This window comes from Lonchura striata, chromosome 1A (genome assembly GCF_050655825.1).
Source record: "Lonchura striata isolate lonStrDom1 chromosome 1A, ASM5065582v1, whole genome shotgun sequence".
Lineage (NCBI taxonomy): Eukaryota > Metazoa > Chordata > Aves > Passeriformes > Estrildidae > Lonchura > Lonchura striata.
The window spans coordinates 59,215,123-59,679,083 of NC_140741.1; the positions used below are offsets into that span (position 1 = coordinate 59,215,123).

The 463,961-nt window shown below is 37.9% G+C and overlaps 9 protein-coding genes across 49 annotated transcripts; 6 read left to right on the forward strand and 3 right to left on the reverse strand.

Moving 5' to 3' along the window:
• Positions 1–283: 283 nt before the first annotated feature.
• On the reverse strand, positions 284–48,862 carry BLTP3B (bridge-like lipid transfer protein family member 3B). 6 transcript variants are annotated; one of them, XM_021552883.4, is made up of 22 exons: positions 48,635–48,862; positions 41,469–41,615; positions 35,596–35,758; positions 34,478–34,531; positions 31,942–32,033; positions 30,270–30,459; positions 27,185–27,325; positions 26,490–26,660; positions 25,047–25,227; positions 23,632–23,715; positions 21,353–21,535; positions 21,131–21,249; positions 19,264–19,405; positions 18,347–18,540; positions 14,996–16,491; positions 14,348–14,523; positions 12,570–12,706; positions 11,669–11,819; positions 7,465–7,721; positions 5,192–5,300; positions 4,105–4,274; positions 284–3,437 (listed from the first exon to the last, which is right to left on the reverse strand). In XM_021552883.4, the coding sequence occupies exons 2-22, from the start codon at positions 41,489–41,491 to the stop codon at positions 3,312–3,314; spliced, it is 4,359 nt and encodes a 1,452-aa protein (XP_021408558.3). In that variant the 5' UTR covers positions 41,492–41,615; positions 48,635–48,862; the 3' UTR covers positions 284–3,311. The 6 variants fall into 6 exon arrangements, with proteins under 6 accessions (XP_021408558.3, XP_085425044.1, XP_021408556.3 ...); XM_085568918.1 differs by lacking the exon at positions 41,469–41,615 and having other exon boundaries at positions 34,478–34,516; positions 48,635–48,861; XM_021552881.4 differs by lacking the exon at positions 41,469–41,615 and having other exon boundaries at positions 48,635–48,861.
• Positions 48,863–54,121: 5,259 nt separating this feature from the next.
• Positions 54,122–63,261, forward strand: ACTR6 (actin related protein 6). The gene is made up of 11 exons (XM_021552885.4): positions 54,122–54,325; positions 55,120–55,237; positions 56,928–56,996; positions 58,324–58,447; positions 59,224–59,359; positions 59,447–59,503; positions 60,194–60,292; positions 60,433–60,511; positions 61,201–61,372; positions 61,948–62,086; positions 62,844–63,261. Exons 1-11 carry the CDS (start codon positions 54,258–54,260, stop codon positions 62,971–62,973), a joined length of 1,191 nt encoding a protein of 396 aa, XP_021408560.1. The 5' UTR covers positions 54,122–54,257; the 3' UTR covers positions 62,974–63,261.
• A 1,728-nt stretch (positions 63,262–64,989) lies between these two features.
• Positions 64,990–76,761, reverse strand: DEPDC4 (DEP domain containing 4). 5 transcript variants are annotated; one of them, XM_021552829.3, is made up of 9 exons: positions 76,611–76,761; positions 75,309–75,735; positions 74,641–74,792; positions 73,934–74,120; positions 72,138–72,364; positions 71,174–71,316; positions 70,853–70,978; positions 69,553–69,631; positions 64,990–67,281 (listed from the first exon to the last, which is right to left on the reverse strand). In XM_021552829.3, the coding sequence occupies exons 1-9, from the start codon at positions 76,693–76,695 to the stop codon at positions 67,064–67,066; spliced, it is 1,644 nt and encodes a 547-aa protein (XP_021408504.2). In that variant the 5' UTR covers positions 76,696–76,761; the 3' UTR covers positions 64,990–67,063. The 5 variants fall into 5 exon arrangements, with proteins under 5 accessions (XP_021408504.2, XP_085425075.1, XP_085425074.1 ...); XM_085568949.1 differs by having other exon boundaries at positions 73,934–74,051; positions 76,611–76,753; XM_085568948.1 differs by having other exon boundaries at positions 73,934–74,051; positions 74,641–74,795; positions 76,611–76,753.
• Positions 76,749–110,969, forward strand: SCYL2 (SCY1 like pseudokinase 2). 2 transcript variants are annotated; one of them, XM_021552901.3, is made up of 19 exons: positions 76,771–76,963; positions 80,068–80,271; positions 84,178–84,335; positions 88,186–88,330; positions 88,975–89,124; positions 89,737–89,958; positions 90,809–90,925; positions 92,282–92,407; positions 93,853–94,029; positions 97,669–97,680; positions 97,812–97,934; positions 99,206–99,319; positions 99,766–99,898; positions 101,663–101,781; positions 102,386–102,486; positions 103,027–103,093; positions 103,216–103,302; positions 104,412–104,531; positions 105,119–110,969. In XM_021552901.3, exons 2-19 carry the CDS (start codon positions 80,095–80,097, stop codon positions 105,767–105,769), a joined length of 2,799 nt encoding a protein of 932 aa, XP_021408576.3. In that variant the 5' UTR covers positions 76,771–76,963; positions 80,068–80,094; the 3' UTR covers positions 105,770–110,969. The 2 variants fall into 2 exon arrangements, with proteins under 2 accessions (XP_021408577.3, XP_021408576.3); XM_021552902.3 differs by lacking the exon at positions 97,669–97,680 and having other exon boundaries at positions 76,749–76,963.
• A 156-nt stretch (positions 110,970–111,125) lies between these two features.
• On the forward strand, positions 111,126–147,371 carry SLC17A8 (solute carrier family 17 member 8). Of its 2 annotated transcripts, none has more exons than XM_021552730.4 (12): positions 111,126–121,718; positions 128,564–128,816; positions 130,903–131,021; positions 134,420–134,534; positions 135,002–135,089; positions 136,917–137,003; positions 137,924–138,063; positions 139,509–139,658; positions 142,147–142,279; positions 143,556–143,666; positions 145,008–145,135; positions 145,766–147,371. In XM_021552730.4, exons 1-12 carry the CDS (start codon positions 121,618–121,620, stop codon positions 146,102–146,104), a joined length of 1,764 nt encoding a protein of 587 aa, XP_021408405.1. In that variant the 5' UTR covers positions 111,126–121,617; the 3' UTR covers positions 146,105–147,371. The 2 variants fall into 2 exon arrangements, with proteins under 2 accessions (XP_021408405.1, XP_085425073.1); XM_085568947.1 differs by having other exon boundaries at positions 111,126–114,344.
• A 15,265-nt stretch (positions 147,372–162,636) lies between these two features.
• NR1H4 (nuclear receptor subfamily 1 group H member 4) lies at positions 162,637–198,921 on the forward strand. Of its 4 annotated transcripts, XM_021552733.3 has the most exons (11): positions 162,637–163,289; positions 164,444–164,549; positions 168,499–168,640; positions 176,657–177,019; positions 182,183–182,335; positions 185,958–186,091; positions 186,607–186,705; positions 187,264–187,363; positions 188,283–188,429; positions 196,873–196,986; positions 198,062–198,921. In XM_021552733.3, exons 3-11 carry the CDS (start codon positions 168,556–168,558, stop codon positions 198,298–198,300), a joined length of 1,434 nt encoding a protein of 477 aa, XP_021408408.1. In that variant the 5' UTR covers positions 162,637–163,289; positions 164,444–164,549; positions 168,499–168,555; the 3' UTR covers positions 198,301–198,921. The 4 variants fall into 4 exon arrangements, with proteins under 4 accessions (XP_021408408.1, XP_021408407.1, XP_021408409.1 ...); XM_021552732.3 differs by lacking the exon at positions 164,444–164,549 and having other exon boundaries at positions 162,642–163,289; XM_021552734.3 differs by lacking the exon at positions 164,444–164,549 and having other exon boundaries at positions 162,649–163,289; positions 182,183–182,323.
• Positions 198,922–199,455: 534 nt separating this feature from the next.
• Positions 199,456–226,380, forward strand: GAS2L3 (growth arrest specific 2 like 3). Of its 12 annotated transcripts, XM_085568939.1 has the most exons (13): positions 199,456–199,590; positions 202,403–202,562; positions 203,320–203,447; positions 203,603–203,688; positions 204,755–204,801; positions 205,677–205,845; positions 206,207–206,325; positions 207,023–207,164; positions 208,269–208,310; positions 209,699–209,762; positions 210,440–210,578; positions 211,430–211,537; positions 212,257–226,380. In XM_085568939.1, the coding sequence occupies exons 5-13, from the start codon at positions 204,784–204,786 to the stop codon at positions 213,631–213,633; spliced, it is 2,178 nt and encodes a 725-aa protein (XP_085425065.1). In that variant the 5' UTR covers positions 199,456–199,590; positions 202,403–202,562; positions 203,320–203,447; positions 203,603–203,688; positions 204,755–204,783; the 3' UTR covers positions 213,634–226,380. The 12 variants fall into 12 exon arrangements, with proteins under 12 accessions (XP_085425065.1, XP_085425063.1, XP_085425062.1 ...); XM_085568937.1 differs by having other exon boundaries at positions 203,320–203,688; XM_085568936.1 differs by lacking the exon at positions 203,603–203,688.
• A 144-nt stretch (positions 226,381–226,524) lies between these two features.
• On the forward strand, positions 226,525–426,993 carry ANO4 (anoctamin 4). Of its 16 annotated transcripts, none has more exons than XM_085568934.1 (29): positions 226,525–226,890; positions 230,620–230,856; positions 310,162–310,368; positions 321,771–321,881; positions 327,225–327,361; positions 332,035–332,193; positions 356,699–356,799; positions 357,056–357,157; positions 359,887–359,931; positions 364,522–364,653; positions 374,146–374,252; positions 376,111–376,166; positions 376,673–376,794; positions 382,259–382,393; positions 383,141–383,237; positions 383,760–383,820; positions 391,332–391,414; positions 396,722–396,862; positions 398,910–399,074; positions 402,655–402,691; positions 405,056–405,167; positions 406,463–406,520; positions 409,187–409,284; positions 411,664–411,806; positions 412,805–412,957; positions 414,276–414,423; positions 416,853–416,972; positions 419,980–420,085; positions 423,314–426,993. In XM_085568934.1, the coding sequence occupies exons 1-29, from the start codon at positions 226,635–226,637 to the stop codon at positions 423,503–423,505; spliced, it is 3,621 nt and encodes a 1,206-aa protein (XP_085425060.1). In that variant the 5' UTR covers positions 226,525–226,634; the 3' UTR covers positions 423,506–426,993. The 16 variants fall into 16 exon arrangements, with proteins under 16 accessions (XP_085425060.1, XP_085425052.1, XP_085425047.1 ...); XM_085568928.1 differs by lacking the exons at positions 226,525–226,890; positions 230,620–230,856 and adding exons at positions 255,024–255,222; positions 255,450–255,541; XM_085568921.1 differs by lacking the exon at positions 226,525–226,890 and having other exon boundaries at positions 230,475–230,856; positions 327,228–327,361.
• On the reverse strand, positions 426,749–455,827 carry SLC5A8 (solute carrier family 5 member 8). The gene is made up of 15 exons (XM_077783128.2): positions 455,142–455,827; positions 453,012–453,077; positions 449,105–449,156; positions 447,528–447,595; positions 446,527–446,681; positions 445,009–445,149; positions 440,901–441,030; positions 439,458–439,546; positions 438,067–438,179; positions 436,680–436,747; positions 436,307–436,393; positions 435,025–435,218; positions 433,817–433,920; positions 432,111–432,196; positions 426,749–430,627 (listed from the first exon to the last, which is right to left on the reverse strand). The coding sequence occupies exons 1-15, from the start codon at positions 455,472–455,474 to the stop codon at positions 430,496–430,498; spliced, it is 1,818 nt and encodes a 605-aa protein (XP_077639254.2). The 5' UTR covers positions 455,475–455,827; the 3' UTR covers positions 426,749–430,495.
• Between the last annotated feature and the right edge of the window lie 8,134 nt (positions 455,828–463,961).

Here is a 463,961-nt window from a genome sequence, read left to right on the forward strand (position 1 = left end):
AACATATCAGCAAGGTGATGGTCTGTTTCTACAGTAGAGAAAAAGACATTCATTTATACCAACAGCTGAATTGGAATCTGATGTACTCTAAAATGTGCAGATTACAACAGTGAGCTGAAAGTCCACTTGAAGCATTTTGTGATGAATGTTTTAAGAACTAGACCAATGCGAGCACATTATTTTATATAGAAATCATTGTGTCCATCATTACCTGAAATCTGGTCACTGCAGGGAGTTTGCTTCTGCAATACTTACATACATTCAGTACTCTTGGAATTGTAGATGCTTGATACAAGTGAAGTTTATTATCACATTATCCTTGCATTTATTATAAAATTATTTTGAATAAAGGTAACCATTATCATGGCAGACATAGGAAATGTTCTGAAGATAGCAGTTGTCCTTTAGAGATCATTTGTGATCCCAGATTAAGACTTCCAAATAAATACCCAAGCGAGACAGTGTACAAACAGAACATGGCTAACAGAACTGGGAAATAAAGGACTTAGGTAGATGGGACCCAAGCAGGTATGATCTCTGCAAAACTCCCTCTTTACTAGGCATTTTACAAGTAATACTGTAAGGCCACAAAATTTTGATTTAAAACTGGTGCTTACCAACAAAGTTAGAATTGCAGTGAGAACTGGAACTGCACATGCCAGAAAGATTCAGTGACCAAGCCTGAGAAAGCGCACAGCCTCTTTCGGGTGAGCTGATGTGAAAGCTTCATTAGATATTAAACCAGCATTTCCAAGCAAGATGAAGAGTGCTAAACTAAAGCGTAGGCCAGTTAAAATTTCCATAGAAAACATAGAACAAAACATGGTAACAGTTTTCCTACCAGACTTCTGGAGTCAGTTGTCTATATACAATTAAGTTCTCCAAAGTATCTTCCATTTAGGTATTTGCAGAATAAAAGCAAGAGGCTCTACTGATAGTACAAATTTCCTGTCTAGGAGGTTATGAACACCAGAAGAGCCTTGAAGATGAATTAAACCTTTTTTTTTTTTTTTTTTTTTATTCAGAGGCTTTTTGTAATTATGCTTAGTATAACCTATTAGAGCTTAGTTTAACTTTGTACTTTCAAACATTGATAAATTAACTCTCTCTCTGCAGTTTTTATAATAGTAAAACACATTTCAGAATGACACTGTACTATCACTCTCAGTATTGTCAAACTCACAACCAAGCACACTCATCTCCTCTGAACTGTCCACAGGTGATGTTCAATACTGTACAATGGCCATGAAGTAGAAATGTATCCAGTTATGAGTGCTAAGAAGTGATAACCTGAATTTCAGCAACTGTACGCAAAAAGGCTGGTTTGGGCTGTTATTTTTGATTTGGTTTGCAATTGGTTTTTCTCAAAACAAGCACGTTTTAGTTTATGCAGTAAAAAAGACCCAGACATTTGATATTGCTATTTATTTCTTTTTAAAAATTAGATAATTCTCAATGTAATATTCTAGCAACATGCTACTAAGCACTCTATACATTCCTTCTTCAAAATAATTCCAACTAGATCTTGGTAAGGATAAACCAAATAAGGATTATTTTAATAGTACCAACCAGAGTTAAACCAAAGGAGAAATCCTCCCCTGAATCTGACATTATATTTATGTGAAATTGCACCACTCATACTTAATACTGTGTTGTCTTATATAACTATTCAAATACAAATATTTCTCTGATAGAAACATTGTGTGTATATTTTTTCATCTAATTCAGAATGATAGAATTAAAATTTCCATGGGAATTAAGAAAAGTTTCAGCTAGGGTTTTATATGGCAGTGCCTGAAACAGTTCTTCCACAGAGTTCTTTGTTAAAATTTACACACTTTCAGTAACTATTTCCAGCAGTGCAAATGATGTGTCCTTGAAAAGTTTTAATGAAAACAATTTAATTAAAACTGGTTTGACAACCTGAGTATGCAAGTCAAACCACAGGATACTAAATACTTTTTGAGATTTGTTTGCTTATCTACAAATAGAACTTCCTCCAACATCCCATGGAGCAGAAACAATTGTGGTAGCAATTAAAAGATTTTCATTTGTCAGATTCAAGGTCACTAGTTAAATTATTCATTGAGTTTTACTTCCAGCAAAGACAATCTCTTACAGGCATGTATGGTTTTGTACGTTGTTTCCTAAATTGTTTAAAAGCACACTCTTACAGTCTCTATTTTATGGTATTGTGCTTTTTCACTTATTCATCTGCACCAGTTTTTAGCTGAAAATTATTGTTCAATCTGTACAAATCACCCATAATTTAAACTGTATAATGGCATTTCATGTAATCTTATGATTTCTTTGGGTAATTAAGTGATTCTGTACAGCTTTTTTATAAAAAAAAAGAGCAATATACAACTAATGAATCCCAGTAGGATTTCCACCCCTCACAAGCACTGACATTATTTATTTAAACATATTGAACCAAATCCTTGGGCATGTCTGATGAGTTGTGCAATAATCAGACATGCATGCAAAATGGCTCAAAGCTCACCTGTCACAAAGGGCCAGATCCTATATCAGGGCTATATCCTCTTCACAGAGAAAAGAAAAATAAAGTGTGAATGTCTAAATTACATCAGCTGTACGGATACAGTGGACCTTCAAGCAGAAGGAAAGCCCAGAAGTATGCCCTCTTATTTGAAGGCTCCAGCATTTACTGTTTTATTTTAAGAGTGCGTATGGGAAGGATATATGGAACTCCATAGCACCAGAGGATTATACTTAAAATCCTCTCGGGGCAAATTACACTGAATGTAGGGTCAATTTAGGGCTGGTATTTTAATTTTCAGTATATAATATTCTAGAGGATCTAGCCTGTATCATCATAGTGCAAATGTAACCTCTTCTATAGATATCTTCTGGCAACAATCAAATAACAACCTTAGAAAGAGAGGTACACCTTTAAGGTAAGTGAGGCATGGTACATGGAGTCTGTTATGTACCTAGGCACCTTCTTTCATTGCTGAACCATCCACTTTTCAGAAAACATTTTAAAAATAACATTTCCTTTGATAATATTAAAAGTAGATTATATGATATTTTCCTCAGTAAATTAATAAAGTACAGTATAAAGTGATTTTTCCAAAGTAATTTCAGTTTAAAATGGGCTGAGAAAAGTTACAATGTTTAATGAAAATTTCAGAAGAGTACCTGGTTCACAAACATATTTTTTTGTAATGAGAAAATTTTGCCTGTAAGCAAAAAAAACCCGCATTTTCAAGTGATTTGCAGATAGTATTTTAGGTGCCACCACCACCTGCAGTTATGATGATGATGCTTTGTACCAACAGAACAGTGTCCTACTGATGATCAACATTCATCTTCTTCAAGCGATGAAGCAGGGCATCTTTTTCCATTTGGACCTCAGCAAGAGCCATTTTGGCTTTGGCTAGTTCCTGTTTGAGACATTCATTTTCTTCAGTAAGCTGAAATGAACAGGTTAGAAAAGAAAGGTATTACTATAACTCCATACTGATGACTTTTTCCATTTCAGTAACTTTTAAAAAACTAAATGCTCCAATTCACTGCTGGGCGGAGGTTTGCTGAGGCTGAGTCAATTGCAACTGATTCTCATTCAGTTAGTGTAGGACATGGAGATATTTTTATGCAATTAGCTCAAAAGGTGGGAAAGCCAGTGTTTCAGCTATGCCATTTCCATTCTGGAGTGGAATGGAAGTGACCCAAGTTTCTGAGCTCTAGGACCAGATTCTTACCCAGTGAGAAAATCAGCCAAATTAATGTGTGGGTTCTGTCATTATCCATTCAAAATCTGGGTATGACTGATCTATCAGAATGGGTCTGACCACACAGCTAAGTTCCTTGCCTTTGGCAGCTGTGTTGTAAAGGAATGAGGGAGATGGGGAGAAGAAAACTCCTTTATAAAATTCCCTCTGACATAAAGGAAAAGAGTCAGTGTGCAGTGTATTATTACACTATTTAGAAAGCACTGTTAAATTGCTGTACCACACCATAATATCCACAATCCGTATTTTCTATCTCAAACAGATTTCTAAACAGAAGTGAATCACAGCCTTACAATTATGATTAATAATTTTGAGGGGGCAAGGTGAAGTCAAAATGAGTTCTTTATACCTCATTTTTAAGGAAGTCAGATGAATCCCTGCTTGATTTAGAAAGTCGGGGTGTCTCCCAAATAGTTTGCGTGGCTTGGTCTTGTGTTTTACGTTCAACAGATGCCACTACTTGCTGCAACGTGCTGCTCGAATTCTTCATCTTTGACATCTCATTTACTTTTTGATTGTCTGTATTACAGAAATAGTGTGCAAAGGCTTTGTCAAAATTTTTTTAAGCTTTATTCTTATCAGTATAAAATTAAACCCACCTAAAACAAATATACTTATAATATTAAGTACATCAATATTTGCCTCTCAAAGTCAAAATTAAGAATAAAATTTAATTAAAACTCATAAGCTTTTAGAGGAAGAAAGAAACAATATGTAACTTCCAGCCTGAAGAAAATAAAAGCATTTTTATAACAACCTATATCATCACCAAAAAATATGCACTCTGAATAATCAGAAATTTGAGAACTTATAATATTGCCATTAACATACTGTCTCCAGGTCTCTCTGAAGATGGCATTTACATTTAAAAATACAGTGAGATAAACCTGCAGAATCAAATTTTTAGATTAGAAAATAACCTTAATTACTTGGCATTAAGGAAACTTTCTAGCATTTGTAACTGAAGTACACTATATAACACCTGTTAAAATATACTGCTGTACATCAAGGAAAGGAGTCAATGTCATGGTTTTACAGTAGTTTCTACTACTACTACCTGCAACACAAAACAACAAAAGACAGCAACCATCTTGGAAATCTGTAAAGAAAGGCAATTTTTTGTTTGTTCTGTAGCAAAAAAGGAACCCTGAACTTATCAAGATGAAGTGATATGCACTGATGAAGCATATTCCGATGAGATTATAAGCATATTTTTTATTTCTTCCAGGTTGATTCAGCTGTGGATTATCACAGCCAATACACTATTCAAAAAGGTAATCTTCCTTTTTGTGACTACACATTGAATTATGGCATATGGCAACACAGCTTACACAAATTATCACCAGTTATCTTTTCATAATTAGTCACAAGCATGCACAAAGGAAAAAACAAGAGGATTATTGAATTGAGATATCAAGGTTCAGCAACATACAAACCTCTAATGAGAAAAGTGCCATCATCATTTCTTTCTATCCAGAGTATGTCAATATGCAGTTTTATGGGAACCAGATCAGATGCCTTAAGATTTTCGCGTGGACTGTCATCCTAAAAAAGACACATAATAAAAAAATGAGTTTTTAAGGAAATCAAAATAGATAATTAGGATGTTTATTTAAACATAAATGCATTTAATGAAACTTAAAAGGGAATGTTTCAGAACAGAATTTTCCAATGCAATCTCCACTCAACTTTGTCTCCCTTTTTTTTTCCCCCCAGGGATCATTTTAAAGGCTCAAAATTATCTCTGGAGTAAGTCTGCTGAACTCAATATATAGTCCAACTAAAATACTTCAAAGTGTTTTTACAGACATCTCAATAAGATTATACCCCAACTCAAGACATTTGTTAGCTCAGGAGCTGAGTCACAGATAAGAAGCCTGTGCTATATAGTGTTTGATTTTCCCTTGAACTATTTAAAGATTGAATGGGTATAGCAATTATTCTTGAGCAGATTTTGTCTTTTCAGAATTTGGGATGACACCAGCTGCAGTTTAGTTATACTACTGTATTAACAGAAGAGAAACTTCACAAATTACTTCTCTGGGGTCTCCCCAGGAAGTCTTTATAGTTCATTATGCCTGTCAAATAGAATAACACAGCCAGTATCATCAGAAACTATACACATGAGCATTAAATGTATACCAAGAAAGCTGTTGAGATATTGCTTCCAAATCTTCTTGAATCAGCATTAAAATTGCAGCAGAAAAATCAAACAATAACAATCTTTCTCACATTCCTCTCCTGACATGAAAAACACTGCATGAAGTCTCATGCAGAAGAAATAAAAGAACATACTGCATTTGAATAGGCAATGCAGAACACATTTGAACCATATCTTCTCACTCTATAATACCCAACAACCCTATAGAAATTAATCATCTCTATGTCAAATCTGCATTTTGTCAACCATCATGAGTAACTTCACCATGACTTGTGTGCACTGCTGAGTGAGCACTTGGGTGCTTTTGCTGCCAAGTAGAATCTTATTGCCAGTTTATTATTGTATATTCCCCATCTCAAGCAGCTGCTTTCTCAAGAACATTTTGCTTAAGTCTGCCTTCTTGCCAATAAACCAGCACAATCCTGGTTTTAAATGCATGTGGCTATGTGTAAAGATTTTGCTATTTGCATTTGGGCATTCATGTTTGTGATCCACTGAAATTTGAGGAGAAGGCTCACATCTCTTACAGAAAATGCTTGGGCTAATCCTGTAGAGGAGAAACAGCTCCAAGAGTGCCCAAAGATCCTCAGGGGATGGAAGGGCTGTATCACTGAGGGAAGGAATACTGATGCATTTTGAGTAGAACACAAGATAATTGCCTTTCCAGTTAATAATGATCTTGGCAGAATCAAGACCTTAGCCCCAGATGTAGAACTGAAGCTGCTCTTCCAATCCTCACCTTGTTCAAAGTTTGTATGGGTGATTATTACTGTCCAAAGCAATGTAATAATTACGTTTGTTTGTTTTTCTGTGGTTCTACACCCCTCAAAAAAGTGTCCTTATCTTTATATTCAGTGGTTCTGCAGGACAGAACTCACCATCGTCTTTAAATGTCTGAAAGAAAGTCCCCTAGGAGACTTTCTTTCAGACATTTAAAGAAGATGGTGAGAGCAGAAGTGTCCTCTTAATGTTACTATTTTAAGATATGTGCTGAAAAACGCTTGCACTGTTCAGTATCTGTTTCTACATAGAGAAGAACATGAAATTTGGGTTGTGTTCAAGTGAAATTGTTTGTACTGGAATTCCATAACCTTTCTCTTTATTTTGTACAGAACTCTCATTGCAAGAACTACCCTCCAACTAGGAGAGAGGAATAACCTTCAAAATCCGTGGTTTGTAATTAGAAAATCATATCGTTCGCTAAGCAAAAAAACCTAACCAGAAAAACCCACACTGTGCCTCTAGAACTTTACATATCAAATTCTCGACACCATGACTCTATAAGAAAGATTTGGGGGGGGGGGGGGGGGGGGAAGTATAAAATACTAATTCATACAAATAGCTTGTTCATGCAGAAAATTCCCCTCCAGGCATACCACAGAGCTAACCAAATCTATGGATTTTAAAATTGTTTCAGTGTTATCTAAAGACCTTTCAGAGTATGACAGCAGTTTCTTTGAAGTTAACTATATCCAGATTAGTAGTTTATCATCAAAGAAACAAGAACACATTTTTTTAGAGCAGCCAAATATCTCATTGTTAACATACTTTTAAATTAATCCTTGCATTGGAAACTTTTATCTTCATAGGCATCACTTCTGCGACAGTTTCATCTTCTAGAAAATGCTGAATGTTTGTGAGAGAAGATGTTAGAAATTCAGCACTGAAGTTCTCCACATGACACTGAAGAAACCCATTTTTTACAGCTAGCAGGGAATGTACAACAGCACTAGGCCCACTTTCCCATCTCAGACTAATCTCAGGTGATGAATTAACAGGTCCAGCCACAGATTTACAGTCAGAACCTGTTGCAAAAAGAAAACAAATTTGCATTAAAACTTTTCAGTGTACAGAAAATCAATTACGTTGTAATTATTTCCATCTCTATTGTCCAACTGATTTTCCAATAAGTACCATTGTGTTACTATTCATAAAAGGCAGTGTTGCAAATACAGAACTTCAGAGCAAATTTCTAAGTATAGCACTTCAAAGTACAAAAATAAAGAGTACATATAAGGGCACAGTACCTAACTGTGGCAAGAGAAAAGACAATGGAGAACTATCACCATGTACACAAAAAAAATTGTTTCCTTGGTGCCTTGATGATGGATAACCAATTACTTTGCATACTTTTCCACTAAGTCATTAAATTTCAATTCAGAAAAACATTAAAGTCACTTCATTCTCTCAGGAGAACAGGTATTTTCTTGGAAAGGCTGAACTTCCTGATTTAGGAACCATAAACAGCAATGCAGTAAGATAGAAAAGATGACCACATATGCATTACTTGAGTGGCAATAAATTTGAATGTTGGAAAAACTCTGGCATTTTCTTGCTAATTTCAGTATCTTTAGTTAGTAAGGACAATTGCAACATTCAACCTAAAAAGTTCTAAAAACCATAATAAACTAAACTAAAGTAAACTAAAATAAAAATTTAAGGTAAGCAGATTGTTGGGGAGGGGTCAGTGAGCAGTAACCATTTTTTATATAAAATGCTTATATGGTTTTTATATACCCCATGGGATTGTCATGTCATCAGTGTGATGGCTGACCTACAGAAATTATGACAAGAAGCACAATCACAGTAACAGAAAAACCAAGCATTGAAAGTTGAAAGATACCTCAAGAAAGAAACTCAAGAAAAATCAACTGAATTATGTCAATTCATCATGCAACAGACAGTGCCTAGAGCTACAGCAGTCTGACATTGTAATTGATTTGCTTTCCTATATGTACATTAATTGGGTTCCTCTTCCTGTATAGTGTGCCAGTTCACGGATGATGTGGCACAGCAGCAGAGTCAGGACTTGTACACTTATCTACTGGCACTAGAGTCAGGGTAGATGGACACACGGTCGATCTGGGCCAACAAATACCAATGGCAAGATGTACATGAGAATCTTCAGCCTCTGCTGTGAAGCAGAATCTCTCCCTTTTTTACCTCTGTGAATAGATGTTTCCAAAACACTGACAGCCATGACTCCATCCTTCCATCTTTCCAATGTTTAAGAAGTGCTAAATCGCGTATTTCCTTTCACAACAAAAATCCAAGCCAAAAACCAAGCAACCAACCAAAACCATACTGCAAGTATGAACTGTCTTTTTAGGCTCAGTCCAGGCAAAAGTGAATAAACTACCAGCAGCCCAGGAGAAGAAAGAACACTCTCTAGACAGAAGAATGATGAGCATTCTGTTCAATGAACCTCTGCAACTGGTTCGGGAAACTTTGCTTCCCTCAAGCATCCATATACTTCCCACACATACAGATAAAGAAATAAGCAGTAGGTGTCCTAAGTATTTCAGCATCTGAAGAGTGCCTGTATCATCCAAAGTACAGAAAAAGAACAGAGGAAAAGAACATACATCCAGTCTCAGCCTTGTGTCTATTTTAGTTATCTTGCAGATACTTCAAAGGGGCAGAGTCAAGGGAAAATGGAGTAAAAAATGCATAAAAAAATTTGGAAGCTGCTGTGAACTGCTGTTGCCTTCTAACATGCATGGTCAGCATTGTAAGACCTCAGTAAAAGCACAGCCCTCCCACAACACCTCTGCCATACTCCATCCCTCCTTCTTTTGGTTTTGCTGCCAGGCAAGAACAGATAAAGTTGCAGTCCTACATCCAGCCCCGCAGGGAATTACACAGCAACCATGTAGACCTCAACTTAGTCCAGCTTTTAGCCAAGTTCTTCCATTTTTACATCTACTGCATTAACAGTATAGTAGGTTTTGAATGGTTATCTTCATCAGAACATCTTGTAGACTGTAATTATAAGTTCAGTATTCACTGCATTGCATGGTTCCTCAGATTACTGGTTTCAATTGTTAATACAGCACTTGAGAAAGTTTTATTAAAGGTTTTGAAGAGGGAGGTTGCTTTTTTTAGGATATTATTGTACACATTTGCTCACCTGTTCTTTTGGTTGTATTTTGTTACCATTAACTCTTTTAAACAGTCTCTTTTGATCTGATTCTCAAGCTTTTTCCAAACTTTTTATCTTTTAGTTCTAATAGGAATGAATATGGGACACAGGGAGCAGCAGCAGAAGATTCCTGACAGTACAGAAATCACAGTGGAGAGAAAACATCTGTGGGGAGATGTACATTACAGAATAGAGTGACCAGCAATGCATAAAAACCCAAAAAAAGTGTCGTTGGCTCAGGCATTCAGGTACCTGCCAGAAAGAGAAAGGAAGAGATACGAAGTGGAAGTATTTGGAGATTCCAATCACGTTATACCCCTTCTATCCACAAAATAATTGGACAGTGCACAAGCCTCTCATTATCAGCTGAGAAGCATTATTATTATCAGAGGCTCAAGTTGTAGATACAAACAAGAGCAGGAAGGTGGCATGTTCATATTATTTACTCCCTCTGGCTTTTACAGAGGATATGGCAGATAACCAGAAGTCAATTTGCCTGCTGTATGAACTGAAGGTCAGCCATGAGTCCTCCCTGCTGGAACTTTTCCTAGGCTTCAGATCCTTGACTGCAACAGATGCTTGACTGCAACATCATGCAACAGCTGCTCAGGCAGCAGCTGCTGGCAGAGGCTCAGCTTACCAGGAAATGTATTCTTTAGCCAGAGGATCAGAGGTTGTACCACCTCTGAAGCTGAAGCACCTCCTGAACAAAAGCCATGCTGATAGAAGGTTGGAATAAAACGATGGCAACCAACAGCTACTATAGCTATTTCCTCAGAAAGGAGCTGAACCAGAAGCAGGTGTGTCAGGTATTTGCCCCAAAAACCCTATAGTGGAACAGAGCTTACATCCAGCAATCCATGTTGAAGGCTGGCAGACAGGAGCAAAGCATACTGTGACATGAGCTGCCACCCCAATACATCATGCCAAGGAAAACATCTCATCCATTAGAACTTGGTTTTTCTGGCAAAGTGTGTATATATTGTACTCATGCCCAAGAACAGCTCTGACAAGACACCAGTTGATCTAGCTGTGCAAATATTTGGCATGAAACTCTTTGTATTAAGCTTAATAAGCCAAATACAACCAACCAACAAAACCTCCCCAAAAAAAACAAAACAAACAAAAAAAAACCAACCCAAAGCAAACTAAAAACAGTTGTCTGTCTTTAAAGCTCATATTTCCTGACAGAGGAAATTTAAAAAAAAATTCTTAAACCACATATTATAAGCCTGTTTAAACTGTGTGTGTCATTTAATCTAGAGAAACTGATCTTGAAAAAAAGAAACATTCCTTTAATGGAATAAAGCAAAGTAGTATTAGAGTCAAAAAGAGTTCCATCTTCACAAAACAATAAACACAATGCAATGTGCTGTGGTTCCACAGCCAGGCCCCACACAGCCTCTCACTCAGTCCCTCACCAGTGGGATCAGGGAGAGAACTGGAAGGGTAAAAGCCAGAAAACTCATGGTTTAAGACAAAGACAGTTTAATACAGAAAACAAAATCCAAAAACATAGCCCCATACCAGTCACTGTGAAGACAATTAATTCTACCCCAGACAAAACCAGCACATAATGCAACTTACTTCATTTTCAAAAAAGAAAACTAATGACCAGAATTCAATGCAATGCACCTTTTAACCCACATGATCATCCTACACAGTTAATTTATTCCTCCTTTTTAATGTATGGCAACGAAGAAAGAAATCAGAGATCTAAACTAGCATATAATGGATGCTAGTCTAACATAAAGCTGTGTTTACATTTTTATTTACTTAGAACAAATGTTTCCAGCTCCAATTTCAACACACTGAATTGTTAGTTCTTACCAACAGTTCTGTTGCACAGATATTGTCGAACACCAATATTTCCTAGTTGGTTTGGTATCACTTGGTGGACCTGCAAGCATATTTCTGTGTCTTCTCCTCTGATGTCAATTTCACCATTAACACCAAATACTTGAAAAACCACAACAGACATCTGTCAACAAAACCCAGATATAACAATATAAAATTATAAAATGAATTTACAGTGATTATAATTTGTAAGGTATGTCTAAACCTTTTCCACCACAAAAGGAAAACAACCCTTTGTATCTAAAACCCTTGCTCACAGAGAAGCAAAAAGTTCTCATTTTCTTATTCTCTTCTTTTTGTACACAATGGCTTCATAACAGATTGCTCAACAGCCTCTCCAAACACAGACACTTTTATTTATACCCCACTGACACCAATTCAGAACTGGCTAGAAAAGCCATGGAAGTGAGATAGAGCTTCCTTACTCTGACTGAGAAGCACATGGCTTATGTGATACCTGAAATGTCAGGTATCTGACATTTCCTAAAATTGCATTCAATTTTATGCATATAATAAGCACAATCAAGCACTTGCAGCGCTGAATCAGGTTAAAAAGCTAGAACAGCCTAAGAAACTTTGGCTATCTGAATATTAGTCAGCCCTTTTTCTCTTCGTACTGGGTTGCAGTACTTAAAAAAAAATAAGTAGAAGCCAGTTTTCTCTATGTGCTGGGTTGCAGTATTTTTTAAAAATAAGTAGAAGCCAGTTTTAAGTCAGCTTTGGTATCAGAAGATGTGTATCCATCATCATTACAACTATTTTGGGTTCATTTTTCTAATTACTTGAAAAATCACCTCTAAAAGTAGACATTTTAGTTGTGCTTTAAGGTTTAATTCACAGAATTATGTATTCTAATGGAATACAATAATATTACCATTTCTTCAATAGTCTCATGGGCATTTTCTGAAGCAGCACTCATGGCATCTGGAGATGACCCATCACAATTTTCCATCACTGTGCCTCCTTCATGGACATTTTCTGATGGGCTTTGATAGTTTGTGGATGTAATACCTTCCAAATATACATCAGAAAAAATGCAAAGTTAGCATAGCATGATCTGAATCACTCCTACATGTTACAGTGAGCTCATGGGCACTCTATTCCCCCTTCCCTGGGACCCTGTGACTCTGATCAAGATAACCCTGGATCCCTCCTCCTTCCTGCCCCAATGGGATTGGCGGAGAGCCAGGGAAGCCCACCCTGTCCAAAGTCTATATAGATCCCTGACATTTCCTGTTCGTGCTCTTTTTGCACTGCTCTCCCCTTGGACACCAGAGAATAAAGAGAGCTGAACCAACGTATATTAGGGTAAGAGCCTCTTTTGGAAATCTTTGTCATCGCCTGATATTCCTCCCCTTCACAGCTTGCTTACCTCTGAGCTAGCCTAGGATATTTTAAGGGGCTGTGCAGGGAGGGGAACATCACCTACATTATGAATAAAGTCCGTATCTGTTAGTGAATGCACACATTAAATTGTTTTTAAGATGAGTTGAGTGGCTTATTAAACAAATATTTATAGTTGAACTGCCAAATCCATTCCTGTTATCGAAAGTTCAAAGTTCTAGATGCTAATCAAAATTAAAGCAGGATATAGTGACAAAACCAAAACAGCACTCTACATGCATTGTTAAAAAAACCTGTGAAGGTATTTTTTAGGTTTCCAAATCAAATAATATAAATGCAATCCAGCCAGCCAGAAAAAAAATTGTAAGTTGCGTGTCTAAAATACTGCACCGTGCCTTTAGAGCAGATGCTTGTATGCTTAAAGAAGCTACATATATGTTCATTAGAGCAATCATGATAGTGTTTCCTTGACAACTGGAAAGCATATTTAACCTGCAGTTAAATAGTTTAACAACCTAAAAAGACATATACAGGTTATTTAAAATGGAAATTTCATGTATTAATTTCATGGCATACTCCCACATAAGCATATGCAGGAATACTCCTACAATTCAAATATGTAACAGGCAAGTGAAGCAGTCTTCTCATTATTGCTCTAGACTGAAGAGAAATCCCATAGAAAAAAACCCAGTCTTATGCAAACTAGAATTATCAAAAAAGAGGTAGCAATAAGGTTTTCTTACTCTATTTCCTGACATGAAAATTATTTCGTCAGTATATACACAGATGAGCAAAAATTGGACAAATACCTGCTATTAGACAGTCAATACTTGGGAAAGGAGCTGCAAGGAGGCTATCTGTCTGTCTGGTAATTAGCATGGTGAGCATTAGAGAAAACTCATTTTTTTTTCATCCACTTCTAAAATGAAAGCTTCTTTACCACTTCAAGTGTAAGACTGATTTGGGCTCCAACCTGTAGTTATTGCAGCCAAAGCAGTTGCTTTCAAGCATAACAAGGAACAAGTTCTGCCTAATTCAGATTTGCAAAAAAGCACTTCAATGCTCTTACTTTCCTTAAGAGAGGAAAATGAAGCAGAGTTAAAATTAAATAGTCCTGCTAAAGTAGAGCAAATTACTGCTTTCCACTGAAATTATAAATGGTGAATACACTTGATATTACCGATGAAGGTAACAGAAATAGTCCTGTAAAGTATCCAGGATTTGCTGGACTAGAATCCTTTTGAGCATGACTTTAATAAAAAACAACATTTTCATGATTGCTTAAAAATATTTTTTAAACCTGCTTACCTTTCTCCAGAAAGCTCTGACTATCACTACCATCACTCTCTATCAAATGATCCTCTAGCATCACACTATCAATAGAGATGGTATCCAGAGAGACTTGTGATGGACTTCTCTTCATATTTTTGTAAGAAACAGAGAATGCAGGGAGGTTGGATGAGTAGCGTTCCTTAGGCTTAGCACTTTTAAAATATAAAGATATTATGAAATTATTATTTAAATTAAATAATACATAGAAGTTACTTTTAAAATTCCTCTAAACCAAGCAAGATATAAATGAAAAAGTCTGATTATTCAATAATCCTTTGACAAGAAGAGGTAAATGTAGAAACATATATTCATCTAGGTATTTATGTCAATACTTCTCTCAATATATATTTCCTAATATTTTAACTAAAAGTAAATAGTTTAAATCAATTAGCTAACACTTCATTTTAACTTTCCCTGAATGCTGGATACTGCATAACTTTTTTACATGCTTTAAAAATTTTCATCTATTAGAACACAAAACCACAGAACAGCCTGAGTTGGAAGAACCATCAAGTCTAAGATGTTCCCTTCCTGGCTGCTGAAAGTACTAGAAGTCTGTGGTCAACAAGATTTCTAAATATTTTCAAAGAGTAGGAAAACTGTTTTAGTATTAATTTTCTATACCTTGAAGAAGACTGTGATGCAAACACTTTAACTGAAGCCACTTTGTCTTTGTTGATTTCAAGCTCTTCAGATTCTAAGGCAGTTTCTGTTTCCAAGTCAGCGACTTGGTTAGGACAGCCTTCAGTTGTGCCTTCCTGTTCATTTAACTTATTTGAGAATATGTTTCTGTCATCCTCCTTATCAATAAAAAATTCAGTAGAATCTTCTCTTTTATTTAGAATGGACACCGAATCCCTAGGATTCAAACTACTTTTCTCACTTAGAGGTCCACAGACCTCTTCTGAATCACTTCTACTAAAAAGTCCACTGCTTCCTCCTTCACTTGTATCTCCCAAACCTTTATCTGATGCATCATCAGAAAATGACATTGCTTTCTGAAAATCCATATTACTGTCTGATTTAAACAAAAGAGGATCTATTAAAATTCCTTTATTAACTTCCACATTCAGAGGCTTGCAGTCATTTACATAACCAAAATCAGTAATACCAGCTTCCACTATCTTACTACCAACTAATTTACTCTCTGAAGTAAAAGTTTCCCCATTTCCCACAGGGGAGAGTTCTGATGCCACAGGACTTCCTTCTTCCTCACCAGATTTACAAGGGTTTCCCTGAGTCACTGGATGGAGCAGTAAGGCTACTTCTGCACTTTTCAGTAGAATCCCAATGCAGACATCTGTTTGCTTTGCAGGTTTTCCTGTCACTGCCTCTACGTCCTTCCTTAAGTTTTCCAGGAGCAATACAAGAGATTCATGGAGAAACAGCAAAAAAAGATACTGGTAGTGATTTATCTGCACGCTTACATGTTTTTGAACATGGACAAGAACATGTACGTCTGCATCAGAGGAATAGTTTTCAGAAAGCACCCCTGAAGTCTCAGACATTTGAATGCCATTGGTTGAGGGCTCCATCTCACTGCTGTAATACTCCTTTAGAAGTTTCTTACGTTGCAGTCTATTAGAGAGATCACAAGACTCGCTTTTTGGAATGTTCAAGGCTGTTTGACTACAGGATACAAGCTCTTTTTGTGACTTTGCAAATCTTATTGGCTGGCAAATCCAAAGTGAAAGCGGGAACGAGTCCACAAAGTTTATTGGCCGTCCTTTCCCACTTTTTGCTCCTTCGTAATCTATCCAAAACTGGGAAAAATGCACGGCCCAAACATCAGTAGCTGCAGATGTCTTTAATGCATATTTATTCAATTCTGGGATGATATAACCTTTATAAACATCATGCATTTTGGTATCTTGTTCATGAGCATGTCTCTGGAAAATTGGATGCAAAAGATTAAAATTTTTTGGGGACTTAGGAAAAGTGGTGAAAGTTCTACTGAAAAATTCAGAATCCTTGAAGTTCTGAAACAAAGCTTCTAGATCAGAGTGTCTGCAGTTTGGTGAACATCTGGTATTTGTAGCAATCATCTCTGAACTTTGAATGGAAAGTGCACGAGGTTGATCTTTATGAATTTCAGGTTTGTTTTCAAATGGGATGATGATCTGTAAGGGAGACATACATTTTTTCAAGTTAAAAATATGTAGGTTAAGAAGGTATACAATTAAAGAAGTAAAATAATTGCCATGACAGTTGATACAAAGGAATATAATTATAGTTTTATGAGAAATCAAGTACAGTGAAACAGAACAGGGATAAGTTGGGCTCACAGACTAGATGTATGTTCTCTCTCATTTTTAAAAGGATGCTGTGGCATCAATATTTGTACAAAAACATAAGGGTCTCAGGCTTTTCTTATCTGAAGGTCTTAAATTTAGTTCAGCTATATTAGGCTGAAGTAGCTCATTTCCTTAACTCAAGCAGCTTGGTAGAAGGTTTCTTAAAGTGTTTCCAAAATTTACGTTGTTGAAAAACAGAGAATTATAATTTGGAGTTCAATCTGGTGTGTCAGATAGGGTTTTTCACCATACCGAGTACAACAGTGTTTTATTTCTTTGTTAAGATACAAGCAGTTAGATGTGCCAATGCAGCTAATATTCTTAACACTGACAATTATCTGATAATCATAATACATTTCTTTCATCAGGAAAATAATAATATACCTCAACTACTAAAGAACAACAAATAGTTCAGCACACTGTATTTAACTTGTGTATTTTTAGTGTACATTTTAAAGTAAACTTATTTTATGCCAAATCCTGAATCTTAAATTGTCAACATGAACATTGGCCACTCTAGTTTTGCTAATATCAGTGACCCTGCCTTCTATCACAATTATCTCCATTCTGAATCTAGAAAGTAGGAGTAAAAAATCATCCCTAAAGACACAAAGAAGAGAGTTATGAACTTCTTCATTTAAATACACAGACTCAGAGAAAATAACTAAATAAAATAATTAACTATACGATATGTAAACATCAATTCATCATTTGCTAGAATAAAAATAATGCTGTTAATACAGGGATGACATAATTAATATAAATCAAGGTTTGAGGGATGTAAGAATACTTTTATCCTCTCATAGATTAGTAGGCTATTCACATCTATTAATTCAATATCAGATCAATCTATATTTGCAGATTTCCAGTTGTTTGCTCTTAATAACTGTTTCTATTCAGTACAAACTATGTCCATGTAAAGTTCCATTAAGAATGTAACAAGAGCTTAGAAAGATAACCATCTCTCCATATGCTGACATTTTAGAACCCTTGAAACCTCTCCTGTGGGCACCACTGAAAAGACTCACTTTGCTCATCTCTGAAACTTGGAAACCATACAATGCAATGCCCAATACAAACAGGGAATGGATGAGAAATTTATCTGCTCAATAATCTTTTTTTCTTACAAAGAAGAAGACAAGGGAAGCAAAAATCTGATGTTCAGCTGCATTAAGAAGCATTAATCCTCTGGAATAAGCATACAGAGAACTCATATGTACCTGAATTACAGCAACAGCCAGCATGAAACAGAAAATGGTGAGAATGGGTTTTGGAGAATGAAATAGACCTACAGATGAACTGCTTTCTTTAGGGCATTCACCAGCAAGACAAAAGAGCTTTCATATAATACAACCACAGAAACAAGGGAAGGCCCTTGCATTAATATAGAATACAAATATTAATTTTTCACTTCTTGTTTTACTTTAGTGCTCAATTTTTTTTTTTTAGGTCTGCTATGTCAACCAAAGAGAAATAATTTGTTAGTATTCCCACTCAGGTCTTCAATACAAAACCGAAATACCCAAACCAAAATACCAGGACATGAAGGAGTACAGGAAACAAGCTGTCTTCAAACAACCATATTCTGCAGAGCGTGTTTTCATTCATTTAGGTATTTGTAAGAGGATAAAAGAAGTAGTCTTCCAAGGAACCACAAAACCCTTACTCAATGACAGCATACCTTTAACATTAGTCCATCCACTCTCACATCAACATGTTCATCTGATTTTGAATTGTCATTTAACTTGTACATGGCCATGAACTGAATAAGACTCTGTTTCAAATCCAACACAAACTGGTTTAGCCAAAGAATACTTCTCTGATCCAGAGTGAATTGTAAAGCATTCAGCTGGCCATACAGATTTGGACATGGAACTAAAAGAGAAAAGAAAATGAAACCATGAGAATAAGTAAAATGTTTATGGGTTGGGTTTTCTGGTTTTTAAATTATTGCAAACTTACATTTTCACCAGTACATTTCAGCAGAGAAAGAACAGAAACCCAGTCCTTCAGTCTCAACAAAGAATTAATTGTTAGGGGATACCTGAAGTGATGCTTCTTTCTCTCACTCCAATAAAGTAACTGAATTTTTGAGTGTAAAAAAACTAAGAATATAATTAAATCTGAAGAAATTGGGAGAATATTCTAATTACAGAGGAAAGGGAAGACCATGGAAATTTGCTGTCCTCAAGTTTCATCCCCAAGTAATCCACTAACATTTCTGTATATAAAACAAGGCCAGCCACAAAACACATTCCTACAAATAACTCCAGCAGCTCTTCATTGCATTTTAGGTATTGTTGCAAGTGTTGGAGTCCTTTCTTGTAGTCAGGCAGTGAAATTGCAGAAACAATATGTGGATGTGGAGAATGAATAATTCACGTGCCAGTAAAAATGCTGCAAGTGATTTCAGACTGAACAACCATGTTTATAAAAAACAGTATTAATAGGAGTTTGCCAGGAGCAAGCACTGTGGAAATGGAGCAGTCTTGTACTCTATCCATTTTAGAAAGCCATTACCTATTTCAAGCTTTAAGCTTCACAAAGGTGAAAGTAACACACAAAATTTAAGCATCAGTAAAAATAAAAAAAACTTACTAGGGAAGTCTTTCCCATCTGGGTAGTAATATTCAGTGAATTCAATATGAATAGCTGGCATTTCTGGTGGAAGATAAAGTGACTTTTTATTGCAAGAGATCAGAGCTTTAGGGGAAGAACGACACTGGTCTGCTGTTGAAACCTGTAAATGATAAAAGATTATTTCATTAACACATTACATTTTTATGAATGATTAAGCATTTGTAGTTGCATGGAACAATCCCTAGTAAGGTAACATTCCACTGCCCTTGGGTGTAAGCCCCCAAACAACACAACACAAAGTGCTGACAGCGACAAACACTTTACTGCCTAGAAGCAGAAATTACTCGCATAGAAGAGAAAATAGTCTTAAAGGTACCAGCACCCCTTCCTTTGTATGAGGCAAGAGGCAGCAGGTCACTTTCAAAGGTGTTCAGCAGAAGCCTAGAATGATCTTATTTTTTATTGCAAATACTACAGCTCCTGTTTAAGAATTTATGCCTGGATGGAGTGTATTTCCATACAGTCTAGATAAGGGATAGATAAGCTAGATAAGTTTATTACACACGTTAGTTAGTTCCTGTATTGTCATAAGAATAAATTCCAATACACAGACCAACTTTCAAACTGTGTGTGAAGCAAGGTGTTCAGCTTGCACCTGGCAGAGATGTGTATTCTTAGATAAGCTTGCATTTCATATGAATATGCTTCACAGGAGACTCAAGATGCTATGGAACACTAATCTTCATTTCTGTTTCCTTACAATGTAAATTATGAAATCAACATTTGATATATATTTGACCTTAAATTTCATTGAATGTGACCTAGTTTAAAAAGTATATTGCCAAAACAAAGTTTTTCCATTCAACAGTAAGTCAAACTGCTAGTCTGAAATTACCTAATGTATTAATATTGAATATATGATGACACTACTAGAATGTCACTGAAAAGAATGAATACATGACTTTTATAAGCCTGCTTCCCTTTGTGCAGCTGTTTTCAAAAGGCAAACATATCTACATTAACAGACACAAAAATTCAAGTAAAATTATCTATTTAGAAAAACAGCTTTTAGGAAATTGCATAGAAATAATGACAATTTAAAAACTGAAAATGTGTTTGTGAAGAGAGGAGGAGACAAGAGCAGAAGGCAAATGGAAACACGAACAATACAAAACAATAGTACAAAACCACATCAGATCTAGATGAATGCTCCTAGCAACAATCTGCAATATCCCACAACACCAGAAGCAATATGGCAGAAAAGTGTTGGAAATTGGAAAAAGAGCAAGCAGAAATCACAATGACACACACTCAACATTTTTGTTAGGACCTGAAACTTAGAGTAAATCCTTCCATATCACTACCATTCTGCCTAATGGAGACACACTCCTCTATTTCACTTGGCTCAGAACAGTCAATCTGGACAACAACCAGCAACTAAAACTACTCATTCTAACAAAGGGGAGGGCGATGGAAATGGTAAGTGTCTGCTCAAAATATCATTGGAGGAGGAGTGGCTGGAAAAAGATTTTACAACTTAATAAAACCTCTTAATAGTTTTGAACATACTTTCAAAAATATAACAATAAGAAAAGCACGATATTAAAAAAATATTAAAATACTGGGCACAGAAGATAGTACAATGAAAAGATTAAATTTCAATTCCAAATTCATAATTTGGAGAACAACAGAACTTAGACCCAACACATAATTGTGATAGGATCACAATTTTAAAAAAGCAAAAGCAGGTCCATAAAGGTCTACTGCAATAATGAATGGAAAGTCTCATTAATTTCAATGGGCTTCATACTGTCCCTTAAAAACCACAGTTACAAAACAGTCAAGGGTGGAGCTGCCCCAGTTTTACTAACTTAAAGAAATGTACCTGATATATATCAAAATCTGCAAGTCTAACCACAATAGGACTAGACATCAGTTTGCCCTTTGGTTGTTGGGAAGTTACAGAGGAAGCCCTAGATGTTCCTTTTGGTATCTGTTCCTTGCCTGTAAGAAAGAATAGTGATGGAATCATTAAAAAGAAGTCTTTTTTTTTTTCATAGTTTTAATATTTCATGGAAGTAGAGAATTAGTGATGTAAACAAAATACCTGTTTGTAGGTTCTGAGGAGATACAGCAGGTGGTGATTTGGGAGGAGAATCTACTACTTGATCCTTCACAGCCTGCTTAAGCAATTCAACATTGCTTTTGAATTCATTTAATAATTCTTTGGCCCATCCACTTCTGATTTTAGTGGCATCACTATAATGCATCCAGTGATCACAGCTGTCTCCTGCAAATAAGAGAAATGGGGAAAATATTAGCTCATTTGAAATTTTGATTTTAACAACATAACAACTTTCCACTATTTCACAAGTATTTTTCAAACTATAAGCTCATTGCATGCTGTAATTATAGAACAAGAGCAGTCATACCAGACGTTAAAACAGAAGTTATATTCTATAAACCAAATCTCAGCACTTCACGAAATCACTCAGAATATAGCATTGCCAGCTGCCTTATAACACCACTAACACTCAAAACATCATTGAGTATTTTCAGTTCAGAGAAATCTTACGACACATTAATGTCATATGTGAGAACATGCAAAAAAATGTTCAATTGAAAAAAAAAAGTGAGAGCAAGTAACAGAACGATGTTCTCATGCTCACTTTTTCCAAGCTTATCTTTCCTGCCAGAACTGTGTCCTAAGAAGTTCCTGGTCCCTTTCCAGAAATGTATTCTTTTTGTCTTGGTTCTCTAGCACCTTTATGGCACACAAACAACAAGGTAAGTTCAAGAAGTGCTGCAGTACACACAGCCTTAAAAATCAATCCCACTGGAAATTCTCTTGTTCTTGCTTTCAATTCCAACATGTTTCTGTTGGCCAAGTACTCAAACTTCTGAAAGGAAGTGATATCTTCAAGTATCAAGTAGTCCCTGTAAAGACATTCTACTAACCTGTTCAATAATAAGGATGCAATAACAAATAACTTCTATCAGTTGGTACATCACTGTTTAAATACTACCATGTGAAAATTTACTGTATTTGGGACTTAATGAGTTTTTGGATACTTATACTGGGGATAAGCAAATATGTTTGCTATTAAAATAGGAAAATTATTTTGGGGGAAAAAAAGTGATTTTAAGTCTAAATGCAAATATTGCAGTATTAAATACACTTTTAGGCTGGAACCTATCACAAGAGATGACATTTTTCCCCACCCTTCTTCACAGTTATCTTTGACAAGTTATTATCAGTTTTATAGCTAGGTAAGAAGATAAAGGAACAGGAGAAAAAACAGAAAGGGAACAAAAGCCCATGATATTGGGATTCTTCAAAACAGGGCTAGCAACATGGGCAGATGCACACAGACTCTGAAGGACCTACAGGACTTTGTTGGCAACACCATAGGGAAAGCCCTAATGCCTTCTGGGAAGCCGGTTTGGGCAACTGCCTCTCTGAAGAACATGAACACATGCAGCATCATGTGGGAGCAAGGCAACCACACTCCTGTATGCAGTTGCATGGCTGTGATCTCATTAGGATCATAGACACGTGGCAAGAGCACATACGACTGAAACGCTGCAGGGGATGAACACGGGCTTTTAGGGAGCACAAGATGGCATGCAGGACAAAACCAGTGGGAACAGATGGAGCTCAGCATTGGGATGGATCACCAGTCAACTGACTATTTACAGGCTTGGAGTAGAGGACAGACTAATATGAATGATGATGTTGTGGATTTCTGCTCCAAACCATCTGATTAGGAAGATGATCACACCCTGTTTTGTTGTTGCATGCTTTGTAATGTATTTTCTTTTAAATTGTTTAGATTTCTACTAGAAATTATTAGTGAGAAATGTATTATTTGTAAGAAACACTTCGGAAATTGCTAACATTTTTTTAGTACATTTCTTAACAAAAGGCTACCCAATTGAACCTCTACACACTGAGATTCTTGTTCAGCAAAATAATGTAAAAAGCAAAACACTGGTTGGAAATGGACATAAAATGATAGTTTTCTATACATGAAAAAATCTAACAGATTGATTCATGTTACTATCAAATTACTGAATTTTCAATATGCAATACTGCCTTCCTCTGTCAACACAAAATTCTCTTCATGTCAGAAATGTGTAAACATTGTTTTGTTGACCAAACAAAACAGTGAAAAGCATTTGGACTAAAACAGCTCATTCACAGAAATTCAATTGGTTCCCAGATTGTTGCTTTTGTTGTTTGTTTTTACACCTAGAAGGAAGTAAAAAGGTGCATTTTCAAATGGTTTGAGCACAATTATCCAAGCTGTATATATGTACACACAATTTTTTTTAGCTTTCAAACAAGACAGTCACAGGTAATTAATAAAATGCTTACTTTCATACCTGCTTTGTGAAATGGATAATAGTCCACTGTTAAATAGCTGAAGGAAAGCTGCATGGCCCCTCCTGTAACACGTCTGTTTGGGTCTGTAAAACAAAACAATGTTTGGCCCTGTAGACATTGCATTTAGCATGTTAGCTCTCATGCTGGTGCAATCCTTTAAACACCTAACACTACTTTCTTCCCTTTACTGTCTCTCATTACAACTTCATTATCTTCCCTCAAAATTTTCATTTAGATAGTCTTCACTGGTTTCTAAAGATCAGCTTGCAGAATTCTGTACTCAGTCATTACTTACAGATTGTGTGCTGTTTTCAATGCTACTAAAAAGACAACATCTTGAAAACACATTACTGCAGTTTTTCTGAAACAAAACTTTTTACACTGAATATATGATTATGATCAGTCTTTGAAGTCAACATTTACTTTCAAGAATACTACATAATATGATTTTATTTGACAAATATTGCAGTGAAGGGGTCTTCTGAGACTCTTGTCTTCTGACTTTTTCAGCTGTTGAATTTAAACTCCATGGCCAAAAATAAAGGACCAATAAAAAGATCTCACTAGGATACAACGTAGATACACTGCATGTAAAGAAATACATCTCTAGCCAGTGAACCTGATGCTCTGCTGTTCTGAAAGTGTCTTCCCTAACCAAGGAAATGCATTTTTGTTAAACTCTAAGTTTTTCATATTCTTCTTCAGCAGACCTTGTATGCTTCCATAAATTTTTCAGTGACTAGTATTATAGTAGACCTTGTATATTTCCATATGATCACTTTTGAAAGGCATGAACAAATGTCCTTATTTGTCTTCTTCTTTTTCCTGATTCTAAATGTAACTACATGCAATAGGCTTTTGTTAAAAAGAAGCAGTTCAAGATTTACACACAAAATTTTAAGGTCACAGGACACTTGTTCCCTTCTTTCCATGTGCTGCAGACCATATCAAATTGTCTAAATTAGTAACAGAAAGAGGACTGCTCTTTTATTAGTTTGCATTTGTAGGAGTATTAAAGAAACAGTTTGTATAGCGATCCCTTCAAGCCACAAAAATGTTGCCACTGCATTCTTCATAACCCAGTTAACTTATAAAAGAAAAAAACCCAGCAGTAACAATCAGACTGATAGAATATGTTCCTAGAAGACAGAAAAAGTAGAGAAGCTACCAGCACTCTTAGGTTTTGCACTGATTCTAAAATAATTACATTTATTAATGAGATGCTGTCCTAACAGAGCTACCTAAATAGCTTTACATGAGTCCATAGACACTGGAGACAATTCTACCTATTCCTCTAAATTAACGTCTCTTGACTTTATTGTATTCTTATTTTCTTATTATTGTATTCCTCAAAATATCTACCCTGAAGATGATTATGATTCACAGACATGAAACTTAAAAAAACAAAAAGTACCTCTTTCTTTAGAATGGATATCATCACATATATGTAGGTCCAAGTGGGAAATTACTAAGTGATAAGAAGTTTCCTTAACATCAAAATCATTAAATAATTTTACTATTGCATCGTTTTGATCAGGTGCTGCTGTTGTCTGGTGAGCTTTCACTTGCTGGGAGCTGGGTGCAGGGGCAGAGATCTGAAAAAATATTTAGTCCATCACATAAATTTATAATGTTTATCGTTTCTCTTTCAAGCATGTCTCTTTACACAAAACAGGCATTTGAAACAAGGAAAAATCTGCATTATATGCATTCCCCCTTGGATCATTACTGAGATTTAAGTGTACTCTTTTAGAATAAAGCTGAGTTAATAGATGTGTGCACTGTACTGCACTGCCAGGGCACCCCCCATTCTCCTTATTCCTCCTCCCACTTCCTTACACCCCAGTCACTCACAGAACTAGTATTTTTCTAACTTTTGTTGCAAGCTGTTCAGGGAACTAACAGTGGGGTCCTTTCTGCTTATTTAGTTCCTCAAGCTACATCATGATAGGGTTGAGCATGAGTCAGTGCCAGTGTCAGAGAACAGGTGAGATGCAAGTACAGGGCACTGAAGAATCAGAACCTCCCTGCTCAAGAGCAGGTAACCATGCTATTGCTAAATCTTCACATCACAGCATAAGGCATCAGGGCCAGCAAAAGAACTGAACTCACTGAACTCTCTGTTACAGTACATTGATTACTGAGTACAGTCAGTTGTAGAGAATATCTTAGGGTAAAGCCAATCATGTTTTATTTTATAGCACTTATCTTCTATAAGTGTACTTATCCTGCTTCTTCACAGACAAGAAGAGGTGCCTCCCCTCTACACTCACAAAGCCCTGTTGGTCTAGCGTGCACTATGTGCTGAAGAATACCAAAATTTACATGCAGCATCAACAGCACAGATATGCCAGCAGAAATATATTTAAAGTAGACTTGGTTTTCACTATATATTCCAACAAGAGCTGCATGAGGATAAACTCCTAATAAAAGCTAATTTTTCAGTACTATGAGAACAAGCTGGACAAGCACTTTAAATCATTATAGTAAGCATATCTACCCACACATTAAGGTTACTTTAATGTGTCTTAATTATTTAAATTCATAACCATAAAATATTTGGAGAAAAAATTTACTGAACAGTCAATAAAAAGTTAAGTAAATACAAAAGTCTAAACACTGCACATGAATAAAGAAATATAATTACTTTTATTTTCTGCAGTTAACATCAGTACACAAAATCTTGCAAAATAAAGACCATTTTAAACTATGATTAATTCCCAGTGTAATTTAAGATATACAGCTGAATGAAAATGAGTAACTGAACATTCTCTAAAACAAATTAACACAACTAACCACACTGTGTTGTGCTGTAGAACACCTGATAATGATATAGTGAGACAATCAATTCTCATACCTGGGCTGTTTCAGAAGCCAGGCTTTTCCTCTGTTCTGCTGATTTCTCTATGGCTTCACTAAGAGATTTGGCATACTGCACCATGGCTTTCAATTGGGAATCAGTCAAAACCCACAGCAAATCATCCAGAATCAGAACCAGTTTGGATGCCACAACATTACAGTCTTTTAACTGTAAAATAAAAATTTAAAGAAGTTGAACTAAGTACTTCTATTTCTTATATTAAATACATGGGATAAAGAAAAGCTTAGTGCAAAAAGCAATAACAAACATTTTTTATTTTAAATTTGATTCCTCTTAGTAAGTAAGAAGTACCTAAGACACAGTATATTTATGCTTCACTCTATGTATTTGGCATGCATCAGATATTAAACTGCTGCATTTCTCTAAATGTAAATAAAGTAAATATTACAAGAATCTAGAGAGATAAAACAATGAGCATCATCATAAACAAAACTCTGCAGATCAAACTGTCTTATTAATGGGACCTATATAAAGTCTTTATTTTCAAAATCTGCCTGTAGCATTTCTTGTAAATTCTACAGTCTTTCCAGTTACATGTTATTATAAATGTAGCTCAGGGAATTCTACATTCATATGGCCTAAATTTAAAACCATTACTATGCACATGTATGCATTAAAAGCATGAGTTACAAACTTAAAAATAAAATAAGACTTCAAATTTTCAAGTTTACCCTTCTTTTAAGTGTGACCCTAATTTTTGATTGGTTAGTAATCAGTCGAACTGGAGCACTCATTATTTCATGCTTAGAACTCTGGATTGCATCAGCTTCTATTCTGATCATCTGCCAGTTGATTTCTTTAAAAGTCAAAACCTTTAAAGACAGAAAAAAAGAGAAAAACACCTTGATGCAATATGACAGTTATTTGGACCTAATCCTGTGCATGTGTATGTATACATCTGTACATATGTACACAAAAACTCACAGGAGCTATACAGACAAGAACAAATACAACTCATTTGTTATTCCACCTAAAGGTGTCATGAAGCCCTCACCCTGCTTGTCACAGAAATATTAAGCTACTTCCAATCAGGCTGAGGTAACAAGAAGCATTTAAAATATTCAAAAAAAAATAAAGGTCATAGTTATTGCATACTAAGCTGCTTTTAGGAGAGGAAAAAAATATTGTGTAGTTTAGTTTCAAAATGTTAAATAAGGAAAGAGCAAGGAGGGAAGCAAAGCTACAGGATAGGAGAGGTTTTTTTGGAGTGTTTTATCTCAATTATAAGAGAAAGTTAAACACTGAGCATGCAGACTCCACAAGCTCTGAATCTACTACATAGATTTCTAGAAGACACAGCAAGCAAATGTTAGAATAACAATGACAAAAGAGCATCAAGTACAGCTGGATGCTGAAAATCAAATACAGAAAAATCAGTGACTGTCCAATAGGAGCATCATGGAAAACATCAAATGAACAGGACATCAATAGGGAAAAACAGTAATTCTTTACCTAGAATTCCTTCCTACATGATTTGGATGATGGGATCAAGTCCCCTCAGAAAGTTCGCAGACAACACTAAGCTGAGAGAGTATTGATCAGCTGGAGGGTAGGAAGGCACTGAAGAGGGATCTGGACAGTTTGGATTGATGGGCCAAGGGCAATTTTATGATGTTCAACAAGGCCAGGTGCCAGGTCCTGCACTTGGGTTACAACAACTGCAGGCAGTGCCGCAGGCTGGGGGCAGAGTGACTGCTCAGTTCTCGGCCCCTCACTTCAGCACAGACATGGAGGTGGCTGGAGCATGTCCAGAGAAGGTGAAGGGTCTGGAGCACAAGTCTTATGAGGAGCATCTGAGGGAGATAGGTATGTTTAGCCTGGAGAAAAGGAGGCTCAGAAGTGACCTTACTGCTCTCTGCAACTGCCTGAGGGGAGATTGCACAAAGATGGGGGTTGGTCTCTTCTCCCAGGCAGGAGACAAGACTAGCAACAGAACAAGAGGAAATGGCCTCAAGCTGCACCAGAGGAGGTTAAAGTAGGGACATGAGGAAGAATTTATTTACTAGAAGGGTGGATAAGCATTGGAATGGGCTGCCTAGGGCAGTGTTGAGTCACCATCCCTGGAGAATTTCAAGAAATGACTGGACACAGCACTTAGAGCTATGGTTTGCTGGGCATGGTGACATTTGGTCAAAAGTTGTACTCAATGATCTTGCAGGTCTTTTCCCACCTTAATTATTCTGTGATTCTATGATTACTCTCTGAAGAAACAAGGATCAGCCATGAGTAAAGAGCAAGACAGAAGAATTTTTTTGGTATCTGACTTATTCTTCATGTGTCATTCTCCTCTTGTCAATTTGAAAATCTTACAGCCTATGTCCTGAGAACATACACAGAGACTTAAGTAAAACATATCCAGTGTGTCTGGAAAGGAGGTACATTCCGTAAAGTGAGCAAGATGGAAAGTACAGTGCAAAGCATCCTGAAACACTTTTTGCAGAAAAGCAGAGCACATATCTCCTCATACAGAAGACGCAGTGTGATCAAAAGCTTCTAAAAGTATTCTAAGGAGATTCCTTATTGTATTAGCAATGTAGCTACAGTGCAAAGCTAAATGATTATGCTCTAAATATATGATTCAGCACATGTTATCTTCAAAGTACAGCATTGGTTTTGGTTTTTCACCTTTTCATACAATTTGCTGCTAACAAATAATTCACTGCAATATCTGGAAATTTGTTTCTAGTGTTAATTGCACTAAAAAGGAAAACTCTCCCAAGGAAAGCTCTGTTGTATACAGGTCAACTGCTCAGAATCTAATTGTTCCTAGAAACCAAAAAATCTGCCAATACAAAACTCCATCTAGTCAAACTTTAATTCTTCCCATCAGACTTCATTAACATGGGAGCATAAGCATACAGATAAGCTGTAGAAAAGAAAAACTATCATAAAAATAGTTTTCAACTTCTTACTTATGTGGTATTTTTAACTGATATTCTCCTGGGGTTTCTTTCCTGACATAAAAATCAACTGCCAGACTCCTTAACTCTGGAGTAAGCTGGCCAGATGTATGATGCTAAAACAAGTCTCCTTGAATACAATCTTTAGAATCAACCTTGCACTCAGCATACATTTAACTTTGTTTAGCTGGGAGAAGGCAAATGAACAGTGTACATCAAACTAGCACTTCCATGTGCTATTCTTTGGGACAGTAGAAACATGTACACTTTACTGCTATTACTTTGTTATATATACATATGATTTAGGTATTCCAAGAAAATAATTGCAGAAGGACTTGACTAAATTTCATTTTAAATTGCTTTATTAAAAGAAAGAAAAATTCTTATCAGGCAAACCCTCACAAGCAAACAAATAACTAGTTAAAACTTTTAAAATATAATTCCTGTTGTTGTTGTTGCTATTATTATTACTACTACTAATAACAACAACAACAAAACCAGCACAACCTCTTATCCTTCCATATTTAATACATCGTTCTTTGTTCTTTCAGCACTCTTAAAGTCTGGCTCAGTTTGCATTTTAGAATAGTCATTCACTTGGAGAATGTAGGAGGGAAACCATACACCTGCCTGCTCTGGTCTTCGTTCTTGCCTAAGCATCCACATTGGCCATTTGATCTGACTCACATCCACCATTTTTACGTATTTGTGCTCCCAAAGGACAACTGAAATTACTGAGCACAGAATGTCTCCATTTCCAGTAATGGTATGTTCTCTACCCTGTGAAAGGTTGCAGTTCTACTTCTTCCTTTACCACAAAAACAAGGGAAAAAAGTAAGTAAAAGGTATTATTTACCTCTCCACGTTGAGCTTCTTGTATTCTGGTAAATCTAAGGTCAGCATGTTCCCAGTTTGCATTTACACTGTATATTCTCAGCTGGGAAAGTTCAAATGAAGCATTAAAGGCTTTTGCACCAATCCGTATTATAATGGAGTTCACAGAAACTGAAATGCCTTCTACCACTTTTTCAGCAAAGCCATATTCACTAAAAAGTGAAATGCCAACATATTAAATATAAACCAAGTGAAAGGGCACAAAATTAAACAGATGTTAAAATAAATGAAGTTACTAACATATTCTACAGTTAGCAACTTTTGCTCAATATACTTGATCTAGTTTACAATAATTTTCACTCTGTGATCTTCATCTCTACATAATTAAAGAGCTTATATTTGACTAAAATAAATCTACACAAAGTATAACAGTTAATACAATCTTTTGATGTTCAATTACAAAGATGTATGTATTATAAATATATAGAAAAAGCAGTCTACATCGTTATGCAGAAAGCTTATTCTTCTTTATGCATACATAAGGAGTAATTCATGTTAAATTAATTACTTGACAATTCCAGTCCAGTTAGTATTTATGTCTATAAGCCAAATTATTTTGTCCATTAAAAATAATAACTTTCAGATATTCAAAAGAGTATAAAGTATTTGCATTATTTGATTCTATGAAGAAAGGCATCCTAAATGGTGGTTACACTTCTACAGCAAATAAACATCCATTCCAGTATTAAAAAAGATTAGGCTGTTGCAAATAATTTTTAAATAAAAATTTTATAAGTTTTGAATGTTTTAAATTAGTGTATGGAAAATTGATCATTAAATATTATTTTAACATCTAAAAAATTCTATCCTTTTGTTTTCTAGGGTTTTTTTCTGCTTATTTAAAAAAAACAAAACTTGTGTGGTTTGTCATTCCTTTTCCTTTATCAAATTTCATTCTACACAAAGTCTCTATGGCTGTGGTTTTCAAGGTATGCTTTAGGAGACACAGAGGCCCATAGACTACCTCTACACATTGTATAGATGTTACTACAAGAAAAAATATTGTATCATCAAATTTATTTCTCTGTATATAGGTCCCTATGACCATGGAAAAATGTTTTGAGTTCCATGTAAAGAAATTACTGGGGTGTAGAGAGAAAAAAATCACTAATGTAATGTTGTGTTGACCCACCAAATTGCTTAAGTTTTGGGCTACACAGTGTACATGAAATCTCTCAGTAAGAATCGGCTGATACAATTAAGGAAATATAACTTTAAAATACTGCACTAACAAACAACCCTTAAAACTCTTTAGACAAAACAAATAAAAAAGAAAAATTTTTAAAACCCACATAAACATTATATGTATTTTCCCAAATGGAGGAAGGCAAGATATCATTCATTTTTAAAAAACTTAGTATCAATTAAACTCAGTAAATATCTGACATAGCAGCTGCACCTCTATGAAATTTACCTTGCAAGCTCTAGATCTAGTTCACATCTTTTCTCAAGGCTTGGGTCTGGATAGCTCCATTTCCACTACACTACTTCACATACAAGCAATGAAATAAAATTTTGGAGGAGATGGGAATGGCAGGCTGCAACCCTATATACTTCTGAAATTTTGCAGTCAATCTGTTTTATACAATACCAAACCTTTTTTTGACCAATTACATGTAAGTACCATCACTGACCTCTGCCCGGATGCAGTTGCTATAGGAGAGGGTCCGTTAGGGGCACGTGGCTCTTCACATGTGCTCATTTCCATTACAACTTTATCCAAGGACTTGAAAAACAAAACAAAGCAAAAAAAACATTGGAGACCTTAGAGCTAACAAAGTAAATAGATGACATATAAGGAACTTGAGAACTTTTTCTGAAATATACATAAGACATTTCCTACCATGTCAATTTTTACACAAACTTTTGTAACGGACTAGAATGATCTTTTCTTAACTTTTTTTTTGTGGGTTCTAACACACATCCCCAGTCAAATATTGTATAATGAAATTCTTGATCCCTGACATTTATCCAAAACATACATTTTCAAAAATCACATTTCAAAATGGACATGCTTTAATGTGTAGTTATCTGAATTTTCTTTCTATATGGCTTTTCTTTTAATGAAATATTTAATGCAAGCTGATTCAAAGCACAGCAGTTAAGATTTTTTCCCTGTCTAATTATAACTTTCTATCACCCCTTCTGAATTCCCTCATTTATGCTCTTAGGTCAGACAAACACCAAAAACCCCTTTGTCCTCAATTATAGATTTTTCATTATTCAACCTGCCTTAGCCACTAGATTGTTATGATATTGTGTTAATCATGCTTGTTGTCATAATCTGTACAACATTTTTCTGTGGTACTCTTATCCAAGAAAACCTGTCTACAACAAATGAACTGCCTAGTCTGGATTTATTTATACTTCACTTTAAGCATCAAGTATTTTGATGCTTAAAGGGAAGCAATAGCTGCTAACAGTAGATTTGGACATATTAAAATTATTTTTTTAGCTGTCTCAATAATATCTTGCCTTGAAAACAACAGAGAAAAAAAACCAAGAAAAACCCAATCCCTTGGCTTAAGGATGGTGGGGGGAAGCCAAGATTTCTCCTACTTACCCTAACAGTTTTGGATGTTTGACCACTCTTTTAAAAATTCTATTTACTATATGACTACTGCACAGAACAGTAGGACACAGATTCAAGGCGATTGCACAGTATAAAAAAGAGGTAATGAAGAATGCCTGGATGCAGATCTATGTCTTTTCTCACTGGCAACTTCTGTACTTGGATAGAGTAAAAACTGCTACAGATGGGCTTGGGGCCCAAAATCACTCCTCAAAACTATCCTATTTATCATATAAAACCAGAACTGGGTCATGCACAAACAGTATGTGTCACTATGTCAACAGACTGATTCTCACAAAGGACAACTCAGCACAGTGAAAGTCCCTTTGGTTAGACAAGTGGGCTCTAGTTATCCAGTAAGCTGTGCTAAAAGAGGATGCTATTTCAACTTAATTCAAGCCTCAGGAGCAAAAATATCCCCTCTCCCGTCCCTGCCAAAATACCAGGAGCTCAGTGATGTAATGAAGGGCTAAGGTTCAGCACTTGGGCCACTGAATTCACTTTCCTTTAGAAATCAAAAAGGCTGTTGTACAATCTAGCATTGAATAGTGAACTTATGTTACATATTTAATGCACTTGTTCAAGGACACCTTTATGTAAAAAAGGTTACTTTGAAAGTTATCTTAGCCTCAAAGGACGGTAATGTAAGTTCAACAGGAGCAAAGCAAACAGCACCTTGCTACCACAGGTCAAAGTGTGCCATGTTTAAGAATAGCAGAGCTTAAACCCATTTCCTAATTTGGCAGTTGCATTTCACAGCCAAGAGGTTGAATCATGCCACCTTGGCAATACCAGACTTTAAGTTCTGGGTGTCAGGAAGAAGCAGTACAGACATAAATACATTCCAACTGGGTCACTAGCAAGTGCATCAATAATTTAAAACAACATGTCTTTCCCAAGTCTGATTCAGAATGTAGGAATTACAAGCACATTTACTGCAAGACTGGGAAACATGACAGCTAAAGGAATATTCACTCTTATGCAAATGCAATTGAGAAAGTTTACTCGCCATCAAATAAATTACTTCTGGTGCTACCACAATTGTTAGTATATTTAAAAATAAAGAACAAAGGAAAGCAAATGCAAGAACTAATGTGACTTCTAATTGTTGTTGAGTCCTATTTACACATTTTACTCCCTATTTATATCCAGGCTGAACCCTATGTGGTTACAAAAACCCTATAAATGCTATGTGTGTCAAACATGCTATAGCTGAGATCACTTTGTAAAGTACAGACATAGAACTGAAAAGTCTCAGAAAAGACAGCTCCAAAAGAAAGGCAGGAACTTCTAAAAGGGGTTGGTTGGACAAATAACTACCCTTCAGGTAAACCCAAATTAACATGCAAAGACTAAAAACAGAAGTAAGCTAACGATCAAACACTACAGTGATTACATTGAAGCCACAGATTAAGAAAATAAACCTACCAAGGAAAACATTAAGGCATTTTGCCTTGATCTGCTGCTACCCAGAGGACCCTTAGTAAAGGCCTGTTAATGTTTCAGTTACTTCTAGAATCACATCAAGAGAACTATATAAATATTTGATATAGATTCTGCTACACACAGTACATTTCAGAGTTTATTTCAAAACTCACCAAAGAGATGGGATGTGTTTTCAATTTTGTCCATGGTATCTGCAAGAGAAGACACTACTCTAAAGCAAATTAAATATTCAAAAATACAGTAAAATAAATCATACAGAACGTGTTTTAGGCATACAAATTATATTTCGAACTTCTGAACTCAGCATAATAGTACTTTCAAAATATTAAGCTCATCTGAACATACTATATAGTAACTTTATGCACACACTGGGTGTTAAAAACTTTGAACTTCAAAATTTAGTTATCCCTGAGCAGAAAAACAGAGGAACAAAGCAGAATCAGTCTCTAACAGTGGGTTGTCAAGCATCAGAAAAAGCATCACTGCCTTACACATTATTTCCTTTAAAAGGAAAGAAAAGATACATTTCCTTTGTTGACCTACAACTGATTGGATGCCTGCAACAAAACATCAAGTTCATTGCATTTAGAAAAATCAGGACAATCTCTCATAGTGGGAAAAAAAAAATCAAAGAAAGAACACCAAAAAAACCATAAATAAACCCTACTAAAAAACTAAGGAGCTGTTAACGTTTAACCAAATTGTAACTTCAATCAAGTACAAGCCATACTTCATTTCTTAATCCCACATTCATAAAATGTGATACAGCTGATATTCATTGTTTCAATTATTAGCAGCCAGAATGACTAAAAATGCAGCATCTATTAGATTTACTGTGTTTCCTGTATTTGCCATAGACATCAGAAGCACTCTGAAAGGTATTTTTGGAAACAGGAACAGAACAAGAGGGAAAGTGATAAATGAAGAGGAGTGAAGAGAGAACACACACAAAACAATTATTATAAACTAAGTACCACAGACAAATATAAACTTTTACTTCTGCCACATTTTCAAAACATGCAGGAATGAATTCTACTCAGGAAGAAAAAAAATTAAAAGTAATTAACTCTTATTTTCATTATTTCCAGATGAAAAGAAACAAAAAATAAAGAAGACATTATTGCTAATAAAATCTTGGTTGTTCTTTAAAATTTTATCAAGCACTTATCACAATCTCCTACTAATACAAAGTTGCTTGAAAGTTTACAAAGACAAAATGAAAAGAAAAAAGATTTGGTTTATTACTATTCCAGCACAATAAAACACTCACCCTAATGGATGCTTTATTACAAAACACCTTGTTTATAGCCAGCCATGTTGGAAGATCCAGCATGTTCTGGAGTACCTCTTGATCCAACTCTAAATTGGTCAGCTGACCTTCCCCCTTTAACGTGCTCAGGTTGATCTTGTCAGGTGACAGATTTTTGGTGAACCTAAAAACAAACACAGCTTAAGTAAATACATACAAAGCAATCAAAGTTATCCTGCATATCAGTGACAATTTAACTTAAAGCAATGGTCTGGGTTTGAAGAAATCTTTGATAAATTTCACTCAGGAAAGAAATGGTATGATAGAATTTGTCTATTTTTTTCATCCCATTAGCTCAATTTATAAATATATAAACAAAAATATATTTTGAGATATCTTCTTATTTTTGTCACCCAGAATAACAAATACTATTTGAACTATTGAACTATTTATTAGAACTTAATCTGTTTCAGTTTTTAATTTTTTTAAAGGAGAAAAAATCCCAAACCCCTAAAATTAGTTATAAGCAGTATTTTTATATATATATAGTTAAAATCTTGCAATAAAAAACTTTTATTTACAATATTAATTAGATTCAGCCATAGAATCTAATGACAAATTAGAAATACACATACACACACATAGCAGCATGAGGTATATATTGGATGAAAACTTAAAAGCCCAAAATGATATCCATATGGTAAATGTGTCACTATTTAGAAGTGTACATATAAATTACTTTATATTATATTATTATTAAATTACTTTATATTATATTTATATTATTATATTTCAAATGCACTAGGATTTGCTGATAAAATGAAACAATCTGTGTGACTGTGTCAAATGGTACTCCACATCCTTGTGAGACAATATGACAGAGCCCATGGTTTCTCTCCCTTCAAACGAACAGCCGTAGCATTGTATTTACCATAAGCTAAGAACTTTACCACACTTTCAATCTGCCATGAAAAATTGTTTCTGCTCATGAACTATTCTGCTTAGAATAGTTTTCTAAGATTAGGTAGTAGAAAATACTGCTGTTGGCAATACGCTTCGTGACTTTTCCCACTATAATCTCCTTGTGCTGCCATTCTCCAGGCAGAGAGCAAAGGGGTTTGTCTGTCCTCAATGATGGAATATTGCCCTGCAGCAATGCCTCAGGAGGTGCAATTCCAGCACTTCCTTTCCATTCAAGAGAGCAACTTCTAACTGAACTACAAGGTCCTCATTAGGTCTGATACTGGAGGAGATGGTAGAAGAAGATGAAGAGGGTCAGCAAGCTTTTCCTCTTAAGAGTTTGCAAATACAGCTTAAAACAGAGAAGGCATTTTTTGAGTTGAACTCCCTGACTCCATTCCTCCATTCCCAGGATGGTTAGCTTTGAATATACGTTTACATAGCCCGACAAAATACAAGTATTTGCAAATAATACTAGATATATTTCTTATGACAGAAGTGCTGCAGTTGTTATTGTGTTGCTTACAGTCATAAATTATCCACAAGCAATGAGATTTAATCTGTAAATAATACAGTTTCATCATTTTAGCACTAAAAATATATTGAAATAAGGCTATTGATAAATGTATTTTCCTTGGCAACTAATGTATTTCAAAATTATCTGTTTAGAAACATTATGAGGGGAATAAAGGACTTGAATTATTTTGTTTTCTGGTTACCCTTTTTTCTTACTTTCAACAGGAAAGAATAATGAGAAGAGCTAAATAACCTTCCTCATTAAAACAACCTATCAATAACTGCAAAATAAAAAATAAAACTTCCTATCTCAGAAACCATTGCAAAGTCTCATCTGACTCAGGTAGTACAAAATTCGTAGAAGATAAAAAACAGCTGTTGAGTGTTTTCAGTCACCTGGTATTACCTCTCACTCTTGACTTTCTACGTAAGGGTCAACATAAGAATTACAAACTGGTGTCATTTTAAAGTCACATTAACACAGCAAATGCAAAACCATTCTGCCATTACACACACACAGGTACACACAAGTCTCCCGAGATTCATGCTCTGTGAAAGAAGTCGCCCTCAGAGTTCCCTGTGGTTCAGCCACACCAGAAATGCCTATCAGCTTGGAGAGAGAGATCTAAGCATGATCTTGGGTCACAGCTGCAGACACATCACAGTGAAACACACAGGACCTACAGAAAGAGGTTTTCAAATTTCAGAGCAAGGAAGACACCAAAATACCATTAAGGAGGAGAATGGCAACATTTTTGAGTTACTTTCAGTATCCTTCAAACAAACAAAACAGAAGCCAGTTTCTCTCAACAGGGAGCAGAAAGACAGGGAAAAAAATTCAAAAAGGACCATAACTTTTTCTGTATACATTTTTTTTTCATTCTTCCAAGAGTGTTGCTTTGAATTTATTTCCTCCCTTGCAGTCAGTGAAAGGGAAAATGCTCCAAGTACTGCTTCATTCAGAAGAGACAGACATAAGAGTATATCTGCCTGTTAAGACTGTACCCTTCATGTCAAAAGCCATGGAAGGAAACTCTCAACAGGTGAGCTGTGAGAAGATATTCTTAGCATAATTGTTTTCACAATTGAGTCTCAGTTTTACAAACTACACTTCCTTTCTCAAAACATATCTGAATTAATATGTGATTTCAATACAGCTTTAATATTGAATTTCATAAGTAGAATAATGCTGTAAATATTTACAGTTTAAATACAAGAATCCAGAAATATGAATTTGTCAATATCACAAGCTGCCTGACATAGCTCCTTTGGGTATATCTACACACAGATGCACTAAATATTCCTATGCAGTTAAGGATAGATGTTCAACCTCAATTTACAAAGTACAGATTAAGAATTTTGTGAAAAGCATAAAAGACTGTACAGTAACAGTGCAGTATTAAAGAGGAGTAAGTTACAATCAATGCATTTTGTCAGGACCACAACAGCTCTTTCAGTTCACTCCCTCTAAAATAACTCAACACCGACATAAAAGATGCATTTATTTCCTTGCCTAAAATATTTATTTTCTAGAGGTTTTTTTGTAACACCACAGGCTTTGAGGTTCACCATGGTGGCAGAGAAGATGGTCAAGAAGTTGAAAACAGAAGCCAAAAAAACCCCAAAACAGGCAGAGAAGATGGGAAAACACTTTTATGAAGCCACAAACTTATGGTTTGTACACAGAAGGCCACAAACCACATGAAGCTTAGAGCAATGCTCCCCAAAGGTTTGGAGCAAATACCAGGTGCCTTGTCAAGTTTGACAACAGAAACTACAACCTGTGGATTTAGAGAAGTTTGGATCACATTTGGAGACAGACTCTCAGCTGTTTTGCAAATCTCCTGAATATAGAACTGTTTTCCCCAGGTCTACCAGGCCTTCTCTCCTTTTTAAATAAAATTTCCTCAGTGATATGACTCTAAAGATATTCTCTAATCATGACAAATTATTAAATCACAGTATGTGCTACAAGTTTTGCTTATCTCCTTGTTAGGAACTCAAACTGCTTAAACAACAAGCTTTGAAAAAGGGAAGCATGACCTACTATGCACTGGCAACTGGATCAATAATAAAACAGCAGAAATGGAACACAAAGATAACTTTTTTTTTACTGTTTCACCTGGCTGAACCATGTTATTTGATCACTAAGGAATATTACACCATTTCTAAAACAATAAAAATGGTCTTTTTCAATTGAATTTCTCAAGATGTTTCCTTCCCATGACTAAGTAACAGAATGGAGGGGATCTACCACCATTCAGTTCACTATACCACTTCAAACTTTAAGACTTCAAGTATAGAAGAGGAATAGAACTAACTCTGTCAAATTTCCCACAGGAAAAAATGTGTTTGGATCAACAGTGTATACGGTTACAATTGAGTTCCTCTCATCCAGCGTAACACCACAAACCCTAGCTGATTTTAAGTAATTGGCTCAATCAAGTACACCCCTCACTATATGTGACACCCAGCTGGGACCCTCTTACACCCTCCAACATCAATTTGTACACAAGAAAGGTATCACTCCCTTACCTATCACTATTGTGGCCACTCCACACAAGTGCCTACATGCTTTATCTAATCTTACCTCAAACATATGCAGAATTATCAGATATGTATTTGGTGTCTGAGTGCAAGATGGAGAGCCCTCCATGGCCTGTTGGATGTCCAGCATGGAGAGGATCTGCATCACCTGCTGCAAAGCACTTTGTGAAAGTGCTCATTGGCCAACCCTCTGAAGCAGAACAGGGCATTTCCTTGTTTACCCAGCCTGGACCTACTGCTCTCAGGCTGGTCATGAGTTATAGCACACTGGACAAATCCAAAATAGCACCTACAACCCTACAACTTCAGGTGGGACTTTTCAGGCTACTATACAAGACATCAAGCACCTAACAGTTATCATGCTTTTTACCCTATCATAGTCTAAGGACTAAACTTCCTTTCCAGGGAAATCACTAATTAATCGGCTCAACAAGCAACCCGTATTTGTGTAACACATCTGGAGCAGTATCACACCACCAGGAGCCCTGAATAATACATCTGTTTTGCTGACACTTTCCAAATAATTGCTTCCATTTCATCACAACATAGAAGGACTTCAGCAAAAATTCTCACTCCAGGTGACTTCCTAAAGACATCTTAGCACACTCCTACTTGCTTTAAGACCTTTTACACACGTTCTCAAATATTCAAATCCTCACCAAATACATCATGCTTTCCCTAGTTAATTCTGTAATAACACATATAGGAAATTATTTTGTTTTCATTTAGAAAAGCTCTATTGCTTGCTTTTTGGGTACAGGCAGAAACTGAGACAGCTGCTGTCACCAACGGTTATTATCTAATTATGTGTCATGAAGCAGATCTGCACAGACACAGCCAAGCACTGTGCATAAATGAGGAGCTTGCACTGCACAAATGATAATCATGTTGCAAGTAAAACACTGCTCAAGCAATTTACCTTTCATTTATGATAAACCCTCACACAGACCAATATTAATCTTTTCTATTACATGAGTCTTTTCATATCAAGCAGAGAAAAGGCCAATATGGTCAAACCCAAAGAAATTTATTCAAACATGACTATACATGTCATGCATTAATGATACATTGAGTACAAGATAATATAAAATCCTGAATATATCAAACAATATGTGGTAATGTAATACAACTTCCCCATTGCAGGCAGCAAAAAAACTACCTTAATTTGCTTATACTTGATAACTATTAAATACGACTTAAAATACAATGTTCTGTATCTAATGCAAAAAAAAGCCATTTGATGAAAAATAACTTCAGAAATTTAAAATCATGAAATAATGATACAGTGTAAAAGCATAACAATACCTGCTTTTTTGAAATGGCATCTCTTATTTATATGACATTAGCAGGTATCTTTTTTAATACTAATTGATCAGATCTCACAACAAAATAAGATCGTTTGATATTAACTACAATAATTATTTTCATTTTAAAAAAAGAAAATCAGTCACTTCTGTAAACTAGTTAAAGAGCTGACTGATCCTTCAAGTATGTCAATACAGACCTAATACACAACAAGTAATGAGAAGCAATTAAGTAGATGCAAATAATAAACAGCAAATGTCATATAGCCTAAAGATATTGGGAAATACGCAGATTACATTTAGAAAATACACATCAAGCTATATTTATAATAGGATTGCTGATTTAGTTCACAACCCCAAATTTAATTTAAGACTTACAAAAATCCCAAAGAATCCAAAACACACAGCTGCATACAAACAATTATTTTTTGCATAATTTTAAATTACAAAAAGAAATAGTAGTGGAAACCCTAGTAACATTTTATAGAGCTCACTTCACTCCTAAATTTATAGAAATACACACCACCTCTTACATTTACTCTACAAAGGTGGGAGAGGGAAAGTTACCTGAGGGCAAGGTATTCAGACATAAGGCCCCTATTCCTGGTGAAAGCAAGTGGTCAGTTGCCACGGCTTCTGAGAAGCTTCTGGTACTCATTTTGGTAGTAAGGATATTCACAGCAAACCAATCTCCACCCGAGTCTGCTGGGATCGCTGCAGGGAACGGGACACAGGGGGCACACAAGGGATCAAGTTCAAAGGGAAGAAGGAGTGATACAATAATGTAAGAGAGTTTTAGCTGAAGATAACTGCAGTTACAACAGTTTGTTACACATCATGACACTACAGAGTTAAAAAGGAAACAGACCTGTGTAAAACACTAGATTCCTGGGAGAGTATCCCTTTCTGCCTGATACTACAGTACTGGAGTCCTGTTTATATAAACAGCTTATGAAAAAAAATTTAATCATGCAGAAAATATCTATATAATGTAGCCAAGTCGTTTCAGAGATACTCAGTAAATACATTTAGAAGATGAGGAAGAACACAGCCCAAAGATGCAGCATAAAATGGTTTTAGTTCATTTTATAATGGGAGACAACTTTTCACTTTTGTTTTGCCTAGCCTGAGATTTCTCACATTATTTGTTCATATTTACAGTGTCTCAACCTCAGCTATTGAAAATTCACACTAAAGAAAACTGACTCTCTAGAGATGTAAGGGAATGGGACTTCTGAATTTGTTTTTGCATTTGGGATGGTGCTACAAAGACCTCCACACGTTTGATGGTCTGATTTTGCAGGCTATGAAATTTTAGTACAATAAGCTCCTCAAAAAAAAGTTCTCTACTAACTGTTTTCATTTCAAAGAGGTATCTTGGCTTAAATATAATCCATTTCTACACTTTCAACCTTTTGGGTGCAACAAAACCCAAACATTTGTACAATGACCTTGGTAGACAATTTGTTGGGATATCAGAGCAGAATTTAAGAGATTTATCTCTAAAGCGAATAACAGATACCTAGTTACAAATTATCACTAAAGTGAATAACAGACACCTGTTACAAATTATTATTCTTCTCAAGGCTCCAGACCTCCAGTAATGAAAGAAACTACAACATGAAAACTGTTTCTGAAGTAGGCAAATACTTTCAGATTCCTGGGTAGCTGGATACAAGTGTTGCTTCCTTGGAAGTCAAAAAGAGCCTCTGAGGTAAAAAAAACCCAAAACTCTGGGGCTCTCAAGCTAAATGGTAAAGATGCATCGCAGAGCTGCCACAAAAATCTGTGCTGGGGACATTCTTCTTCCAGAAAGGCTCATAGATGCAGGGGAGGCTGGAAGAACTAAAAAGCACATCCTAGCTGGAACTCTTTCTGCTCCTGTGTTTCCTTATCAAAAAAGAAGACAATGAGGAGATCTGAACCATGGTTAGCACTAGCTCCTCAAAGGTGCACTTCTACAGGAGTTGCTGTATTGAGAAACCTGGGTTGTTGTGCAAGTGACCAAACCCAAGATACTCGTGATATAATTGAGTAATTACTTGTTAGCAATTATTCTCATGATTTGCAAAAAATCTGTGAAATAAATCACTTTGCCTAAACTCTTATAATTCCATTAATGTCTCATCAGAAGTTATCTGATCTCCTTCATCCAATCTTCCGGTAGTAAAAAAGAAAAAGTTAAGCAAGACACTTTAAAAAGCACCTCTCATTCTTGGTGTTATTTAGTAACAACTTTTATTCTGCTTCAATATTAAAAAAACCCTCAAAACACCAAGGCTTTGGCAGGAGAAATAACAAATTTCAACCAAAAATATGTAACCATGGGCTAGTTTTGATTCTTACATACTCTATAATCACTTGACCTTAAGAGACAATTTAATTCCTTACAGGCTTTATTTAAATATCTTTTTTCCCCATGAAATACTTCATATTAGTGTGTCAGATACTTGAACAGAGCAATCTTCAAGATCATTTTCACTGTGAAACTTACTAGTATTCGGAGAACTCTTTAAAGAAAATTATCACATACAACAAAAATGCTGCTGATTAATTCCTCTTGATTGTGCAAATGTATTAGTTTTTATTATATATGCACAAGAGTTGTCTGACTTCAACAAAGCTTCAGCATGACTTTAATTATACAAATACAATGTAGAATTAGCATTTAGATTTATAATACATTTGCAAAAATAACGTGAGTTTATTTTATTAATCCAAATGTTACTGAAAGCTTAAGAGACCTTTCTGAGAAGTAACACAAGATTTAATATCAAATATTAATAAAGGTAATGACTAAGAATTTTTCCAGAAAATGCATTACTGCTCATTTATCTCCAAAATGTATACATGTATGATTTCATAAAGCATCACAGCAGTTTCAGTTTGAATTTTGGAAGATGTTATATTACAGAATCTTAAAATGCAATATGATGCATGAAGCTACTAACAAAAACAGAAGCGAGTGAAAGTTTTTTATTTCTGTTTTAAAAAGCATTTATTGATTCCTTCACACTCATCAGAACATTAACAACACATCAACACATTCACACACAAGAAATTGTTGGCATAAAGTCTCCACTTAAATACTAAAAGTATTGATTTTCAAACATAAGAAATTCAGGATTATAGTGAAATTTTAAACTGCTCTTTCTCCTTCTTGCCTGCTGTTCCAAGCAGTTCTGCTTTACTACTGTAGTTTTTTAGGCTCATTCTTCCCTAGACAAACATAATGCTAACATTTTCTGCAAGCATTCAGATACAATACAGACTCATTTAGAACAACAGAAATTGCTATATCTACGTTATGTTTTGCAATTTTCTCACATACTACACAAGCCAATAAAGTCAGTCACCTAGAATACACTCTGCAAAATTAGTACAAGCAAAGAGAGAAGCAGAAAAGTACACACTTTGTGTTCTTTGGCTGGCTAAAGGAATTGGATAACTTTCAAAAAACTCAAGTGACACAGAAATAGAATACACAAAACTGAAAATAAGCAAAAATCTACTTATTTTGCTACTATCTGAATTTTCAAAGTTCATCCAAACAATTTTGATCATTTACTTTCAGCAAGGAAACGGTCCATTCTAGCTCAATAAAGGCATTACACTGCTTCACTCTAAAAGAAGTCACTCAGGTCTTTTGAGAGGACAAAATTCCTCACCAATCAGGCATGTCTGACTGGCGTAAAAGCAGGTCAATATGCAGGGCAAATACTTCAGTTGGATACATATCGGTTGTACCAGATGATGTAGAATATCATTGTTTAAATCAGTACCAGGTGATTCCTGATATTCATACAATTAGGATACTATTCTAAGTACAACCACTCTTCATATGAGCTTTAGAATTACTTCCTAACTATGAGATGAAAACAATTGTCACAAAACTCACTGAAATTTTCTTCTATTGAAATCTTAGTATATTCACATCTATTGATTAAGATAAGCAAAAGCAAAGGTCTAAGTTCATACAGAATATTAACTAATGACACAACTGAAAACTTCTGCCATACCAAACACTTTAAAACCTCTTACTGTTTTCTCTGTGTAAAATATTGAGTAAGATGCAAGTGGTAACCTTTTAAGTTAAACTATGTGTTATCATTAATAAACTTAAGAGTTAATATCAATTGAAATGAAAATTGTCATATTCAATGTGGCTATTTATCAGACAGGCAAAGTTTATAAGCTTGCCTTCGTGCTTCTTGCACATATGTGTTAAACAAAACTGTTTTTCAAAGAAAGGCATGGATCATGCAAATACACAGAAAACTCAGATTGCTCATTAACTAGAAAGGGAATTCCAATGAGACTAAAAGCCAAAACTAAAAAACACCTGAAAACACCCTTATACAAGTAAGTCTGAGTTAGTAATACCTGATCTCTGGATGTACCTCCCATCCAAAAAACCCTAGACTGAAACCCCCGCCACAGAGATGATCCCCTCACAACCAGAGACAGTATTACAGTGAACTTGCATAGGGCAATCTAGATTCTTATTGGAAATCTTTAACACCATTGTTTTATACACTTGTCCATCAAGTCTGAGAAAAAAGAAGGTATGCTGAAGGATATCTGCAATCATCATAGCAAAGCACTGAACAGAAAATCCTGTAATAAAAAAGGTGATGTTCAACAAGAAATCTCTCACCACTAAAAATACATAACAGCACAAATGAAGGTACAACACAAGTTTTGGTTCACTGGGGAGGACCTTTACAATACAAGTGATCCCAACAATACAGAGCAGGCTTCTCCTAGGGATGGTGTATCTTTCCTACCTTTGTAAAGAATGATGCTGCTATCCAGAAACTTGTTTCATTTTAGGGTACATATGAAATAAGACATTCCATCAATTGCATTCAGTAAAACCACACCTAACACAACATGGAGAGGTCAAAATTTCCTGCCTCCAAATGGCAAACGCATCTCTTCAGTTTAGTTGATACATTTAGTTTCCTATCCTACACCAAGCACCACATAATGTGAAGTACAACAAAACCAGACGTAGTTTGTTCCTACCCCTTCCCTCCTTCTCATTTTCTACCACACCCTTGGGAAAGAACAATGCATGTTGAATATAGAGGACATTTTTTAAAATTTTAAAAGACGGAAAAAGCAAAAAACTCATCACCATGTCCTGACATGAGATAAAGACTTGTTACAAATGGAATAAAATAAACTTTATTACCTTCACTGCTCTTAAACTGTAACACAGCAACAAAAAAACTTTTATAAAGTAAAAACTAATTTGGATATCAAAACCATTTCAAAATGCAGTTTAGGTCATCTTCTTGTTCTCAGACTTTAAAGACTCATACCTATGTAAAATTTTCACTGTCTAACAAACGTAGAATGATGAGGCTCCTTCTACACCAGTGTCCATTATCAGTTCATCTAAAAGAGCACCAGGAAATGCTAAATGGAAACTGCACTGCTGAATGACACAGCGCTCCAAAATTTGCAAATACAGTATCTAGACAGGAAAAGGAGTAAACACATGATTAACAGATATTGCAGTAATTCTCATGGCAAACATTGCCAAATCAATGATTTTTGAAGCTGGACAAGATCTAAAGATCCCTTCCAACCTCAACAGTTCTGTGGTTTGTGGCAAAAAATCAAAGTACTTCTCTGTAACTTAAGGTACAAATTCATATCTTTGTTCAAATAAAGAGGGAAATAAAATATTCAAAAATGAAAATAAATCAAGACAAGAGGGTAATTTTTTCCACTATACTTTTTAATTCTGCCACTAATACCTGCTTAGTTGAAGATGACAAGCAGGCAGCAGTTTCAAGAAACTATGAAAACTGCAGAACGGTAACTATTATAGTAAGAGTAAAAAGTGAAAGCATCCTTTGGCACTCTCTCTAGTACAGGAAATTCTTTATATATTTGGCTACTTAGTCACATTATTACAAAACTTATCAATGAAAATCCTGAATTAATACTTTTATAAATTTTGCTGAAAAATCAAGGTCCTGAAATTTAAGCTCATGTCACTTGAATTCTGTTTTCCTGAGTAACCAACTTCTGAAACCAATGAAACACCTGTTCTGCAGGTAGTAAAGATATTATCTGAACATGTAATAAAGGACACCCATAAGAAGGGGCTTAATAATACTGTCTACATTTTAGATTTCAAACACACTCTTTGAATAGTATGGATTATGAGCATCAAGTTCAACTTGCAAGCCACAGACCACTGGATATATCCCATAAGCTTTCCAGAAGTCATAAAATCTGTCATAATCATTTGACAGAACCTTGTTGAGTAAGCATTATCACAGCACACAAGAGAGGAATCACAAATTTACCAACATGACAAAGTACTTAGTTCTAATCTATTCAGCTACACATTTGAAAAACTGGACAAAAACCAACCCATTTTATTCGTGCCTAGATCCCAGACACATTTTAGAGTTAACCTGTAGCACAGAGACTAGAGCTCACTTCTCTTTCCGTACAGCTTGCTACATATCACTACAGGAAACAAGCTACTAATCCAGCTATTCTAAGCATACTGCTGATTAGAAAACTAACTCAAGGCTGATGACATCTTCTTGTTGTATTTCCAGTCTCACGGTGCTCTGTGAAGAAAAGATTTCTTTGTCAGCATTCCCTGCTACGCAACTCATGAGCAGGGCTGAGAAGAAAAATTATTTTACCAGTGCTCCATACATCACATTTAGCAGATAGATATCAAAGGATTTGGAATGAGAATTATGTTCTCTGTATGCATCAACAACAGATTAGTCAAATGGCAATATGTCACTCCATTTTATTTCTCTATAAACACTTTTCAGAAAAAATACCCAAAGGTGGAATGGAACATTATGGAAGGAAAAAAAAAAAATGAAGTATTTCAGGTTGTATTTTTTAAGATATACAAGTAAGCTCTGAAGAATTAGCAAGGCTATGGTATTATGAAAGATCAAGTACCTAACAGGTTTTTGCCTCTTTAGAAAATGGAAGAAACCTGATGCGGCTTTTTAAAACTGTATTAAACAGATTGTGTACTTTCTGCGATTTCTCCATCTTTCAAGCACACGACATTGACAGCTCAGAAATTTACAAGAGGGCTGTTTGTTTTGCTTCAGGCCGTGAGGCACCTTAGACATTACTTCAGTCACCCAGGAAATCACGAACGTATTTTCCTCTCTCCGCGTACACCTTTCTGTCGCCCGGCCTCCCCCGCTCGGTGTCTCAGGCGCTGGCGAGCGGAGCTGCACGGACACGGGCCGAGCTGCCCCAGCCGCGGCCAGCCAGCGCACCGCGGCGGCGGCCGCTCGCCCCCGCCGCCCGGAATCACGAGGCTCGGGTCTCCCCCGTTCTCTGCCCCCCGCACACCTCGGGCAGCGGGGGCGGGCACCGCCAGCCCGGCGGGGAGGCGGCCGGACCCGGCGGTGACTCACTCGGTGACTCCCTCCTGCGCCAGGCAGACCGAGCCCCCTCCCCGCCTGCGCCGCCGGGCTCCGGGCGAAGGAACCGCCAGGGGCCGGCTAAGCGGCTGTGGCCGCCGGACAGCCCCACGCGAGCACCCAGCCACCTCCTCTGCCTCCAAATCACTGCGAGGAGGCGTCTTCAGTCCCCCTTCTGCGCGCAGAATGGACCCGGTCCCTCCGCCCAGCGCCCACACCGAGGGTCGCTCACCCGGACAAGGACACGCAGTCGCCCCCTCCCCGCACCGCCTCAGCCTGCCCGGTGCACCGCACCCCACTGACCTGGAGAGATGCTTCAGGATCTGCTTCTTGATAATCCCCGCCATGGTGTCTGCCTGCCCGCGCCCCTCACGACGACCAGTCGGGACCAGGAACGCGCCTCATCCCTGCGCCCGCCCCTGCCCGAGGTGGGGAGAGCGCCGGGAGCGGAGCCGCTATCCCCACTCGCGCTCACTCGACGCCCGGCGCCATCTTGGCCGCAGCATCGCCTGGTGACGGCGGCGGGACGGGGCGGGACGGCCGCGCCCCCGCCCCGCGCGGGGAGCGGCGCCGGGACCGGCACGGGCACAGGCGCGCGGCGCTCGCGGGGCCACGGGCAAGGGCAGTGACGCCTCCCCCTTCGCTTGTTGCAGAGCCCCTGTCCGCCTGCTCAGCATCTGCGTCCCCATTCAGCGCCCTAAGCCTTGCCCGTCTCAGCCCCGACGCCCACCTTTTCCCCTCTCTCTTCCGCCAGCTGTTTCTTTCATCCCTTTTCAGCCTTCCCATCTCCAAAATTCCGGAAGCGTGTCTCTGCATCCCCGCCTGTGGCTCCATCCCTCTCCCGCTGTGGAGCCAGTCCCAACAGCATCACACCTTTGCCTGGGCCTGACCTCGGCCAAGCCCAAAGACAGGACAGCTGCAGCTTCTACAGCACCACAGGAAAGGAACAAGGCTAGATAAGATAAAGAGCTCACTGACAGAAACTTACAATGCTATGGCAAGAAATTCACATGTATACACACACACACACACACACACACACACACACACACACATATACACAAATATCCTATACCTGCATTGCTCAAACCCAGAGACTTGTAAAATCAGGTTATCCCTCAGATGCTAACATTTTGCTGGGTATCTGTGACAAGTATACAGCCTATGAGTTATTTTACTTTTGAGAGAATAGCCTCTCATGCTGTAGTAAAATCTCCAAGTCAGTTAAGAAATTAATGTCTTGTATTTGTTTTGTTCATCCAAACAGGGTTTTGTAACCCTTTTCCCCTGGCACTCCCTCATTCATAAAAGGCATCTGGAAGAATTGGTGAGTAACCAAGTACCCTAAAAATATTAACTGGAAAAAGAAAAAACTATCAGTCAGAAAACTAAAAACTTTTTCTGATGTGACCTCATATGCAGGATGGGCCTCTGTAATAGATTTTGAGCTAAAGAGGAAAGACATCAGATACTATTTTCTCTGCTTCTCATATACATAACATTAATAATTTACAAGTGATGAACCAAAACCCTAAGGACCTTTAAGTCAGAAATATGAAGCAGTAATAGAAAAAATAGGTCAGGAGATTTCAATTGATTTTTCCAGACATTTAAAAATCAGTCAGTTGTGTAATACTGACCTCCTTATATTCTTAAGGAGAATTATAAAGTAGGAATGAGCTGTGTATGAAGCTAACCCTTTTATGTCTGTTTTGCATTCAGTTTTCTCAAGGAAAAAGTCTACCAGTATCATGGAGAAGCAATATTCATCATCATGATGGGTCAACTTCTCATCAAGAGAGAAAATACAAGTGGCAAGGAAAGCAGGACACATGCCAGTGTTCTCGTTCAAGTGTCCTGCAAGCATAGCTCTGGAAGAACAGGGGAAGTCCTGAAACTCCTCGCTGATGTCAGAACTGAAGACCAGAAATATTTCTGTACATTGATCTGAGTTGTGACCTCATGTTGTATCCCCATGTCCTGGAGCATATTGTGTGGAGGAAGAGGGGAAAATGCTCAGATAACACCTACCACACACCACACCCTCCTCACCCAGAAGGCAATTAGAAGGGCACCAACTGTCCCTGTTGATTTCAGACCTTCCCAGTCACCAGGGACTTGCATGGGGATCCCCAGACTATGTCTGGTCCTTGCTAATCCCACCAGTCCTGATCTGATTGTGACCTGAGGAGTGTTTTATGTGCTTGATGCTCCACCTGCTTCATTGTCACATTTGCTTGATAACCTGGGCTCTGGGCTTCACTCCCATGCCTGTCTGCCTTGCTCCCTGGCTGGGGGTGGTGGGACAGGCCCTGGCTAGCAAGGCCCTACCCTGCCACAGTATTCCTCCTAGCTCCTGGATTCTCTCCCTCTTGGAGCAGCTGGCACTTATGTCACTAAGAAAGAACCCCACTTGTGAGCATATCCAGGATGCGGAAATGATCTCAGAGAAAAAATTTGTCTTATATTTGCCATAGGTATTTTTAGGGCCTATTGGTGAACACAACAGAATTGGTGAATTCAACAGAACATCCAAGAAGCCATGGATGTAGAGTTTTCATTCAGGCAGTCATCTCAGCCACCACTCTGCCCTTCACCATCACCCAAATACGGGTACATAGAGTGTTTGCTGTTCTTGATGTGAAGTCCAGAATAACAACCTCCTGTGTCAAAGGGTGCAGTAACTTCTTCCTTGAGGATATCTTTCTAAACAACCTGGAAATTCTGTACTTGGCACTGTTCAGTAATTCTGAGGCTGCTCGTTGCCACAGACTGGAGCCAAAAAGCAGCTGTGCTTTGTAGAGGGTTTGCAGGGTAAGTTTGACTCTCTCACAGCTTCCTGTGTTCGTGGGGATTTCTTAACTGTAAAACCTGGAATGGAGCTGAGAGGAAAAACCAAAACCAACTTGAGCTCAAGCAACTTCAGAAACATGAAGGTCACAGAATTTAAAACAAAAATTGTTTTTCCCATTAAATAAAGCAATAGGAGATGTAGTAAGAGAATAAACTAAATTTGAGCTAAGTTTCAGTATCATACTTCAAGAATGAGAAATCTGGCATTCCTTCTTATGGACAATACAAAAGATAATGGTTTGTCTTCAAATGCAGATATGCAAGGCTTAAATAGTCTGACAGAGCATTATTCAAAGAGCACCACAAAAGAGCAATTCTCACTATTGTAAGGGGCAATGTACAAGTTTTGCTACCACATGGACTTTGAAAGTCCTATTTATGTGTCCTTGCTGTGTGGCTGACTTGGTCTGTGTTACATACTCCAACGACAACAGAAAGTCTTATCAGAAGTGCCGTTGGAATATATGGGTGAATGTGTAAACAATCTCAATAAATATGTATGGATTGCCCTCAAGTAGCAGTGACAGTAAATACACCAACTTTAGTTTGAAGAAATTGGAAATATTTATGTATATCAACCACTTAATATAAATCTAAGTAAACTCTTAAATGCTTGGCACTTGTCCTACATCCTAGGGAAAACAAAAAAAAGGAGCAAAGCAAAAGTAACTCAAAATCCAATACAAGTAATTGGACAGTAACAGATGAAGCTTCATAGAGCTGGATATAGTATTTAGAAGGGAAACAGTAATTTACTAAATTCTGGCTTTCACTTTTATTTTCACAAGGCAAAAGTTAGCAATAGATTTTAGGACTTTCTGAATCTAAACAGTTATTCTAAAAACTTTAGTAAAAGAATAAAAGTTATGCAATTTTAAGAGTAGTATTTTATGTTTCCCTTTAACACTGAATACCTAATAAATTTATTACTATTGTAAGTTTTGTGTAAATTACAAACCCAAAATTTACTATGAGTATACTTATCAGTAGGCAAAGAGGGAAAACAACCTACAGTGTTCTTTAAAAAGCACCCAGGAGATCCTGAACTTGAAAAACGGGCTTTTGAATAATTCCTGTGACCTCTTCTCAAGAATCAAACTATGTATCTGCTACAGTCAAGATTAAGGAAGCTGTCCTTAAGATACACTTCCTTCGCAAGCAGATAAAGAGGATTTGTCTAAAAGCAGATTGCCATGTGTTCCAATGAACATCCTGGCTCATGGAAAGCTATTTCATACTTGTTAGGGAGAAGAGTCACCATATAGAGTAACAGTTATTTTTAAGTTAAGGAAAGTAAATTACATACAAATACAAAACTGTAATGCTCTGTTTTACTGGAGTACAACAAAAGAACTAGTGATGGTAAGTAAAACATATAAATCAAAATTCATCAACAAGACAAGTGCAAGGTGCCGCACCTGAGATGGACATACCCACAGAGCCCAGTGCAGGCTCACAGCTGTGTGGCACAGAAACAGCCTTGTGGAAAAGGGCCTGGGGGTCTGGGTGACACCAGGCTGAACTGGACTTAGCAGTGCACCACTGCAGCAAGGAACACAAAGCAGATCCTGGGCTGCATCCACAGGGGCTTTGCTAGCAGGGACAGAAACTTGATCATCCCACCCTGCTTGGTGCATTTCAGGCCACACCTGGAGTATTGTGTCCAGTTCTACTCCTAGCAGCTCCAAAAAAAATTGTGGACAACCGGAGAGCATCCAAATTAAGGCTATAAAGATGATCAAAGGCTCAAGAACACACCCTGAAGGACTGAAGAACTTCCTTTTTTTCTGCCCCAAGAAGCTTGGGGAGACCTTATCACAGTATTGTGGTACTTACAGAGTGGCTACAGTGATGGAGGCTCTCTCTTCACAAGAAGACAAAAGGCAACACGTGTTAAGCTGTAACAGGAGAGCTTTCATTTTGAAATAGGGAACTTCTGCCCAGTGAGAACAACCAATCACTGCAAAAACCTCTCCTCAGGGAGTTCTGACTGCAGGTTTTCAAGATGGTGTTGGACAGGATGTTAGATTATCTCATCATGGTTCCCTTTACTACAACAGGTTGTACCAGATAATCTTTCAGCGCCCTTCCACCTGTTGCTGTTCTATGGTTCTGTGATTTTATAAAGGTCTATGCTGCTATATTACACAGACTTCAGTAAAGCAAAAACTGCACAGGAACAGAGAATTCCAATAGCACTGTTTTCCATATAATTTATAATAAAAGTTTAATTATGCACATTTTGAAAGACTTTCAACATGAAAAAAGGTTGTAGCCCATTGAGAGTTGGCCTCTTCTCCCAGAAAATCAGGGACAGGATGAGAGGACTTAAGTCTTAAACTGCACCAGAACTTGTTGTTGTTGTTGTTTCACAGAAATGGTGATTAGACATTGGAACTGGACTGTCCAGGGAGGTGGTGCAGTCACCATCCCTGAACGTATTTAAGAAAAGGACGAGCATGGCACTTAGAACCATGGTCTAGTTTACATAATGCTCATTCATATGTTCAACTCGGTGATCTCAAGTCTTTTCCAACCAAATTGATTCTGTGATTCTGTAACAGTAAAATAATGATGATGGAATTTACAGTTGTCTCCCTTTCTATTGTGTCACATTCTTATATAGCCCAGGCCCGTGTTGCTATACACTTCTCAATGAGATTGTCACTCAACACGTTTATCCCGAGGCGCGGGGCTCCCGCACCGCAGCATCCCGAGCCGGCAGGGTCACCGGGGCAGTCTGTAACTTTAAACCACCGCCACAGCGGGCTCTCGCCCTAGCACCCCCGCCTTGTCCCAGCCGTCGGTGCCGCCCCGCGGGGCTGGGAGCGGCAGGGAGCCGCGGGCCCGCCCCCGTGTGACGAGCGCTGCCGGGTCACGCCCGGCCAATGGCGCCGCAGCTCCGCAGCGTCACCGGCAGGGCGCGCGCCGCGCGGCAGAGGCGGAGCGCTGCCGGCACTCCCGCGTCCCGCGGCCACGCGCGCGCTGCTCCTCCGCTCTATGGTCGCCGTAGAGATCCACGGCGGTGGCGGATCAATACTGGGACGGCGGCGGCCGTGGCGCCGTGGGGAACATGGCGACGTTGGTGCTGGATAACGGCGCCTACAACGCCAAGATCGGCTACAGCCACGCGAACGTCAGGTGAGGGGCCGGGCCGGGGCGGGCGTTGGGCGTCCCCTCACGGCTTCGCCGCCACTCTCCGCCAGCCCCGAGCCCCTCGGCCGCTCACCGGCACGCCGGCCCGCAGCGCGCCTGCGCTCGCCGCGGAGAGGCGCGGCCTGCCCCGCCCCGCCCCTGCGGCGGCTGCGGACCCCGCACCCCCGCCCCTGTGTCACACCGTGCCCCTGTGGGTCACACCGTGTCCCTCTGTGTAACACTGTGCCCCTCTGTGTCACGCCGTGCCTCTGTGTCACGCCGTGCCCCTGTGGGCCACGCCATGTCCCTCTGTGTCACACCGTGTCCCTCTGTGTCACACCGTGCCTCTGTGTAACACTGTGCCCCTCTGTCACGCCGTGCCTCTGTGTCACACCGTGCCCCTGTGGGTCACACTGTGCCCCTCTGGGTCACACCGTGTCCCTCTGTGTAACACTGTGCCCCTCTGGGTCACACCGTGCCTCTGTGTCACACCGTGCCCCACTGGCCGGGGTTGGGGGAGAGCCCCTGGCGCTGTTCTTGCTGTGCCGGCAGCAGGGTTGCAGCTCAGCGCAGTGTGCGGCAGAGGTGGGGGGTGGTGTTCGGTTTTCCAAAAGGTGTCTCTTCTGTACTGGAGTTGTCAGAAATTAAACATTTCCCCTACTACTGGCTCCAGTTAACGGACTAAAGCCAAAATACAGCAGCAAAAATATTATTGAAATTACAGTGTTTATGAAAGTGGCGTAAAGAAAGTGAATGTGTCTTATACCATGTTTAATAGGAAGCTTTCCAATCTTTTCCAGCGTTATTCCCAACTGTCAGTTCAGGTCAAAGACTGCACGCTTGAAAACCTTTACGGCAAATCAATTGGATGAAATTAAGGATCCCTCTGGTCTTTTTTATATTCTTCCCTTTCAGAAAGTAAGTAAGATATCTTCAGTTTAACATTAAAGCCAAATGTAAATTGTTCTAAGGAATAGTTTTCATACTGTATGTCCCAACTGCAGGGTTATATGTAGTATCACACAAGAATCAGTCAGCAGTGTGAAGTTTAACAGTCATAGAATTGTTTAGGTTGAAAAAAACCTTTAAGATAATCAAGTCCAAAAGTTAACCCTGCACTGTCTGGCCCATCACTTAGCCATGTCAGTAAGTGTCACATCTGCACATCTTCTAAATACCTCCAGGGATGGTGACTCAGCCAGTTCCCTGGGCAGCCTGTGCTAGTAGTTGACAGCCCTGTTGGTGAGAAAATGTTTCTATTCTAAAACTGTCTAGTGCAACTTAAGGCTATTCCCTCTGGTCCTGTCCCTTGTTATCTGGGAGAAGAGACCAACCATCACCTCACTACAGCCTCCTTTCAGGTCACTGCAGAGAGCGATAAAGTCCCCCTTGAGCCTCCATTTCTCCAGGCTAGACAGCCTCCCTCAGCCTGGTCCTCACAGGATTTGTTCTCTGAACCCCTCACCAGCTTTTTTGCCCTTCTCTGGACTTGCTTCAGTCCTTCAATGCCTTTCTTGTTGGGAGGGAGCCAAAACTGAAAGTAGGATTCAAGGGATGGCCTCAGCAGGTGCAGGAAGGCAATCCCTGCCCTAGTCCTGCTGGCCACACTATTGCTGATGCAGGCCACGATACTCTTGGCCACCTGGGCACACATTAGCTCATGCTCAGTGGCTTCCAACCAGCACTCCCAGGTCCTTTTCCACTGGGCAATGTCCCAGCCAGCCTGCCCCAAGCCTGTAGTGCTGCATGGGGTTGTTGTGACCCAAGTGCAGGATGTGGCAGTTGGCTGTGTTGAACATCATAAGATTGTCCTCAGTCCATCAATCCAACCCATCCAGAAATCTTTACAGAGCTTTTCTATCCTCCAGCAGATCAACAGTCCTACCCAATTCAGTGCTTTCTGTTGAATTACACCCAATCCCCTTGTCCCAGCATGAGCCCTGGGGGCCCCTGTTACCAACAGTCTGGACAAGGGGATTGGTGACAGGATGCCGAGTGGTTGTAGCACCATTCAGCACCACTCTCTGGCCTGGACATCCAGCTAGTCTTTTACCCAGCAAAGAGTTCACCTGTCCAAGGCATGAGCAGCCAGCTTTTCCAGGAGAATGCTGTAGGAACTGGTGCCAAAGACTTTACTGACTTTGGTAAAGTCCGGGTAGAAAACATTCACTTCCATTCCCTCCTCCACACAATGTCTCATCTTGTCATAGAAGGAGAACAAGTTAATCAAGGTGTAATAAACCCATGCTGACTCGACCTGATCACTTGTATGTTCCCTACATGCTGGGTGGTGGCACTCCAGGTAATCTGCTTCATAGTATGCTTCCCTGGCACTGTGGAAGACTGACAGGCTTCTGCCAAAAAGAATAATGTCTACAGAAAACGCAATGTACATTGTTTTTGTAGTGCAGTAATCAATGTATCAATGGGGAATATTTGTAACATACCTTAATCCTATGTAACATTTACTCCTTAGCCTAATAATGTAAATTTAGACATTTTAACTCTCAATTTTTTTATATTACCAGTCTCAATTGTCGACTTTTTTTTTTTAAAGTATGATTTTATTTTTTCTAAATAGTGTAAATTTGTTTCTAAATTCCTACAGGGTTACTTGGTGAACTGGGATGTTCAGAGACAGGTTTGGGATTATCTCTTTGGAAAAGAAATGTATAAAGTAAGAGCCTTTTCTTAATTACACATTTTGTGTAGATTAAATACTGACTAATGGAATTAACAAATATTATGTAGAACGGGTGATCTTACCATTCTCTTTGAAAGTGCCTTCAAATAGAAATCACAGGTATTTAAGTTTTTGCAAATGTTTTGAGTTTTGCTGTAGAATTCTGAAAAATATTTAAATTTTTTAGTCTTGTAGGCATGTACTTCTACTGAGTGCAGCTCACGTAAGAAATTCATATCACTATCATTAGAGGTCAAGTTAATAAAAAATAATCACACACAGATACAATGTAGTTAAGAGATCAATAAATAGTTAATGTAAAAGGGAGGGATGACCGGGTCAGTAGGCCAAAATATCTACACATTTTGTAATCATCTTTGGCAAGCCATTTTCTACCCATGAATAACTTAAATGTATAAAATATAAATATATGATACTTTATTTTTTTGTATCACACAAGCTGGATTTAGCATAGGAAGTATATTAATATTTTCTTTTTTTTTTCTTTTAAAATTATTTAGTTCATTGGAAATTCTTGAGTTTTTTTCTAACACCTGCATACTGAGAATGAAAGTAATGCCTCAAATTAACCTAGTCTCTGTACTTTTTTATATTTAAAATATAAAGTACTGGATTTTTGATACATAAATTTCGTTTTAGTTTTGGAACTCTATTCAATATAGTCATGGTTTTGATAATTTGTTCTTAATTCTTCTTCACAAATGAAGACTACAGAGAGATACAGCTGGTAATGTTTTTAGGGCCATATCCAGTTGTGATTGAAGCAACCATACTAAGTCCTCTCTAAAAGAGTGTTTGAGATACTGATAAACATGGAAAGTCCAGGATCTTTTGCTGGCCTCAGTAGAGGTCACTGGGAGTTTTATTATTGACTCTTCACTGTACAGGGCTTTGATTATTAGACAAGTAATCTGTGGTGCAAGTACTGAGCTGTCAAGGAGACTTATTTTTCTGTAGCTGACAGGATTAGTGTAAAGTATTTTACATTCAAATTCTAGTGCTCCTTTGTGGTGTCCCTTTAAAATGTTGCATTACAATTTTTAAGGATGGGAACAGAATCAGGGTACATATAAAAGTGTTCCCCTCTATTATGTTTTTTACCCATTAATTAGATAAACTTGTATTACTGATCATGAAGCCTTCAAAAAAGCTAGAACATTCTAAGTCTGGCTTTACAAACAGATATAGCAAGTGGTAATCATGTCTTCAGATTTACATGATTTTCACTGTTGCAAAAGATGATAAGGGATTTTTAATTTTTACATTTTATGCAATGACAATCTTAATGTGTTTTTTATAGGTGGATTTTGTAGATACCAATATTATTATTACCGAACCTTATTTTAACTTTAGTTCAATACAAGAATCTATGAATGAAATTCTATTTGAAGAATATCAATTTCAAGCAGTTCTTAGAGTAAATGGTGAGTATGTCTCTTTCCTGTTTGCATTTATGTATTTTGAAGCTTAACCCTTTAAATAAATGAATAAGCAAGCATACATGCACAAACACATATATATACATAGTAAAAAATATCACTTCAGTTGCTTCCTGGCTCTTGAGTAAAAGTGGATTAAACATTATAAAAATGATTTCTTTTATAAATTCCAGCTGTACTCTTGTACTACCTCCTAAAGAATGTCGTGGTATATAATGACAGGAAATTTGAGGAGAGTAAGGATGACAGAAATAACAGATGGATTTTGGAACAGGATAGTATTTAAAGAACTCTTATCAAAACTTTGCATGAAGTCTTTGATAGCTTTCCTTATTTAGAGGGGGTAGGATTGGTTTTTTTTGATTTGGTTTTGTTATGTGTTAGCAAATAAAATGCAGCATTACAATTACGAAATGTATTGTGTCTCACAGAGAATGTGTAAACAATCATACCAATCTTCTGAAAGATAACTGGACACAGGGTACTCCTTTAGATAGGTTTGATAAGTTTCTAGCATGATCAGTGTGATTAGACTTTAGAGGAAATGGGAACATGGACTGGAATTCCTGAAAAAATTATATAGGGACATATATAACAATTTTATCCACTGCCAAAATGAATTAATGCAGTGGCAGTATAATTATATATTGAGGACTTGAAAGTCTTTCAAAGGCATTTAAAATATGAAGCAAGTACACCTTCATATCACTGTAAATTATAACTGTGCATATAAAAATGGAATTAATTTTTTTGTATTTCAGCTGGAGCTCTTAGTGCACATAGGTACTTCCGGGATAATCCATCTGAGTTGTGTTGTATCATCGTGGATAGCGGATACTCTTTTACCCACATTGTACCTTATTGCAGAAGTAAAAAGAAGAAAGAGGCAATCATCAGGTATATTGAAGTATATATTTTCTAGAAGTGTTTTCTGTGCCTGAAGTTAATAATAGCAGAATTCCTCATGTTACTCTTTTTCTGTAGGATTAATGTTGGAGGGAAACTCTTAACCAACCATCTAAAGGAGATCATCTCTTACAGGTAAAGCATGCTAATTTTCACTCTGAAACTTGGTATGAAGTAAGCTAGAAGTTTATGAAGTATGCATACTGGTTCTATGAATTTTAGATTAATTGCTGTTTAAATGAGAAGGGAATTTTCTGTCTGTTATAATCTGCTAGCTACCATCTTGACCTTTAAGATCAAGATGAATTGAGAAGGGGTTAAATCCATTGAAGAATTAATTAGGCTGTTATTTTTCAAAGTGCCAATGCTTTTGAAGTTCTTGAGGTTACCTGTGTTCACAATTATACAAGTCTTAACATATTTTCTGAGGTATCTCAGTAGGTCATCAGTCAGTTTGCTAACTGATTGTATCAATACTGTAAAGAAAATGCAGTAGGACCAACCTATCATTGGGATCCTTCAGCTTGGAACTTTATCTAGGTAAAGGTCTTTACCAAAGAGCTACTGGCAGGATTACAGCTGTGCTTGTTAGCAAGACAGTGGGCAAATGCAGGTTGATGTATTTACTGAACTGTGAAACAGGACAATATTAAGCTCCAGTAGGCCAGGAATGCTTTTGTAAATTGAATACAAGTTTAGATACTGAGACAGTAGCTTCCTGTGGCTGAAAAACAATGGTTGCTCAGTTCCAGAGGAAAACTGGACAGGAAAGGGAACACTTAATTATTCTCAAACTTCTGTGGTTTTGGTTTTTGTTATTCACAGGCAGCTACATGTTATGGATGAAACACACGTAATTAATCAAGTGAAAGAAGATGTGTGTTATGTTTCTCAAGACTTTTACAAAGACATGGACATTGCCAAGTACGTATGCAGTGGTACTAAATGTAGAATAATCTGTTTCTTAATCACAAAACTTTCCAGTTAAGTTAAACAAGTCAGTATAAAATAGTTGGAATTTAGAATTTGTTCTTTATTCTGTTGAATTTTACATTCTTTTTCAGATTGAAAGGAGAGGAGAATACTGTAATGGTAGATTATGTTTTGCCAGACTTCAGCACAATCAAAAAAGGATTTTGTAAGGTAATAATAGTTCTGAAGTTTTTTTGTTCCCCTGCACAAATCTAGTGGAGAGGATAGAAATACTCCCTTTTTTCTAATGCTGTATTGTAACATCTTTCTTGTTATGCATTAATTGGTAAAGTTTTTCCTCAATAAGTTGGGATGACAACAAAATACTGTTTTTCCAGCATTGCATTTTATGTTCTATTATTTAACAGTTTAGCTTTCTCTTGTTTGTGGCCTGTCATATAACTTATCCCTATCGTTATTTAGTTTTTTAACATTGTTAGGAAATGTTTTCTCTTTGATATTTTTCTTGTAAGTTTCTCTGAATTACATTTAAACACCCAAATAAGGTTAAAAGTGCAAAATCCTGTTATAGAGGAGCCTGAAATACCAGTGAAGACAGTTTAAGAGCTTTATCTCATTTACTGAGCCAACTGTAATTTTGAAAGCAGTTCTATACTTTAAGGTCACTCTTATGCTTAGCAGTTTTATTTTGCTTTGGGCAAAACTGCAGTTGGTAAGAGTAAAGTCACTTCAGATTTAATATCAGAGTATGCATTATTCTTAAAAGATTTGTTGATAGATAATATGACAATGGCAGCACACACTGCCTACCTCTGCAGTACATTAAATAGATTAGCTGAATATTCTAGGATGCAATTTCTTTTCTTAAGCAGTGTGTACTATTCCTGTCTTTAATTTAGCCAAGGGAAGAGATGGTGTTAAGTGGAAAATACAAGACTGGTGAACAAATACTTCGTCTAACAAATGAAAGATTTGCAGTTCCAGAAATACTTTTCCATCCTTCGGATATTGGTATCCAAGAGATGGGAATTCCTGAAGCCATTGTTTATTCTATTCAGAATTTACCTGAAGGTATATCCTGAAAGTATTTTGAAAAGGACAGGGTGGGTGGGAAAAGGAGGGATGTTGTAATGGCTTGGTTTCATTTGGTGTGAAACTGACCAAAACTCAGTAATTTAAGCATCAAAGAGTAAAACCTTTCTGACTTCTGTTTGTCAGAAGTAATGCTAAGGCTTTAATTTCACAGATTATGTACATGTAATTGTTATTATTACAAAGAAGACTTTAATAGATTTTATGATGCCATGTAAGTATGGCAGCATTTAGGCTATTAATGTACTCTTTAAAAGCCTGTGTCACTTAAAATCCCTTTTGAAAGGGGATTTATGTTGGCAAATGTGAAATTTAATAAATATAAAAAAACAGTAGTTATCAAAGCCAAATTCTGAAATCAGGGAGAACATAGGGTGATTGATCACCTTCTCATATTTCTATTTAACTGATATGCTGATTAGATGATCATAATTTTTTGTATGCATATTTCTTACTTCTGTTCAAATTTGTAACAAAATTGGAAAAATCACCACCTTTAATCTTTAAATATATGTTCCATCTCTTAACCACAGATTTACTTAATTATTTTACAGAAATGCAGCCTCATTTCTTCAAGAACATAGTTCTGACTGGGGGAAACACCCTTTTTCCAGGCTTCAGAGATCGGGTTTATTCTGAAGTTAGATGTCTTACGCCAACTGACTATGATGTTTCCGTTGTTCTTCCTGAAAAGTAAGTCCTAAACTACTAAATAGAAGGGGCTTTATATTTCTAGCAGAACAAACAATAAAGTAGGGTTTCTTTTGCTGATTAAAAAGGTAGATTGATTAAAGGCCTTAATTTAAATATTAAGTGAACAAAAATTGTGCAAGAAGACTGTTTTAAATCAGTGTGTTTTTAGACAAACCAAATAGAGAGATCACCTGCTTGCTCTGTACTTTACCTCATAAAGTTAAGGAAGTGTTTTTAGGGTCAGCCTTTTTACTGTAAACAGATAAATATGACTGTATTATAAGTATGTACGATTAGAACTTCATATTTTACTTAGAATTTTCAGTATCTGAATGCTGCCATGTCATATTAATGTACCACTTCAGTGATTAGGAAGGGGTAACATCTTTGCAGAAGGAGTTGAGACAAAACAAATATATTTTGAATATACCAAAAAAATCTACTTTTTAAATAAGGAGTATTTTAAAACACTATTAAAGACTTATTATCTGTGCAAAGTAAATACAAAGGTAGACCCATGTCGTTCCCTCTTCACATCTGCCTTCAAAGAGGCCCTTTTTTAAAAACCAAATTAGCTAGTCCTGCTAAAGTTTCAAACTTTGTCTCATAACTTCTCTGGAGCTGGATGGTTTGATTTAGCAATCAAAAATGTAATTTAAATAGGTATGGCTAAATAAAAGTCTTGGAAATCATCACAGCATATTTCTATTTTAAATAAATCTATAGAGCAGTAACAATAACTTTATTCATTTTCCAGCCCTATCACTTATTCTTGGGAAGGTGGGAAGCTCATTTCTGAAAATGATGATTTTGAAGACATGATAGTAACTAGAGAAGACTATGAAGAACACGGACACAATATCTGTGAAGAAAAATTTGATATATAGGTAGCATAGTCGGATATGTTGTCATTCCATTGATTTACTTAGAATGGAATTCTTTGAACTACAACCTCTTTTTCCATCAGCTAGGATTGTGTTTTAGCTTTCCTGTATTGATTTGGGTTGAGAAAAAATAATTTTAAGAGTTTAGAAATAAAGTTTTACAAGCATAATACTATGAAATGATATGTTAATTGCAACTTCATTATGTTTGTATCTTTTCTGATAGCGTCATTGTATTTTTATTGCAGAACACCTCAGTGCATGAGGCAATAAAAATATCAAGTGCTTGTACTGGTGTGATGCTAATACATAGTGAGAAGAAATGGTTTTGTTTTTATTTTCAAAATGAGTATTATTCTAACTCACATATCTCACTAATAGGGCATTAAACATATCTCAAAAGGAGCCTTTGATGTTGCCTCCCCTGAAAAGAAATACATGAGTTTTATTTTTAGATATTTTAGTGAGTAGCTATGAGAGAAATATACTTGAAATGTGACCACTGCTACTGACAATATGCTTAGGCTTTGAAAAGAGAGTAATTTGTACAATTCCTTTTTCTAAAGAGTTTTTAATTTAATAGGCTGTGGATTTTTTTGGTTAGTTTTTGTTTTAAACAATGCCTGAGCAAATAAGTTTCCTGCCACTCCCATGTTTCTGATAAAGATGTGGCACAAAGGTGAACAAAGCTTGCAGCTGTGTCCTGGGTGATGACCCATCTGTGTCCTCTCCATGCATCCTAGATAAACACAAATATCCCAGAATGTGTTATTTCTGTCATCATAAGCTGTGTTACTTTGCCATCAGTCTGTGCAGTATGGCACGCAGTAGGGGGAAGAGCCAGAAGGCTTGGAGGGCCAGGCTCAGTGGGGGCGCCCCATCTGACTTGCTTGCCAAGACAGAGACAGGCAGACAGGGTGGATAATGGACACTGGAGTATCCTGTTGTGTCTCGTATTCCCTCTCTCGTTTGTCCTAACCTGGCTACCTTGCATAAGGGCAACATCAAACAGCAGCCAGTGCCTCAGAGAGTGGGAGATGATCTTTCTTCTTGAGTGTGACTTTTTTTACTTTAGAAAAAGTTCAAAGTTGCTTTCCTCTAGTCTAACCTGCTGAAAGGAATGAAAGGGGTACCTTCCTCCTGCTGTTAGCAGCCATGTGAACCACACAGGAGGCAGCTAGGGTATGAAGGCATGAGACCAGTACCTACAACTTGTTGCACGCAGATTGTATAACTTTTTGTAGGACACGAGTAAGTCTGGTACACTGTCACTGACAGCCACATGGAGAAGCCCTTGTATCCAAGCTCTAGTTTTTTAACTAAGTGCTTCATGCAAGTGTCAGCATAATTTAGCTGGGACTTAAAGAAACATACACGTTCTCATGAAAGCACTAATGAACTTTTTTGTAGGAATACATGAATACTCCATGAATAGAAGCAAACATCCTTTGAAGGTGGCACCATTTGTGCTTTGTTGAGACTGTACTGAAAAATACCTCAACTAAACTCTTCACTGTGAATATTCTCTACTTCAAACACATTCATACTGGCAGTTAATTTTATAGCTCTATGCTAGACATCATAAACAGAAATGAGTGACAGGTCCCAAGTTTCCCTACAACATGATTCTGTGTCAGATACTGTTAAAAATACATGACACGACTTCCTGAAGTCCAGTAAAATATTTCTAATTTTGGAATTTAACTGAAAACCAGTAGTCTATAGACCCAACCTATTCTGTTCGGTGCACCCTTAGATGTAAAATAACAGGCTCCTGTCAACAGATTAAAGGTGAGTAGATCCTCCTGTTAGGGTATGTGAATAAAACAGGGCTCTCAAGAGCTCTTCCTTTCCTTTGCAGAGCTAGATCAATCTTAGCTTCTTGTCCTATAAACTGAAGGGAACCACAGGGCAGCTATAAACTGCTGCTCAGAACAGTTCCCTACTGTTTAACACCTGCTTCTACACCCCCTGAACTACCTCTTCCCAATGAACACACTATGAAATGAAAGGCTCATAACTTTTTATACAATTATTTATTATATTTAAATTAGCACAAGAAAATTCTAAATCAAGTCACAAAGTGCAAGTTTGTTTTTTAACAACACAGTTTTTCCCCAAAGAAATTCACAGCCCACAAATTACCATGTTATCAGCCCTCCCAGTTACCCGGTTTAGTATTTTGAGTAAGACACAATAAAGGGACTGAAGACAAAGAGAGAGAGCAATTAGGAAAAAAAAAAAGAAAAACCAACTTAAACCTCTTTCTTCTACTACTCAACACCAGAAGCACTTAAACAGGAAATAGTTTCCTGTTTACAAGTCTCAATAACCTGCTTCTATATATGCTCCCTCTTCTGCAAGAATGACCAAAACTCCACATAGGGCTAGGAAAAGAATGTATGGCCCTGTACTATAGGAATTAGGGCATTCACCTCTGAAAGAGCAAACTTGGACATTTTTCCTCCTCTAGAAATTATTTATTTCACACTGGTCACACTTAAATAGCAAGTGTATAAACAGGGATTCATGGACAGAGGTTTCAGCTATATTCCCCCGATTTCTAATAGGACTACATAATTTAAATAAGGCTACTTCAAATGCAGGTTAACTAAGTCTACAGGCAATAGGTTGTGTTGTTTTTATCTTAGAGTGTAACTATCTCAATTTAAAAACAAAACAGCACTTGTTTTAACAAAGCTTTGGTATCCTGCTGACTTGACTATGTTTGAAGCCTACTTAAAGCAGCACACTCATAACAAGAAAAAAACAAAAAATACTTATAGTGGAGCTAGTCCAGCATTGGGGCCAAGAAAATGATAAGAGGAGTAGAAGATCAGTCACACAGGGAAGAGGCTGAGAGTGCTGTGATTGTGTAGCCCTAAGAGTGCTCACGGGAGGGAGTGAGTAAGACTGAGCCAGACCCTTCAGCAGTGCCAGTGAAAGAATAGGAGGCAGTCAAGAAATTCTACTCTAATATAAAGCATATAAAGCAGTTTATTTTGATTGGGGTTTTATTTTGGGGGTTTTTTTGTTTGTTTTTTTTTTGTTTGTTTGTTTTTTTGTTTGGTTTTTTTTTGTTTTGTTTTTTTTTTGCTTTTTAGTGTAACAGTAGGGTATGGTTGCTTGTTTTTAAATACAGCGAGACTGGTGAAAGTCTGGACCAGACTGACCCAAGACACTGTGGCATATCTGTTTTTGGAAATATTCTAAACTCAACTGGAAAAGTCCTTGAGCAGCCTGCACTAATCAAGTCCACTTCAACCTGGGTGGTGAGACTAGATCAGAGGCCCCTTCCAATACCACCTCTTCGAGTTTTTGTCCAATACATGACTAAATGTCTGTTGCAAGGATGAAAGAAGCAATGTAACCCCTACCACACTATATCACATATTTATTTATTATTAAAAAAGGCTGAGACAGCATGAAAAAGAGAAGGTTTTGGAGCGACCTAATTGTTGCCTTCTCTGTACCTTAAGGGAGCCTACAAAGAGACCTGGAGAGGGCTTCTTCAAAATGTAACTTTTTCCTTGAATGAGCAGCAGCTCAGTCTGCCAGAGTGAATAACAAGAGCTTGTAATTACTGACTGCAAGCATACACAGCTCCCCTGCCTAATAAATTGTTCCTGCTGCAGATTCAAAACCCACTGACCTGCTTCCAACATTTTTACACACTTTGTACACTTTTACAATACCCACAGAAGTCATAACCTATGGTTTAAGATGAAATTAAGTTATTATTAAAGATAGAAAAGATTAAAACCCCCTACTGATTATCAACCCAAGCATGGCTCAAAACATACATGTGGCTCAGACAGAATGCCATGGAGTTGTGGGACAGATGGAAAAAAGTGCCAAACCCTGAACTCAAGGCAGCCCAAGCAGTGAGCTGTTATTACTTACAAATAATTAAGGCTATTTTGCTTAAAAGATTAATTAGATTTAATGCTTTTTAGCAGCACAGTAATTTTGAAAGTTAGCTTCCTGAAACTGAAGATGTAAAGATGTAAGATAAAAAGATTTTTATGAGCAATTTTCATGTGCCTCCTTTGCTCTTTAAAAAAAAAAGATTTTACAAAGACTGTATTGAAATCTAACCGTTTGGAGCACAAAATTCACATGTAGTTTTACAACCACTACAGTAGACAAAAGAATGGTATTTTTGTAATTCTCTGATCAATTTCTTCTTTTGCTTCAAAGGAACTGCAGGGTCATTGTCCATCTCTTGAATCAGTGCTAGAAGATACTGGTTGGTTTGCTGCTTTTGATCTTCATATTCTTTAGTTGTAATGCGCTGACAGAAGGTGAAGCCTTTGTAAGAAATCAGAGGTTGAGATTAAGTTTCATGAATCATGTAAAAGCCTTGTTAAAAATATGATAAGAAACATAGGGATATTGATACTCCAGTTAGATGTGATTACATCTACAAGCAATGTGAAACAAAGATCCCCATTAAGAATGGATAGAAATCTAAACATGAATTGCAAAAATAAAGTTGAAAAGCGGTGTTACAAGTACAGTATCTTACAAGATTCTGTATTGCAAAACAGGCCTGTAAGACAAAGAACAAATACAGTTCTCACACAGAAACCACAATGAAAAACATTACATAAGAATGGCACCTTGCATTTGTCAGGATCCAAAGATTCCCTGTGAATAAAGCAGATCTGTAGCAAGGGTCAGTACCTAATGCAAGTGAATAAATACTTTGGAGAAATAGTTGCCTCTAAACCACACTACAAAAATCAGGAACAGAATTTAAGAGCTTCTACGTGAGCATGGTTTGGGCATCAGGCAGAGGTGATGCAAGAGATATATTTAACTCAGCACAACTTTACTGCAGAGATTCACATTTCTACAGTTAAGTACTGCCCTGCAAGAACTCAAACCCCCTCACTGGGCAGGTGAGTCCTGGCCTGAGGAAGGACTGGCATACAGCTACTCCACAGAAACTTTTTCTTCCTATACATATTAGAGAGCAATTTGGTTGAACAAGTGTCAGTTGCCTAAAGGGGAAAGATTTCTTACTAATCCTTCTTTACAAACACCATCATCTTTAGGGTTCACATAGAGAGTAGTATTAACCTGAGCTGTCAGTTTTCACATGGTCCTGTCCTTCCCTTCTTCTAAAGTAAGTTTGTCAAACATCAATACTTCTATGGTTCAGTAGAATCAGATGAAGAAAAAAGACAGCTCCTTCAAAAGGGAAAGCTTAACAACTGTCAAAGAGATTAACTCTTAAAACTTCAGCATTGATCTTTAGTTTGTGGTTTCAAGTATCTTACTAGATTTAAACCAATTCTGGAGTTCCCTTGCTGGTTTTAGTCTTATTTCCAGCAGATTTAAGGATTACTTTCCTGCAATTGACAGACCCCTTTTCTTATCTGAGTCTCCCAGCCTTCCCTCCTGCTCCCACCTGGACTTAAGAAGTTCACCAACTAAGAATGTTCAATAGCTCCTATGAATGATCTTGGAAAGAAAAGGGAAAATTACACCAGAATATGTGGCACACAGGAAAATAGGAATATGCCATGCCAGAGAGGTTACAATCTATTTCAACAAGTATGGAACTATTTCAAAACTATTTCAACAAGTAGATAGAACCTATATGCACTTATAAATTGGAACCCCAAAACTTAGTAAGAAAAAGGGAGCATGCGGTTTGTAATTCTGTTGTCTCTTCAGTGTGTCAATGGAGATCACATAGGTTCCAAGAATATTACAGACAGGCAGCTCTTTCCACTGTTGCTCATCTCTGTATCCTCTGGCTTCACAATATGTGATTCTCAGAACACTAAACCAGAAGGAATTTGGCCTCATTCCAGAACCCAACACAGATGGTAAAAGATTCTGTACCAAACTACTTCTCTGGCAGCTGCTGTATGAAATTTAATATTACACAGCAAAATAACTCAAGTGTAATTTGTTTCCTGAGTGGTTTCTCTTCACTGTTTAAACACACAATGCACAGTCAAAGAAGATAACGAGTCAGCAAGAAATTCAATTATTTAAACCAACCCTTTTAATCAGTATTGGCAGCAAGGCCAGATGGAATGTTAGCTCAAAAGAAATAAGCTGAAAAAGTATGAACCCCACATACAGAAGGGTAGTGTAGCCTAAAAGGAAGGCACTTGATACTTGGTGCATAAGTCCCAAGATCTTAATAAACTTTATGCTTACTCGGAAAAAAGGGAAAGTTCTTCACAACACTAAACAATCAAAGTCTGTGCTCAAGTCATCTATCAGAACCTTGAACTACTGAGTTCTGTGAGAATTTGTACATTAAATTCACAAACCAAATTAGAAGCAAATAACTTCAGGAAGCACATTTTGCAGTACTAGTCCCAGAAGCAATTATTTGGTAAAAAAAATGTAATGTATCCAAACTAGATTATTAATAGAATCCTTGTTCTCCAATATTCAGATCAGTTTTGCATATAATTTAATATTTAATGCATTGACCACTATTCCCCGTAATGCTTCACTTCTATCAAAGGAAAATAAGTCTATGCACTTATAATCAACTGATGATAAATCAGTTCTTATAAAATTATTTTTATAAAAATTTATCCCATCATCTACCTGAATGGATATCTGGATCTTGCCCTTCTAGCAAACTCTGAAATCTCCTACTTGTTAGTTCCAGAAGAGTCAAAGGAGCCTGAAAATAAAACCCAATAAAGAAAATATTACAAAAGCAAAACTTCTGTATTTTGATACTCTAAAGCTTTCAAATAGCCAATTTAAAAACACATAATAAAATGTAGAAGAATTTATGGCCACATTTATTTAGGTACACATTCAAAGTCTCTCACAGAATTGCACTAAAACATAGTTTTACTAAGATGTATGTGTTTATTTCTGGTATTTCTAACAAAAGAAATAGGAAGCAAAAGTTCTAGATACCATTTTCCATGGCAAAAACTGCAATGCCAAACAAGCTGATTTCAGCTTTCACACAAGGCTTTCAGTGGCAGCTGTCAGAGTGAACCACCATCCACTCACCGTCACTGCTGCACAGTTCTGGCCCTATCTCCAGTGGGGAATCAAAGGCCCAACCCTCATGTCAGAACCCTTAACACAAATTTAAAAAGGGGGGTTGGCTGTGTACTAACAAATACAAAGCCCTCACTAACCACTTAATACTTGCAAACTAATCTAGAGCTATTTAAAAAAAATAATAATTCTCCTGTGTCTCAACCTGAAGTCAGAAGTGGAAATTTATGTGTTGTATAAAAATAAAATCCAGTATTTTACTGAAACCAAATTTCTGTGAAGCTTATTTTTATAGGGTATGGTAAAGTTTCATCTTTTAACATGTGACAATATGATGAAACAAATTAAGGAGATTATAAAAAGCCTGCATATTTACACAACTCAAGTTTAACAGAAAAGCTATTAGCATTTTGTGGTTCTATTTGTTTTCTTCAATTTAGAAGTTAACATTCCAAAATACTGAAGGATCTTTTAGAGTTGTCAAAGCTATACACGTACACTGGGGTACAAGAGCATGCCCTTTTTCTACCACTCAGAGTATGCCAGTGAACTTCTAAAGGAGAACGACACCAAGATACCCAAGTATCTAGTAGGCATTCATCACCAACAAAGTGCCAAAATGACCGTATTAGAAGTTATTAATATTTTAAGTATTTTCCTAATACAAATCATGGAAATAGAGAGGATATACTTTAAAAAGGATTGTAAAGCTCTCAAAAATCTGTCCTATGTAGTCTGGAATAGCTTCTCACCCTGTTTGGCTGTACTATTAAACTAGAACAAATGGAGCATTAAACACCGTACCTCAGACTTGTCATACTCAAAAGGCAATTCATGGCATTTAACATTTAAAATGAGAAAGCCAACGATGTAAGGAGAATGATACCTTGAAGAGCTCGGAGTGATTGTCCATCAGAAACTGAGTCAGCAGTTCTGCTTGTGGTTTTGACAGTGTCCTGTTTTGTATGATGAACTTTGTACAAGTCTTGATGATCACAAATCTGTTATCAAACTAGAAAAAGTAGTACCCAGATTTGGCATTAGATTGACTTGTAGTGTGCTAGCAAAGACTAAGTACAATGGAATGCTATCAGTGGGAAACAGATCACATGGAAAGGCAGTAAACAGAATACTTCTAATGAGACAAAAATTATAGCTTTACTATGACAAATTGCTATTTTTCACATTAAGCAGAACAGATACTTACTTGTTTTTGCAATCTGTAGCCCTCAGATTCCGACGCAATGGCTAGGAATGTAAGGAGCCTGTGAAGTTCTTCACTGATATTCGGTGCTAATAATTTTAAATAAAGTTGTAATGCCTCCAGAGCTTGATCTGTTTTTCCTTTTTCTACCATGGAGTAAAACAGCATATCCAATGTTACTATTCATTTTCAGAGTAATGAATACTTATTTAAATCCCAATAATAATCCCAGTTTTGGGGGTGTTTCCTTCCAAACAAAATTTCATGTTGTTCCAGTTATTAAAGGGTTCTTTTCTCAATCCACAAGTTTTAATTTTTCCTTCCCCACCAGGGGCAGGGTGGCAGCAGGCCATGAATAAGCACCTTTGTAGTACTTAGTTGGCAGCTGGGGTTAAGGCACAACAACCCAATAGGAATGAAGAAGCAGCAAGAAAGCCCATTTAGGTAGAATTAATCTTAAACTTGTATTTAAATGAAACACTTCTAGTTTACTTGTATGTATATGATGGGAGAGTTCTTAATAGTCCCTTTAACAATTTCAAATAACTAAAAAGGACCCTATGTCCATAACTTTAAAAACCTTATTCTGGTTAACATGAAAAACTTCATAGCAGTGATTTTAGTTTTATGTAATTACTCAGTAGTAGCAATAAGGCAAATTCTGACTTGGGGTAAGTACTTTTCACAATGAGATTAGTTATCTATTGAAAGTTACCCACAGAGGTTGATGGATCTAAATCCTTCCTGATTTTCAAAATTCAGTTGGACCAGGCCCTAAGCTAATTGATCTAACTTTGAAATTTATCCTTGACTCAAGTAGAGGTTCATAATAGTGATCTTGAGCATTCCAACCTACAAAGTGCATCTGCAATGGCATTGCAAATGGTGTCATGATTCAGTCAATTGATACTTAGTGACATCCTCTACACAGCTTTTATCCTTATTTTTTGTTCCAGGTTGCTCTTACCTAGAAGTTCTATAATTCCTGAATGAATATCAAAATCCTGAGTGCCAAGAAGAGAATCTTTCTTTTGACTGTAATACTTCATTATAACATCAAAAAGAATCTTCTTGTATGTATTCAGACTGCTGGGGCTGTTAGTGCTTTGAGGTAACTGCTGACTAACCATTACTAGGAATTGGTCAGGAAAATACTCCAAGCATTCAATTGCAGCACAGAGCCATCTGTCAAGCCTGTAGAAGGAAAAGGTCATTTGAGTGCTTGCTTTAAAATGTTTTACCTATTTTTATTTTCACAGATTCATAGAACATTCTGAGTCAGAAGGGACACACAAGGATCAATGCATCTAATTCTTAAGTAAATGGTATGGAATCTGTTACCTTGGTGTAATTAACACCATGCTCTAAACAACTGAGCTATCTCAGGGTCCATTTAATCCTTTAAAGAAAACTAGATAAAAATAACCATGCAGGTATAGTCACATATATGAACCACAACACTAACTTGTATATTAAGCAGTTTGTGTAACTTATTTCACTTTGAGCAGTTCAAGAACTCGCTCAAAATGAGCAACTTCCATGTTTTTCCTATGCTAAAGGCAATACACCAGAGATAAACCCAGATCAAAACAAGTATCATGCAATTATGCCAGACTGCCACTGACACCAGGAATTCACCCAGTATTTAAAAATCAAACACCACCCTATCATTACTCCAACACACACACTGAGAACCCACCAGAGCTAACCAGGGTGAAAAAACCTGATCTTTACAGGAGAGAAAAAGACAGTTAGTTTGAAAAAAAGAGGAAAATAAAAGTTGGTTAAATCCCAGAGCACTACAGAAGCAGTTTATTATATAACCTTCTATAAAGGCATGAGTTTTCACAAGCATCAATTGTCTCTATATCTTAAGTAAGGAAAGAAAATATAACCTAATTTTCCATCTAAAATTCAGGTGCATAATTTATTGTTGAAAGAAGCCAGAAGATCAGAGAAAAAAGTCTCAACCATTTTGTACAGAAGGAATATAAAATTATAGAAATGTGTGGGACAGATAAACAATTATTTTTATCTGATTCTGGATGTAAAATAATTTGATCTGAACCAATGACAAGTTGTAAATATTATTTAAGATCCACAGAATCTTATTTCTATCATGGAGAACAGAAGCAAAGATTGTGAAATTGCAGATAAAAACAGTATTAATTTGACAAAAATAGTAATTCCTAAGACATTCACATGATCCTTGACATATTCATTAGAAGTATATGCAAGACAGAAATCAGCCTAATCAACACTAAACAGGAACACCACAAAAGAGAAGATTTAAGGAAAAGAACACTGACAACATGCAGCCACTTTTATATTCTCATTATATAAGCATTATTCAGTGCTACAGCTTAGAAAGTCAGTAAGGCATCTATTATTAGCAAGAGAAAAGGAGAAACTATCTTCACACCATGCCCACTAGGAACCATGACAAACAAACAAAAAGACTCAGAATAAAGTTTTCAAGTTGTGATGTTTGACCTAAGAGTAAGAATCTGGTCTAGAAACTAGGAGGGTTTACAACACTCAAGGTTAAAGTTGTAATGTTTACTTAAAATACTCAAGTGTCCAACTCTAAACATACACTTTTTGTGAAATCACTTACCACTTCTGAAAAGAAGGCAATCACACTAATGCCACCTCTGCCTACAAGTACACAAGCATAATGTCTATTTGTTCGCTTAACAAAAATTCTTTGATCAAATGTAAAATAAAGCATTTACTAACAAATTCCATTCATAGATAACTTACTTGGGCAAGTTTAAGCTACATGTAACCTCTCTGTCCAGGAAAGTATTTGAGATAATCATGTCTTCTTCTTTGCCAAAACTGTCTGATTTTGTCTTCACTGAAGACACCAAGATATCTTCTAGAAGGGGAACATCAATTAACTGCAGCAGTCTTAGCAGAGTTTGTTGTTTCCAGACATCTTCTATTACTGATACCATAAACAAACAAAAAACCCTCAGAAACAAGATCTTATGTAAACAACTAACCTTTGTTTTTACTTACTAAAGAATCTTTAAGTTTTCAAAGAAAACATGGTAACAGCATAGTTTGAAGTTGCTGTGTTGGATAAGAAGGGATCAAAATAGGAATGTTAAAAAAATATGTCTCCCCCATCATATTAGGATTCAGAATAAACTAATCAGTAGAAGGAAAAAAAAGACAAGTGAAAAGCAAAGGACACACATAATAAAGATAGTCTTAATCTTAAGACCTACTTCTGAAGCAGTGTTTTCATAAATAGCACCATTATGCAAAAACATAACCCTGTTGTGTTTCCTTCTGTTTAGTTACTGCAAGCATTAACCCCGTTGACACTCATTTAGATATTTTGTCATTACTGACATGTTAAATCTAAGTCTCTGTGGAGCATTGTTTAACAGAAATGGGGCACTTGCTCAAAGATACAGTAAAGAACAATCAAGTTTTACAAATAAAAATTCAATCCTCACCTCCCTTTGAAAGCAGGCAAGTTGGTTCATTAAACATGATCTTTGGAGGTAGAGATGCATGAACATATATTGACTGAAGGAGCTCCTCAATCCTCTTTTTATCAGCTGCTTCCAATGCTAAGGGGTTTGAAAGTGTTGTGCCACCCTTTGTTCTGCTTAGGGAGGAGGAAAAAAAACATGTATAACAAATATTATTACATTTGTTTTTCTGTTACTTACTAAATTGCTCTTGCATCAGAACTTTAGGTCTTCATTATATCTGGAGTCCATCCTGCTACTAGAATTCCTCTCATCCACATCTGCTTTGTGGAAAGGGCAAGGCTATTGATTCCAAATAATGTTTGCTAGTTCCACTTTGTTAACTGGCTTTCAGTAACTAGCTAATTTGTGCTAAGTCTCAGATTTCAGCACAATTGATAGCAAAACCAAATTATTCCTAGGCTTATGCTACTGTGCCAGACTCTATTCCAAATACCAAATGGCAGACCAAAATACTTACTCAAAAATACCTGAAAGCATCTACAATTTAGAAATGACATTTCTGAAAACTGGCACAGACTTTTCAAAGTCTCCAACACCTGGTTTAGTCAGACACGGCTTCATTTAAAGGTAATCTTCTTAACTTCTTTAAAAAAAGAGAAAAATTAGAATAGTTTAGAATAACTCACTTGGAACATGGTTTTGTTTTCTGTTTGCAGATTTGCTCAGGAGATAAGCTTCCATTGTCCTTATTCTTTCTTGGAAGTAGAGGATCAAGACTGCTATTTACAAATCTATAGAGACTAGTGTCCGTGTCTTCAAATTCTGTTTCCTTCCCATTCTTGAATAAATAAACCCTGGCTCCAACTGGCTCAAACACTTTGTGATCCATCAATGCTTGGCAAACACGGACCCCCTTCAGCCGAGAAATATCATTGCAGCTTAGGTACATGCTTTGCATAAGATGGCTTAGTACCACATCAACCGCATTGGAGCCGGTGAAACAGTTCCTATATGTTTTCAGGTGCTGTCTGCGTCTTTTGATTTCCACTTGATTGTGAAGGGCATGTATAATACTGTTCCACAGCTGGGTTGCTTGAAAAGGACCATCGCAGTCTGCAAAGTATTTATATGAAAGTTTTACAAATTTATAAACCTGTACTTTAATACTTTAAAAATACACTGTGATTTTAGTTTCATATTTCTAAAAAATATTCAGAAATCAGCTGAATTTTACAAAGATAATACTTCATGACTCAGTCCTTCGTGTAAGCAGACTCACACCCAATACAGTAGAGTCAAGAGAAGAGAACAAAAACCCACTTAAAAAGGTGAGGGGTTTTTTGTCATTGTTATGACCACACATTTTATGAATGCGCTATATACATACACATTAAGTCATTAGAGAATCACAAAACAGCCAAGGCTTGCAGGGACCTTTGCGGTCTAACTGGTCCAATCTCCCTGCTCAAGTAAGGCCACCCAGAGCTGGTCGCCCAGAACCAGATTTTGAGTATCTCCAGATGCTGAGATGTCCACACACGGAATCGCAACCTTTCTGGGTACCACTGAAGAGAGTCTGCCTCCATCCTCTTTGCACTCTCTCTTTAGATACTTGCAGAGACACCGCCGAGCTTTCTCTTCTCGCGGCTGAGCAGCCCCAGCGCTCTCAGTCTCACTGAGGCACCGAAGCCCCTAGTTTATGCTCACACATCCGCCTGCCTCCCGGTCGAAACACCCAGCCCAGCTCTAACAGCCCCGTAAGGTGAGCTCCAGGAGTACGGCCGGAGGAAGCTCCTCTCCCCGCTGTTCAGCTGCCGAGCCTCCCTAGCCCAGTTCTGCCCACCGCCCCCTCCCGCGGCAGCGGCAGCCGGGGGTGCCACAACGGGCAGGCGCCGGCCCCTCGCAGCCCGCTCCGCTCCCCGGCCCCTCCGGCTCTGCGGGGGAGCAGCTGCTACAGCGCAGAGACGAGAATGACGCTCTCCGCCCACCTCGGCGCCGCCCGCTCCCCTGGCGCGGCTGCAACTCGCTCTGGCTGCGGATCCTCCTGAAGCGCGGAGTCAAATACCCCGCCATGGCCGCGGCCGAGCCGCTGGCGGAAGCCGGCGGAGCGCATCACTTCCCGCCCGCCGCCCCGGCCGCGCCCAGCGCCGCCCCTGCGGGTCGGAAGTGAGCCGAGCGCCGGCCGCCCCCGCCCCGCCGCCGAGGCTGCCGCCGTCACTATGGAGTAGCCGCGGCAGGACGGGGTCCGAGCGACAGACGGAGCCGGCGTGACAGGCGGCCCGCCGGGCCCACAGGACGACGGGCGGCCGGGCGCTGCGCCGGCAGCTTCCCGCGGGCTCAGGTGCGAGGCCGCGGCGCGGGTCGACAGCGGCTGCCCGTGGCCTGGCGGCGCTGCGGGGGCGGGCAGGGCCGGCCGGCTCCGCGCGGCGGTGGGCTCGGGTCCCGGTGCCCGGCGCTGAGGGCTGGAGGGGAAGGGCCGCCCCGGAGGCTCGATCGCCGCGCGGGCAGGGCCGGGAGGGGAGCGCTGGGCTGCCCGAGCCGGCGGATCGCGGTCACCTGCCGCCTGTGGCCGGCCGCCGCCCGGCGCGCTGCTCCCGGCTGCCCCGCGGAGCAGGGAGCGCAGCGCCGGCCCTGCGGAGCGGTGCGAGTCCGCTCGCGGTGTAAATAACAGTAAACACTTCCTCCGGGGACTGACCCGCAGCAGGCTGACCGCGGTTTGTGCAGCGCACGGGCTGGGTTTCACCTGTCACCAGGCGACAGGCAGAACAACTCTGCTCATGGATCTCGTTCCGTGAGGTTTTGGTAGGGACTCAGCTGAAGCCCAAAACCGAAATGGTGCGTGAAAGTTAAGAAGGGGACGTGCGGCTACAGCAGCCTTGCACAGTGCTTCATTGCATTTGATCCTCTGTTTTTTTTTTTTTGTAACAAATGCAAAAGACTAGTTTTGCTTTAAAAATGCTGGAGTTTTTTGTTTGCTGTGATTCAGTTGTTCTAGCACTTAGTTCTGTGGATTGATCATTGCTTGGGGCAGGTGGATAGGATGCAGGTGGATGGCATGAAGTAGCTGTGCACCAGCCTGCTGGTGTTGCTTCCCAAAGGGGGATCCCAGCTTGCTGTAGTTCAGAATAGCGGTAGTGTATGTTATACTGCTGTACAGTGTGCGGCCACAGCCCTACATCAGGTGAAGCTGCGAATTAGTTTGAGGATAAATTGCTGGGTTTGCATTATGCAGGTTTTTTTATGAGTGAGAATTGAAAAATGGTGTACAGTCTTTGCTTTGGATTTCAACATTTTTAATGTTTTGCCTTCTTTCTGAGAGCAGTGTTGGTGTTGCTTACTACCTTGCTAAGTGGTTGTTCTCATCATGCTGCTGTATGATTGCTGATGTACATCGGCATAAAAACCATTACTGATTGTGAGGGGCATTCATGAAATATGAAATATTGAACATTCAGAATTTTTTAGGATTAGTTCCAGGTTTCATGGACTCAGAATCAGTACCATTAATATTACTCGTGAAATTCAAACAGGAAGAGTTCTTAAATATTTATTGCATGTCCAGTGTTGCTTATCCAGGCACTTCAGATTTTGTATTTGTCTCATTTATTACCTTCTAACTTGAAATGCAAATTTCATTGTGGGTGACTGACTTTATTGCTACTTGGTTTTCTGGGTTTTTTTTTTGGAAATACTAGACCAGTCTTAACTGAACAAGCAAGTTTTCCTACAGTTAAGAACTAGACTTGTGTATTTCAGATGTGGTTAACTTGTCATGATTTGTGGTATTAGAGGTACTATCCAAAACAGATATTTTTGGTGGGGCATGGATTTTCTAGCTACATTGTTCCTGTTGATATATATAGATTTTTTACTGAAGCAATTGTTTTTATGAAGCAAAATATACTATTTTAGCTTACATTCAAAGGTTGATAAGAGGATTTCTACAAATTTGCAGTTAGGTGGATGTAAACTTGAAACCCCATCTGCTTATTGAGAAATAAGTTCCTTGGTACTGCTTGCTCAGAAGCTAAATTAAACAGTAGTTTGCCTACTGTCTAGCTGGAGGGGAACAGGTTGGACAGGGTCTACCAGGCTTGAATTTTAAATTCTAGCACTTCGGATATTGGAATGATGTTGACATTCTCACCTAGTGGCTTTTACAGGCTACTCACTGCAGTAAGTCTGTCACCCACAGCAGAGGACACTTCTGATTTAGTGAATACTACACCATTTCCCCACCATCTCTGTAGAGAAGCTTCCTTTCATATTTGCACAAAGGAATTTGAACATGCATGCACATACATTGTTTCGTAATATTTCTGCAGTTAATTTTGCAAAGTGTTTTATTAGTTTTGAGAGTCCTAACAAGATGGTGTTGCATTGGTACTAGAGAAGATTTGATGGCTGGGAGTGAGCAAAACAATGGAAAAAGCATGAGATCTAAACCCAAGTAAATTAGATTTGGGATTATCTTAAACTCACTGGGATTGATTTTATAGTCTTTTAGCATATAGAGTTTGCCCACAGAATAGCTGCTGAATAAAATTGCTGAGACCTGGAAATGCCTATAGCTCCTTTTTAGAATAATCCATGCTCCTTGTTTATACCTATTTATCAGGTTAATGAAAAGTTTCTTTATACAGGGATATGAGCCAGTGTCTTCATAGGAGTTTGGTGTAGGGCTGCACAGTGAGGACTTGTGTGCATTTTTCCAGATCATGAATTTCTTGTAATAATATATCTTTTTGGTTTTTTTCTGTTTGTTTGCTGCCTTCATTCTTTCCTGCGTACACATTATCAGAGAAACAATTGTATAAATGGGACGCAGGCTTCAGAACTTGTATCTCGCAGAATAGGCAAGTCAGATTTATTAAGAAAATATAAAAAACTCTGAAAGGCCACACTACAGGGGAAGATGAAGTAAATTGGAAGCTGCCACAGTCTTTTAGCTCTAAAACTTGAAAGGTGGTATGAGAAAAACTTCTTGCACAATTTTGGTAGAGCATAAAAAAATGGTTTATTGTTTCTTTCCACTTCACTTAATATTTAAGTTCGTTAACACCTGTATAATGCAAATGGTAATGTCAGCAGTCTGATGGGCAAAATACTGAATTTTGAGCTTGTATTTTGAAAAGCATTGCATAGGAAAGAATATTCCTGTTTTTTACCTGTTGTCTGTATAATACACTTCCATTATTTTGTTGGTCTGGGAATCTTAAACAATCCTTTGCTTCAGACAAATGAGTAATTTTGTGAGCACTGGAATTAAAGGAGTCTGTTTTCCTTCAGATGTGTTTCTCTTTTTGATGTATACTAATAACAGGTTGTGAACCTTTCCTGTCCTGAGGGACAGTATATAAATCCTTTGCGTATTATTTTATTACAGTTTTCAAGAAATGGTTAAATTGAGAGGACTGTGAAACTTTTGTTTTCTTGTATTTATAGGGTAAGCTTTTGGTGCAAATTGAAACCATGGAGTCCATGCTGAACAAGCTGAAGAGCACCGTCACAAAGGTGACAGCTGATGTCACCAGTGCAGTCATGGGAAATCCCGTCACCAGGGAATTCGATGTTGGGCGACATATTGCCAGTGGAGGTAATGGTCTTGCTTGGAAGATATTTAATGGAACTAAAAAATCAACAAAGCAGGTGAGTTATCAAGTAAAGACCTGTGTTTATAAACATTAGATGACAGATTGATTGGTAGCAATTGGTAAGTGGCAGTTAAAGTTAGACTGGATAGACTCATGTTAAGGGTAGTGAAATGACACAAAGAACTCAGCACTATTTAAGTACATTGTTCTCAGCTATGTAAGTAAGTGATACATGCTTTAAGCCTTTTGTTGGAGAAAGAAGTGGTTCTGTATTCATAGCATACAATTTGGAACCAAGATCAAGAATTCATCTGAGTTAAAAGTGATCTGACAAGAAGGAAGAAGTTTGCTTTACCATAGATTGATTCCCCAGTTTGTTCAGTTTGTTGCAGTTTGCAGCTTTTTTTTGGTAACAATTCTGGCTTTTTACAGTTTAAAATAACTATGAAGTATGTCATCATTTTTTGTCAGCAAACAACACTGTAGTTTTTTGCTCAGCTACCATACAGAAATTGAGCAGTTAGAAACGTTAAGCTATGAGATGCTGTAACAGGAAGGCATGGGATAGAGGAGGAGGTTGTGAAGGAAGTTATTTATGCTTTCCATGTGCTGCTATCAGATCAGTAGTGTTCCTTTTTAGTTTCCTTAAAGTATTAGGGTTTAGAGCACCAAAACTCAAACTTTTGACTTACTTAAGTCACATGTGTAAATTAATATGGGACTGTCACTTCAGAAGGTTTGCCAAAAGAGTTTAAGAATTGTTATTGCAGGAAATTATTTTGTTACACTGGAGAAATATGAAAAGTCTTTTCAAATTCAGGGAGGAAATACAATTTTCAAAGTGTAAATAGAAGTGTTAATAAGTTACAGTCTTGAGGTAAATGTAATGCTAAATGATGTGAAGTTATTCAGGCAGTGCATCAGTTTGCTGCACATGTACCAGAAAGAAATGGACACAAAGGAATGCCTTTGGAAAATGTTTATACCATCTGTTAGCTCATAGGCAAATAAACATTATCAAATAGATATATATAATACACAGAATAAATAATCTGCAAAGAATGTGTGATCTGATTCTGTGTGACAGAGTTTGAATAATGTTTAATCAGGTACTTCTGCCATGTTTTAATGCATTTTTTTAGCTGTTGCAGAGCTCTGTGCATCATTTATTTACTGAATTTACCCAGCACAGCAGTTGTTTGGGGTTTTTTTTTTTTTTTTTTGGTCTTACTCAGCTATACGAAGTGATTACATTGGAAGCATGGTAATTTTGATAGGTTTTATACAATCTATGTTCCTAGTAAGCATTTGACCTGTAGAAGGTATGTCCTTAAGGTCTGGAGAGTTGTAGCAAGTTTCTTTCGCTTTATAGTTGACAGTGTATATGTAACCAGGTTCCTGTCTATCACGTTTTTCAAGCCTTCAGGGGTGTTCTGACCAACAGTTTTACAGAGTTTAAGTTCAGGTGCTCCATGTGGTCCTGCAATATATCTGTAAACCCTGACTAACATCTGTGCAGCTGTATGCCATCATTAGTAATGGAAAATACAGCAGCAGTTATACTGCATGGAATTTCAGATGGCTGGTCTTTTAACATGCAGTTACCATTCATTATTAACATTACCAGTTAGGTAACATCATGTCAACATTCACTTTGTCATTGCAAAACAAACTGTGCAGCAATGCAACTTATGGTGTGTTGTACTGCAATATATGTTCTTTAACATTATTTTTTATTTCTCTCCCATGTGCCTTCTGAATGTTATTTGGGCTAGCTGTCATTTTCCAGGTGATAGCAGTCACTTTTGTGAAGTTGCACATATTTGCTGTATTACAAGTGTGTAACCTGAAGCTATAAGGTTTTTTTGCAATGTGTATTGTAATCAGACAAGCAGGATGTAAGGGCTTAATTACGCCCGTTGTTGTCACTTTGCACAACACAAGTAATAATTTATTTGTTTTATTTGGCTGCAATGACTTAAATTTGGAGGTTTTAACATTACAGTAGTCAGAAATCTTTGTTTTCAGGATTATTTTTGTTCCTATTTTGAGCCAATGGGCAGTTACAAATACTCCATCTCTGGTGGCAATAGATATCTGTAACTTTATTCTTCTCTTTCAAGGGCTGCCTGGTTCCTGCCTTGCTGCTTTTCCAGGATTTCTGAATATTTGTCTGTTACTTTTTTTTTAATGTACCTTTTTTTTCCTTGCATACTGTGTAGGTGACTTAGTAACAACCTAACAGAATGTGAGGAATTATTTACCTGTGCATTTGTTTGTCTGGTGCTATTTCATAGCTGATCTGCTGTTGTTTGTTTGAAAGATTTATGAGTCACTCTGGTTATATATAGATGTATAATTTCACAGTATGTATTTCAGCTCATCTTAAATTTATTAACTTAGACTTTATGCACTTACAGGTTTTTTGGCACAATATGGCACTTGTCCTTCTGTTTAGAAAGTGCAATCATAAATAGATAGGCTAAGGTCACTAAGCACTTGCCAGCTGAGTTGTAAAGCTAGCAGAATTCAGAAGGTAAATCCCAACAACAAAGCTACAGACAGTCAAGAGGGAGCTAATGTCCTTGAGTCCTCTGGTTAAGGATCTGAAGCACAAATTGTGTTCTCTTTTGCCAGGAGCAGGAAATTACAAGTCTAAACAAACCATGCAGGTTTGTGGCAAGCGCCAATAGCACTTACTTAGACCCATCACAAAATATTCAAGCCATAGCAGATTTAAATACTCACTTTCTGAATTGTCATCAAACAGAAGGTTTTTCATAAGTGAAGTCTGAGTTTGAAATTTTGTTATTGTATATGTCCCAGTGTATGTCTTCCATCCCCTGTCATTGCTCTTCTCAGCCTTGTGTCAATGTTTGATCCATCACACCTAAAAGCTGGAGCAAGGAGCCAGTATGGATAGAGGCAGGAAATAAGAGATAGTTACAAGTATTCACCTGCTAAGGGCTTAATGAAAATAGCTAAAAAACAATTTTTGTGTATTGGGCTGAATTTCGTATTGTGGATAGCCTATTTGTAAAAGTTCGTAGGGTTTTATTTAATTAATAATGAAGCTGTTCCTGTGAGATTTTAATTAGAGTAATGGTTATAAAATGTGCAGTAAAAGAGCATTGAGTTCCTCTTAGGGACTGCAAACTGTATTTTCATACTATTTTCTACTGCTTTCTAACCTTTATTATTATTATTATTCATAATGCTGTTGTAGCAGCAAATAAAAGTCTGTTTCATGATGAAAGTTTTTAATTTCTTTTTTTCATCAGTTAATACATTTCACATTAATAACTTCCCAGATGGTAATGTAATCTAATTTTTTATTTTACATCGACCTCTGTAATTTCAAAGTTTCATAAAAATTTCTTAATTATCTCCTGCTCTAGTTGCAGAAGTCGGAGAGGATTTCTCTGTTTTTAACATTTTTGTGACTTCTTTTTGCACATCTTTAAGTATTACAAAATTCTTAATGTTTTATCATGTGAATGCTCTGATCAGTTAATAGACTACTGTGACTGTTTTGTCAGATCGTACTGGTTTGGAGCAGAACACTGAGACAGCACCTGGTTTAATAAAGCAATGCTTGATATATACTCAGAATATTTTAACTATTCATAGTTGATATAAATGCTTTAATCTACTTTAAATCAAACTGATTTCTGACTGTGAATCTGCTGCTTTATCACTGTGTAGGTAGGGTTATAGTTTGTGCGTTACTGTTTATACAATAAAGGAGCATTAGTACCTTAATTCAAAATGTCTGTTTCAGAGTTTATTTACAGTAACCTCATTCATGACTGAGACTAGGCAAGAAAAAGTCAGTTTCTTTGTTTTGTTATTGTATTGGTGGGATTGTACTGTTGATTCAACAAACATTTGTATATAATTGTGTATAGACTTAGGTTCTGGCTGTGTTATATACTGAGTGAATTCTGTCGCTTATTTTCAGGAAGTGGCTGTTTTTGTCTTTGATAAGAAGCTAATAGACAAGTACCAAAAATTTGAAAAAGATCAGATTATTGATTCCTTAAAACGAGGTGTTCAACAGCTAACTAGGCTTCGACACCCTAGACTACTTACTGTTCAACACCCATTAGAAGAGTCCAGGTAAGCTGTAGTAAAGTAGAGAACAGTTACTTTTAATCATTGTTTTGGTAGTGTATGTAAACTGTCTGGAACATTCAATACATACATCTGATGAGATTCAAGTTTAGTGTATTTATTTATAAGGCAAGGTATTCACCCTACCCCCATATTCCCCCCACCATAGAATGTAGTTTGGATGTGAATCAAATTTAATAATCTATTGTTTGATTTTAGTCCAGTTGCAGCTGTAAGGCTACACATGACCATTACAGCATGAAAATTTGGTGCTTTAATCCATTTCGTGTTTAAAGAACACTCTTAAAATAGTTTTCTCTCAAAACTTATTCATTCATTTAGTTCCATGTATGAGATGTATTTAGTACATGTGAGATTAGGGATTTTTGATAAATTGTATGTATTGTAGCTAAATATATGTTGAATAGGCCCTCAAGTGCCAATCGAGAGACACAAAATTCAGCATGTTCTTCAATATTGCCTATTTGATTTATGAAAGGTTGGTCACCAGGGAAAATAGCTGGTTAGTCTTGCAGATTTATTGTTCAGCTGTAGGGATAATAACGTACTAAAATCTAACAAAGAAAACGAGGTTTCATATTAAAATAGGAATCTGATCCTCATACTTCCAGAGAAGATCATGGAGGTTTTAGGGTTTTATTCCCCAAAGAGGAAGGGAGTTGGACTAGATATTTCCAGAGGTGCTTTCTAACTGCAGCCGTTCTGTGATCCTAAATTATAGCCTGATAAAGATTCATTATATAATGTCCTTCCTTTCTGTGTTGACTTTTTCCAAATGATTTCTAGGAGCTGAGAATACCGTCGGAATGCTTCTTCATCTTTCCAATGCCTGCTTTGAAACAGGTTTATTGGATTAAGTTGCACTTGCATATTCATATCTGTCTTTCCTCCAGTGCTAAACAGATTTCACATTAACAGTGGTTCAAAGCTGTCATTGCACCTATGATCTAGTATGTCCCTTACAATGGCCTAAAGAAGATAAATTAGGTAGTTGAAGGCAGCTCTCAGTATGCTACAATAGTAAATAAACTATTATGTGCTAAATGGCCTAGGGTCATCTCAAATTATAGGGTGTGCAAGTGAATCCCAGAGTATACCTTGGGCTTCTTCCTAAAATTGTCACAGTTTTCCAGTTGACTCAGCAAATTTTCCCCTGAACTTTACCCTTCAGAAGAAAACATCAAGATTCATACCTTTAAGAAAGGTTTGGTGGTGTTCTTGCGAAGCATTTAAGCCTTTTGAATAAAAGTAACAGTGTAGTTACATCAGTTCTTGTTTGTGAGTTTTTAGTAATGCCTTACACTTAGCTTCTGCTGTTTTTGTTTCCATACTTGGCACACTCAGCTGCTGGTAGAAACACCAGAAGCACAAAACCTATACAGTTGCATGCTGTGCCAGAAATGGATGTAACAGTTTTTGGAGAAGATTAGCAAAATAAAGATTTATGTAGAATATATATGTGTGTAACTTTGTGCAAGTATGCCGTAAGATTGTTTTAGGATTTCGTGTCTTTCCAGAGTGCTTATTCTTGAAGAAATCTCTCATGGGCTTCTAGCTAGGCTGTACCTAATCTTTTTTTTTTTCTTCCTTTTTTTCTTCTTTTGTGTTTTCCCAAAGTAACGCACAGTTGTAAAGAACTGCTTGCAGGTCACCCATTATATTTCTCCTTTATAGTGCAAATAGACACTTAATGCACCTGGAGGGCTGAAGTACATATGGAAAGAAAGGCCATACCTTTCTGACCCTAGTGTGTAGATAGTTTTTCCACTATTAATCAAATGTTTATACTACAAATTACTGATATCCAACATAGTTATATTTAATATAAATATACATAATACATATGATGTAAAGCCTCTTAACATGTATTTATATGAGTAACTCCTTATTTATACTAAATATTTAATTAGTCTTGAATTACATTAACAGCACTGGAAAAGATTTTTAATTTATATTTAGCTTGTTATTGAAGAAAATGATAAAAAACCCCAAATTATGCGTTAATTTATAATATCATTCCTACCCTTTAAAAATAGTAGTAGTATGAATTGTCCCTTATAATTTACTAGACATTGCATTTTTTACATTATTTCCCTGTAGAAAGCCTATGTATTTTTAGCTGTCACTTTTTGTTTTTTAAAATGTTTTTATCTTATTACTCTGAATTTCGTGTTGATTTTATTCAGGAAATTGTTAAGGCAGCTGCCCTGATGGCAGACATCACCTTCTGCAATACTCTGCTTACTGCATCCCTCCAATACTGTGGCTTGGGCCCCTTTTTTTAATTACTTCTTCAAGTAAAAAATAAACAGCCATCCTTTTATTCCCTCAAAACAGCAGTAATCAGGGAGTTTGTTATGAAAACCACAGAATAACTGTTCTCAGGTATTTTCATCTGTGCCTTAACTAAATGGATAAGCTCTGTGGTAAAGTTGAAGTCAGACTGAAAAGAAAGTACTTGTCATTCTATGTTCTCATTTTGACTTGTGTTTAGAACAGAAACAAGTTGTACAACCCTAGTTATACTAATAGAAACATGAAAAGTATGTCATTATCAGAATAGGAGTGAGGAAACCAAGCAAAAAAACTGTCAGGTTGGCTGACACTTTGCATTCAATGTTTTTTACTTTTCAGTTGTTTTACTTCTAGAGAGGCAGTAGATAAAACTAAAGTCTGGGTGGATAATAAGAGGTTGGCATGTTTCAGTGGCCTTACTTTACTTCAAAGGTCAAGCTTGTTAATTATTGAAATACTAAAAAAAAATGTGGTAGTTTCATGCTGAGACTTGTCTTCTGATGTTTTTATGGAGTGATCAAAAAGTTAGATTCTGTCTTCTTGCCTATAACTTTGTATTCAAAAATGTATCTTTGTTACTGTTACTTGGTTTCTGTTTTCTGTGTTCATACTGATGCAGTATTTAGTATTCTCATGAATTAATGATTGTTAAAGTAGGTATGTGTGCTACCATCCATGGGTAAAAAAAAGCCCTTTAAACCAATTAAGGAGTGAATTGCAATGGCTGTCCAGGGCCTTCACTGCTGTGCAGAGCAGTATGAAGGATGTGGATGTAAAGAAATACTCTGTCTGTGTCGCATGAAGTTTGTGGAATTGAGACATATATTGGTTTCAGGACCAGTTTTGATATTTGAAATTTTGACAGTGTTATGACCAGTCCTTATGTATGGAAGTTTGCTTCTTCTGTGCTTTTCAAACACAATTGATGCAAAAATGCATAAGCAAGACCATTAATTTTTCATTAAGAAAAAAAAAATCAATAAAATAATTTAGAGAACAGTCACTTCACATGCAAACTGCAGTTCATATAACAAGTGTGTATTTGTGTTTGCAGATATTCTCTATCAGTTGTCAAAGTAAAAGAATATTCAGGTGCTCCCTTATATTAATTTAGTTTCTGATCATTGTCTGACCTCATTAAGTACTGCTTCAGTCAGGGACATGTTGGTTTTAGGCATAGGTAGAAGTCTGATTTTACAAGTTTTAATAGTAGTAAGAATTATTTAATCAATTTGTCCTGGATCAGGACAAGGAAAGAATTGTTTTTTAAAAAAAAGTTATGAAACATTGTGTGAATCATTAGTAATTTATGTGAATGTTAGAGAATAAATTATCCTAATTGTAGTATTTTTTAAAATTTCAGACATTTATGTCTTTAGTATAATATTAAAAGAATTCAAAACCGGAAATAAAACATGGCTTTTGGTAGCACCAGGTGCTTTGGCAATATATATGGTGTTTGTGTGGTTCTTTATTTATCTATATCAAGAGATATATTGCATTTATGTACAAGAAATATTTCAATGCATTTCCTATACAGGGATTGCTTGGCATTTTGTACAGAACCAGTCTGTGCAAGTTTAGCTAATGTTCTTGGCAGCTGGGACAACCTACCTTCTCCTTTACCATCAGACATTAAAGAATACAAACTTTATGACGTGGAGACCAAATATGGTTTGCTTCAGGTATGGTACAGGTTGTGTTTATAATTTTTTTCTGTTTTTAGTATTAATGATTTTTTTTTAAAATGAAGTCAGTACACTGCTGAAGTTTTGTCTGCCTGTAGTAAATCAAACAATGGTGAGGTGAGAGATAATACTGCCCTGATCACTAAGTGTAAAAGAGGATAACCACTAGAAGCTCTAAGCTGCTATTCTTTTTTTGATTGTTCTGACATGTAAAATAGAAACTTCAGTTAATTTTTATTTTCCATGTAAATGTCTATGCTACAGCTGTCTCTTCCATATGTGAATCTTTTCTTTATGTTCTGTGGAGAGCCATTAGCTCCCAGGTTTTGCTTGGTAAATATGTTGACCAGCTTCATAAAGCATTATGTTCTTCTGAGATGAAGAACATAATGAGAGGAGAGGGGAATGCGCCACCACACTAACACTGTGATAGTTAATTAACATTAGTAATCTCACCCGTTGATTACCCATCTGTGTTTAGTTTACTTCATGCATAATTTTTAAGGCATAGGCTAAAATATGAAAAATTGTTTCTGAGTTAACTTAGGAATTTAACTGTGACCATAAGAACAGAATATTTGTAAATGTCTCAGGATGTTTGGGGAAATATTTAACCTGAAATAATGATCTTCTATGAACAGGTTTCTGAAGGTTTGTCATTTTTGCATAGCAGTGTCAAAATGGTTCATGGAAATATTACTCCTGAAAATATAATCTTGAATAAGAGTGGAGCCTGGAAAATTATGGGCTTTGATTTTTGTATCCAATCAACAAATCCATCTGAACAGGAGGTAATAATCTTTATATTTATCATCATTCAGTTTCAAATTCAGGTCTTTTCCTGAAACCAGTTTCATGATTTTGCATCCCTGTATGTAAACATTTATTTACTATTCACCTCTGTATTTTGTTGGTCAGTAGTTAGAACATATGGCACAGGTCTGGATTGAAGCTCTGCATTTGATTGTCTCAGGCAAAGAGCCTGAGTCAGCTCAGTGGGGTCACAGTAGACTAGTGACAAACAGAGGCTGGAGCCTGTGCCACTTTTGCTCCCCTTCATATTGGATGACTTGCAAGTCTAACTTAGTGTGTTGCACTTATTCAGTGTCTGGCTGCTACCTTTGAAAATTAATTCCATCATAGCTCATGTTTCCTCATTACAGCAGTGCTTTGATTTTAAATTACACTTCCCAGCTCTGATATTCAGATAAAATTGCATCCGCAAATCACTCTAAGCTACAGACAGAGATTCTTAACAGTTTTGCCTTAATGTGTTGCTGTTTGATTCTTAATTGAATTTGAGGGGCTTAATTATTTTTCGCTGCTTGAGATTCTTTTTGAAAATGGTATTTAAAAATCCTTGATAAATGTACTTTGTTTCACTTCTCATACTTCTCTTGTAGCCAAAGTTCCCGTGTAAGGAATGGGATCCAAACTTGCCATCCTTGTGTCTTCCAAATCCTGAGTATCTAGCACCAGAATATATTCTTTCTGTGAGCTGTGAGACAGCCAGTGATATGTACTCTCTGGGAGCTGTTATGTATGCAGTGTTTAATAAAGGGAAACCAATTTTTGAGGTCAACAAGCAAGATATTTATAAAAGCTTTAGTAGACAGCTGGACCAGGTATTTATTCTTTTTATGGTTATTGTTTATTGATTTTCATATTTGAAAAGTTACTACTGTCAAATAGATTTAAATATTGAGAAAACTATCAGTGCTCCAACATAAACCATCTGACAGTGTTATCTTACCCTGCATACTGTTGTTACAACAAGAAAAAGAATTGTAGCAAAATATGAGAAATAAAAATATGTTTAGACGAGGTTACACGTACCAACTTTATAAACTAAAAATTGCGTTTTTCACCTGATTTCTCTGTTAACCTGTTGAATGCTGGTCTTGTGAAATAATGCTTAACTGTTGGGGTGAACAGTATAAAACGCCTGGAAGTGAATTACATATGTAGGACCATTGAAGAGTGCTGGGTTTAGAGTGATTTGATCACTTGACATGGCAGTTGGTATCCACTTTGCTATCACTATTTCACCACTATTCTTTGTGGACTGTGAATATTAACACAGGACAGTGTCACAGTTAATTGGATCAACTGAAATAATGTCTGTTCATATGCAGGTTTCCTTGGTTGTAACTTCTTTGGGTGCCCATTGCCACACAGTATGTACTGTGTTTTAATGTGTGCAGACAACACCTCAGATAATGACATTTGCCTGTTTAAAATATCATGTTTGTGTTGTCTGATAACCTGAACTACAGTGGGAAGTTGGAAAAACAGGGGTGGGACCTAAAAGAGGTAGACACTTGGGAAACAGAAAGACTGTGAGCAAGAAGGGAGGGATATCAAATGCACGAGTAGAGAAACCATCAAGAGAACAAAGTATAGACCTGCTATATATTGGAAATAGTTACTTGCAGGGTTTTCTGACTTCTGTTCATGCTTGAATGATTTCCACAGCTGAGCCGTTTAAGCTCCAGTACTCTTGAGAACATACCTGAGGAGGTGCGTGAGCATGTAAAGCTACTCCTAAACGTAGCTCCGGCAGTCAGACCAGACGCAGATCAAATGACTAAGGTCAGTCCATGGAAAATACAGGATCCATAGGAAAGAGAGAAATGAGTGTTTGATTTGTAGAGCTATTTTGAAGTGTTTTCTGTTAATCATTTTATTTGAAATGCTAAATAGTTTTTAACCATTTAGATGTAATGCTAGTTGATGCCAAAAGTTATCCTTATGCTGACATTTATTTATACGGAAAAAGTGGGGGCTGAGACAGAATTTAGAAAAATTATTCAATTATTAAAAAATTATTCATTGGAACACTGTTTTATTCCTTTCCATTCAATTGGAAGCTTTTCAGTGCTGTGATTTTTTACATTTTGGACTTTAAAATTAGATTGGAAGGATTTGAAAGTAAGAAAATTATATAGGGCAATAAACATAAGGATTAACTTTTAGCTTGAGATTTTGCTGTATTCTTGAAGTCTGCAGAACAATAAATTATATTCAGAAATAGTTTCCCATAACAAAGCAAAATTTAATTGCAAGTAGGATATGATGTAAGTTTTAATTAGGCAAAACTGTTGCTCCATTTTCCTATCTGAAAGTAGCATTGTTCTTCCCTTGTCTTATGCCCTGTTTTCTCCAATCTGATAGCCTTTCAGATTCTTGCTTATAGATCTGCTTTGCTAAAGGATTTTATTAGTTTGCTGTGGTGTTAAAAGATGGTATGCAGAAATAGGAATCAGTGTTTTAACTGTTGAAAGAAACAGTGGGTGAAGAAGGGAGAGGGATCAGGTGATGGTTGTGTTCACCAATATGCTGAAAGATGGGAGTGAGGGACTTGGCAGATATTTCTCAGGTATCAACTCAAATGTCTGAAGGACTACAACAAATAAATCTGTGAGGAGTTGTATTAAGAAGTATGGTTTTATAAAGATATTGAGTCTCTTTTACCATATCTGCACACTGAGTCATAGGGTAGAGATATCAGAGGTTCCAGGGTTTTCTGGAGTTTCCAGGGGTGGGAGCCAGATGTGGATGGGTAATCCTAATAGGTAATCCTGTGTTGTAATATAATATAGCATAATTATTCCTAGAAGAATATTTATTCCAAGTTTTTATTTTTCAATACTTTTTTTGGTAAGCCACTTATTGTATATGAAATATTGTTTTAACTTAGATATACATAACATGCATGAGTTTTTGAAAAATCCTAGGAAAATTCTGTCTTAGTAACCAACTTGTTTCTGAATATTTTACTACTTGGTATGTAAAAATTTAATTTTCTAATTGTTAGTTGCAGACATGTCATTATAAGGGCTTACTGTCGTGCATTGGAATGGTAGATAGATGATTATATTTTGGAATTATTGTAGCAGTGTCAGTGTTGTCCCCCTCCAGATCACAAACTTCTAATCTTATTTTTAGATACCATTCTTCGATGATGTAGGAGCAATGACGCTTCAGTATTTTGATTCATTATTTCAAAGGGATAACCTGCAGAAATCACAGTTTTTTAAAGGACTACCAAAAGTTCTGCCAAAACTACCTAAGGTATGTCTGAACGATGTCTTGTAATAGCAAGTTGGAAAATACATAAACATCTGTTAGCATTTTGACTTTTAGAATGCTGGACTTTCTGCTGCATTTTACCATAATAGACTGCTGTGAGACTGTCAGAATAGAGTAGAAGGAAATAAAGGGAGATTGGAGCATACTTATTCTGGAAGTATTCCTTGGCAATCAATAATACTTTAAATGGAAAATGGCAAATAAGCCAAATAAGGAACCATCATTTGCATGTCCTGTTGTAGTTCATCCCACTTTGAAAGGGAGTTGTCTTCTCTCCACTTACAAGGCTTTCCCTGTGTTTCCAGATGCCATCACAGCTCTTTGAAGCCAATTTGCCACCTTTTCTTCCTATAAGATTGCTTCAAGTTTTTTCATAGCAAGGCAGTACTTTAATGTTGAATGATGCAAAGTTTCCTTCTCTCAGTAGACTAAGTGCTTTGTTGTGCTGGCAGTGCTCAGAAATCTCAAAGCTAAATGCCTGGCATTACATATTTCTCCTGTGTAGTGTTAAGCAATATGTCTAGACTGGCTCCCTTTCCTTTTGTGGTATACCTTAATTTATATAAGCCGTAATGCATATGTGATAGAAAAGTAGTATTGGTTTAGTACATAATAGAATAACTGAGCTTCTCAACCAGTGCATTAGATTTCTGTAGTTTTAATTATGTTTTGCACTACACTGTGCAACATTTAGACTCCATAGTTTATTCTTTTTAATTCAGTAATTTTTTCATTTGCTCAGAAATGGTTGCTCCTTTGAATTTGGAAATAAGTGGCATGTATTTCACCTAAATTTAGACGGCCGTGGATTGACCAAATTATCTTTAGGGCATTTTTTTTTGTTTTTTTTTCTGTCTTGAAAGTATATTTTATGAGGGAAGTTACTGTGCCCTTGAACCATGTATTTCTGTTTATTGACTTCAAAATCATTTAAGGATGTCTAATGCTACAGTAGACATCCACAGTTTTCAGAATCCTGTTTAGGGAATGTATCTGGAGTTTTGCAGGAAGGTATAGTAGATTATGTGTTTGTTTATTCAGTGAACGATGGGGTACAGAAAGAAAAACTTACTAATTCAGAGGGTTTATTAGGTATTTTTAAGGGTCTTTTTAGGGTATTTTTAAAGAAAGCATATGGAGTATGGTTTTCATAACTCGTGTGGCTCGAAGTCCTATTTTCTGTACTGTTAATTGCTTTTTGTTGATCTTCACAGTTGTTAGTTTTGGGTGCAAACAGAGAAAATTAAGCAGAGTAGTACAGTGTAAATTGACTACAGTGTATTGTGTAAATAAGAGATCAAAACTGAAAATTATCTGTCTGCTTTTTTTGTAAATATCAGGGTAATACAAAAGCTGCTGAACGGGCACAATGGTAACTTACTGCAGTGCAGTACATGATTCATACTTGGCATTTTTTTTTCCTTCAGCGTGTTATAATTCAGCGAATTCTGCCTTGCTTGACTTCTGAATTTGTGAATCCGGATATGGTACCCTTTGTCTTGCCTAATGTTCTCTTAATTGCTGAGGAGTGCACCAAAGAGGAATATATCAAGCTCATTCTGCCTGATCTTGGTCCTGTTTTTAAGCAGCAAGAACCAATCCAGGTATGTTAATATTATTCATATTACAATTTTTGTCTGTGGTTTTGTTTTCCCTGAAAATTCTAATTGTTCTATTTTCCTTTTACAGCTTCACACACATTGCCCAGTCTGCTCTGTAGTTGTCCAGGCAGTTAGTCATGATTCATTCAAAATAGTTTTTTCCAGGAAATTCTCAAAGCCTCTACCTCTGCTTGTTTAGATGTGTTCTGAGGGTATATTGCATTTATAGATGAGATGAGATTTGCAAAAAAGGTTTAATTTACCACTTGGTTTTGGTTGATTGTAGAAGATACATTTGTAAGCATTTTAACAGATATCTGGGCAATCTGAGCAGGGTTGTACAGTACAATGTTTGCATATATTCTATCAGTATATGAACCTGGGGTTTTTTGCCTGTAACCAGTTTGCTGACACTGGGATTATGGGGTGGAAAAATTTTAGCTTTGACATTCTCTAAGAAGTACTATTTATTCATATTAAGAGTAGTATTTGTATGAGGACTGTGCAAAAATTGGTGAAATTAATTTCATTTTTATTTGACAGATGTAATGTGTAAGTAAAATATGCTGTTTTCCTTGCTGTTTAAATGTATAAAAATATTAAGACATAGTTGTTACTGTAAAGGAGCAAAAATTTGCATCCTTTTGTCATCACCATGATGATCACCATGAGAAATCTGTTGAAAAGTAGGGCATTGTGATTCCACAGATGAGAGACAGGTATGCATTCCTCTGAGCTCACTCCTGTGTGCCATTATTTTTCTGCAGAGCACTTAAAGGGTGAGGTAAACATAGCAGACCTTTTATTTCTGGGTTTCAGAAAACTGGACCAGAGAATTGTGGAGGCAGGGAAGGGGACATCTGTTTAACTGAGAATACCTCAGGAAATTTGAACTACTAGATGCTGTTTATACTTGGTACTCTGAAGTTTTATGTTAGTTTTTTGTCTTGAAAAAAGTCAATGTTTAACAAACCAGAAGCCAGTGAACATCTCATTTGCGCTGTGTCATCTTGAAAGGTAACTCTGTGTTCTGCTGCCTTTAGCATTAGATTTGTGACACAATCCTTGCTGCAAAAAGTTTGTAGCAAAGTTAGATCTGAAGTATAATGGACACAAAAGCTAGTTTATATTTTGAGAGATGATGGAATCAAAATTCAAACTTGGAGCCAACTCGTGAAGATGTGTCTTTGCAAAGTTTTTCTGTGACTGTCTAGACACTGTGAAATTCTTATGCTGGTGTTTTTAATGCAAAGGACTATATGTCTTATTGAACTATTATTTCTATGGTCTTTTTAGTATGGCAGAGTTTAAATATCTAGGTCATGTTTTCAAAGTTAATATATCAGAATTCTGGAAAAAAATACAGAGGTTCAGAGTGCCAGAGGATGGATTTCCAGGTGTGTGGGAGGATGGATTGAAGGAGAATAGAGATAGTGCTGAAGACAATCTTGCCCCTGAGGAGTTGCAGCTGTACTAATTATCAAAGAGTAGGAGCTGCCCTGCCCTTAATAGGATGGCCCAATAAGGATGGGTTATAAAAGAGTGGCTCAGCTGGTTGAGAGAGAGTTGGAGTCAGTTGGCTCTGCTGCTGTGAGGAGCAAGGGTCAGGTGGTTTTGTTAGGGACTGTAAGGGTCAGTCTGTGCTGCTGGGGACTGAAAGGGTCAGGTGTTTGTATTAGGGACAAGAAGAAGTCAGCCAGCCATGCAGAAGAAAAGGAGTCAGTGTTGTGAGGAGCTGCCTGTGAGAACTCACAGAGAGAAGGTATCAGTCTTACAGTAAGATAATAAACTAACAGTGAACAGTTGGTGGCCCATACAGGGATGAGTTCTGACGTAGGTGTGACAATCTCTGTACAAGGCAGAAATGTCTAGTTTCTGTGTGCTTGTAACCCCTAAAGAAGGGTATTCAGGGAGGATGCCAGTGTTTCTTCCAAACACTCTTTCAAGATGTTACAGATTTGTATGAGGGGCCTGTTGCTTGACTTTAGTAAGATATCCAGATTAGGAAATAAATGCATCATAGGAAAGCTACTCTAGTTCAATATGAAGAAATTTAGCTAGTGTTCTTAATGTCTTTTTGTAAGGGAATTCATAATATGAAAATGTAATATTTAGATAAACTTTTCCTTGGGGTTAGTGTGGAGTAATGTGTGTTGTATGTTAACATCCTAGTTTATTCTGACATAACTTCCAAGACAAACCCTTAATTTGTATCTACAGGATTCCCTAGACAGCATAGGATGTGCTGTAAATTCATTTTCTAATTCACTGCACAGAAGTGTTTCGTGGCAAGTACTGGGCTCTGCATTAATGAATGAAGCGTTATTACTTAGGGTGCAGCTGCTGTTAATTGCAGCAATTAAATGGTGTGTATGCATCTGTGACTGTACCGTCTTGATTTTTACCCAAATAGATAAAAAGTATCAAATAGGATCCTAGAAGCTTAAACCTAGAAACTGTAATTCCACAATATTACATGGTTAGGGTTATTAGAGAAGAACAGGTGTTAAGAGAACATGTAAGTCTTAAAAACTCAAGCTTAAGACAAACATTGTGTATTGAAGAAAACCATGAAATGTAGCTTTAAAATTGGTCCTGTCCATTTCACCCCGATTGTCTCAAATATGGGCCTATTACATCAGAATCACTGTTCATGGAATAAGTGAATGATTTTGTGTGTGTTTGGGAAATTATAAATTTCCAATAAGAAAACACATATTAACTGCACTATAAAAATCTATTTTTCTTCTCTGTAAAGAGAAAGGGGGAATAAATAAAAGGGGGAAATTTGTAATGGGGTCCTTGTACATTTCTCTTTCTACACTTCAATATTTCTGTTTATTTGACATAGAAGCATTGATTGCCATGTATTTTTAGACAAAAACTTAAGTCTTGCTCTAAAATACTTGACTTTTTGCTTTAAATGTGATATTTTAAAATATAATTTATCCATCCAATTTAACCTATTTTCTGAAAGGAGTTCTACCATCAATGGATCCTCACTGTCCCCTCTAGCACCTATCCGAGCTGTGATATGAATCTTATAAGTTACGCAGTGCTGTGTATTTGAGCCTGAGCTGGCCAAGTGTTTTAAAATAGTGTTTATTTAACCTTTAAATGGCTCCTCTTAAACAAGACAGATCCCACTATGCATATATGCTATTCTAGTGGGGTTTTTTAAGTTAATGTGATGTGAATATTTTGAGGTATTTTTAATTTTATGATACACGATTTCCATATTAAATAGACTAAAGGCCTTTTTGTCCATCTAGTAGCCATAATATTGTTTTTATTATGTCCCTATTTTGATTTAAGACACATGGAATACAGGTTGTGTATATGGAGTTGTGATCAAGTGCTTTGAGGACAGAATTTGAGTTACAGTTTTTTGGAAGTTCAGCTTTTGTAACAGTGATGTATGTATAAAAATTTTCTGTGGGTATATTTTAACAAAAGACCATTAAGTGAAACAAGAACTATTTATAAGTTCTTGTAAGTAGAAACTAGAACTCCTTACTGAGTCATTATGATTTATTATTTCAGAAGAATTAGTCTAGAACATGCCTGTTTTGTTTGATTTGTTTTTGCTGTGTTTAAAATGCAATAACATGTTAAAGTGTTTTTTGTCTTCCATGCCTTCAGGCAAGCAACATGGTAAGTGATCACATTTACTGAGTTATAAGAAAACTTCTGAAGTTTTTTGATATGATACACCACACTTTAAATTGTAAATATATCCTTTGCAGTTAAAACTTTTGGCTTCTGAATTGTCTTTCTTTGAATAGATATTGTTAATCTTCCTGCAAAAAATGGATTTGCTTCTAACCAAAACTCCACCAGATGAAATAAAGAACAGCGTTCTACCAATGGTTTATAGAGCCTTGGAGGCACCTTCAATTCAGATCCAGGTATAGTAGTTACAGCCTTTATTTAAAACTTTCTTTTTCCTCTTTCAGCTGACATGCCAACTTTTTGTATACTCATGTGTTTGTTCACTTGAAAAGATAAAACTGTATGATATGCCTGAATGTTGAAAGAGATGAATGCTTTATTAAAGAACATTTGTTTCTGGTAAAGTGTAACTTAGTTCCCTTATTTTCTGGGAAGGTAACCACTTGACCGTTCTAATGCTCTTACCTTAGATTCCTACTAGCCACCATAGCAGAAAGTAGGATATGCATTTCTATTTCACTGCCTGTGCAGCAGAAACCATGCAGGCATGCATGCTTGTACCAGTCTGTGAGAGGTGGCTTATTCTGAGCTCCTGCTGGTGAGAACATTTATGCTGACAGTTACCTCAGGAGACCTGATGTGCTGTAAAATCATATTAATATTCGTTCTGGTGATATTTTATATAGCCATGTTTGGTTTTTTTTTTCCTTCTTCTTAGGCTTTCTCTACCTTTCTAATGTTCCTCTGGGAATATTTTTTAATCATTCAACTGCAATTAACTTCCAGTTACCCAAAAACATTCAGGAGTGAGAGATAAAGAAACTAAATATTTCTCAAAGGTGGTTTTGGATAATCAGATGTGACTTCTGCCTTTGCAAAGCCTTTGTAATATTAGAGACAAAGATTTTTGATTTTTGTTTCTAAGTACCAGTCATGAGTTTATTTCTGCATCAGTACTTTGGTTACTGAGGTGTTTACTTACAGCATATACTTAGTATTACTGTCTTTTTTTTTTTTTTTTTTGAGACTGGGCTGAAATTGTGTGTTTACTTTTTCTCTGTTGCTAAAGTATGGTTTATATTGACATGATATTTTATCATTGAGTCTATCATTGTACTGCAGTATTACTGATAGTACTCACTGAAATTTTCTTGGTTTATGTAGGAGATTGATAGTTTGTTGCAGTAAAAGCTGAGTTTTGTATAAAGGAGCCTTGTGAAAATGCAAGAAATTCTTGCTATTTAAATATTATTAATTTATGAATGCTCTTTTTTTCAGAAATTGTATTTTTGAAGATTCTGTATGCATAACATGATGCTTCATTATTCTAGCTATTTTTAAGTGAGTCTGATATATTAAGGGTAGCTTAGTTGAACATATTTCCTTAAATATTTCCTTAAGAGGAAAGCTTAAGAAGACATTTCAAACTGATATTGAGTTATATTAGTACTAATTTTATAATAAATATGCATGTTTCTTTTTAAACTTATGTGGATTTCTTTTTTAGGAGCTTTGCCTAAACATAATTCCCACATTTGCAAATTTAATAGATTACCCATCAATGAAGAATTCATTAATTCCAAGAATTAAAAATGCATGTTTGCAAACTTCTTCTCTTGCTGTGAGTATCATAGTAACATTCTCCAATGTTCAGAAAATGTTGCAACCTTTAATTACTTTAGGTTTACAGTGTTGTGTCTTTAAAGAAAAGCCAATCATTGTGTTCTGATTTCTTACTGAATTTTTTAAAAACTTCTTAAAAGTGCAGAAGCACTGTTTCTTTGCTCTAACCATTTTTAAATTTGTTAACAAATTACTGTATTAGTAATACTGTGAAAATTACTGAAGTGAGTTCCACTGTGATACATATTGGCAATGTCTGCCATGGAGAAAACTAAGTTTTTGTTAGCATAAAAACAAGCATTTTTCTTTCACGATACAAAAGCATTTTTTAACTTGTCTTGAATTTTTCAGTACAAAGATTTTCTTACAAGTTTTGTAAATTTGTTTTGGTTTGTTTTTTTTTTCTATAAATAAAGTTTGTTTAATTCTTATCATGCTTCACAGGTCCGGGTAAACTCACTAGTGTGTTTGGGCAAGATTTTGGAGTACTTGGATAAATGGTTTGTGCTTGATGATATTTTACCTTTTCTACAACAAATTCCATCAAAGGAACCTGCAGTCCTCATGGGTATTTTAGGTAACTGTTACTTCCAACTTTGTCTTTTGTTCTTTGATACTGTAAATCTGAGAGCTTTCTGTGTTACCATTGAACATGTTTACATAGTGTGTTCCTGAAATACTATTAAAAATTAAAAACTTTCTGTTTCTTAAGTATGTCCCTGTTCAGTTACCTTATGTATGACATTTGGACACTAGTACATATATTTTCGATCCTCGGGGCCTGGTGCAGTTCTGAGTACTCACTGCAGTTCTTGGGCTGTGACACTTACATGGACTGAGTGCTTCACAGAGTCAGAGAGGCTTTTTTTCGGAGGACCATATGAACTATCATCTTTCAGATGCTGGAGCTTTTGACATGTTACTGTTGCCTTCTTTTACCACTCTTGCATAGGAGATGCTATAAATGATGGTAAAATCTGCTGTTCTTTACTGCAGGTTTTGTTAGACTCATTTTGTTGGATATTTAGGCACACAGTTGTGCCTGTGGGCAGAAATGGAACACAGTCTGGGTGAGGTCTCCCAAAATAACTAACAAAATCTAATGGCTTGTTACTTCTGGAAGGGGAAACTCATTCCCATTTGAGCTTTCCTACTGCCATGTAGTGCTTGCCTGTTATAGGATGTGTGGTTTTAGCAAATTGAGTGGACTTAAGGAGTTTAGATGACCAGAGCCACTGCCAAGGAACAGTTGTGACTCCTTGGCCAAGTCTGGAAGACAGTGACTACTTCTCCCTCTGACACCAAAGTAGTGTAGACCAGTTGTAACAGCTCAGCTGCACTGCTAGTAACCCTCATTAAATGCTGTACTAATATGTGATGGCAGCATTATTTTTATTTGCTCAAAAGCAGCAAGAAGGCATCTTATATATACTGATCTGAAACTGCCTGTTTCCTTTAACCCTTCCAGCTTTGACTTTTATTTGCTATCTAAGAATAAGACTCTATTTTTTGCTTTAGTTGTGTTAATTCTGAATTCTACTCAGATGGAGTGAATCCTACTTTGGAAATGATGGGCTGAAATCAGTTTTATGTACTTAGGCTCTCCTTTCTTCCAGAATCACAATACCATCCTTCCCCGTCTTTGTCTTGGTGACAGCTCTGTTTTACTGCCATAGAAAGTGAGGAAAGCTGCTGTGTCTTTTATGCTCATATGTTCAGTGTTTGCCACCAGAACCTGGACTATTTAAGCAGAGGACTCTTCCTGTCAGAAATACCTAAACACAAGAATGTTTAGGCTTGACACTGGGTCTCTCATGCCTGCCAGGATTATTTTCTCAGTGATTTTAAAACAGATAAAGATTATGCATAAGTTCTGTAACAGTCCAAACCTTCTAGCTAACAGTGTCTGTAAAAACAAATCAGAGAGCAGGATGATAGTTAATCCTAGCTACCTGTAGTGTGCCAGGAGAGAGCTCATCCTTAGTTGATGCAGCTTGATTCCTCAAGTGGCAGTGTGTCAGTTTGTGGCAAATGACTTGCACATCGTCTATTCAAAGATGTATATTCTCAGATAATTGGCCAAAACAATACATTCACTAATATCAGGTTTCATAGCTGCAAAGAATTTGGGCATCTTGTTCTGAACTGTAGCAAAGCCTCATGCTGTTTCTTGTGGATCAGTACATAGCCTTTAAGATTCTCTTGGTCGTGTTTGTCCCTGCTTGCACACAGACACAGTGGTTACTCAGATGATCAATACATGTATGAGTGTGCTACTTCGAGTTTGTTCACATTGTTTACCAAACTTATCAATTTCTCCTATTTTGGTCTTCTGTGTTAGGTATTTACAAATGTACATTTACTCACAAGAAGTTGGGAATTACCAAAGAGCAGCTTGCAGGAAAAGTACTGCCCCATCTGATTCCTCTTAGTATTGAGAACAATCTTAATCTCAATCAGGTAGGAACATGACTGTTTTGCATGCTTTTCCTTGACAATTACCAGAGAATAAATTTAATCTGTTGTCATAAAAAAATTCATACATTACTGCATTTCTGTGTCTCTTGTGAAAATAAGCAATAGAAAAATGCTTCCCAATTTTACAGTATTTCTGTGTTTGAAGCTTATTTTTTAGTGTATTTAACTGATCAGGTGTAAAATTTCAAAATCAACACTGTCACCTTCCAAATACCCTGCAAAAGCAGTTAGCTACTAACATAATAAGTATTAAAATAAAATGCTATATTGCTATGAAATACTGGGAAAGGGAATAATAGGTTGGTTTGTTTGCTTGCAAATTAAACTGCTAATACTTGTATGTGGAGGTTTTGTCTGCATTGGCTCTTTTCACTTTTTTAGTGGCATGTATTTTTCCCTGTTTCAGTATGCACTCTGCTTATAATAATCTACCTAATGCATGGTAACGAAGGTGGAATATAAACCATTTAAAAATCTACACTTTATCTTACATTGTGTATTGTAGGTTTTTGAGGTATTACCTGCTAAGTTACACCTATCTGAATTCCATCCCTGCAAAATTCAAACTTATGTATTTTTTTTCCAGTTCAATTCTTTTATTTGTGTTATAAGAGATATGCTCAATAGATTGGAAGCAGAGCATAAAACAAAACTTGAGCAACTCCATGTCATGCAAGAGCAACAGAAGTAAGTGTTAATGTTTTTATTGGAGAAGTAGTCATTTTTTGGCAAATGTTAGAGAACTCTAGCCACAGCAATAAAAAATAAGGTAATTCTAAGTTCAGTAGTTGAGAATTATCTCAGATAAGCACAGTTGTTAGGAGATCTGCTTCTATATGCTAAGCTGTTTTCCTTTAGTTGCTAAGAAATAAACCATATCAGAGAAACATAAACATTGCAGCCTTTTAGAAGGCTGTGATATTTTGAAGTATTTGGAGCTATTTTGTGGGGCCTGATATGAGGTGAGATTTCTGACACAAAATAATTTGGGAAATCCGGGTCACCCTGTTCAAAGGGAGAAATTAAGACCGTGGGAAATTATTAGGAGATGTTTGCTATTTAGCATAGGAACATTTGCCAGTCTCCTGAAGGCATTATATAGAAGTGGTTGCTCTCAATGCAATTGTTTGGTGTTATTTAAATGCAGAAGAATGATCTGTGTTGTTAGATTAGTGTTGTGAATGTGATACAAAGTTGTCTTGTTGTAATATACTCTGTACTATGTAGATCCTTGGACATAGCCAACCAAATGAGTGGGGCTGAAGAGGCAAGATCTAGTGGTACAGGCAATCAAGTAAGTAACAATATGTAACTTACACATAGAATATTGAAATTTAAGATCACTTAGTTGATATTTACATAGTTTAAATTACAGTATTTCAAATAATGAAGGTTTTTTTCTTTGAACTTTAACAGATTGACAAGGTATTCAATAATGGAACTGACCTTCTAACTAGTGGATCTGATAGTAAAGAGAATGAGATGTCATCAATACAGAGAAAGGTGTGCTTTACTTTATTTTGTTTTTTTTTTCCTCCATCTGCCTAATACAAGGCTGATAGGAGAAAAAGTGTGTATGTAAATAGGTACCATATTTAAAGCTTTAGTAGAAAAATTAACTGTTTTTATATATAGCACATTACATTATATAGTCACTTGAGAAGGTCCATGAAAAACATTCAAATCATATCCTCCAATTTCAATGTAAGCCTTTCCTTGAAAATATCTTTGTTTGAAGTAGGCAGCAATTAGGATTGTAAATTTGTGGTAATTTTATTTCTCCTTAATTATAGATTTAAATGAAACTGAAACCTCACCACTGGATATAGATAGGAAACGTAAAATAGGAATCCTTTTGATAAAATGATAAAGAGAAATGAAGATAAAATGTAGAGTTTTAAGTAGTAGCAGACACTAACTTTTACTGTACCTTCCAAAGTTAAGTGAAAGCATTCAATATGTTGTTAAATACAAGAAGTGAAGGAAAAACATAGCAGAAGATAAAATATAAGCAGTAATACAGTAAACATAAGCTTTAAGTATTGTAAAATTCTTTTCGTACTAAGATTTATGGAAATGGCTCCCCAGAATCTATATGCTTTATCATTCCTTCTTCTAATTATCTGAATCCTTGCATTAATTTTACACTAAGGGGGAATGATTTAATTATTTCATCCTTCATTATTAAAAGTGGAGTCAAAATCCTCAAAAGACGCTTGAGCAGTTTTAAAATGAAATTCCCTTTTCAACTCCATGGTCAATTGCATTTCTAGATCAAGTTAGTAACCATATAAAAACAAAAACTGAAGTACACTTTTTCTTATACCAAATATTAAGGAAACAAAGCTAATGTGGTTTTGCTGATATTTATCTTTTATTTGACATCTACCCAAATTTATCTTTATGCTGCTCTTAATACTATATTTGCTTAAAGTACTTTCTAGCAATATGGTAAATATTATAGTATATTTCACCTGCTGACTTTTTATTTTGTGTAAATAATTGTATTGTTTACCACATATTATTGAAACAGTGTTAGTATGAAATAAAAAAATATGAATGTCAGAATAAACATTTTGTGCAACTTACTACTAGTACTTTCCCTTTTAAAGGCCTCACTTACACTGGAAGAGAAGCAAAAGTTAGCTAAAGAACAAGAACAGGCACAGAAACTGAAAAGCCAGCAACCTCTTAAGCCCCAAGCAACTACAATAACACCTCCAGTGAAGCAGGTGAGAGAGAACAAGCAACTGCACTGTTTCCATTGGGGCTCTGATGCTTTTTCAAGGGCTGTGTATGCATTTAGCATTTTTTTTCCTCCTGTGAGTCACTTTTTTTCTCTGGTGGCACACTGGTACAGCTGAGAAGCTATATTAAATTTTCATGTGCCTTTCATTTTCATCATTAGCAATATTTCCACTTTTTAAATTGTTAGAGTTTCCAAGGGTATCATTATTATCAGAAGGTCATTGTACTAGATAAGGAAAAAAACCTTTCTTAGTATGCCCTTTCTCTGAAGAGTTTATTAAGGAAGTATATATAGGATTTGGGAATAGGAATGGGGCATTTAAGCAAACAGTCACAGCAGTGCTTTGTGTGTAGTCTTAGATGTCAAAGCTGCATGACAATTAGTTCTAAGTAGCAAAGAATACAAGTAGTGTAATTTCTCTTGTGTGTTATTACATTTCATGTCCAATTTCATGCAGTGCATTCTAATTTCTGAAAAACTAATACCAGGTCTGCAGGGGTAACAACAAAATACTGTTGCCAGAGTGTATGTACAGGTAAAACATTTAACTTCATTTTATGTGTTCTGCAGACAAAAGATTTGACAGATACCTTGATAGATAATATGTCATCTTTGACCAGCCGTCCTATCAACCAAGCTCAAGTTGCATCTTCAAACAGCTTCTCTTCCATTCCTTCTATGGGTGTTGGAATGGGATTTTCATCGCCCATTGACAACACAAAGAGAAATATGACAAATGGACTAAATACAAGTATGGGGTTTCAGACTGCTGGATTCACCATGGGAGCAGGTCTTGCTACTCAGAATTTCTTCAGTGGTCCAAGTGCAACAGGAGCAAACAAGATGAACATGGTACCACCTGCCAATATGCCAAATTACAGTCCTATGAATGCTGCATCTGCAATCTCTCCACTGACACAACAAAACAGACCCCCAGATATGTCTGCTTTAGATAATCTTTTTGGTCCTCAAAAACCCAAAGTTAGCATGAAGCAGTTGGCTCAACAGAAATCAAGCCAGTGGGTTAATCAGTTTGTGCCACCACCAGGGTCCCCAAATGCGAGCAGTACAGCCTTGGGACCTCAGATGAACATGATAGCACAGCCAGGCTTTGGTATACAGGGTAATCCTTTCTTTTCTCCTCAGAACTTCGCACAACCAGCAAACACAATGACAAACAGCAGCTCAGCTAGCAATGACTTAAAAGATCTTTTTGGGTAAAGTGTTTTGTTTTCTTCCTTCAAAGACTGATGAAATTTGGATCATGGGTAAGCTGATTAACATCTTGTTTTGATTAATAAAAGTATGACTTGGGGAAACTTTCAACCCAGCAAAGTAAAGACTTTTGGGCAAGAAAAAAGGCTGATGTTTCATTCACCTGGTGGAATTCCTGCAGTGGAATTGTGTAAGTGCAAAGTCATCTTACATGCTAAAGATTTCCTGTCTCTTTACCAACATGAGAGTGCTGAAGGTAGGATGTGTATATTAATCGGAAAAATAAGTATTGAAATTATTCAGAGGTGAACTCTGTCAAGTTCAGTGAAATTTCCTACAAAATTTTAAGTTCAGCAAAAATGCTTATGGGATAATGCTGCTATTGGATGCAAACCTGGAGAATTACTCTTGTTGCCTGAATTTATCACAAGCTGTTATTTTGACCTATGACAGTTAGCAAAAGAAAATTCTTACTCTGGCCTAAAAATTTTGGTAGCCAAATTTTATAGATAAAGCACTCTAACCAATAACTGTGGATGAGACTAAGAAGGGAGCATATTCTGACTTTCTTCTCTCATGTAAGCTAATGTAATAAATGTGGTAGTAAATATAACACGATTCATCAGGTATAAGAAGTTGTTCTAAAATTTGATTCAAGTTTGGGACAGAGTAAGAATACTGCTTCAAAGGTCATGCTGGTTTACAATCTCTTTTATAATGCCAGATCCTTGTTACAAGCCCCATAGCAAAAGCAACATACCACTTAAGCAGGATTTTAAAATACATGTGGTGATTTCATCACATTTACTGTATATTCCATTGTTTTAGCTAGTATGATACTGCTTCTAACTGATGTGAAAAAACCCCTGTACTTATGAAACTTCAAAAAATGAATGTAAATGTAAAATTCACATGTTGACTGCCCCAACTGTGTAACGAAACACACATTACTCAGTTACACAGAAATGTCTTGAATTAATTAATCATTTTTGGCTCAATTGAGACAATTATACAATTTGCACAGGGTTTTCTGAAAAAGCAGACTGCCATAAATTGCCTTGATGGAGTGAACTATTTCATTTTACTTTCGGTTTAAATCAAGTCCTTATGAAGGATAGATTGACATGAAGTGATTTCTCAAATATGGTTTTGTAAGCTCTAGAGTATGATAAATACACAGGTATTGCAGATCCTTTTTATTGTATTATTCTAAATTCAATAAAGGTCTCCAGAAATCCAAATAGTAGTTTCTTCTACTTCCAGAAGGTGTATGTTCAGCTTGCCCATGGTGGAATCTCTGCTCTGCCAGATACTACTGTTGAGTTTTAAATTTTGTTTTCCTAAGAATTTCAAGAGCCTTCTTACCTAGTATTTTGAAGACTATAAATGGTTATTTTGAGAAGGAAAGAACTAGTTACCTTTTTTACAGAAAGCCTACCTGCTTTATTTTTCCAAGCTTTTCACTGAAGAAGCTTTTGTTTGCTGCTTAAGAAACCAAAGGGCCTTATTCTGTAAATGACTTGTACTTTGTTATATGTCCACAGTTCTGAGCCATGATAGCATTAAGCATATTTCTTAAAGAATTCTTCATGTATTATAGCTGCTGTGTTAGTCCTATTATTTTAAAATACCTGGGACCAATAAATTTGTGGTCTGGAAAACATTGTGATGCTTATATGCTGTTAATATTCATGGTAAGCATTGTAGGTTATGTTAAAATATCCATGTAGATTTAAGTACTATACTACAACTGTTAAACTATTTAAGTTTATTTATGGTTGCTGGCACTCTACACTCTCAATCATACTTCATATTTTCTTTTATGTCAACCCTTTGAAGCTGTGTTTTCTTAGGGTAACCTAAGGGAAGCCCTTGAAGAATTACTTGAATCTGCATTCCTCTAAATTATTTGAAAATAAGTTTATATTAAAAACATCTAATTGGACTCTACAATGTATTAAATTAATACATCTATGGCAAAGGCAGTCTTAAAGTCAGTGTCCTGATCTGGGGTTTCAGTCGCTGATCTCACTGGACTGGGAGCTTTTCAGAACTGGATTTAGTTTAACCTATTGCAGGGAAAGTGGAAAAAAAATTGATGTGATTTCATATACTGGGCCTCCTAAACTGTGCAGTTTGGGGTATGTGCTTTTGGCATGGGCTATACCAGAACATAATCTATTCTGTAAGAACAAAAAAAAAAAATCCTACAGGTTCAAATTAAAATAAGCTCTTTTATGAAATGGTATTGAAATGTAATTCTGACTTGAGCAATAGAACGTTTTTCCATTTATATTTGAAAGCATAACTTTGATTTCTCTTGTTTGCCGTAATTTTCAGAATGTCCAGAGTAGAAGAACAACAAAGAAAACTAGAAAGGTTTCTTAAAGAAGCTCTAACTAAATCTTCCAGTTATTTAAAAATTTAAGAAAAAAACCAAAAGCAGTGAGCCCAATCCCTTTTCTAGTCCCATAGTTGCTTCTTGCTTAGTCTGTCAGGAAACTCAGTGTGTTTGAAGTTCTTGAATTATTTCTTCTTAACTTAAAGGAAAGAGGACTTGCAAGAGGTAAGTCACAATGGCCATGTGCTACTTGGCTCCTGCTACCATAGTTTTTCTTTAGGAATCCTTGGCCAACTGATCACTTAAAAGTTGTGATTCTGAAGCCATGCAAGAGGCTGGAAGACTTGTTTTGTGGCCGGAATGAATTGTTTGAGAGCAGGAGTTGTGCTTCACATCCAGGTTGGTTTTTGGGAAAGACAGAGGAGAAAGGACAATGTTATAGAATGTGGGTATTCCAAGAGCCCCCTGTGGCTGAACTTGGATGGAAAGTAGTGCTACATCTAGCTTGGCCTGAAGTAGAGGGTCTGCCTAGTCCTCATGTAAAGTAAAGCAGAGAACAGGTTTGAAATTGGTACCTGATTAAGGAACTACAAATGCTGTTAATTAAATAGTAACCTAGTAATAAGTTATTCTTTACAATGCCTTGAGGAAGACAGTAAATTACACTAAATTTCTGCCCTTCATATTCAACCTAATTTAAAGGAAAAAATGTGAAAGCCTGTCATTTTATATCATCAAAGCAGCCACTGTGTACCCACTCTGCTCACCCACTGTGAGCATGTGTTCATTCTGCTGTGGAAATGAGGACAGGGTCTGGGCTGAAGTGTCCAGCCCATCTAGTTTACATTCGTTTGTAAAGGGGAGGTAAAGGAAAGGGCATAAGCTCCTATTCTTTAAGTGATTCATCTATATTTTGTTTTCTACAGAAGAAGTTAAGTGAAAATAGCTGCACATTTTACATCAGTTGTGCTTTGGCTGCTCTGGTGTTTGCTAAATGAACATGACTGCACCAAGACAGCAGTGTTTTCCATATTTGAGCTCTTGGTTCCATTTGGGTTTAAGTATGAAAGTGTCTGAAACATCCTCTCAAAACTCAGTCACAGAAAACAAACTAGTCCTGCTAGAGGGAAGGATTGTATTAAAGAGGCTTGAAAAACCTTCTCTACTTGGGCTAATGGAGAATCTTAAAACTACTGAGTTTCAGATTAGCTTAGAAACCCTTTGTTCTGAATCTTGAGAAAAGCCAGGAATGAAATGGCACAGGTGTCACTGGAGGAGGGAACCAATCTTCTGTTCCTTTTCATCACACAAGTGGTGTAAGGCACAGAACAGCCCTTGGAACTTGCTTCTGCAGGAGAGCAGCAGTACCACTGGAGTCTTTTGAAAGTAAAGGAGTCCACCAATTACTTGGGAGATACGGAGAGGAATTTTACTGGGAGCGTGGTAGATACTAGTTTTTTTTATTAATGAAGATACTATGTTCTCCTCACTGTGAATAAGAAATGTTGTGGGGAAGTTGTGGCCTTACACAGGTGTTGAGTACCCCAAGTAAAAGGGTGAATTTTTGGATGTGTAGGTACACAACATTTCAAGCCTTATTCTTTAAAACTTTCCTTTTCTGTTTTGTCTTTTTAGCAACAACTGGTTCACATTTATGTGGAACCTTAACAAAAACCTTGATTGCCTTTTAAAGTAAGAAAAATGTATGTTGACTTTTGTATTATAACCTCTGTTGTAATGTTATCTGTGTCTGTAGACAGGTAAATGTGATTATATTCTAGGTTATAGGATTTTGAGATTTTTCAGTTCAACTGCACCAAAAAACAGATTAAAGGAGAAGTTAGATTTGAATCAAATTTGATAAAGCTTCCATACAGGCTAAGAATTATATGATACTTGTGTTATCTATTGTAAATAATACATGCTTAGTCTGCCTACATCTGTGTAACTTGAGCAGAAAAGGAAAGTTTTTTAAACATAAGTTTATGAACACTGGATCTTGCATTACAATGAAGTTTTTGGACTTTGGAGTGACCTTTGCTTACTGATTAGGGTTTTTTTTATTTGGGTTGGGTGGGATATTGGTGATTTGTGCCATTTCCAATGAAAGAAGCATAGGGAAAGGGAGTACAGAAAAAAGACCCTGTTGTGTATGTAACCCTTCTTTTTCTTTGTTAAGAGATATGCTGCATTTTATATATTCATTGTGAAATTTTCCTTTGGAAAGCTGTGAGGAAACCTATCTAGGGAATTTCAGATGAGTTAGCTGATTTGCAAGTGAGGTTCTGCCTTGTACATTACCTTCCATTAGATTTTGACTGCTTTTCAAGAAAATTACACAAGGCAGTAAAACCTTGGATTCATACACCAAATGCTCTTGCCTTTCAGGCTTCACCCTTGTATCAACGTAACAAATGAGCCCTGAAGTTGTATTGTCTTCAAGTTCTCTGGAATAGGTCTAACTGCTGTACAGATTTCTGAGATGAAGCTGTAAATCAAAATGTGTTATAGTGAACTCAGGCCTTGTGCAAAATATTTAATACTTGTTTATTTGTCTAATTGTACAGTCTCTGTTACTAGTGGCAGTTTTATGTTCTCATTGTAAAACATTAAAATTCTCATGAGATTTATAGTGATACTGTTGTTGTGTCAGCTGTGATTCATAAATAGAACTGTCATAGCATGGCATTAGTGTATATCTGGTTTATTGGACAGCTTTTCAAAACCAAAATTATTCTTGTATCAACTTTTAGATCAGTTACTTTAAAGCTATGTAAAAGGTACAGTGACAGTTTTGGGAAATACATATCACTTTGTACTCTGAATTAGGTTGCCTATGGAAATAAACAAATTTTCATATTTTCATGTTGGAAGATATTTTTATTGATAATTTTCACTAAATTAACAGTAACTTCTGTAGAAAACTTTTCCCCTGTACATTTTGTTTGAAATACATTTTATCCCGTGTATTTCCGAGTTAGAGATCGCTGTCCAGACATTTGTAAAATGTCATCACATATTGGCTTCATGCAGTGGATTAAAGTTCTCGGGAGAAATTGCTACACTAGCTGCCTCTAAAATTAGCATTTACTTTTTCTGATGACACACAGTGATGTCAATTTGCATTTTCACAGCTCATTGACCCAGAAACCAGCCCTTTCTCTAAACCTGAGTTTCAAGATACACTGCCTTGGCAGGTTAGAGTTTGCCAGCACTCTGAAGAAATGAAATTCTCAGCTTTTTGTGTGGTATAAATTATTCAAGTACAAGACATCTGATGTCTGATCTGATCAGAAACATCATTGTTGGCCAGAGATGGTGTGGGCGAAGAGAGTAAAATAACAAAAAGATAGATTAGGTGAAAATGGAAAGGTAGCATCAGCTGGCTTCAGTTCTGTTTTCACTTGCTGAGGATGACAGCAGCCCCTTTCCTTCCACAGCTGAATCCATCGAATGAGCACAGTCCTCTCATCTGCCAGCTCCCTGCTGAGGAAATGCCTGCCTTAATTTGCTCAGCTAATCACAGTCCTGATCTGACTGGTGTGTCCTTCACCCTGGTAATGTTCTTTTTGTCTCTTCATTCCTGGATATTGGTAGGATCCATAACTCCTACCTGTTTCTTAAACTAGAAGGTTTCACATGCTGAAACCTAGATGTTCTGGCTTGGTTTTTTGTGGAGTAAAGTTGACATTTTATAAACTCTTTCATGAATCCAGATTTCAGACAGGGAAGCTGGTAATATTTGCGGATGTTTTTTCTTTGCCTAGAATCCTTTGATATTGGCAGTTAAGTGTCTGTATTTCATCACTTAAAAATCTCTAGTCCAACCTTTGGATTTGTTATACACCAGAATTTTAGATTAATCTTTTTTATGTCAGCATTTGTAGAGCTGTGTTACCAGCTGGAGACCACTGCAGTTGCTCAGAGGATTGCAAAATGGTTCATAAGGTAACAAGGTGAGTTCTGATTTCCTGTGCCAAACTGACAAAGCAGGAATTCAGTTTATACTCCTACCCATGCACAAACCCAAGAACAGCTCAAAAAATACTAGTTAGTCAAGCTCTGAAATAATTTAGTAAGTATTCTAGACAAAGAATTTAAACCCTAGACTTTTTTAAAAAACATATTTTTTCCTCTGTTGGACACCTGCCTATGAACTATACTGTTACGGATCTATTGCAGTTTCTTCCTGAAAATGAAGGCAGGGTGGGTGTGGAATGATTGGAAACTTAGAAATTTAGAAGTTTAATGACCTACCTATATTTATGTACCAATTTTTTAAAGATTGTTTTTTTCATTGTCTTGCTTGTGCCTTAATTATTATTTGGCTTTTTATGATGGAATTTCTTAAAATGCTTCATTTCTTGCACAACAAAATCTAGTCAAAAGACTAGATTTTACACTCTTCTGCAATAATTAGCCAAATAATCAAAGAAGAATCTCCATTTGTAACTACATCAATGAAAACATTGTTATCTTTTACCTGAAAAGCAAGGGGTTTGGGAGCTGAAGTTATGGCACAGGCAACCTTTGTTCATGTTAGTCTCTGTGTCTCCTTGATGCAACCTAGTACTTTTAAGAGTAAGCGAAATCAAAACCTTGAAGAGTTTGCTTTCCAGCAGGTGACTTCAGAACCAAACACCACACAGAATTACTGCTTTATTTTCTGAACAGAAAAATCAAATATTAGAGCAGAGAACTAAAAAAAAAACTAGAATTGCGACTCCTGCTGTTGCCATGCAGATCAAATAAATGCTTACCTATGGCACCAAAGCTGTTAATAAGTATTTTAACCAATGTCACAGCAGTGACTTCAAATATTGCAAATAAGAAATTGCTAATGAAGCAATCAGATGCCTCTGTAATTACTGTAAGTTTCACTTGAAGAATCTATCCTAACTTGGCACCAGATAGATATTTTCACTATTTTTATTTTTTAAGAATTTCCAAAAATAATTGTGTGTTACAATGATTGTGACTTACGATGAAAATCTTAGAAAATCAAAGCAGACGAATCAGGAAAAAATAAAATTAGACTAGAATATAATTTTCATACTTTTGTTATTGAATGGGAGCTTCAATTGTAGACCTTCCTCAAATAGCCTTATGCTGCAAACCCTGGCTCTACTTAGCTACAAAATAGGAAAAAAGTTAAAGTTTTTGTAGAACTATATACAATTTAATACAAGCTGTGCCTAAATTCTTGAACTGTTCTATAAAACTACAACAGAACTATTTTATGTGTAATTTTCTGACTTGATTGATATTAAATGTTATTTCTGCAACTGGAGTGATTTCGGTGTAAAGTACTAGCATTTTAATAATTCTGTGCAAGATTAAATTATTGTTTATCTATTTTTTATTATCTGGCAAGCAGGAAACTGATAAATCAGCTGGGTTTTTTTCTTTTTCAGTTTGAATCCTTACTGGTTTTATGCTTCCTAAAGAATTAATTGCTCGAGTCTTACTGATTTACAACCATTACAAATAAAAGATTTGCAGTGAAATAGCAAATACCTGTTGCAATATCTTCATTGCCACATTTTGCAAACTGGAGCCATACAGCTGAAATTCTTTGATTTAGCAAACACAAAATATTTCTTAAGCTAACCAGATCATTAACTGGCTGCTGGGTAGGAAGTGTTATGTTATTCTATTCATGACATAGGTAGGATAAAGCTGTGATTTCCTGCACATTGCAGAGATTAAATAAGTGTGTCTTAAATTTTGTGTCTCTCTTCACACAGAAGAGAATAATTTCCAATTTAACTGAGCTCAATCCCACATGTAGTGCTTCCTTTGTCAGAATTTTCCTTTGGAGCATGTTCCTGCAGCTTTTCCAGGCTCTTTCTGGTGAAGCCATTTTTTGCATCTACTTTTTCTTTGATTTTTTTTTTTCCTGCATCAGTGCTCCCAAGCAGTGCATGGCTGTGGAATTAGAAGGAGGGGGAAATCTTGGGGTCTTCTGACAATTGCCTTTTTCTGGTGATGCTTGGTAAAGGAATACTGAATTTATGACAGTGACAGCCTGAATTTTGGGCTTGTTGCTTTTCAGCTGGAGATGGTTACTATGCCATGAGGGGCTGCAGAAGGGAACCTAACATGGGGCTCTACACCTCAGCCTGATGGTCCAGCTCTGGCAAGACAGTGAAGTGTGCTGATGAGTAGGCATCAGTTTGCCTTGTCTTCTGTTCTACAGGCAGCATGAGCCTGAAGTAGAAATGTTAAAAGCAGCTGCAGGTGAGTGACCCGAAAGATTATTGAATCCAGATGCCCCAGTGATACAACAACACTTCAGTGCAGAGAGGCAGAGTTCAGGGAATTGCTGAGGGGAAAAAAACCCCAAAACAGGAAGGACAGTGGAAACTGTCATCTGCAAAATGCTAGAGTATCTAGTGTCTACCCTGCAGAGTTGGGCCTATTTTCTTTGAAGTTGTCTCCTGTCCACCTTCTCTCTACACATTCCTGCAGCCTGTGCTGGGAGTGCTGGTGGATGCTGTTTTATGCAAGAGCCTGATTGGTCCTGACAACTATTGCTGCTGCTGCTGGACAGCTGCTTGAGCTTTGATTTAATTTAGTCTTAACACTCTTATTGGAATGCTTTATTTCTCTGTGATTGTTTTTTTTATAAATTACTATTTTGTTACATTGAATGACTGTGATGAAGAATTTGAATAAGTCACATTTTTTCCTCCACTCCCTGTTTTGCCGTAGCAGACATTTTCTGATGAAAGGTAGGTCAAATATTAAATTATAAATATACATAAAGATTAGAGACATTAGGAAGGAAATGTATTAAATCTGTGTGTTTTAAAACAAAATTTATTTGAATAAGAGTAATCATTATTAAAATACTGTCCTGAACTTACTAGTTACTGAAGTTACTAGTCACTGTGTCTTTCAAGAAGATGCAGTTGTTTAAGTTCATTTTTCCTCAGTACGTTTTAATACAGGCATTGTGAGGGAAGAGGTTTTGCTTTTTGTGTTGCTCAGTTTCTTAGTTTTGAAAAACAAGCTGGTTTAAATTGAAATACAGCTGGTCTCCTTTCCATTCTTTCAAAACAGCTGCAGGTGATGCTAGGTGTTTAGCCAGTGATTTCAGCTAGCTTAGCAATGGAAATACCTTTAAAAGTAAGGCAAAAGCATGTGGGTTTTAATTTTTTAATTTATAGATTGTAAGAGATTTGACACATTTAGTCACTGACATCTGTTAGTAGATTTAACAGTTGACACTTAAGATACTGATTTAAAACAAGTATCTTGCGCAAAGAAAAAAATGTTTATAATTTTAAGCTGTCTCTATGTCAATTTTAAAACAAGAAAAGGTTACGTGAAAGATATTCTGGAGCTTATTTTATTCTAACATAACTAAGCTCTAACTGCAGTTCAGCATTAACAATTCAGATTGAGAATTTGTAGATTTTCATCTCTGTTTTTAAGATTAATGTGACTGCTCAGTTATCCTTCTCTGTCATTCCTTCTCAGCCCTTTGCAACTTCAAACCTGTTACCCAGTTTCCACCCTTGTTTGATGACAGTGTTATTAAAATACCAAAGATAAACAATTAATGTAAGTTTCATGGTAATTGTTGCCTCATTAGAAGGACCAACTTTGCATTTCAGGTGAGGGAAGAGCTGTAGGTAGAGATAGCTCTGGTTAGACACTGGAAAATTCACATAAGGGAGAGCCCCAGGAAGGCAGGTTTTATAAATTCTGATCTTCATGTAGTAGTGAGTTTTATTATCATGTCCCACAGTTTTAGTTTCCAAAAGTATTTAAAAGGAAAAAAAGTTCATTAACTTCTATCATGATGTTTTCTTTTACAGAGTTCAGATCTAGGATTAGAGAAACACAATGAGCTACATGTTATAATTCAGTGAATCAATCAAGTAAGAGACTATTCACAAATTGCATATCAACACAGCTAGTTAGGAATAGTATGTTTTAACTGTATTGCCTGGCATAGGTTATCTGTTAAACATGGAGAGAAGATAATACCAAAGACTGTAAAATGTATTTTTCTAGTAAGAGGAAAAGGGAAAACACAAATTTGAAGAGGTAAAATGATCTTTTGAGTAACTTGTAACTAAAAGATTTCTAAAAACATCAAAGCAGTTCCTTACTGATAGTGCCAGGCTATAAAATGTTAATTTCAAAATGATCTGTAAGGTACAATAAAACTGCCATAAGGTGTCACTATAACCCAAGAAACTTTCAAGTAACTTTCAAACATTATAGAAATGTTCTTGTCCAGCTGCAAGGCCTTCCTTACAGAGTTTTGTGAAAGGAAAAAAGGACCTATTCTTAATTAACAAACTTCATTCCTGTATGCACAGAAATCATCATCAAATACATCTATACGAGTGCAATGGTATAGAAACTGCGCATTTTCTTTTTGGGGAAGAACAGACATACTTCACATAGGATCTTTCCACATAGAAATGTTTTAAGAGCCCTCTTACAGTGTAAGGTTAGAAATTAGTACTTAATTAACATAACATCTGACAATTTGATTTGGGCTGACTCAACATGAAGCATTTTAATCTGGCAGGAAAGCACTCAGATTTCATATATGATAAAATAGAGATCAGGATTCTGAAGTCTTTGAATCTATCTTCATTTATGGCAGAAAATTGTAGATATAAAGCCATAGGTTTCCAAATCTGAAGGACAAGATGAATTGTTTACTCTAAACCCTGCTGCTGCTGATGGACAGCTGCTTGAGCTTTGATTTAATTTAGTCTTAACACTCTTATTGGAATGTTTGTTTTCTCTGTGTTTGTTTTTTGTTGTAGATTACTATTTTGTTAAATTGAATGACTGTGATGAGGAAGTTGAGTAAGTCTAGATTTTCTAGCCTTTGAGCTCTTGGTAAGAGCTAAAAAGGCAAAGACATCTTGCTTAACAAAAGAAGGTTCCTCCAAATAACAAGAGCAAATTATGATCTAAAAATCATCTCGCAAGCAGCGAGGATGTGATCACATGCCTTGAACAGAAAAGAAACTGATTAAAAATTGACAAAGTTATTTTTGTGTATTTCCACCTGAGGAGTCCAGCAGCCTTTGATTATTGTTAAGGCTGAGCGCAGCACAAAGTGATGCATCCTTTATGTTAATTCAGCAGACTTAAAATTTGACTGCCTCCCTCTCAATTACTGTGATAATTTAATATTTGTAAAGAGATCAAAATTCTATATTTTACAAGCATTGGGAGAAGTGACTGTTTTCAAGACAATCAGCACATGAAATGTGTATGCTATCCAGTCTGCACTGAAAGCAGCAGCAGAAATCTCTTTTAAATGTGGCAAAGATTTTACCCTGTCCGTTATGTTGAGGAATCATCGGTAGGAACAGCCTAAAGATGGTATTTCAAGGCTTTTCAACAAAAGCAATAACTAACAAATTAGACAGACTCTAGGGGTGTACATTTACTTTTCTGCATTTACCTGTAGAAAGTATTCTTCCAGCTAAGTTATGTTTATTGCTAGTTCTGGTATTTGCAAGCTTGGTTTTCTTAAGAGCTTGCTACCACTCTGAATCAAGCCCTGTGTCTGCAAGGCACAGCTCTTGTTAGGAAGGCACATCTCCTGTATGTGCACTTGACCAGTTTCAAGTTTTCTTGCAGCTCACTTTACTCTTGAACATCTGAGGTTAGTGACAGTGTATGAGTGCTCAGCAGTGGCTGTCTGCATGCTGGTTTAGGTCTTTATTTGGTCTAAAATATGGTTTTAATACACTTACGAGTTGTCTCTGGGGATAGGAGTCTGTAGTTTCAGTAGTATCCACAAGCTATGTGAGCCATATAGTTTTAATTTTGCAAAATATTTTCTTACAAGTGCAGGCAAATGCTGTGTCTTGGACTTAGCCCCAGCTTGCTAACAGCCGACTTAAAATGAAATTATGTAATATATTGTGTTTTAGAGAGGTCTGAGATACCAAAAGGAGAATCACAATGTGCTGTAATTTCTGAAAAAAAAAAAATTAGTGCACAGGTTAAAACAGGAAAGAAAAATATAGTAACAAGGACAGCTGGTCTATAAGGGTTATCATGTTAGGTCTTAGGAAGGAAGAGTTCCTCAGCTGATGCTCCAAAATGTGTGCTGGGATTAGTCCCGCAGGTCTCAAGCCATGGCCTCCTCCAGCACATTCTTGTTGGGAATTGGGTAGTGCCCCTGTGGATGGTGCCCCAGCAGGAGCAGGGCACTGCCAAGTTGCTCTGACAGTCTCTGCAGCAGTGTTTTGGAATCCAGGCAGTTTGTTACTCTGTGAGCCTGAGGAGGAGGAAGCAGAGAAGCAGCACTGTTCCTGTCGAGCTGCTTCCCCACAGAGAAGCAGGAGTGAGTAACACTTTTTTACACCTTAGACATAGGATCAATGAAATTCAAAAGAGGCTACTGCTGTAGCACTGCTGGCATGCAGGAAGTGAAGGACTGCCAAGAGTAAGAGGAGGGAGAGAGGAAACCTGCTGTGAGAAATGTGTAATTCTGTTAATGGCGAGGCAAGTGGTATTGCTAATGAGAGACCTCTGCATCCTTGAGGGGAACGTACTCTGCCAGGGGCCAGCTAAGATACATCTCTGAGGGAGCCACTTGAATCAGCCCCAAATGCATGGAGGACAGACTTCACTGTGCTAAGTGCAGCTAGAGAATGTATGGATAAGTGAACAAAACACCACATTTTAAGCATAACTCCTTTCTTGTGGTTGCTCTGTGCTTTCTTTATCAAAACCAGGAGCAGAAGACCAGACAGATGGGCAAGATAAAACCCTATTTCCCAAAGCTGCTGTCAGGTATGGGTTTTGAACATCACTTCCCAACCTGAGTTCCAGCCTTCCAAAGTCAATTCCTTGGACTGGAGTTTGCACCATTTCCAGTTTGGAGACAGGTTCTCCCATGGTTTCAGGTGTTCAGCTGCCTTAAGAGCATTCAGAATACTATCTCAAATGCCAGAAAATACATGTTTGTTTACATGGAAGACAGTTTTGTTTTGTAGTTTCACATTTATATATTCCCAAACCCATATGTGCCCCTGGTGTCTGACAGCTGGCCTGTTGGGGTTCATTTTCAATGTGAAAATTGGAGAGGCTGCTTTAATGTGCACACCTGGTCATGTTGGGCCTTGCCATTGTGGTGACTTCACTGCTTTGCCTGTCCACACACCCCAATGGTAAACCAGGATTAGGGGTCTGGAGTGAGAAACCAGGAGGAATTCCTTTTTTCTCAGTTTGGAGATGGCCAGATGCAAGCCTGATGGGGGAGGAGGTGCAGCTGCTCCCAGGGCAGTGGGATGTGCTGCCGAGAGGGTCACTGGTCAGTCCTTGAGCTGGCAGTGAGAGCAGTTGCTGTTCAACACGCCCAGAGAGAAACACGCCCAGAGAAGCCCTGCCAGAGGCATGTAGATAGGTAGTGCTGAGATCTGGAGGTGCTCATGTTCTAAATGCTTGCTATGGGAGGACTGTTCTGCAGGGACAAATGTGTTGGCTGTGCTGAGCCAACACTTGTCTACGTCACATGAATTATTCAAAAAGGAGAAAGATACTCTAACCAGTGCTGCAACAAAAGGGACTGCAGAAAAGCCAAACTCAGCTCCAAGTATGCTTCCTTCCTCTATCTTCTTCCCTCTTGGTTCATACTAGGAATAAAGGATTTCAGTGAAAGCTGCTTGCCTGCCTCACATAACTCTGAGAAAATGTATTTTCCAAAATTGCCTTCCTCAAAGTGGAGCTGGGATAATCCAGACATTTGATGTTTGTATTATGGAGAATTCTAATACCCAGAGATTGTGGGCCCTTACAAGGAGCTAGGAGAGGAATGGAGTGATGCATGGATAGTCCTTGCACAGCTTTGGTCCAGATTTACATCCCACTCAGACCTACTCACTCAGTTCAAACACCCATGAAGTGTTTTTAATGTGAATTTAAATGAAGAGCTTTTAAGTTAAAAGAATTCAGATCTGGTTTGTTTCTCTGGAGGAATCTCTTTCTGGGTTTCATTTTTCTTCTCTAGTTCTGCAGAGTCTGGGTAGACCAAGCTCTGAACAGAAGTTAGGGGGAAAGTGTGGCCCCTGAGCCTGGAAGGAGAGGGACAGGAGGAAGTGTAGGGCAGGGGGGAGGTTTCAGAGTCACAGCCACTGGCTCAGGGACACCAGGTGGCCTGGGGCACAACAGGAGCTGGGGCTGGTGGGTGGGCAGCTGCCTGCCCTCCACATGGCAACTCTTGGCTGGGGACTTCCAGGGGAAGTCAGTTCTTACTGTGCTGGTGGCCTGATGAGGCACTGACAGATTCTTAATTTTACGTTCCTTGTAGGAGTGAGGTAATGTGCCAAACAGAAAGATCTCTGTTTTTGTGACAATCTACAGAGTTTCTGCCTTCCCCTTCACCTAAAGAGAGAGACTGATAGGAGAGGCAATATATTAAATGGTTTGTGGCTTTGGGCTTTTTTTTTTTTTTCTTTGGTGTGTGTTTTGTTTTATTTTTTGTTTTTGTTTTCTTTTTTTCTTAACTGTCCATAATCCAAATCCAATATCTGAGGCCTTGCCAAAAGGAGAAATTCTTCATTTGACTCTAACCAATGTGCAGGCATGAGGAGTGGAGTGGCAGGCTGCATTTCACCAAGAGTTTTCATTAAGTCCTTTCTGCCACACCAGGAAGAGTGTTGTTGTCATGGAGTCACACTGAGTTAGACTGGCTCACCTCTTTGAGCCACTTTGTCTTTCAAAAATGCAATGGATTCAATTTATGACTGGTCTTCCATTGCTTATTCAAACAGCATAGCACCAATGCCCCTCCATGTTTGTCTGCTCAAGGGCCCAGCAACATCAATAATAAATGACCAGGCATGGGAAGGCAGCTTTGGGTTCAAACCAGCAAGTGTGTTGGGGCAGAGGGCCTCCCCTGGGCGGGGGGTACACAGTGAATGGGAACTGTAGCTTGCAGTAATTCCTTCCCTGCAGAAAGAACTCGTAAATATTTAATCAACTTCTGGCCCTTGCCATAGATGAGGTCTTATTAGTGAACTGGAGTGGTTCGAGGACAGGTATTGTGTCTGTTACTATAGCACCACCCTGCACAGGATCTCGGTGCGAAAGAGGCAGGGGAGGGAGGGAGGGAGGGATGCGCTGAGGATGAGCCCCAGCGAGGCACGCTGAGGTTTGCCAGCGGAGCAGGCAGCACGTCCTGCCAGGGACGCTGGCCTGAGCAGCACCTGCAGCTCCCGGACGCAGCCCTGCAGCTGCAGCCCTGTGCTGGGACCGACCCAGCACCAGAGCTGCTCCAAGGGCCCTCGCTGCTTCTGGGGGGGCTTCGCTCCACAGCTTTTCCCTTCTGGCTTTGCGAGATCTGACTTTATTTTTTTTTTTATTATTTTTTTTTACCTACTCCTTTCTTGAGCAACTGGTTGTTGCTGCAGAGGTCACGGAAGGGACTGGTGAAGGCTCCCGGCTCTGGCATTGGGAAATATGACAGCAGAAGTGAATACTCGTTAACATAAGGGATTTACTGAAGAAGAAAGACAAAATGCCTTTCAAAGGGCTTGGTTCACTGAAAGAAAGATTTTTTAACCCAGGAAAGGAAGAGGTGAAGAACACCATTAGTGACTCGCTGGGGAATCTGAGAAGGTAAAACCCAACAGAAAATTCCCAGACACGTCCATTGATTCAATTTATTAAGAGAAATGCAGTATAGAAAAAATGTATAAACATAAAACAGACTATTGAGTTGCAAAATTAATATCAGAGTAGAGAGAGTGAGACAGCTTGCTGTAAGACAGAAGATGTAAAAGGAGCACTTACAACAGCATATGACTGTAGATCATAGATTATTTATATTAAACAAGGAAGGTGAAAATAAATTATGAAATAATGTTCTAATATTAAGAAAAGCTTGAAGAACTGTTTAATTAAAAAACCTTTAAATAATTAAATGTGACTAATTCTGTGGTTTAGCTTGCATGAGAAAAAGCAATAATTTAGTTAGAATTAACATTCTCAATGATGCCACTCTTAAAATTAGACCTAATGTTCCTAAATTACATGTCTGGGGTTTTTAAAAACTTGTTCCAAATCAGTAAGAGAAAATGTATTGAATAGAGATGTGTATGTGTGAGTTTACTGACACTAGCAAATTAGAGAGAGAATAAGAAGAAGCAGCTGTTTGCTATCAAAAGCAGAAAAAAAAACATTTAAGGTTTTCATCTTAACCTGATGGCTTTATGAACCAAGAAATTGATGATTCTTATTTTTAGAGAAATTAAATTCTAATGTAAGAAATTACAAGTTTCATAAAGGGAAAGAGATTTCTCCCTTAAATAGAAGATTATTTCTGTTTGTAATGGCTCCTGGCAACACTTATTTGTGTAATCAATAGATGAGAGCCAGAGGGGTTAGTGGCATTTCTTCCATGCTTGATGTTGTGTTTTAAATCTTTGTGTGGATCAGGCCAACATTTTAACTGAAGGTGTTTCTAGTGACTGAATTGTATTTGCTTTCATATCCACCCCTTTGCCTTCTATTGGGAATGCTATTTTGAGTCAAGAAACAGTTATTGGTATATCTAACCAAGCCTTTGCTAACAAGAAAATTTAGAAGAATTTACACATATTCAATAAATACCGTATTTATTCAGTTTCTTTATCATGTGAACAGAGTATCTGTATTCTACACAGTTTCTACTTAACTTTTTCTAATTTACAGTGTAACAGATGAAGTCTGATGTCTTGCTTTTTTTTACTTTTACAATACTTCACAGTAATTCCAGGAAATCTGTTTATCTTTTAGAACATTGATTCAAGTAATTTATTTAATGATAAATTCACTTTGCTGTGGGCTCTGCTGGTTGTTTTTCTAAATACCTGTAAGGTTTGTATCTAGTGAATTTAGATTATCCGCTAGTACCTACACAGTTGATAGTAGGGGCAGCCAACTTCAGCAACACTGCACCTGAATCAAATCAATCTAAATATCACTTGAGATAAAAGAAAGTTTGTTGAACTTAATTATTTTCTGTTTTAAACATAGGTATCTCAGAGCCTTTCTCAGATGTACCAATCAGCAGAGGAAATAATCCAAACTATAAATATTTTTTACTATGTCTGCACTCAGAATTGCTGCAACTTGAGCAGTCCTGTAGGAAATATGCATTCATATTTGAAAGTTTCCATAAGTGAATGAAACATGCATGTTTTTAATATGAATTTCGTTCTCTTAGTCTACAAATGAAAGCCTGGACTTGTGCTTTTATATGGTGGTACATATACCTATATACATATAACAAGCTGCAACCCTGACTTTGCTCTTCATCCAATCCAGTTGTCTTTAATGTGGTGAAAATCAACAAAGAATTTCGCTTCTCTTCTAGCCTTCGTCACAATTTGACGAATTATTATAATGCACATCCTTGATTAGACCTCCAAGCGTGACTTCACTGACTGTGGTGTGTTGATGTCAAAACTGCCAAAGTAGGTAGAAAAATGTGTTTTAGCTTTGGTAAATATGACTGGTCTATGCCTTCCTGCCACATTTCCTCTGTCTTGCAAACAAGAGAGCAGACCCAGAAGCGGATGCTTTGCAAGAGCAGCTGCTCCATAGCAATTATCCACAGTCCAGCTCAAGTGCTAAAGCACAAGCAGCATAAAGCAGCTTACTGCCTTCTCACAGGTGTGCTTATTTGGTGGGTGCTGTGAGCAGTCACCTCTGCTCACAAGAGGTGACTTTAGGGTGTCTGGATACTGAAAGGGAGGCTGGGGGGACTGAACTGAGAGACTCAAGATCCATCCTTTCTTTAGGCTGTTGACAGCTGTTTAATTTGGGAGATATTAGAAGATGTTTTAGAAAATGTTGTAAATGCTTTGTATAATTTTTAAAATGCAAAAGTGGTTTCTTGATTAATTTTATACAGTGGGGCAGTAAAAAATATTAGAGAATTCAAGGCTTGGGTGAATGAATATGAGACTTGTGGCTCTGTCATCATTATGTTTCTCAGAAAATAAAGATTTCTTGCAGATCTTCTTGACAGACACAAACAGTTTGGTCCTTCTGTGAACTTACTGCAGTCAAGAAAAATGGTAAAGACTAAAGTAAGGTCTTAGGCTCTGCCTGTTCCAAGAATTTCAGGATTTCAGGACCAGCTAACGTCAACTGTGGGCTTCCTGATGAAGTGGGAAGTGTCTAAGAGGGTTTACAGCCCAATATTGTCACTTTTAATGTAAAAAGATATATGGACCATGCCACATGGCTGCTGTATGAAGTGTAGCCCTGATAGGTGTAGTTCTGACTGCTATAGATGTCCCTTGGTGAATTAGCCTAAATTGCTGAAAACTGCATCTGGGAGCTGGGTAATAGACACTTTCATTGGACAAGGCTCCTCTAGCTGTGCTGGATCATGGAGTTATTCCTCTCAGATTTTCCTGTTGTGCAAAAACAGACCGTGCAGTGCTGTGAACACAGCGTGGGATGTGCAGACGCAGCTGATGCACGAGCCGTGCTTTTGTAGCACTGTTAGTGCCAGGGCTCAGTGCGCTCCTGCAGCGCTGCACCGCAGCACCCAGCAACAAGCATCCCTGCAGCGCTGCCCCGCTGCGCTGAGGAGAGACTGCCCTGCAGCCCAGGAGTGCAGCGCCTGGCACATGCAGTCCCTCCGTGTCTGAGCCTTGTTGTGGTTTTCATGGGAATACCATGCAGAAACCAGCAAGAGAGGTCCCATGCCCTGAGTAACTCGAGAAAGTTTGGATATTTGTGCTGGGATTTGGTAACAATGCATCAAGCACAGGATTTATTATGAAAAATTATCACCTGGACAAATCCCTGAAGAATTAATAAGATCTTAGGAGATTGTATCTGGTTTTGGATTAATGACATTTTTTGATAATTACTGTATAGGTTTCTGAAGTTATGCAGGGATCATTGTAGTTACTGGATTTGTAGGTGTGTGATCTTTGAACATTGTGTATGATTGTGCTCCAGCTGCCTGTGAAAGACTGCCACATCTGGTGAAATCCATTCTAGAATGGATTTTAACACAACAGATATTAACATTTGCCTATTAACATTTGCCTATTAACATTTGTTACTATAGAATCAATAAGTTTTTAATAAAATGAAATTAAATTCTAGTGCACCAATTTATCATTTAAACAAAGAACTAATTCCTCTGCTAAAACTCCCTTAAATACAGAGTCCTGAATGTATATGTGCTCTAGGGATTTTATTTATTTCTGATAGGTATTTTTAAAATTTCTTTCATGCTTTCAAAATTCTGTATATGTTAGAGTAGGCATTCAATAAAAAAGAGAAATTTTGCATGAAGTTATTATGGCATTTGAGCACAGAATATGGATGCAGATTCAAATAACTTAGCTCTCCTTACTTGCCAAGTGTTGTACATTTGCTGAAAAAAGGAAAAATAGATCTAAGGAGTGAACATTTCCTGTGCAGGAAAATGTATGCCTGCATCTCCTGCATGAGGCTGATAATTAGAGGAGAGCACTGGCCATGAAGCAGTTTTCTTCTAAGTCATTGGTCTACAATTAGTAAAAATATTCACTGACACTATGAAAATATATGAATCAATTGGAAGATAAATTTCTCATAATTTCATGGAGTTGGCATATTTTCATTATGTACCTGTTCAATTAAATAAAACCAAGAAAACAGTGCAGACACTGGCTGCGTGAATGTCTGCACTACTCCAATACCTGTGTGTTTGGACTGCTACCGAAAAATAGTTTTCTCCAAGACAAACCCAGTACAGAGGCATTGAAATTAATTTCTGGGAGTAGGAAATAACCTGTGTGGATCTGGGGTGGTGGGTCAGTCCTCAACTTGTTTCTTTTACTTAGTTAAATACAATAGCAGAATAATTAATTTCTCTGCAGAGACAATATTGGTCCACAGTTATAGTCCTAGGTCACCAATTTTAGCACTGAATTTGGAGCAGAATGATGTTTTCATGACTATCTGAATTGACAGCCAACTGAAAACATCCAGATGTTTTAGCTTTGCATGAAGTGTCTAATCTTTGCCAGCTGCCCAAATTAATGCACCCCCTGAAGTCTAGTGTCTCTCTTATAAATAGACCCTGGTAATATTTGGGAAATTGTTAATTGATTTAATTCCGTCAATATCTTATATTCGGTTAGAGGAAGAGAATTTATTTCTTTTGGTTTGTTAATAACATTTTGGGAATGACAACAGTTCTAAAAAATTCAATTGTTTTTCACTTCTTGAGGTCTTTATTTTGGTATCTCATTCTGTTTATACTTACCTCTATTAACACATAGAGCATAGAATATATGGTGTCTTCTTTTTCAAGTGCCTGACTGAATTAGTCTCTGTACTCTCATTTCATTAACAAATACTGTTTCCCTACAGGTGAATCATAAAATCGCCATCATCCCAAATAACACCAGAGTAAAACCACATTTTCTGTGTTACCTTGCTTGAATGGAAAGTCTTTGCTCCAGTCTGACAATGAGCTAAGGATCTAACCTTGCAGTGAGCACTGGTTTGAGAAAGGAATTAAATATAATAATCCCAGGAGTTCTCTTTTGGCCCAAAAGACTGTGATTCTAGTGTTTCTTGAAAACATGAGCTGAGGGACTGTAGCATGATTATTTTCTTTTTGCTAAGACTATGGCTGAAATAATGAGTTTATATTGTGATGTAAAAAGGAATAATATAGTAAATTATGCTCCAGTTAGCCCTAGAGTGTAAAAATGATGAGATTTTTAAGTGGAACATGTGTAAACTGTCTAGTGCAGAGTACTAACTGTTAAATTATGGATAGTACATTAGACTTAAAGCAACTAGGAAAAGCAGTGATTTAACCAACACTGTCCCAAAAAACCCAACACAGTCAGATTTAGCCCATTCATGTATGGTCTGTCAGCATTTGTTTAAGTTGATTTTCACACTGAAAACTGATGTTTCAAATGCATATCAAATATATACATTAGGTTTCAAATAGACTCAGCCAGATGTGTGGAAGAAGGGAAATAAGTTGTTTCTTATCAAAAAAGAGTGAATGAAATAATCTCATCATTTTATGTGGCAAGCTGGGCTTCCTTTAGATTAATTAACTGTGCATATTTTCACAGTACTCATTGGCAGGCACAAAAAGAGCTGGATCCTGAGCTCATTGCTTCAGGGTGATGCCAAAACTGAAAGGCTGCTGATCAAGGCCTCTCTTAGAAAAGGCTTAACCTTAAGCTCCTGGTTAGTGTTCAGTGGGTTAGTAACGTGTTCACAGCTAGCCATGTCCTTAAGTGTTTCAGCCTGTCAGAAAAACCATAATCTGCATTTTAAAATAGACCTGGAAAGGTAATGTTAGAAAAGGAATTATTTAGCTCTGGTCTGGTGGGTGTGTCTAGTTCTCTCTTACCTCACCTTTCCTACCACAGACTGCCTGGTCTTGCAGCACAACGTTAATAGCCCTAATCAGACTGAGAGAATTTTAATTGCACCTATCATGTAATTCCAGATTGCATAGAAGTGCAATTTTTTAAAATATAAATATCCCAGGTAGATTGCCTGTAGGAAAAGGAAAGGCTGGATCGGCTATGCAAAGCCTGAGGAGCTGCAGTCCTGTGTTAGCTGATGGCCAGCCTCTCACAGGCTGATATAACTGGGTGTCATTGGCTCCCATTCAGACCCCATCCCTGGCATCTTCCCTCCTAGTTCTTCCTAACTGCACTCCAGTTGCCACACCAAATTTGGTCCCAGGCAAAGCTCTTTCAGCCTCTGCTGATGAGGAATGGCGGATTTACTGCCCAGAAAGCCCCTCTGCCTTCAGATCTCATTTCATAGTAAGTATTTTGCACAAAGGGCAACACGTTCACAATAGGAGTTGCAGGGGTTCACTTTGGAGCAAATGAAGTCCTTGTAGTGGCAGGGTACTTCAGAGAAGAGGGAATGCACGACTTCAAATGCCTCCAGGCAGAGAAAGTCTGGGCCTGTCTCTTTTGTGTCTTTAGTAAGGGAATCTGAAGCCAGAGAGGTTTCTCCTCTGCTGTACAACTTTGATTTTTGTCTCATAGGAGAAAACGAATTCCAGGAAGTTTGGGGCTGAGTGAAACCATGTTTTATGTTGTATTTGTATTTTTTCTTGAAACATACTGGCAGGTCTGCTTAGTTTATCTAGTTAGAAATTATGATTAATTTAAATGTAAGTTTTCCAAAGAATCAATAGAATTTATCACAACAGACCTCCAGTTAGATGCTCATGTTGTGAACATGCTGAAATTGTTGCAGCTGGCTGTCTGGCTAGATGGCTCAGACGTGCAGCCTTCAGAAGTCATTCAGGGAAAAGTGTAGTGTCTGCTAACCTTTCCCAGCTTTAACTCACCTCACTACCAGGAGACAAGCACCTCACAACAGGAGTGACCGGAGCATGGAACTGTCCATCCACTTTCAGCAAATCTTACTGAGACGACAGGCCACCTTCATTTTTCCCTCCCTCATCTGTGCAGGAAGATCGATGGCAGCAATGTGGAGGAGGAGCCCCTGGAGCTGACGGCGGAGGGGCGGCCGGTGGCGGCGAGCGGGCGCCGGCCCGCGCGGTGCGAGTGCTACTGCTGCGGCCTGCCCAAGCGCTACATCATCGCCATCATGAGCGGCCTGGGCTTCTGCATCTCCTTCGGCATCAGGTGCAACCTGGGCGTGGCCATCGTGGAGATGGTCAACAACAACACTGTCTATGTCGATGGAAAGCCAGAGCTGCGGGTGAGAAAATCTTCCTTGCACTGCTCTGAGCAGATCCCATTGTGAAGTCACCCAAATGCTGCATAACAAACTCCTGTGTATATGCAGATTAAAAAAACAGAATGAGGGAGACACATCAGTCTTGATTCACATAGATGTGCGGGCACTTAGTTCCTATTTATGTGATGAAGTCACATAAAAATCTTCAAGAGCTGAGGATTTGCAATGTCATAGAGAGGATATAAGTACCAGAAATGAGAACTGAATTAGTTTGCATGTCTCCCAGGGCCCTGATCTGTCATTTGTAGGCAGATTTTTCTGTGGTGGCAGAAACTTTTGCTCCTTACTCTCTCTCAGGGAAATGTGCTCTGATGCTGCTGCAGAAGGAATTATCAATTATTTTATGTAGGGCTGCAGCCACTACATTCATATCAGTGGATAATTTTCATGATCTTAAAGCAGTCACTGGCAAAAAGGCATCAGGTTTTTGACAATGTTGATTGCTGGGTAGAGCTAGGTGCCAAGCTTTTTTCAAATTTGCAGTGGATGGCATATGGTCCACTGCAGATCCTACACAGCTTTATCAATGCACCCCAGGTAGGTCAATCCATACCTTAGCATTCCCCATCCTCCCTCGGTATTTGGCTGTGATGTCAAGTGTCTCTTTATGGGTTTTATGAACTTGAATCTCTACATTTGCTCTACTTGTTGACTTATTTTGGTTTATATTTTGAATGTTTTTGGCCTAACAAATTCATAGGAATCTTGACTCTTGAATGAAATACTGTGCAAATATTCATCAGCTTTTCTCCTACATCTTTTAACTTCTGGTAAAGAAGAGTGCAGAAAATATCTATCATAAATTTCCAATGTCAAAAGAATGCCTGTCTCCATGACTCACAATCATAGGAGCCATGCTTAGACTTCCTGCTGAATTTGTATTTATTCAGTCTAATCCTTGCTCCCCATGGTCCTGCTTAAGTACAGGACCTGTACAAGTCCCAGCAGGTTCTGTACTTAAGCAAGAGAAAGTATGTCCCTGCATACGTTGGGAAGCTCAGAAGAGGTAATTTCAGAAAATGGGAGTAAATTTCTTCCACAAATCTAAACTCATAGTGTTTGGGCATGAGCATCTCCTGGATCAGGAGGAACCTTCTTCCATATCTCATGGTTTTTGCCTTCAGAAATTAACACTACCTAGAAACTCAACTGGAAATTGCTAGCATAAAGTTTGGTGTTTAAACAGAAGTGCTTCAGCACAGGAAAGTGGGACACATGAAAATGCGTATTGTTGGGGAGGGAAACCCTTTAGCCTTCTGTAAACATGTCTGGCTAATTAATACCATCTGGCTGTAGGTCAAACAATGAGCTGTTTTTCAGTTTGCTCTTTGTGAGCAAAAAATCAGTGGAGTGTGACAACCTGTTTTTCTTTTAACATGCAGAAAGTAATATAGAAAAAAGAGATGTTAATGCTTATCACTACAGTTGCTAGTTCTCTGTGGTATTTTAGTGACAACTGGCTACCCTGGCATCACTTCTAGCATAAGATAAACTAGTCACTGGTAGTGTCGCCTAGTTTTATTTTCAGATTGCTTTGTCTTTAGATGTTCTCCTTGCCCCCAACTTTTTCTGCTCCATGCCATTTATCGCTGACAGTGGACGATCAGTTGGGCCCTGACAAGGAAAACCATGAACAAATCTGACCATGAAGCAAATTAACTCAAATGACTTAAGCAACCTTGATAGTCTTGGGGAAATGGATATGTCCATTGAAAGGTATCAGGTCCTTCTTATAACTCTGAGCAGTCTTGAAAGCAAAGGCTTCAAGTTTAAGGAGACCAGGGGAAAGCAGTGGCAAGTGGCAAAGTTGAAGGTCCAGCATGAACTACTTTACAGCTGAAACCTTTCCCACTCCTAAGAGCGAAAGCAGTAATCTCACAGGGAATTGAACATCCTTTTGCCTTAACTGGGGGCTTTAAAGCTCAGCAATCCTGAGCAGCCAGCTCAGTAAAGAGGCTTGATTTGGAGCACAGAGTGACTTCTAAGCAATAGTTATCTTACAATGACTATGCTTTATCTTGCAGCATGTGTCCCATTTCCTTTACAGACAGCCCAATTCAACTGGGATCCAGAGACTGTAGGACTCATTCATGGCTCTTTTTTCTGGGGTTACATTGTGACACAAATTCCAGGAGGGTTCATCTCAAACAAATTGGCTGCTAACAGGTAAGAAAACAACAAGCAAATGAATTAAGCTTTAGAGCCTCACCACTGTTTTACACTGCATAAATGGGAATTACTAAAATAGCAAATCAGTGTTTCAGAAATGCACATCTGAAGCTGAAAATTCAGTATTTATCAATAATTATTATTCATAATAATTAATCATTAGTAATAATTAATCAAAAATTCTTTCAGAGGACAAGACTTTCATTATGGGTCTGTTGCTGATTTTTTTCAATTTAACTTGTTCATCTCAAATATTTACACATTTCTTCTCTAAACAATGCTTTCTGGAGAGTTCAAGGAAAATCACACATAATGCTTCCAACAATGGTTAAAACATTTGTCTTTAAGAAGTTGCCTTAGTGCTTTTTACCTCAACTTAACACCAAACAATAGCTTTCCAGAAGTGTTTGGTCTTCCTTTGGTCTTCTTTAACAGTCCACAGTTCCTGTGGACTGAAGCTGGGAATAAAGGAGTTACAGAACTATTTATGATATGAAGTCACCAGTCTATCCTCATGCACACAAATATCCTTGCCAAGGCTGGATACAGTACTGACTTTAATTATGATTGCATAGAACTTCTAATAGAGCCTTCTGATTTCTGCTTGGTGAAGTCTGAGAATCTGTATGGTGTTTTTTTTTTTAATGATCAATGTGTTTGTCAGCCAATTTTTATTTTTTTTTTTTTAAATCAACTGCTTTTGAAAATGTGAATAATAAAAACTAGTTAATTTTGTTAACTTTGATTTTGGACTTTACTTCAAAAGGTCTTCAGAACTTTGAATATTATCACAAGAAGAGAGGGAGTTGTCTGAAGACAGCTGGTTGTGAATGAGCTGATGAGATGTGCATATTAAGGGTACTTGGGATCTTTAGATTAAAATAAAAAAAAAGATGGCTGGTACTAACTTCATTCTCTGCAAACAAGATGTGACTTAACTACAAATAGTGTCAGAATTGGAAAGGATCTTTAAGACCAGTTTTATGTTGTACTTTGCCCCAATTCAAAGTACTTTTCTTTCTGCATTCTGCAAAGAGCTGAAGGGGTTACAAGAGTGCCTGGATGTTCTTCCCACCCATACGTGCTTGTGGAAATTTCTCCAGAACAGAGTCATCCCATAGAATTGCCCAGACTGTTCCCACTCCCTTCTGTCCATAACCAAAAGTTACTCTAAGTTTGGTTTGCACTGCTTCTTCAGCACTCATCCTCAGTATGTTCTCATCCTCAATAATTCATTTCTTTACCACATAACAGTGCCTAGGCAGAATATTTTCCTATCTGCCGAGTAAACCAAGCAAATTAGCAAGGCTTAATCACTTCTCCAACCTTTCTAGTCTTGCCACCAGCTTTTGCAGCAGAAGGGCTCCAAAACACAGATGTGCACACTGTTGGCTGTATAATTCTGCATATTATTAGTTTAGCTTTTGTTTCCTTAATTTACTTGCAAACAGTAAAATAACCACATTTACACTGTAACTTGTTGTGTTCTCTCAGCAGAGTGTTTCCTTAAGTACAGGCTGTGCACAAGTACAGAAAGCTCTGCATTTATCCCTGTGAGAGTTTCCAACTCATTCTAATACTATACTACAAAATTACATTATGGATTTGCCCATCATAACTGGGTTTAGGAGAAAAATTTGCTGAGGAACAAAAATAACTCAAGAGCTGAGCTCAAAGAGAATTTCTATTTGCAGTAATAGGATTCACTAAGTCCATGTTTTTCCTTTATTCCTTGTTTACCCAACCAATTTCAGCTTAAGTAGGTTCACCAGCGGTGCCAAGTTTCAGTTTCAAAGGGGTTATTTGCTAAGACACAGGGCAGGAATGCAGGGGTTCTGTGGCCAATGAACCTACCAGCCCTAGAAAGAGGAAAAACTTTCTTTTTTCCCAGCTCCATTCTGGAAATGAGATTCTATGCTAATAGTGACCTTACAGATTTACATAAAGACTCCTTTGCCACTTGTTTAAACTGTGCAACCTTGAACATACGTATGGATGATCCATCCCAGGCACTTCTCTAATGCACATAATTATCTATAATAGTGAGGGATTCAAATAGATCTCATAATAGCTGAAAATATTGAGTGCTTTATGGGTTTGCACCAAACCCCTCTAACACTACGTAATTTACTCAATACATTCACCCAAATTGATGTAGATCTGCATTCCACCAAAAAGTTAATTAACCATTTACTGACACCGTCCCTTTAGCTTGCTGCTTATCCTCAAACATGCATCCAAATGTGATTTCAGAATTGCTTGGTGGATGAATGAAACATGAGGCACCTCTTGATATTAGTTTTCAGTAAGAGCATCCTGCTGGGCAGAGTAGTCTGTAGCTGAAGAAGTCTGTCTTGATCCAAAAGTGGCAGCTGCCCAGGAACTGTGGTAGTGAGGACAGAAGAATATGTGAATGAATTAAAAACCCTGGAATATTTCTTGTCAAAGTGGAGACAAACTTCTTTGGGATAAATGGCAATGAATGGATGAAAAGATGCTGTCTCTGTGGAAACAATGCTCAACCCTTTAAATAGCAGCAGAAGAGTGACTGGTTCTAATTCAGTATAAATAATTCATTTACAACCTAGGCATATTAAGAGTTGGCATTAAAAGAAGTAGCAGAGATTTTAAACTCAGTATTTAGCGATAGCTGTTTGGATAATTAAACATGTTCTCTTTGTTACAGTTTTTTCTTTCACATGGTTATTAATTCACATGATTTGGTGTAGTTCCCTGTGTCAATAGTGTTATGATAACAGACTTGATGCTTCTATTAGTGGTAAGAAAGCAAGAGGCAGAAGTCTTTTCTTCAGGGATCACAACAGAGAGATAATACTTATTTCTCAGTTAGATGTTTACTTGGCTTTTAAAGCAGTCTCCTAAATGTCAAGATATGACTGTAGGCTTTGTATTCTAATTAATATTTTCAGACTGTTTTCTATATAAATCAGTTCCTTTGTCACTTAAAGAAGTGTCAAAGGAATTGATTTATATAGAAGCCTGCTCAGCTTCTTTGCTTTTGTGCTCATCTGTTTAGTGCTTTCTTGTGACTCAGATAATAAGCTCTCTAGGCATGGATTGTTGCTTTTGTCAAGAGGTGTAGAGAATTTAGATAAAACAGTGTTGTTCTCTGATTGTAAATTTTTCATGCTATAACACATCCATTAATCCTACTGTGAATAAGACCACACACAAAAAATGAAGTCACATATATTTCCTGTGAACAAGTTTTCAGAGACTGAAATGCAAACAATTTAAATACTTATTTAAAGAAAAAAATAATAGTAACAGTGTATTTTAAAATAAATTTATAAATATTTACAAAGTGGAATATAAAAACACTTCTGAACCATAGACAATAATTGTATTCCATTTCATGCTACTTTGCTCCATAGGGTATTTGGTGCAGCTATCTTTCTAACATCTACACTGAACATGATCATCCCTTCTGCAGCGAGAGTGCATTATGGCTGTGTGATGTTTGTAAGAATTCTTCAAGGTTTGGTGGAGGTAGGAGCACACATGATTTTGGTCCTTTCAAACTGGGTTTGATTTTGAGATTTGGTTCTAGAAAGGGTAAGACCTCTTTCTATCAGAGTTTCTGATCAATATACAGTTTTACTTGCTGCTCATTTTGAATTTATAATTCTTCATTATACTGATTTATGTTTCTAAGTTTATTTAAAGAAAAATGTATGTTTCTGGTGCTGCAGTTTGAGTTATTTTAGTTTTCTTGTGCCATCAACTGCATATACTAAACAGTGTTTTTACCTCAGAACATATTACTATTCAGGTAATAGGTAATTCAGATTAGTGTGACATCTTCATACTCAAACAATCGAGCTCTTCCAGACTTACCTTACCCTTCCTATATCATTCCATGGTGACAAACACCTAGGCAATAGGAATAGCATCAGAAACTACTTCAAGGGGAATTCAGTGAAAGCAAATCATGTGATGTGTGAAATGTCTGCCAGGGTGTCACGTACCCAGCCTGCCACGGGATGTGGAGTAAGTGGGCCCCGCCACTGGAGAGAAGCAGGTTGGCTACCACTTCATTCTGTGGTGAGTTGATGGGTTTATATGGTTTATGCAAGCATGTATCCTTATTAGATTTACTTTGTTAATTTCATTATTTCAAGGAGCTGCACAGACCCTCTGCCCTTGCACCTTGTTCCCTAAGCTTAGGAGCTTGTGAGTCCTCTTTTGTTTAATATGCCATCATTTTATCATTTAAAGCCAACACTCAAAATGGCTCTCATAATAAACTAAAATGGGTCTAGAGGTTCATATGAGAGAAATGATATTTTATTTCTTATTTGCATCATCTTTAGGGATTCTATTTGTTATGCATACTCAATGGGTGCTCCTAAACAAGTACGCATTTTAAAATTATCCAAAAAAGACTTCAGTACTTTAGGCTGGTTGCTCAATATACTGCAGTGGAGATGATGTAGCTTCTTGCCAGCAGCTGTCCTGCTTCATTCTGTTTTGAGTTATGATCAGACATATACTTTGCTCTCTTCTCTGTGTTCCTTTCCAGTGCTGACAGCTGAAGATGAATGTCTGTAGGAGAAAATGTTCAGTGAAAATGTAAAAGTCACAGGAAAAAAATTCTGTCCATCAGCAGTAGAGTTGTATGGCTGGGGAAAATACAGCACTAAAAAACAAGGAAAAGAATAAAAGGAAGAGTGAAGCAAGTGGAAAAAGCCCCATGTTTGTATATTATGGGAATTTTGTTTTTACTACCTATGGCTTCAGGTTTTAATTATTTAGGTGTTTTCACTTCCTGCAAAACAAAAGACCCAAAGAAAAGCCTCTACACTCTCAGTGTTCCCTCCTTGAAATTCCTAGCATGGGATCTCTAGAGAAGGATCTATTCTTCAGTTTGACACCAATTTTAGTGGCTGCAGATCACTGATACTTACACTTGAAAGGTGCATAGGAGCAATGGAAAAATTAGGAAAATCCAGGTTAAGTAAGTTCCTGGGTTTTTTATCTACATTCTGGCCTAAGGCTTTTCTGTAGGAAAGCTGTAGGAAAAATGAATTACATGAAGATGAGGGAAAAGTTTTTCATTGCAGGGAAGTATTTGCTAATGAGTAGAGCATTAAAAAATGTTTATTAACAAAACATGTACTACTCAAAACCACAAGTATCTCATTTCCTAGAATAATTCAGAGCAACATGTAAAGCCATTGGCACTGTCTTGCACTGAAACTTATTATCTAGATTGCACTTAAATACTCATCTTTTTCCACGAGACACTTAGAAATATATTTTACCGGTAATATGTATTTCCCAATCAGAAACCTTGGCACAGAACAATTTTTATCCTCTTTTATCCCCTGTCAACATTTGGCTATTTATTCCAGCTGTTTATGTTGCTGATATGAATTAAGCATGGTTACACAGACTCAGGGTTGGTTTGAAGACCCTCTCTGCTACCAGTTCTTGTGTGATCATGGGTGTAGGGCCATGACAAAAGCCTCCCAACATATCAGGATTCCTCCATGAAGTTTCTGAAACTTGGCCCGTTATCTTCTCCAAAACTCACCTCACACACCACAATGCCAGGCAGGATTTCCCCCTCAAGAGCACACATATGGCATGTGTCTCTGTAGTCATCTGTCATCAGTCTTGGATTTGCAAATCCTATTTCCATACAGGGCACAACTTTGCAAAATAAGACTGGTGATGCATGAGAGGTCAGTGCTTTCTGTCACCCCAGACAAAACTTTGCAGCTTTCATCCCATTCTCCAAGTTCATAAAAAGTCAGTCAAACACATCCCTCCTGTTCTGCTCGCCTGAACACCTGTCTGGATCAGCTGTTCTAAAGCTGGGCAAACCTACTCCAGCTGACATGTTTTACTGATCTATTTTCTCTTCAGGGTCTTATGCAGGTGCGGTGGTGGCCATGCCTCTGGCAGGTGTGCTGGTACAGTACATAGGATGGTCATCAGTCTTTTATATTTATGGTGAGTTGCTTAACATGAAGGACATCTGCCACTAGATCAGTACTGCCAGTCATTTACTAAAACCTGTCTAACAAGGATGGATCAAATGTTTTGGTGAATGAAGAGGTTGCAAATGGGTGCTCCAATTTATTCCTTACTTATTACAGATTCTGAGAGCTTTCATTTCATAATCATCTGTTACAAAAGGCTGTAAAATTGTAATGGCCAGGCTGCAGCCCATGGTCACCCAGTGACAGGATTGCATGCAGTTGCAAAGGTTCCTCTGCAGCACAAACACTTGTGTAGGACCTGCCCCAGAGTGCACACTAACAGCAAAAGTTACAGCAAATGCTGCTGACAAGGAGCCAAATGGACCTGAAAACTTCTGCCCTGAGAAATCTTCCCCATGCTGTCCATCTTGAATAAAGCAGTGCCACTTTACAAAGTAGTCCCACAGGTATGGCCTTGTGGCTGATCTGTGGTGCCTCATTCTTCCCCTCACAGTGTATGGCAGAGGTGGCTGCACCAGCTTTGCACATCAGCAGTCCAGTTAAAGTAGGTTTTCTCTGTCTTCCCTAGAAATACAGGACACAGCACAAGATTTGCCGTTGCCATCTTACAGTGAAGTCCCTTCATTACAGATTGCCACCACTTTATGGCCTGTCTCCTTTTTTTTTTTTTCCCTAGGTTCTACAGAGAGTTTTATTCCTGCCTTTTCTTTGCCCCATGCATAACGTAATAAAAGTGACAAAACACTCAAATGCTTTGCAAGCAGGCATACAATATACACAGAGTTAGTTGCCATATTTTGTTACTTCCCTGGGCATAATTTCTTTGCAGATTTTGTTTAACTGGCACTTGAAACAAAAAATCAAGGCTTGCAGATATTGAAGTGTACCTTTATTGACTTTGAAAACAAGTTGCTTTTCCTGCCTCTTCAGGAATGTTTGGGATTGTTTGGTATGTGTTTTGGCTGCTTCATGCCTATGAGAGCCCTGCTGCGCATCCAACAATAACCAATGAAGAAAAGATATATATAGAAACAAGTATAGGAGAAGGAGCCAGCCTAGCTAATGCAAGTGTAAGTAAAAAAAAGGCTTTCCTTATTTTCATTTGTAAGCACTTTGCAGATGAGCATATGACTGGATGGATACTGTTAGCAGAAATGGGCTTTTCCTTTCAAGAAAATTACAGAATCAGGCTCTTGCAGCTGGACCAGCTGAGCACAGGAAAACGTACTGCTGTTTAAGCTCCTGGTTTATGGTGCTTCTCTGACCTAGGGAGGGAAGAGATGGGTTGGGAGGGGGAACCACATTTTTGTTCTAAAAAATATTCATGGATTTAGCTAAATAAGAATCTGACTGCAGATACTGAATTATCCAGCTGCCTTTTGAACTCCTGTTAAGGATGACTGCAAATCTAATAGCTTAGGGACTGGGTTTCTGCCCTACTCACTCTCACAGCAGCTCAGGTTCTTTGAGGCTCCTTATCCTCTCTCTGAGAAGACCTCGGAAACTTTGAGTTAAAACCTATTTTCCCATCAAACTTCCCTCCATTCCCTTAGACAACTTTTTTTGACAGTAGTGAAAAACAAAGGTGTTGTTCATTCTTAGCTTTCCGTTTTGAACATTCTGGAACAAAGTAACTCCATTTTTTTCCTCTGTATGTTTTGGATAACAGCTGTGCTAGGAGTGTAAAATACCAGTCTATCTTTTTGGGCATGCATCTGAAATTTGGCTGATCAAGTCTTGGCTGGAGACACAAACACACTTGTTCCAGGTCATGGATTTTCCTTGCAGTAAGATGGTTTTACTGCAGAGGAAACTGACACCAACTTCATGGGTGCATGCACAGCTGCAAATGTATGGTGCACCATAGAGCACAATTAACATTTTTTTTTTTAAAGAAAGGAGAATATCAATGCGTATTGCCATAGCTACAGATTTCAGCTTCTGATTAGAATTCTATTAAAAATCAATAGGTCTCTGAAGTATGTTTCCTGCTGTATGGAGTATTGGAGCACAATACTAATTGAAAATGCCAAAAAGGCAAGTTACAGAAATTCAATTCTGTACCACAGGCCTTTTTTTTCTGAATTAAACTAATTAGGTTGAAGCAGGTAGTTGCTTGTTGCTGCACTACTGCATGTGTCTTTGCTTGGACACCCCTTTTTTCCCACTCATTTCAGCAGAATGTCACAAACTGCATCATGCCAAAAAGCAAGGAATGGGACAAGGTTTTCTCCATTTTTTTCTGATTCTTTAACTAATCTTGTTATCCCAATAGCAGGATTCCAGAAGACCTCATGTAATTTCAGTGAGCAGGGCAATATTAGTGCAGTATCCACCTTAAGAATACTAACTGTTCTAAGAAAATTTCTCTACCTCTTTTTTGCCAGAATTTCACTTGCATTTTAAGTGATCTGTGATGTAAGTTGTATGCAATGTACCTAATAGGCTTGATAATTAAATATACTGGTTCTTTGTTTTGCCTCTATCTACCCAATTTTGTGTGGTTTTCCCCTAGAAATTTAGTACTCCCTGGAGGAGATTTTTCACTTCAATGCCAGTTTATGCAATCATTGTGGCAAACTTCTGCAGAAGCTGGACCTTCTATTTGCTCCTTATAAGTCAGCCTGCTTACTTTGAAGAAGTCTTTGGATTTGCAATAAGCAAGGTAAATGTCTGAGAACAAGCAGTGACCTAGGAGATACAGCAGGGGAGGTTCAGGTTGAACATCAGGAAGAATTTCTTCACTGAAAGGGTGGTTAAATATTCAAATGGTCTGCCCAGAAAGAAGGTGAACATCATACCTGGAGATGTTAAAGAAATAACTGGGCATGACACTTAGTGCTGTGGTTTAGTTATTTGAGGAGAATAGATAATCCTGGAGTCATTACAGTAGATTATTCCCAGTATTTGGGATTACATATTTCTGCTGACCTGATAGAAGTAAAAGTATGTGAGCATCAAATTTCTAGAAAAATGAAAGAATTGAGAAGTTATTTTGGGAAATAATTGATTAAGAGTCCTCATATATAATGAAAAACCTCTAAGTAAGTAAATAGAAATGTACATTTTGTTTAATGTTGACTGTTCAGCATTTAACCAGGTAATTTTTATCCTCTTCTTGATTTTTGTGACTTTTCATTAGCAATGAAGATCAAATTCTTTATAGGTTTGTATTCCATGTCACCCCCATTTCATTAAAATCAGAATTGTTACACTTCCTCTTCAAAGCATGAATGAGGAATACATAATAATTGTTTTAGAGAAGTTTTAAAAGTCTTTCATTTAGCATACATACATACTATGTGGTAATTATTTTCAAGCAAGCCTAAGGCTGATAACAAGATATTTATCTGTTCTGGGAGCCCTGTGTGCCCAGGTTCTGTAAGAGAAGCAATGGTTGTGGCATGGTAGCAATGACAGTCTAACTAGCCAAGTACAACATGGAGGTGAAGAAGAGGGATATTAAGAAAAAGTACATCTATTTATTCTGAGCTGCTTTACATTAATGCTAGAGTTGCATCTCTGTGAACCTCATTATTTTAAAACCAGTGTAAAGCCAACTGTCAATGTAACAAGGTTGCACACCTCTGAAAGTAAACACAAACTTCTCACTAAACTACTGCTTCAAAGAAAAGCTTCTAGAAGATGACATGCTGATCGCTAAAACTGTCACAGGGGTTGTACTGAGTCTGATCCTATTTGACGTCTTCATTAATGAGGGCAGCAGTGTGTGCCCTCGGCAAGTTTGCAGATGACACAAAAGTAGAGGCAGTGGCTGCCTCACTGCGGGGTTGTGCTGCTGTACAGAGGAGCCACGGCAGGCTGGTGAAGGAGGCTGACAGAAGCCTCATGGAGCCCAGTAAGGGAAAGTGTAAAGTCCTGCACCTGGGGAGGAACAAGCCCATGCACCAGTACATGCTGGGATCTGCCTGGCTGGAAAGCAGCTTAGCAGAAAAGGACCTGGGAGTCCTGCTGAACACCAGGCTGGACATGAGCCAGCAGTGTGTCCTTGCAGTAAAGAATAATGGTATCCTGGGCTGCACCATGCAAAGGCCTCCAGGGAGAAGGAGGTGATCTTTCCCCTCTATGCAGCACTGGTGAGGGCATGCCTGAACTACTGTGTCCAGTTCCAGGCTCCACAGTATAAGAGAGACATGCACGTACTGGAGAGGGTCCAATGAAGTGCCATGAAGAAGTGGAAATATTTCTCCTATGAGAAAAGGCTGAGAGAGCTTGGACTGTTTAGCCTGGAGAAAAGAAGGCTCAGCAGGGTTCTCATCCATATGTACAAATATCTGGAGGGAGAGTGTAAAGAAGACAAAAATAGGGTCTTTTCAGTAGTGCTCTGAGCTGACCTTTGTGCTCAGTAGGGCACAAACTGGAACATGGGAGGTTCCTTCTGAACATGAGGAAAAACTTTTTTACTAAGAGGATGACTGCACTCTGCAAAAGGTTCCCCAGAATGGATGTGGAATCTCCTGCAGATACTCAGAAGCTGTCTGGACGCATTTCTGGGCAATATCCTCTAGGCAGTCCAGCTTGAGCAGAAGGAGACTCCTTCCAACATCAACCATTGTGGGATTCTTGGATTCTGTGAAAATGAAAAGCGGATGAACATTAATTTGTAGTCTGTTATCCCACAAGAATAAATATAAATCCACGTTTTTACATATATGATTATTTAGTTATTTGTAAAATTATTTCATTATGTCAGGTTTTATGCTGTATGGTCTTCAGTCCCTATGCAATGTGCAGGTGCTTCCTTCCTTTACACAGAGGCAGGTAACAGGGATTGATTTCTTGTTCAGGAAGGAGGTCCTTGAGAACATGAATAATAAAAATATATAAACGCACTTGAAAACCAAGATAGAGGACTCCGGTATCAGGACACATATGACAGGGCTTTGTGATGTCTATGATAGAATTTAATATGAACTGGATATTGCATGACATTTCTAAGGTGAGATTCTCACTTGTGCTCTGATTTCTCTTCCTGGGCCACAAGATCTTTGCTCACCCAGTTTTGAGCATCTGCTGTAATCAGATAAAGTGATTCAGGGGAAAAGAGGTGAAGAAACATTATAGTTCCTGTTCTCTTGCCCCTAAATCTAGAAGGAGAAATGACAGTAAAGCTCACATTTTTCTAACTGCAGGTTGGCCTTTTGTCAGCAGTTCCTCACATGGTCATGACAATCATTGTGCCCATCGGAGGGCAACTAGCTGACTTCTTACGGAGCAGGAAGATCTTAACTACTACCACTGTAAGGAAGGTCATGAACTGTGGAGGTACTATTGGATTCTGAAAATATGACATTTCAATTGTGTGCTGCAATCAATGCAAGTATCATAGTTTCATCCATGTCTAATTGTGACAAGAAATAATTTATTCAACATTGTGTTTACAGCTGGTTAATCTGAAGCATTAAGTGGAGAGCTGATGCCTCATGACATAAATCCTTACTCATATGAGCATGCTTTAAAAAAAGGAGGAGACGAGAAATCTGGTTAATGATTGAATGGGCATAGTATGATCAAATAGACTTAATCATGCAAACTCATACAGACAAAATTATCCCTGTACCAAGGTGCTGGAGACACCCTTTCCCAGTGGGTACATTCTTGAAGTAACTGGCCATGTTCCCATTTGATACTCCCAGCAGAGCCCACTGACAAGTTAAGGCTGAAATGTTTAGGGTGGGGGTAAAAAGTGAAGGATGAACAGGAAAATATTAACTCAGCACAAAATAATTTGTTTCGTATTCAGTCACTGAACTGAAAAATCTGTGACATATAGGGTTGATATTGAATTAAAGAAAATATTTCAAGCCAGGCAGTCTGTAGAGTCATTAGTTGCCCACTGCCAATTGCTGGCTTGCATTATTTATAGATGGCATAGGATCCTAGAAATAGAGATGCCTGCAGCCAGTGATACCACATAACTTGGCTATGCATCTTTAGAAAGGATGGTTAAATTAATTTTATTTTCAGGGCATATTAATAGTGTCATTAAAACAAAACAAAACAGAAGGATTGTAATCTTGCATATTAGAAAATACTAATTTCCAGTAATGGCAGAGTCTGGAAGTTCCCTGTGATGCTCAGGGATGTCCTGTTGTGTTGGTCACACAGTTGTATGTAAAACACTATTTTGTTCCATTTACCAATACCATCTTGTGCCACTACAACCACAAGAAATTAAAGGCAAGTGTTTTTCTTCTTTCACTCAAATGTTTGTGGGTTTGTGAATTTTTCTGCCCTTTGCACATACTCACTTTTTCAATTGTCTTCCTGTATTGCTCAGTGAATACAGTGAATTAACTTCACCAGCTGTTTGGGTCATGTATACAGCAGTGAATGAGGAGAAATAAAGAATATATTCTCAAACAATAAATATACAAATATTTCTGCAAATGCACAAAGCTCCCAAGTGTGTTCAAGAATAGCTAAAAGATAAAAAATAATTTTCTCTCATTTTAAGCTGCTACTCTGGATAGTGCTTATTAGTATTTTCATGGCAACTAGGAATTTAAATATAATTCATTCTCATGTGTTTCATTGGAAGGCTTTGGGATGGAAGCAACCTTACTTTTGGTGGTTGGTTATTCTCACACAAAAGGTGTGGCTATTTCCTTTCTGGTGTTAGCAGTAGGCTTCAGCGGCTTTGCAATTTCAGGTAAGAATTAATCTTATTCTTGCTTTTATTCCTGATAAAACTGATGTTATTACCCTCGCTGTTTTTACTGTCATAATTTCTAATATTTTGTTTGCTCTTAATGTGGCAACTTATGGGGTGTTCATTATTTCTTCCTATATCATAACTAATTTACTTCGGTATCTATGAAACATGTTGCACACAATACCTGAAGCTTTGAAAAGAATTTGCTCTTTATTGATTCCAATTTGCATCAGCTTTATGCTGTTTTTTTCCTAATATAATTTTACACTGTCCGTCACCTTTTCATCCTATTTAACTGTATGCCTAAAAGGAAAGACAGAGAGGGAGAGAGAGATTACTCTGCAGTGAATAGTTGCACAAAGGCTGTCAGTTGCAATCCTGTCCCCAGCCCTAGCACCCAATTTCTGCTTTCTTTGTCAGCCCTCCCTCTGTTGCATCGTACATCCAGCCCTTCTCCAGAAGTTGTTTCTAACATTTTATGAGTCTCAGCCACGTTTTCTAGTCTCAAGCTGCTTTGTGGCACCATCAGTACCAGCATCACTGAAAAAAACTCCTTTGCTATGAAGATTAAAGATTTTCTTAAGATTGAAGATCTTCCAAGAAGATGGCCAAGAACATGGATCTATTGAACAAAATTGACCAGCAAAGTAACAGCTGGTCTTTAGTTATTTCAGGTTTCTGCAGATGGGAAGTGGTTTTGCTACTCAGTTACGAGGTCCTTGCATAGCTGGCCATTTCTATTGATGAACTTTTATTACAGGATTTTCCCAGGAGTCTATTCCTTACCCTGTTTATTACCATACACTTGGAATTAATTGTCACTTCTTGTCATCAACCATAGTTAATATGACCAATTTTCATTACCTCAGGAATTATAATTATCTGAGCTGATATTTAGTATTTGTTTTTATTTAATAAGTGCTCAGAAGACACACTACAGTAAGGATAATTGTTTTTCTTATTGGTTTATATTGTATTTTTTTATCATGTTTTTAAACTGCTGTTAAACCATTCATGTGGTTAAAACACAGAAAGAATTTAATTAAGAAGAATACTACATATAAAATAAAAAGATAGAAGACATTTCACTAATCTGAGGCATTGATTCCTTAATTAACAATATTTGCAAGCTCGCTGTTCCAGTATGAGAAAATGGAAAGTACAGACGCTTCAAACAAAGCCAAACTAAACTTTATTTTCTATACAACATACTCCTCAGAGGTGCAGTAGGGAGGTTGCTAACCTTTTCAGTCTTCTTCAGCCAGAATGGCTGTAGGAAGCCCTGTTGGCCTGGTAGTGCAAAGCTGTTCAGCTGTCTGTTTCTCTCATTTTATGTAGGCTTCAATGTGAATCACCTGGACATAGCCCCTCGTTATGCCAGCATTCTGATGGGGATCTCCAATGGCGTGGGGACACTATCGGGAATGGTGTGCCCACTCATTGTTGGTGCAATGACAAAACATAAGGTAACATTTCTCCATGTTTTCTAGGAAAAGGGTTAGGTAATGCAACAAATTTAAGACATTTCAAAGATTCCTGGGAATGCCATTCCACCACTGGTCTCTGCAGCTGCTTTTTTATTTGTCTTAAGCATTCACTTTTTAAATACCACCTTGGCCTAATTCTCAGCTATTATAACTAATTATCTGTGTAGGCTAGATATTATTTAATACCACCTGAGCCTGAGTCTCTGCAGTATCTCCAAACAACTGTGCAATGCTTATAGGGCTTGAAAAATTTCATTGTAATGCATCCATACCCCCATGGTAGAGTTTCTAAGCAAACATTGATCTACAATAATATTCATGTAGTTGTTAGAGAAATCCCTGCATTTCCAACTCCATAAATACTTCACATGCAAGAGTGAAACTTTACTGTGAGAAAAAAAACAACAAAGAAACCTAAGTTTTATTGTATTTAGTGTTGGTATATATTTTTAAAAAAAACTTTGCAATGGTTTTCATAAGTTATTTTGTCTTCAGCATCAGGAATCAGTGATCACAGTCATTCCTCGTTATGTGCTAATTCATGGTGTAATTTGGAAAGCGATATTTCTTGTTACTGGAAACTTAATGAGACCTGCACCTTTCTTTCAGACCCGTGAAGAATGGCAGAACGTCTTTCTGATTGCAGCCCTGGTGCATTACAGTGGTGTGATATTCTACGCTATCTTTGCTTCTGGGGAGAAGCAGGAATGGGCTGACCCCGAAAACCTCAGTGAAGAGAAATGTGGCATAATTGATCAGGATGAACTGGCTGAGGAAACAGAGATGAACAATGAAACTTTTGTAAGTCCAAAGAAAACGTATGGTGCTACCAGTCAAAATAGTGAAGTACAGAGAAGGGAATGGAGGAAGCAAAAGCAAGTAACTCAAGACATGGAGGAACAGACTTCTTACCATTATGAAAATGGAAATTTTCAAGATTTGTCTTAAGACTTGGAACTGTAAGATTTATATAGCAGCTACTCCCATGACTCCTGCCTAGCTGCCCCAAATCATCTGGTATTCACATTTATTGTCTTATTCAATTACATATCATCTGGCCACTTGGCTAGATTTGAGGGGTGATAGTTCTCTCCCAGTGGTGTGTAAGACGGCTAACAACAACAGGACTGGAATAAGTGATCCTAAATCCTCTCCAGCCATTATATGACCTTGGGAGAGCTTCTGTGCCAGTTAGATGACAAACCCTAGCAGGGCTCCTGCTTGATGCAAGCTGTAGACCTTAGTGCAGGAGCAAGGAGTTCCCTCATCATGTCATCTGAATGGAGAAAGGACAAGTGATACCAGATGGTGGATCCACGGTGATCTGTGTAATCCCTAGTCTCCAGTGGTGTCACAGTCTGTAGTGAGCAGCCCTGCTTTGCCTTTTTAGGATTCCTGTAGGGTGGCATTTGAACTGCTTAATCCATGTCAAATCAGAAGTTCATGCTGAAAGATTAGAGCAGAGGGAAAAGCAGATTTATGACAGTAGGCTGTAATTAATTACTAATAGTCATACAAGGGGAAGAGGAATAAGTGGCAGAGGTGGCACAGGATTGCTTCAACAGTTCCTACAAACTGATTGGCAGATATCTTTATATGCACACCCCACAGAGTATGGGTAAGACCATAAAATGGATACTTGTAAAATTTCTCCCCCTCCAAAGATTTTGCGCCGGCATGAAATAATTTTGAATACAAAATCATGGTTAGTGATGCAATATTATCCTTAAGAAAGGAAATCTTAGCCCTGTTTTGATTAGGATTCTCACTCAATTCATTATTATGGAGTAATTTGAATATATTTGTCTAGTATTATACTGATAGGGTTCCTGCTCTCAACACCAACAGTCCTTGTTTAGGTGAATGAACTTACTTACAGGAGTATTTAGTTCTGGATCTGTAACTTTTCAATGCCTCAGTCTTGTTCTTGCTATGAATGAAACACTGTACCACTTGAGAGTTAACAGGGTACCTATGTATAAAAGTAATTACCCTCTGCCATTGGTATACATTTGACAGTATAAAGTGGCTTTAGCCTTTTTCTACCATTTCTGGAATCAAACAGTGGAGCATGTTGTATCATCTCAGTTAGCTGCAACTCAGAGACTCATTGCGGCATTAATACTCTTTTCAGAATGGATCATTTTAGTAAGTGATTTAATTTGTCTCTCATGACTACTGCCTCATTAAATTCAAGTGAAAGCTATCTTGTCTAGCCTATGCTGTTCTTTGTGATGTTTTATTGCTCTCATGTATTGTGTGCAGCCACTGTGATGCACACAAGGTTTGAACATTTCACATGCATTTTGTTATTTTATTAAAATGCAATTGCACTTGTACATTAATTTGAATCCATGGATTATTTATCTTCCCTACAAAAAGTTATATTGGGAAGTTAGCTAATTCTCTGTTCTCGTCTCTTGTGTCTCTTCTACTCAGCAAAATCCAATCTGCAACTGTATATCAGTAAGAAGGAAAGTGCCAAATTTGACTAGAGTGAAGACTTTTGATATGAGCAGATAATTTAATGAAAGGGGTAGTTTTATGGTACAGCTCAATCCTGCTTTTAAAAAAACCCAATTTATTAATAAGCGTCTCCAAAAAAAACTTGTCTTTATGCTGCTAAGTCAGAAAATAATGTCTTTTAAAATTCAAAAACTCATTTAAGACTAGAGTTTCTTATTTCACTACTGGTATTTAGAACAGGTATAAGAAAATATTTCTTTCAGGTGATAGCTTTTGGGAATTTAATTGGCAGGAACTTAAGTCAAATATTCTCATTAGTCTATCACAATAGCAGGACCAGCTGCTGTCAAACTGTTTTTCAATATTCACCACAATTTACAAGAGAAAGGTCCATCATTTTGCATATGTGCAAAGCAAACAGCTTCTTCCTTCCTCTCCAATAATGTAACATTCATATAGTTGCTACAGGAACTCTAATAGGGAAAGCCATATTATGAAAGGATTCAATATAAGAATCTGTGTAACTATAATCTGAGGTAGAAAAGAGAAGACCAGACAATGTATTACTCTAGAAACACTAACATTTGTTTAGAAGCAGCATCATTTTTCCAGTAATGATGAAGGGTAACTTTCCTGTCGTTAAGAGGAATACAAAGGGAGTGAATGCTGTTGTTATTGCAAAGGACTACAAACATCCCAACAGTTTGGGAAATGGCCAGCTGGCCCATGAGAGCTTGGCTGCCTTTGTGGTGAGTGTAGCTACTATTTTTTTCCTGTTGCAGATGCATCACAGCTGTCACAAGTGACAAGCCACAGCTCAGTTTAGCAGGATCGTTTTGTATCTACAAACAGGCTGCACTGATTTAGTTCTGTGGAAGTTTGACTTCAGTGGATATTTGAGCATTATTTAATACATTGAAAGAAATGGCTTAAAAACATCTGGACAAACATATGCATTTAAACCCCCCCTTTTTTTGTTGTCTAAATTTAACTGTTTACTAACCTAATACATCAACTCTTACCAGTTGAAATTACGTACGAGCCACAGTGCTTTTCCAGGCACTTAGAGTGAGATGTTTGGGTTTTCTCCCTTTCCTTTACATTTGTTTAAATATTTCAGGTGCATTGCATGAAGTGTAAACATCAGCACTGGTTGGAAACTAGGTTTTTCTCCTGGAAATCTCTGTACTTAATCAACTCTTTGATTTACACAGTGGCTTCCACAATCATGTATGACAAAGAATAAAGACAACCTATTGAGAACAAATGGACATTGTAGCTCCAGTTTTGCTGGATGCTTCTATCTGCAACATGCTCCAAAGGAATTTTCTCGTGGAGTCTAAGGAAATATGCTCACTAAGGATGTTTTTTCCTACAAAATGACTTCTTAAAATATGTCAGAATTTGGAACATTTAAACAATCAGGGAAACTGGCATATCCCACTCAAACTTCTAAAAAGTCATGTCTCAAATGGCAGTGAATGGGAATAATTCAAATGCTATTTTCTATGGAGAAATAGTAGCTAGATTACACTTCATTTTTAGCATTGTTTTCATTTTAGCATTTCTGTCCCCATGTTCAAAGTAACTTTTGCATATTTTCAAATATGACTGTGCTCATACAAGTCAGAGTTTGATTTGGAAATGGCATTCTGATTGCAGAAGGAAGCAAAATTTGCTTTGCACTGAAATAAAGGTTAAAATTAAGCCAGAGGAAGGTTCAGTTCTCTATAAGTTGAAATGGTAGAATAGTCCACAGGAATGAATTCAAGTCTGAGGAGAAAAAAAGCAATACAGACCCAGGAATATGTTGTTCAGTGTTGTTATCTACTGATCTTTCTTAACACAGAAAGCTGTAGCTTTTATTTCTTTGACAGATTATATTTTTTAGGCACTACCAGTAGACATTTAATGATAATTAATATTCCTCTTATATTTTTGTAATATTAAAACAAAATGCTTCTTGTAGTGAGAAAGGACAAAGTAATGACAGAAATTATGAAAAATTCATCTGAGTAGGAACTTCTCCAGGGAAATAATCACTTAGTCCAAAAGAATGTGCAGACTTTGGGGTGAAATACATAATAAGGGCATCCAGATGTTGACAAAGTGCCAGGAGGAGTCTCATGTGCAACATAATTAACTGAAAGCAGGTAGGTAAAAATTAACTCAAGGTCATGCAAAATGTGTTAAGGCTTCATATGTATGTTTCCAACTGACTTCTTTGGACAATTACAGAGATCTGTAAGTTTAGTCATTATTTTAAGGTAAATTTTGTAAAACACCAGATTTGTTATGTTACTTTTCTCTTTATTTTCCATTGAAGATCTTAATTTTAGGCTGCTATTTAATTATTTGTATTTTAAGAAAGAGGAGTATTTCTTGTGATTTAAAGAGTAGAAAGGGGAATAGAGAAAATGAGAAAGCAAATTGCCACCACAAGGACATGCAGACAGAAGTCTGAAGATGGATAAGAAATTTCAAATCATGGAAACAGAACTTGGAGTCCTCTAGATTTTTGAGTTAAAAACATACAGGATATGCCAAGATCTAATAGTCTACATCATCCTAGGGTCCAGGGAATTCACACAGATCCCATGTTGAAGCTTAAATCTCATGAAATCAGGAATAAATTGAGAGATTAAAAACTCCTCATTCTTATGTCTTCAAAATGCTTATATTGGATTAGATAATACTGCTGGAAAGGTAGCATTACTTAAACTATTGCAGCTCTATATGTCCATGCAGAAGACAGGCTTCCTAGTAAAAATGCATTCAACTACTTACATACTGGTATCAGTTATTTCTTAACATCCATTTGATAACAGTGTTTAGCTGTGACAGAAAAAATTGTCCCTTTTTTATCTCAACTTTTTTGATTTTGTGTTTAGATTATTTATCATTTTTACAGCTCTTCTGCATGTAAAGTTACATAAATAAGGAAGGAAATTTATGTAAGAAATGTAGTAAGATTGTACTTCTTCATGCTGAACTATCTATAGCAAAATAACAGCCAACACATATTTTCCAACACTGAATATTTGGGTATTTAAGTCTTGATCACAATAAAGACTTGACCCATTTATTTTGTTGTCTCCATCCCACATTGTTGTGTATTGCCCCTCAATTGAATTACTGTATTGGATATCTGCAGTAACTAATAGACTAAATTTGTTTATGTATAACCATATTTATCTGGTCAATAAAATCAGTGCTCAGACACTTGCTGTACAAATTTTTGACAACTATTTCACTCCTTGTTTTAGACTTGGTTCTGTCTGCATGGCAAATTCAGAACTCCTTTGAGCTGTCTGTTTTGTTAAATATGTGTCAGGAAAACACTGGAACTCATGAAAAATACATCCCCATTGGCTCAGAGTTTTGGTTGCCCAGAGATATCTGACAAGTCTTTGAAGCACTAACCAGGAAGACAATGACGTTTATAAAACAGGAAGTATCTGAGTACCCCCAATAAAGATACTTCTGCTTTCTGGAGCTGGTAGTCATCACCAGAAGCGACATGCCAGGTGCTTTCTCTTGGGTGGGAATAACTGTAATGAACAGAAGGGGAATTACTGGGAGAAACTTGCTGATATGGTGCTTAAGATAAGAAAAATGGGACTTTCTCTTCTTCTAGGGAGGGGACTTTGATCCCATCTTCTTGTTCCTTGCTCCTTCTCTGGTGTGCAATCAAAAGAAAAATGTCTGCAAGTCCTGAGAGACCCCATTTTTCCCTTGGCAATGATCAGTTGTGTAGTTTGTACTGGTACATATCTGCAGAAGGCTGGAAGTGGCTTATGGGCCCTTGCTGATTTATGTTGGGCAAGGGGAAATGATAGCACTAACATGAAACCTGAATTTAGATGTGAAAGAGATTTACATTAAGAACAAACAAGTGAAGGACAATCAGTGTGAATGGATGTAGTGTTACTTCTGTGGAATAATGCTGCTGTGTGGGGCAGACATGGGCAACTCGGAGTAACCCCAGCAGGTAGGTTTTCCCTCAGCAAGGGAATGCAATGTCTGTCCTGCACTGTTCACTTCCCATTTCCCAGTGCCCCATACTGGCTGCAAGTTTACTTGTTAAAATGCTTGTGGAGTGAAAAAAAAATGTTGCAGTCACACCAGACCCCTATCTTTACCTTCTATTTTCTTGTTTTCGTGAGCAGCTTCTCATGAATGTTTTCATGGCCTCCCTTGACCCTTGCTAACTGATGGAATGGTACACTACACACCAGGGCCAAAGTCAAAATTAGCAAGGGCTTACTTTTTAGCATATTCCTTATTTTATTTTATTTTATTTTATTTTATTTTATTTTATTTTATTTTATTTTATTTTATTTTATTTTATTTTATTTTAATTTTGCTAGGAAGAGGCAAATTCTGTGCCAAGGTTCCTGGCAGCAGAGGCTGGAACTGTTGGTCCTTGGTGGGCAGCTGCAATGTTACCCTGGCTGGCCAAAGGTCAAGGCCACACTGGCCTGTCCTGCTCCCTCTGCTCTGCCAGAGCACACAGCAAACTGTCACACTTGTATGGGGCTGAAGGGCAAAGTTGCTGACAAAGCTGGGAGGGGAGCTGCAGTCAGGATCCCCGTCTCCTGCCCTTGTTGGCTGCCTGGGTACAGGAACTGTCAGACCATGAGAAATATCTGGTGTTTCTAAGAATTTTTCTGCATTCCTCATCCACAGCCTTACTATTCTCAAGGAACCACCTCTATTCCAATTTAATGGAAAATTGTGAGCAGTTTAAAATGCCCCTTGTCAACTGGCATCTTCTGCTGTTGTATTTACCTGAGACAAGGAATAGCCCCTGAACTAATTCCTTCTCTCTCCCAAGATGTATCCCAAGCTCATTATACATCAGTGCTCCCAGTCTGACCCTCCTTCACTGCCTTTGAGCTGTATCTTTCCCCCTCCTTTTTCCCCAGAATTGTGGTAGGTGTCCCAGCCCAAGAAACATTCCAGGTCAGGGTGGAATGGGCTCTAAGAAACCTGGTCTAGTTGAATATGTCCCTGCTCAGAGCAGCATGGGTGGATTTAGATTACCTTTTAAAAGTCCATTCCAACCCAAACTATTCTATGAGTCTTGGGCAATTTTATGTCTTTCAGAAAAGATATTGTGCTGACTCATGCCAGTTATTTGGAAAGACTTACCTCAAAAAGATACGCCTCTTCAAAAAAGCATGTAGGAGAAGTTTGCTAACAGGTTGTTCTCTGTTTGTGTCAATGGCTGGAACTGGTTTCAGAGGACACAGACAAATATTAGTTTGAAAGAAATATCACAAGATGTTTTCTTGAGCCAGTGAATTACTGCAAAAGCTGGAGGTCAGCAAGGCTTCCAGCCCAACACACCACACATCCAGATTTCCTCATCTGGAATGCCTGGTAAAAACCCTACTAGAAAGCAAAGCATTTCCTCCAGTAATATTTTCATTAGTGCTTCCCCCAAAAAACTATGAAGTATCTAAGAATGAGCAACTGAAGTTCACCAAACTTGAGTAGAGTTTGAGTTTCCATACCTGGTGTTCTCCCCAAATTGTGGCATAACATTTTAATTAATTTAGTGACATTATATATTCTTTGGAGAGATATGTTTCTGTAGTGTCTTAGTGAAAGATGCCCAGGTCAATTTGACTACTCCACGGGGCTATTCCTCCCCAGCTGCAGTACTGGAAATTTGTTGAAGTTTGTAGGATACCTGTCAGGCCATTTCTACAACCTGTCAAGACCCCTCTGAATGGCAGCATGAGGACCTGCACTAATTACAGCTAAGTTCAAACTCTGCACTTGTTCACTGAGCCTGTCTTCTTGTCATAGAAGACTATCAGGTTCTTTCTGTCCTTCTTAAAGACCAGTCATCTTTGATTTTTTTCCCAGTCATCAGGAATCTCTCCCAGTAGTTATAGTCCTCCAAAGGCAATTGAAAGTGGCCTTACAGTGGCATCAGAAGCTCCTTCAACACTCTTAGTACATTCCATCAGAACCCATAGACCTACGCATGTCCAGTCTGTGTGGTCATGCTCCTTAAACTTATTCTACTCCAGAGGGGGCAAGACTTTCTTGGACTTTTGTACAGGTTTCAGGTACCTGGAATTCCTGGTGGCTGCTCTAATCAGTGAAGACTGAGGCAAAAACAGCATTGAATATCTTGGTTTTCTCTATGTTTGTCTCCCCATCCCATTCAGCAGAAAACCCAGATTTTCCTTAATGTTCCTTCTGCTGCTTATACACCTGTAAAAGCCTTTTTGTTGCCCTGCACATTTCTTTCCATATGCAATGGTGTGGCGTTTAACTTTGCTAACACTGTCTCTGCATGCTCTGGATTCCTCCCGGATCATGTAAAACTGCTTTTATGCTGCTTTTCTATGTTGGATTTTAGTTAGAAACTCCTTGTTCATCCATGTGGGCCACCTGATGACTTTGTTTGATTCATGCTTTAAAGATGGACTGCTCTTTAACTTGGAGGAGGCGATTTTTGAATTATGACCAACTCTTCTGGACCACTCTTCTCTCCAGGGCCATGGGCCATGATAGGCTTCCAAACAAGTCTTCAACATGCTGAAGTATGCAGAGTTATAATCTACCATCTAAAGGCAAATAATGGAGACACACCAAATTTTTTATTAATTTCTAAAACTCTGAACTGTGAAGTAGATTGCCAAAATACTATTGAATTGTGAAATTAAGTGGAGTGATCAAGCATAGGTACAGGAAAAGAGTGCTTTTCCATACCTCACTTATTGCCTTGAAATAATCCAAGGTCAGGTGTAAAGGCAGTCAAGGTCTCATTTCATTTTAGCACCTGCTGGCTGACATTGTGATTAGAGAAATCATGTGTCTCTGCCTGCTCTTACTGGTAATCTCAAAAAACAGTATCCAGGCAATTATGGATCAAGATTTTCCACCTGAAGAAGCAAGGAACAGTATATTAACAGAAGACACATTTATTACATTCAAGAAGCCTAAAATATCTGATTAATTATAGTTAATTCCTGGAATAAAATGATGGTATTTCAAACAAGATTTTATCAGCTTCTTTGCAATACAGTCCCTTTTACTGGCACAGTGTTCAAAGGTTTCTATTGCAACTCATATTTAGGGGAGTTACATAAAGCTTGGTGTAGGAATAAGTGACAAAGGTTTTGTTTATTTCATATTATTATCTGTTGACTTTAAAAGGCCTAGGTAGCAAGACAAGTTAAGCAACAAGTCAATGATTAAACGGATAAGATGGATATCAATTCTGCCAGTTTAAAAAGATATTTAGAAAATATGAAGAAAAACCCCCAGTTCTCTGAGTTGTAAGAAATTTGAACTACTAAAATTTTTCAGTTCTGCTTATTTAAATTCTGTGTTATTTATTATCATATTTCTCAATAATTTTATTTTAGTATAATTTTTAATATTTGAGGAGAGACATATTTTTGGCATAGTCCATTTATAGATCAGCTTTACAATTCAAAAAAGTTATGCTTTTCAGTTTTCCAAAAAGATTTAAGACTTAATGTTTCTTCAGAGCAAATATCTTGGAATATAGACTTGGAATATAGCATCATGCAATAGCGGTGACATAAAGGTCTTGCACAGTTTAAGGTTACGGTTCATCGCCTATTTGAACAGCAGTTCTGTCACTAGGAAAATTGCATTTCTCATATTTTCTAACTTTGACTTACCACCCTTGAATTAAATTGAAAGTGGTAAAGGCTAAGTATATTCTTCCTTTGCTCTCTCTGGAGTGAACTGAATGTGGAGAAAAAAGAATGCAATTTCAGGGCTTATATACATTTCCAGATTGATATCACATAGCCAGGAGAAAAATATTTTCTGTTTTGAAAAACTAATGTTTCTACATGCTCCTCTATTAATCTTTTATTTGGCATGTGTATATATGCATGTTAGCAGCTGCATATTAGTGAGACACAATCTGAAACAGAATTGTCTGCCTGTATATGGGTAATCATCATGCATACAGGAAGGAATCACTTTTGTTGTTGTGTTTACATGAGGATAACTTTCTGGAGGTATACATTACATACTGGAAGTAATTAGTTTATTAATATTAGAACGAGATAAGTTGCATCTAATAATCACACTGTTATTCCAGTATTTGGTACCATTGATGTTTCCATCAACTTCTGCTGCTGAGTTTATCATCAGCAGCTGTTATGGGGAAAGACAACTGGAAAAAGAGTAGGGTAGGACTTTGACCCTTCAGTTGTTGGAGATGTCGATTTAATCACATGCAGAGATTATCTTTCCTTTGGGTAGAAGTAACAACACTTGCACATGGACATATACGTGCTTCACCTCCCAGAAAATTTATGTGTAATTTTGCTGCAGCTGAGACTCATGATAACCAGAACAGCAGCACCAATTATTGGTGATATCTTGTTGTAATTTTTCACTCAAATTTAACAGATCAAAAACTGGAACTGTACTCTCCATTCTACATGGTGACTGGTTCATGTGGACTGGGGATGTTTTTGTTAAGCAGCTCTGTACATCAAATAGGTTGGTAGAAAGTAGGAAAGAATCCTATTGGAGCCCAGTTCTTTGCTAGCTCCTGCTGGACAAGAGTTAACACCAGGGCTGGTTGCTCATCCAGTCACTTCTCTGAAGAAATTCCTAGCTGGTATTTCTGTAAGGATAACACCTTCCTCTCCCATTTCCTTTGTGGTAACCAGTTTCTGTGTCCAAGCAATACAAATATGACTGCAATTGGCTGTGATACATAGGAACAAATCCCGCAGGCTCATAAGGACTTATTCCACCATGGATTATCAGCTGAGAAAGGGTCATCTCCTTATGAACACAGCACATTCTCTCAGTAGGCAACCCCACTGACCAAGAGAAATGCAAGTTTTGGTGGAAGGCTTCTAAATGCAGAGAGCTGTAGGCACCATCCTCCACTAACTTGAGGCAATTTTGAGGAAACTTCAAGGGAAAGGATAGAAATCTCTAATTTGCCTCTATATTTGTGAGGAGCCAGTGCATAGGAAGGAACAATGGCTTGGGTTGCTGAATAAATTGCTGAGTAGGTGAGCTGCCATTTGAGCTGCTTTGAATTTATTTTCCTTTTCCCTTTTCCTCATAAATTTCTTATCTTACGCACTTACTTAGAGAAAGAGTTAACACCTAAAATTCATTGTAAGATTCCCTCCCTTATGAAGGTTTTGCAGGAGGGGGTCACAAAAGACAAGAAACAGAACTAGACAAACTTCCTATGCATGCAATCTACTCTAGATAACAGGCTTTTGTTACGTGTTTTATGTTTTGGGATGAGATGACAAGATGAAATACATCAGCCAAGTGAGATTTGACATAAATGAGGGATCTGCCAATGCAAATGATGCAATATTTTGGGATGAGACCCAATTTTGGACAAAAATGTTATTCAGATTAGATATTGATAAATGAAGCTTTTGTTCAGATTGAGCCCAAGCTAATACTGCTGCGAGATAAGTAACCTCTCCATTTCCTGATATGCTTTATATAAATTTAATAAGCTTTATACTACATTTTGTTTCTTTCTTCTAAAAGGGAAGTAATTTGTTTTCAAAATGCAATGATGTTAACTGAAGATTAGGAAAGAAAGGAAAATAAACTTTCCCTTCAGTGACCACACTTTTCTTTGATCTTCAAATCCCTTTCTTTCCTTAGTACCAACTCTTTACTAGGTGGAAACTAAGAGTACAATCAGATTGACCTGGGCCCTGGTACTTGAAACTACTTTTCTGAGTTTGGAAATATCTCAACCATATCCAGGACCCAGCATTATCTAATTTCCAGTCCCTTTCATCTCCTGTTGCTATCAGCACTCTGGCCCCTCAGGTAGTGTGGAGCTGTCCTTAGCTCCAGTTTTATCCCCTCCTAGAACAGACCTGCTCCTGCTCCTTCCTGGTGTACAAGTGCCTGCCTTGCCAAAGGAAGAAGGCAACTTCTCCCAACCTGAGCACTGCAGCATTACTTACAGTGGAATCTGATGTTCTCTTTCCTCTTAGATGTCAAGGCAGATGTAATGACATCTCCATTAACTGCTGAGTGTGCAATATTCCCATTTTTCACTGGCTGATCATGGACTTCTTGAGAGGATAGGGAGATTCCCCCAGGTTTTGTCTTGGGTACTTCTTGGGCATCTGATGCCAGCCCTGCAGCTCTTCCTCTCAATGAGTGAGAGCAGTCATCTGCCTGCAGTTCTTCAGGGCATGGTAGAGCCTCCTCTAGAACAGTAATAGAAGGTTTAAGAGGTTAATAGTGACTCTGCCTTGCCAGATAGCATCAGCAGAACTCCTCCTGCACCTCCAATGCTTTACCCTGTCCATTCATATGATGGCTAGTCTACACTTCCTCTCCCCTCATGAAAGGAATGGTTTCTTGCTAGCTACCGAACTAGTCCTTTTAAACATCTGTCTTTTCCTTGACACTAGACAAAGTATGAGAAAAAAGGAGAGGTTTAAAAGTTTCCAGAATTAATTTATTTAGTGTGATTATTTTAACAATTAAAAAAAATTCTAAAAATATTCTACTATTTATTTATTAATAATACTTCACTTGTCATCTTTGACATTTAGCTTAAGAGAACTACTTATTAATGAAAGGACAGTGCTTTCATTTACTGGAATAGATCAACATTTCTTAACAATTTTATCTCTCCAAATATTTACATAAATGAAAGCTAACCCTTATTGAACTCAATCACTATCACACTGTAAAACATCAAAATGTCAAGAGAAAAAGAACTGTAAGAATAAAGTATATATTTAGTCCGAGGCCTCCAGGAGAACTTCTTATCAGCTAATACTGTACCAACATGTTTAATTTAAAGCTGTGATTTCTTTAGGAACTTGTAAACTTGTAACCTCTAGAAGAGGGTAATGGTAGGGAAGAACATATAATATCAGTGTCTTAATTAAAATTTAAAATAATGAGAGATAATATAATGCAGAATACCAGAACTTATTAATAGAAAAAACAAAAAAACTGAAATCCAAAATTTCAGTTAAGTCAGCTGGAGGGAAGTAGACCAAGTTTCCCCTACTGAAACATAACTTTTTGATGCTGTAGCTGATTCCACATATAGTCAGCTCTCCTCTTGCACCCAGGCTGCTGTAAGATGGTACCTTACATATATGGTCTCACTAGAGCATGTTGGCTAACAATTAACTGCCTGTCACCAGGGAGGAATTCCCCTTCTTAGGACAGATTGTTCTGTGGTCATTTTACCCTTCATGACATTCCACTTAAACTATGTGAGTGGCAAAGACAGATTATTTCATCAGGGCAAAAAATAAATTATTGAATAAATTTGCCCTGCTCAGAAACTGAATAATCAGAGAGCAACTTATAATGAAGAGGTTCTGATTAATGAAAGACTTAATCAACAAACAAAACTATTCTTAAAAGTAGTAATTCCTCCACTTTTGAAATGCAGGAGGCAAAAAAAAAAAAAAGATAGACAAAAGAGTTAACTTATTTAAACTTTGCAGCCATTCCTTACCAATATTTTAACCTGTACAGAAACAATCATAGCTATTAAGTTTGTTTAATTGTCTTGAGATGATAAAATTTATTGTAAGCATGTGATAATCTTGAACATCTTTCCAGAATGAAAAGGTGAGGGTGCCTGAGAGTAAGAAATGGCTGGTTTGAGGAGACAGACCATGGTCCAAAGTGGTGTAGAGGATGTGTATCCTCTGGGCAGCCATGATAAATAAGGTGTGACACAGGGATGAAAGAAGAGCTGAGGGTGACTGCAATTTAGTGGTAACCATTTATGGTCATATTGTGAAGACTTTCTGAGCTGAAACTGATGGTTTGTGTTGAGGCACAATTCAGTTTGCATGATCTCTCAGGTGTCTGCAGTAGCATTCATTCTGGGAGATGTAAGAATAGAGAAAAAGGAGTCCTTGAGCACAATAAGATCTTGGCCAAGACACCTGTCCCTTGGCCTATGAAACAAACACAGATCCAAGCTATCTCACTCATTAGGTCTGCTGCAAATTGGATCTTTTGTCAGAAATCCCCAGGTGTTTTAAGGGTATTGACAGCTCCAGGTGCCAGCTGGAAAAGCTGATTTATCTTTCAGCCAGACCAGACCTACTCCTTGTTGCAATTCTCACCTGTCCCAGGATGTCTCCAGGAATCCCTAGGCCAAGAAGACATGCCTTCCCACTGGCAAGACAGGAAGTTTCTCCCTTTGCATCTTAGGGAACAGAGAAATTAATCCATTGACAGAGATCTGTCTGGCTTTAGCTCCTCATCCTCACCTTCCTTGTGGTAATGACTATTTAATTCAGGAAAGAATCTACCTCCAGTTGTGCCAGGGATGGTTGAGATTGAATATTAGGACAGTTTTCCTCATCAGCAGGGTTGTCAAGCATTGGAACTGTCTGCCCAGGGAAGTGGCTGAGTCACCAGCCCTGGAGGTATTCAGAAGGTGTTGCACTTATGGACATGTTTTACTGGTGGACTTGGTGGTGCTGGATTGGACTCAATGGACTTAGAGGTCTTCTTCAGCCTGAACTATTCTGCAGTTGTCATGTGCACAATGTTGGAGCTCCAGAAAACTGGCTGTGAGTAGTTAGTAAGCTTTTCAGCTGCTGAAAGAAAATTCTGAGCAAAAAGGAGCAAGTACTGGTTATTTGTGGGTGTATTATTTTAGTGGTTTTTTTGTTTGTTTGTTTTTTAATGTGTGATGATGCATTCATTTGGATGTGAAGAGAAGAAAATGTTGAAGGGGAACACACAGCCTACTTTTTTCATCTTTTCCTCCCCCTCTCTTTCTGTACTAGATTTTTCCCACCCACACTTTTGATGGCAAACTATTTCACTGTCAGGATTTATCATGCCTTTCCATGAGGCGCCTTGTCAGTGAACATGTGGAATGGCATTTATTTCAGTGGAGAAAAGACAGAGTAGCAAGAGGAGGAGCAATTGAGCTATGGCAAACACCCCCTTTCTTTCATGGAGTGTAAAGTTTATGAAGTGGTATTTTCTACGCAGGCAGATTTGTAGCTCTGACCATAATCTATATCTCTGTTTTTGTTGCTGAGCATGTATTTGGACTGGTAATGACATAAATGTAGTGTAGAGCACATACTCTTTGTTAATTACAGAAGTAATGTTAGTATTGTCTGGAAAAGTTTCAGGATGTCAAATAATATTCTGAAATTTCAAAAATTTTAGAATGCAATGCTACCTTAGTGAAGATATTCCATTTATAAGTATCTGTGTTTGAATATTTCGTTCTTCTATTCTCTCCCCTGATGCTATGCATGTAACAGCAGAGAAGATAGATTTTATTTGCTCCAATTCCTTTCCATTCAATTCTCATTTGTACATGAACCACAATAAATATGAACACCTGGCTTTAACCAGTAATGCCACATGTCATTGCTACAGGCAACATCTCCTCTTTTGCTCATGTGGATTACTTCTTTGATTTTTCCAATAGTGTCTTGAATGTATTGATTAGTGGACAAAGCACCACTTTGGCACTTGCCTCTTTATTATTGTAAACAAGGGAAAAATGTTTTCATGCAACAAATGTGTTGGTGAATAGGGGCATTAAATTCCATTTCCTTTGTGCTAAACTCTTAGCTGAGTGGCAAACAGCATCCACACAGAGGAAAATGCTTTTTGGGAAAGAACATTTATGAAAGTTAGTCTCTAGGGACTTCTAAAAAACAATTGCTCTGTGCCACCAACTATATCAGACCAATGCTGGGGGAGCTGAATGATGAGAAAGAAATTTCAGACCTTTGGAACATACCAAGAGACCAAAAGCTCCATGGCACAAAATATGGCATTTGTTGGACTTCTCGGCTCCACTTCTGCTTTTTCTCCTAATGTGGGATAAAACCCATCACTGGCCTCATCAGGCTGACCAAAGAAATTGGGGTTTTGGCATGCATTTTCTAGTCACCACTGGAGTGGACAAATAGTGGAAAGTGTCAGATGGGCTGTTGACATGCTTGGTTGAAGAGATAACCTGTCTCCTGTGGGTAGGGCTGTTTTGGAAGTACTTAAAAGTACTTTGTTGATTTTGCTAAATATGGATTTGTCAAAGAGAAATCTCTTTGCTTACAGAAATGAGATGTTGTTCAGAGAGTCAGAAATGGAGGACTGAGAGTGCCTTTATCTTAAATGTATTTATCATGTGTCCAGTGCCTGCTGGAACGAGCTGTAGGCATAAATACTGGAAACAGTAGTCTCTTGGGAGTTAGTGTCCAGTGACAGCCTTAGAGCAACATTTTCCCAATGCTGTCTTCTGAAATCTGTCAGACCATGAGTGTTTGGGTGGCTACCATGTGAATTTGCAAGGGTCAGAACACATAAAAGAGACTCATTATTAATAATATTTTCATGAGAATTATAGAGAATTTATAGAGAATTCAAGTTGCTCTGGTAAAAGCTTGAGGATTAATATACCTTTTAAAAATATTATTTCTCTTAAAAATGAGGCAAAGTGAAGGAATTTTAATCTTGGTAATTTTAGGGCTAGCAGCTCTTACCTTTCTCAGAGAAAGGACTGTGTTTGCTGGCCAATTCCTCTCTTTGCTCAAGTAGGAGGCACAGCCTGTGTCTCTGTGTATTCAATCTTGCTCAGACAGTGCAAATATGTAGGGAAGGATGGACATCATAGACTGTGGTAATCATGAACTCACCATGAGTGATGCTGTCAGTAGTCTGCTCTGACTGAAATTTGTCTCAGTACCACTGTCAGATCAACTCACACCCACTGGTTGTGTTTAGCAATGCAAACCAGGGAATTAGGATGCTTCCTGTGTAGGTGGGATGTTGAAATAAAACAGCCTCAATCCATTTGTCTTCACTTTGATTCCCTCTGCAGGTTAAATGGGGTTCAAAGTCCCCTTTCTGTCAATGACAACACATCAGCATTTTCAGATAGAGTGCAACCCACTCAAGGATGTGGTTTTCCATCTACAGGTACCAATTTCTCACCCTGTGCACACCTAGTGCATGAGTCTGATAGATTTAAAATTAGGGTCCTCAGTTTCTTGTCTAAAGCTTTATGTGAAGAGCCCAAATCAAAATGATGCAATTTTTTAGAAATTGTTGCAGGTAAAGGAATTAAACTTTAATGTCTTCAGATGTCTGTGATAGTGTAACTTATAGCCTATTCTGCTTCAGTACTCTGTGCAATGCTCAGTCTCCCTAAAAAGTGTGAAAAATAACAGAAAGATTAAAAAATCAAGCTTATGTCTTGGAATAGCATCTGGGCTCTTTGGATGGGAAAGACAAGGGGGCTGAGGATGTCATAAAAATGTACATGTGCAAGGAAAATGTTATAATTAGCAACAAGGTACTATCACCCCACTGTCCAAGTTAACTTCCTCTCTGAACTCGATCAGAGTACTAGTGAGCATCTCAAATCTCTCTGCTGGTGGTCATGCTGAAATTCACAACATTTTAATACAGCCCATGTTTGGAGAGTTTCGCAAAGAAAGAATTGTTAATGAGTAATCCTTGTCCATTAGGGCACTGAGCCAATAAATCCAAGCTTTGATTCATTGTGTTATCACTACAGGCTTCTGCTAAACATGAAAGAAAAACAAAACAAAAATGTTCCTATGTGAGAATCATTAGGATACTGAGTGCAGAACTGTCTTACATCCTGCCATCTGCAGTCTTCCAGAAAAGAACAGTAAGTAATAATTCCTTAAACTGATAGCTTCTTGCTGTTGTGTAGTATAAAAGTAATTTAATCTGAGCAAGATTATCACCTGAATTATTTAGTGGATGTTAATGGATTTTTGATCAGGAAAAAAAAAATTAAAGTGAAGAATAATGTAAGAAGTCTTTTCATCCACAAAACTGTCTCAACAGTGGGAATTGCCCTTGGGAAAAATGATAAGGTGAAAAATAAGGTCATGTTGAAATTTGTCTTTAGAAAGCTGGCTTCTGTGTGTCACTGGAACAGAAGGTGTAAGATTGATATTGAGACTTTCTTGCAACAGCACTATCTAGTTAATTGTGTGCATTAGCTTTGAATTTTTTTTTTGCTCCTTTTAGACACAGGAAATATTTTCAATGTGATTAATGGAAAAACAGAGAAAAATCCAGAAAGGGAAAATTATCTTTTTTTTCATATAGTTTTTTCTTTCAAAATTCTCTGTACAGATTTCAGGTGCATCTTCCAAAGCTGAAGATTTTAGCACATATTTCACGTAACTAGGAAAAGTAAAAGGGGGTTTCAAATTTCAAGCAATTACAATTTGAATTCATTTATACTTTTTAAGAAAATGCAATTCTATTCTGAGTGTTCCTGCTACTCATTTATCTTCAGAAGACTGTAACTGTGGCGGAACATATTTTGCTTTTGTTATTTTTATTGCTATTGCTTGTGTTACAGAGAACCTAGAGACTGGGAATTATATTGTAATTGCACTAGTCTAAATGGCAGTCCAAAAACAAGTTAGAAGTGGAGGGCTTGCAGGTTTTTCACATGAGACAAGAAAAAGATGAAACAGAAAGCAAGAAACACGCAAATGGTATTTAGGAGGTAATCCCAGGCAGAGTGAGAAGTTGGCCCCACTCTTTGAAGTCACTTACCCGCTTATAGAAATGTCATTGATAATTCTCATAGAGTTTTCAAGTCTACTTGGGGCTCAGATACCTGGCTTTGCTTCAGAATTAAGAAGTAGGAATATTTTTTTCCTGCGTCCTGTGTCTCTTTCCTGCTCTGATTTTAAACTCCATATTAAGAAATGTAACGGGAAATTTCAAATAAGCACAGTAATACTTGTCCTGGCTCTGCTTCTCAAACTTGCTCATATGGTTGTTCATATTTTGCATCAGTTGCTGTGTAGTTGCCTGTAGTGCTGTGCTTGCCAAAATGACCTGAGAGCAGCAGGCTGGAAATAGAGAGCATGCATCTTCCTTTGATACACTTTAAAACAAACAGGTATGCAAATAAAATAGCTTCTCAAATAACTGAGGCACTGCATTAAATATTCTACGGAAAGGCTATGAGGCCACATCAAAAGGCTGTGAATGAGATGGGAATCTATCTTCCCATTGATGTTAACAATGTTTGGATTGGGCCATAGATTAATGATGTTACTGAAATTTCTCTTTGAGCAATAGGACGTCAGATGTGTGAAGAATAGGAAAATATTATAGGACAGATGGAAGGAAATGTACTTCACTAATATTTGTGAAAGCTTTTGCATGTGCTTTGATATATCTTCCTTTGCTGAGTAATTGAAATAGATTCATCCATTCTTCTGAAAGTAAACTACAATTAGATCTGTCATGGAGCTTTTCTGATGATCAAATATACTTTTACGTTTACTTGAAAGTGTGGGGCCATGATGCTTTCATTTTCAGTGAAGTCAGTTGATTTAACTTTAATTATTTTTGTAAGAAACTTGGCTTTGCTGACACAGAAGCCAGGGAAAACTTTACTATTGACCATAGCAAGGTCAGAGTGGTGTGCAGATAAGAGGTCACAATAAATCTGAAACCTAGAGTTCAATTGTCTATACATACATATTTGTATACCTCAATGAACATACATCCCATAAGAAATCTGAATAAATATGTATGTACACCCATACAGTGGAAAAACAAGCCCCATATATAATAATATACATGTAAATTTTCTTAGTTAAACATAGAACATGCAAAACACACATTGATTGTTCTGAAGTTAAACATAGAACATGCAAACACACATTGATTGTTCTGAAGTATGTTAAAGGTTACATGTAATAAAATTTTATGCAATTCTGAGCTCCTAACATGAAGTTGAAGACAATAATCTCATGCAGTTGAGCACATATTTTACTTTATACATACTGATCTCTATTTTCCTTTGCTGTATATTTTGGCCTATGAAATAATCTCCAAAGGTGGTGGAGTAAATGGGTTTATTTAAAAAGTTAACTAAAAATTATTTGGAAAAAAGAAGCTTTCTAATTTATCACATGCCTTTTCTCTTGAAGGGCTCTTATTTTGAAGTGCAATATTGATTTCCTGTGCTTCTATTGCCTTTATTTCAGCTTTTACACGTCAGGTGCTCTTTGGCTTTGTTGTTACCTCAGGATGGAGTATCAATCCATTATAGTGACCTACATTATTTCCCAGAACTGAAAAATGTGTAAAGTGTAGCTTCAATGCTCTGTACCATGTACCTAATGTGGGTCTTAGAGCTGGAAATCAGCACCTGCTGCTTTTAAATACATTAATTATATGGATAAATCTAATTTAGACAAGATAGCTCACAGCAGGCTGGACTCAGGAGAAAATCAAAGCCAAATATCGATCAGTATTTAATGAAGAGTTTGGTGTTCAGTGAAATTTACAGTACCAAAGCTAGATGAATTGGAAAATATATTTCTGGCTTTTTTTCTGGTGATCTTGTGCCATGCAGAAACCAAGAATATAGGAGTAATCTCTTCCATGAAATCTAGTAAATAGTCAAGATAGCTGGATATATTAAAGAAAATGAAGTATTAAAATGGTGTGAATTGTAAAATCATCATGAACATTTGGCTTGAACTGAATCCATCCAGACAAAAAATATATGTGGCAGGAGACGTAGAATTACAAAACCTGTAATGTCCTACAATAGCCCACATTATTACAAATATGTCCTCAAGATTCTTACTATCAGCAAGGTAGTATTAATAACATGAGGGTTGGGTCTTTTTGTGTGTGTGTGCAAAGAATAATAGATTCTAAGGAGTCCATCTTGAGATTAAAGAAGGGCATTTTACAATGATACATTAAAAAATTGAACGTCTTCAAAAAAAAAAAAGAAATAAGTTTATAGGCATTGCAAAGAGGCTATAAAAACACAGACACTTTATAAGCCTTTAGAAACATAGCTTGCCTGCTTTCTTCTTTATTTGCAGCACAAATTAGCAGAATGTAGAATACAAAATTTACAAGCTAAGAATCTATGTATTGAAAGTCTGACCATCTGCTGGCAGTAAATACTTTTAAATAGAAGTCTTCTTGGGACAGTATTTAAAATATTTTGATATAAATTCCAACATTCTCTAAGAAGATAAATTCTAGGCTTAGTATGAACATACAGAAATCCACAATCCCAGCGCTGATTTTAGGTGTTTCAGTGTTAGGCCCTCAAACAGGGGCTGGTGAGGAAACATGAGAAATAGTAGTAGCAGTGGTGGACCAGTCTTCATGTCTGGCTGTAAGGAGAGCTGATCCTGCAAGGAACTCTAAGGGCTGCACTCCCATGGGCTGTAAGGAAGATATTAAAGGGCTGGGACATGAGGAGAGGGCACTGATGGTCTCTCTTCTCTGGTCTTCAACAAGAAAATCCAGAAAAATATTCATTAGCCCTCTGAAAATGCCTAATTTTGATGTTTTTCTTGCTGGCAATAAAATGGTCCTGATTGTGCTGCTGCCTTCCCCCATCAGGGAACACTTCTAATGGGCTGTAAGAGGAATCCCATTCTAATGATTTGTCATGCATATTTCATGAGAAATCTGCCTGTCAGGAATTTTAAGACCTTAGAGCCATATGAGTAGCCCCACATCTTGATTTCAGCAGGTAACTTCCCTGGAAAATGAGGCAGGCAAGGCAATAAAGTGGTTGGAAGTAAACGTGGACCTAGTGGGGTGGCTGAGCTGGTTGCCAGACCCCAAGATACATGGAGTTTTTCTGCTGTTGCAAAACTATGTTTCTGTGCTAGATTTGAGATTCTGTGTTTATATGTGATTTGCCACAAGAACCCTATCTGGTCTGTGATACAAGTAGCTTTTGACATTTTTAAGTAAACTGTTTAAATTATCTGTGGGCAGACATTTAAACTGCATCTGTCTAATTAGAGGGCCTCTGTTTATGTTAAGAAAGAATTTAATGAATCCTTACAGACAAATCTGAATATGATTACAGAGTGTGCTTGTCACTCTCACAAGCTGCTTCCCAGCCTGCTCAGCACTGGGGCCTCCTGCAGCATTCAAGTTTTTATCAGATGACTTCATTTCTCCTCAAGAAACATGCTGGGCCCTCACTGGGAAGCAGGCTGGGCTACAACTCTCAAATGCCTTCAGTGAGTGGAAATGCAGCCCCAGGGACAGTCCCATGGTAATAAAACCAAATAAAGAATTAAGACTATAAAACAAAGGAAAACAGTTTGGTGACAATTTTATGCAGAGTCCTTTTGGTGTCTCTGTAAGCCCTTGAAACATCTACTTGTTGGAGCTCTATGTCGTCCCGTTGGTCCTGCCTCAAATGCACTCTGGAGCTGGCCCAGACCACCCAGGTGAGCTGGGCAGGGCAGCCCCTTCCACACCTCTCCCAGCCTCCCCCAGGGAGAGCTGCGTGGCTGCTTGAGAGCACAGGTGAGCCTGGGTATCAGAGCAAGGCTTGGCTTTCTGTGTTTGTCTCCATTTATCTTGTGCAGTGATTACTGAAGACAAGATAAAGAGCTGGTCCTTAGAAGTTAAACTAGAGTTTCCCATCTGTGTTCTTCTGATCTAACCATAAACTTACACTTTTTCAGTAAGTGAAAGCAATGAAGTGATGAAAGGGTGGTGAAAAATAATGCAAACTATTGGTGTTGCATGGTAGGGGTGCTGGGCAGCATGCCCTCAGGAGATCAGGCCAGTGCTTCAGTCTGAATAGTTTAATATATTTGGGCGTGCACCCCTATTAATTTAAAACGAACAGAAAGAGGGCAATTAAAATATGCCACAGCAAGGAAAAAACAAACAGGCTGGATGTAGCATTTTATTTAAAGGCTGAATTAGTTTCTGTAATTTCAATTCAATTTTTGTTCCAGCAAATATTGAAACAACCTCCTGCATTCTTCTTTACACTAGGTACACAAAAGTTAGTTATCTTGTTTTAAATATTCTTTTTGCTTCACATATTTCAGGGTCTCTTTTTCAACCTCCTGTTTAATCAGCAATATTCCTCCTGAACTGAAGTATAAATGGGATCTGAAATGAATTTAATAGGACATCATCAGCTAGCCACTGCTGATGGATTTCCTCTTGCTGAAGGTCCTCCTTTGTTTGGTAAGTCACCAGATTGGGTTGAAATAGAAAGCGGTCCTATACTCAGAAACCTAGAGGAAAATGGACTGAAATTTCAAGTCAAGGATATTAGGCTGAAATGTGCCAACCTTCTTGAATCTTCAATACTTATGAGAGGAATAACAAACAATAGATCAGTGGTGTTAATGCAATCCTGCACATCATTGCTCACATCACTGCTCAGAGCAGAACCTGTAGGTTGTTTTTGTGACACTCTTCTAATACTGGAGATCATCTGAGAAAAACAGACCTTTGTATGGAGGCTGGATGTTACCTTCATGTGAGTCAATTAAATCAAGCAGAGCAAATATATTTCCAGTTAATCTGTAATGAAATTATAGTGCAATGTATTTGCATTGCCATATTATGAAAATGTATGAAAGCAATTTCACCTAAATTAAAATCTCTGTTTTATTAAGACAATTAAAACTTATCCTATTAACTTCAGTGCACAAGAAAATTTATAAAGCAGTCTGGAAAATTCTCCTGGCTTCAGTTTCACTGAATTTGTCAAGGCTAAGCATGAGTTTGTAAATGAGTGAAAAATTCTTGATCAATATTTCATAAGCATGGGCAAGCTGTTTTCTGATATATGTACTGCTAAGAAAAAAAAAGATAATTGTAAATATTTTTAGCCTTTCATTTGACAAGAGTGTGGGTCCTTCATTGGGTAATTTATGATGCATTGAGGGCCTCACACACAATACAAAGTCCCACAAAATGCTGAAAAACATTTTAGAAGTTTGCAGTCCAAATAAGACCAGAATTATGCCTTTTTGAGTACTGGAAAGACCGAACACATTCCATTTTATCTGTCTGAAACAAGGGTAGTGCCTGGGCTCTGGAAGGAAGGACTCTGGCACCCAGAGCCCCTCCATCTGCAGAGCTCCTAGAAGTCAGGACCATCTCTACAAGTCAGACCACTTGCAGTGTCCTGGCTCCATACCATTAAACTAGAGCATTATCACTAATGGTAACGTCACCCCATTATTGTGTGTTACTGGTTTTTATCCCTCCTTGTCCTGGAGTTTGGTTGGAGAAACATTTCGGAGTTGTCAAAAAAAAAGCATGCCAACAGGTAAACAACTCCTTTGCTACCTCTTAATTCCAGTGTCAGGCCATGATATCCAGAGAGGAGAATGATGTTCAAATCTAAGGTGCCAAATTTTATTCTCAGTCATCTTTCAAAACTCCAGCATACCCAAGCTGCTTCAGATTTTTGTCAAGAAATTTCCCCCCAATGTCTACTTTTTTCTTAATTATTTCATTAATTGCAAGGAGTAATGATAAAGTTGCTTGAAAATACAAGGAAGAATATTAATATAAAATACTTTCCCTCCACAAGGTGATCTTACTTATAAATTGTGAAGCTTTCAGAAAAGGGATTGTGTCTCTCATTAAAGATGTTCAGAGCTTAGCACAATGGAGATTTAATTCAAACTGACATTTCTGTAACAGAAAGAAATAATGTATTAAGGAGTTGAATCAGGGGTCCCAGTAGGAAGAAAACTTAGCACTCCTGCTGTGTTTTACTTAAGCTGACTTTTGTTTTGAGGGGTGCCACTCTAATATGGTGTCTTTTTTGCTTTTATAGCTGGAAAAAAGCCTATCAGAAATAATATGCAACTGAATGCACAGAAAAAGTTACTCATTGTGAAAATATGATTCCCTCTACAAAACATATGCAGGAAATGGCTTTGCCTCTCAATTCTTTATCTTTGTAAATTATTTGCAATTTTTGACATTCCTTTTTGGCAGGAAGTGACTTATGGACCCCAGAAAACAGAATGAAAGCTTTTCTTTTAGATGGTCCTTATAATGGATGTTTCTTTCTGGTCTTCTCATACACTGCAGCTCACAAGTTAAAAAATTTTGGCTTACAGAAATTATACAATCAGTCTCCTTTATTCAAAGATGCACATTCTCATTCTGTAAAAGGACCCTGGATACACATTTTATTTTCACCATGCTTTATTCAGTCTACAGGGAGAGTGTTCTTAGACCTCCAGAAGCAAATCTAATTGCTTCTCCTAACATTAGTCCCAGGTTCAGGTCTTTCAAAAAGAAATGTTGTCAATTCTGAGTTGCCTGTGCTTTGAGCCACATCACCATAAAAATTCCAGGGTAATTCTACTTCCTTAGCTTCTAGACTTCTAGATGCAGCAGGTTTCAGGGAAAAAAAAAAGTTCTCTATCTTTCAGTAGATGAAAATTGTATGCTGCCATTTTAAGAGTATATGCGAAGGTAGAGTATCGCTGTACATCTTTGGAGTTAGTGTGTTTTAACCATAGTTTTTCATTTCCGTAAGTTATGAGTCCCTGGGAAAAGGCCCTCAAAATGCAAATGAGAAAGGCTCTTTAACCTAGTTAAAGTCAGGGTTCTTCCCTTCCACCCTGTTTTCCTGCAAAAAAGCTTTTCTTTTTCTAACTCTACTCAGGTGATTCAGAAAGGTTATATATTTGTGTGGCATCTGACATACATACGTGACTCAAACTGTCATTTCTATGATAAGTAAGTAGCTAGCTAGTTTCTGTGAAAGCACCTTATACAGAAGTTGCCAGTATGCAAGATACGAAGTGTGAAACTTCAGATATAGAAACTGAATTATTTCTAAGAACCTGGAAAGAAAATCAACTGCTTAGTTGGAATGAAGACCTATTTCAAGTATTTTAAGTATTTCAAGTATTTTTTAATTGCTTGAAAATGTTTTCTTATAATGTAACATCAACATATAATAAGACAAGAAATGCCAGTCTCACTGTATATGTCCCTAGCTGGGAAAGAAGCTTTTGGGGGTAATGGGCACTCTTAAAAGCTGTATAGAAAAGGATGAGGAACAAGGAGGGGAAAAAAATGATATGTAACAAAGGGGAGAAGAAGGCAATATATCTAAACTTCTTAACTAAAAACAACAAATACCATTGGAAATCGTTGTAGACAAAGCGCCAAAGAGGAGCTTAAAAGACTGACTCCTTTTAGGTAAATCTGCATATTTTTTTTCTGTTTTGTTCCTTGGCTTTGTTTGGTTTGTGGTTATTTGGGATTTTTTAGTTGTTGTTATTGTTTTGTTGGGGGTTTTGGGATTTTTTGTTTGGTTGATTTTTTTTTAATGTATTTTTAAAAATAAATAATAGTAATAAAAAAGTTAGTAGGGTCAAGTGTCCAAACTGATTAAACAGCTTCAAGATCATAAGATGTGTTAAATAACATCTTGTCTTTGGCAGCACCTGGCAGCTGATGCAACATCTGGCTTCATCCCTGCAGAGAAAATAATTATTCTTTTAACTGGCCCCCAAATCAAAAAGAAACAAACCAGCACAAATTAAAACAGAAAACATTGGATTCATAATAATTATTAAGAGAGCCAAACCAAACAGTGGCAATGTGAATAAAAAATTTAATGAGAAGGACAGATTGGATGTGGCTTTCAGCAACCTGCTTATGAGGAAGGTGTCCCTTCCTATTTCAGGGTTTGGAACTAGATGATCTTTAAGTTCCCTTCCAGCCCAAACCATTCTGTCTTGTCATGCAGGTGTGTCCAGTATGGTCTGAGCACTTTGGCCTTTTTTTGAGAATGCAGTATTTCTCCACTTGAAAAACCTGCCTCCTGTGATACTGGCGCGGTTAATCTATTGCACAGAACCACCTGACCTTGCCAAATACTTATTGATGCAAAATTTGGTTGTAATTAAACCACAATAGGTACAAAAATACAATGGTTAGGCTACTTAGAGGCATCCCCTCAAACTGGTAGCCAAATTTTTCCAGGTAAATCCACACTGGGAACAGACATTGTTTCCGGCATCTACAAACAAGTTGCTTGTAATGAAGTTAATTAGTAAACTATATAACCTCTGGTCTGTGTCACTCCTTTCTAATCTTAAAGAAAGTTCTCACAGTGAACAGGACACAGACAAAGCAGAATTAAGAAGTTTCATATACAGGTAAACTTTATGAGGTAAAAAGGGAAAAAGATGGAAACAAGGACTGTGGCACCTTAAGGAGAGTATTTTTCGTCAAGAAATGGTCAGACTGAACACAGCCTGAGGTAGGATATTGCCATATTCTCCCTTGGATATTTTTTGTTATCTATTCTTGCACTCTTCCTTGAAATTGTAGGATGCTAGTAGGCTTTTTACACCAAAAGATACACAAATAATTTAAGAGATATACAAATATTTTGTTTGGAATTAAAGCAGGATTTTGATAATGTATGCCATGATTTCTGAATTACATAATTCTGAATATTATTATTTTATTATGTTCCTTCATGAATAATGAAGGAAAGCCTGGGGTTCATATTTTAAACCTGCTTAGACTTTAGTTCCCTTTGTTGAACTTTATATTAGTGGAACAATAACTTTTATATTAAAATGTGATCTCATTGTAATTTCTGTAATATTCTGCATAAAATCACATTTAGCTTGCACAAAATCTCAGTATCATTCTGCAAGCTGAAAACAATTTCTTTATTCCTGCAAGGAATATTTCTACAAGTCAAATATTTTTTAGAGTTTCTTGCAAAGTATCCTGTATAAAATTTAAAGCAACAGAAGTAAAACTCTCCTATATGTTTCAGTCACAAGTAGAAAAAAAATATTTTTAAAACAATGATCACATGCATGTGAAGGTTTCACTTTGTTTTTAGCAAGATTTCAATATTTTGTAAAAGGTTTTATTTGAAAAACACTTACAGAATATAAAATTTGCAAACAGAGAAAATTTGCAGCGGTAACTCAACTTTTATGTGTGCTTAAATAGTCTTTCCTTAAAACTCTGAAAGGTATCCTTCCAAAAGGAAAAAGAGATAAATGGTTCAAAATATTTAAGACCACACAAACAAAATGTCCATGTAGTCCAATGAGCTCATTTCTGATATCACTTTCACTGCTTATACTACTGCAACTGCAATGATTTTACTGGGCTGCTCATGCTTTAGCTTCATGAGACCAGTCCATCCCAGACTTCTATTAATATATATATCTGGAGAAAAGCTTGTGTACATTACGCTTGGTAAGATAAGACTACTTTTCTTTTGTGATAAGAAATTATTTGGTCCAGACTCTCATGTACAGGCCTACAGGTACGTCATACTCAGGTCTATTTAAGATAAACCAAAATAAAACTGAACAAAAAACCCTCAAAACTTCAAGATAAAGTGGGAAAGCCTACGTAGTTGCAAGCCAATTGTCTTTAAAAATCATACTGATCTTAGAGCACTTCCCAGATTTAAGCAGTGAGTCTTACGTAGTTTTAGTTTTAGTGAGTTTTATGTAGAAAAAGTCCATGTTCTCTCAGTCTCTCTCAAACCTGCCTGGTTTTCTTTTTCCCTTCCATTGCTCTGAGCATGGACTCAGTTCAGCTAAATTGTTCAACACTGTCTGATGGAAGGAAAAAGGAGGTGATATGGGCTGTTTGGCTTTTTGTTTGGCTTTTTTCCCCTTTATTTAACTTAATTAAGACTCTTTTTTTTTGTTTGTTTGTTTGTTTGGGGTTTTTTGGGATTTTTTTGTTTTTTTTTTTTTTTTCCTGTGGAAGCAGAGTAGAATTAATGTTTGGGAAGATTTTTCTAAACATACTTGTAACCAAATGTCTCTACAGTTGTTTAAATAAACCCCCAGTATTGTCTCAGGATGTGCTGCAGTCTTTTAATAGCTCTGAGTCTTTTAACAGGCGCTGATATTTTGTTCTGTGGAAGGAATGTTGCCTTCTCTTCTTGCTGTTTCAGAGGCCCAAGCAGTTCAAGAGGCTGGTGTACAGCTTTTGTGGAGTTTCCTGTGTATAGTAGAAAGATAAAACTCAACAGGCTCTTCCTTTTCATTTTGGGATTGTCCCACTTTCTTTTAGCAAACTCAACTAATTACCAACATTCAAGCAAATGAAATTGAATTATGAATTAATTTCATTCAAGCAAAATGAAAACTTAGTTTTCCACAGTGAAATTCTTATTTTCCAAACAGAGACTGAATGATTGTGTATCCCACAATTAACCCCAGCTTTGGTACCTGATGTACCTTGACCAGTCTTCATAAGCAGCAGTTTCAATAGGTGGTAAATACAGCTAAAATACCACTCATTAAACCTATACTAGATATGAAATCTTTGCTGTCCTCACCCTTCACTTGTTTCGTCACTGCTGTTACTGGCAGGTATCAGTGACAGCTTGCATCTGATGCATCAAGCTGAAGCATCACTTCTAGGCTTTTTCATGGAGTCCCCAGATGCCCTCTGCGTGTCCATACTCTGATTAAATGGCATAACCTTGCATTTGGGGAATGCCTTCTGCTACTTTGCTACTGCCATTGTAGCATTTGGTGCCCTGGCCTCTTCCAAAGCAATTAAATGCAACCATAATTAAACTAATTGCTGGTAAAAAGGGCACTATTTTTCTCATTTGGTTTTGTGTGACATTTTTCCAGACATACATCTCACTGCTTATTCTGGAACGGTACATCAACACTTGTTACCAGCAGAGAATGTGCTGTGAGCAATAACATAGCAACCACACAAACCCAAAACACTCACATGGTTTCTGCAGCATGGTAAAATAGGAAGGGCAGAAAGCTTCAGAGCGAGTAAGAGACTGTGAAAGTGAAAAAGCCAGGGTAATTAAAAGGTTCGTTTCTGGCACTAACTGAAGTGAGACAAAGGAGAGGGAAGGATCCCCCAGGATAGATTTTAATTATCTTTGTCATTAAAAATGTTCCTTCTTCTTAACTGTTGGCATTTCTTCATTGTTTTTGATTCCTCACAAAAGAAGGACACTTGTCCGGGACCAATTTTATGTCAGCAAAAATGTTTCTGGAGTTCTTCTGAAGTATTGTGAAGTGATAGTCACCAATGAGCATCAATCTATGATTTCCTTGTAAATACTGATGTTGATTCAAATAAAGCTCGACTGGCCATCTTCCTGGAAATATGTGATATTTTTCTCAGACTTTCTTCTTGGAACTATTGAAGGAATTGAGTCAGAGTTTTCATGAAACAACAAGATGTGGCTCTCTCCAACAGAAAATAAGAAATACTTTGCAAATAACTTTTGAATTCAGCTTTTCAGTTGTTTGAGGTGGACTTGATTTTACCTACACCATCCAGGGACTGCTAGATGTTGTGCTTGGAGTACAGAAAAGAAATGAGGGTTCAGTTGTCTGCAATTTTAAATATGCTAGTTAATAAACAAGGTTATGGTAGCCTCCAGATACTGTGCTGATCCCGACAGGAAAGGCTGTCACTCCTTGGGGCACTGCCAGGTCTGTTGCTGGCTCAGAGTGACTAATACTGGCTTTACAGAGGTGCTTCCCACGAGAGCCTCACAGCTGCACTGAATGGCACAGGCTTGTAGGGACTGGGACCAGGCTGCAGAGCCTGGCTGGCCACTTGAGGCTGGATGGGGAAAAGGTTGCCTTTCACCACTTCCCTTAGGAATATCTTTCTTGTTCTTTCCTGGTAACCTCACCTTCCTATTTCAAGGAAGAAACCTTTCCTATTATCTTCTCAAACTTATTTCATGTTTTCAGTCTTCTAATTAAGCCTCACCCTTGTCATTTTTCCCTAGAGGAGTTTTTGTCTGTCATGATGTATTCATTCAGAATTAATACAAATTAACATGACTCAAACATCATGTTAATTTGTATTAATTCTGAATTGGATTTCTTCCCTTCTGCTTTTAGGCCTAATTTGGGTTGTTAACTTCTCTGGGGTGGGGTTGCTCTTTCTTATATACTGAACTATATGATTACCTGCACAATACTTTTTAAGATTTTTTAAATGTAACTGCCAGTGCCGGACATTTCCACCAATTATAAAGGAGTGTCTGAGAATGAATAAATTATTTTTAAAATGTTTTGCAGTGTATTTGTGTAGCAAATCTGAGTTTAGATAATACAGTCTTTGTGTTTGTGCCTGGTTTTTGAGATAGATGTCTGGAAGTGGAATCTTCTCTGGTAACTACAATTTTATGGTAGTAACAGAAACTGATTTTGCATTATTATTTTCCAGGTGTTCTTTCAGAACCAATGAATTCTCCAGTTCAAGAGCCAGATGTGTCACCTTATGCACAGTACAACAGTGTGTCGTTTCCCCAAGTTCAGCCTCAGATCTCATCGCCACCTTATTACTCCAACCTAGGCTTCTACCCTCCGCAGCATGAGGAATGGTACTCCCCTGGGATGTATGAACTCAGGAGGTTGCCCTCAGAGACCTTTTTCACAAGGGAGACAGAGATAATGGATATCCCTGCAGCCAAAAAGCCTCGACTGGGTCACTCCACAGGAAGAGTGAAAGGAGAAGAGCTCTGTGTGGTCTGCGGTGACAAAGCCTCTGGGTATCACTATAATGCCCTTACTTGTGAAGGATGCAAAGGTAGGGTGAAATCAGTTCAGCTAATAGGCACAGCAGTTTCTTGGGAATTTTGGGTTTGGTTTTTTTGTTGTTCTTGGGTTTTTTTGGGTTTTTTTGTTTTGTTTTGTTGGGTGGTTTTGCTTTTGTTTTTTTTTTTTTTTGCTTTTCTTGTTAATTTTATCCAAATCATTAAACATATTAGAGACTTGCATTTGGATCCTGTGTACCCTGTTCTGTATTTCTCCCAAGGCAGACTGGCAGTATTTTCTACCCTTGCCCTGTGGTTACACAGCATAATGAGCCAACCTAAAGTTCTTGAGCCCTATTAGCTTTTGGTGAACTGCAGGACAGCTTTCTGTGGAGTCTGGCAGCCTGGCTCTGCTCTCTGTGGAAGCTGTTCATGCCATTCTCTGCCTGTGGAAGAACATGCCCATGCAGGCCCCTGGGAGCTGAGTGCTAGGCTGCCCTAGAAAATAGTTAAAACCAGCCCAAGTGCCTCATGTAGTGTGCATTGAAGGGAAGTAAAAGCTGTCAGCCCCCACCTGCAGGCTGTTCCCAGGGATTCTCTTTCCCTCAGCTCCAAAAGGATATGATGGGTGTCTTCATGTTTGTGAAATTAAAGTATTTCTAGTTCTATACTTTCTCCTAAGAGTAGCCCCTATCCCTAAGGAGGGAGCTTCTTCAGGAAGAAGGTTGTATCTGTAGGACAAATATCCTGCTTCTTAGAAGAATATTATTCACATGTTATTATCAGGATAAATGTTATGTAGAAAATCATTGCTGTTATGATAAACATGATTGTCAGATATTTTATCAGAGAGGGACAAGAGGTTATGTCAACTATCATACCTGAAGAGGTATAATGTATCTGTGACAGGGCTGAGGTACATTATGGCCAGAAAAATAGTGCCCCATTTTTTCATCCTGTTCTGTGAACAAATATTTCAATAACTTTTCTGTTTTATGGATAAATATTAACTCATGGTCACTACCAAATTACTAAAATATCTTAATGTGGAATTCACTGTTATAGAGAGTGGATCTGGACCTAATTGTAGGGCTTTTTCTTTATTGATCACAAAATCGTTTGTGAGGAAAATACAGACCACAGTAGCTGAACACTCTAAATATGAATACAGTCAAGGCTCACACAGTTTATCTCAAGAAATCCAATAAATAAGAGATTTATTTCTGAGTAAATAGTCTCCAAGTCAAAAACTGTGAATTAATTCTTATTAATGCTGTCATTATGAACCAGGTTAAACTCAATTTTGATGTGACGATTCCAAGTAATGACATTTTAATTCTGTTGGTAAGATGTTCCTCCTCTTTATTAACTGCAGTATTAAATGTGTGAGAAACATTTCCAAGACTTAAAATTACAAACTTTGAAATCTGTATATAATGTTTCTAGAAGAGAGTTTAAAGCTATCAGGTAAATATTCAGACTAAAGCCCATGGTGAAAGGAAAAGTGCATCCACTTTCCTACTGATTCAGTTTGAATCACTCTATGTAACCATAATTTTACTGTTTTATTGGGATGATCTATTTTATGTCTTTGTTCTGTTTCATGACTGCAACATCAATTACAAAGAATAGTACCCTTGATCAAACATAGTAAAAGTTGAATTACTTGAAGATAAAGGGTTCTGTTTCTACAATAAGTTTTAAAGGTGACTAAAGTACCAGATGATTCAGTGAAGGGATGTGCTGAGGACAGTAATTCTGACAAGGCAAAGCAGACACTATGTTTTCTAGATCTCTTGATCATTCTTGTTATCTGTGGAGTTTTTCACATGGGTATTTATTACCTTCAAAGCATGGAGACCAAAATTAGGTTCGGCACTTCAGTTGTGCTCTTATCAGTGTAGAATAATAACTACCTCACGTGTCTGTGTCTTGAACCTCAGTATGAGATTATCCCTTCTTTTGGCAACAAGACTGCTAATTCATGATCAATGTGTGTCCAAAATAATACGCAGGTCACTTTCCATAGGACTAGTGCTCACCTTGCAGCACCTCTGCTCCATTGATGCAGTGGATATTCTTATTCAAACAAAGAAGCTTTGCACACATTTTTATGAGATTCAATCCTCTGTGATGAATATATTAGGGTTTTTTTTATTATTAATTCTTTCATGGGTAATGCATTCAGCAACACGTTCTATCCTCTTTGGTTTTCTTTTCTTTCTTGGGCAGATGGAACAATATTAGGATTTTATCTATTGTCCTCATGAGACTATTTATTTGAAGATATTGGCAGGGGTATATGCACTAATATAAATATGTGTGTATATATATATATTTCTTAATACATTACCATCCATTAACAAATATATATTAATATTTCATTAGTATTTTACATAATATTTACAGCACAAGGAGCAATACACTGTGTTTAAACTTGCTACTGTGGAGACCATTTATGAAACAATCTTTGCAGACTGACATCAAACACATTCTGGTACAGCCTCAGCCTGGGTAGTTATACTGGGCGTTAAGGCCATTGCTAGGTGTTACAGAACAAGTGTGACATAATGTTGTGCTTGTTTAATTAAGCCACAGAATAAGTTCTGTTGAAACAAAATGCACCTGTCTTCAAGATCTCCTTCAACCTCAGCCATTCTGACTATCAGAAGCTGGTTACACATCCCCTCCATGCAGGTTTGCAGTAGGAGTTTTTGCAGTATTCAAACCACTCCTGTGCTGCTTGATGTATCTCACACCAGACTAGAATTCTTGCAAAAAAGGAACCCTCTTGAATCTTCTCCTCACATTAACACCCACCGTGGGGGCATGGGGCAAAGGAACGCTGCTGGAAGATGTCTTGATAGCCTGACAGGGCAGAGCAGGTACTTTGTTGGCAATTGTGAATTTCAAAAACTTTTAAATTTAAAACCCATCAGGATGCAAAACAGAGATACTTCCAAAGCTTTAATCTAATCTTTTTACAGCTGCCCTCCTTCAACTTTCATAATTTCCATGAGAAAAAAATCAGCATCAGTAACATTGGAGCAGCTCTACCATAATTAATCATATTCATGACTATCTGAGAACAAAGCAAATTCAACACTTCCAGCCAACAGGAGCTTTTTGTAATTTGGCAAGATCAGATGAAAATTAGACAGTGCCAGAAAAACCTTCAGCTTTTGGGGTTACTAACCCTTTGTTAGTTTAACATATGTTGTTTTAGACTTACCTTTAAATTTTAGTAAAACTCCTCTTGTTATAGAAAATCACATTTCCAGCAGTGTAAGTTCATTTTGAATTAGTAGTGAATAATATACAGTGATATTTAATTAATACCAAGAGCTAGTTTCAAAGTTAGCTATGAAGAAGTCTGTTCAAAAAGACAATGATTCAAGAGTGAGAAAACTGAAGCAAGAATAGGGTTAAAATTAGTGTTTGTCAAAAAGAAAAAAATTATTTTGCTTTTCATTTCAGATAATTTCGCTTTTCCAAAACTTTAATTTTCAAGAGAAAGTATTTGATTGCTTGAATCTTGCTGGTTCCTAGATTTTTCATCCATGTTTTTGCCTTTTTCTTTCTTGTAAATCTTAAAAAAAAATATTTATCAAAATTTTTTTCTTTCTTTCATCATGAAGTAGTAAATCCCCACCTTGTGAATTGATTGAGTGATAAATTCATCAGCCAGTCTTAGAATATTTTAAATATTTGTGCAGAGCTTTTCAACATTTACCACTAATTAATGTATCATAAACTATGGGATTTAAAATTTACAAGTTAAATAATAAATTATATAAAGCAGATGCAGTTGCCTTTAACTGACAGCAAGAATTTGCAGCTTAAATCCAGGCTTTTTTTCCCCTTCCTTGACCAGTAAATGGTAATGTATTAAAACCATGTGAGTGATGAATAAAAATAATGCCTGGGGCTTCTGGAGGCTCTAAGTAATCTGCATTTCAAAAGAAGCTGATGCCAGTCAACTGTATTTGTTTGAAGAACAGCCAATGAAACAGACACCATGGAAGAGATTTCAAGCAGGAATTACTGAAGATTCAGAGAAATGTCAGATTATTTGTGACCAGGTAGTGGAATTCTTTTACTGGTTGCTACACACTGGTGCTTGGAAGTGATTAGGCAAATATAAAACCATGGGGCAAATTCGGGAAATTGCCATCTGACAATGAACAATTCTTCAAACACACAGAAAATTCTTCAGATTCACAACCAAATGTGCTCTATGATTTGATTATTGCTCTATGATTTGATTATTGGAGACTGGCTCTTATATGGTCTCTCTTTTAATGCATTAGAGTGTCAGGTTGGAAAACAATAGTTTTATTGTGCCAAGCAGTGATAATAAAAAAACAGAAGCTTTTTGAATAGCTCTGGTTAATATAAATGTACACAGAGCTCTAGTTTGAAGTACAGTATAAATCAGTGATGGGGCAGCAGAAGTTCCCAGGAGTTTATTTCAGAAACCTGCCCTCACATAGGGAGGAAAACTGATTCCTACAGTAGCTGATGCTAAATAGTCTCTGCCATGTGAAGGGCAATGTAAGAAGATTATAATGGCACAGTGACTAACACTAAAAATTTAGGAAATATTGCTTGCAAAGATTCTGTTGCTTTGTGATGACCCTTATTTAATCACATTTATTATGTTGTGTACCCTATGTTTTGCCCACAGTGCTGCTCTCACACATGGGCAGCAGCCAAATAGGAGATTTGGACAGACTTAGGAAAGGTCCTCTCAATTTCTTGTATCAGTTGCTCTTTGCAGTGATTACTGTGCAATTTTTGAGTGCATCCAGTGAAGATACCAGTAGAACTGCCTGTGCATGTGAAATTAGGTGACTACTTAACTTATCAAGTGGACTGTACTTACTGAATAAGGCTGGAGTAAACGGGGCAGAGGCCACGTATAATAATATAATAAGCAGATACAGTGCAGCTTCCTTGCTAAACGAAGGTAGGTGAGCAGACCAGTATGTGGAGCTTCTGTTGCTCTCAGGAGCTACGGGAAGGGTGAAGAGTTACTCAGCTCTCTTTCTCTACACTCTGTACCTCAAGAGACTTAACAGACTCACAGTTTTTTTCCACTGGCTATTTGTATGGTATCACCCTATGGCTCTAGTGCTGCTGCTTAGCCTGCTACTAGCAGGTTTCAGATTTAGGTATGACTTTTCTTTCATCTATGTCACTGCTGTTTTGTGCAGGATTCTTCAGAAGAAGCATCACAAAAAATGCAGTATATAAATGCAAAAATGGAGGCAACTGTGAGATGGACATGTACATGAGGAGAAAATGCCAGGAGTGCCGTCTAAGGAAATGCAAGCAGATGGGCATGTTGGCTGAATGTATGTATACAGGTATTTGCATCATCCAGTCAGAGTGTGCGCTAAATACTGTATTTCCTTGAGTGATCTGGTTTTGACAATAAAGTTATAAAAGGTGTCATTTGGCAGGTGGAAGGTGTATGAAAGGAGATGGATGCTGTGCCTGTACATCAAAGCCTGTTGAAAGACAAATGCACTTTTAAGCAATGGGATTTAATTGGTGGTCAGGGATGCGAGGGCATAGGAGCTGAGCAAATGGCAAAGGGAGGCCAGTCCTGCACTGGATGACAGCTATTAGTCTGCTTGAGTGGGAAGGAGCAGGGGAAGTGGGCCTATGGGATGCTCCCCAGGAGTCAGGGGTTTGCAGTGTTATGGAAGCCAGAGCAGGAAGTTCCTGGTGCTTTTATTTCCTCCTCTTTCTGGGGCTCCCTCAATCAAGTTCTTGTGGGCCAGGTCCAAGTTTTGGCACATACACAATGCCATTTTCAAGAAAAGAGCAGGAGTGTCACTAGCAGGAAGTTTCTGTGGACTTGCCAATTCTATGTTCCCAGACCTCACCCAGCAATCAGGCAAAGCTGGGTAAGGGCTGGCCCTTTTTTATAGTCCTATTAGCTTTTCTCATGGTGCTATAGATTTTCCTGCCTTGCATGTAGGCAATAGGTAGAACTCAGAAACAGGTCTCCAAATAGGAAGGAATATATTCTATTCAGACAATTTACAAACTTTATTGAGCTTCAAACTGGATAATTTAGAACAATGGGGATACTGGAGTGCAACTTTGAATATGTTTAAAGCTCCTCTTTGAGTTATCGCACTATTTTTTAAGCCTGCTCCTGAAACACTCTGTAAACATCTGCTCTTTTGCCTTCCATGAATAGGACTACAATTTGTTCTTCTTGATGGCTCCAGTCACTTTAGCATAAACGTATGTGTGAAATCAATTTATGTTCATACAGGAAATTAATCTACTTGGAATTTTTAATATATTTCTATCCTTCAATCTGATCAGAAGATGCTATAGTAACTGTTGGTTATGTGAGAAACAATAAGCTCCATCAATATTTTGAAGGTGTTGCCAGCATAATGTAATTAATCTTTCATTCTGCAAATTGAACAGGCTGCAAAGATCCTGAGATAGAACATATTCTTGTGCAATACATAAATATATGAGCAGACCCCACTTTGATGGAAGAACTCCATCAAAGAACTCCATCTACCACTCCAACTCCACTACCCTGCATTGTCAGAGGAAAATAACTCCCCTGCGGAGCTCATCCCTGATCCATTGCTTCAAAATTTTGAGTATTCAAAATAGCTTGAGTCACTCAGTGCAGCAAAAAACCCAACAACCCACTGCTGAAAAAAAAAAACAGGTCAGCGTAAATAATACTGGCTGGGACCACATGAAACTTTTATGCTGGCCTATCATTTTCACAAGCTGGCATACGGAAAATAAAAGCCAGTGGGTGCTGCTGCCATTTGACTCTCTCTCTGCAATGGAAACATGGGGTATCTTGTGTTGCTCATGACTTAACCATAAGTGTGTTCTAATGCACTGCAATGAGGATGTTTGGCAAGGCACCATTTAATGGCTTTAAAGTAGGAGTGTGTCATATAATTGCTTTTAGTTCAAGGCAATCTAGGACAGTAAAACATGAAACTTCTAGTAGAATAGGGCCTTTATGTGAAAAATATGACTAGGAAATAAAAGGTTACCTTGAACTTTGTTTCACTTACTCATTTTGTAGGATTGCAATTGCAAGCTCTGTGGATTCTTTTCCCCCTCTGAACAAGGAGCTAAAGTATTATAAATATTTATGGCACAGCTACTCAACCATCTTTCTCCTGCCCTATATGTGCAAACTACAGACAGACTAAACCCACCAGTTTCAGTCCTTTCCTGTCATTTGGATCTAAACTGCAAGTTTCTTGGGTGAAATGTCTACCTAGGGAAGACCCAGCTTCTGCCACTCTTCCTGGAATTTAATACCCATTGAAACCTAGCTATCTCTGAGCTAAAAAGTGACATCCTGTCTCACAAGTTTTTCAGATGACTTGAATGGAGACAGATTAAGATATCAAGGTAATACTTAGTAGCGAGAAGCATGAGAAAAATCTGTCTTAATGCTTAAGACAAGTGTAAAGCAAATTTTCCCTAGGAAGGCAATAGACTAGATTCTAAGCTGGTGGAAAACAGCAGAAGCCCATTAACAGCACCAAAGGATGCACTGAATAATTTAGGAAAAGAAATCTGTGGTGCTGTGTGGCACCACAAATTACATGGCTCAATACCAATTATTATCTCTATCATTCCTATTCCCTCCTTTCAAGGTATTCTTTGCAGGTCTTATTTTAATCATGTAAATTTCCTCTTCTCTCAGCAGTTCAGGTAGGTCATTTTATATAGGGCTTAAACAGGAAATTAAAAACAGTCACAACGAGATTCACTGGTTTGATGGTATCTTCCTCCACATCATATACTCACTGAATGAGCCTCTTTTCCTGCTCTGCATTTTTAAAGGAGAAGAATGGGAAGAATACTAGAGAGAGAGAGAGAAAGAGAGAAAAAGAGAAAAGAAAGAAAGAAAGAAAAGAGAAAGAAAGAAAGAAAAGAGAAAGAAAGAAGTCTTATGTTTAAAATAAGTAAGTTTATTTTTAGGTGAATACTTAGGTGTTTAATTTTTCATTTGTGATTTCTGATGGTCTTCCACAGATTGTGTAGGGTACCTATTTCCCTTCTTTTGTTAGAACAAGAAAATTGATAGTTTTCAGGACATCCAAACAATTATGCTTCCTGGTTCAAAGTACTGAAATGTATTCTAGAACAACAAAAAACTGAGGGAAAATCCCGTACCACAAATTCAAAAATCCTTTTCTGCAAGTGAAACTCTGTAATAAAATCTGAGCTTTATGCATTCCTCTAATACAATGAAAAGCAAAATAACAAGACCAGCTGGGTAACTTCTTAAATACATTTTAAAGGTACTTTTGCCAATCTGAGTCTATGTTTTCAGTTGTTGGTCTACCTGTGTAGTGAGACAGTAATGGCTAAAACCTGGGAGCCCCCTCTTCTGTGTGGGCTTTCTTTCCAAAGATTCTGCACAAAGACCTAATATTGCTTAAATATTATATATATATATAAATATCCAATGCCCTTTGTGTAAGAACAGCTGCACCTTGATCACTGTTTTGGATCAGAGCAAAAGAGCATTATTTGGATGACAGTTTTCCAATTGTTCCTATTTATTGTACTTTGGTTCAGGTCTTGGAGCACAGGAAAGGCTTTTCTATAAGGCTGAACCAAAGGCACAATGCATTATACTCCCATCACTAATGGGCTTTTTGCCTGTAAGAATAGATCAGACCTGGTCCAAAGCAAGACCCCTGACACACTCAGTGTGTGGATTCTGGGTCAGCAGAACCAACTGTTTTGGTCTGCAGATAAGCTCCATGTGGGGTAGACTACTCATAGTGTGTGCCTAGCTTGTCTCAGTAGACTCAAATCCAAAGATAATGACATGTTCACAAGATGATCTGCACAGGTAAGCAGGGTTGTTGATTGTTGTAAAGGACATTCATGGGCATGTCTAAGTACCTCTTCAGTGCCTCGGGCATATACAAATTCAATTGCTTTGTGTTGCATTATGTGTCCTAGGTCTCTTAACAGAGATACAGTGCAAGTCAAAAAGGCTACGGAAAAATGTGAAACAGCCCCCAGATCAGACAGTCAATGAAGACAGCGAAGGCCATGATGTGAAACAAGTAACTTCTACAACTAAAATATATAGGGTAAGAGAATTCTTGTTATAGTTCATTCCTGGTGAAGTGATTTTGTTAAATGCATCTAGTACAGTGAATAAAGAGTATTGAAAACCCTCTGGAGCTATCTGTGTTGATTGAAACTTTATCTTCCACTAAGTCAAGGAAATGCCTTGACTATATATGTAGTTCTGATATTTTTAGTCAAAACCCTGTAAAGCATCTGTAAGATCCATGGAGTATTTTTTCTGGGGTACATATATCACATACATTGATGTGTGATATTAAAACTTGAACTTACCTAGTTATTTGCTAAACATTTCCTTATTTCTGATAATTAACCATACAAACATATGCAGTTTAAAAAATTTATACACCTCTCTTCTGTACACTTCTGTAAAAGCCTCAGTGAGAAGAAAACCTCTTATCTCCTTGGTCTCCAAATGGTAAAAAATGGATGTATAGCTTTTGCCTAAAGCAAGAGATGCTATGACTGCATTTCATGATGGGCTTTTTTTTTTTTTTTTTTTTTTTTGCCAGTATAGGAGAAGGTAGAACTTACCCCAGAGCAGCAGAAACTTCTTGATTATATTATGGATTCATACAGTAAACAACAAATACCCCAGGAGGTGTCAAAAAAACTAGTAAGTATAGTGAAAAATTAATTTTTGAAACACTGATAATGAAACTGAGGATTACAAGGAAAAAAAAATTGGTAGTCAGTGTAAGTAGGTGTAGCAAGTAGAGCAAACTGTGGGCTTACACTTAAAGTATGCTGAAAGTGGGGCAGAATCTCTCCCATTCAGTCAACAATTGGACCATATCTTTATAAAATTTAAATATTAAGAAAAATATTTCAGCTTTAGAATAAGACTTTTATGATCAAATCTATCCTTAGCTAGTTGCAGCTTTTTTTTTTTTTCCATTGCCAGTGTAGGCAGTGATTTGAGTTTGACTTGCTGTCAAGCTTCCTTTTTGTAAAGACATCAGCCTGGAATCTTGAAAATATTTTCTAGATGAATAAACACTGTATACTTCTTATGTTGCCTTCCAAAATACTTGATTTTGACAACATTGGAGACAAATTACAGTGTTTGGCAGAACTCTTGCTTGGTCCAGTCTAATAGTTCATGTATTTTGTGCTCCTAAATATGAAATGTCAGTGAAAATTAACAGATTTTGTTTGGTTTAATTTTTAACAGCTGAACGAGGAATTCAGTGCTGAAGGAAATTTTCTGATTTTAACAGAAATGGCGACCAGTCATGTGCAGGTTCTTGTGGAATTCACTAAAAAACTACCAGGTATATCCAGCACATTGGAGAAAATTTTGTTATTGCAACACTTACATGTGTTTCTGTTGCCTTTTGGAAAGCTTTGTGTATATTTTAAAGACTATTTAAAAATGCTTGATCCTTCTACACACTGTTTAGATACTGTATAAAGAAAAAGTGCTTTGTGCTCTGAAGAACAGTAGACTGAACAATTCAAAATCTGCTACTCCAAGATGTGGCACCCTTTAGCTACTGACAAATAAAATGCTCAGAGAAGGGATTATGTCTGTAGAGAGAATTTATTTTTTATATATTGCTGCAGTGCCAAATAGTCTGCCTTTAAATTACCACTAACATTTGCTAGACTCTACTTGATTCCCTTTTTTGCCTTTCTAGCAATGCCTTTAGGTTATAACACCCACTGAATCGTGAGTCCCACACAAGAACTTTCTCTAGTTGGTGGCACCAATATTTATGGTCCTTGCATTGTGTGTTATGGATAAGTGCTGAAAATCTGAGTTTATTAGCATTTTTTAAAGTCTCAAGTTCATATTACCTCAAGACTGAACACTGGGCATATGGTAGAGGTCCCCTTTAACTAAGGAAGGTGCATTGTAACACTGAAAGAAGCATGGCAGTAGGAAAGCAGTGTAGAGAGCTCTGGTGGAAACAGAAGATATTATGGAGCAGCATCAGGTTGAACAAAATTCTTACTATTGACTATACACCACTACACTTTTCTTATCCTCTAAAGTACCATGAACACTGAAATACATGTGTAAGCCCCAAAAACTTTGGGTAGGTTCAAATCAGTGTCATGTCCTGAAGTCCAGGTTTGAACGTCTGCAGCACTCAGCTACCCTACTGATGCCAACATCGAGGCTATGCAGATGTGTGGCACCTCACATGCAGGAATTTCAGGACTGATTTGTCTCTAATGTGTCCTCAGGCTTTCAAACCCTTGATCATGAAGACCAGATTGCATTGCTGAAGGGCTCAGCAGTAGAAGCCATGTTCCTCCGCTCAGCTGAAATCTTCAGCAGGAAACTTCCTACGGGACACACTGTCCTTCTAGAAGAGAGAATTCGCAATAGTGGTAGGTCTCTTGCTCAATGGGGCAAAACAAAACCAGACCATTCCACTTCTGTGTCAGTATTCGGCCCTTGGGAAGCTAGTAAGATTGTTTAGTAGTGCTGAGATAGATTTATCTGAATGTTCTTTATATTAACTAGAACAAATCTAACTAAGCCTTGAGTCTAAAGTTCATAAGGTAAAGGATTCTTTACAAGTACATTGCAACTATTATGAATAATGCTTCATCAAATAAACCTATTGCATGTCTCTAGTGATAAGTATGAAAGAATGATGTACTATTACCATTTCAAATTGTTCACATAAAGAATTGGTAATTATGCTTTCATAATTGGTAATTATGATTTTAGACAATCCCTATAAGAAGAAAAGAAAGATTCTAGGATGTTACTGAAGATGACTGAAGGCAAGCACCTATTCTTAGGGTTGTTCTGGTAAAATTGAATCACAATGAACACAGTACATAGAAGAATTATAAATACAGCATGTTCTCAGTATGTTTTTTGTTTCTTAAGGTCCATTGAAAGTTCAGTGATTCTGATGAATTCCACTGGTTGTAGACATAAATCGTAATAATTATGAAAAGCCAAATGGGGCTAGATGTTATTTATTCCTTACAGCAGGTGAAATTGTACATTATTATGCATTCTTTGTGCTCCACCAATGCAATACTGAATGTTTTGCCTTTTTCTGTATTGACCAGCAAGCTTTATCCAACCCTCAGATACCTATCGATGAATATTCAAATGGATCAACAATTCATAATAACAGAGTCAGTCTATAGATGCTGCCTTCTGACTTTCCTTTTTAAGGATCAGAAGGAGAGGAGACAGAAGAATATGTAACCTCAATTATTAGTCATGGAAATGGGCTTGAACTCTGTTCAGAAAATACTACGGATGTAAGCAAGATTAAGCAGTACTGACATATTTGATTCACTGAAAAGGAGTCAGAAAACTTAAGAATATTTCTCTATGAGCATATGTATTTATTTTGGCTTAGCACACTCATTTGTAATTAGTAGTTTTATATATTTCTTTCATTTTGATTGATTGTAAGAGGGTACTATTTGATAGACTGGAAATAGTGACTTCCAGAGTGATATTAATAGCTTCTGGTCCAGGTTCTGCAGGCAGAGAAATATGCCAAGAACACCAGATGTGTTTCCTGGAAACTGTAATGAGTTGTCACATATCTAAATATCTTAATTAAGAGATTTTTTTACTGGATTATAACCCACATTTTTGATAGAAATAGTTTTTGGAGAAATTAATTCATATGGCAACATGATTACTGAAAGCTTCTCTTCTCTAATCTGTACAATGAGTATGAAGCTTCTTTGTACAGGGCATCAATTGTTCATTAAAAAAACCCACCAAAAGCAAGAAATACTTTAATCCAGAACATTGCATAAGCCTTTATGTCATACCAATAATTTTCCTTAGTCATAATTTTAAAATATTCTGTTAATTCTCTGCAACTATTGAATTCAGCTGAGATGCAATATTATATTTTGCAAGTATGTGCTTGACTTCAAAATTTGGTATGTTTACTGCAATTCTCTCTCTTTTTTTTTTTTTCTCCTGTCGGGAAAAAACTCCAGGGTAAATTAAAAGCAAATTCTTAAACCAAAAACCCTGAATAGTTCCCAAGAAATGAAACACTGTAACTTTTTAAACCATTATGCGTGCTTAAATACAAATGTATCTTCTTGCTCTGGAAGAAGCTTTCTAAAACATCTTCCCTCAAGCCAGGATCAAGTTGAAGACATAAGAGGAAATTCTGATGTTACAACTCCCCCCTCCATGTATTACAAGAGGATAACATATTATTCAGCTTACTGCTGCTGACTGCATTTTTTTCCTTCTATTAATAGCCAGAATAAAATAACTTTTCTTATATATTCTATTTCTCTACTTAGTGCATATTCAAACCTACTTTAAAAGATTTTCTTTTGCTGCATTTAATAGGGCCATGACAATAAAAAAAGCAGGTTGTAAATATTTGCATTTCTAGTTTAATTACTGCTACTAGATCTATTTAACTTTTAAATAAATGAAACTTTGAAATAGTTTTAAAATATCTGCTACAGAAGTAGCTTATTTTTGTGTTTTAAATCATTATTTTCATGTGACAAAGATTAAACAAAATGAATGAAAGGCATCCAAATTCTTCTGTTATCATTGTTTACATATAGAGTTTTCAATGTTATTTCCATAATATGTAATATAAATTACAGTAAAACAAAATATTACAAGTATTCAATACTAAGAATATTAAATATTATGCAGTCATAGGACTGAATGTCATAGGACTCAACTCCAGGGCTATAGGTTTCATAGTAGCCTGTACAAAATGTGACATTAGAGTAGAAATGTAAACAATATTTTCCAGTCTTAACCAGTAAGGACAAATGCTACTAACAGCTGTAGCTGACCATTATAATGTTGTAGACTGGTCTAAGAGATAAGAATGGTCAGAACAGATTAAACCCCTCTTTTTCCAAATGCCTCACTGGAAAACAAATAAACACAGAAAAAAAAAGGCTAAATGCAGCAAACTGAAACATACAAAGACAACAGAGAGCCTTAGAAGAAATTCATTGATGGCTGCGTGGGAGTTTAAAAATCAAGTTTATAGGTAACAAATGAAAAAACAGCATCAGGATTATTTATGGCTCCTAGTAAGGTCCTAAACATTGTCATGCCAGCAGCTATAAATTATTGCTGTTAGTCAGAATTTCTGCCTGTATATTTTTAGGTACAGACTAATGTCTGAATATCACAGAAGTTCTATTGTCAAGCTTTGATGCCTGTATCCATAAAATCAGAGAGGGCAGTGGAGGTCCTGCCTAAAAGTCACAAGCTGTCCATACTTCTGTCACCTGCCACCATGTCCACTTTGAAGCTGCTCTCATCTATTAATATTTATGTCTTCTCTGGTCTGATTGTATGGAATGTTTGGGGTTTTTTTCCTGATAAAGAAGTCAGAGATCTGGTGGTGATAACCTTTGAGCATTATCAGCATTCATTTTCATTCTCATGCTGATGAGGTGTATTTTTATTTCTCAGCCTGTGCATATTGCTCAAGTCCTGCTGCACCTCGGAGACTGCCTTTGTTTGAGCCCTGATGGTCTTTCTTCACAAGCCATTATGAAAATTCTTGCATTAGATGCTCCTGTGACTGAAATCCTCTCCTACACACCCTAGTATTGAGACTTAATGAGAAATACAGGCTTTTAAAATTTAATGTTACTGAGATTTGGTGCCATTTACTCATTTGATGCTTTGCATATAGCATATTGTGATTGACTCATTCTGTGAAAGGCTGACATTCTAGTAATTTAATGCTTGGTGTTTTTCTGTTATTTTGAAAGCAAATTCTCCCCATTATTGAGTAGTACACTATTTTTAAAAAACACAGCTGAGATACAGAATTTTTTCTCTGTGAGGATTTGTTTTGCTAAAGATACCAGGTTTCATTAGTTGTGAAAAGATAGAGATTTTTATTTCTTCATTTTACTCTACAGAGCAGTTCTAGGAATTTGAGTATTGGGAAATAAAATACTGATATTGACAGAAAGGGAAGAATCTGGACACAACTTTTAAGTTGGCAGTAGGACCTCTGACATTGTGAAACACACTGTTGTCATCCTGGATGGGTTACAGGTGCTGAAGTACACTCAGATCCAAGGAAAAAAAAGAAAAAAAACACACTTTCAAAGGCCACCTTTTGCCATTGGATGTGGGATACAAAGTTCCCCACTGATTTGGATAAGAGGCTCCTGCAACCAAAAGCAAAGTTCGGTATTGGAACATGGATATGTAATCACTTCCATTGCCTTGTCTTTTATAATTTGGTTATTAGTACTGAGTAAGGGTGGTGTTTCAAACCCTCCTTGTGCTGGTGTTTGTGCAGAGAAACAAAATGATCTTCACTGACATGTCCAAAGTGTCTAACCTCCAAATGGTCATGTGCATCCTCGTGGAAGGAAACACATCATCCTGTGACTCAAGGCAAAACTGGCACACTGCCCAAAATATTTAGAAATTTAGACCACTCTAAATTGCAAAATATAGGAAAGAGCTTTCTTGTTCACACACCTTTCCTGCACAATCTACCACACTGAGTCGTCCAGCACTAGGTATCTGAAGTACAAATAAAGTTGCTAAATTTATTTAAATTATGTCTACAGAATAGATCTATACCCATGAAAGCAAGAACAGATTTCAGGGACCCAATCTCTTTTTTTTCTGCATAAGTGTGCTTCTTCAGGCCAAATATGTTTTTAGACTCTGCCTATGAAGACTAGCTCAAGGCAGTGCAGGTTCTGCTACTATGTGCCAGACCACATTTCTCTCTTCTGACTGCAGGCACTCAGGCCAGTGCTAAAGTAGGGTATGTGGAAAGGTCATTTGCACCCTTCTTACAGGCTTGGCTTGTTGTTTGTTTGTTTGGGGTTTTGTGTTTTTGTTGTTTTTTTTTTTTTTTTAATGAAGGTTTCTTTGCTTGCAATTATGACTTAACAGAGCAACTGGACTATGGATTACCTGAAAGAAGATGGGGGTTTGGTACTTGGTTGTGAGTTCTGCTTAACACATGCTAAGTCTCATTTAAGTTGGCCATTTAACCCCTACAAGATAATGGCAGACAGAAAAGAATGTGCCTATGCTCTGGTGTGTCTTCTCTCCTGGCTAGATTTTCCCCTGATTTGGTACTCGGCATTCAGGGGTGATTTTGGTCAGTGGTTAAAGTGCCATTTATGCATTTCAATAGCTCAGAAGGGAGAGCTAATAAGCAGCATGAAAAACAGTTCTGATAGATGGAATAATGTGAAAGATAAAATGTAAGTTTGTAAGTAATTGGAACATTTTATTTGCATTAAACAGCTACTAATATACCCTTAGTTTAATATTCACTAACACCTCAATGTTTATCAAGAAAAAACGATCTTTATCTATATTAATAACACAGTGTTAGTTACTGTTAATTAATATTTAGGCTCAAGCTTTCTTCTTGCAATAGATTAATTATTCAGTTTTGCAAAACAGTCAAAATAGAAGAGAAAATGTTGTCTCAAAAAGCTGGCAGTACTGACTCAATATCACAGTAAATACACGTATTCCAAGATTATGTTAAACAGATAATTATTCATGGCCTGAAACTGCAAACTTTATGATATCAGGTATCAGTCATCTTACCTTTAAAGAGCAATCATAGCAATAAAACTCTAAAAAAGACAAGGTCTAAAGTAATGCTGTGCCTTGAACTACAGATGGGGATAAACTTGTGGAAGTAAGGAATGTTGAATGAATAATGTTCATGGGTTTAAATCTGCTCTAGTTTGATGCTGCAAAGCTGCTCTCAGCAAAGCTTGTATTTCCCAGTGACCACACTTGGGTTTACAGCCAGACATGCATGAACACAATGAAATTATCAAATTATCTGCAGTATCTTCTGCAGGTGGCTGAGTTGGGTTAGGTAGAAATCCATATAACACAGAAAGATGCCCAATGACATATGAAAGAGAGTCATGTTCTTACTGCCATAATGCTGCATGGAACAAGATTTTTGAAACCTTTTTGAAGAGAGTTAGGAAGCAGGGGCTATCAACAGTGACCAGGAAGCTCTGCCTGCACAGCTCAGCACAGCACTGTGCAGAGCTGTCATCTGATCTAAATATAGAATGCTAGGCGGAACTAACGTTCCTGTTCTCAATGAGGCCTGAAATATGATTTCATATATTTGGGATTTTTTCACTTTTCAGCTATAATTTTTAGTAATGACATTGGGAAGATTATGTAACTCATTTCTTCTCTAGCCTTTCCAGTTACAAGCACCAAATCACTTTTAATTCTTATTCTGATAACCTGAATTGAAGTGGCAACATCTCATCCAGTAGCTAGGAAAAAAAAAAAATTTATAAACATCTGTTTCCTCTCTTTTCCTAGTTGTTGTTTTTTTTTTCTTTCTGTTGGAGCTTATGAAATTCAAACCGAAGCGTTTACAATCACATTAGAAAACAGCCCCCTCTTGTGACAGAAAAGCAATTTGTGTAAGGTGCACGCAGGAAGATTAAGTAATAGCAGGGAAACTCCAGCATAGGTGAGAAGACAGCAAAACTACTAAGAGAAAATATTCCATTATCCTAGTTCCAAAATTGCCCATTTTTAACGGATTTTTTTTTCATAATTGTCTCATGACATGTATCAGTTTAAAGATTTTAAAGTTTGTTCTCCCTAGGAAAAGTGGTAAAGCACTTGCATTGCTCAAACATCCCTTTATAATTCCCTTTTATCTCTACGGTTTTGTTTTATTTCTCTGTTTGCAGTACACTAATGCAGAGTTCTCTGCAGTAATTTCATTTGCTTTCACATCTATACTCATTTTTTGCTTCACCCTTCCATACTTAATGTTAGCTTAGAAGCTCTCTGGGCAGGGATTTTTTCACAACATGCTTAGGCATTGTTTGGAGCAGTGAGGACCTGAATTTAGGTCCTCACTAGCTTTTCCATATCCTGTTTGCTGGCACCATTTTCATCCTACTTCTGCTAGGAATTAGGACTATGAGAAACAAATTATGGGAGTCAGTCACAGCCCACTTCCTACCATTTCTTGTTTCCTGTCAAGATGATTGTGCCCAGTGGCACAATACCTTGCACAGAGACTTCTAAAAATATCGTTTGTCTTAGACTTTTCTCATGTTGTTGCTGAGCCACTCATTTCCATGAAAGGAATTTGCTTTGCTTTAGGGCCCAGCTTTTCACTTCTTTTTTTTCTACTTTCATACAAACTTTAAGATTTTGGTGTTCCATATATATGTGCTACTTACATTTTATAAGGAACCTTGGCATTTAAAACCACCCCAGAGGAAGACAGGTGGTTTCCCAAAAGTTAGCAATAACAGGTATTCAAAATTTGAAGGAGTTAATGCTGATGACTAACAACATAAGCCTTGCAGCACATTAGATGTTATGGCTATTGTTTGCTCTGTAAGAATGGCCAGCTGTGTTAGTAACTTCTACAGGATGAGCTGACCCACATCATATATATCCCTTTAATTGACTTAGACTCAGTAGTATTGAACTCATCAAGGAAACAAGATTTATGGCTTGTAATCTGAAGTGAACATAGGTTGCTCATGTCATGTGTTTAAAATCATGACTCAGCCATGAAATAAACCACACCCTACAAGACCATTCCTTCACTGTTGGGACACATAACTATTCCACTGCTTGAAGTAAATTCACTGTCACAGCAAAATGTGACAACTGTTTTATAGTTGAGTCAAGTGACTTTATATTTCCTTTCTTTGAGTTCCACATGCTGAGTTTCAGTTTGCATTTGCCTACTGGAGGCACTCCAAACCTCACTAGTCCTGGACTTCAGCACTGAAACCCGTGCTATTTCATGTGGTTTTCAAAGGAAGTTATAAGGACTTCTCCTAGAACAGTTCAAAATTAAGGTTAAATCTACAAGAGATCCTATGGCCCTCATCTAAGGGAACGGAGGAGGTTTCCATCCTTTCAGCCAAGGAAGGCCAGAAGGTTCTTGCTGCAGAACCATTGGTTTGGATGTCTACACTGCTTCAGAGCTGCAAGCAGCCACTGTCAATAGTTCGTTGTCTGCTCTGAGTGACTCATGTATCATTTAAAAGAGGAATAATCTTGATGTTGCAGAACTTCTCTTTTACACCCAAGAGCAGGATGGAGTACGTCTGTAATTTAAGGCTAACTGAGAACATTGTGACATGATGAAAAAGTCAGCAAGAAGAAGTCCATTGGCATGCCTTAGTTTGGAAACCCCAAAGGCTTCTGCTGATGCTGAGAGAATCACATGATCCTATTCTTTAACAGGCCTGGAGTTTAGCTATTTTTGGCTCTATATTTTATAATATATTATTTTATGCTTTAAGGTAATAGTAGTTGCAAGAAAGTTGATCTTGGACTACAGGTAATCCTAGACTTAGTGAAAGTTTCTGGCTACATAAAAGGAGTAATTAAGTGTCTTTAAGGAGACAACTGAAGCAACTGCCCAAGGCAGTTTACTGCAGAGTTGGGCTGGAATTAAACCATATACCCTGAGAGTTTCCACATAACTAATGCAGAGACAGGGAACACAGGGTCTGCTTTGCAAAGAGGATTATCAGCAGACAGGGTAATCACGTATGAGACTTGTCTTGAAGATCCAGATGGACAAACCTGTAGAGTAAAATGAATTGTTTGAAAGAAAGACTTTGAAACCATGCAAAAAGAAAATTCCAGTGTTTGCCCTGGAAAACAAGGATGTGCTTGCACTTGTGCAATAATTGTCTTGCATCATGATTTCTGTAGTAGATTTCTCCCACCAAGGCAGCCAATATGAAGTATTAAATAATTGCTCTGCAGAAGTAAACCAGAGTGTTTCAATAATTAAGACATACTATAACTATTCTTTCACTTTCACAGGTATCTCAGATGAATTCATAACTCCCATGTTTAATTTTTATAAAAGCATTGGAGAGCTGAAGATGACACGGGAAGAATATGCACTGCTCACAGCCATAGTTATCCTGTCTCCAGGTAACTTCTCATCCAGAATTAAATATTAATGGTTCTGGAAAGAAAGCATGAGGAACAGACACAAGATTTGTAAAAACTTACGTTCTACATAGAGTAAGTGAATGTGCATGCTCATTCTGTATATTCAGTTTTTAAACCAGAAAACAAGGACAGAAATACAAACTCCAAATGTCCTGCTACACCATTTGGTTTTGAATACAAGGAAGAAACTGCTTAAATAATGTGCTTTTAAAAATTATGGGTATCTCTTCACTGCTTAGCCAAACAGGCTTCTTCCTTCAGAAAACCCCAGATGTGGCTACATGCACATCACCACTGACCATTGTGGAATGCCACATATTTTAAAGAGAAATTGGGAAACCCTATAACTTAGAATAACTTAGAGTATGGCAATTAAGGTATTCAGACTTTATTGGGAGGTTTCCAAACCAGGTTTCATGAAAGATGGGAAAATGAAGCATTTCCATCACTCTTTGAGTCAGTGTGTCTCAGGAATTTTTTACACCAAAAATCCCATCCTTCTCTTCTCCTCCCAATCCAAGTATCCAAACACATGTTTCCATATGAACAAAATAAAGAGACAAGTATTGTGTAAAAAAGAAATTTAATCTGAGGATTTAATCTGAGGATGAAGATGTTTGATTTCACTCTGGCGACTTTTACACTCTTCTCTACTGGCTAAATTCTCCAGGAGTACTACAGCTCCAAGAACTTTGTTGTTGCTCAGTTTTTGAAATGCATTGCAAGACATACTCTGGTGCAGAGTTAAACTATGGAGGGATGATGACAAAACTCCAGTGAAACGTTGCAGAGCTAAAACACTTCAGTTTTTAAGAAGGTTAAAAAATTTCTCTAGCTAGAAGTAGGAAGCTCGCATGAAAACCCTAATGCAAAAATACAGCATTAAACATTTCTATTTCATATTAACTTGAAAATAAGTATTCTTTGTCGGTATGAATATCAGTGGCCATTGTAAATATTTGAATATTTTTATATTAACTTATTGATGTAAATATTTGCAATGTATCAGAGAGTATATTTGCTAATCACTTCTTCTCTTTGAAACCATAATTAGATCGACAATACATAAAGGGCAGAGATTCTGTGGAAAGGCTTCAAGAACCACTGCTGGATATTCTACAAAAAGTCTGCAAACTTCACCACCCAGATAACCCTCAACACTTTGCATGTCTTCTGGGTCGTCTCACAGAATTACGGACATTTAACCATCATCACGCAGAGATGCTGATGTCATGGAGAGTGAATGATCACAAATTCACACCTCTTCTCTGTGAGATCTGGGATGTGCAGTGAAGGATACTTCTTTATTTTATTTTAGGAGAAATATATTTTTAAAGGACCACACAGCACTTATTTTAATAGGAAAGTTCCCACGGTGCATTATATTTTCTTTACTGTTTTTATAGAAACATTATGAATCCATGAATCCATAGATTCATAAAAGTAATTTTGTCCACTTACACAGAATATTGCATAGCTATTGGATCCTCACACATGAGTATAACTTTTTCTATATTTATACCCTCTGACCAGAAACAGTCCACCAGCTCTTCAGAGGAATCCAATTAATTCCTGCTGCAATTAAGCTGATTGCAGTAACTGTTCCTCTGTAAAGAAATGGGGAAATGCAAGTTTCCATTCATAATTTTTCATTGAAGTGTTTTTTTGTTCTTTACTTCTGACAAAGAATATATTCCAGATGGTTACAGTAATAAAGCAGCTGAAATGGTTCATGTCAGTCATTTGCTGTTCAACTCCAAAATGTGTTCATGTTAAGGTGTGCAAGACGTTATTTCTTCACAAGATGAAAAATTATGTAATGGAGAAAAACCACATACACAGAAAAACTCTTTTAATGATATAACATGTAACTTCAATTGCATTATTATTTCGAAGTAAAAGTTATAGACTACCTTTACTTTGTGAAAGTGTGTCACAGGTTATTTTGCTTTGTGACTTTGACTGCTGGTGCTTAATGGCTCTCAAAAATACGATCGGCAGCACCCCCGGGCCAGGTGAGCGTGTCTGGGTGCTGTGCGCGGAGGTGCGGATGCCGCCGGGGGCTGCAGGCAGGGTGGGGGGACTCTTCCTGCCGGGGTCCGCTCCCGGCGAGGCGAGCCCAGGCGGCGGGGAGAGCGCAGCGCCGAGCGCTGCGGGCGGAACGCCGGCTGCCGGGGCCCTTCGGCTCCCGGCCCCGGGGTGCAGCCGGGCGCTGTCCCGGCCCGGGGGCCGTGTCCCAGTCCGGAGGCGCTGTCCCGGCCCGGGGGCCGTGTCCCAGTCCGGAGGCGCTGTCCCGGCCCGGGGGCCGTGTCCCAGTCCGGAGGCGCTGTCCCGGCCCGGGGGCCGTGTCCCAGTCCGGAGGCGCTGTCCCGGCCCGGGGGCCGTGTCCCAGTCCGGAGGCGCTGTCCCGGCCGGGCGCGGGGCGGTGCCGCGGCTCCGGGCCAGGTGCGGCGGGCCCGGGCCCGCCCCCGGCGCCGATTGGCGCTTTCGAAAGGAGCGGCCGGCGCGGCGGCGCCGTGCAGCACAGCGCGGCACGGCACGGCACAGGGCAGGACGGCACGGCACGGCACGGCAGAGTGGTCGGTGGGTGACGGCAGCCCGCACCGGGCGGTGGCGGTGGCCTGGCCCGCGGGGGAGGTGTGGGGCGGCCGAGGGGCAGCGGGTCCGCCCCGGCCCCGGCCCCGGTCCCGGTCCCGGTCCCGGGCGGGGAGCGCGGCGCTGCGGCGGAGCCCCGCTGGCCGCATGCCTCGGGCGCGCTGCTCCGGAGCGGCGGCGCTCGGGGGTCCCGCCCGTGTGCGGGGGCAGCGCTGGGTGCCGCGGGTCGGGGAGCGCCGGCAGAGCCCGTGATGGGCGGAGCCGGTCCCTGAGAGCGGCGTGGTCGCCCGTCCAGCGGCAGCAGTTCATCCAACGTCTCGGTCATGGACGTCGGAAGGGAAGTGCCTCGAAACTTACCCTGGGGAAGGAAGAGGGGAGAGTTTTTGCATAACCGCCCTCAAACCAGTCTCTTCTGTGCCCTACGCAGGCGTTTGAGGATGCTGTGCTGTTTCTGTAGGAAATTTGCCCCAGTGCTCTTGGCTAAAACACTCATTCGTATTGCTTAATAAGCGGAAAAGCGTCTGCCTCCTTTCTTTGCCCAAAAGCTGGCCGTGTTCCAGGGATGCTGTGTGTCACCTTTGGCATAGTATCAGATCAAGACATGGGAAAAAGTACATGTATTCCTTTAGGAGCTTTAAGGCCTAACTGGGTGCATTTGAAATTTTACCGGGTGAGTCTTTCAGAATAAGAGGCGATTTTATATTTAAGTCATAATAAACTACTCCTGACTGTGGCCAGCCAGCAGTATAATGAGCATCGAAAAATGCTCCCCTACTGTGTTACTTTGCTGGAAGAAGTGCGGGTTAGAAACGGAAGGGAGAGAAGATCTTGCTTGTGTATGTGAGGGAGTAACTGGGGCAGCGTGTCTGGTGTTAACCAGCCTCTGCCCAAACTGGATGCTCCTGTGGGAAGGCAGCCGTCTGCATGTCTCCTGTGGAGATGGCAGCTGTTGAGACGAAGTGCTCCTCCCTGATTTCAAGTGGATTTCTCTGCTCCGACAGGTGTACCAGGGCCTTTGCTGCCATTTGGTAGGGGAGAGCGTGCTCACTGCCTCTGCCTGTGCGCACTTCATGGAGAGGCGTGGAAGGGCAGTCTTTGAGGAGACAGCACGCCTTAATATAAAGAGTTGGTTGCCGCTTTAAAGCCCATCACCTCGGACTGACTAGTCTGGTTCTTTCTCTTTAGTGCCTCTGATGCCTCCCCAGGGAAGCAGAGCTCCTGCTGACTCAGTAAATGCAACAAAAAGGTTCTGAAATTGCTGTAGTGATGGAGTAGCTCTCCATTCAGTGGGTGTCTCTTGTGCCTACCCCTTTTATTTTGCATGTTACTAGATGTGTCTGTAAAAAAAAATCTTGACTATCCTGTAGTAGGTTTCAATAGATACTGATGTGATAGCTTCTTTCATTTTAATGTGTTTATAAACATGGGTTTCAGTAGGTACTGTCAAAACTAATCCAGTTGCTTTGGGTTAGACTGTTGTGATTGCCTTCGGGTGTTGATGGAATAGAAGATGATGTTATATATCTTAAATATAGGGTGAAGATGTAGAAGTGTTTCTACCCTAGTGTTTTCTTAATGAGCCTGTTAACAGAAGGCAGTTTAATGAGCCTGTGAATCCCTTTAGGTTCCACTTAAGCAAGGTCAATGGCTGCTTCATCAACGTTTTAGCTATCTGTAGAAAGGGGGAATTTGTTTATTTGTTTATATGTAAACTGTTCAGTCAAGTAAAATGGGATTTGGACTCGGTTCATCTTGTGCTACAGAATGCGTTGTAATTAGTGTAGCATGTCTTGCTGGTTGGGGCCCACTGAATGATCTATAAATCCTGATACAACTGATCCTAAGCAGGCTATCTCATGGAGTATCTAAGAGCTTGTGTTAACACCTTGAAGTATTTGTGTAAAGTGCTTTAGTATTTGCTGACTGTGCTGTTTCTCAGAGTGTCTGGGGGCAAAGTGCTGGGCATCTCTGTGGAGAGCAGAGGCAAACTGTGGTCTCACAACTGTGTGGGTCATGTTCAGGGTGTGTCTGCACCCTCTTTGCTGAGAAATGCCTGTTCCTATACCATGTGTCAATAGATAGGGATGTTTTTCTCATCCCTCTTACCTGGTGTTGATCCATAGCTCTAGTCCTTTACTGCAGGTTTGGCACTCAACCAGCTGAAGGCAATTCTTGCCTCTCCTGATACATAATTTGTGGCTGACCATCTGTCTCCCAGTAAATCACTGTCTCTGTATTGATCCAGCTGTAAGGTGTGGCTCAGTGACAGCTCCTCTCCTTCCATCCCACAAAGCCATTGGCAGCAGAATTGCCAGCAAAAATGAGGTGCTTCCTGAAAGTGGGGTTGGTGGTGGGGGACCTCTGCTTACTGAGCTTGGAATTGGACTGGTTGCCCCCAGCTGGGAAAAGCTCACAAGTTTCTGGTGTTTTCTTTGTTTTAAGGGGTGAAGCAGGAAGGGGAAAATGGAGAAGAAACCACACCAGAAACAGTTGGAGGAAGGGAAAGAATTATTAAAAGAATTGTTTCTACTGTGATGGGCTTATTCAGTCTTCTGTCCCAAGGGACCTTGAGGGTATCAAGGTCTGCCTGGAAACGAGAATGTCGCAGTCTGAAGTATGCAGGGGATGTGTTACAGTGTACTTTTATTCTGAGGTCCTTTCTTTCACAAACTTCAGTGTCTGAACAGTAAATGCCTGTTGAATGAGAGTTGATAAAACTGGCATGTGTAGAAACTGACACAGTCCTATCTGGAGCTGTCAGAATTCAGTATCAGATACTTACTTCATTCATTATGTACAGCTTTTTGATGCAGGGAAACCAACTGGTTTTAGAAGAAGTCAGATTTGGTTATGACTACGTGGTACTGCAGTATTCACTTCACCACAGCACCTTCTGCACATTTACAGGCTGACTACTTGAAGGTGGCACATCTGGGTCTTCTCATCCTGTGCCTCTCTCAGTAAGTGATAAGGCTGCATTAATCTGTATTCCCTGCAATCTCTGAGCTGAACTGTTTGGCATCTGAAAATGGGAAATTGTTACTGTATTACTTTTCAACTCAAAATTCATGCAGTGTAGCTCACATTATCAGAGGGGGTTTTTGTTAAGTGTTTTTCAGATGCCCTGATTATAACTGAAGCCTTTTGACTTTCTAGGGAGCTCTGACATATGGGCTTACAAAATAACTTGTTTTAGAAGAGCAGGCCCTTGAAGTTCAAGTGCCACAATTTTCCTCAATCTTCTCTTTTTTTTTTTTTTTTTTTTTTTTTGGCAAGACTAGTTTTTGTTAGGCATGCTACAAAACTGCAGATGCTGAGCATTCCTGTGATAGCTGCAGTGTGAATATTTTGCTTTGTTCATGTTTTAAGTGCTCCCTGTGAATTAGGCTGTCTTTTGTTTTCCCTTGGCAGTTAATATGTTAGAGCTCTTGTTAGTCTATATGGAACTCCTTATTTTAATGAGTCTGTCTTCTCTACTGGCTGTTCTGCTGTTGTTTTATTTATTTTTTTTAATCAATGAAGCCTCTTATTGAGCTTCTCTTAGGACAATAGCTTTCTTATGCCAAAGGAAAACGTATTCCCCTGGACAAAGCCGTGGGAAGCATAACATGCTCATTAGTAATGCTTGGTATATACCCTTCCCTTCCCTTGTTCATTCATAGGAGGAAAAATGACATCAAGGAGAGGATGTCTCTCTTTTTTTTTTTCCTTCCTTAGAAATAAAAGGAAGGGGAAAGATTATCACTGGTGTGTCTCTGACAAGATCTGAGAAAAGTTAGCAGTCCTGCTACAAGGAAGTGTCTTCACCTGAAACCAAACTGGTTGCTCATTTGCCAGCCGTAGAGGTAAGTTGTTTTAAAATGCCTGATACATGTAGTCCCACGTAGACTGTGAGCTTTAAGGTGGTGGAACGGGGGGAGAAAAACCATTCTGCTTTCTGTGTAGGACGAAAAGGTGAGAATTTTTATAAGAATTTTGTTTTCTATGATGGGCTATTCAGCCTTCTATCATAGGAACTCCAGGTTGTGCAAGAGAGAAGATGCCATCTACATACAAAGCCTAAATAGCTGGGACAGGAGAGAAAAGGTACTTAATTTTATATGAAAACACATGAGTTAAAATGTCTGATAATGTCTGCAATATGGTTTAATCAGTAAGATGAAATTTTATCTCAGCTATTAAGTAACAGAGCAAGTAAGTTGTTTTTAACAGGTTTCAAGACACAGATAGGAAATTTTTGACATTGTAAAATACCACTGGAAAATTATTATGGAGAAATACTCTCTGTACACGTGCATGCAGCTAACCTGGCAATGCTGCACATCTAGACCTGGAGCCTCCAGGGAAAGACTTACTAATCCTTATTCCAGTGTAAAGCTTGTGCTGAATTTTCCCATGGTTGAAAGCATTGCTGGAAAATACAGTGTTGGCTTCAGGAGAGAAAGCTTTGACTGGGTTGTCTCCAAATTTTCCTTAATGATAATTTTTCCAGGGATTTGTACAGATCACTATATTGCAATAGTTTGCAGCATTCTGTTGAAAACTTAGTGCATGCATGCTGCCTGCAAAGTCACAATCCCAACAGAGATTTCTAAAAACATTGATCATGTGTCTATGCTAGAACTTGATGATCTTTAAGATCCCTTTCAACCCACACCATTCGGTGATCCTGTAAGAGAAAAATCTTACTAGTCAAAATGATTTCTCTGTTTTAAGGTTTTCATGATCTTCCAAGTATCTAATGTAAACTCAGAGTGCATATATATCTGTCTGCACACATGTACGAGATACACTTGTGATAACTGGGAAGGAGAAATCAGAGGCAATTGTTAAATCCAAGAATGGTTTGAAGTATGTGTATTACTCTTTGGCAAAATAAATGTCATACAGCTCCTAAAAATCTTGCCAAATTTGGAGCATTGTTTATGCGTACAAATTTGCTACTTTTGCTGCAATAACGTCACCTTTATCTAAGGGCAGAGTACTGAAGTACTCTGCCCTTAGATAAACCTTAGCTACTAAGATATTTTCCTCTTTCCCCTTCCCTTCCCCTATGAGGCTTATTTTTCCAAAACAGCACTGATGGGTTTTTCTCAGAATTGTCATGAAAGCATGAGAGACTGTAATAAATATCTCTTATTATATTCCCCAGGAGGAGAAACTAATGTAAAGCAGGTGACCATGCAGAATGCAGTTCAGGTAAATACCTTTTGAAGTGTTTAAATACTGTATATATGTATAATACTTTTTTTTTTAATACTAAAGTCTACCCTGAAGCAGATGAAATACTAGATTTGCCAGTTACCTCTGATTTAAAGAAAAGTAGTAATTTGCCCCTTTTACAAGGACATCCCACTGTTATTATCAAATAGGTGACCCATTCACTTCTTAGCACTGTTAGGTAAGAAGGTTTTGAAGTCAGAGCCTGAGATTATTGAAAAATTTCCATCATGATCAAGAAGTTTTTCTAATAGCCTTATATTCTAGTTAATCACTTAAATAATAAATATATTTTACATACACACTGAACTGAAGGAAAATAGGTAAGAATGCTAGAAAGATTCTGTTTTCAGAAATTTTACTTCACAAAATTTCAGTGTGGTCCTTTTCTTGAAGTGTAAGTTGCCTCTCATTTACAAGATACACAGTTCTGAAGAGAAATGCTAAGTATTTGTGTTCAAGAATTGTGCTATGTCCTTGCATGGAAACGTTTCCTCTTCTAATGCTGTAATTTTTAATAATGTAGTAAATTATATGATAATTTGCAGATTTCATGACTTAAAATGTACTGATTTAAAAAAACCCAAAGCATTTAATGCATGTTGTCTTTATTCTGTATTCAGGAAAGTATGTAATTTAAAATCCAAGGGAGTCCTAGGCATGCAGTAGTATATTGATGCAGGATTTACTAACAAGAGCAGAACCACTTTGTTGCTCTGTTGGTTTGCTCTGTCTGTTGAAAGGGAAGTGAACACTGAGTAACAGTTCTTCAGTCTAATTCAGAGCCACAGGTTTTTGTCATCTGACTGCAAATATTAGAGCTTCCTCTCTTCAGCATACTGAAATCTCTGCAGGTGTGGTTTGGAGATGAGCTTCCCTTGAGCCCCCGCAGTCCTCTGACCCCGCGACACGGGCCAGGTCTGGCAGATGTGTGCCTGTATGACCAATGGATAGCTGTGCGGCACGAAGCCACTTTGGTGCCCATGCAAGAAGATCTCTCCATTTGGCTGTCTGGCTTGCTGGGTGAGCTTAAAAGTAAATCGCTCTAATGAATTTCAAAGCACTTTCAATACTCTAGTCAGTGCTGACATGTAATATCTATAGTACTATTAAGATCTGGTGTATTTGAGTTTGAATGGCTGGGAGAATTGCATTAAAATGCATGCTTTGATTTCAGTTTTATTAGCTGCTGCCTCTTAAGGATTGCAGAATTAATAATTCTAATTTGTATTTCTGAATCTTGTTAGTCTAATTAATATATAATTAAACTACTATTTGATTTTATTTTACTTATATATTTCTTCTATTTTTATGTCTTTAATACTGGAATGCTATTTGAGTTGTCTTTAAGTTCATATGAAATTTCTTTAACTTTTTCTTAAAGGAATGGATGTCAAAGCAGAACAACTGCTAGAAGAACTTGATAATGGGGTACTGCTTTGCCAATTGATTGATGTTCTTCAAAACACAGTTAAAAAATGTTGTAACACAAACAACTTAAGGGTGAGTTGTAGAATGATTTTTTAAATACATCTATGAAGTGCTAAATTTTAAGTAGTAGTTACAGGGAAAACAGGTGAGCGAGGCTTCCCAAAGAAATGTTTTGTATGCAGTGTATCCAGAGACTGATTAACAACAGAGTAGCTTTATAGATGGATAAACTCATCCAACAAATAACTTGCTTTTTTTGTCACATCCTAAGGTCCTTTCTAGGTTTTTAGTTTGGTTTCAGTAGAAGTCTTGCCAGAGGAAGATCAAGTCTGGAGTTTGTTCCTGTGACACCAGTGTGGGTTTTTAATAAGATATCCATTGGTGTATGTTTTGTGCCAGAAAGTGGTGGCTGAACTCGTGTGTACAGGTCAACCATAAAAGTATCCGAACCTGGAGATGGGCTTCAGTGTTTCCATTGGGAGGCAGTGCTTAGCTGAAATGTGAATCTCAAGCAAGTCTCTCTTACTTTGGAGTACAAAGGCTGCAGAACTATGGATTGTTCACTCAGTGACTATTCACAATGATAAAGTAGAATGCCTTCTATATTAGTGTAGCTTTTCTCATGGAATACATGGTGAGTTGAACACAAAATAGTTACAACTGTTTCTGTACTCTGAATTTAGGGTGTATTTTCCTTTGCAAATATGCTTTGAAATCTGTTGGCAAGGTTGATGTGTACAATGTACTTTTTGTTTTCTTCCCTTGTCAGAATTTTCCTATGAGAAAAGTTCCATGTAAGAAGGATGCTCCATCAGGATCTTTTTTTGCCAGAGACAATACAGCCAACTTTCTTAACTGGTGTAGAGCCATTGGAGTTGATGAGACATACCTCTTTGAATCTGAAGGCTTAGGTAACTCTCTCTTTTTGTCAGATTTGCTTTGATCTTTGTGTGAATCACTACCAGGTCAGGGAGATGCCTTGTTATAGACTTTTGAACTTATGATCTTGATTCTGTGTGTGTCTTGCAAGCTTTTATTTATTTTAAGGCAGTGTTGAAGTAAAAGCCTTTAAAAATCAGGTCAATGACTAATATGACTTGCATGATGCTTTTCTAAATTTCTGAAAGTTACTGTGTGGGATGAAGTGGGGACTGAGAGCTGTGCAACCAAATATCATGTTTTCCTGCAATAAAAAGAACCACTGTGAATGTGGTTTCACTTTCTGTGTGTGGGAAGACCACAGGGTCATGGAGTCAGCTCACAATAAGATCCTTTATTTGGTATTACAGCCATTATTCTTGCAAAAATCCCTCGAAATAATACATTCAAGATGGTTAAATTTGGTAACAACATCAGGGCATTGTGTCTTAAGTGACAACAGCCTGTTGGTAATTAACATTTAGTTCAGGACACAACATTGCTGTAAACCATTTGTATTTTCCCATTTAGGAAAATAGTTATAAAAATAAATATTGCCAACTATAAGTATGCCTGCCCCATTGCACAACTGGTGCTGTATAGCATCTTCTAGACTGATGGAATAAAATTGTTTTGACTGCTAGTTAAGAGGATTGTACTTTTATCATACAATAAATAAGGAAATGCTCTTCTACCTATTATGCTCTTCTAGCTATTATGTCAGTAAAAATTAATTAATACAAAACTTTCTATGGCAAGTCAAATTGTTTTTTGTTGTCTGGCTTTTTTTTTAGTAAGCAAAATATCTGCCTGTCAGCAGACTAGCAAAAAATGAGAAGTATCTTTGTTTTCAGTAATTATATGAAATTGTCATAATACTAATGTATTTTGAAGTCTTTGTTCTATTAAATGCTATTTACATGCTGGCTGGACTGCCCATGCATGTCTACTGGATAAGTCATCTTTTAAAACAGTCGTGAAAACTCCATCATTTGCATGTCTCATTTTGATTAACTAGTGAGTGTATCTTTTTTCAGTGCCAGGAAATGCAGAGTAGAACTGAGTTACAATAATTTATTTTTTTTTGTTCCTTGTAGGAATTGTATTGCTTAAACATGTTAGTTCCTGCAAGTGGACAGGTAACTAGAACCTGTTTAGCTTCCCTGAGATAAACAAACATGATTTCCTAGTGCTGTGGCTTTCACTTGTTGCAAAGAAGCATTTTGAAGTCTAACTCCTGACACAAGCTTGCTTTGTGGCATAAATATCTTCTGTGAGTCTTTTTGGCAGTTGAAATGAGCAGACTTGCAGCCTCCTAGGTGAAACATTCTTTCCACTGATATTTTCCATCAGACTTTCAAGCCATTCTTCATGAATGAAACAGGGGAAGGATAAATTGACAATTGTCTTTTTTGTATCAGGTACATATAGCAGCACCTGCTGAAAAGTGTAGATGACTGGGAAGGAAATAAATCAAGAAATCAAGAAGCTTCTCAGACAGCGGAAAGGAAGAGTAGGCATCGTGGGGTGCCCTTTAACATAATGCCAAAACAAATGTCTTGATCTCTGCTAGGGATATATTCAGATTTTTCCCTTTTGGAGTCAAGCAAATTGAAACACTTTTGTTACAACTGGTAAATGCACACACAGATGTGCACATGCATATTCATACACTAAAAAATAGATTAATTGGCCTCTAAAAGTAGCTTTTAGATTATGGCTGTGCCAACTTTCTATTCTAGATTTACCCTTCATAATCTAATCTTTTAAAAAGCAGACTTAGAAATTGGAGTAGATGATGTAAACAAGAAAATCTGACTTCATATTTGGATTATACTTTAGGAAACACATTTAAAATGAAGGCATTTTAAATATCAAATTGAACATCAGAAATGTGTTGGATTTCATCTGTAAATAAAGAGCTGGAACATTGGAAGTAGTGATAAGAAAAGACCTGTTGCTTACTGCACTGGAAACAGTCATCCAGATTGTTCTTTCCTAACCAAGGTTTAAAACCACTCAGGCTGACTGGCTGTGTAGCCATCTACTTGTGAGCTAGGGCTCTTGCAGTGTATCCTCCACTGGATGGTAACCCTCAGAGTGCATGTACCTAGCTGTGTCTGTAAGCATGAGCATGAACAGATGTATTTTCCTTTTTGTAGTTGTTAAGTGCTTTTTGTCTTTAAGACTGTGCTATTGTATTTGGGAATAGGAAACGGGAAGCATTCTTGTATCTTTCTTTCCTATTCTCATCAAGAAAGATGATAATAAAACATATTTCTCTTAGGAGGAAGAGAAGAGTGGTTTCAGGATTGCCAGGATGGGTTTAAAGACTTTATGGAATAGGAAATTAGAGTTGTAAGGCATGTAGTGCTTTGTCAATGATAATGTACCTTGCCTTTGGGTAGGATGATGGAAATTTATAGTCATGGATACCTCATCTTCCCTTCTCTTGGCTGTACCTAATTGCCTAGGCCTCCTGCAATAAATATGAACTATAACTCCTCTTTATTCTCTTCCCTTTTAGTGTTGCACAAGGATCCAAGACAAGTGTATCTTTGTCTTCTGGAAATTGGGCGCATTGTATCCAGGTACATTATCCACACATGCTCCCAAAAAGAAATTGAAGGACACATCCTACTAAGTAAAAGCTAAGACAAAGATAGGACGTTGTTTGCAGCTGTTAAGTGTAATGCAGTGGATGTTAATTCTTGCAAAAAGTAATGAATAGCTTTTCTAGAACCATCATACAATATGAATATTTTTTCAATATTTATCAGACTCTTTCCTTGGAGACGTGCTGTTCCGTGCTGCTTTCTATAACTATGTGTTTAAGTTATACATTAATTCTTATGTGTACCTCTTGGAAGAACTGACTGAGCATTAAATACAATTTCAAGGGTTTAAATTTTTCAGCCGTTTTAAAGGTATCTCTTTATTATCTAAATGTAGACTTAATTTATTTCTAGTACGGTGCTGGAAGTTTTAAGATAAGTCTATCTAAATTGGATGTGACCTCAACTGTCTAGTTTTGGCAGTATTTTTGCTGCATCCACTGCTTAACACCAAGGCTACCTTAGGAAGGGCTTCTGCTAGAAACTCGGAGTGCTCCTTCTCTTTGGATTATCAGGGCAATTACTCCTCTGATTGATTGATTCAGATGTCCTTGACTGTCAAGCCACTTATAATTTTGCAAGTTTGTTATCATCAGCTTATTTTTGTCTTCTTTAATAAATTAGTAATTAAACACTCTGCTTTGGTATTTGAGGTATGGAGTTGAACCTCCTGTACTTGTAAAACTAGAGAAGGAAATTGAGCTAGAAGAAACCCTGCTGATGACCTCTGGGCCACCATCACCTCTTAGCACACCAAAGTCATGTTGTCACCATGGGGAGCTACATGAGGCAGTAAGTGCTACTTGCTTAGTGTGATATGGGCTTTAAATTAAACTCTTAGTTTGGGACTTGTATGATCTGTCTTAGTAAGGACAGGCTGGTTTTCATTTAATATGTGTGAGCCTCCTCAAACAGAAGGGTATGCATCTCTTTTTATCAATTTTGTTTGGAAAATGTAAATAAAATGCTATTCTATATGTTTTGGAGTGTATATAACCTACATTGATTTCTTTTCCCCTCTTCCTTCTCCTTGCTTCTTTGTACATAAGAAATGTTTGAGTATAAGAAGTGTTCTCATTCAATTTTTCTGGTGTCAGTATTCTATGAGTGCAATGAATGTTTGTTTCTCTACAATTTGATCTTTTCATAAGACTTCATCAGATGTTAAAGTAGGCTTTGAAAGTCTTTTGAAAGAAGATTTTTAAATCAAACCTCTGTAGCTCTACCAGTTGGAAATGCACATGTATGCAGAAAAGGAAACGATTTGTACAGCCTGTGAACTGGTCCAGAGGAAATTATGAACAATTTTCCTATTCTGCTTAAAAAATCATTTGTTTTAATCCTCTGTGTTGTAATGTAAAAATTCTGTTTCTTTGGGAATGTCAGCCACCAGATCCTTACTTTCTCCGAAAACTCACTATTTCTTCTTCTTGGCAATAGTCTCACCCTTCCAATTTGTTGCATTTCTAAGTGGCTCTTAGAGGCAGATCTTCTCTAACCCAGCCTTTATTTGAGGACTTCCTTTCCCCTTTTTTCAGTTCTTTCCTTCTTGGGTCTTCCATCTCAATAGAAGACTAACTCAGTAGATGGTTAAACTTGTGCTTGTGTCAAAATCTAACAAATGCTTTAAATTTAATATCTAGGTAAAACATATAGCAGAAGATCCTCCCTGCAGTTGTTCCCATCGATTTTCAATTGAATACTTGTCGGAGGGACGTTATAGGCTGGGAGATAAAATACTCTTCATACGAGTAAGTAGTTTTTTAAAACTCAAATTTATATTTATTTTGGGGCGAGAAATGCTTTTAAGTGAAATACCTCATTTTTATGGAGTTGTTTTAGAATTACAGAATTATTTAGGTTGGGACAATTTGACATTCAATCCCTTAGTCTAAATGGGTGTAATTACTCCATTCTTTAGATTTTTGATCCACAAACATTGATTTTACAACCACACTAAACTAAGATAATGTTTATCTGTGGTGTCTTTGAAATTCCAGTAATGACTTGCAACATAAGTAAGGATAATGCCATAGAATATCCTGAGAATGTTGCTTGTTCAAAACCTGGATTCTTGGGGTTTATAATTTGCGGGGTAGTTGAGTACTCTCGTCAGCAGTCATAAGAGTTTGTGTTACAAGGACATCCATAATTTAAACTAAACCCATGCCCAGAACTCTGTATGCTAAACCAAGATTCTTACAGAATGGTTAAAATGTCTTCTGTAAAGATGTTTTCTTTATTTCCTGACACAGAATTACTATCTCTGCAGGAGAAGCTATCTAATAAAATAATTAGGAAGCAAAAACCTTGTTTATCGCATAATTTCGGTATTAAAATGTTTCTCTGTTAGAAAGGAAGTGCTATTTGTAATCAATTTCATTAGGTGGTAATGTAAGATGAAGAAAACTAAAACAAGATAAGAATTTCTTTTGTTCTTCTGCTGTCACCCCCTCTTCCCCATTCTCAGATGCTACATGGCAAGCATGTGATGGTACGTGTTGGTGGAGGCTGGGACACTCTTCAAGGTTTTCTGCTCAAATATGATCCATGCCGAGTGCTTCAGTTTGCAACTCTGGAAGAAAAAATCCTGGCGTTTCAGAAAGGGGTCACCAGTGACAGTGTCCCCAGCTTGTCAGCTAGAAATCAGGAGCCTCCTCTTATGAATCCAATGTCAGCTGTCAATATGTTTCACAAGCAGCCATCAAAACCTTGTGCTCCTGTTTTAGGTCTTGGGGCCAGTGCCAAGAAGGCTTTAGTTAAACGTCCTCAGTCCCCTGCCCTGGCATCACCAAGAGTGCTAGTGACCCCATCTTCCACTGCCAAGTCATCAACAGTCAGGTCCAAATTACAAGGGTCCGCAGCAAGAGGTGTGCAGTCTCCTTTCAAACCATTAGCTGGTGCCTCAAAGAAACTGGAGTCTCCTGCATGCAACTCACCAACTTCTGCTCTTTCACAGCCTGGAAGCAAAAGTTCTTCATGTGCAGGAGCAAGAACAGCTCCTGCTCCCTCTGAAACATTGCGCAAACGTATTCGGTCCCCCGATGCTACCAAGGTGAAATTTGCCCTGCCTCAGGGCTCCCCAGCACCAGCACTCCATCGTGCCCTCTCACCCTCTAAAAAACAACCATCTCTCTTGTCTGGGACAGCTGGAACAACCACTTCAAAACAGAAGTGTGTCCCTGCTAAATGCAAACCTGTATCTGTCACGAAAACCAAGGCAAATTCAGCTGCTCCCAGGGCTGCTCGGCTGCCAGTTACAAATCTGTGCACTGTTGCCAAGTTTGCACATTCTCAGCAGCTCCTTGCAAAACCTGCTGAAAATTATATTCAGAGGTCAGGTGTTGGGTCTCAGCATCCTCAGAAAGCCCCACAAACAACTTCTCACCTAGCAAGGAACTTGAAGACTGCTTCTGAGCTAAAGCTATCTGCTTCTGCACCTTCCCTTGCAGTTAGCAAAGCATCAAAGCCATCACCTCCATTGTTACCTACAAGCAAAAGTGTGTCATCAACTGGCAGCAAGCAGCCAAATGCCAGTAATACCCCTCAGGCTGGACCCTCTTTATCCAAACCTGCTGAACGCACACCTTTGTCTGTTGTACGGCTTCCTCAAACTTCAGCCAAAGCAGCAGTGACCAAAAAGCCAGCACAGCCTTCCACAAAAGGTCAGCATTCAACCAAAAACTTGCAAACAAACAAAAGCTTGGCCCCAACAGCCAAGAAGCCACTCCCAAAGGAGCAGGCATATAACAGAGGAACACCTGGTGCATCAAAAGATCCTCTTACGAAGAGCAGGCAAGATGATCATTATTTTGTTATGACAGGGACTAAAAAGCCCAGAAAGTAAACTAATTTGTTACCTTCTGAGTGCATCAAAAGATCCTCTTATGAAGAGCAGGCAAGATGATCACTATTTTGTTATGACAGGGACTAAAAAGCCCAGAAAGTAAACTAATTTGTTACCTTCTGAGGAAGTCTCTATTTTGTTCAAAAGGGCCTCGTGTAACTACTGAGGACACTGCACTGAGGACAAGGAAAAACAGTAAAATAACACTACATTTAATATGAAATATTAGGTATAACCTGCCTTTTGCTGCCTAACTTACTGTAAGAATCTGTTTATTTTGCGGTTTAGAAACTTCTGGATATATTTAGAAGGGAGCTTACTTGCTGTTTGGCACTGTGGAATGGCAAATATCGTTGATCTGCTGCAAATATGTGGGAGAGGAAAGGGGAATTAAGGCCGACACTTTTGCAGCAGAACTCTGGTGGTTCTGGCACATCTGCGTTGAGGTATGTGGCAAGCAACAGAGCTTTGCAGAAGCTGTAAAATGTCTAATACCTCAAACAAAACTGTGGGTTTTGTTCACTAGTATCCCACAGCCCAAATCTAGGTCACATATTTTGGAAAGAGAAGAATTTTCTAGTCCTGTTTAGATTTGACAGATGCTATTATCAGTGTTCATTGTGCCCCCTCCATATGCCTTAAAGTGGATTCAGCTCACTTGGAAGTGGAGCTTGGTTTTTTTAAATTGGACACTGATATTCATGGCCTTGACTGCTCACTTTCATTGTGCCTTAGCCTTTCAAATTCAGAACAGAACTCTCCAGTGAGCAATATTACCTTTAAAACCCAGGGCAGAAAACCTTGCTTGGTCCACGTTCAAGTCTGACTAGCCTTCCAGAAAGTTCTTGCTGCATGGAGAGATGGTCCTGGGTTCTAGGGGAGACACTTTCCACTGGGCTGGAGCATCACGCCAGCTCCTACTCCTGGTTTGGAGCCCCAAAACAGCTCCTGCTGCAGCAACTCTGAGCTGCAAGCACTGACCTGTTCTGGCAGAACTTTACTGCTCTGCAGGAGTGGTCTTTGCATGTAAGACTGAATTGCTAAATATTTTTCTGAGTGCTACGGGTTAATTTTTGTTTACACTCTTTAGTGGCCTTTCTTGTTTTATTTATGGAGACCTCTTTCCTGGCTCTCCTCTATCACTCTCTGGAGATGAGAAGTAGTTTCCCAAAGAGGAATATAGTCTGCATTTGCCTTTAAACGTGTTAAAGTGCCAGAAAGCTATACACTGTTTACAGTGCACTGTTTACATCCAGCTCCTGAAGTCTTTCAGTGGGTTCAACATCTATGATGCTCGACACCTTTATCCTTGAGAAATGAGCTTCATGGTAGATTGAAAACTGCTGTCTTTAGGAGTAGTGCTGTTTAGTTATTTTGGGGTTAATGAACAGTTGTCCCTCCAGACACTGAGGAACTCTGAAGGTCTTTGAAGACACACTGGTGGTTTCCATAGACCATCACTTCTGCCCTCCATTCCCAGTCTATTTATGGGCAGGAGTGGATGTCACTGCCATAGAGGCTCCTGGATGGTGGAACAGGGAAGTCTTTTTAAAAGGAGAAGAGTTCCATGGAATATGTAGCTTCTGGTGTTAAGGGATTTTATTTTTGGGGCTTTTTTGTTTATTTTTTTTTTCCCCTGGAACTAGACTAAGCAAACATTGTAAACTGAGTTCTCATGCGATGTGGCAGAGTCATAGAGCTGCTTTTCTGGGCACCTTGTTAGCTTATTTTATTTAATTTATGATTTTATTTATGCATATCTACTGTACAATACTGCTCACAACCTGCTGGGAGTAAGCAGTAGATGCCAGTATCCAAACTGTAGGAGGAAAACAGATGTGTTTTGATAATGTGGACATAAGTCCCACAAGATCCCATACAGAGTTGTATGTCTGGGGAAGGCCTTGGGCTTGCTTGTTTTATATGTACGCTGGTCAAAGCCACTGCTACAATGTTAGGCAGGGTATTGACTACAGTGCTTTCCTGTCTGGTTTGATAAATCTGGCACATGATTTCATATGCTGAAAGCATTTTACAGTAGATGATTTGCTTTTTATTTTTGGGCTTCCAAATGGTGAGATATATATGATGTATCTCATGCAGGTTAATAGCTGACTTCTTGGGATTTTCTTTCTGTAATGGGTCTGGAAGAGACGGAGTTAACTTTCTTCATAGTACCCCATATGGGGCAGTGTCTTAGATTTAAAATCTAAACCCACGTTGATAACACGGTGTTGTTTGGGCTGTTGCTGAACAACCCTTCCATGGTCAAATCTTTCTTTTTCTCTGCCCCCACAGTGAGTAGGCAGGAGATTGGGAGTGACATGGCTGGGAACTGGCCAACTTGAATTGGCCAAAGGGTTGTTCCATATCATAAGGCATCACCTCAACAATAAAAATAAGGAAGAGGTAGAGAAAGAAGGGCGTGCAGGTTGTGTGGCTTTTAAGGTGGTTGTTTGCCAGCTGGCTGGGCATCAGTCTCTCTGTGGGGGTAGTGAAGGACTGCCTTTGCATCACTTGCTGGTTTACTTTTCATATCTTTCTTCATTCATTAAACTTTTTATCCAGCCAGTGAGTTTTGCTTTTGTTGCTCCTCTCTCCTTATCTTGCTGGGGGTGGAGGAGAGGTAAGGGGAGTGAGCAGCTGCACAGGCACTTGGTTGCTGATTGGGGTCAGCCCACAGCACCTTTTAAACCATTTACAAGGTTTTTAGCATCAGTTTAAACACTGAGGCTCTTAGATCTCGGTGTAAAGAAACTTCAATAATCTACTTTTCTGACCTACAGAGAAAATGAGGCAAATGGCTTCATCTTTGGTATATACGATGTCATGTAATAAACTGAATTTTAAAGTTCAAAATTGAAATAAAAATGCATAAGCTGTTACAGTTAAAACCTAATCAGCTAATCCAAAATTACACATGGGTAGACTTGGTTTGGTTTTATTGTAAAAATAGTGTATTTAAGCATGATCCAACTTCTGTGGAAACTGTACTTGCCAACTGCATAGTCGTGTAACATGAGGTGAGCCAAGAAGGTGTAACAAAGTACATCCTAATGGAAATGCATACTATTTTTGCAATGTTTGCTGCCAAATAGCAAGTCTAATCTTCAGTTTATATTACCTTTTGTGAGGGAAAGATAATTTAGAGCAAGAATCAGACTGAATTCTCCATGTGATATTGATGTCCTCTGTATGAGTACTTATTTAAAATAAACATACACTGCACCTTTTTATGTGCATCTTTATGTTTCTTCTCCTGATATCTTTTTCCAGGGAGGGAAAGAGGATGCATTTCAGAAGGCTCATGTTTTCCCTCTGCCACCACATAAATAGTAGATTCCATCTCTGGCATAAATAGCTGCAATAGTCTAATCCATTGCTTGGTTTGGAGTTCAAGACATTTTTACTCTGATCCTGTTGTCAGTGTAATTGTGTGGAAGGGACATCTTACCCTTTTCTAGGCTCCTCTAGGAATGAGGCTAAGTAGTTTCAGATATACCAGAAAGTTGTGTTTGCAGCTCTACTTGAAATATAAAGCACCTGTGTGCCATGTTTTGCCTGCTTATATCTTGTCAACAAAAGATCTCTGTGTCTGTTGCCATTAATGACAGAAATTTAATTAGTTTTGCTGAGTGGAGAATTGGATGTTCTCACTGGACCCACCTAATGAACTGTTTTTTTCACCTTTACTATTGGATGTTTTTAGAACTCTTTTAAAGCCTGCCTCTTCCAAAGTGTCTTCAGTTCCTGGCAGTCTGGTGCTGGTGCCCAATCACATAGACTTACCTTTCCACTTCAGCTGTGTCTAGTAACCACATGCAAGTGGCATCTACCATCCTTGTTCCTACAGGACCAAGCTGTGCATAGGGGTTAGTTGCAGCTTTTTTTTTTTTTTTTTTTTTTTTAAGAGATGCTGTTACATCAGGCCAATAAAATGCAAAAGGAGTCCAAGATTTTCTCATGTAAGTATCCTAATCCTATTTTATATATCCTATTCATATCTCTCTATCTATCTGGTAAATTTCAGGGCAGTTTTCCTTTTAAAGCTTCTAAAAACTTCTAAAAAACTTCTAAAACACCCATAACTTTAAACATCAAACTATGCCGCTCCTTTTCTTTTTCCCTACAGGGAAGCTGAAATCTGTTTGTTAGGTGAGTGAGTTCTATGGGTTCATCTGGTGTCTTAATTTTACAGAGACTACTCTGACAATGTAAACCCCTTAACTTCTCTAGAAATACATGGGCAAAACTTTTTGATTCAAATAAAACTTTTAGCTAGTAAAATCCATACTTGGCATGAAATAAGTAATGCAAGAGACATTTAATGCTATAAGACCCTTTCATTTCACGCAAGCACATTATTTAAAACCTCCTTTTCATTATTTTCTTTAAAAGCCAAGACTGAAGATCACTTTCCTAGTAGAAGTTTTGAAAAACAAATTGTCTGAAATGTAAAAAAGTTCAACACTTATACTTTTCAGACATTTTAAGAAAAAATAAAACATTAAAGTATTTGAGAGGTGAAATCTACTCACAGTTCAGATCTAGCTAGCCAGTAATCCCCATTAACTGAGAAATGAACTTTCAGGTGTTGCACCTGGTGGGAGTGCCAGCAGTGAATGGCTTTCTACTTGGGGGGGCTACTGATATCTAAAGCAATGCTATCATGGCATTTTGTGTGAAGTATTTTGTTCCAGATGGAAGAAAAACATTACAGGATGGGAGCAGCTGGCCATTTCTCCAAAGAATGTAGCTAGGCAGAAAGTATTGACAGATTTGTTGTGCTAAGAGGTTTTAGAAGGTAAGATTGCAGCATAGAACTTTGATGTAAAATTGGCCTTTAGTGCTGAGTCAGATAGTACTGTGCAAAGCTGACGTCCTACTAAACAAAGCCAAACTTGCATGCTTCCTCAAACACCCTGTTAGGATATTCACTCAGGAAAAGTGGAATACATTAGTGTTCGTCAAAATACTCAGGGCACCTCGTAAGAACCTCATGTTAAAGTCAGTTACATGCATCTTTACAGTAAAAGTATATACTTTACCTCTTGCGTTTTAAAATAAAAGTAATTGTTGAAATTCAGGTTGAGAATCTTCTAATTTACTGAACTTTTATATAAGCATTATTATTATTATTTACTTTTCTGGAGCACTGCTGCTGTAACAAAAAATGCCTTGTAGCAGAACCTATATTCCCAGAAGAACAGAAATAATTACTGTGATGTGTCATCCTGATGAACAATATGCTGCTTCACAGCTTTTTTTTTCTTTTTGCTGAATACGCTGCTGTATAGACACCTGTGAAATAAAACTATAATAAATTGCTTTTATTGTGTACACATTGCAGCATTGACCCTTGAAGTACCATTAAATTGCTGCATCCAAAAAAAAAAAGAGCAGCAGAACGAGTTTATTTAAAAATCAAACTAAATATCTGTGTCTGGTATCTATATCTATAGCCCTGGAATTAAGCTTCTGTATAATACATTAGATTTGGGAGGTTTTTCTGATTGCACAGTTGTATAGTCAGGATTTTAAAACACTCTTAGCTGTAGTAGGATATTTTGCTAGGTCAAATTATTTACAAATATATTGCTGAAGAAGCATTTTTAGTGATTTACATGACAATGGCCATAAGAATGTCTGCTAGATTATGGATGGGTTTAATTGTTTAATGAAAAATATTGAGACATTTCTTTGTGATTTTCTTCTTAAAACCCTATGAGTTTCCCCAAGACTTGGGTCCTCATGTCACAGTCCATTTACACTGGTGTGTAAAAGTAACATATTAGGTCTGTGAAGTCAAACATTCACAGTTTAGAGAAAGCTGTAATTCAGGTGGGTAAGTGCAACTGTTTGACTGGCATACTTGGAGTCCTGTGCAGCTCTGGGGCCTCAGCATAGGAAGGACATGGACCTGCTGGAACAAGTCCAAAGGAGGGCCACAAAGATAATCAGAGGGCTTGAGCGCCTCTCCTGTGAAGATGTACTCAGACAGGTGGGGTAATGATCTTGAACTGGAAGAAGGTAGGTTTAGACTGGATGTTAGGAAGGAACTCTTCACTATGAGAGTGGTGAGGTATGGGTTGCTCAGAGAAGTTGTAGTTACCTCATATTTGGAAGTGTTCTTGCCAGGCTGGATGGAGCTTTGAGCTACCTGGTCTAATGGGAGTTGTCCCTGCCTGTGACAGGGACATTGGAGCTAGATGGTCTTTAAGGTGCCTTCTAACCCAAACCCTTCTATGAGTCTATCATTTTGACACACATGTCCATTATCAATTATGATTCTATCAAAATGCTGTTTCGCTCAGCCTGTAGAAGACAGCTTTGCCTGCATAAGCAGTTGTTCAGTATTGGGGATTCTCTCTGTACATGTGTGTGGCCCCTTGCCTTATTTCCTAGCCTGTGCTGAAGACAGTGAATCATTGTCGTATGGGTATTTGCACGATCTCATCCCAACACCTGAATGTTTCTCGAGGCCTATCTCCTTAAAACTAAGCAAAGTCAGGACTGAAAGTCACTGAGATTAAAATTTTCATTCAGTTGAGTCAATTAATTTGCACTTCAAAGTAGTGTGATAGTGTGATGATACTGGACTGAATAATTTTGAAATTTCAGGTGACTTGGCTTTATATCTTGGGAGTACTTAGCAGCATTGCAAATTTGGGTAATGGGCTTAAGTCAGGCACTTATAACAAGAAAGTAAAGTAGCTCTTTGTGAAACAGTGAGCTTATCTCAGTTGTCTAATATCATGCAGGGAGGTAGAAAGAAAAAAGATTACATATAAATCTTGTTCCCAGAGAGAGAAATTTTTTATCTGAAGCAAGAGAAAATCATGCAGCCTTCCTGTATTCCTTCAACATGTTCCCCATCTCCCAAGGATGCAGAACCAATCTTCAGAAATTTACAGCTCATGTCGTCTTAGACACATGCAAGGGATCTGAGTTCAGGAGCTACAAGAAATGCTGACCAATTTATTTCTCTAATTCCCTAAACTTATAATATCTGCCTCTAAATTTTTTTTACAATTTTGTATGTTGTTCTGTAGAATGAAACCAAAAGTCTCTTCTGTTCCACAAGTTCTGGACCACACTGTATCATTGGATCCTAATGGCATAGGTACATTCCTATTTAGCTATTCTACTCCATGTCACTGCCACAACTGCTCCTGTTCAAATCAAGCAAAAATAGGTGCTTGATTTGAAAGATACAGCTAGGTTCAAACAGTGTTTGAGTCATTCAGCTGGGTTTGGGCTATAAACTAACAGTATAATGCCAAAGGTGAAGGGAAGAAATCAATGAAGAAAGACTAGCTGCATACAACATACAGCTGATGCTTCACCATTTATCATTTTTTAATATTTATTTTCTTAGCCAGTCACTCCCACTTTGGTCAACAAACTTCTTGTGAACATTCTAATGGAAACAGGTGCCTGGAGAACTGTAATTTGTGAGAGAGTATCACTCTTGCTGTGACTGCACAAAAAGGCATTGTGTGATTGATTTTCCAAGAATTGGGTTAAGAGGATTTTATAAAGCTTAACAAAAAAATCACATAAGCTTAATTTAGGTATTTTACTGCTTCCCCCTCCTTCAATAAGGAAATTATATTAAGCAGTCATGAAGTCATACCTATGGTCTCAAAAACCTTTGCTGAATTTCCTACAACAGCATTGTTCAGGCCTTGCCTTCTCCCTCTTCACCCCCAAATCTCCAGTTACAACCTACAACAACTGCATAATGGGACAGGCAGCATTGCCACACTGGGAAGATTAATAAGCTGTATCTATCTCCCAAAAATAAAGAAATTTTGACCAAGAACAGCCTGGTGCCTAGGTGCCTGCCAGTGGGTTGGATGACAGGGACATTGCCTTTGGAGTATGATCTCTCTGAAGCAAGGTTTGCAGGTGAGCTCACTCTTGTTCTCAGCTCAGCTTTTTACTTCTCTGTGAATGCTCTTCTTGGGAAATTCTCACCACCAAATGTTCTAGTAGATAATGAATTATGGTAGTGTTTGTCTTAGTTTGCCTTTCCCTTGACACACAGATAACCACAAAGGAATTTTTTAAAACCAAATTAGAAATGTGTGTTTTGGAAAATACCGCAGTGTCTGTAAAAACACTGAAGTGGTATTGTGACAATAAAGCATTTGGTTTTAGCTGAACAAGTACTGCTCTCTATAAAATCTGATTCTGCATAGATTAATAAAAATTCAAGGGCATGTGCTGTTACATTGCCTGAATCTTCACAGATTTCTGCAGTTCATAAAGTATAAGACATAAAGAGATGTAATGATGTCTCTCAAAGCAAAATGAGCTCAGTGTTTTAAGAGGACCAGATATGTAGTGGTGTTTTGAGAGGCTTTTTGGAAGGAAACAAAGCTCAGGCTCTCTGTCTACATGCTTTATTCCTATACAGCAGAAATTCTAAAGCTGTACTCAAGCTAATGGGATCCTTAAGCTAAGCTCAAGCCCAAGAAGTTGCAAAAATGTACCTTAATGAGCAACCTCATAAAATGCAGTAAAAACTTATGCTTTCCATTCAATTCAACAAGTGAAATTCAGTAACAACAAATGAGAGTTTGTTAAATTGAAAGCAGCTATTTTTGTACTTGTTCTTTTGCTCATAATCCTATGAAAACTAAAAAACAATCATTTTTTTTAACAATGATAACTACTTATGATTCAGTTATTAAGGGCTAAATAATGAAATAACAGGACAGAAGTATGTGTTTTGAAACAGAAATAAAAACATTAGGAGTCTTTGTGTGGCTACATGCTGTGAAGTCAGAAGTGAGTTCAGGAAAGGAGCATAACCATTCAAATGTCTATGAAGTTTTCAGTAAGATTGCATTGCCAATGACAATGAAAACTAAGTTTTTCCATTTGCTGCCTATTTGTTCGTTTTATTCTGACAATCCTGGGTGGCACCTGATGGAGCCCACTGCTTTCAGAGTATATTCCTCTTGCAGAGGAGCAAGGTTACCCTACATTCCAATGCCAGCATCTGCAAAGGTGGGGCAGATATACCTCAGCCTTCTGGGCCTTTGGAGGCAACAGAGACTGGAGCTTGTGGAGGTCTGTGTGGAGCCTGTGTAAGACAGGAAATTGGTAAAAGTTACAGAGCTGAGGAGAAGATTTGTTCCACTCTCTGCTTTACTCAGTCTGCTTTTCTTGCAGAGCAGAGGTCTCTCTTTAAAAGGCTCAACTTGTACTTCCGTCTCTTGTGTCTTGTATGAGGAAACCCTGCTGTGGAATTCAAAGCCCCTCTGTGTCTCTGAGCATGCACACTTTCAGAAAGGTGAGACCTATGGTGCCAAGGCTCCTGGGACAGGACCTGTTTGGTGAATGATGATGTTAGGTTACATATTTCAGGCAGCTGCCACTCTGCAACTCGGTCTTCACCCCTGTTGACTGAATGTTTGAGTTAGGAAGAGACATTTGTAACTTGCATCTAATACACAGTGAGGTTTTCCAAATAGACTGTGATTGATGCTCTCAATTATTTTTTGTCAAGGTCTATAGCAAACCCTGTGTTATCCATTTGTTAGCACTTGCAACAAAGCTGTTTTCTGAGCAGAATTCTCCTTATCAGATATGAACACTTGGTTAAATGGAGAGGACTGGGTGAACTTCATGCTGCTGTGAAGTCTGATCTTTCATTCTCCACTTCCATAGTAAAAATTAAAGTTTTAGGATTTATTTATGTTTTTTTCAGCTGGAATATCACAGTTATTGATATGAAGAGAAGTTGTTAAGCTAAAAAGACTTCTTTCTGTGTAGGCTGTAGAATGCAGCAAGCTAATCTCTTCTTGAGCTACTTGTCTTTTCATTAAAATGCCAATACATGTCACCAGTATGTATTTTTTAAAAATTAAATTAATATTCACTTACAATTTTATAGTGCACTACTGGGACAACTCATAACTCCTCATCTTGAGTTACCTAGGTTCCACACTCTGAATACCTTCTGCTAGAGTTTGGCCTTCAGTGCCTTGCATCAAGCTTTTTCAGGAAAGATGTTTATAGTTGTTGTTCTCCTGGGCTTTTATTGCAGTGGGGATTTTTAATGGTGTTGCAGTCCCTAGTATAAACATAAATTATTGTTGTGAATTAGATCTGTTTCCTATGCAGTATGCTCCAACTCTCTCCAGTCCATCTGCTATGGTGTGGTGATTTACAGTGCTCCTACCTCATCTTGTGTAGCTAAAGAGATGACCAAAAAAAAAAAAAAAAAAAAAATCCATCCTGTCAACCACACCACTGATGAAGTGGACATCCATAGCAGTGTATTTTATTGCACTAACATGAAAAGTCACAGCAAGGGCTCTCAATCAAATTGAAGTTATCTGACAGATAAGTAGCCTGAGGTGATTAGCTGAAGATCAAGGCTTTTGTTAGTGACATAGATCCTTCTGTGTGTAAGCAGAGCAGAAGTAATTCTTGTTTTCTTTTAGGTATTTCCAAAACTGCTATTCCACAGGAAGCAGTCTCAAAATCCTTAGGTAAGAAGACAAGGAAACTCCTTGTGGCTTTTAGCACTTTGTGTGTTCTTGTTCCGCCAGGAGTTCTACCCACTGCTCTGCAGTGAGACAGGTGGAAGCAACACCTTGTCCTTAATAATTTATTACTTTTGCCTTGACCTGTAGAGAGCCAGTGTGATCTCCATCATCTGCCTATGATTTGCAATCTGTCCTGATCTTGATGCATCCCCTGTGTAGGGGAAGACAATTGGTGGTAGTAGGGGCTGGTACTGCTCTTTCCCACAGAAGTAGACAAGGCACTTGTGGAATTGCCTTCCCAGAAAAAACTCTTAAGTGCTTATTTAATCCAGAAAAAAAATGGAAGGAGACTGGATGAAAAAATGGATACAGTGGGTCATGGTTTACACTTCCTATTTCAGGAAATTAATTTAGCCAGCTAAATTAGGTATCTGGTTTCCTTGTCCTGTATCATTACTTAATGGTAAATAAGAGTAAAGCTCTTATCAAGAATTATTCACAGACTAGACTTTTGACCTTGCAACAGATTACTCCAGTTTGTCCTTCTCCATTTATGGGAGAAACTTAAGGAGGCTCACCTCCTAAAGCAGCTAAGTGAAGCTAAGCAGTGAGAATATGCCCTTCTGCTGTACGACACGGTCTGCTGTGCATCTTTTCTGTGGTTGAGTGCAAATTTCTGTCCTTGGATCTGTATCTATAGTCTTGACATGAACCAAAGGAAATTACTCATATGTCAGCAGATGCAACATGAGAACACATTGCACATAATACTTTCATATATATGTGTTTTTATTTTCTACTAAAAGTTTATATAAATATCAGCTCTTGTCAAATCCAGATATGAATTAATAACAGCCATGGAAAGATTTGGCTCACCCTTGGCAGCGTATCTTCTCCAAGGAGAGGCAGCTAAAGGATAATTCCCTTTCTACAAAGGGGAAAGAACAGAGTGATTGCTAAGATGTAAAATAATTAAATCACATCAAATCCCTGTTAATATAAGATGCTCTTTGTATCTGGTTATGTGTTAGCCAGTCTACCAGCTAACACCAGTATTTGAAACCTGGACAAGGAGTGGTTAAACTGGAAAGTTTGAATCGGGGCACATGTAGATAATAAAAAGCAAAAAGCTGTTTTTCTGCTTAACTTAAACTTTGAAAAAATCCCTCGTATGCATTTTCAGTTTTATGCTGTGTGTGAATGTCAAATATGCTTAGCTGGAACAGAATTTCTTGAAAGCAATTATGGTCATCCCATTTGGCTGAATATACCTATAAACATACCAGAAGTATGCAAGACTAGGAAATGCTGATATAGACTTAATAGTTTGGGGGGGTGGGGTTATTTGGTAACAACTACTCTGAGTCTGTGAATTTTTTTGCCATGTTAGCTATACGTCATCTGTTCCCAATATATATATATTTTAAGTGGAAAGACATTAATAAAGTGGTCTATTCAGAACAGATTATTTCAAAAAAAAGAAGCAAAATTTGGGAATGAGGTATCTCAATCCTTTAACTTCTTTGAAGGATCAGAGAATTTGGAGAGCCTTTTCCAGAGCAGATAACCCTATGCAGTATTTCAGGTCAGATTAGCAAGCCAAGAGGTGACAAGGCAAGCTCTGATGCCAGGATTGGTCCTGGCTCTCTTCTGCCCTCCTTCCCTGCACTGCAGAGCTGATTAAAATCAGATCCCTGGGCTAAAAAGAGCAGTTAATACAACTAGGGGGGTTTTACCCTGGGAGAAAAGGGGTGTCCTGCTTTGCCTCCCTAGCATGTTGAGGCATTTCATGTTACTGTTACAGGGGTTAAGTGGGATAGTCTGGGACCTTCAGGAGTTTCCAGCAAGTTGCATGCTGGCCACTCACAGCTTAAGCTTTTAGAGGAAAGTGTCAGAGTGTGTGACTCAGGTGGTCACAGTCTGCCTCCCAAGGCATCGGTGAAGGAGAGGAGCTGTCTGGCTGCTGACCTGCAGTAAAACCTCAGGCCCGGATAATTCTGCCTCCTGCTCTGAGCAGGAGCAGGTGAGGTGGGACAGGATCTCAGGTGCAAAAAGTGTAGCAGCAAAACTTACCACTGAAGTTGCTTGGACTTGGATTTGTTTTGTTATAATGTGTATATTTCTCCCCATATAAACACTTCCTTTTAATGTCCAATCTTTTGTGTAGATGTATTTGGCCCACCCTACAGTAGCCTCATTTCTCTATGCAAGGGCTGTGTCTGGTTTTACCACCACAGCTCAGGGAGGGTTTAGCAACAAGAAGGAGTTAAGTGAATAAATATATGTGTGGTTTTGTAAATGTGTTAGTGCCTTTTTCTGTTCCAAATTCCCTGAGGGAGACTGTCTCCCTATGGAGCAGCCTGACTGGAGCAGCAGCCATGTGAAAGAACAGCAGCTCCTGCTCCACTTCAGCTGCAGGGGAGGAAAGGTTTGTCTGATTGTAAAGATCAGGCTTAGCTGGAGGAGTGGGAGAAGAGAGAAGAGGAGGGAGGGGAAATGAAAAGAAAAAAAATCCAAGCCTTTGAATGGCAAGCCTGCACTTCTAACATGTGGCCAGCATGTGCCATACAGGCTTCAGAAGGCAGCAGGAGCGCAGGTGAGAGGCACTGGCTGGGCAGCAGCAGAAAGAAGCATCCAAGCAGGATGGGGGATTCCAGGAGCCTAGGAAACAGAGGAGGTCTGGAGGTGCACAGGTCACAACATGCAGTCTGCTGGCACTCTGCAGCAAGGGCAAATGCATGGACTGTGCAAGGTATGTAATTTTTTCACCTCTCTCAGTTTTGGCTTGTTACGTTATAAGGCAGGAGCAGGAGTTTACCGAGTTACGTGCTTGCTGTATAGCATTACTGCATTTATGGGGTAAGAAGACATTAGGGGATTGTTTTTGAGTATTACTGCTTCAAGAGGATATATAAAAGTTTAGGTTTTTGGGGAGAATTTTTGAGTGTGGTGTTGTCTGTGAGAGAACAAAGCTGGGAGCAATCCAGCAGAGAGAAAACTCGGAGATGCAAACCCACCACTTCAGAGAAAACTGCAGAAAGGGAAACCTTCCTATCAGTGGAACAAGTGCATAAAAAATGTGGATGCCTGACAGGAAAACCTGGGGGACTAGTGTAGCCAGATTTAAGCTTTAAGATTTACTCTTTACTCTTCAGGCCATTGCCTCTGCAATGTTCTGAGGGACTATCAAGCCTCTTACAGTCCTCTTCACTTGGAAAAATTGTTCCAATGTATACAATTTAATTTCTATATTGCTAAGAGAGGGTACATGTGTTTGTTTCTCTGCAAAGTATATCCAAACACCTGGGAATGGCATTAAACTTGTGTCTGGAAAATTGTCTATGAATTCATAGTTGTCCTCTTGTTTCCAGCTTCAATTCTATTAGGCTGCTAGAGTCTCCTGCAGCACATCTCAGGCAACCCTTTCCCTGCCTTGATGTTGTGAAGTTCTGTTGAGAACTATATACTGCTTTCCTTTGCTGTTATAAGATTGAAATTTTGGTACAACTTAAAAGGTATGGAACCACAGCAAAAGTCTCTTTTTTGGATTCTTCTGGTTCAGCTGCTGGTTTGCTGTCTGTTGAAAAAACAGGCAGAAACAACCTGTACATGGATCATGCTGTCAAACACATTGTTGTACTGCTGCAGGGTTAGTGAACATTCCTTGCATTTTGCAATGATCCCTGGTGTTGCACTTACCTTGAAAGACATGTCTTTGAACTCTGGCAGCTTTTTCAAGCAGCTTTTTTTGGTTTGAGTGGAAAATTTTCAAGGAGTTTTTTCCCCCCTTCCAAAAAAAAGAAAAACCCAGTTGAAACCAAAATTTTCTTCAAACAGAAGTTATGGCTTTGCAATTCAAGAATTTAAAACTACATTCACTTCTCATACATACACCTTCATGCCTTCATGGGTATGTGTGTGTTTATATGCATTTTCATATCTAGGTACATATATATATGTCATTGATATATACACATACATGTGTTTTTATGTGTTGCTTTTATTAGACATTTAATATGGCAACTAGAAGTGGTTACAGTGAAAGCTGTTCCTAACTGATGTGACTAATGAGATTAAACAAAATCAAAAACTTGGATAGCTTCTATTCACTCAAGAGTGCTGAGTTACTCTATTTATGAACTTTTTACAGTCTAGCTTAGTTTTTCAGCATCAGATTCTGTGTGTATTATGCTTACAGCTGCAGCATATGCTCTCTTACAGATAAAAATGAAAATTAGGCTGGTGGTTTTAGTATAGGCAAAAAATGCAGTGGTGAACAGATAAATAGGACAACCAGAAGTCTCTTTGATGTGATATATCTGTGTTGTTTGTGTTTTGGTTTTTTCCCCTCAGGAATTATCAATTCCATGTACTTGCAAATGAGTTTGTGGAATGATTTTTTATTGGTAAAAGTGAAAATCAATGTTTATAAGAAATTAAACTGTACAAAGGAGTGACTGCAAGGGTATTTAAAAAATCTGAACATAAATCTTTATGAATATTTTAATTAATTTATTGACAGTTAAAAGCAGCCATAAGTTTCATATCCTGTGTACACAGATATATTTTAATGCTCCCATTTTCCTGAACCTTCATGATAAAGCAGTCAAGCACTATGGGTTAATCACAGTCTTTAGTCTGTGGATATCTGTATTAAAGCACATCCAAATTACAAGTAGGAAAGCTGAATAAAACCGGTGTCCTTTTAAGTTAGCCAAGCAAAGCTCCATATTCAGTAAAATTGATGGTCTCAAATGTGCTGAATTATTGCAAGAGAAATAGAACAATATATTGGCAGCTAACTCCTTAGAAAATCCATCAATTTATGTTTAAAAAAGCCATGAGCCAAAATTTTATATAAAAGAAAATATGAAAATAGGGAGAATGGAGCTTTTTTTAAAAAATGTGATGTCTACTGCAATGCTGTCTAGTATTGAACATTATTTTACTACAGTTCACTGAACATTTTGCAGTGACATTGAGCTCCTTCTCTGGAGTGGACACACTTGAAGGTCCTTGATGTATGGGTCTGTCTGCCTAGTGGGAAACTCAAATAACTCTGAGGGCACACACACTTATTTAAGAGGGATTATTTCCTAACTCCTAGAGGCTCCTCTTCTGAGACAACTAATGAAAAATCTCTGTTCTTTTGTTCCCTTTTAAGGGATTTACCATTAGAAAACTGCTGCTCTTCAGGTACTTAGTTTGATGCTTAATTACAATAAGTGACGGAAATGTAGTTAGAGCAACTGGATTGACTCTTGCATTAGATACTCTCATATTGCTCTTGCAGAACTTAAGAGCCACTTCTGAGTCACCAGCTCCATTCAGGCCTGCTCTGCTGTTACTCACTTGGTTTTCTGCAGGTGAATTCAGGGATTCATTGCATAATCATGACCAAGGTCTTGGTTTCTGTGTTGTATTTCAGTCCTGGCTTGATGCAGCAGCCAAGACTACATCAGACTTGTAGTCTTGTTGTGAGTGTTGCCATAATGGCCTGTGGGTGCTTGTGTGACCATCACAGGTTTGATTTGCCTGTATTTGAAAGTCCAGTTTTGTGGATGGGACATTTTGTATTCAGATGGTCCTAGTCTTGCAAGTATCACAAACATGAGGGTTAAAAAATAAGAAACTACTTGTAGGAGAGACATATAGAAGTCCCCTTATTTTGCAGTTAGAGGTAATATTTTTTCTTTTTCTGTATTTTAGGATAGGATGTAGGTGAAGCAGCAGAGGTAATATCATGTGCAGCAGACTTATCTCTTCAGGGTATCTCTCCTCCACAGTCTTGTGGTACGACGTCATAATAAGGCCTATGGTTTTATGTCACAATGTGATATACAGTCATACCCATCTTCTAGTAAGATTAAATATGAATCTTCATAAAGTACAAAAAGGAAATCTGAAATAGACAGAAGAAATCCTAAACCACTGATTGATGGATAAGAGAATTGCTGAGGACCATAGCATAAGAACAGAGACGTGCATTGTTACAGTGGGATGGCTGCTTCCCACTTCCTATTTTCCACTGAGGTCTGAACCTTACAGAGGTCCAAAAAAAAAAAAAAAAATCACAGCAAGTAGGTGATTTAAAAAAAAAAAAAATAAAATTCAACGTGATTTCCACTTTTACTTGAGAAACCTACAGATTGTAATATATGAGTTCCTGCAGAATTCCAGGTATGAGCAAGACGACCACAATCTGTGAATTCATACAGAAATTAGAAGGTTTATTTCATGTTAAATATATCTTGTCAGTACAAGGAGGCCACATAGTGAAAGTATTCTTTCAGCATTACACCAGCATTTAAGAACATTGCTGATAGTGGACCAGAACAAAATATGATATTCTTTTCCAGGGGACAGAAAAACTTAATGGTCAAAACAGGAACCAGTATTGCCTTACTATAGCTTCCTTGTCCAAAATTACAAGCTGTACAATACAAGGACAGGGGTTTTAACTCCAGGTGTTTGTTGTCAGGTTCTGAAGCTGTTGGCCCTCTTGCAATAGGACTGCTTCGCTGGAAAAATCTGTGCGTGTATGGGAACCCTCGCCTCGGTCTCACTGTCTCTGAAGATGCCTGTGTTTCCATGTGTCAATGTTTTGCTACACAGAATGACTTCTCATGTCCATTGTCCTGTCCAGCATCACTTTCAATCACTCCAGTACCTTCTTACAACAGTAGTAGTCAAGAAACTTTGAGTCAAGACTCCACAGGTAGGTGATTCTTTGTTTTTCATGTGTCCAAGCTTAGTTTGGTCAGCAATTTTCATGGTCAATATACACAGCTGTTTCTGCTGCCAGAGTGCTTTGATTGCTCCTAAATAAGGATCAGATCACAGAAACATCATGAAAGGGTTTATGCACAATAAGGGTTTATTAAGCAATAATACCATTAGTGCATGTTTTCTTTAAAACTGGTAGGCCAGCTGTTTGATGAGGGTGCACCCATGTTAGCATATGGAGGCATTTGAGGACAGTCTCTTCTGTGCCTGTCATAAAACTTTGCATGATGGAGGATGCCCTCATATGTCTGTTGTGTTCAAAATGCTGCTACCACCCGGCTAATCACAAAATAGGCTGTACAAGGTGCATTCAGTTAGATCCATAGGAATGCACTTCTGCTCCCACCCTGTTAAAGGGCTATCAGAAGCTGTCTGAGGCAACAGCACCATGCTGATCATTGGTGGTGTTCTTTCCTACTGAGATTTGGAGGTCTCAGGGTCTGATCGAAAGATGACAGTTGGTAAAGAGTTGTTATGTTAGGACAAGTCACTTGACCCACAGTCTGATTGCATTTGTCTCTGGGAGTTCTTAATGACAATGATGATAGGAAGTGGGTCATGAGCTCAGTGAAATTTTCTGGCTATCAATGAGTCTCTCATCTATATGCTTCCTAACTGAACCCCTGTAAAAGGATTTTTATTCCTGCTGCCTAAGTTGTGTTACTGCGTGAAGAATTAGAAGATTCTTCCTAGGTGCCAGGTAAAAGAATGTCATATATGGAGAGTGAGGTATTAGTAGATCCAGTATTGAAAGGCATAATGCTGGAAAAGTCTAAATATTCAGAAAAGTCTGAATATTCTATTCATACTTAGAGCTGGTATGAATAGCTAGCGCCAATCTAGTTCTTAAAATTGTAATAATTGCTGGCAACAGTGGCTGAATATAATCTGTAGTAAAAATGATAGTAAAACATGTATATTACTGTGGTTTGTATTACTGCTCTTTTAATTTTAAGTATTGCAGTACATTAATGTAATTTAGTGTGACTGATGAAGACATTACTGAATGTTACCAAAGAACAATGGGCCTGAAACTCTGTGGTGGTGCTGAAATCAAATCAAAACCCATTTGTCCCTTTTCAGAACTTTTGGATCTAATGGCTCATCTTCTGAACCTGTCTGGATACTCATGGCAGCTGGAATCCCAGGTTCCAGCACTTCAAGTACCATTCCTAATATCTGCTTTGATGGTGACACTTGCTAAGCAGGAGCAATAGGACAAATCCTGAACAGCTTCAGGAAGGTTAAATGTTATGGCTTTCATTTATTTACCTTTTTTCCGCTTCCAGTTAAGAGCTGTGTAAATATGCACCTCCTTCTTCAGTGGAAGTTTGATTGTATTAACTCTGTGACTATATTCTGTAGGCTTAATTTGCATCTTGGTTTACATCACCATCTGTTTTACTGATACAAATACTGTGAGACACTTAATTTTTTTCCCACATGATGAGTGAAAACTCTGGTTTTAATTTGAAGTGGTTTTGGGACAGTGAGGTGACAAGTGAGGAGGCACTTGACACCTAGAGGTTATGTGGAGAAGGGAAGAAATTTTAATTTTAAATAAAAGAAAATAGTAGTAGTATAATAAAACAGTAGTAAAACTTGATAAGAACCTGTTGGCATTGCAGAACAATTTCCCAGTTCTAAAGTATGGATTCATATAGCCAAAGATGGCATTAGGATATTATATTAGCAAGCCAAGTACAAATGCCCTAATTTTCACCCTAATTTAAGAAGCTACGAGGTCCTTAAAGAGGTCACACTGAGATGCTTATGAAAATGTCATGCTGAAAAGCAGCATGGCAGCATGGTGCCACTCAGGTGGCAGTACATGTTGGCACTCAAATAATGTCCATTTTCAGCAGGGCAGGTGGTGTTGCTGCTTCAAAGTACAACTTCTAGCACAAGAAGGTACACTTTTCATCTTGATAATCAATATCTTAATTTCTTTATCCAATGAAACAATTTATAATCTGTAGGATTTTTAAAATCTAATTTTTAAATCTAATCCTGCAGCAGAGTAGAGGGTACTGCATGTAACCAGGTTGTTCTACCATTGCTGCTCAGGGGTAGAATGGTGTTGTGTCAGCAGCTACTCTTAAGGCTGGATGTCACATCTGTAACTCCAGTGTTAAACCCTATCCCTTGGCTTCATTAAAACACTACTAATGCAAAGATTCCTCAAGTGTTTTAAACTACATCAGTTTTCAGGGACTGTCTTGCCATTGATGAAAAGCTTGTTTGCAGCATACAGCACTTCTATGGAAGCTCAGGCAAGAGTACAATGTCACCTGAAATGGGGGAGTTATTGAAAAGACAGAGGGTATCTTAGAGACAGATTAATGAGGCAGGGTAAATCTTAAAGTTATATCCACACTCATTTATTTCCAAGACTACTTGATCAGATTATTTACAATAACTTGAAATGCAGAAGAATGCCACAGGCTTACTGTGCTTCTTCTTGTCTGTGCATTTACAATTAAATTCTCTATAACATTTTAGCAGCAAATTCTTTAAAAAACAAACTATGCTAAACCACCAGTATATAATGCACTCAACACACACATTATAGTTCAAAAGAATTCTTTTTTAACTACTGATGGTGGAAAAATTCTCTCTGCTTCCATTTGAACAGGGCATGTTTGGGATCTTGTAATAAACTGTGCATGACGATGTCTGAGCTGGATTTCAATGTTCAAAATAAGATGATAAAGTAGAAAACCTCCGTGTATTCTGATACACAGTATGAAAGAGATAAATCTGCAGCTGGTTTTAGTGGATGCTTTGCCTCCTACTTGAAACATTAGTCTCAATTTACTGCTTGTACTGCACTAGATAATTTACAGAGTAGTGTCAAATTTTGTCCTTGGATATAGGAGTATAATAGACGCTAGAATTAATCAATTTCATGGACTGTGGAACGGAGTTTTAAAATTTCTAGTATTAGTTGTGATTTGAAATAATGGGGTTTTGAGAGGATTGCTCTGGTGAATAAAAGCCAGGCTTCTGTTTAGAATGAGACAAAGCATGAGTTATTCTTTGCTCATTTTCTAACCAGAAAACTTTGTGAGGGAGTACCAGAGAGGAAGATCATTATTGTAAATATTTCATAACTGCATATTGGTTTTTAGCTGAGTCAAGAAGAGTTCCTGTTGATTAACTTTGTCTCTCCTTATGAAGAGTTCCTGTTGATTAACTTTGTCTCTTCTTATGATCATTATTCAATGCTTAATTACATTGAACACTATATTCCAGAATATTCAGAAGATTTGCTAGACAACACCAGCTGGATTGAGATGAATAGATTTGCACTGGGTAGAAATGAGTCAGGAGCTGAACAATACCCATCAAATTTGTGTCAGCTACAAATTTTAAAGAAATACAAAATACCATAATTCATTAAAATACTGGATATAACAAGAAATCTGTGCCTTTTTGAAATGTATTCCCATTTTTCCAATAATAATCTGAATAGTTTCATTCAACTGCTTTGACCTGAAATTAGTGCACCGTCATCTGAACTGTATTTCTCTTGTTTGCTCATTGCAGGGACCTGTCCTCTTGTATGCTAGATCAGCTGTTTTGAAAGCAATTATATTGATTTGCCATGAATTGTTCCTGACAAATACGTCAACTTTGTTATAACCTTGTTTTCTTTGAGGTGTGGTTAAAGACAGCTTAATTTGTTGCTTACTTACTAATTTGTCACTATCTCTTTTCAAATATTGGTGTTTGGTGGATTGGACTGTAATTACCTGAACTACTTTACTTGCCCTTCTTCACTGTTACGGGACCTTACTCCATCCTTACTTCAATGGAATAATCCCAAAAATGCATTTAGGCTGCTAAATCCCAGCAAAGCAACTGAAAGGTAAAGTAGGAAGTTATATTATTTTCCTTAGTCTGGGCCTGGGCCCTTGTGTGTGAATGTCCAGAACAGAGCTATTTCAGGAGAGCTTGTATTTCACAGCAGAGACAGAGAAAATGCAGAGGACTCAAGATGGACCCTCCTCAGGGATGCATTTGAGCCTGTCTTACAGTTAGACAGAAACACACACTTTGGAAAAAAATAATATGATGGTCATAATACACAACTTTTGCAACCATAAGGTAGACCTGAAATAATCTTCCAGGTTTATTCCTCAAATCAATTGGAAGTCTGACTGCAGCTCATGTCCCCTCTTTTATTTATGTTAATTCCTGTGACCACTTCATTTTATTTTGCATGTGCAATCATGGCATGAAACCTTTGCCTTTTGTTACTACATTGCAAGATATTGCAGCTGCTGTGAATGCTGTATTTGACATAGGCAAAAATAAAAATATTTTATATGTATTTATTGATTTGTAGGCAAGGGCATACTTATATGTATTCTTTGATTCTGCAGTTGTCTTGTGCAACTTTTAAATAGTGTGATGACAGTGAAAACCTATACAAAGACATAATTTGTGATGTTGCCTGCTCTCTAGTGTGGTACAGGATTCCAGTTAAATCTATTTGATAAGGTAGATGCAAAGGAAGTAGATCCAGTGTTAACTGGATTCTGTAAAAGGAGTTATATTGGCCTGCCTAGGAATTTATTTGTTCCCCTGAAGAAAAACTATACTTAGAAGAATTATAATGTGAGAAGGCAATGATTGAGGGGGACATGACAACAGTCTTGGGAGGGGGAGTGCTAAACAGGAGGAACATGAATAGTGGTTCATCTGTACTGGTTTGGAAACAAGGTTAATACTTTTATGAAGGATTTTTGCCTGGAAAGGAGGACTGCACTGATGACATGCTGATGAGTCTAAGGTAGGAGACATCACTGCAAAAGGATATTCAGAATGTCAGGCAGGAAGAAATGGGTGGCTTTTGGGAACAGAATAAGGGAAAAGTTATGGAAAATAATGGTGCAGGTTTTGCTACTGTGCATGGCAGGATTTTTTCTTTTTCTCCAGTAAGCTGTGAATCCTCAGCAAGAAAGAGTAGAGGAAGATAAATTCAGCTACTAATTGGAAGTGGGCTGCAGCTATGAAAAAAACAAATGGAGGCTTGGGATGTTTCATGCGAAGTATTTGCTACAGAGGGAGAGAGAAGATTTTTACCTAAACTGACTGCTTGTTTTCAATGAGAGTAGAGATTTACTGGAGCTTAAGCAGAGGAAAAACTACCAGAACAATATGGGAGAAGAGAGTAAAAAAATTTTACTATGTTTAGACTCTCAAAACAAAAGCTATTTAAAGACAGAAAAATCAAGCAGTAGGTTTCTGTTTACTTAATAATCCAATATTTGTAAAGTTGGGGAAATAGCTGAGTCTTAAGGACAGGCATCTGATCCATCCATTTACCCTGAACAGCGGCCTTCAGAGTCTGAGGAATCTGCAAAGTGACCCTAGAGATTCAACTCCTCATTTTAACTCTTACAGTATGTGTTCCAGTTGCAAGTCTTGATATGGAGAGGTCATAAACTGACCAACTCCTGGGGATTCTGTACAAAAGTTGAAAGCCACAAGATGGTGCTGACACTCCTTACTGTGGTTGAAGGCATTGTGAGAAATTTGGCAGAATATGCAGCGGCCTGGATGCAACCAGACAAAATTTCCATGGAGTTTGGTGTGTATTAAACTGCAAGCAAGTTAAAGCAATAAAGTCAGTGGATCACTTCAGGTTGCAGTTTGTTGTTAAGCATTGATTTTTGGTAAAAAGTTCTAATGCATTCTTAGTATATTGGAGGGAAAGAGGGAATGGAAAGAATTAGAAGGATGATGGTTATTTCTGAGGTTGTAACCTGTTTTGCTTGGCTTTCAGTTGCAGAGTGATTGATGAAATGATGAAATTGAGAAGTAGAAAGAAAACATATTTGTTATCTCTGATTAGAATCCTCACTTGCATTTCAGTGCTTTTTAAATGCCCAGGACAAAATCTGCCATGCCCACAGTGTTGCTGACTACTTGTGGTTTTCTGCCTGTTTTCCTTTTGTGCTTGTATCAAGGAATGGACCGTTTTTGGAGATTGGCTTGGTGTTCTCTGTACAGCATCTTGAAAGGAGTGAAAGAGAGGGAGGTTTCTGCACTTCATTGCAGTCTAATAGAGAGCTCCTGGTGGGGTTTATAAAGAGGAAAAACACTGTTAGCAAAAAATGCTCCTTGGAAAATTTGTAGTCAGCTGTACCTGAGAAACAATGTTGACAACTACATAAACTTGTGTCACTTCCCTGAGAACAGCCTGCCTTTCCTACCCTTCTCTCCTGTCTGCCAGCAAAAGCATCATGCCTCAGTTCATGAATTATTGTGGCCATGAAGAGAGGGGGCTTATCCTTCTTAATTGTTTCATTCAGCCACCAGCAGAATCTTTCACTGTTAAGAAAGGCAATGATTCACTACTTTTTTCAAAAATGAGGGCAGTGCACTTTTGGAAGTGCTAAGCACTACGGAATGCCTTTCTTCCAGTGCTATGTCATCTTTATGCAGCATATGCATTTTTCCTTTAAATAAAATGAGACTAAATGTGTTTAAGTTTATATCTGAAATGGCTGAAATGCATACGACATTCAATAAATATGATAAGTTAGGATCTTACAAAGAATGTCCTTGCTGACTCTTGGGACAGAGTGCCATTAAGTCTATACTTCCAAATATTTAAGTGCATGCACTTAATCAGTTTCAAAACTTCAGCTACCAGTAGAATTGTTTTTATGATTCAAAGTGTGATACTGTTTACTCAAAATTCCGACTGATGTTAAATGCACAGACCATTCTAAAATAGTCATGTTTAAAAGGAAGACAATAAAATCTGTGAAACCTCTGTACTTTTCTGACATTATTGTAGGCTCAAGTCTAGAAGCTGCTGAACTTACTGATTCTGATCCAACAAAGCAATGAAGTGGATGCTTAATGAACCTGAGAGTTGTGCCATGGAGATAAATTTATCTGCTTCTCTAATTATTCTTACCACTTATGAATGAGAAACCAAAATCTGCCTGAATAAAATGAGCTGGTAGTTCCTGTAAAAATGTATTTGGAAATGCCAGCCAGCACTGATCATGCTATTGGTTCAAGGCATTTAAAACTGGCAATGCTAGCATTGAACTGCCTCCTGAACTGTTGTACCAGTGTGCTTCAAACTTGGCTTCAGAGAGCATCCTTAGAGCTGGAAGTGCATTTACTCTCCTGTGTTCTCTTTGTGCTGATTTTGAAACTAGCTGCAAGATCTGGCCTTCCTATTTATTTACAATGTGGATATTTGCCCTTTTTGCTGATCTGAGGTTGGCACATCATTGCACAAGTTCAAGCAGGAATCTGATATTATCCCTGTTTGCTTACAGCTGGTGCTTTGTGTGAGCCTAAACTCAGACCCTTGACTGTAATACACGATTTCCTCCTCACATCACTGCTTAGCTAACACAGACTTAGATTTATAAGCTCAATTCTTTTTGATTGCCTTATCTTTTTTTTCTTGAATATATTTCTGCACTGTCCATTGAGAACTGTTGGGGCAATAAGAATTATTTTGAATATCAGATTTCATGGGGACTCTTTCTCTGGGCAATATTTTGGTTTTGTAAGCTAGTCAGTTAATGAAGAAAAGGGTGAGGATGGAGTTTGAATCAGTAATCGAAGAGCTGCATTTTACCTGAGGATGTGTCTTCATACCACTCTTCCAATTGCAGCCTTCTAGTGCTGGAGGATCTTCAAGGCTTAGTGCAAGAAGGAAATGTTTAGTTAGTTCTTTAAATCAAAGAAGGGTTTGTGAACAGCAATCTGTTTCATTCTCCTGTCAATGACATGCCTTTCCCTGTGAGCTTATCTTGCATATTTTATAACCAAAACACTACTAAAAGATAAACAAAAAATTATTTTTAAGTATCTGCTTGTTAACTTTACAGAATCAAAATAGGACTTTTCCAACTTTACTTCCAGAGAAATTAAGGGTCTAACAATAGAATGCTTTTTATTTTATTTCTCATTCGGAATATAACACAGTTAAACCTTGAAGTGTTTATATGTAAGTAACTGATATATCCTTGAGCAAGAAAACTATGAAAAACCCCCAGCCATATAATAAATCCACTTTTGATAGTCACATCAAAGAGCATGAACCAAAGAAAAAAAAACCAAAAACAAAACAACCCCAAAACCCCCACCAGATATTGAATGTGTTTTCTTTATTTTTTCCATTTTTTTAAAATGAGCTGTTTCATTTTTCTGTGGATAATGAAGCCTTGATCTTTTAAAAGAGAAAGGATGTGTCAAGAGTTTCAGATGTCAAGTGTGAAGCGTTCATGTGTAGCACTGCAGTACAAGACTGAGCCAGAGAGCAGGAGCTGTATAACTGAAATGGAATGAACTAAGTAAAATAGCTTCAGTAAAGCCCTTGTTTCGTTTTCCCCTCTGTCTTTAAAGCTTGGTTTAAGGTAACCAAGCTTTGTGTCCCATCATTCCCCTCATTGAAAGACGAGTAATCAAGTTCAAGAAAAAATCTGGAGTTATCAATTTGAAAAATGCCATCCTGTCTACCCTTTCAACTACTGTATTTCCATCTTTTTGCCATTTTTTAACATTTGTTTTTATATTTCTTCCTCTTCAGTCATTCCCCTAATTGTATACCTCTGAAAATCTCTTCCTAATTTCCTTCTCCTTCCAGCCCACCTACTTGTTCTGTGAGTTTGCTCCTCATTTTCTACCTATTTTTCATTCTTCATTTATAGCATTTCCAGGGAAAAGGAGCTTCCAGCTATGCATCTCTGCTAGCCCTCAGCCTGGTTCTGCTCAGCTCTGAGGAGGTGATGGCTGGAGGAAGCTCCCTGTATGCAGCTTTTCCTCTCACGCTGCCTGCGGTTTCCCATGCCTGCTCAGAGGTGAGGTGCTTTGCTTCCCTTGTGCCTTTAGGAAACAGAAAGGTTCAAACTGAGACAAAAGCACAGAGAGCCAGTGCTGCCTGTACCTCTCAGTCTGGATGGAAGATGCTCATGGAGGTGGCAGGCTGCTGCTGAGGGCCAAGGGAAGAGTGGATCACCTTACTCCAGAGAGCTGGTCCATGGCCAGCTTCTAGCTGGGAGTCTATTCCTATAACAGATAAGCAGAGGGGTCATTTGGCAGGTGTTGATCTGCTGTCCAGTAAAATATTTGCTCCTTAGTGCTTATGTCTGATTACTTTCAGTTCTGCCATGGAATTTATACCTAAGCCATGTCTTTTGGTCGAGAAGACCAAGTAGCATTCATTGCAAAGGGCAAAAAACCTCTTGGACAGAATTCCTAAGTCTACTGACTTCCTTCTAGTTGAATCCTGATTACCAGGCTGCTGGAGCCCCCTTAATGCTGAGTTTTATCTTGCAAGTCAGAACTTTGTTTAAACTCTGTTGAAATCAATGGAAAGACTCACTTGCACTGCAGCATATGGTAATTGAACCTATGATAAACAAAGTTGCTATTCAAATATATGACTACTCTCTCTCTTCTCTGTCTATGCTTCCTTTTGTCCATTGTTTCCTACATCATTTTCCCCTTCTATCTTGGAAATAAAACTGCAGTAATCTGAAATGGGTACTTGACTATCTGCATAGAAAAAAAAATGAGGTGCATGTCAGACATCACTCTGGGGTTACAGAAGTAATTGCTGCTTTTCAAATGACAACTTCTCAAAGCCCAGTAATCTTTTCCACATCAGGACTAAAACTTGCAAACACACCTCATGCAGAAATACCTACATACTTCTTTGTCATTTTTCTAAGTGCTTCCCCTGGGTGCCTTTTTCTCTCTTGCCAAAAATACTGTCATTCATATCCTTGAAGCACTTCAGCTTTTAAGATGAAAATATTGAAGAGTGAAAATAAATTTTTGAAGATTAATTTTGTGGGAGAAGGGAGAGTGTTCATGCAGGTCTATGCATAAAGATAAGAGCATGCTGTACCTCAGGCTTGCTGAAAACAGGTTTTTATTATTATTTTTTTCCTTAGGCAGATATTGAGCTATACTGTTCTGTGTATAGTAGGCAAGGGAGAAAGAAACAGAAAGGTGGAGCCATTATTCAAATATTCTGCATGATCACAAGGGTAGTGTTTATCATGTCAAAGCAGAACTCAGATGTCTCTAGGTGATTTTCGAGTTAGCAGGTTAAACAAAGTATTATCTCTCGTTATCAGTACAGCTGGTTGTTGAGAACCTGTATTAGTAAACATCCAATGTTTCATTAAAATAAAAGGCATCTTTGGCAGAAATTATAAGCAATTAAGCTGCAACTGTAAAAAAATATAGCTGTATATTTTACTGGTTTGAGTTATATAATAGTCTTGAACTAAGACTGCAAGAGGGTGAGGATGAAATTAAATGAGTCATTGTTAAAAATAGGATGTGGGATTGAATTAAATGTTGAATGTGCTGGGCAGCTGAATAGAGGATGAAATTTGCAGTGAGAAATAGACAGTGTCTATTCTATATTAATGTTGATTACTACATAAATACATAGTGACTAGGGACAAGAAAGGGACAAGACCATCTGACCGGTCCAGTGATAGGCATTTCCTCCCAGGCAGGGAAATGAGGCACAAGGCTTTTTAGTCTTTCTTTATATTGAATACCATGAGTAGCAAGTGGGGAACTGACTGTATAAGCCAAGTAGAAATAGCAAAAGTAAAAATCAGCTATTTTGATATATATATATAAAATCATGAACTCAATTTTGTTTTGTTATGTCTGGTTAGAATGGGATTTCTCTCATGGCTAAGGGGATGCAGTAGTTCAGTTCATAGGGTGAGGAAAGAAGTGGTCACTTTTAATTATAAAGGTGGTAGAAATTATGACCTCTGGCTGTTATTGCTTCAGCCAGTAGACTAGAAGGCTTCTAGCCTGATCCAGCTCACCAAATTTTAGGTTAAAGGCATTGAGCTTGAGCAGTGGTTCACCTACTTGTCACTGTCATTCATATGGCTTAAAAAATTCCTTGATGAGCATTTTTGCCAGGGTAGAGTAGCTGCTAGTACCTGGGTTGGATGAGTGAGCTTTAGATAAAAAGAATGATGCATTATGCTGCTACTGTGTGGGCAGCTAAGTCCTCAGTTTGGTTTAGATACTGTAGGGGGAAAAAAATTACATTTCTCTAAGCTTATTTGCTATCCTAATTTTGGGGATGGGTGACATTAAAAAGCAACTTTTTTTAAAAAACTAAAACGAACCAGCAGATGATGTGCTTGGTCACCGTGGAAACCAGGCTTTTGATGAAGAGGTTGTATATCTGGTAATACTTTGTACTGAGTTCTGATTACAACAAAAATCTACATTTTAAAAAATTCTTTCACATCCTCTTCTGCTCCACAATTTACTTTTTAGAAGATAGAAAGGAAGAAGCTTGAAAATATTTGCTTTTAAAGTACAGAAGAAATACTTATTTCAGCAAAATAGGAATCCATTTTGCTGAAACAAGGTTTTTATGTAAGGCTAGAACATGCAAATGGAAGTGATGGCAAAGGAATTCAAGACTCTTTGGACATGCATCAAGCTTAAAGGCCAATTGCTTCAAAGAATATGTCCAAAATTCTGTGAATAAGGCAGCACCTAAAAGCAGGCATTTGCAGAAATAATGCCTCTGCATTTGTAAACATCCAGACATCCGGCACAGTTTCAGGATCTCACTGAAGTTATTGATGCACATATCCAGAATGACCATCCTGTATAACTCAGCAACCCTGAATTTTGTGCTGTGTTAAAACTTTTATTAAAAATATATTATTGAAATTTTTCAGTTGAGCTCAAATGTATGAATCAGGCAGTGAATATTGGAAAGCTGAACTAGAAGAACCTGTAATGACTGAATAAAAATGATTTTACACAAAAATCTGGGGATTGACCGATGAAAGCTTCAGTAAAACAGCTTCTGAGACACTTCAGAATAACATCATAAGGTCATCTTCAGAGGAGTGGTAAATTCTCATTTAATGGACTTATCTATATAGGAGACCTGATCCAGGTCTCAGGTAGTTTCAGTGCATCTTTTCAGATGCAGTTATTATATTGTCTTAAGACTCACAAGCAAGTGATAATGTTCTTGCATCATGAACACTGTTCATTTTTATTTTGAGAAACTTAATACTAAAATAATAGTAAAACTAACTGTGAAAAAAATTAAATCTAAATGTTCATACACATAAATGTGATTGATAATACATTTTTCTTTAAATAAGGAATTTTTATTATCAACTATTATTCCTTTACCAAAGTTTATTTAATTTCTATCTTAACTATTTATACTATAGTTTTAATACTATGCTTTACTACTTTTAATATAAGGTTTTTTTAGTGTATTATTTCCTGGTCAGGTGGAAATATTTCTGATCAGAACTGCATCTACATTCACTATATCTTGTGAACGTTCAAAGTCTCATCTTCCTTCTTTAGCTGTGGAAAGTACTCTAAGATTTTGCCACGTTACTGTTTTGAAGTTGACAGGGTCTGTTGAGGTTTTGTAGAATGCCTTGCCCTAATGACCTCTATCTCAAGAGTAATCAGACATGTTTTTACTTTTATTGATAGAACCTTTTTTTAGTGGAAGACTGTAGAACCTTGTTTCCTAATTCCTCAAAATACAGCATATACGGAGGAGAGTCTGGCTCAGAGAAAAAAAAGCTTTATTTTTTCTTTCAGACATACTGTTTAAATTTTTCTTTGGCAACTGAGGAGACTTGGCATAGACCTGAAGGTCTTAGTAGAAGTATTTTTTCTTAATATTGTTTTACATTGATTTAGATTTTTAAGAAATTTAGCAATGCATAACACTCCAAGCATGTCAGTGTCTAGAAATTGTTTGCATAGTTGCAGTTAGTTGACTGCAATTAGTTGCAGTTTTGATATTTTGGTATTTCATTTAAAAATATGATTATTTTTGTTTCAACATTTATATGACATAAATATTTGACTCTGCAGATCCTTGGCATGGCTGTCTTTAAAAAATGAAAAAACCCCTCCAGCTCTATATGCAATAGTATTTGTTTTGTTACATATAAAACACTGATTTTTGTTAAATTCATACATTTTTTGCAATCTATTCTTTGCTTTTTCAAGGTAAAATAGTGCCTGCTTAATAAATCTAGAATTTTCTATGATAGTGACAAATACATTAGTTTAGTAAGCTGGGCTAGTTTTTTATATTAATGTATCTTTATGCAGAGCACTTCTGGAAAAAGTAAATGGTTAATCAGTGTAAATGTGTTAGTAAACCAGTCTGAAAAGATTAATATCTGATTATTCATATTTACATTACTTTAAGTTCTTTAAATATTTGTTTTTACTTTGGTAACTGAATTAAAACATAGGCATATTTTTAAGGTCTAGACCTTTTTGTCAGTCCTCTGTAAAGGCCCTGAATTTTCCAAGTGGAATAAGCTAATTAATCATAAATACTGCTGGTACCATGATGGATGACCTAGCAAAATATTTTCGCTAATGTGTATTTTTTAGCATACAAGCAATCTTTTTGCTTTAGTGGTGCTTTCATGAGCCTTAGGTTTGACATTCAAATGTTTTGATCAATTAAGTCTCAAATGCTCAGGGTGGTTGATGCCACTCCAGGGACAGGATTTGGTTGTCTGTGCAGATGACCTAGGAGTGCACCTTTGCTAGTTGTAAGGAAACTTGTTAGTTGGAGTCTTCTGGAAGGTTTTCTTTATAAAAACTGCTTTGGCAGCTGAAGTAATGGGAGAATTTAGTCTTCATTGAAATAGAAACAAAGTCCTTTTACTAATTCAACAACTTTTTTGCCAAGAGGTTGGACTTAACAGTCTCTTATTCTTGAGAAACACTGACATTGTGCAATGCTGCTGCAGAAGCACATGTATTTAAAAATCCTCAAGTCTTCTGATGATTGACATCCTCTTTGAAGCTTCAGAAGGTTTTTGCCTCTTCATTTATTTTATAACAATTTTCAGCTGAGAAACTCTGTGGTTGACTCCACTGTGTGGGAAGGTAGGTCTGCTGAGAAAGTCTCTACTACGAGTACAAATTTCTCTGAACTTGGAGTCGAAGGGACACCTGGAAGGCTTCCTCTACAGGCTAGATCTGTCTCCTATGGGATTTTTTCTGCAGTGTGGTTGATTCTATGGAGGGGTGAAAGTAGACTGAAAATGGAAAGATTTGTAAGGTAAGCATGCAACAAATATTCCAGATGGTTTGCTATTTATAAAAAGTGAGATAGTCCTGAGGGGACTGAAAAACCTCAAAAGCTTGGAGAAATGTATTAGAGAGCATGATGGCACTCTGTGATCAGAGGGCCTGGAGGGCCAAGAGAGACATCACTCCTGCACTTTGATATTCTAGAGTCTGGGGATAAAACTTGGGAAATGGCAGCTCTACTTATTAAGGAAAAAGCAGCCAGGAGTGGCTTTGCTGCTTGTTGAAAAGCAGAGAACAACAACAGAAGGTCAGGAAGCTGCCGCTGAAGGTAGATATGGGAGCTGGGAGGCTCTTCTTGGGCAGAAGGAAAGTGGTTTGATGCAGCAGCCCCTGGAATGCCCACAGGGCTTAGCTCTAGGGGAATGCACTGTCCCATTTCTTTCCCCCTACAGCAAAAAAGGTGTTTCAGGAGTTTCAAGTGATAGCTCTGGGAAGGTTCTGTCATCTTATAAAATAGGGTTTGGTCCTTTTGTCCTCCTCTGCAACTTTGTCATCAGAAACAAGCTTTTGGCTCTGATTGAATAAAATTGTGCTGCTTTCACCTTTTCAATCTTGTTATTAACAATGAATCCCAGTGAAGCTGGCAAACTTAATGTCTATTACCCCTCCAATTACTTTCTGCCAAGCTGCAAGGACAGCTTAAGGACTGGTGTCATGAGAGGCCAAGTTACAGGGATAAATCTTCCTGTCTGGAAGACATTAGTGTGTCCTCATAGGCAGAGGTTGTGGAAACCAGCTCAATCCTTTCTTGGGTGCCTCATGTCGTGAAGAGGGTGGTGTGGAAGCTGTAATTGCTTTGCTTCCATGCTGGTCTGTTGAGAGGATTTGATTTTTGCACTGAGGATTCACTTATGCTGTTCTGGCACAGCCACTGGGATCTCGTCAGTGGGGTTTGCGGCTTGCAGCCCCTTTCCCCTCGGGAATGTGCTGCTGCCTCAGCAGAGCAGCCATGGGGGCAGGCATGGCAAGAGGGCCTGTGCAGGAAAAGGAGCAGCAGTGCTTCTTCAGGTGGCCTGAGCCTGGCATTGCTGTGATGAAAGCTGCAGGCTGACCCATGGCAGTCTCCTTCAGCTCACTCCCCCACCTGCTCAGACAGAGATGACAAAAGCACGCTGTTTGACACAGGCACATGCAAGGGGCAGAAAGCCCAGCTCAGCCAAAGAGCAGAGCATGGTGCTGCTCATGGTGGCAGTCTCCCAGCCACCTTCCTCACCAACCTGACTTGACGATGGCGAGTTGTTCTGTCATTGCTTTGGTCAGATCCCTGCTGGGACAAGAAAACTGAGGTGCTTCATCTAGTCAGGAATTTATCACCTGATCTAGCTCTCCAAAGGGAAACCAAGGGTAAATTGGAAGATACAGGGGAGCAAAACCCATCTCACTTTCTTGCAGTCCATTCTATAGTGGCAGCAGTCAGGACAGCCTGACCCCCACATTGTCCTGGGGACATATGAAATCATAAATGTAAGCTGTTTTTCGATTTTAACTGTACACTGAATTTTACTCCCTGTAAACTTACCAATTTTTTTTTCTGAGGCTATGGCTATGAGATTAATGGTTCTGCTGCATTATGGAAATTTAACAAAATCTTCCTTTCTGAGCCCCAGGCAACACAAAGTGACAGAAATGTGAGGATGGAAGGTGAAAGGAAAGAAAAAAAGAGCTTTTTAGCAAAAGTTGATATTAATAATTTATTTTTCTCATGTCATAGATTATTTCAGCCAGTTGATGAGCCTCGTTTGGAGTTCCATATGCGTAGGTGAAAAATTATCTTTTTTCTGCCTTGTCATTACCTCTTGCTCTACAGCTACTTCTGGTGATCATATTTTCTTAAGTCACTTTCTTCCTGATGGTCTTTGCTTAGTGTGGAAATGGTGATTAATCTGAATAACAAAACCATTCCTTCTTTCAGGGCCACAATAGCACTCAAATAGCTCTTGTATAGAAAAATGAGAGGTGAAACAAAGGAACATTTGAAAATTGCTGTTCTGAATCTCTCTCTAGGAAGCATGGAACATGTCAAAAAGTCAATATGGAGAATTTTTTTATTTTAAAGAGCCTTTCTCAGGTGATGACAGGGAATCAGAGTGTGGCTGCCCACAAAACCTACTGCTGCTTTCAGGAGTGTCTTCAAATAGTGTTTTACTTCAGATGATAGTAATATTTAAATTGAAAAAACATAATAATAAATGGAAATTAATATTTCCATGTTCACTGGTCATTCATCATTCTTTGGTAGTATTGGGGAGGCTGGGAGTGTACCACAATAAGCAAGTAGTGTTTGTTTGGTTTGTCTTTCTAGCTTCTCTTGCCTATTTGCCTCTTGTACTTTGCACAGGACATTCCCCCCACAGCGTGCATGGGGAGCTGCAGATGGAGTGTTGTGATGTATCATTAGTGCCAGCTGGACACTGCTGCTTGCATGATGCTTTAGCAGCAGAGTAATCAGCACCTAAGTCAGCAGTCTTTCCATCCAGTCATAGTTTCATGTCATAGCAGCAGTTGCCAAATCTCTAAGTAACACAACAGCTTTTCCCACCAGATATATTCAAGTCCCTTGAATCTTCTTTCCTTGCATATCATTTATGGGGGTCCCAGGCAACTCTTGCTTAAGACTTAAGCAATGTTAATTCCAGATATCAATAGAAATTCTTTGTAGGCCCTTACAGGAAAGGTCTTGTTGGGTTACATGTGGATTTTCTTCATGAATCTTTCTGTTGAACTGTGTAGGACTTGGTGCTTTTTCTGTCTTCCAGGGCTGGCACATCAATGTGTAAGTGTCTTCCATTTTGCCAGCAAGCACTTTTTCCTTTTCTTCACTACAAAGGAGAAATCACTCCAGAGTGGGTGAAATATTTTTACATTAAATATAACAGCAGTTATAATGAAAATAATAAGAAAATAGTAAATTATAAGTTCTCCACTAGAAGGGATTTGGATATGTGTGTATGTAGAAGAGAAATGGGAACTAAAACAGTGAATACAGATCAAACCTAGTGAATGATATTATTCAAGCAAAACTGTTGCAATGTCAGTGCCTTTTTTCTTTTTTGCTCCTCATGCTTTCAGACTGGGGTGTTCCACTTGGGAAATACTGATATTTCCCAGAGTTTTGGTATTTTGGGTGCTTTTCCCCCCTAGATTAAAATTTAGGCACGTGATAGATCTCCCAAAACTTGCTAGACTAGTCCTGTGTGTCAAGCAGCAGATCTGTGGTTATATGCAGGAGTTATTGTACTGTACTTCTAGGTGTCCTGAGGTTACTAATTTCCCACTGAGCTTCCAGTATAGGTGTTAAAATTGGATGGCAGAGCACAATGTTACACTACAGAGAGACCACTAGTGTCTCATACAAAAATATATTTTGAAAATTTGAAAAACAGTTTTGAAATTGAATTGTTTTAATTTTTTTCACAATTTAAAAAAAAAGGAAATGCATCTAAATTAACAAGTAAGAGAGGAAATCAATACAAGGGTTTAGTAAGGCAAGAATTAAATAAAGCACTTCTGTTTGCTCCAGTCAAAATAGCTTATACTGTCCCATAAAGATTGTTCACTTAACTAAACCAGAAGAATCTGTAAACACATTGCAGAAAACCTTTGTCTTGTCCTCACTATAACTCACTCTATAATAAACTCTATTCAGTTTACCAGCCAAGCTGAAGAAACCGTTGTGCTGACATTTTTAGGCTCATTCTACACTGGAGAATCAACAGGGGTCTAAAAATATTGTATATATTAGTTCACAGGTTTTATGTATCATCACAGTATAGGCATAGTAATCAGTAAATACACACAAAACACAAAATTTGTCACAAGTAGATACTAATTTTATTGTGTTTTGTCCATTGCATTAGGTCCTAAGTGCCATGTGGTAAGATTAACTCCTTGGTGGGAGCCCAGTTCTTTTGAACTCCTTTCATAAGGGATTTTACAGGGGGATGCAAGCTGTTATTAAAAGGTTGTTTTGAATTACTGTTGCCAGTGACTGGCAGTATTTATGAATATGTCCTGAAGAGATTCATTTGCAAGTATAGTTTCAGTTATGTACACTACTTAAGGATTTCTATTTTCATTTCCTTTTGCTTTTGGTATTGTAGCGATCCAACAGGATTATTAATGGTGACATTTCTAGAATTTCTTTTTCTTACATTAAAAATCCATGAAAACCTGGAAAGCTCAAATAAATAATCAATTTTATATAGGTTATTTTGTTTTTTGTTTCATACCCAACATTTTAATGGTTGAATGCCTGAAAATGGTCTTTGCTTCTGAATGAGCTGAAATACTGAACCAGATAATTAGGTAGAAAGTTAATTTAAAAAATAACTTTCTGAAAGATCACTTAATAATCCCATTATTATTTGTAAGATGCACTTAAAATTTTTCTATAGAAGAAAAACTTCTTTAAACTTCAATAAAGGAGACTAAGATATGGGGAACTCACCCCAGCCTTGGTAGGTGTGGGGGTATTTAAAAGGTTAGCATCACATGGAGTCACTTTCAGAGTCTGCTCAGCCAACTTTTGAAACTTCTCTCTGTGCTGGGAGAAAGAACCCAGTATAAAAATCTTTTCTTGACTCTATCTGAAACACTTGTCAAAGGAATCCGGGCTCTTTGACTATGATGTCCATATGTGTGTATATTCACCAGTGGATATTATTTGGTGGTTATCACTAACAGTTTTGCTGCTGTTTGTTTCTACTTGAGAAATTCTCTTGGTTGATTTTTCTTGAAGTTTGGTGGGGTGTTTTAGAGTTGTAGAGTAATTTAGGTTAGAAGGCATCTTGAAATCATCTTGTCCAGTTCCTATATCAGGAACAGTTTAATTCAGTTTAGATTTTTATTGTTTCAAAAGATATTCATTCCTACTCTTTAATAAGGGAATGGTAAACCTCAAATCAGAAGTTAATAAAACTCTTTGTCTCTTCACAGAGATCATGTATTTTTAATTATTATGTTTTATTTTAAATTATTCTTTATTTAAACCTCTTAAAGGTCAGCAGTGAACATGTCAAGTGTTTAAATGCTCAGCAACACTCTCTACTATTGTAAGCTCTCAAATGTTTGTCACATGCATGTGTCACTTTGGGGTGTCTGACCCTAAAGGCCTTTCAAATCTCAGTGGCCTATTCATGACATCTAATGCTCTCCCCCATATCCCTGTGCTACATTCTTAATGCTTTGTTTGTAAATACTCTCACCACCTAGTTTACAAGTTGTATTAGAAGTACGTCTGGATGCAGCTATGAAACCGTGTCACTGAACCAGCAGTACACCTGGGTACAGGGCACAAATTACCAGGGATGCTCTGCTGGGGCTGCTCTAATCATTCACCTGTGCTGGGTCCTCCCTCTCTGCTTCAGCATTAACTTCAGGTCATGTTTTACTTCCAAGAAGTTGAAGGACTAGTATATAGTTACCTGCAATTTGACTAAAGGTCTGACACAGCTCTAGGACACCTGCTTTAAGAGTGGGTGGAAAGTCCTTACAGGGGTCTGGGGGCTGTCTGTTCCTGCAAGGTGGCCCCCTGCTTTCCAGATGTCATCTTTCCCCTTATTCCTCTCAGGACCTCAGTATTGCAGCCCCTCCATCCTGTGTGACCTGATGTAACCTGCCTGTCTCCTTGCAGGCTAGAAAACTCCTACCAACCCCTCTCTAGTCTACGGTCTGAAAGGGATCTGCGTGATCTGTATGTGAAGAATATACATACATACATACATATATATATATATAACTTTTCTTACTTGCTTTGTTAAAGGCTTGCTGTTATCTCTGTATCTCCACCAACTTTTTTATCTGCTTTGTTAAAGGCTTGTTGTTATTTCTGAATCTTCACCAACTTTTATCACTACTACTGCTGGTAGTTCAGTGCTTAAAAACTTTCACAAAGGTAGTATTCTTTGGGCTATCATAAAATTTGTTTAGCTGTTATTAGTTTAATATATTTACTTAAGGGAATAGCTAGAAATAAAAGTAATATTTTGTAGCATTAAATTACAATCTTTTAAGAGTGCTTTAACTGCTTCATATGTTATGACACTTGTTTCTTGTTAGGGTGCATGGTACAAAATATAGTTAATATGGAGTTATGAATTTAATAATTGAATAGTATTTTTTTCCTTTTTTGAAGAACAATTTAAAATAAAAACTTCCATTTGTTGGTCTATGTGTGCTTACAACTTATACCTACAGGCTTGGGCTGCAAACAGCAATTGATTTCTTAGAGCCCCCTTGAAGTTGCTTTAACAAAAACTGTTCTTTATGCTTTAAGAAATACTACCTGTCTATAATTTTCTTAATTTATGGAAAGTCTTATTCTGAGGTCCTGAGTTGAAGACAAATGATATTGTAGATATTGGTACTAGTAATGGTGCTCTTGGTATGATTTGTGTCACTCGGCTACCTCTGTATGGCATTGATTTTTCTGTCCCTTTATGAAGGAGGAGAAAAGGTGGAGAGAATATTTTCATTGTCTCTTTGTTCTTAAATTGTAGAATATTGAGGTGTTTTGATGTGGATCTTTTTGGTTTTTAGGGTTTTTTTGTTTGACAAATGTGGGTACATAAGTCACATGTGGGTACATAAGTCACATGTGGGTACATGGATAACCACAATGAAGCTATTTCTCTTATATAAGACATTCAGGAAAATTCTCCATAAGTGAAACAATCCCTAAATAGCATCTTGCTACTATTTCCTAGATAAATTCCTTTTAGACAAAGTCTTTGGAATGCAGACAGGGCCATTACTGATTTTTCAGCCAAAAGATGGCTAAGAGACATTGGTTTGGGGAGTTTTTTAGAGGTTTTGGAGATTTCTTATGAACAGCTTTTCTGCCAGGGGGTTTGACTTTATCACTGTAAAGCTTGTCTGTTGTTTGGGTTTTGGTTTTTTCCATTTGTAAAAAACTTGTTGCAGCAAAGGTCTTGGAAGCTCTCTTACCAGAATGCCTCAGTGAGCAGCAGCCGTTTCTCTCCACGCAGTCTTGTCAGTTCTGTACTGATTCCCACCTGCATTAGATTTTAAACTTACACTGCTGAAATGGACGTCTCTCTAGATGATTACTTATTCTCTTTTCCTCTATCTTGATATTTTTAGTACTTCAGAAATGGCTGTATGGATTTTTTTTATTATTGGTTATTTTGATTTTGCTGAACTATTATATTTTTATTGAAGTCCATCATACTTTTTAGCTTCCTTTCCATATGTATGTGTTGTTCAGAACCTCGCATATGCAATTGCAAATGATTCAGCAGCAACATGAGCAAAAGCTTGTGGACCACCCACTTTTCTTGAAAAAGAGTGATAAAATTTCTACTTGAATTGACATTGATAATTCCTGTTTCATGGCTAAGAGATTTGAAAAATGAAGTCAGGTTTTTGTAATTATGATTTTTTTATTTATCTGGAAGTCATTTAAGAAAATGATATATTTTCCAAGGAAATGATATTTTAAATAATGAAGTCTTAACAATAAAATGATATTAATTTCATAACTGTAAGATAAAAAGGATAAAATAGAAAAACAAATTGGTGTATTGACAGCCATGAATATTACTGCATGTTTAATTCACTAGAAAATAAATAAGGTTTCTCTTATAACAGGAAATAACAGTATATTAGGAGTTGGTCTTTAACTCAAAATGTGTTGGTCTGTTAGAGTTCTGATGGAGTTCTGATGACAATCTTAAAAGCAGAAATATTCAGTAAATATTTCTGTTCTGTATTTAAAGGGAAAACTGATATCATAACCTGAAACACTTAATTCCAATGCTCACTCAATACTTTCTAATTAGAAACCACCAATTATTTTAGAATAAGTAGAAAGATAACTTCTTTCATAGTATTTTAAAATAATTGTTTAAATTTCTAATTGAGCTAAAAAAAAGGTCCTGAAAAATTGCAAAGGAGCCACGTGACAGAGGAAAAGATCAGAAAACATCTACATTTACCAATATGACAACTAAGCAGAGATTTTTGGCAATTCTTAATAAATCAATATAGAGGTTAAAAAGCTGATAACTGAAGGCACTTCAATTTAATGCATAATAAAAATAGAAAATTCAGAAAGTTAAAAGATGTTCAAGTTGAGCAGTACTAAGAGCTGATTTTCCTAAGTTACTTTCAGGCAAGATTAAGTTAGCAGAAAGTTGTTGCTCTCATAACCCTCCTCAACACCAGGCACGGGATCTGGGCTTGGGAACACTCACAGGTGCCAAGTAGTAATCTTTGTGTTAGCATTGCAGTCTGTTTTGAAAGCTTACTGTAGAGTTTAAATGTGTTTCTTCTGCTGCTTCCTTCTTTTCTCATGTCCGCTCCTATATTGGCTATATTTTTAATTTTGGTTACCTATATATATGTTATTAGCTGTATATATCTTAGTACATTAGTTGGAAATGGTAATTGCCTTCCTTTGTAATTTACTCTTTTTATCTGCCTTCACCTGTACTTACTCCCTCTTGAGCAGATCTCATGGTTTTTTGGCTAATTATGTTTATGAAAAGGGAGGAATAAATATCATGCATGTCATGTCGACAGTATGAAATCAGCTAATTAAAACCTAAATAAAATGTAAGAAAGTAATGGGCCTTCCAATGTCCTGTCACTGGAGGGGGAAAGATTTTTATTAAAAAAAATCTAAAACCAAAAAAACAAAAAGGAAAGAAAAGAAAACATACACAAATACACAAAGATAATATCTTCTGACCAATATGGGATGACAGCCTAGTGTTCTGCTGTTATTGCTACTGGAATTTGTATGCTCTTGCACTGTATTTATACTTTCAAATATTTTGGAACAGATTAGCTGTATTAAATTGACCTTTAGATTTTTAGTCTACTTCAAGATGTAGAAGCTGTGATTTACTTTTTTTTTTAATATTGTTATTTTCTCCCTGATGGGCTTATGTTGTTACCTGGTGTGATCTACAAGTACCTGATACTGATCAAGTAATATGGGTGCCACTGCTGTGAATGCTTTGATGTCTGTTTTCCCCATGCTCCCTCCCTTACCACATGGCCTTTTCATCTTTTGAAATGTGAATATCAGATGTATGATATTCATGATTACTTTTGATACAGCAAAAATTCAGGACTGACTGTTCTAAAAATGTTTTGAAAAGGTAAGCATCTAACTTTTTCTACTGGCAGAGCGTCAACTTTAAGTAAACACAAATTTCCATGCTGTATTTAGGTTTCCTCCACTATGGACTGCATTGTGAGCTGGATCAAAATAATTTCTTCCCCATAGTCAAATGCAGTCACTTGTATATTAGAATCAGGAATATCCCTTGAAAATTACAATGCTTAGCAGCTTTACATTTGACTGCATCACTTTACTGTTGTCTTGGTTCAATGGTTTAAATACTATAGGAATATTTCTCCCCAGATCCTGGATATCATTACTGAAAATTAAGTAGAGGTCAGTCTTCTCCCTCTCTCTCTCCCTCTCTCTCTCTCTCTCTCTCTTTTAATTTTTTTTGCATCAAATAGTATGGTAGAAAGTAGAAAAACATTTAATCTAGTTTTCATTTCGACAGGCACAGGGAGAAGAACTTTGCTCGTGTATTTTCTGTGGATTTGATGCTGTATGGGGTCTGTGATGTCATGTTAAAACCAGCACTGGCTCGGACCAGGCCATTCACAATCTCTTACAGACTTATTTTTCCTTCAAAAATATACCTTTGAGGAGGAAGCAACGATTAATTTTTTTTTTTTTTATATAGGCATGGTACCGGGTAATAAAATTACAAGGTAAATGACGCTGATGCTCAAACCTCCAAACTTTTCCTGCCTCTGTAGGACTGCAGAGGCGTGCGAGCAGCCTGCCAGAGCAGCAGGCAGGGAAGGCTGCGCCTTTCCGGGCGCTGCAGCCCGGAGAGCAGCGCAGCGCTGAAGGCGCTCGGTCCGCCCGTGGGTGCGGACATCCCCGCGGGGCTGCGGGGCCCCGCAGCGCTCCCGGGCGGGCGGGACCGCGCCGGCGGCCGCCGCGTCGGGCTGCCCTGCCTTGGGCAGCCGCCACGCTGCCACCCCGCAGCTCCTCCGATTGGGTGCTCCCAGCGACCGGTTACAAATGCTGATGCCGCTTCTGTGAGCCTTTCCACTCGGAGGAGAAATCTCTTATCCCCACCCCCAAGCCCACCTCTAGGATGTAAGTAATGGTGAGAAGATGAGGATGGAAACAGCGCGGTGTGAGTGACTGGAAATCCAGCAGCCTGGTTTAGCTGCAGTGTTATGTAGGAGTCGTCTTCAGACTTCTTACCTTTGGTTTTTCGGCACAAACTGCTTGCAGGTTTACGAAGGCTGTGAAAGGACTTACCGTTTGTGTGATAGTGTTTTCTGTGTATCGTCATATTACCTTGCTTTTTCCCTGGACAGCTGTGTTCAGAGCTACATGTGGGAATCTTTCTACTGAAGAGAGATAAAAAGGATCCTTATTCTACTTCTCTTTCGATCTTTCTATTTTTATGGTAAGTGCCAGCATATATTGGCTGAGCGTAGCTTCTTTGCTGCAGTGCTCGTGCTCTCTCTCCCTCTCCCTCCCCCTTCCCCATCTGTTTTTCTCCCCCTATAGTCTTAGATAAGCCTCGTGACCTTCACTTAATATCTCGTTAATAATCACTTAATAATTTTCAGCATCTTCTAGCAGATACCGGCTAAGTCAAATACAAGTTTTCTCTTTATTTTGCTCTTTCCCTCCTCTGACCCGGAGCTCTGAAGTATTGACTGCAAGCCGAGTACTGCCTCTTTGTCCTTGAGACGGGAGGCTTGAGCATTGCTCCCGATTGCCTGTGGCACCAACGGGATACGCTTCTGGGGAACTGCAATAGAGACTGGGTAAAGGGGACTGGCTCGTTTCTCTAGGTCTGTACCCTTGCACTGAGGGCACAGATAGCCCCTGCTTGTGCAGCCACCTGGAAAACTCTGAAGCCCCTCAGTGTTCAAGTGTGAGCATGTGGTTTGAGCCGGTGTGTGCTGTTGTTGGCATGGGACAGATGGGCTCTGTCACTGTTTTCTGTATAAGCCTCTGTCATCAGGTGTTTTAAAGTTGGACCTTTTGCATTTTACAAGTCCACACTAGCTGGGACAAGTTACAGACTAGGTAACCTAATTACCATCATCCCTCTCTAGTTGCAAATTTTTAGCTTTTTGAAGTACTTTTACATCTCTGCAGTAGAAAAAAAGTGCTTTTAAATGTCTGAAAATCTGTTCTGGCTCTAAGCTATTTTAACAGCTCTGATTTTATAAATAGTAAAGGTTGTTATTAGACCATAGTAAACTGTGCCCTTAGTTTTGGTTGTTTTGGTTTTTTTTTTTTTTTTTCTTTTCTAGTTTGTTTCATGAGATTTAAAATAAAGCAAATATGCACTTTCTGGTAGATAGATGTTTTTCTTTGCTTTTGGTATGAGAGAACTACGAAAGTATTTCTTTTCACTTAAATGTGTTTCATGCTGTGGATTCATTATGTGGATTGACTATGCATAGCCCTTACAGACTGCAGGAATAATAAAGACTGCTACATCTTCAAAGGTCCACTGAAGGGGTAGATATAACACTGGCTCAAACTTGTCACAGGGTGGTCTGACTTCAAGCAGAGCAAAGAGGAGATGTGTTCTTTTGTTTTACTGAGGTAGGATAAGAAAAAAGCTTTTATTCTGTCTCTTCATTGCTTTTCTGGGTTTAACAAGAGATATGCTGGAGTCTGGGATTTTTTTCTTGGTTTAATGTAGCTTACATTGTGACTTAATAAAACAATTTTGTTCCTGATTTATCCTGTATTTCAGAGAGTTTTGCTTCACATGAGCTGATTAGTTGAACTGAGTCTGTGTGCCTCCTTTTCCCTCCCCAATGAGTAAAAACTTTAGAACACTGCTGTTGTTTTCAATACTCTTAATTTCTTTTCTGTGCTTGGGTGTAATGTCCCGTTGTATTGATAAGCATGTATGTGTGTGGTGGGGGAGGGGGAAGCCCAGGTTAGGCAAGAGGTACTGGGAGAAGGGGGAGGCTTACCCAGATCTGCAGGTAGAGGACATCATGGTGCAGCGAGGTACCTGCTGCATTGCCCTCAGAACAAGCAATGACCAGCACATAACCCAGATCTCAGTGCTCTGAGTCATCTCCCCCACCAGATCTTGTGTTTTGGCATCATGTAAAACCCACTGGTGCAGTTGATCCTGAGCTTGGTTTCCCTTCTCACTGATGCAGTGAGGGCATGCTACAAACCTCCTACTCTGGTAGGGAACAGGCCAGTTTTGGCAATTGTGCAGCTCAAGGAACTGCCTAAAAACATTTACCTCTAGAGCAGCCTTCCCCACTGTCTACTACAGAAAGACTTTGGCAGTATGACTGGTCTATGTGTTACTTAACTCTTCTATATCAATAATGAAGGTGCCCGAGTTTGTTCTCTCCCAGTTTCAGAGAGTGCTGGCACTATGATAGCAGCAAGGAAACTTTTTGCTGTGGAAGATATGCAGGTCTCCTGGTAACACACACACAGAAGCAGTCCTGAGACACTGCACAACCTGCAGGTTGTGATATTGCCTTGGAGGAATTAGGCTTAGGCTTTTCCTGATTAAATGTAAAAAGTAATTTTGTGCTTCCATTTTAACTTGGAGTTTTTTATCATTTTCTCCATATGAAATTATTGTAAACCTATAAACAAGAGGTTTTGCAAAATACATGCGGCACTTAAAATATCCTGAAGACCTCACAGTTAATTACAGTGAGTTATTATGTTTTAAAATATTATTGTAAATTCAGATATTCCTATGCCCTAAAATAATCTACATTCCTACCCAACAATTTATCAAAAGTGTGGTTGTCTCTCAAAAATTAATAATGTTTAAGTAAAATAATCTTGTAAAATCTAATTTTGAACATAAGTGCATAATCATATCTGTTTTTTCCAATAAACATTTAAAAGCTAAAGCACATAATGTAATGTGATTTTCAATAACCTTGAGGGAAAAGGAAGAGAGGAAAATGATCCTGAAGTATTTTTTCCAGTTTAAGCTATATAAACTTGCAATGGGATGTTTGCATTTGGAACCTAACATCTGTGTACTGCAACAGAGAAGTCTGTGCATCTAAAATCCTTGCCAGCACATCTTGTTGCAGGCTAAAGGCTTGAAAAATAAAGATGCAATCCTCTGTAACAGTCTTGAGAGGTATAGAGAAGAGTGAAATTCCCCAAATTACATGAAATTCAAGTAGGTAGATGTGTTGTTCATTTCTTGGGAATTCTGTGAATGCTCTAATAGGGAATGCATGCATAGTACTTCCTTGTTTCACAGCATGGTGTCATGTTAATTCCTTTGCAGGGTGGCTGAAGACTGCATAGAAAACAACTGCAGGGAAAGAAAAAAAAAGCTCTGTTCCTTAGCCAGACAAAATCACCCAATGGTCTGATGAAGTCATTGCATTTTTTTTTTTCTTGTATTATGATCAATATGCAGTCTTCATCCACTTGTCTGTAGAAGCAAGTTTTTTAAAGCTTTTTACTCCACAAATATTCAAAAATATATATTTATATTGGGAATATGAATTGGTATATTTTTTACAGAAAGCTCACTCATTTATCCATCCTGCTTCAGTAATTTTATGCTTTCTATCTGCTCATATCCTTTCTGACAAAACTTATGCAGACAGCTATAGATTATCACTGGCTGAAGAATTCAGGCAGTGAATTAGCCATGCTCCAACTTCCCTCTCTGCCCCAGAATGGAAAGTAATACTGAGATATGCATGCTGCAGAGCTGAAGTCATCCAGGCAGCATTCTGGCTGGTGATTTTTTTCATGCTGTATCAGTTATGATTTAACCTGGCTATTTCTTCATCCATCCTTATCCACGAATGACCCACATGAAAAATCAAAAGCTGACTGCACCTTCTAGGCTTTCTCCCTTTTTCATAGAGCTAACTTTAAAGGTGTTCCTGAACATATTATCCCACTTAGTCTGCAGATTTTGTCCAGGATGATTTCAAGGACTTTGTAGCTTTAATGTTGCAGGTATTACAAACCTGTCTCTATATGTTTTGCAGCTTTAACGGGTGAGTTCTCTTCAGTGCAGTTGCTACTTTTGCAGTTTATGAATGTCTGGAAATCCTGTGTGTGAACACTGCTGCATAATCTGTCAGAAGTTTAGTGCTTTGGGGAAGTACTAGGCAGGGTGTGTGTGTGTGCTACGTGCTTTCTCTGTGTCAGTGGGGAAGGATTAGTTTTCAGACATTGTTACGTGTGTTCTGTGGCTCCTGTGCACATCCTGCCTTCTTAATAAGTGCTTGCATCCTGTGCCTGTCATATCTCAGGAGGGGATTGCATTTTCTGCTTTTGTACAAGTGCAAAGTGCTTTGTGTAGATCTGTCTGATGCTTCATGGAAACAATGGTCTTTCACTTCATGTTCTGCAGGTTTGCTCTTCTGTAACTTCTGCATAGGAAACACTGGACCATAAAGTGAGAGGTGCTCTGTGTGTTACAGAACTTTCTCCTGCATAGCAGAAGTCACAATTATGTTAATCCAGTCTCAATGTGGTAACAATGGAGCCTAGGCCTCTTTGACTTGACCAATATTAGGTGTTTGCATTCTGGTAATGTGAGATTGGTTTAGAAACGAGAACTTCTCATTGTTAAAAGGACAAATAACAGTTTTGTTAGGAGTTATGGGTTAGTTCTTCAGTATTCTAGTAGATGGGATCTTGGCACTGGAGCAGGCAATGCAAGTGTTTTAATCTTCATGAAAAACACCCTGAGTAGGATGAATATCACTAAAGCTGCAATTAGATCCCCAAATAATGGTGTGCAGCTCTTCACATTTGCATGGATTTTACTCTAGGAAAGCACAGATCTGAGAGAATGTCTTCAGAAAAGCCTCACATTTCTAAGACCTGTATATAGATACCAATAATGCTACAAGACCAATCCTTCAAAACAGTTTCCCTTTATGACTTCAGGAAGAGTGACAGCAGTCTGGCCTCCAAATTCAGCTCTGAGAGAACACTAGCTCCCACCAAATGGTGAACTTTGAACATAAATCCAGAGATTTCCAGACTCAGCATTTGCAATCTGATTGTCCAAAGGGAGGCTTGGTGTCTGTGAATCTTGGACTATTTGGTCCCTCAAAAGCCCATACTACCATAGAAAAGTATTTTTTAAAAGATAAACAAATAAATCATCTGAATGCATTCTCTGGCCATAAGTGAGTTCTAAAATTCCAGGATTATGTAGGTATTGATGATGATCATGGGAGATGAGTTTCTTGTGCTCTCTACAGAGGTAGAATACCAAAAGTTTGCACTTCCAGAGGGTGGTTGGAAATATGTCTAAAAGAGATGTCCTAATCTTCTTTAGAAAATTATTGTTGTTTAATATGCAGCTAGGAAGAGTAGACTTTTGTATAATTTATCTATAGACTTTATGTCACTAGTGCTGGGAGATTATTAAAATAGAGCCTGCATCAAAACAGCTTTTCTACCTTTGTCCTTTTGTTCTTGTTGGAACCCCCTGCAGTATTGACATTAATTTCCTATTTTATATAGTGCTTATGGCCTTCAAATATAGAAAATTTTTTCTGCATCTCTTCATTTTTGGATGATGAAGTTAATTAACAAAATCACTTGAGATGAGAAAGACAGAATCTCCTCTGAGCCAGTTTGCTGTATGGAAAAGCTGGTGATTAACTGGCTTGGTGATTAGCTGTTTTGGATCAGCAGGAGATATATTCCCATTTTTGATAATTTTCTTTGAAGAAACTGGTTTTCATGAAAATTAAGCATAATATTTTATACATGATGTATTAGACCACTGGAGACTTTTTCTAAATGGGCTTAATACTTCTTGGGAAACCACTCCCTGTAAAATGCCTGTTAAAATCCAGAGCTTTGTGAAGTCCATTGGTATTTACCTATGTATCCTGGTAGACATACAACCTCTGTACATATTGTTCATCTATCCCCCAGCCTCAATTCAATTATTTTCTTGTTTGTTCTCTGTGTCACTCTCTCTCCACTATTTTCCCCTGGTATGTACTTTTTTGCCTTTTTACATATCGATTTGCCATCATATTTTCCTTAGTTTTGGCTTTCTTTTGTATTGGGGGGCTGGGGAGGGTTATAATCATGCTAGTTACCATCCTGTACTGAGTTTCATCTAGGCAGAGCACTGCTCTGAATCAGTGCCTAGAGACTGCAGTCCCAATATATTGTGAAGAATGCATAAAAAAATGGACAACAAAAGGCAACAACAGACAGGTTTGGCCGGACAAAAGGGCTGGAACTTAAGAGTCAAGTAAAATGTCAGCCTTGTTATCATGAATACTCTTTTCCTTAATCTGGCAGGAAAATAATACATGTTGTAGCTGTGGAATCTGAGATCAAAGAACCACAGCAAAGAAGAATTAAGCAGGTGATACTGGTCTGAGTTATTTCAACCTCTTGGCAGTTTCATGCAGATATTGCTGCTTTGGTTTATGTTTAGTGTTTTTGAGGTTATTGCCATAAAAATTATTTATTTTAGATGAGGAGGAGAAAATGAATTAAGTTAAATGCTCCTCTGCCCTCAAGGGAAGGAAAAGTATTACCTCTTCTAATTTCTTGTTGTCCTTTGTTCCCAGAGAAACATCTGCAGCATCTGATTTTCTAGCCTATGCCATTTAAATGAACTCTTCCAGACTGGTGAAAATTCCTGATCTCATTTAAATTAAATACAGGGTAGTCAAGTTTCTACCCACAGACTTACTTTTGTTTTGAATGATGCTGAGTGCTGCTAATAGTCGTTCTATACTCTGTCTCTTTGTGATAAGCACGAGATGAGCCTTCGCATAAGAAATTCTTTCTAACTGATCATACTGAAATTGCTGTTGAGCCATAGACAGAATTTCCCTATTTTCCTTTATAATGTAGGATTTGTAGTTTGGATTTCAGAAATGCCTTGGTAAACTATTGAATAGCCTTCTACTTCAGCATGCTTCATGAGGTTTACTTAATTTTTATTTCTAATAATAATAGATTCTGAACTATTCTAATTAATATATTGTGGTACAATTCTGGTTATACAAACAAGTTTCCATCAGTACTCAGTGTCCTATGATGCTACTGCAGCTTCTCATTGCACTATTGTCACCTGGAATAGTTCTGCAAAAATATATGTATTCTTATGTAAGAAACATACAACTTTGTTTTCCTTTTTTACCTAAAAACAAACATGACTCAATTGTTTTATGATTAGTACATTATGTTAATATACCACAACTTTTGTGACAAAATCTAGGTCTAAATTATCCAGTTGCTTCCTGTAAAGCTCAGTAAGATCAGCATTCAGGTAGCTCTCTTCCTGCAGTTTTAATTCCGCCTCTTATATTTCAGTTTCTGTGTCTGATCTTATTTCTTACAATTCTTCACTTTGTGCTTCTGCTTCTTGCTGGACCTCCTGTCCCTTGACCCTCTTCCAAGCTGTGCTCCATTCTGCCTCCAGCATTTCTCTGTCTGCTCCTTCTGTCCTTTACCTGCTCCTCCAGACTGTGTCCCACTCACATACTGGTGTTTGTTTTTTGCTTAAAGTTTTGAGCCTTATGCAAATATTAACTCAGACCACAGAATTGTGATACTTCAGCAGCACTTGTGCCTGTCACCATTCTTTGCAACAACAGCCAAAACTTTCTATGAATTTTTTGTGAAACAATGCAATGGGTGTTAAGGGTGACATGCCAATGCAGAAGTGGGAGCTCAGATTTCAGTGTTATTAAGTCATTTCCTTACCTTAAGATACACTGCTTGAATTGAAATTTAATATATGTTGCAGTGAGGAGGCATAATAGGTCTGTACTTGTCCTGATTCTCCTTGTGTGATGTTGGTTGCTAGAGGGTATCACCTCTGCTTGTAAGTTGAGAAGGGAGACAGGTTCAGGTACTCCCTGTCAGTTCCAGGAGGGACAAGGGAAGAAAGAAGAAAGATAGATGTGGCACATATCCACTGGGGTTTGGTGGGATTTTTGGGGTATTGGGTTTTTTTTGTTGTTGTTGTTTTTATTTGTTTATTTGTTGGTGTTTTATTTTCTTTATGACATTTTGCTTCAGAATCAGGTTGTGATGAAAGAAACCATGCATTTGGGAATTTCTACTTGCTTTCAGCTATCATGTGATAGCATGGCAATTACTGCACAGGAACTTGTTAATTGTCAAAAATTTAAGTGCCTCACTCAAGATCACACAGGAATATGTCTTGGTTCAACCCAGGACTCCTGAAACCTGTGCCAGTACCCTGCCCATCCCAGGCTAGCCTGTTTTCCCAGAGTGACAATATAGGGGAGGTGAAAATTTAAATATTAACAGGTAATTCTAAATAAGCTACATTCAAATACACAAGGTAAAGAATAAAACTTCCAGGCTTCTAGTTTTTAAAACAAGTAAGGGACCTCAAAGAATTTTTAAAAAAATGAAAAGTTTTATTTTAAAATAAAAGTTGTTTTAAAGACAAAATTGTATTGTTACAGAGTGTGGAGAAATATTTAGGATATTTGCTAAGTAACTTTGATAACGTTGCAGCTTGTCACTGCCTGTTTAAAAATTCCAGTTGTTCGTTCCAGGGCATATCATGATGTCTGGTTAGTTTTGATGTGCTCTGATTGCAGTGCAGTCCAGGCTAAGTAACTTGCAATTGCTGTGTTTCTCTTTCACTGTTCTCAGGCATATGTCGTGTTTGTTGAATGGGGTCCAGGGGAAAATGTGTTCTGAGCCCACACTGTCAGCACTTACATCTTTTGAACTGCACTTTTAGAAACATCTGTAAGCCTGTCAATCAGTTTTAAACCTTGGGTATGGCTTTGTGGGTACTTCATTGAACTCTTTGATACTAGCACCGCTAGTTTTATTTTCCTGAATACTGTGGGAGGAGGCAGTGCTGAGCATTTAAGAATTAATAATGCTGGAATATTGGTTGGCTGTATTATGCGAGATCCTGGAGACTTTAGTCGTATGTTCATATACGGTGTTTTCCCTGAGTTATCTTGGTTTCTTTTTATTTTCCATGTGAAATATTTCATTCTGTCTATGATCCAAACGAGGCTCCAAACAAAAACCAAATATTTCCTGATATTTGTATTTTTATTGCAATCACTGATTCTACTAATGTCTAAATGGCAAATAATTATCCTTCATGCAAACTATGATATAAGGAGACATTATTTCCATTCTTGGTGTCATCTGTTCTTATTACTTCATAAATATGGAGCTGAGGTTTTGGATGTGAAACGGAGAAATGCTCATTAGCTTAGGGTCCTGAATGTGAAACATCAAGGGCATGATTTTTTTCATGTCTTTATCACATTATAGCATTTTATATAATCAAAATAAGGCTTCAGTGGTCACTGAGTGCAGCTATGAGTGCCATAACTTTAGTGTTGCCTGCTGGGTGCTTGGACAGTGAAACATTCCCTCTGAAGTCCCTTCCTTAGCAGCGTAGAAAGCAGAGGAGGGTATGCAGCTGAGTACCCCAAATTAAAACCCAAATTCTTTGATCCTGAGACAAACCTTTGTCTTCAAGAAGTTTCAGTGTGTGTTTCTGTATGGCTTTTCCTGTGCACAGAGACTGGACAGAGGCCAGGTGGAGCTGATTCTTATCATAGAAATGTCCATCCTAAGTGCACACTGAGGATAAAATTTTCTGTGTGGTCTGAAATTAAGACTCCTATCATGTTGCATAAGCACAGAAGTGCTGAGTGTATTTCACAGATGCGGCCTTATTCCTGGCACTTTTTAGGCACTTGACACTGCAAACTCAACAACCTTCTGATATAGTTGCATTACATGTCAACACCTAAATATTTTAAATGACTTCATAAAATCCAGTATTTTCATCCTCTGATATTAAGAAAAATGTTGGCTATATATGTAAGGTATTTGAGAGTTTCAATTTTCATCTTCCTTGTCTTGAGCATAGTGAGGGGTCAGCTTGGTAGCTGTGGTTGACATTCCAGGGCTGGTAGACCTGTCAGGAGAGGGAAGTACATATTTTGCTACAAAACTTCCTGTTGATGGCATTTTAATGAAACTAAGGGTTCCATACTTTCACAGACCTTTTTATCTTGACATTCCTCCTCCTTCATGATGTGATGCCTGCTAGCTGTGAGATCCTGGGAGAGAAGGTCTTTATTCTTCTACAATTACAGTGATGCCCTTGAGCTGTAAGAGGGGAAAAATACACCACATCTATTGCTGACAAAACAAAGGTATATAATTAGGCAGCCTGTAACTTAAGGTAATTTTATATTTTTTACAGTAATAACCATCTCTCAGAGATTAGATAGATAGATAGATAGATAGGCATTCACAGAATCAATTAGGTTAGAAAAGACCTTGGAGATAATCAAGTCCAACCTGTGACCTACCACCACATTGTCAACCAGATCCCAGGACTGAGTGCCACATCCAGTCTTTTCTTAAATGCCTCCCACCGTGATGACTCCATTACTTCTCTGGGCAGCCCATTCCAATGCCCAATTACTCCTTCTGTGAAGAACTTCTTCATAATGTCCATCCTAAACCTAATGTTCTCCCTCTGAATTTCCAACAAAGATGTTTTAAATTTGCCTGAGCAGATTTCCCAAGTCAGAAATGACATTTTAAATCTTAAGGCATCTGTGTTTGTGTATGCATGATTAGTGATTTTATAGCATATTCATTGATGTGGTTAATACTTTAAAGCTGCTTTTTAAAATGAAAAATTGATGTTGATTAACTATTATGTGAGCACAAATTCTGTCTTTACAGTTTCAGTGTTATAAGTAAATCCAGTTAAATTGTGGAAGTGTTTTTATGCCTTCTCATTCAAATAATTTTAGCAAAGGACTTTACACAAGTAGTAAAATTGCAATTGATCAAGTCCAAAAAAAAAAAAAAAATCTTCTGTCCTAAGTGCTGTGAGTAAAGCAACTAATACTTTGCTCATGTGCCCTTGAAACTAGCCTGGGCACTGTCCAGTTTCAGCAGCTTTGCCAGCATCTGGCCACGGGCTGGACAAGGCTACGGGAATGCAAATTTTGAATCAGCAATAGCCTACTAAATGCTGCTGGAGTGTTGTTGGCAGGAAGATGTCACAGCATGGCATCCTACAATGCCTGTGGCTTTGAGGTGGTTTGTCACCTGCATTTTGCTGTTCCAGGGCAAGAACAAGAATTCTATTTAATGCATAATCCTAGGAAAGGGCCTGAAGTGGTCTGTCTGCTGGGGTCCAGTATACACCTTACTCTGACTTCAGCTGAAGGAAGATTATGAGCTAATTTTTCATGCTTTACAATAATTTATTTTAATTACTTTAGTGATTGAGCTATATCAGGGGGAATATCATGGGCTGAATATACTCTGAAGCCAAAACCAGAGGATTGCAGAACTCAGGAAACAGTACTAAGGATGTTGCTTCAATCATTGTTTATCACTTAGAAGTGTAACTTGAATGCATCATTTAAATGTTTTTACATGTAATCATACTAACAATTGTAAGCTAAAAATACTAATGCTCAGGAGGTGGAGGGAGCTATGTGCATAAATAGAAGTATGCAGAGCAGGATGGTAGGTTTATTTACTCTATATAGCAGTTTTAAGGCACTAAGCATCCAATTCTGTGTCAAAGAAATTAGAGACTTATTGATTTCCTCTAAAGGGTATACATAAAATGCTCATTTTCCCACACAGACCATTTCCTTTCAGCATAAGCAGACATTTATTAGCTGATTTAGGACAAGCCAGGCTTGCAACCTTCAATAACTAAGCCAAGGGTCACCTCTGTGTTGAATTTCATGCTTTGTGAAAGTCTGGAGAAATTTTTTCTTACTCTTCATATGAAAAGCCTGACACACCACTAATATTCTACCCTGTTAACTGTTAGATGCTGAGCACTTTGGTGCAATGTTAATCCCCTGGGTCTAGTGCTGCCATTTTGCTGAGCAAGCTCAGACTGCAAGTGTGATAAAATAATTCAGAGACAGGTGCTTTCAAAAAATGGAGTAATGCAAGACAAATTGCAGATCTTCTGTGTGTCAGTAGGAATTGATATAATTGAAAATCTTTGAAAAAGTTAGAGATAATCCAGTGCTGTGGTTTGTGCTGTACAACTACAAGTATAATGCTTGTCTGCCATTTTCATTCTTGCAAAAATATTGCCTGGCTGAGGCAGAAGATACTGCTAATTTGTAGTCAACAGTACTCCAGTAGTTGGAATTTACAGCATACAGTGATACCTGACTGGTTGATTTTAGAATAAATTCACAACCAAAAAAAGTTTAAAATCCAAACCCAGCTTGGTGCAATATTTTTGATTGTAGTCACATCTTCCTTAATGGATGGGTATCAGTTTCTATAAAGCACACCATATTTAAGGTTTTAGTAAATGGTCCATGCAATTAACAGTAAAGGGGAGTGAGTGAGAGCAAATGAGCTTTGTCTCATTCCTGCTTGGCACATTAAGTACCCCCTAGTTTCATTCTTTTGCTCAATTTTTCTCTTTCATACAAAGATAGTGAGCAAAAACCAAGAAAATTTTGTTTTTTTTAAAAGCATGTGATGTCTAGCACCTGAGATTGTGGGACCTTGGACCCTATTGGAAACCGAATAATTTTTGTGCCTTGTACAGATTTCTAAGATCTATCATTCTTTAGTCTGTTTTGGGTAATGTCAAAGTCCTGAGAGAGAAATCTCCATTTCTTACAGAATGTCTCATAAAATACTGAGGTCAGCACAGCAGCTGGTACAGAGGGGACAAGGATTGAGCAGCTATGTGTCTGGTTTTGACAATTAATGGTTGTCTTGAGTAGAAATCCTTTGTGGAGCTGGGACATGGAATATCTCCTCATTTCTATGCAATTTTTTGGCTAATTCTAATTTCTGCTGTTTGAAAAGGAATGATGCTGCTAATGCAAAAGAGATGAATGACAGTAACAAGTGGAAGTGTGAATGATGAGGAGCAGCAGGGTCAAGAGTTTTCTCAGCACAGTTTGCAGTTTGTGAGCAGCACAGATGTAGAGAACTTGAATCTGGATCTTTCTGTGGACATTCAAGTCAGGTATCTGGGAAACAAGCAGAGTTGTTTTTTCGAAATTTCTCTTGCCTGCAGCAGAAAGGTCACTTAGTGATGTTAATTAGCAGTTATTCATGGTGATGATTTAGTCTCACTCCATAGATCATCCAGCCTTCTGGATGCTCTGGAATCCAGAAGCAGGAGACCTGGTCCATACAAGGATAGTCTAAACAAGGAGTTACCTGATGTAGGAACAATGTATAAGGCTATAAAAATCAGTGCTGTATCATTTTGTGTTTAAATAGACTTTTATATTCCTCAGGGTTGAAAAATAAATAACAAGGTGAGAGGGGAAGTTTTTTCCCTTTCTCTTCATTTAGGAAAAAATGTGGTTTATTTTAAAAGGGAATTGAAGGTAAAGAATAATGAAATAGGGTAGGAAGTATATTTTAGATATAGAATTTGCACAGAAAAATTGAGGGATGTATGAATGAGGATAGGATATAATGTAATGAAAAATTGCATTTTTCACTGCTTTAATGCTCTAATTTTTCTTGTACATTTTTCTCTTTCAGAGCCATACTCAGCACAAAAAACATAGGTAATTAGTCAAATAAATAGTCTAAATCTTCATGTTATAATCACAGAAGACTCATGGATTTTATGGACTCTAAATTCTACATTGAGTTTGAAGGCTAAATTGATAGAACATAACAATTTCTTGCTTAAAGTCTATTGAACAATCAACTAAGAAAAGAAAAAAAAATACTTTTCTGCTTTAATAGTATTATTTCAGGATCATTGGATAGAAATAGCCCTGAATTAATCAACAGCTTAATTTGACAATTCATTTTTATTGTGAGGCATTCACTTGCAGACAGAAAGAGTACCTTTGTTCTAGCTAGGAGAATTGCTGGATATGTGTAATGGTCACTGGAGATAAATACCCTGACTATTTTGTTCACACACTGCTAACTTTATTGATGCTGTCCTCTGTGCTGTGGGCACCCTATGCTATCATTTTTGATGGGGAAGAGCAATTATTCTGTTTTCTCTGGACTAAAACCTACATTCTTCCTGATTGCTAAAGAAAACTAACCTTAAATGTTTTCATGCAATCCTAGCCTTGGGCGCTTTCCCAACTGGAAGGAACACGATTTCAGAGGGTTAAGTCAATGTGCTTCTACTGCAGAAACCTCAGGTATGACAATTTGTGTTCAGAGATGATCTCATTTAGCCCATAGTCATTCATTTTGCAGTTTCCAGTGTTAAACCATGGTCCCAATGCTTAATTCAGGATTGAAGTGGAGAGTGTTTCTTGCTATGGTTGTATCTGTGAGCTTGTAACAGTGGGGTGTCTGAGGAGCCTTTTTAAGGAAATTGAAAGGGATAAAAAGAGGTTATTCTACCACAGCATGAAACTGAGAAGAAAGATTTCCATCTCTGGACCTACTGATGCTGACCATGCTTAGCTGGGACAGTCCTAACATGTGCTGACAGCCCACAGGGGAAGATACCTTAGCACGGGCAAAAGCACCATTCAGACTAGGCAGGCTCAGTGCAGATCCTCTGCAAACCTGCACAAAACTTGCAGGTTCAATTTGCACAGAATTAATTTGAACATAATTTAAGTACTATCATAAGGAAGCTAAGCTCTTTTTAAAGTTTTTTGCCACATAGTCATTTTTTCAACATTGTCCTAAACAAGGTTTGGATTGCCTCTCAGTTTATTTTATAATGGTGTGAAAATAAATACATAGGGGCAAATCTGACACTAAAAAAGTATAGTAAAGCTAGTAAATAAAAAATGTTTTTGTCCCATAAACATGTTAAAGTATCTGGACAGAACTTATACATTTTTATAGCTCCCTTACACAGTGAATTAACTAAAATAAGGAGAAAAGTAGAAGACAATTATAGAGTTTTTAAAAATACTGCAGTTCTCACACTGTGACCTTTGCACAGTCATAACAAGACAGTATAAGAAACATGAAATATGAATGCTAGCTTCAAGATGAAGGATCTTGCAAATTTTTAAGGGAGTGTTCTTGAAAATCTAGATTGAATTGTAGTTCTCTACCTGTTCACAGAGCACTTCTGGTAGAATCTGCTTTTTTTCAGACTTATTATTGACTTAAATAATTTGGAATTATAATTTTAAAACAAAATTGTCATGTATATGATCCTGGTTTGCATTTTGAGATTTAGGCAAGGAGTTTAAGTAGTGGTAAAATAATTTTTGAACTTCATAATGCAGTTTCATGTGGGACATAATGGATGTATAGGATTTTAGAGGGAAATCCTATACCCACAAGGATTTAATATATGGAACAATAAAGGAGTCTTTCCAGGGAGATCCAACTATAGGTACAGTAAATTGTCTCTTGTTCAGAAATCCACCCCAAGTGTAGAAAAATTTTCTACTATTTGAATCAGTTTCAATGGATTTTGCAGTGTGTGTTTGCTTCTGAAAAGCTGAAGTGCAATGCAGCCAGACTCCTTACCCTGCTCTTGACACCCAGATCCAGAGGAGCTGCAGGGACACTTCACAGGTTGCAGATTAGAGGAGAAAAGCACTGGCTTGTGGATGTCTGCCCACTTTGGCTAACTTGTGTTGTGTTGAGATAATTTATTTGAGTGGTGTTTCCCAGAGGCAATGAACACAGAGACAGTCTACATTGCTGTTGGTTTCATCATCAACTTGAACAAAACTTCTTCACTAATGCCATGGTCATACTAAACAGCACAAAGCTGTGTCAGTAGCAGGATGATGACAAAATCCTCCTAATGTATCAGTAGATGCAGGAAGATAATTGTAAGTATGAGCTACCTTTTCACCAAAATGCATTGTTGGTAGATTTCTTTAGATCAATTTCTCATTACAGTATTTGATCAGTATTTGAAACTTTAGCGAATCACTGAGGTTCTCCTTAATTATTTAATGGCTCATTTATTTTAATTTTTTTCTGGAGAGATACAGAAAATGAGGTATGAGGCTGATCTCAGCATAGCATATCTGGTAGATGGGAACCTTCTGTGTGATTCTGCCAATATTTTGTTATTTGAGTTTTGGTCAAATCACTTGGGCCTTACTACAGCTTTGCTGATTAGGCTCAGTGACAACCACTGCTATAGCTGCACCAGATCCATATAGGAATGAGAAGCACAGGTGGGAGAGGTGCAGCTTTTCTTGTTCTTCTTGTGTGGAACCACAAGAAGAACACATTCACCACACATTAGTGGTGAATGCTACACTGATGACTGGAGCACAGACAAGTCTGTCCTTCATGTCTTACCTTCTTGTGTGTAAAATAAAATTTATTGTGTAGGAGAGGTTTGAAGGGTGGATCAGCCAAAGTTTGAAAATAGAAGATAAATGTCTAAATTGGGAGTTGTAAATTTCCATTGAAAAAACTTGGTTCTAAATTGTGTGGGAAATAGCACAAGTTTGCTTAATTTAATTATCTGCCTACAGGCATGTTTATCAGTAATAGCAGTACCTGATCAGAACTTAGCATCTGCAGTGGGCTATGGGAACAAGAGTCAGAAGAAGGTCACTGATGATGCAGCAATATGTAGTGTGCAGATTCAGCACTGGATGCTGCACTGAGCACAATCCTTGAATAAAACTGGAGTTGATCACCTTACTTTTAGGGCATTTTTACTTACATTTGCAAGTGAGTTAGAGAAATGCTCTGCCATGCTGTCAAACCAATGACATCCAAGACTTCCTTATAAAAAGAAATTGAAGGTCGCTTCTTAAGATCAGCAGGTTTATCTCTAATCCAGTGCAGTAAACTAAATTGTCTGTGTATTTTGCAAGAACAGCAGAAGTTTCAGAAGAGCTGCAAGTGTAGTGTCTCATCCATTACTACAATAATTCACATTTGAGAGAATCATAAGGAAAGGCCACAAGATTTTAATTATGTCTTAAAACTAATTAACTTTGAGAAAATGTGGTTTTGTTTTGACTTTCAACTTAATGTCTGAGTTGTTCTTACAAGTTCACTCAGTCAGGTGGTGCTCATGTCCATATTGCTGCTAAGACCTCCATTACTACACTATTCTTGCTGAGGAAGATATTTAAAGCTCTGTCTTCATCATACTGTTTTATTATGGAGAATATATCCAGGGCCATGTGTAAAACAAGTCTTTTACAGCTGAAGCCTATTGCTAAATTGTAAATGGATTCCTGTCTTTATAAGGGGAAATATTCAAAGTATTAGTCTCGATTTTCTCAAATGCTGTTCTTTGCTTGGAAGAAGGGTAAAAATAGTCAGAGCAACAGTTCCCAGTTCTTGTAGTACCATCTTGATACCTGACTTAGCAAATGCATCTTCTTGGTCAGCAGCAGCAAAGTGCAAGCAAGGATTTCTGCCTTCTGCTTTAACCCACTGCCTCTGCCCACTCTGCAGGGCACAGCACCCACTACTTTCCTGCCTGCTCAGTGTTCCCCTCCATCACTACTGATCTCCATTTGGCAGCCAGCACCTAGTTATGTCCTATTTGTACTTTTCAGATGATGTAGTGGTGAAAGAACTGATTTATAATTAGTTTGGTCAAGACCACTTCAAAGCCTGGCATTTCTGTTAGTTGATATTTGGCATTTCTGGTTGACAGCGCCAATGACAGGGCTCTATTCCACAGGGAAGTGCTGCTACCCTAGGGGATAATTCAGAACATTTCTTATTCATTCCCAAAGTCAATTAAAAATTAAATTCAGGACTCTTATCAGTGCATGAACACACACAAAAATAAAATCGCTTAGAAAGTGGCACAGTTAGCTGCTAGCTGATTTCTCTTTATATACTTACAAGGCTAAGCAAACAAAGGAACACATCTTCAGCTTTTAGTTGAGTATAGCACATGTGATAAACATATGTTTCAGGTTTGGATAACAGTTGGTGATTTTTGTATTCATCTTTCTGAAGCCTTGCTTGCTGATCAGCAAAGAAACACTGGCAAAATTTCCAAACAAAGCATCTTCCCTGGGAAGTGATTTGTCTTGTGTCAAACACTGACAAGGCATCAAGGAAAGGGAGTTATGGGCAGTAAAGTAAGGAAGAATTTACTCAGTTATTCTTTAAATGTTTTTCCCCCCACATATAGTTGCAGCAAAAAAAAAAAAAAAAAAAAAAAAACCACACCAAAAAACCCCAAAAAACCAAAAACAAACAAACAAACAAAAACCTGTGCTGAAGCTCCAGGAAAAATGGTACAAGATTTTTATCCTCCTACTTTTTCTGATTTGGAGGTTTTAATGTGTTATACTATAGGAAAAGATAGTTGGAGATATTATGGCAGTATCTATGAAAGCATCCACAGGGCCAAGACCAGTTTTCTAAGCCAGTCCACAGGAGTGCATAGGCCTAACAGAATAGGTAATTTATCAGCACATGTCCACTGGGTTCAGAATTTTTTTTGGCTTTTTTTGCTGCTTGATTGTGCATTGAAGGCTACGCAAGGCTGAAGGTCACCTTTCTAGTAGTAGAAGAGAAATAAACGGAAAGTTTTTATTCTGCTGCAGCCATGTCTTAACCAAGACCTGAAGAGCTGCATGGATACTGGTATGTCTCAAGAACTTGAACATTGCTCAAGTCAAGCTTTGGTGTTTATGTTGCAGTGCTTAGTCTGTGACAAATTTGATATCACTGAAAACTCTGACAGCAAGAGGAAGCAGAAGAGTGTGAGGAAACCCCATCTATATCCATCTGGATTGTATGGCTCTTCAGAAATGCAAGTCATCTGGTTTGGATGGAGTAAGATAACAACAATCCCTTTTGCTTCACAGGGCATTTGAGCCTGCTTGTAAACTCTGGGAGTAAATTCTGCAAGCACTTGATAAGGTTTCAATTAAGTGTTCATCTTACAGCCAAGCACTAAATTACCTGACTTTCCAGGTCACTAGCTATTTGCTGATTAAGCTCTAATCTCCATTTTGAAAGGATTGCTGTCATTGAAACAGCTGCTGTATCACCCCGCAGCTGATGTAGCACTTCTCCTGTCCCTGTGCTCTGCTCAGCTCCAAGCAGGCAAGCCACAGGAGCAGGTAAAGAGAGAGCAGGAAACATTGCTGGGAAATGAGAATGCATCCTTCCAGCTTTTTAAATTACTGACTCCTCTGTGTTTGGTGAGGTGCAAGGAATTACTTCCATGTAATACAGCTTGTGTTTGCTCCTTAATTATTGCAGCATGCATAAAAACTTTACACAGGCATAAATCTTTAAAAAATCATTTTGCTAAATGAGAAGGCTGTATGCAGTTCTGTCATAGACAGGACAGCTACAGCTGTGCCAGGAAGGCAGAGCTTGTAAGATATTAATGCAGGAGAACACTTAATGAAAAAAGGAGTCAGCACCACTGGGAAACAAACCATATGTGGAGCACTGTCCAGTGCAAATAGAATAAAACTACTAATTAGACAGAAAATACCATTTTCTTCCTCTGATTCTGCACATTTTCAGTAATCCCAGGGATTGCTTAGGGTAATGATAATTTAATACACAGCAGTGCAGTTACAGAACATCTCTTTACCTTCAAAAACCGTGGTGCTGATGGAAAAATTGAGATTATCAAATCAGTACTGTAGATTAAGCAAATCTGTGAATACTACAAAGTGGAGCAGAAACTGCTAAATCAGACTATTTATTCATCTACATCATTGTGGTTGGCAATGGACTGCTCTTAACGTTATAAAGAAGAGTGAAGCTTCTTCAGAATAAATTATGGTTATAAAAAGGTTGTATGATTAGCATCATACTATGGCAATACCTAAGAAAATTAGGCCTTTTTTACTCTTTGAGAGAAATAGTTTATTTCTCTGAAAGACAAGTTCTATTATCCCATGTGGCTTTCATTGTCAGAACTTGGAAAATTGCTAACACATTGATCCAGGACACATAGGAATCATTTTGTTCTGTTGCCATTGTTGGTGCTTGTTTCTCAGAATATTGTCCATGTAATGGATTTAAAATGAGCCAAAACCCTGTTATTGATCCAGTGGCTTCAGGTCAGCAGTTCTTAATGTCAGAAGGGCAGGAATCAAGACCGAGGAAGTAGGAAAATATAACAGAGCTCATATGAACTGTCCCATATTTTCATAAGCTTGAAGAACTCTCTTTTACCTGGAGTCTTAGCCCTGGGATATTTCCTTCTTGCTACCTTGCACTGAACTGCAAATGGAAACCTACAAGCTCCTGAGTGAGAGACAAAGGGGGTATTTCTTTCCCTCTGAAAATCAGCCACGAGGTGGGATGTGACCCCTCTCTCCCCATCATCCTTGCAGAGAGCCAGGAAAATGGGGAGACAGTAATTTATCAGTAGGAACTCAGAATAAGTACTTCTATGTGGGAAGTTATTTTTGAAAGAGTTGCTGTCCCTTGGTAGAAGAGCTCCCACAATGTGTGTTTGGGGAAATAAGTGATCATAAAGTCTGTGGGGGTACTTTTAGAAGTCTTCAGCTGTGAACCTTCAGACTGTGCTGTCTATTATTTTTTGTGTAGTAGCTCTTGGACCCGCAGTCAGTCTTGAATTAGGCATATTGTGGTTGATTTTTCTTGCCATTATATTTATTATGTTAACTTTATTATTTGAGCACCAAAATTGAATGTAGTGCTGTGAACAGAATAAGGTATTCTGTCGCAAGGAACTTGTAGTCTAATTCAGGCACAGTGACGCACAGACATACATAATATGCATGATAAGGATGCAAATTCAAAGTAACAGAGGTGTCTTGGGAAAAATCAGTGCTGCAGGCTAATTTACTACTTCTGAAGAGCTACTAGAGCTACTGCAGAACATAATGAAAACATCAAGCAATTCAAAATATGTCTTTTCCTTCTCTTTTCTCTTTTTTTTTTTTCAAAAATGCTAATTGCTGATGCATCATCAAATGGAAGGACAATGCTGAAAAACAATAGAGAGATAAAAAAATTAGGATCCTCTCTATGTTCCTGTTTTCTGAACTGGAGCCCAGAAAAGAAAATTGAGGATTTCTTTATTTTCTCAACTGGAGTATGCCTTGTGAAATTAGAATTTCATTAAAATAGCAAAAAAAGAAGATGGGTTGAGCCTGGATTACATCCACTATTGATGTAACAAGAGTCCTGTTGGCAATGTACTGTGAGCTTCTCAGAAAATATTGAGTTTCTACTTGGCTTTATGTGCATCTGTAAGATTGAGACATTAGACATTGCTTTTCTTGCTGAGTATACATGCACACTGATAAGGAAATCATCCTAAAAGGTAGAAACCAGGGGTACCCAAAGCAAACAAATCCAAATTTTAATGGGTTTCCCAGTCAAAATGTCTATGGGGATCCACACAGTTACGTGCACAAGCAAAACTCAGGAAGCAATGATCCTATTGATTTTGCTGACAGTCTTTTACTTTGCATGTGGACTCATGTCTAAGCCTTCATTTTGTGCCATTTATGGTGGTTCTTTCTCAGGAGTGTCACCCAACATTTCTTATTGTTTGTGGGTCTAATCACATTTCATTTTAATGTTCAGTGATGACAGGGAAGGAGCTGTCAAAAAGAAGCTTTGTATACCAAACTCATTAATATGCTGTAGCAATTTCGTCACTGATATTGATCCTTCAAACCACACCTGAATCCAGAAGTAGCTATAAGGTCAGGAGAAGCAGAAGAAACACAGCTAAAATGTGTATGGATAGAGAATTTCTCTGCAGATTCTCAAGTGATGGCTGCAAGACCTGACACCATCCCAGACATGCAGTGTGTTCCCAAGGGAACCACCTGGCTTCCCAGGAAATATACGGGTTCCAGTTGAAGAAAAATGTGAAATACAGGACAGTTTTTGAAAGACAATGAGCAAAAATTCAAGTGGAGTTTTGCACACAGACATACAAACACACATGTACCCATGGATTATTTGAACATAGATGCACTAATAAATTTAGTTAATTCCAGGGAATTAACCAAGTATTTCTAGCAAGATCAACTTGTTTATTAGCATTCTGCTAACACTAAAACTGAGAGTCAAGAACTGCTTTAATTCCATTGGTGGGTCTGTGACTGACTCCTGTGGTAGATGAACTATTAGCTTGGCAATGTTTAATTTTTCTACTTTTCTGAATATATTTATTTTCATTTTGCTACATCTATAGGTTGAAAATTATACATTCAACAAAGTTGCATGGAGAGGTCTTCACAGTAGATGTTTCTGGACTGCCCATATTCTTCTAGGGTGACCAAAGGGGTCAACTGAGGTTTGTGTGCATTTAGCAGTGTAAGTAAGCAAGGAACTTTTCTGTCTCTTGTTTTCTTTATAAGGGTAAACCCATTTGAGACTCTAAGATATTCAGTTCCTGTGGGGGCTGAGTCAAATACCTAAGATTGATCAATGCTAAGAACAAAAGCAGTATGTCTTTCTATGGCATCATTTAATGAGGTTGAAGTAATTCTTTGGTGTCTTTTTAAAAATGCGATTACCATAAGTTATTAGAAAGCCCACAAGGTATCTCACCTATTCATATATTCTTATGTTCACATTACATAAGTATTATGTTGTCAGTGAAATACGCCCATCTTTTCTCAGGAGTAAGAATTTTTTATGACTCTTTGGTCAAAAAATGCCAGCTGCCAAATACTGATTTGAAAGTATTCATGTTCATTTGTACTTCCAGCAAAGGGATCACCATCACATCACAGGGTTTTTCTCTCAATGCACTCTAAAATCTATAGGTCAAAGTGGATAAATGTCTATTTTGGTAAATGCCTTAGAAAACATCAGATGTGTCTTTTTTTTTGTTTGATTAAGACAACATTTTAGAAAAACAATGCTCTCAGGTCTGTGTCTTTGGAAATTAAGTAAATTATCTTATTCCCAAAGGAGACAAGCACTAAGAGTTATCCACAGACTCCTGCAAGAGAGAGGTTAACTCTGTAATGAGGGTACCAAAAACCTAGCTTATAGTCTGAAAATAAGTACTCATGCAAATTTAGGCTGAAAAAACTGTGTCCTAAATATTAACAGTTTCTTAAGCAAAAGCAAGACAAAAAAACAACTACTGACTTTAGCAACCAAACAAATACCCATCTGGTTCTTTGCATTGTGTGGGAGCAACATGCTGCAATTTTGCAAACAAAACATCTTTATTATTTAATTAGTCTCAAAAGCTAAGCAATTCAAAGAAATAAACTGAGTCCATGGAAACTAAAAAAAAATAAAAATTAATATCAGCAGGCCTGGTGCTTAAGGGCCTTCTTCATGAGTGTAAAAATGACTGATTTTGTTACCAGCTGTGTACTTTGGTAAATAATGGGCTTGAGCTTGCAATTTCCTCTACATGTGACTATTTTCTTTGCTTTTTTGTTAGCCATGATTACTGATGTGTCTATGAGTCTGCAAGACCAAGCCTATTTAAAAGATTAATGTGATGGGAGATAATGTACAGAATCCTTGCTGCCTGCCACTGTGAATGGAAATTCTGAGTTTCTGCTTTTTGTTATGGTGCCTCTTTTGCTGTGGTCATTGGTCTGTCCTGCTCTATGTATGAAGGTAACGTTCCTGTGGCGAGTTAATATGCTGGAACAGGTTACCCAGGGCCTTATCAGACTTGTAGGTTTTAAGCTGAGAGTCAGTTTCTAAGAAAGAAAAATTTGACTTATGAATGTATGTGGAAAGTCCATGAGACTAGAGGGTCATGGGGTCTTAGGGGAAATGGACCATTGTCTTCAGTGCAAATAGCAAGGTAGGGCTAATACCTACCTGTCTAGTTTGCAGCATGTATTGGGAGAGCAGCAGCAATTCCTCTCACAGATAAGGAATTATTCTGGAAGTATTTTTTCATTTGCTTTGCAACCTTGGTGTCAGTTTCAGGGGTTGGTGTAGCAGATCCATGTTCACAGAAACACAGAATATGCTAAGTTGGAAGGGACCCACAAGGATCATTGAAGTCAACTCTTGGCCCTGCACAGGACCATCCCCTAGGTCAGGATATCATACGGTGTGCCTGAAAATATTGTTCAAACCCTTTCTGAACTCTGTCAGGCTGGTGCTGTGACCACTGCCCTGGGGAGCTGTTCCAGTGCCCAAACGCTCTCTGGGTGAAGAAACTTTATCTAATACCCAACCTAAACCTCCCCTGACACGACTTCAGGTCATTCCCTCAAGTCCTGTCACTGGTCACCATGAAGAATAGTGCCAGCCTTTTCTCTTCCGCTCTTGAGGAAGCTGCAGAGTATGCTCTCAGTCTTCTCCTCTCCAGGCTGAACAGAGCAAGTGACCTCAGCTGCTTCTCATACATCTTCCCCTCAAGGTTCACCATCTTCCTTGCCATCATTTGGATGTTCTCTTCATATTTTTTCTATTGTGACACCCAAAGCTGCACACAGCACTAGAGGTGAGGCCAACCAGAGGGAACAATCTCCTCCCTTGCCCAGCTGGTGATGCTGTGCCTGATGTCCCCAGGACAGGGCTGGCCCTCCTGGCTCCCAGAGCTCATGTTCAGCTTGCCATCAACCAGGACTCCCAGGTCTGTTTCCTTGGCACTGCTTTCCTGTGTCTCGTTCCCCAGTCTGTCTGTACATCCAGTCTGTCTGTCCTATCCCAGTTGCAGAATACAGCACTTCCCCTTGTTGAACTTCATATAGTTGGTGATGCCCAGCCCCCTAAATTGTTGAGGTCTCTCTGCAGGGCCTCCCTGCCCTCGAGGGAGTCAGCTGCTTCTCCCAGTTTTGGATCTGTTTGCTTATAGAAATGAGCTTTGAATGTGCTGGGTTTACTCACCAAACCAGGCTGTAAATTAAGAAGCAGAAAAACCAAAAATACAAATGTGTTTTCTCTTTGGCTGTTCCTGCTGCAAGGTGCTGGAGGCCTAGGCCAGTTGGAAAATGCCTGCTGTATTTTGTACCAAATATTCATTATGTCCTTTGTCCTTGCTCACTCATATTTGAGTGAGCTGACCTGATGCCCAAAGCAGATCTCCAGAAACTGGAGACAAAATCAGCAGTAGTTGGGACAGCACAGAAAATGGAATTTCTTTGTCCCTCTGTAGCAAATGCTATTAGTACTACTTTCTGAAAGTCCTCCTATATGTTAACAAACTACTTTCAGGTCGTGGCTTTGAGGGTCCAAGTGTGGCAGCTGCTGTCAGCAAGTGGACTGTGACTCAAGTAGTTGTCCCGCTAGTGAAGGCAGAAACAGGGCTGTTCCCAGGTGCTACAGGACTGTTCCCAGGTGTCCCCCAGGACAAGGTCAGTGCATCAGCTGCTTCTCCTATCGATAGAACCATGGGTTGTAGATTGGGTTTCAACCCTTCCCTATGTTTTTGTTATTCTGTACTGCTCCAAAATACCTTCTCAACTCTATGGTCTTATAGCAATTTACTTTATCTGGATGTTGGACTCAGAAGAAAACCCCAAAATAATAGGAAATTTGGATAAAAAGAGAAAGGGTTGCAGTAAAAATTGCAGGCAATCTACAAATAAACACTAAGAATACTGTGCTATTGTTAATATTGAATATAATACTCAGTGCAGAAGTTCTCCCAGCTGGGAAGACATCTAGATAGCAATCATGGAGGTACTTAAAATGATGTTATTATGAGTAACTTAGCAGCAACTACTGGAAAAGATAAGTTTTTCTTAATGCGTAAGAGATTATTAGATTTTGATACTGCTTATATTCTTTTCAGTACAGTATTTTTGAATGCCAGGTGACCCTACTGTATACTCTGAGTAGATCATGTATTTGTGGCAGGATTGAGGAAAACCAGTAGCAACTTGAATCAGCTGGAAACTGAAATAAATTTTAATATTTATTTAGAGCATTATTATAGTTATTTCTTTGGAACTTAAAGCAGTGGCACCATAATTCAGCAGAGCTCCTTCTCACCTCTACTCAATAGCAAATCAAATTCTGATCCGTGAGGTATGCAAGTATGCTGAAACACAGTGGAAAGAGAGGTATTTCACCACTGTGTTGTCCCTCTGCTCCCTTAACTACAGCAGTAGGGACCTACCTCGCCTTTTTTTTTTTTTTTTTTTTTTTTTTTTTTTCAGTAAGGGCTTCCTGACTGCCCTTTTGGTTTTTCCCTTCTAAAATTTACAACTTGCTTTGGTGAGTAACACAAGGGAGAACAGTGCTTGCAGACAAAGGCCAAAGGTTATAGGGGAGAGAAGCCAAGGAAAGCTTGGCACTGATGATGTTTCTCTTACACCCTCTGCTAGCTGGTCCTTCCATTTCTTTCTCTGATTGCTTAAACTTATAAAGAAAATTCAGGCACTTTTGCACATCTTTTATTTCTCTGCTTTAAAAAAACCCCAGATTTCTTTGTGCAAGTGTAACTGTTGAAAAATAGCATTATCTCTCAGAATCTCCAATTTCCATTACCATATATATAATTTTAATTCAAATCTTTATTTTTTTTTTTCTTTAAAGAAATGTGAATAATTAAATGCTATATTCTTAGCCTATCACAAAGGTTAAACTGTTAAACTATCACTGCTGTTAAACTGTAAGTCTGTTGTTTCTTTCTTGTCTGGCAAATGATTCATCTACTCATTCATTCTTTTTTTCCCATTCACCTTCAGTTTGGCTCCCCCAAACTCCCACACCAAGGAGTTATCCATGATCAATATAAGGCATACAAGGTTCATAATATACTGGCTATACTGCAATTCATTCATGAAGACTTTTGACAACAGGGCTGAGTATCAGCCAAGTATACATCTCCTGAAAGAATATTTTCTGTATTATTTTCTATGAATTGACACAAAAGAGTTTGTTCTTCTATAAGCTGTTCCAAGGAAATAATTGGAAATACTCAGAAATTATTAAATTATTCATTGTGAATGGCCAAAGAAAACATTTATAGGGTTTTGACAAAGTCCTGAAACCTTGTAATTATAGTAGTAATTTTTTTTCATTACATGGGCCATGTACTGCAGGGAGCACATATATCTTCCTGGGAGGAACAAGAATTTATTCCCTCAGGCAGCTTGGCTGTAGATAAATAGAAGGTTACATATAACATTTCAGAAGGCAAGCAGAATCCAATTTAGTTAGTGAGAAGTAAAATAGATAAATAGAGAAGACCATTATCTTTTTGGCAATAGATATGTGTAATTTTAAGTTAATATAAGTAATGAGGATAGAAGCTATGCAAAACCAGGCACTTTCAGATCATAGAATGAAAATGTTTGGTGGAAAAGATTAATGCAAAATATCTAAGCTAATCCAACATTAGGAAAATTCAGGTCAAACCTGGGATTAGTGCTTTTTGTTCTCTACTGATAACCTTGATGTTTCCATGTTTACCTTCCTCACTCTCATACAGTTACTTAAGCCCCCTATTCTTTATGTAAAAAAACCCAAACCGTGCCTCTTACAGCTCCTATCTCTTCTGTTAGGAGCGAAAGAACAGTGCTAGCCTGGTGCCTTGAAAAGCTGCAGATGAGTGTCAGAGATGGCACTGAACAGCTGTTTCTCTGGGCAAAACTCATCTGTGCATCTGTGAGCAGTTGGGCTTTTTGTTATTTGATATGTGAGTGGCAGCAGCAAAGTGACGGTGAAGGAAGAGGGCAGATTACATAAAAAAATCCCTCCGATTTTTTCTGACAGATATTTTTGCCTCTCTGAAGCATCTGCTAAAATGTTTAGGTTTTTTTTATACCATTTTAGAAATGTTGTTTTGCTCATATTAACAAGATCTTAAGATAAATTCTGTTGAATTATTTTTGAGAATCTTTTCTTTGCAGCAAATTTTTGGTTTGTAACAAATGCTTTTTGACAGGTTGGTATGTCTTTGCTGCTTTGATGAAAAACTATTCATGCTTTGCTAAAACACCAAACCTTAAAAATCAGGATTAATTCATAGGCAAAGGAAAAGTTATAAAATTGTGGTTTGAGAGAGGAATAAGAGGCAAAAAGCAAACATTTCAGAATTTATTTGCCCAAAACTAAATGACAGCATATGTAGTTTTATGTTGATTTAAATAATTTGCAAATTTATGTCTAATTCAGCAGTTAGAGCCTCATGAAAAAAATAGAAAATAATTTGGGAAATTGCAGTTTTTTGAGATCTTGTTTCAACAGAAGTGAGGCCCTTCAGCCTGTCCCAATTCACCTCAGCAGCACAATGTTGCTGTATTCTCTAACAGAACAAATATAATTTCTAAACTCTTCCCTCCCCCACATCCCAAATTCTGGTGCTCACAAAGTAAGGTTACATTGGAGGGCAATTCAATATTCAAAGGAAACACCTCTGTAAAATTCCAGAGTCTCAATATTCTGGCACTTCCAAGGTAAGGGCTATAGGTCAGATTTGTATGTAAATTAAGTAAAGACTGAGCAAAGCACTTCTAAGCCAGGCTAAAATGTCTTTTAGATATTTCAAACAAAGTTGTTTCCAAGCGTGGAGTCCTAGTAGAAAGTGAGTACATTTTAGGAACTCAGAGAAAGCCACTTTCAAAGGCAGAAAGAAGAGAAAGAGAGACGGGCTTAAAAAGAGCTGTTAGTGTAATGAGAGGGAAAGCACAATACTGCCAAGGAGGCTTGCTTGTTCTACTGTTCACGCTAATTTGATCTTAATATGTTAAAGAATTATTGATCCATCGATAGTGTATAGGACTGTTATAGTGGTAAAGGAAAATAAAAAAGGGAAGGGGGAAATAAATAGCACCTTTGTGAAGGAAGAAAAAGTGAACCCTGGAATTTGTTAACTAGTTAGTTTGGGATTAATCCCTGAAAAGAAAAAACAGGAAAAGTTACTGAGCAAGTAAGCTCAAGAAGGTATCAAGGAGATGAGCAGCAATCTTTAGATCATGTCAAGAAGAAATTTCATGGAAGCCATCTGATTTTCTCATGTGAGAGAGCATCATGTTTACTGGATATGGGAGAAATAATAGTTGACATATTTCTTGGCTCAGTAGCAGTTTTCACAGAGTCTTTTATGACACTCATTTGCAAACTACTAAAGCCTGATGCTCATGAAACTCTTACAAAGTGTAATATTGTACTAGAATGTTCTGGAAAAGAACAGGCACAGAACAGATGTCAAGCCAGTTGTCCTGAAATGCTGTGCAGCACAGAACTTTTCACAGAGGTCACCTGGAGTTTGGTGCTATACAATTACTGATAGAACATCACAATCTATGGCATATGTAATATGATATTCCATTATAAGTTTTATATCTATTCAATTCTAAGTATATTTACACATTATACAAACATGTTATATATGCTGCAGGAATGTTGAAGGGCAGGAGTCAAACCCAAATAGCCATGATAAACTAAAAAATTTGTCTGGAAAAATATTGGATACTATTCATCTGGGATGACAACATTTAGGTACAAAAAAAAAATCAGCTGCAAGTGTGGAGGATGGGGAACAAGAAGTGGCTGCTTTCTGGAAAAAGATCTGGGGGTGGGGGAGTTACAGTGATACAAAAACTGAGTATGAGCCAATAATGTTGTACTGCTGCAAACAGGCAACATGCTGGGGTGTAGGAGGAGGAGAGCTGTGTGGAAGATACCTGGAGAAATCCTCCTTCTGTTGCTGGCACACAGAAGATCTCAGTTGTAGTATTTTGCCTAGTTTAAGGCAGTTCCCTTCTAGGAGGAGGTGGAAAAGCCAATGGAAGAAATTTTGGGAGAGAGCAGCGAGAGCAGCTGAAAAACAAGGTGTGCAGGAATTCAGCCAAGGAGCTCCATCTGGCAGAGTCGAGACTGAGAGAGAGTGTGTTTGTCCTTTCTGTAATGCTACACCAAAGGTGGTGGCAGACAGGAAAGGAGTAGTCTGATCTCTCTGTCCACAGCGAGTAGCTCGAGGAGAAGACACCTTAACCTGCAGTAAAGGAGCTTCAGACATGAAGGAAAACTTTCTAATTGTGAGGAGAGTGAGATGCTAGAGGAGAGTGCCTGGGAACAGGCAGGGGCCTGGGAGGTCTCTAGGGTGGGTTAAAGTAGCTGCATGAGTTTGGTCTCTCAATAGAGAAGGTAGAGGAGAGGCTGGGTGACCTTGCAAGCTCCTTTCCTCCCTGTTTCCTGTGCTGCTCTGGCTCTATCTGGCAAAGCAGGGTTTGTGTTTCCCTGAAAAGCTGTCACCTGCTTAACTCCACAGCAAGACAGCTCAACACAATCATCACCCACCTGGTGCTGTTGGGGCACCATTACAGCACCAGATTTTGGGCACCATTTTAATATCATTATAGGTATTACCTGCTGCTGTTAAACAAACAAGGTCTCAGAGTATCTTTTATGATGCTGCAGAGCAGCTTTACGTCAGACTAGACTCTGACCTTTTGGATCCTGGCAAGCTGTCAGGCTCTGAGCTAGGTGTGCTTTCATGCCTGTGGTCCTTGTGATGCTTTGTGTCTGCTGGGATTAGTACTCTAACACCTGCTAATGTGTCAAGTTTGCAAGGTATGAGGCTTCTTTAAGGTGCATGTGTCCAGGTAGTGCTTTAAAAGAATCCCAGTTACTATGTAACCTCATTTCACATAATGAGTTTGATCTTTCTTATGTATTACTTTTTAAACATCCCTTGCAAAACAGCTGTGGCTCAGAAATTGTGTCTTCCTGAGAGGTTACAGTGGAACATCTCTGTGAGAGTTTGGCTGCACCTGCAGTCACTCACCTGCTGTCACTACAGCACTGTACAACAATCTGCTGTCTTTTGACCAAATATCACTCAATGTTTCAAAGTGCTTGCATGGTATGGAGTGGTCACATTTTCACTGATAATTTCTAAAAGATCCAATAAAAGCTGGTGACAGTTCAGTAAAACTGAACAAATTTAAGTAAAATTATTAGCAATGCTTATGGTGCTTTAAACAAGAAAAGGGATGGATTCTCAGGGTATAAGGTGGAAAATGACATAAAACTCCTTGCAAGGAACCTCTGATGGCATTTTAATTAAGGTCTGTATTGACAACAAAAGGGTTAGTTCACTTGGAATCTTTTATCTGTCTTCAGCTTTTGTATAGGCTCAGTATCGTCTATTACCTCTGCCTTGCTATTGTGAATCTGAAGAAAAGTTTTACAACATGTGTAAAATTGGATAAGCAATGCACTGAGATTTTTAAGAACTGTATAGCAAAATCATTCTAGAGGCATCCCAGGTGGTAATTATGTAGTCAAAAATCACTCCACTCAAATTAAAATGAATCTTACTCTGTGAAGCAACTTATGAGTGAAGAAGGCTCCATTAGTTCATTGTGTTTCATAGCCTAGAGGTAACAGAATTTTTCAAAAGGAAATTTGAACTTTGTTGCAAAGGACTTGGGAATAGTAATTTTTACTCTCTTAGAAGGAAATACAATAGTGCTAGAGAAAAATATGTGTTCAAGAAAGTATGTAATGTAAAATATTCTTTTTTGTCAGATTTCTTACTACAAAATGAGTGGCTTTTTATCTGATTTCAAGTCCTACATTTGTAGGAAGGCTCCTAATTTTGGCAAGAGACCCATCTTGCACATCTCTTAACCCTACTTCCCTCCCTGATTTATCTTGGTCTATATATTTTTATTAGCTTATGTCAACTTATTTATACACTGCATAATTTTCAGCCTTGAAATTACTTTTGTTGTAGTCAGTTGCTCAAAAGTTCTATGTTGAATGAACCCATGTCATTAGAAAAGGTCTGCTTTGCCAAGGGCCATGCAAGTTAATAACCTTATGAGTAACCTTCAGCTCTGGGATGCTCTGCAGTTTTGTTTGGAAGTGTTGCTCTACCTTCCTTGTCATTATTTTTGCAACTTTGTTTTGAAACAGATTACCCTGAGGTAACTGTGCAGTGTTCTAAATTTTACTGGAGCCTGGCAGATCTTCCTTCTTGCCACAGTGTTCCCTAAATCAGGAATGTTAATTTTAATTAATTTTAATGTTAGGTGTAGAATATCATTGTGACTCTATTTTGTAGAGATAGGAAGTATGACTGCTGCTGTAGTAATACTTATGATGACTGATGACTTGGTACATAAATATATATATACATGGGTTTTTTTCAAAGGTGTGTAAGAGTATATACACAGAAGGAGAGGAGCAGAAAAATCCTTGTTCTGCAGATTCACTTTGGTTTTGTTTTCTGATTAATTTCTCATGGGTAGGACAGAGACTTTTAATAGATGAATTTTATCTCTAGGCTGGTTTATTGTTGGTTTGGCTTTGGGGTGAGTTGTTTATTTGTTGGCTGGGTTGCAGGGGAGGGGGTATTTAGCATGCTTCTTTATTTTTTTCATTTATTTTTATTTTTATTATATATATTTATATTTTTATTTTTTTCATTTAAAGAAAGGTCAGTTTTCTCTGGAAACCAAGCAGCCTGAGGTAGAAATATGTTGTGTATGGATATGTTGTGTATAAGGTAGAAATATGTTGTGTACCTAAGAATTTTCCTGCATATAAGGAGAGGAGTGAGCCACAAAGGCTTCAGAACAGATTTGTCCTCTGTTATACTCATCCCAGAAGTGCTATTTCCCAGCTGTTAAAGGAGAAGCAGGCATCTGCTTTCATTAAATATTATACCTAAATAATACTCAGCATACTGAAATATTTGCGAATAACACAAAGTTTAGCACCTACTAGAAATGTTTTTTTTTCCAAATTCTGATATTAAAATGTAGTTAATAGATACTTTTACTGAGGGCAATTATATGAGGATGTTTTTGTTCTTTTTGGGAGTAAATTGCTTTTACTATGAAATTTATATTCATGTTTTGGCATTTAGGTGTTGTTTGTATCTGGATGTAAGATTTGAAACAGTGAGTTAAATCCACAGCATATTTCAGAGCTACTTTCCCAATGACAGCTTCATTTCCAGCACAATCTAAAAACCTTCCTATAATTATATGATGTCCTGTAAATAAGCTGTCTCCAGAAGGCTTTAGAGAATTAAATAACCGAGGCAATATACATCACAAAAAATAGTGCTGCAAAGACATTTTACTGCACTTGAACAAAGGCAACCAGATTAATTAAAAGATCAAAGATAGAGGAAATGGAGGAATGTACATTTTAAGGGATCTGAAATGAGACAGAGAACAAGTGAAATGAAAGACTTTTTTTGAAAGAAGAAAAATTGTTGAGTGATAGATAAGGCTGGGTGGCAAAAGGGTATCAGGCTCCCAAGAGGCAGAGCTGCCCGGGAAGCCAAAGTAGCCCCAGAGACCATGCAGTGAGTCAGAACTGAGCAAAGCCAGGGGCAGAGGGCCAGGAGGACAGGGCTGCTTCCTGGCAGAGGTACCCTGGGCAGTCACTGAGGACTGCAGGAGGGAACAGCCAGTTTTATTTTCTGTGTTTCTGCCCAAGCCCTGGACAGGCAGCCTGTGGGCAAGACAAGGGGACATGAAGCAGAACCATTTCAGGTTGAGATGGCTTCTCAGAAATAAGGTTGCACTCCACCCCTTCATCCCTTGGGCAGAGCAGCAGACTCCAGCTCTCCCCGATTTGGAGCTGATTTGGCCCTCTGTTGTCTTGGCCCAAGGTCACAACACTGATGGCATCAGCCTGAATCAGGGCTGCCCCTCCCTGTCAGCAAGGTGCTTGCTGCATGTGATGACATGATTCTTCTGGGTAGTGAAACCTCCAGGAAAACACTGCCAAGTTCACATTTTAAACATGTCATTTGATACTGAGCTGGCTAACAGGACGTGTCATTGACAAGAGCAGAGCCTCTCTGGCAAACAGGGACACTTGCTTTTGTGGGCACTTGTCAGTGATTTAATACTTTCTTTTTTCCTTGTAAAAACTACAGGTCAAGATTATTACAACATCAGCATGAGGTATGTTAGTATGAAACCATAAATGTCTGCATTCAGAGAAAATTATAGCATGTCAGCAGCGCTGCATCATCTGTTACAATGTGACATTTCTTATGGTGTGACTGCTGAGGAAAAATGATTCTTTGAGAGTGAAAAACTATTAATAGGCTCCCAAACAAGTCTCTTACTAAAACATACATAGTAATTGGCAGGGACCTTTCCTTCTTTTTCTTTGCATTTTCCCTCTGTTTCTGGGAAGGGGGTCTGCCCCTCTCAGCTTTGAAGATGGGAGATTTTCATAGGTAGATGTGTAAGACAAATCATCACCTTTACTGTTGTTTCTTCATGTGCTGTTTCCTAAGTTGCCTGGCAGTGATTTCTCATGATTACAGGTAACCTGGTGAAAAGAATCTGTGGTGAATGGATTCTACATCTGTTCTTACCTTTACTTCAATGAGTATAGTAATACTAATAATAATTTTAATATTTAATATGAAAATGTTTATTCTTGCTCTCTCTGACACTATGATTGCAGGCTCCAGAACTGGTAGATACATGACTGAATTTTAGAGGTTACATGCTTTCTATTGTCTTTGATAAATCATTAACAAATATAAAAGCAGGAAAGGAGGATTTTTCTTTTACTAAAAACCTGGGGAGAAAAAATAAGAACCAGAGAGAACTAAGAATGACTAATTACAGAAGTAGAATACAGCAGGGGAAAATTTAAGCTCACTTTTCTTTTAATAACTTCAAAATTCCTTGTCTTGTCTATGTAGAAGTAACGTTCTCATCTTTCCCAGCAAGGAAAAGAAAATCACCATTGTTTGTGAGTCATATAACAGTGTGCCCCTGAATTAGCTGTTTGCAGAGGTGTTGGATGCATAGCTGCAGTGCCATCCACTGAGATATACATAGACTGATCAGTCTTCAATCTACTTTTTATATAAGATCTATTTCTCCCTTCTAGTGGTATGCAGGTTGCTACAGGTTTCTATTTTCATTTTTGTCTTTGCTGAATGGGTGTTTTTTTGGTTTTTTTTTGAAAATGTTTACTTTTTTGAGGCCAGAGGTGGCTAATGCTTCACAGATAAACCCAGACAAAATGCTAGGTTTCAAATTCCTCTAAGTTCTTAACAATCTACCACTTCTAGTTCACTTTTCTGAGATAGTAAAATTCCGTCTATCATCTTAAAGATTCTCTGCTGCATTGCATGGAGTTGGGCAGCCTCCCATTGGCCCTCCATGGGGCTGAATTAGAGAACATCCAAAGGAGGGCAAGAAAGATAGTGAAAAGCATTGAGAGGAAGGTGTATGTGGAATGGCTGAGGTCACTTGTTCTGTTCAGCCTGGAGGAGACTGGGGGAAAACCTCATTGAAGTAACAACGTCTTGTGATGGGAAGAGGAGGGGCAGACACTGATCTCTACTCTGCAGTGACCAGTGATAGGACACAAGGGAATGACCTGAAGGTGTGTCAGGGGAAGTTTAGGTTGGCTATTGGAAAACAGCTCTGTTTACACATGATATTTCTAGTCAAAGGATCAAAATGCATTTGCATAAGCCAGGTCTTAGACTGTGAAGAAGTCACCTGCTGTGTTACATGCCTTCTGCAAATGAAAGTGAACAGAGCCTCTCTGGTTTTCCTCAGATTGAGGAAGCCCCCCTCTGCTCTGTTCCTCAATTTGCACTGTATGATACCAGCATATCTCATGCCCTAGGGCAGGTAAACTGCTTTACTACTTTGCTTTTCCTTGTCCTTTCTCATGAGATGCTGCTCATCTCAGGATGTCATTCCATAAATCTGCTGGGGCAGTGCTCAAGTCCCCCTCAGACAAAATCCGGTCTTGAGGGGAGGCCTCATTTCTCAGCAGATGGAAGGAAATACAGGATGTAGATTTTGCCCCTTGCAATCTGCATAGGCATGCAGTGAAAATTTTTGAGCACCTGTAAGAGCACTTAATTTTTGCCATTTCCCCAGATTACCTTTAGCCTTCAGCAAGGCATGATAAGTTATTGGCAGAGGCTTAGTCTTTTTCTTCTGTTCCAAGAATTAATGGTGTGGCAATGTAGAAAGTTTATGCTGCTTGGTACTTCTACTGCCATCAATGAGCAAGAAGTTTCAGTTTCTTGTATAAGGCTTTCTGTTTCATCAGGACTGCTATCATGTGTGCTGAGCTAGTGGCTTTGGGCTAAGGCTGCCATGGCTGGCCTCTGTGTCATAGTGGTTCAGTACTGGGTAGTTCATGAGTGAGCTCTCCACTAGTATAAATCATAAAGTAATATGATAGCACTACTGGTTTGCTTAGTTCTTCATTAACTCAGACAAATGTCTGGTGCCAGGTCTTGGACCAATCCCACTGTTCACTGGCATGTGCTAGCTGCCTTGAGCACCCTCAGAGTCTGCCAAGCTATGTGAAAGGTACAGAGGTATAACTGATTTTTATTTGAGCCCTTTTGCCTCATTGGTCTGAGCATTTCCTGGATGACTTGTCTGGAGTCTTTCACATGTCCTCAGATACCTGATGTTTGATGGATAGACAGACCCACCCCCTTGAGGTTCTCAAAATATCTGTAAAGAATTGAATGTAACTTAATGTCACACTCCTGGATTGTCTCTACCTCAGCTCTATTTCTCCTGCAAGTGTCCTTGCTGAAGCTTTGACACTTGGTTCAGTTTACACTTCACCTCTAGACCCTGACTGGTCTTAAAAGAGATTTAAGTCAGCAGTACTTATGAAATCTCTGTCAAATACACTGATGAGCCTCATTGCCTTTCTCAATACGATGGGACTTCTCAATGCCACAGGAAGTGATAATTTTGTCCTAGGGTAAACAGGGTGTTGTGTTTTTGATAGGTTCTAGATATAATTTTTTCATACTAAATAGGAATTTATATTCAAAACTTTGATCTCTAATTTCAGGACTGTGAAGCCTTCTAGCCAGAGGGTCTCCTCCCTGAAAATAGGCTGTTGACTCTCTCAGTAGTTGTGATTGTGTTACTGTCAGACCAGTCTTAATGACTCCTCTGTGGTTAATATAATCAAGTGTTTCAGGAAGCTTGGGCTGCACAGAGAGAAAGCAGAAGACTTATTGCTTGAGCTCTGATCACCCAGCATCTTGAGGGCACCATCTTGCTGTCATCTGCCAGAACTGCTCTCACACCTTGGCTTACCCTGCATTTCTGCCATGTGGAGGATATCCCGCATGTCTTCTTCTGCAGACACTGAAAGGCAGCCTGCTCTTTCATGGCTATCCTAGGGGCCATATTTTTGTGTAGCAGTCACAGATTGCCTCTGTGACATATTAATAATGCTTGGCCACCATTCTTCAGGCTAATTGTGCCACTTAGCAGTGCTGCAGGAAATTACATTTTAGTGATTCCCCCATCCAGCTAGAAAACTCATTGGTCATACTGGTCTAATAGCAAGTTTGCAAATTTAACAGCTGATTTGCTGGCAGCTTGTTCTGGTAGTGCTGAATACCTTGTTCTTTGCTACAGTCACACTGCAGTTCATTCCCATCTGGAAATGATGAGGTAGGTACAACTATGGTCTGGACTGGAAAGGAAGAGCTTGACCAGTCACACTGTTCTGTGCTAATGAGGAAACACTGGCAGAAGGGAATAAGCTGTATCTTTCTCCCTTGACAGGCAAATTCATTCGTCTTTTCTTATTTCTGGGCTCTCTCAGTTTAAGCCTAGTGTCAACATCCTGTGCCATTAACACAGCTCATTTTTAGTTAGTCCCAGGGTGGCCTTCCTGTCTGGAAGTATTTATGTATGTTTGGATTGTATCTCTGCAGTGGTGCCTTGTAAGCTGGAAACACCCACAAGAGTTTCGTCTTTGATTAAATTATTCCTTTATTTTTCCAAGGTTATCTATAGCATGGAACTTCCAAGTTTATAATGTAAGTATTTATTTCTTGTGCTGAGTCTTTCCCTGTTTTTTGAGAGTAGGGTATAACAATCCAGTGTCTTTTTTTAGTCCCATTCTGTGCAACAAAAATTATCCAGAACTTTTACTGTGTGTTCAAATGTTTCAGACACTGTATTCAGCCACTGTGTCCTCACTTGCTTTGTACCTTCATGTCTGAGTGGGCAAACTCCTGGGAAGATGTCAGATACATCTTAAGGAGGGGAGGAAAATCACAATATGGTGCTGAGCTGGCATATGTGTCTGCCAGTGTTGGCCCAGGGATTTCTCCAGCTGGTTCTCCAGTCATCTGCCCCCAGTTCCATTCTCTCTTCCTCTGTGTGCTGGGTTTCCTTGAATTGCTTTTTTGTACCAGCAAGGAGCTGCTACTAACATATTGATCATGTCATGAGAGAAACATCATCAGCTTGAGCAAGGGTGATGAAAGAGAAGGTTCAGCTAAACCCACTACATTTTGTTTTGGTTTATTTGGTTTATTTAGCCTTTTATTAGATGAAAACACACTTCCAACTTCAGGCTGCAAAGAAATTCTCAAACACACTATTTAAGATCCATTTACTGTTCTGCAACTTGCTCATGTTGAGTAAATGAGAAGCAAATCACGGCCTAAAGAAAATGCCAGTCACTAGAAAAGGACAGAGACACAGGAAAAGTAAAGGAAAAATACAGGTGAAAAAAAAAGGTACTAAGCACATGAACGATGCTTCACTACTCTTTGTAGCTTAACTTATTCCTGAACGCAGAATTAGCCTTAGTCTTCAAAGACACATCTTGGAATGATTGAAGTGTGGTCAATCACAGCTTTGTTCTGAGCTATAAGGTGCAACTTCTCTCCTGTGAGTACATAGGGAGGTTGAAACTCCTAAGGATGAATGCCCGGAGTGTGACTTGTCTCCATAATTCTTATAAAGACCCTTACTCAAGAGAGAGCTTTGTTCTGAGCTATAAGGTGCAACTTCTCTCATGTGAGTACATAGGGAGGTTGAAACTCCTAAGGATGAATGCCTGGAGTGTGACTTGTCTCCATAATTCTTATAAAGACCCTTACTCAAGAGAGAGTATGGAGAATAGTTGTAGTTTAACCTAACTACATTCTCTGTAAAGATTAGTGGGTAAAAGGATGAACACCTCAGTTAATGACAGAGATGACAGCCTTGAAGTGTTTGTACCAGTCTAGCTGTTTGCACATTGAACTACTGTTTTCCCCTTGCACAGAAAATTGATTTTTCATTGCTGAAACTCTGTGTGCTGAAAAACACAGTTCTCTGGGACAATAAAAACAAACTGGATTTTCTTTAGGGAGCATGCAGTTGCCAATAGGTGTGATCTGTCCCTGCAAGAGAAGGCAAAAAGGTGTGGGGATCACTAATTTAGGAGTAGTGTTGCTGCTCTGGGGTCTGAGTGATGAGATGGTGACTATTTCCTACTCTATTTGTATTGTGTTCATACCTGTAACTCTGATGCCATGCAGATAATGTTTTTTTTTTCCCTAGAAGTCATAATAGGTAATTACAAAACACATGGATTTACTAAACTTTATAATAATGGCAAAGAAGTAATAGTAATGGCTTGTTCTGCCATTTTAAAAAATGTGTTTTCTTTTATTTTCATTGTGACCAGGTGTGTTGAGTGTAAAATAATTCTATATAACTTAGACTATCTTATATTTACCATGACTAATGTGATAAGATCAAGTAAAGAGGCCTTCTTTGGTAGTCATTCAAAGTAAAATGAATAATACCCAGGCACTGCACCACATAAGTCTCAGCCTTGTTTTCCTTCCATTGATTTAAACCATAGAGCTTTAAGGTCAAGCAGGTCTCCGAAAAAAATTTGATTCTTTGTATTAAAATCAACTCTGCCTACGTCAGACATTTTAATTGTGCATGTACAGATACTTTTACCTAGAGAAATAAAATATTAAACACATAATGAATAATGCAGCTGTCTCACAGTACTGTGATCTTTATGAGAATAAAGTAGCCATAAATTGCCTGGGTATTGAACTAGCACAACATTTCCCAGTTTAATTTGCCAGTGATTTCTGCAGTGACAGCTTATGCAGAGGAAAGTTGGATGATGTAATGTTGAAAATTGTATGTTTTTTAGAGAAGAAATGGTACTTTTCCATCTCCCAGTGCAGGAACAGAGCTGTGCAGTTGTTTTTTCCCTGATAGCTAACATTGCACTGTAGACAGCCAAGGTTTAATGTAGCTTTGCACATCACTGGGGAGAGGAGAAGTTGATAGATGGAAACTTCCATGTGAATTACATCTTGAGCCATGGACAATGCCTTAGGTAGAGCTTTTCAGTAGTGACCTTTGGTTTCTAGGCTTTTTCATTGGAGATGCATTTCACTTCTTTCTCTTGCCACACAATGTCACTATCCCAAGCTGGCTGCCAGTTTTTCTATTGAGCTTCAGCTACCCCAACCATTCTTTCCTTGCCTTTCCTCCATCCTGTCAGTAGTATAAACTAGTCTGAAGGCTGCAGTCTGACCATGGGAAAATATTGCTTTTTACCTTCAATTATTTTGCTTATGGATGTCTTTTTCTTTTATCTTTAGGTAAAAATAGATATTTCAAAAATTTTTCTGAAAACATCTCTGCCGATGAAGTTGCAGTTACAGAGAGGTTATTTCCTTAAATCTTCAAAATTAAGGTGGAGTTTTCATTTCCAAATGTCTTGCTGAGAGCTGAGCCCTAGCACAGTTTTTCTTTAAAAAAAAAACTTTAAAAAGGGAGAATTTCACTTTTAAAATTAATCACCATGGCAACCTTTACAGTGAGTTTCCAAACATAGGAAGTTGCCTTTAAGAAGCATCCTCAGCTAAGAGAAAGGTGAGTTTTTACAGCTTCTAGCAATGTTCCCATAGAATATAAGGTCTTGCAAGAATCTGTTAGAGGGACTTTCATATGAAAAAGGAAGTTAAATGATCCTGGTGGTTTTAATTTTATTTTTTATAAGGATACTGTATGCTAACTAATCTCAATGCTGGCTTAAAATAGATTTGGAGAACTATATAGAGCTTGGTGATAATGCTTGTGATATCACTAGATTTCATCTAAACAGCTATTTAGTTAAAAATTTGCCTGTATTTCTCTCACACTTAAAATATTATTTTTCTTTTTTCTACTTCTGGACTGCTTTTTCATGCATATTCAGAATCTTAGTGAGAAATGTTTTTAAAATTGGAAAGGAATGGGAGGTAACAGAATAGAGCAGGAGAAAACAAGTTATTTATGCATTAAAAGAAGAAAATCCTTCATACATTAGAGTTCAGTGAAATGTAACTTTAACAGTCATATCTGATTTCTCTCAGTACTCAGCTTGATTATCTTATATTCTATTTTTAGTATGTATTAGATCCAAGGAATATGTAATTTCTTTTCCCACATTAATTTCCCCAGTGAACATATTGTACATCAGATGGAATTCTAACATTTTCTATGAAATGGTAACTCTGGAGTGTCGTTCTGAAATAATCAAAATAAGAGCATTTTAGAATTAAACTTTCTATGTCCAAAGTAGTTGTAAGACTGGGAGAAGGAGTTTACATCCAGAGAACTTCAGTCTCTGGGCAGATTTCAGATTTTCAGGTAGGAGGCTGATGGACTGGCAAGAGAAAGCCACTTTTTATCAAATTGCAAAAATACCATGGAAAACTAAAAAAAAAAAACCCACCATCCAATTGGTTCTACCAAGGTTGAATATAATGATCCAAAAGTGTACCAGGGTGTGTGGGAGTGTTCCCACACTGCATGTAGGAAGCAGGAGGGCAGGTCAGAAGAGGACTTTCTTTTCTCCTTTCATGCAATCTGTAATTGTGATGGTCTTGAACTGCCCATGGGAGGCTGTCTGGACCACATGGCCAGATTCTGGGGTGAGCATGAGATCACCACTCAGGTTTATTTATTTAGCTATATGGCCATAGTTGTATTTCACTGGTCTTGTTCCCTGCTTGAAAAAAGCAAGCTGGTTCTGCTGGGATTAGGGCTAGCTGATGTAAACACTCCCGTACTTCTCCGTGCACTACGTATCTGGAAGAAACAGATTACAAAGCACCTCTAAGCAGATGAAAGTTTTAGAAAGACTTTTAAAAATTTATTACATTAATGTAGAGAGTCATTTAAAGGTGACAGCCTTAAGTTCAATACCTGAGTAGCTCAATTAAAAATAAGCGCAGTTAAAAATAAGCTCAATTACTGCATTACTCATGTTATGTAATATCTTCAGAAAAGTTTAACTTTTAGGGCAAACTTAGCAATAAAGTTATTAACACTTATCTGAAATGCATGCTCTTTTGAGATATTCTGCCCTTATGCAGTGGTATTTTATTTCATGTGAAATGTGGGTAAGTAGAAGATTGCCTCTTGTGCTTTTGTTATATAGGATAGGATTAGTGTGATCTGAAGGGCTGTTTTTTCTTATGTGTACAGGGTCCTGTGAAGAGCTTTATATTCAATTCCAAAGTCAGCTGAAGGTTGACAAGGTGTTAGGTCAGCAAGCAGTTTAATAAGCAGTACATTTGCAAAATACCATTGCGGCATGGGATGGTGTCTGCAGAGAAAGCTGATAAGGGGTCATGCCAAGTGACTGCAAGCTGAACAAGAATTTTTCAAAAAAGTGACTGTTGTGAATTACTGTTTCTGAAAAATTGGTTGACGGCTTGACTGTATGCAGGTTGGCAGATGTTCTCCTTCCCCAGCCCTTCTGATGGATGGGTCACAATCTTTCTCATAATATCCGTCAGCACGTAGTAAAACCTAGTGCATAATCATCTTTACTGAGAAAGTCATGTTGTCCTGCATTTACAGACACTACATCTTCATTTCTATTGAAAGGATGAACAGTAGACTTTGTGCAGCATAAATAACAATTACAGTTTTAGAATAAAGGAGATGAGATGAAATAGCAAAATAAGAGAGGAGAAAAAGAATTTTCATACATTTATAGTATCTTGCACTTGTGAAAATGAGAAAGGAAACAGAGAGGGATTTATCACTTTGCATGAATTAAGAACATATATTGTCTGTTAATTCATTGAATGCAAATTTAGAGTCAGTGAAAATTATCACTGAATTCTAAATTGTAGATATTCAGAGACTGGATTGAAGTAACTGCTTTGAGATATTTTCTTTTGATTGAAGCTAATATAGAAAACACTTTGACATATACCATTAAATTCCAAGAAGGAAAAAACAGTTATGGAACTGATAGGGGCACCAAATATAGCATATTTGGATAGCAATTTTTAGGACTTGGGAATGCTTATGCATCCTCTTTGAATTTGGCCTCATGTTTTGGTTCTGATGTATTTATGTATAAAATGGATTGTTAACTGGAAGACGAAAGAAAAATAATTAAAGGCTCAGTATTATCAATGATGGAGTTGTTTTTACCTCATCTATCTTAGATTCACTTTTCAAAAAAAGTCCCATAATGGAAAAATGCATTCTGAGAGGAATACATTTTCAGAGTTGCAAAGGCAGAACCAAACCCAAAACCCAGCAGTTTTTGAAAAAGAGAATGTGTCACAATCAGTTCCTTGCCATGGCTTGACCACTGAAAGTGTTATTATCAGAAGTCATTAAATGAATACTATGCCCAGTTTTCAACAAGGAGAGGTGCCACATGAGATGAAAAATATCATGAACATTATCTGTAACTAGAGAAAATGCTAACAGATTTTATTCCTATCTAATATTAATTTTCTCACACTTTCATCTTCTTCAGTTCTAACTCAACTACATATTTGACTTCTAGACAGACAGTATGCTTTATTGATTGAAGCATTAAAATCATATATGGAAATTTATTCCCAGATTTCTGTTCATGTAATTGTAATTAAGACTGCCGTGATTCATCAAAAGCCTCTTGTTAGCTGGCTCATATTGCTCATATTGCTTTGTAAATGAAGAAAAATATTTCTGGTTGGTGGTTAACTATTCATAGAAATTTAACAAGAATATTGTTTCTAAACCAGACTTTTCAGGATTTAGAATTGTGTTCATAAAGAAATAGAAGAAAGAGATTAGTCCAGTGGGACCTGTGGTTTTCAGTGCCATTTTGATTCTGTAGAGCAGAAATAATGTGAAAAAGTACTCTTGGCTCTTTCTTTCAAGGAGTGTATAAAACATCTTTATGGAGTTCTGTCTAACTAGGCATCTCCTCTGGGAAGGAATGAGACAGGTAGATTGTTTGGGTTTTTTTATGTTGCTGGGACTTGGGTGTTTTGTTTTTTTTTAACAAAAATGCATTTTACATGTAGAAGGCTTGATGTTATACTTATTTGGGTTGTTTTTTTCCCACTGACCAGCTACCCATCAGTTTCTTTAAGTTTAATTTCCCTACTAGTAGACTATTCTCTTGGTTTCTCAGTAGACTGATGCTTGTGTATTTGAGATTTCTTTTTATGGATGTTGTATCATCATAGGAGCAGAGTGCACAACCACTTTTAATTGTTCAGATACTGTGTATTGCTCAAAGACGGACCCTATTACGACATGCTAAGATCTCAGAATCACTTCAGGATTTTATAGGTGGTTTTGGTGATGAAATTTCAGTTTAGAATTTGTTCATAAAGATTGTGTTCTACACATCTTTCAGTGAAGCTACTCAACTGTGAACAAAATAGTACATGTGAAGAGAAACTGACTCTCCACCTGAACTGTTTGCTGGTTTGCACCCTCAAAAGAGCTATGACATTCAGAACAAATTCAGCATCATTGTCAGACTGGAATGTTCTTAAAAATATAATTTTCAGTATACTTGCAATACTTGCAAGTGTAACTTAGAGATATTTGTAATATTTTTTTACATATGTAGTGAGATTTTTTTAAAACATGCTTTTTTACTTCCACTTGGTGGTTTTTAAAATGAATGACACTGAGTGTCAGGGTTATGAGCAAAGAAATGAAAAGTTTTATGAAAGAATATTAATGAATGCCCTTTCACTGAGAAGATATCAATACAGGAGCTAAATTTAGGCATTGGTTTCTTTTATTATAGGTTCATTCTATAATAAAGCTGATTTAGGTGGATTCAGAAAATTTGCATCTCTTCTGTGCCTTCTTTTAAAAAGTAGGAACAACGAATTAATATCCAGTGTTTTGTGTAGTGCATAAAACATACCTGAAATTCTGTCTTGCATGATTTGCATGTTTTTTCTGAATTCCTAACATATCAGAATATTATTTATGAAAGAACAGTAGGTCTTGCCCTTAGACAAGGCTGTTATTCAGTGAAGGAGTTAGAACATGGACTGTCTTTTAAAAACCAAAGCTGTTAGATGCTTTACACTCTACAATGCAGCTACTGCATTTTTGTAGTGTTCTACCATTTCTTGTCATTTTCATTCCATAAAGAGCTCAAGGAATTAAAATGTATTTATCAATAGAGAGCTTTTTTCCATGTCTATGGAATCTGCCAAATTCAGACAATCATTATGTAGCTACTATTGTCTTTCAGGGTTTATTAGTCTTCCATCAGAAATACAGTGTAGCTCAGAAGAATAAGCAAGACCTGTGCTTTGTTCTATCCAGATGAGCATAAACTGAGAACAATCAACTGGGTGCCTGTGAGGAACATATGTGTAAACATGGCAGATTTACATACTCTTTTCAATGGTATTTTGTTACTGTTCATGGTCTGAATTTTGCCAGAAAGATGAGATGGCAGATGAACACAGACGTTCACTGGCACCTGCTGCACACTACATCTGCACCTCTTCTGGTGATCATCTTCACTTTATGGCCATTTAGGAAAGCTTGGCACCATAGGCTTTATTACAACCAAAATCATTACTTGCCAAGAGGGAGTGTGCTGAAAACTAATGACGAACAAAGGAATGACAAGTAGCACACATGCCTCAACATTTCTGGTAAAACTGACCCTTGTTAATATGTCTGCCAGGAAAGAGTCTGATCCAGACACAGGTGCAGCAAGCAGGGCTGTGGAGGCTGGTGCTTCTTCCTTGCAGAGCAGTGCCCATCCAGGCTCTGACGGAACGTACAACAGCACATCCTTCCAGCCCATAGGAGAGCCTTCCCCAGAAGGGATGAGGAGCTCCTGGGCCTCCTCCCAGTGGGGATACAGCATCAAATCCTGCACACATGAGATGCTAAAGCCTGGCAGATGCCCAAAATGGACAGTTGTTTCAGAGGCCAAAAACCCTCTCAGGCACTGGACTTGACCCAACACATGTGACCTGTTTACTCAGATACATAGCTGTCCAGATGCGTATTTACTTTAACAACATTTTAGTAAAATTGATACTTTGCTACAACATTACCTAAGATAACTTTTCCTATTTGGTGGAGAGAGAAGTAGAAGTAAATTTTGTTTGTGCTAAGGCCTGCCCCTGAAGACATTGGCTGTGTAATTTCGATAATATATCATTGAGAGTAAATATCAATTAATGGTTGATAAAGCTAACAGTGATCATGGAGGATTTAGGCACCAAGCCTGTAAAAGGCCCCATACCCAGGGCTGTAACACAGGTTGGTGAAGGCAGGGAAGTGCACTTGATCTGCTGCTTGAGGGTGCCCAAGAGAGCATGACCAGGGCCTGACACTGGAAGAGCAAAAGGGCACTGGTGACAGACCAGTCCCCTGGAATGGGATGCAAAAAGAGAAAGTTAAATTAATCCTAATTGCTGTGCTAGGCATGTGCTAGGCTATGTGAAAATCATTACTATCTGTGCCATGGAGCAGACACATTCAGAGGTTTCCTGAGATACCTTCTTTTCCCATCTGTGAAGTCTCCTGAGGTGTTTATCCTGTTTAAGAGATGATATCTGAGATTGATTGCACTGTTGTACATTATGGAGAATATCTGATTAAATCAGATAAAATGAGACTTGTGGTATTTGCAATGTAGCAGTTGACATTCAGGCAGCAAATTAAAATGGAGGAAAAAAAGAGAATTCTCTGCTTTTAAATCTACCTACACTTAGAACATATCTGCATGGTTAGTGGTGCTTTTCATTCCTCAGCCAGTAAAAAGTATCTGGGACTTGACTTGGTGCTTTGTTTCACAGAGCACTGTGATTTGCTCCAATGTCTGTACCATGTATTTCTGCTGTGTGTGCATTTAACTTTTATTCTATAAGTAAAAAGAACAAAAGCAGCACAAGCAAGTTTAATAGAATGCTCTTGATTTTGAAGATCAGAATAATAGCTACTTGCTAAGAAATAAAATTATCTTAAATGCAGTGCTTACCACAGGTGAAAGTAAATTTTAAATCATCTCAGTATTGAATCTATTTTCAGCTAGTAAATGCTGTGCATATATATTAAAATTAATAAGACAAGATTAACTGCCTCCTATAGTTTCCAAATCAATAACAGGCACTTAAGGAGACAGAGTCAATCTTCTTTTTTTTTTTTCTAGGAAAAACTGCCTCAAAGAAAGAAGTGTTGATGTGATGTTGTTTGTTGTGATAGAAACTGCAATATGAATCTATTGTTTTTTGTATGATCCTACATTCATTCTAATGCAAATCTATTCCCCTTGGTTATAGAAACAGTGAATCAAAATCTAGAATATCCAATCCACAGAAATTCTCCTATTCTTGTTTACCTTTCCCCACCTTTAAATTTATTCTGAGCACATTTCTACATAATGCTTAAAATATTTCTATCAGAATTTGCTTTTGGACAGTTAAAATATTTCATCTTGGTCAGACTTCTGATATTTGTTGTATTTTGTTATATTATTTTGATTTGTTTTGCTCTCTGGTTTGAATGTTTATAGTTTTAATTATTTCTTAGTATTTGTATATTAAAGTAAAATTAATTGATGATTGGCAATACAGATGGTGTTTCAGTAATTGAAATGATAATTGTTTTTTGGCATGCTCAGAGGTAACTGATATTCTGCATTGTAATTTTTACTCTACTCCATTTGTTAGATTACATTTTCCAAAGCATCAAGTAGTTAAAAAAAAAAAAAAAGACAATATATTCCAGTTCAGATAAGTTCAGAATAACTGAACAAAACTTTTGACAGCAATTCTTGACTTTGGGGTTTTCTTTTCCTGAAAAAAAAAGGCAATTTTTTGATAGAAAATCACTTTACTAAAAATGTTTTATCGGCCTCAGTTTTTGATTTCTATTGTGTTTATCAGATTTCCAGGCACGGTGTTTTTCCTCACTGCAATTTTCATACTGGGGCCAAGAAAAGGAACTTTTTAAAATGCCTTTTATTTTTTTTAATTACTCTTCAACATGCATGTGGTTCTAATACTAGTGAAAGTCTAATAGGAGCGATAAAGTAAATCACAATAGATACTAAACGAACAGAAAGAGAAAAGACTTTAACAATAAAAATGCAGGCAATCTCCAGAAGAGTTCAGGCAGCTGGGGTAGTGACAAATGACACTGGTTTCAAGTTGCTGGGAGAAATTGAGGTACATTTTGCACACAATTTTTAGGCATTTATTCCAGTAGTCTGGTAAATATAATATATATGCTCTCTACAATGTATTTGTTTTTATACAGAGGAACTAAAGAATGAATTTTCAGACAGAAATAAATGTACAAGACCTAAAAATTAATCAAATTAGGCACCTTGGGGATGTAAAAAAGTTCCATTTATTCACCTGGGTTCATACAACTTGTATAGGCATCACCTTGTGTTCAGCACCATGACTCTGCAACATGCTTGCAAAAATCACCATTAGTTCAACAGCAACCCTAAAGAGCTTTATATTCACTTAGCTAAACTTTTCACAGCAAAGGCAGACAAGTAGTTTTTCAAGGTGTCATGTAGTCCATTATGTAGGACTATTATGACTCTCTCCAAAACATTTTCATGGCCTCAGGTTGTAATCTTGCCTCTCCTTGAGCACTATGGGAGTTTTTCAGTTATGCTAAATAATCACAGTTGAATGTTAGCTTGTTGTAATTCAATAAATCATGTTCAGGGCTATAAAAACAACCCTTTGAGAGCAGGCCTAAGGTGGGCATGATCTTTTTATTTGTCAGGCCTTTGACAGAATTAAATTAACACTGGCTCTGGATGCAGTTTTACCACAGGTAATGTAGCCACTTTTGTAAGAAAGAATAATACAGGAACCTCAAGCAAATGGTTAGAAGAGTCCTGAGTCACTGAAAAATTGCCCAATGAGCTGGCAAATATGACAGGGAGGCAGAATCCATCTACAAGTATCTTGGGACAAGTGAAATTACAAGAGAAAGAATAAAATGAGAAATTTTGTTGTGTCACTGTGTAAATCCTTGGTGAAAGCACAGCCTGAGCGCCATAGGCATTTCTGATGTTGCTTCTTGAACCTTTCTTAGTGTGCATTGCAGGTCTTCATCCTTTGAAAAAGGCAAGGAACAGAAGAGTGACCAGGGATGATTGGAGACATACACCAGTCTATTAGTAAGGAGCAACAGTTTAAATTAGGTCTCCTAAGCTAAGGAAGAGAGACAGTAGAGTAGGGGCCATGATAGAGCTCTTTCAATACAATACTTCCATAGATAACATGTTTCAGACAAAAAAAAAAAAAAAAAAAAAAAGTTATTCCTCCACCACCTGTATGCTCTGTGGTTTCTTTCCATGGAAAATTATATACGCTAAAAATGGATGTAAATGCAGAAGCCAGCTGGAAAAAAAAAATTTGATAAAAAATAAGAAAGAAAGTTACATTTAGGGAACATCATCTGAAACTACTACAGAATTTGGAAATCCTGTAATGTCTCAAATATTTGAGAGGAAACAAGCTGGGAGGAGCAATCATGAAAAATCTCAGAAAACTAAACACATGTAGCTTGTCAAGATGTACAGTATTAGTCCTTCTCTCCAGCCAGTGCAGTTCCTGGGAAATTCTGTAAGTAGTAGCTTTTCTCTTTGCTTACCTGAAGGCTTGCAGTTAAGAGGTGTTTTTTACATCTGATGTAGTCATAAGTATTTCAACATTTCCAAAGCTATATTTGAAGCATAACCTGATCTTAGATATTATTTCATAATCACGTTATCAGTGGCAAGGGGCTTGATGCTGCATTAAAGAGATTTTATTTAAACTTTTAAGAACTGATTTAGTCTAATATGGGAATCCTAATGATGTTGTAACTTTTTTCACCAAGTTAAGGATGCCTTCTGGATGTATTTGTTACCTAAGTAATACATAGGGCGAGAAAAAAAAGAGAAGTGCCTTTGGACTATACTTTCAGGCATGTGTACAGAGGACAGCGGAAGAATTTTTCTCTCATGCTCCTTCATTTCCACCTAGAATTCAGAGCAAGCAAAAGAATCCATCATGGCATCAAGTACATGTTTCTCTGCTGAATCTCAAATTAAAATGGGTTTGCATGAGAAAACTTTTACATTGCTTCCCTTTCTGAGATCTCCTTTATCAAAGCTATCTTTTAAATGTGAAAAAGCTGAAGCTGTCTGCAGAGCATCATTGACTTTAATGGGAAATGTGGCAATTTGCACAAGGAAAGGAAAGAATACTTAGCTTATTAAGGTGGACAAATTAGCTCACTTTCTCCTTTCCTGTGTGTAAAAGTTGAAAGGAAATAAATATCTAATTTTCCCATTTATATACTGCTCCTTAAAGCCTCATTTTCTGCTCTCTGCTCCTGCTTATGAAGTGCTTCCTTATGATCTTGCTTATCTCTGCCTTGATGACTGCAGACTTTTCAGAGTTGCTTTTCTTTTTGTGGCCATGTGTGATAGAGTAGTTGAGATTTTCTTCCTCACTTCTTTGTGCTCCCCTGTACTTGGTCTGCCGTGAAAAGGGCCTTGAAAAAAGGGCCTACCTCAATCTGTTCCTAAGGCCTCTACATAGGTCTGAAACAAAATAAAAGACACACATAGAAAAGAGAAATAGATGGAGTAATTGGTCTCCAACAGGAGCACTGTCGCTAGTGATAAAAAACTGAAAGGTCTTCCTGCACTTGCCAGAACTACTTTGTTATCCCAGGGAAGATCTATAAATCAGGTCAGGACGCTTGAGGCTAATCAAGCACTGTTAGCTAATGGATTGTTTGTACAACTTTGTAACTCTGCACTGTCATATTATTGCCTATTCATGCTCATATAATCTATGTCTAGAGACAAACACTTCAGAAAGAAACCTATAAATAAATGCCTGTAACCCAAAGTGGTACAAGAACACTGGGGCTGACAGTCACTTTAGAAATGCCTTCCCAGGTGGAGAGGTGTCTCAGTCCCTGCACACTATAATTTGGACACATGGTCTTTCTGACCCAAATTCGGGTGCAAGAGACTTCTCCTTTGGCACCAGAGCCAATGTCTCTCTGCTCAGGCACATAGGTGCACAGCCAAAGCAGAGGTGCATGGTACACAAACAAAGCAGATGTCCATCAGATGCATTGGCAGAGTGATTTTTTAGTGCAGGATGTTGTTGTTCATCTTTGTAGCATCTGATGAGCCAAAATAACAAATATCAGTCACACAAAACTTTGCATGCAGGCACACCGTTATGTTCAGAATGTTAATAATTTCTCCCTCCTTTTTCTTCTTTATGTTTGATTTTATTGCTTCATGACTTGGAAGTACTTAATCACTCCCTTTTAATGTTCGCATATGCGGGTTTTATCTGGACCATTATAAATCCCTAAGCATCATAATATTACCGCTTTATAAGAGACAAAATATGCTCAGTGTGGAAGGATTGATGATTTGAAAAATTCTATAATAAAAAGACTTGGAGCAATAAGATTTATCCAGAAGCAGGAGAGAAGCTGCTCTTCTCTGCTGGCAAACTGCACAGCTAAGATACGTTGGGAGGAAGGTAGTGAAGGTATTTGTCTTATATGAACCTGCAAGGTCAGAGTCGTGGGAGAACAAAAGGTTAGTAAGAAGAGCAGCTCCTCATGGAGACTAAAAGCTTGTATAAGAAAAAAAAAGAAAATAAATACAAGTAAGGCACATGAAGATTTGAAAATACAGAGAAGGATTTTTGATGCATGCAGGAAAGGTAAAGAGCTGAGTGCTATGTAAATTCTTAGAGGCTCAAATCTCATCCAGCTTCAAAACACTAAACTACTTCCCACTCTTACTGCAGCCAGCCAGGTGCAGGTGGCTGACCCCTGTCCAGCAGCCTCCAAATTGAAAAGTCAGCTGTGTCAGTATTTGTCTTTCACTTGCATTTACACTGAAGCCCTGGCCCAAAGTGGTGCTTGTGAGCCATTATATATTAAGTCAGAGGGTAAGGCAGGAGAAATCCCTGATCTTTCTGACATCTATGCTACCTGTCAGAGCATGCCAGTGTGACTGTACCCAGCTCCTGAGCATGAATGCCAAGCTCACTTAAAAATCACCATGCTGCAGGGACAGGTACAACCAAAGGCCACACAGCCAGGCACACAATGGTAAGGGGATTTTGGTGTCAGCAGCTATATGGCCAAGCCTAAAGGCAAGAGAAAAACTCCACCAAATACATTTAGTTGAAGACCCAGACTGCAGTGTGCTGCTGGAGAACTTACCTTTCTTTCTAGATGTCATGTGTGGGTATTGTCACGCTGAACAAGGTAATTGATGTCAAATTTAACATCTACTCTTCAGAGACCTCTCTGCTGTTTTCTCACCTCTCTGTTCCACAAACCCGAGGATTTATCAGCAGTGGGGGTTATTTGCAGGAAGACTGGGGAGAGTTTTCTCTTGAGTCTGCTTAGTGCCAGTAGTTCACCAGGTTTTCATCTTCTGATTCCCCCTCCCTGTCTGTGCTTTTCTCCATGTTATCTGGAGATGTATTTTCGACTACCAATATCTCTTTTAAAAGAACTTTCGCCCACATGAAAACAAGGTAATAGTGCAGCTTGCAGCAGTATTACTGTCTTACATCTTTTTAGACTTGTAGTTTAACAAAAGAAACGCACATAGAGAAGAAAGAAAGACCTGATCTTTCTCTGGAAAAACCTGAAATTGTAATTAAATAAGGACACTTACATCTTTGTCCTGTATCTCATTCTCAGGAAAATATTATAAATTAATTCTCCTAATAAAAGGATATATTACATTATAAAATAACTGCAGTACCAATGAGACTGGAGTGAAAAACCTCCAAATATACTCTATATATTTTTGACACTCTTTCTGTGGTTGGTTTTAGGCAATTTTAAATTTTAAATATGTCTAAAGAAATTGTAAATGTAAAGTTTTCAGTGATGCTGGAACATTCTTCCTCGTGTAGTTTGGAGGTATGATTTATCATCTTTCTGTGGTGGAAGAAGCAAAAGGTTGCATATAACCAGCAGCAAGTTGTTGATGGAACCTAATTTTGTATGTAATCAATCTGCAAATTTTGCAGTTCTTAGGAATGGCAATCTGACAGCAGTATCCTTTATTTTGATGTCTGAAAAAAACATGCTGCAGAAATAGTTTAGGAAGTTCAGTCACAGCTGCACAAGAGTTTATAGGCCATTTTCAGAATGTAAAGAAGCAACATAACTTGAACCTCTGAGTACTGTAGCAGTCAGTTTATGTTTGGAACCAGTTCCTAAAATAGAGCTCTATTTTCATGACCAAATGAAAGCACAGCCTTACAGAGATCCAGCTAGAAAGTGTGTGTTGATGACAGGCTCAGGTTTAGTGCTGAACATTGGCTGACCACCATAAATTTCAGAGGGATGATTGTTTTAAATGCTGCAACTACCTGTGGTGATGCTTAAACAAAATGGTTGTAGTTAATTTTGTAATACCTTAGGGATAATTGCTCAATATTTTGAATATAACAATGTTCTAGTGACTGCAAGAGAAGTAAAGAGCTCATTTTACAGCTGGGGCATAGCTTCTCACCCTTTGAAGCCCATTACAGCTAGCATGGTCAAAGAAACATGTTGTCCAGGCAAGCTCCTTGTCATTCTGCTCACATGGGTTGATATGCTGCCTTTCATAAGAATAAGGTGACTGGGATTTGCTCTGTATCCTAAGGATGTGATTTCAAGTCTTTAGACGTTGGCTGTTATATTAGCCCTTAAAACCAGGAAGTAGGTGAGCAGCAGGAAACTCCTCATGCCTTCACATTTCCTGCAGGAGATCAGCTCTGGAGTCTAGAAGCAAAGGCAAGTATTGAGTGTGCAGCTTCAATTCTGAATGCACAAAGCCATCATAAAAGAAAGCAGTTTGCACAGCCTTTGCTCCTGTGTGCAAACCCACTGTTTTCACAAATTGCCTACGGAAGTGGTAGCTCTCTTCCCCTTGCTAGTATATCATGGATCAAAGTGTATTAATATTTCATAGATTCAAAACCTCTTCCATGACTTGGAGGTTCACATACATTGACTTCCAGGGGAGCTAGAAGGGCAGAGTCATTAATGCGTTCTTGGACATTTCAGTTCACAAAACAGAGCAATCTAATTGATAAAATCTAACGATTTTGAGTCACTGCACTTTACAATGTGCTTAGAATACTGACGTTTTCAGGTTTTAGGGTCTGCTTTTCCATCTGCTTTTTAGTTTGCTTATTTGTATCTGGTTTGGGTGTTTCATTTGGTTTCTTTATCTAGTTTGCTGACAGAAGCAATAAGAGTCATAAGTAACTTAAGTGTAAAACAGAACTATCATTCAGCCTTCTTGCCCAAAAGAGATTGTCTGAAGGTTTTCAAACCAGAGTATGCTGAAAGCAATTCAGGTGGGGTTGGAGCAATTGCATCAATGTGAACAGGAAGAAGTCAGAAACAGCAATTAAGTGTAAGATTGCATTTCTTTCTAAGACTGTATTAGCCACATAGGAAATATTAACTTCACTTTTCTCTTTGGAAAAAATAAAAAGCTGTTTTTAAATCACAATTTCAGTATAAAAAATGTGACAAATTTGAGAATTTTGGTGTGAAAAATGTTTTCCAGTACTGATGATAAGGTTTCACAAGACAGGAGAAAGCAGAATTTTTTCCAAGCCTAAGGTCTTACTATTGTTATTTGCAGCCTTATTACTTTCCTCAAAGCAGACCTTTATTTTTTCCTTAAAAGCTAGCTAATACCTCACTTGTAGCATCTTTTCCATATGATGAGACTTCCTAGCATTAGTAAGGTCTCAGAAGAAAAGAAATAACTTCTGACAAATGCTAATCCATCAATCAGAAAACTATCATTTAATAAACTCTGTGGTAGCTACCTCATTAATATTGTCCTTTGTGACCTGTGTGGATAGTTTGAAGGAATGGAAGATATTTCCTCCTGCAGACCAGTAAATTGTTAAACCATGACTGTGTATTAATTTAAATATCTATTACTATGGCTGAATCTGATGCCTACAACGGAAAATATGTTCACATTTTTAATTTTCCAAGAAAATTAATGTTTTAGAGTTCTCATTTTGCTTTTCTTTCTTTTTTGTTTTTCCTTTATGAAGGTTCTTGCAGCTCCATTTTAAACCCTTACAACTTATATTTTAGTTATTCCATGTTGATCTGTTGTATCTAACAGTATAATTCTTATTCCTATCAGGTATAAATTTGTCTATTCATGGGGCTGAAAAGCGTGTGCAAATCTGTCAGAGGAGAACTGCATCAAGCTACCCAGTGTCACAGCATCCCCCTGTGGATGGGCATCCCTCAATCCCACAAATCAGAGGGTCAATAAAAATGGAAGCCTCATCTTCCGGATCTACGATTTCATCAGTCACTGGTGGAAAAGCAAAAACCCATCAGCCAGGTAAGAGATTTCCCCTGACACCCATTTCACACCTGACATGGTGAAGCTGGTGTTAATAGCACCAGGTCATGCCTGTGTGGAGATCAATCTATTAATTGTCAGAATTACCGACTGATGTTTTGTTCACATTTGATGTTTTTGTCAATTGTAGGTTATAGAGAGTAACAGCAGTTGGGACAGCTGAAAGTGGGCAATAAAAATATAAGTTTAATCATAAAAGCCCCTATGATGTGTAGTGGTATCCAAATTGTTAATGCAGAGAGATTTGGGATATTGCTTTTTAATACTGATTCCCTTGTATATAATTTAATTTTTATAAGCCTTGAGCTAATTGCTCTAGAGGCTACAGGCATCCCCCATGCAATTCAATAATTGACACTAAAATTGGTTTTGATCAAATACACAATCCACGGTGTAGATCAAACTCTATTGCTATAACACTAACAAAAACTTTGGATCTGCATGAGATCTTATAGCATAGATTAACTGGTTAACAAAATGAAACTTTTCAAAAGAAAGTCAAAATCTCGAGGGATCCATCAAATTCTAATTGGCATCATGAATTCATTCCTTGTTATGATAATTGCCAGTGCTATTTTAGAAATATATTTTCTTATAGCAGGGGAGTACATTTGTACTGGCCATGCTCAGTCATTCATTGCAGTGAAAATTAAACTCCAAATTTCTTTCCTGAGCAGAGCAAATTAAAGCTGCCCATGAAGTCAGTTTTGTAGCATATTTATTGGAGGGTCTCAATTATCTTCCAGTGTTGCTGCCCAGAAAAGAGCATGATATGTGATGTATTCAGCTACTTGGGTGCTGGGAGGCAGTCTGTTTGTGTGACACAGACAGTTCTGCCTGCAAACTCTTACTGCACCCCCCTTAACTTGCAGGTCTAGTAAGTGGCTTAATTTTTATAGAAGTTTAAATTTTAGATTATCTATTGTAAATTGCTATACAGGTCTACTGCCATGAGTTTCATGCACTCACAGTATTTAGTCACCATAATCTTTGTCAACACAGATTAAAGAATTTACAGTGACTCATAACCATATGTTTTGTTTATTTTAGTTCTTCTGTTCACTTGTTTGTCCTGTTTATTCAGCTTCTGTCTTTTCATTGAAGTAGAGAAATTGCTACTACTGAAATGTTGCTGTAGCTAAAGATATATAATGATGTATGCAGCATGTTAAGAAATTGACAAAAAAGTCCTGCATCACAGTTTTTTAAAAAAGTATCTTGAACGTGCACAATAACACTCATTTTGAAATGCTGCATATTCTATAGTTATATATTGATAAGTAGGTCCTGTGCTTTAACAGTAAATGATGTTCATGCAGCAAATTCAAGACTCTGATTGGGAAAAAGATCCCTTTTCAGGTAGACCCCAGATGTTTCCTAAAATGGAGCTCACTGGTGACCATTTGGTTAATTATTATCTTTCAGTATATGAGATTAGTTTTATCCGTCATATTCTCCTCTTAGGACAAGAAGAGTATCTGTCAGCTATGGAAAACATTTTTTGTATGGCAGGAATCTTCTCTTGACTATCTCACAGTGCCATTTTTTCATCTGAAATGAAGAATCATTTCTATGATTTGTGTCTGCCTTTTCAATTCTGAGACCACTCTGTTTGTGTTTGTGTCCAGGCTAAACTACAACCATTTGAGCTGTATGCAAGTAGATCTAAGAAAGATAATGGTTGGCAGCAGCAGCAATGAATAGCACTCCTAAGAGGAAATTGTAATTTAAACAAAGAATCGTATGTTCTTTACTCAAAGTGAGTCACAAATTTACAGCTGTAGCTTCATAATCAGATTAAGACATCAGCTGTCCAGTGGCAGTACCTTATCTCAGATTTCATAAGCAGCTTGATATTTTAGAAAGACAATGTTCTTATGTATATTAATTACGTAGATACCAGATCGTACAGCACTCTTTTCTAAGCTGTCATCCTGCTACTGTATACAGTAAGTTTGTAGGGGTTTGTTCCATCTAATTTTAAATTTTTCATATAATTTGGGTTTTTCCTTCTATTGAAATGCTGTTATCACAATCAGGTACCTCTCACTCCTGGAGTAGTGTATGCTATACTTACTCTGAAATTTTCTTTTTCCAGTTAGCTAATACTTCAAACATGAAGGCAGTCTAGCATAGTAGAAGGTATTTCTAGGACTTAAAATGGCATTTTAATTCTTATCAGTAAAAGATACTAGTACCATAGAAAGAAAAGATCCATTATAAAGTGCAGGTTGAGAAGATTTTTTTTATTTGATAGCACACTACTTCTGTATTCTTCACAGCACTTTTTTCCCTTTGCACTATTTCTTCTTTCAAGAATGACAACTTTTATTATCTATCATGAATTCTATTTATTTGACAGTAGTTTCCTTTGAATGAAATTCATACATAGTTGTATGCTAAGGACAAGAAACAATACATACTGTTCATTGTTCCAGCATTCCTTTCTAGTTGCTTCCCTGCCAGTTTTATTTGTAACTAGTAAGGAGCCTGAGGCTCATGATTTCTATTATTAATCTGGGTGTTAGAGTGGCTAGGGAGAAGTGAGTTTTCTGTACTATACCTTATTTAAAAATTAAAAAAAAACACTTTTTTTGTGCAAACTTGCAAAGAGGTACTGCTCAGCTACGAGCAGAACTACAACTTCCATGCTTGGAGTTTAAGTAGATCTAAAGGCATGAAGTAACTGAAACAAAACAGAGAGGGAATGGAGAAACAAGTGGAAGAAAAAGGCTTTTAAGGGGAAGAGAAGACTCCTGACACCTTTGCAGGTGCACCCATACGAGGGAACTTTCTCTTAGAAAGAAGGAAAGCAAAGATGAGTATAAGCAATCAGAAGATAAATGTAGATGTAATGGCATTAAGACAAATAGGCATTTTTTTCCAAAGTCAGGGACATAATGTTTTTCGTTTTGAGAAACATTCAGTTATCATTTTCCATCTATGTGAGCAGTTGTGGTGTGTTGTGGCTAGTGGGGTACAAGGCTACTGAAGTCGAGAGTTCAAAGCCACTGGGGCAGACTGTTGGCTGCAATGAATTGGCACAACACTCCTGAAGACAATGTAGAATAGTTCTGTTGCACACAGAAGGCTCATTTTGAAAGCAACATTATCATCATTTAGATTCTCTGTAAGAGCAACAGAATGAAACATCAAACAAACGTAGAGGGGTTAAGCAGTTATCCCAGTCCATTCCCTCAATGTCATGGTTAAGCAAATCTGGGAACAGAAAAACACCTCACCTCCCTTCTGATGGCATTGAGCCTTTGCTGTGCAAGAAGCAGTACTTTGGTTTCTGGCCTTCTGTCTGTTCTTTCCATTGTTAATCTATTCCAAGTCAGGACAATGTTATATTCCCTCATTCTCTTGGTAACAAAATCCTTTATTTTCAGATTTTGCAGAGCTTGTCAAACCTCACTTTTCTGGGAATCCCTAGATTTGCTGGCTGTGGAAAAAATGTGTTATTTAATATGTCTAAGCAGCAGTAAAGTAAATTCTTTCATTGTGACAAACTCTGGAATCTTCTTAGTTATTCTCTACTTGCAACATTTCCTAACACTTGTTATTCATTTTGTAATAACAGGAATTCAGAGGTTCCCTGGCAAGATTTTCTCTCTCTGTACTTCTGGTAAAACCTTAATGCATTTTGAGGTTTAGATATATTAGTGTATATACAGTAATGTAAATTGTAATTTCTATCAGTTATTCAAATCAGTACTGCAGGCAATCTACAGAAGCAGAAGTAAGGGTTGTCTTTGAAATAATTTATTTTCAAAATTTAATGCTTCACTCTAGGAAGCACATAAAGATATTATAGAAAATTCTGCTTTCAAGAATTTACTGTTCAAAAAGATCTCTTTCAAAGCCAAAGAACTATACATTTTGGAAAGGACATTCCTTGCTACCTGAAATAATAGAGGCATATACATGATACTTGAAAGTACTTTATGTGCTGAAAGGACTCGTTTTTGGCACTATGGTGAAAGTCTACTGGGGTCATTGGAATTCACTGAGAAACTTGCACTGTCTTGCTTTTTGTGATAAGAAGTATTTGATAAATTAGAAGTTTAAAAGAAAGTATGTTTGCTTTGGACAGGTTTTTCCTTACATTTCGGTCCTCTTTTACTGCTTATCAGTCTGTAGCATTTTTATTGATAACTGTACTTACTGAGCCTGTAAATAAGAAAGAAGAACTAGAAGGCTTCGCCAACAGAAAAACTGACTTGGGAGGCTTGGGAGTAAAAAGGAATGGTTCTTCAAACTAGCAACAAAGGAAAAACGGAAACGTGTTTAATAAGTTTAGTCACAAAATAATTAACATTGAATTATCAAAATATCTAGGATGGAAGCCTTTGACAATGATAATTTACTGTGCAAAATATATCATTTTCTCATCACAAAATATGCATATGCTAGTTAGCATTCACATTTGATTGTAAATGGTCTTTAGAAGATCTGTGTTAGTTAGATGTGACTTGCTGGTTAAATCACATTTTCTTTTCTTTGCTGACTGGCAGGACATGTGGCATATATCGCTCCTAGATTAAAAGAATAAAACTCTGCAAATAATTCTGCCAGGAAGCTCTGACATGTAAGTGCTTCTTGGCAGCAAATACATGCATGGCATGGGGTTGGCTGATGTAAATTCATCTGGAAATTTGAATTCACACTGTCAGTAATGCTGTTATCTTACTTGTCTAACATTATTAAGGGAACAATCCTTTTCAATATGCCTTCTTCTGAATGCACATAGGACTTTCTCTCATGTGGAATGAAGCATAGAAAATGCAAGCAGATTTCAAAAAAATTTAGTATTCCCCTCATTAAGCTAATTTTCATATTAAAACCCCCACATGTGTACAAGAGTCATTCCTATGCACAAGGCAGACACTAATTTGGACATTAATGTCAAAGAGACCAGCCTGAATATTTAACTTTTCCCTTTATATACAGCCTGTGTTCAAAGCAATGTAAGTTCAACGCATGGAGCAGAATTTCTCCCATGTTGGTATTTCAAGTGTGATCTAGGAACACCTCCCTGCTGAACACAGACTGTTCATTCTCCTGCCTCTGGTTGATCTGCAAAGCAAAGCTCCTAATGAGTAGAACAGTTTGCCTCAATTACCATGAGGACCTTTTGTCACCAGACTGAGTGGCAGGACATCACATGGTGATTACACAGCACTTTGAAATTAAGAGCTGAACTAGCTAGCAGATGATGCAGAGCTTGAAATCTTCTATCACTTTGCTTCGTTGTTCAGCCTATTTCATTCAGCCCATTACTTTTCTATGACAAAAGTAACTTATTTGAAAATTCCTGGTCCTAAGGTATCAAGTCTCCTGGAATGTGCATTCTAGCACTTTGGAGAGCACTTTTGCAACAGCATGCTAACAAAAAAGAAATGCTAGCACATAAAGCATTGTTTTTCAATGCTGTCTTGCTTAATTTAAATGTATTTGATGCAGGCAGAAATTGCATCCCTCTGTATCAATTTGTGCTGCATGTGACACACACAAGTACTGAATCTATCTGCGAGGGACCTGTGCATGCCCTCAATAAGGGGCTTCAAAAATAATATTAATAATTTTAAGTGGTGACTTTGAGGGTGTTTTGCTTCTCTTTGAGGGTGTTTTTAAACTTAATTCTTTTCAAATACTTTTTTTTCTTTCCTGCTTTTATCACTCTCCTATTTGCTGTTATAAAACAATCTTTCATTCAGCCCTGCAATCAATTATGCATGGTTACTTTAAAATCAGTACAATTCACCCTCAGATTTCAGCTCTCCTGGCTGTTGCTAGCTTACAATATGTAGTCACCTCACAAAGGCTGTAAAATGCCTCTCTCTGTGGATGTTCCTGATTGTTCTACCATCAGAGAATTTCCTTTCAAGGGTAAAAAACAGGAAAAGGCTTAAGATTAAAGTCACTGATCCTAAAGCAAGGTTATAATGTCCCAAGGCCAGTGTAACATAGCTGTCTTAAAATAATTTGACTATTTTATTCTGAAGAAATAGACAATATATAAAATTTTGCAAAGTTTCTGTAATGTAAAAAAAGTAAAGTCCCATTTAATCTAAAAAATAACTTATAATTCAAGGAACAGTGAAAGAGACTTTGAATAATCAGTTATTATGATCCTGTAATGCTTGACTGAAAAATGGGGTTTTTTTCTTAGCTCTATATATTCTTGCTTAAAGGGGTTTAGTGTTATGTAAGACTCTATTTCTAATGTTAAATATGTTACATATATTCCAAAGAAAGATTCTTGCAGGAAGACTGTCAAAAGATGGAACAAACTAGCTTCTACTTTGGCAGAGATGCTTTTAAAGTAAGAAAAGGGTTTTGACTGAAATAGGGCTGCATAGCGTTTCTAATTTCTACAAAAGATTTGTATCATTCCAACAGATGGCAAGACCTCTTTCCTAAGACCAAGTCTGCTGGTTCATTCTGATATCTCAAAATTCAACCAGACCTTCCTGTACAATTAAAAAAAAACAAAAAAGCAAGCAAACAAAAGCAAACAAACAAAAAACCCACCAAAAAACCAAACCAAACAAATTCAAAAGCAACCCAAAACCAACCAATCTAAACCAAAACAAAACAAATCAGTTTAGTTTCCTTGGATGAGTAGACATTCTACAGGTAAGTGCTTCTAGGGTTCTAATGGACCCACCAGAAATTCCAACCAATGTAGTGTGGTACCGAGAAAGCTCAAAAGCCCTAAAGAGCTGCATAAAACTCATCACAACTTAGATCAGGTATAAGGGAAGCAGCAAAGCAAGAAAGTGATGTAATTTCTAATCTGTCTTTTGTTTCTGAGAACTTCCTTTGGGTCATACAGACCACTGACTGTTCCTGCGCCATGTATGGGTGGATATCTCAGGAAAGCAAATGTGTCCTCTGCATGTTGGGAATCTTCACAGAGACACAATATTTGCTGCTCCTGTCATTGGGAGTGCAATTCTGTACTATTTTATGCTTTAGAGGTCCAATAGAGCACAAAGCATCTGGCTTTTTGAGATATTCTTCATTACTGGTAACATTCAGGGTGGTTAAAATAGAAAAAGAGAGATGGCACTGGAGTTTGGTACTTTATTTAGACTTTGCTTTAGGAATGCACCAAACACAGAAAAATAATTCAGGATTTATTAGACTGATGGAAGATTTTTTAGGTTCATCAAAACTGCACATTTTTTCAACTGCACCTTTTGTGTTGCCAGAATGCCTGGAAATTATGACCCTTGCTATTCCAATACTCTCCTACTCCTTGTGAGGGTGACTGCTTAGTGCCAGTTGCTGAAAATAATCTCTTTTGGGTAGGCATCTTTTGTGAACAGCGCAATACTGCTCCATGCATTTTAATGTCAAAGTGTTCTATTTCTCCTTTGCAGGTTTTAGTAATTATAGTAAGTTGCAAGGCTATCTAAGAAAGGCCAACTGCACCAGTATGGTGCAGGGCATGATTCCTGCTGTTTGTAAGATTCTCTCAAAGACAAATGGAAATTTTGAGAAGGAATGTTTTTACAAAATATTTTATAAATATTGGTCCCATTCTTCCACTCCAGTTTGTAACTGAATAATTCTATTTATCATAATTATTTTATTAATAAACAATGGGAAAACCATTTAATATAAATGGTGTTGTCTGCATACTAGAAGAAGGTGTGTTTAGGTATACCAAATAGTGATAGACGATAAAGTATTGTTTTAAGGTCATTAATAAACCAATTAAGAATATCAAAAGTTATATGGAAATTCTTAAGTATTTATAGACATCTATGGCAATCTACAAGGTCAGAAGTTTTTCAAAGGTCTGTAAGTAATTCCACAGTGTACCCAGTCTTTTTAGTCTTGGAAACACATTGTGTATTAATGCTATTATTATGGAGTACTTTGTCTCAAATCAGAAGTCTCCAAATGCCTCTCAATGTGTATTCATTAAAAGTTACTTAAAATTTTTCCAAAACTGTGGATGTTTGTATCTAGATGGGGTAAATCCTGTGACATACATTGGTAAAAGTAAGTACCTTGTACTGTGAAAAACTGAGACTTTAAGATATTCCATTCTGTCGCTACATGTGCATCTGTAGATGTGGCAAACTGCTGGTCTTACTCTGATGCTGCACTGCATTAAATGTAAAAGTATGCCAGCGAGTTCTCAGAAACAGAAAATTAGCACATGAGTTTTCCTGGCCTTACCCCCACTACCACCTTCAAAAGGAGCCCAGAACTGGAAACAAGCATCAAAATGAAAGGAGAACTCACCACACACCCCATATCCTTTTTAGACAAATAAAGAAAAAAGTATGTTATTTTATGCAAAACTTTATGCATCAATGAGTAAATCAGAGGGAGTGCCATAACCTAATTTAAAATATTATTTCATTTTAACTAGGAAGTCTCAATGAGCTGAGAAAAATTTGAGACTGATCTTTACAAAAAATTATAAACATTTTAAAATCTAATATTTAATTCATTTTTATACGTGTTTATATGTGTTTATTTTTATACTTCTGTGAAAAGAAAGTCTTTACCATCCTCTCAGACAATACTGCTTAGATTTTACTCAGTGGGATATGTCATGGATAAAGCATAAATCTAAAGAAAGAAGGAAATACTAGACAGGTGAATGATCCATCAATAGCAACACTAACATCAGATACTTTGCATGCAGTATTGGAGATCTGTGGTAAGGGAAAGAAAATAAATATCTGGAATATGGATGAGGTCACTGTGGCTATTTCCAAAGAGCTACTAGTTTAAAATCTGTCTGACAACAAGTTAGAAATCATTAATTTGGGCAGTCCACAGCCCATCACATAGGTGATGTTTCTCTCAGCTAAAAAAATGCGCTAGTCCCTCCTGAAAAGTACTTGCTGACAGAGAGGGAAAATGATGGAAGCCCAAGTGCCCTAATTCAAGTCTTTATTGACATCATTAAGGTCAAGGGAGAAGAAAACATTCCTGCAACCCCTAATCTAAAAGCTATGTTGTTGGTAGATAGATTTTTTTTTTCCCCTTGTGTTGGTGAAGGCAAGTTTGTAATTAGCTATGTGTTTTATCACAAATGTTTGGTAGAATATTACCCCTACAGTCTGAAGTCAGACTGGGTGCTGGATGACTTGTGCAGTGAGGCCAGATATTAAGGTTACTGTGAATCAGACAAGCATAGAACACTGTCATTTCTGTGGATTGCTGAAAGGTCCCTATACTGCAAGAGGATCAAATACAGGAGAGGAAATTCAAAAAGTAAAATTGTCTTGACTTCATCGTCTGAAATACAGTCAGATTTAGGATGGTCATTTTCTGACCACTTCCTAAGCATTTTGGTTTTTGTTATTTAAAGAGGGGCTTTGAAGTCAGCTATGTACATTCTCCAAGAGTATAATTTTATTAACAGGTCTATGGTTAGATAGTCCATCAGATATCAGCACTTTGGGACCTCCACAGCTGACTGCCACTTCCTTTATCCCTGGCCCAATTACTTCAGATCTTCTGGAGATGCTGCATGGATCTGCTACCTTCATCTCTTCTGAGGAACAGCAACTTAAATGTAACGAGGATGGAGGGCTTGAGGGACCTAAGGGTATTTTATATTTGTCCACATTGTCTTTAATTTGCTTTAACTAGGGTTTAAATACAGAACAAAGGCTGTTGGATGTGAGGATGCAAGTATGAAATGGTTTATGTTAAAGGTGGTAGCTGAGTATTTAAGAAGAAAGTGAATTATATAATTTGCAAAGCTGCTTACCTGAATTGCTATCCATTGATTAATTTTCTATTTCCATCATAATGTTTGTATGTATTTTTCAGCAGTTGGCTTATTTTTTATTGGGCATTAGAAATCTCTTTTGGGCAAGTCTTAGCCTATCATCTCTGAGGCGATCTGCAGATTTCCTTAGGCTGCTATTGTATGAATAATCAGTTGTCTCACTTAAGAAATTCTCTTTGTTCTACATCATTAAATGCTGACTCCTGCTGCGGCTATGACAGATTGCTTTACAGGAATCTACAAGGGGAGTTGTCTCTGATGTTAACAGCAAATCTTTTCTGTGGAACAAAATAATACACTGAAGCAAGCACAAGACAATTTGAATTTATATTTTAATACTGAAAAATAATAGAAGATGAAGCTGGTCAAAGTATACCCATTTTGGGATCTGTACTTCCAAAAAGTGAAGAAGGGCATTTAAAACACTTTTGAGTAATTTTGTGCTTAGGAATATTATTTGTCACTCCCATTAAGGCAGTAGTGAGATAGTAATTTGGCAAGGAGAAGGGGAAAATACAATGGGCTAGCCCAGAATTCACAATAAGAGCAGCTTGCTATAGGCAGACTGCAGATGAAAGGAAAATGCTTCTTTCTAAAGCATGAGTGATAGCTTCTAGTGAAGCACAGTAATCTAAATGACCCGAAGGTTTGTTCTTCCAACTCGGCCTTTTTGTCATGAACTCCTTTCTCAGATATCTGTCTCTCCACTGAAAGTCTCTGCTAACTCTATGCTTTAGGTCCTCAAGAGCATAATGTCTATCAGATGCCTTTGTGAAAGGTTTTCCAGCTAATCTTCAAAAACCAGAGGTATTCCCAGTAGTTCCCTCTTTGTCTGTATCCAAATATCCTGTAGCTAGCATCTTGTGCCTGTTTGGCCATTTTCTGTCTGCTCTCGATATGCAGCCACCTTTCTCTGTTTTCAAAACTTTCTGCTCTCTTTGCTCATGTTGAAAGAGCATTGAAATGGGAAAATATTGTATCTATTTTTGTTTGTAAATAGGTTTGAAACTGTGACCTGCCAGAGTAAGTTTTTATTCTGCAATGCTTTTAAACCGCAACCATTGCATACCAGTGTGAATCCATTTGAAATGGTCTCCAGTGCTGGACTCCTTCCTCGACTGTGTCAGCCATCAGTTGGCATATGAGAACTTATGGTGCGCTGTGTCTGAAACACTGTCCATGTTTTTTTTTGTCCTAATGGTTGTTTTCTATCTTGCAACTTTGTGTGTGTATGTTTTATTTTAGTCTGTTTGTTCCTGTGTCATTTGTAACATCTCTTGATTGTTTTCACATCTGGGAGCTGGTTTTGTAGATAGTATAGTGAGGTGATGCTCATGGCATGGCAGTATATGGTCACCTGAAGGAGGGACTTGCCAGTGGTGACTCTGCATCATTTCTGATAGCAGAGAATGTTGTTGTTTCATTCTATTTAGCTTTAAATCAGCCCATGTTCTATCTGAAGCTCCTTGGTTTGAAGAAAATTGGGTTCTGCTAAGGAGGAAAAATGGAAATACCTTCATTCAATGTGCATGTTTCCTCACCTGAAGCCCCTTGGCTGGATTTTCTACTGCACTGTCACAAACCCCATCAATCTCTTCAATTTCTTCAGAAGGAAGAGAGGATTTGCAGGTTAACCAGCTGGAAACGCAAATATGGATAAAACCAGACATACAGAAGACAGATGTGGACTTTTCAGAAATTCTTAATGCAATACAAGAAAGTAAGTTCTTCCTTGGATGCAAAATTGTGTTTACGGTAGAAGATTCAATTGAGATGTATTGGAATTATAACTGAAGGCACACACAAAGTGATGAATCGAATGATAAGTATCTATTATTAAATTCTCTTAGGAAGTTCAGTGGATTAATGAAGGCTAATAGGAATCTTTTGCTATCAGAGAAGTCATAGTAAGATTTGAATTGCTGTGTCTCAAAGGATTTCAAGAGTATATCTTTTCTATGCAGACATAATCAGAAATAGTAAGATTCCTGATAGTTTATTCAATGCTTTGTACTCCTCAGTAGCTGTGTGAACTAATAATATTATTAAAATGCTGCAGTTGGGGTTTGAAGACTGGATTTGAAGTTCCGGTTCTTCCAAAGTTTTGGGCTGTATTCACATTTTTGCAGACGGTATTTTTTGACAGTCATGAGGCTGTCACAATTGAAGGTCCATGTGTCTTAGATACTGCACAAAATTATATCTTTTTATATATAATGAGATATGTACTAAGAATTAATTGGCTCACTCTTCTTAAGTCCAACTGCAGAATAATCTCAACTCTTGTGCTAGAAGTAGTGCTACTCTTGTTAATAACTCTGGAAGACACCCCCCCTACCCAAAACTGATGTTATTCTGGAATCCAATAAAATCTGAATTTCAGTGAGAATATTTCATAATAGTTTGAAATTCTTATGCAGGCTGAGAGTCAAAATGCAAGCCATGGCTTCCTGGCTTCCTTACTTTCTAGTTTGAGTTTAAACTGGATGTTTGGTATAGCAATTTCCTAGAGTGAGAAACAGCAGCTTATATTTTAGAGTGATAAAGGATGAATAAGAATGTGTAAAACCTCAGACTCTGCCTGATTTTTGCCACATGAATAAGGAACCACACAGTGGTAGAATCAGGCTGTTTAGTGGTAGTACTAATTTGGGGGTGGAAGGAAAATGCTCAGGTTAGATGATGGGGGTAATAATTTGAAATGGAATCACCTTATTACTTAAGCTACAGGTTTTGGATGAATTCCATGTTTTCTGTTTTAAAAAGCTTTTCCCATCAGAAATCTTAATATCAGAAATCTTCTCCACACCAGCACAGCCCAGATAGAGGCCTGGGGGCAGTCGGGATGCAGACTGGAGAGCCTGAAAAAGCACTGTAGAGTCTTTCAGAGGTGAATAAACAAGATGGCTAAACGTGGATAAGCAATTTAATCTGGGAGTGTTTCAATATTAACATTTTGATTTATGGATTATTCACAAGCCATTTAAGAAGGATGCAGCTCTTACAGCTTTGGAGAGAGTGTTTTTGCTTTATCTAGACCAGACATAGGTGCTGTTGGGAAGTAAACCTCTATGTCCTTTAGCTACATTTCCTTCATCAAAGACAGAAGGAATTCTGAACTACCCACTTTCAAAAGCTTGTTGTTGTGTCCAGGGGGGTGTTGTCACCTGAAGTCTGTTGCAAATATCATCTAATTGGGATAAACATGTCTAAATATTCCTTCTAGGATAGTTGATCTGAACAGTCCATGTTACTTTTATTTGCAGTTGTTAGCATTGAATGATAATTTGAAACAGGCTAATGATGCTTTTAGAAACCAAATAATTTTTTCTTGCTAACATAAGCTTGGAATATTGATCTTCAGCTAGCATTATCCAAAGTGAGAGTATGGCTTGGTGGAACTTCTGCTAATAAAATGAAAATGAACAGAAGCATAATCTCTGAGCATGTTTCCATCTTCTCACACAATAACATAGTCAGGTCCCATTTTTTAATGAAAGTTCTTATTTTTAGGCACTTCAGTTTCAGCATCCACCTTCAGAAAGTGAAAGGAGTTATCTTGTTTTTGGGTCCCACCTTACATCAGCATCTTGATCTGAAGTGACTTGTGGACCCACTGAGATTGTGTGCAGATTCCTGCTCAGAATTTATCAGCATCCAGTTTTCAGAAGATGTAGTTTTACTGTATTTGAGATAAAAACTCTTTGTATACTCACTTTTTTTCCTTTTATTCTTCAAGAGATTCTGAATTATCAAGTAATTTTGATTTTTTTTTCTGCAAAATAGAACATGAGGGGGAGAAAAGAGTTTGCATATTTAAGCTGATCTAAAACCAGAGGGAGAATTCTTAATATCTCCTGTAGCAATGCATGTGCTGCTCTGTATTCCTGTTAAATTTCACTGCTGAAAAATACATGACTGTACAGTAGCACCAGTCTGTCTCCCAAATGACATTTGTGTATTTAATAAAGCCATTATATATCATTCTGTTAAGGGCATTTGTGGGTACATGTATGTCAGGATCTGAAGGGGACAAGAAAGATGGAGCCCTGATTATCTTTTTAGCAACATTTGGCCATGTAGGTGTTCAGTCCATTGGAGTGGAAGGGCTGAGCTACCTACCAGCAGCAGGAGAGTTATAGTGGAAGTAGCATGACCATTACTAATGTCAACCAAACAGGAGCTGCTATCTATTATCTATTTGATTTTGTGTAACAATATTTTATTAATTTATTTTTAAGAATATAAGGAGACTTGGGGTAGAAAAATTAGCTCAGCAAATGTTGGGGGTCCATATTTTCTGTGGTGATCAACCAACATGCCAATTTTCTGTGTATTTCTGATATAAACAATTTTCCACTGCAAACAATCTGGACAAGTCCTGGTAGCTAATTTTGCTAACCAGATGAGAATTGCTTCCACAACTTCTTCACTGCTGAGATGGATTGTATTTTAAAATGATCTTAAAATAAGATTTTTTGGCTCCTCACAAGTCCTCAGGATAATCCTGTAATTCTGCGTTTTAAGGCTACTGACACATTCACTGTCTTGCACACCAAACTCTGTATCTCAAAACATCCACTTAAAAACTATTAATTTTGCAACCTAAAGCATTACCAGCACTTCAAGAAGCAGCAATTCTAATATCCCTGAGGCCTCATCTTTTATACCAAAGCAGTCAGAACAAAGATAGTTTCAATTCCCTCGAGTATAGTGAACAGGCAAAACTTTCATTTTTACAGCTTTCAATGATGATGCCTGCAACAGATAAATGTGCCCTAAATAATCTTCAGAAAGCTTCCCTATTTAATTATTTTTGGGTTTTTTCCACAGTTGTTTTTAGATTATATTGAGGTTTTAACCATATACACATTTAGGTGCCACTGTCATGGAGGCACTGATGGGTTTTAATTCAGTGAAATTAAAGTAATTTCAAAATATTTTCAGTTGCTCTTTCTGATGAATATTGAGATTTATTCTTCTCTCATTCATGCAAAATCTGGTCATGATCTACATTGACATTATTATCTGATAGGGTGGAATGTTTCTAGTTGTGACATTTGAAAGATAGGGACAGTGAAGGACATGAGGTTAGTCTGTGCTGTGCATTGTCATGGCAGTTCACCTCTTTTATAAGCATCTCTAGTATTATTTTTGTGGATTTAAATGAAGGAAGGTGGGAAAAAAAATTGGAATATTACTGGTGCACGTGCTACACATTGGAATCTCTTTGTTGCCTTGTAAGTCTCCTAAAGCCTCTTTGGTTTCCCCTAGGACAAGTTGGAAGCAGCCACAGTGACACTGAGGAGCTGCAGGCTCTCATCAGATATAACTAAACACCAGAAACTCAGAAACTCTCTTACAAACTATGCTGCTTAGCTTAGCAAATTAGCCTATTTTTTAAGCAGATTAATCTGGATATGAGAATTTCTCTGTTGTTTATGAAACTTTTAGTCATTTTCCAAACAAAACTCTTGTAGGTAAAATTACAAGGTTTTTCATTAACCTTGTTCCTATTTTATTCATGAAAAGGAAGATGAAGGATTCTTGAATATTTTGAAAGGGTTTTCTTTTTTATTACCTACAGATGCAATAATAAACTTTAGATGTTCTAAAAGACGTACCAAAAGGGAGGAAGCTTTTCCCTGTTCTTATGACTGATAGGGAAAGAGTAGTATATATAAATTGCAACATATGTCTGTTTTAAGGATGAATATTATGGATAAGGCTTTCCTGCTTGTGAGAATGAAAAATAGGCCACTTGCAGAGACTGAGGATTTAATATCATCAACGATTTTTTAAAAGGGTTCTGAAACTGGGCTATGACCCCTGAATAAGGGAAAGGTGAAAAGGAGATCACAAAATGCTCATGCTCACTGGGAACAGTTAGTAGCTGTTAATTTCTGGCAGCTACCCAGTCTCTCCACAGTGGGGGAATGGATTTTTACACCTGCAGCCAGTATTTAGAAATAGAACTAAGTTGCTGCCAGCAATTAGAGCGTTTTGGCTGTTACTATAGATTCTCACCAATAGGAATTACAATTGCCTGTCACTAAATTAGGGGAGCTGAGGACAAGCAAAAGCAACAGGAGTTTATTGCACAAAAGAAGAATTATTCCAAAAGTCAGTCAAGCTTGCAAGAAATGTGAGTAGGGGTAGGGGGTTGGACTAATTTCTATCAAGACTATTAGATATTTGCGACCACTGTAGTCAGTGGAAGAGCCTCGGTATCTAGGACCTTTGGGGGTCCCTTCTAAAAGTTATAATTTTACTTTCATAATTTTGTATTTTGCTGATTAGGCATGAGATTGGAGAGCTGAAGTCCATCCACAGCTGAAGCATGATCCTCAGCTAAGGCATTTTTCTTCTCCTGGCACACATCTCTTCATCAGACCTGTAGTGCATGGAGTGTAGAGTGAACCTGCCTACCCTGCTCCTTGCATCTGGCAGTCACTCCAGAGCTTAATATCTATATCAGGATTGGTTTACCACAGCTTAAATCTGTAGATGTAAGCGATTGCTTCATGCAAGAGTGAGGGCTGTGTGGTAGGTGGATCTGAAAGTGTCAGATTTATACACATCAAAACATGCCAAACTGTGAAAAGAGGAATATCTGCTCAGGTTTGTTTACTCCATGCCTTTCAAGAAACAGTATTTATTTAAGGCGTTCTGCCTCTGGCTGCCTCACAGGTCTGTACAACTTCAAACTTCATACTTTGTATAGTAGGTTAAAATTCTGCCTCCTAAGAAACTTTCAGAGACAATACTAATCCAGAAGGTAGACATTTAAGCCATTTGCCCCAAAAGAAGCTGAGAAGATAGATAACACTTGTTTTACTATGACAGCAGATTGTTTATTTTTCATCAGAGGGGTGTTGTGATGTCTGAAATCTTTATGTGGCTCATTGATGAAGAAAGCATTCCAACAATGTTCATCAGATTTTAAAATTAAATGGTATATACTTATACCAGAGCTAAAAAGTGAAATTATTGATGGATTATGCTTGCTGTCTTCATTTGGTTCAGTGGTGATTTGAATGTATTTTTTTATTTTGTTTTTTAGTAGCTAAGGATGTCAACATTTTTTTTGATGAGTTAGAAGGTGTGAACAGTCCTTCCAAAGATGATGATTCCCTGCTTCACCATGGTAACTTGACCAGTACTTCTGATGATGCCAGCAGGCTGGAAGTTGTGGGAGAGGTAAGGAAACACAGAGTTATTAATACAGTATTTAGTCATGCTATTATAAAGATGTAATAAATGGAATTTTATTTAAAATTTTTACCATCAAATTGTGTCTAATCTTTCCCATGAGAACTGGTTTCCCTTTCTAATATTATAATGCTGAAATATAAAATACCTCAAATTCAAAAGTTTTGATTTCATGCACCCTCAGTGAAACATCTATACAAATCTAAGACTGCAATGCTTCTGAAAATGCTGGAAAAGTTTCCTCTGTATTCATCCTTTAAGGGGAAGGAGTGTGGGTGGGATTTATCTACAACTCCATGAGAAGCATTGGGTGTCAGCTATGAGACACATTCCCTTCCAATGAAGAATTATCACCTGATGGTGCACAATGGTGATTCAGAGAACATAGCGGGGAGGAAATATTCAGAACATAGTCCCTTTTAAAATCTGTCCTAAAGCAGGCAAAGCGTCGTGGACCCATGATGAAAATTTGGGTCTTAATTTCTTCCTGTGTCTTTTGTGAAGAAAGGAACAATATGTCCTTTAATTTTGCCTCCCACTGCCCTGACACCCATGGATGTTAGGGTTGTTTCCTCAGCAAGTGAAGAGACCAGGGACTTCTCTCTTTTCTTCCACCTCAGAAATGGAGCTACATCTAGGCTACTTACTGGACTGGTCTGATGTTACCTGCAAGTTGTGCCTAAGGAATTTTTGGCAGAGAGCTGACTGGAACAGATCAGAACTGGCAGGGACCATGCCAGTAATTAAAAAAGAGTGGAAAACCACAGGACATTGCTGAAGGCCCTGCCCTGCCCCTCTTTTGTTTACTAGTTTTGATAGAGTTTAGAACAGGCCATTATCTTTTTAAGGAGCTAGAGGGTTTTGTGGTGCAAATTCTTTTGTGCAACACTGCTGAGGAGAGAGACAGAGATTTTCTTTGTTATAGAAATTCAGCCCATAGAGAGCTGCACTCCTCGAATGTTTAGACAGATAATTAAAGCAACAAAATTCAGGGCACCCTGAATATGTTTGACCTTGCTCACAGTTTCATCTTTAATCATAGCTCTTCCTTAGCTTCTCATACAACGTACAAAGGACTCTGCCTGCTTACACCATAATAGGCTAATCTGACATGATAGTCCCATGTTTCATTTTGGGACCATGTACCATATGGTCTTTAGCAAAAAGGAACAGGTGAAACATGAGTTTTGTAAGTTAAAGAGGAAAAAATAACAGAAAATGATCAGAAGGACATGTTGCTGTTAATGTAATAATATTGAAAAACCAATACCTCAAAACCTTTTTTTTCTCTTAGATGTGTTCTTTTCTTTTGGTTTTTTTAAAGGGAAAGGGAAAAATCTTTGAGGAATATGAACAGATTTAAGGGGCCTTTTTGTAATCATTACTGAGGAAAATAGCTATATAGGTCACATATAGGTGTAAGATGGGGGAAAGAAATATGGAAATTGAAAGTCTTAATGGGACTTAAGGGATGCTGCAGCCTACCAAAAAAAGTTTCAAAGTATTTAGTCCCTGCTGAACTCTAGAAGGAAAAGATACACTGTTCAGATGTAGTATGCTTTGTATGGATATGTGTTGGTAAGCCCTTTGGCCTAAAGCTCTCCTAGCATGTATATGAGTCATGTCTGAATGCTGATGGCTCCCAGCTGAGCACCTGAGAATATATAAAACTACTGTATGCCTTGGAAAACAAGTGAAAATTATGCAACACGTATTACAGTACAAAGATAGACAGAAATGCTGAGCTTCTTGTTAGAGTGAAGTCTTCATTGTTCTACTTTCTTCCAGCATCCTTTTTAAGATGAAACAATGGAGATTTGACATACATGATACACCACTTTTTCACAAAAACCAGCAGTCAGATCTAGTGCTATATATGTTTTCTTCATCAGTGTAGGAAAACTGAACTTTGATATTGTAACACAGGTAAGGTAGATGCAATATCTGGAGGAAGGTAGGACAAATTTCTCTCTGGCATAGCATAAACCTGTAATGCTTAGATGATGCAGAAGTCTTGCAGCTGACACTGCTGAACCAGCCCTGACTGTCTCTGTATCATGTTAGATCCTCAAGAGATCTTGCAAGTCTAGACCCAGTCTTTAAAGTTGCCTTAGAGTCTGTAACAGAGGGCCAAAGAAAGGGTTCTTTCCCAGTGGTTGTAAGAGTCTAATAGGGTTTATCAATCTGGGTTTGACATACAGTGTTCCTAAAATGAAAACGATCCTCAAGTACAGATAAAGGTGTCCAAGCCACCTTTCTGAGTGAAAAATTACAATACTGTAGTTGGTAGTGTTTCACAAGTCCAAGAGAAGTAATTGTCCCCAGCAGTCATATTTGTAGTGGAAGAAGTCTGACAAGCCTTAGCTGAACTCATAGGTACTCGTTAATACAAGGTTCTGCATTCACTGATAAGTCAGTGCAGGGCAAACCAATTTTCTTCAAAGAAAGAAGAAACATAGGAAAGGGCAAATCAATTTTTCCAGTGGAATCACTACTGCATGCAGAGAAGGACATATATATAGTGCCCTCAGGAAGGGTCTGAGATCAGATGAGGAGTGTAGATTTGAAGTGGATCTCTCAATTGCCCCTACTTATGATGTCTTTGTGGTCCAGAGCAGTGCTGGATTTTAAACCTGTATTCCTTATGGATGTAAATCCAGAGAGTCCTTTGGTCCAGATTACAGTGGGCCCAAAGTGAGCCCTTAAGCCTACATAGCATACACAGCAGATCCTCAGCATGGATTGTTTTGCTCTACAGTTCTTTTTCTATTACACTAAAAATACATGTTGACTCTGACTACGGAACAAGAGGCTTGTCAGCAGGGTTAGAAATCACAACAGGACCACCAAGCTGACCCACAGCCTCTAAATCTCCTACTACACTCTTCCTTTATTTAAATGACCTTAAATACCCTTTAGGCTTCTGGGGCTTTTTTATGTCTTCTCCACAAAGATTTTTAATGGAAAAAGATAAAATGTGCCTCCTGAGCTGTTTTCACATTTAATGTTCTATGAAAAATACTTCTCATTTCTTGATAATATCATTTATCAGCATGATATGAAGTATAGATATAAATAGCTTGCTACTTTTTTTCCTTAGAGATTAAATCTTTTTTCTTGCCTTCTTTTTGGGCTCTAAGAATGTTCCACTGTTTCAAGTGTGCCCTAAGTTGTGTCAAAAGTTAGGCACTATAATGAAAGAATGTTAGAAAAAATCCCTTCTTCCTTTATTGAACTGGATGTACCAAGGGGATGGGACATTTGGGATGTTTTCATTGTTTTTTTCCATTTAATCAAAATGCCCACTGAGAATCAGAAAGATAGCTTATACAAAACTATTTGAATGGGAAAATGGGTTTGGGGGGATTTTCCTGTAAAAATATTTTTTCCTATTATAATGTTCACTTTGTGATTTAAATTCAGAAGCAATTATCTTATGGAGAAAGCATTTTGAAAATTCCCTCCTTCCTCCAGATGTGAAAGTCAAAATATTCTTTTTTTTTTTCAGAGACTTGATAGTATATTACAGGGCAGGGCTATTTTTGGCAAGAATAGCAGAGTGAGTTTTGGGAAAACAGAGGTAAATTATCTTAACCTTCTCTACAGCTTAGAACTGGACTGATCTTGAGGTTCCTGTAGGTCCTCACCCTTTATATTGCTCAGAGGGAGTGCTGTTTGTTCCCATGTTTCTTCACAGTGTATATTTCCTGTGTGAAATACTCCAACCAATGCAAACTGCCATAAAATTTCAGCTTGTCTGAAAGTGAAAGCCTAAACCCTGGGCAGAACTTGTATAATGTAAAAGTAGTGTTAAATTGTGAAGAGGATCTGTCAAGAGTTTAATCTCATTACTTACTGGAAAAAGACCAGTAATTTAGCACTCTCAGAGGAGTGACGTGTTCATCCTCCTATTAACAGTGAAATCAAGTTGTGTTTTTTCTGTCAGACCAAACATTTGAACAGGCCAGGCCTTTTTTTTTTTTTTTTTTTTTTTTTTTTTTTTAAGAAAAGAGACAGTATTTATTGCTTTTATTGATTTTATGTGCTGCTACACCTAACACCAGTAATTCTTTCTAAATCCATCCTCAGCTATTCCTTAAGCAAGGAATAGTCAGTAGTTAGTTTGATGAGGTATGGTGAGGTCAGTACAGAACTTTCATAATGTTGTCTGTGTCTACAGGACAAAGTAATGAAAATCTCCATGCCAGGTTTGAGTGTTTCTCACTGAAGTAAATGATAATGATAATGCTAATGTTCTCTCTTCTCACATGTACAAAGACATTCAGCCATACTAAGTTCTTAATTTCAAATTTATACTTCAGTAACAATATTCTCTGCTCTATTTTATTAGTACTCTTAACCTTATGGAGAGTGGTGGGGGTGGGAGGTTTGCTTGTGTTTTCTATTCTCTCCTATCCCACCTCCATATATTCAAGCATTTTCCTAAGACCCGATGCCCCTTAAGATCCCCTTAAGTAGGGAAGTCTGTGCTCCTCTCAGATGACGTCAGAAGCACTGTATGTGAAGAGCCTAAAACTTGAACAGTTTGTTGTGTTTCCTTATCTTTCCAGTTGAGTATTGCAAACCAATGATGCAAACAGCAATGCAGCAATTATCAAGGAAAATTAGCATTACTGAATTGCTTGATTTTCCCTTTGCAGGAAGTACCTGATAAGAACAAAACAAACGGACTATATTTTAGAGATGGGAAATGTCGGATTGACTACATCCTTGTGTATAGAAAATCTAATCCACAGACAGAGAAGAGGGAAGTATTTGAGAGAAATATCAGAGCAGAAGGACTTCAAATGGAAAAAGAAGTAAGAGATATTCCTATAAAAACTTTTATGTTGAAGCTAAATAGAATCTGGGGGTATTATTTACTTACTCTGAAACTCCTTCACTCTGTTGTAGCAGTAGAAAAATGCTTTTAAGCATGCCTAAATATAGGCCAGAGCAGTGAAAAGTGTAGCCTAAAGGAAAATCAGACACAGGAACTGAAGGCAAAAGCAGGCCATTACAGACATCTTTTTCAAACTTATGCACAAGTAGGCCACAGAATTTCATCTGGTGTGCTGTGCAATACAGAAAAACAAGTGCTGGGTTTGAATGGCCTGAACTCTACTGAGTGCAATCCATTTTTCTGCACCTACATTTTCTTCTAGCTACATGCTCCACTATTTGCTGAGGCTCCAGGTACTCTTTCCAGAGACCTAACTAGATCCCTGCCTTCCTTTATCTGTCAACTTAGGCAAAGTGACATGAGGAGTATTTTAGTAGTTTGAAAACAGCTTAAAATTTCTCCTTCTGTCTTAACCCTAAGCATTTAAATAATTGGGTAGTACACATGAACCATTTATATCTATGTTATTTCCAACATAAAGTTCTAAATTAGTAGACCTTTTATGACAAGAGTATAGAAATTAATGCAAAGTGTCTAAAATGTATTTATATGTTATGTAGCAGGAATAAGGTTTAAAGAGACCATACTTTTGCCAAGCCTATGATCTTCCTTAAACTTTGATAATGTGCTTAAGCAGGGCTTAAGCCTCACTTCCATCCAGAACAGGTATTGCTTAGTGTTTACTTTTATTTGTGCGGGGCGGGAGCGCGGCACCTGGTGGATTCACACTCATTCTAATATGCATTGTCATGCTGCCAGTCATGGAAATAGAAGAGGGATTTTCAGGATATAGGCTTTGACCAGTTATGTAGATGTTACACATTATCTCCCTCTCTTTCACTGAATTCTTGGTACATGTGTAAATATTCTGTCTGTGTTCTTGACATGCACACTCCTTTGGAGAACACTGGGGAGAAAAAAAGGGAAGCCTTTACAGAAAAATGAAATTTTTTCTAATTTTTCTTTTTTTTTTTAATGTTTTTGACTGAACATAAGTACTGTATGTACCTATGTAGTGTATTACTCTGTTAAGAGCATTTTACTGGTTACACCAAAAGTTACCCAAACATATTCCTTCAAATAAGCTGGAAGTCATCATTTTCAGTGCTGCAGTAACTGATAGATGTTTTCAATGCCAGAGATTGTTCATTATTACATTTCCTGTATACGTGCTGCTGCCTATAGGAGCTGTAACCCAACAGTCAAGAGCATGGGAGTGTTGCTGCAGCTATTCACCTTCACATCCTAGAATTCTGCCCTGCTTCCACCAGAAGAGATGCTGACAAAGTCTCTAGAATTTGGGCATTGTAAAAAAGTAATGGGGAAGGAATCTTCCCTATTAATACATATGTCCAATGGTTTCAAATAAATTTTTTCCTACTTTGTTTGTTTGCAGAATTATTACTGTGCTAAGGTCAGCAGTGGAAGCCATGAAATCACTTTACATTTTAAGTATTATGAAATTTATTGCAACATTTTGCGCTAAAAACTTTTTCAAATTGATGATTTAAGCACTTGCTATAGAGGATGTTTTTGGCTTTCAAGACCATTTATCTGGACTTTGCTGCCTAGGCTGCATGAATGATCTGCCAATTTGATTATTCATTTCAGTTTCTATTTTGCTATTGACATGCAGTTTCATTTCTTACTAATCCCATTTGCCCTTAGTGTGACTTCTTGCCAGCATCAGTAATTGTACATTTTCTAAACACAGAATGATCAAAATGAGGTTGTGCTACATGATTCGGGCTAATGTTTTTAAAATCAAGGGTATCAATATTCTTTAACACATGACTCTGACCTAAAATTAAACCCTAACATGTACATTTTATGATCATGTTAGTTTCTAAATTTAATTAGAATCCTGAAGGAAATATGTACATTCTTAGCACACTCCCTCGTTCCCAGAGATTAAGAACAGTGTTACATAACACTTAGCTTTAAACTAATCTGAGTGATCACTTAGTGTCTAGATTATTTCTCATTCTCTTTACTTCTCCTATTTTTGAGAATACACATAATTTTGAGTGTTAATTCTGGAAAATTTTAACAGCAGGGTTTTTTCCAAGTTGTTCACTTGCAATATACTGCTTTTACTGAAAAAAAAGTTTGTTCCCAGATGAAAGGAGAAAACTGCCTATTGCTTTGGCCACAGAACATATTCAGAGGCAATAGGTAGTAACTGTTGGACTGAAAGAAATTTTTTACTTTCTGTGAATTTTGCATGGTTGTTGGTTCATTCGCCTTTGGCTACCAGCTGTTCATATCTTGGCATTCAATTGTGTTAGCCCTGTCCTTGTAATGTGAAACCATTGGCGGAGAGGAAAACTTGCAGATCTATCCACACTGCAATTTCAGACTCATATGCCTCACTGCAGGGAGGGAGAAGTGCACTGCAGTGGCTCACTGACCAGCACAGCACAGTGAAATTCCCAGGAAGTGGTGAATGCAGGGAGAGTGCTCACTTAGCAGCATGAAATGAGAAAGTGAATCTGAAACAAATTCACAAAAGCTGAGATAACTTCAGGCACAATGTCAAGATCATGTAACTGAGAAAGGTCTGAACAGATATATGTTTCTAACTCCAAGGAAAGGTGATAATATTTTGCAGATATTCCCCAATGAATTCACACTCACAGTCTTCAACTGTACCACACCATTCTGCCTTGAAAGTTCTGCCAGATTTGGTGCTCAGTACATACAGTAATAAAGAATTAGAAGATCCCAGACCAAGGAAAATATAATTAAAATAATGAATATTTTAACAAAAAAAAAAAAAAAAAAGAGAGAGAGAGAGAAAATAGTGATTAAACATTTTAAAGAGTGAAAAATATTAAAAATAGTAAAAATAAAATTAAATAGTAAAGATTTTAAATTGAAAGCAACACTAGAGGTAAATTCTAATTGAATGGTACAGTGCAAGTCATTTTATGATGCTTCCCCCTGCTTTTCTGTGTATATTGGTTCTGGATAGGATGAGTGTGTTGACCCTGTCACAGCCAGACATTTCCAGACAACATCAACACATGTGATCACATGCAGAGATGCCCAAATAAGGTAATCAAAAATGTAGGTAATTCCTGGAAAATAGATTGTATTTTCTTTTCAGCCAGGTGAAACATTTCCTTTGTTGATTTATTCTTTTTTCCAATGTCTCACAAGTGAGATAAGTAGTTATGATATCCTGGCTCTGGGATCCTCAATGATCCTGCTGCTCTCAGTTTTCAATACTCTTTGAAAAAGACTTATGTATGGGGAAAATGGAGAGGACAGTCTCCAAGTGGAGCAAGTTCTTATGGGAGATGAGGTACCAATCACACTGTAAGTTTGTAGGCACTGATACCACCTGTAAATATAATGAGTCTCATCCCTTCCAGAACTGGTGGGCAAAAGGTAAACAGAGTGCTACTGTCCACATTCTGATGGTACGTTTCAAATTTATCTTAATACAAGATAAACCTGAGACTTAGATTGACCCACTGACATGCGGAAGAAAATTACTTGTGAACACTTTTATGTGAAGAGAAAATATGTATAGTGTCATTCCAAATTAAATGTTCCTCCCTGTGACCCAGCAATTTCTGGAAAAACTGTCTTTTCAAGAGAGAATGAAGAGTCAGAATTACTTTGAGCCCATTATATTTTCCACAAGAATAAATATTTATAAATTTTTGCCAAATCTTGGCCAAAATCTGGAGAAGTACCCTTTTCCCAAATTATTCCTGCAGCATGGATTACTGTTTACCTGTCCTAAACTACCAGGTAGAACTCAATTGCTGTCAAAAGCATCTAAGCAATTCTGGTACACAAATACAGTATTGCAGATATGTTTCAGTAAGATACTTTAAACTATGTTATTATAATGGGTTATGCACAGAGGAAGCCAGCATGCAGCAGCTAACTTGTATTACTCAGTCACTTGCAAACTTTTTAAGCTGCACTGTTTTTGTTTTTTCTATTACTCATGACTACACTAAACTATGTCATACTGAGTATTTCTACTACTAAATGTACCTGATACATTATACTTAATGAATTTGTTCAAAGTTTTAATTTATAGATTATAAGTTGATTTCCTACAGTTTATTTGAAAAAGTAGACAGACAAGTAGAAAGTGAGTGATAGAAGTATAGTAAATGGGAACTAATCACATGAGTAGTGAAAATAGCATTCAAGCTTTTTATTTTATTTATTTTGTATATTTATGGTAACAAATGTCTCAGTATAAAAACAATTAACTACTTTAAACCAATAGCATTCCTTACTGCCCTGGAAAACTGGACTCCTCACAGTTACAGCATGCAGAATGTGCTTCAGAAACTAGTTTCAGATATTTTACAAATAACAGCCAAATCATTTGGCCTTCTGCTGGCACACTGATCTTTGCATCTCCCTGATAAATGATGGCAGTGTAGCACTGGTCCAGCTTTTGGAAGAATCCAAGTTGTGTGGGTTTTTGTGTTACATGCCTGTTTAGAAATTTAAATTTTGCCACCATTAAGTGTCAAGCTGTCACCAGAGCACCTCTAATTGCATTCACTCCCTGCCTCAATCAGCGCTGACATTTCTGGTGCAACATCTGGCAGCAAAAACACAGCTGGTGTATACAACAGGCAGTAGAAATACATAATAGGTGTCCTCTGGGGAAAACCCAAAAGGACAAGAAAGAAAAGATTTAATAAGCTTTTTATAAGCTTTAGTTGTGTTGTATGAAAAAATATCTACTAGTGGGTATATACTCTGAGTCTTAAGTTATGTTAACATGACCTTAGAAGTTATATTTTGAAATATTTTTCAGTAGTTGATGCCATATAATTACAGAATACTATTATTTCATGACTTTTCAAGATTGCTCCTGCAGAGCTAGTAATAGTTGTGTAAACCAGTTTCTTTTAATGTAGCTGTAACTTCATGCTAGTGGGACAGGACATAAGAAGCTAGAAACATGTATTCAGTAAGGTACTTATATTTAGCAGCAAGTTGGAGTCTGTTTTCAAGATGATGAATGTTGAGAGAAATTATAGATGACAGAAAGAGCACGCAGAGTATCTCCGTGACTTTTAGCACATCCCTGAGTGTAAAAGGAAAATAGACCTATGACCATGTCAAAGTAAGGTAAGACTTAGAAATAAAGAACAAGAAAAAGTTAAGAACTTCAAAGACTGAAACTTCTGAGCACTAACTGTGCTTAGAAAGTGATGATGCGAAAGAGACATTGTAATCAACAGCTATGGCTTCTGAACTTAATTAAATACTATCCACTTTCTGGAAAAAAAATGACACATCTACTCCTTTTTGTTGTTATTGTTAGTACTGCAGAACCAAAACAGTTATGAGAGACTGATCTGCTTTTTACTGGTTTGTGCGTCATCCGTGCAATTGTTCATGAGATTCCTGTTACATAAACTATTCTTTTCTGATTGTGATTCATGGGTAGAAAAGAATTGAGCTGACTTCCAGACCCCAAGTGGTGCTTGCAGATCTGAGTTAGAAAAGGTGTTTTATAAATGTAGCTTATGTAATTTAGTTCTCTGAGCCACACACAATAAAATCTCAGTGCCTTTATAGTTGATTCCAAATTTGTTTTTCAGTTATGACTTCAGCTTATCCAGTTATTGAAATAACAATAACTTTTTTGTAGTTTATTGCTCCTATATATGTAATTTAATCAACCAGGCATACATTTTAAACTAGAGCCCATAGTCTATGGTCAACTGACTTTTTGCAGCTTGCCAGGAGAGTTTGTGTGGTAGCCAGGAGCAAGCTGCAGGTCAGCTGGAAAACCTTGTCCTGTACTGATAGTTTTTATTTGGTGCTCATATCCTTTCCCTGTCATGTTGAGCTTACTCTACACATATCAAAAGCATCCATTTACTAGAGAAAAGGGTGGCTAGGGAAAGCTTCTACCTCTGAAATTATATCAGCTGTCCTCTGAGCTTCTTGACAGAGAGAAAGATAGCTATGAGCACGCCTATGTGACATATGTACTGGGAAGCACTGGGTCCATGGTGAGAGTGGCGATTACTGTGCAAGCAACATGCAGGATGTCTCCTATGGCTAACAGGTTTCCTTTAGGCCAAACTGCCATTTGGACAAAACTAGGCTTTCTTGATCTTTGGAGAAGATGAGACCTTGTATTGGGTTTGCCTGGCAAGATTTCGGTGATAAGTGGGGCTACAGGGATGGCTTCTGTGAGAAGTTGTTAGGAATTTCCCTGACATCTCTCAGAGCCAGTGCCACACACTTCCAAGGTGAACCCACTGTTGGCCAAGACTGAGCCTGTCAACAACAATGAGCAACGTCAACAACAGCACCTCTGTGCTAAAGTACTTAAAAAGATGGAAAAGCCTGCTGCAGAACAGCAGCCAAAAGAGAGGAATGAAAATATGTAAGAGGAGCAACTCTGCAGATACCAAGGTCAGTGAAAAAGGAAGGGGAGGAGGTGCTTTAGCTGCTGAAGCTGAGATTCATCTGCAGCTCGTGGTGCAGGCCGTGGTGAGGCAGCTGTGTCCCTGCAACCCATGGAGGTCCACAGGAGAGCAGATATCCACCTGTAACCTGTTGAAAACCCCACACTGGAGCAGGTGGATGCCCAAAAGGAGGCTGTGAGCTTGTGGGAAGTCCACACTGGAGCAGGCTGCTGGCAGGACCTGTGGCCTCCTGGAGGGAAGAGCCCATGCCGAAGCAGATTTGTTGGTAGGACTTCTGACCCCATGCAAGAGACCCACACTGGAATAATCTGTTCCTGACAGACTGCATCCCATGAAAGAGACACATGCTGGAGAAGTTTGTGAAGAACTGCAGCTTGTGGGAAGGACCCAAGTTCAAAAAGTTGGTGGAACCCTGTCTCTTGTAGAAGGGACCCCACATTGGATCAAGGGAAGAGTGTGAGGAGTCCTCCTCCTGAGGAGGAAGGAGCAGCAGAGACAACAACCTGACTGCAGCCCCCATTCCCTGTCCTTACATACCACTGGTAGAAGGAGGTAGATAAAAGTTGGAGTGAAACTGAGCCTGGAAAATGGAAAGGCTGGGGGAAGGTGTTTTATGGTTTGGTTTTATTTCTCATTATCCTATTCTAATTTGATTGATAATAAATTGAACTAATTTCTCCAAGACGAGTCTGTTTGGCCCATGATGGTAACAGGTGGGTGATTTCTCTTTGTCCTTATCTAGACCTGTGAGCTTCCTGTTCTATTTTCTCCCATGTCCTGATGAAAAAGGGAGTGATGGAGTGCCTTTAGTGGGTATCTGGCAAGCAGCCAGGGTCAGTCCACCACAGGTGTAATTCAATGTTACCCCACTACTGTGACTAGTATCAAAAACCCCATAGCTTTCATGGACTCTTGTAAGTTGTTTGAGTGTCCCACTTTTCTGATCCTATTATTCAATATGTAAATATCTACAGCTAATGAACTTACAGTACTAATTATGCAGCCTGCAGGCTCTGTATTTTCATGAGCAGCATAACGATAATTATTACCAGGCGCAGTTTGTTATTTAATGTTTTAAGCACTGCATCTGGTTGCATCCACAAATCAGGGACAGGGACATCAACATGACATAAACTATGCCTGCAAAAAGGGAGCCAGACTGAAATGCAAACCTTACCACAAGCATTAAAAATGGAAGTGCTTCCAGCCATTTAATTTTAAACATTGGGCTATTCATTTCATCCTAATTCAGCCAGAGCAAGTGGAAATCAAACTCGTCTTATTATCTAATACACATAGCAAAAGGATTCTCTTTTCAGCAATGTTTTACAGAAAAATGTGTTGGTACAAGCAGAACAGTGTCCATTCTCAAGGAGTGTTCTGTACAAGAAGATCATGGTCACTAAACAGTAGAGAAGTTTCCAGCTGTTTGAACTTCTGAGAGAAAAGTTTTAGATTTCAGATGCTATGTCCATTGTACAGCATAATTAATGGCAAATTAGAAAAATAAAATGAGGAGATAAATGAAAGTCTAGATAGATAGGGTCTGAATTCAAATTTCAGAATGCAGTTCTTAAAGATAAATTTCTTGATTATCTGAGGAAGACCATAAATTAATATGTTTCTGAGCTGACAATACCAGCTTTTAACAGGTTTTTATAAAACTAGTAGACTAAGCAAACGTTGATCCAAAACTTGATCCACTTTTCCAAAAAAAAAAAGCCAAAAAAAAAAGGCTTTTTCAAGGAATAGGGAGACAATACAGAAAATACATAGGTAACTGAATGGGAATTTAAATGCCCTTGACATGCTTCTTTCAGGAATGGGTAAAATTTCTTGTAAAAGAATTTACTGTCATCAACATCCACAAATCAGAGCATCAAAAATCTTTTGAAGGGTAAAAAAACCAGTCGGGCAATAGATTAAGAAAAAATTATCACAATTATGTAAGAGATATCCCCTATATGTCAGAAGTCACCTTCCCCTTTACAATAACTGGTCTTAAACAATTAACAGTTAACTGGTCTTAAACTGAAATTATTTTTCAGGTGTTGTTTCACCTGCCAGCAGCATCAGGAATAAGCATAATGCAGAAGGCTACAATCACTTAACGCACAGTGAGAGCTTTCATTGCCCAAAGGTGACATGGCTGGTTTTCTTCAACACTCCCTTACAGTAATGGCTTAATAAGCAAAAATCTAAATTTGTCTCTAGGGAACAGAAAGAGTATATAGAAACCCAGCAATAGGCTTTGTGTTCTCATTTTATGTTGATGATTTAGGTGTTGAACTTGTTTTTAGAAGACAGCACAGTATTTACAGCATTATGTATCTAAAACAAATAGTAATGATTGGTCTCACAGACACTTTCATCTTCCCCTAAAGCCTGAGGTGGTGTGACGTTTCTCCTCTGAAAGTAGTGCCAAGAGGGAAGCATGAACCTGGGAGGGACAGTTCCCTTTGTCACTGCTCTTGGCACAAGGACTCCAGGCCCTCTCATTGTCTGATTTTCTTTGTTATACAGGGTTAAGTCCAGTCCGTGATGGAGCAAGTGGAGCATTGGTGCTCTGTGCCTTGGCTTAACTGTATCTCAGTTGTGGGGACAGAAAAAAATAGAACCAATTACATCAGGGCTCATCTTTCTTGAAAAAGACCTTTCAGTTTATGGGTCTCTGGGCCTAAATGAAATGCAGAATTATCCACTGCATATTTACATATTTGTTTCTTGCTGCTTGAGTGGTAATGAAGTGGTATTGTAAATGAAGTTTTAAAAAGCCTGACCTGAGGGAAAAATGTTTCTGAGATAGCCACACTAACCAAAACTTCTGTCAGCCAGTTAGTCATATCCTCTTGTTTAAAGTCTCATCTGGTTTACAAAACCCTCTTCTGTGCCCAAATTATATTTTCTTTTATCTGAAACCTCTTGAAAAAATGTGTAGAAGTCCATTTTAGACAAAACAGTGAAAGACCTTTTGTTTCCTCTTAGAGCTCTTCATGGTACTCTACTTACTACTCGTCTTAGGTACAGCTTGTTTTTGTTAATAGACTCAAATTGACCTTTCCATTTATAATAAGATTGACTCTCCTTTATTAAAATATAAGAACTTTGTGCTTACTTTTTTGTTTAAAAGCCATCTCCTACAGTTTTTTTAACTTCAAAATTTTTCAGAAAGAACAAAGCCTCCACAGTGAAAATGTAGATAGGAGAACAAAATGGAGATGTGTATATCTGGAAACCATGATACTTTGTCTTGCAATATGCAAAATTCATATTCTTCTCAATAAATTTGTATTTTCCTATTTAGACTTCTGCATCTTTTTGTGCCTTAAAAGTTAATCGTCTATTCATTGACCTCAGTTTCTGGGGAATCTGGAGAAGCTCCAGAGTGCTGGTGGGAAGGCATGTCTGAAGGTCAACTTTGTGAAGCAGAGCGGTCACCAAAGCTAGATCAGGATGGCCATGGCTTTTTTCTATAGAATTCTATAGTTTTTCTATAGATAACAGCCTGGCCCTTCATCACTAGAGTTCTTGAAGTTGTGCTGTGAGTACTCTTGCTATTGGAAACTGTGACTTTCTGAGGCAAGATTGGATTAAACAAATGTCCTGAAACTGCAGTTGAGAGAACAGAAGCTGTGATTTTTAGAACATTCCAGGTCAATGTTCTTGTGCAAATTTATGGATTTTATCATCATTAGCTTCAGAAATTCACAGGAGAGAAGAATTTGAGAAATGAAATACAGAAAGTACTGACAAAATTCAGGAGGCCTTTTAAAGTACAGAGGACACTGATGGGAAGCTTTGTTATTTAAAGATCTGCATTTGCCTGTGTCTACTCTGAGAGAAGAATGAATAGGGTGGGATGGGGGAAATGGATGGCAGCCAAGGCCTTGTAGAATGTTCCTAATCAAATGCTGCTGCTGCGATGTGTCCCAGACAGCTGAGCAGAGCACCAGAGGCACACATAAAGGTGCACTTGTAGGCAGCAATGCATCTCTGCCACTGCAGAAGTTGATGTGGGTGGTGAGGAACAGGAGTCTAGGAAAAATAAGATGGTTTTATTGCAGAGCCCCAAGAGAAAAAAGAAAACCAACATATTGACTGTAGCTGTTGACAATGTACATAATCTGACTAGGTAGGAACAAGCCCTTAATATGCATCAGTTCATCTCATTCTGAAGAAAATAGAACAAATAAATTACACCTTGAAGGTGCCTGTTCCTCTCCATTGGAGACATCTAAACTTAGTTGCCCTGAATCATACCTGTGGTGTCTGCTCCTTGGGAGTAAGCCTTCAGGGAACTTCTCAGGATCAGTGGGCTTAGAGACATGGTAGTGCCAGTGTTTTAATACAAATATAGTGGCCTGCCAGTATCCAGCAGGGAAAACTGGGTCAGATACCTGTCACACATCATATCTATATACTACTCAAAATAAGCTTTTTTGTTTGCTCTCTGTCCAGGTGTTATCTATAGATTTATATTAATAGATCTGTGGATTGCTAGATCATCCCCAGTACTAGTATAATGTAAAGTATGCAACTAATGGAATTACGTGACAACTAAAAATTTCCATTCTAAAACCCCCAAGCTATGGAATGGATTAATGTTTCTGCAGCTTTTCCATTATTTGATATTTTTTGTTCTTTGATGTTTTGACTGGGAATTGGTGACTGCTTGCCATGCCAATTTACATTTCCATCTTGGGCTAGATTTTTGTCTCTCTTATGAAAAAAAAAAATCATGTCTCCTACTAATATATTATTTGGAAAAGGTGAGCACTTCAAAGTTTTGGGAAAGGGAAGAATTTAGAATGATGGTGAGAAAGCATAAGAGGACACTACAATCAGAATGTGGAGGCATATCCACATTAAATGATGGCAGATATGTAAGAAAAGCCCCTTCTCATTGTATAGCTCCCACTATAAAAATGTGGCTATGAAATGCCTTTGGAAATACAACACAAGCCCTTTACATCTTGAAACAATTTTTTTGTACTTATGGAGAAGGTCTTAACAGAATTCAGCAAAGGAGAAAGACAAGCAATTAATAATCACTAGTATAGATTAGACTCAGCAAAGAGTTTTAGCTGAGGAAAGCAAAACATTTTGAATATGTAAAAATATTTCATTTAAACAGATTCAGTATTAAATACCTCCTATTAAAATGTTGTACCAGTTGTTAAAAATGCTATCTTTCCAAAAGAAATAACAGATCTAATCCAGTGAAATACCAACACATGCTATTTTGTATCAACATTATTTTAAACTAAATCAAAGTGAAACTTTGTTTCAGGAAAATTTGTCAGGAAAATTTGTTTCCTGATGAATTTTTGGAAGCCTTGTCCAATTTGTTTCATTTTCATAAAATTTATTCAGTTTGGTGTCCCAGCAAAATGCTTTTCTGTCTTAAATGGCATCACAGCTGATCGCTGGAATGTTCATACAGGACTAACCATGCCTTGCTAGCAAAGTTTTTATATGCTATCTTCTTAATTCATTTAATAGATTACTTATAGAGCATGAAAGGATATTTTCCACTAGACAATATGTCACATAAAAGAAAACCTAATTTCCTAAACTCATTACTAGATTCTTGATGCAGGAACGATCTAACAGAAGCCTTTGCAATCAGGGTCTCTGGACCAGAATTTTATTTCCTGTGACTACAGAAAAGTAAAATTAGATCAACAGCTTGGGACATAGTGCTGGGCCACAATTTGCTTCAGGTTTCATCAAGATGTACTTGGACATGAATGGACAACTTGCACTTGCATTCCTTATCCTGTGTACCGAGATTATCACAATCAGTTCCTGAAACTAAAATGGGAACACCTGAAAATATGTCAGGTTTTCTTGAACACCTATAATCTGTATTTTTTAACAGCAGGTATGCACCTCTCTAAACACCTGACAAAAAATGTAACTCTACAGCAAAGTCCTGGAGTGCTGTCAACAGACTATTACCAATATCCAAAAACACTGATATCTTCCATTGTGTTACTCTTGACCTCCTCACCTCTTGTATTTTGAGTTAAGCGTATACCTCTAACAAAGGGCAGATATGTTTCTGGTGGTCTTAACAGCTAACTTTTGATCTTGAAACCTGTAAGACTGAAGATCTCAGAAAGCAATTTAAAGTAAAATAATAGCATATTCCACAGTAAGTGCAACACAGAGATACTGTTGGAACGCTGAAGGATATCAGATGTGCTTGAAGAAACTTGTACTTCTGATACCATTTTTGCCTGAGTCCTCTGCAATTTTTATCAAATAGCTCTTTATTGATTTTAGTATGGTGAAAGCAAACTATGTGTGTGTGGATGTGGATGAAGAGTTTAAGTATAGAACCATTTCTGCCTTCTTGGCAGGGTTTATTACAGTAATATCCACATGATAGCATAATATAGGGCTTCTCCTTTTATCCCAGGCTAAGCACTCTCAACCACTCATATATTCCTTACCCCCACATGCCAAGTCCTAGAAATTCTTGCCTGGTGTTAGATAGGATCTGACCTAAGCCTCCTTTGCTACAATTTAATTCAGTTATTTCTTGCCTGATTAAGAAGAAAATTTGAGTGCAGCTCATTCCCTTCTTATTAATAACTATTTGTTATTTATTCTTAAATGATACTGTGGTCTCTGCTTAGCATTTTCTTTGGTGTTTTGAATTCCATCTGTGTTTTGAACAATCTTTTTCTTCTAGGTCAAATTTCCCAAAACTCTTTATCATTCTTATTGTCCTGCTCTTTCTTAATTATTCCATCTATTTCTTACTCAGCCTGTACTTTGCACCCTGCTGAATAGCTATACAAAATAAAGGACTAGGGAATTTGAGTCCTGTATGCTCTTAATTTGATTTTTTTTTTTAATCTTCAGGAATGTTACCCTATTCTGGCTTCTGTTTCTGGCTTCTCTTCTTGATTCTAACAGTGATATTTTGTGTGTTCATCTTTTCTGCATTTAACTCTCAACCACCTCTCTATCTTCTGTGCTATAAGAATATGTTTGTCAGACACTAGAATGTAACATGAGAAGTCATTTACCTAAGAACAGAGCCTGGTTTCCCCCTGCCCCATTTTCTTTTGATCTTCATTAGACATTAAAAATACTCATATATTAGATAAGTGCATCACTTTAGGCACTTGGTGACATTTCCAACATTAGACTTTCTATTTTCTTCTCAGTGTTGCTCCCACTGCACTTTCTACCAACGATGTACAGTGGTGATGATTGCTCAGTTGTTACCCAGAGCTCTTTCCTTATTACTATTTTGATATTCTCCTGTTAACCTTTCATGTTTTAAAGGGGAGATGGCATCTCTGTTAGATGAGCTGTTCACTTAAAATCTGACAGAAAAAAAATATTTTAAAGCTTTCAGTTTTCTCCCATGTGCTTAAATACCAGCTGAACAAAGCAAGAATCCCCATATTCTTGTTCCCTTGGTAGCTTGGGAAATTTAGTATATGTGTATTTTATATGAGGTTCCTCCAGTTCAAAAGTTAAGGTGACTTCTTACTTTTTCAAACTGAAGTTTAGAAAACCAGAGCTCTGTAATTTGTTGTGCCCCAGAGGCTGCTGTTGCAGAGATCTGACACTGGAGCTGCCTCCATCATACATCACAAGCAGCCAGAGTGATGGGCAGGGCTGGCTGCCCTCTGTGCTGGTGAGAGGAACCTGGTAAGAGAAATGTGGCTTTGGCTGATCGGGAGATAAGCAAGCAAGATGCAGATGGGATTCTGAGGGAGGAAACAAATATGAGGCAGAAACAAACAGTGAGAGAAGAATTTGTCAGTTGTGTTTCTGGATATGTATAAGACACAGAAAGGAGCAGGGGGAGTTGCTTTGAAATATTGTGCTGAAGAAATTAGTTATTTTTTAAAATTTTTCAATCTTCCCTTTTCTGAAGAGCAATATGGCAATTGTGGGCAGTAGGGCAATGACAGTATTTTAGAAAAGAAATTCACCAGCTGTGCTACTGTGATGATAACAATTCGGTTCAAAGCTTTCAGTCTCTAGTACCAAGAACTTAGGAGGCGTATGTACTATACAATTTTAATATCATTTCTTCCCTAACCAATTCACCACTCTGCTCTGACATTCAAAAGAGGGTATGCATGACAGTGTATGTGTGTTTGTACTGCACAAGTAATTATAGTGACTCTGCAAAGTTGCATCAAATGATGCAAAGCACATTCCTACATTACATTTCTCTGATGTACTGGATGTTATATTTTAAATATTTGACAGGAACAACACCCTGCAGTGTATGTGAAATTATAATACTCTAAGAAGTGGTTTGTTGAGATAGTGTTTGCAATTTGCAAAATTTTCCCTGTTGTCTAGTGATGTAACACTAATAGAATTTCCCTACAATTTTAAAGTATCTTTTATAATATTCACTGGGGCCAAAATGACATGTTTTTAAGAAAATTCCTTTCAACAAAATTATTATTATTTATAGAGCTGTTGATGTATGAGCCATATTGACTTATTTCAAAAATTATCTGTTGGAATTATAATTTTCCTATCAGGAAATCTCTGTAATAGAAGAAAATGTCTATTACAGTGCATCCATACAGAGCTTGAAAAACTGGGATTATTAAGTGAAGTGAGATACCAATTTTATTTCCATGTTACATTTCTCTACTCCCCTATAAAAGAGAACAAAACAGATTGCTGTAAGCATATGCATTCCAGAGGTACAATAGATGAGAATTTCAATTCTACTCCAAAATTTTGCACTGAATAAAAGGATCTGAATAGTACCACAGAGCTAAAACCTCCGTTGTAACTTGTGTTTCTCTTCTTCAGCTCTGAGAGGTACAGCCCCTATAAAAATTGAACAAAATACTTTAAAAAAATCTAGAAATATTTATCTCTAAATAAATAAAAAAGACATTTGTACTTTCCTAAGCTCAACAAACTGCCTTTTGTAAGCTGGAGGCTTTTTAAAAACAGTAATTTATTTTTTTTATCCCTAGAGAAGAACAGTATGGTCTATTCCGTAAAGAATCTTCATTTCAACAGTTTCCATGGTACAAGTGAATTTGGAAAGGGGGATTCTTTGCCAATGCATGTGTTACTTATGGCCTTCATTTCACATATCATAGGCATCTCAAAAACCAAAATTTTTCTGCAAACAATTTCAGGGTTAGTACCACCTCTTTGCAACATATGCAATCGGATCAAAACTAACATTATCTCATGTGATAGTGATGTTGTCTTTCAAGAAAAAGAGGACTGGTTTGTTTTCTTCAACTCCTCTCATTAAATCTGCATGTTAGAGCTCTGAATTCTGAAAGGAAATCCTCTCTGTGCTCTATCACATTTATCTGAACCATTAAGATACTGAGCTCCATCTGGTGCTGCTCTGCTCCTCTGTGTCATACAGGAGGTGTTTTCATCCAGCACCTTATGTCAGTAGGCACAGTGGGAACAGCAATAATTGATCAATAGCAGAGCTCATGTTTAGGAGTCTGCCTTGACAATTCATTGTGCCATGTATGGGCATTGCTTTATCACAACAAATTAGAACATTCTGAAGCAAATTCATAATTTGCCCTTGTCATACTTCGACCTTGTTTCATTTAAAGCATGTCTAACAAATGAAGGGATTTGTTCACAGATGCACAAAGGAGTCAGTTTTGCCTTCTTAGTTTAGAGACATTAAGTATTTCAATTTCACCTTGTCTCCAGTTAGAGTCTAATTATTCTATCTTTGCTTAAGAAAGTGGGGGTTTCCTTCTGTTTCTGATGTATGTGGTTTTAACATCAATTGACCTAGCTGCATGGAGGTCAAATTCCATTGAGCTTAGCTGAGCAGACAGGTCATAAATGTACAATCCTGTACCTCATCAATTATTAGAAATTTCCACTCTGCACTAGATTATGAGATTTCTTTTTATGATCAACATGAAATTGTGGTCCGCTGAAGACAACACATTAAGATGGATTTACCTTTGTCTCTTGTGGTTTTGTAGTTAAATTTTGTGGGAAGTCTTATACAGTTTGATCATGGTTTAGGGTTTAAAAAAGGTCAATCTATCTAATTTTTTTTTTTATATGGATTGTGAACTGAATATTGGTAATCAAGCCTATTCTCAACATTGCATTTTGCTTTAGAAAGAACTTCCCTTTCATGTGTTAATGGTGGTATATCTGAAGAGATGGCTACTCTACCATACACTTTGGCATATTTACAAGACAACTTTCCTTGTAAAATTTTGTTTGCATCCTTTTAGTGTATCAGATCTCTTGAGTACCTTAGTAAGACTATAGAATGCACTTGCTCAGAAATTAACTTTGTACATTTTATTAAAGAAATATAACAACTGTATAACAGTTTGTATAAAGTGGAAGAAGAAAGGGAAAATGTCTTGTTCATGTCTCTGCCCTTAAATGAAGAAGGCAGGAAACTTTTGCAGCAATGATTAGAACAATGTGACATAAATTATTAGAAGATGGCTCCTCAAACTCTTTCCAGTTCTGATAATCACTGCAGTAAGGTAAGTAAGGCACAGAAAACTGAGATATTAGTTGAACAAGCATTTGAGTCACTCAGACTAGCAGTTTATGATTAAGTGTAACTGGTAGAGTTGTCAGTGATTCACATTATTCTCATGCATCTTTCCCCTTCATTTAACTGGATCTTGGTTTTTCTTTGGTGCTATTTCTTCCCTGGAAAACGAGAAGCTGTATTACGTCTGAGAAGGAGCAGTGAGAGTGCGCTCCTGTGACTTTCCTGCAGAGCAGAGGCACATGTGTGTCCTGCACAGCCAGGAATGGTGCAGAAATCCACCCAGGTGTGGCCAGTCCAAGTAGTTATCCTGCTCATACCAGCATGGGACAGCACCCAAGATAACAAGCTGTGCTAACAAGTGCATGCATTACCCCACTGCTTCCCCTACGGCATGGGCTTACACCTCTGTCTGTAGTTACTCGTTTGGAGGATGTGTAGCTGGATTGAAGAACTTGGGGCTTGTGTCATGTGAACTGAACTGAACTGAACTGAACAGTGATCTTAGGAGTAGTCTCTTCCTCAGCTGTGCTCTGGTTGAGCTCATGCGTGTCTCCCTTTAGAAAGAATTTTGAGCTGCACCATCAAATACAGAGGTGTACAGAGAGCTGCAGGGCAGTACAGTGCATCCTGGCAAGTGTGGGTGCTGAAAGGACTTTGGAGTCCAGATTGATAATCATGTATGTATTTCTTGTCTTTCTTGATTGTATGAGCTGAGAAACAAGAAACAGAGGGAGTTGAACAACCAAAGAAAGAGCTTCACACTGCTGGAGCATGGGCAGGTGCTCAGAACCAGGGCTGCTGCCAACACTTCTGAATCCACATGGAAATTCAGCTGTGACCTTTCTGTCCAGAGACACTCTGGTGTCCGGAGAGGTTGCAAGGTCTCTAGCCACAGAGATATTCAAGACCCCACAAACCACTCTAGCTGTTCCTGCTTAGAGCAGATTTGACTAGATGGTCTATATTATTCTATGATGCGATAAGAAGCTTATTCAGTTTTCTTTAGGTTATGTGCATGAAAAAGCTATCATAAGCCTGCCTGCATTTTTTGTGTGTTTTACTAATTATCATATTTGTGAAATTAACTGTTGAACAAAAAATAAACTTTTTCTTTACCAAAGCAATATTTTCCCAATAAGCCTCTAAAAACAAACATGAATATTTTACAGAAAATTCATTAAATTTAAGTATTTTCTACTTCAAAAATTATTAATGAGAAATAAATCTATATTGGAAAAATATTTGCTTTATATTTTATACTTGGGATAAATCACAAAGGAAGCTGCCTTATAAAATATAGTTCAATTGTGTGATGCATTTTTAATGGCCTGTGATGGCAAAAGAAAAATGGTGTACTTAAGAGGCTTTTCTTTGGCCCATAAACAGTCAAAAAGATTTGATGATATCGAATATGACTGTATAAAGTACTAACTTTTTTAATCTATAATTTGAGCCTATAACTGATGTTTCATGTAAAGAGACAATGTCAAATACTATTTCCATAAGTAAAAGTGCACTATTCTGCTCAGAGAATTTAGCTATCTGCATTTTAAATCTGCAAATAATGATTTCACGTTTATAGTAATTTTCCAGTCCAAAGGAATTAAGGATATTTGTCAGATAAAAATCCATATTATTAGCTATTTTGTCACAGAGGTCTTACCCAGATGGGTCTAACCTGTATTCATTCAGTATTTGCTGATGGAATTATCAAGAAATGTTTTATCATTACCTCACAGTCATATCAACCTTTTCCATTAAGATGGTCATGCTGCAGATAGTTCTAATTCCTTCCTCTCGGAAGGGCAGTCCAAGTCAGAGGATATTGTTTCCATGGTTGATTTACTACATCTAAGTTACCTTACTGTAAGACCGATTCTGCAGATTTAGATGACATTTGTTGGAATTAAATACTTCCTTCTGATGTCACTTCCTACCTTAAAGGAATTTGCATTTCTCTATTGCAGATTGTGAGTTCATCATTACACAGTAAATTTGAGCAGTGAGATAGTATTTGCATTTTACTTCTACTCAAGTAACCTACCCTGTTCTTGAAACTGTCCTCCCACTCACATATTTTTGCCTACACAGAAGGACATTGCAAGCATTTCCCCTTGTTCTGTTCCACAATTGAGACCCTGTCATATGCTGCCAGAAATTAAGCACTGTAACAATGACACCTGCTCTGAGCTGGATTAGATGACATATTGCCTGAATGCTGGCAGGAAGCAGCCACCTGCCTGCATTACTAACTCCACTGGAGCAGAACCTCTGCAAGTACTTTGCAAAGTAAAAAAAATAAGCTTTACTTCATCGTCACATTTTGTCATGAGATTTCACATAAAAAATATTCTAAATTGTAATCATGTGCCTCTGTCTCCTTAGATCAAGTTATTCTACATTTCACATGTCAGTGTCCTCAAGTCAAAATTGCTTTTATCAACAGCTTCCTATTTTTAGATAAGACTATCTTTTTTATTCTTGTTTTCATCCTTACTGCTTTTGCCCTATAGTTTCTTGCAAGTCAAAGGCTTCTTAATATCCAAATTAAAATGTGAACAATATATTCCCCCTTTTCACTAAACCCATGCTTTTGTTGAAGGTATAGGTGTGAAAAATATTGGCCCAGTTATTCACTAGGTTCCTCAGAAGCATGAACGTGGAGGCAAATGTTTGTGAGTATGCAATATTTTCTCTGAAACCAGACATATATTGATAGTATCTAAATAATTGCCCAGTAGTAACGTATGCACTGGAAAGGTATTGGCAGAATATACTTCCTGTTTTTCCAGCTCCATGGAATTGCCTACGTGAATTTACATTGACTTTGGTTTTGCAGAGGAAGAACAGTTTAATCAACGAAAATTTGCTGGGTTTTGTTTTTCCACTTAATTCATTCCACATGGCAAATCAATCTGTGCTGTTAAGTAATTCTCAAAAACAGTGAAACATGTAGTAGTGACTGTTTACTACTCTGCACTCAAACATCGTACAGAGCTAGATTACAGAGAGAATTATTACTGGAAGAAGTATGTTGATTTTGTCTCCTTTTCTGTTTTTCCCTGCATTATGGTCTTACCAGAAATTAGCTAGATTTGCCAAAATGTAAAGACCGGTTTCTGTTCTGTTTTTTTGTCTTGCCTTGTAAGATATTCCTAAAGTAGATGACATTAATTCTGGTTGTTAAATCTGTTTCAAAATCTTACTTATCTCATTTTACTTTTATGGGGAAGGCTTTTAAAGGTGAAGAGAGATTCAACCTTGAGAATTTTTCTCTTAAATGATGATAGAGGAAACACCTTAATGGTAAATCCTGACTTTCTTTTTCACCCTATTGTTTTGCATAAATGAATGAAAAATTGTCTATTAGCTTCAAGGCAAATAAACAATGGCACCATTCAATTAGAGCCACTGTAATTTTAACCTTCAGCAAGGTTCTATGCTATGAATAGGTTTTCTCAACTTTCTTAACTTTTAGACTCAAGAAATGCTTGTATCAAGGTGAGTACTTACAGCTTTTGGTTTAAAATGACTCGACAATATTATTGATAATGAACTAAAATTAGCAAGGAGGAGGAGAATGTTCAAGAGAATATTTGACAAAAGATACTAATCTATAGCCTTGATCCTGGAAGGCAGTCTGGAAATACAGCAAAATATGGGCTTTTCAAGAGACATTCTATGTCAGCATAACTCTGCTTCTATTCAGACTAGCAATGATAAGTGCAGAATGAGCAGAGTCAGGTCAATAACAAATACATATATATTTTAATCCTGTCATCAAAAGACATTAGAATGCTTGCAGGAATACATGGCAGTTTAGTAGCCACGACTTAACCAGCAGTTAGCACCACTCTGTGTCTGCTTTAGAAGAATGACAACCTGACCTTTTACAAGCTTTCCTTGACCTAGTTGATGACTGTAACTCACCATAGCAGGTGTTTCTGCATTTGGAGTTAACATAAATGGCCCATGCTTTAATCTCTTTCACTCCTTATATAGTGATATTGGAGAAGAAAGTGTGTCTTTGTTTTTAAATGTGTTTGCAGTTTTTTGGATTTCTTTGGGAAATAGCAATGTCTTTACAAACTTAATGGTAAAACAGAAAGGTAGCCTTGCCAGACGGGCAAGTCTGTAATATGTGGACCTATAGTACTGCCTGTATTGTAGGACTGGCAGCAATGATACGGTACTAATGTCAGTGAAGCCAAAATGTATACTGAATATCTGTAAGCCAGACTCTTGCACTCTGAATTCTACTGTACAAACCTATTTTGAAGATCAGGCCAACTAAACCAAATATACCTTGCTACCACTTCTCAATGAGAATAACATTTAAATACAGTTCTTGTAATAAATAAGGATGTTTGTAGAGGAAAACAAATCTAGAAAGTGGTATGTTTAATCCAACATTTCTCTGTGGAAGAGAGCACTTCTTCCACAGAAAATATTATTTTCTCCAGCCAGTTTCAGTCAGTGGATTGCCCAAAGGCTGTGAAATCTCTGCCTGTAGAGATATTCAGTACTCAGTGGGACAATCTCCTGTCTGAGCAGGCTGATCTAAGCCCTGCTTTAGCCAGGGGCTCAGACCAGATGAACCCTAGAGGTCCATTCCACCCTTGATGAGCATACAGTTGTCTGATTCTGGAAAGTCTCTTGCCACCCTGGTTTTATGCTATTCTGAAGACTGCTGAGAATGTTTATTAGTGACCAGAAGAAAATCAGGTTTTTAATGGCTATTCCTTCTCAATAAATTCATTCAAACCAACTAATTTATTTGAACATTGGTGGCCTGAAAATTATTGGATTGTGATAATTATATCCACTGGTGCTACAAGTAAATTCCAAACATTTATTCCATTTCTGTGTTTGTTAAGTGCTTTATCTCATTGGTTTACCCCCTTAATTCCTCTGTTCTTCTTTCTTCATCATCTGGACATCACTTTATAGCAGATTGCTCATGTCAATAGTTGTCATTTAAGTTTCCAAGGGGAATAATGTTATATTGATTTTAGTTTGCATGTTCCCATAATGTGAAATTTAGTTTACTTCTCCAAATCATTTGATGAGCCAACCCTTGAAAGTCAATTACGACAGAAGAATGTTCCTCTATTCTCAGTTGGAACATTTATAAGATGAAGGATACTGAGTCTAAATACAAATCTAAACAAGACAGTTTAGGAGATTCCATTTACTAAAGTATTTTTGTAATGTAGATGGTCTTCATGCTATCTTTTTTCCAGATATTTTGGTTAGCTATTTACTCCTTAGATTAAGTGAGTGTGACATCTCATTCAATTCATCCTCCATCTGGATTTGTTTTTCTCTTTCCAGTCTTGTTTTTTCCAGCCTTGTGTTTCTCAGCCTTGCTTATTTCTTTCCTTTATGAACACTTAACATGAACAAACCCAAGAGAAATGTATTTTTATATTAATAATTTAACATTATTATTTCTTTTTTCTGAATATAACTTAACCTGCCAAATGTATTTTGATTAGATTTTCTGTTGGTTAGATCTTCTGTTAGCAAAGCTGATTGTCATTTTGAAAACATTTTAATGCGCCAACATTGCAAGATACAGAGTAAAAAATATTCTTTAAACATCTGTATTGTGATAACCATTCGGAAGTTTTTCATGTTTCTGCATGAAAGTATGTAACACATAAGATACCAAATTTAGATAGGGTTCACTTGTGAAACAGCATCTTCACAAGTCATGTTTGGCTCCCATATCTAGTACGGCTCAAACTACAATATGCTGGAAAATACCTATAAACTTCTTGTTTAACAGCCATCATTATGTTTGAAAGCTGTTTTTGACAAATTTCCCCCATTTCTCAGTTTTTATTGGTGTGTCAGTACTGTAGTTTCTTTCTGTATTTTGGGCTTCTTAGATAGTTCTTTTGAGGTTTGGTGGATTTTGTTCTGTTTTGTTTTGTTTTTTAAACCAAGCTATTTAGGACAAAATTGCCAATCCACTGTTGACTTAACCTCACCTCTGAGAGAGCAGTTTGCAGGAGATTTTTGGAGTAGCAGAACTTAGTTTTGGTTTTGTGGTATATCCTTGCTAAATTCTCATGGGAAAAGAAAAGTTAATTTGTGAAGTGTACCTATAAAGTAAAACATAATTAAAGCCTGATTTAAAATCCATAAAAGTCAGGGAAAGAGTGCAAGTGAATTCATTGTGTCAGAAGCAAGTCTCTTGGGGGCATTTTGTTGCTGTTGTGTCATTTTGCATTGAAATATTTTTCAAAAATTTATCAGCAAAGAAGAATGATTTTTTCCTGCGGTTTTTAGCACCATGAAGTCACTCATTCCTTTATATGTTAAATCCATATTTACACCCCAGTAATATTTTGAGTACAAATATCTATGTTCCTTATAGTCCACTACTGTAGTTGTTTATAGAATGTTAACTCTATAGTGATTGAGTTGGGTGGGGTTTTTTCCTTTGTTTTTGTTTTTGTTTGTTTATTTGGTTTTTTTGGAGTTTTTTTGGAGTTTTTATATGTGCTGAACAAAATCATATATATGTATCTTAAATGTTGGAATTTTCATTCCTATCATGTCACAAAGTAATAATAGAATTTTAGTCACTCTAAGGACATGGACATGCAAATTCAATAATATCAGCATCTATCAGGATCGTGGAGGGAGAGTGTAAAAAAGTATAAACATCAGCCTGCCACCCATACAGCCACAGTAGTTTCCAGATAAACAATACTAGATTTAAGAACTCCTAGCAAGTTGTATTAACCAAGAATTTATGTGAGAAACATTGAATATAAGACAACATCTAAAAAACTAGGAAATCATCCCCAAAGCTAACAATTTTCTTGCCTGGTTTTCTGTCATCATAGTTTCGTTTTCTCATACTATGTACATCTTTACCTATTTATTGGAATGCCATCTACTTGATTGTCTAAAATTGTATTGTATGTAACTTCATGAAAATTTAATTAATATTCATTAGAAATTGAACATTTAATCTTCCACTATTATCATGTGTCTCTCTGTGTTTTCACATCAGTTTCAGCCAAACTAGCTGTAGCTTTCTTGTAGAGCACTGTGTCTCCTCCTGAGTGTAGACAGAGCAAAATTCCTCCTCTTCTCCTCTTTGCTCTTCACACATCCTCTGGTCTTTGCCTGACAGCTTTCTGTTAGGTAGCAGCCATGCTGATGTGCACACCCTGCAGAAAGTTCTTTCATGCTGTGTACACTCAGCTAACCCATAGGTGCATCTGTCTGCCCTCCATGTCCTCTTTTCCATGTAAAGGAGGCACACATGCAGGCCAGAAGGGAGTCACAGCGTGGCTTTCAGGACAGCAGAAGAAAAACGAATTGACAAAATACCAATACATTTCAAGAATAAGGAATTGGTGAGCGTGACACATCACATTGACAACTGACTATGGTTTCTTTCCTTTTTACTTCAAAAATTAAGCTCTGGTGGCTGTTTTGTTTCTCTTTTGCAGTCATCCCTAACAAACAGTGACATCATGTTTGTGAAACTGCATGCCCCTTGGGAGGTCCTGGGCAAATATGCTGAACTAATGAATGTAAGAATGCCTTTCAGGTAGGTGTAGCTGTATTTTGTCTCAACCTCCAAAGCCAGACTATACTGTAAAGTTAATGTGATGCTAACACCAAAATGCCTGTAGAAAAGCTTTTCTATAAGATACCAGATACCTTTAGGAAATATAAATGGAGTTCCTTAGATACCACCTGCATTGCTGTTTCTTGTTAAAGCTTACAATTTCCATACAATACTGGTTTGAGATTAAGATGGGCTGTAGCAGTGCAGCTGTTTTCATGGGGTATTCTGTCCTTAGGCCCTTTAACCCCTTCAATGCTGGAGCCCCCTGCATACTTGTGCGCTGCTGTTTTTTAAATGGACATTTCATTGAAATCAATGGGAGGTCAAGAAGATCCAGGTACGTAAGGCAGCACAGAAAGTGCATGTCTGTTTGACGTATCTGGTATGCACCTGTAAATTGCTTGTATAGTATGTAGTTAGTATCCCATAAATAAGTATAAATAAGTATCTCTTCTAATAGGAAAACAATTTAAGCTATGAATGTTTTTTTTCTGTATAAAAAATAGAGAAATTATATTAAATGCTACTGATAACTAGATTAATTCCACCTTGAAATTCAAGTTATTTTTATAATTGATTAAATTTTATTTGCATGTTGGGCTATGAAATTTCCTATGTAAAATATTGCTTTTAATCTGCTGGTTATCTGAACTTTTAAAGTAGCATAAAGACTTCCACTGGAACTTCCACAACCCATGAACTCAGAGGCCTTGACTCTTCTTTCAATTAGCAGGGTTTGCAATATAAAGCTCCATTGATTTTAATGGAATTACTCCTGAAAATAAAAGAATTAGACACAGAATATGCAACTAGTGAGCTGGTGCCTTTGTAGGATTCCTTCTGTTTTTTCTTACCTAAGTATGAAAAATGCCTCTGGTATGAGACACCCTGTAGCAGTAGACAACTCATACGGAAAAATGGATATGTATAAAGGACAAACTTGCAGGCTTATTTGGTATTTATTTTGTTTTCATATTCACAGCAAATCTTCAACGGTTCTTCCTTATGCTTTTATTGCTAAACAGAAAAGTCTAAAAGCAATCACAAGTCATTTCAGGATAGTAATATTCATTTTAAAAAGTATTCCAGCCATAGAAACAATGAATTAGGCCAAAAGTGTGCGCCTTTGATTTCTGTGGCGTTCCTTGAGATGGACCTTCTCTGGCAGTGGAGAGAGGTCTCATGATTCAGAAATACACCAGGAACTCTGAATTTAGTAATGGAGCAGCTTGTTCTTTCCTGATCACTCAGCAGATAGCAAAGTAGGTGTCATACAGATTATATAGAAAACTTTGAAAATACTGAGGATCATGGCTTCAGGATCGTGATTCTTTCCACATCCATAGAAAGAGAATTACTACAGCATTGTTAAGAGGAAATCATGGTAATTCACTAGTGACTGCTGGGCAGGCTCTTTAATTTTTTCTTAAAAACAACAGTACAGTTTATCAATTCAAAAAGTTTTACAAAGTGTCCACAACTCTAGATGGTATGTTCCCAGATGCCTTTGTCTAAGCCCTTGTTTAAAGAGTTACTGATTGCTTATTGCTCCTGATTATTCAGACTGGAATTGTGCAAGGTCCATGCATCACTGAATGAAATCCTTGTTGCTCCAAAGCAGGAGGGAAAAAGTGGTGGATACCTCTGAATATTGGAAGCAAAATTAAGAAGTGTATGGCATCTTCAGAAACACTTAGCTTTGACCTTTCTCTGCTGAGAAAGGTCAAGCAGAGCAAGATATTGAGTATATTGAATAGAGCAAGATAAATAACACTATCCAAAGAAGGCTGGCCAACATGAAATAGTTTAAAAAATTTTACTTCACCTGCACAATATGGACTCTAACAACAAAAATAATCAAAAGTTCTGAAAATTAACCTGGAATGCTAACAAAATTTTTAAATAATTTATAAAGAATTAGTGTTGTCTCATTTTAGAGGACTTGCTTCCAAGGCACTAACAACATTCCTACACTACATCTACTACAATATTTAGAACATGTGTGGTGTAAGCCTTCATTTTCCAGAAGTGGGCAGTTCTGCATTACACAACGAAACCTCTCAGAATACACAGAAACCACCCTGATTTAGCAATTGCCTTCAGTGGATGACAAAGTCAGCCTCTGGAGGAGGAAATCAGAGTTTGGTCAGGCACCCAAATCTTCCAGTAAGGAGTATGAGTCCCAAATCCACAGTAAAGAACCCTCAGATATTCTTAACTCTCATGAAGATGCGATCTCTGTGCTGAAGGCAATGTGTCACATCCTGGCAGCTGCGGTGTGATAGGCGTCTATGAGAAGAGCAAGAGCAGCCAGCAGGGCAGTGGCACAGGACGTGGACTCCCTGTCCTGGATCTCCACATGGTGGTTAGGGGCTGCTCTGGACCACAGGGCTGGTCAGGAGGCAGGCTGGGAGTGGGTTCAGCATGTGTCTGCTCGTGTCCCCTTGCTGATTGTTTGCTCTCACACACAGCTTATTGCACTGACAACAGAAACCAGCCTGAATGAGGGGCACAGGGAGTGGCTGCACACTTGGCGGGGTGCTGAGCACATGTGCATTGGCTTGTGTAGCCTATATTCTGTTTCAAGGGATGTTATCCTAACAGGAATCACAGGCCCCGCTTGGTACTGCATGTGTTACAGCATATTGCAGCATAAGGTACAGCTTTCCTGGCTTTTCTAAGTGATTCCCCCTTATGTTTCACCAAATGCAGCTTTAATAACTCACTAGTAGGCATCATATGACTTACCCATATTTGTGTCAGTCCTATGGAATTCCTGCAACAGTTTATGAACTCTGAAATAGAAACATCTTCGGATCCCCATCTTCCACACATGACAAATAGCAGAAAAGGAGGAGACAATGGGAAAATTATGAGCTTCTGGCAATTCAAATGCCACCAGTGTCTGCGTGGCTTCCTGTGACGGTTCTGTTAATCTCTCTTTTAGTCTCTTCCTCCACCTCTTACAGGCTTCTGTCTTCAATCTCCTTTCCTTCCTTGCTAGTTCATACTGTAACTGACGATGGGTTTTCTTCTCGACTGGCTTCATTTTTGCTGTTCTTCCAGGAGAAAAATCTATTACCTGCATCGCCGATACAAGTTCATGAATAGGTGAGTACAGTTCTCATGCCAGTTTATGCTCATTTGGACCCAATAACAAAAAAATTGTTAAAGTCAAGCTGGAAGGAAAAGCTTATCAGCTGTGTTTGTAGAAATGATGGAGTGGTTACATACTAGGACATCTGCAAAAAAAACCAAACAGAAGTTGCATTTTTAAGGCATTGTGAAAGAAGCAATTAATTTTGTCAGTTTTGCCTTTTTTAGGAATAAGAAAATACTTTTCAAGTGATGGAGTCTTCAAAGAAATAGAAGTATGTTAGTGCAAATGCTGTATCTCCTTCTTTCCATGTAGCTCATTAGGGAGTTTCTTGGGGTTGGAGTACCACAGTTAGAGGGGTTTTTCAATTTCTATGAACCCTGCTTACTTGTAATAGTGATGGCATTATTTATTTATTGATTTCTCTGTGGGGATGCTTAGTACTTTGTTGGCAGATAGGAAGCCAATGAACCAAGCTTGAGAGATGTGCATTTTCCGACAATTTTTGGAGTGTTTTCACTCAATTATTAAATACCTTTAAGGTTATGCTTGATGCCCAGGTTATGTCTGACTTCAAGAAATGAAACTCTTTTCCTGAAGCAGTTTGCATTTTCTTTTTTATACCTTGGAAAATTAAATGAAAATATCTCCAAAATGCCTAAAAAGTATACAGACTTGACAAAAGCCAGATAATTTATATATCTACAATTATCTCTCTCAACTGTCTCTCTCACTGTATATGGCATTTAATGCCATGGTACTCTTGATGCAGTTTTCAATGGTCCAGTCCCTAATCTATTCTTTTACTGAGGTCAGTGGAAATATTTCCAAGAACCTCTAAGAGAGAAAAATTAAATTTGAAAAATCTGCATTTTGGAGTAAACACCCATACCATTTTGCACAGAATGTCAATACATTTACATTCATGGCAAAATCACTCTGCAATATGAGCATATTAAAAAGCATTTTGGATATTAAGTTATTTCACGGTGTACTGGTAACTTGACAGCACCAGCACTGATATCACATTATGGAATTTGCCTTTTCATATTAATAAGCACCAAATGAGCCCTTTGTGGAGTTGAAGCATTTTATCCTTCTTTGGGACACAGTAATAAATGCAGACAAATCTACAGATTTTTGTTGCTGCCTCACTTTCCATTCCCACCTTACAATAGATACTATAGTGGCGGTTAGCTTTGTAATTGGTCTTGACTTTAAGGAAGATATGTCTGCTTTGACTAAAGCAATAGTTAGAAAGGAGAAAGTGAAGGTTCCATCATTTATATGTGTTATATGAAGTTTTGCTTCACATTCATTGTCTTATGAGTCAGGATGCAATTTGAAATCAGTATGGGAAGAGGTATGATCTTTTTCTGGTATTTAGTTCCTGAGTGAAGAGAACACTAAATTCAGTTTTCATGTTCATGTCTATAAATAGCTACTTGAGGAAGAAAGGCTGTAACTGAATGTCCCCAGAGGGGAAAAATAAAAAATATTCAGCTTTATTTTCATTTATGTGAAACTTAGATATATGGCTTCAATAAAAGTATCTATTTCCTCTACTCATAGTTCAGTGTAGATGACAAGTACCCAAAGCCTTTCTTCATTTTTTGAGTTAATACAAACATTATTTTGACATTTGGGCAAAATTTATTTTAGAGAGGAGTTTCGTCACAAGGCAAAGCCCAGAGCATGTCTCTTGCAACTTGTGAACCTGACTTGAATTTTCTCTCTGAAAAATTCTAGTGATCTCAACACTTCAAATTACAAAACATCCCTATTTTAAAGGAAAGGAGGGGTATCAGACACCTTATAGCACCTGCATCATGGTTTAAAATTAAACTAATAAAATAGCTGGCACCACAATATGCATAAATTCATGAAAACTGGCCCACTCATAAAAATCAGTCTCAATGCAAAACCTTTTTCTATTTTCCTAACTTTTTTATGAAAAACTTTTCTATCCCTACCCTACTTTATGGTGAGAAAACAGGTTTTTTTAAATTATTTGAGAAACTGTGTGAGTTAAACACAATATGTATCTTTAGAAAGAGGGTGCTGAGTAAAGGCTAGACTTGTAGAGCAGAGGCAGGATTGAAGTGGGAGACACTCTGCCTTTGAGGCACTGTGTGAAGCAGCTACCTCTCTATCACTCCATCACCTTATTCCTGGGGAGGTCACACTGCTTTCCAAACATCTTTCCCCTATTCAGCTGAGTGTGGCAAAAATGAGACATAGCCTTGAAGAAATTATTTTTAAAAATAGATTTTTAACACTGTGTGCCTGTATTTGTTAGTACCAACACCACTCTTTCAGCTTTTTCCTTTTGGGAGGTGATCCTGTAGAGTACAAACCTGCACTGCTGTCTGACGACACTGTTGGAATGAGCTAGTGGAATTTTTAAAACTTGGTCATTTTTCTTTTCCAAGGAGATAACTAGGGGGGCTTGCTTTCCTTGCAGAAGGCTGTGCTGCATGTTCTGTGCTTTGCAGTAAGGTTTTGCAACCTTCTCAGACCCGTTTGCCTGCAGGCTGACTGAGCATGCCAAATAATCTGAGTCCTGGGAATGGCAAACTCAGATTCTGGGTACACTCAGTGAGAAGCCAGCATGAATAATGCATTGCTGTTAAGTGGGGAAAGCACTCAGTCCCTTTGTGCTGTGCTTGTGTGGTGTGATAAACCTGCAGTAGTCGGTATCTCAAACGTGCACGATTTGCAGCATGAATGGGAAAGGACTGCAGATGGGCAGGGGTGTTAATAGCTTAGAGAATTCAAACGAGTTTAATTAACAGAAATGGAAGAGGATATTTAGAAAAACCTTCCTAATTCCTCTTCCTTCTTCCATACTCAGACACACTAAGCCTGCTGAATATACAGTAACACAGGGCTCACTGAATTTGCAGGGCAAAAACCAAAGGCCAAAGGACAGGGATTTCCCCTGTAAAGAACTTGCTTTCCCTTGGCATTTCTATCTGCCTCCACAGACTAGCTCAAGGCTGTCAGGATGCTGCAGCTGGAGAGTTACAATGGATCAGACCCTTTAGAGCCCTGGGATCTGACATCTCACCTGCATTCAGCACAGACATTTGCAAACTACCTTTTCCTGTGCTCAAACTGCTGGGTCAGTGCAAACACTGCCCATGGAGAGGTTATGATTAATTAAGTAATTAAATCTTATATTAAGTTTACATACATGTTCCAGTTTTCCCAAACAGTCCTGATGATAAATTTGCATACATATGCAACACCTGACACCCCTCACCCCATCATGCTATTTCAGATTGGAAGTAGAGAAATGACACTAAAACAGGTACAGCTGATTTATTTACAATTTTGAAATGTGCCCATGTTTAAAAATGAGCATGAGCTTCCTTATCCAAGATAAAACCTGGTGGACAAAGGCTGAATATTCCAGGAAAAAAATATATTAATTTTAAATGAAAATATGTGACATTTTCACATAACTTCCCCATATATTCAGCTGCCTGGATATGGGTTCTCCTCCCTCAAACTGACTATGCAGAGGTACTAACATTTGCTGGTCTTCAGAGTTCTTGTGTTGGCTGTTTCAAAAAAATCCCAAAACAACAACTACAAAAAAACCCACAAAACAAACATTACAAACAAACCCTCCTCAACCCTATTTCCAATCCTTGATCTTCTCTCAAAACTGAGTTTTAAATTCAAAGGAAGTAAATTTTTGTCCTTTAGCTCCACTTCTGGAAACATTCATCCAGTGGCTGAAGTATGGGCACACTCCATAATTTGTAGTCCATGATTTTTGCAGGGATCAGTGGTTAGGATTTGCAGTAGGGCTCACTGTGCTAAACATAGCTTTCTTAGGTGTTTCCATTATAACATTCTAGTATGGATTTGAATTTGGTTTAGTTTGTCTTCTCCAGTGAACTCTGATTCTTCTGATCATTTCACTGTGTATCTTTGCATGAGTGCACCTGTAGTTAAATCTGCCCTTTATCCAGTTGCTGTTTGTTTTCACCTTCCAAATGTAAAAATCTGCATAGCAGTCACCTGTTAGCCTATACACCCTGAGTTCTGGTGTCATGGAGATTGTAGTGTTGCAAGAAACTACAGTTGAATGAAATGAACAAAGTAGTCTATTTTTAATAGCATCAACTGCAAGGTAAGAATCCATACAGAGAGCAGTAATGGAATGTCACTTGCTGGGTTTAGCTGCCAAAGATCTTTGTCCAGAACAGATCAGAACAGAACTAAACTGTTCTAATGTTTAGATGGCCAAAATCTAATGTTGGTTAAAACTGAATTTTAAACTAACTGAAAATCTGAGAAATAAAGATTTAGAGGCATGCCAAGAACTCACTGGGCTGAATAAGATTTATGGCATCATGTACCATCAGCATTGCTTTTCTCATGAGACAAAATAAATGCTCCTCTGCAGAAAGCTGGTTATGACTAATTGAGTTCAGCATATGTAATTTGGTTTGCCTCAACAAAAACCAGAAGACATTGCGCCTTTCCTAGTTGTAAATATTCAGTATCCTGGTTTGACAACCAGGATGGTTCTTCATAATGTAGTGAAAAAACCCATTATCACAAATGCTCATACTTATCATGTGCTGCAGGATCGAGAAACAAATAAGCAGGTTCCGAGGATGGTTGCCCAGAAAGCCAATGAAACTGGACAAGGAAACACTGCCAGATCTGGAGGAGAATGACTGCTATACTGCTCCATTCAGCCAACAAAGGATCCATCAGTGAGTATTCTATCATATCTCAGCTGCAAGGTGACAACTTTTCCTTCTGGATTCACCTCGGAAAAAAATTATTTCTTTGTTCATGTCTTAAGGACTAGTGCCTTCATATTCGTCTTTTTTCACAGAAAGGAAGAGATAGCTAGTCTACATTTATATTAATTAAAGGTCCAGCTCAAAGCTAAGGAAATCAATGGGAAATTTCCTTTTAATTCACTGGAATTTCAATTATGTTTTTAAAGGGATCAAATGGCTATTTTCTCTCTCAGGTCAGAATTACAGTTGTTCTTTTTTACTTAAAGATGTGATTAAAACTTTTCTCAGCATTCCTTATGTCTTTAGCATAATCAAAAGTAGTCCTTCATCACTAATGGTTTTAATACTGATACTTGCATTTTATTCCTAGTTAAAACTGTAGAACAAACAAAACTCTAAAGAAAACAGACAATGCTGATTTGATTGCATTTCTCTTTCAATTTTATGGAAGCAAAACCACTTGCAAAATGGCAGTGTTCAGACAGTGTTTAGACCTAGCAGTGACACTTTTCCACCAATAGCACCAGTGTTGGACAAGTGTCAGAGAAATCACTTGGCTACAAGAAGCCTTTATTCCCTTGCAAAATGCAGAACAGAAAAAGCCCCACATAACTTTCAGAACTCATATGGCATTTAAGGTATGTAAAATTTTTTATGTCTTATGGGTAGTTACACTTTTTGTGATATGAGAAACAGTCATTGGGTGACAGCAAAACTGCAAAGATTAAGCAGCACTGTTAAGGGTACTAAAAGAAGACACAGAATGAATTATAAGTCACTAAAATTCTGAAATATGTGGTTTTATTCAGGGAGAATCCAGGCTGATAAACCTCTGAAATACCTAATTTTCAATGAATATTTTTTCAGGGATTTGATTTACTAGCTGCAATAAAAGCCAGTAAAATAAACCTCTGCCACAAATGGCATCTTTCCAAATACAGCAGAAAAACAAGAACAGGTGCAAAACTCCAGGGAAATTTCAACAGAAGTCTGCTTGATACAGAGATGGGTCAGTTATTGTGCCCTGCAAGAGAAAAAGTAGGTGCAAATTAGTTTGAGAATAGACCAGTGATACTAAAAAACTAATAAATTAGTATGTCAGCATTAATGTTCTTATTACCAGTAATATTAACTGCTAACTTCCCTTAAAATTACTGCATGTAGGAAAGGGGTTAGTGGTTTGTTCTGAGAGATATTTTGTAGCTGAAAGGAAAATTGATATATATGAACTAGAATTTTTTTTCATTCTTCTGCCTTGCTCATGTTCATGTTGGTAAACAGGCAGGAGAGTTTATTAAGTAGTGTTGGTTTCATTAACACTCCTGCTGTTGTTTGGCACTTCTTCTACGTCATTGCAGACTTGGAAACTTTATTCCCTGGCAGACCTGACATTTTCTGCTTAGCCTTCTGTGTGTAATCTTCCTATCCTTTTGTGTGAGGGCTTATAAAATGTTGGCTGAGCTGGTCTCCTCCCAAAAGAGGCTGGTTCTGACAGCAATGGTGCTCCTATCTTGCTTCAGCCTGTTTCCTGTGTTTGGCTTGTTTTGTTTCATTAGAATTTTGAAATACAATAACTTGTTCAATATTTTTCTACCCAGTTGCATGTATGTATTTAAATTTTTTAACCCAGAAACCCACAATATTTTTTTAAGAATGTGAAGATAAATAATCACTGAAATTTATGAGATGCTGAAAAGAATTGCCATCTACAGTAATGTTATGATAATTTACCTTGCGTTTTGTCAGTGTTAAGAAAAGTGCATACATTTTGATATTTGGGACAGTTAAGGTTTGGCTAGAGTGCTCTCACCATATTACCAATACAATGTAATTATACTGGAGGCTATGAAATTGTCATGAGCAGTTATTTCTGGAGTTCAGTGTTCCACAAGCACATCATCCTATAGTCTAAAAGAACAGTGGCAGTCTCTTTCCTACTCTTGGGCCTTTTGCTGTGACTCTGCCTCCTCTTCCATCACACAGTTGTGCCAAAACTGATTCAGAAAGAACAGGTACAGGACAGGAGAGGTCCCAGTACCACACCAGTGCTCAGCTGGCTGACCTCAGTGTTGTTTAAGAATTTTCATTGGACATATGGCCATCTTCTGAGCAAAGCAAATATTTGTAACTTGTTCGGTTCTTGAAGTCCTCAGAGAATGCAGAATAAATGCAAGTTTTTTAGTCCTTTTGCACTGTATTAAGGTGGTAGCTGAAAAATGCCACTAGTGTCTGCTTTTTGTCAGAACTTACGTACAGATTTTGAGTTTTAAGTTTATAGTAGGAGCCATAAAATTTTCCAGGAAATCTCAAATCCTAAGTGAGAAGAAGAAATGAGTGGGAAGTACATTTAACTGTACTTTGAGAAATATCCACAGGAGCCTAAAATATATAATCAGTCTTTTAATTACACTAATGAGGATTTTTCTGGCTATTGTACAAGTATTTCTGGAGAGTAAGATATGTACTTTTGGCAGTCGAAAATATTTTGGATTTCTGTGTTGCCATAAATTACTGTTTATTCAAGACATGCTTAATGAAGACAATGAAGTAAATCACTCACAATTACAACAATCTTGAAAGCATAAAACTCCATATCCTTAGTTTTTAGACAAGATCTCCATGGCCTCACAGTAGATTTTGCCACATACCCTACTTGGAGACAAATTCTTCCTTTTTGCCTGGTTTTATGGGCTTTTCATTTTCTAAAATATTATGCCTTAAATATTCATATGAGCTTGGCTGCATTTGAAATATTGCAATTTGGGTCTAAAAGTCCTTATGTCTTCCTTTCTTCAGATGTCTTTCACATCATTAAAGAACAGTCAGTTTATCTTTTGTAATGTAGCCACAGTTTCCACACAGAGGGCTCCAGTCTGATACAAATTTTATAATATGACCTGAATGGAGACACCATTTGTGATAGTTTATTTTAAAAGTTTCTTTCCATAGAAAGACAAATAAGTGACAATACTTACAATTTGGTCTTTGGGATGGAAAATAATTAAGAAAAAACCTGACCAGACCTTATTTCCATAGGAAATAATATTTTAAAAATATTGATGCACAATAAGTGTGTGCAACTTTAGTAGATCATGTCAATAGACTTTTTCTTTCTTGCGTTTTTCTTTCCCATTCAGATGGAAAAAAGCCATATGCGGAGAAATTCAGCTTTCCAAAAACAAATTAAGTTTGTTTTAACAGGCACAGCTAGCCATCTGTCCTTTCTCCAAAACTGGCAAAGAAGAAAACACAAGAACGACATTTGTGAGATCTGCCTATAACTTTTGCAGCACAGCTTCAGGTTTTCTTTTAAAGGCATCATGGTATACTTCATGGGGTATATCACAAAATTTTCAGTACAAGAGAAGACCAAAATTCATCTTATTTCTTAAGTAATAGAAAACCTCATTTTGAAGGAAAGAAGTTCTGCCAAGCACTTTTTTTTTTTTTTTAATTGTGTGGAATACAAAATTGTTATTTTCAAGATAGACTTCTGAGTAGTGTCTCTTTTCTGCAAGCCACAGCTTGGAAAAGGCTGTGCTTATACCAAAGTATTTCTTCTGAAAATTATCACTTACAAGAATGCACAAGATGTGAAAAATGTTTACCATTAGACACACTTAGATGTTCTTCTACTACATCTTAGTTATTTTGTGTAGTCAGCTGCTAGTCACTTGGGAATAGTAACAGCAGCAATTAGCTGCAATTTCTGAGATAACTGCATACTAGCTAGGAAAATATGTTAATTGCTGTTTAGAGATTTCAAACTCTATATCAGGAGCTATCTCCCCTTTGTTTTTTCTTTTGAAGGCGATAAACTCTCTGATTAAATATTAATCTAATATATAATTGAATAACCACTTAAAATAAATATTTATTACTTAGTGAAAATAAGATTAAAAATTTACTCAATTAGGAGGACTAGGATAGTAACTTGATTAATTAAGCAAAAAATGGCCCTGTATACCAGAGGTTAATGGATGGCTTCTCATTTGTATTATGTCCCCCTGTGGTACATGAGTCTTGTATTTTTTCCAGATTTCAAAGATATGTGTCTCTCAAAGACAGCTTGTCTTTTCAAGCTTTTTCTGGTGTTCAAAGTGATCTTAACAAACCTCATCTCTACCAAGACGTTTTTATGCCCATGTTCCCTTGAGCCCCCTCACCCCAAAATCACGGGTAGATCAGGGAGCTGCTGCAACATGGCACAGGGCTGCATGGACACTTACTTGTTTTGAACAAGGATGGTCATTCTGGTGTTTATATACATATGCAGTATAATAACTATACATTTTTAAATGGCTTTTTATCAATGGGGAATCACAGATTTGTAAATCCTACTCTAGACAAATATTTGTGCTGCCAAACTTGGACATGCCCTACAATGTTTTATTTTTTTATTCCCTCTGATTCTGGAAGTTTTAATTGCATGAAAAATAGAAGGAAGCAGGGCATCCCTGAAAAATGCAAAAGGCTCCCTAGTTCTATCTCAGGTGAATATTTCTAAGTGAACTAATTTAAATTAAGAAGTGATCTGGGGAGAAGACTGATCTGGGGCAAAGGTAGAGGAAGGCAGAGGAGAGATTCAGCTCTTTCATGACTTTCTATTTTACTTTGGCAGTTTCGAGGCTGTGGTGCCAAATTGGAAACACAGAGAGCCACTACAACATTCTTCATCCCAAAGTGACCCTGTTTTAGGCATATGATATGAAAACCTCCTGCTAACCATTAACAAAAATGCTCTTAAACAAGACAGCTGCAATCTTGAAAGTCAAGCAAAATGAAATCAGCAAGTGCTAATAATATAGTCATTTTCATGCAAATAAAGTAGAGAAATGTGTGGTATTATTCTCAGGGGAATACTGCATGTTCATATTGTTGCTGCTACTAAAGCTAGTGATTTACTTTCTCTACGTTAAATGAGCTGAAAACCTGCTTTTACCTCAGCCAACAACAGGCTGGCTGATGGCTCAGTGATTTACCTGGGCATTTTTTCCTGTGCTAAGGAATACACTACTCACATAGAGATCACTATTTCCAATGTCTGTGTTCTTAGTTTGTACTGCTTCCAGCAGAAGGCAATTGTAGATATGGTGAGTGTCAGACATCAAATGTTTCAGTGTCTGTGGATCCCACAGTGCAAAGATACACACGGATCTGTGCATGTATCCATCCTCCCTGTATACCTTTGTCACCAGACCACAGGTGTTCAGATTTCAGCATGTTTATCTTGCTACTAAAGCAGAAAGCAGCTTTTTCCTGCCTTTTGCTTTCCAAAATATAAAAAGTAAAATAAATCAAGAAAAGTAAACCCACTATTTTTCAAATGTGTGTTCAAAGATTCAAGAGCTAAATTTACCTTTTAAGGATTTGTGCAACCTGCAAAATTACCAAAGACAATATAGGAATAGAAATGCATTGGTAATTTTTTCTTGGTTGAATTTGCACTAATTTGAGATCTTTCTTTAGACAACAGTTAGCTTTGCTGTGCTTTGCTATCCACAGAAAGATAGTTTGAAATTTCCACTTCACAATTTAATTAAAAAGGCTACAAATATAGCTTCAAAGCAATTAACCTTCACTGACTCTTCGTGTCTCTTACAGCATTAAATGTAAGAGCAGTATTTTCATAATGACATTTCTGAAAGGGACTTTAATTAAGGATCATCTCTGGAAGCTTTCCTTCCAAAAGTATTCTCATTATCTTCATTGGGATTTTCCTTTTGAGTAAGGATAACTCACATAAATAAGACTTACAGGACCAAGTTAATGAATATAGCTGTTGTGGAACAAATCACTGGGTTTATCTACCTATACATTAACTTCACAGGTAAAAAAATTACAATGTATTAATCCTTACTTGCTTTTTGTCTTACAAATGAGGCAACAAAATGATGAAAACCATCAGTGAAGAGTCTCATAAATAAAGTCTAAACCCTTACTGAGCCTGAAAACAAGCTGTATTGCTCTTAAGAATATTCAAATCCTTGTGCATGTTGAAAATCTAACAAGGGCAGCAGAAACAGAACAGCTGAGGCAATTCTTCCACCTAAAAGCAACAAGTGTTAAAAAACTCACTAGAAAGCCTCTGCTTTATACAGTTCATAGCTCAGTAATGTCTGATGTTTGTGTGTACCTAGTTTTAAATTGTCTTCAGGTCCGGACCCTGTGAACTGAAATCTGAAGTGTGAGATTCTTCAAAGACTGAGAAAATATTTCTCCTTTGAATTCTTCATTGGATGCTGTGGAACATGAGATAGCTTTGATGGTTATTCTGTGAATATGGATTTACCACCCACATTCAGAAATAAGACAAAATGAAGCACAAAGATTTGGGGGGAAGAAAAGTCCATGAAGCACAGGAAGAAAGGGAGGTGGTCGAAAGGGGTAAGGCACTGAGCTGCCTGATTATCACCTGGAAAGAGCAACTCCTGTGGCTTTTGAGATAAATTGAAACCTCCCTGACATTGTCCTAATTTATGTCAATGTCTAACTGGGATGTTGTAATACAGATACAACTACCTGAGGTATTCTCAATCTTTCAAGGCCTTCCACTCATGTCTTCCTATTTTTGTTGCCAGAGGTCCCTTCCCCATTGATCATGGTGATGCTGCTCTTTCTGGGTCTACTCTACAGACAATTTCACTGAATAAAAAATGATTATTTGAGTTAAGCACATTTTTAAAACCCTATGACTTTTATGTTCAAAAATAAGTGAGGATTATTTTTTAAATATTACCACATGCAGTTCTATCCCAAAATAATTATATTGTTAGGGATGATCCAGGACATCCAGAGGACTCATTTTTGCCACAACTTTTTCACCTTTGCTGAACCCTAGAATCTCTTCTTTATCCATGTCTTCATGGATAACTTTGGAAAACACTCAAGAGCATGTTTTTGACCCACTCTGATAATGGTGAGTCCTTCCTCTCCTCTCCTCTCCTCCTCCTTCCCTTACTGGCACAAGACTGGGCAGGGCAGAACCTCTGCAGCTCATATTCTCACAGGTGTTTTAGGACTACTTTGGCTATTCTGGCATAGGCAGAGTTCTTCATGGCAGCTATTATACTGAGGTGTTTACATCTGCTTCACAGACATGTCTGGTTATTTCTTCTTGCCCATGTGAGATCAAAAGCTATAATAACACAATTACTAAGTTTGCAAATGAATGCAAATTACTGAAGTGTTTCTTTAAACAAGTGATTATTTCTTTGTTTTTTAGAGTTCATATAATCCTTTATTTTGGACTTTTTGTATTCATGACTCATGAAAATAGAAATTCTTTAATACAAACAAAACTATTAAACAAATTCTTCAGAAAATACATTCAAATGGCTACCTCTAGTTGCAGTATGAGACAGTTGTGATAACACATGAGCAAAATAACCTTGTATTACATTGGAAATAGATTAAGATGTTATCTGGTTCCATGTTGCAGGTTTCCCAGATAAGGTGATCCAATTCGCTATTGAATCCTACAAGAGCTCGTCAGAATGATGAGTCAAGCTAAGTCAGAATGAGAATTACTGTGCTGTTTTGATATCTGTGAAATTATCTTCACAGTTCTTTAACATATAGTGCTGTCTGGAAGGTGGGGTCTTGAATAGTCAGGCAGCAAAAGAAAATTAAATAAAGAGCAAAAATCTCTAATTGTTCATTTCTGTTTTACTCCTGCCTTTTAATTTGTTTCTGCTGCTATGAAAACAGCCTAATATAGAGTTCCAGCTTCAGCTGAAAACAATAATGTTCTACCTGCTTCAGAGTATAGATTTTTAAAAATATAATTTCTATCAGCACTAAGATTTACATGAATAGAGTATTTCCTTTTTCTCAAAATATTTTTAATAGTTATTATTTTACATAGTGATTACTTTCAACTGAATTTGATGCAGGTGTAGCAGTAAAGATACATCTTTATATCTACATATCTTTCTGTATCTGAAAGATAAGCCCAGTGTTATATACCTTTTGAGTAATAGCAGCTTGAAATGGAATAGTGGCCCAAACCTGTTCCTATACAGAAAAGGCAGTGGACACCAATTGCATTTGCTGTTTGGTACCAGCCCCCTGGTAAATCAGCATGCAGGTTGTAGTCAGCCAGTATGCATAAATCTTAATTACTTTTGGTAGGTACTGTAGGGCATGAGTAGGACTTTGGGAATAGCAGGGAAATGGGAGGAAGCCAGAAGTAGTGAGTACAGTAGTGAGTAGATTGTAGACACAGAAATGGCCTGTGAGTATCTGGGGTGCAGTGGCAAAGGAGACATGAGATAGTAATCTCTAGAAAACCAGGTTTTATTACTTCTGGTGCTCTTGGAGCTGTTTGTCTTACATACCTTTACTCTAGGATTTTTTTTTACTGTCAGCTTTGAAGAAGAACATAAGGAACTTATGTACACATTGTATTGTATTGAAAATTCAGCTGAGAATTTTGATAATAAAGAGGGAGCACACAAAGTTCTCAAAGTCCAGAAGTTGGACTCCTCTTTTTTCAAAATTACTGTGGAGGTGCAAAGCTGTATATTATTTCCCATGGGTGAAGATTGAGTGGAAAAAAAAATTTCATTTGGGTAAAATTACCTGAGGGGAAAACTGAGCAGTGAATCTCACATTGTGCAAAAGAGAAGGTGAAGTGAATCCACACCAAGCTCCTGATTAAGATGATCTCATTAAGGCCGTATTTGTCTAGTGTGCTCTCCGATGTACTCATCTCTCTATGACACCTCTGTGACCTTAACATTTTATTTATCAGTTTATTCAATTCTGCATCTCTTCAAAAACACAGATGTGGAAACCAATATTACTTCCTATCCACAGGGTTTGTTGGGTTTTTTAAAATTATTTGGACTTACCACAGTTCCATCTAGCCTATTAAACATAAAATTATTTGGACTTACCACAGTTCCATCTAGCCTATTGAACATAGAACCTGCATTCATACTTAATAAGTGGCCTCTGAGAGCTAATTTTCTACTGTAGTTTAGCTTCCAGGTCCAAATATAGAAGCATACGATGCTTTCAATTCCTAACATTGTATTCAGTAATAGTTTTCAGTAAGAATGGTTTACCAACTAGATATTTCCAACTGACTCTTAATGGTAAAGCATAACAAAAAAGATGTGAAAATCTACTCCTGCACTTACAAAGATATGCTTTTGCAATTTTTTTGGGCAAGAATTTTGTAGTTTTCAGTGAATTATCTAAAAGTTATGCATATCATAATGAATACTTAAATATCTTCTCCAGACTTCTCCATGTAATTCTTTGTAAGAGAATGAATACTGTTACTGACAGTGTCTCACCTGGCTAATCATCTCTTAATCAAGTGTCTTTAATCCTCCTTGCACTTGCTGTCATACATTTTTAGAGTGCTGCAGAAAGTAATGGAACTAAATATTTGCCTTAAATGTGCTATGACATATTTCTGAGATGCCCTTGGTTTTTATTTTCATGTAGCTTCATAATACACAACAAAGACACTTTCTTCAATAATGCTACAAGAAGTAGAATTGTACACCATATCTTACAAAGAGTGAAATATGAAGAAGGGAAAAACAAAATTGGTAAGTACTGAGAAATTGCTTTTAAATGTGTCTTTAAAAAAAGAAAGTCTGCCTGGCTCATAACAGACAATTTTCCTTTCTCTTTAACCACCTTGTTTTTGACTCTTTACATCTCACCCACTGCTGTGGTAGGGGCTTTACCTGGAAGATGTGATCCTCTCCCTGTAGTATCAGTCAGCTTTCACAGACACATCACCATATGAAATTTATCACCTCTGCAAAGGAAGAGGCTGATTTAAACATGAAATAACAGATTACAAGCAGTGGAGAAGCAGGGAGACTATGCAGGAAAACCTTTATTCTTTCATTAAAATGTGCTTGGAAGGATGGCAAGATTTGTGTTGCTCTACATCTCAGGCTACAGGGCTTTTCCCTGGATACCTGTCCATCCCTAAGGGAGATGGAGGACCCTGTATCTCTGGTGTTGCTGCAAGTCAAAAGGGAGTTCACCATTGATGCCCCCAGTGCAAAGAATGCTATGCATAACTGTGACTTCATTTTCATTTAATAAGTGGAATGGAAATTTGGAGTGGCACAGGTCCAGGAGAGCAGGCAGTGGCAGAGGAGAGACAGAACATGAAACAGTGTCCACCTTCTGCCAAGTCACACAGCTTGAGTACTACACAGATTATAATGTAGAGACAATCTCCAAAAAACTCTGCAGTCTATTTCATTTCCCTGCTGTTTAAACCTCACCTTTGCTGAAGAGGAAAAGAAATACCCCAGAAAGTCACCTCTATTTCTTTCTCAGCTGCTGGGATGACGGTGGCAATAGCCCTGAGCAGAGCTGACATTGCATCTAGCCCAAACACCTGCAGTCCCTGCCTACCTCAAGATCTCAATCTCCCTCACATGTCAACTTGTGCTGTACTGTAGTGAACACAACCTTGCACTGATCACTGGGAAGAGCAAAGCCCAGCTCAGTTGTACAAGTTTAACTTTTCTGACGGAGACATTGGAAGAAAACACATTTTGCCAGGCAGATACTGATGTTACCACTGAAAGTGTTATTCATGTTGACTTATTGCTTCTCATTGCTGTATTCTTGCTGCTGTCTGTCCCCTGTGAATTAGGAAAGTAATCAAGACTCTATGCCTCTTGGTCAATAGGGTTCAAATACCTTCAGGTTCTCAGTATGGATATTCTGTTTTGCATTGCCTGGTAACAGTACAGTCCTATTTTGGTGATTTTCCAAATGAAAAGCACCACCATCTCAGCAAACATTATTTCTCCAGGCTCCCATTAAACAGGGACATGGATGAATGAGTGGGTTGTATGGTTACTTTTTTTGTGCCACATAGGAATGATTTTATTTTCTGGTCTTTATTTTCTGGTAGTGCTGCAGCTTTTCTTGTTCCTTTCTGTCTGTTCAGCAACTTTTATAAGACACAAGCCAAACACATTTTTAAAAGTTGTTATCATATGGAAATTATGAGTTTCTTTTGCTTTGGTGGTCTGCAATTCAAAAAATGTCAAGACCTACCCTGAAGTTTTAAGATCCTAAGATATGCAGCCTTTCATCTAAATAGTTTTGTTATACCATGCTTTAGAAGATCAAACTTTAAACCTGGTGTTATGTCTCCAATTCCACTGAAGTTACACTAAAGATGGATTTGGCAAATGAATCTTTAAGCCTCTAGCATGAGGAATGATAGATTTTGATTACTATTTGAACAAGTCTTTCTCTGTATTATTTCTGAATTATCAAAAATTATAGAAGATTAATTTTTCTTCATGTATCGTGTACTGTCAATTTGCTTCAATCTTCATTTAGCCAGTTTATTAATATATGTTTTGCTTTTTACTTGGCCATTTTTCTGCTCCTGTTGGTAAATAATTGAATGCTTTTGATTCCTAGGTCTGAATCGATTGCTCAGTAATGGCTCCTATGAAGCTGCATTTCCTCTTCATGAGGTACTTTGCTCTTTTTTTTTCTTTTTGAATAGACACTTCCCACAAAATTAAGAATAAATTGTGTAGTTATTTACCCTTAATCTTATTAATGACTGCCTCTGACATGCTTCCAGTTAGCTTTTTTCCTTGGGGAAAAATTTCTAGCAAAAAGAGATGAGTAAAGAGAGTTGGTCTGCATCTGTTCTGTAAGAACTTTTTGAGTTGATATATCAGTATGCTTTCAAAGAGGAAAAACATCACACTCTGGGGGGCTTTTTGAGATTTTCCAAAGATTTTCTTTGCATTTACAGACTATGACTTGAATATAATTTATTATAAATTTCTTAGGAAGAATATTCTCAAATCTTAGTGACATAAGTTGATTTCTTTTTAATGCCATATTTAACTTTTGGAGCAAAAGTGTGTAGTTATACATAAGTTGTGTTATCCATGCTGCTAATAAGAGAGATTTCTTAAATATTCTTTTTTGCTGCTGTTATTCATTAATGTCCAGATCTGTATTTTAGGGAAGTTACAGAAGTAAGAATTCAATAAAAACCCATGGAGCAGAAAACCACAGACACCTACTCTATGAGTGCTGGGCTTCCTGGGGAGTATGGTATAAATACCAGCCACTGGATCTTGTAAGGTAAGAATTACTGTTTTTGCTGTGTCACGTTATAGATTGAGCACACATTGTTTCACTTCTGACAAAACCATGAAAAGCTTATTTAATTCATGTGGTTTTAAAAAACTGATCCTGAATCATGGGAAAATATTTAATTCATGGTGACACTACATCCAAAGAAATATTTATAGAGGAGCTTGTAGAAAGACCTGAAAGTAAAAGAAGTTTTCTTCCAGAGTTTCCTGACACTGTAATTTGTAATGAAGTGTTTACAGGATATTTAACAGAAAAAAATGAAGAGAAGAATCTGTGGAGGCTGGATATACCTGATGAGACCTCTGTCCACAGGAGTTCTTCTTCCTTGGAGCATGGCTTTGGTGAAAGATAGGCTCTCACCAACTAGAGCTTCTTTTTCCAAAAAGCAACCACAGAATAAACCACAGAATGAGCTCTGGATGAAGTTTAATGATGCTTACAAATGGCACAGAGCAGAGCCTACAGTTGCCAAGCGTGCTGCTGTGTTCAGCAACACTAGTGATGGAAGTCTCCTCTCTACCACTACCCTTTAACTCAGACCAGCCACATCACCATTCTCATGATTTTTATTCATCTTGGAAGTAGCATGCAAAGAAAAAAACACTGAGAAAGCTTCCAATTCCAAGTTCTTACAATCCTTTAAAACAATGTTTTCAAATAGCCTTGTGTGCATTAATAGAGGATTACATATTTCTTACACATACAGAGAGAGCCAGAGCCTTTACTGGCTGTGATGGCAGAACTATTATTGGACAGTAATGGGCTTTTTCTACTTGAAGAGAGGAGTATGGAGCTACAAGATTCTATTAATAAAGTCTTCAGATGTATCAGGATCATTGAAAATACATTGGCCATCAGGAAGGGTCATCCACAACATGCAATTGCTCCAGCTTATTAAGTGCCTCGTTTCATAAGTCCTGTAACTAATATAAAATTTTGCTCTTATTTATTCTCAAAATTGTTTCCAGATAAAAGATTTATAGAGGATAGCCCTGGAGACAGACAGTGTTACTGATTAAGGTCATATAAGACATATCCATTTCATAAAACAGAGAATTTCATTTCCATGGATAAAAAGCTAACAAGAAATGCAATAAAAAGTTTTACTTGGTCATGTAATTTTTTTAATGCTTTACAAAATAATTTATTAAATATCATCATTTAATCCCAAAAGCTTTTTATTTCTTTTATTAATACACTGGATAGAAATTTGGAATTTTTTGTCAAATTGCACAATAGAAATTGCTGATTTATGAAGGAGCCAACAGTTATACTAAGGGTATTTTTTGCTTTTAATTTCCCAGTACAAAAGATATTATTACTACAGTATGAACTGTATATCTCTATAGAATTTTATAATCATTTTTCCATAGTGGACAAGGCTACTGTTCTTCATCACTTCTTGTTTGTGAAAGTGCTCTTGAGGCAATATCTGGTGTTTGGTTCAATTTGATGATCAGGCATCTGAAAGGTTTTATAAAGTATGAGAATAAACAGCAACAGAATAAGCAATGTTAGAGATATGATTATTCTAGACCTTGATAGCAGCCTTCTTGCATATCCTGCATTTAAAATTAAAGATTTTTTTTAAGAAAGTTTTTTTTTTTTTCATCAGACAGATTTATATATATATATATATAAAGGCAATTGCTATAGACCCCCTAGCTGAAGTCAGGAATGTCCTGCTGTTTTTGAGAGTAGGTGGTTACCTGAAGAGGAGAGGGGCAGGGGGAGCTGTGAGATTCCCTGAGTGTTGGCAGCAGCCTAAATTACAAGCCACTAAACTCAGCAGGTCCAAAGCTGCAGCCCCAGCCCAGCCTGCCATGTGCTGCCTGGAACACATCCACAGCTGTGATGAATTCACTGAAGGAGGGTGACAAACAAAAGAAGGAGATGTCTTATCCTTCTCACTTCACAGATGCTGGATTACTCACATTTCCTCTGCTCCTGCTGAGTTTTCAGAGGATTTGAAGATTTGGGAGGAGCTAAGGAAATGTGAGTAATCCAGCATCCATGAATGAATCTCCCACATCTACAGCCACTCAGCAGTCCACATGTCTATTGAGCTGGAGACTTTTCCTTGAAGAACTGATGACACCAGCAAGACCTGCTGTTCATTTCACGTGGAATCATCTCAGTGGGCACACTTTAAAAAGAAGCTTTTTTCAGTGCCAGTTATACTGCAGAAAAATCTTCCCCCTCCCCTCCCCCTCCCCCCACCATAATAAAAGTTATGTGGGATTGTGTTTGAAGCATGTAGTGTGGTTGTCTGTACAAAAGGAGTGGCTGGATGTTGATTCTTCCACAGACATCTGGCCAGAACTGATGCTGCTAGCTGACGCAATGTTTTAGAAAGGCTAAGAAATAAATTAGATGTAGACAGTACATTTATGTCATCAATAGATGTGCTATTTCTATCTTAAAGTCAAGTTACCACAATTTTAAGTGAAAATGTTCATATTCCAGTGCTGTTTTATTTTTTCCTTAGATGTTAAAATGACGTTTTCACCTCCTGTGCTGCCAATTTGGCAACCCCAGATTTAATTTCATTTCATCAGCTGGCTGTTATGGAGATACTAGTCACTAAAAATAAATAAAAAAAAAATTTGAGGGAAATTGCATGATTCTGCTTCACTCTGCTTTGAAACATGTGGCAGTATGAATGCACAGAGAATAATTTACAAAGCCACTCCTATTAGTCAACAGATGTGGTACTATGACTTTAATGATACATCTCTTGGAATTTAATGTCCATAGATACTTTACAATAATAATTTATGACCCTTAGAATTTATTATAATTGGATAGAAACAGGTCTCAGTATATTTATATGCTCTGGGACCATGTAAATCAAGAGAAAGAGTTGCAGTGATTCCTGGGGACTTTGGATCACCTCCTTCACACTTCTGTGCATTGTTGCTTCCCTCCTGATTGTGCGCAAATTGCTCCTGCTGCTGCTTGTGCATGTAAAAGGACAAAAATGCAGGGAGAAAACTGGTTCTTAAGTGATTGTAAAGGTATCTAAATGAACTTGGAAGCAAAAATTGATGCCTAAGTAACCTGCATTTTGCTCCGTTTTTCCATTAAATGTCTTGACTGCAAGCTGACTGCTCCCTTTCAGTCTCCTGTCAAGCCTTCCTACCTACCCCATTGCTTCTGACATGAGAGATTCCTATGTCCAAAACACCTACTGGAAAGCTCTAGTTTCTGTGGTGTAGAAAGTTCTGTACACAATTCCTTCTTACCTGCAAAAGAGTTAATGAAAGTGGATAGGTTCTTGGCTTGAGCCCTGATATGTCTATATTCTAGATCCATGGCTTCCTTCTAGGCATGTTGAAAGCAAAATATTCTGTAATGAGGGTCATTAAACATAGGATAATCCAATATCAGTTTCCTAGGTTGGAAATCAGAGTTTGTAGCTTAATACCTTCCAAAAATGTGTCTTATTGATAAATATTGATATTGAAATCTTGACCCAATTAAGTCATAGCTCTACCACTGGAATGGATTGAGGGGATATACAGTTCACCATTAAAGTAACTGGTATTGAAGGGCTAGTATAGAGGCTATCTCACAACTGAAAAGCTGAAATTACATTTTTATTATTATTTTGATGGTACAGCACATATGAGGATAGGAGAGATGGATTATTCTATTAGGTGCTTGGAGTTTTTCTATGTCTTGCTTTTAGGTTAGTTGTAGAGAAAATTTTCTGTGGGAGAATCATTAAAGACTCAACAACTTTTTTAATGTCCATATTAATAATCTGAAAAAAATGGGTAGTAAGAGATCAGCAAAGTTAACAAGAACACAAAGATGTTATCAACACTGGAAAATTTCAAAGAGGCCTTGAAATGAGTAGAATGATAACAGGTGAAATTTAGGTATAAGTCATTCACAGTGATGCATTCTGGAACAAAACCTCTGGAATTCTTTGTGCACATTACTGAGCCCTGGCTCAGAGAGAATTACCACCACTGACTTTGAACTAGGTACATGGAGAGAAATAGGTCATCCATTTTTAGTGAAAGTAAACTCAAATGTGAGTTTGCATTTTTGGAGGTGCAGGCACAAACTGACATCCTAGGTGTCAGGAAAATAATCAGGCCAAAGCTTTCATTTACCCTCTTAAATCAGCTCTTAAAAAGCAGTTTGCAGTGTGTTTTTTTACAATCAGACCTGCTGCCTTTGTCAGAAGTGAGCATGTTAGCATTATCTTACCCTCTCTTTAGTCTGTGAATTTGAGTCTCTGTTGAATGACAGAAGAATAAAAAACAAAATTACAGTACTTGGATTCTTATACAGAGCTGGTAAACTCAAATGAAAATAGTCACTGCAGATCAGTAACTTCCATCAGATTGTGAGCTCAGATTTCCCATACTGGAAATTGTAATAACAACTTGAAAACTGTTAATTTTGTGCAGTCCAGACCAAGTGTCCTCCAGTGCACCCAGTGCTAGAGGCAGTTCTAGGTCTTTCCATTCTCACTGAGAAAGTTTGGCCAATGATGTTTTCTGGCAGCATAGAGGAGCCAGCAGTGCTGGCTCACTGCACTTATTTTCTGGATACATCAGCAGTTGCATCATTAGGGTGAGTTTCCAGAAGCAGCTATTTTCAAATTGAATTGATATGCAAGTTTAAGTTGTCTACAAAATCTCTGAAACACAAACATATCATCTTGCATCATTCTTTAAAACCAATCCTGCAAATAATCCCCTAAAATCTACTGTGCACAAAGAATAAGACAAAACATGACCCTGCTCCTCTGCTGATGAGTTCAGCAGGTTTTTGTGTGCTTGATGTATTCTCCAGCACATAAATAAAAGTTTGGTTGTTTGGGAGGAGGAAAATTGCTAATGAATATGTATGTAGCAAGATTGAACTTTCTGGCTACTTTGCTGCTAGTTTTTGAGCAATATATCTAATAAATTAGGATCAATTCAGACAGCTTTCCTCAAACAATTGCAAGATGATGGACCTTACCTGCACTTCACTTTCCACTGCAGTAGAATAATGAAATTAGTTTTCCAGGAACTGAACTAAGGAAATAAATAATCAAATGAAAATAAAATGTATTGGAGAATGGACTCTGGTTAATTGGTTTCTTAGAACTAGTTTGAGCTCAAATAATTTTTGCTGTTATACAAGATTTAGGGATAAAATTTATTTCAATGTAATTATCCAGGCAGTAAAGTCAAACAGCCAAAATCAAAGCACACCATCAATTTCCCAAATACAAAGAACTAGCTTTCTAAAAGTAACTCAGTGTTTCCTTCATGAGGTCACCACTTATCTAACTGTAAACTGTGGTTATTGAGTTTTTAGATTATGTTTTAAGTTCTTTAATCTACTCTTCAGATATGATAGAAATTTTTTTTCTACTACTGAGGAAGATTAAGTAGATTATTCTAATTAGCAGGTAACTTTGCTGTGTTTTGTTTTAAAACAGACGGTATTTTGGTGAGAAAATTGGGCTGTACTTTGCCTGGTTAGGCTGGTACACAGGGATGCTCTTCCCAGCTGCCTTCATTGGATTGTTTGTCTTTTTGTACGGAGTCACAACTTTGAACCACTGCCAAGTCAGGTAACATGGGAACTTTTATAAAGAAGTTGCAAATTAGGGTTATTATGAATAAATTGAGAGATGTTCCTGCAAGCTGTTACTTATTTCATTTTGAACTATTGAATAAACAATCAAGAAAAGACTGCTTAGTTGTTATAAGGTACCCAGTATGAAACTTCCCATGTTTTATGCTCCTGAATTGGGATTAAAGAAAATGCTTCTTGCCCAGTTCCAGTTGCTAATGGTGCTGGCAAGTCAGAACAAAGTAGGGAAAAAGTAGACTCCTTCATTACTCTTTAAGAGTCCAGCACAAAATTGAGGCATTTTCACTCTCTATAAGGCCTTTCCCAAAGATCCACCACAAAGAGGCATTCCTCAGATGAAGAAATCCCTGGACCTTCTGCTGAGTGCTGCATCTCTAAGTTTTTGTGCACTTAAGTCACAAGGATAACTTTGTCTGAAGTTATCCTCATCCTCCTCCTACCAAAGGTCACTCTGACTCAAGGAGAATCTGGAAATGGCAAAGAGATGCTGCTGCGTTGTCCCTGGAGAACTGCACTCTGCAGTTATGACAGTAAACTCTGTAGTCTTAGACAGTCAGCAAATATTAATTATACACATGCAGTCATGAACATGTTGGCTTCAGTTACAGACCAGTTTTGTTCAATAAGTAACTGAATATTAGCAAAGCCTATCAATCCAGACTAATTGTTGTGCAAATTGTTGTAGTAATCAAGCTAGTAATTTTTCTCTTTTCTATTTTTCCAGTAAAGAAGTCTGCCAAGCTACAGATATCATAATGTGTCCTATATGTGATAAATACTGCCCCTTCATGAGATTGTCAGACAGCTGCATTTATGCCAAGGTATGTTTTATGCTATGCAAATAGAGATACTTCCTGGTAAAAGCATGAATTTTGCCTTTTGCATATGTCTTTAGCGAGCATGGATAGATGAAATCTTGATAAGACAGATCAAGTTCAGCCAACATTAACATTGTCTTTCACCAATGTTTAATTTGGGTTGCAAAATATTTGAGTGCAATTTGCACTTGGAGATTAGGCAGTGTCAGAGGTCGTGTTACAGAGCTATGTGTTACGGTGTCCTTGACATCAGCCTTTATCTTCTCATCCATCCTCTCCATGTGGCTCCATAAAATTAATGCTTTGGGTCTGAAATGATGCTCACATCTGGTGTTGGCAGGGGACAGTCCCATGCCAGGCTGGCAAATAGTACTGTCAATTCACAGGTGGATTTCACATGTCAAGGGAAGGCTCCTCAGGATTGTCAGGCCAGATAAACTCATGACCACATTAATTTTAGTAGATGAAAATTGAAAATAAAGGCCTATTATCACAAATTGATCACCTTATTAATATATCTCTCAGGTAACCCACCTTTTTGACAATGGAGCTACTGTATTTTTTGCTGTTTTCATGGCAGTGTGGGGTAAGTTTTCATTTTGATATTAAGTAATTGCACCATCTTTTTCTTAAGGAATATGATGTAACATAGGCCTTTTTATTTCCCAGCACACTTTTTATCTGACACTAAAAAAAAGAATATAGGCTAGAGACTTTTATGTTTCTGCAAAAGGAAGATGCAATTGGTTGAATCAAATTTTTACTTGATAATAATTTTAATTAAAACAAAAATATGAATGCACTTATATAGTGTCTATGTAGTTTATATATATATAATTCTGTGGGAATTTCTAACCATTTTTAAATACATTGGTACTAAGGCCATATCTATTACTGCTCAGGGCTTCTCCTAGCTTAGAGCAGCTCAGTTTAGTGTCACTATTAAAATGGAGTAATATTTTTTCCCTACCATGCAAAAAGGCAGAAAAACTTAAATCCATGGAAGCTGGTTGCAGTTAAAGCAAACTTCCAATGAAATAAATAAAAGATGTCATTGAATGGAAAATTGATCTGAGTGTGGTCTAACTGTTGCCATGGAGGCTGAATTTTGCCCATAGAAATGTTCTATTTTTGGCTCAACTATTTTTCCTACTATGTCATGTAGGCAGAATTGAAGGCAAGAGGAACCAGTAATTTCTGGCAGCACAAAAAATTATTTCAAACAATCCCTGAACATGCCCAGGCTCTTAGCTGCTACAAATCATTGTGAGAGAAGGTTAACAACTGCAGAAAATGGCTCAACAATGTAACTCAAAACAGCATTCAAGTCCTTGCGCTGTTTGGATTTAGTCATTGTTCTCTTGTTCTTACTCACACATCTCCAACTGCTTTGGAAAGGTGTCCAAGTAATTCGTATAATCTTAATTTTAAACTGCAAATCTTTTTACTGAACCACAAGAAATATCCAAGAGGCATCATGGAGCCACCAGAGCAACACAGATTAGCTTATCCATCTCTCAGTTCCTTCCTCCAATTAAATTAGGTAATATCAAGCCTATTTAAGCCATTTCATGTAATACTGAAAATATTCAAATATTACAGATCACATTTGAAAAAAATATACAGATCATGCAGTCTTTACATTTCTGCTTGATATTTCATCTTTGTTTTAGAGCTACATAGAGCTAACAATCACCAAAAATTTCCAAGCCTTAAAGATTTATTTTGCATGCTTACTCAGCTTTTCCAAGCTCTTTCTCCATGTGTTCACTGAAGTTGAGAATTTCCAAGACAATGTACAAGCAGGGACATCTCTAGCTAGGAAAACTGATGGGTTAATATTGCTGAACATTTATGGCAATGTTCCTAACTACTGGTGGACATTTCTTTGGAGTGCAGATTTTTGCACCAGTGCTTTTGTTTCTCCTTAACAATAATAGTGCTCAGAAAACAGCTGTACTCATAGCATGGTTTCTGTGTCTTAGCAGTCCCCAGATGCAGAGCTGTAGGAAAAGTATATCTAGGTAAGGGCAGTCCCTCACAGAGGTCACCATACCCAGTCCTGCCTTGTGGTCACTGCCTTTGAGAAGCCTGAGGAGGCTGAACATGCCTGCCTACAAAATGTTGGAAGTCCTCTCTTTAGTTGACAGGAACCACATCTCTCTCTAGTTAGCCTCTCCTTCCTCCCCCTCCTTCAGCATCGTTGTCAGATTCCCAGACCCGATTCCCTCCAGGAATCTCCACATCAGCCTGCCAGGACTGAGCAATGCACTGCCCACCCGTGCATCTACAGCACCTAAGTCCACAGTGAGATAAGAAAAAAATACAGTAGAAGCTGTCCCCTGATAATTTGGCTAGTGGAGAAGAAACTCTAGGAGAGCAGCTGGGGTGAGAGCTTTCCCCAGCACTTCTGTTGGCTTACACTTGCTTGGGAGCTGACTGCCAAGAGGGAGGGAGGGGCTGCACCAGCAGGAGCTGTGGGTGTAGGGTATGGTTTGGGGAATGGGGCAATCCTCTGGCTCCACACAAACCATACTTCCTTAAAGAAGAGCTTGCAGGGAAAACAGTGAGATTGTGGAGATATTTGCCATGCAGAGAGGGCTAAAGCAACATTTGAATAAGGGAAGTTGTCGCTATAGGACACGAGAAAGCACAACACAAGCCACTGCAATGGCAAGGTAAAAAATAAGAAGGTTTATTTTCTGACTCCAGCTTTTATACTTTTCCAAAGGTGACAGTGGACTGGAGAGTGAATGGGCCACCTCTCCAAAGACATTGGACAAACCACCAGTACATCAACTTCTTCCACCCCCACGAAGGAATGCAAAACAATATGTTGTTTATAGAAAATGTGTGGGAAAGTTTTCTAACAGAATGTAAACTCAGAAGGCTTTAGAAAATCTTAAGAATCAGGGCGACAGGAAGTCACACTTTTCAGGATTTTCTGGTACTGTATTTAGGAGCTGGATTACTGCCTGTGTTAAATGGGTTTTTAGTCTGCAGTAGGCCTACTGGCAGCTGCAGGCATTGCCTTCATGGCTGTAAATCACAGAGGAAGAGAAGAATCGATGATAGAAGTTTGATTGTGGAAATGTTTTTTCTGTCAGCATGAAATAACTGGCAAGCTCATAAAATATAGTCTGTGAAAAGTTCAGCCTTTCAGATCATCCAGTTTGACAGACTCTGACATATTAAATAATTAAGGCAGTGCTTTCATAAGAAGAGAATGAAAGCAAAATGAAAAGGCAGCTAGAACTGTGTTACCTCTTTAGCCAGAGTTTACTTTTTATTATCTAAAGTATTTTCTTCACTGTCTTTAGATCCATTAGTAAGCTCTCATCTTGAGAAAGAATCTTCAGCCATTTGCTTGGGAGTTTCAAAACCAGGTGTGGCCATATGACTTAAGGAAACTTTCACTTTTAACTGATTTACCAAAGGAAAAAAGGTAGTCTCCCTCAGTGCACTTAAGGAATTCATTATTCATTTTCATAAGTTTTTCTACATTGAAGTTTCTCTTGAAGGAAATACCTTTTTAAACAGATTGAAGCTATAAATCTTTGTGGTTTATAGGGAAAAAAGTGAATCCCTGTAATTGTTAATATTTTTTAAAATTTTTTCATTAGTGAACAGATTGCCATTGATGCTCACTGAGATATGATCATCTGAGAAGCTGGAAGATATTTTTTATGACATTTTCCAGATGTTCAAAGCTTTCAAAAATAGGGAAGCCATATCATATTTTGTGGTTTTGTGCTAGGGAGAAACACCTCCACTTTGTTCTTGATGTATACCTTGAGAAATGTTTGGCTTGACAATAAAGCATAAAGCCATATCAGGGAAAAGTTCCTCTTTTTACTGCCTAAATTAGATTCTTACCAAAGACAGAAAAATGAGAGAAAGATGTTAATTCAAAAAAATGTTGACATTTATACTGAAGGAAGGAAAAAGTAGTTCTCATTTGAAAAATCTAGGTAAATTTGATACTCAGTTGACTCCAGCATGTTTCAATAAAGCCAGATGGAATTGTAGATTTTGCTTTTACCAATTGAGGTACTGGGGAAATCTATTGCAAAGCTGCTACTGCCTAGATGTTTCCTGAAACTCTAGACCAAAATTCTGTAACTGTTCAGAAGGAAACTCCAGCAATTTATCATTTCTAAAGCCATGCTGGAGACAGGGTAGGCTGCTGGTAGTTTTTCTCTCTGTGCACATCTTTGGGGAGCTCAGGGATGCAAGAAAAATCCTTTCTGAAATTCTTTCCTGTGTAGCATGTTTCCTTTGATAAAGGAGGTAGCTTTAGAACACTTGCTGAAAGGCAAAATTGGGAAGGGAAAAAGAGGACTGGCATGAAGAATTTAACACCTTTTTCAAGCAATAAGAAATGCCAACATAAAATAATTTTTCTGTATGCATCTGTTAGTCTAATAAAAGATATTACTTTTGTACAAATCTTGCCTCTAGCATAAAACGTTGACATTAATCTGCTCTCCAAGGAGCTAGAATTTAAGGATGCTCTTCAGCAATACTCCTTGTATATAGAATATATTCTAGGTGTCAGGATGGATATATGAAATGGTGCTCTGAAATACAATAGAGAGAGGATTTCTGAGAGAAGGTCAGGGTAGAGCTATTTCCTACAAGAGGCTATTTGCATTTTGAGATAAGATCACAACTTGTTACAAAAGCATCTGAGGAAATGATGTTAAGACAGCTGCTTGTACAAGTGGATATTGAGGACCCAGCTGCAAGGTTGAGTTCTGAAGTAGGACAAACATAGTATAGGAAAAGCTAGTAAAAGATCTGAGAGCTAAGGCCAATAAGAAATGCAAAATTCCAAGCAGGAATTTTTGAGAAAATTCAGGATCTGGTTTGCACAAATGGGAAAATACAACTGTGTCCTATTGAACGTCAAAGTCAGAAAAGAATACTGAAGTTTGCATAGGGTATTTGCAGTTAAAATTACAATTAGAGAATAAACAGAGAAATTTGAAAATTCAGTGCTTTTAGAAGACCTCAGTAGCACAGTGAATCAATCAAAGATAGTTATTTATAGCACATTTTAGAATATCTAGCAAGGGAAAGCTGCATACTGACCTGAATAGAGGGAGAAAAGTGTAACACAGTGAAAGATAAAACAGTACTGTACAGAACATCATATTTGCTACTTAATGATTAGAAAATAACTTTCTAAAGAAGCTTCAGGAACTTCACATTCTTACTCTGACAGTGCTTAATGTGCTAAACATAATATGTATAAATTCTTCACTCCAGGTGTGGTAAAAACAAAAAAGAAAATAAGTATTGTTCAACAAAGATATATCTGAGACTTTCAGGGCTGGGATTCAAATACCTACTGGAGTTCTGCTACCAGCAGCTTTCTGGAATAGAAACAAAGTGGCAGAAATCAATCAGGCTTCCTCCTAGGTTTCCAAACAGTGCAGGACTACTTCTTTAGCCTGAACAAAATAATTGAATATGAGCTGATGGGAGAGAAGCAGTTCTACCAGGAAAAGAAATCAAGGAATGAAACATGTTGTGCTTCAGTAGCAGTGGAGCCTCATTAGCATTTACTGATTTTGCTGATCACAACCAATCATACTGTAACTATTACAAACATTTATAGAAGCATTAGGCTCATGACTCTCTATTAGACTAAAATCAAAGTGGTTGTTACTTGGCGTAATTCCAGCTTGGAGAAAAATAATTACCTGATACATGAAAATGCGCTCAAACCAAATATCTGCTTCCTTACACATGCTTTTGATACCTTACTTTGTCTGCTTGTAATGTTTATTTCCTAAGCACACTTTCACGGCACTGACTAGTACAATAAAACACAATTCTTACTGTCTAAAAATTAACTTTTGCCAAACTGATGTCAGTACTTAGTATCAGGTCCCATTTTTATCAATATGCTGCAGGAGGGCAAACAGCCCATTAAGGAGATGCTTTTATGACTGGATGTGAATTACATTGCCAGACTATTGTGACACTGTTACAGCTGGTACTGTGCTAGCTGATGAACAAAGAGGTTTATGTTCTTTGGTTATCAAGCTGCTACTTCTCAGTGAGCAATAAAGGGCAGCCTTCCTCTCTGCTTCACAGGGGGAGAGGAAGCCTGCCCATTGATTTGTGTTAACTTTAAGTAGTTTCAGATCCTTTACACAAAATAAATGTTTAACACTGCTGTATATTTAAGCAGGCTGAGTATTAATCTTTGGATTAGGAGCATATTTTGCTATTACTGTTTCCTTGATTTTTCTTTCCATCACAAAATGAGAGCACAGTTGTCATATCAAAGTGGGTATTTCCTCAAATCCTTTGTATTTGATTGGTCTTTCAGTGCTCCAGGAAAGCCAATACTTTTGTGTCTGATCACTCTGTCAATGCCCTGTTATGGTGACTCTCCACTGAGCTACCCACTGGCTCAGAGGATGGTTTGAGTGACTTGTTCAGGGACACACACCAACAGCAGAAGAGAGACCCCCTCCCAGGTCTTCACACTTTAATTCATGTGTACGCATTGCTGGAAACTGCCAGAGCTCTTGAAGGACTCACACCAACAGTTTAGGGGACAACACTCTTTATTAATATACACACTGTCAGTGGAAAATTGTGACAGGTTAAAGTTCAAAGATTGACAGTGACAGTACCTGACTGCAAAAATGTATTCAAAGCAATATCCAGACAAGGTGTAATCATCAATCAAACCTAGCTCAAGATGATCATTCAGCAAGCATAGAATAGAATTATTACCCAATAAACATTCCTTTGGAGGAGGAGACAAGTTCAGCCCGTTCCCTGATCCCAGAAGTTATGGTGGAGTCTTCTCTAACTTTTCCCCATTCTTAACTTACTTTTATACTATTTGTTTACATTTAGACGGCACTTGAATGGCTCTAGTGATACACACTTTTGTTATTGATAGCTGTAAAATTCTCTCCCTTCTCTCTTAAAGATATAGTCAATGAAATATAAAGTGCATGCCCAGTGAGGAGAGGTCGTACCTTGAAGGCAGGTAACTTTGGGATGGAGGTGTGTGTTAATATAGTTAGGTTTTAATGAACCCAGTTCATCCAGGGACACCGATTTCACCACAGTTGCTGGCTCAGCAGCAAGACACCTTCTCCTGTCTCCCCTGGCTGACAGGTGCTGTGCCGTTTATCAGCTGTAAAGGACCATTTAGTTCCCCTCCCGGCAAGGATTACATCAGAGCCTGACCTCTGTGTCTCCATTCTGCTCCACCCTCCATTCCATTCCCCTTAGCACGTGCTTAAATTTGCAGATTAGGTATATGGGCAGTCATGGTGGAATAGGTTTCGGGCATGCCACCCGCATTCCATCCAGGGAGCAGCAACTGCATTTTACCCTGTAATTTATGTACTGTTCTAACTTCTGTTCAGAATATGAATATAACCTCCCAGCTTTCTCTAAATTTACTCCCAGTTGTCTTCCCATAGCAATCATGTGCAGGCCTGTTACTCCATCTTGAACTCTATCAATAAGGGCTGTACTACAGAATATTTAACTATCAGACATAAACACCACACCCCATATATGAACTCACATACTGTTAAAAAAAGGGGGGGTTGAATTAAAAAGGTGCAAACCAGAAGTTCCTGTTTGCCCAGTAGTACTCTACACATTTTCAAATGCACTGGACTGTGTTTCCTCTGGGTTCTGGTTTCTGTGTAATGTAAATGGTCTTCAAAGAAAGAAAGTTAGTCCTTTATGTTCAATGGCCCCAAGAAACCCCTTAGCTTCATCAGAAATCTGCTTTATCTAGCAGTGATGACTCACAGGAACAATTTTATTCTTTGAGAGCACTCCCTTGGTTGGTTAGAAATTAAACATTCTCATTTAGCACTAAATGAAATCTCTAAAGCCTCAATCATACTTGAAGCAAGCAAACTAATCCTTAGAAAGCAATGCTTTTTGAAAGCAGTTTTGATCATGAGCATGATTTGCTGTTCAAAGGAACCCATTTATGCAAAGAAATTAAAATAATGTAACAGCTTCATTTAATAGTTCTGTGATAGTCATTAACATTTTCTTGACTTAAAAACAATTTTGCATCTTTTTCCCTACATGCTCTAGCCACTGTTTTTCTGGAGTTTTGGAAAAGAAGGAGAGCAGTAATTGCTTATGACTGGGACTTGATAGACTGGGAAGAAGAAGAGGTTTGTATAAAAACATGTACTCTTTAATCTTTAATACAAAATTATTTGGTTGAAAATGTATGGTTTTATTTTGCATTTATTTTCAGTTCATTTTTTAAATCTTTATAAACTATGAAATAAGGATTTTTCTTCTCAGATGTTTCCTCCGGAATGTAAAGAAACTTTCTCCAGGCTAAACTGTCTTCTTTTTTCACACTTTTGTAAATCTAAATTAATTTGAAAGATTTCAGGGAAGAAATGCACTATGGGAGAAATGCATTTTTATTTTGAAAGCTGGAAATTCTTGACAGCCCAGGGGACTTTGAATTTTGGCAAATGAGATTGTATCTATTCTTTTAGTTTGTCACTGAGAGTACTGATGGAAGGAAAGCCTTTTGAGGCTTGTACCAGCTTCTGAACCTTCAGGTGCTGGTTATCTGAGAGAGAGAAAGAGAGAGAGAGAGAGAGATAGAGAGAGAGAGAGAGAGAGAGATGACTTAATTCATTCAGTGTTGGTACAGGAAATCCCCTTAGGGAAAACACTATAATTCAGAAAATAGCCTTAATCTTTTCCTCTAGTGGTCACCAGAAATTAACCACATGCTCTTGGGACTGAGAATTCAGGTCTAAATAGAGCTAGAAGGTTTTATCATGCAGGAGAAAAGCAAGATTCAATGAGTTTTAAAGAAAAATTTCTCCTCCAGTGGGATTTGGACATATAGGTGTCTACAAGTCTGCTCTCCTTACTCTACAGAAGCTCTTGGAGTGATGGTAAGAGACTGCTGTAGTGGTCTCAGTGAAGCTGAACCTCTACATCCCTACTTTGGTGGAAGATTTGCTTTTTTATCAATCTTGCCAGCACAGAAACAGACTTCTGAGTTATGGGATTTTTGTCTGTATGAGGCAAAGTATCTCAATGAGGCCATGAAATGGTGGAATTGCTGGTAGGATTTTCTTTTAAATTATTAATTACTAAGAAAATAACTCAAGAATGTAACATGAAATAACTTACAGAACTGGAAATTAATTTCTTTATAACAGGAATGTTGTTATCCATGCACATGTTCAGTCAGTTCTGGGTGATACCCCAGGACTATCTTCCTAATTATAGGAAATATTCTAATACTGATTCAACTTTTCTGAGATCAGCAGACTGTTCTTTCCAATTCTGGCAAGTCACAAAGGGATTGAGACAGTCCTGCCTGAGGTTCATAGAGAGCTCAGGATTGGTCTGCAGGGATCATGTCTTCTCATGGCTAGCTGCAAAAAAAGCCACTGCTGCCAATGCTGACTGCTAAGAAAAAGCTGTACCAAATTGCAATTTCCAATTGACAATTATAGCTTTCTCTGTGTTCCTGGAATGTTTGTTTAAACAAACAAAATACAAAAGTAAGTGCAGTATGAGAACCTCTTTACATTTTTCCCAGGAAGCTTGGTCTTGCAGATGTTTATAGTTTGGGATGTTATATATCTTCATCTTTCACCATTCAACATACCTGCATTTGGGATTATGCTGAATTATAAAGCCATCCACCTGAATCTTCTATGATCAGTTAATATACAAATATTGAATTTCCTGGTAAGGTTGTCCTTAAGTGACACTTCGATTTTTTTTCTTTTCCCTTTCTTTTTTCCCCCCATTTTTTTCTTTTTTAATAAGATATATTTATATTCCCCTGGCAGATTATTTCAGTTTGGCATGCAGGATGATATTTGCATGTTGATAATTTTCAGAGGATACTTGTCCCCTGTTGATATCAGCTGGTGTTTTATTCTTACCAGAATTTTTCCAGTAAACTGTGTCAACAAAATCTCTTGTCAGGAGTAGTGGTGACTGTACCTGTTCAAGAGCTATTCAGTGCACCTCCTTACAGTTCTAGAGGGAATCTTACGAGTCTCTACAGCAGGAAGTAGAAGTTTTTTTCAGAAGCAGTGTGCCAGATTGTACCTTTCTCAAATTAGAGGTTAAAGATGCTCATAGGAACTCAACAGGCTGCTTCTCAAAGATTTGTGTGTCCAGTAATTAGAACATCAGTATCTCATTGGCATTTGAGGCATCAGTTCAGCATGCAGTGGCATCCAAAGAGGTGGAGCTGATTGCCTCCCAGAGGTATCTTTTTTGAAGATGCTACAGCCCCCAGTGCCCACAGCTACGGCACAGCTGAGCATGTCCCAGCTTCGGGGTCAGCCCAATGGCACAGCCTCCTCTGCTTGTGTAGCTAATGCTGTACTTTTCCATTGGAAGTGCACTCTCCCCTGAGAAAGACACAGTTTGGGATTGGGTGCTCCAGATGGAAGTGTGGAGACATTTTCCTGCTCTGTGGTTCAAAGCCCACCTCTTCACTTTGCCATTGTCTTCACCTGCAAACCACAGACTTTCCTTGGAGACTTACTTCTGGGGATGCTATACTTGTACTGGTGATCAAGATTCAAATTTTCAATCTACAAATTCTTTTTCTATGTCTGGGCTATAGAGGACAATATTCTTGGATTAGGAAGGATGGGACTATTTCAATAATTTACCTGTTGAAGGATTAGAAAATTCTTGGGGAAAAAAGGAGGTATTTCACAAAGAAATGTAGAGTAGCTCTTCTAGAGCACAAAGACCTGGTCTAAGGCAATTCACATTACTCCATATTTCATATTTCAGAAATCAATAGGGTTTATCTTATGAAAAAGTTGGAATTATCCATGTGTGAGAAATGGGAAGGAAGGAGAACAGTCTGTTTTATGTAGATTGGAAAAGATTAATCCTGTGGAGTTTCATTGGGAAGCTGTATGTCAGTAAGAAGCCAATGAGAATTTTGACAGGTGAAAATTTTTCTCCTAAAGTGCTACTTTCTAATAAAATCACTGCTAATTAAATTTCCTCTCTGGTTTCCATTCAGTTATCACTAGACAAAATCAGCTGATTGCCTTTATTAGTTATTTCAAAGACATCGATTAAAGAGTTCTAATTACCATTTTAAATCTCAGGCTTTTGATAATGAAGATTGTTATTTTATTAACAATATGTGTCTAGCCTTTGCTTTCTTTAATTTCCATTGTCAAATTGAAAAACAAGGTTTTCTTACAAAGGGAAATTTATTAATTCCTAGCAACAATACATCAAAAAAACACAATTTATAAGGCTTCCTATCTCTTAGTTATCACCTTCCTGTTCTAAATGAAGAGACAAGTAAATTAAACAATGAAGACGATAGAAAGGAGAATTGCACTTATTCAGATATGCAACCTTGTGAATTCCTTACCACTTTAGATTCTCACCCAAGAAAAGCATACAGCAACCCCTGCAATGTTCAGGCCTCTCAGTCTGGGGATATGAGCTGAGCTATGGCTCTTTCAACCCCACATATCTGGATTTCCTGTTCTTGCAAACCAGGTACAAGGTGGGAGACATGGAGAGCAAAGGTGTCTTGGGTGGGTGCACCACAAGAAACCAACTGCATGCAGTTCCTGGCACTCTCAGATGAAATCTGGTTTCTGTTGTTACTTGTAGCATATTTTTTCTGTTTCTTCAGTGTCTCCTTCTTTGTATCATTAACCTCAGCTAGACACAGTACTGTTTACTTGCCCAAGCATTGCTGAGTATCATTAAACAGGTACAAAGTGTCATGCCAGATTTCCAATTTTTTTTTTTGAGAATGTCTAAAAATAGCATTTGCATTACTTGCATCAGCTGGAGATTATAGGACATGTGGATATGATAAGAACTTCCCTACACTGCAGATTGTAAAAGATAATCAAACCTTGGCTCCGAGAGAGGTGCAAAGAAGTAAAGGTTTCTTGTCTATGACAAGCCAGCTGGCAGAGCCCTTGTGCAATCTACAGGATAAAATTCTCAGGAACTCTGCTTCACAGCTATCACACTCTGTCCTTTTCCATGCCCCTGGGCACACAGGAATACTACTTACATTGCTCCTTTTGCCAGATTACGGTCTGCTCAGCTTCCTTCAGCCCTGATATGGCAGGAACAGCTTGAGCAAAACAGAATAAGAACAGGGTATTACTCTGCCTCCATAGAAACATGCTTAGCCTTTCTGTATAGCTGAGGTATGGCTGGTTCCCTCAAGCACATAATTAGTTACAGAGGCATTGCAGCTAGGCATACATGCCTCTTTATTTGTTTTTATAACTTGATACCAGGTTGCTGCATGAATTTGGAAATTAACTGTGTTGAGAAAGCATCGTCAAAACTTGGAATGAGGAGAATGAGACATGACTTCTTCCCCCTTTACAGGAATTTTTTAAAAAAGAATGTAGGATTTAGGATATCTCACCTTTATTTACATTCTGAAGACTTGTGTGAGCAGTTAACATTCACCTATTTCAGTACAGTCATTTAAGGTCTGAGCATTTCCAGCTTCAGTCAGTCCATGCAGTTGAAGGGCTGGAAGGGACTGAAGTTTGTAAACTGGTTCTTGTCTGCTCCCTTGTAGCCAGCTGCACTGCAGAGCAGCTCTCCAGTATACAGCAGAGTACTACAAACAGTGCTCTAATATCTGCTAGCATTTGTGAAAGTCCATCCTCCCAGCCCAGTGCTTTATCTCACCTCTGACAGTGTCCTGGATGCCAGACTGGAACGAGGTGTGCAGGACACGTGGCTCTTGGTGATGTTAGGGCAGAGGGGCAGCACTACTGCAGATGTCACCTGCACCGGGGTGATCCTGTCTTCTGGCAATGCTGTAAACAGATGTAACCAAATCTCTCCCCAAGTAATCCCCAGGTTTCATTTCACAAGAGGGTTTTTAATGGCAAAGCAGGCTTTGACACTTCTGCTGCTGGAAGTTGTTCCTCCTAATAATAATAATAATACTGTCCGAGTTAAGAAATAATTGAGCAGCATCAGATGGCATGGATCCTTCTTCAAATACTAAGAAGCTTTTGCTGGTAATGGAAGCCTAACCAAATGCCTAACAATCAGCAATTAGGCTTGGAAAAAGAAGGTTTGGTTTTGGGTTTGTTTTTTTTTTCTTAGTTGTAAATTTCCAGTATCAATAGGATAATTTCAGACTGAAAAATTCTGTGGTATCAATCTTAGAATGATTTTTAATGCAGCCACATAGTTTTGAAAGAGCATTATTTAGAGGAATAGCTAACTGAGGATTTTACTAAATACTTTTAGTACTTACTTTTATGAGTATAGTGATTTATTCTAGTTCTCATGAAAGAGACCTGATTTCCCAGCTCAGCCTTTATAGTAGCTGTGCCAGCTGCTGAATTCAAAGATGTAATTCCCTAGAACAGTGATCTGATAAAAGATCTGAAGTTTCCTACAGAGTTTTTTCTAGCTGTGCTGTATGTGAACATTATCTGTCTGCTCTTTAGGAGGAAATACGTCCGCAGTTTGAAGCCAAATACTCCAAGAAAGAACGAATGAACCCCATATCTGGGAAGCCAGAGCCTTATCAAGCATTTGCAGATAAATGCAGCAGACTCATCGTTTCTGCATCTGGAATATTTTTTATGGTTTGAGAACTTTTATTTATTTACCAGTTGAAAAAGAACAAAATATCATTATCTCTGCTAGTAGAGTAGGTAAATATTGGATATGACTGCTTGGAAGTGGAATAAACTCTATGCATGTTGAAATCTACAGAGCAAATCACTTGAGTTTCTGTCAAGTCCTACACTGGTTCACTCTTGACTGAGTCTCACAGATAGCTAATCCCTTCTTCAAGGCTACACCTGGGACACCGTACGTAGTGACATATGCCAGAATAGTGACACTATCACATTCAGGCACCAACTTCAGCTGGCTGAATTAGCTCACTGGTTGCCTTCCCTGTGCAGACAGTGCAGAGTGACAGGGAAAGTTGCCATAGGAGAAGCAGTTGTTCAAACTTCCCAGAGAACCTAAATAAGATGCATAGAGTGCTTAATGATGTTAATACAACCTAGTTTCTCAGTGTATTGAGGAGATGAGTAAAGAGACTTAATATTCCTAGTGCAGTCAAAATGGAGAAACCAATGTTCCTCGATTAAAATGATGTATTTATCCCTTTAGTTATGCAAAACTAAAAGGAGCAGCAAAATCTCCTAACAGAGAGCTGCATGAACTTCTGCAGAAACGCCCCCATCCTCTAATTTCAGTGAAGCAGATGTGGGCTGTTATTCACATGACAACAGGTGTGGTAGTGCTGGTCTTGAAAACACAGTGCTGGTCTGGAACCAACAGACTGCCATGGAATTCACTGGGGCTTTTCCAGGAGACAAGAAAATGGTAGATGTGTACAGCCTCAGGAGCTGTGGAGAGCCAGGTAGGTGAGCAAACCCAGCAACAGGGCAGAGGACAGCAAGAAATTGATGGCTCCAAAATTGTCCAAAACAATCTAGGTCAAGAAAGGCAAAAGCATTATTGAGATGAACTGTGCTCTGGTGCTCCAGGTGGATGGACACCCTGACTCAGCCCTTGAGGATGCATATTCAGGACTGCAGTCTCTGCTCAGATACTATAACTACAACAATTTATACTACAACTCTGATATTTTATGTATTTTCCCCATGTTTCTTTCCTTGAAGGATGGCAGTATTTTACCTTGTACAAACTCAGTCATTAATCTTCTTAGACTAGTGATAGATCTTACTCAAATTGCCAGAGAGTGTAGCCTTGCTCTCAAATGCATGCACCACAAATTATTGTCCCTATAACAGCCCTTAAAACTGGACAAAAATTATTTTCACTGAAGTTATTTTTATTGTTGGCCTAGCATGGGCTTCCAGCAAGGCAGAAAATGACACTTTTTTTGACCATTTAGATAAGATTTTTTTTTAGTTACATCTATAACAGGAGATAAACACTTATCAAACTTCAAGTTAGAGCAGTTCTCAAAATTTCTCAGCGTAGACTCTCACAGTATAGTAAATAATACAGCTCAACTGTTGCAAAAGGTACATTAAGTGACTAAGCAGCCTGGCTCAGCTGTGGCTTTCTCATTCTGTCATATTTCCTGAAAGTTTCATCAGAGAAATCACAAGGACAATCAAACTGGTTACCTTCTCTAGGTAGAAACTTTCCAGAACTGAAGGAAGAAACGGCTAGCTAGGCTGGCTTGGCAGGGCTGTTTTTGAGGCAGTGCTTACAAATGGAGACATTTGTGTGAAGTGTGAAGTCCATCAGTTCACAGAATCCATCCCAAGTATGATACCATCAAGCTGCAACAGCAGCTTGAGACTAGCCTTTGCTTAGCTTTCATGTGAAGATAAGGAAAATTTCTAATTCCCAGAGCTGGCAATACTGTTTCTCACACTAATGCTAAAGAAAAGGAACATTTTCAAGAAAAATTTTAAAGCTAAATATTATTTTAATATTATTTCAACTATATTTTTCATTATGAGAAATAAAAAGAACATAACAAGAAAAAATATCATGTTGAAACCTTCCTCTGGAATCAAAAGGAATGTACTTTTAAAGTCTTTAATTTCATTTCATTTTGAGAGTTTCAGGGAGAAAGTAACTACTCCTATTCCACTGGAAGTTTTCAGGTTCCTCTCTCTGATTTTTTTCTTCCTTTAGATCTGTGTGGTGATCGCTGCTGTTTTTGGCATTGTTATTTACCGTGTTGTGACTGTCAGCACTTTTGCTGCCTTTAAATGGGCTTTAATCAGGAATAACTCTCAGGTTGCAACTACAGGGACTGCAGTGTGCATCAACTTTTGCATCATCATGCTACTGAATGTGGTGAGTAAAATTAACATATCCAAAGGTATACCTAAGCCACCAGAGCAGTAGATATCTCAGTCAGCAGACAACCAAATGCTTTCACTTCCTTTTTCAGCAGGAGTGGAGTGTCTTGCTAAGCCAGACATGGAATTATTGTTTATGGACATAATTTACTATTTATATAAAGCACATTCCAAACCCAAAATATTATGTAAAGTATGTTTGAATATTCTGAAAATATTTTAGGGAGACAGGATCATACCCCTGCTTCATCCCCTGCCACTTCTTTCCCTTTTATATGTATACAGTTTTCTGTCCACTTCATTAATATTCTTCTTTTTAATTGTGTTTTGATGGCTTTCTTAAAAATATAGTGACAAAGTTAAGTTCTTATTTACACTATTTTCAGTAATTCAGATTTCAGCTGTTATGGTAATTTTCCAATGAGGATATGTATATAGAGACACAATGTCAATAAGCAGAGCTCTCTTGAGCTGAAAGCTTCACGAGGCTTGAGCAGATGTGATTTGTTCCAGAGCTGCCCATAGCCTTTGCCAGCGTGCACCAGAGACATGGCCTGGCTGCACTGCAGTGGGGCTGGCTGATGGCAGCTCATTTTGGGATGGTTTGGAACCAGACCTGGGACAAAGACAGAAATGGAATTTCTATGTGGCAACAGTAGAGTAAGTGAGTATAGCATAGATTAGACAGGAAATTAGTTCCCTCCTTCCACTGAGATGCTGATACCCTGTTACATTGCTCTGATAGCAATGTGTCTGCTCTTTGCTGCTCTTGGTACAACGTGTGTGGACTTTCACTATGAGGTTTGGTGAATTGACATTATAAGAATGCCTTTTAGGGGAAGAGGTTTCAGCCTACAAACCAGATGGGTACTGGAGCCAGGGTGGAGTATCTCTGCCTACTCAATAGCAAGCATCTTCTGCAAACAGTTTGTTAAGCTTCACTCCAGGAGATATGCTGATTTACTTCCTAGGGAAAAGATGAGATGTTATTTCAAGTCTCCTAATTTCCAAGGCTGGCTTGAAGACTTATTTCTTTCCTGTGCAGTATCCAAACATTCCCATGATCTAAAAATTATTTTTGATGGGTCCTTTTTATATGGCAGGAAATTCCAAGAGTCTTTGCTGCAGGACTTTGCTTCTCCTTTTGGCATAGGCAAGACTGGATTACTGAATAAGACAGTCTATCTAGAACTGTTGTTTTTCCTGTGTTTTTCCTTAGGTGGGACTATAGGCTGAGAAAGGGCAGAAAGGAGAAAACTGGTTTTCTGTCTGAGATTGTACTGAGGGCTCTCTTCCTTTATGTTATTTTTATTTTATTGGGTTTTGTCTCCACCTTTGGGGAATTTTCTTTACTCCACCTAGAGCACACAATAAGCATAAAAGAAAAAAAAATGAATACTATATATGTATCTATGCCAGTGCAACATCCATCTTCAAGTTCTCAGTATAAGTCATTGTATATGCAGTGAAGCAGCAACAAAGAAATGCTGCACAAACAAAATTTCTTCATTCCCAAAGAGTTTTACAGCTCTGAGATTTTTCTTTTAAATAATGGAAGATTGCTTGAAAGTGCCTTTTGAGAAACTTTGCTTTATTTCCTAAAATAATCAAATAAGTGGAGCACTGCGAAGGTGGATTTCTCTAGCCTAGTACTCATCACCATTTGATAAACACCACAACCTTAGATCTGGATATAGCTCATGGAAGAAAAAGATCCACAAAATTTGAAACTGCAAGCGTTTTTCAAAAGAAGCGTTTTTCAAAAGGTCAAAATGCTTTCCATTATAGATTAATGTAGTTTACTGAAGGGTAATCGTGGGATTTCTTTTGAGAGAAGAAAAATCCCCAGAAGCAATTCAGGTAGTAGAATCCTGAATAAACTGTGTCTCAAGAAAAGTGTCAGAAGAGCAAGAAAAGATACAGTAATAAACGCATAACAGAGCAAGATGTGCATAGCAGTAGAGAATTCATTGCTAGAAGCCTTGAAAACCAGTAGTGATTCTGATGGAAGTTGACAGCCTCTCAAAGCATCAGGGGAAAGGTCTAGACCACAAGTAAATTCCAGACCAGATGTTCTGAGCACTAGGTACCTCTTCTGACACATCCATCACAACGGAACAAAATGACCCTCAAGCACAATGTCTCCCAGATAATCTTTCAGCCTGACCTGAAAACAATCACTAGCTTTACCTAGGCTATGTAAAACTGTTAATTGCAATAATATTGCCTATGGAAAACACGAAGAGAGAACAGAATGTGATCCCAAACAGGGTCCCTTGAGTGTAGTAGTGATAAAGGACAGTAGCAGATAATTAGATCCAAATGTTGTTAACAAAATCTCTAACACAGTCTTACTGTTCCAAATGGAACAGCAACAAATTAAAGTTTTAATAAACCCTTCTGTAGAGCAGTGAACATTTGTAAAAAAACCACACTCCTTGCTGGGATCAGGATATAAATGATTCAGACATTTAGCACATTTACAGTTGCCCTTAAGAGATGCTTTTAAACCCAGAAGAAACTACCTTTTTCATTACTTGAAACAAAACCATTTACTCCAAAGGCAGTGGAAAGCTATTCTAAGCATGAAGTGGCCATTAACATGGATGAGAGATTTCAGGATGACTTCAGCTCTTAAGCAGGCAGTTTGATCTGTAAACAATACATAACTCAATTTAAGCAAGAGATTCTAAGGATAACTGCAAATAAAAAGAAACATTGCTGATATGCACTGTAGGAGTAAGTAAATACTTGAGCCTGAAATATGAGAAGATTGTATTCCTGCAGGTGTCAGTGAGAATTAAGGGCATTTAGCTATTTGTAGGAACAGGCTCCAGACTAATTTAAAGCAAATTAAAATAATTGTATTCATTTACTCTAATTCTGATAGTGTTGGTGATGTAGTTAATAGGTTCAAAACTCCTTTGCAAATACTGATTCTGAAAACCCTCCAAGTTAGTTTTGTAATCTTAACAAAGTTTGGAGTCTCCTGGAGAGTTTGAGAGCACAGTACCTGAAAGTGAGGAAGATTCCATTTAGGATAAAAAATGACATGGCTCAGACTAAGAAATGTGTCTGGTGGTGGAGATTACTAAAGATTGGCTCTGAAGTAACCCTGTTCCCCTTGTGTCTTTCCTCTCAGAACCAAAGTGCCAAACAAAACCAAAAATCCCCAAATAACCAACATATCAAACATACCATAGCATGCTCTTCTAGGGTGATTATTTTCTTGTGAGGTGAATGTTCCATAAGTAACTAAAACAAAAATCTCAGTTGTGTTGTTGTTTCGCTTTTCTTTTTGGAAAAATTCTCTCACCCTTTTTCACTCTGTATATAAAATAGAGACAGTTGACAGCATTTTTTCTCCATATATTATGGATGAGTATGAGATATAAAAACTTTACTTTTTCTTGTTTGTTTATATCATTGCTGTATTATTATGTAGTTTTATTGTCATTATCAGAACATCACAGAAATCATCTGCATGTCAGATTTAATATCTTCTCTCCCTAGAAAGCAGTTCTACATTTTTGAGCCATCCAGGTAAATAAGAGGCTGTTTCTTCTCTGTTACAGCTGTATGAAAAAGTTGCTCTTTTCCTGACAAATTTAGGTAAGTAATGTTAAATATAAAATTGAATAACATTGTACTGATTTATTGGTCCATATGCCATGATAAAATTCAAAATGACTGCATAAATATGAAAAATTGTAACTAATTTGCAATCTGTAGGAATTAATGTTTTTCTTAAGTTTCTAATATGAAAGTATATAAACTAAAGTACTGTGCCATTCAACGAGTGGTGACAACAATCATCCACCTTTGTTCTTGTTTCAACTCCCTACCATCTAAGAATGTAAACAAATTGTTTACTATAAGTACATGCAAAATTTTTACCTAAGAGGAAAAGGCATGAGTTTTCAGACAGACATAGCACTCACAACCTCCAGGGTTTGTAAACATGGAAAAGGGGAGTCACTTCTGGAAAACAAATTCATAGCTTGAAAATAAGGTGCTGACTGGCTATCAAACATTTGGCTCTGCCTATACCTAAACTGCAAGATGTTCTAAACGTCAGTGATCCTTTCAGCTCACTTGCAAAGGCAGTCTTTATGCTAGAGCAAGGAAACCTGTTTTCTAAGGAGAGCATCCACTGTCAATGGGGTAGCAACAAGCTGTCATTCATATATCCATGGCTCAGACAGGATCTGTGGAGATCCTGATCTATCTGGAAGATTGCAGTAGCTGGTGGCAATTGGCAAGGGCTCTTTAGTGTCAAGAAGCCTGAAATGAGACTCTGGCTGAAGGCCTATTAAGCAAACTATATTAATGCACATATACAATTTTGAGGTTTGAGGAGACTATTTTGAGCTCCTGGAAACCTGTGTACATTGATGATGCTCAGTAAATTATTTTAGACCAGATGGACAGATTTTGATGCTCTGATGCTCAAAGGAAACAACTGATTTTAGCTACTCACAGGGCTTTTCTACATCCCAGAAGTCATTGGTAATGTGTTCAAAACATATCTGTGTACAATAGAATTTTATTCTTTTATTCCTTAGTAAACTGAGAGTCTTCATTTGTATGCAGTAGTTTTAAAATATTTTTGCTATACTATATCCATGGAGAAGATATCTCCTTACTACAGCTGAGAAATATGACAACCTTCAAGTTTGAGAAATTGTACAAGCTATGTCCTGACAGCCTGGGGACAGACAGTAAGATATATTCTAGAGACCTTGAAGCTTGATTACTTTCTGTTAGGTTGTCATCAAGGTAGGTCTGCGTTTTGCAGAAAGCACTTGTATGAAAATTCAGCAGGTCAAGTTTTTTTAGATGCTGTTTAGATGTTTTTGTGATTTTTACTCTGGTGGCCTAAGGAACTGATTTGATCTGAATTATCTTTATCAGTGTAATGAGCTCAAAGACGAACTGTCAGCAAAAGTACATTGAGGACATTGACAATGTCATTCAGCTTTTACATGACCTTTTTCAGAGCTCACATCTGTGCTTTTCCAGAGCATCACCATTGTCTCTGATGGGCATGTGAGCAAAGCTTCAGCTGCAGCAGCCTTGTTATGGTCAAACTTGTCCTTCCTGCAGACTGGCATCTAATGAAAGAACAGCTCTATGCAAAGAGAATCAAGTTTATTGCTTTTTCTGTACTTCTAGTACTTTACTGGAGGCTGCTTTGGAAGTAGAATATGATTACTATCATTATGATACTCAGAATCACCATTAGTAACTCCTTTTCTCTGATTACTCCTGTTCACAGCAATGGTCAGCTAACAACAAGCTCCTGCCAGCTGGAAAGTAGTTCCAGAATATGGAACTGGTGTGTTGGCATGGACATTGTTTTGTTAACTTCTGTCTTGATATTTCTTGAGATGGAGAATAGGGGAAAAATACCTAAAGGCAAGAATATGTCTTCCCCTTTCCTGTTTGCCTTAGCCCATCCACTGAAAAATATTTTTTCTTGGATTTTTGTGATGAGCTCCCTGGGACAAGGAAGGAGAGTCATGCAGTGACATTCCGCTGATATATGTGAGCAAATCCATGAAACAGGAGGATTTTCTTCAGTTCAGTGGGGCATCTCTAACAAAAAGGCATTTAAATAGCTTTGGTGGACTGGCAAAGTCATTGTGGTAGGATACAAAAAAGGAAACAAGAGAAGAAACTGAGCCTGTAACGACCACTTAAATACAAATGGGATGTTTAATATATGCATTACCTCGACCACTTTCTTACAGTCTCATACATATATATGCAGACACCAGAATAGATTTCTAAGTCTCAACAAGCTCACTCGCTGAGTGCTCCTTCTGGATACAATTTCCTCTGCCAGGTTATATTTTGAAAACAGCAGGCTAATTTAAAAATATATTGCCAGCTCTTACAGGTGTGTGCAACCTTTGTGCCAAGGGAAATTGATATTTGAATAAGCCTCTGAAACTCTGATCATTTTTTTCACAGAGCAGCCTCGTACGGAATCGGAGTGGGAGAACAGCTTCACTCTGAAAATGTTTCTTTTTCAGTTTGTCAATCTGAACAGCTCTACCTTTTATATAGCATTCTTCCTTGGAAGGTAGGATTGATGTCTGCATACTTATATATGCAAAATGAAGTAGAGAGAAGAAATAAAATTGTTTGTAATGAAACAAAATGGACCATATTATCACACATATCAAAATGCAAATTCCATACTAGCAAAGCAGACCAGATTGCAGTTTTATACTCCTTTCAAAAGCCCAGAAACAGATGCAGTTTTCATTTCCTATCACCACATGGTCTCAATATTAACTTAACAATTTTGCTATTGGAAACAGATGCATCTCACAATACTATACATGCAGGTCATTTCACTTCCTTTTTATGTGTGTTATTTGTACAGATGGAAAGGAAAGGAAAGGAAAGGAAAGGAAAGGAAAGGAAAGGAAAGGAAAGGAAAGGAAAGGAAAGGAAAGGAAAGGAAAGGAAAGGGAAAGGGAAAGGGAAAGGGAAAGGGAAAGGGAAAGGGAAAGGGAAAGGGAAAGGGAAAGGGAAAGGGAAAGGGAAAGGGAAAGGGAAAGGGAAAGGGAAAGGGAAAGGGAAAGGGAAAGGGAAAGGGAAAGGGAAAGGGAAAGGGAAAGGGAAAGGGAAAGGGAAAGGGAAAGGGAAAGGGAAAGGGAAAGATACTTCAGTTGGAAGTTAACTGTTCTGATTACATTACCTGAACTGTGTAGGAGTGAGTTATGAGCTATCATTTGGGGGCTTTTCCCACATATATATTTATTTTATCTATTATATTTTTATTTTATATTTTATATTGATGAATTTTGTGTATTTATGTATCTATCTAAATATATATTATTTGTATATCTCTTTCTGTCAGTCTCCTAAAAAAAGACCTTTTTAGTAGCGAAGGTTTGAATAGAAGAAACCATTAGTATGGATTATTTACATATAGGAAAAACTTTGGGGAAAAACGCAGGAGAATAGTTAGAAAATTATGTTTTTTATTGAAAACTAAAATTTTCACTGATTTCACAGGAAAGGAGACATCACAGAGCATTATATATTGTAAGGAAATGGACTGGCAGTTGAAAGCCATTTTCCAAACTGACATGAGCAGTTTCAGTCAGATTTTCCCTCTGCTCTGCCTATGTTGAATATCCAACAGCAGAATATTGGTATTGAAATAAAACTGAAGTAAAACTATCTGTAGTTCTTCATGAGGATTATTCCAAAAATACCCATAAAACTTTTTACAGCATAGTATCTTATATACTTATAACAGTCACATTACGATAACACCAGATTAAAACAAGACTGTGAGCTTTCTTGTACTACTGTGAAGAGACTTCTAACACAACATAGTTGATATATATTCCTGTGTTAAAGATTTACAGGACACCCTGGTGCCTACTTAAGGCTGATAAACCGGTGGAGGCTGGAAGAGGTGAGTGCTCGATAACTGTACGCTGATTTATCTGCTGCCCACAGTTGCCATGAATGCAAGCAGAGGCAGACATGGAAATCTGCCTAGGCATTTTTGAGTGTGTTCTTGGGTTTTATTGGTAGTGTCAATGGTGTGTCTAACTCCACACCATTGACACTACCATCTGCTACAAAAGCATCTATAAACATTGATATATATATATATATATATATATATATATATGTATTCCCTTTTCAATGCTAGCAGTTCTAGTGTTTGCATCACATTCAAACAGTGGTATCAGCTTTTCTTGCCTTGCAGACCAAAGAGCTAAAATAATAAAGTAATAAATTAAAAATCCAGACACATAAAATGTATGTGAAATTTTACCAAAACAACTAAATAAACTTCCCAAACAAGCTACTGGTGTGATGTCTCATGTCTATAAAATCAAATTAATATGAAAAGAAATGAGAGTTTGGCTTTGCAAGTTACTCAAGGACCAATTCAATTTTATTTATTTTTTAAATAAATACATTCAGAATTCAAAGCCCATTTCACAGTTATAGGAGATGAACAGCAGCAGTTTCTGGACCTGTCATTTACTTTCCAGTGCTGCTATATGCACACTGAAATCCCGTGGTTTCTTTCCTGCTTCACAGATGAATAATTGAAACAACTTTGCAGATAAATGACAAATGGTAAGTGGAAAATGCCTGCCAGCTTGAATTTTCAAACACATCTGGATACATAAATATTTTGGATAATAAAGGCCATACAAATATTAGCAAAACAAACAAAAGTATTTGAATTTTAATAAAACCATCTTAATTTTGTAGAGAAGTCTGTTTCTTCAAGGAGAGAGTACTTGATAAATGGGCAGACAGATTTTTGCTTAACATCCCTCCAAAATCTGGCTGGGGCTGAACTGACCTAACAACTTGCTGCTGTCAAAGGAAAGGAGTTCTGGTCTTCCTCTGAGTCCTGCCCCTGAGGCTTGCTCCTTCCTCCTCCTCTGCATTAGCTCTCACTTGTCCAGCCCTGTGAGGAGCCTTGTATCAGCAGTAAGCTTCCTTTTTCTGGCTGAATTAGTCTCCTGCTGATTCAGTTGGCTGATTCATTTCACAGAGGGATCAGAGAATACAGAAAGAAATTCATATTTCTGCAGGAAACAAGATAGAAGGAAAAGAGAGCCAGGTTTGTGAGGAAAGTGCAACAATAAGGTGTTACAGGTTGGGTCAGTTGCTGGTGGAAGCTATTCTTAGTAGTCCTGTTTAGCTTTTCTCAGAGAAAAAAGTGTCTAATAATAAAAAAAAAAGAGTCTAATAATAAAGAAGTCTTAACTTTATTGACCTCTGCTAGGTCTTATTAGAACTAACCTGCTTTAGAATACCATGTCCAGATATCCCTCCAATACCCCTCTCTTCACCTGTTGAATTTTGCCAAGTCTAAGACATTTAGTAACACTAGTCCAGTGTCCATGGACATGCTTAGACCACAGTTTACATATTATTGATGTTATGGTTGTAACATTGCTGCTGCTTCATTAACACTGCACCCGCCTCTCTCAGGATATATTCACTTGTGACCAATTCCTAAAACACAGAAGGATGATGATTTAGTAATGACAGAGAAGTAAAAAAATTAAAAACAAAACAAAACAAAAAAAAAACAAAACCCTGAAAATAACCACAGAAACAACAACAACAACAAAAAAAAACACCAATCCTGTCACCCTGTTAATCTAAAGAGATGCTAAATTAGGTCAGCAGAAACCTCAGCAGTGATCCAAGTTCTGAGAGCTGGGTAATGAAGTATGTATAAGAAATTAATATCTCATTTTATTCCAGGTAATGACCAATTTTTCTCCCTAAAAGTTAGAGAGAAATAATTCCTGTTCTGTGACAGTGATTTGTTTGACTTATCTGTAATACCCAAGATTTTAAAATACAGTTTGAACTACACTGTTTGGATCTGCAAAGCCAATTGCACAAAGTGCTGTGTGAGAGTAGAAAGCTTTTGATTCCTTTCTGTTTGTTCCAATACCAGATAAAAAATTACCTACATTTGTACTATCTGAAGATCTCTCCCAAAAGCAGCACCACAGCTTCAGTGGCTGGAGCCACTGTTAAAGCAAGCAAGCACTCAAGAAAAAACACTAAGAATTGTTGCTGAGCAGAGAGAGCTTTTTTGTTCTTTGAGAAGAGAAAAGCTTTGCACGGTCTACTCAGTCATAGATGTTAAATAGTACTCAATTAATAATTCTAGGTCTATCCTCTAGGCAAGGACTGTTTGGTTTATGTGCAGCCAGGAGGAATTTTCTCTTCATTCTTTGACTTGATGTAGAGTCATCCTCCCCAAAAACAATTTAAATCAATGGAGAAACTTGGTGGTCTTTGCCTCTGCCCTGCCCACAGTTGCTCAGCACGTTAGAAGCACTGCTGTGAAAACTGCATTGGTTTCAGCAGACTCTGACCTCTGCAGAGAATTAGGTGATAAGCTTAAAATACTGACAGTATGATACAGGGTCATCTGCTCCCATGAGTTTACACTTCTTTAAAAAATAAGGAGAATGCATTTAATTTCCTTTTAGTAAATAATCCACTATCATTTATAGCCTTTAAGAAATGCTTTAAAACTCAGCATTATTCCCATTTAACATATTTTTTCTTTTTTTTTTCCTGTAGTGCCACCCTAGTGGATGCCTTATTGATCTCTGTATGCAAATGGGTATTATAATGGTTTTAAAGCAGACATGGAATAATTTCATGGAATTGGGATATCCGTAAGTAAATATAATACCTATGCTTCTATAGGTCACAGAATATTAAGTCTATGTTTTCCTTATTGCCAGTTAATAAGAGCAAGATGCAGTAGTCATTACAGCAAAAAATCCTCCCCAGGGGTACAGATCTCCAAATATATTGATGATGTTTGGGAATTTTTTCCACATTGGACACAGTTTGCAAAAGCGGAAGTGTAATATAGATATTAACAAATAAGTACTACATGAGAAGTACTTGGTTTTGTTACATTGTATTCTATGTTCTAAAACGCCTTAAAAATAACTGTGTGACCACTATGTTGCTTACATGAAAAATACATGTATCATTTCTTAGCTATACTAGTAAGTTCTAAATCCTATTTTTGTTGGGTGATAAAAGATGCCTGAAAGAGCAGGTACGAGATGGAAAAAATGCACTGCTGGCACATGCACTCTGAAAGATAGAAAAATGTACTGACTGGTATGTAGACACGTTCCCTTGTGATCTTCAAGGGAACATGAAGCTGTGCCCTAGCTAAAAGGTTGGCAATTACTCCTTTCCTATTGGTTTATTCCTATTGATTAGTATTTAATGAACATATTTTATATTATTAATATAGACTTAATATGATCAGTGTAGTTGATGATAGAGAGTGTGGATGGTCATCAAGGGAAATTAGCAAGTGTGAAAATCTAAGAGAGAGCTGACATGGTCAGAAAGTTTGCCCTTGTAAAGTTCAGAGAGATTTGCTATTTCTCCATCTTTCCTGGGCCTAGCACTGCTTGCCAGTATTTTGCAGCTGTTAGGGCTGCAGGGATTAGCTGGGATGGGCAGGAGGGAACAGTAGCAGCAGTATTGATCCTTTTCTTTCCATTCCCTACCACTTCTGCCAGTTTTCATTAGAACTCTCTGCTTTCTATTAATACAGATTTTTTAAACTTAACAAAGAGCACAGAAGAGAAATAAAATAAGGTGATTGATAGAGATAGGAGGAGATTGTTTAAGAACAAGTAATTTTATATGAATAAACTGCTTCAGGTGAAATGAATTTTCACTTCAAAGTCACAAGGAAAACCACAACATAAAAGACACAGTCACAACACTGTGAAATGCTTCAGCTTATTCTGATGAGAGATGTGTTTGCCCTCCAGACCCTTCAGTTCACCTTCTAGCCTTGAAATGCTGCAAGAAAGCGCATTTCTTTTTGTGTGAAAAACACCTTTCTGCTAAGAGCTTGATGGCAGCCAACACAACGTGGATGGCCAGAGGGCTTGGAGGCAACCCTGCCATCTGTACCTGAATTCAGTTGAACTGCACTTAATTTCACCTATGCTTCTTTGAGGAAGATAGGAAAAGCTGTAATCTTTCTGATAAATTATGTAAATGGAAAAATAATCTCTAAGATTCAAGAAAAAAAGCAGCTGTCCAAACCCTTATCCAAATCCAGTTACTATTTGCAGTCACTTTGCACCACTCAAAGACCACAGCAGGCCACTGTGAGGGCAAGAAGTGAAGCATTGTCAGGAAAAGGACTGAATTATTTGGGTGATCTATCATGTTTTTTCTCACTGAGACAAAGTGGCTAATCACAGCTTCAGAGAAAATCTCTGTCATTGTGGTTTGGGGTTTTTTTCTCTCTATACTAACTCTTAACTAGTGTCCTTTGTTGGCCAAGCAAGTGCAACTCCCTGACAAGGTGTTTATTTCAGATGTGAGAATTCATTTCACTTTTGGCTCAGTGCCTTTCACAGTGGTTTTACACAAGCATTTCTTTGGGAACAGTGTCTTCCCCCTGATGTCCAGTACAGGTCTCCCATTTGTTGAGGTGGAGGTAGCTGCTATGTCATCCATCCATCTCTCAGCCACCATGTGTTGTCTGTAGTTCAGACATTTCTTTCTGCCTCTTTCTCCTCTGAATGTTTGGCTGCAGACACCATTCAGGGTTGCCTTTTCCTTCCAGGCTTGCCCAGTTACCCTGCACGCTGTAGAGCCATGCAGAGATGCCAGGTCCCACACAGAGGAAAGAATCAAGCAGCATTAGCACTCTTATTTACTGAGCTCAGTATCTCCATGCAGCATTGCATTCTGCCGCATAAGCAAACACTGAAGTGATTTGGCATTCTGTCCAGAGAAAAAGAAGTAAATAAACAATGAAAATATATCAAAATCCTTTCACCATTTTAACAACATACAGGCTGGGATTACAGCTCATCAACTGTATCTGTTTTCATACCTATTATGCTGTGTCATCAGCCACATGTATTACTAATGCTCTATTTTCTGTACATTGGGAAATTAATTTTGCAGGATATGTTGTGCCCACTTAACCTCTTCCAACTTTGTGATAAATAGCCATTCATATTCTTTACTTTGTTTCTTTTATTTAATTTAAAATGTAGGCTAATTCAAAACTGGTGGACCAGGAGAAAACTACGGCAAGAGTATGGCACACAGGGAAAAACAAGCTTCCCACAGTGGGAAAAGGACTATAATCTGCAGCCCATGAATGCTTATGGACTCTTTGATGAATACCTAGAAATGAGTATGGCTCTAACCTTCATTCTCTCTTTCACTATATTTTAATGTTGTTGTTTTTCTGTTGATGTGGGCTGGTGAATTCTTTTAATTGTCACTATATGAAGTTAAGGAGACTGCAAAAAAGTGTTTATTTTCACAGAGCAGATGAGGAATGGGAGTAAGTTTTTAAGAACCAAACAAATGTAGTTAAGCACACTGCTGATGGTCTGCTAACCTCCCATCTATGAAACACTTCCCATTCCAGATTTGTTTTCCAAACCAGAGCCCAGTTCTTTATCTGCATACTTTTCTGAAGAATTTGCTGTTATTTTTCTAAAGAAACTTGTCTTGTGTTTATGCTTTGAAGTGCATGGTACAGACCAGCATGCTTATTTATGTTTAAAATCCTCCCTCATTTACTACCTCACATTTACAAAGTTACTTACTGCCAAAAGGCACTGCTCTATCCAGAGGAGAGAGGAGAATAACTGCTCAAAAATATATATTAAAAAAAACATGAACTTTTGCCCTATGTGACTGAACTGCATATGTCATGATTGTTTTTTTCCTTTTCTCCCTCACACAATTCTTTTCAAATTAATTTGAAATCTCATACTCTGAAAATCTACCTCTAGAAACTTAAACAGAATTTCAAACTGCTTCCCATCTGAATTATAAAGAGGAATGTATTCATTCCAAATCTTTGCAAGTACTGAGAGATCCTAGTAGATGCTGGAGTAAAAATGTCCATTTCTAAATGAACAATTGTCCACTTCAGAACTTAATTCCAAATTACAAAATTTAGATGGTGCTGTCCACCATTCCAGGGTCTTTTCATTCTTTCTTCTAACTTTTGACAAGGACTTGCTGCACAACTGCCACTAGATCATTATATAGTATGATATAATAATGAGTGTCTGTATACTTTATACATACTGTTTATTTTCATACACTGTTAGGTATATTAGACATTGGGGTTAGATCCTAAAAGATATTTTGTGATATTTCCTTTTTTTCTCCCAGTTCTTCAGTTTGGGTTCACAACCATTTTTGTGGCAGCTTTTCCCTTGGCACCACTTCTGGCCTTACTAAACAATATTATTGAAATTCGGCTTGATGCTTACAAATTTGTTACTCAGTGGAGAAGACCTTTAGCTTCAAGAGCCAAAGATATAGGTGAGCTCTTTGTATGGTGTTTGTTATATATATGTGCTAGTTGTCAAAGCTTTGACCACTTCAAGCAAGATCATATTAAGGTATTTTCAGTCATTTTCATCTCTTGATTGTTCAAAAAATTTCAAATATCTGATGCCAATCTACTTATGCAATTAATAGTCTATAATATTTTAATTATTTTCTGGGAGACTGAACAGCCAAGGTATAAAGTGATCAATGTTCTCTGCAGGTGCTTTGTTGTGGCAGACACATTGTGCAAACACATGCTGCTGCTCAACTTGAATATAATAACCAGACAGATCAGATGAAACATGAAAGCCAAGTTAAAGTGGCCACCATCCCGTAAGGAACCTGTATGTTTTATATGTACCTGGCCAAAACCAAGCTCCCCTGTGACTCAGGGTCTGTGCCCACTGGGTCCCTGGTGGGTCAGACAGGGTGGGTCTGGATCCTAGCAGACAACTTGCTCTCAGTGAGTCACACCTGCATTGCTAAACACAAGGTCCACAAAACTCAGAGGTCATCCAGCCACACACTCTTGCAAAGGATCTCTGAACATATTTTGACTAAAAATCTCTTCTGTCCTTGCAGTATGCAAAAGCACAACACCTTTAGGAAGAACTTGAAAACAAATTCATCTGCCCAATGCTGAATCTCTGGTGTTTTCAGAGAGGTAAATAGGGAATCTCACTAACCAACTGCATTGCAAAAATCCCTAGCCGACACCAAGAAATAGCAGATCAGGATTTGTGCTCTTAGAACATTCTATCATGTGCCTAAAGCCTGTGTCTGATTAAAGCTTTGAATGAGAACAGTGTGAATCTGTGGGTTCTGGCACAAGCCTGGACAACAGCCATACATGGTATACACTGCAGACATAATTTATAAAAAATGCAGCTCTATAATGTAGTTAATAGAAGCACAGAACAATACCTTTTTTGCATGTTGATTCAGATGTGATTTCTCAAAATAAATTGCATTCTAGCAAAGTTTCAGGGTCAATTCAATGCCTCATTAAATCAATGTGTATGTCTAACCTTCCTTTGGTGTGATTCACAGTGATGAGGACAGTGATGAGCTGTTCAATAAGAAAATTTATTTTTACTTTTACTGTATTTTTACTTATTTTATTTATCCAAGAGTCACCAGTAAAGTTTTTATCCAAGAGTCACCAGTAAAAATTTTTACTGGTGACTCTTGTATAAAAACTACATAAAAACACATTGTGCAGTGGGAAAAACTACTTCAGATCATGCAGTACTTCAGGCACTTTGGTTCTTATTTTTCCTGGAGCAAACATACTGTCCTTGTTAAACAGGCATCTGGTATGGGATCCTGGAAGGCATTGGAATTCTTTCAGTTATCACAAATGCATTTGTTATAGCAGTGACATCAGATTTCATCCCTCGCCTCGTTTATGCTTACAAATATGGACCTTGTGCTGGCCAAGGAGAAGCAGGACAAAAGTAAGGCTTTTTTGGGGGGAGGTGGGAGCAGATGTGCATGGAAATCACTTACTACTTGAATAGATGCAGTATTACTGTCTGTGTATGTTCTGATTCCACTAAACCAAACGTATTGTTTGTGCTCAGGTAAGAGATACCAGCCATAGGTACTGGTGCTCTGCATATTCACAGAATGGGTTGCTGAGTGACTGACTGTGATCCATGAGGTTGCTTCAAGGCAAACATGGCAGAGCTATTTCAGAGATTTTGTGTGTGACAGGATGCTGCCCAAGCTGTACTTCCCAGCTGGTAGTACATGGATATAATCCTATTTTTTTTTTCTGAAGCAATGCTGATACGAATTAGTAAAGAATTTGTTGAGCATCCTAAACTTGTACACTGGGGTTTTTTCCTGATGTAAGATTCAGCATGTATTGCTTTAAAAAGTAGTGTCTAGCAAGAGGAAGAAATTTCCAACTAATATATCAATATATACTTACAGAGAAGAGCAATTTCTTTTTCTTCTAAAACTAGAGTTCTTAGATTAATTATTCCAGGAGATGTTTGTGATCTGAATCCCTGCTGCCTAAGTGGATTTTCTTTCAGTGTTGCTAAACACTGAGATTATATTAGTATGTGCACACTACCAGCAAGCATGAGATAGTTACTGCCCAGCCACTTGTGAAATCTCAGCTGCTGGGCTCCAGGAAGGTCACTGAATCCAGCCAAGCACAGACACAGTTTGCAAATACTCTAGCAGTGCCATAAGCAAGGAACCCTGCTGTTCAAAGAAACCCAGGCTAAACAGTAGACAGTGACAGAGAGCTTGCATTCTGCTGTTGGACATATGGCAGATTGATTTTTTTACTCCCTGCTGCAGAAAGTGAGTTCATCTGTTGCTGCCTTTTTGACATCTTTTGACTGTCAATACATTTAATCATACTGGCAGAAGAAGGGCATCTGGAGCAGCAGCTTCTGATTAGGAGATCTGCTAACTTCTGTCCTGCAAGGATTTGGGCATTTTAGCTAGGGCTAGGGAGGATGTTCTGTTTGCTTTCATGAAGAGTTAAAATCCCTTCAGGGGCAAAGTGGTCTGGTGACAGTTGTTCCTGAGCATGTGCCTCTGCTCATACCATTATAAAGATTTACAGGATATTGTGGCACTGTAAGCAACTCATTGCTAAGGAAAGCATAAGGAAGGATTTTCTCAGGAACACTGTGGATAAAAAAACAACACCTTTAGAAATATTTATCTTAAGACTCAAATATGACTCAGTGGCTTTGAAACTAGTTCTGCACAGGGGAAGTAGTTTGGCTCACCATTTGGCTCTTATCTTCTTTTCACAAAACTCTAGTACAATGTTTTCACACTTCTGCTGCTTTTTTGAGTGAATTTCCGGATGAAGCCATCAGGTAGTAATATTTTGAAGGAGCTAACCTATATTTAAACTGTTTATGTCAGCATTCTGAATAATGTTATTAGTAAGTACTGTTACAAAAATCCACAGGAATAGTGAGTTTTCTCAAATTAAGGTATGAAGACCCTCTGTTATTGAATAGTTAAAAGAGAGAGGGACCCTTTTCCTTCAAAAAATGTCTGTAGGTATTAGATCCACATGACACACAATGATACTAGAAAAACACTGGAATTAAATTAAGTTCCAAATGTAATCAGTATGGAGACAAAGCCAGATGGTGTTGGAATATAATTTTTCAAACAGTGTAAAGTCCATATATAGAAAGATCCAACCCAAAACCAAAATCCCCCAACCCTAAGGGTGCATTACACTCTGCACCAAGATGAGTTGTGTGCCTACACTTACCTTTGTTTGCATGCAGTTGGTGCAGCATGGACAGCACAAGATCTCCTCAGTGACAGCACAAGATCTCCTCAGCTCTACTAACACAAAACTTGAGCCTTCTACTGATACCCACAGCCCTTCAACAGGGGACATAACTTCTTCTACTCAGTGTTCTCTAAATTTTGCCTCACAGTATTCAGTCACCCTGGGATCTTCTAGAATGGAGTTCCTATGATTAACTGGACATTTTACAAAAAGCTGTTTCAAGTGTATTATCTTTCAACCTGATTTAGTCTCCCTTTGTGCTAGTACCATGAGTGTAACAGTGGGAATATTTTGATTATCTTCCTAACACTCCTCATTATTTTCTCTGCCCCTATTGTTCACCATTTAGGTGACTTTTCAAAAGTAACCAGTCCCAATCTTCACCATTCCTTCTCCCATAGAAATCTACCATTGCTTCACTTTTATTGTTCATCTGACCTACTTTAGCATTTCTATTATATTGCTTCAACATCCCTTTCAAATATTAATAAGCATGAAAATTGTACTTTTGGATTTTATGAAACCCAGAGGACATCCTCCTGGGTACAACAATTAATGGAAAAATCTTGCTGTGTCCTGCTGACAGCATTTTGTCCCCTCTAGGTGTATGGTTGGCTATGTTAATGCCAGTTTATCAGTATTTCTGGTGTCTGACTTTGAAAACCGTTCAGAGCCAACATCAAATGGAAGTGAATTCTCTGGGTCACCATTAAAATATTGCAGGTAAGTTTCTGGTCAACATACTTCTCTGCTTTAGGACATTGAAATGGAGAAGCATCATAATAAATCTGGAGTTGAAATTAATTTTTAGAAGTTACAAATTGAAAGTTTTAACTGTGTTGTTCAGGGTCATGCTCTTCCTGGTGCTGTTTGGCTGTTACCTGCATGATTCCTTCCTCAGATAAAAGATTAGCCAAAAAAGCTGGTATCTGGAGGGTATCCTATTGCAGGATTTTTATGGTGTCATATCTTGACTCAGACACAATCATCATGGATAAATATGGTATCAAAGGGCCAGTAATAGGTGCCTGACTACTTAGGTTCCAGTGAGACTCAATTGTGATGAGATGATATCACAGGACATGCACAGGATGTCAAAATTGCACAGAAGAGGCCACACTGAGGGATTTCACAGGTCTGACAGACATAAACAGGCTCTGTCATAAGCTGTCTTTACAAAACCTCAAATCCAGCATTTCCAAATTGTTGAATTGTTAATACGTTTATGTTATTGCTTACTGGTGTAATTATTAGTAATAATCATATATTTGTGGTTTGAATCAAAGGAAGATGAGCAGTTAATAATCTGCATGTCTTTGTCCTCAACAAAAGATGGAGTCAGAAAAGTCTGTACTGGCAGATTTACACCTGAGTGAAATTAATAGCCAAAAACCTCAAGGGTCTATATAAAAATCTTAAATAAAAACCAAAAATACCAAACAAATACAGCTACCAGTTATAAATTGCAGTATAACATTACAAGCATGAGAACTGGTAGCCTTTTAGCAGATATTTAGTCCAAATATTTTTCACTGTGAAGAATTAAAATATCCTTTTATGAGTGCCTAAAGAACAAAAGATACTCTGTGATACTACAAAGGTCTGTGGTACAGCAAAAGTCAGTGATATTTGCAATATTGTGATGTGTTTTATGAATAGGAAGAATTTTGAGTGGTATAGCATAATAAATGGGGGGAGGGGGTGACATCAATGCTTCCACTTAACTAACTGATATTTAAGACTGTTGCAACTTCTTTGGAAGAAAGATTATTCCAATGCTGAATTCACCTGTGGAGCAGAACCACACTGAGAATATTCCATTCCACATTATTTGCTATAGCATTATTTAATAATCTTTTGTCATTCTGACTATTCTCTTCCACCCCTTCAATTCCTTTCTTGCCCAATTTCTAGCATGAAGTTGCTGCCTCTTAAATTTGATGATGGAAATCCCACAATAAAAAAAAAAATGTCTGCTCAATATCACCTAAACAGAACACTATTAAATTTGGTGTGATAAATCTCCAAAAGATATATCTGTTCTTTTGGGAGACACTGAATTGTTACGTATATCTATCCTTGAAGGAAAATTAACATTTTTATTTATCTGGGTTTATCAGCTTCTGACCAAACTGCATTCTGCTAAGGCATCAGTCATTTTAATTGCACTTCAAGGCAGATATTGATAGGCAATTAAGGAAATATTATGTTATACTGTGTAATAGTGTAGACACTTTTCCAGGAAGGCAGTTTGTCTGAAAAAAAGTCCCAGTTAATTTCTAGTGGCCTGGAACACAGATAGTGCTGTGCTATTCTGGTTGTTTATAAAAGGCTTCCCCATTTTTTCACGTGTAACAATAGGTTCCTAGCAAGTAAAAAAAAAAGAAAATATATACTCTACTGGGACTTGCTCCAAGTATTTCCCTTTTCGGGATGCTTAGGATATTGTAAAGCATCCTAAACTATGAAGTCAGATGTCTACTGGCACAAGGAAAGATATTTTCAGTTTTGAGAACTTATTTTAGAAATGCTGCCATTTCTGAGAGATTTGATGCTGACTAAGATGTCATGACAGTTTATTTCCATTTGCATAGCATCCTCTGCAACCTAAGAAGGTGAAGCTTCATGGAAAAATACAGATTATCATAGAGATTAAATAATGTTTATTTCTTTTATTCATCTGCATTTTCATTAGTTTCTTAAAACTGACTTAGTGATCAACCTGTAATATTGACTATGGTATTTTCAATATTTTTTTGCAGTGGGTTTTTTGTCCCATCTAGGAAACAGATGAAGAAGCAAACAATTTTTACACTACTTTTAAATAAGGTTTCCACAGTTCTATTTTAGAATTAACAAACTGCTAGTAAACATGGACTCCAGAATGTGTGATATAAACAGATTCATGGTTTGTAAATAGTCTTGGTGTATTCCTGGATCCAACTTTCCCAATAGATATCTACAATTAAATTTTGGAGACCTGAAGTCTTCCAAATAACACTGTGAGAAAAGACACTAGATCATTTTCTCACATGGTCCTCACCTCTTGATATACCAAGAGGTTCAGTGCTGGCTCTTCTGAAGTTAGGATGAGTCATGTTTTACACCAGGGATGGCCAGCTAATTGATCAAGGGCCAGGTGGAGTCCATGGGGCATTTTTATATGGATTTTGGGAGAACTATCAGGCTGGCAAACCTGGGGACATTTATGGGTTTAAAGTGTCCTTGAATAAAGGGAATAAAGTGTCCCTTAAAAGAGCAGAGCATCCCACCCTTCTCCAAGTTCTGAGGAGCTGCCTGAAAGATACACGTCGTGCTGCCAAGGAAGATGCTGTAGGGTCAAAGCACCTCCCATCCTGTGCATTTGTTTCACGGGTTTTCTTCAGACAGACACTGTTTTGGGTCCTTTGTACCCAATTTCTATTAGAACTCACAGAGTGCATCTTACTGGTAGGTTTCAGCTGAAAGTAAGTCCATTTGCATGCAGAAAAGCATGGTAAGAGGAGGTGATCAGCACACTTGCTCCAAAAGCAGGCACCTGACCTGAAATCAAACACTGGCACAGGCCCAGCCTTAGAAGCAAGCAGCATTAGGGTAACGTGTGCAGTTCAGACTGAGCTCCTTTTGGGTGCAGAGAATGGAATGATCAAGTGAAGATAAGTTTTGGTTTTGCCTTTGCCCAGGCAGCAGTGCAGAGCTTGCTAACTCCCACACTGTGCTCGCCTTTCAGGTACAGGGACTACCGAGACCCTCCGCACTCCCCAGTGCCCTATGGTTACACGCTGCAGTTCTGGCACGTCCTAGCAGCGCGCTTGGCCTTCATCATTGTGTTTGAGGTCAGTGACCATTCAGGTGGCAGAACAAAACCGAAAAGAATACAAATTTCCCTCTGAAGCTTTGCATTGGGATGATCCATGATAGCAGCTGTTGACGTGTTTTTTGTCTTAGTTTCTTCTACTTATATTGTGCTTTGTATACTCAGCTTCATTTTCTGAACAGTCACAGGCACATAGCTTCTTACAGAAAAGGGAATACAACACCAAAAATTGTAGCATTGATTTGCAAAAAGGGAGAAATAAATGAAGCTTTTATTTACTTTTTTGGTAACTGGTCTAGGTTGAGAAGCCATATGCTGACTGTTGTGTAAGGATAGGGATGAAGGAACATGAGAAGAAAATATTAAATCTGAGCAACTGAGAAACAATGATAATTAAAGTTACAGTATTTACACATCTAGCTTTTTTTCTTGTTTGGGTTTTTTTTTTAATGACCTTCATTCCTCCAGGATGGTTGGCATCACAAAGATGATGACAATGAAAAGGATTCAAAATCTTTGTCTATGTTCATAATATTAGTATTTACTGTCAGTATCTCAGATGTCTCTAAGGCAAACCAAAGGCAATAATACCAACATCACATGACTGGTATTCCCATGCTGATTTTGAAAAAGAGAGACGGAAAAATAGGGTGCAATGATTTACCAAAAAAAAAAAAAAATGCAGCTCTTAAGATCTAATTTCAAGTGCCTGAATATCCTCACCAGAATTGAACATCTCTCCAGCACAAGAAGTTTGAAATGCCTTTTACATTGTGAAAAAGCCAAAGAAGGAACATATGATTTTAAAAAATTCTTTACTCAATCCTCTGCTCTGAAATCATAGCAACAGGGCATTCAACACAGATACAGAACCTGTAGTCACTATACTGACATATGGTGTAATGTTCATGAGCACATATTGCATTCTGGCTCACAGAAGAGTGTAAATTCATTCTGAACTGAGCTTTCAACACACTTCTTTGGGTAACGCAACAGAAGCATTTGTGTTAGAGCAAAGATGGAGAAGAAACATTTTTTAGATTGTTATTTTTATTCTTTGTGGCTCAGCAGAAGCCCAAGGACTTCAGCAAATTCCCCCTGATTGCAATTTTCAGACCTTCCCAGGTGAAGGAATATGGCACTGCAAGTTGGGCTCTAGTCTTCCTTTACACTGGGTAACTTATTAACAGTTGGTTTCCAAGGAGATAATTTCTTCCATCATCTGTTCCACACTCAGGGAAATACTAAGGGAAAGAAAGAGAGAAAGATTTGATAGAGGCTGGCCAGGCTTAATCTCTTCTAGTTTCATGAGCAGTCAGTACTGAAAGTCAGGGTATGCAAGTCCAAAAAGGACTACAAGAATGGTCTTGGCAGATCAGCCTAAGAATCTTAAATACTGAAGAGAGTCTGGCCTCTTGATACACACTTGACATAAAGGCAGCCCAGCATAGGCACAAAGAGAAGTGAGGCAAGAAAAATGAGCCCTTTTTGCCCTGTTCTTTTAAAAAATTTAAAGTTATTTTAAAAGTTTTCTATTCCTTCTGATGTTTACATATTTCTACTAGAGTTCTCACACACTGTTCATGTAAATAATTATTATTTTGCATTCTTCTTTGTAAGAAGAGAGAATTAATGGACTTTTAGATTAACCAATGTGGTTGGAGAGGTGGCAATTTCACCCTCCAATCCATTGTCACTTTTAGAATTCTACATATTGCAAAGTCAGAAATAAATCTTCCTCTTTTTCTTCTTTTACATCTTGAGTGAATGCATGAGTAATTTCATGTCATAGTGCAACAAGCCCTGTTCAAGTCTCACTGTCTAACCAAATTTGTGACCAGCTGTGGAACAACTTTTAGTGTCTTCCTGTTACCAGGCACATCTGAGTTGACTTTGCTTTGTCTCAACCAAAGCCATAGGCTGGCTTATATCTGCTTCCCCCAACATGAGCCACTCTGCTTATGGATGCTGCAAACTATAACTATAACTATACCTATACCTATAAAATTATAACTATAACTTAACTATATGAAATCAAAAAGGTCATTGCAGCAGAAACCACAACCTTTTTATTTGAAAATACTAATGGTTGTATTGTGATTGCTGCAGTGCCTACAATAAAGATTGCACTAAGAGATAGGGGATTCAAGGTAGGTTTTTTCATAAATTAAGTAACTGTCTAAGCTCAGGCCCCTTTTTGGCACTTTGAGTATGGTTTGTTTTGGATAACTTAACCTCCTTTGAAAACAAACAAAAGTATTTCCTATCACTGCAAAAGGAATTCTTTGTCCAGGCTAAACTGACAGAAGAGGCTTTTTTTCTCTCTTTTTAGGTTTGGCAAAAAAAAAAAAAAAAAAAAAACCAAAAAAAAAAACCCAAACAAAACCAACCAACCAACCAAAGAAACAAACAAAAAACCACCAAAAAAAAAAAAAAACACCAAAAAACAGCAATTAGAGTATTGTGAGTTTATTTTCAGTAGCTTTCAAAAGAAGGGTTCTGCTTGGAGAAGAAGAAATACCTTTATTTCTCCAGTCTAGAATATGTGTCCTTTCTGAGATGGAGGATTTTTCTGTTTATCTGTTCCTCCTCTTAAGTGAACTGAATAAATCTACAAGCAGCATTTTTGAACAAACAGAAAAGGACACTCATGCATTCCTCAGGCATCAAACTCAAGTTTTGCTGTATCATGCCTAAAATAGGAGGGACAAAGGATCACTCAACTTGCATTTAATTGTGGTGTTTACTAAACAGAAATATGACTTTGGATAAGAGACACAGTGTAAGAAAAAATGTTTAAGTTTTGTTTTGTATAGATACATTACTGCTTTTGTATAGATACATTACTTCAAATTCTGATGTGTTTATGGCAACAGGAAAGTGTTACATCATTTAAGCCTCCTCTTCCTGCAGAGCAGAAACTAATACCAGGCTCTGTCCAAACAACTTTACAACAAATCGTGACCTCTGGGCTTTGAACACACAGGTCATAGAACAGTTTTGAAGCTTTATTTTAACCCATCTGCTCATAATTTCTGCTGTGACCCACACTCCACTGTCTTTGGCTGGAGTTCTTGGGGGGGAGAAAACTTCATGTTTCTTTTTCTTAAAATTTAGTAATGGATTTAGTTTAAACACAGCATCAGTCTGCATATTGGAAAGAGATGGTTTTCACAAGATACAAAAAAAGTACTTGTTTTCTTCCTGAGGTTTTACATTTTTCTTTCCTTTCTTTTTGTGTTCACAGCACCTTGTCTTTTGCATAAAGCATCTGATCTCCTACTTAATTCCAGATCTTCCAAAAGATCTGAGAGATCGAATGAGGAGAGAAAAGTATCTGATTCAGGAAATGATGTATGAAGCTGAGCTAGAACGTCTGCAAAAAGAGCGGAAGGAAAGGAAAAAGAATGGAAAATCTTATCACAATGAATGGCCATGACAGGATGAGGAAGAAACTGCTTAAGAGATGATGAGAACTCTTGTTCATAAAAAAATTCCTGGTTTCCTACAGCAGAGACTGCATTGAAAAGAATAGTCAGTAATGTTGTGTGCATTTAGCACACATGTGCCCCTCTTCAATAGGGTGGATTTTGTAATAAGCCTTTTGAAATTAGAGGTGTTTCCAAGGCTTAGTCTTCTCTAGAGCTGATGTCAGCATGAGCATATCAGATCAATACTAAGTCTCTGCACTCTTGCCAGGAAGCTCCCAGGCCCTGACTAAAATTTGAGGCCCTGAACTTCAAAGCAGTTACAAAACTTCCAGTGCTTTACAGAACTTGGTGATCTTATGGTTCATTCTCATGAAGTTGCTACTTCATAAACAGTGACTACGCCTTGGCAATGTGGCAGTGTTTGTCTGTGTGTGTGCACCACCTGCAGCACGTGCATGGCAGCGTTGCTCCCTTCCACAGTGAACCCAATGCGTTAGTTTGCATTTGCCACCAGTTAAGGTCACGTAGGTGGATCATTTCCATTGCTCAACAATACTGAAGTATTATCTAGAAGGAGATGCATGACCATGAGTCTGATCGGCTGGCCAAACGACACTGAAAAATGTAGGCATCAGAAGTGCAGACAGATAGCCAAGCATCTCAATGTGGCCAGAGGTATCTAGCTGTAGGGTCATTTATTTGGAAATGACACTGTGAAAAGTTGGTAATATATGTTAAAGTTTTGAACAGTGCCTTTTCAGCTATAGGATTGTCTGGTGTCTGAAGGAATCAAATCAGCTTAGGGCATCTTGCCCAGAACTGCCCATGTATTTGTGTTGCCAGATCACATGGAGGCCTAGTCAGGAATTGGGGTGTACTTACACACGTAACAGATGTTAGACAGTGTGTCTTAAAGACCTATCTGCCTAAGTAAAACAAACGAACAAAAAAAGACAGATGAAGAAGGTCAGCAGAATAAAACACAGCCATCCAGAATATCTACACTTGTAGCACTTTCTGTATTCATCATTCCATTATCTATGAAGGGATAGAGGGAAAAAACAAAACAACAGACTATAGTATGAAAAAGCTTGAAATCCTTAATGCAGAGCAATTCTACACAGGTGTAAATTAGACTTGGGCAAAAAAAGCCACTGTCAATATCCTTCAGAAAATTCCTTAGTATTGAGAAAATAAGAATTTTTTATTTAATTAAGAAATTTTAAATTTCCAGATTATTAACCCAAAAAGAGTGGACTTGGAGCTTTGAAGACATCCTAAGTGTTGGATGGAACAACATGAATCAAAGTACTGAATGTTTTGAAAGCTCTTCAATCAGTTTCTAAAAGTTATTCTAGAAGTAATTTGATAGAAGGAGTAGAGTTTGCCCTTCTGGACAGATCACACAATGCAAGATCCTATGGATGGATACCTCAAGCTCCACATGACAACAGGGCCATTTGCACCAAGACAAATATCACCAAATTAGATCTATTAACTTTTTTCCACTGCAAAGGAGAACTGTGCTATTTGCATGAGATGGGGGAGCTTTGATGAAGGGCAATATGGCTTGAAGAAGGAGAGGGGTGAAAGAAAATGTGAGCACCCTCCTCTCTGTAGCCACTGCCTGCCTACACACAAAAGCAAGGAACCTCCCCCAGTAGCAACCCACCATCCTACCTGAAGAGGATAAAGGACATAGCAGCTCCCTTTTATCAGCTGCTCCTAGCCCAGGCCTGAAAGTCCCATGAGACAACATAAATACTGAAGGAATTTCAGGATCAGTCTGTTCTGTGGTGGCTCAGTGCCAAACTGAGTGGGGAGCACAACTAGTGATTGTGGGGTAAAATCCTGACTAATGGGGAAGTGAATTTGTTCATCTTTGCTTCTGCTCACAGCAGCTGTGGACACAGCCCACAGGACAGTGGGTAAATAGGAGTATTTCTATTTCTGTAAATAGGGGGTGGGGATCAGGCTGTTGACCTCCAATACACACATGCCAGATGGGTTAGTATTTATCATCCTACAGTTGCAGCCTGGGAATTTTGAGGCAGAATCACTGTGCAAAATCATATTCAGACCAAATTCTCATAAATAATTTTATTATTTTGGATACCCTCTGTTTAATGTCTAAACCAACAAATGACCAGAGCTTAGAAACTGTTTACTAAGTAGTAAAGTGAGACATGAGCCATGCATAAAATCAGTGCCACCCATACGAGTAGAATGGACCTTTGCAAATCCCTGCAGTAAGATGCAGCTTTGTCAATTTAGATCTCAGTAACTTTGAGAACTGAACTGAAAGACAGTAGAATATAAACTGATTTCCACTCCAGAGGAACCACTGCAATAAAATGTGCCAAAACAAATAATGCACAGCAGAAATGCAATAGATAGTAATTGCTTTTGAGAGTAGTTTTCAAGACAGCTGCATTATGATGAATTTTCCTGACAAAACTTTGCTAGAAGATGTGTCCTGCTCTGCTGTAAATGAGACCATGGGTTGGCTGCTTGCCAAGCTTGTGCTGAGTATGATGCTGCAAGGGGCTCTGACCTCCCTGGCAAACCCTGAGTACATCTCTGTCACTTCAGTTTGACCAGTCAACCCATCGAGGTTTCTCTGCTGCTGGTCTGATGAACAGATTTCCCCGGAGTCCTTCAGAGCTACATAGCAGAACACTCAAGAAGGATGGCCCCTTTCTATTTATTATAAAAATAAAATACAAATAATAGTATAATAATAAATGGAATTCTAATAGTCTCTAGAGAACTAATTTATGCCATATTATTCTTGATCTGATTATGGGTTTTGCTTAAATCTCCATGTGACAGTCCTGTATGTTGTTTACTTATTCCAGCTCCACAAGAGCACTACCTTCAAGGGAATGAGAAAAAACTGCAACCTCAATGCATGGCACAGACATTTTACATAGCAAGCAGGCCAGCACACATCAGAGGATTTACTGTGAAATCATTTTGCAATCAGCACAAGATTGTTCTCCATAGACCATTCTTGACAGCAGCATGTACTTCATGAGCAGTTACACACCAGTTTTTAAAACCAAGTTAAAAATGTATATTGGGACTGTTTTTCAGCCCGTTTGCTAAGATTTTTGCATTCTGTCCCATGCTGGTTTTACAGATCTTAGAATAAAAAATGTAAATTAACAACATGGAAACTCTGACAAAAGAAAAATCTAAGAATAGAACATCATCTACTTTCAAGCCACCAAATACTATGACAGAAAACATGTTTACAAATCAGTTATTTTTTATTTTAAATCTTTCTGAGGGGAGTTACATTATTGACCATATATATTATATATATATATATATATAAAGTATATAGAGAGATTGTTTATTTGTAAATAGAAAAATTCTGTGGAGAAGAATGTCAAGTTTTCACACTTTAAAAAAATCATCAACATAAAGCCATGTTTAATGCTTGTACAATGTGATGTAATAAACTTGAAAAATAAATTATGCATATGAAATATTACTGCATGTCATTCATTAGTTTCTTTTGTTAACCTTATTTGTTCAGCAAGCAAACTGACCAGTCAGATAGAAGTAAAATTTAAATGCAGACCAAAACCACACAAAATCTATCACTATTTTCTCTCTATGGTTCTTTTGCATAGTCACATAGTCAAATATTGTAATGTTGTGGTTTTATGGTTGGGGTTTTTTAATGTGTTTACTTAAACACATTCCTAATTGTTTTGTCTTGTGACTCTGCCAGATGCTGCATGTAATTTGGACACTGCAGAGTGCTCCCACTCCTGTGAAATGAATCAGTTTTGAGCATCCCATATTTATCAGGTGAGCTTTTAGCTGGGAGAGATGAAGGATCAGGGGGCAGGAGTATGGTGGAGACTCCAAGAATTATCTTGCTTTTACACAGACAAGGAAGGCCCTGGCTTAGAGTTCAGCTAGCAGAGGACAGTATATTTTCCCGGAGAAAATATTATTGAAAATCAATTAATTGTTTTAATTAATGATGCCAATTAAGAAGAATATAGGAAAAAATAAAGCGAAAAGTGTCACTTTATAGGTCTGCAGCAGTCATGGGAGATTAGATAGCAAGAAATGGAGCAGCTGCTTAGGTCACCTACAAAGCCTAAGTTTGTTTGTCTCTAAACCACTTAATAGCAAGATATACTTCCCAGTGAAAACTCATCTTGCTGAGTTTTTATTGTGGACCAATAAATATCACTTGGCACAAACTTTAACTTCATACCAAAATTCAAGCTAAATGACCGCTCAATGCTTAAATAATGACTTCAACAGAAAAGGGGAGGTAAGATGGTAATTGACGCATTTCCTCTGTTTTAAACAACTAAGTAAATTCAAAGCATGGAGAAGAAAAATACATTTTTAAAGTATGATAACCAGGAAGATTAGTCTTCATGAACAAACAGGTAGAAATTACAGATTATCTAAGGCAGCACCAACTACAGCACAGTAATTTCAACACAGAGTGATCCTGAAAGGACATGGTGATGCTGTTTCAAACAGCAGTGACCAGTCACCCTCTGGAGAAGCACATTCAGATGGGAATTCAGCATTTGGATTGGGAGGGCTGTAGCCATACTGGCAGGCACACAGATCAAGTGCTTGCTGTGGGCTTCTGTTCTCTATTACAGCTTACTCTCTCTCACAAAGCACAGGTATACAGAGGCACACCAGTGCACTTCAGCACTCTGCTGCAGCGTGGAGATAGCAGTACTTACCCTGTTTCAGATCTGTGGGCTGAAAGTACCAGGTAAATATAATTTATTATATTCCAAGGCTGAAGAAGTATTCCATTGCACAGAATGCAGTATCTGTTTCTGGGTCTTGAAGACGAGGCACAAGGTTGAATGAGCTGCACTTATCTTCTGAGACTTGAGAAACATAGCCAGCTGATTCAGTCAATGGGCTAATTGTCTCAGAGTAACTTGCATAGTCCCAAAACAGAGATATTCCTGTCCTGAATCCTAGAAGACTTTATTCAGGATGCTATTGTTTGTCTCAGATCTCAGATAAAGGGACACAAGACAGTAACTCATAGTGGGATCTATCCCACTTGATCACAACCCTTACACACAGTGTCTTTAGGCACTGACCTGAACTTGGAGCTACAGAAGAGGTGTGAGAAAAGGGACTGGCCTGAAACTCTGCACTGGATAATGCAAAAAAATGCTTCAGGGAGGCATGGGGGCAACCTGCCTCCATCACCACATAGTTTTGCACTAAGTTAGCCAATGGAGTCATGGCCTTGGTGGCACCCACAGAGTGTCTGACTGGATTCTTCTCCTGGTTTGGTCCTTGGAGCCCATTTTTTCACCTATCCTAACAGTTCATCTTATGCAGTAGATCATCAAGTGCCCTCTGTCACAAGGGCACAGAAAACAATTTATTTAGATGCTACAGGGCCCCAGTCAAGGCAACTAAGCTGGCACTGTGTCATTTTCCAAGTTACAGAAGCTCAGTACTTGGCACAAATGCAGTATAATTTTTAGAAAGTGTTTAAGGCATGCAGTCAGTTTTTAATTTGATTCCCAAGCATGACTGCCTTCTAAGCATCACAGCTCAGCTTTCCTGCAATGGCTTTAATTTTCCAACTTAATTTTGCTGCTGTAGAAGCGTTTTAAACATTCCTGTATAGCCATAGTAAAAGTCTGAAGCAAAAAAACACCACAGTGGGTCAAGTCTGTTCCCCACTGTACCTAAAAGCAAGCAGGAGAAGAAAGCAATGGGGGTATTCACACTCCCAAAACACCAGCACAGGGCATGGTCTCACGTGGATGGGCTGTTAACCTTTCTTGGCAGCCCCACCAGAGGATAGGCCATTCCATAAGCCCTGCAGCCCTGGAGAAGCCTTCACCATATGACATCCTTTGAGATCCCTTCTCCATCTTGGAGAATTGTGCAGGGGACTCTGCACACCTCCAAAACACAGTATGCATTTGCCTGATCTGAACCAACCTGGAACAGGAGTCCCTAGAGTGAAAACATGGACTGCAAGAACACAAAGGACTAAGAAAATTTCAGCTCATAGCTCTGGAGAGAACTGCTGTGGCAAATGCAGATGTAGCCTTCACTCTTGTCCAGTACAGCCAAAAGGGAATCTTCTTTATTAACATCTCTGCTGCACTGCCCAGCCCAGTGCAAGAACAATCCTAGGCCAGCTAGCTGGGCATGCAGCAGAAAGCTGCTGTGGTTCTGTCTATGGCACTGAATAAAAAGTGTAAATATATTATTTCCTTTGCGAGGACCAACTCTGTAAGGGCAAGACAGAGGAGACCAGAGAGACAGGGCATGAAGGGAAAGACAGTACTGACTCTTGCCTCTACCACCACCGAAGTCACTCTTGCAGCTCCCAGCAGTGAGCACAGAAGAAAAGGTGCACGTAGCCAAGAAACAAGTGGGTTAAAAAAAACACAGATGACAAAAACAGCAAAATAAATATGCTCTCAGAATCAGTTCTACAGAGGAACCAGATAGCACTAAATATTCCTCCTATACAAAAAAAAAAGACCCACTATTTCTTGCAATCTGATAAAGTCCCACACCCTAATCTCTTCATACTTTCAATGCCCTAAAAAAACAAAACAAAACAAAGCAAAACAAACAACCAAAAAAAAAAAAAAAAGCCAGAAAAACAGCCGTATCTGGGTGAACAGTACTCTTCCCAAATAAAAAAAAAATTCACTCTGAGGGTGAAAGGAGATTAAAAGCAGGTATTTTCCAGGAGGCTCAAAAATATCAAGCAAATATTTCACATAGAAACTTTGCTTTAGGCTCTGTCACCAAGAACCAGAGAGAGTGAGGAAGTGCAAGAAAAACCTGATTCCTTCCTTGACTAATGTCAAGGTCATGCAAAGGCGATAGTGCCACAAAGCTCAGCTGTGTCTGCCTATGACCCCAGCAGAGCTGGTACCTGACCCAGAGCAGGAATGTCAACAGTGCTTGACATGAACAAAACTGTCCTCATGGGCTGAAATGGCCTTGTGTCATATGTGAAGACCATTGACTTTGTTCTTGTCACTTGCAACATCCATTTCAATGTGGCTAAAGGCAGGGTTGTCAGTTCCTTCATCTGCCATGGTAAATGGTTTCCAGTTCAACACTTCCACTTTCTCTGGCTAAAAAACAAAAGACAAAAGCAATACTTTGAAACAGAAGAAACCTCTCTTTGACATCTCTTTGGCCAGCAGAGTCAGGCCTGACATAGAGGGTTACCTTGCAGGAAAACATGTTGGCTGCTGACAGAGCACAAATACTTACTCATTGCAGTAGTTTATATTTTTCTAGGGGCATGGAAAGTTTTGTATTGCATAAGGTACAAATTGTGTAAAATGTTCTTGTAACACAAAATGTTCTTGTCCTGCAAATTGGCTTGGGTGTGCAAAGTTCTAATTGTTGTTTTCATGTCTACTGATATGTCACCACCAGGTCTTTGAGCTATTGACTCCCAACCCTTCCTCCTTGCCCCATCTGTGACAGGAAGAGAAGATTAACATGCATCATTGCTTTGATGTCACACTTCTATTAAATGGAATGAGATATTGAGCTCCTCATGTGCAGAAAGTTGCTTAGCCCTGATTTTTTATAAAAATCAGTTAGCCCTGATTTTTATCTCATCAATTTTTTGCAGTATTTGTGATACCAACTACTTGTTATTCAGCTCTTAGCCATATAAGAGACAGATACATAAAGAGACTAGTTTCTGACTCCAGGCATAAAAAACTATGGCTGTGGACACTAGCTTCCTTGTAGGTGCTGGATTGTTTTTTTCTTTTTCAAAAGACCTCAGGGATTAAATTCCCAGACAGCAGAAACAGATGTTGACCCATTAAAGACAGTGAATGATAGTAACTGGATAGCTGATCTCCAGTACTGACATGGGCAAATAGCATTACAATGGTATGGTAAAATATCCCTTTTTTTCACTGGTACTCTTATCCAGAAGCTGAAATGCATCAGATCATTCTAGAAGGAGTTGTCAGTATTAAGGAAAAACATTTTGCAAGCTGGACCATCTGAAGATATGATTATTGTCTGAACTACTGAACTTGAATGTTCAGCTGATGATATTGATTGAAAAGTGATCTGTAGTTTATTTTTAAAAAGTAATTTTCCTGTATTCTCTCTTCTAATGGATGTTATTACCCAATAATATTTCCCCTTTTCTTAGGATGAGAGCTAGGAAATACACTGACTAGAAATGTTTTCTCTCAAACAGTAGCCAAAGTTACAAAAAACAATCTGACCTTAGAGAACACATGTTCACAAACAAAGGAAGCTTTGCTGAGTCCAAGGTGTGCCTTGGGGCAGCTTCCCAGGGGACAGTTAGGGAGTATTTTAGCAGAAACATGGAGAAAATTCTCCCTTTTCTTAGTTGGTTCTCTGTTGTTGACTGAAGCTAAGCTGTGGCAAAACTGCTTCCTTGCCTGCAGCAGCTGCCTTACTCCCACCTGCCTTGTGCTCTACTACTGCCTTAAAGCAGATAGTCCTATCAGGCAGCATCAGGTGCTATTCATCCTGATTGGAAAAACCAGGAAATTTGTTTGCCTCTTACCATGGAGGAAAGATTGATTTAAATCAGAGATGCACAGTTACACTTACTTGCTCAGTTTCAGACCATGAGAAGTTGGACAGGAAATCTTCCTTGGTCAGCAGGAATTTACGATCAGTGTTCTGCTTTAGTCCTCCTACAAAATAGACAAGTTTTATTCAGCCAATTTTACACATGCAAACTATGTGTCAGACCCCAGCTATGGGCACCAGGCCAGGCAAGCAGGACAGAGTCACACAGCAAAAGCCATCAAGCAATCAAAGACCTTAGAGACCACTTCTTTACAAAAATGTATATCCTGCTCCTCTCAATATATAAAATGATCCCTCAAAGTCTATTTGAAATGCCTTAGCTATTTCCTAGCTTCTTAGATCCTCCTTGGATTTCCTGTTTTGGAAAAAATTGAATCTGGCAAACACCAGAAAATAATGATTCACATACATTGATGTCTGGGACAACTCTGCCAGTCCAGGAGCTGTGGCACCAAGTGCTACCCTGAACCCTGAGCTCTAGTTCTCAGCTCCCTGTCAGCAAGACTCCTGTCTCCAAAGTCACCACCAATTTTTATAGTGAATTATTTAAAGACATCTCCAAGATGGAGGGATGAGGGTTAATGGAATGTCTGGGCAATTTTAAGGCATGGAAGAGTAACTATTCTTGGCAGGGAAACAAAAGAGATGTAGGTGCTCCAGGAGAAGCAAGGCGACATTGTGACTGAGTTAATTCGTTTGTGCTTCTGTTCCTGGGCTGAGTATTTCTCATCTAGATTTATTGAGTTGTCTGATTTTCATGCTTTGTTTCATGGCCTATAGGTAACCTGATCCCTATCTGGTAAAAAGAAAAATTTGAGTTCAAGCATCACTATAGAAATGGGAAGAGCATGTGCTTGAAAGAAAGTGTGGAGCAAATCTAAAAACTGAGAAGGAAAAGACAATTAGATAAATGTAGCTTGTACTTATTAGTTGCAAGGCATAGGGAAGTTAATGGAACTGAGTTTGTCTACTGAGTTTGAAGTTTCATAGTCCTGGAGCCATTGTGGATCAGTCTAAAAATTTGAAATCTAACAACCTCAAAGACAAGGGCTGTTATATGAATCTGGCTAGGGATACTGGGTGAAGCTGTGGAAACAGCTGCATTTTTGCTATTTCTGCCATGCATGAGGTGAATGACAAGTGGAGTTTGCATCTGACCTGAGTGCCAAAGTAGTGAGGCCATGGGCTGGAACAGAACTCCCCATTCTTACCCATGGCAAGTTACTTTTTCCCTTTGCACAAAAGTACTGGGAAACTGAGAAAGAAGCTAAAATAGCCATGCAGAGGCTCTGCAGCTTTTAGGCATGTTCTTGAGGAATGTGGTGAAAAGCATGCACTCTGTGGATGCAGACCACAGCCCTTGAGTGCTCTGAACTCACTCAAAATATAACTGCTTTAGTCTTCTAGAAGCATGTGTGTATATCCTTGCTCCAAGTTGTTGCCATGTTGCAAAAAGACAGATGTCTTTTTTTTTTCTTCTTTTTTTGCCCCTTAGGTTTAAAAATATGCTGAGACTTCTTTCTCCTTAGAGATTTGTAGTAGTAACTTTTGCTGTGAGCAAAGACCAGGAGTGGGATGCAGAAGCGCTGAGGGGAGGAAAGTCCATTTAGGATGGTAACGTTTACAGTGTTTGCAATAGGTTACTGGCACTTCCTGTGGCTCTCAGGACATCTTAGTTTGAAAGAGACCTGAGACACATTCAATCACAGCTCTGAAACTAGTACCTGTTAGGAGGCTGATAATTATTCCCACAACTACTGTGACAAGTGTCCCAAGTGTGCTGAAGTAGAGATAAGACAAGGAATACCAGTTGTCTGCCAGGGCAGGCCTAAAATAAAGCAGAAAAAGGGTTAATTTTCTGTTCCAAAAAACTTGAAAATGCTTGTTTCCAGACAGTATATAAATACAGAGATACTTCTGAACCAAGCAACCTGGTAATCTTGAGGCACCTCCATACAATCATATGTGCAGTGAAAATTTGTAAGAGACAAGGCTAGCCAGTAGAGTGAGACAATGCATGAGACAGAACAGGTAAAACAGGACAGTCCTGTCTCTGCTATGAATCTAGTGCAGAGCTGAACACTCTAGTGATCCAGATGAAGGGATTAATTTCTTTAGCAAGGGTGATGTTATTTAAAGGCAGGGACACAAAAAAAAAAAACAAGGAAATCAGCTCCATGTGGCTCTAAAGAGCAGAGAAACTGTCTTTACACCTCATCCTGCTCTTCCTGACTATGTGCTCTGTCGCAACAGGTGCTTCCCAGCAGCCAGGAGCAATGTGAGAGGTGTGGTATATGAAAGAGGATGCTGGGCACCCAGTGTGTCAGGGTATCTCTTCATTGTGCAATGCTCTAAGGTGTAAGGATTTGGAAACCCTAGAAATATGTTTTTTCAGCTTCTTTCTGTTCCTGCTGCTCTCTGTATTACCATTCATGTTAAACTTAACTGTGATCATCCAGAGTAAGACATTTGGCAGTTGCAAAGCAGAGGAAATCCCGTATATTGTGCCCATTCTGAACATGCTGATTAGAACTATTCTGCACAGACAAGTTGCTGTAGGTAGAGCTGCTAACTGGCATTTTGCCCTTTAACTGCCAATGGCTCTAATTCATGTGACAGATTGTGGAAGCTAATCCAATAACTATAAATTATATCTTTGTTTAAAACTGTGGCCCACAGTAAGACATGTCCAAGCTTGTGAACTTAAATATTGAACTGAAGCTTTTCAGATCAATAGAAATATTCACTTTGACTTCTGTTGTGGGATAACTCAAACTACTTCAGTCTGAGAGGAAATAAAAATCAGAGAAAACTGCTGCATCTCAAACAGTGTGGTAGGTAAACCAAAGAAGGATTGTTAAAGTAAACCAAATACTTGTGTTTCTTTAATGAAAATACATGCTTTGTTACTGCACTTGATGAACTCATATACCTTTCTGCACCTGGTGTGCTGAAAACTGTTGTTAATGGAATTTCTGTTGATGTTAAATTTCCTGAGGATATATTACAGCCCGCAGTTGAGAGATAGAGTGGCTTGGTTCTCTCTGGAAGTGGAGGATAAATCTGAGATCCAATTCCAACCCAAAGTGAAATAATGAAGCCACTGACAAGACCCACAAATGCCCCCTGCAAAACAAAAAGTGAAACTTGGATTTACATGAAAAGCAAAAGATGTTTGAAAGAAACAACACTTAGAAGAGTTAGAAATAGTCAAGATAAACTAAACAGTAGTCTCCACAGCAGAAATGAATATACAATTGGGAAGTGCTGGGGAGTTTACTTCATTTCTTTTTGGGGAAATACGATGTTTTCTCACATCTCCTGAGCACAACTCTTTTCATTTGGCCACTAGGTCTTTACAAAGGATAACTTTGATCTTCATGGTATATGGAAAAATCCTGCTTTATTTGAGGCCCTCTTTGAACAAATACAGAAGCAATTTTTCAATTTTCTCATGTGACTTGTTTTAGCAAAAATTCTCTTCTACACCAGAGGTAGGTGAGGTTGTGGCTGAGAGCTAGTAATTTTTTTTATTATTTACTTTAGTACATATATAAAATTTTCAACTGCAAAGAAGTAAAGATCGGTGATTAGTAAACCTGGAAATAGTAATAGTAAGATATTATACTAATATTAATATATTACTATATTACTATATATAGTAATATTACTATAATAAATTAGTAAACCTGTAAATAGTAATAGTACAATTACTATTACTAAATAGCAATCCTGCCAGACTAAACCATGGACCATATTAACAAAACTTGTCAAATCCTTTTATTGATGGAAAACATTTTTCATCTGGAAATGATAATTTTACAACATGGAAGCACTCTGAGAATACCTAATTTGGTCTGCAACTGCCTAGACCCCATTTTCCTGGCCTGACCCCTGGCCAACATTCTCTGAGCCTACTCGTTGTTCAGCTATATCTTGAGATGCATTGTCCCTGCTTCTAAAACTGGTTTTAAGAAATCCTTGTCAAAGCTTAATTTTTATTCAGATTATTTTCCCCAATCCATATCTGTAAATCTCTTCATGGGATGGAAACTCAAGTTCCTATACAGGAAGAGAAGTCTGCAAGGGGAAATGTCCTCACAGAAAGTACCAAACTTGCTGCCCAACTTCAAATTACTGGTTGGAGAGGGGGAAGGATAAGCCCAAAATTATCAATAAATTTTGGATGAACATGTCTTTAAACTTCTACTTACAATTCCATTTGCAAAGGAGCAGAGGATTCCCAAGGCAAACAGTCCTAAAAGGGGGCCACCAACCATGCCAAAAATGCTGAGCGCTGCCTGAGGAAGAAAGTCTACTATCAGGTACTGTGCAAGGAAGGTAAAGTTTCCAAAGTGACAAGAAGAGAAGATGTTCAGAAAGAAATTACGAGACTTTTTAAAGTGGTGGGTACTCAGTTGCCAGGATTTGCTATATGGATGCTTAAAACACAGGCCATGGGCAATTTCACATCAGTACCCAAGAAAGAATAAAAACTAATCTCATAATAGTATTCAGCAATTATTTTCTTACATAATTTATTCTGGGTCATTCAATATGGGCATGAAAAAGCTGTCTGGCACCCACCTGCAACAAGGCTCCCAGAAGAGATGCCACTGCAGCCATAGCAATGCAGACTCCACCATAAAATAGGCCTGTGTGTGAAAGGAAGAACAATGTATAAATCTGCCAAAATTTGAAAATCACTAATGGAAAAGTTTCTGTCTGACCCAGCATGGCCCAAACATCTCCCAGATAAAAGTGGTAACATCTGGAGTTTTTCTAAGAGAGTCTGAATTGGCCAAAAGGTCAGGTTTCTGTTTACATGAAGAAGAAATCAGACAAACTTGACAAAATCCTCTTTCTGTGAATTACTAGAGATTAGTTAATAAATGTCAGTCATATGGATTAGTCATAGTGGCAATAACCCACTTATTGTTCATATTTCTCAGCTAATCTCCTGTGTCATTGTCCTTATTTGAGGGAATGATTTTCACTTCTCAGCCTAAAGTCTAGGAAGCAAAAGAGTAAATGCTGGCAGATCACTGGGAGCTGGCACAGTGACAGGGAGCATCCCAGGTCACCAGGACATAGTGTCTCTTTCCAGGAGCCATAACACTGGCTTACTTGTTTTTCCCACCTCTGCCCTGATGAGTTTCACTGCTCTAGCAAGAGGTTAATCTCACTATTCATTGTGATGTGTCAGGCAACTTATGATACCACAAACAACAATTTTGGCATAAGCACGATGTTTGTAACGTTTAAGAAAATTTTCTCAGGTGAAAATATTTAATTTTTGTTATCCTCCCGTCAGTCTGCCATGATCCCTGGTATGGGCTCCAACATGACACTGCGTTGGGACAGAAGTATTTTCATTCTTACTACAAACATTTTCTTGGGCTACAGCTACAGCTGGTTACAGACAGTACAAGTAGCAGACATGACAATTGCACTTCACAGATTTGAACCATCTGCTCAGTCTAGTTCTGATTCTCTTGGAGTTACATTAAGAGCTAAACAGAGTGACGGCCTCAGAGTATATCAGAGAAGATGTGAAATTTCTTGTTCTCTGGAATATTTTTGGGACACAAGACTACTGCTTGCACAGCAATTAAAAAAAAAATTGTTACAACACAGCTTCCTTCACTTCTCATTTTTGAGAAGAAATTAAAAGAAAAAGCAGGAGTTTAAGTCAGAGATATTTGGCTTTGTAGAACTGTGAATCAATACTGAACACAGATGCAGTGCATCTTTCCTTATCAAAGACAAACAAGATGGTTTTCTTTTTTCTTAAACTCACTTGTCCCCCATTTGTGTAAAACCTACACAGCTGATCTTGTCTCCCTGAAGTGTTGCACCAAAATAGCCCCACTGGTGTGAATTACTTACTCCTGACATGCACCATCATAAGCAAGGTCTGAATCAAACCTTCACTTTGTAAAGCAAAAGCAGAAAATATGTTTTCCAGACATACTCATCCCCATGGAAATCCATGACAGCTTCTTTTCAGAGAGAGATTTGAAGTAGGGCTTAATGAGATCTTCAACAGTCACAGCAGCCAGAGCATTGATGCTGGAGGACACCGTACTACAGAAGGCAAGATTTATACAATTTTTTTATATCTTAAAAACTAAAATTATAGATAACGGTAGGTTACTGGCAAAGAGAAACTGCCACTGTCTAGAACAGTGCCAGAAAACAAATGTAACTGCTGCACATGTTTAAATAACTTATTATTCCAGAGAATGCAGCTAACAACTTAGAAAAATTGTTAAAAGTAATTATCCTTGGTGAAGTCAAGGCACATACTGCTGAAAAGTTGGGCTGGGCCTGGAGAACTGAACAGAAATATCTATTACATATTGCTAGACTGTAAACACTACTAGTACACATGATACCTTGACAAATTATTGGCCATATATATTTGGGTAGGTAAAAGTCCCACATCACTGTTAACTTTTAATGCACTCTCAGAGGAGGATTCAGATAATCTAATTATGGTCACCTAAAAATTAGGCATCTAGTCCAAACCCAAGTACTGTAGGTTCCCTGTGGATCAGAGAAGCCAGCACTCCTAAGACACAAACCAGGTGATCCTTTGTCTGCATGTACCTTGCTCCTGCAAACCACCAGCTCTTCTTCAGCATGTGAAACTAATATTTTGGCTGTTCCCTCTATTTATGTAGCTACAAGTATTCAGAATTAAAAAAAAAAAAATTTTGGTGTCACATTCATAAGTTTCTTAATTTCTATCTCCTTGCTATTGTTCAGAGCCTTCACTGAGAGAGACAGTGTTTCTTAAAGATACTCCTTGGGAAAGCTGAACAAAACACTCCCCAGTATGGGATAGAAGGGTATCAATCTGTCTCCTACAGTACAAATATATAGTGATTGTTGTTTCATGGGATTCATTCAAGACAATTGGAAGCCTGAGAATTCTGGAAAATAAGTCTCCAAAGATGAGACGTAAGGAAAGGCAGATGGCTTCGAAGTTATGCAGGTTTGAAACTGGAAAATTAAAGATGAGCAATAGGAAATTTCCCCAACTGTAGCTATTTGGTGTAACATCCATCCATAATACTCAAAAATTCCTATAGCAGAGGGGCTTTAAAAGCACAGAGAAGGATTTGTTAGTGCTTTACATCATGTGGCTAACTGAAGTCCAAACAACTTTAAGTCCTATGACCCAAATATCGGAAACTATGGATTTTTAAACTGCATCATCAAAGAGGTCATAGCGATTTTTTTTAAAGACTAGAAATTAGCTAGACAAAGAAATAATTACAAAAGTTTTAGTATAAATGCAACTTTAGCTCCAACAAAAAAAAGTAAAAAAAGGTAATAGTTTCCAGATTATTAAATTACCTTAATGTCCCACTGTAGGCACTAGCCACAAAAAGTCCTGGCACTCCTGGATAATCACGCATGATATCCAGCACTAGGTATGGCATTAGCTGAAAAATTCAGATTAAGAAGTATTACCATCTTGCCCTAATTTTTCATTTTATCATTGTATTGGTTTTTTACAGCCTTCTCACTGGCATTCTGTCCAGCTGTTCTAATTTTTAATGCCCTATTTTCTCTATTTATTGATTTTTTACAGGGAAAACCAATCCTAAAATGTCCACTAGAGCTACAGAGAGTCTGTTGAGACCACCTAGCTGGGTTGTAGAGGAAGCTAGGGCTGGGCAGCAGGTGGTCTGTTCTGCACATCACTCCCTTGAGGGGGCTGGGTACCACAGATGCTTTTTCTGCTGTTGACTCCACAAAAAGGGGTTAATATACAATCCAATAAACTCAGATATTGGAACCTGAGATCAATTTCCATATAGGAAACTGCATTTTTTGACGTTTGCAAGATCTGAGCCTGGACAGAGAGAGGAATTTTAAGATTTTCTTCCTGTGAACATTTTTTTTTTCACAGACAAGTTAATATTTTTAGTATCTTTCTTCCGGCTTCTACCAAATGAATTTGACTGACAAAAAAAAAACTTAATTTCCTTCCAGTTTCTACCTTGGCTCTTATTTTATTCTACTCTTAAAGACCAAGTTGGGCTGCCTCAGGTGCCCCATTATCTGTCCTGGCTTTCTATTGGAGCATTATCCAGAGCCTGTGATTATCTTAGACTTAAACATACAAATAAAACTTATTTGATTTCCTTGGTCCCTAGCTCTGGCCAGTCTATGGGTCACCAGAACTCTTCTTCCTCAGGTAAGCCTGCTGTTCAAGTTCTATTTAGAGAGAGGTCATCACCTCAGTGGTGAGGTGGTTTCTCTGCAACTCAGCTGGATTGCCCATCTCTCCTCTGAAGGAGGGAAGGATTTGCCATCACTAGCAAAGAGCTGCCTGCTAATAGCCTTCCTCCAGGTGTGTGCTTTGAGCACAAGTATGTTCTGAATCTGAAAAGGATTTTGCTTTTTCAGACCAGAGGAATTTGGGTTAGATGACACAAAGCAGCTCACTGGGACCCACAGTCACTCACAAGGGTGCTGCTGCTCTCTTCCCCTCACTTCTCTTCAAAGCAGTTTCATGCAACATTGGCACTCCTGAACCCATTTTGAGCAACAAACCCACACAATTGCAGAGGTGGGTGGACTGAGAACTCTCCACATTGCAGCTCTCCCTGCTGCCCACCTTACCAAGTGCTGAGGGACTTGCAGCTCCAGGAACTGTAGTCTCAGCCTGACACAGGATTCCATCATGTCACTATTTCCAACCCCCTGACTCTTGAGCTGCCTTTGTCTGGTTATTGTGGAGCAGAGGAAAGATACCCTCCCACCACCTTCCCCCGAGATGTGGGGCCATACCTGGTCGAGTGCCGACACCTGGTTGGCTGTCCATGGGTCACAGTCTTTGTAGATGGAGTAGATGGCCAATCCACATAGTGTGGCACAGGCCAGGATTGCCCAGAGTCCCACCAGGTTGATGTAGAGGGACCTGCACCAAGACACATGGAAACACCATGTTAGAGCTCAACATCACACAAAAGACCCTGCCAGGGCCAAGCAAGGAAGCATCCACGCCTGCACTAAGGAGACCCTCTGGTCAGCAGCTGCCTGCTGGCAAGGGAGTCACCATATGGCTCCCAGCATTTCACCCGGAGTGAGATCACATTTGTAAATGTACAAATGACACTTCTGGTTTTGGTGTCATGGTCTGAGCACTTGTCCCCTGACAATGGAGGTGTTGGAAGCGATAGAGCAATCCCACATTTCATCATGTGCACGAGCTGTACATTGCAAGCAGCAGGCCAGAGGATGCTCTTTCCCCCTTGCCACACCCCTTGACAAACTCCAAGCAGATTTGTAAGGCGGGGTGCCCCAGATCCAAGTGTGGGGTACCTTATAGTCAGCACCAGCATTCCTTTGTCTCCAGAGCTGTAGTATCGTGCTTACACAATGCTGGAGTTGCTCTTGTAAAGCTACAAATCTCCCACTTCCTCCTGAGATAGTCTCTGTGGGAAGCAGCAATGATAAACTGGGGCCTGGGACCTTGTCTAGAGCTGCCTCTGGCTCCCACTTCTAGAGAGCAGGGATTCTCAACAAGCCCTTTAGTAACTAAACAACTTGGAGTCCAGTATCATCCAGAAACTCCATCACCTCCCCACATCCTGATGCAAGTTTCAGCTTCAGATAACGGTGAGACCAGACGTGTTTTCATCAGGCAGTAATTCTGCCATTGCCACAGAACAGGCAGTTTCTATTGGAAGTGAAAAACACATTGTTCTCCTTGCTGAGTGAGGGATTTTGCTATCCATCTAAGTCTCTGGTTTTCTCAAATGTTTCTAAGCTCTTGATGTCTCCTGGGTTACAAATATCTTGGTATCTCCAGGGTCACAAAGTTCTTCTCGCCTAGAGTGGTCATTTCAAGCAAACATACTCATTGGGAGCAAGGCCTTGAAAAACAGCGTTCCTTTCCAGCAATTGCCTCTTGGTTATCTGTGTATCACTGATAGTGATTTAACCTCCTGACAGATCACATACCCTGGACCTGTGCCAATTGGTAAGACCTCCTCTGGGAGGACATTTGGTTTATGTGAAAATATCTCCATGCTTGCAATGCTTCAGGAGGCCTTTTAGTGCTTTTGGTTCCCAAGAAAGTAAGGGGAAACAGCCTTTGTATTTCTGTAGAGGACCAGCAGGATGAACAAAGAAGTAAACGTAACTTTATAAGCCTTGTTAGACATTGAAATGGACATTTTCAGAAAGGCATGATGTAGATTAACTAATTGAACTATGAGTTTTATGCAATAGAAAAGCTACTGGCAAGCACAGTGCAAACTTTTAGAAAAGACCTATATAAAAATTAAAATCAGCTTTTAAGCTGATTTTTGTATAGTAGGGAAAACTCCGCATTTTTACCTTGTATTTGTAATTAGGGGGTGGTCAAAACACACAACCAACAGCACATTAAATTTCTTTCTAAACTAATTCAATAAAAATTAAGTAGTCCTCATAGATGCTTACATATTGATTGGATTTCTTGCATCCACTTAGCAGAAGCCATTCCTGCACTGGCATAATCTATGTTGATATACAACACCCAGAAACTGATTTAGCACAAAATTTAACCAATGAGTAAAATCAATCCAACTCTTTTGAACAGATGTAATAGAAGAACTAGCCTAGAGCCTGTAGTAAAGATTAGAAAGTCAAGAAAAACACACAGAAGGAAAATATTTTGTCTTGTTTTTAAGCAACTCATGTTTATAAACTGCGTCAGTGTTTGAACAACAGCTTTTATTTTTTCCTTCCGATTTACATGCCAGCTCATGGTACACCCTATGATTAAGCAATGGAGAATAATAATTGTAGCACTGTTGGAGGGAGGTGTTTCCATTAATTCTGCGTGAGTAACATGGGGTGGAGTGTGGGTGAAGTAGGCATTTTGACTGCAGAAAGCTTCAATTTTCAATTGTTTGTTTCAGTCTGGCTCTAAGAATTTAGCACTGAAATATGCCAGCTGATGACCTTGAAAGGAGAGAAAAATGTGTTAGTAGCCCATATTTTTCTGACAGTGTAGCTCTTCTGCTCTGAGTGCCTCTTATCATTCAGATGTAAGCATTATGTTCAATTTACCTAGTCATTGTTTGAAGATGACAGAATTTGCTCCTACCTACTGGTGTTCCTTGAATGGGGTGAAATCCTTTCCCAACACCTGAGAAAATTCCTGTCCTGTGCCACTGTTAAAGGCCTTCCCAAAACCTGCAAGTTGGGATCTGTGAAGGAATTCTTTTCTGAGCTCTGATGTGTTACTGTGCTGTCTCTTAAAAAGCCTTACAGTAAATGGCACAGGGGTAAAACCCCTATTACTTTGACCTGATGACATCTTGCACTTCCGTGTACAGATTAAATGACAATAAGAGGTATAGGCCAACAACATGACCTGTCAAATGTGTTTAATTACACTTGAATATGAACTAGATAGTCACCACAGAATAGCACCGTTTATAGTTGTGACAAGCTGCAACTATTATGCAAAATTATTTCTCCATGCAGAGCAAGTATCTTGCACAAGCAAGGCACAAGCAAGATGCCACAGAAACCAACCACCCGTGCCAGTAGGACAGGGCTCTACTGATGAAGGCTCCGCAGCTATTAATATGAGAGCCTAAATTCCATCCAACCCCCTACAGAACCAGATAGCTTCCAGCTCTGGTGAAAGCTGCTGCAACAGCTCAGAAAACCTACCCTGAGGCTGCCATGGTGTCAGATTCCCTCTGGTCACACTCTGCTTCTGAGACACTCTGGAGGTGTCTCTGCTCTCAAAGAAGGTAGGGAGGGCACAAGAGAGGGGCACAGCCTGACTGGCACACAAATCTGGGACAAGGTATGCATCTATTCTCCCATATGCAGTCATTCCACAGGGAGCTGTGGTATGTGCCTCCTGCCTCTGCAGTGCTGAGAACCTAGAACCCAGCCATGTGCCACAGACTGCAGAGAAGCAACCTGTTATGCTGGAAATGTGTCAGGGAACCCTGGAGATGTACCTGATAACGAGCATCAGCTCATTCCTGTCTGCAGCACAAATGGCTGAAAAGCAGATTTCTTCACTGATAAAATATTTCAGTTGTAAATGGTGCATGATTTTGTGGTGTTTTGCTAGCTTTATGAAGTGAAAGCCTTCATAAAGCTTCTTCTCTGTATGTCACTGTGCTACAGAATGACTGAAAGTACAGGGATTATTTTCATGATGTGTGCTTCTATATTTCTTCTATAAATGAATTTCATGAGATCACTAGTAATTTTTAAATCCTGAGCTGTGGACTAATGAAATGGTTCTAAAGACAAAGATAAGATAATAGAGCTAGTAAATATACTCCATTCTAGAGTAAAGGCTCATCAGAAATGTTTACACTCAAGGAAAACATAATCCTCTGCCAGTTTCCACAGTTAATTCCTTAAAAAATATGTCATGATTATTATGATCACAAAATACAGGATTGTTCAGCAATTTTATCACTGAAGAGATAATTTCTGGATTTCCTCACACCTATATTCATTGTTATGGAAAAATATTTTAGTCTTTACTCATGCAAAATCCAAAACAATGATTTAGGTTTCATAGAGCAGCAATTGAAGATACTGTCTTGATATGACTTCAGGGTAAGTACTACAACATTTGGTCTTTAGGTTGCACATAAACTTAATGCAGCTATTTCTATATGAAAATACTGGTGCAGTGAAACATTCAGGCACAAATTTCAATGTTATAACAATCACATGTAATTCATATACCAGAAATTACTGTGCCAAATTTCTTCTACCTGGTCCACAAAACAGAAGGCAAAAGCTGTTAGCCTTTATAAATGCAATTTATACAGACAAAATACCCACTCATTCCTTAAAAAAAAAAAATCTCTCTTATAAAGGACAACCACTGCTAAATTCAGACAGTAACTGAAGACAGACTTACAATTTTGCATGGAATCTGCTTTTGCATGCGATGTATCTCTGGACTTGGGACTGGTTAACCCCGTATATACCAGTCCATGTGAAAGTCCCACCTATAACAATCGTCCAGAAGGTGTGCCTTTGCAAAGGATTGGGATCAAAGCTACAGTGAAAGGAAAAAGAGAAAGCAAATTCAGAATATGAAATTCTTCTTAATATAAAGACCTTAATGCTTAGAAGAAATAATTTCTCCATGCTTGTTCTAATACAAACTTTCTTAATTTGGCCAGATTTTGAACATTAAGTTACTCTAACTTCATGTGAAGTCATAGAAAGCAAATTTTAAAACTTGGAGCTAACATCCTGAGCCAGTGAAACACTCTGAACTGTCCAAAGGTGAAGCTGGAGAGCTTTATTTGCCTATAAACTACAGTCTTATGTAAAGTTGTATGATGCTTATGGTGGTTGTGATGAAATGATGCTGCAGTAAAAAGTGTAATGTGCCTGCTTATCTAGAGGGACATCAGTCTAACACCAGTATAAAGGTGTGTTTACAATCCCAGCCTTTATGGACAGAGCCTCTATAAAACATTTTGCTGGTTTACCTCTAAGTAAACAGCAGATTTTAGGTGGCCATGAACAATTATTATTTTCAAATCAAACTTTAATATAGCAATAAATTATATTTATCTTGGTGAATGCTGTAGTATTATTTCACCTATTACATCTTTATTAATTTTCTTTTTCCATCTGTGAAATCTGTGAACTCTGTGACTGGGAGAAGAGCCAAACAGATTGAAATAAATTACTGTTCATAAGAAGAATAAATTACCCACAGATGAATTACTTACTGAAGAATTTGGTGAAGAATTCTATAGAATAACTTGATTAATATTGTGAACTGATAGACAAAGGACAAATCACAATACTTGTCATACTAAACTTTCACTAATAGCACTGGGTGAAGGTTCTCAGAATAGTCTTGTATTCATCAAAGGTACAATAACTTTTTTACTTGAAATAGTCTTTGATTCAACATTGTCAGACTGAATATTCTTGAAATTTTAAAATTATATTTTTAGGCTAAGATTACTTACAATAATGGACGGTAAAATACTATTAAAACTACTTCTATTTTTTCTTTCAGGGAAAAAAAAACCCTCACTTTTTCAGATTAGGCAAAAATTATTATTTTCCCATTTGTTTTGGTCCAGTCACTGAAATGTCAAATCAGCTGTTTGCAAATTGTAATTATAAATACAAATGCGCTCTCCTATTTACCATTCTCTTTCAGTGGAATCCCAAATGAATCCTTAAAATACCTACTTGACAAAGTAAAAAGGTTTTTATCTTTCCAGGATTTTGCATGGAATAGAACATAAAAAATATCCCTCAAACTAGGTAAGCTTGTTTAAAAATATACAGAAACTGGGGTCACAACTTCTGCCATCCTCCTCCTACAGTAGCAGTTTAATATCACAGTCGCATGAGCTCTATTTGTAGGAATAGAGGGGCACATTCTCTGCAGGTCCAAACTCACTCCCAGAAGTTTAATCTTCCTCCATGGTAGGAATCATTTACAATGCGTCCAATTCCCTCCTGAACCACCACAGCTCGTATAATCACAGATGAAAATCCAGCAACCATGATTCCAACCTGGAAAACATCTGTCCACACCACTGCCTTCAGACCACCCTGCAAGACAAAGAGCATGTATCAGATACAACAAGGCAGCAACATTCCCACTTTGCACTCACATTCAACTAACAGAAACATTACTATCTGTATTATGCATAATAGATGAATTTCATCTTCATCTTTAATGGAACTAATTCTGAGTGATGTCTTTAGGAATTCTGTTCTGGAAGCTATTCAGGACATCCTGGCCCTTTTTTGAAGTGCAGGGAAATTTGGCCATGCACATAGTTTAATCCAGTATTTCCTTCACCACATAGCCTGATTCAGAAGTTTGTACCAAAAGATCGATTTTCAGACAGTGCTCATTTTATATAAGTAAGTACCACTAGCTCCAGAAGGTATACCAGTCATCTGAATAAAAATAAACATTATTTAATCCACCATATGTAAATAAATTTGTCACTGACATTCCATTTCAACATTTCATCTAGACACTTGGTCAATTAACACTAAATTAAAGACCATTCTCCTCATGTGGCATGCTGTTTTCAGTCTATTCAATAACACACAAGACTGTTACAGTTGCGGTGTTTGACAAATTGTACAGCAAAACCCAACTAGATCACAAGAAGACTCACAGGAGAATTTGTAGAAAGGGAAATCTACCTTTTTTGCTATTCTTTCAGAAACAACAGAAGTTTGAATGTATCATAACAAAAAAAGATTTCAGTTGCATAGAGGCTGCCTATGCATTCAGAGAGGTCCCTGAATAAATATGGTCTTGTGGCTACACCTGTAAAATGTAATTCCACAGAGTAACCTGATTATTACTCTTCTTTTAATAAATTCCATTTTTGATGTGAGCGGTGAAAGGAACCCTTCTTAACTGAAGGGCCCACATACCAGTGTGCAGTAGAATGTGCAGACCACGCCAGTTGCCACCACTGCACCCCATAAGTCGAAGCCAGTGACTGAAAGAGAGGGAAATAGCACCAGTATGAATGAGGCACTGGGGACAAAACACAAAACACTAGGGACAATTTTTGGAAAAAGATAGAAATAAATTAAATGCAAAAATAGGAGGTATAAATGGCAGTGAAAAGATTAGTGTGTCTAAACCATGGGGTTTACCCTAACTAGTTCTAAAACTGAAACAGTTGTTACAGATTTGGAAACTGCTAAAAAGTTGAGATTTATTTCACAATCCAGGAAGCTATTGCCTTTAATGTGAACACTTCTAAACAACACATGCAATATGGCCCAACTCAAGAAGGTTTTAGAATACGTGTCCTTCCTTGAAACACCTGTGTAGCTGCTACCAAGCCCTTAGGCAGGGATTTAAGCAAGTAAACAGCATGGGGGTTCTCCACAGAGAAAAGTTGTTCAAGCACTGTCTGGAAGAAATGCGTCAGAGTAAAAGCCTTTATTCTATTCTTCTCTTAAGGATTACATGTTCCTGCTGTACAACACTGTGCTGTGGCTGACATACAGGCTGTCACTGCCCCAGCTTGGCATGCTCACCTGCTGCCAGGCAGAGCATTGGGGGCTCCCTGACAGAGAGCTCAGGCTAATGAGAAACATGGAAACAAAACTAGTGAAATACATAAGCTACTCTAAATAGGAGCTGGCTAAGTCATAGCTTCATTTAGCATGTATTTGCAATGCAAATATAAATATCAAAGACACAAAACCTGTGGGACTTCTACACTGGAGGAAACCAGTAGAGAGACTGTTGGGATTTTTCCTCCTTTTTCTTCAATGAACAGGGCAAAAAAACCATTTAATGAGCAGAACAACTGTGACTTGATCCTAGCCAAAATGATTCATTTTTTATTTGCATTTTGTTATTCCCTTTTCTTGCCAAATTAACAAAATTAATGGTGTCAGATTAAAAGTTTAATTTGGCTTCGTAGAAAAGATTTTGCCCTTTTAGAAATGAATGTGGCTCATTTGCAAATCAAAGAGTCATTGTGAAGTAGAAAATGGAAATATTTAACTTCGTAAATATCACAATAAACATCTTAGGTTAACAATCTCTTTGTTGTTGATTTGGTTTTCCTGCTAAAAGGACAGACCCTATGAAAAAGTGCCAGGCAACCCAAAATCATATTTACAGAACTTTTGCTTTGCTCTCGTCTTGAAGAATAGCACTTAACCAGAGGAATTAAATTTGTCTTTAGTGCCTGCATTGCCTTAAAATTTACTTAAGCCTTCTCAACTTTTCTGAATAAGCCATTATCTACAGGTATTGCATCAGAGGTAGAATAAATGAGAGCCAGTGTTCCCATAAACCTCTTCTGTAATTCCTTACAGGCATGGATTAAGGGACTAGGATTACAGAGTTCCCACTAAAAGACTTCACAATCAAGCCCTGAGCTGTATTTTTAGCTGTTGCATTACAAAAAAAACCCCACCATACCAATACTATATGCAGAAAAAATTATATCAGTAGAGGAACAGTTATAGTATACTCATTTTACCTTGATTTAGTGCTAAAGCTGGAGCATAAATGACAATACCAGTGTATAAAGTCTAAAGCAGGGGGGAAAAAAAAAGAAAGATCAAAATAAATATAAATTCTTGGAAAGGTGATAACTTTCTAAGATTATTTATTTTCAAGCATCTATGTAGTGTGTATTTCCTAAATTTATAACTGTTGACAAATAATTCCAATTAGAAGACAAATGTCTGAGGCTATTAAACTCTACAGTCTCACAGCCGAATGTTCTTAAAACAAATACCAGGGACTCTTAAACATAAGATCCATCTTTATCTTCTCCTGGTTTTTATAATTAACTTATTCTATTCCTTTAAAACTGCAAGGGAAACAAGAACAAAAGGAAGTTAATGAGGTTTACACATGGTTTGTCAAGGAATCTATTATCATTTTCTCAGTCTCAAGATCAATATGCCTTTCAGTATACAGCTAGAATTCACACCAGTAAGAACACAAAATATGACATTAGCTAGTCGTTATTGATAGTTACAAGGATTGTAACCTTCAGCCTGTAAAACAAAGCCATACATTATTACACTTTCAACCACAGTAAAGATACAGACAAATCAAGGAGCTACTCCATCTACCTTTGTGGGCACAATGGGATTCATACACTGATATCCTCAATTTCTTTGTGTATGGTTTTAAATCCTCTTTGCTTCTTTATCACTGCTATTACTGCCACAAGTTCAGCTGTGACATGGGTCAGGAGAATACAGCTTCCAATTTGATGATAACTTCTGTGAAGATCAGTGATCTTGATTCAAAGCATCTGGATCACCAATAGGTCGTGAGCTGATGTGCATCAGCTTTCCATGGCTGGACTCTTCTGACTTTCTGATTTACAGGGATGAAATTTGGGCATGGAAAAACAGCAGAATCAGATGTCATCCAGGATTCAGCCAGCTTCTCTCCTTCCTGCAAGTGCCCACCCCAGGCACAGATGGCAAACCGGAGCAGGATTGCTAACCACTGAATTACCTGCCATGGCTTTTGAGCAGATCAAAGTCAGTCCCTGAGGTGGAGCTCTAGCACATGGCCAGTGGCTATGCTGGGACAAGGCCAAGTGGTAACGGGAGTGAGCAGCTCTCTAGCTGTATGAGACTAGTGTGGAGAAGCTGCTTCACCCAGCCTAACCTAACACACCTGCTAGGAGAACATGCCAGAAAGGATAGGGGGGCAACTGGGGAAATAGTTATTCCTACCTCTGTGCTACAGCCTGACACTGTGTGTACATGCTTGTTTCTCTCAGTGCCGTAAGTCCTCTCTAGATTTTCATATATGGCTTGCATTACAAGAAAGCTGCCAATCCTGATTAGTTCCTGGTGAATATCTCCTAGAACTACCTATACCATGTCCCAGCCCGCTCCTGACACCTATCTGGCCCAGTCAATGTTTGACTTGGTGTTCATACAGTGACTGTCAGCATGCGCTGCGGAAACAGAATCATAGAATCAGGGAATGGTCCTTTAAAGAACATCTAGTCCAATGCCCTTGCCATGTACAGGCACACCTTTCACTAGATCAAATTGCTCAGAGCCCCATCCAGCCTGACTTTGAACACTTCCAGGGCTGGGCCATTGCACCTCTTCTCCAGACTACCTGGTCCAGTATCCCACTATCCTTGTTGCAAACATATTCTTCTTTTTTTCCACTCAAAATCTACCTTCTTTCAGTTTAAAACTATTATCCTTTGTCCTGCCACTATAGGCCTTGGTAAAAAGCCTCTCTCCACCTCTATCATAAGCTCCCTTTGAAAGGCTGCAATAAGGTCTCTCAACAGCCTTCTCTTCAAGTTTAACAATTAATCCCATCTTTCTCAGCTTTTCTTCACAGGAGAGGAGTTCCACCCCCAAGACCATTTTTGTGGTCATCCTCTGGACCCTCTCCAAGAGGTTCATGCCTTTCTTGTGCTGGGAACCCTACAGGCAGATGCAGTACTTCAGGTGGGGTTGCACAAGAGTGGAGTAGACAGGGAGAATTGCCTCCTTTAACCACTAGCTGCACTTCTTTTGGTGAAGGACAGAATTGGCTTTCTGGGCTGTGACCAGACTTTCTGACTCGGTCAAACTTTTCATCCACCAGTATCTCGAAGATCTCCTCTGCAAGGCTGCTCCCAATCAGTTCATCCTTCAGTCTATACTGATATTTGTGATTGCCCCAATCCATGTGCAGGACCTTGCACACGGGTTTGTTGAATTTTATGGGGCCACTCCTCAAGTCTGTCAAAGTCCCTCTGGATGGTGTCCTTTCCCTTTAGCAAATCAGCTCCACCACTGAGGATGGTGTCATCCACAAACTTGCTGAGGGTGAACTCATTCTCACTATCTATGTCATTCATTAAGGTATTAAATAGTATTGGTTCTAGTACATACAGCACTCATTACTGGTTTCCATCAGAATATTTAGCTGTTGACTGCAATGTTTCGGATGCAATCATCAAGTTAATTCTTTTTGCTTCTAATTGTCCATCAGTCAAAGTCATACTTCTTCGAGCCTTTTAATTCAAGGGATTTAGCATGAGAACTTGTGGCTTTCTCATTCACAGTGAATAAGTGCCAGAAGCCTTGAATCATCAGAAATTAAAATTTGTCACACCTATGATCACATTTTTGTGTCAATTTAAATAGGACTGATACAATCTTTCTGCTTCTTCAGTAGGGTTTTTTTGGTTGCACTATTATAAATCCTTTTCTTTACCTTATTTTAAGTATTAATATTCACAGAACAGTTAAAATTGCACCATTAAAATCTTAGGAGGTTTTCTTTCCTCACTAGTATTTAATTTATTCAGGTTAAATTGTAAATGCTTGGCAGAGAAAGCCACATATAGATATTTGGTTAATTTTTTTTGAGCATGTATTTAAGTTGCATAGAAAACTATTTTTCTCATCTTTGAGGCAAAGATTATGCTTAGCTCTTCCAACTTACGCAACTGTGATGTCTTCATAGTGCTGGTGAAACAGTGTCATATTTCACACATGCCAGCACTCTACTTTTTCCATGAGCTTGTGTAAAAGCCAGCTAAGTAGCACTGCTCAAATCAGTAATGAGCAGTGCATTGGGAACTATCTTACTGGTGTAAGTGTGATTTCCCTGTGACTTCTGATGTGCCTTAAAAAATACAAAAATGGAAAAAACCAAGCATGTACCTTAAAAAGTTTTCTGATTGCATAGTCATTCTTACTTTGAATTACCCAAAAGGACACTTCAAAACTGTGAAAAGCACACATTTTTGTTCTGGTGCTTTTGACATATGCTCCCTGACATTTAGAAGGTGTGGTCACCTCCTGACTCTTTGAAAGGGCCAGATACAGAAAACTGTACCAACAATAATTTAAGAGATTGCTTTAGTTTAACATTCCCCAGGGCAGTAATCTTCTAATTCTCATTTTGCAGACACCTAGGGTTTTTTCAGTGGTGGTGCAAACCCCTGTGCAGTAAGTAAATGACAGCTCCTGACAGCCTTTTTTGTCACCTCTCATTGACCCTTGAGAATTAGACTCCAAGAATACACAGAGCAGAGGATGAAAACTGCCGCTGGAGATAATTGGTGCATGTTTGCATTTTGAACTCATTGTGGGTTTCTACAGCAGGCAAGCGAATGGCTGCCTGCTTTTCACACTGCTATCCTGTAGTGAAGGCACGGTGCTGATGTCAAGTGACTGCTCTGGATATTCAGCAGTGCCCACAGAGACCCAGGAGGCAGGTAGCCCAGCACCTGCTCCCCACCTCATTGCTGTGCAGCAGAAAGAGCTGTGTTTCTCCTGCTCCCAGCCACCCAGGCACTGTGTAACCTAATCAGCTGCTCAGAAAAAACAGCCAGTTACACCCAACCAAATAATTCTGGCAGCCCCAAGGACCACAGAACAGCTTTGAAGTATACTTGCCGTTTGTATTATGAAAAGAACCGTTCCACAGAGGCGTAGGTATTTATTAAATCGGAGTTCTAAATACTGCAAAAAAGAAGAAAAAACAAATGCTTATATTGAAATTGATGGGACTAGAATGAAATGATAAGCAATATAGAAAGAGCAGAGTATAGTTTTTACATTTTCGTGTATGGCCAAAAGTCCTGGAGTTCCCTTGTTTGATATCATTTTCAACTTGGTTTTCTTTACAGACCTCACCAGTGGGTAATAACACACAAACAAGGGAAGCAGACATAAGCTAGTCACTATTCAATGGTGTCTACAGAAAAGACTAGAATATTATCACAGAATCACTAAATATGCTGAGTTGAAAGGAATAAAGATACACAAGAATTATCAAGTCCAACTCTTGACTCTGCACAGGGAAACCTAAGAGTTGACAATGACATGGCAGCCAAAAAATAGAACCCACTAATTTTGTGAAATCAGAGAGAAAAAGAAAATATTGTGACTATTCCTACATCTTAGTCAGTGTGGAAACTCTAGCATTATGTGTGTCCATCTGAACTGCTGCAAGAGAAGGCAAAAGATTTTCAGTGGTCAGCAGCTTCTCCCCATGATAAGCTCATCTTCTGCACTGCCCAAGGCAGACTGCCATATTCTATAGATGTCAAAATTTAGCCTTTTGTGAAACAGGAACCCTCACTTTTCTATCAAGCTTGGAACAGCACAACCTCTAAATTATTCTGCCATGCTGTAGAGCAGATTTCTTACCACTGTCTGTCCTAGAAAACCTCTTGGTGTGTGGTTGTACAAAAGAAATCTCATTTGCCTGATGAATCTGTTCAATCAACACAGATAAACACTGAAGCATCTCAAAGGGCTCACTCACAAACCGAGCATTTAAAATGTGATCTGTGAGCATGTCCATACAAGGAAGCAGTCTTGAACCCCTGGACAGACAGAAAAGGTTGTTAAAGATCTGAACTCTGCCCAGAAACAGAAGATGTATCTTTTATAGGTGCATTACTGATTCAACACCAAGATAATCAGTGACTTTCCAGTTATGATCATAAGCCTCTACTTAAAAGAACCCTATTTAAACATCATCATGATAGTCCAAAGATTAGGAGATTAAAATACACTGGAAGACACCAGAGATTTCTGTTGGTGAATTCTTATCTAAATTCACTAACAGAAATCTTGTTTTCAGCCTCCAGTGCTGCAATGCACTGTGTAATAAAATGTTAAAGACCAAAGTTAGCCAGTCAAGGACTTTCACCTGCACTGATTCTCCTTTCCTGAAGTCTTTTGCAAAATGAGCAGTTTGCTTCCAAATCTGCAGCTAGGAACTATCTCCATGCAGGAAGATAAATGGGCTGCGGGGACATTTTGAATCAGAAGAAAGCGGTGACCAGATGCTTCCCCATCCCAAAACTGTCAGACTCAACCTGTGATTATCCCACTACCCCAGCTGTGTCTGTGCTGATGGTTATAGCTTTAACTTCCATGCTGTGCTGAAAACCAGCTCAGCCTTATTTTGGTGGAAGTATGAAAACTTTCACAGACACAGAGCATTTGCTGACCTCCTTGTATAATCATGAGGGAGAAGACATTCAGTAGTGTAAACAGCCTCAGGTGACAAAGGGTTTCTTCAAAATCTCTAGGAACAGCACAAATACATCCTCTGCCAAAGAGTGACTTTTGTGGTTGCACCTAAGCTTAGAAACCAATTTGGAGGGAGCATGATGTGATGTGATAACTCTGGTTCCTACAGTAGATGCTTTTGTGCTCTGATTTGGCTAGATTAATTACAAATGATTAATGACATGTCACCACCCAAGGTGCATTAGGATTATTCCACCTACTGAACTGAGTATCTGGCATGAGGAAATAAATCTGGTATGACACAAAGATCCTGAGCTAAGGCAGCAGGGTTGAGCATCACCTGCCTGCAGAGACAGTGTGGGCAGACTTGGGGACAGACAGGGCTGCAGCCTGCTCTCAGGCGTGTGGTGACATAGAACAGCCCAGAGTGCAGGGAATTTGGGGGAAGAGAAGGTGGAGGGCAGACACATAGAAGGTATGCATGAGAAGCCCACCCAGCTCCCTAAAAGCTGCACAGGGATTCTTTCCACTCTACTTTACCTCGTAGGTGCTGGTAATGCCCAGCTTGTAGAAGACGGGCAGGAAGATCTCAGCACTGCACAGCACCACCAGGCCATAGGTGATGGCAAAGACGCAGAAGATGGCACCATAGCGATAGATCTCAGCAGGGGTGCCCAGCACGGTGACAGCTGACATGAAGCTGGCGGTGAGGGAGAGTGCAACCGGGAGGGCATTCATGCTGCGGCCTGCCATGAGGAAGTCCTTTGATGTCTTCTGCCCACCTCCCACGAAGGCGTAGTAGATGCCAATGATGGCTGAGATGAGCAGCATAGCCGCAAAGACCACATAGTCCCACACAGTGAAGCGCCCCATTCTACCCGAGGAACTCACTCTTGGAACCAAGGATCTTCCCCAAAATCAGAGGGACTACTGATGCCTCCGCTGTCACGGAATGGCATAAGCAGGAGGAAGCAGATGGGAACGGGCCCCGGGGATATGCCCTCCGCCGGAGCCGGGGCAGATGCGGTGCGGTAACAGCAGCGGGACAGAAGGAAAAAGGTGCGCTGCGGTGTCCGCGGCCGGGACAGGTGCGCTGCGGTGTCCGCGGCCGGGACAGGTGCGCTGCGGTGTCCGCGGCCGGGACAGGTGCGCTGCGGAGCGGCCCGCGCAGGTCCCCGCCGCGGTCCCGGGGCGGAGCGGGCTGCGCCGGGAGCCGCAGTGCGAGTGCCGCAGCCGGGACGGCGGGCGGGCCTTATACGGCCCCGGTGCCCGCTCCTCCCCGCGGCGCTGAGCGCCCCCGCGGAGCGAGAAGGGGCGGCGATCCCGAGCCGGGGCAGCCCGCCCCGCGCCTCCGGGCTGCGGGACTGCGCCACGGCACAGCCACGCCTGAACGCTGGTATACCCCAAACCTGGGTCGCGGTCCAGAGCTTCTGGAGGGAAGACATGCCCCAGGATGGGCAACCTACCCTCGCTCATTAGCATATTCCACCATCTCCCCAAAGGGCTGAGGTGAAAATATCGTTTAATACATATACATTTCCATGAGTTGCGCAATCTGGAAGGAAACTCACTGAATCAGATTTACCAAGACGAGTCGCTGAACACTGCAGTTGTGCAACAGGGAAACCCTGTTACCTGCACTGTGCTCACAGAAGTTTTGCTAACTGTCTTCAAGTTCAGGAGTCAAAGTGCACAGGAATATCACAAATGGAGCTTCACACGCCTTACCCAGAGGGGAATACATAAAAAACATCTGTGTGATTTTAAGGTCATGCATGTCAAGTGGTGGAGATGTGCCTATTTCTACAGCCAGCAGTACACACAGGACTGACAGCAAATACCGTATTTGCCATATATTAGCAGCCCTAGACGGGGAATGAAGATGAAAGGACGCCAAAGCTGACTCAGATGTGCTTGACATCAGTGCAGCCACACACAGCACACGTTGTGGCAGAGTTTAGAAGCTTTGCACAGTAGCTTTCCATCTTGAGCTGTACATTGGCAAAGTGCTATGCTGGAGGTAATTAACTAGTAAAAGTCAGAACCACCTTGAGGATTAAAAATTATCCTGTTTGCCTTCATGGAAGGTAGAATAATTTTCCTTCCTGCCCAACCTCTTCTGGCTCTTATCCACAGCTGGATAAGCTGGAAGTAGTCTGCTGCAAGTGCTCTGGGTTCAGCTCAAGGTGCTCTGAACTGCCAGCATCTGACCATTTTGAGACATGGTTTTCAGCAGCCTTCTGTATCTAGACAGAAATGAAAATGACCAGATAACTGACAGCCAAGCACAGAGGATGGAACACTTCTCTCTGCTTGGAAGGTCTGGAATTGCAGGCCTTTTGGAGTTATTTCTGAGTGCATATTGGAAGAGGGGGGAGCAGGTGGAAGTCTGGTCTGGCAGGATTATTAAGCTGAGCTGTGAAATCATGTCTGTTTTTGTCTGGTGTCTAGATGCCTATCTGGGAGTCTAAATGTCCTTGAAGAGACAGAAGATGGCCATGGTGTGCAAGTGGCATGTCCTAATTTCACCACAGCAGTTTAGGGCATCAGTCTCCGTAGCCCAATTACTCTCTAATTACTTATACAATGAGTAAGAGCTTCCAGACATCCTGCTGAGGAAGACTGAGAAAGAAACTTATGCTCTACACCTACCAGTTAGGCTACTGATTTATTGATCATCTAAACTTTTTGCCCTAAATCAACTTCTGACAAAGTGAAAGATGATAAACCTTCCAAGCAAAGCTTCAATCAAAACCAGCACATCCCCACTCAATGCAATGAGCTGGTGTTGTCAAAAAAAAAAAAAAAAAAGTATTTGTTGTCAAAAAACATGATCCCTTTTTTTTCAGGAAGGATATAAACAGGCTCTGGCCCAGACCCACAGCTTGTGCTGCTCAGAGCTTCATGGTCAGTGTCCTTTGTTTGCACTCCTTCACGAATTATGTTGCTCAAACCATTCAAACAATAACATGCGTTTAAAGTATTAATTACACAGTATTAATACAATTTTGATTCGGCTTCTTTATAATTTTTGACATAATGTAAACACAGGAAGTGATAACACGTACTGGAAAACAAATCATGTTTCTTAAGTGAAACACAAGCAGCTATGAGGAAATGCACATCACTCTGGTTTCACTTGGCATCCTTGCTTCTTTTACCAGTAGTGTTAAGCAAATTGTCTTTCAAATGTCATCATGATCAATATGGCATGAAAGGCTGGCTCCTCCAATGTGGATGTTTCCGTTTTTGGAACAAGCAGCAAATCTGTATGGTTCTAAATCACAGCAAGTGAACCTGGAGAACAGGACTAAATGTTTTCACACAGGGAACCAAATTAACTCTATTGGTTTGTGCTGTGTAACAGAGACAGAACTGCAAGTATTTGCTTTTTCTCATTGCTACAATAGATATGTAAATGGCTTCCAAACTCAGAGTGTCCTTCACTTTCTTCTTGTAACACTTTTGCCCCATCTCCACTGGGCCTTATGTGGCATCTCATCTCACCACTGCTGTGACTGTTTTTGTAAGATCTACTGAGACATCAGTGAGATTCAGTGTTTAATAGCAAGAGGGGTAAGATTCACATCTCTCCATCACCCTCAAATTAAAAAGGCCATGGATCTGACCTAACAAACCCCAGACTGCCTATGGATTCCAAATGGTTCCTTCCGGTGATTGTATTGGGCTCTTTTCCACTCACAGCTCTACTGGTACTATTAGAAGTCTGTAGGGAAGGACATTCCCTTCCTGTTATTTTTCACATGGATGAGCCACTGCATTGGGCGATCAATCAGATGTATTTTCTCCTGTGGAAGAGACAAATATATTGAGCCCTGAACTTGGAGAGATACTGCCCATCTCTCTGAACTACGTTGTGATAATAGACTTTGAGGGATTATTCTGCTTGTAGGCAAATGTGGGCATGGGCAAAAAACAACTGTAAGTGAGGGAGGAGAGCACTAGAGGCCTGGTGACCACTGTTCAGTGGTGATGCGAGACCCTTTACATTTTGCTTGGGCAGCCTGGGAGCTCTCCAAATTCCAGTAATTCTTTGCTTCATTTCATACTGTGTGGGGTTCAGCTGTACCTACACCATCTGAGCTGAGTTTGCAGCTCAAGAACAGTTCATGGTCAATTTTATTCCTGTGTATGCCAGGACTGACCATTGTTCTCTGCTGCTTACACAGGGATCAGTTCGGAAACCTTGACAGAAAATAGCTGGCTGTTGGTGAAAACAAACAAAATCATTTCAAAACAAAATCTGTGAAAATGGATTATTTGTTAGGAAATCAGGGATGTGGGATCAAGCCCTGTGCATATATATATATATATATACAGGTATGCATGTGGAAGGTGTTTGCATTTCATGCAATGACCACAGTGCACCATCACCAAATCTAGAGAGACTGGGGACTCAGAAAGATTAAGGAGCTACCAGTTGCATTGAAATAGACGGGAAAAAATGCAGGATCCCGTAAATGTTCCCATTGAAAGAAACACTGCTGCAGGAGCTGAACCTCTGTTAGGGGAATGGTGAAACCATTTGAGAGAAAGACCTTAAAAACACAAAACTGCAGGCAAAGCTTCCCATCTTCTTAAATTCACAAGCCAACCAACACTAAGACACAATGATATGAGGACCTAGATTCCATTTACTCCTCTGTTCATGGAGCTACCACTTAAATATCCTTGATGTCACATTTATTTTTAGGAATAACATCTCAAAATTAATCATTTACTCCTAATTAGACTGTATGATTGTTCTCACAATGCAGTACTTCAAGTAAAAATGCACTTCTTTTACTTTTGGAAGATTTTAATTGCAGCAACTGCTTTCTATACAGCATCACTTGTCACTTTGAGAAGCCTGTTGCATTGTGGTATAAAGGAAGCTCACCGCTGATGGTGTTTCATATTTCTGAACATCAGTTAGGGCATTTGAATACACCCTAATCTCCTCTACTTGCTGTGCTTTTCCAAACACTGCTGTTTTGAATTGCTGGGCATAGTATAGCTAGTTGCCTTACTACCACCATCACTGGATTTGCTTCTCCTGGTTTAATGCTCCTGTTGTGGTTTAATCCCAGCCAGCAGCTGAGCACCACGCAGCCACTCAAACACTGCCTGTCCCCCACCTTGCAGTGAAGAAGGGAAATGGGAAAAAAAAAAGTAAAACTCGTAGGTTGAGATAAGAGCAGTTTAATAAGTTTAAAAAAATAAATTATAGTCATAATATTTATAATAATGACAATACTAATAATTTTAATTAAAGGGAGTGGCAGGAACCCAAAAGAAACAAGCAATGCACAATACAATTTCTCACCACCTATTGACTGATACCCAGCCCACATCAGAGCAGCAATTAGCATCTCCTGGCCAACTCCTCTCAATTTATATACTGGGAATGATGCTCTGTGGTATGGAATATACCTTTGGCTAGTTCAGATCAGCTGTCCTGACCATGCTCCCTCCCAGTTTCTTGTGCACCTGTTCACTGGCATGGGAAACTGTCTTGGCTTAGGGTAAGCACAACTTAGCAACAATAAAAATATCAGTGTGTTATCAACACTCATTTTATACTACATTCAAAATGCAGTACTGTACCAGATACTAAAATAAAATTAACTATCCCAGACAAAACCAGGCCAGATGTCTCAATCTCTCACAATCCTGTTTAGTGGTTTTCTTAGCTTTCTTTTTAGTTACTTTTTCTGTCAGCCCTTTTTCTTTTAATAGTGTTTGGACATGACATAATTACCCTGAAAAGATATTCAGAGGAACAGCATCATCATCAATATTCCTTGTGAAATTTGGATGAGTTTCTTAGAAATAGTCACCTGGCACATGTATTTTAAGCATAGGAATTTTCTTTTACAGAGATGTCCCATAATTGTTACCTCTTTATTTCAAATAATATCACTAGGGTACATTTCCAAGCATCCTTGTGTAACTTTTTTCCAGTAGTTATTTTATAGAAGTGCCTCTTGCACAGACTGTGTTCTGTTTGAGGGCAATAACAAGGATGCAATGATACTTGCAAAGTGTCTTAGGTCTTAAAAAACCACCATAAACATAAAAAATTAAATATTTCAAGAATCCTGGTTCCCTAATTCAATGTCTGTAGTATTTCCAATTCTTATCCTATCCAAATCCTATATTTGAAGAGGTGTAGAATTGGGAAAGGTCTTTGCTTCAGACCCTAATCATTAGGAAGTCTTTCAGTGTAACAACTTTTGCTTGAAGTGTTTGTCCTCTCATGCTTAGCATGTCTGGGACACAAGGACAGAAAGTGACTTGCAAAGAAAGAGATCAAGGAGAAAAGAGCCAAAGAGTCATAAAAGTCATGGTTTGTGTCGACATTTTGAATGACACCTTCTTAGTTGTTTGTTTTTTCTATGTTCACATTCCACTGAAATTCAAATGAATGTAGTTTGCAAGAAAAATAATTTAAATGTAATTAATGGTCTTGAGAAGGGAACTTTATATTGTGTAACTCACTAACACCAACACACCTTTTAAAATCAATAGTGAGTGCTCCAGGATTGAAGGAAGTACTTAAGTTAACCTTGACTACCGAACATTTAAATCTGAATGATTAGGAGTCCATAATGGATTTGCTGGAGAATTCTCCTCTTTCATCTAAAGGAACAAATTTCAAAATTTATTTATGGACTGTCCATGCAGTGAGATGTAGCATACATAAATACTTGCTCATGAGAACAATTAGTATGGGAATAAAATTGTGGTACAGATTTTACTTCTTTAACTCAAATGGATAAATAAGTTACATGTTTGAACTTTATTCCCATGGCTTTGGGATCTTTTGTTTATTTAAGGTGTTCAATTCTGCATCAACAGAATTACAATTCAACTAGTTTGCTTACTTGCAGTTAATGTATGAGAAAGGGCTGTCAAATGTTCACCAGAATGATGAACAAAAAATTGATTTTTTTTCTGAGTAAATTTTTTTGAACTTCTGTATTTTGTTTCTGTTGTTTCCCTCTTTTTTTTTTTTTTTTCACTACCATCTATTCAAACTACCTCAGATCACATGTTCTAGTTGATGCTATTTTGATACATGTTTGTTTAGGGGTACCATGTAGGTACTTTGGTTATGCAGTTTGGCTCCCTACTGAAGGAGAGGGATGGGCTCTGCAGAAAGAAACTGTTGCTTTGATATGCTCCCTGGAGGAGCCCGTCTCTTTGCATTTTCTACAGAGTGAGCCTCTGGAAATGAGCCTAACTCTGCCACTTCAAAATACTCTGAAAAATGTTGCCTGCCACTGCCCCAGTGACCTAACTAGCTTTTTGATTATTTTGATTTATTTTTCCATTCATAATCCAGAGTGTCTATCACCAGTTCTGACATCTCCCTTATTATCTGCCTCCCATCCTTCTTTGTAATTGCTACTGCTAACCCTGTGCTCCCTCAATCCTTTCATCTCCACCCCCATCTCTTCATATTAAGAAACTTTCTCTTCCTCCTTGCTCTCACACTTCTGCAAGAATGCCCTTCTTTTTGGACCCACAGTCTCATGAGACATTTCCCCCAAAATTGCTGTTTCCTATCCACTTTGTTCTTCCAATTTTTTAATGTCTATAGGAACTGACTGCTTTGCCTCTCTTTTAAACCCCTTTTTGATCGTCTTCAGTTCTACTTTACACTCTGGCAAGGCTGCCCATGCTGAGATCACACAGATGCATACATTGCTTGGAAATGTTTGAAAGCAGTTATGCATATTTACACCAGCTCTATGTGTTTAATTTCTTTGCTTGTCAGACATCCTCAAAGCAACATCCATCACCAAAAGTAGATAAGGAAGGAGGTTTTTCCCTCAGGTCCAACCATCTGCATCTGTTGACTTTGGCTTGGTTTATTTCTTCTGTTTTCCTCTATAATGTGAGATTTGTTACACCTATTTCTGATGCTATCTGGACATTTCAAATAGCAAATCCCTGTTTCTTTCTGGAGAGCGGAAACACTGCCAGTATCCTTGGCCTCTCCCAAGATGCTGCTGGGATACACTGTAGGATTTTTGGCCTCTTGCATGGCAGACCAAACTCCATGGCAGGAGGATTTCATTAATCCAGGCACACTAAGACTCTTAAAATTAATGTCTGTTGCTTTAGTGTATTGTTATCCAGTGTTAGCACGTGTTCAAATAGACTAGTGAGTGGGCTTTGATGAAAATGTGGATCTGGGGCTAAGGCAATGGGGAACAATAACTTTAACATGCTTTTTTAAATAGGCAAAAAAATTGTATTGATCTAGCATCATAAAGCCTCCACAGCTTCTGCACAGTCAGGTTAATACCATTTGATAGTGTTAGCAGTTTGCAAACTTGGTTAATGATGTGATGCACAAGGAGGTGCAGCAGTAAATGGCAGTTGAGGAGAAGCATTTTGGCTGCAGCTGGATTTAAGGGACTCCATCTCTTGGTAGAGAAGATGCTCTGTATCTGTACAGTACCATTAGCTGATCATCATTTGAAAGGGGCTCATTTCATCTCACATCAAAAGAGATGCTGGTGGGCACCCTGCAAGTGATCTTGTACTGGCTATGAACACCAGGTGAAGTATAGCTCTCTGTGCAGCCAGTAGCTATAGCCAGAGAGGTGAACTGCACCCCTGTGGTAACTGCTTGCCCAGTTCAAGCTACCAGGACTTCATCTGCTTCAGAGTCTTTCGGGTTTTCTCTCTTATGTGGAGGTTGAGGCTCATTTCCTTTTCCTTTATTAGTCAAGTGTCAGTCTCCACCTACACACTTTTTATACAGGGATCTATTTCAGTATGTTTGTTTTATCAGTTCTTTCAATGGTTCCTATTTGATTTGATCATAAACTAGATACAGAAATTGGTTTTAAAGCAGCAGGAGCGTCCAAAAACTTACTTAAATTTATGATAAGAAGGGACAGCCCTATTTTTTTTCTTAGTGTTAGCAACATCTCTAAAGCATCAAAAAATGAAATGAAATGGAATGAAATAAAATAAAATGAAATGAAATGAAATAAAATAAAATAAAATAAAATAAAATAAAATAAAATAAAATAATTTTTTTGTGTTTTTTTGGTTGGTTGATTTGTTCATTGGTTGGTTGGCTAGTTGGTAGGTTGGTATGGTTTGATTTTTTGGTGCTTTGTTGTTTTTTTTTTTTCTGTTTTATATAGACCAATATTGGAAATTTCTCATAAACCTGTAATCTAGCAGCTGATACCAGCAGCTTATGACACAGTGGAAGTGCCAAGAAGGGCTGTTTTGTCTCTTGATGTTGTGTAAGTTCTTCCACTTTTCTAAGGTACCCACAAATATTTCACTCAACAGTACACATCAAAATTAGACTGCTTCCTAGAAGTCTCA

Coding starts and splice junctions, on each gene's coding strand:
- BLTP3B (XM_021552881.4), bottom strand. CDS start 48,678: ATGGCGGGGATTATCAAGAAGCAGATCCTGAAGCATCTCTCCAG. Junction 32,034..34,477: donor AAACACATCCCATCTCTTTG/GTGAGTTTTGAA, acceptor TTGTTTTTCAAG/TCCTTGGATAAAGTTGTAAT. Junction 7,722..11,668: donor TCTGTGCAACAGAACTGTTG/GTAAGAACTAAC, acceptor TTTTTGCAACAG/GTTCTGACTGTAAATCTGTG.
- SLC17A8 (XM_021552730.4), top strand. CDS start 121,618: ATGCCTTTCAAAGGGCTTGGTTCACTGAAAGAAAGATTTTTTAACCCA. Junction 134,535..135,001: donor TTCTTCAAGGTTTGGTGGAG/GTAGGAGCACAC, acceptor AATGTCTGCCAG/GGTGTCACGTACCCAGCCTG. Junction 139,659..142,146: donor TTGGATTTGCAATAAGCAAG/GTAAATGTCTGA, acceptor TTCTAACTGCAG/GTTGGCCTTTTGTCAGCAGT.
- GAS2L3 (XM_085568935.1), top strand. CDS start 204,685: ATGGGTTTTTCTCAGAATTGTCATGAAAGCATGAGAGACTGTAATAAA. Junction 204,802..205,676: donor CCATGCAGAATGCAGTTCAG/GTAAATACCTTT, acceptor AAATCTCTGCAG/GTGTGGTTTGGAGATGAGCT. Junction 211,538..212,256: donor ATAAAATACTCTTCATACGA/GTAAGTAGTTTT, acceptor CCCCATTCTCAG/ATGCTACATGGCAAGCATGT.
- SLC5A8 (XM_077783128.2), bottom strand. CDS start 455,474: ATGGGGCGCTTCACTGTGTGGGACTATGTGGTCTTTGCGGCTATGCTG. Junction 449,157..453,011: donor TTCTTTTCATAATACAAACG/GCAAGTATACTT, acceptor CCCCTGCTTTAG/ACTTTATACACTGGTATTGT. Junction 438,180..439,457: donor GCCTACAGTGGGACATTAAG/GTAATTTAATAA, acceptor TGCCTTCTGTAG/TACGGTGTCCTCCAGCATCA.
- DEPDC4 (XM_021552828.3), bottom strand. CDS start 76,695: ATGGCGGGGTATTTGACTCCGCGCTTCAGGAGGATCCGCAGCCAGAGC. Junction 72,365..73,933: donor TGTAGCTTAAACTTGCCCAA/GTAAGTTATCTA, acceptor TTCCTTCTACAG/GCTTGACAGATGGCTCTGTG. Junction 71,317..72,137: donor AGGAATTATAGAACTTCTAG/GTAAGAGCAACC, acceptor ACTCCATGGTAG/AAAAAGGAAAAACAGATCAA.
- NR1H4 (XM_021552733.3), top strand. CDS start 168,556: ATGGGATCTGAAATGAATTTAATAGGACATCATCAGCTAGCCACTGCT. Junction 177,020..182,182: donor TACTTGTGAAGGATGCAAAG/GTAGGGTGAAAT, acceptor TGTTTTGTGCAG/GATTCTTCAGAAGAAGCATC. Junction 186,706..187,263: donor AGGAGGTGTCAAAAAAACTA/GTAAGTATAGTG, acceptor AATTTTTAACAG/CTGAACGAGGAATTCAGTGC.
- ACTR6 (XM_021552885.4), top strand. CDS start 54,258: ATGGCGACGTTGGTGCTGGATAACGGCGCCTACAACGCCAAGATCGGC. Junction 60,293..60,432: donor AAAGACATGGACATTGCCAA/GTACGTATGCAG, acceptor ATTCTTTTTCAG/ATTGAAAGGAGAGGAGAATA. Junction 61,373..61,947: donor TATTCAGAATTTACCTGAAG/GTATATCCTGAA, acceptor ATTATTTTACAG/AAATGCAGCCTCATTTCTTC.
- SCYL2 (XM_021552901.3), top strand. CDS start 80,095: ATGGAGTCCATGCTGAACAAGCTGAAGAGCACCGTCACAAAGGTGACA. Junction 101,782..102,385: donor ACAATCTTAATCTCAATCAG/GTAGGAACATGA, acceptor TTTTTTTTCCAG/TTCAATTCTTTTATTTGTGT. Junction 103,094..103,215: donor CTAGTGGTACAGGCAATCAA/GTAAGTAACAAT, acceptor GAACTTTAACAG/ATTGACAAGGTATTCAATAA.
- ANO4 (XM_085568934.1), top strand. CDS start 226,635: ATGAAAAGAAAAAAAATCCAAGCCTTTGAATGGCAAGCCTGCACTTCT. Junction 359,932..364,521: donor CGATACAAGTTCATGAATAG/GTGAGTACAGTT, acceptor CATGTGCTGCAG/GATCGAGAAACAAATAAGCA. Junction 364,654..374,145: donor AGCCAACAAAGGATCCATCA/GTGAGTATTCTA, acceptor ATTTTCATGTAG/CTTCATAATACACAACAAAG.